The sequence below is a fragment of the Myotis myotis genome, unplaced genomic scaffold (genome assembly GCF_014108235.1).
Source record: "Myotis myotis isolate mMyoMyo1 unplaced genomic scaffold, mMyoMyo1.p scaffold_m19_p_5, whole genome shotgun sequence".
NCBI classification, from domain to species: domain Eukaryota; kingdom Metazoa; phylum Chordata; class Mammalia; order Chiroptera; family Vespertilionidae; genus Myotis; species Myotis myotis.
The window spans coordinates 94,271,810-94,828,579 of record NW_023416357.1 but is presented as its reverse complement, the minus strand read 5'-3'; the positions used below and the strand labels follow the sequence as shown (position 1 = coordinate 94,828,579).

At 49.1% G+C, this 556,770-nt stretch overlaps 8 protein-coding genes, 1 non-coding gene and 1 pseudogene across 31 annotated transcripts; 4 read left to right on the top strand and 6 right to left on the bottom strand.

Annotated features, from left to right (window-relative positions):
* Positions 1-35,608: 35,608 nt before the first annotated feature.
* On the bottom strand, positions 35,609-72,350 carry TEKT5 (tektin 5). Its single transcript, XM_036307814.1, has 7 exons — positions 71,775-72,350; positions 68,415-68,498; positions 67,743-67,813; positions 63,303-63,446; positions 58,638-58,860; positions 38,230-38,384; positions 35,609-35,825 (listed from the first exon to the last, which is right to left on the bottom strand). The coding sequence occupies exons 1-7, from the start codon at positions 72,348-72,350 to the stop codon at positions 35,609-35,611; spliced, it is 1,470 nt and encodes a 489-aa protein (XP_036163707.1).
* Positions 72,351-86,548: 14,198 nt separating this feature from the next.
* Positions 86,549-105,494, top strand: NUBP1 (nucleotide binding protein 1). 4 transcript variants are annotated; one of them, XR_004967558.1, is made up of 12 exons: positions 86,549-86,606; positions 86,684-86,788; positions 89,436-89,569; positions 96,612-96,680; positions 98,736-98,768; positions 99,400-99,490; positions 100,074-100,228; positions 100,466-100,723; positions 102,694-102,804; positions 103,037-103,143; positions 104,440-104,523; positions 105,216-105,494. XR_004967558.1 is itself a non-coding variant. In XM_036309326.1 (12 exons), exons 1-12 carry the CDS (start codon positions 86,588-86,590, stop codon positions 105,320-105,322), a joined length of 1,269 nt encoding a protein of 422 aa, XP_036165219.1. In that variant the 5' UTR covers positions 86,549-86,587; the 3' UTR covers positions 105,323-105,494. The 4 variants fall into 4 exon arrangements, 3 of the variants coding, with proteins under 3 accessions (XP_036165219.1, XP_036165220.1, XP_036165221.1); XM_036309326.1 differs by having other exon boundaries at positions 103,037-103,139; XM_036309327.1 differs by lacking the exon at positions 100,466-100,723 and having other exon boundaries at positions 103,037-103,139.
* TVP23A (trans-golgi network vesicle protein 23 homolog A) lies at positions 105,373-132,755 on the bottom strand. Of its 3 annotated transcripts, none has more exons than XM_036309329.1 (8): positions 132,579-132,755; positions 132,235-132,314; positions 109,244-109,388; positions 108,652-108,741; positions 108,338-108,466; positions 107,242-107,370; positions 106,316-106,375; positions 105,373-105,599 (listed from the first exon to the last, which is right to left on the bottom strand). In XM_036309329.1, the coding sequence occupies exons 1-7, from the start codon at positions 132,585-132,587 to the stop codon at positions 106,316-106,318; spliced, it is 642 nt and encodes a 213-aa protein (XP_036165222.1). In that variant the 5' UTR covers positions 132,588-132,755; the 3' UTR covers positions 105,373-105,599. The 3 variants fall into 3 exon arrangements, with proteins under 3 accessions (XP_036165222.1, XP_036165223.1, XP_036165224.1); XM_036309330.1 differs by having other exon boundaries at positions 107,242-107,340; XM_036309331.1 differs by lacking the exon at positions 106,316-106,375.
* A 17,772-nt stretch (positions 132,756-150,527) lies between these two features.
* Positions 150,528-150,637, top strand: LOC118657171. Its single transcript, XR_004967901.1, has one exon. It is a non-coding gene; the product is annotated as a U8 small nucleolar RNA (small nucleolar RNA).
* Positions 150,638-182,022: 31,385 nt separating this feature from the next.
* Positions 182,023-182,724, bottom strand: LOC118656553 (annotated as a pseudogene).
* A 24,536-nt stretch (positions 182,725-207,260) lies between these two features.
* Positions 207,261-260,508, top strand: CIITA (class II major histocompatibility complex transactivator). 7 transcript variants are annotated; one of them, XM_036309583.1, is made up of 20 exons: positions 207,261-207,618; positions 235,712-235,753; positions 236,110-236,205; positions 239,097-239,159; positions 239,337-239,417; positions 241,625-241,669; positions 242,702-242,854; positions 243,323-243,466; positions 244,455-244,610; positions 245,163-245,231; positions 246,058-247,708; positions 248,598-248,756; positions 249,456-249,527; positions 252,394-252,474; positions 253,042-253,134; positions 255,360-255,446; positions 257,944-258,027; positions 258,207-258,290; positions 258,988-259,084; positions 259,876-260,508. In XM_036309583.1, exons 1-19 carry the CDS (start codon positions 207,306-207,308, stop codon positions 259,061-259,063), a joined length of 3,549 nt encoding a protein of 1,182 aa, XP_036165476.1. In that variant the 5' UTR covers positions 207,261-207,305; the 3' UTR covers positions 259,064-259,084; positions 259,876-260,508. The 7 variants fall into 7 exon arrangements, with proteins under 7 accessions (XP_036165476.1, XP_036165474.1, XP_036165475.1 ...); XM_036309581.1 differs by having other exon boundaries at positions 235,712-235,858; XM_036309582.1 differs by having other exon boundaries at positions 235,712-235,858; positions 259,820-260,508.
* A 4,170-nt stretch (positions 260,509-264,678) lies between these two features.
* DEXI (Dexi homolog) lies at positions 264,679-276,481 on the bottom strand. Its single transcript, XM_036308998.1, has 2 exons — positions 275,563-276,481; positions 264,679-265,332 (listed from the first exon to the last, which is right to left on the bottom strand). Exon 1 carries the CDS (start codon positions 275,992-275,994, stop codon positions 275,707-275,709), a length of 288 nt encoding a protein of 95 aa, XP_036164891.1. The 5' UTR covers positions 275,995-276,481; the 3' UTR covers positions 264,679-265,332; positions 275,563-275,706.
* Positions 276,482-278,493: 2,012 nt separating this feature from the next.
* Positions 278,494-501,517, top strand: CLEC16A (C-type lectin domain containing 16A). 11 transcript variants are annotated; one of them, XM_036308105.1, is made up of 27 exons: positions 278,495-278,740; positions 294,530-294,658; positions 298,119-298,252; positions 304,398-304,546; positions 307,346-307,451; positions 309,006-309,011; positions 309,385-309,508; positions 312,639-312,813; positions 314,319-314,372; positions 317,742-317,855; positions 333,596-333,827; positions 343,021-343,059; positions 351,040-351,169; positions 354,973-355,073; positions 369,835-369,957; positions 372,390-372,499; positions 373,231-373,275; positions 377,307-377,357; positions 379,296-379,424; positions 384,970-385,005; positions 388,662-388,782; positions 444,438-444,589; positions 446,736-446,940; positions 448,620-448,787; positions 487,575-487,736; positions 494,615-494,738; positions 498,254-498,386. In XM_036308105.1, exons 1-26 carry the CDS (start codon positions 278,661-278,663, stop codon positions 494,689-494,691), a joined length of 2,952 nt encoding a protein of 983 aa, XP_036163998.1. In that variant the 5' UTR covers positions 278,495-278,660; the 3' UTR covers positions 494,692-494,738; positions 498,254-498,386. The 11 variants fall into 11 exon arrangements, with proteins under 11 accessions (XP_036163989.1, XP_036163998.1, XP_036163990.1 ...); XM_036308096.1 differs by lacking the exon at positions 494,615-494,738 and having other exon boundaries at positions 278,494-278,740; positions 498,254-501,517; XM_036308097.1 differs by lacking the exons at positions 309,006-309,011; positions 494,615-494,738 and having other exon boundaries at positions 498,254-501,517.
* A 39,989-nt stretch (positions 501,518-541,506) lies between these two features.
* Positions 541,507-543,787, bottom strand: SOCS1 (suppressor of cytokine signaling 1). 2 transcript variants are annotated; one of them, XM_036310290.1, is made up of 2 exons: positions 543,770-543,787; positions 541,507-542,623 (listed from the first exon to the last, which is right to left on the bottom strand). In XM_036310290.1, exon 2 carries the CDS (start codon positions 542,571-542,573, stop codon positions 541,941-541,943), a length of 633 nt encoding a protein of 210 aa, XP_036166183.1. In that variant the 5' UTR covers positions 542,574-542,623; positions 543,770-543,787; the 3' UTR covers positions 541,507-541,940. The 2 variants fall into 2 exon arrangements, with proteins under 2 accessions (XP_036166183.1, XP_036166182.1); XM_036310289.1 differs by lacking the exon at positions 543,770-543,787 and adding an exon at positions 543,188-543,742.
* TNP2 (transition protein 2) lies at positions 542,755-555,793 on the bottom strand. Its single transcript, XM_036310001.1, has 3 exons — positions 555,397-555,793; positions 543,188-543,324; positions 542,755-542,976 (listed from the first exon to the last, which is right to left on the bottom strand). Exons 1-3 carry the CDS (start codon positions 555,791-555,793, stop codon positions 542,755-542,757), a joined length of 756 nt encoding a protein of 251 aa, XP_036165894.1.
* Positions 555,794-556,770: the final 977 nt, after the last annotated feature.

The window sequence follows — 556,770 nt, the reverse complement described above, 5'->3', positions numbered from 1 at the left end:
CAGTTGGACCACACCACCCACATGCCAGCCGGATCCGTTTGGACAGGCACAGAACAGGACCTGGCTCATCTGCCTCCTGGCCTCCCACCCTCCCACCTGCCAGGTCCAGGTGCTCAAAGGCTCCTCCATCCCCACATGAGAGTGCCTTGTATTCCGGCAAAGAGAGACACGCTCTCCTTCCTGGAAGCCTGGGGAGAGGAGAAAGGGGGGCCTGGGGATGGGGATCCCCTGGCACTGGGGTGACTTGGCTCACACTTGTGGGAAGTGGCCCCAAAGCCCAAGTGTGCAGGTGGAGGGAGGTGGAGAAGTTCTGCGCCCACAGGGAGGGAAGACAGGCTGCGTGAGCGCTGATGTGGCCTCCTGTTCTCTCACTGGGCCTCAGTTTTCCCACTTGAAAACACAACAAAGAATCCCCTCACTTGAAGTCTTCCCTATGAGGATTCTTGGGCATTCGACGTAATCCATCAGGCCATTCACTCATTCATTTATTCAAATATTTCTTGAGCACCGGCCAAGTGCTGGGACTCTGCCAGGCCTGGGAGGCAGTGGGAGGTAAGACACTCAGAGAAGGGCTCTCAGGGGGCTCCTGCCCAGCGAGAGGAGACAGGCAGAAGCAGGTTGACCAGTAAGTCAGTAAAACAACCCAAGCTGTTGATGTGTGCCGCGTGGAAAACACAGCCGGAGGGTGTGATGGACCCTGACAGAGGGATGGGCCTGGCGTTTGGCTCCGTGATAGGGCCTCTCTGAGGACACCTTGAAGGAAGGCTGGAAGGATCAGAAGAGGCCAGTTGTGTGAAACAAGGACTGGGCTAGAGGTTGCAAGCCGGGAACAGCAAGTTCAAATGCCCTGGGGTGAGAAGCAGTTGGGCTGGTGGGAGGAATAAAAAGGGGACCGTGTTTCAGGAGCGTGGTGAGTAAAGGGGAAAGCGGTAGGGAATGAGGTCAGAGGGTAGGCAGGGGTTACTGAGGAATGTGAGTGCAGCGGCTGCGGGAGCCACAGGGCATGGCATCGCCTGCCCCCTTCCCTCCTGCTTCTGGGAGCTGGGACTCGGTTTGAAGAGGGGATTGGATCGGTATGGGTTGGGCCCAGTGCCCACCTGGGGCCAGGGGGATGCTGAGCACCTTGTTGACTAGCCCTTCTGCCCACCCCCGGTTCCCATGAGATGACCTTGGGTGGTCTCCTTGCCGCCAGCCGAGGACGGGGCCTGGATTCTGCAAGCAGGAACTTCAGGGGTCTGCGCCCTCCACTCCACTTGTCTCCCATGCGCTGACTTAGATCCGCTCGCCTTTCTACCGTCTGAGCCCCGCTCACTGCCACCTCCCCTACCCCCGACCTTGGAGTTCGTGTGGCATTTGTGGGGGCATTCATTTGTCACTTAAGTGAATCTTAAGATAGGGAGAGATACCCAAGACCATCCCATCCCCTTTGCACCTTGAAATTAGGGAAACTGAGTCTGGGGTGGCAGGCAGTAGTGGGGCTCCTAACTGACACCCCTGTGGGATGCTACTGCTTCTTTTAGGGTTTGTTAGGGAATACCTCACCTCCCCGCCCCTGCCTTCTGCAGCCTTATCACACCCATAGTGAAATGCAATGAAATGGATTTCCTCTGCCGTGTGCAAACAATCAGCTAAGCAGTTTGCACCACGCCTCATGTTTCCCCATAGACAACATAGCATAGATCAGCGGTCGCCAAACTTTCGGACCTCACGGACCACCGGTTGGCGACCGCTGGCATAGAGAGCTCACTATGCCTGAGTTGGACCATCTGTGTGACCTTGGCCAGGTCACTTAAACTTCTCTGTGCCTGCATTTTCTCATCTATAAAATGTGAACAATACCACCACTACCTAGCTCAGAGTTCATCTACTTAAAGCACTTAGGACAATCCCTGGCGGGTATTCCATTTGAGGTGGTGATGTATGCATTCCCAACCCCCTACAGCGCCTCGCACACGCTACGTGCTTTGAAACACTTTGTCCATTTCTTTTGTTCATTTATTCAGCCAACACTTATTGAGCACTTTTCAGGCCCAGAAACTCACAGAGAACAGGCCAAACAAGGCCCCTGCCCTTCAGGAGTTCACTTCTTTTTTTTTTTTTTAAATATATTTTATTGATTTTTTACAGAGAGGAAGGGAGAGAGATAGAGAGTTAGAAATATCGATGAAAGAGAAACATCGATCAGCTGCCTCCTGCACATCTCCCACTGGGGATGTGCCCACAACCCAGGTACATGCCCTTGACCGGAATCGAACCCGGGACCCTTCAGTCCGCAGGCCGACGCTCTATCCACTGAGCCAAACCGGTTTCGGCAGGAGTTCACTTCTAGGGGTGGAGGTAGACCAGAAAGAAAAAACCCAAATCAACAAGCAAGACACTTTTAAAAAGAAATAACAGGGTGATCTAGAAAGGTCTCTCTGAAGGGTGACATATAAAATTGAAGAATTATCAGCCAAGAGAAGAGTATTTCATGTAGGGGAATAAATAGCCAGTGCAAAGGCCCTGGGGTAGAAAGGAGCTCAGTATGTTTGCTGAAAACGAGGAGCTGTGGTGACTGGGATGAGCAAGAGGGAGAGGAAACATCAGAGAGGCGGGCAGAGGCCACATTAAGCGGCTCTCGCAGGCTGGGGTAGGATTTTGAGTTTGATCTTCAGGGCACCAGGACGCCTGTGAAGAGTTTGAGCAGGGGAGTGATGGATTTAGCTCATGTTCTCCCACTGCTCTGAGGAAAACAAATGGAAGGGGACGAAGTTGGCAGGGGAGAGGCCAGTTGTGAGGTCCTTGAGAAATGGGGAGAATGGAGAGCCCATTACTTAGGTGCCTACAGAGTGTGTAGGCAGGCACCTGGGCTACCCCAGTGGAACAGCATGGCTCACTGGCCAGCAGGATGGTCCTTGTTTGCAAGGCTGCATTCTTCCAAGAGGGAAAGAGGTGAACTTCCTGCATCCGGATACCCTGGGCTGACAGCTAGCCCTGCAGCACCCCCGCCTCGAACTCTGGCCCAAGACCAGCCCGAGGTCAGTCAGCCCCGCCAGGGACCCATCCTCTGGTCCTTCTCCCCGCCTGTGAGTGCCCAGGGCAGAAATCCGGCCCTGCCTGCCCTGGTCTGCGTGCTGATAACCTCCCGCAGGGGAAGCCGCTTGTTTGGAAGGAAATGGCGCAGGAGGAAGCAGTGCCCACACTGAAAATAGGACCGGGACCCGTTTCCAGGGCTCCGATCCCAGCGGCTGAGGAGCCAGGAGGCCTTCTCGGGGCTGTGGAAGCTTGAGTCAGTTTGCAAAGCCTCCACCTTGCCCCGGGAAGCTTCCAAGAATGTGGGCTTAACGCCATTTTTGGAGCCCTGTGCTAAACTGGCCTCGTCTAATGACACAGGCCACGAAATGGCTTTCAGCCCTCAGTCCTGAGAGGGGGGCTCTTGAGAAAAGCAGCGGTGGGGGCGACCCTGTCCCTGCTGCCTCCTTCAATCCAGCATTTTTTGTCCCTCTCCCACGCGGTGTCATGGGCAAGGACAGGATGTCAGGAATGGCAGTCACCTAACTGGACAGGCAACCCCTGGTGAGCTTTAAAGGGATGCTGCTGCCAGGACCTCACCTCCACCCAGTTCAGTGGGGGCTCTGGGGTGGGGCCAGGAACTGGCCTTTTAAAAAATCTCCCCAGGGGATCCTGATGTCGGCCAGGCTGAGGACCTGGGCTTTAGGAATTTTCCAGTTCTGTGTTTCTCAGCCCTGACTCATTGTCCAAATCTCCTGGGCAGGTTTTTAAATAAATCCACCTCTGGGCCCCAGCCTGGGACCCAGTAAAGCCAGGGTCAGGATGGGGTGCAGGCGCTATTGTTTTTAAAAGCTCCCCCAGGTGACTTCAAAAGGCAGGCACCTGGAGAAGCTCGGATAGTCCAGTCTCCCCGTGTACAGGTAGGGAGACTGCGGCCCAGAGAAAGGTGACTGGCCCAAGGTCACTCAGCCAGCTAGTGGCAAAAGCAGAGCTTAACAGCAAGACTCCCGATTCCCAGGCCTGCACTATGCGCCCTGATGGGGAGGTCGCAGATGGAAACACGCAAGCCCCCGTCTGAGACCAGTCGTTTGTGAGGGGGGCAAAATGGAAAGAATGCCCATGGCAACCCTCACTCTTTATGGTCCCCCCTTCAGGTGTGGGGGAGCCTGTGAGTGCATGAGCTGTCACTCCTGGGTTCTGTCACCTTACGCAGCAAGAGGCATTTCTCAGTTGTCTTTGAGTCCCTCTAAAGGGCATTGTCCAGGGGGCCTAGTCTAATCACACAGGCCACTAAAGGCAGGCGTTTGCTCTCGCGGGCGATGCGGGGGAGGACTCTGTGCCTTTGCTGGCTTTGAACATGGACGAGCCACCTGAGAAGGAATGCAACGGCCTAGGGACAAAGAGCAGCCCCGCTGACAGCCAGCAACAGCCTGGGGACCTCAAACACCAGACAAAAGGAACTGCGTTCTCACACCAAACCAGGTGAGCCCGGGAGTAGATTCTCCCCAGAGCCCCCAGTTATAAGCCGACAGCCCGATTTCAGCCCAGAGCACAGAACCCAGCCCCGCCGCGTCCGGGACTATAGATGCATGTTGTTTTGTGTGAAGTTTGTGGGAGTTAGTTTTGTGCCGTAGAAAAACCAATACACTTGCTCCAGCTGAGGAAGGGGCTGTGGAGTCCTGACCCTCAGCACAGAACCAGGCTTTTCCCAAAGCCCAGGGAACGGAGGGACATCTCACAGGGAGAGATGCCAGAGGCTCCGGAGGGAGGGGGAGGGACTACGGGTGAAGAGGGGGTGCCATCCTGGACGTCCTCTCTGTATGGCATCCTAGGCCCCAGGGCTCAGCTAACAGGATCCCCCAGAGCTCAGCGAGGCCATGCCCACTCCCTGCCCTGGGAAGCTCTGGAGGGTCCCCTGAAGCTCCCGGGGATCTGAGCGCAGGGAAGGAGAGGGAGGCCAGCGACCCTGACAGCATCCGGGGGCAACTTTTTCCTGCTCTGCAATTCGCAGAGCTTGGTGCTCACCAAACCATTTGCGTAAAGGTCCGGTTTGTTTGCCTATTCAACAGGAACCCATATTTCCATAACATGCAATAGAAGCCACCCTGTGCCTGCACGTCGCAGCAGTGGCAAACTGCTACAGAGATTTCCAAACCCTGACTCCCAGACTCTGCTCGGCTCTCCTGGCTGGTGGCAGCTGGCACACAGTTTGTGGACTGCACCTTGAGTGATACACCTGATGGGAGGGTGGGTACTGGCTGCTACCAGGCCCCAGATACCTGCTCAGAGGCTGGCTGTCAGAGGCAGGGGGTAAGACCCTGAGGTGTCCCAGCAGATAGGCCAGACCAGAGCCAGGGGTGGGACTAGGGAGAAAACAGCAAGAGCCAGGCCGGTGGGGCGGGGGCGGGGGTGGGGGTGGACTCCCCTAGCCCAGAATCCGTCTCCTGGACCCTCCTACCGTTCAGAGGAGCCTTCTTCAGGGGAGGGAGCAGTTTTGTCCTACTCTGTGCTTGTCACCACCCCCGCCCCTCTGGCTTGGAGTTCCTTCTCTCAAGATGTTTGTCATATCTTCTGGCTCAGATTCCAGTGCAAGAGGAATTTTTGTACTAATGATATGACAGCAGAGCCACAGGACCTCTCGGCTCCGGGCCCAGCCTGGGGACGGTTCTCTGGGTGGCAGCCCTGCTGATACTGTCCCTGCCCAGTGTTCACGGAGATGGCAGCTCAGATGGCCCCACCCTGCCCCGCCCTGAGCTCTCAAGGAGCCTGAGATGCAGAAGAGAGGTGAGAGCGAAACTCTCCCACTCCTTCCAGAGGGTGCTGACCCCGCACCCCATGGGCTGGCTGCCACAGTTTCTGGGCAGGGAGCTCAGGAATGCCTCTCCCTCCACGTCTTGCACACAGTAGGCACCTGGAGTATTTGCTGAGGCCAGGCCTGGTCTGCAGCTGGGCCTGGCTGGAACCCTGCCCGCCATCACCTCCCAGCCCTCAGCCCGTGGTGGCCGCATTGTTCCAATTCCTGCAGGTTTGGAATGTCCCTGTTTCCCGTCAATGTCAACCTGATCAGAGAGCCTCCAGCTCCCAGAGGCCTGCTGGGGTCTGCCAGGGGACACAGGGCTGAGCGATGGGAGCAGGCCACCCATGGAGCCCCCAACCCCCTTCACGATCCGCTATATTTGGGACCCCAACCCAGGCACATGGCATACTGGGCACTGGAACTGAGAAACCAGGTAGGTGTCATGCAGCGGAGTTCCATGGGCCCTTGAACCTCTGCCTGGGCTCCCAGCCCTCTCTCCCTGCCCTCTGCAGTATAGGCTATGAGGAACAATGGGTCCTCCTCCCAGGAGCCACCCCTCCTTCTGGGCCTTTGATCATAGGTCTCTCCACCTGCCATGACCTCTCCCTACTCCCATCCCTGCCTCCCAAACCCTCCTTGTCCATATGTCTCAGCTCTATAGCTAGACAGCCTGGATTTAAATCTAACCGCCACCACTTCTCGCTGTGTTTCCTTGGACAAGTCACTCAGCCTCTCTGTGCCTCTGTTTTCTCATCTGTAAAGTGGAGTGTTGGAGGGGGGGGGAGTTGCCCTATTTTGGTGAATAAAATAGGCAAATAGGGAGAAGCAGCATCATGGGCACAGCACTGAACAGGGCTCGTGCCAGTTCTCTCACTGACCAATCCTGGAGTGCCCAGCTGTGTTGGGGTAGCTCCCCATGAATGAAAACTTGGGAGACTAAATGCAGACATTAGGCTGGGACAACAAGGCAGTGGCATCTAAGAGGTGCCCCCAGGCCCCTATGGCTTGACCATGGATGTGGGAACCTCATGCAGGGCTGGCTGAGTCATTGACTAGATGGGACTCGGGATCCCAGATTACTCTAGTGCCACTAGTCACACCAAACTCCCCATGGGGACAGGGGCTGCTTCCAGCTGCAGGAGCCCTTGTAGCAAACAGGTCTTCTTTCAATGCCAGGCTCAGAGAATGGGGCTCCTGGGCACATGGGGCAGCCATCCCGGTTTTACCCCTGGGGGGTGGGTATAACCTTATTTGGAAACAGGGTCTTTGCAGGTGTAATTAGTTAGTAATTAAGCTGAGGTCTCACTGGATTAAGGTGACCCCCAATCCAATGACTGGTGGACTTGTAAGGGAAATTTGGACATGCACACAGCGGGGAAGGCCAGGTGATGACAAAAGCAGAGACGGAAGTGAGGCAGCTGCAAGCCAAGGTTACAGTAGGAATCGCTGGCCACCTCCAAAAACGAGGAGCGCGCTCTCCCTCAGAGCTTCCAGAAGGAGCCAGCCCTGCCCACACCTTGATTGTGGGCTCGTAGCCTCCAGAGCTGTGGAGAATCAATTGCTGTTGTTTTAAGTCACCAGATTGTGGCAACTTGTTACAGCAACCCTAAGAGACTCATACATGCTATTGTTTTAAAATTAATCTGGGCATGCACCACAAAGAGAAACTCAAGGAAAGGAGAAAGTGATAATGATTTATTTCTAACTTGGGCTCTGTAGGCAAATGAAGTTCTCCATCTCTTCCTCCCTGTGATGTCTGTGATTGAAAGATGGCTGGGATACGTTGGGAAATTTTGTATGAGGAGCTCAGGACCTTCTGGGAAGGAAGTGATTGAAATGCTGTCCAACAGAAATAAAATGGGAATCACCTAGAATTTAATGTTTTCTAGTAGCTACATTTATAAAATGGAGAAACAGCCCAGCTGGCATGGCTCAGTGATTGAGTGTCGACCTATGAACCAGGAGGTCATGGCTCGATTCCTGGTCAGTGCACATGCCCAGGTGGCGGGCTCGCTCCCCAGTGTAGGGCTGCTGGGGGGCCATGCAAGAGGCAGCTGATCAATTGATGATTCTCTCATCACTGATGTTTCTATCTCTCTCCCTCTCCCTTCCTCTCTGAAATCAATAAAAATATTTTTAAAATAAATAAATAAAAAATGGAGAAGCAGGTGAAATTGAGTTTTAATAATATAGTTTATTTAACCTAATATATCCCAAATATTATTTTAGCATGCAATCAAGATACAAATATCAATAAGGTATTTTACATCTCTTTTTTTGTATTAAGTCTTCAAAACCGGGAGTGTATTTTACACTTAGAGCAAGTCTCCATTGGCACCAGCCACATTTCGGGTGCTCAGTGGCCACCTGTGGCTTGTGGCCCCCAGCACAGCTATCACCTTGGACTGGTAAGTCTTTCTTTCTAAGGTTTAAGGCTATCCCAGACCTGCTGGGACATAGAAGATGGTTTAAGGCTAGGAATCAGAGGAGGAGCATGAGTCTTAAAACACACACACACACACACACACTCACACACACACACACACACACACACACACTCACACACACACACTCACACACACTCACACACACACACTCACACACACACACACTCACACACACTCACACACACACACACACACACTCACACACACACACTCACACACACACACACACACACACACACCTCACTGAGAACCCTCGGCAAGGCCTGCCCTGAGCTCTGAGCCTCCGTTTCCTCATCTATGAGACGGGGCTTGTGGTACCGCTCTCAGGGGCTTTTGTGAGGATTAGGATTAGTCGTGACTTGGCTAGGGGAGCCCTGAAGAGCAGAACGAAATGTAACTTGTTTGTAGTGGGATTTGCCTGAGCATAGAGAACAGCCAGAACAAGAGAAGGGTTAGAGAGAGGTGGCCCTATGCTAACTCCCCAGCTGTGGCCAAGTCCTGCCCCCAGGCCAGCAGTCCTCAGCAACAGAGGCGTTCTGCTGGTGACAGTGGTGACCACCTGTGGGAATGTTGATGTCGAGGGCTGATTGGGACCTTCAGGGGCACAGCGGGCCCGAGAGTCCTGCCCCACCTCTCAGGGAGCTTGCAGTGTGATTCCTCGTTGTAAACGCAGTATGAATGGGATCATTCCCTTCCCATGTTTGTCTACACGGTCACACTCCAGCTGCCAGTGGAGCAGGCTATAAGTCTGACCACTTATGTGAAAGCCTTTATACAAGATCATCAACCAGCCCTCTGTGTCGTAAGGGGTTAGAGTAGGCAGGACCCGGGTTCTTCCTCTAAAACCCATCCCACCTCAAAGTCTGTTTCATCCAAACCTGTACAACGAGCAGGGAAACAGGTTCCACCCAGACCTGGCACCTTCGGCTCTAGGTGGGAGGTGGGGCAGGTAGAGAGGGTGAGGATGGGCGGGGACTGACGAGTCCTTCAAGCTTCAAGGCCCCAACATGCAGCTGTGTGAGCCTTGACTGGATGCTCTGGGAAGGAAAGCCTCATGTATGATCTTGGTGTTGGAAGGCACTAACCCTGAGTAAGCTGAATATGGATTTAGCGTGGCCATTCAGAATCAAGGATAACACCTGGGCCTTCAGACTCTGGTCCAAGGCTGTTTTTAGTGTGCCGCCCAGGGATCGAGTGCCCAGGGTCTAAATCAACGTTTCTCTATGTATAATCCAAGGACCACCAGTGAGGGAACTCCCTGGGGGCAGGAGTAGCATGCCCCTTCCAACATAGTTTCTGGACCTCAGGGAAGACTTACTGAATCAGAACATGTGGGGCCAGGGCCAGGGAATCTGTACGTTAACGACTTCCCCCAACTGATTTTTAGAGACAATGACATTTCACCTATGAAAATGCATAGATTTTGTGTAATCTGCAGTTGCCTTTCTGGGATTCAGTTTCCATGTATGTGAAGGAAAGGTGTCAAAGTCAATTTTTTGTTTGTTTGTTTAAATATATTTTTATTGATTTCAGAGAGGAAGGGAGAGAGAGAGAGAGAGAGAGAGAGAGAGAGAGAGAGAGAGAAACATCAACGATGAGAGAGAATCATTGATCGGCTGCCTCCTGCACACCCCACACTGGGGATTGAGCACGAAACCCAGGCAGGTGCCCTGACCAGGAATCGAGCCCTGACCTCCTGGTTCATAGGTCGACACTAAACCACTGAGCCATGCCGGCCGGGCTCACAGTCAATTTCTAAAGGACTTTCTAACACTAGTTTCTATGGCTACAATCATCCAGCAGGAGACAACTCAGTGCCTCCACCCCCTACGGCAGGCAGCCACCATGAGTGCAGGACCCAGGGAGTGCGGCCAGGAGGAGAGATGTTCTCTGCCAGCAGATCTGCCCCGGACAACTGCTGGGAATGTGGGCCCAGGGTGCCAACACCTCAAATTTTCCAACAGGGAGCAGGAGCCAGACTTTTCTATACTACATCTCTCCATTTAAATATGGCGTCTCATTTCTAAATGTTTCCGCTTTGTGTGGAAAAACTGGAGAAGCCAGCTTGCGTCCCCTAATTTTTGTGAAGCATTTGGCCCAAAACGGACAGTGTAACTATCTCCAAGCCATAGGTAGCCTTCCTCGTCTATACTCAGCAAAAAGCTGCCTTTCTTTACTTGAGCAGTTGAACCAATAAACTTGGGCAAGTGACTTAGCCACTTTGTGCGTCAGTTTCCTCATCTGTAAAATAGACAAAAATCATTTCTACCTCATAGGGCAGCCGTGAAGATTAACAATTAATTTTGTAAAATGTGCATGGAGTAAGGGCCTGCTAAATATTCGCTCTGTTTTTATTATTGTTATTATTGTTACTAACCAAAGCAGCTTGGGGGGGGGGTGCTCTGTGTCACAGGACGTGCCCAATTTAGCCCACTCTGGGTCCCTGCGTTCTCCCCTCCCTCTGGAGGCTCAGCCGGCGACGCTGCCTCCTGAGCCAGTGGGTGGGAGCTCAGCGAGGCACATGCAGTCCTTGTAAAGATGAAGATCGCATCCTGCTCTCAGCGTGGCCAGGACGACTTTCCCAAACTGGGCCCAAAAGCTGAGTTTGCAAAGTAATTGTTCGAGACTAATGTTGGGAGGCAGAATGGTTCAGGGTCCTAGCTGGACCACAGATGAGAGGGGTCCCTGGCTCCCCAGGGGAAGGGGAAGAAAGGGCTGTGAGTGAGTTGGAGGCGTGGCAGGGACTGGGGAACTAGAGAGAGGGGTGTGGGAAGGAGCCAGCCTGGCCAGGAGCCCACTTGCCACTGCTTGAATGTGGGGAAATCGTCCCTGCACTTTCCTCCGGACGTCATTCAGGAACCCCGGGAGCTCTGGTTCAGTCCACCTTCCTCAGCACCAAGTCTTTTCTGGACTGCCCCTCCTGTCTCCTTGTCCCCAGCTGTGACCTTGTTGCTGCTGGAGTCCCCTTCACAGGACACGCTCTCTCTCCCAGCTTGCACTGCTGTTCCCTCTGCTCAGAAAGCTCTTCCTTCCCCTCTTACCTGCCTGGGACTCATCCTCTTTCTGGTGCCTCCTCCTGGCCCTCCCCAATGGGGTCAGCACGCTTCTGTGATGAAAAGGCAAGTTCTGTTCCCTGGGCCATTTCCCTCCTCTAGGGTGTCAGCCACACATGGGGGCAAAGAGAAGGCCGAGCCCCCCTCAACTCCCCCCCCCCCCCGCCCCCCCCCCACAGGGTACTGTTAGGGTGGACCTAGAGAACCCTGAGGGAATACTTCTCACCCTTATATGCCCTTCCCCCCCCCTTTCCCCATGCCCCCAGTCTTGATTTTCAACAAAGATCATCTGAGGACCTCTGTTATGGGCCAGGCCTGTGAGGGGTACAGGGGAGGAGTCCCTCCCTGCCTTTGAGGAGTGTTATGAACTGAATCGTGTCCCCCCAAATCCCTATGCTGAGGTCCTAACCCCCAGTACTTCAGAATGTGACTGTATTTGGAGACAGGGTCTTTAAGGAGATAATTAAGTGAAAATGAGATCATTAGGGTGGATCCTAATCCAATATGACTGGGGCTCTAGGAAGGAGAGGAGAGCTCAGGACAGTCACACGCAGGGGGTAACCATGTGAAGGAAGACACAGGGAGAAGACAGCCATCTGCCAGCCAAGGAGAGAGGCCTCAGAGAGCCAACACTGCCGGCACCTTGCTTTTGGACTTGTAGCCTACAGACCTGTGGGAAAACCATTTCCGTTAAGTTACCCGTCTGTGGCACCTTATCATGGCAGCCTGAGCAGACTGATACAAGGGCCTCACAGTTCTCGGGTTTCTGCCTTTGTAAAACGGACATGATACTGGCCCCGATTGCCTAAGGTGGTTGGGAGGATTGAATGAATAAGTTTAATGCAAGTCAAACAGAAACCAACAAATGCTACTGCGGTTTATTATGATTACCGTCATCATGGTCATCGAGTTGGGACAAGCAAGACTCAGCAATGAAAAGTAAGAGGAGTCCGGCCGGCGGCTCAGTGGTTGAGTGCCGACCCATGAACTAGGAGGTCACGGTTCCGTTCCCAGTCAGGGCACATGCCCCGGTTGCCAGCTCGATCCCCAGTGTGGGGTATGCAGGAGGCAGCCAATCAATGATTCTCTCTCATCATTGGTGTTTCTCTCTCTCTCTCTCTCTCTCTCTCTCTCTCTCTCTCTCTCTCTCTCCCTTCCTCTCTCTAAAATATATGTATATGTGGATGCCACAGACAGGAGCTATGAGGAGCTGACATTGACCAATCAAATGACCCCTGAATTTAAGAACTGGAAAGACCATTTGACGCCCCCGCTCTTGTCTGATGAATGAAGAAACTGAGGCCAGAGAGAGGAAGAGACTTGCCCGAGGTCTCATGGTAGCGGAGAAGACCAGGCTGGAACACAGGCTTGGAGCCTCAGCCATGGCAGCCTGCTAGTTGTGGGTTTCAATTATTAAGCAAAATTCACGCTGGGCCCTGGTTGCCTGGCTTGCATCAGGCCAGCCCACACGCGGTTACGGGGGATTGCTTCCTCAATGAGACACAGGCTGTGGGGAGGAAGCCGTCTGGGTGGAAGAAACAGCTGCTCCGGCTTCACATCTGCTAAACTACTTGCTCTAAGGGATTCTCCGCACATCCAGGCAGACAAGAACTTCCCTTGTGGAAGCTTTGCCCAGGGTCTGGGCTGAGCAGAGAGCAATGGGTGGGGGGAGACGCCTTTCTCTCCCGTGGTTGGCAAACTGCGGCTCTCGAGCCACATGCGGCTCTTTGGCCCCTTGAGTGTGGCTCTTCCTAAGCCTTAGGAGTACCCTAATTAAGTTAATAACAATGTACCTACCTATATAGTTTAAGTTTAAAAAATTTGGCTCTCAAAAGAAATTTCAATCGTTGTACTGTTGATATTTGGCTCTGTTGACTAATGAGTTTGCCGACCACTGCTCTAGACACTGTCTGGGAGCAGGAGAGAATGGAGAACTCATGAAGCTGCCCATAGACACGAAGAGACAGAAGGCATGCAGGGCCGGGCCTGCCCTCTGGCCAGTCACCTCCCCCCCCTCCCCGCCCTGTCCCCCCTCCTCGCTGGCCAATAGTGTATCATGCTGGAATCCTGTTTAGAAGCACTGAGTCCTGCTGCCTGGGAGTGAGCACTGCTTTCTAGGCTACCTCCAGGCAGATAGTCAGCTGCCTTCCAGCCACATACTTCACTGCAAAGCCAGAGGCCTCTGCATGGCAAGAAAACCCAGACTGAAGAAACCCACGCGTCCCCAACCCAGTCATCATGTGCCAACCCTGCTTTGTGATCATCCATCCTCAGCTTGAAACATCTCAGGACGGGGGACTCACTACTCAGCAAAGCATGCTATCCCACTGTTGCCGAGTTCTCACTCAGTGCCACCCAACAGAACTATAATGCTAATGAATCCATGTTCTTTAAAATGAAACAAGCGAAATTGATTTTCATATTTTCTTTAACCCAGTCCGTCTGAAATGTGATCATTTCAGCATGTCATCAACATTAAAAATTTTGGTGAGATGTTTTACGTTCCGTTTTTTTTACGCTAAGTCTTGCAAGTCTGCCTTCTCACCTCGGCATTTCTCAATCAGACCAGCTACTCTGGTGCTCCGTGGCCACACGGGGCTGGAGGCCACTGTTGTAGCTCTCAATTGGGGGGTTGTGTTTCTTATGCTGAATGAAATCTAATGTCCTGCCGTGTTTACATGTTGGTCTCTGTTGTCTGCTGGCAGCGGTTCTCAACCTGTGGGTCACGACCCCTTTGGGGGTCGAACGACCCTTTCACAGGGATCACCTAAGACCATCCTGCATATCAGATATTTACATTATGATTCATAACAGTAGCAACATTACAGTTATGAAGTAGCAACGAAAATAATTTTATGGTTGGGTCACCACATGAGGAACTGTATTTAAAGGGCCAGAAGGTTGAGAACCGCTGGCTTACAGGCTGATCGGCTATTTGGTACTTATTATAACTACAAATAAACAACTGTTATGCTCTTAATTCTGTGTCAGTCAGTGAGCTGGATGCATGTGTGGATTCCATGGAAAACCTACACAGCCCTTTGATGCCAGTTTTCAAGTACAGACATGGAGCATTAAAAAGGTCACACAGCTAGCAAATGGGAAAGCCCTTTAGCGATTAAGAAATGGGAAAGCCTGGACCTGGTCCCAGCTTGGAATCCATTCTCTTAGCCTTTCACAGTCAGGCTGCTCAAAATAGCCACGAACAATTGTCTGACTCTCCAGCCCCAAGACGGTGGCTGGGCTAAACTGAGATGCGCCTTCCATCTAAGCTCCACACCAGATTTCCAAGAGCTAGGACCCAAACCAAGAAATAATTTTCAGGTTAATTACATGTTGAAATGACACTATTTCAGCTAGATAAAAGATGTCATTAAAATTCATCTCACCGGTTTCTTTTTGCTTTTTCTCTAAGCGGCTATTACAAACGTTAAAGTTGCATGTGTGGCTGGCATTGTATTTTATTGGACAGTTGCTGCTCTGATCTATTTCCTTCTGGGCTAAATATTCTCCATTCCTTCAACAGTTCATACATGACCTCATTTCTAATCCTCCCCTCAAGCGCTGCTTTTGATGGGTGCTCCTGGGAGTGCACAATGGTCCGGCTGACTCTCCCCTCATTTGCTTGTTCATGTCCTTTGCCCAATTAGGGTTTAAGTGGTTTCCCTTTTGTCCTATTGATTGTCCGACCTCTTTGTAATTAGGGGTATTTACATCTGTCAGTTGCAATAATCGGCCTTTCAACTTTTCCTGCGGTGTCTTTGGCTACCCACGTTCCTGTTGTGTGCGGCCAATCTGTGAATAGATTCCTTTGTGGCTTCTGGATTTTGTGTCATGACAAGGAAGATTTTATTTTGCCCACTCCCAAACTTATGAAAAAGTATTATCCTGCATTTCCTTCCACCACATTCACTTTTTAAATCTTCTTTTTCTTTCATCCAACTGGAATCTATTTCTGTTTGTGATCGGACAAGAGGATCTGACTTAATTTTCCCCTACTTGTGTAGCCGATTGTCCCACTTGATAAATAATTCATTCTTTCCCCACTAATTTGAAATGCAATTTAAAAAATCATCTTTAGGCTCAGTTTTCCTTCTGTGGGAGCAAGTCAGCTCCCAGCAGCTCTCGGTTTACATCTGACCAGCTCAACAAGCTCAGCAGATGGAGGTCTTCTCTTCAGCGGTCCCAGCAAAAGCCCCAGCGCTGACTTAGCGGACAGCGTGAACCAACATGGCCACGGGGAATGGCCAGGCTTGATCTACCAGAGGGGAGAGGTCACTTGAAAAAGGAAAAGGGGGGGAAGGGTGGTTCCTCAAAGGGAAATTGAGATGCTGAAGACAGAAGGAAGAACAGGTGCTGGTCAGACAAAAAGATGCCTACCCTAGTGCATACCTCCCGGCCTGTCACTGGGTGCCCCACAGCCCCAGCTGCACAGGCATTTGGGGGCTGGGGGGGGGGGGGCACAGGTTTCCTCTGTTTTAGCCTGGCTTCCCCCTCAAAGATCTTCCAAGGGTGTGTCTACCCCAGGAATTCAGATCTGACTCCAGATGCCCTTTCCGGAGGATCCCCTCTGGCCTGGAAAATCGGCCCAGCAAGCTTGGAGAGAACTGTCCTGCCCGCTCCTGCCCCAGGACCCTTGGCCAGGTTTCCTCTCCCTGCCAGCAGGGCGGAGCTCAGGGAGGGCGGGAGGCAGGAAGGATGCCAGTGGGGAGTGGTCACTGTTTACAAACAGAAAGTGGCTCCTTCCTGTCCACCCCAGAGAACGGTGCTGCCGCACTGGCCCGGGAAGTCGGGCTCCTGCAGGGAAAGTCCCCAGAATGCCTCTCCTGTCCTCCTTCCAAGGGCCAAGGGGCTACCCCGGGGCCACCAGGGAACAGCCGGAGATGCCAGAGCTCAGGTTCTTCTGCAGAGAGGTTTTGCAACAGAGGCCAGGTGTTGACCTTGGGAGCAGACGCCTGTTTTATTACAGAGGATGCCCAGCCCTGAGTTCTTCAGGCCACAGGGCAGGCCCTGCCAGCTGCTCCTTCTCACTCTAAGTCTGTGGGGGGACCAGGACATGATTTGAGGAGGAGTCCACAGATGAGACTAGAACCCAAATTCTTTTGCCGGCTCCCATCTCCATTGGCCCTCCCAAAGCCCCCCCATAATAATACATTGACCAGAACAACAGTAAATGAAAACACCCTATAAAATAAGAATAAAAGTCTTTTTTTTTTTTTTTTAAACTTTGCTCCATTGGATGACATGGAATAGATCAACTAAACAGAAGCAGGCTGCCTGCCATGCTGTGAGGCTGCCTGGGTTCAAAGCTCAGCTCTGCCGCTTGCTGGCTGCGACCTAGGCAGCTTGTTAAACAGTTGTGCCTTTATAGACGCCCCTGTAAAATGAGGTGAGGACAGCCCCACCTCGTAAGGTCTTTGTGAGGATTCAGGAAATGAATAACGCAATAATGACAGAGGACAGCAACAAGGTGTTCAAGAGAAGTGAATTGCAGCCATATTGTAAGGGCGGGTTCTGTGAAGCCATTTGAAAGTGGATTTTGATTAGCTGTAAGTGTACATTTCAAAACCTATAGGTCAACCACTAAAAATTTTTTAGAAGTATCATTGATAGGTTAAGAGAGAATAAAAAAATAGAATCATATAAAACGGTTAAAAACAGAGAAGGCAGAAAGAGAGGGGACGATCTTTAAAAAGGAAGAACAAGTCTACTGACTACAAAACAGTTACAAACAGGGTAGATATTAATTCAATTATATAATTATATTGAATGTGAATGGTGTTAATCCATCAATTAGAAAACAGAGACTACCAAGAGTGGATAAACAACAACAAAAAACAAGCAAGACCTAACTAACTATGTTGCCTACAAGAAACCTGTTTTAAATGTGAATGAAGGGGAGCTCTAGCAAAAGGTCTTGAAGGGCTGTGGGGCCAAACTGCCCAGGAACAATCTGGTCACTTCTGTACCCGCATTGAGACTCAGTGTTCTCGCTGTAAAAATGGGGATATAATAGTTCTGAACATACGGAGGGGTTGTGAGGATTTAAGTGAGCTAATTCACATAAAGAATAGTGACCAGCACATAGTAAATACTCTAAGAGTATGCTGTTTTGTTATTATTAACTATTGTTTATTATTATTATTATTATTATTATTATTCAAGTGTAGCTTCAGGGCAAGTTGTGCAGCTCTCACTTCCAACCAGCTTTTTACTTTGAAGCGTCCCCCAAATAGAAACTTGAGAGCCACCGCTTTTCCCTTGAGTTTTAAGGCCAGGATCAGCTACATAATCTACATAATTATCAAGGGCCCCTTGTTCAACATTAAGAATTTCAAGATGGCGCTGGCCGACCATTAAATCAAATGCAAGGCCCTTCTGAGCTGGGGTCCCGCTGTGACTGCCCAGGCCACATGCCCACAAAGCCAGCTCTGCTTAAGATCTAAGACCACAAGGGCAAATTCAGAATCCAGGATGCCAGCCCACGCTCCCCTCCCCCGCCCAGCCTGCTCTACGCCACCTGGGTCAGACCACCCTGACCCGGGTGTGAACACACGTCACTTCTCTGCACCCTTGGAACCCCAGCACAGATGCACTCCTCACCAAAGAAATGCTTTGCTGCCTACTTCCTTTTGAAATCCTGGATCCAGAATTTCCAGGGGGCTTCCTTTCTGGATCCGCTGGAGCTGGGGGCGTGGTTTGGAAGGGGGAAGGGTAGAGCTAAGACTTTCTGGGAGCCTAGAAGAGCAGGCTCAGAGTTGCTGGTTTCAGGGGAGCCTGCTCCAGGGCGCCCCAGGCTGGAGCGAGTCCCAGCCTGTCCACGCACTCTCCACCCTTGCGTCACCCCGTTGGCCTCCCAGAGTCTGGAGAGACTTCAGAGCTCTGCGCTTCTTTGGCCTGGCAAAGCCAGGGGCTCCTGCTCACCGGAAGCCCTTGCTCTGTGGGGCGCTCTCAGAGCTGCCCCGGGGACACTGGGATGCAGGCAGGGAAGGGGGAAGCGGGGAGCCCACGGCCAGAAGCTCTGGTGTGAGTGGCAGCCCTGCGGTGCCCAGCCACACAGGCGATTCCTAGTGAGAGTGGGCAGCAGGCAAACAAGCCTTTAGTGTCAGCGCAGCCCACCCGGCCCTGGAACACGTCCCATCTGTCTCCTGGGGGGCGGGGCCTGATAGTAACCTCTGGGGCCAATGATGCAGGGCAACCCACCCCCAACTTCGGCTACCGCCCACCCACCCCTATTTTGCATCTTCATCCCTCCCCTCCCTCATCAAAGGGGAGGGGCACCCCACAGGCCTGGGTGTGGGCCAGCTGGGTTTTGATCCCAAAGATACTGTCCATCCCAGCTTGGGCAGGGCATGGGGAAAGCCTCTGGCTCCTCCTACCTTCTCTTTCCATTCTCTGCCTCCTCAGAAATGAACCAAGAGGCATCAGGCCAAGTTCAAAATCCTGAAGTGCAAGCTGCAGCCTTGTGGGTGCTGGCAGCAGGGTGGGAAGCCAGCAGGGAGGAGAGCTGGGGTGGGGCCGCGCCCCATTCCCTCCTCCCCTCACCTCTACACTCTTGCATCAGACAGAGAGGCCTCCTCTGGAAAGATTGGCGGGAAGATGGGGCTGTTTGAAATCCAGGACACAGCGGGGTGGAAGGAGGGCTAGAGCTGTGCCAATTCATTGCTCAACACTTGGCGGGAGTTGAGGGGGAGAGGAGGGAGAGGAAGGGGGCGCAGGGCAGGAAATCAAGGTACTGTCTCTGCCCAAAGAGCTGGTAGGTTGCATGAGCTAACTTGTGCAATCTCAGAATAGGGCTAGCATTATCGGAATGCCAAAAGCGACTTTCTTAATTACTATTGTTATTATTCCTGTTGTTGCTGCCTTGCACTCTTGCTGGGTCCTCGGTTCCCCACAGGTGTAAACAGTTCCTCTGTTCCACCTGGGGGCGGGGCGGGGGGGGGGGGGGGAGGAAGGGAAGGGGGCAGGTGCCTTCCAGAGAAGGGGATGGTCTTAGCGACCTCAGGATGGTCTCCGGGACTCTCCGGTCCTCTGCTCTGGGCTCACAGCACAGGCAGGGTCCCCGTCTCCAACTCACTTCTCTGTCAGATCCCAGCTTGGGTTTATTAATATCCTGTTCACTCTCTCAGGTAGTTTCCGGGGACACGTCAATCTTCTTGGATTCTGCTGGCCTTGTGTAGTCAGGGTGATAAATACACTCAGAGCAGAATTAAAGTTAGTCACTGGAACTAATCCTGTTTATTCTATAGTCATCGATTTGTTCAACAAATATTTCTTAAACCCCATTATGTGCCAAACACTACGCTGGTGGTAGGGTTGCAAGGGAACAGAAAAAGATAGGCCTGCCTCCTGGCACTCAGAGGAGTTGGGGGGCTGCCTCCTGGCACTCAGAGGAGTTGGGGGGCTGCCTCCTGGCACTCAGAGGAGTTGGGGGCTGCCTCCTGGCACTCAGAGGAGTTGGGGGGCTGCCTCCTGGCACTCAGAGGAGTTGGGGGGCTGCCTCCTGGCACTCAGAGGAGTTGGGGGGCTGCTTCCTGGCACTCAGAGGAGTTGGGGGGCTGCCTCCTGGCACTCAGAGGAGTTGGGGGGCTGATACAATCATCCATCAGCCGCCACTGCAGTGATGGAGAGAGACACCCGAGGGGGCTCCTTAAACAGTGCCCAGCCCTCTCTCAGGGAGTTTCTGATTCCAGGGCTGGAAAAGAGCTCAGGAATCTGCAATTTGAAAAAGTGCTTCACATAATTCCTTTGTTGTTGTTGTTGTTAGAGAGAGAGGAAGGGAGAGAGAGGAGAGAGAGAGAGAGAGAGAGAGAGAGAGAGAGAGAGAGAAACATTGATGTGAGAGAGAAACATTGATCAGTTGCCTCCTGCAAGCACCCGACTGGGGATCAAACCCACACCCTGGGAATCGAACCTGAAACCTTTCTGATAACAGGATGATGCTCCAACCAACTGAGCCACACAGGCCAGGGCTCATCTTTCTTATTATAAAGAGAGTTTGGAAACATATCCCCAAGGAACAGGAATGTATAAAAAGAGCTACTTACTGGGAAGGAAAGGAAGCTGAGAGGACCGGCCAGAGAGATCCGTAAGGCTCTCCTGGGGAACAGAGCTGGGAGCTAAAGCACAAGGCTGTTAACTGGGTGAAGAGGGAGGGGCTCGTGTTCCTGGAGGGGGATCAGCACATGCAAAGGCCCTGGGGTGGGAAGGTGGAAGCCCAGTGTGGCTGGAGCTCAGGAGGAAGGGAGAGCTGGAGAGGTGGGTCAGAGGTAAAGTTGGGGCTAGGGGTACCCTAAGAGGCCTGGGGAGCCCTGGAAGGGTTTATATGTGAGAGGGGTTGACATGATTGGTGCTTTGAAAAGATTTTTCATTCGAAGAAACACACACTGAGCCTACCAGGCCTGGGGCCAGATTGTGGCAGAATCAGGCTTCTTTCCCAACTGCCTCCTTCTGTGAGGCCTTGGCAGAGGAGCAGGAGCCCAGGTAGCCTGGAGGCCCACCCCGGCAGACAGGAGGCTCTGGACTTGGTGTCTGCTCCCACTGGCTGTGCCCGCCTCTGCATCCCCTCAGGCTCAGCTGCAGGTGGGCAGCTCCAGAGAGAATCTTGTTTTCTAGTCACATTGCCAAAACCCACCCCGGTTTCCCTTGTCCCTCAGACAGCAGTGCCAGGACCCCGCCCTCCCCCTCCCCCCCCCCCCACAAACACACCCACCTCCTCTGCCCTCTGGAGTCACCTGCCAAGATGCTAAGAGACAAGGGGAAAGCAGAGAAGCAGACATTCAGCCCCTTGGGGGACTCTCCCCATCTCTCTACTGACTGAGCCCCCGCTCCCACCACCAGCAGCCGGCTGCACAGCAGTCTGGCTGACAGATGGAGAGCAGGTGGGTCCTCAGCCCCTCCGCAGTCCCTCAGAGGCTGGTGGGTAGGATGAGTCAGTGGGGGAAGGTGGGTTGGCACTGAGCTAGCCAGGTGCCCCACAGCACTGAGGCGTGTGGGGAGTGGGGGGGCAGGGTATGGCTCGTGGGGGTGGAGCTACAGATGGCACCTCATTTGCATACAACCGTGTGGGCGGGGCAAGAGGGGCTGGGCCACCGCATCATTCTTGATCTGTGATCTCCCCACCTTCACAGTAGCCAGGACCACCGCCCCCATAACCCAGGGGTGCCTTCAGCCTCCCCCACCTCCCTACCCTCCCACCCCCAACATTTTAGCTCTTCTTTGAATAAATGTAAAGCTCCCCACCCAGTTCCTGGAGCCCAGGGACATGAACTGAAGAAAACTCCTCCTGGAACCATTTCTGGAAAAGCCAAGTCCACTGGGTTTATGAGGAACGAGGATGAGGAGGGGGTGGGGGAGAGGGCCATATCCCACCAGCGTTTTCTGCATCTTTCTGTTTCAAGGTGGTTTGCTCCCTTCAGTTCCCTCCTAGGGACCTCAGACTCTCTCCCCTCCTCTTGTTCGGGGGGCGGGGGGCAGCAGTGAGGACCTCCAACACCAAGTTCACTCTGCCTTTTGGCTAATTCTGTGTGGATCAGCGAGTCCTGAGTTGCCAAGGCCTCTGAAGGGTCAAACCCCCCACCCTCACCCCCCGCTGGAGCTCTGTACTTCTTGGTGGGGGTCGATAACAGATACTGGGCAATCACACGGCTGCTGTCGCCAGTCTCTGCAGTCTGTTCTTCATGGACATGATCCCACATAACTGGCCAAACTCCTGGGAGCACAAGGAGCTTCGGACCCCTTGCAGTGGGTGCTTTTAACCCTCATGCTGACGCACAAAGAAGGCGAAAGTCATCCCCCTCACCCGAAGGGGAAGGTGACAGGAGACAGAAGCCCCAGAGCACCTCAGCAGGTGACTGGAAGCAGAACTGGGACTAGATAAGGCACGTGAGAAGCAAAATGGAATGAGGCCCCCAGGCTCCTGCTGTGTGGCCCCTGTGATTGTGTGGCCTGTACTTACAGGTCGCTAAGCCCAAGGGCCTCCTTACGCGTGTGTGTGTGTGTGTCAATATATTACATCAATTTTCAAGGTATTTTCTAATGTTGTGGTCAGTACGTTCTCTAGCATCTAGTGGCAATGGGTCACAGCCACACCGATGTTTACTTGGGTAGGAGAACAGGCTGGAGGGAGGAGGGAATGGGTTGGGCGGCACCAGCCACAGCTGATTCTCTTTCTCCTTTTTTTAAAAAGTGAAGTGACATTTTCTTTTTTAAAAAAATATATTTTATTGATTTCTTACAGAGAGGAAGAGAGAGGGATAGAGAGTTAGAAACATCAATGAGAGAGAAACATCGATCAGTTGCCTCCTGCACGCCTCCTGCTGGGGATGTGCTCCCAACCCAGGTACATGCCCTTGACTGGAATCGAACCCGGGACCCTTCAGTCTGCAGGCCAACGCTCTATCCGCTGAGCCAAACCGGTCAGGGCACATGTGACATTTTCAAATTAATCATTGAAACGGTACAAGTCAGTGGTGTTTAGTACGTTCATCATGTTGTGTAACCAACACCTTTACTCAGTCCCAAAACCTTTTCCTCGCGCCTGGTAAGCAGTCACGCCCCATCCCTTACTGCCCCAGACCCTGAAAAGTGAGGGGAACCTGACAAGGAGCAGCTCCTTATAGTCCTTCCCTGCTAGGAAGTGAGGATCCACACGCCTGCTTCTCAGCTTCCCATCAGGAGGACCCCTTATCAAGACAGGAGGCCACACATCCCTTGGGAAAGCCAGTTCTCTGACTCACACCCTCAGCTCATGGGTCTCCCTGATCTTCTGAGACCACCAACCGCCTGGGGCTGCCCTGTGGGCAGCTGTGGATCCCTACTCCCAGGACACAAACACACACACACACACACTGCTGGGCCCAAACCCACAGGCATGTAGCAGGGGAGGGGCCAGGCCAGCAGCCCCTGGCAGGCCCCCACTCAGGGTACCCTGGGCTCCGCTGCCCATGGGTGCCCACACCCGTGCTGCCCCCAGAGGAGCGCCAGGAATCCCAAGCAGCATAGTTGGGTGGGGAGGAGGGAAGGACCGGCTGCTTCGGGGACACAGAGAATTCCAGCTGGGAGCCCTTCTGTGGTCACATGGGACCAAAGAAGGTGCAGCAAGAGGCTGGAGGCCCAGCCCCCAGCCTGGTATACAGACCAAGAATGTTCTGTGTGTTTTTAGGGGAGGAAGAGAAGGACTCCACATAGTTCTTTAGGAATTTTAATTGTGTGCTTTGAACCTGCTTCCCATTCCTGCCCCTCCCCCTCAGCCTGCGTGAGGGGACACTTGTCAAGAGCACCCCAGGAACCATCGGAGCGAACAGCCGGGACTTTGTGTGATGGTGACGCACTGACATTTCTGGGCAAGGCAAAAAATGCAGCCGCCTCCCTCCAAGCGCCTTGCGGTCTGACGCTGGCTGGTGTGTGTGGGTGTGGGGGGGTGGCAGCACCAGTGGGGAGCCACCTGGGGGCCAGTGCCAGCTCATCATAGCTGCGCCGCTGTGGGCAAGTGGCCTCGCCTGTCTGTGCCGTCGTTTCCTCCTCTGTCAAGTGGGGACGGGCGCAGCAGCTACTCCAAAGGATCCCAGATAGAGGCTGAAGCACTTGGCGCCTCACAGCACTCAAGATGTTAAGTCCAGTTATCATGATTATTAAAGCTGTTTGTGAGCCGAGAAGGGAGAGCCTGTTCCCCAGGTCAGCTGCTTGAGAGTCAGGATGTGGGCTCCTCTGTTTCTCCAGACCATCCTGCGGAGCTGGCCTTGGCCAGTGGCCTCGCCAGACTCCCCTTTGGACTTTAGATCCACCTTAAACAATAGCTTGTCCTTTATTTGGGAGGCTGTGGCCAGCGTTCAGGCCCCAAGGTCACACAGCTTGGCTTCAGTCCTGCCTCAGCCATGTATTGACTGTGTGACAACAGGCAAGTTATTTAGCCTCTCTGGGCCTCCACTGCCACTCCATAAAATGGCATGATAAATAGAACCCATGGACCAGGGCTGCGTGATCATTAAAGGAGATGGTGCTTTTTGAAAACTGTCTGGCACACAGCAACTATTCAATAAATGTGAGGTGTTATTTTAAAAATACTGCTGGATACCTTTTGTGCGAAGGGTCATGCTAGTCTTAACAATCGCCCTGTAAAAGTGGGTGAGAAAACTGAGGCTCAGAATGGGTCGGTGGCTCTCCTGAGAGCAGCACAGCTGGTAGGAGTAGAAATGTAGAACCCAGGTCGAATTTGAAAGCTCTGCTTTTAACCACGATCTTATATCATCACCCTCTTAAAACACCGATTAAGAGGCCCTCTTCTCCATGCGAAAGAGTCCTGTTTTCAGAATTTGTCAAGAAAAACCTGTAAGAAGGCCAGTATCAATTCAGTAATGTATTGGTTGAACATATCTATAAACATTTTTAAAACATATGTTTTTATAAATTTTAGAGAGAGAGGGAGTGGGAGAGAGAGAAACATCAATGAGAGAGAAACATGGATTGGCTGCCTCCTGCACATCCCCTACTGGGGATCAAGCCCAAAACCTGGGCATATGCCTAGGGCCAGGAATCCAACTGGGGACCTCTTAGTTCATGGGTTGATGCTCAACCACTGAGCAACACTCTCCAGGAATCTATACTAATAAAAGGGTAATATGCTAATTAGACCAGGAGACCTTCTGGGAGATCTTCTGGACATTCTTCTGGACAAAGCCATGGTGGTGGGGCCAAGGCAGAGGTGGTTAGGTGCGATCAGGCCAGGAGGGGAGGGCAGTTGGGAATGAGCAGGCCGGCAGGGGGGACCAGTTGGGGGTGAGCAGGCTGGTGAGGGGGACAGTTGGGGGCGAGCAGGCTGGCAGTCAGAGTGGTTAGGGGCAATCAGGCAGGCAGGCAGGCAAGCAGTTAGGATCCAACAGTCCCAATTGCAAGAAGGATACTGAGGGGTCCCAGATTGGAGAGGGTGCAGGCCAGGCTGAAGGACACCCCCGCCCATGCATGAATTTCATGCACTGGGCCACTAGTATTTAAATAATAGTTTATTGTTTGGGTTGTATTCTGCATTTTTCTACTTGTGTCTTGTTGCTCACATGGGCTCAAGGACCCTCTCCTGGCAATGCTGAGCTTCCCTAGGGACCCTCATGAAGGGAGACCATGGTACAGATCAGGGACTGAGGCTCACCGAAGTGCAGAAACCTTCCCAATTCAGGTCTGTGTGACCTCAAAGCTGATCTTTTCTGAAAGATCGCCAACCTCCATCTGCCTAACTGAATGTTAGTTGTATCCAGTGTTTAGGTCCTATCTCTCTTTGTGGCACCTGTAAATGCCCTCAGGGCTACAGTCATCTTCATTCCCAACCGTACCTGTTGTCCAGGTGAGAGATGATGGGACTTGCCTAGGGTGGTAATGGAGAAGGTGAGCAGCAGTCAAGTTCAGAAGAGATTATGCAGGTAGAGCCACCAGGACTTGCTGATGGATTCAATGTGGGGAGTGAAAGGAGAGAGATCAGAGATGACTGCAAGGTTGGAATGAGTTGGTGGGGGTGTTTCCTTAGGGAAGGACAGGTGGTGGCACTGGTTCTGGGCAGGTGAACCTGGCGATGTTGTTAGGCAGGGGATAAAGGAGTCTGAGGTTAGGAGACAGAGATCTGGGGGTCAGTAGAGGATGCATGGGATTAAAGGAGGGGATTGGGTGAGATACCCGCAGAAGAGGTTCCTAGGAGAGAGGAGACCGCCGTCCCACACCTGCTGTTAGGGAGCCTGGGAAGCATCTGAATATACTCAATTCTGGGGTCCCTGTTCCCAAGTGGTTGGCTCCAGCTCCCAGCATGGAAAGTGAGTCTTTTCATGCTGATGGAAACCTGAGTGGGCCATGCAGTGGGCACCATCAACCCTACAACTGAGGGGAGAGTGCAGAGGTGGAGGTGGGGGCAAGGGTGCAGGTACAGGACTGCTGGGGGCTCAAGGGTCTCATTTCTGGAAACTTTTTCATGAAATATGGCCAGGCCTTTTGAATATAAGACGGCAACCAGGGGGAGTAGAGAGAGCTCTGGAACTGGGTTCAAGTCTCAGATGGTTCTAGTTTTTAGTGACTGCTTCTCAAAGTAGAATTTAAAATACACCACTTGGCCCTAACCGGTTTGGCTCAGTGGATAGAGCGTCGGCCTGAGGACTCAAAGGTCCCAGGTTGGATTCCGGTCAAGGGCATGTACCTTGGTTGCGGGCACATACCCAGTAGGGAGTGCGCAGGAGGCAGCTGAATTGATGTTTCTCTCTTATCGATGTTTCTAACTTCCTATCCCTCTCCCTTCCTCTCTGTAAAAAATCAATAAAATGTATTTTAAAAAATAAATAAAATGCACCACTTGGCTCAAGGCTGACCATCTTATTAGATGTCCGAAGGTTTCTTCAAGCTCTGTAGTTGATGGATAACTCTCTCTTTGTCGTATTGAATTTGTACCAGCATTTTTAGTCTACACCTAAGCATCATGACAGAACTGAATTGCTCTGGGTTGTTTATGGTTTCACTCATTCATTCATTTCTCCTGCCTCTGTGGATTCCGGGTTCTGTGAAGTATGTAAGACAAGATAGCGAGAGAGCCATGGAGGTGGGAGGTGAGGTAGAGTGGGCAGGGCAGGCTTTACTGAGGAGGTGATATTTGAGCTGAGATCTGAATGACATGGTAGAGCCACATACATGAAGAGTATTCTAGAAAGTGGGGACAGCAATTGCAGAGGCCCTGGACATAAGCTAGGATTGTTGAGGAGTGGAAGAAGAGCGAGTGTGGCTGGCACCTAGTGAGCGGGGAGACGAGCAGGAGCTGAGGTTGTGAAGGGTGGCAGGGAGCAGATCACGGAGGCTTATGGAACGCAGTCAGAGGCCCGAGTTTTACTCAAATCACAGTGGAAAAGACAGTGGACAAATTAACAATAAAAAGAAACACCTCAACTATTGTCCCATGCAACAACGTGACGAATCTCAGAACAATTACGCCAACTGCAAAAAGTGCAACAAAAACAGAAGACGGTGGATGATTCCATGCATATAAAATTCTAGAAACCACAAAGAAGCCTATAGCGACATAAAGCAAATCAGTGATAGCCTCGGGGGAGGAATGACAAAAGGGGAGCGAAGACACTTTTGGGGGTGAGGGATTCATTCACTATCTTGACTGTGGCTATGGTTTCTTGGGTGGACATACTGCTCTTTTAAGTATGTGTGGTTTGCAATATGTCGCTAACTCTTCACCAAGGCTGGAAGACTGCAGTGGGAAGTCTCTGGGGGTTTCGGTGCTGAGGGCCGTGGTGTGGGTTCGATGAGCAGACCCGGGGCTGAGGCCTGAGTGCCAGCAGGCCCCAGAGATGCTGCTTAGGAAGAACAAAAGGGAGATGGGTCCTCCTGGAACAGGCTACGGTCAGCTTCAGGGAATTGCAGACCCAGGTGCCTCTTCTAACCCAGGTGACGAGTCAAAGAAGGCCCTGCAAGTTCCCTTTGTCAAGAGATGAGTACATACATTTGAAGCCCATTTTAAAAAAAATCTCATTTGACTCCAGAGTGAAACAGAATTGTTTTCCCCTGGAATGTCTCACAGACAACCTTGGCTGGGAGTTCCATGAAGGCAGAACTTGACCTCGTGCATTCCCTGGGGGGGGGCTGCAGTCAGTGCACAGCACAGGTGTCGGCATGTGCAGGTGCTTGGTGATTATCTCGAATGAAGATGTGAATGAATGAATGAATGAATGAATGAATGAATGAATGAAAACAACTTCATATTGAGTAAGACAGCTTCCAAAAACAGTCCTCCTGTGTGTCCTAATTCACAGCCACCTTCATTCTCAGACCAGATGATACAACTCCCAGGCCTTCAAGGTCATCCTCAGCAAAGACAGACTCGCCCTGACTCCTCAGCTCCCCTACCCGGGAGACACCCTTCAGCAGGGTTTACCGCAGCAGGCCTGGGAGTTCCGAAGAGGACGGGGTACTGGCTCCACCTCTAACTTGCTGTGTGACTGTGAGCAGGTCACTGTGCCTCTCTGGATGGGGCTTTCTCTTTTGAAAAGTGAGGGGTTGAGAGTATCACCTCCTGAGGCCCTCACTAGTTCCATCGATTCAACCATCCATGCCCTTAAGACACATCCTGTGATTCTAAAGATTAAAACCAGAAAAGGCCTCACCTCTGTTAACCAGAAAATGGAATATTGCCAGGACTTTTGCATTTCTAGAGCATTGCTGTTGTGGTTTTCCTAGACTGGGTTTTGCTGGATTAGTGAAATGGAATTGGGAAAGAGGATACAATAGTGTTCAAATTAATAAGCATCCTGGCTTCTAACAGTTCCAGCCTTTATGTCTTAGCTCCCATGCCCCTTCTTCTTCTATATCTATATCTATATCTATATCTATATCTATATCTATATCTATATCTATATCTATATCTATCTATCTATATCTTTATTGATTTCAGAGAAAGGAAGAGAGAGAGAGAGAGATTGAAACATCAATGATGAGAATCATTGATTGGCTGCCTCCTGCACGCTCCCTACTGGGGATCGAGCCCGCAACCCGGCCCATGCCCCTTCTTTTAATGCACCCCAGTTAGGAAGTGGACTGCAGAGAGTCACTTTTGGTGCCTGGCACCATAATAAATTCTGAGCAATTCACATAGGCAGAAGCATGGTATCACAGGAAATCAATGGAACAGGGTCCCAGTGGCCTGATGCCTACTCCAAATCTGCCTCCTATGTAGTTCTGTGACCCCACTTGAAGTCCCTTCTCTTTTCTACTCCCTGGGCCTCAGTTTTCTAGGCTAAACCCAAGGGATTTACAGGAAGCCTCAACAAGGCAGAGGGACAAAATCAGCTGCCTTAAGGGTCAGCAGGTAACATATGCGAGTGTGTGGCAATAGGGAGAGGTGGGGACTATAGCACAATGAATGCTGCAAGCTCAGTATATCAGCTACACAGGGGATTGTGGGTGCAGGGTAACCAGATAATCCCATGTTTAAGAGAATCCAAAAAAATATTTGACACAGAATTTAATAATAAATGTTGGCAATGAATTCCATACATTTTTAAAGACTTCTTACAAATTGAGACTCAGGTCTATGCCCATCAGCCTTGTCAGTCCCTGCATCTTTAACTCCATCTCCTTTCTATGGTCTCTCATTTTGTTTCCAAAGCCTGCTGGCTTTCTAGCCAAATTTGGTCTTCTGAAAACTGCTAAAATGCTGGGTTAGGCCAAGGAGGTAAAAAAGGCTAGAAGCATGAGCGCATGAGCACATGTGTGTGTACATATGTATGTACACACACACACACACACCCCTGCTTAGGGAGGGCTGTGTTCCCTGAGGCCAGCTGGACAGCATCCTTCCTGAACCAACAGGGAAAGCAAGTCAACTGGGAGGTCCTCCAAGTTCTCCCAATTTGTTCTAAGGCCTGGCAGGGAGCCAGGTTGTCTCTTGGATTTCCTGCCTGGGCTGCAGAGGGGGAGACACTGTGGGAGGCCGTGGTCAGCGTGCCAGCTCCTGGGAGCCATGATGGGACCCCATATCACTGGTCCCTAACTTGTAAACAGCATCTGGGTTAGAGGTTTACCTTTCCGCATCCCAAGGCAACCACACCCCTTTTCTCCTAAAACTCAGACATAACCCACTGGTCCAAGATAGATATACATGCATCATATATGTTTGTTTAGCCATTTACTATGCGCTTAATAAAGCACTGATAGGACACCCACTATGTGCCAGGACTGGGGGTACAGAGGTGACTAAAATCTCAGGGCATGCCCACTTTCTCCACTTCGTCTTCTGCCCCATCACTCAGCCAAAACCACTTCTTACAGCGCATACAAAGCCTCCTGGGCACCAAACCCAGTGACCTTTCTTCTTTTATTAAAAAAAACTTTAACAATGAGCACACCTAACATCACCAATCATAGGGAAATGCAACTCAAAACTACAGCGGGGTACCACCTCAGACCCATTAAAATGGCTACTATCAAAAACAAAACAAATAAAAAACACACACAGAAAATAACAAGTGTTGGCAAGGATGTGAAGAAATTGGAACCCTTGTTAGTGGGAATAGCATGGTGGCGCCTCAAAAAAATTAAAATAGAATTACCATGTGATCCAGCAATCCTCTTCTGGGCATATTCCTTCAAAGAACTGAAAGCAGGGTCTCAAAGAGATATTTGTACATCCACGTTCATAGCGGCATTGTTCACAAGAGCTAAAATGACATGGCAGCAACCAGAGTGTCCATCGACAGACGAATGGATAAGCAAAATGTGGTCTATCCATACAGTGAAATATTATTCCGCCTTTAAAAAGGAGATTCTGACATATGCTACAACATGGATGAACCTTGAGGACATTGTGCTAAGTGAAATAAGCCAGTCACAAAAAGGCAAACACTGTGTGATTCTGTGAATGTGAGGTACTTAGAGTAGCCAAACTCTTAAAGACAAAGTAGATGGTGGTTGTCAGGGGCTGGAGGGAGGAGAGATTGGGAAGTTATTGGTTTAAGGGTATAGACTTTCAGTTCCACAAGATGAAGAGTCATGAAGATGGATGGTGGTGATGGCTGCACATTATGGATGCATTTAATACCACTGAACTCCATACTTAAAAATGGTTAAGATGGCAAAGTTTATGTGATGTGGATTTTACCACAATAAGAAAAACTGAAGAAAAAAAAAAATTCTTAACAATGAGCACACCTAGCACCCAGACCTTGATTTCTTATAAGTACAGCGCTAACCGATTGCGCCACTGGAGCTCCTAGACCTTGATTTCTAAATACTGTGCTCCAATAAAAGAAACCAGGGCCCTTTGGAGAAATGGCTGACTCTAGGCTGGAGCAGAAAAAAAAAAATTCCAGATGAGCCTTGAGCATCTTATAGCACCAGAAAGTAAGGAAGTGCTCAACAACACACAGAAGGATGGTGTGAGGGGAGTGGGCGGTGTCCAAGGGACACAGGAACCAGCCCGAAAGATCCCCGATGGCCAGCGCCGGAACAATTTGAACAACGGAATAAATAGTATATACAGGGTGGGGCAAAAGTAGGTTTACCGTTGTTTGTATGGAAAGTAATACAATAATTAATAAATAATAATACATGAATAAACTGTGTTCCACCCACTCACAACTGTAAACCTACTTTTGCCCCACCCTTTTTGAATCAGTTTTACTAGTAGATTATAATTCAAAGTGTAAACTACATGTCCATGCGTGCATATAGATACACATAAATGACAGAATAAGTCAAGGTTAAGGGACATACTTTTATTAGAGAAGAATGACAAATAATGTATGTAAATACTCCCCCTCCAGAGGGGAAGCTTAATCCCCTCTGCCCTTGAGTGTGGGCTGAGCTTAACGACTCACTTCCAAAGGATAGAGAAGGGGAAGGAAGGGCAGTACCTTCACAGTGGAGACACCTGAACCTGGCAGACACCTTAACCCGGTGATCCAGGTAACATCACCAGGACACCAAGGGGATATTATGAATGCCCTGGTATGAGGGGTGACAAGGACACCACATCTGTGGTCTTCCAAAAAAAAACCTGTAAACACAGACTACTCATGAGAAAAACATCAGACAAACCCAAATTCAGGGGCCTCTGGTAAATACCTACCGATACAAGGACTCTTCAAAATTGTCAAGGTCATGAAAAACAAGAAAAAGTGGAGAACCAGTCACCGACAGAGGAGACTAATAACTCAGTGCAACGTGGTACCCTCCATCAGATCCTGGAACAGAAAAACAAATCGTGGAGTTTGAAAGGCACTCACGGTCATGTCTTAGCTTGGACATAGGCACCACAGCAAACATGGAAGGTGGGTGAAGGGTAGGTGGGAACTGTGTCCTCTTTGCAACTTCGCCATAAATCAAAAGCTAATGCCAAATAAAATGTCTATTTAAAAAAGCATTTCCTCCCGATTCATAAAGGGACACATGTTTACCGTAGATAACTCACAGTATCAACAACCAGAGCCCAGCCGCTGCTCACATGGACACTGTTAACATTCCAGTGCAATCTTCTTCCTGCGCACTTTCAGCCTCACAGGCAGGCCCGTTCTTCGGCATCGAGCATGTGGCGTGCATCACGTCTGCAGCTACTTGAAACTCCGTGACTCGGTTGTGCTAGACTTTCCTTAGCTGCTCCCTGCTGTTGAATAACTTTCAAAGGTTGCCTGTGGTAAATCTTCAACGCGTGCATCTGGGGCTGCATTTGGGACAGTTTTCTAATGACATTCACAAGCTGAAGAATGTGCAGACTTTTAAGGCTCTTGAAGCATATTGCCAATTTGCTTTACAAAGATGTATACATCCATCGGTATCTGGGTCATTGGTCTATTTAGAATGCCCGCTTCCAAAAGGCTTCAAAGGCTCTCTCTCTCTCTCTCTCTCTCTCTCTCTCTCTCTCTCTCTCTCTCTCTCTCTCTCTCCTCTCCTTCTCTTTCTCCCTCTCTCTCTCTTCTCACCTGAGGCTATTTTGCCATTGATTTTTAGCGAGAGTGGATGTGAGAGGTAGAGATGGAGAAACATCGATGTGAGAGACACGCATTGATTGGTTGCCTTCCCACAGGGCCTGGGATCGAGCCTGCAACCAAGGTACATGTCCTTGACCGGAATCGAATCCAGGACGCTTCAGTCCACAGGATGACACTCTTTCCTCTGAGCCAAACCAGCTAGGGCCCAAAGGCTTTCATTATTCTCCATCTGAACATCCCCATTTTTGCAACTCTTCCTCCGATCCCCTTGCCATTGCTTCTTCGGGCTGTTTGCCTCTCCTGTGCTCTCCCTGTTCCCTCCTTGGACCCGCCCACCCCAGCATCACATTCCACTGGGAACCTCTCACTCTTGAGGATTTCCCTGCATCAGCCCCTGCTTTCCTGAGGCTTTAGATCTCTCCCACGTCCCCAGGCACTGAGCTCCAAGACCCCATTTCCACTTGCCTTTCAGCCACTTACACCAGCACATTCCTCAGGGCAGTGATTCAAACTCCACGTGGGAAAGAGAAGTTAACCAACTTCTCTCTGCTTCTGCGGCCCACTCACTCCCCTCCTCTGGGGTGCAGCACCCCAAGCGCCGCTGCCCAAGCCTGGCTTCTTTGCCCGATCTGGTCTCCCACTTGCCCCTGACCACCACACTCAAAAGGATTCTGGCTCCCACCTCACAGATATTCCTACGCACCTGTCCTAATCCAGCCCCCTGCAGCTTGTGCCTGAAATGCTCACAGCTTGGTCTCCCCACCTCCCTCCAGCTTCCTTCTCCTCCTCGTGAAGCGATTATTTCTCAAACACCAATCTGGTCATTTCACATCCCCATTTTAGGGATCTCTACTCATTTGTAGAAAAACTGGCTTTTCTCTCCTCTTTCAAGCAAACTTGCTTCAAGGAGAGTCTCCACTGAATGCTAAGTGGCCTTTAACTTTCCTTTAAGACTTGCTGGCTGAACAAAAGCAAAGATTTCAGACAGTGTTACCTTAGACAATATTTCCTAACCAGACACCGTTAACAATATTTTGTTTTGTTCGACGTTGGGCAAGGCAGGTTTCCTGTCACAGCCACACTATAAGGTTGCCTTTAAAATAAATGGACTTTTAAAAGCACACCAATCTAAAAGATTGAATGAGTAATAGTAAAGGCAGTTCTCGGTTATGGCAATAATCAAGGAGGTGTTATTTGCTGCTCAGAGTGTGGCCCCTGGGCTGTCAGCATCATCTGGAGCTCGGTTCCGTCTCAGGCGCCACCTCAGACCACACGACTCAGAATCTGCATGTTAGCAAGGTCTCCAGGTGATTGTCACATGCATGTTAACACTGGAAAGCACTGATGTGAATCACAAAGTCTGGCAAACACTGACCTCAGGAAAAAGTAAAAACGATTTGTCACTCATGATCTGGCCTCGTGACCCTTCTAGATGGTTCACGGGCCGCTCCGAAAGCTCCTCCATCCAGCTGCCAGCCTCTATCCAGGCTACTCCTCGCTCCAGAAATCCCACCCTCTTCTGCCTCCACCTCTTCATCACTCAAGACTCAGCTGCAACAGGACTTTTCTTCTCTTGTTTAATTGAGGCGAATTTCACATACTATAAAATAAACAACTTAAAGTGAACAATTCAATGGCACTCAGCGCGTTCACAATGTTGTGCCACCACCTCTATCTCCCTTCAGCTTTCTCCTGCTTTTCACCACTCCAAAACAAAGCCTGCACCCACTAGGCAGTTCCTTCCCATGCCGCTCTCCCTGGCAACCATCGATCCTCTGTTTGTATGGATTTGCCTATTGCAGACATTCTTACACTGTAACTGAGACCATACAATATGTGACCTTTGCTTCTTCCACTTAACACCATGTCTTCAAGGCTCATCTGTGTTGTACATGGATCAACACTTCATTCTTTTTTTTCTTCCTGTGTGTGTGTGTGGTTTTCTTTTCCTTTTTTTGGCAGGGGAGGGGTGACATTGGTTAATAAGATTATATGGGTTTCAAGTGTATATTTCTGTCATTCATTCCTTTATTAAGGCTGAATAGTATTCCATTGTGTGGCTAGACCACATCTTGTTTTCCCACTTACCCATTCATGGACATCTGGGTTGTTTCCATCTTTTGACTATTATGACTAGTGCTGCTATGAACATTCATGTGCTCATTTTTGTTTGTTTTCAACGCTGTTGCTTATATACCCAGGAGTAGAATTTTTGGGTCGTATGGTAATTCTACATTTAACCTTTTGAAGTGATGTCACTTCTTCAGAGAGCTTTCTTTGAACCCTTACCTGCCTCCTCCTTCTCCCATCTCAATCTCTAAAACACCCCACCTGGCAAAGCTGAGTTTTAGCCCCAGGACTTCTGACCCAAATTCCACTTCTTGGCACCGCCTCACCCAGCTGAGTCACCTCCGCCAGGGACTGACCTCACTGGATGGACCAGGATGCTCAGGTTGGAAGCTTGTTCAAGGCCCACGGCTCCTGATAGGTGGGCTGCGGACTCTCCGCTCTTGTCCCATCTCTGGGCATGCCAGCCTGTCTACATGGTGCTCCTAAGTGGACAATCCGGTTTTATAAAACACAGCCTCCTCTGTTCCTGGGGATGCTGACAGCCTCACACTGCTCTGTCTGAGGGTCACAACCCGTCTCCTCTCTGGATCGGCCCCGAGGCCTGTTCTACAGCAAGGAAGGAGCGCAGGATCCTTGTTTTGGGCACATTTATTTGGGGGATATATATATATATATATTTCTATGATAGGAGGAAAGGGAGAAAACAACACTTTCCTTTATTTCATTTGTCTGCCTTTTCGAAGTTTATGTTGCATATGGAACCGACATGGAGCAGGCACCACGGGCGGCGCCAGCTCACGTGTAGCCCACCAGGCGTGGGGTGCTGGGGAAGGTCCTGCGCATGCACATGCACTTCTCCTTGTCGATGCAGAGGGTGTTGGCCTTGATGGCCAGCTCGTGCTCCAGCCGGCACTTGGTCATTACCAGCATCTGCAGCGTGTCCTGCGTCTCCCGCAGCCTCAGCTTGAGGGTCTGCAGTGTGTCGTCGATGGTGAATACCTCATTCACGAGCCTGCGGTGAGAGCAGAGGAGGCACCGTTCAACTCAGTTGTTCAACACGGGTGCACCTACTATGTGCCAGGAACTGTGCCAGGCGCTGGGAGACTGTGGAAAGCCAGACTGGGGAGGCTCAGCTGTCAGGGAAGACAGGGGTGGAAGAGGTATGGAAGTAAAGGCAGGATAGAGCTCCCAGGGTGATAAGCAGAGAGGGAGAAACTGTCAGGATGTTTAGGAAAGCAATCTGGCTGCTGCTCAGGAAGTTAAATGTAGACTTATCACGACCCAGCAATTCTGCTCCTGAGTATCTCCCATGAGAATTGAAAACAGATGCTCAAACAAATACTTGTACATGAATGCTCATAGCAGCACCAATCACGGGAGTCAAAAGGTAGAAACAGCCCAGATATCCATCCACAGCTGGGTGGATAAACCAAGGTGATCTGTCCATACAATCTTATTCGGCCATAACAAAGGAATAAAGCAGGATACATGTGATAACACGGAGGGACCTTGAAGACACTGTGCTCAGTGAAAGAAACCAGTCAGAAGAGGTTACATGTTGTATGACTCCATTTATATGAAATGTCCAGAATAGGCAAATCAATAGAGACAGAAGGGAAATTAGTGATGATGAGGAAGAAGGCCCATTGGTGGTGAGAGGCAATGTGGGTAAGGAAGACAATGCACAGATTGGGCACTTCAGCTGCTGGAGAAGGCAGACAGCTCAAGTCCCATCATCTGCTCAGCTCCCAAAGCACTGTGCACAAACATTCATACACACATCACATACACACACACACACACATGCACATTGCATGCACATGCATACATATACACACTACACACATAAATATAGATACACACAGACACACAGATACACACACACACACACACACACACACACACTGCCTGGGGATCCCATTCATGCTCCCTATCTATGCCTCTCGGTGGCCCAGCTGATGGGTGAGGGGCAGGGAGGTTGCCCAGGAGCAGTCGGTCCTCCGGGACATCTGGTCACTCCCTAAAGGCCTGCTCTGTGTAAGCCCCTGGGTGGACACGTGGGTTATCAGAGCCCCAGGACGGGCAGGAGCCCAACCTGAGGGACTAAGAGGCTTGAACCGCGTGGAGGAAGGATCAAGAGAGCCTCCCCCAGCCCTCCCCTGGGACCCGGGCCCCTTGCCACCCAGCAGGGTGGGACCCAGGCCACACTGCACCCACTCCCAAGGGTGGGAACTTTCCAGGCCAGCAGCAGGCTGAGGAGCAGCTGGCCAGGCCGTCACATTCAAAACCGCCCACCCCCACAACACACACGCCCAGCTTCTGTTTCCCGAGTGTCTCAGGCAGTGGCTGGGGCTGTGCAAGCATCACCACAGGGGACCGCCAGCGTCTTCTCTCAGTGGTTCCCTCCCTCTCTCTCGTTCAGCTCTCTTCCCCACCTCCAGCCCCGGAGGAGGACCAGCCTCGAACTGCGGGGGAATTTGTTACACAGCAACAGGGACTGTGACAGTGCCGGCATGGGGGAACGGGGCGGCCAGCGGGCCTGCGCCAGCTCCACAGCACGTCCTGGGAAAACAAGCCTGTGTGTGACGGTCCTCCCTCGCCTGGCCAGCATCACCTCCCACGCTCCTCCTCCAGCTCACAACCCTGCCTCTGGGTTTTCAGCCCCAGAAGCGCTTTTCACCCCCTGCTGTGAGGAGGCCCTTTCTCAACAGAAGCCGCCCTTCCATCCCTGAGCAGGAAGCTGTTCAATGGTTCACAGGTGAGAACTGTACACAGACAGCAAGGGAGAAGGAGGGACGTGTGAGCTGGGGCCTCTTGTATGGGAGCCTGGGCGGAGAAACCACGGGCCAAAGGCCACATCTCTGCCGGGAGGGTACCTCTCCTTAGCTTTCAGGGAAGTGGGGGCTTCCCAGGGCACAGTGGGATATGAAGCCAGGCTTGGTTTTTCCCATCCTTGGTTTAGGCCTGGGGGCGGAGGGTGGGGGTGGGATGGGGGGGAGAGGGGGAGACCTTTTTTCTGCTAAGGGCCATTTGAGTATTTATAACATCCTTCGTGGGCCATACAAGATTATCAACTTAAAAACTAGCCTGCTATATTTGGTCAAACATTTAATGAACTCCCATCTGATGCCTTGGCAGGGCCAAGCCACATGGTTTCACAGGCCTTAAACGGCCCTTGGGCCGGACATTCCCCACCCGGCTCCCTGGCTTAGGCAGTTGGGAAGCTTCAGTGCAGCGCAGAGGGTCTGGCCTTCCCCAGGATGGGCAGTTTTCAAGGGGATCCCCAGAATTTCAGACACCACCCCCCGCCCAGGGCCCTGTTGACTTGTGAGACTAGATGTCCTGATTGGTGGAGGACCCTTCTCAGACCCAGGTTTCCTGGGAGCCCCCCACCCCTTCCAGCCTCCCCCGCTCACTTGAACTGTGGGATGTCCCTGCACAGCTCCACGTTGGGGCGCCGGGTCCTGCACTCCAGCCGCGTCTGTGCCACCTTCAGGGGGCACTCCTTGGCTATGATGGACCTCTCCAGCAGCGCGATGGTGCTCTCCGCCTGAAAGATCTCCTGCAGCGTCTGTGGGGAACATGTGATGTCAAGGAGGGAGCATGGGGCCAACCAGCTCAGCACCCACTCAAGGTGTTTCAATGGCCCCTTCCCCAACCGCAGGGGCGGGGACCTCGCTCCTCTAACAGAGTCTTGGGAAATAGCTTCAGCATCTCTCACCACCCAGGCCACTGTGAATGCTGGGGAGGGGCAGGGGCCAGGGTCAGGTTTGTTTTTTATCTCCAATATCCACTGGAGTTGTCTGGCCAGTGTGGCTCAGTGTTTGAGCATTGACCTAGGAACCAGGAGGTCACAATTCAATTCCTGGTCAGGGCACATGCCCAGGTTGTGGGCTTGATCCCCAGTGTGGGGTGTGCAAGAGGCAGCCAATCAATGATTCTCTCTCATCATTGATGTTTCTCTCTCTCTCCCTCTCTGAAGTAAATAAAAATATATTTTAAGAAATATATATCCATAGGAGCCAGCCCATTAATGGTCAGTGGGAGAGAGTCAAAGTAATTGAAGGGAGGGAGGTTTTTAAGATCAACACATATAACCCCCAAATAGTAGCTAATTTCTAAATCCACTTTATCTGAATTAATCTTGGTTGTTCTATATCTTTTGATAATCCAGAGTTTAACTTCCTAATAACTAGGTAGGTAAATAGACTAGAAAAAAAAAAAAGAAAGAAAAAGAAAGGAAAAGGGAAAGGGAAAGGGAGAAGGGAGAGAGAGACTCGAAGTTTTCTATTTATCTATAGAAATGTTTCCCCCAATGTAATAACCGATGTGCACTACAATTGACCGAAGTACAGATGCCAGGCAGGCCCAGGAGGGCGCCAGCTGGGGACAGAAATGGTCTATATCTTGCTCTAGGTTATATCTTGCTCTAGGTCAGCGGTTCTCAACCTGTGGGTCGCCAACCTGTGGGTCACGACCCCTTTGGGGGTCGAACGACCCTTTCACAGGGGTCGCCTAAGACCATCGGAAAATACATATAAAATTACATATTGTTTTTATGATTAATCGCTATGCTTTAATTATGTTCAATTTGTAACAATGAAAATATATCCTGCCTATCAGATATTTACATTACGATTCATAACAGTAGCAGAATTACAGTTATGAAGTAGCAACGAAAATAATTTTATGGTTGGGGTTCACCACAACTGCTGGGGTCCAACCCCAGCAGGTCTAGGGGTCCCCAAAGGTGTGGACGGAGTCGGCGAAGAAGGAATGACACAGAGACAGCATTCAGTTGATCAGCAGCCTAGCCAGGATCTCTAGCCAAGTTCTGGTCAGGATCTCCAGCCAGGTTCTGTGTCCATGTTCTCTTGCTAGGTTCTCCAGCCAGGTTCTCCAGGTTCTCCAACCAGGTTCTGTAGCCATGTTCCCTCGCTAGGTTCTCCAGCCAGGTTCTGTACAGGTTCTCCAGCCAGGTTCAGTCACCAGGTTCTAGTCAGGTTCTCTTGCCATGTTCTATCCAGGTTCTGTAGCAGGTTCTGTAGCCAGGTCTTCAGCCAGATTCTCTCGCTAGGTTCTGTCTCTAGGTTCTGAGGACAGTTTCTGTCCAGGATCTTTTGCCATGTTCTCTTCAGCGAAGTTCTTCCGTCTCTAGGTTCTGTGTAGGTTCTGTGTCTAGGTTCTGAGTGTAGGTTCTGTCTCCTGTTGTCTTGTTACATCTGTATTTATACCAGTTGATTCCAATCCTATCAATCTCTATTCCAAAGGTTAGGGCGTTTCTTATCTCCATTCCAGGGAGTAAAGATTATGTAGCTTAAGCATGATTGTTCGTAGTTAAAGTGATTAATTACCTGCCTGGCACTTAGTTAAGGGGTTTTATCCCCTCCCTAACTTCAGGGAAAAATCCCTACCTGGGGAAACAACCTTTCTCGGAGAGGTGACTTTGGTTAAAACACATAGTGCCAAGAAGGTGAGCAAACATATTAAGAACAGTATGCTATATATGCCAGGTCCCTTGAAACAGCAAGGATGGACCGGCTCCCGGCACACAATATGAGGAACTGTAGTAAAGGGCCGCGGCATTAGGAAGGTTGAGAACCACTGCTCTAGGTGGAGGTTTCACAGGTGTAAACATGGGGGCAGGGGGGAAGCAGCATTGAAATTCATCAAGCTTTTTTTACACTTTATTATAAGACTGTTATACCTCAATAGAAAATAAGACTAAAATCAGAAGAAGGTCAATCACAGGAAAAGATTGGCAAAATGTTAATATTCATGTTGGATATATGGGGATCTTTTATATGTCTCTGTATTCTGTGTGTTTAAAATTTTCCATAATAAAAGATAAAAGTTTGGGAGGATGAATGAAGAAGGAAGCACAGACCCTTACCCGGAGGAACCTGATCTTGCACTTAGCCGACATGAACCACATCCAGAACTGAGACATCACCTTGCTGTGACTGAAACATCCCTTCTCCCACCATCACCAGCAGCCCTGGGTCTGTGAGCAGTTCTCATTCTCATGCCCCTCTGCTGAGAGAACTCTTTTAGGGGTGCCAACACCCGCCTCCAAGACGTGGCCAGGCCCAATAGCGAGGTGACATGTGCTCTGTTCCTGGCAAACCCAGAAGTGGTTCCTGCCACGGCGCCCCCAACGTCCTTCCCTCAGCTGTTTGCTTGCCTGTCACCCTCACTGGCATGTAAGCGCCAAGAAGGCAGGGGCTCTGTGTCAGCCATGCTGTGTCCTGAGCACCAGGAACAGTGCTTGGTGCAGAGTGAGGGCTGCGAGGTAAAAGACAAGATGCCCAGTTACATGTGGATTTCAGATCGACAACGAAGCATTCTTAGTATATGTCTCAACGACTGCATGATCTAAAATTCAAGTTTAACTGAGTGTCCTGCATTTTAACTTGCTAAATCTGGCAACTCTATTCCTAGTAGGAGCTTGATGGTACTGAGTGAATGAATGAGTGAATCCCAGTGGGATCTGGAAGTCTCGATTTTTTTAGCTAGCTTCCCAATGGTCCCTCTGCACGCTAAGGTTTGGGAACTGTGCGTTCCCAAATGCGTTCCCAAATGTGGCCTGACGTTTACACGGTCCTGTCTATCTCAGAGTTCGACATCAGGGAAACTGCTTCCACATGACAGCGCCAGGGCTCCTGATGGGGTGGGGCCTACAAGTGTCAGACCCAGTCTCTGCCTTCAAAGACTTTACAATCATGTTGTTTTTCCCTTTTTTGTGAGTTATGAAATATTCAAAAATCACAATGGGTACTAACATGGCTATTTTAGCTGGGTTGGGCTCATATTCGATGGGCACCAAGAAATTGCTTAAAAGAATTTTTTTCCTAAGAATTCAAGTCCAGGCTTTCCTATTAGCTTAGGATAAAAGCCTAGGAAGAGAGCATTTCGCGGCTTCTGGAGGACAAAAGGATGCCCCTTTCCTGTTGGGTGAGACACGGGCTGCAGAGCAATGGGAGGCAGGGGGCAGGCTGTGCCTCCTTCAGAGACCACAGAGGAGGAGGGCTGGCCCCTCACCGGCCTCAGTGAGCTGCAGACCAGCGCGATGCTACTAGTCGCCGGTTAAACATTACCCCACAGAAATGTTCTGGTCCCGCACATGAGCTGGCGTGTAAACACTCCAGTGGGAACACCTCCCTAGAAGCCCTGGAGAATTTCTTCAGAAACCCGCCTTAGGAGGGGGAGCGTGTGGGAGGTATGCAAAGCTCAGAAAGCACCACCCTGGTGGAGAAGAAAACCAAGCCTTCTGTGGACGAAAAAGGGGCCACATGCTAACCCAACATGCTCAGGGGAGGCCTGCATGGAGGTCTTGGAAACTCCAAGACCAAAAGTAACTGCAAAGGATGGTCTGAAATTACACCTTTAACTAAAAGCAATTATGGTGGATAGTCACATCCTAGGCCGGTATCTTCCCTGACAAAGGTCAATCTTTACCTTAACTGAGCCTATTGTCTTTTTGCATCTACGATAAGATAGGGTTGGAATGTCAAAGTAATTTTACTTTTTCCGGACCCCTCAAAGCACAGGCACTGCTCTGCAGAGATCACAAATCCCCTTTGTTATTGAGTTAATTGTTGACTGTTAACTATCCTGCTCCCACCTAAGTAAAAGAAGCATGTGTCTATCATTTTACTTTTTATCCAATCCCAGAGGTTTCCCCACTTTGCTTACTCCCGCCTCCCTGATCTATCACCAATGGAGTTCATGTAACCCATTTACATCTCCTCTTTTTTTTAAGGACCAATTTTTCAGTAAAAAAAAAAAAAGCAAATATGAAAAGATCCTTGGTACAGCTCCTCTTTTGATTGTAATGTATAAAACAAGGTAAAAAACCATCTTTCTCTGGAGCATTATCCCAATACGTTGAGATCCTGCTTCCTGGCAATTGTCAACAGTTTGGCTCAAATAAACTCACAACAATTCTTTACAGGTTTGAATGTTTTTTGTTTGTTTTTTATGTTAACACTTTTATAGACGAAAAATGCTTCTTGGTACCACATTGCCAGTGTGGAAAACAGTCCCTCACTCTCCCATCTAGATGACCCAAGAAGGCTGTTGCTGAGGTGGTGGGAGGAGGGCATTACTGAGAGTTTAGCTGCTGGTCATACTGTCAGCCCTGACCCAGCCCCAGCCCATGGAAGGCAGCTGCCAGTAAGGGCTGCTTCTAGGGGCACCTTTGGATGCCACAGCCAGCGAGGCTGCCCTTATCTTGGCTTCTTTTGTTTGCTCCTCCACCCCCTGGTTCCCAGCTCGAGGCTTAGCCAGCCTCACTGGGGTCTGAAACTTTACAAAAGGCCTGTCTCTGGATTGGCAGGGGTGCGGGGGGATTGACAGTCATTCATGTGCTCAGTCATGTCTTCATCCACTCATTCATTACTTTATGGATTCATTGATTCTCTCATTGACTCAACAAATGCTTACTGAGCACCTAGTAAATGCCAAGCACTGTAGGCAGTGAACACAGCAGGGAACAGGACAGAAAACCCTGTGCACGTGGAGTTTATGTTCTAGTGTAAATGCATTCACCTGCACCTTTATGCAACACACGACTATTATTCACTGTCAAGCCCTTACCACAATGTCGACAGTGCTTTCTTTAGCATTACAGACGCCTTTAGTGTGTAGGACATTGTTGGGGGATGTGGCCACATACAAGGCATCCAACACATGTTCATTTTCAGTTCTCCAGGAGCTCCCACCTGAGGACAGCGGAGGAACAGGGACCCAGCAGCACAATGAATGGGAGCTCCCAGAGATCTGAATTTGTCTATCATTGTAAACCTGCTGCACCCTCCCAGATGGAACTCCAGCATGGCGCCAGTATTGGGCACGGCCTCTCCAACACATGCTCGTGTCTCTTGATTAACAAAGGGGAGCTATGGATTCAAAAGGTTTCTTGCCTGGCCGGTGTTGCTCAGTGGTTAAGTGTCGACCCATGAACCAAGAGGTGATAGCTGATTCCCAATTGAGGCACATCCCCCCAGTAGGGGGAATGCAGGAGGCAGCTGATCAATGATTCTCTCTCATCATGGATGTTTCTCTCTCTCTCCCTCTCTGAAATGAAATTTAAAAAAATTTTTTTTAAAAGAGGTTTCTGCAGACAGCAGGTTCCAGCTGCATTCCCACACATTTACTCTGCTTTCCTTGTATGTATCTTTCTACTTAGGCCAAGTGCTGCTGTCTTCCATCGATAGAAGTAATATAAACACATTTTGGTTTTTTCGTGTATGTTTTTATTTTAATGTTTTAAGTGTATCTTTATAAACATATTTTGAATGAATGCATTTTTAAGTGACTCAATTTAAACAGAAATAAAGTAAATAACAGCCCAGGTGGCACATGGATATGGCAAAATTGGGAATGTGGCCCAGGAATGACTGACTTTGGGAAACCCCATATTACAGTGTCTCCCAGGTACTTCAGGTACTTTGGTGCAGCAGGTGAGGGAATCGAGGGGGGACCACCGTCAAGTCCCTCTATGGCAGCATCTGGTGGTGTGCATGTGCGTGTGTGTGTGTGTGTGTGTGTGTGTGTGTGTGTGTGTCTGGGGACGGGGGTTGGGGAGGGGAGACTAGAACCGACTGTTGCTTGTTTCTCCACGCCACCATCCCCTGGCATCTGCTGGCATTCCTTGAGCAGGTCTGCCTGTGCTTTTCCAGAATTGGCTGCTCTAGAACCAATCGGTGACCTGGTGGGTGTGTACTCTGCCAGAAATGTCCCTGTAACCTCTTGTTCATCCTCTGTCACTCACAGCTAGGGTCCTCTTCATTAGAGGGGAGAAAAAGGCCACATACACTCTGTCCTAGGGGCAGCCCCTGCCACCCGACCCAGTCCTGCCAGGGTGTACCTCCCAGATCTGCCAGGATATACCTCCCAGTCCTGCCAGGATATACCTCCCAGTCCTGCCAGGGTGTACCTCCCAGTCCTGCCAGGGTGTACCTCCCAGTCCTGCCAGGGTGTACCTCCCAGTCCTGCCAGGATATACCTCCCAGTCCTGCCAGGGTGTACCTCCCAGTCCTGCCAGGATATACCTCCCAGTCCTCCCAGGGTGTACCTCCAGAAGCCCCAGGTGTGGTGACTCACCTCTAGAATTTGAGGAATGCAACCCCCAAGGGCCAGGAGGCAGAGACAGAGGTGGCTGACCAGGGGCAGGGGCTGAGACAGAGCAGCCTTGACCTTCGTGCTCAGGAGGAAGCAAAGGATTTGCTTGGTGCCAACACAGGCTCCACATGCCAGCCGGGCCCACCGCACTCTGAGTTCCAGGGTCAGCCTGGGCCTCAAATTCCATGATGTTCCCTGGGAGAGGAGCCCCTATTCTAAAAGGGTGACCCCATATCCCAGCACATCCACTCCTGGGTACACACTGGAGGGCATCTTCACCAGGGCACTGGGGACAGCCATTTTTATTGACTAGTCAGTAGGGGTTCAGTGACCACTTGCTCCCTGGGTGTTTGGTTAAAACAAGAGTACAGATGTTGGCATCAGACTATCAGTCCTAACGCCTCCAAGCTGCGTGACCTTAGACAAGTGTCTGAAGCTCTCTGAGCCTTTCCAGCAAAACAATAAGTAGGGATCATAGTCATCATTCCCATCCATAGAGTGGGAATTAGGCGATCAGCGCGCGGCCTGAGAGAAGGCGCTGTAGGACACCTTAGCGAGTGTATAACCCCCTTTGCTGCCGCTGCCGGGACACAGCCAGAGGGAGGCGGGCACTCCTGTGGCCACACACAGAGCAGCGATGCGGAGTCTGCTCTCCAGAAAGCAAGTGTGTATATGCTGTGTGTGCACAAACACGCCCTGGAAAGTGCCACAAGAAAGTCATATACCCCTTCCCTGCCTTCCCCTGACCAGTTAGAGTAATCCTCCCATCCTTCGTCCCTCTTTCCTCCTGTGCCCCCCCAACCATCCCCCCCACCCTCAGTCCCTGAGTTCTGAATGGCTGTCCTGAGCCCCAGAGGCCCCCCTCTCCTTGGTCTACTTTCTGTTCTCACAAAGCCAAAGAGCGAGAGGGAAAGGCTGCTTGGGGCAGGGCCCAGCCTGGCTCACCCGGCAGCTGGGCAGGGCCTCTGGGAGATTGGCCCAGGGGGTCACCCCATGGGAGGAGCCTCTGCAGCCTTAGCGAGCAGGAACTCAGCTGGGAGTGGAGTTCCCACCTCACTTGGGTCCCCAGGCCTCCGCTCCCTGCTCTGCCTGCTGCAGGCTGCCTGCCAGTCCAGGCGGCCAGACTGGAGGGGGTGGGGGTGGGGTGGGGTGGGGTGGGGTGGGTGGGTTCTAAGCCCTGCGGAGCGGAGTGGGGAGGAGCCGGTCACTTCTGCTGACAGAGCCCCTCTATAGTCACCCAGCTCTAGGTTCAAATTCCAGCTCCTGCTCTTCTCTGCTGAGTGACCTCGAGCAGGTCTCTTAGCTTCTCTGTGCCTCGTGCCATCATGAACTCAGCATCTACTGAACCCCCTCGAGCAGCAGCCCCTTCTGCTGAGAATAAGTGGAGCACTTATTCTCTTGTCTGTAAAACCCGCATCATCATATTAACAGCTCACCCACAGGGCTGCTGTGAGGATTAAATGAGGTAACGTGTGTAAAGTGCTTGGTCTAGTGCCTGGCACGTGCCATGGGACTGTCCTGCATCCTAGCCCAGCCCCGCCCTGTCATGTTTCGTCTGTTCGATTTTTCCTTTGGGATCATTGGTCTCTTTTTTGGTTATATTTATGGAAGACAATAGGAAACGCAGGGTCATTTGACGGAATTTATCTCTACAGGCAACTTAAACTCCCTCGGCTCTCCCGTCCAGGGCTTGGGCTTAAAAATCCATCAGCTTACTTGGATGGAGGGGTCATCTGTGCAATGGAGGAGGAAGATTCTCCTTTTGGTGGGCCACCCCCTGGCCCAACCGAAGTTCTTTTTGTTAACCAGGCAGATTCCCCGCCGAAGGGGCCTCCTCACAGGGTACTTGGAGGTGGAAGCCTGAGCAGGAAGTCAGGAGACCAGGGTTCCCATCCAAGCGCTAACACAAACCAGCTGAGGAACTCGCAGGCCCACTCCAAGTCCTGGGCTGCCGAGCCCCTATCTCCTTCTCCAGAAAACGGGGGCTCGGGGCCTGTGCTTCCTCTCTGGCGGGTGTGGCAAGTGCTCCTGGGTGTGATTAAATGCCCTATACCTGCTCCAGGCCATCATCAACCTCCCACGCGCCCCCGAGCCTCATCCTCAGAGACCAGCCCGAGACCCGTCAGCTGCAGGTATGACTGTGGGGTGTGTGTGTGTGTGTGTGTGTGTGTGTGTGTGTGTGTGTGAACTCCCTTCAGGTGGCTGCGATCCCAATACACAGCCCTGCAGAGCATCGTGAAGACGTGCTACACAATGTACACCATTTTCTGTGAAGGTCTGGGTGGTAGATGCTTTCGGCTTTGTGAGCCATAGGGTCTCACACTACTCAACCTGGCCGTTATAGTACAAACACAGCCACAGACAGTACATAAATATATGGGGGAGGGGATGGTCTGTGTCCCAATAAACTTTATTTATAAACACAGGTAGGGGGCCATTTTGCCCTGGGGCCAGTAGTTTGAGACCCCAGCTGTAGCCCCCAGAGGAAGTCGGATTCCCTTCAAGCAGCCCATCTCCCTCAAGGCTGCACCTTGCTATGCAAAGTATGGCCCAGGGACCAACCTCATGGGACTCTGAGCCCTTGTTGGGAAGGCAGACTCTCGGGCCCTACCCCTGTCGATTCTACCAAGGAAATCTGCATTTTAAAAGATTTAAAAGGCGGATCATATGCACATTAAAGTTTTAAGGCAGAGGAGGACATGGTTGGATTTGTAGTTGGAGGCCGATCCCTCTGGCTGTCACGTAGAGCTTGAACAGAGGGGCAGTCGGGAGCAGGAGGCCAGTGAGAGCTGAGAGGCGGATGGACCCTCTCCAAGCAGGGGAGCAAGGTCACAGTGTACACAGCAGGCAAAGCGGTACGCACGTCACCCAGGGAGTGTGCCCAGTCAGGAGAAGTCAGACTTCACAGACTTCAGCCGGCCTAGCCCCTGAATCAGGAGGGCCCTCCTAGAAGAAAGGCTTGGAAGCTCCAGACCTCTTTGAACCTCAGTTTCCCCATCTGTGTAATGGGGGCAATCGCAGTCTCTACCTCAGAGGGTGACGGTGAGGAGTGACTCAGGTACTCGTGTTATGGCCAGCACGCACAGACCTGGGTTTCTCAGCCTCAGCACTTGCTCCCATTCATCCATCCACCCACCTATCCTCATGTCCATCTATCTTTCTATTTTTTGCCTTTTCTCCTTTCTTTCCTTGTTTAAATCAAACCTTAATGCCAGGAGACCAGGACTTCTCAGTTTGGGGACTACTGACATTTTGGACTGATAATTCTCTGTGGTGGGGCCGTCCTGTACTGTAGGATGTTTAGCAGCCTCCCCGACTCTATGCAATAGATGCTAGTAATACCCCAGCAATAGCGTCTTTAGACATTGTCAAATGTCCCCTGGGGTGCAAAACTGCCCCATTCCAGAACCACCCATCTGGATGTTACCTATATATTGTTACTAGATTGTGCTGGTGGGAGTGGGGGAGATGTTCACATTAACTGACAGCATGAACTCTGAAGCAAGACACCTAGATTCCAATCCTGGCTTTGCCACTTACTAGCTGGGCCCAGGTGAGGGGACACATGAGGCAAATCCCTTGTCCTTGGTTTCCTCGTCTGTAAAGTGGGGCTAATAATGGCCCCCTCCTCACAGGGTTGCAGGAGGCAAAGATGAGTTAACTGAAGAAAAGCACTTAGAACTCTGGCTGCACATAAGAAGGTTAATATGTATTCTGTGGTTATGGGTAATTTTTCGCTTTTTTTCTCTTTCCACTTGTAAAGGTTGGCAAACTAGACCGTGACCATCCGCCCTCAGCCCTTGTTGGGGACCAGCTGAGGGCAAACCCTAGTCCCCAGTGTCGGGAAAGGCTGAGGTCTGCTCTGGAAATGGTCTCTGGCCACGTCTGGCAATTGCCAGGTCCGCCTATGATGAAACCAAGCTCGGCTCAGCAGAAAAGTGCACGGATATCCCTGGCTGGAATGGAAATTCACCCAAAAACGCCTTTGAAAGGGGAGGTGTGTTTGGCTGGGTTGTTTGCCATGTAAAACGAGCTGCCTGCGTCTCATCTTGTGACAGCGGTGAAAACCCAAGGCCAGGAAATGATTTTGGATGTGGAGGGGAAAAAATGGACTTAGCAGTTCCAGCCGGCTTTTCAGTTTCTGGATACTTTGTGCAACCTTGCAAATTTATTGTTTTCCAAATCGCACGAAGCCAAGGAGTTTCCAAGGAGATGCCTGGCTCCGCGCAGCTTCCCCAGCTCAGGAAGTGAGAAGGCAGCTTGGAATCCTTTTTCTGGTCAAATGGTAGAAGGTTTTTGAGTGCCACCAAGCCCGGGGGCAAGGAGAGCGAGGAGGAGAGGGGTGCTCCGGAGGGACCTCACCTGGGAGGCTCTGGGGCAGGGTGTCCCAAACTTGGCACACTTTCTTTTTTTAAAATTTCTTTTTTTATTTCAAAAAAGGGAGAGGGAGAGAGAGATAAAAATATCAACGATGAGAGAATCATTGATTGGCTGCCTCCTGCACACCCCCCACTGGGGATGGAGCCCGCAACCTGGGCATGTGCCCTGACCTGGAGTCAAACCTTGACCTCCTGGTTCATAAGTCAGTGTTCAACCACTGAGCCATGCCGGCCGGGCCCACTCTTGACTTTTGGGGCCACACCTTCTTTGAGGGCTGTTCCTGTGTCTTGTGTTCAGCTGCATCCTTGGCCTGTGCCCACTCCCTGAAGCACATGCTCCCCCCCCCTCCCCCGCCCACTGTGGAGGTGTGACAACCAAAATGTCTCAGACACTGGCGGATGCCACTGTGGAGTAAATGCAGCCTGGGGGAGAACTACTCTGGAGGACAGATGTGTAAGCCCTGCTGGCAGCTGTTTCTGTCCAGAGGTGGCCAGCTGCCCGTCAATAAAAATCTCAGCTGCTTAGAGGCCGTCTGGGATCAGGGGTCCTGAAAGTCCTGAAGGGGGTTGGAGACGGGTGGGGGCTCCGCGCTGGATAGGAGATAACGCCTGTAATTCACTATTGGGCCTTGGAGGGTCTCCATAACACATCACAATGTTTAATTGGGCGTCTACTTATTTTTTAAAACCAGTCTTCGTCACTAGAACATAAGCCCCTTGAGGGCAGAGACTCTGGTCCTATTTGTGACGTATCCCCAGCAACTAACTCAGAGCCTGGTACACAGGATGTACTAAGTGAATATCTGCTTCAGGGAGGGAGGGGGGAAATTAGCCAGCGTCTGCTGCATGCCCACAGCTGGGAGACACACCGGGAGGGCGGCTTACAACTCAGATGGCTGGGCCCCAGAGCTTCTGATTCAGCAGGTCTGGGGCGGGGCCCAAGAATTTGCATTTCTAACAAGTTCCCGGATGACTAGGCTGCGCAGCTGCTGGTCCCAGGACCACACAGCTTGAGAACCACTGGTCTGAACCCTGAACCTCTGGCTCTCACTCTTGGCTTGGGAGAGGAGAGTTCAAAGGCTGGATGCCCAGGCCATACCCCCACCAATGAAATCAGACTCTCTAGAGATGGGACCCGGCATCTGGGTACGCTAGTGTGCAGCCCACTCTGCCCTCTGCCTTATGTTCTAGTGGCGAAGACTGCTCCGACTTACCTCCTCATGCAACCCTCACAGCCTGTAGGAGCATTCCATGCTTAGGAATTAAGAAACTGTGACTCAGATCTTTCCCAAGGTCCCTTAGCTGTACCACAATTCAGCCCTGGTCCTTCGATTCCCGGTACCACGTCCTTTCACTCACTTCGCTTGTCTGTCCCCTTCAGCAGGTCAAAAATCAGTCCTGGCTTCCCCTGCACCCGCCCCTCTCTTTAGAGCTAATATTCACTGAGCACTTACAAAGGTACCACGGCTGCTGTCCTTATTCTGACAACAAATACTTGCCTATCATTATTACTCCCATTTGAAAGAGGGGGAAACTGAGGCACCCAGGTGGGGCAACCCGACCTTGGTCACTGAGCCAGGAAGTACTAGAGCCAGAATTGAACCCAGCTGTCTGCACTGCACCGTGGGGCTCATGCACGGGGCAGGAAGAATGTCGCGATGGAAGGGGAATCTGGACCAGCAAGGGGCAAGCACATGCGGAAGCCGGGAGTGTGGGCAAGGGTGGGCTGCAGGTCCCGAGCAGGCAAGCAGCTGCGGCCCCAAAGGTGGACAAGTCACAACTTGGAAGAAGCTAGGAGAGGGCGGGGACATACCTATTCCCAGGAGATGCCCATGTCACCCTCTGCCTCGTCCATGCTGCAACTTATATTCTTGTCTCAGCAATAACCAATCCCAATGATTGCCCGGCCCAAGGCGTCCAGTCAAAGCATATGATGGGCTAATAGCAACTGCTGAGCACAGTGGGAAGAGGGCAGGCATGGCTCCCTTGAGTATCAGGGGTGTATGTACCCAAAATGCGCTCAATGCAGCCTCACTGTACGCTCCCTCTCCCTCACTCCCACCTGTGCCATGCTGACCCTTGCTCCTCCCCGTCCTGCTTGGTCCCTCCAACGTCCTGCATTTGTTAGCTACCTTCCCAGCTCTGGACCTTGGCTCTGTTTCCCTGAGTCCAGCAGCTCCCCTCCCACTGGGCACAGTGTCAATGTGGGCAAACACTGGTGGTTCACCCCCCTCGGCTCTCGTGGACCCCCTCATGCTGAGCGTCCCCCCACGCACATGCCACCCGGGTACACTGATGAGACCTGAGCCCATGTGACACTGCAGAGCCTTTGATTCCTCTTGGCACTCAGGTGAGACCAGGCTGAGAGACCTACCACACGGGCCCCGCGGCTCTTCCTGAGAGTTAGCTTGCCAACCCACATACAATCCATACACTTAGTTAATATTCTTCTTCAAATCATCTCCTGCTTCAGCCTTTGACATGTCTTAGAAATGGAATGTTTATATGCAAGCGGAAAGCTAGTATCCCTTGCCATTAACAGAGTCCCGTAACAATAGAGAAAATGGAAAAACAAGTGATTTCTCACTAGGTTCTGTTGTCTTTGAAAGTTTCAGCGCCTGCCTGAGGCGGGATGCCTTGCTGTTAGAAAGGGAGATCACACATGAAAGAGACAGGGAACCGACAAATTGGATCAATCCCTCTTGCTCCTGGACATTTCTCAGAAGGAAAACTTCTGAAGAGAATTTTCTCACCAAGACGCAATGGTGTTTAAGGCCTGGCCCCTGCCCTTCCTCACCAGACTGCCCACGGGGCACAGGGGCCCCGCTTCCCCTGGGCTGAGCCAGTTTTAGAAGTGAGCCAGTCAGTAGCTTGGCTGCGGCACCGGCACTGGAAGGGATCCGGCTGCTTGCAAAGCACAAAAGCATTTCCCACTCCACAATGGGTTCCAGACCTCCCTGGACAAAAAGAGGGGCTGGCGCAGGCACTGGGGCCCTCTGATCGCCGGCCCTCACCCCTCAGACGCCACGCCTTCCTGCCCTGGCGTTGCCTCCCAGGGAAGGGGTGGTTCTGCTGGTGTTAATGACCATTAGAAGTCAACACCCTGAAGAAACTTCAGCGTTAAGAGCAAAGCCTTGCAAGGTGAAAACTCACAGCCCCTCTGTGTTCTGTTAGCCTCTTTTCATGGCCGCTGTTATACACCTGCTTTCCTGCATTTCCTCTGTTGCGCAGAGCAGACAGTGCCAAAGAGACTCAGTGGCCACTCAACTCCTGCCTACAGAACAGGAGGCTTGGAGTTGCTGGAGCCCTGGCTGGTGTGGCTCCTTTGGTTGGAGCATCATCCTCTAAAATCAATTTTTAAAACAATTTGCTAGAGCTACCACCTGCTTTCCACCAATTAGCTGACAATTTTTGTAGAGATTCTGGAAATCTGTACACAAATGTTCATAGCAGCCCCAAACTCACAACAAGTCTACTGTCCATCAGCAGGTGAATGGATAAACAAATGATGACATATGGGCACCATACATACTAGGGTGTGTCCGTACAATACAATATCCATACAATACTCCTCAGTAATAAGAAGGAATAAACTAGGAATCTCAATTATGCTGAGTGAGAGATGCCATATCCTATATAATAAAAGGCTAATATGCAAATAGACCGAATGGCGGAACAACCAAACCGAACAACCGGTCACTATGATGTGCACTGACCACCAGGGGGCACACGTGGAACATGGCAGGCGCCAGCAGCAGGTGGCAGAGTGCAGACATGGCAAGCTGTGTAGGAATGGGGGGAATGGGCAGGACAAGAGGGAGAGATGACAAAGGGGCACAGGGAAATCTTTCATTTGTCCATTACCTTGATTGAGGTGATGACCGCATGACAAAAATGTCAAAACTCCTCAAACTGTACACTGGAAATACATGCATCTAATTATGGGCCAAGGAAAAATAAAGCTGTTAAGAGAAAAATGTGAGGAGCCAAATAATATGTGGACTACTGGTGTTGATCCTCTGATTAAAACTGCTCCACCACATTTCCTTGGAATTCACTGTGCTCCATGCATTTCGTGAGGCACTGCGGTTGCAAAGGTGGGCGGTACTGAAGTTCTCATGGCAGCAGTGGTGCAAGCAGGCCTGGCTGCGGTGAAGACAGAGACCCACAGACATGGGCAGGCATGGCCCAGAGAGAGCCTGCTGCCCTCACTCTGCGGCTAAACTCTCGAGGTTTATTGAAGAATCTAAAGATTTGCATTTTCTTCCTCTGTGAATCTAGTTGGCCTATGCGAGGACCGAATGCCCTGGGAACTGGCGGCCAGCTAATCACTGGCAACATCGAAAGCAAACAGAGCAGTTAGGAGACCGCAGCAATAATCCAGGCAAGAGGTGGTGGAGACCCAGGCCAGCGGGGAGCAGGGCAGGGAGCGAGGAGTGATGACACTCGAACGTAGAACCAATTGCATTTGCTGATGGAGTGGAGGATGTGGGGGGGGGACCCAGAGAGGCATCTAAGTGGACTCCAAGGTTTGGGATGGAGCACCTGGGAGTCAAAGCCCTGGAAGGGCCTAGAAGCATATGGAAGTCGGAGCCACCAACTGAGATGGGAGGGCTCCAAGTGGAGCGGGCAGGCGGGCGGGTGAAAGTCTGAGGGTGAGAGCGGGCTCCTCCTGTCGGCTGCCTCTGAGAGAGCCTGCAAGGGGGGGGGGGGCGGGGGGGCGGGGGGGGGGGCGGGGGATGAGCTGTGGAGAGGAGGCAGAGAAATTCAGCTTATCTGATATGCTGGCAGCCTAATCCAGGCGGTGCTCCTGGCTTGTCCTGATCCTCCAGCCAATAACCTCATTTTTCCAGGTGCATTTTTAATAGGCTGATGCATCAAAATGAGCGCGTAGGGGAATTTGAGATTATTAACATTAACAACCAAGGTGGGAAAATGCAATGTGACTCAAGGGCACACATTGCAGAGGGTGTCAGGAACCACAGAGGGGCGTTGGCATCTGCACACATTGGGCCCCGTCTGTGTGAGGGGCAAGCTGGGCTGGCCCCGTGCAGGAGGAGTGATGGGACTTGACTCAGAAGCTCGGAAGCAAAATGCAATTAGAGAAAATCTGATGAGAATTAAATGACCCAGGATTGCCTTTAAGAAGGATTTGGTTCTCTGAGTATTCTGAGCCTGGAAGGGAGGAAGAAAGAGGGAGGAGGAGGGAGAGGGAGGGAGAGAAGGGAAGGAGACAGCTGCTTACCCAGATGTTTGTCAAAGACAAAGCACTCTACAACCCACACTCCCGCTATTTCCTACCACCCCGTTCAAATGCAGGTTCTCAGGCCCGACCCCAGACCCGCTCAATCAGAGCCTGCATTGTGACTCAGTCCCCAGGTGACACTGTGATTACTATGCACGCAGTAATGTTTGAGATACAGAGGTCTACACTACTGTTTTCTAAATGCCAGGCATCCACCAACCATCTTTACCATGTTTGCCATATCCCCTCACAACACGATTAACAATCTTCCAGGCAATTCATTTTCAAAAAGCCTTAAATGTGTTTATTTAAAAATAACACTTTAGCCTGGCCAAGGTGGCTCAGTGGTTGAGCGTTGACCTATGAACCAGGAGGTCATGGGTTTGATTCCTGGTCAGGGCACGTGCCCTGGCTCGATCCCCAGTAGGGGGCATGCAGGAGGCAGCCAAGCAATGATTCTCTCTCATCACTGATGTTTCTATCTTTCTCTCCCTCTCCCTTCCTCTCTGAAATCAATAAAAATATATTTTAAAAAATAACATTTTATATTACTATCCTCAGCAGAAAATCAGCATCATTTGTCCTAAGTGGAAATCACCATAAAAATGCATGAAACAAGATGAACGTAAAACAATGCTGTTTCAGCTCTGGCTGGCTACTGCTGCCTGCCCAGCCTCCTTAACCTGAGGTCCTCACTCTGTGTAAAAGGGAAATCAGACCGTGTTAAAGGGATGAGGGAGGCATTGCAGCATCCAACCGAGACCTTCCTCTTGATGAGGCAAGACAGTGAGAAGCTAGGAAAATCTCTGGGCAAGTAGAATGGGGAAACTACGGCAAGAAAATGAAACCAGGCCAAGCAATTTGAACCTTTTACAGCCAGCTGGCGAACTGCAAGACCTTACCTTCCCCAACCAAGGACACTTGGAAGCAAATGGTTACTACCTCCCCGCCCTAACCAGAGAATACATAGCTTAATCACCCTAGCCTGGGAAAATAGCGAACAAAGACCCACTTAGTGCCATGTGTGCCAGTGAAGCCCAAGGACAGATGAAGTTGGGGAATAAATAACAAAAAAACAACAACATTAAAGGCAGACAGACCCAAGATAAAAAATAAAACAATAAAACAGACCAAAGAATAATCCCAAATTCCCCTACATGCTCATTTTGATGCGTCAGCCTATTAAAAATGCACCCGGAAAGCTGATGAATATTCCACTGAAACCCTCCCCTAAGATTCTCACCTGCAGGAAAAAAAGGCGATAGAAAGCCCTCAGGACCAAGACTCAGTACAGGCTTGTCTAGCACGCCCAAGTCCCGCCCCAGATATGAACTTTTTATCTCTTCCTAAACTCTAAGGGTGCCCACAAGACTTGCAACTAGGGGAGTGGTGAGCAGCAGCAAGTTGACCAAAGCTCACCCCCTGATCCTGTCTCCAAGGACCCTCATTTCTCTAACTTCCCAGTGAGCTAAAGCAGCCCCGCCTTGCTCACTTCTATCACCGTGACCTTCACTTGCCTTGGCTCACTTCTTTCCTGCAACACTTCTAGGGAGTCAACGCAGAGCACTGCCTAGACCCACCCCTGCTGTTTCTTCCACCCTAATTTTTCCTTTGTTTCACTGTCCCAGGCATTAATAAATGACTCTCAAACCCACCTGCACTCAGGTCGTGAAATCTTTCCAACACCAAGTCGAGAACCCACACACTACAGGCTGACCTGAGGCAGCCCCGCTCCAGGCCTGTCCCTGTCCAGTAACACTGAGATCATCACAAGGATGTAAACAGATTGAAGAAGGAATAGCTTTCTCACTGTGTGATGTGATTCAATGATATTAACACTATGTCCAAGTCACACACCTGCTATCATTTCCCATCAGGTCGAGCTCCTACACCTTTAGAATGAGCGCTGTTCTATGGCGGTGTCCCTGCTCCATATTTCCTCCCCGTAAGTCCTTGCATCTTTTCCCCTCATCTAGAATCCTCCCCCTAAAAGGCACATTCAACCTTTTAGGGTAAGTGGATGCAAGTGGGGACTTATGTTTATCTGGAGACCCCCCAGGACCCTGGTTCTCAGGACAGATCAGTTCTCAAGGGCTTGATGGTCATCAACTGCTTCAGCCCAGAGAAGCCACCAGCCCCTTTCCTAGCCGTGGGCAACATGACCAAGACATACCCCCAGTGCAAGGACAAAGTACAAGGAGGAGGGGCCAGGACAAGTTGTAAGGTTTGGGGTGTGGCCTGGGGGCTGGAAGCCCAGGATCATGGTGAACAGCTAAGGCTGGGTACACATCCCCAAACCACTGGAGGGGGGGGGGGGGGGATGGGGATGGTTCAATGTCCACATGGGAAGCTGTGTAGACCTGGCCTTTCGAGTGGGTTCCCATGACCACTTGGGCAATGATTTAATTGCTTCCAAGCACAGGTGAGGATGAGGGCCTAGAATTTCCAGAAATGCCTCTTGCCAAGGGGATCAGACCAAGCTCAACAATTAACAGTTAAAGTTTTAAAGGGAGCATTTCAAACCCTCCGGCTGAAACAAACTGGGAAAAGGTGAAATGGTTGCTATATCTTTATCTTCATTACATCAACTCCTTCTTTTACCATCTTAACAAAGCCAAAGATAAGTTCTTGGTCAGGCAGTGTTGTCAGTAGTGTCGTGTTGGGGTTTGGTAGATCTCAAACGGGTGCTGGCTTATTTGCAAAGCAGCTGGTGGTTATATAATGACTATTAATAAAAATTCATGTGGTTGCAAAAACTCTGATCAGCAGTGATGAGGCTGTTAGTAATCATTCAAAACTTCCCCGGAGAAATTTGGAAAGGGAAAAGGTTTTGCTCCCCACCTCCACCCAGAAGATCCTTTTTCTTTCCATGGATAATAGTATTTATACTTGTTACCTTTTTATTGAGTGTTTACCATGTGCCAAGTTCTGTTCTACAAGCTCCACAGAGATCCACTCATTAATATAATGCCAAGTAGGAACTCTTCCCGTTTTTTTAAACCTCACCTGAGTATATGTTTTTTATTGATTTTTAAGAGAGGAAGAAAGAGGGGGAAAAAGAGGGAGAGAGAGAGAGAGAGAGAGAGAATACCCATCAGTTACTTCCTGCACACACCCTGACCAGGGCCGGGGCTGGAACCTGCAACCCAGGTACATGGCCTTGACTGGGAATCTAACCCACAACCCTTCAGTGTGCAGGCCGATGCTCTAATCACTCAGGCACACTGGCTAGGGCGCCAATAGCAATTATTTATGTATATTTGACCACAATATAAAAACGATTTTCCCTACAAAAAAGAGAAAGACAGAAAGAAGATACTTGAAATTAAAAGCATTCACTTGTTCTTGCATCATTCTCTTAAAAACATCGGTTCAAAAGTTATCATTGTAATTCCCTTCATTCGTCGCACAAAGATTTAAGGAGTGTCTGCTGTGTGCCAGACAGTATGCTAAGCAGGGGGGACCAGGAGAGCTGCTCTGGCTCCAGCAGGCTGTCTACATTTATATGGGGCGGGGAGGGTAAATCCCACACAGAGAAGGCTTCCCCGGAGGTGTGCAACAGCATGACACATTGGAACAAGGGAGTAGCGAAAGGGGCATGTGAGTATGGGAGTGGCAAGGAGATAGTGACAGAACTTGACAGTCCGGCCTACTCCTCAAATTCCAAAAGCACCTCACCCCTCCACACGGGGTCCTGATGCTGTTGAAGCCCTTAAAGGTCAAAAGGTCACGTTTTCAAAGATGCTGATGTGAGGGGGGTAGGTCTGGGGCTCTGACATCCTCACCCATCCTCGGCCCTCTCAGCCATCAGCAGCCTTTGGGTGCTGTGGGGACAGCCCAGCTCCAACATGCAGGGAGCAAGGGAGATTTACCCCTGGATGCTCGAATCCTCCTAGGAAGCTCCCGGCCCCTGCCCGCCTCTGGGCTGGGCACGCTCACAGGCTGTGTGACAGGTGGGAGCAGGTCCGTGGCAGGGGTGGTCAGACAGCATGGCCAGATGCTGCGGAGACCACGGGAGGAAGGTGAGGGTGTGGAAGAGTGGACACCGGTCCTGAGGCGCCTCTGGCTTACTGACCTTAGCGAGCTGCATCTGCAGCTTATTCTTCACGTCGGTCACCTCGGCGATGCGGGCGTTGAAAGCCAGGTTGGTGTTGGTGAACTGTTTCCACATCTGATCGGACAGGGTGTCAAAGAGGTTCTTGGCCTCCTCCTGCAGCCGGATGGAGTTGGCCCGCATGTTCTGCGAGTGCCGGATGTTGTCATTGCTGAACTTGGCCCAGGTCTCAGGCACGGAGATCCTGCAAGAGGCACAAGGGAATTCAGCACAGGTGTGGCAGGCCTGGGAGACCTCCGAATCCAGGGTGGCTGAGCCTCAGCTCTCTTGACCTGCCGTCGGGGTCAGACACTGTGGTGGGAGACTGTCCCATGTACTGTAGGATGTTTAGCTGCAGCCCTGGCCTCTGCCGACAGATGCCAGCAAGGCCCAGCAAGGCCCCTCCAGTGTGACAAACAAAAAATGTCTCTAGACATTGCACGATGGTCCCCAGTTGAGAACCCCTGGGCTCATCCAACCCCCTCATTTTACAGGTGAGGCCACTGCAGTGCAGAGAGAGCAGCTGCTTTCCCGGGTGAGTTATGGGAGAGTAGAGAGTCCCAGAAAGGCTCATTTCCATAACACTTCCTCCTCCTCCACCAAATGCACAGAGACGGGCACCGTGCTGGCTGCGGGGTCCCTTCCGTTCAGGGAGGTGCATGCGGCCATGCTACTTGCACTGACTTACTTGCTCAACGAGTGTTCTTTGAACAATGACTACATGGCAAGCCTTGAATCTACACAGTCAGGATAGAGCCAGACACAAGAACAGCAACATCCCTGACCTCGTGGCGGTACATTTCCAGTGGAGGGAGACAGACAATAAATAAAGATGCTTACACAGGGTGTTTGGGCTATGAAGGCATTCAGGAGCAGGGTGATGAAGAGAGACAAATGGAGCGGGGCCATCATGTGTCAGGGTCATAGAAAGAAAGAAATGGAATTTATGCTCCGAGGGTGTCGAGGTGCTCATGGATTAGCTATTGCACAAAGTTGTTACCACTCGGCTCTGAAGGGCAAGAGGAGAGGGACAGGCAGGAGAGGAGGAGGCTTGGAGGATCGCTGGGAGGGAGGGAGAGCGGGAGCAAGGGAGGGTAAGTCCCCACATCCTTCTCCTCCTTCCTCCCTCCGCCTCCTGCTGCTGCCCCTCCTATTGGCTGAACTCAACCGGAAACCAGATGGCAAAGAGCCAGTCTGTAGAGGGCAGCTGCCTCTACAGCCAAGGAATGAAGGTGGGTAGGGGCTGAATGGAGACACAGGCTGCCTTGGAAAGGGCAGGCAGGGAGGCTTTTCATAGGCGGCGACTCATCAGGGATTCAGTCTAGGCAACAGAAAGCCCTTCCTGGAGATACAGAAACCCCACAACAAACCACCGACGAGCAAGAGTGTTGTCCTCTGGGGGGCCTTCGAGCTGGTTTCAGTTCCTGCGTAAACCAGACGGGATATCTTTTCAAGGCTTTTTCTAGCCAGGAGGTCTGTCCAGTTCTTAAATAAAGTCCATTTCTATTCTCGGGCAGTAGGAAAAAGAGAGTGAATTTTCTGAAATAGAAGTCTCATTCCAGATGTTTTAAAGCACGCTTGGATTGCATGGTGGGTAGACATTTTCAAGCATATATGGTGGTTTTGTCCTGGCTTTCGCAGGCGTTAACGTTCAGCAATAGACAGGGGTCTTGGGCTTCTGGAGGTGGGAGAGGCACCGTGCCTGCAGGGCTGTCCTCCAACAAAGACCTGAGGCTCAGAGAAGTGAAGTGTCCTGTCCAAGGCCACACAGCTCCTCGCCATCAGATGAGGGAGGAGGCGGCACCAAGCACAGCAGAAGAGAGCAGCAGGTTCACCCGCTGCTGCATGGGGCACCGGCAATGTCAGGAGCAGCCACCTGGGAGCCCTTGCCCTCGCCCTCCTCTGGAGCAGGCGGCTGGGCTCCAGAGAAAATGACCCGCTAATCACAGTCTCCCTGGGGAGATGTGCCAGGGCAGCCCGTCTCCTGGCAGGCGGAGTGCCTCGGTGGGAGGCGGACGTGCTTCCTGTAGCCTGTGTCCTCTGAACTAAAGACAGAGACGGCAGGCTTTGCTGGGGAGGCAGGAAGGTGCCGGGATAACACCTACAGCAGGGGTCCTCAAACTACGCCCACGGGCCACATGCAAATACAAATATTGTATTTGTTCCCGTTTTGTTTTTTTACTTCAAAATAAGATATGTGAAGTGTGCATAGGAATTTGTTCATAGTTTTTTTTTAAACTATAGTCTGGCCCTCCAACAGTCTGAGGGACAGTGAACTGGCCCCCTGTTTAAAAAGTTTGAGGACCCCTGACCTACAGGCTCAGTGTCCACCCAATGCGGGCTCAGATCGTGGCTTGGCCCCTCACTGTGTGAGTTTTGGCCAGGAGTGTCACCTCTCTGAGCCTCAGCTTCCTCATTGTCAGTGGGGATCATCATGGTGCCTAACCCTGTGGTTGTTGAGTGACTAAATGTGAAGCCCCCATCACAGCACCTGACAATAGTAAACACTCGATAAGATATTTATGATTCATGGGACACTGTGTGCAAAGCTCTCAGCAAGGGGCCTGGGACATAGTAAACATCAGGGAAAAGACACCCACTATCACCATCATCACCATCACCATCACCACCACCACCACCACCACCACCACCACCACCACCTCCATTATCAGTTACCCCGTGGCAAAGAGAACTTAGGTGAACAGAGACAACTGCAATTCAGAGTCTCCAAACAACCTTTAAGCTGCCCAGATACGGCCCTGCTTTTAACCAAAGAACTTTTTTGCATATAGGCATTGCCCATGGACACAGACAATAGGGGGTGAAAGACTGGGGTGGGGCGGGAACTAGGGGGAGGGGGATAACGGGGTGGGGGGATGGGGACATCTGTAATACTCTCAGCAACAAAGATTTTTTTTAAAAAAGAAACCCAAATAAAAACCCTGAGCTAGCACACCTGAGGAGCGATTAGTCACCACAAACAGCAGTGGAGGTGCTGGCTGAGGGACTTTAAATAGCAGCCCTCCTGGGCATGGAAGTCGGAGTCTCCACCAGCCCAGCAGCCTGGCTGCCTGGGTTTCAGGAAGGCATCGTGTGGAAAGGCAGTCCTCCCCCTCCCTGTCCTGATGGGCAGCTGTGGATGAGGGCACTAAGCCCCCTAAAGTCCTGCCCACCTTGCCAGTGCCATAGGGGGGTCCACCTTGTCAGGAAAAGCAAGGCCCCCAGGGGCTGCCATTCGCTGGAAACGCCAAAGGGTCCTCTCAACACGTATATTTTAAGATCCAGAAAGTGGTTCAGGAGCCCTAACAGGTTTGGCTCAGTGGATAGAGCCTCAGCCTGCGGACTGAAGGGTCCCAGGTTCGATTTCGGTTGAGGGCATGTACCCTGGTTGCGGGCACATCCCCAGTAGGGGGTGTGCGGGAGGCAGCAGATCAATGTTTCTAACTCTCTATCCCCTCTCCCTTCCTCTATGTAAAAAATATCAATAAAATATATATTTTTAAAAAACAAAAAAACAGAAGGTGGTCCAGGAGACTGCCACCAACGCCTTCCCTTCCTTCCTTCCTTCTCTCTCCCTTCCTTTCGCCTTCTCTCCCTCTCTTCCCCCTTTCATTCATTCTTTCATTCAACAAATATTCATTGCACACCTACTATATGACAAGCACAAATCTACAGGCAAGAGATTTTTTTAAAGGGCTCAAGCTGGACACCACCCCTGCCTGTACCCAGTCTCTCTCCTGTTCTCTCTCTGTGTATGTGTGTCTCTCTCTCCAGCCTTCAAGCTACCGAGTGGGAAAGCATGCTTCAGCTCTACATGAAGTTCCGGGATGCTGTGACATGCCCACAACAGTGCCCAGCATACAGAAGGCACCTACCTCATAGCTGCGGGGCTGAGACAATAAGGTCATACAGCAAGCACTTAATAAATGTTGGCTGTTGTCATACACGAGGCTCTGTGCTCAGCACTTCACACGCCCACCATTTTATACTCATAGCAACTCTGGGCAGTGGGCCCTATTATCATTCCAGGGCTACAGATGAGGAAACAGGCCCAGAGGATGAAGTAGTTCACCCCACGTGCCAGGGTTGAGGCTGGATTTGAGGCCGGGCAGCAGGGGTCCACTTGTAACCCCTACCAGCGCTGGTGGACAGCAATTGCTCCCAGCTGAGCTTGAATTCCTCTCCCTCTGGTTACAGCCATGTTGTTGTGGGGTTTGTTTGGTGGCATTGCCAATCGAGGTGTCCCAGCATGTACTGGCCCAGCAGCAGTGGCCGGTGACCCTCACTAAGCCGATCGCTTGCTCTGTCTTGTTGGAATTTGAATCTTGGGCAAGGGGGGCGGGCAAGAATGGCAGGATGGTGGTGCTCTGATTAGGTCTCACTTCCTGGCTCGTTCAAGCTGCCAGAGCCTTCCCCTCCAGCCTTCCCCTTGAGTCTGTGGCTCTCCAGTAAATTTCATCTTGTCTTACGTTTTTTAGCCAGAATTGGATGCTGTGGGTTGCCACCGAGGGTCCCCATTGAACCACTCTGCCTCTCACTTGACTGGCGCAGGATCAATGCCCCTTTAAGGCTGTTTGGTGGAAGCAGACGCAGAGCCCCCCCTCCCATTGGACAGGGCCAGATGGGGACCCAGAGCCCAGTACTTACGTGCCATCGACCTTCTCCATGCCATGGAAGAAGCTGATGCAGTCGGATGTGTTCCTCAGGTTAAAACACTTTTCGTCAATAAACTGGGCTGAGCTTTTGTCCTCAAGGTCCCTCTCCACAGTATGCTGAGCATCTCGGTTATCCCTGGGGTGGAAGGGGTGGGGGGGAGCGGGGTCAAGGATTTATCTCTGGGCTGTGCCCTTATCCGGAGTCCCTCGCCAGAGGTCTCATGGGAGGTCGGTGCTGAGCCACTGCTGAAAACCAAGTCTTTGAACTCCCAGCAGGGTGCTCTGTCTACCCAGCAGCTTCTCAGCCCTCTTTCCACTTCGATGTCCCCACCGCATACTGAGGACTTCCCCCCAACCCCTCAACCTCCCCCCAGTCCAAGCAAGCCTGTTGTCATTAGAACAGGGGTGAGCAAACATTTACTGTAAAGGGTCAAATACTAAACATTTAGGATTTGTCAGTCTCTGTAGCAATGACTCAGCTATGCAGAAGGCAGTCATAGATAATACGTACGTTATGGGTATGGCTGCATTCCAATAAAACTTTATTTACAAAGACAAGTGGTGGGCCAGATTTGTCCCTCCAGCTGTAGTTTGCTAACCCGATTGAGAAGATACGAATTCATACTTTGGACAAAGCCCGGTATCGCTTTAAACCATGTGTCTCATCCTATGCCCGGCACAGAGGGAGAAGACATGAATAAGACCCAGTCGCTTACCTTCACGTTGCTCAGAGGTTTGTGTAAATAAATACAGTAAAACTACAGAATAATAAGGGCAACGGTGCAGGTTTGTAAAGGACACACAGAGACACTCAGGAGGACGCCATCAGCTCAGGGTGCGGGGGTAACCAGGGAAGGCTTCCCAGGGAGGTGTCTGGGCTGGAATTTCATAATGACAGGAGCAGACATTCCAGACAAAGTTGGGTGGGGGGTGAGAATTCCAAGCCGAGGACACCTCGTGTGCAAAAGCAGAGGCGCTAGAGACCTGCAGGTGTTTAGGGACCTAGAAGCAGCTCAGTAAGGTTGTCAGAGCCAGGGGCTGGGCAGAGTCCAGGACTGGGTGGAGCCAAGGATTGGATGGTCAGGGACTGGGCACTCAGGGATTGGGCAGAGTCAGGGACTGGGCACTCAGGGACTGGCTGGTCAGGGACTGGGCAGAGGTAAGGAGAGGACAGTAGGGAGGGCCCAGGATTTGAGCCTCCAGGGCTGGTATCTTGGCTAAGAAGTTTAGACATAAAGGCCACTATTTGCCAAACTCTGAACATAGGAGAACCACTTTCATGATTCTTGTCATATTCCCAAATTGTATATACTACTACTTACTTGCTACTTGTCTTTTTATGAAGTAACTTCTAGAATATAAATAAATGTATTGTAAAAGGAAAACCTCTATCACAGTCTTTAAAGGAAAACCAACAAATTTTCCGATAGGTCACCCCAAACATAAACACTACGCAAGCACTAACAGAATCCCAGCAGAATCCATCGTCTCTAGAAGAATCTAGGCCTGGACCTTTTTCTGTTTGATTGAAAAGAGTAGATTCGTCAGTTAAAGACACCTAAGTGTCGACGGGGACTTTCACCTTGAAGAACTGGAAGATAATAAGGGACCAACTCTGACTAAGCAAGTTGAGGTCCAGACACCAGCTAAAGTGATGGGTGCACATCTTACACTGGTCTCTCTCTTTCCCCTTCTGCATCCTCTCATTCTCTCCCCTTTTCTCTCTCTTCCTCTATCTCTCTAACTCTCTATCCCTTTCTGACATCTTTTTCTCTTTCCCTCATCTTTCTTGCTTTCTCTATGTCTTAAGGCCTCTCTCCCTCTCCCACTCCCTCTCGCCAGTCTGTCCCTGTCTATCTTTTTGCCACTTTCTTTTTCTGCTACCGACACTGGGAGCTGGTGAGGGTTTCAAACAGGCCAGGAGCCAGAAAATGAAATCCTGATGGTGGGCCCCCACCTATCAGGATACTCAGGGGAGATGCTGGGCAGAAGGAACCACCCTGGAGCCTTCGGATTGGGCAGCGCCGTGGAGAAATAGAGCCCCGTCTTGTCTAATGAACTGGCAAGTAAAGAAAGACCAGAACGTAGAAAAGAACTGCCAGAGTATTGGAGGGGCACCTGGGGCCTCAGTATCCCTGGCCAGCTGGTCCAGACTCCTGGCCCTCACTGGTGATGACCAGGGAAGGATGGGACAGCCCCTGTCTCCCTTCGTGGGCCCGTGACGAAGAGCCCAGCCCATGTCGAGGCTCACCCGGCTGTTGGTCCACCAGGAAAAGCAGGAACTTGGCTCTGGCCCATCAGGAAGAGCCTTCTGCTTTGTTAGAGAGCTGGTGAGCCGAGGACACGATCCTGCCCAGGTGCGGGCCTCGGGCCTCACCCACAAAACCACAAGTCAGCAGCCAGCCCAGGCCTGCCCGTGCCAGGTTGGCTACCCGAGGGGGTCAGTGGCAGAGCCTCCCACAGGCGGCCAGCACACACGGCATTGAAGCTCTGGCCAGTTCTGGGTGAATCAGGCTGCCCGGCAACACGGGTTGCCTCCCTGCAAGATGCCAGGCAGCCTCTGACGAACAGCCGCTCCTTGAGGTCCAATAGCCTCTATCCAGGTGGCCCGAACTCTGGTCCTGCCAAGGGAATGTCCCCTACACCTGCTCTTTCCCTCCCACCTCCTCTGTCTCAGCTGCTTCATCTGTGTCCCTCCAGCATCTTCGCTCTCTTCCTCTTCCTCTGTGTCCCTCTCCATCTGTTCTCTGTCTCTAACGCCTGATTTCTCTCCTTGTCTGGCACATCTGTGTCTCTCTGTCCCACTGTCTCCCCGAGACATACACATCTCTGTCCTTCACTTCATGTCATTCTTGTTGTCTCTCTCCCTCTGACGTCAGGCCCCCTCTATGTCTCCCAGGGGATGGGACTGTCTTAGTCTGTCTCGGTCTCTCTGGTTCCCCCAATTCTCCCACCTCACCCTTCATTGCCTGGGGTTGCAAAGCAGCCCCTCCACCCCCACCCTAGTCTCAGAATTTCTCTTTCAGGATCCAGCTCCCCAATTTCAAGTCTGGGCATTTATTTACTCTGCTGGTTCAAACTGTCCTGTTCCCCAAACTTCAGCCCTCCTGTCACCCCAACACTGAGTTCTGTCACAACCTTATGTCAACAACAAATGGAAAATCATCTCTTGTGCCAGAAATACATAATTGTCAAAATAAGAGCAATACAAATATAATAGAGGTGTTTGCCTGCCCCAACTTTCCTGTTTAAATCCAAGGATTTAAGGTTTTTAAAAAAGTGAATTAATTTATAGACAACATTAGGCAACCAGTGGTCCACGTGGAATGGTGAGAAATCAGGACAGACCGTGTAAGAGACAGAACTTAACCCCGCCTCAGCCATTCAACAGGCCCTTCACCCACTGCTGTGCCTGCACCTCATTTCCAACCACCCCTCCTTTCGCAGCTCCCTGAATCTGCCCCTGACCATGCCCTCATGTTCTGGGGGTAGCTTTTCAACACTGCCTGGGTGCTTTTTGTCCTGGGTGATTCTCTCCAAACCCTGTCACCCAGTTCTCACTGCGGTGGAGTTGAGGGGCTGCTGTAGGGGGGATGCAGGACGGGGGGGAGGATACTACTGTTCCTGGGGTATAGCAAGCCAGGGCACCAAACCCCCGGAGCCTATCTGCACACTGCCTGGCCCCTTAGCATCCCGTCAGGCTGCCCACGTGCCCCCCACAGCAGGAAGGGTTGCCCTGGGAAGGTTGCCATCCTGCCCCTTGCCACCCGGGTCTGAGGAAATGGAGAGAAGAAGCTAGCAGAGCAGCGTGCCCTGCGTGAGTTAAAGGCAGGTGCCCCGGTCAAGGGCCAGGCAGAATGGCTGACTTTGGAGGAGCTGGGTGCCAAGGGCTTAGCTGTGGGCCTCAAGCCCCGTAAAACTCACGCCTCCCTTTAATTATGGGGGAGCCTCCTGGCTTGTCATGATACCAGTTACACAATCTTCCAAGAACTAAAAGCTGATTCCTTTTGAAGACACGTGGCTCAGGCGTCCACCAGCTCCCCTCTGGAGATGTCCCGGCCCCTTGCCTTGATGCGAATGCTACCCACTCGCCATCGCCCCAGGTTCAGGGCTCACAGGGGGAGCCACAGGTAAGGGGGCCACCGTGAGGGCAGTTCCTTGTGCTGTGGCCCCCATTGCAAACAGGAACCACCAGTGATGTGCTGACTCTACCCTACTGGTAGAATCGAATCAGCTATCGGGGTAGCTTTATACACGGACATTGACGAATGCTCCAAATCAGGATTTTTTTTTTCTGTCCTAGGGAGCTGGTTGTTAAACACCAGTCCACCACTGACCCAAAGAGCCACTGAGAGCTGGGGTCCATCTGGCTTGCTCCCCACAACCTGAGGGGCCCAAACAAGCTCCAAGAGGGAGAGAAAGCAGCCCTTACCGCAGCTGTATTTCAATTCGTTGAGCTAGTTTTCTCATCTGTTCTTGGCAGCATTTCAGCAAATCGACCTCCTTTAATGAAAACGTCAGAAACAGCGGCGCCCCTTAGAAACGCACAGCAGCCTGGCTCCCAGGCCAGTGACCACCCCTCCCCTCTCATTGCCCACCCTCGACCCCACAAGCTGAAAACAAGGGTGGGACCCATGTCCTGCCTCACCCCACGTGATCCCCGGAACAGACAGATAAGGGTTGATTGTGGAGCTTCAATGCTCCTCACCCACTTTCTTCTCTTTTCATATACTTCCAGGTTAAAAGGAAACCTAGCACCAACTCATTGCCAACTACTCAACTATAGATTGTTTGATCATGAAATTACATAAGGCATACGAAGTGGTACAGTGTGTAATTACATATAGTAGGTGCTCAATAAATGCTAGCTTTTTAAATTATTTTTTACTGGTGTAATGATCATGATGCCCATTTTAGAGATGAAAAGACTGAGGGTCAAATGATCTTTCTCCCTGTTCCTACACTGCAACCTCGGCCCCCACCCTGGCTCTCTGAGCCCTGACTTTGCATGGGCTGACAGGTGGCTTCTGCTCAGAAAGCTCTCTGACCGGCTGGCCCTCCCTCCTCCCTTAGGGGGCGCTGGGCTCACCAGGAGGCACCTTACCTGGATAAGGTTTTTCTCCACATTGTCATGGACCAAATCGATTCCAATCCTTTTCTCTCGATGGTACAGACACTCCAGGGCCACCTGTAGGAAGCAGCGGGAAATCACGTGTTCACCCTGCTGTACTGAGATCCTGCACAGAGGAACTCCGGTCTATCCTGGCCATGATCTGATTTATCCCCGGGGAAACCTGGATGCTTCGTGGAGCCTCATCATTGTGCGTCTGGGTGGGTTTCTGCCTCCTCACCACAGCATTGAGCTATCATGACTGCAGCAGGTGCAATACTGGTGCATATCTCACAGGTTTGCTGTGCAGGCGAATATGACTGTGAATACACAGCTGACCCTTGAACAACACAGGCCCACTTATCTGAGGATTTTTTTCAATAAATACTGTAAATGTGTTTTCTCGCCCTTATGATTTTCTTAGTAACATCTCTTTTCTCTAGCTTACTTTATTGTAACAATACAGTATATTATACATATAACATACAATCTATGTGTTAATTGACTGTTTATGTTATCAGTGAGGCCTCCAGTCAACAGCACGCTATCAGTAGTAACATTTTCGGGAAAAGTTTTTGGCTTTTTGGCTGCACGGGCAGCAGTGCCCCTCACTCCATCATTGCCCAGGGGCCAGCTGGATGTGGAGATCGCTAAAAGGGGGGAAGCTTTGCAAAGTGACCAGGGCCAAGACCCAGGCAAGCCTGACACACAGCAATGGACCTACAACTGTCGTGGGGACGTGAACAGAACGGAATGGAAGACGGGACAAGCGGCAGCTCAGGGAGCCCCTGCAATGACACTGAGAAAGAACAGGGAGGGGCCACTAGCCTATGATGTCACAAAGAGCAGCAGGGGAGCAGGCAGCGGGGAGCTCGACATCTTGGCGTGGGGGTGCCAAAGCATCTGGGAACTCGGGAAGGCGAGGGATTCGTTGATTCCACGAGAATTTCCTGGGCCCCTCCTCTGTGTCCCCCTCAGTCATGGTGCCAGGGACACCTCAGAAGGCCAAACAGGTGGCCCCCGCTTAATGGAGTTCTCACAGAAGGAAGAGAACACACACATGTAAAACACATAAATTCAATCATTGCTGCCTGTGCTAAGAGCTGTGATGAAAACAGGGTGATGGGTGGGTGGGGAGTTAGGGTATCAGGGTGGTCAGGGAGGACTTCTCGGAGGTGACAAACCATGACCTGGATCATGAGAAGCAGCAGCGATGAATGGGGCCAATGCGCCAGGAAGAGGGAGCGGCAGGTGCAAAGGCCTAGGTCAGAGGAGGAGGAGGAGGAGGAGGAGGAGGAGGAGGAGGAGGAGGAGGACGGGGAGAAAGCCACTGAGGCTGGAGTGGAGAAAGGGAGGCTGGAAGGATGAGCAGAAGCTGGGTCATGCAGTGCTAGAGGCTGTGACTAGTAATGTCGTTGGTAATTAGGGAGCATTAGGAAGCCATTGAGGTGGCTTTAGCGGGGGAGTGGGGAAATCCAGTTCAATACTGAAAATCACCCCTCTGGCTGCTGTCTGGGAAAGGGGTTAGAGGGGAGTAGGCGTGGGGAGGCCAGGGGGGGAGGCAGTCACCACTGTCCAGTGAGAGACGCCCGGACTGAGGTGGTAACCATGGAGATGAAGAGAAGTGGACAGAACTGAGATGACTCTGGCGCCTGTGCCACCTCGTGGCTGTCTGAGGAGGCACATGTGACGGGCAGAGCTGGGCTTTCCACACAGGCTGGGGGTAAGGAGACAGGGGGAGAGGAGAACACAGATTTGGGACGCTGCCCTGGGTCTCTGAGCAGCATCCCTGCCCACTCTCTTCCCAGGGGAGGAACTTAGGGGTGTGGGGAGATAGTAGGACCCCGCCCCCACCCCACCAGAGTGGACGGACCCTGTGCCATGTCTCCCGAGGGGTCTGGAGACAAGACGTCTCCTGCAGAAGTCCCCACACCTGACGTCGTTTCCAGGTAGGAGGTTCTGAGTCCCCACACACTCCAGGGAGCCCGCGAACATCATCTGTGTGGCCAAGATGAGTTCCCCAGCATGAGGCAGATACTGCCGGTTCCTTACCCAAAGTCCACTTCAGGACCCAGAGAAAAACACTCACTCACCCAGCCTCATGAGTCAGGGAGCCCAGGTGAGTTCCGGCAAATGGGCTAAAAATGGAATCACTTGAGGGGCCTTGGGGAAAACTGATCTGCCCCATAAAAAGGGACAGACACAGTGGGCACACGGCCCTACCCCCACCTCCCTGCCTTGAATGAGAACATCACAGCGCTCCTTGCAGGCGGGAGCTTGTAAGGTGAGACAGGAAACCTCCTTGCAAGCGGTAGGACAGCAGCGCATGCTAAGGGTGGCTGAGCAGAAAGATCAGAGCCTGGCTGCCTTCGGGCATCAAGTGGATGCCTGATGTGTTTCCCTCTAGAATTCTCACTGACAGACAAAGAAACTCCTCTTTGGTTGGGTCACTGTGACCACCTATTTGTTCACATGCAGCCCAAAGGCATCCTTACCGATCTAGGATATGACCGGAGACAGGGAAGTGTCGTGAGTGCCCACATGCAGATATTTATTCAACAAATACTTATTGAGTACCCACTATGTGCCAAACACTGAGCCAGGCTGGGAAGACATTCCAGCCACTGGTCTAGTCAAGCATAGATGCACAGGCACGTCGCAGCTGAGTATGTCTTGAACACACTGGTGACAAAGCAGACAAAATTCCCTGCCCTCATGGCACCTATATTCTAGGGGAGACACACAGTAAATGGATAAGAGTGAATATTACAGAGTTTGTAAGAAGGTGTTAAGAGCTTTGGAGGAAAACAAAGTGGTTATTTTAAGTGTGTCCATCACACACATGCAGGCCCCCACAGGCTTGTAATATCTTGATGGAACTCTTTAATTTTGATATAACCCCAAGGAGAAGAAGACATTCTATTCAGTGTGAGGAACCCTGATTTGACTGAGATTGTCCTAAATTGACTAAGATTATATATTTTAAAAATATATTTTTACTGATTTCAGAGAGGAAGGGAGAGGGAGAGAGAGAGAGAGAGAGAGAGAGAGAGAGAGAGAGAGAGAGAGAGACCAATGATGGGAGAGAATCACTGATTGGCTGCCTCTTGCATGCCCCACACTGGGGGTCATGCCCTGACTGGGAATTGAACCCTGGCCTCCTGGTTCACAGGTCAACGCTCAACCACTCAGCCACCCCTGCTGGGCTAAGATTATACTTTTTATGTTATAAACAGATTACAGATGATGTTGCAGCACAAACCAGCCTGCAAGGTCCCTGTCATGTGATCGCTCAAGGGAAGTGATGGGGCTGCATCGCAGGGGCCACCGCCCCTCTCCCCGCCCCACACTCACCTGCAATGGGCAGTTCACCTCCTCCGCTGCACACTCCAGCCGCTTCCTGACTGCGTCCAAGCCTCGGTTCTCGTTAAGAAGCCTCTCCAGTTCGTAGGTCAGCTCCGACTTCCAGAAACCGATGTCTGACAGCCTCTGGCCCAGGTTCCGGCAGGTCCCCTCCTGCATCTGGTTCGTCAGCTGGTCCTTGTCCTGCATGAGCCGCATGGAGTCACCGGTCAGCCGGCCGGCCCACAGCCGAGAAGCCTCCGCCCCGCGCATCTGCATCTCGTGGGACCTGTCCCAGTCGTGGGAGCTGTAGCGACAGAAGAGCCCCGAGCGCAGGGAGGGCAGGATGGTGGGCGGCTTCTGAATGCCCTGGCATGTGGCTCCCTCCTCCGGGCAGACCTGGGTGCTGGAGATCTTGTGGAAGAGGCTGGGTCTCCACGTGTTGAGGTAGCGGTACCCGGGCAGGTAATAGGGCTGGTAACATTCCTGTATCACTGGGGCCTGCACATCCAGAGGATCTGTGAAGCTACAGATTTTCTTGGGGCCACAGTAACTGGCGTTCTGACTGGTTCCCAAAAACTCCATCATTTCCCATCAGCCCACAAGGGCAAAACTCTGCCCAGGAGAGCCAGGGCCACAGCCAGGAGAACCAGTATCGCCCAGGGACGGGCAGGGCCTCTATGACTCGGCACTGTTGTCATAAAGCCCAGGGGACAGGGCTTTCCCGGGGCCCTTGCTCCCTTTCAGGCCTGGGAGCGGGGGACGGGGGGGGGGGGGGGGGGGGCGGCATATTGTCCCAATCAAAACCCATAAAATCAACAACGTGAATGTGAGTGTCTCAGTCCGCAGTTGGAGAAGCAGTGACATTTGTGTATTTTTCCTTAACAGTCGAATCTGCCTTCCCAGACCTGCCTCTGCCTGTGGGAGGGCATTTGCTGTCGTCTGTGCCAGTGAACGCAGTCAGGCAGGCCAACTGGGTCAAGGTTACTCGTTTTCCTTCCGTCTTTGTCCCTAAGATGGCACCAACGCAGTACGTCCACCGCAGGGACTAGTCCTCGGCAGCCAGAAGGAACGGGCTCTGGGCAGTCGCAAATCTCTGAGTAAATCTCAAATGCATTCCCCTGAGGGAAGCAGCGAGGCTCCAAAGGCCACATCCTGGAGAAGGCAGGTCCATGCGGACAGAAGACAGATCAGTGGTGACAAGGAAATGTGGGGATGGCGATAGTACCGTTCTACTATCAATCTACCGTATTGATGGTGGTGGGGGTTACACAACAAAATGTATTTGTGGAAACCAGTAGAAAAGGTGAATTTTATGGTACATAAATTATACTTCAATAAACCTGATCTTAATAAGGGGAGGGGCTCTGAGCTCCACGACTCAGCAGAGACCATGTCTAATTGCTTCACCAGTAAGTCCCAGTGAACCATTGAATGAATGGGTGGCCATCCAGGATGTGAGGTTTATCATTCAAGGTAAAAACAATAATACCAGCACTAGCTAAGGGTATAAAGTAAAATCTAGACTTTCTCATCACCGCTGGCTACTTTAGTCCCCTCAGATATAACTACCATTCTCAGATTTTTTTGTAGCTTTCCAGAAATACTCTATGCATATACAAGCATACATACATCTATATCTTTTTACATAAATGATAAATATGCATGCCATTTTCCATACAACCATAACTCTTGGACAGCACTTTGATCTTTTCCTGTTAGTAGCTGCACGGTCCTCCATTCCGTGAGTTACTATTATGTATTTGACCATTCTCTATGCCCAGGCATTTAACGTCTTTCCTGTCTCTTGCTGTTACAAACATTGCTTACACAAATGGCCTTCCACATGCGCGCCTTTAAGCAGGTTAGTAGGGGTCCAGTTTTCACCCAGCGCACCTCTCCCTCTCCGCACGCTGGTCTCATGAGTCTGACAGGCACACAAGCGCCCCACCACCAGGATGAGCACATTCCCATCACCCAGGAAGGGGTCTGTGCTGTCCCTGTGCCCCTAGCCCCCGCAACCACGCATGTCCTCTGTTGCCTCTGACCCCACAGGATGCCATATCAACGGGATCATGCAGAACGCAGTCCTTTGGACCGGCCTCTCCCCTTAGCAGGATGCTAAATGCAATCTGTATCCTTCCGCATACATTTCTGGGCAAGTCTGAGCATAACTTCTGGAAGAAGTTACTGGATGGAAGCACATGTATATTTTTTACTTGGAGATATATATTCGTGAAGGTTTCCCCTCTCCTGGGGGCCCCTAGAAATATACTTTATTACTAGATATATTTTTATGTGCATGTGTATCGTCCTGAAGGCTTTCCTGTCCTGTTGGCCTGGGGGGTGGTGGTGGGGGGTGTGGGGAGAGGGGGAGGAGCAGCCAGGGTTTTCCTTGAACCCTGGCAACGGCTTCCAATTCAGACGCTGAGGGGCATTAGTCAGGGGTGGCTGCCCCTGCCTGTTTGCCTTGGCCACGAGCCCGGGGCGTAGGTGTGGGCGGCTCAGACGTGAACACCAAGGCCCCTCGCCTGGCACCAGTTACAGGACTGCTGTGGCAGGGGAGCAGGGTCTTAGAAAATTCCAGAGGCTCGTGAAGTAAGTCCCTTGCTGACCTCCTGTGTGGACAGCTCCAAGCAGGCGGGAGGGACCTGTGGCCTCGCTCCCCTGGGCTCCAGGTGGCCTGCTTGACTGATCTGGCGAAATGTGGGAGGACAAACCCATTGAAAGTCAGCCCCCCACAGAGCGAAACTGCCACCAGAGAAACCAGCCCGTCTCACTTCCAGCGCTTTGGGCTCCGCTTGACTTTCCTAAGCAAGGCAGGACTCCCTGAGGAAAAGAGCGGATCTCCGAGTCCTGGCAGTGGACTGTTGTTGGCATAAGCAATGTCCAAACCTGTAGAGAACTTTTATAAGATTTTATTTGTGCCAAACTGAGGAACATTGCTGGGAAGCAAGATCTCAAATGTTCTGAAGAATAACAGTGTTGCTGTTTGGTTTGTACATTTGGACTGAAGGAAGGAAGATTGCACGAGGGTTCGGGGGTGGGGGGTGGGGGGGGAAGTAAGGCAGGGATCGGATTACAGAATAGTTAACAAGATTTTGTGCTCTCTTGAGGGTGGTTGTTCTTCAGAGGGGTCTGCAAAAGAGGATTACTCTGGCATCTCAAAGGTGTGTTAACCTAGTGCAGTGGTCGGCAAACTCATTAGTCAACAGAGCCAAATATCAACAGTACGACGATTGAAATTTCTTTTGAGAGCCAAATTTTTTAAACTTAAACTATATAGGCAGGTACATTGTTATTAACTTAATTAGGGTACTCCTAAGGCTTAGGAAGAGCCACACTCAAGGGGCCAAAGAGCCGAATGTGGCTCGAGAGCTGCAGTTTGCCGACCACGGACCTAGTGCATAAGAAATATGGAAAGGGCTTGCTGAGGGCAAAAACAAACCTTTTACTAAAAAGTTATAGGTCTGGGAGGTGACTACCTTCCAGGACCTACCCAGTTAGAAATTTATGATCAAATCACCCTATGAGGTTACTTTCAATTAGATTTATTACTGTGCCCCTTTTTCATCCATACTATCTGTACATTTTTTAACATACATATTGTACACGAATATATATATATATATATATATATATATATATATATATATATATATATATATGACTCATGCATTTTTTCCTGCTTTAAAAAGAGAAGAATATGTCATGTTAGGGGTGGAAAGTCGGCAAGAGGTTTGACACAAACAAATCTGTTCTCTCAGACTTAAGTACTTGCTCTTCCATTTCCGCCTGTTTACAGAAACATCAGCACAGTAGTCAGTGGCCATGGGTCGAGGGCCTCCCTGGCCAGGGAGGATGCACACAGGGAAATCTGGTCAATGCTGTTCAGGTCGAGGTGGCCTTTCCTTCCAGTGGAATCCCAGCTCCACCTCCTTCCCAGCCTGGAAATTGATGGCAACTGTGTGCCGTGGACGGGAGTAGTGAGAACCAAGGAGGGCACAGCAAGGTACTTAGCACATAGTCGGTGTTAGACAATTGTTATTGGTTTTGTTATCATGACACCACACGTTGTCACGTCCTTTTATTTTTATCCTTTGAAAATGCTGGGAGTTGGGCATGATTCACTCCCTCCTTTTGCAGTGGGCAAACTGAGGCTCAGAGAGGTGACTTTGTTTGCCCAGGGGCGCACAGTCTGTCTCCGGAAATGGCTCGGGTAACACCCTCTCTGTTTCCCAAGGGGGAAAGTTGAACCAGATAAAAATCCTGGATGTGCTTCCAGTGGGGCTGGCAGGGAGCTCAGAGAACATCTCAGTGAAGTCAGGTCTCTATATCCCCAAGTTACAAGCAATTTTAAAAAGTCAGTGGTTTTCAAACACGTTCTCTGATGTGAAAGGTTGTCTTCAAATAAACTCCCACAGAAGCAAGGCATGTGGACAGAGAGCCCTGAGGTGCTCTGGCTGGAGGGATTGAAGGTGGGGGGGCCTTCCCCGTGAGTCCACGGGGCTCCATGGAGCTCAGTGGGAGCCCCTGACTTAGTCCACCCCCCTGGCCCGTTTCTCAAATGAAGGTCACCTGCCCAAGAAGTGGGAAAGCCAGACTCCATGTCGAAGTTTTTAAAAGTCAGACTAATTGTTAGAGAAAGGATTTGATTGCAACAGTAATCAAAAAGCATTCTATTGAATTTGCAATCTTGTGCTGTGGATGAGTGTGGCTGTTTTCGTTTCCTATGGCTACTGTCACAAATCCTCACAGAGTTTGTGGCTTAAAACAACACAAACTTATTCCAAAGAGAGCCTTATGGGGCTCAGATCAAGGTGTAGGCTGGGCTGGTTCCTTCTGGAGGCGCCAAGGACGAGTCCATTTCCTTGCCTTTCCAGCTTCCAGGGGCTGCCTGCATCCTTTGGCTCGAGGCCCCTCCCTCCATCTTCAAACCCAGCAGTACAGCAACTTCTCTCCCCTCTGACCTGCCTCCCTCTTACAAGACCCTTCTGATCACATCAGGTCCACCCAGATATTCCAGGAGATTCTTCCCGTCTGGAGATCTTTAACTTACTCACATCTGTGAAGTCCCCTTTGCCTAGTAAGGCAGCATACCCACATTAGGGCATTAGGACATGGATGTCTTTGGGGGACATTTATCATTTCCACCACAATAAGCAATATGAAAGCATGCGGGGTGACAAATAGGCAGGCAGACTCACTGTGCTTTCCGAAATGTGAAGAGACTCAGCGGGTTGAGGGGCAAATTAAAGCATCTCCTAAACCAGCGGTTCTCAACCTGTGGGTCGCGACCCCTTTGGCGGTCAAAGGACCCTTTCACAGGGGTCGCCTAAGGCCATCCTGCATATCAGATATTCACAGTATGATTCATAACAGTAGCAACATTACAGTTATGAAGTAGCAACGAAAATAATTTTATGGTTGGGGGTCACCACAACATGAGGAACTGTATTTAAAGGGCCAGAAGGTTGAGAACCACTGTCCTAAATCATTGCTGCTCCCAAGGTCTCATTTATTTATGATGCATTTGTTTTAAGTCTTAAAAAATAATACTCTGGCTCATCCAAACTTAAGTTCCCATCTAGTCCTCCAGATCTGTGCCTCTCATATGTTAATGTGCCCTCAGATCATCGGGGGAGCATGCTAAAATGCAAATTCTGATTGAGGAGGGCTGGGACTGACCAGAGATGTTGCATTTCTTACCAGCTCCCAGTGAGACTGGTACTTGCCATACCTGAAATAGCGAGATCCTGAAATAAGTTCTATGAGAGAAGGGACCTTGTTTGATTTTGCTCATCGTTTACCCACAGCACGGAGTAGAGTACCTGGAACATAGTAGGTGCATAATTTTGGTTTGCTGAACGAATGAAGAAATGGATGGAGAATGGATGTATGAATCAGTGAGTAGGTAAGTGGGTGGATGAATGAATGAATAAGTGAATGAACGAATGAATAAAGCGATAGAACTTCAAATGCCATTAAATGAGAAAAATAAATTGAAAGTAGTTGGCCACAGCCCAACCAAAAAAGAATAGTAAAGCCTGACAACTCAGTCCAGAAGACTCAAGGAAATCAACTTCTCAATATTTAGAAAGTGAAAATACTAAAAGCAAGGCCCTTTGAGTATGCAATCTTTGTATTTGTCAAGTGTATCAAAACTAAAAAGCTAACCAGGAGCACAATTATTCTGGAAATATTGTTGTATGGGGGGGGGGTGTTAATAAAATTATTGACTCTGTGTGTGATCAGGTACAACGTCACTGCTTAGAGTTCCCACTAGAGCAGTGGTTCTCAACCTTCCTAATGCCGTGGCCCTTTAATACAGTTCCTCATGTTGTGGTGACCCCCAACCATAAAATTATTTTCGTTGCTACTTCATAACTGTAATTTTGCTACTGTTATGAATGGTAATGTAAATATCTGATATGCAGGATGTATTTTCATTGTTACAAATTGAACATAATTAAAGCATAGTGATTAATCACAAAAACAATATGTAATTATATATTCAATATGTGTTTTCCGATGGTCTTAGGCGACCCCTGTGAAAGGGTCGCTTGACCCCCAAAGGGGTCGAGACCCACAGGTTGAGAACCGCTGCACTGGACGGTTGCTTTCAATCTCTTTTAAACCCCGCCCATAGAAAACCCATTCTCTTTCTGAAACCGCCCTGGGAGGTGGAGTAGGGGAGGCTGGGGAGCTGAGAGATGGGAACCTGACTGACACCCAGCCCCCCAGTGGCGCTCCCAGTCCTCCTCCACAGCTCCGCCTCCCAACTTTTGGCGACTCCAGGCCCAGGACTGCACTGACTCTATTTTATTGCAATCTCTGTCTGGAATCTGCTGATTTGGCAGCCTGACTTCCGTCGTCTGTGAAGGGAAGGCTCCCTGTCTGTGAATTTAATGCAAAACCAATCTGTCTGCAGAAGAAAGGCGCTGGCTGGTGCGCTGGCGGATAGAGCTTCCTGCAGCCGTGCAATCAGCTCATCGTGTCAGCAAGCATTCCTTGGGTGCCCCCTGTGGGGAGGCAGGAATCTTTCCCCTGCGCCCACCTAGCAGCCAACATTTGTGGCTAGAGGTGGCTCCAAGCAGTGCATAGAAAACCAGCAAAATAAGGACACACACAGGAAAGACAAAGAAAAGCTGCTTTGAATTCAGCATCCACGTCGGTTTGTATCATTCAAAAACAAAAGTTGTTCTTTACAATAAAGCATTTATTTTTCACTTTGAATTCCCAAAGGTATCTTTTTGGTGCTTAGAGCACTGGCCCTGGCTGGCATCTAGTGACCCAGTAATGTCTCTGGAAATGTTACTGCAGACACACACATGCACAAATGCTAACATGCATGCATATGTGTGTTCATTGCCATATTGGTGGTAGCAATGGCATCAGGCTGTGGAGGATGGGCATCCCTGAGAGATGGGAAACAAGTGCGGTGAGCCCTGCAATTGCCCCAGCTCTGCACCTGGGCAAAGTTTCCAGTTTTTGGCACAGGGAGGAATTGGGAGGGGTCAGTCACTTCTTGAATTAAGGAGACAGAGCCAGGAGGGCAGGACACCAATGCAGCCAGCGTGTGAAGGACAGAGCAGGGAAGAGGAGAGAGCTACGCAGGGAGAGCGCTGGAGGTTCGAAGAGGGGTCCCTTGGTTTTCAGCTGAGCAGGATCAGGGCCTGCTGTGAGGAAACAATCCTGGGCAGGAGGAAGAACCACCCAAAAGGATTAGAGGGAACAGCCCCAGAGCTCCCACAGGGCTGGGAATAGTTCCCCATCCTGCCAGCCACAGTAGAGAATCTCATAATTTGTGCAGCACCAAGTCAAATACCCGGAAGGGTTTTGCCTCAGGATTAGGCCAACATGAGCCCCAAACCTAATACCAATCTTGTCCTGCCTGACAAAGCTGAAGAGCAAGATCCCCAAAGATAAAAATATTTCTAGTCAATTAGCTCTGTCCCAGAAAAAAAAAAAATTCAAGTATATTTGTAAAAATACAAAAATTTTCCGTACACCATTGGTAAAATTCACAATGTCTGGCATCCAATAATAAATGATCCGTCGTGCAAAGGAGCAAAAAAATATGACCTGTCATGCAGGGAGGGGGGAACCAATGAACTGAAACCAAACCAGGAATGACAGAGACAATAGAATTAGTAGACAAAGACCTCTAAAAAGTTGTATAACTGCATTCTACATGTCCAAGAAGCTAGAGGAGACATTGGACACATTAAATGGAGACATGGAAGATATTTTTTTTTTAAAAAATACACAATACCTGAAGTGGACTTGCAAAGATGAAAACTACACAAGATGGGATTAAAGGAATGTTTTAGTCAGCCTAGGCTGCCATAACGAAGTACTGGTGTCTAACAAACAACAGAAATTCATTTCTCATGGTTTTGGAAACTGGAAGCCCAAGATCAAGTGTCCAGCACGTTTGGGTTCTGGTGAGGTCTCTCTCGCTGGCTTATAGGTGAGCACCTTCTCTTTGTGTCCTCACCTGGCCTTTCTGGGTGTGGAGGGACAGCTAGCTCTCTGGTGTCCCTTCTTACAAAGCACTAATCCCATCATGAAACTGCATCCTCATGAAAGCATCTAACCCTCATACCGCCTAAAGGCCCCACTTCCTCATACCACCACAGTGGGAGCTAGAGCTTCAACATAGGAATTTGGGAATTGGGGGGACACAAACATTCGGTCTATAACATGGCATGTTAGACATTGCAGAAGGAAAAAGACTGAAAAAAATAGTTATAAAATACTAGAGGCCCAGTGCACGAAATTCGTGCGTGGATACAGTCCCTAGGCCTGGCCTGTGATTCCGCACCCCCCTCCCCCATACCACCCACCCTTTGTTCTCTGTTTGCCATTGGGCTATCAGAGCTTGCTGGCAAGGAGGAGGGACCAAGAGGTGGTCAGTGAGTCTCATAGCGACTGGTCGAACGGTTGTTCTGGTCGTTCCGCCATTTGGTTGATTTGTATATTACTCTCTTATATATATAGATTGCTGAAATAAATTTAAAGGTGTTAGTGGCAATGTTGGCAAAGAAAGAATTCAGAGCCAAGAGGAAGTTAATTTATTTAGCTTTCAAAGATAAAGTACACTTGAAGAGAAGATTTGAGCGGGCTTCTTGAGAGTTGTGTTGGCCTCTTAGAAAGAAAGTCACAGAGGCAGAAGAAGTGAGCCAGCTGGGCTGGGTGGGCTCAGGAAACAAGTTACAGAGGCAAACAGAGGGCCCTTGGAGACAGATTCAGGGGGTTATCCCCATATTAGCTGCTGCTGCCTACTGCTCCCCTGGTTGCAAGTATCTGGAAACCTTTAGAACTTAGGAGAAAAAAAGCAAAACCGTGTGCCTGAAGAAAGAAGAGGGAAGGCACAGGTGCACTTCAGAAAGAGCTCCCAAGGGGTCCTTTGTCTTAAGGGTTTTTATCTGTTTTCTAAAGGTGGAAATTTAAGGGAGGTCTCAGGGGAGGATCTCAGACTATTCATCAGCTTTCCAGGTATGTCCTTGAATATGCTGATGCATCAAAATGAGTGTACAGTCAGGGCTGTGGTCTCTACTGATTGGTCAGCCCTAGGGTAGAGGGTCGTTGTACATTGCATCTGGTCCTGGTGCCAGCTGTGGTGTTGCTTCGTCTTCTGGTTTTGCTGCTTTTCTGAGCCTGGAGCTGAAATACAACTGAAGCCTAGTTATCTCTAGTTTGATCAAAACCCTGTCTCTGTGGTCAACAGGCCTGAGGCTTTGTTCCTAAGATTATTTGATGTTGATCAGAATCTCATTGTCCTGAGGGCTTAAGGAAGTAGCAGTGCAAGGGAGAAGGAGGCAGGTGAGGTGGGGTACTGGATGAGGCCAATGTGAATCTGACTCAGTTTCCCCATTTCTCTTGCAAAGGAATTTTCCTGGCTTCTTACTATCCTGCCTCAAAAGGACCTAAATAGAGAGATATGTCATGTGTGTGAACTGGAAAACTCAATATTTTTAAGATGTCACTTCTTCTCTAATCAAAGTTTAGATTCAGGGCAAACTTAATCAAAATCCCAGCAGGCACTTTTTTTTTTTTTTTTTTTGGTAGAAATTAATAAACAAACTCTAAAATCCAAAAGGGCCTGGAATAGCCAAAAACAACTTTGAAAAGGAAAATAAAGTTGTAGGATTTAGACTTTCTGATTTCAAGACTTATTCTAAAGCTACAGCATAGTATTGGCATAAAGATAAACAATGATCAATGGAACAGAATAAAAATCCAGAAATAAAATATGTTCATGGTCAATAGATTTTCAGCAAATGTACAAAGTTAATTCTATGGAGAAAGGATGTCTTTTCAACAAAAGGTGCTGGGACAATTGGATATCCATGTGTAAAAAATTAATTTCAACCCATACCTTGCATTGTATAAAAAAATTAAATACAAAAATTAACTCCACATGGGTCAAAGACCTAAATGTAAGTCTAAATTATAAACATTCTAGAAGGAAACATAGGCAGAAATCTTTGTTCGGCAAAGATTTCTTTGTGTTCAGCAAAGATTTAGATATGATGTCAAACACACAATACATTTTTAAAAATTGATAAACTGGACCTCATCAAAGAATAGCTCTTCAAAACACATTTTTAAGAGAATGAAAAGACAAGCCATAGACTAGAAGAACATATTTGCCAAATATATAACCGATCGAGGAGTAGTATCCAGAAAATAAATAATATTTTCAAAACTCAATAATAAAACAACTAAAAAAGTTTTTTGATGGGCTTCAGATTTGAAGAGACCTTCAGCAAAGAAGACACGCTGATGGTGAATGAACACATGGAAAGCTAGTGAATGGGGATCTGGGGCTTGAACGCAGACACCTAGCATTCAACATAATTATTCACTAGAGAAATGCAAATTAAAACCACAATAAGATATCACTACGCACCTATTAAAGGGTCAAAAAAACCAAAAGACTGGCCACACCCACTGCGGGTGAGACTGTACAACCCCTTTGGCAAACAGTTTGGCAGTTTCCTACCACTGCACCATTCCACTCTTAAAGTGTTTACTCCAGAGAAAAGAAAGTATATGTCATTACCAAGACTACAACGGTGTTCCTAGCAGCTTTATTAGGAACCTGCCAAAACTGGAAGCAATCCAAATATCCATCCACAGGTGAATGTATAAACAAGTTATGGTGTAATCTGACCATGAAATACTACATAGCAACCAGGAGAAATGAACTTCACACACACAACAACACGGATGAATCTAAAATAAATATGCTGAGTGAAAGAAGCCAGGTCAGAAAGAGCGGACACAAGATTCCATTTGTATAAAATTCTAGAAAACCCAGGCTAAGCTACAGAGACAATAAACAGATCGGTGATTGCCTGAGAATGGGGTCAGGAGAAGGTTTGCAAAAGGTCAGGAAACTTTGGTAGATGACACATGTGTTCACTGTCTCAATTGTGATGGTTTTAATAAAGCTTCTTAAGAACTAATCACTGCAAGCACATGAAAGCTCAAATGCGCCCTTTTTAAAAACTGTGTTCCTCATGTTAACTTATTTAATCCTCCCATCAATAACCCTTTGAGATAGTTAATATTATTATTGCCATTTTACAGAGGAGGAAACTGAGGCATGAAGAAAAGATGGAAATCTGGTGAATGGGGATCTGGGACTTGAACGCAGACAGCTGGCATTCAAGAATCTGTGTTCTTAACCAACAGATGTTGGTTTCTCCATATAAAAGGCTAATATGTAAAGTGTCCCCTTGGGAGTTTGACCAGGAGACTGTGAGCTCAATCACTTGCTATGAAATGTGCTGACCACCAGGGGGCGGCACGGAACGAAGGCCCTGGTTAGCAGCTGGCAGCCAGGGAAGATCAGGACCCCAATCAGCCCTGATTGTCAGCCAGGCCTAGGGACCCTACCCATGGCACCGGGCCTCTAGTCCTATGTAATAAAAGCCTAATATGCTAAGTGTCCAGTCGTGCAGTTGGCCATCCAACCAATCAAAGCATAATATGCTAATAATATGCTAAGGCTGCTCAACCACTCACTATGACACCCACGGACTACCAGGGGGCAGACAGTCGACCAGTCGCTATGACATGCAGTGACCACCAGGGGGCAAATGCACTGACTGGTAGGTTAGCTTGCTGCTGGGGTCCAGCAGATTGGGACTGAGCGAGATGGGCCAGACATGTCCTGGAGCCCTCCTGCGGTCCCTCTCTGGCCCCGATCGTGCACCAGTGGGGTCCCTCAGCCTGGCCTATGCCCTCTCGCAATCTCAGGGGATGTCAGTGAGCCAGTTTCAGCCCGATCTGCAGGCCAGTTCGAGGGACCCCACTTGTGCATGAATTCGTGCACCACGCCTCTAGTATAATAATAAAATGGAACCTCATTTTCCACCTCAATTATATACTAAGTACCTGCGCATATATAGCCCTTTGTTAGATATTTTTGCTGGATAAGGGAAGAGGTAGAAAATTGTCTAATATTTTTGTTGATTTCAGAGAGGGAGAGGGAGAGATAGAAACATCAATGATGAGAGAGAATCATTGATTGGCTGCCTTCTGCACGCCCCACACTGGGGATCAAGCCTGAAACCCAGACATGTGCCCTTGACCAGAATCAAACCCAGGAGACTTAAGCTCACAGGCCAACACTATCCACTGAGCCAAACCAGCAAGGGCTCTAATTTTTTTTTCTTCCCATTTCCTGACTACTTTCCTCATAGATAGGGGAAGGGCGCCATCTAGTGGTGAAATGCAAAAGCCACAGAGCCCTCCTGCGCACTTAGTTTTCACCACCTGTGTGTTAATCAGCATCTACATTTTTAACTAATTTGCCCCAGGTGCTAGTCTTGTTTCCTCCACTAACCTGCCACGTGATCTGGGGCAACTTTCCCTGGGTAGGTTCAGTCCCCCCATCTGTAAATAAGAGTGCAGGAAATCATTTCTGCAACTGTCACCACAACCCTACAAACTGTACCTTCGTTTTATTGCTCTTCGCTTTATTGCGCTTCACAGGTGTTACGTTTTTCACAGATTGAAGGCAAGCAAGATTACGAGTCATTTTATTGCGATACTCGCTTTATTATGGTGTTCTGGAACTGAACCTACAGTATCTCCGAGCTATGCCTGTATTGGAGCTTTGTTCTCTGGATGTTCTGTGCTTGGTGTTTTGCATGAGTTAAATTATTTTATCTCCACAGCAACTTCACAGGGCAAATGTTTTCATCATCCCATTTTACAGCAAAAAGAGGCTGGGGACATTAAGGGTCTTGCCCAGTGTTTTTTGAGCTTATAAGGGTTGGTTGGAGTCAAAATTTAAACACGAGTCATCTGACTTCAAAGCACGAGCTCCATAAACTCCTGTGTAATCTACCCTCACCCACCTCACCCATCCCCACCATGTAAGTCTGTAAGTCATTTTATACAGCTCCTCAGACCTCCTTTCTGTCTGCTCACTGGGATGCTATCTGATTAGTAAATCATTGAATAAAGCTGTGAACCAAGAGAAAGAAGACACCTACTAAGAAGGGCTCCTGGTGGCTAACTGGGCTCTAATTTTAAGAAACAGAGCCCCCCCAAAAAACAAACAAACAAACAAACAAACAAAAAACCCAGCCATTTCTGCACAGGGGTCTCTAACACAAACTGCACTTCTGGGAGAAGCCTGCACTGATCTACCTGCCTCTGCACTGGCTTGCCTGCCTGCATTGTGTTTCTGCCCTCTGAGGCAGCCCATATAAAGGACCAATAGAACTGAGGCTTTCCCCATCCCATCAGAGCTCAGAGCTCCAACCAATCAGAGTGGCTCTATTCTGACCAATCAAACTGTGAAGCTTTGGAGCCCTCATTTGCAGAGGACTGAGCAATCAGGGAGCAGGGGTGGGGACTTCTGTGTATGTAAGACAGCTCCCCTAATGATTCTGGGAGCACACTTTTCTTTTTCACCTGAGACTGAGGATTGCATTTCCCCAGTGGAGCTGAAGCACAGAAGATGTCTCTCACTGCAGCATAGCAGACTGGCGAAGGCCAGAGCTGACTGCACAGCGCAAAACAGACTCCTGAGGAGCAGAGCAGAGCTCTCTACCAGAGAGGGACCTGTGTGCTGCTTTCAAAGCCCTGCTTTGTATTGCAATTGAGCTGTTTTGCACTGAATAAAGTTTGCTTCTTCACCACACCCCCAAACTGGGGATTCCTGTTGGTGTTAAGTTGGTGCCAAAGACCATTGGTTGACAAAGCCAATAAGATTTTTAAAATTTACTCTTCTGACGTTTGTTTTTTTATGCCAACAATGGGACCAATTGGCGTATGTCCCTCCTGCTGTGATACTGGTAGTGCATGACATTCATCTTCTGCCAAAAACTTTCAACCTGAATCAGATCACGAGGGGTGGGACAATCAAACAAAGATTATGGCTATTCTATAAAACCATTGGCCTGAACTATTCAAATTTATTAACCTCACAAAGACAAAACACGTAGCCAGGGGAGGGAAGGGGCAGGGAGGAGGGCTATACTGGATTAAAAGAGACTAAAGACACACTGGCTAATAATTTTGCACCAATGGTAAGTTTCTTGGTTATCAAGATGGTGTGGAGGTCATGTAAGATAACGTCTTTGTTCCTAGGAGATACATGCGTAAGTATTTGATATTTGCAGCAGTTTCAATGCGGAGAGTAATAATAAAACAGCCCTAGGCTCCCCGCGCAAGGTTCGCGCGTGCGCACCGCTCTCTTCCCGACGCAGCGGGAGGGTCAGATTGAGTGCCACGAGCCGGAAATACGCAAAAGGGAGTTCCGGTGCCGCGCAGGTTCCGGCGACTAAGGCGGCAAAATGGAGGAGACGCCTCACAGTGAGCGCGCGGGAGGGGCGTGGGTGGCGGGGCTGGAAGACAGGAGCCGCTCTAACTGTGATTCTGTCTCCGCGCAGACTGCCCCGGAACCGGCAGCGCCCAGGCCGGCCGAGGGGCCGCCTGTCAGGGGTGCCCCAACCAGCGGCTGTGCGCTTCAGGCGCCGGCGAGGCTCCGGACCCAGGTAAGGTAGGGGCAAGCTCTGCACGGGACGTAAAAAGCGTGAGCCGGAAGAGGCGGGGCTTATGGCGAACCTGGGCGGGGACGGTGGGCGTGACTTAAAGGATGCGTTGCAGGTACGGGGCTGGAGGAGGCGGGGCTTGGTGGTGAAGTCGGTGGGGGGGAGGGGAGGCGACGAGGGGCGGGACTTGAGGAATGAATGACAGAGGCAGGGCCTTTAAAAGGCGAGGAACGAGGAACGTGGCGGGCTGCAGTGGAGCCTGAGGATCCGTGACTTGCCTGAAGTCAAAAGGGGTCTTAAGGGCGGGGCACCGGAGAAGTTGGCTGGGTTGAGGGGTGTGGCCAGAAGTTTGAGTGACAGTGACTGGTCTGGAGGAGGCCGCCAGCGATGGGATAGGCCAGTGGTCGGTAAACTCATTAGTCAACAGAGCCAAATATCAACAGTACAATGACTGAAATTTCTTTTGAGAGCCAAATTTTTTAAACTTAAACTATATAGGTAGGTACATTGTTATTAACTCAATTAGGGTACTCCCAAGCTGGCCTTTGCTAAAAACGTCCTCAATCTGAGGGGTTGACCTCAGCGAACGTACCCCCACTTCTTCTCACGCCACTTCTTCAGGCCGAAAACCGACTTCTGCACGTGGGCCACGAAGTTTCAATCTCACTGTACGTGCGCGCCCACACATGGTATTTTGTGGAAGAGCCACACTCAAGGGGCCAAAGAGCTACATGTGGCTCTTGAGCCGCGGTTTGCCGACCACTGGGATAGGCTATAAACTTTGAAGTCAGGGAGCTTGGGCTTACATCCTGGCGTCCTCAGCTACTTTCTTTGGACAGAATTTCTTCCTTTTGAGGAGCGATTCTTCCATTCATTCAACAGAAATAAGTGTTAATCGCCTCGTAGGCACAGTGCTGGTGCTGGGGATATAGCTGTGAAAGAGAGAGGTGGCTGCTCTAGGGGATTTTAGTTTAGTAGGGGAGACCCACAGTAAACAAGCAAGCAAGCAATAAGTCACAGCAATAAGCAAAGGGGGTCACATTGGAGAGTGGGGCGGACTCTGGGACATAAAAGGCAGGAAGCTGGGAGAAGAATTTTGAAGGAGTCAAAGAGAGACTTGGGTTTAATCTTTAGTTCCCTCAAAAACAGTATTGACCTTGAGCAAGAGTCTTAACCTTTTTTCCTGAGCCTCTATTTCCTTGTCAGTAATGGGGGAGAAAATTAGTTACCTCGCAGTGTTGTTTGAAGGGCTTGAAAGAAGGTGAAGTCCTGAAAAGCACAGCAAATGTCTAATAAGTGACAGTCATCAGTGACGGGTACTTACCCAGTGCCTGCTATTTGTCAGGTTTCTCATCCTGGGCATCACTGACTTTTGGAGCTGACAGTTCTGTGTGCTGAGGGCTGTCCTCAGCATTGTCGGACATTTGGCAGCATCCCTGGCCTCTACCTCCTACATGCCAGGAGCACCCCTTCCTTGTGACAACTGAAAATGTCCTCAAACATTGCCAAATGTCCCCTGGCAGATTTTGCCCCCAGTTTGAGAATCATTACTACACTCATGCACCAAATAATAATATTTAAATCAACGATAGACTGTATAGGTGACAGTGGTCCCATGAGATTTTAAGGGAGCTGAAAAATTTCTATCAGCTAGTGACGTGTCTGTCCTAACTTTATAGTGCAAAGCATTCCTCAGATGTTTGTGGTGATGTCGGTGTGAATAAACCTATGTCATATAAAAGTACAGCACATATAATTATATACAGCACATAATACTTGATAATAAACTATTATGTTAATTGGCTTATATATTTACTATTGTATATTATACTTATCATTATTTTAAATGTCCTCTTTCTACTTAATAAGAGTTTGCTGTAAAACAGTATGCTGTGTTATACTCACAGCTGCCTCATACATCTCATGTTTATCTTTTGATTACATCATCTTCTCTTGTGCCTGATTTGATCTCATGCTGTTCCGTACAGTAGCATGCTGTATAGTCTTGTGACCTAGGAGCAGTGGGCCATATCGTATAGCCTAGGTGGATAATAGGTTGTGTGAGTGCTTTGTAGGATAAAATTGCCTAATGACACGTTTCTCAGAATGTATCCCTGTTGTTAAGTGGTGTATGACTGTATATTCATAGCTCTGTAATGGAGCCAGGAATAAAGTGGTGAACGCTTCAGGATAGAGTCTCACCCTTGTGGAGCTTATATTCTAGTAAGGGATGACAAATAAATCAATAAGAAAATGTCAGGTGTGATAATAGCCCTATTTTCTTTGTAGCACTTATTACTACCATTGACTAGGCCAGTGATGGCGAACCTTTTGAGCTCGGCGTGTCAGCATTTTGAAAAACCCTAACTTAACTCTGGTGCCGTGTCACATATAGAAATTTTTTGATATTTACAACCATAGTAAAACAAAGATTTATATTTTTGATATTTATTTTATATATTTAAATGCCATTGAACAAAGAAAAATCAACCAAAAAAATGAGTTCGCGTGTCACCTCTGACACGCGTGTCAGAGGTTCGCCAGCACTGGACTAGGTGGTATTTCACACACAATCCCTTCTAGCCCATTGGAAGAGTGACATTTGGGATTTAGTTGGAGGATGTCATCCCCTGAATTGCTTTCTTTGCAGCCATAGAGGAAATCAAAGAGAAAATGAAGACCGTGAAACACAAAATCTTGGTGTTGTCTGGGAAAGGCGGCGTTGGGAAAAGCACGTTCAGTGCCCACCTTGCTCACGCCCTAGCGGAGGATGAAAACACGCAGGTAGGGGAAAACTGGGGAGAGGCTCCTGTCTGAGGGTTCATGATGGCTGTGGAGAACTGGTTCCTTAGACTAAGCCAAACTGGCCTCTTTGATCCCTGCAGAGAAGATGAGGAAACACGTAGCAGACAAGCAATGAAAGCTTTCATTGGATGCTCTAGTTGTGAAGATGGATAACAGGTGTACATTTCTCTTGGCATGCTGGTTATTTATTACATCAAGTTCAGATTTCCTTCTCATGATTAGCCCCTTTCTGCCTTTTTCTAGGGCAGGGGTCTACAAACTATACCTCATGGCCAAAACGAGCCCATCTCTTGTCTTTTTATGGCCTGTGAGTTAAGAATGATTTTTACATTTATAAATGGTTGCTTTTATTTTCTTACTATTGTTATTATTTTTGTTTTGGGGGGTTTATATTTGCTTGTTTTTATTATTACTTTTTAATCCTCACCTGAGGATATGTTGTTGTTGTTTTTCTTGATTTTTAGAGAGAGAGAAAAATATCAATATGAGAGAGAAACATCATGTGAGAGAGAAACATCAACAGTTGCCTCCTATGCACGCCCCAATCAGAGATTGAACCCATGACCTAGGTATGTGCCCTGACTGGGAACTGAACCCACATTGGTGTACCAGATGATGCGCCAGTCAACTGAGCCACCTGGCCAGAGCTGTTTGTTTTTAAATTGTTGCTTTTAAATCTATATATATAAAAGCTTAAGCGACCTTTACGACCGGTTGACTGAACAACCAGTCGACCAGTTGCTATGACATGCACTGACCACCAGGGGGCAGACACTCAATGCAGGAGCTGCCCCCTGGTGGTCAGTGTGCTCCCACAGCCAACCTCCCGTGGTCCCTCCCCCTGGCCGGCTGCCCCAATGGCCCTGATTGCCGGCCAGGCCAAGGAACCCTACTCGTGCATGAATTCGTGTACTGGGCCTTTAGTTGTTACATACGTGCCTACATAATATCCATAATTTTTCCCACAAAGCTTAAAATGCTTTCTGTTTGGCCCTTGAAGAAAACACTTGGTTTGCTGTATATATTTCACAAAACAACAAAAAATTCATCAAACCTCTAAAAAACCCAAAAAACTTGCTGACCCCTGTACATATGCCCAGTTACACAAATGAGCAGGAACACTCAAAGCACCCAGTGCTGCTCTCTGGATTTCAGCCTTAATAAAAGGTATGGTGGGGCAAGGAAGAAAAAAATACTTTTTCCCAAAAGGTCAAATGGAAATTTGCAGTACCTGTGATTTTTAAAATACATTATTCATTGGGATTCATGGTAATTTTGCATTGACCTTAGAAAATGATCCAAATATTCACTTTATCATTTTATATCTAATAAAACCATGACAATTGTGTTTTTCAATTTTGTTTTGTTTTAACACAGGTTACATTCTAAAATGGCCTGTTGTTTCCAAAATGAAATTTTGCCCAAAATTCCAATGAAAGAAACCTGGACATCTCAGAACTGTGGAGTGGCATGGGTGTCTCCAAAACCCAGCCTCCGCTGTGTTGACCCCTGAAATGAGAGACCTCGTGAGAACTTGTGAATTGGCACTGTGTGTGCTCTGGGTTAGAGAACTTGCTAGTCACTATTTCAGTTGCCAACTAAATGCTGTTTTCTCCATCAGAGCACTTTCTGGGGCCTGCAGAAGAGCTCTGTGTAATGTAGAAACAATCTTATTTTGTTTGTGTTGAAAGCCATTCCCTGCCATTTCAGTTCTTTCCATGGTCTTTGTATGTACCTTCTTTCATGCATTGTTTTATTTGTGAACATTACTTTTCTAACATTTTGAATATTGAAAGTTATTTTTATATATGAGGGCTAACACTTTCACTTCAACTTTCTTTCCTTACTTATTGACATATGGCCCTTTACTTTTGTTTGACTTTTTTAGAAAGTAAGATAGTTCTAGAGCAGTGGTTCTCAACCTTGGCTGCACATTAGAATCACCTGGGAATCTTTTTAAAAGCCTGATTTCTGGGCCTCATCCTCTGGAAATTCTGTTTCTTTGTTATGGGTTGGGGCCACAACATTAGTAACAAAGAAACAGAATTTCTGGAGGACGAGGCCCAGAAATCAGGATTTTAAAAAGATTCCCAGGTAATTCTAATGTGCAGCCAAGGTTGAGAGCCAGTGTTCTAGAGGGACTGTAGAGGTATATTTATTTTTGAAATTTCAAAACTGCCACATGTTGCCTATTATATTTTAAAACTCTAAAAGCTGGATAAATTTCAGTACTTTCTATTTGTGTGAGATAATCCATTCTACCTCAGTGAGCAATAGCACCCTAAGACCTTACTATGATAAAGTCTTTATTTCCTCCACAAAAATAAACTAAAAACAATAAAGCCAGCTACAGTGGGCAAGGGGATCAAGCCACCATTCTGATATGCCCTCAACATACAAACACGTACACACACAGTGGCCCCCAAGACACCTCACCAGTATCTAAGAACTCCAGAAATATATTTTTTTAAGTCATTGGATTACAAAATTAGAGTTTGCTTCAGGAGTTGGCAAACATTTCATGTCAACAGCCAGATGGCAAATATTTTAGGCTTTGCCAGCCATACAGTTTCTGTAGCAACTATCCAGTCTGCCCTTAACCATGAAGGCAGCCATCAACAACCTATATACCACAAGCATGTCTGTGTTCTAATAAAACTATATTGTTACTGAAAGTTGAATTTCACATAATTGTTCCAACATGACAAAAGTATTCTTTTTATTTTTATTTTTCCAGATCTCTAAAAATATAACAACCACTTTTAGCTTGTGGGCTGTACAAAAACAGGTGGCAGGCTGGATTTGGCCCCAGGGTGTAGTTTGCTGGGCCCTGGTTTGTTTTTTAACACCAGAAGCACCTGTGCTGGCTGGGGAAGAACTTTGCAGGACTGGAACCTTGGGCAGGGCACAGCCTTCCTGGGACAGTGAAGTGGCTGGACTACATGATCTATGAAGCTCCGTGTTCCTGTCAGTCATTAGGGCTCTGAATTCTGCCTTATCCCTCATTTCTGTTCCGATCATTTTATAACCCATGGAGCTGCTGTCATTGGCTGCATGTGGCTGACATGGGCTTCTCTAGAATCTGGTGTCTGCCATCAAGATGTTCTCTAGGGATTTGGGGAAAAGGAGAGACAACTGGGCTTGGAGAAGGTGGCATCAGGACTGTGATGGCGACTGATGGATGGGGAGGGGGTACCAAGGCACAGAGGTGGGACTGCCGGGGCAGACATGGAGAGGCAGGCAGTCTGGGGGACTGCTCCTGGGAAGGGGCCAAGGCTGAGGCTGAGCCAGACCTGTGCTTTAGGAGCACCACGTGACAGCCAGCGAGTGTGTGGTTGAGTACAGAGAGAGGGCGAAGCCATGTCTTCAGGACAGGCCCCGAGGGTCCAAACTAGGGCAGAGATTGGAGCAACGGCAGGGAACAAATGAGGGCAGAGTTGGGGAGATAGAGCAGAACCTCCCACCTTTTAGAGGAGAGAGGAGTTGGAACTCTAATTGAGCATTTGGGGTGCAGTCTAGCGTGGTGGCCAAGAGCATAGGCGCTAGAGCAGGGGTCCTCAAACTACGGCCCGCGGGCCACATGCAGCCCGCCGAAAGCATTTGTTTTTTTACTTCAAAATAAGATATGTGCAGTATGCATAGGAATTTGTTCATAGTTTTTTTTTAAACTATAGTCCGGCCCTCCAACGGTCTGAGGAACAGTGAACTGGCCCCCTGTTTAAAAAGTTTGAGGACCCCTGCCCTAGAGTCACCCAGCCCCACCCACACCACTGCTGTGACCTCGGGTAGGTAAAATGGACGCAGGCTGAGTGAGACGATACATGTAAACGTAAAGTGCTTAACAGGGTACCTGACATATAGTGAGTGCTCAGTAAGTGTCCTTGATAGCAATCATTATTGTTACTTTATTCCACTAACTGAAATAGGGGGGTGATGAAATTTTTGCTTCAGTGATAATGATTTATAGCCTACCCAAACAGTGCTGAGCAGATTCAAAACATGTTTGTCAATTCATTCTTCTATCCATTTGAGGGTCAAATTTGTAGGTCCAGTTGGCTAGCCGAGAAATCTGTTTTCTCATGGTCCAGGTTACCCAGAGAAATCGTGGCTTCTTGAAGCTGTTGGGCATATTCCTCTCAGCTCTCTGGAGGTGGGCTCTCGCCAGGCCAGTTGCAAGTAACCACTTGTGAATCAACAGCTGTTTACATAGAATTACGCTTCCATATAATTATGTTCAGAAAGCCCCACTGCACACACGTCTAGACCTTGCAGTAGACTGAAGGAAAGCACGCCATCCGGTGTGGAAATAGGGCTAGATGAGCCGAATTTCTTTATGCAGCAGTGCTTTTTAAAACAGTCAGTACGTGGGGAAGTGTGTCCCTTTCCAAAAGGTGCCCAGCGTGGGCATATAGATGCTCAGCGTGTCTCGCAGATCACACTGCAGTCTCACACATTCCTCCCTGCCCTGAGTTCAGCAGGATGGGGGGAGCACCCTGTCCCTTTTCTAACCCTGAGCAAGGCTGTTCGTGTCTGCACTCAAGGCAGGCAGGTATCTGACAACTCGTTTGCGAAGGGCTTTGCATCAGGAGGCAGCAGAATTGGGAAGCTCCTGACCAATCACAGACTGGGAAATGTGCAGGTTGTGGTGAAGGGAGGCGGAGGAGCCCAGCCTCTGACAACAAAAGCTCTCACGCCATCTTTCCACCACAAGTCGCCAGCTTCCCTAAATCACCACTTCATCATCTTGCTTTGTGCTCTAAAAGATGAACTTGACCATTAAAAGGTCCACGCTAGGTGCTTTAGGCCTGTTGAGTTTTTAGGCCCATCTGTGGGGTTTGTAGACTCTAAAGCTAGAAGGGCCCTAATAATCTCCCTAAACATTTGTTTCACAGCTCAGCAGCTCAGACGGACAGGGCTGGGAGAGGAGCAGCAATGTGTATGAGGTGACAGCCAGTGCCAAGTTAGGACTAGACCCCACTTCCCATGACCTCTTCTTTTTTGTGTGTTTAATTTTCCTTTATTTTTCTTAAAGCCCCTAAGTTCTGTGGCTTCCAGGAAGCATCAGAGAAACGGAAGTGCCATTTCAGTACACTTTGTAAAGCAGCACCTAGACCAGGGGTGGGCAAACTTTTTGACTCGAGGGTCACAATGGGTTCTTAAACTGGACCGGAGGGCCGGAACAAAAGCATGGATGGAGTGTTTGTGTGAATTAATATAAATTCAAAGTAAACATCATTACATAAAAGGGTACGGTCTCTTTTTTTTTTTTTTTAGTTTTATTCATTTCAAACGGGCCGGATCTGGCCCGCGGGCCGTAGTTTGCCCACGGCTGACCTAGACGCACACACCACTGCCAACACCCAGCGGCTCCACACTCCCGACCGTGACTGCCTAGCCGCCTCCGTACCTGGGGGCTGAGACGGGGCTTTAAGGCGCTTGTCTCCTGTGGCTCAGTGGCACAGAGCGCGGACATAAGGAGCCCCCACACTGGGCACAGCCCTGGCCCAAGTGGCCACCCCTTAGGGGGAAGTTTGGATCCTGACCACTGTACCGCTTTGTGGGTGGGAGAGGTGTGGCAAGGCTTCCTCTTCCCCTCAGGCTTCCAGCACCTTCCGCAGAGGCCCTGGTCAGAATGACCAGGCACGTTTCTCTCAGCGAGGGTTCTGTGGCTTAACTTGAGCAGAAAGTGAATGAATTGGATGGATACTGAGGATAGTGAGGATAGGGACAGGATCGACAGGAGGTTTGGAAGGGACAGGACACAGGACCACTGGAGATCTGGACAGCATGGACGTGACCTGCCACGGGAGTGAGTGCAAGCAGTCTGTTCTTGTGTCCTTGCATAATTGCACTCATGATTCACTCCCTTGGCTGTGGGGAGTTTCGTGCCTCAAAAGGAAACATTAAATTGTTCCCAGAAGAACATGGCTACTGTGCTGGAAACCGAAGAGAATTGATGCAAGTCTCTATTAGGGGGTGGTGATAGTATGATTTCTTAAATTGTGAGGTTGTGATGTAAAATGCCTGTGGATCATGAACACACATCAGTCCCCAAGTGTCAGGACTTAGGAAGTCGGGCAAGGTCGGGTTGTCAAGTTGTGTCATTCTGTTGCACTCCTTGCTTAGTCCAGCAGAGGGCGCCTGAGGTAACCGGCTGATCTGTATGAAAAGCTTTCCTACCCTGGGTCTGAGCAGGTGAGGAAGTAGGAGGTTGGTGTTTGTTGAGAGCCTTGAAGAAGGAAGCAAGAAGCGAATTTGGGGCAAGTTAAAAAGTTACCCAGAGATGCTGCACTTTGCATGCAGCACATTAGAGGTTTCCAGATGAATATTGTTCCCGAAGGCCGGTTCAGACCTCATCCACCTCAGGGAAAGCAGGGCGTTTGGCGTGGAAGGAGTCATCCCCGGCTCTGCTTACCACTAGCAAAGAGGTTTCCTAGCTTTCCTTCTTCTTTTCAGTTTCTTTTCTGGAAGCTAGCCTCTGGGATCACAGGGCAGCGGGGTTTGGTCAGAGCTCAGCTCCTTGCCAGGGCTCCTGGCTTTGGGGAGAGAGCCCTGGCTTTGGGGTCAGAGACCTTGATTTATGTCCCAGCTCTGTCCTGGCTCACTGAACAGGTCACGGCGCCCCCGAACCTTAGTTCCCTCGTCTCTAACGCAGAGACAATGACACCCACCCCCAGGCACATGGTCAGGGCCAAGTAAACAGTGCCAAGGCCTGAATTTCCACGTGACCTGACACCCAGGTCCATAGGAGCACCTCGAGCCAGGTCAGTCTGGGCGGGAGGGAGGGAGTCCGTGCTGACGCACTTTGCCAAGATCTCTTTGGGAGTCTTGACTGTGTCCGTGGCTGGAAGATAGTGCTGTAACTCTTCCCTGTGAGGTTCTACTTGGTCCATGTTTGACCCAGTTTCTTTCCTCTTCTCCCCTCCCTCTTTTCCCTCTAACCCGATTCCCCTCCCAACTGTGTGTCTGCAGGATTGTACTTTCAGTCATGTCACAGCTCTGGTCTCTTCTTGTTCCCCAGGTTGCTCTTCTAGACATCGATATATGTGGGCCGTCCATTCCCAAGATAATGGGATTGGAAGGAGAACAGGTAAGAGGTGTGTTATAAAATGCAGTGGAGTGGCCTCTTACAGCAAACTACTGTGCTGAGCTCCTCAGCCTAAACAGAGGATTAGCACAGCCCATGCATTTCTACACGGACATGATAAAACCAGATAAATGTTTGCTAATCCATCTGTCTACTTCAACAATAACTGTGAATTGAGGCGGGGGGGTGGGGGGGGACTATTTATAAAGTTCATCTAAACCATTAAAGAAGTGTTGGTTTCGATGCCTTCTCAGAGGGGAAGGGAAACAGCAAGTAAAATGCAGAAGTAAGACACGGAAGCTTAGCTGACTGGGAAAGCCAGACCAGAGTTGGCTGAGGGCTTGTACCCTGGAAGCAAGGGAATATTTCTGCCCTGTGGTTACCTCTGGGGAACTGAGACTATGAAGTGGGAGAGTGACGTGGGGGGTAGGGGGGTTGGGGGTGGGGCCACAGTGGTCTGAGCAGGTGCTAGCCTCTCCCTTCCGAGCTGCTTCGAGAAGCAATCCCAGGAAGGCTTCCCCCGCCCTGGGCAGTGCCTGGAATCTGGCTAGAGGGCTGGGCTGGGCTGGGAGTGTCCAGAATGGTTCAGTCTTATTTAAGTGCTGGCACTGTTCTGTGTACTAGGACCCAGTGGTGAGCAAGGAAGATACAGACCCTGGCCCTCATGGGAGGGACAGACGATAGATAATAGAAAACTAAAGCAGGGTGAGGCAGCAGACAGCATGGAGCAGGGCAGGCACGGGAGCTGCTCTTTGGGAAGGTTTATTTTTTTAATGGATAAGTAGGAATGAGTTTATTTTTTTATGTATATACTATTGTATGTATCTATTATTTTATATGTATATTATTATATATATATATTATTTTTAGAGAGAGGGGATGGAAGAGGGAAAGAGAGAGAGAGAAACATTGATGTGAGAGTGAAACATCAGTTGGCTGCCTCCTGCACACCCTCTGCCGGGGAACAAGCCTGCAACCCCAGTATGTGCCCTGACCAGGCATTGAACCAGCAACTTTTCAGTGCACAGGATGACACTCCAACCGCATGAGCCACACCAGCCAGGGCACAAATGCTTTTGTTGTGTTGTTGTTGTTGTTTTAATGAGACGTCCAAGCTAGACACAAAGGACCACATGTCACATGATTGCACTTCTATGACTGAAACAGGCAGCTTGCAGAGACAGAGTAGATCTGTGGTCACCTAGTTCTGGAGGGAAGTGTCAGGATTGGGGGTGACGGGAGAGGTGCAGGGTGTCCTCTAGGGTTGATTGTGGTGGTGGATGTACGATCATGTGGCTATCCTGAAAGCCATTGAACTCTGCACTTCCAGGAGGTGCATTGTACACTGTGTGACTGATGTCTCCATAGAGCTGTTTTAGAAAGCAAGACTTCATTAAGGAAAGCAGACTTTCGGTGTTGGCTCCTGCGCTGCTCTGATTTCTAAGATTGACATGTCATTGGGAGTTGCTTAAGTTCTAGCTTCGGAACAGGTGGTGCGAAGTTGAGCCCTGGCTATTGATGAGCACCGTGACGGAGAGTCCATCGTGACGTCCCCCAGGGAGCCTCTCCCTGACACCTTCCTCCCAGTGCTTGCTCCCTGGGGACAGCAGGCCCCAGCGAAGCTCAGGCCACGGGCAGGGCGGTGCTGTGTCCCCTGGCTCACTCACAGTACTTTCTTCACTTCCAGCTTGGAGGGGCACCCCCGCTGCTCCAGTTACTGCACTTTCTCAGTAACCCACAGGCAATTTCTGTCACTCTTTGAAAATACCTCGGACCCAAAATTATATTTGACTTGGGTAACTGGTTCCCTGACTAGATGTTATCTAAGCAGTTTCAAAACAGCCCAGTTTGACAGGGGAAAGGATATTGAATTATCACTTTCATTAACCAGCACCGCCCCCCCCCCCCCAGCTGTTCACTTCCTATTAAGCATTACGTAGTGGCATTTTAGATTAATTCTATTTTGTAAAATTGTCTTCTTGCTGCGCAAAATGTGTCTGTATGAAGGGTGACCAGGGCGCAGGACTCACAAGTGACTCGATGCCTGTGTTCACACAGGTGCACCAGAGTGGCTCGGGCTGGTCTCCAGTGGTGAGTGCTCACGTTTTTGCCTTATTTTCAATGGAGTGGAGTTGGGCCATGTATGCATAGTGGGTATGCGGTGGCTGGCGACACTGTTCTCAGCCCGCCTGCGCATCAGTCAGCAAGCATGTACCCGGGCACGTTTCTAGCGCAAGCCTCCATGAAGACCAGGGCTTGGCAGACGGCTTCTGTCAAGTCAGACAGTGGCCATTGTCGAGTCAGACAGTGGCCATTTTCTGTTTGTGGGCCATACCCTCTCCATCACTGTAGCTCACAAGCAGGAATATGTAAATGAATGACCATGGCTGTATTCCAGTGAAAGTTCATGTACAAAAGCAGCTGTGGGCCCGGTGTGGCCCAGTGGCCACAGCCCAGCCCAGGCTCAGCCAGTTGAGGGCATGATGCTCATTTATTTCAGCCAAGTCGCCTGTCATTGTGGCTGAGGGCCAATGATACCTCTTTCCATCCCACCATATGGTACCCTTTTTCCCCTCAGAATGATTTGAGGGTTCAAAGAGTGCATGTTCTCATAGATCACAGTAATATTACCCCCAAAGGGTTTTTTTCAGCCAGACGAGACATAGGGAAGTGCCTTGTGCTGTGGCTTTAAGTAAAATGTCTCTTGCCTCATCCTCTCCAGTTCCTGGAAGACAACCTGGGGGTGATGTCAGTGGGTTTCTTACTCAGCAGCCCCGACGACGCTGTCATCTGGAGAGGACCCAAGAAGAACGGTTTGTGCCCCGCTCTGTCTGTCTGTCGCTCCCCCAGGCAGGACTGCTCGGCTCCCCTGTGCCCTGCTGTCGGGACGCCGCGGCAGGATTTTTAAGCGTCCAGTTGCCTCTGTCGTCACTGGTTGAAGAAATACCAGTTTTTGTTTTACAGTCTTTATTATCTATTGTGGGTTTTTTTTTCTCCTAAAAACCTATATAACCCTGAAATTATCCATATTTATTGTGGTTTAGTAGTGGCTTATTTGTGTCAGAGAGAGAAGTGTCTGAACTGAAATCGATACCAGCTTGAGTGGGCACTGAGGCTTAGGCAGAGTCCTCAAACTCGGCCCTGGGACATGGGGGGCCATAGTAGTGAGGGGAGGGGTGGACGGTGCTCCACACCAGGGATGTCAGGGGCAGCCTGGCCTCTGCGCTGGATGCCAGCAGCACCCCCTCCCTTGGCGTGGCAGCCACCAATGTCTCCAGACGTTGCCAGATGCCATGGCTGAGAGTCTGTGCGTGAGGGTCACAGACTGTTTCTGTGGAGCCCCCAGCCCAGCCTGGGGAAAGGGAGGCCTGGCCTCAGTGCGGTCCCTCCTCTCAGGCATGATCAAGCAGTTCCTCCGCGATGTGGACTGGGGAGAGGTCGACTACCTCATCGTGGACACCCCCCCTGGGACGTCGGACGAGCACCTCTCGGTCGTCCAATACCTGGCCGCCACGCACATCGATGGCGCCGTGATCATCACCACCCCTCAGGTGACCGAGTGCGGAGGGAGCTGGGTGGGGACTGCGCCGCCAGAAGCTCTCTTCCTTGCAGGCCCTGAGACCCTGGTCTGCCAAGGGCCCTTCGGGACGAGCAGCCCTGCTTTGTCTCTGCAGAAACCCCATTTATGTTTGGTCCAGGCATTTGCGTTTGACAAATAAGCATTTTATAGTTGGGTTTTTTTGGTCCAGCAGTGGTTCAAAATTGCCTTTTAATTTCCTCTCACAAAGCCAGCGAGAGCGATGGTGCTGTTACAATTCAGATGGTCCGCCATGGTCACCTCACCCTTACCACGCTCATGCATCAAGCCCGCAGTCTGCAGGGCCCCCTCACTCGCATTGCAGGACAGTTTGGAACTCTCCCCAGTTTTCCACGGCACCAGCCCGGGCGTAGGCGGGGATTTCTGGGGAAGCTGCTTCGGGTCTTGTCAGATCCTCATGTACCAGTCACAGAGGCTGTGCCACCGGGCTCTGAGGAACCCCCACTGGGTAAGTCCGGAGGCAGTGAATGCATCAGGCCTGGGCTGTGCTTTATCATTGCCGCTGATCTTAAGGGTCCCAAGAAACCAATAGCTGGTTCTCTTCAGTTATGCTTCTCACAATATTCTTCCCCACTCCTAAGGAAGCAGGATAGCGAGGCTTGGTCTGCCTCTGAATCAGGCAGCCTGACTCCATCCTTCACCAACCCTCACTGAGCAGTCACTACATGCAGGCCCTGGGCTGGGCACCAGGGCAGTGAAACATACCGGTTCCCCTCATGGCCCATGCAGTCACTGAGGAATGTGGGCGCTGTACATACGGGCACATGCAGGATGCTGTCCGTGGTGTGACAGGATTCATGTCTTCAGATCACTCTGGTCCCCTGTGCAGAGAGATGTCGGGGGCATGAGGAGCAAGACACCACTTGGGTGGCTAGAGGCCACCTGGGCACTGGCCCGGGTGGAGGTGGAGAGAAGATGGATTGTTCCCAATGTAATTACTAGAAGGAAACAGTCTGGCTGGAATGCACCACCCGGGATGTTGATGGTGGGGAAGGTTTTCCGTGTGTGGAGGCAAAGGGCCTGTGAGAAGTCCCTGTGCTTCCTGCTCAGGTTTGCTGTGAACATAAAGCTGCTCTAAAAAGAAAGTCTATTAGCAAAAGTCTAGTTGGCCCAAAGACGGCTTCTCCTGCCACATTTGTTGTGAATGGAAACATGGAGTCCCTGAGGGATCAAGAAGAGGGGACGGACCAACAGGTGCTGGCCCTTCCCCGGGAAGCCATGGGGAGCAGGCACGCGCCACGGGTGCCCTTTGTATAGAGCCTGTCTGGACAAGGTCACTTCGGGCTGTGGACACCCACTTTCTCAGAGCCCTTCACATCGGGCACCGCAGGCTTTACAGGACACCACGGAGAGAGCCAGAGGCGCAGCGAGATGCAGTCAGAGCCGGTGTACGCTCCAACTACATGCCTGCACCCCAGCCTCAGAGGCCTAGAGCCAACGTGTGCCTCTGGAGAGCAGGCGACTCGAGCTGTGACCCTTCGGGAGCCGTGGCTGCCAGTCACACCTTAGTGCTAAGGAGTAGCCATACTTGAGGACATGTGTCTGCAACAACATTAACCGGGGAGCGGGGGTGGGGGGGTTGGGGGGTACTAAGCAATGATCATACTCAATACTCACACTGTGAAATATACATGCAGAGTTCAGAAGTGAATTTTAAGTGATCCAAAGATCTTATTTTCTTTCTGTCCACAAAGTTGTTTGTCTTCATAATAATCTAGATCAGAGGTCAGCAAACTTTTTCTGTGAAGGCCCAGAGAGTACATATTTTAGCCTTTGGGGATCATGTGGTCCTTGTCGTAGCCACTCAGCTGGTCCACTGTAGGGTGGGAGCTACTGGAGTCGGTATGTAAAGCACGGGCATGGCTGGGTTTCGGAAGAACCTGACAAACAGGCAGCCAGCCAGGATTTGCCACAGGCCTACTTCCCCAACCCCTGAATGAAAAATGGTGCGCCCTTTGGCTCAGCATAGTATGTTGAAAAGAAAGTAAACATTGGGACATGCTAGTTGGGGGTGGAGGAGGGCGTAGGGGGCTACATGGTGATGGAAGGAGACCTGACTTGTAGTGAACACAATACAGTGTAGAGAAGTTGTGTTGTGGAATTGCACGCCTGAACCTGTATAATTTTGTTAACTAGTGTCACTTCAATAAATCCAATAAAAAGGAAAAAAAGAGATGCTGAAAGGTCACTTTTCCGTAGATTCATTATGTATTTGATGTGTGGCTGTGCGGGTTCATCCTTCCTGGGTTTTGTGGGGAATGAATAGTGCCTGGGACGGGGCTTGGCACGTGGTCGGCACTAAGTTGGATAAACGGCTCACTCCCTAAGCTTTCTGAGGGCGAGCCACTGCACTGCGGCGTCCACATTCCCTGGCTTGTCCTTTGACTTTGAAACAACTGGTCTTTTGAACCGTGATAGGAGGTGTCCCTGCAGGATGTCCGGAAAGAAATCAGCTTCTGTCACAAGGTGAAGCTGCCCATCATCGGGGTGGTGGAGAACATGAGCGGCTTCGTCTGCCCCAAGTGCAAGGTGAGTGCTGACCAGCCCCGTCCGTGGGTCTCCGTGAAACCGGATGCTTTCCCCGTTGTTTCCAGAAGTGGGATCACAGTGACAATGCTGCACTGCTGGCTGAATGAAGTCTTTGGTAGTTAGTGTTTCATGTTCAGAAGGGACATTTTTGAAAACTTCCTTTAAAATGTGGACCCGTCTTGTGATCCTGAAACAAAGTCATGATTCTCCCCCCATTTACTTTGCCTCACAGAAAGAGTCTCAGATATTCCCGCCCACAACGGGGGGTGCAGAGGCCATGTGCCAGGACCTGAAGATACCGCTCCTCGGCAAAGTGCCTCTGGACCCGCACATAGGTGGGTGAGTCTCCACGCCCGGTTCCGTTGCTCAGTGGGGCCTTCATACACCGGGGCCCGGCCCCTGGACCACCTCCAGGAGCTCCCCCTGCAGCGGAGAGAGGCAGTGAACCAGGCGGGCAGGTGGCCAGGGGAGCAGGCAGACCTCAGGTAGCAGGTCTGGTTGAGGTGGGGCTGGAAGAGTGGAGGAGAGATTGGTCAGGGCGATGCCGGTGCAGGGAGGGCACTAGGAAATGAACAAAGGGTCCCTTAGGGGACAGTTCTGGGACCTGTGCTTCCCAGACCTGATTCTGCTGCTGTGAACTCTGGTGGGCTTCCCGAGCTGCTTCCACGTGTTCCCACGGGAGCTCCACTTCTGTGCCCCCTCACCAGGGCTCCTCTCCCTGCTGGGGTTTCCCTGTTCCACGGGGGAGTCGAGGAAATGACAGTTCCAGGTTGGCCTCACCAGGGCCCACTGAGATTGGGGAGCAGCTGTGGGTGGGGAATCACTGAGCATGCTTCTCCAGCAGCGCTCAGCAGCTGGGGGCAGGGGCAGAAACGCCAACCGCAGGGGTCTATGCAGGAATGGGGGTGGGCAGACAGGTGGAGGAGGCGAGAAGGCCTCGCGCCCACTGGGGCAGGCCCCCTGCATTTGCTCACCGGGACACGGGGTTGACATGAGGTCCTAGAGGCAACCTGCGTATCCACAGGAGGACACTGGGGTGGACAATCTTATGAAAGATTCGCAGACAGGTTGATGCCGATGTGGAATGACCTTCAGGATGCGAGTATACATGGAAAAAGCAGTGGGCAGAACATGTGTATCACACGCTGCCATTCATTTTTTTTAAAGTATATGGGTGCGCGTGCATATATGTACCACCTATATATGCACATACAGTTTCTAGAAAGACATCTGAAACACTGATAGCCTCATCTTTTATGGTATGTTTTGTATCCCATACTTTTCCTCCATGTGCATTCATTATCTTTTTACTCAAAAGAACTAATTAGTCTTTGAAAACTCAGTCCCTGGGCCCACCCAGGAGCTGCTGAATCGGTCCTGTGTGGGGCCCTGGAACCTGCATTGCCACACCACCCAGATGAATTGTAGGCACACACACAGAACACCCTTGGCCAGGGAGGGTCCCTGTGGATGGAGGGAGGCAGGGGGTCCTCTGAGGCCCTGCCATTCTTTCTTGGCGTTGTTCCTTATGAATTCAGGAGCTTCCTAATGTCACAGGCACAGAAAGAGCCCCAAGGCCATGTTGCCACTTGGTTTTCTTCAGGGATTTAATTCCCTTTCATTTGTTTCTCTAAGGGAAGAGTTGCGATGAAGGACGGTCTTTTTTGGTTGACGCGCCAGATTCACCAGCTACGGTAGCCTACAGAAGCATCATTCAAAGTAAGTGTTTATGTGAGCCTTGTGAATCCAGATGGCTGTGGGGCCAGGAGGTGACGTAAATGAGCAGAGTGGGCTGGGTGTGAGGAGACCCTTTAGGATCATAAGTGGTCACTGCCTCGCAGCCTCGGCTGGGCATTCAGGCCAGTGGGGTGGGGTCTGGGATGACCTGGAGAGCACCTCCCTCAACCCAGGGACCGGGAGTCTCTGAGAAACCTGTCAGGATGTCAATATTGTGGGCTAAGTCATAGTGTAAAAGACACAGTGAGGGTGGGTTTTACGGCATAGAAAATGCGTCTCGGTAAAGCTGTCCAAAGAAAATTAAGAAGACAAGACACAAAGCCTCGTGAGCCACACCAAACTCACGTGCAGCTCCAGTTCCCAACCGGCGGCCAACTACAGTCTGGTTTGTGCGGGGCTTTCTGCCTAGTGAAGTGGTGTTGGGGAAGTAACATCACTCCCGGGCTCTGAAGAATGAACCGAGGACGGGCCTCCAGCGTGGTTCTCACCACGATGGGCCGTGTGTGGTATTCAGGTCACTGAAGATTCGGGGCATCAACAGAAATGGGGCTTTTTAGGGAGTTCAACATCTGGGGATTCCACCCCAGCCTGGAAGTGCCCAGGCTGGCACAGGCAGGGCTGCCCGGGGCACTAGGAGCTGCCCGTGTTTCTCTGCCTGCCGCCTTGTTTTCCAGGAATCCAGGAGTATTGTAGTCCCCATCGGCCCAAAGAAGAGAGGACCTCGTTAGTTCCTGAAACACGGGGGGACATGGACGCGAGCAGCACGGCCAGCGCGTCCTGACCACTCGGGCACAGAGCGGGCTCAAGGCAGAGAGGGACCAGACTCTGGTGTGGTGTGAAGTCACTTTTGCAGACACTTTAATCACCTGATATTTGTACAGTTTTCTTTAGATCACATGTAAAGGGCGTTCTTTACACATGTGCCATTTAAAAAATAAAAGCGTCTCCTCAAACGTCCCTGCTTCACTGAAAACCCGCGGCTTGTTGGTCGGAATGCCTGCTGGCGCTTGCTTGACTGCAGAGCCCTCACCTCGCTACTGCTGCCTCTGAAGATATGCCTGAAAGGGAAGCAAAGGGATGAGGTGTGGCTTCGGTGCAGAGCACACGGTCACGGTGTTAGTAGTAGTCCAGTTTCTCTCCAGATCGGGGAAAGGAACATCGATGGAGCCTCAAGCCAGGGCTTGTTCTGAGGTTAGTGTCGATGCAGCTGCACGTGGTCAGAACACCCCTGAGCAGCCCTGAGATCACCCACTAAACCGAACTGGGGTCTGTTTCGGCCCTGTATAGTCACATGACACTCCCCCAGTAACTTCCGGTGGCACACAAGACATTTCACAGGAAAGACAGGGGTGAACTCTAGAATTATGGGCATTGCCAAGAGAGCTCCCTCTGAGATGCACAGGGATGGAGACGGTGAGGGAAGCGTAAATTCCTATTTTCCATCTTACTCCGAGTGTAAGTGGTAGGTGGGCAAATTCCCTTGTTCTTTCCTCTCATCTTCTCATTTCCCTCCCTGCTCCCCTTTATGCCTGCATGTGGTCGAATTTGTACATGTCCAACGTGAGGAGGGTGGGGCCCCAGTAAAGGGTGATGCAGTCACAAAGCCCAGGATGCCCAGTGCACAGGCTGGTTCCCCACCTGGCTATGTCCCTGGCCACTCAGGGCACTACTGGGTAGGCCGTCCAGGCCACGGGCACAGCCGAGCACAGGGGAGATGCACTTCTCACAAGCCTCCAGCCCCGGTCAAGACCCCTGCCTTGATCCCGCCTCTCACCTAACACTTGTGGATCTCCAGCCCCTCGAGGCCAGGCTTCTCAAAGTCACGTGGGCAGGCCTGCAAGGAAAGGCAGCCATGGCTTTCGGTCCCACCTGTGCCGGCCTGATTCCAACTCGAGGCCAGGGCAAACCCACCATGCACCAAGAGCATACAGTAGCGCTACGAACATTTAACACAGTCCACATCACTTCAGGATGAGCCTGGTCACATTTATTTCACCTCATTTATATGTGTGGTTAAAAAATTGTGCTTCTAAATTCTGCAGTTTTTAAAATCACCGAAGACTAACGGTGATAGTCACAGAAGGATAAATACTGTATGATTCCACTTGTGTGAGGTCCCTGGAGTCATCATATTCATAGCAATAGAAAGTAGAATGGTGAATTCCAGGGGCTGGGGGTCAGGCAACAGGGAGTTTCTGTTTAATGGGTACAGTTTCAGTTTGGGAAGATGGAAGGTTCTAGATTGGAGACAGATGGTGGTTGGGGATGGATGGTTGTACAACAATGTTAATGTACTAGATGACACTGAAATGTACACTTGAAAATAGTTAAAATGGCCCTAGCCAGCATTTCTCATGGTTAGAGCGTCAGCCTGCTCACTGAAGGGTCACAGATTCGATTCCCAGTCAAGGGCATGTCCCTGGGTTGCTGTTCGGGAGTGTGAGGGAGGCAACCAGTCGATGTCTGTCTGTCTGTCTGTCTCTCTCTCCCCCTCTTTTTCTCCCTCCCACTCTCTGAGAAAGCAATGAAAAAAATACCCTCAGGTGAAGATTAAAAATAACTAACTAGTTAAAATGGTCAGTTTTATGTTGTGTATATTTCACCGCAATTTAGAGACTAACTGTGGCAGCCTGACTGACAAGGAAACATTCAGCACTGCAGCTGCCAACAGGCCCCTCCCTCTGAGCTTCAGTCACTCACCGTCTGGAACACCGTCTGGGACAGAAAGCTGGCGGCGGCTTTGCTGATGTCACTCTCGCCTCCCATCTTGCACAGGATGTAGCCATACAGGTTAGCGGCCTGGAGAGAGATCCCCGCTATCACGAGGGCCTGTGCTCAGACAAAGCAAAGGTCAGTCTCCTGGGCTTAGATGGAAATGTCCCTCCCACACCCAGTGGCGGTGGCTCTGGCCTGCACCTGACGTAGCAGCCAACCTCGACTGAGCACCTAAAAGACTCCTGGACACCTTTTAATCACCAACCTGAGAAGTCGGTGCCATTATCATCCCAGAGACACAAAAGTGGCCCAAAGTCCAGGAGCTGGTGCAAGGCCAAACCAGGACCCAAACTCCAGAGTCCACACCTCTAATCACGCTGCTGCTTATACTGTCTGTGGATATTTTGTTTTCTGAGCAAACGAAACAAGTCATGGCAACAAAATACAGTAGCTCTGAAATAAAACTTCAGAACTCTGAGGCTAGCTTATTCCTACCTAGGAAGGGTTCCCTGTCCAAGGTAGAATGTCATAGGCGTTTTCTATAACTCCTCTCTTAGCAGCATTATTCGTGCACCAAAGGTGGAGACAACCAAAACGGCCATCAATGGATGGAGGGATAAATAAAATGTGGCCTATCCATACAATGGAATATTCAGCCTGAAAAGGAAAGATGTCTTGATACATGCGATAGCATGGATAAACCTTGAAAATGCGACGTTACGTGAAAGAAGTCAGTCACAAAAGACCACATATTGTATGATTCCACTTATAGGGAATGTTCAGAATAGACAAACCTATAGAAACAAAGATGAGTGGGTGTCGGGCTGGGTGAACAGGGGCACTGGGAGGTAGTGATGGCTGAAGGCTACAGGGTGTCTTTGCGGGCGGTGAAAATCCTGAAAGTGATTGTGGTGATGGCTGCACAACGGAACACCTAGAAGCCACTGAATTATATACATTATATAGGTGAGCCATATTTCAGCTATTTCCATAAATCTGTCAATAAACAACAATCCACTCCTGGGACCCCTGGTTGTGTGCAGATGTCAAAGCAATGTCATAGAGTCGGGTGTTGCCTTACCAGCCACTTTAGCTTCAAGGAAAACAAGGTGCTGAAGAAGAACACAATCCAAATGATGGGGCAGATAATGAGGCCGAGCCAGAAGATCCGGGCTTCTGCTTCGGTGGCGGCGATGCTGTTCGGAGAGACCTGTGTGGGAAAGTGATTCATGCCGTCATGTTCATTGATTCTACATGTGCTCCTGTTCCGCGCCGGGCGCCGGCCCCAGTGGACTTTGGGTAGGGCAGGATCAGAGCACGCAGGGCCCAAAGGAACCCACGGACACTTCCCACCGCCGCTCTCCCCATGCTGGTTCGCCTCGTCATGGAGAATACCTTTCTGGCTTCAAAAATCCAGTGGCTTTTCCCATCTTCATCGACCTGGTTCCACCAGCGGAGGCCCACCATGAGCCTCCCAGTTACATTCTAGGAAAAGGGACAGAGTGACTCTCAGCGCACTTTGGGCAAAGGGCAGGTCGTCACCTGTTTGTTGGTGAATAAAACAGAAGTTAAACTTGTACTGGGAGCGAGAGGTGGGGAACTGGACTGTGGTGGTTTCTCAGTCAGTTTTCGAGGCTTCTAATTTTTAATTAAGCTTACCTTAAAAAGTGACAGACTCCCCGAATATATATATATATCCACATTAGGTAGAACATTTAAATCTCTGTATATTCTATGTAAACTTTATTAAAGATCAAAGCCATATGGAGTTGTCACCTCACATGGCACATATTTGCAACAGTTGATATCCTGAAGCCATTTACTCCACACTAAACAATGTATTTTCTCCTCTAATTTTAAGTGACTCCGGCTCCGTATTCCTAAGAATGTATCAGCAGTTCCAGCCAGAGCACCTCTTCGCTCAAATCGACCACCTGCATCAGGACAGCCACCACCCGGGCGCAAAGGCATCACAGGGGGGCCTCACCTTCACAGACCAGAAGTCGAAGGACAGAAGGAGGAGCACGGTGACGAAGCAGCCCACAAAGCTTCTGCTGAACCAGTCGCAGCCCACGTAAGTGACGATGGCGCTCACTCGGAAGAACAGGTGGAAGAAGGTGGCCAAGGGGTGCCTAGGAAAGAGCCCAGGAGGCCCCTCACTCCATGGTGTCTGACTTCCCACGCTCTCCCTGGCACATTTCACACCAAACTCAGCCGGGCTGCAGCTCCGGGGCGGGCGGCACTAAATTAGGCCCGCGACAGTCAGCACTGCTCTCGATTCCTTCCCCTCTTGAAGAATCCCGTACTTTCCCCTCATCTGATGACAAACATCACTTGCCCTCTTTGAAACTGGGTCACCTTTGAAGTGAAGTGTGACCGTGGCCACTCGCTGCCTTCCCACCTAGCAGCAGCAGTGACTGGTTCCCTAAAGCAAAGGTTGGGCTGTTACCCAGTCGTGGAGCAGTGGGTCCACGTGCCGCTCATGGGTGCTGTCTCGAGTCATCGGGGAATGCATGTTCCTGGACAGAGGGAAATGAGAGTGATGTGCCAACGACAGGTCTAACTCGCGATTGCTCATGACGAGTGGGACCTAAATGATGAAATGGAGCCTAGGGGGAGACGGCTTTTGTTCACTGAGCCCCGAGGCACAAAGAAGACGCAGAACCAAGGGGAATGTGCTCATCCTACATCAAATGCTTTAAAGGTGTATCTGGAAGATGAGAGACCTGAGGGTAACCAATAACGAGGGACACCCATTTGTCGGAGCAGATAGATAACAAATGCCTGTAGGGGCCAGGCAGGCGACAGCCGTGGGTGACATGGGCCAGGCAGAAGAGAAGACACTCATGGCTTTCTATTTATTTTGTTAGGAATCCACATTTGATAGAGCTCAGGTAGAGAAAAACACTCAATCAAGATCAAGAAAGCAACAGTGCAGGGCCAATGATGATGGCAATGAAAGCGCCATCCATGGCGAGGGAGGCAGGGGGCAGGCCTCCCTGCAGGGCAAGGGACTGTACTCTGCGCATCTACCCTTGTACTGCCAGATTCAACATTTCACAAGAAGCTAGAAATCCAGACTTGGATGGCAAATAGGATTTTAAGCGATGGCTACTAATTCTGTTAATAAAATAATGCAGGCCACGTATCATCCTGGCCCGCCAGATGCCCGCTTGCAACATCTGGGATGACAAAGAGGCAGCCAGCACACCTGCAAAGGCATGAGCCTGCTGGGACTTCCCAAAAAGCAGCAGGGTCAGAGTAAGTCAACGAGGGGCTCCTATAGAGTGGGGTGGTTTCACGCTCCCAAGGGAACGTGGACGAAGACTCAGAAGCAGAGTTTATGACTTCTGCACCTACTCCTGATGTTCCAGAGGAAGTTCCAGAGGGAGCAGGGGCCCGTGCCCAAACACCAGCCATGCGCCAGAACATTTATCATCTGTGCCTTTCCGACGCTGGGCTCTCCGGGCAGCCTGGGTGAAAGGCCGGCCTGGACAGAGTACCTGGCACTTTAGAATTAGACGTGATGCCCTGGCCAGGGTGGCTCAGTTGGTTGAAGCGTCATCCCATAAACCAAAAGGTCATGGGTTCGATTCCCAGTCAGGGCACATACCTAGGTTGCGAGTTTGATCCCTGGACGGGGCACATAAGGGAGGAAACCTATCGATGCTTCTCTCTCAAATCAAAAAAACATCCTCAGGTGAGGATTGAAAAAAAAAAAGAATTAGATGTGATCAAAAACGTCCAAATCTGGACTGTTCCAAAAGACAAGACTTTTAGGAATCTCTTATACCCTTTTGGCCTTCATCTTATTGAGGATTTTCAATAAACTGTCTCTATACAATTTTACCCCTTCACGCTGAAGATAAATGAATCATCTTACCACATTGGAAAGTTCTTCGAAGGCAGAACCATGTTTTAGATACTTTTATATCCCCAACAGTACATGACTTTTAAGATTCTCAGCAAATATTTGTTGTGTTGAAACTTGTAATCGAGTCCTTTAAGGCACACTGGGACATCTGTCCTCTTTGTAGGACAATATAGACTTAAAAGATGTAAGAGAGACCCAAGTGTCCAGTAAAACCTGGAAGTTGGTGTATTTGAATAAATCCCCTGCCCACCACTTCTTTTTCTTTCTTTTTAGGCTGTGGTTTCCTGAAATAAAACACAGAAAAAATTCCAATTGTTGGAAAGTTCTGCTTAGTTGGGAGGTATTATTATTGTCATTCAATCAAATTACTATTATTCGCACAACGCCCAAAGCAAGTAGAAAATGATGCCTGTTGCACTTTCAAATATTGCTTTAATCCTGTCTTATGCAGGCTGCTCTCTGGACAACCCTCCAAAGCCTCATGCAGTCTCTCTCTGGAATTTGCCCAGCCTTTGCCCCCAGCTAGCGCTAATGTGGCCGCAGACCAGTTTTCTAGTTTTGAGAGTTTTGAAGGCTATGGCTTAAGCCTGTCCATTCTTCCCTGCCATGGGGTCCTCCACCCTGCCAGCATTCTCTCCTGCCACCTCCGCAGTTGCAGAGCAAACACACACTCCGACGCCATCTCCACCTCTCAATGCCACTGGCTTCCAATTCCACCCTCCCAGGCACCCACCTGGTTGTCCCTTGAGAGGTGCCCAACTGCCAGGGTTCCAGTCCTGGCTCCAACCTCAGAGTCTAAGCTACATGAGCCCTCAGCCTCAGTCTCTGCTTCTGTACAATGGGTGTGCGAGCAGCAGCCACTTCCTAGGATACTGAACAGATCAAGTGGAGCTGGTGGGCATGAAGTGCTAGAAACACAGGCCGTGCTCGGTAACTGCAAGCAGCTGTTGTTGTCGCAGCCCTCGGAGTCACTCGAAACTGTTCCACCTCGAGGAGCCACACTGGAAAATTCCCCTTCTGACCACAACTCTCCCCTCTCATTCCCCGGGGGCACTTTTCATTTCAGGATTCCCCCAAGACTCCAGATTCCGTATTCCCCGGCCCCGATGCTTTTGCCGAAGAACCACCTTCATTCCTCAACTTTAATACGGAGAGTTTTCCACTGGGTCCCCAACGCCCCCTCCACCTGGCTGGTAGAAGCCTGTTCTCTCAGTAGAGGAGGTGGGAAGAATGGCAGATGGTGAAAGGGGAAATGAGACCTTCATCAAAGTGTTAAGGTGGGAAGAGGCTCAGTGGGCTTTTGTTTACATTTAAAGCTATTTGTGGAGTTCTTGGTCCCAGGACACCTACTGTCTTCCTCCTTAGAAGGAAACACTGAGATGTCTCAACCTGGAAAGTGCATGAGAGTCTCCTGAGGGGCCTTCAAATGTGCACGCTCCTGTCCCACACACACGGGCGCAGGCTGAGCGGGCCTGGACGGAACCTCACAGAGCTTTGAAAGCTCTGCTCTACACTGGTTCGCAAATGCAGGCCCAACGCCCCGTTGGGCTCACTTCCTATCTCCGTAACTAAAGTTTTATTGGAACACAGCCATGCTCACTCATTCGCTGAACTGCAAAGCTAAAATATTTACCCAGAAAGTGTGCCAACCCCTGGTCCAGACCAGCAGGAACAATTTGGTGATGAAATCAGGCTCCACTCAAAACAAACCAAAAAGGAAACAAGCTGCTACTAACGGCCGCTTTTCCCCTAAAAAAATCTGCTTTCAGTAGTGGCAGCGTGGGAGCTGCCTGGCCAGCAGAACCAGCGATTATGCTGGAAGTCAGTAGCCATTTCTGGACAGTTGAGGGGCGGTGACGGGGAAGGTGCACAAGGAGCCTTCTGGGTGCTGAGATGGTCAACATCTTGATCATATGTGTACAAATTCATCAAACCGTATGCTTAAGATTCGTGTGCTTAACTGTAGAACACTACACCTCAATTAAAAAATGTTTCTGATTGAAGCCACTGACCAAGGAAAAATGTTTGCAAGTCACACTAAAAATTCTCCATGTGATACAGTCCAGCAAATGCACGCCTCAGGATTTACCCAAAGAAGTTGAAAACGTACGTCTGCACACAGATATTAGCACCTTTATTCATAATTGCCCAAAAGAGGAAGCAGCTAAGATGTCCTTTCATAGGTGAATGGATAAACTGTGGCACATCTACACAATGGAATATTACTCAGCACTAAAAAGAAATGAGCCATCAAGCCAGGAGAAGTCATGGAGGAACCTTAAGTGCATATGACTAAGCTAAGGAAGCCAGTCTGGAACGACTACACACTGTTTGACTCCAGCTATATGACATTCTGGAAAAGACTAAATATGGAGACAGTAAAAAAGGTCAGTGGTTGCCAGGGGCTGAGGGAAGGAGATTGACTAGGTGGGACACAGAGGATATGGGGGGCAATGAAACTAGTCTGTATGATACTAGAATGGTGGACACATGCCATTATACATTTGTACATGCAGAGCATAAACCCTGATGTAAACTATGGACATTAGTTAATAATAATATATGGGTTCATCAATTGTAATAAATTGAGCAAGATTTTTTCATAATAAGGGGAAATGTGGGGTGGAGAGAGGCTTGTGAGGACTGTATTTTTGCTCAATCCTATATAATAAAAGGGTAATATGCAAATAGACCAAACAGCAGAACAACCGAACAACCAATTAAAGCGTAATATGCTAATGATATGCTAAGGCTGCTCAACCACTCGCTATGATGTGCACTGATGACCAGGGGGCAGACAGTCAGCTGGTCGACCAGCTGCTATAACGTGCACTGACCATGTGCTCCAACCGGTATGTTAGCTTGCTGCTGGGGTCTGGCCTATTGGGACTGAGTGAGATGGGCCAGACACGCCTTGGAGTCTGGTGGGGTCCCTCAGCCTGGCCTGTGCCCTCTCGCAATCTGGGACCCCTCGGGGGATGTCGGAGAGCTGGTTTCAGCCCAATCCCTCAGGCCATTCCCCTTGGGAGGGCGCCAGACGCAGAGCTCATGGCTGGTGAGCACTGCTGTGGCAGCGCAAGCCTCTCACAATCGGGACTGGGGTTTACTTTGCCACCACAGAGCATCTGCGACAACATCTAGCATCTGCTTCAGAGTAATTCAGGGCAGGGAGTGGGTGGGTGAAGATGAAACAGGATGGCCATGTGCTGATCATGACTGAACCTGGGCAGCCGGAACAACACAGTCATTGTTCTCTGTACTTTTATGTAAATTTGAATTAAAAAGTAGACAAATAAATCATCAAGGCAGCCTCAACTTTGCACTGAGGCCAAACGCCTTTTGGACATCTTAGCTGCCAGGATGAGCGGGAGCAGCAGGTAGGAGCTGCAGGCAGCATTGGACTGCGAATTTCATCTCAATCCCTGCAGGCCACCCAGAGGACCCCCCCCCCGCCCCCCCCCTGCACGAATTCATGCACCGGGCCTCTAGTTTTTCTATAAACCTAAAACCACTCTAAAAAAATGGATATGGGTCATGGAGAGGTATTCTGTCTAGGCCAGGGGTGGGCAAACTTTTTGACTCGAGGGCCACAATGGGTTCTTAAACTGGACCGGAGGGCCGGAACAAAAGCATGGATGGAGTGTTTGTGTGAACTAATATAAATTCAAAGTAAACATCATTACATAAAAGGGTACGATCTTTTTTTTCAATAGTTTTATTCATTTCAAACGGGCCGGATCCGGCCCGCGGGCCGGAGTTTGCCCACGGCTGGTCTAGGCAGTACATGGCATAAATCGGGGAAGTGATGTCCCATAGACACATACCCCTTTCCCACAAACTTCTAAGTCACGTTTGATTTGGGGAAGGGGGGGAGGGAGCCCGGCTGGTTAGATTAGCAGTAATCTAACAGTATCTTTAAAATTTGCCTTTTATTTAATTGTTAAACGGATAAGTAAACTGTACTCAATTTGAAAACTGGACGCTGATTTTTGGGTTTTTTTGTAGTAAAGGTGGAAATTTATTCAAGAACAAGTACAGACTCCCATGTAGGGAGGGGGAAAGAGTCCCCTGGATGCTGATTTTTAAGACTGTCTCTGGCTTACATTCTTCATCCAATGTCCTATTTTAAATTCATCATCTTTCAGGCACTCTGGAAAAGCTTTCTGCTTTTCCCTGCAGCAAAGGTCTGGGGTTTACTTTGCCACCACAAACAGAGTATCTGCGACAACATCTAGCATCTGCTTCAGAATAATTCGGGGCGGGGAGTGGGTGAAACAGGATGAAACAGGATGGCCATGTACTGATCATGACTGAACCTGGGCAACCGGAACAACACGGTCATTGTTCTCTGTACTTTTATGTAAATTTGAATTAAAAAGTAGACAAATAAATCATCAAGGCAGCCTCAACTTTGCACTGAGGCCAAACGCCTTTCGGAATAAACCAAGCCCACGGGTTGATATTCTAGGGGCTATGTGTGGTCAAAAAAATAAAATAAAAAAATTCCAGACCTAAAATTCTCCAATTGAGTATATAGCCATTACAGTTGGATGCATGAGGAAAATTCCAGAAAGCAGGTCCTTTCTTCTGCACTTACCGGTCCCTCTGCAAAGAAAGGGCCACTGCTATATGGAGTACAAATGCCTACTTGCCCCCCACCCCAGTCCCCACCTGGACAGTGGGTACAGTGAAGGCCAGGGAGCCTAAATCCACATTTGAGCCCCATCCTTGCTGTGTAGCACCCTGGACAAGCTACTAAACTCAGAGCCTCAGTTTGCTCACCTGTTAAATGGGAGACCATTTGCCTCAGATGTCTGAGGCTTCCAGGAGATAAAATTCACAGGATGCTAGACCAGAGGGTGGTTGTGGCTAACAGTAGTCTCCCTGTTTGACTCATTAACAGTCAAGATTTTTGAGAACAGACAAAAGTGTGAAAAAAGCCTTGATCAGTGATGTCAGACATGCTTTCCCCCATTGTTTAAAGTGAGGAGGGTGCTACTGTTTATTTCTTCAGCCCTGACACCCACTTGGAGTCAGGTGGCTCTACTGCTAGCAGCAGTATCCACCGTGAAGATGTGGGCAGAAGGGGACTTCCAGAGTGAGAGGAAGACAGCTAGGATGACATCTGCCTCCTTCAGCCATTCTCCATCTGGCAGCTTCCCGCGTGCCCTGGAGCTTGTTAGGAATGCAGGACCGGCGGCCCCACCCCAGACCTCCTAAGCCCAAATCTTTATCTTAACAAGACCCGAGGTCAGTAGTCGGCAAACTCATTAGTCAACAGAGCCAAATATCAACAGTACTTCAAAATAGACTCGCCCAGGCCGAAAACCGACTTCTGCGCATGGGCCATGAAGTTTCAATCGCACTGTACTTGTGTGCCCACACGTGGTATTTTGTGGAAGAGCCACACTCAAGGGGCCAAAGAGCCGCATGTTGCTCGCGAGCCGCAGTTTGCTGACCACGGCCCTGGGTGATTCCTATGCTCATTAAAATTGATGAATCTTCCTCGGTTCCCTTTTCAAGATAAACCAGCTCCAGGAACAAAGCAGAAAGGGATGGAAGGATCCCATGCCTGAAAAAGCAGAGACCCCTGCAAGCCTTCAGAAACCCCATGCTCCAAGGATGAAGCACTGGGTGGAATTGGACTTTTCTTCTCTAGAATGCTCCCCATCATCCTTCAGACTCTGGCTTCCTGTTTCAAACAATAGCACATCGTCCTCCTCCTCCAAAATCTGAGCTGGAGACTGCCGAGTTTTCAGACTGTTGGGATGTCTGAGTAGATGCTGATTGCTAAGTCCTCACAGCTTTGATTCAAAGGTCAGCACAACAGAGGTTTGAGTGTGGAAGTGAGTAAAAGAACAGACTTCCCTCTGGTGACCACTGTATTCCCTCTTGTTTCTGTTCTTTATTTCTTTTTAAAGAGACATCCCAACCTTAGAGGCTGAATATGCTCAGGATGCAAAATGAAAGTGAACCCCAGGGACAAGTCAGTGGGCCCCTGGTCACGTGGCCCAGGCTGGACCCTGTGTGGAACCCTATCTCCTCTGCCCAGAGCACCTGGTGATCCCCACCCAGGCCACACCCTCCTGCTGCTGCTGGACTCAGGGACCAGATTCCTTAGCTAAAGACCGAGATTTTTTTAGTACATGCTCAGAGTAGCACCATTTACAGTCACTAAAAGGTAGAAACAGCCCAAATGCTCATCAACAGGTTAGTGGATGAACAAAATGTAGCACAACCATACCATGGGATATTACGCTATATTGGTGGCCCGGTGCATGAAATTCATGCACAGAGGTGGAGGGAGGGTGTCCCTCAGCCTGGGCTGCACCCTCTCCAATCTGGGACATCCCTCTTGCAATCCAGGACTGCTGGCTCCTAACCGCTCACCTGCCTGCCTGCCTGATCACCCCTAACCACTCTGCCTGCTGGCTGGATCGCCCCCAACTGCCCCCACTTCCAGTCTTATCCCCCCAACTGCCCCCCCCCGCCGGCTTGCTCGCCCCCAACTGGCACCCCCTGCTGGCCTAATTGCCCCCAACTGTCTGCCCCCCAGGCTGGCCTGCTCTCCCCCAACTTCCCACCCCTGCCTGCCTGCTTGCACCCAACTACCCCCCCCCCCCCGCCCCCACTGGCCTGCTCATCCCCAACTGCCCCCGTGTTGCACAACTGAGACATTCCCTCCCCCCACCCCCTTCCCGAACAACTTGGCCAAGAACTGAATTGGTCCAGATGGGAGACGTTTGAGAACCGAGGTTTGACTGTAGAGGATTTCAGTTTGGGGTGATCAAAAAAGTTCTGGAGATGGATGGTGGCGATGGTTACACCACAGTGTGAACATATTTAATGTCACTGAACAGTATACTTGAAAATGGTTAAAATGGTAAATTTGATGTTAGGCATATTTAACAACGATTTTAAAACTTTGGAAAAGAAAAGGGAATGGGTGCATGCTACAACAGGAAGCTTGAAAACATTCTGCTAAGTGAATGAAGCCAGACACAAAAGGTCACATGCAGTGCACGCCTGCGCAGCCATATACACTGGTGACAGTGCCAATGGCATGGGCTTGCTGGGAAGATTACATGATAATGGGAGTGCATGTAGAAGGGCTTAGGACACTGCCTGGTGGGCACCAAGGGTTCCGTTAGTGCCAGCTAATTCATGGGAGTAACCATCCCACCACCCTCCTTTTGTGTAAGGCAGTGCTCCACATGGGAATCACCTGGTCCAAGCATGTCAAACCAACCGGCCGCGAGTTTGACATGCTTGAGTCTCTTGTTGAATGAAGCTTCTGATTCAGGAGTTTTGGGTGCGGGGAGGGGGCTGAGAGTCTGCGTTTTAATGAGTCCCCAGGAGATGTCAGTGCTGCTGGTCCAGAGACCAACTCCAGGGGAGAGCGGGAAGCTGTCGCAGGCTGTGTGTTTCCCAGGCAGCAGTAACAAAGCACCACAAATTAGGTGACTTAAAACAACAGAACTTGTCTCACAGTCTGGAGGCCAGCAGTCCAACATGACGTGTCAGTAGGGTTGGTTCCTTCTAAGGGCTGTGAGGGACCCTCTGGCCCAGGCCTCCCTCCTGACTTCCGATAACAGCTGGCACCCTTGCAGTCCACAGCTTGTAGCCGCATCATTCCGATCTCTGCCCCCATTGTCCAATGGCCTTCTCCACCCGCCTGTCTTCTCATGGCTGTCTTTTTATAAGGATGCCAGCCATATTGGATTAGGGGCCCACCCTACTGCAGTATGACCTCATCCTAACTAATTATATCTGCCAAGACCCTGTTCCAAGTAAGGTCACATTTCAAGGTACTGGAGGCTAGGGCTTCAACATGCCTTTGGGGGAAGATGACCCTGAGGAAGGGACATCTTTTCTAGTCGCAGGAAGTACAGACGAGTGCAGGGGTGGGCAAACTTTTTGACTCGAGGGCCACAATGGGTTCTTAAACTGGACCGGAGGGCCGGAACAAAAGCATGGATGGAGTGTTTGTGTGAACTAATATAAATTCAAAGTAAACATCATTACATAAAAGGGTACGGTCTTTTTTTTCAATAGTTTTATTCATTTCAAACAGGTCGGATCCGGCCCGCGGGCCGTAGTTTGCCCACAGCTGGACTAGTGGCTGCTTTGACAGCGAATCAGCACCAGAACCTGTCAACCCATAACACCTGCCTGGGGACAAAGGCACCCAAAGGAAAGAAGTGAGCTAAGAGGGGGACGGAGCGCTGCTCTGCAGAGGGCAGGGTGCTGGGAGAGGGGCAGTGAACTGCCCCAGGGTTGGCGCAGAGGCTGTGCTGCTGGCATCAGGCGCATGCGCTATCGGCCAGCTGTGGGTTCTGGAGAGAACCAACTCCCTGCGGAAGAGTCATCTTTTCTGGGTCGCAGAAAAGTATGAGCTCACAGCGGCTTTAATGGCAGAATCAGCACCAGAACCGAAGTCTTCACTCAGTCTCAGCCCAGAGTTTCCCGCAGATCAAGTTGGTGACAACAGTGACTCCGAAAAATACAAAGGGATGATCATCAGCCCTGCTTGATGCACTTCCTAGCCCTGCAGCCTAAGGGCTGACACAGATGAGCCCCGGCTGGGGCTTCTAAACTCCATTCTCCAAAGGAGCCAGGGTTCCTTGGGGAAAAGGCGATGCCAGGGGTAGGTGGAGAGATGCATACGAGGAGGCTGGGCCCTCGACACACCCCAGGTAGCAAGGAAGCTGTCAGAGACTCCAGAGTCGAGTCAGAAAGACTCAGGAGCCAACAGGAAAGGACTCCCACTGGCCAGAGGTGCGACAATTTAAGCAGCAATAAGAATGTCTTATCCATGAGTCACGTGATTCTTTTTTAAATATATTGATTTCAGAGAAGAAGGGAGAGAGAAACATCAATGATGAGAGAGAATCACTGATTGGCTGCCTCCTGCACACCCCACACTGGGGATTGAGTCAGGAACCCCGGCATGTGCCCTGACCAGGAATCGAACTGTGACCTCCTGGTTCATAGGTCGATGTTCAACCACTGAGCCAGGCTGGCCCGGCAGTCATGTGATTCTTAAACTAAACCCTCAGTGGTCAGCTGTAGGGGATGTTGGGGAATGATCTCATTACTTGAACAAAAATGAAGGATAAGAATCAAGTATCTATTATGCTATTTTTCTACGAAGTATGCCTTGTAATGACTATATATTTGAAGAGGGAGGGTTTCTCTTTCTAGATTTCTTCGGCTCACAGATGAAGACAGAATGATAGAATTAGAATGCCCCCATGACGCACGCCCCAATGTTAAAGAGTAGCCGCTGAGGACACCCAGGCATTAGGAGCTCCCAGATGGAAGAACACACTAGAACCACCCAGCCCAGCTGCTCCCAGACCCTGACCTTTAGGCTCAGTGGAGGTAAGAAACATTTTTTATCTGAAGCCACTAAGTTTGGGGGGAATTTGTTATGCAGCAATAGCTAACTACTATAGGCTCTAATGCTGAGGACTTTTAACTGTGTAAAACCCACGTTCTATTTAGTCAGGTGATTCCCAGGGGCGGGAAGGACAAGGAGATTGGGTTCCTCTAAGAATCAGGGTAGTAAAATGAAGTATCCCAGGCTTCCTTAAAGCTGGGGGAGGGAGGAGAGCATGAGGCCAGCTGCAGTTACACTCACCTCTTTTAAACAGGAGACTTGGGGTTACTAACTGAGGGAGAGACAGAGAGCAGAGCAGCCAAGGACTGACTTTCCAGAAGGCCGGAGAGGAAGTCAACCGGCAGGAAGGTGCGCAGAGCAGGTGACACTCTGGAGAGGTTGAAGGAGGTAAGGGACCTGGGTTCCTGCTCGTTTTCACCCCTGTTGTGAGTAGGGTGCTGGTTGTTTGTTTGCATTGGAAGTAAAAAGTAGAATTCACCCATTTATGTGCTTTTGTTTCTGAAGAGCTGCTAGAGTCTGCTAGAAAGTGGGCAGGATTTGAAGGCATCGAATATTAGCTCTCGTGTGAGCTTGGATCTGTTACTTGGCTCTTGGGAGCTTCCGTTTCCTCATTTGCAAAATGGAGAGAATCCTTCCTTAAATTGCATTTTTTTTTTTTTTTTTTTTTACCATCTAATATTTTGGGAATCAGGATACATCCACTAATGCAGCGGTTCTCAACCTGTGGGTCGCGACCCCTTTGGGGGGCGAATGACCCTTTCACAGGAGTCGCCTAAGACCATCAGAAAACACATATATAATTACATATTGTTTTGTGATTAATCACTATGCTTTAATGATGTTCAATTTGTAACAATGAAAATACATCCTGCATATCAGGTATTTACATTACGATTTATAACAGTAGCAAAATTACAGTTATGAAGTAGCAACGAAAATAATTTTATGGTTGGGGGTCACCACAACATGAGGAACTGTATTAAAGGGTCGCGGCATTAGGAAGGTTAAGAACCACTGCACTAATGGTTGCAAATATTAATAAGGTATTTATTTTCTACCTCCCAAAGCTATAACTGAACCAGTGCACTTTAAAACAATAGCACCTTAGGGACAAAGAACCCAACTTACAAATTATTTAATGGGAGAACTGAGTGAACTCATATTAATTCATTCAGCAAATACTGATCACTACCACAGCCTGGGCTGTGGGGCACCATTAAACTGGTGTCTTCATTTTTCATAACAGTCTGTGACATTTTAAAAAACAGCTGTGCTTTCTGGTAACAAAAGGATGTTCCAAATCCAGCCGACTGGTTTCTGCCTCAAAACTTGGAACTGACTCTCTCAGGCGTTGTGGATTCCTCAGGTGGAAAAGAGAATCAAAGACCAAAATCCAGTTCAGTTGGTTAGGTGACATCCCATGCATCAAAAGGATGCTGGTTTGATTCCTTGTCAGGGCATATGCCCAGGTTTCAGGCTTGACCCCCAGTATGGGGTGTAAAGAGGCAGCTGAACAATGTTTTGCTCTCACGTTGGTGTCTCCCTCTCCCTTCCTCTTTCTCTCTCTCTCTAAAAAATAAACATAAATAAATAAATAAAAGACCAAAACCTGGGGGCTGAGATGCAGATAAGAAGTAGTGAAGGGCAAAAAAAAAAGTGTCATTTCTGGGCTACCTTTTGAGTGACCGATCTGGGAAACAAATGTTCTTTTAGAACAGAACGTCATTTCTACAGTGTTTCTGCCCAAAATCATGACTGGGATCCAATCATGAGAAACATCAGACAGACCCAAGTTCAGGTACATTCCTCCAAACAGCTGGCCACCACTCTTCAGAAACTGTTCATGTCGTGAAAGATAAAGAAAGGCTGGTAACTGTTCCAGATTGACTAATGGGCAAGCCTGGATTGGATCTTGAACTGGGGGAAAGGACACTGGACTATGAATTATGGATTAGATATGTTTCCCAGTTTCCAGCATACTCTGCTTATGTAAGAGAATGCCTTGTTCTTGTAATACACAGGGAAATGTTTAGGGGTCAGGAAGCATGGTGTGTGCAACTTACTCTTAAACACTTCAGAAAACAAATACACACACACACACCAAAGTGTTAACACTTGTCAGTTCTTTGTACTGTTATTGCTATTTTCTGGTAAGTCTGAAATTATTTCAAAGAAAAGAGGTGTTTTTTTTAAGACTTTACAAAGACATTAATTCAAAATATTATTTTCCAACTTTACATATTTTGTTGCTGTATTTTACAGTTCTTTCGTCTGGGGTTCCATTAGCCACCAACACTCCCATTGCACTGAAAGCAGAACATTTTATAATTGCCGTGCATGCGTACTTATTGTTTGCAGATGACTCTGGTAGTCAAAACAATGACTACCACGGAAATTGAAACTAGTTAAAAGTCTTCAATTGATTTTCAAAATCGTTTAAGAAGTATGCAATTTTAATGAATGGAGCTTAAAGCAGCAGCACTACATTTAAAAAAAAACCCTAATTAACCAGGCACATGCTAGGTCCAAGTGCAGTGAACAAATGGACCCAGTCCTGCCCTCACGGACATCACCAGTCTGTGGGGGAAGAAGGGGCAGAGAAGCAAACGGGCAATTTCAACTCAGTGTGAAAGTGTCACTAATGGGGTAAGAAAAGTCACCATCAGAATTTTCAACAACTCACACAGCATGGCCACTGTCCAATCGGAATGGTGGTGCAGCGTCCCACCAGCTGTCCATACTGTTCCAGGTACTGTTCCAGGCGCCAACCCTTTAGTATGGGAGTCAGGCAGAGCACCCACATGGTTCTTGGTAATTTACTGACATTTTAAGAAAACCCAAGATGTGGACACAAAAGTCAGTCATCAGGCCTGGGGTCAGACACGGGGCTGCAGGGGCTGAGAGAAGGGGCACATGGCTCAGGATAGGGGGTGCTTCTTAGCATTGATGAGGATTAAGATCCAAAGGATATGGGATTCCTTCGGGAGGGGGTGATTAAAATGTTCTGGAATTGGACAGTGACGATGGTTGCATAACCTTTTGAATGTACTGAAACCACTGAGTTGTACACTTCAAAGGGGTGACTTTATATATATATATATTATTGATTTTTTACAGAGAGGAAGGAAGAGGGATAGAGAGCTAGAAACATCAATCAGCTGCCTCCCGCACTCCCCCCACTGGGAATGTGCCCATAACTAAGGTACATGCCCTTGACCAGGATCGAACCTGGGACCCTTCAGTCCACAGGCCGACACTCTAGCCACTGAGCCAAACCAGTTAGGGCAAAGGGGTGACTTTTATGGTGTGTGGATTATATGTTAATTAAAAACATAAAGTTTTAAAGACATTTTAAGATCTAAGGGACAAATTTAGGCAGCAGAGAACAAACGGTATACAAAGACTGGGGGATGAGCAGGAACATGGGGGCTCAGGGTAAGTAGCCTCGTATGGCCAGGCACAGCCTGACCCCCGAGGTCGGGCTCTCGCAGACAGGCCCCTCCATCCCTTGGCCACAGCTTCTGGAGGTCTGGGGAGAAAACCACGGCATTAGAGAGGAATTCCAACTCAAAGCCCCTCGCACCCCTTGAAAGTAGAGATGCTATCGATGGAATAATATTTGCTCCTCACTGTCCTCAAGAAGTGGTGGTGGTGGGGCGGGGGGCTGTAAATTCAGGTGCTTACAGGGCCAACCTGAGTTGGTAAATAAGTCAACTGGGTGGGTGAGGGCTGGGGCTCACCCAGAAGGGGCATGCCTCACAACTCAACTCAGCCCATCCTCTCAACTCTAATGGCTTCTCAGAAGAAGTCAGCAATCCAGATTTTTAAAAATTATTTAATTCCATACTACGAAGTGGAAGAAGCCAGTCTGCAAAGGCTATATACTATATGATTCCAAATATATGGCATGCTGGAAAAGGCAAAACGAAGGAGACAGCGGATCCGTAGTTGCCGGGGGTTGGGGGGGCGGGGGGGGAGTGAATAGATGGAGCACAGAGGATTCGGGGTGGAGGGAGGGAGGCACAATGGAAATAGTTTATATGATACTGTAATGGTAGGTGCATATCATTATGTTTGTCAAAACTCATAGAATGCACACCACCAAGGGTGAACCCTAATGTAAACTATGGGCTTTGGTTGATTATGATGTGTCAATGTAGATTCATCAATTGTAGCAAATGTTTCATCTGGTGCAGATGTTGATAATGGGGGAGGCTATGTGTGGGAAGAGGCAGGAAGGTATATGGGAAATCTCTGTTCTTTCACCTTAATTTTGCTGTGAACCCAAAACTACTTAAAAAAGAACGTTTAGAAAAATAATACAACAAAAAAATTTATTGAGGTGATAGTCACACCACATAAATTAACCATTTTAAAGTGAACAATTCAGTGGCATTTAGTACTTCACAATGTTGTTCTAAAACATTTCCATCAGTCCAGAGTAAAACCCCTCACGCAGCTGCACTTTCTCCCCATTCTTCCCTCTGCAGCCCCTGAAAACCACCAGTCTGCCTTCTGTCTCTGTGCTGAGTCAGATTTCAAATGTGACCCATTCCAATTTTTAGATTTAAATTCACATTCATTTAAAATACTTCCCTAGACTAAGAGTATCTCTGAGGCTTAGAGTCAGTCAGCTGACTGTCCTTTTGCAGTTTCTATTCTAAAGTATTTTAAAATTCAGGGGACAGATAACCTGTATTGAGATGCAGAGAAAATATGAGGCTCTATTAATGTATTCGTGGCTATTTCTGAGTCATTCTGGAAGCCTCCTTGCTCCTGTGATGAGTGAGGAGTGAGTCATTGGCCATAGAATCCTCCCTGCTGAGCCCCTGTGAGCATTTCCTTGGGGCGGGCAAAGGGCCAGCCCTGGGCTTTTCCCCTTGGATTCCAACCCGTGTTCACTGAGCTGGTCTTTACTAAGTCTGAGCATTCCTTATTTACCCAGAAATAACAGCCTGGAAAAATGTCCCAAGCCCCTGGGAGCACAGCAGGATAGCACAGCAGGAGCCTTTCACACTCAACACCCGCTGAGTCAGCATGTTCCCTTAGAGAACCTCAAGTTCCCTGGGGGTGCTGACGAAGGTGAGACTTTCTGGGAATGCAGACCTGAGACCTGCATCTGGGACCCTGCCTTCCACCACCTCTCTCCAACCTCAGCAGCCCCAGACCGGCCTCTGGAAGAATCTGGACAAAGGTCAGCATGAACCGAGTTCCCTTGGGCATCCCTGGGACACAACCAGTCCCACCCACCAGCATCTTTCACGCTTCATGGGCCTCCTAGCGGACCTCCCTGCTTCCTTTCTTGCCCAACAGGCCACATGGCAGTCACAGGCAGCTTTCTCAAGTGTCAATCAGATCTGACCATCCCCTGATCATCTACAAAGATTGTCTGTCAAAAGCAGGCAAAATTCCAACCCCCCCAGGGGAATCCTCAAAGCCCTCCACATCCCTTCTCCTAACACACCTCCAACTGTGTGTCTTCTTCCCACTCTCCCACTGGCCTGATTCCCACAATCCCTGGAATATACCTAGAGGCCTGATGCATGAAAATTTGTGCAAGAGTAGGCCTTCCTTCCCCCCAGCTGCTGGCACCCGCTTCCCTCCAGCACCTGGGACCTGGGCGGCTTCCCTCTGGCCCAGGCTTTGTCCAGAAGGACATTCGGAAGGATGTCCAGTCTAATTAGCATATTACTCTTTTATTATTATAGATATGTTCACTGTCTTACCCCTAATCAAAATGTCAGCTCAGGAGGGCAGGGGCCTCTGTGTCCCCTAGAACTGTGTTTGACACACAAAGGTCCTTGAACATTTTTGTTGATTCAGTGAGTAAATGAGTGGGAAAAAGAACAAACCAGTGGTTCTCAAAAGGCAGCTGATTTGGGGCCTCCCCAGCAATGTTTGGAAACACTTTTGTTTGTCACAACTAGGAGGCTGCCACTAACATCTAGTGGGTGGAGGCAGGGGTGCTGCTAAACATTTTACAGGGCACAGCGCGGCCCTTGCAACAACGGATGCGCAGTCCCGAACACCAGTAGCATCAGCACTGGAGTAAATGAATGAATGAGTTAAATCTTTCAGTCAAGCTGTCCCATATCAAACATCAAAGAACTTGACCAATGGCCCCTTCTGATCACCAACTTCCCTAATTGTGTAAGTCACAGTTCACCAGAAATCTCTCTTCAGTGATTTGATTGTTGGGACAGCATTCAATTTCACGTTAACAAGAAATATAAGTAAGAGGAAGCTAAGCAGCTGTAAATATAAGGAGTTAATTTCAAAATGTGTAATTCCGTGCCCTAATCAAAGAGAACTGAAATTTCTAGTTCCTTGATTTTATGGGTTCTTTTCCTTGGTAACCATAGACCTTCCTTAAAACTAAATCATCAGCTCTTGGTGAGACCTGCTTATGTGTCATATTTCTATATTTTTAAAGTAGATTTTTAGAATGGGAGAGGGGCAGGATGACTTGTTCCCCAAAGTCAATGGGAACAGAGGGACCCCAGAGGGCAAGGGGTCCTCACTTATTGAGGCAAACAAACTTCCTGGAATCACAACAAAGAACAACCAAAATCTTCTCTTCAGTGTGTTGGAGCATGATGTCTGTATGTGTGTGTATGTGTGCCTGTGTGTGTGCCTGTGTGTGTGTGTCTGCATGTGTCTGTGTCTGTGTGCCTATGTTGATTTCTGAGAATGATGGGCAGCCACTAATGTAACATCTGTACCATAACCTGTCCCCTCTCCTTCCTTGTCCCCTACCCCAGCGGCTTCCCTCGGTCAGTGTCAAACACAGAGGTGTCAGGAATGCAAGGAGTTCCTTTAAATACAAATTTAACTTATCCAAATCCACACCCTAGAGAAAGAGATAATAACCTAAGTCAGGGTTCTCAACCAGGGTCACTTTGCCCCTGGGAATATACCTCACCTCACAACTCTGGAAAGAGGGGAGCAGTGCTGCTGGGACTTAGTGGGTGGAGACCAGGGATCCTGTGAAGCCCTGCAGGGCACAGGACGGCCCCACACAGAGAATTACTCAGCCCCAATATAAACAGAGCCAAGGCTTAGAAAGCCAGTTCTAAAAGGGGAGGGGAGTGAGGCATAAGACCAAAGCCCTGGAAATGCTGCTCCCGCTGCAGAGCTCACCCCTGTGTTGCTCCTAAGCACAATGTAATATGAGGTCAGACTCTACAGCCAGCCGTGGGCAAACTACAGCCCGCGGCCGGATCCGGCCCGTTTGAAATGAATAAAACTAAAAAAAAAAAGACCGTACCCTTTTCTGTAATGATGTTTACTTTGAATTTATATTAGTTCACACAAACACTCCATCCATGCTTTTGTTTAAGAACCCATTGTGGCCCTTGAGTCAAAAAGTTTGCCCACCCCTGCTCTACAGCAAGCATGTCAAACTTGCGGCCTGCGGGCCACAAGCGGCCCACAACGAATATTTTCGCGGCCCAACCAATATAACAGTATGCAAGAAACGTTTTAATAAAAATTCATAACTTAATTTTGACAATATCCTGTTATACATAATTACTAATAACAAACTACAACGCTCGCTAATGACTGATTACTATAATTGTGTTGCATTCATTTCTCTTACACTACTTATGCGCAGGCGCTCCATTTCTCTCCACTAATACTAGCAGCAAATATTTTAGCAGCCGATGGCCACATCATTAATCTTGGACTGACTTGTTTGGTGTGCGTAACAGAAAATATTTCACTTTCAGAGAACAAGAAAAACAGGTTTATTTGCATTACCCTCATTAATTTGTGCAGTTATTCAGTGTCTGGTAAATTAATGTTCAAGAAAAAGTACTAATTTTTATAAAAATATTCTATTATTTTATGTTAACATTACTCACTTATTTCAACCCTTTGTATTCAGCATGTCTCTATCGAAATAAACTTACGTTTCTTTGGTTTATTTGAAATTTGAAAATTGAAGCTTTTGTTATTTTTGTGGCCCAAAGAAACTTAAACCTTGTTTATTTGGCCCGTCTTCACCTTTGAGTTTGACATGCTTGCTCTAGAGAGCCTAACTCCCCACCCTGCCACTTAACAGCTGTGTGACATTTGGCAAGTCACTCAACTCTTTCCCTCAATTTCTTTCATCCTGAAACCAATAAAAATCAGAGCGTCTACCTCATAGGTTTGTAATACAGATTAAATGAATTATAATGAGCAAAACACCTAGAATAGTTCCTGCATATAAGTGCTAGGAAAGTGTTTGCTATTACTGTTTTTCATTCAAAATCACTTCCCCTAAAACACAGCCAACAATTTCCTCCACAGCTCATTTTGAGGAACAGCTTTTATATCCAACATGGGAAGATAAATTGACATGAAAGACTACTTGAAAGACAAAATGTCATTCTACTGGAGACACTGGTTAGGGATTTGCAAAGATAGTTTTGATTTCATGTGGGTCTTGCCTGGGGACCTGGTCCCCACTAACATGTGACTCCCCTTGGCGTTCTTCTCATTGGATGCCCCCTGGGCTGAGTGAGGACCAAGCACGAAACGCTGACCAAACCAGCCCTAACAATTCCCACCCAAATCAGGTCCAAGGAACCCGTCTGAGGCCAGAGGAGACCATCCTGCTTTGGGTGGGAATCCATGACCTAAATCAGCGGTTCTCAACCTGTGGGTCAAGACCCTTTTGGGGTCGAACAACCCTTTCACAGAGGTCGCCTAAATACATCCTGCATATCAGATATTTACATTAAGATTCATAACAGTAGCAAAATTACAGTTATGAAGTAGCAACAAAAATAATTTTATGGTTGGGGGTCACCACAACATGAGGAACTGTATTAAAGGGTCGCGGCATTAGGAAGGTTGAGAACCACTGGTCTAAATGAATTTGTGAAGCCAGTGCCTTCAAAGCATAAACTTTCCACAGGAGGGACAGTCTCCCACTCCAAGGACAACCCCAGCGCGACGTCCTGTTCCAGCCGAGGACGTGCCTCTGCCCCAAGGACACAGAAGTCCCACTTGGGGTCAGATAACAGGTACCATTTATGGAGCCCACATGAGGGTCAGGGCTCTCACGGTCTTGTTACATAAGTTTGTCACTTGATTTAGTCCTCTTTATACAACCCTACGATGGGACTAACGTCTTCCTCATTTTACAAATGAGAAAATGGGGATCCGGAAGGTGCCCTGACTTGTTCAAGGTCACTGTAAACAAAGGGTAAACACCAGGCTTGCCTGGGAGTGACCTGCGTGGAACAGCCCCTGGGTTGGAGGAGCTGAGCTGACAGGCAGGTAGCCGTCTCGGTGAACAGAGTCATAGAAAGGTTTGCAGGAAGCAGAGGTTGAAGCTTCTAGGCTTCAGGGTGACCCACAACACCCTGGCCTTGGCCTCTGGTGGCCCGACCTGGCCCATGTAGGTAACCGACACCAGGAATGTGTGTGGGGTGGGGGCTGGATCTCCCAAGGAGATGAAGATGCCGTGTCACGGCCTTGTATCCTTCTTTCGTTCCAGTTAGGATTCTGATCGTGTCACTGCCCTGTACGAATTCCACCTCTAGAACTGCACTGTGCAGTAGGGTAGCCGCTGGGGCTATTTAATGCTGGAGGCTAAAGTGAACAGCAGTCAGCGTATTAAAGCTAAAAGACCCGGCTGGAAGGCCCTTGGTTACACCAGCACAGATCAAGTGTCAGCAGCCACATGTGTCTGGTGGCTACCCTATTTGACAGCACAGATATAGTAGATTCCCATTCTAACAGAATTCACACATCCGTAAGTATAAGCCCTTCAGGGTGTGGGCCCCAGTCTCTGCCCAGACTGCTCGCCAGTAAACCACTCTCAGCTCCCTAAACTTATCTTAACTCTAAGCCTGTGCTTGTGACACCCCATCTTTTTCCCTGCTTTAGCTAATTACCCTCCACCCCCACCCCCATTCCTCAGGTCTCAGCTCAGCTGTCACTTCTTCCCTTGCCCAGGACAAGTGCCCAAGCATGAAACACTGTCGTAGCAGCCACTGGCATACCTACACCCTATACCCCACACCACTGGTTTTCAATGAGGGCAAGTTTGCCTCTGGGGGGACATTTGGCAGTGTCTGGAGACATTATTGGTGGGTGCTTCTGGCATCTGGTGAGTAGGAGCAAGAGATGCTGCTAACCATCCTCCAATGCCCGGGACGGTCCCTATAGCAACAAGTGCCTGGCCCAGAATGTTGGCAGTGTCGAGGCTGACCATCTCTGCTCTCGACTGGGCAACTCCATAAAGGCCGGGGGAGGTGTCCTTATACCACATAGTCCCAGTCACCAGCCCAGAGTCGGCATACAGGAGGTGCTCAATAAACACTGAGCTTAGATGCTGTATAAGATTCTTGCCCCAGGATCCCAGTTCTTTCACAATGTCTTTCTCTGATCATTATGGTAGGCTGAATAATGCCCCCCAAAACATGGAGGTCCTACTCCCCGGAACCTGTGAGGGTTACCACATGTGGCAGAAGGGACCTTGCAGATGTGATTAAGTTGGCTGAGATGGGAAAGTTATCCCAGACCATACAGCCGGCCCTTAAATGCACTACAAGTAACCCTACAAGAGGAAGGCAAAGGGATTTGACACAGAGGAAAAAGGTAATGTGAGAATGGGGCAGAGAGTATTTGAAGATGCAACACTACTGGCCTCGAGTATGGAAGAAGGGCCTCAAGCTGGCAGCCACCAGATCCGGAAAAGACGAAGGACAGATCTTCCCCCCTGGGCCTCCAGAGCGAGTGTGGCCCTGCGGACACACTGGTTTCAGCCCGTGAAACTGATCTTGGACTTCTGGCCTCCAAAACTGTCAGAAAATACATTTCTGTTGTTTTAAGCCAACGAGTTTATGGTGATTTGTTACAGTGGCCCTGGGAAGCTAATACTGTCCTATCTCATTCTGAGGTTTCTTGGATTTGGATCAGAGAACGTAAAAGGAATGGCATGTAGGTGCCAGGCCCCCACGCCTGCTGGCTCTGATGGCCGGGAGGAGAGACGGAGCACAGGTGAGTGAGTGCGGCTGAGCTTTGGGTGTTTCCAATGTGGCAGCTGCTGGGTCATCAGCAATCACGTTCATGGGTCATTTTTCACACCTTAGTCCTGCCACTTTCTGTGATGCCGCGCCTCAGGCAGGAAGTGATTCGACCCAGGACTGCCTGGCTGGCTGGAACTAAAGCAGGGGTTAGAATAGAAATCCAAGCTGCCCACCTCTCCAGCCTCCTGCCAAGCCCTTTCTCCTCTCCCATCACCCTCCAGACATAGATGGTTTTCTCTGACCTTCCAACACGGCCTTAGGGTCTTTGTACCTGCTGTTCCTCCTGGTGGAAATTTCCTCATTCAGGTCTCAGCTCAAATGTCACCTCTCCAGAGATGCCCTCCCTGACTGTGCTAAGGCAAGTGGTCTTGCCCAGTCACTTTCCCTTTTTTCAATCACACTGTTGACTTCCCCCCAAATATCTTTGTTTGCCTGTTCAATGTTAGGTCCCCCCCCCCCCCCCACCCTAGACTGCAGGCTCCAAGCCCTTGTCCGCCTCTCCAGCCTCCTGCCAGGAGGGCAGGAACTTTGATCTGTCCAGGGTGTGTCTCTAGCCCATGCCTGGCACACACTAGGTGCTCAATACATTCTGAATGAATGAGTGAGTGAATGAATGAAGGTGGAATGAATTTGCAGCTTTGGGGGATTCCTGCCCACAGCCAGTCCAAACATACCTGATCTTGGCTTTCCGAAAGGCCAACTCCTCTTCGTTGCCAAAGTCCAAGGACACATCCTCAGTGTCGTCCACCAGGGCCTGGGATGGGGGTGGAAGTGGGGGTGGGGGACACACCAAAGGCGAGTGACAGACCCGCCCACCCGTGGTGCAGAGCCCACCCTCATCCTCCCTGCAGACCGGGCCCCTCCCTTTCGGCTGCAACTCAAGGCCATTTGGGGTCCAGCCAGGCCCAGGCCCCCGCCTCGCGCATCCCTCCTCCTCCTCCTTGTTTCCCCAGCGCTCCCGCAGGCTCCTCCCATCCTCACCATCATCCTTCCACGCCCAGCATCCCTGCGGCCCTACCTGCTTCATCCTCCCTTGAGCCCACCTGGACCCAGTCCTGGGCTCCGGCTCCGCCTCTCGCCGCGAAAAAGCCGGGATGCCCCTCAGGCCACTGGCCGCAGACCTGGGGGGGTCACAGCCTGCGGCCGCGGTGCCGCCTCCGCGCAGGTCTCCTGTGGGGGCGGGGCGCGCGGGCCCAGAGCGCAGTCGCGGGCTGGGAGGTGGGCTCCCCCGTGCGGGATGGGGCGGGGCCTGGAGGGCCCCTGGCCCGGGTACTCGTTGGGGAGTGGAGAAATGGGGTGCAGACAGAGCGGTGGAAGGGAGGGGGCTATTTGGACTCAGAGGGGGACTTGGGCACCTTGAACAGTGATCCTGGGAGGAACACAGGGGCTGGATCAGTGAATGAGGTGGATGTTCCATAAGTTTCCAATGAGCGAGTGAATGAGTGAATGAATGAATGTCAGTGTTGGGCAGCCCCACTCAGAGTTTGGAGAAGTCAGTGTTTCCCAAAAGCCTCTGATCCCAAGAATTTCCCAGGCTCCTTAGTAAAAGCAGATTCCCGGGCCTGGCCCTGGAGATGGAGAAGCCTGCAGTGGGGTCCTGGAATCTGCCGTTCTCAGCAGACGCTGCTGCAGCCACAGCTTGGGAATCACTGCTGACCACAGTGACAGCTGCATGCATCCGGGTGCCAGACACATACTGAGCACAAAGTGACTGCTATTGGCAGTAATAGTGTTTCCCGGTATCTCCCAGGAAGAAAGGCTTGCCACCTGAAAGTCTTTCCTGGCCCAGCTGAGAGTCCAGACGCCAACACCCTAGTCCTGCCCTTTGCCCTCCTGCCACAGGCAATAGGGGCCTGTCCCCCACCCCTGGTGACCCAGAGAAGGGCTGCGGGCACAAGCATCTGACACACTCAACCTCTGCTGCCCCCCTAGTGATCGGCCTGGGATGTGCTAGGAGGAGAGGAGGAAGCAGAGCTGCCTAAGTTCTGATCTCTGGGTAGGTTCCCCTTCATCCCCTAATAAATGAAATAAACTGACCCACAAAAGGCCCGCGGGCATGTGTGGAGGGAGGGTACGTGGGGCTAGATCAGTGGTTCTCAACCTTGTCTGCACATTAGAATCACCTGGGAATCTTTTTAAAATCCTGATTTCTGGGCTTCATCCTCCGGAAATTCTGTTTCTTTGTTATGGGGTGGGGCCACAACATTAGTAACAAAGAAACAGAATGTCCGGAGGATGAGGCCCAGAAATCAGGATTTTAAAAAGATTCCCAGGTGATTCTAATGTGCAGCCAAGGTTGAGAGCCACTGGGCTAGAATGCCGTCTTTAGGGGGCAGGGGGTCTGGGTGGGGCCTAGGTGCTGCAGCTCTAACAAGCTCTCAGGTGACGCTGATGCCACCGGCCTCTGGACCACCCTTCCCACTGTAATGACTCAACCACCAAAGCCTGATTTCCTAGAAAGGCTATTGGCTCTTCTAACCCAAAGCTGGCTCCAGGCACAAAAGAGTGTCATACTGAGAGGCTGGGCCCCAGCTGCCTGGGAGGAGCTGCGGGGGCAGGTGGAGGTGAGAAACCGTTGCAGAACATTTAGGGGCTTTTTCTCCTACCCCGAGAATCACCAGCTGTTGGTATCTGTTGAGTTGGGGCTCAGAGAGTCCCGAACGGGGTGAAGAGGCAGGAAAACCCCCTTGGAAGCCCCCTTTGGGGACCAACTGCCATTCATTGTCAGCCATCGGATAAGGGGTGCCTCGAGAAACAGCCACAGCTCCCAGCACGTGGAGGTCACCCCACAAGCAGTGGGTCATGCCGTTCTCTCCAACCCCCAACCTGTCCATCTGGGGGCACAGGCTGAGGATGCAGATGGCGGGGCCAGACCTGGGAGGCCCAGTCTCCCCACCCAGGAGAGAGCACCCTCCCTGCCCACACACCAGGATGGCCCTGGGGTCATTGCGGAATTTGGGGTGAGGGCAGAGAGCCTGAGGTTCTCCAGGGAATTCATCATTGACTCTGAAACCAGTTGCAATGGAGTCACCGGAGGCTGCTGGTTAAGAGGCAGATTCCAGGCCCCCACCCCAGGCTTCGGAATCACCAGGCCCACGCCTGGGAATCTGCTTTTCACGAGGGCCCCGGGGAGTTCTTGGGATCAGAGGCTTTTGGGAAATACTGACTTCTCCTCACGCTGGTACCACTGAGTATGCGCACACAAGCCACCCTCTGCTCGTCTTGGCCCAGAAGGGGGTGGGGAGCAGCGCTGTGAGGAGCAGCCCCGTCTCTGAGCCCTGGCCCTGGAGCCAGAACCACTCAGGGGAGGGGCTCCAGGCCTAGGCAGCCACTGGCCTCTGGATGGCCCTTGAAGGTCAACACCTGGAGCTGGGCAGGCCTGGCTGGGAAAGTGGCTTCACCACTCCCTGGTTGGGTGGCTTTGAGGAGATTTCACCTCTCTGCCCTCAGTCTCCACATCTGTGAAATGGGGCCATACCTACCCCCACCCAGCAGGGACTTTGCCTCGACCAGAGAAAACACGTGTAAACTGCCTCCTCTGAATAGGGGCTCAGAGAACAGTGGCCTTGGTGATAGGGACTTGTGGTCGTCAGCAGAGAGGCCTGGGGTCCTAGGAACCCCCATGGGCCTTGCAGAACACAGGGGGTGAGCCTCATGCCAGAGTCACGCCCACTGAAGGGCATCTGTCTTCATAGAGGAATGGGCACTGCACATCCAGCTCAGTTGGCTGTTTCCTGAGCACCTGCCGTGGGCCCCACACGGCTTGTATCTGGGACAAACACATCTGGGGCAGGGGGCCGTGCCCAGCCCTTCCCCCCAGGTGGGACCTCAGACACCTGGACCAGGAGGCAGGAGCTTGGGTGTGAACCGACGTGGCTGAGTACTGCAGCCCGGACCATGGCTGGGGAGGCAGGAGGTGTGGGCATGGCTGAACTGTGCCTGGGTCCGGCCACACGGATGTTCTGCTCTTTATCCTGTGGGAAACGGGCACTTGGCACAGAGTTCAATAGTGAGAGCAGGATGTGTGTGTGATCAGACCTGGGGCTGGAAAAGGCCCTGAGCTACACCCATTCTCCCATCGGGCAGGCTGGGAGTGGCACCCCAGGCCTGTCATTCCCGGGCCAGCAGCCTCTCCTCATCCTCAGCCTCGCACTCCCCGGGGGTGACACTCCCTAAGATCCTGCTAGTCCCTCAGGTCTGCCCACCTGGCACCTGGCAATGGCCCTGCCATTCCCCCCTGATAGGGTTGCCTGATCGAGCAAGTAAAAATAGGGGAGCCCAGAGAAATGGAACTTCAGATAAACAACTGATAATTTTTAAATATGTCCCATGAAATATTTGGGACATATTTAAAAATTATCAGTTGTTTATCTCAAATTCAAATTTACCTGTTGTCCTGTCTCTCATCTGGCAGCCCTATGACTCCAGGCCAGCTGCCCCTGCCTCTCTCACTCTCCGCTTCCTGCAGAAGCTGAGTTCATGTCACCATGGTCCTTCCACCTGACCAGTCCTGACTTCCGCCTTGCTGGAACCTGGGAAGGCAGAGCAGGTTGCTGGGAGAAGAAGGTGGGGCCCTCCTGTGGGCTCCCCTCAGGATCCCTATGCACCTCACTCCACCAATCTGTTAACATTATTTCTGTAAATGTGACCTGTCAACTAATATGTGATTGCTGATAAGTAGCCTGTTTGCTTAAGAATGCTAGGAGCTAATTTCACAAGAAGCGAACTGCCCTGGCCAGTGTGGCCTAGTGGCTGAGCATCATCCCACGCATCCCGTTTGATTCCTGGTCAGGGCACGTGCCTGGGTTGTGGGTTCGATCCCCAGTAGGGGCTGTGCAGGAGGCAGCTGATCAATGTGCCTCTGTTCTTGATGTTTCTGTTTCTCTCTCTCCCTCTCTTTCTCTCAAAAAAAGAAAAAAATCAACAAAAATATCGTTTTTTAAAAAAGAAGCAGACTCTGACCTTCAGGCATTTCGGCTCAGGGTGATTTGCTGGCCTTCAACCGGTTGTCAGAGGAACAGCCTGTTGGCCTGCCTGGACTCCCTCCATGGAGAACTCTTTCGATCCCTCTGGTTTTTATTTCGTTCTGTCTCCCGCCTTATAAAAGCACCTGCCTGCCTGTGCTGAGACGTTAAGATGGTCTGTGACCTGAGTCGCTTCTCAAACTGCTGGCTCTTTAATAAACTTACTTTCCTTCCACCAGCCCTTGTCTCTTGATTATTGGCTTTTGAGCGGCAGGCAGCCAAACTTGTTTGGTATCACCCAGTCACCTTGCCGGGGGCAGGTGGTACATGGCGTGAGCCCTGGGTTCTACCCAGATGGACCTCAGCTGTACCTGTGAGATGGGGAGAGAATCACTGCCCTGCCCACTCTGGGGGCCTTCGCTCACCCACTCACCCACCTACCCACCTACTGTGTGCTTGAGTAGCAGCAGAGTCCCACCCGCAATGGGCTGAAATTCTAGTTAAGAGAGAATAAGAATTACCAAACCTGGCAGAGAGAGAGAGAGGAGAGAGAGAGAGTTAGGAAAGATGTGAACCGTCTTTCAAGAACTCAGAACAGAGAGAGCAAAGGTGTAGAGCAGTGGTTCTCAACCTTGACTGCACATTAGAATCACCTGGGAATCCTTTTAAAATCCTGATTTCTGGGCCTCATCCTCCGGAAATTCTGTTTTTTGTTACTAATGTTGTGGTCCCAACCCCATAACAAAGAAACAGAATTTCCGAAGGATGAGGCCCAGAAATCAGGATTTTAAAAAGATTCCCAGGTGATTCTAATGTGCAGCCAAGGTTGAGAACCACTGGTGGAGAGGCGGTGGCGGGTGGGACGTTAGGGAGGATGTCAGGAGGAGCTGCTCTAAGCCTCTACCTTTCCAGCCCCGTGAAAAATCAGTGTGTGACCTGGAGGAGCTTTGATTCAGAGGAAGCAGCAGGTGCAAAGGCTCTGAGGCGGGAAGGGCCTGGGAGCCTTTCAGAATCATCGCATCTGGCCTGCCTACCATAGCAGAGTGCATCGCCGAGCCTGCCCTGCAAGGCCTTCTGGGCCAAGGGGAGTTTGGCGTCCACCTGACGGGCGGGGGAAGGTCGAAGCCACCTGACTGAGGACAAAGACTCAGGTTTCCGCCCCACCTCCCGCACTGCACCAGAAGGGCTCTGGCAGGATGGGTGGCCCTGCGAGATAGGGGCCTGGGAAGGGTCCTGTTTGATGGATACCTCCTGGTCTTTCTGACAACCACCACCATCCATTCCGCAAACAGATTGCAGGTAAGGCCCAGCCCTCCCCTTCACCTGCGCCGGGCTCTTTCCTGGCCCCAACCTGGATATGCTATTTCTTTGGTAAGTCGTCTGCCATCTCGCCAGCTGCCCCTGGGGGTGAGGCGGGGTTCCCTGCAGGCTGAGAATGTGGGGTCCCCCACCCCAGGGTTGCAACAGAACGCAGCTTGTGGGAAGATGCAAAGGGCCCAGGTCCTCCCCCCTAAACATGTTGCAAGAAAACCGTTGGGGAGAGGAGCCTTCTGGTTTAACGAGATTTATCACACACCACGTGTGGGCCTGGTTACGCTGTGATGTGAACAAACGGGAAAATAAAAATATGAGGGAATCAGGGACTAAGCCCCGATGAGGTGTTGGATAACACTGAGGGTTATTACTCATTGTTAAGACATGATAATGATATTGTGGCTTTTAAAAACTGATATATACAGCGGGTCCTCAAAAAGCATTGTTGCGTGCAGCGCCGTTTTGTTATAATGTTGATGAGGGAGAAGAAATGGATTCCCAGCCCAGGCCACCATCTGTGTGGGGTTTGCGTGTTCTCCCCATGCCCGTGTGGGTTGTCTCGGGGGGACTCCGGTTTCTCCCACCTCCCGAGGATGTGCATCTGAGGCGAACTGGCCTGTCCACGTTGTCCCAGTCTGCGCCTCTGTGGGTGTGTGAGTGGCCTGCGGTGGACGGGCATCCTGTCCGGGGGGGGGGGGGGGGTCCCTCCCCAGTCCCTGAGCCGCTGCGGTAGATTCTGTCCCCCCCCCCCCCCGCCACCCTCCACCTCCATACACAACCCTGAAGTGGAATAAGCATGTTGGAAATCATGACCTTACTTGTTTTTATTAATCGTTTGTAAGTTTATGTTTAGCTCACACTGATTTCAAAGTTTAATATTAGAAGTGTTTTAGGTCTTTTTATTTTTTTGTTAATCCTCACCCCAGGATATTTTTTCCATTGATTTTTAGAGAGATTGAAAGGGAGGGAAGAGAAGGAGAGAGAGAGAAACATCAATGTGAGAGAGACACATTGATTGGTTGCCTCCCAAATGCGTCCCAACCCGGGCCCGGGATCAAATCTGCAACCCAGATACATGCCCTTGAACGGAAAATGAACCCAAGACCCTTTAGTCCACAGGCTGAGGCTCTAACCATTGAGCCACTGGCCAGGGCCGTTTTGGGTCTTTATTTAGACGTTTGGTGATGTTTTTGTGACTAGAAATTCACCATAGGAACGTAACTCTTTTTTCTGTCAATTAACCTAGGGGAATATTGCTTTCATGATGTGTTATTTCGCTTAAGGTCACAGTTGTCGAGAACCTATCAAAGGCGTTAAGCGAGGACTTAATGCAGCGGTTCTCAACCTGTGGGTCGTGACCCCTTTGGCGGTCGAACAACCCTTTCACAGGGGTCGCCTAAGACCATCCTGCATATCAGATATTTACATTACGATTCATTACAGTAGCAACATTACAGTTATGAAGTAGCAACGAAAATAATTTTATGGTTGCGTCACAACATGAGGAACTGTATTTAAAGGGCCAGAAGGTTGAGAACCACTGACTTAAGGTCATTTCGCATATAAAATTGACCCTTTTAAAGCATCACATACAGTGGCTTTTAGTACATTCACAAAGTTGGGCAATCATCACCACTATCTAATCCCAGAAATGCTTCTTTGCCCTAAAAAAAGAAACTCTGTACTAATTAGCAATTAGTACAGGCCCTGGCAACCGCTAGTCTGCTTTCTGTCTCTGTATTTGCCTGTTTTGGACGTTTTATGTGAGTGGAATCCTATCACACGTGGCCTTTTGCACCTGGCTACTTTTCCTGGGCACAGTGTTTGAGGGTCCGTCCGTGTTGCAGCATGCATTGGTACTTCTCTCCTTATTGCAGAGCGATAGCCATCGTACGGATATAGCACATCTCGTTTCTCTCTTGGTTCGCTGATGAGCACCTGGGTTGCTTCTACCTTTTGGCTACTATGAATAATGCTGCTGTGAACATTCCTGTGCAAGGTGTTGTGCTGGGACCTCCCTGGGAGTTGAATTGCTTATGGCTTTGTTTTTTAAGAATCCATTTTTACCAAAAAAATTCAGGTGACATGATGTTAGAATTTGCTTCAAAATCATACAGAAGGGGGAACAGGGGATGTATTAATGTCAAGGAAGAGGCTGTACAGGCTGAGAACTTTGAGTCGGGATGAGCATGTGGGGGTTATTATACTGTTTACTATTGTTTAAATGTGAGCACATATTTTTTTTTTTAAGTTGAGGCTCAGAGCAACTTTGTTTTCCTTTCGATTCCCACCAGGCGCTCTCCAGTAACAGAAATGTAACTTGAACCACATGTGCCATTTTAAATTGCCCAGGAACCACCGCTAGGAAAGTAAAAAGAAACAGGAGAAGTTGCTTATAATCATATTTTCCTTTAACCCAGTACATCCAAAACATGATCATGTTCACGTGGAAGCAATTTAAAAATGACGAAAAGCGTATTTTACGTTATATTTTTCTACGAGGTCTTCAGCCACGTGTGCTTCACGCACGCTCGCCGCATTTCCAGGGCCCAGAGGGACTCCTGGCTCCCGATCGCACAGCTCAGCTTTGTTTCGAGGCATTTAGCGCTCCTTTCTAAAAGCTCACGTGACTTCTCCTTTCACTGAGTGCTGCACCCCTGTGCCTGGACCAGTGTACCCAGCACAGAATCGGTGGGTGAGCGGGTGAGGACCCCGGCCGCGGTGGGCAGGGCAGCGGCTCTCTCCCCACCTCACAGATGAGCAAGTGGAGGGCCAGGCACAGCTGAGGTCCATCGGGGTAGAATCCAGAGCTCACTCCGTGTACCATCTGCCCCCAGCAAGGTGAACGGGGGCCCCGAGGACAGCCCACGGGAGGACCCCACCTTCTTCTCTTGGCAATCTGCTCTGCCTGCCTGGGGCCCTGCCTTGGGTGCCGGTGAGGAGAGGGACAGAGGCCGGTCAGGTGGAAGGAACACTATGGCATAGGCACAGTTTCTGCAGGAGGCGGAGGGTGAGAGGCAGGGGCAGCTGCCCACACCTCAGAGGGTGGAGCAGGGGGGGGAGTCCCAGGCTTCGTGGGCCTGGATGTACCCTGGCCTGGAGTCTTAGGGCTGCCACAGGAGAGATAGGACAGCAGATAATATGAATCGGAGATAAACAGTTGATGTATTTTTAGTATAAGTGTGTCCCGAACAGAGCAGGATGTCTGCGTGGCTTGGAGCCCTGCCTCTGTTTCCCTGCGGGTGGTGCTCTGATGACACGAGCCCTGCCGGGCGGTTACCTGGGGATGGATGGGCTGCCCCCTCTGTGCGGCCACTCCCGGCTCCCACCCTTCGGGGCCTCCTTTCCTGCAGCCCCACGATGTGGCCATTCTGTGCTGGAAGCTTGCTCCCCTTCCAGACTGCCCTTGCCCGAGGTGGGAGGCCTCCGCTAGGCCAGCTGGCCTTCCCAGAGAGGGGAAATAGCAGCCAAGCCTTGCCGTGTCCCGCCTGGCCTCCCAAACAACCTGCCATCCGATCAGGCCAGAGAGGAGTCGGCAAACAGACCAGAGAGAGCACCCCGTTGCTCAGGGACAGGGGGCAGGAAAGCCATGCCCACAGCAGGGCCTTCTCTGGAAGCTGGAAGGATGGGCAGGGGTTCCTGTTTGTCTTGCAGCTCTGGCCTGGCCCGCCCGGAGTGGCAGGAGCTGGGCGGGTCCTGCCCACGGGTTAGTGCGGGGAGATCAGAGTGCCGGTCTCACCCCGATGGGTAGCCCCCGACCAGGGGAGGTGGCCCCCACCACCGTGCCCCCACTGGGCCCTGCTTGCTGGGGACCTGCCACCCTGTCCCACCCACACCTTCCCACTCAGCAGGCCAGACTGTCAGAGTTCCAGAAACTCCCAGCCCCTCCCTACCCCAGGGCTGTGGAACCGCTGCTCCCTCCCAGGAATGCCCCTCCCCTGTAGATTTTCTTAGGACTGAAAATCTGAGGTATCCCTTCCCTGACCCCCAGCTCACATCCCAACCAATCACTCAGTCCCTCTCTGGGGTCTGGGATATAGATAGACGTGTTTTGTTCTCTTTCTCAAACTTTCCATGATCTCTAATTCTCTTGTTTTCTTACTAGTTTAGCAATCTGGCTCCTCCCCACTCCCTCACTAGGGTATTATCTTCATAAGAGACGGTGCCCCTTCCGCCCACCAGCTCCGTGCTGGGCACACCAGGGGCCTTGGACAGGTGCCTGGTAAGCAAGTGAATGACGAGATGGCCAGCTCTGGAGATGCTTGGGCAGCGAAGCTCTGCCCATCGGGCAGTGAGGACTTTTCAGGTCAGGGAAACAGAGGCCTGGACACCCACCTGGGGCTCTGGTCTGGATCCAGGCTTTTCTAAGACACACACACAGCACAGACCCAGATTGGGATGGGGCAGGAAGAGGGGGGGCAGGAAGGGGGGCCAGGCGGCGTGGAAACCCTGGCCTCAAGGAGGCGGCGCCCAGGCCTCTCCTGGCTGCGGACCAGGCCGGCCAGCTAGCAGGCAGCGAGCCAGCAGGCAGGAGAGCCACCACTTACGGGAAATGCTAGACTGAGGAGAAAGGGAGGCTGGTTGTTTGGCTTCACAAACTGGCCCCTGTCCAGACGGATGAGGAAGCCTGTGCAACCACATCAACTAACACCAGTTCCTACTGGAGCAGCAGCTGCCGGCCAAGAGACAGGGCCACCCATCCATTCCTTCCTCCCCATTTATTAAAATAAAAGAAGAGAGAGAGAGAGAGAGAGAGAGAGAGAGAGAGAGAGAGAGAACACTCCCTTGGTAAAGTATGTTAATGCATCTCGAGAGGCAGCCACGTGCCCTGGCTGAGAGCTTGCCTGGATCTGATGCCGGTTCCACTGCCTGAGCTGGGAGGTCTGGGCAAGTCAGTAAGCCCTCAGCCTCAGTTCTGTGTGTGAAGCGGAGATAATTATGGTGGCTTCTTCTAAGGATGCGGGGGTGGGGTGGGGTTGGGGGGAGTCCAAGACTTAGTAGTTGCCCACGGGCTCAGAGCATTGCTTGCACGTAGTGTTTGCTAAAGAAATTATGTCAGTCTGCCTTCATGACCACCCCAGGAGTAAGCAAGCTCCACCAGATGGTACCCATTTTACAGACAAGTGACTGAGGCTCAGGGTGTGTGTGTGTGTGTGTGTGTGTGTGCTTAAAGCAGGCACACTCAGCCAGCAGGTGGGAGAACCCTGAGTCAGTCTCGGGCCTCGGGCCTCGGGCCTCGGGCCTCTGGCTCCGAGCTCTTCTTGCCACACAAGGGCGGGTGTGCACTCCCTGCCAAGCTCTCCACCGCAGGTCTGACCTCTAGACATGTTTGAGTTGGAGCTAGGGAATAGCTTAAAAGAACAAACAAACAAATGGAGTTAATTGCCAATATTTAAATATCAGATGTCGCTATTTTTTAAAAAAAATTCAGATTTTTGGTTTCTCTTAAGAAACTGGAAGCTCAGGCAACATTGAGTCTGCAGCCCCCACGGCAGGAGCTGAGTGGTGGCTGTCCCCTCCCGTTCACCCTCCCAGTCCCCAGCTCGCTCGTTTACGTTCTCTGTCTGCCCCTGGTACGTTGCCATCGCTCCTTAGGACCCGCGGTCTTAGGTGGACTTTCCCAGGAGCAGATGGCACCCTGTGACAATGACGCAGGTGAGCGGGAGGCACGAGGCAGCGTCCCCCGGGAGTGTGGGGAGTACGCTATGACAGGGAAAGGCCGCTCAGCCACGTGATATTAGGTAAAGCCCCACCAAAGGTGCGTTAGCGTCCTAGTGCTGCCAAAACAAAGTAGCACAAATTGAATGAGTTAAACATCAGAAACTGTTTGTCTCCTAGTCCTGGAGTCTGGAGTCTGAGGTCAAGGTGCTGACAGGGCCGTGCCTTCTCCGAGGGCATCTGGGAAGGAGCTGCTCCGCCTCTCCCCCAGCCTCTGGTGGTTCCTGGCCCTGTGGCAGCATCACTCCCACCTTCCCAGGGCGTTTCCCTGTGCGTCTGTGCCCACACCTCCCCTCCCATGAGGGCACCAGTCATGCCCACCCTACTCCAGTGTTGCCTCATCATAACTAATTACATTGACCACGACTTATTTCCAAATACAGTTACATTCTGAGATGTGAGGGGTTAGGACTTCAACCTGCGAATTGGGGTCAGGGAGGACACAGTTCAGCCCCAAGCAGAAGGTCACCCTGGCTCACTCAGAGTCTCTACTCGAATGAGGGAGTGGGGGTATTCATACGTTCTCACCATCGGCTCCTGGTTAAGGGCTGTCCCCGGCAGGGACAGGAATTCCCAGGTGCTTCTGGCTCTGGGCACACGGGCCAGGCATGAGGGTTGTCCTCATCATAGAGGCACAGGTGGTGCTGTTGAGGGGGTAGAGGCATCTCGGGCATGAAGGTGGGAAAGGGGTCTGCGGATGTGGGTGCCTGCTACCCACCCTCTATTGGATGCACTGAAGGCAGATCCTTCACCCCACACCTGCCACCCACTTGCTTGGTGAGGATTGACCCTAACTGAGTCCCTGGCCTCTTGGTGCCTTTCTTTCTTTATGCATAGGCTGGGACTGGAGCTGCCAGGGCCCGGGGTAGACCATACCCACTCACCCTAATCCACACGTACCCTGATCCGGCTGGCACTCCGGGACTGTGGGCAGGTGGAGGTGTGCAGAGACCTCACACCTGTCGGCCTCACTTACAGAGGGGCTGAGGAGCCTGGCAGACATGGGTGCCCTGACTCTGCAACCCCGCCCTATGGGTGCTCAGGGATGTTCAAACGCCACTTGTGAAATGCAGCATGTGTGCGCGGGAAAGGGCACCAGCACTGAGGATAACAGGGAAGAAATAGGACCCTCTGGCCGGGAATCTGACTCAGCTGGCGGCCTGGGGTCAGGGAGGAGGTGGCTCTGGTCTGCTGGCACTTAAGTGCTTGTTGCAGGATCTGGGGGCCTCGGCAGCGTGGCTGTGGGGCACCTACTAGGACCAGGTGCATAACGTGGAGAGGCGGGCAGCACTGCTGTCTGGGAGAGCACGCAGACCTGTCCCCAGAGAGAAGAGGCGGCCTGGTGGCGGGTGGCAGCCTCGTCCTGCGAGAGCACCAGGCTTTGAGCTGGAAGTCCCAGCTTGCTAAGCTGCACGGCCAGGTGCCCTGTCCAGCTCCCCAGGCAGGGGCAGGTGGAATGGTCCTGGCTCCTCCCTCTGCAGAGCCGGGGGCGGGGGCAGCAGTTGGGAACCCCTGACTCCAAACTCACCAGCAGCACTGACAGAATGAACAGCTGCTTGAAATGCTGGGGGCCCCAGTGCTGTAGGACCATCCCCATGACCATGCACCGCAGCAAGTAGGAGCTGACATGACTCCGGGAGCCTATAGCCTGCTCAAGCCCCGGCTCTGCCACACTGAGCATTGCAAAGCCTGGGTTGGCGGCTGCTACATGCAGGCTCTATATTTTCCAGGCCTTAACAGAACAGCAATGCCTCTCCTGCTCACTTAACAGCTCCCAGTTAGTGTTCAAGCCGGCAGGGCAGTTCTCCACTGGGAAGAGCCCCGGCTCTTTCTATCAGGGCATCCACTGTCCCCCAGACCCTGTTGTCTTCCATACCCAGAAAGCGGTGGAGGAAAGGAATACGGAGGAGGTAGGACCAACTCTCTTAAAGGACTCAGAAAAGGCAGAGGTGCCACTGGAGAGAACTTGGGCACATGACCACACCCAAATGCAAGGGAGGCTGGGAAATGTAGTCTAGTTGTGTGCTTGACTATAATCCTATTTTTATAAAAGATGAAAAAAATGGTTTCTACCAGCATTTTCTATTGATTTCCACAATCAATGTCTCTGAGGTTCCATTTTCTTCACTCTAAAATGAGAATGATAACCAAGTATACTAATAATAGAGGAATATGCAAATTGTCCAGGACACCGTCACAGTAACAGTAACGACCGAACAGGCTACATGAAGTGACCAGGCCGGCAGCGGGGGTTAGTGAGGGATGACCAAACGACTGAACTGCAGGCTGCGTGGGGCGACTAGGCTGGCAGGGGTGGGGGGCAGTTAGGGGAACCAGGCTGGTGGGGGGGGGCAGTTGGGGGCAATCAGGCAAGCAGGCAGGTGAGCAGTTAGGAGCCAGCAGTCCCGGATTGTGAGAGGGATCCTGGATTGGAGAGGATGCGGGCTGGGCTGAGGAGACAACCCCCACCCCATGCATGAATTTTGTGCACCAGGCCTCTAGTTCCCATATAAAATGCTTTGCACAGTACCCAACACAGGGTAAACCCTGGATACTAGTAAATGGGTATCCTGTAGCTACCCTTGAGGTTCTTGGATGTAGTTGGGGAGGACCATGGACAGGGCTGGACCTCCTGGTAGCCAAACGGATGGTCTGGGCATATTGAGAGTTGGGGCATTAACTGCAACATCACCACTTGGATTCTGTCAGGGAAAACTGACAGGTACACAGCTCTCTCAGAATTCAGTTCACCGGTCTCCACGTTCAGATGTGAGTGCTGAGTCAGCGCCGTGTTGCCAGTTACAGAGAATATCAGCTGCCGCTCCTGCCTCTCAGAGCCCTGAACAAGACGACCAGCCACCCAGGGCTCTTTGGACCCTGAAGACTCAGTCCTCATTTCTCAGACTAGCTCGGTCTTCATGCCTCCAGGACATGGCATTCATCATACATAATTTTAGCTGAGTTCACTTTGGGCAAAAATCAGCCACACAGTGGAGGCCCCAATCTGAACTGCATTGGTCCAGGCAAGGCCACTTCTGCCTGGGGGGCTGCAGGGCTCCAAGACGCCCCCCTCTGCTCCAGCCACTGCCACGGGGCCCGCACCTGAGCAAGGGGGGATTCTTGCTCATGTGACCTCAGCAGTCACCAACACCTTCCTGAAACAGGCCAGGCTTGTTGGCCTCACTTTTCAAGTGGGAAGTGAAGGCCCGGAAAGGCAAGGGCGAGGCATGCAGCTGGGAGAGGTGGAGCCAGGCCCTTCACACACGGTTTCTCCACTTGGCCTGGCCTCCCTCCCTGCCGGCTTCCTCCGGACCAAACAGTGACCAGATCCTGTCGACTCCTGCTTGCAGCTCTCCAAAGGCCTCCTGGTCCCACATCCAATCCCGGCTCTGCACCCACAGAGACTTCCCCCATCCTCCCGCCATGGCCCACCCCACCCACTGCAGCCACGCTGCCATCCTTGCTGTTCTTGGAGCAAGTGCACTGGCTCCTGCCTCGGGGACTCTGCCCCGCTGTTTCCACATGCCCTGGCATGCTGGGCACACGTAGCCGGCTCCTCTATATCCATATCCCTCAGATGGCAGCTCAAGCGGTTCTTCCTGGGGCGGCCGCAGCTGTGTTCCACCCGGACCTCTCAGCACACCTGGTTCCCACGCCCGCACACACCCTCCATTCTCTGCCGGGGGCTTGCTCTGTCCTCCAGAACCTGGTAGCCCAGCAAAGGGGTGGGGAAGCCCCGGGAGCTCCTCCCACGATGACTTTCAGGAGTTGGCGTCTGACTGCTTAGCACCCTCGTCCCCCAGGTAGCTCCGAGGCTCCTGCTCTATGGAAACTTCCAGAGGTCCCCGGTGGAAGTGAGCCCCAGTTGCCCACAGTGGTCATCTGCTCAATAACACACCCCAAATTTGCTCCCCCCGTTCCCTGTCTCCCAACAGAAATTATGTAACTAGACAACCAAGGGGTCTGAGCTGCCTGTCACCACTTGAGCCAATTAGGCAGAGACAGGGTTGAGTCATATATGAATGTTTATTCCAATAATGCCGGCAGGATGGGAGAGCAGCAGGTCACTCACAAAAATCTGCTCTGTGCTCCCCTCCTCCTCCCTGTGCCCCCGCCCCCATCAAAAGCCAGCTGCCTATATTGGGTAAAAGGACAAAGATGACATGGGGAAGTAGGCAAAAGGGTATGCCAAATGGGCAGTTTACAGGTAATGGGGGCTGGAGATTTGCAAAGGCCTGTGGGTATGCAAAGGGTGGGGGTCCTCAAAGGGCTGGCAGCTCTGGTTTCTGCACCAAGCTTGCTAACGTTCCATGAGAATAGGCAGCTCCCAGATGGGGAGGATGGGCCTCATTTCTAGGTGAGCTCCCAGGTCCCATGTGCAACTCCCAGCCAGGTTAGAATGTGCCTTCTTTCATCAGAACAAAACAATCACGGTTAACAGAGCACGATTACTGTTATTATTATAGCTGGCCCCCAGTATTCTATTCCCGCCCTGATCACTTTCTGCAGTCTCCTCACATCCATAGAGTTGGCTTCTGGAAAGATTCACATGGAGTCTCGCCTTCAGAGTCCTTCCCTGCTCACCCTGTCTGTAGGGGGTTGATTGTAGCCCCAGAAAAGCTGTGTCCACATCTTACCCCTGGAACCTGAGGATGGGACCTCATTTGGAGTAACGTTTTTTTGCAGGTTTAATTCAGGATCTAGCGACTGGTGTCCTTGTAAAGAGAGGACACAGACGGAGGGAGGGAGGCCATGCCAGGACACGGGAGAACGCCATGTGCAGACAGAGGCAGAGGTTGGAATGATGCATCTGCAAGCCAAGGAATGTCAAGGACTGATGGTGGCCCCAGAAGTCAGGACAGGCATGGGACAGATTCTGTCTCAGAGCCCCCTGAGGAACCAGCCCATCTGACCCCTTGGTTTTGGAGCCCTGACCTCCAGAACTATTGGAGAATGAGTTCCTGTTGTCTTGGCAGCCCAGCGAAACAAATGCCCTATCTGAGCAGCTCTGCACATCTCTCGATTGAGCATCTCCTCCTGAAAGTATCCCCCACCAGAATGAAGGCAGGTCCTCACTGTCCTCTTCCCTCCACCCCATATCTCCAGCCCCAGGACAGTGCCGGTGCCATGATAGACCCTCTATACGTAACTGATCAGTGAGCCCAAATGAACCCAGTCCAGTGGTCCTTGTTCACTCCTGCTCAGCTCCCACCTCACCTGGAAGACAAAATATCGCCCGAGCCGGTTTGGCTCAGTGGATAGAGCGTTGGCCTGCGGACTAAAGGGTCCCAGGTTCGATTCTGGTCAAGGGCACGTACCTCGGTTGCAGGCTCCTCCCCGGCCCCGGCCCTGGTCAGGTTGCATGTGGGAGGCAACCGGTCGATGTGTTTCTCTCACATGGATGTGTCTGTCTTTCCCTCTCTCTCCCACGCTAAAAGATCAATGGAAAAATATCCTCGATAAGGATTAACAACAAACAGGAGACAAAAAACCATCCCCAGCTGACCTTGGCACGGCGGCTCTCTCCGGGCCCAGGAGCTCTCAACCTGGCTGCATGTTAGCATCCCCTGGAGGTTTTCTCACAAAACCCGTGTCCCGCCCCTGAGGCTCTGAGTGAAGTGGGCCAAGGTGGGACCCCAGCAGCATTTTAAATGTTCTTCCAGGTGATGCCAGCGTGCAGCCAGGATTGAGAAGCCCTGGTTTGGGGAGAGGTGGGAGCAAGGAAACATACAGGGTCTGAGTTCCAGGGTGACCCACAATCCAGTTTAACCAGACTGAGTGGGTCCCTGGATTCAGGGCTTGTGGTCCTAAAACCAGGGCTGTCCCAGCAAACCAGAAGGAGTCCGTCACCCTGGGTGTTCCCCAAGCCACCTGCATGACATGCCACTCTGTCAGCCACACCCATAGTCCTGTTCACTTTTAGGGGAGGGGTCGCCACTACCCCTAGGAGAGACCCGGGGGTGCCTGCTCCAGGCCTGGGATGTCTGAAAAGGGGCAGGGCCACAGCCGGACTGTGTGGATGTGGGGTGGGTCTAGGCATCAGGCGAGGCATTTCCCCTGTCAACCTCCCAGCAGGCACGATTTTAACAGAAGGATTTTCCCAGGTGGCTTGTGGGCGCTGCAGATTCATTGTGAGAGTCTTTCGGGGTCAGATTGGGTTTGTTTCCTTCTCAGAATCCTCACCCAGCCTGGCATTGTAATAGTATACAGAGTAGTAAGCAGGTTGAATGAATAAAGGCACGCAAGTAGTTGAGAATCGTGTGGGCTGGAAACAACCAGGCCTTTCCCACTTCTGCTCCACACACCCAGCACCTGCCCTGCTTATGTACAACGTAGATGCATGTTTGTGACACGAGGAAAACACTGGCAGGGTCCCCAGAGGCACTTCGCCTCACTCCAGCCCACTCCCCTGCTGGGGTTTGGGGGCTTCTACCACTTGGTCTGCGTGTTCATCCAGCCCCACAAATAAAAGTAAAATCGTCTCTGTTCTTCTGTGAGCTGTGGCAAAAATGACTAGCTAATCCCAGTGTCTTCTTACATTGAGAATTTTCAGGTGGCGCATGCCCCCATCAACTAAACACCACCTTTCCTGGCCTCCCCTGTGGTTAGTGTGGTCATGTGACCCAGTTGTGCTGCTTTGGGGTTATGCCTTTCCCTCTGGTGGAACGAGATTGTGACGGCAGGAGCTGGAGCAGCCGTTTTGGATCGTGAGGTGGAAGCCACGAGAGAAGATGGGAAGGCCAAGCCAGAGAGGGGGCCTGGGTTTCTGCACCAGGGAGCCACGTTCTTTATTCTGAATGGCCTATGTGCAGGCTGTTACGTGAGAGAGAAATACACTTCTACGCTGGCCTTTGCTGAGTAGCCGTCCCTGTGCCTTTTCTCAGGCACTGCATCATGTAAAGTGGCCAGGGGGCTATACATCCACTGCCAGCTTATGCTGGGATGGTTTGAGTTAAAAATGTTGGCTCCTATCATCAGGTAGGATAATCCTTACCTGTTCCTCCTTTTGGAGAGCAGATGATTCGTGGTTAACGTCTCTGCGTGATCAGGACTTGCAACACCCTGATCGCAAAAAAAAGAAGAAAAAAAAATGTTGGCTCCATGACCCAAGTCTAGGGGCACCTCTTAAAGAGACAGGCAGTCACCCAGGCTCCAGGGGAGCAGAACCCGGCCATGCTGCCAGATGGAGAGAGGGATCTTCAGGATTAAGATGCTAGCAACAACAAAACACCAGTTTCCACGAGTCCCCACTAGAAGCGCCAAGGGCAGACTCTCCGGACCCCAAGTGCTGCGTTATAGCTGTGCTGCTTCTCCCACGGTCAGAGTCTGAGCAACACGACTACGGTCTCGTTGCTAAGTGGCAGAGTTGGGGCTTGAGTCCAGGCATGTGCGACCCAAAGCCTGCACTTGCCTCAAAGTCGGGGGCTCAGATTGAGGAGTGGGGGCCTCTAGGACTAGCTGCAGGCCCCAGCGATGGTCCTAGCTTCTGTCCTCATTGCTCACTGGGGGGTAGGGGGCAGAAAAGGTCTACAGCAGGGTTGGAGCTGGGAGCCCAGGGCCCTGGGACGGCTGAGGGGACAATCATTCCTGACTAGCGTGAAGTCAGCCTCTCTGGGTGCCCTCAGGGCTCCGCATGTTCAACCTGGAGCTCACTCTCAGCCCCCCCCCCCTCCCCGGTTTCTCCACCGGCCCTAGGACACTGGGGCTGGGTAGCACTGCCATGGGATTCTGTTGTGAGTGTGGAATGTTCACCAGCATCCTTGGCCTCTACCCACTAGACGCCAGGAGCACCCATGCCTGGTTGTGACAAAAGAAAGATTGCCAGTGTCCCCCTAGGGCCGTGGTCAGCAAACCGTGGCTCGCGAGCCACATGCGGCTCTTTGGCCCCTTCAGTGTGGCTCTTCCACAAAATACCACGTGCAGGCGCACACGTACAGTGCGATCGAAACTTCGTGGCCCATGCACAGAAGTCGGTATTTTGTGGAAGAGCCGGTATTTTGTGAAAAAGCCACACTGAAGGGGCCAAAGAGCCGCATGTGGCTCGCGAGCCGTGGTTTGCTGAGCCCCAGTTTGCCGACCACTGCCTAGGGCAGTGATGGCGAACCTTTTGAGCTTGGCATGTTAGCATTTTGAAAAACCCTAACTTAACTCTGGTGCCGTGTCACATATAGAAATTTTTTGATATTTGCAACCATAGTAAAACAAAGACATATTTTTGATATTTATTTTATATATTTAAATGCCATTGAACAAAGAAAAATCAACCAAAGAAAATGAGTTCACGTGTCACCTCTGCCACACGTGTCATAGGTTCGCCATCACTGGCCTAGGGGCACAGTATCCCAAGGTGGAAAGCGCTGCCCTCATCACCTTCTCTGTGTACTTTCTAGAAAGGGAAACTGAGGCCTGCAGGACAGGGCTTACCCAGGGTTCCACACGCCTGAGGGCTGCCCTCCCACACCCCTGAGCACATACAAGTCTAGCACAGGCCCAGGGTCTCACTGCAGATACCAGCCACTCCTCACCCATGGCTCTCAGCCCATGCGGGGGCGGGGACGGGGGTGGAGGGTTGTGGGGTAGGGGGAAAGGCAGTGAGGCTCTGCAAGCAACCCTGGGGTGTAGGATAAATATGCCGGCACCCTTGCCCTAAGTTGGGACTGAGTCTCAGTTACTCATCTCCTGTTTTGGCTTCCTTCTTCCTTTTCTTCCTGTAGTCCCTGCCCAAACACAGTTCCCGCCCACATCCTCATCTCAGGTTTCCTTTCTAAAGAGCTTTCCTGGCATTCAGGATTCTCAACCCCATTTGCACTCCCAAGGGTTCCTGAGCCTGAGAAGCCAACAGACCACCCGTTCTTGCCCGATGGCTGGGGTCACCTGGTCAGCGCCGGTGTAGCTCTGAGGGAGTGTCCGGCTGGTGTTCATGCTGATGTTGGGTATCCTTTTAAAAAAAAAAAAATTATTGATTTTTACAGAGAGGAAGGGAGAGGAATAGAGAGTTAGAAACATCCATGAGAGGGAAAATCGATCAGCTGCCTCTTGCACACCCTCTACTGGGGATGTGCCCACAACTGAGGTACATGCCCTTGACCAGAATCAAACCTGGGACCCTTCAGTCTGCAGGCCGACGCTCTATCCACTGAGCCAAACCGGTTAGTTTGGGTATCGTTGTTATAACAGTTCTATTGAGATGTAATTCCTACACCAGGCAATTCACCCATTTAAAGTGGACAACTCAGTGGCTTTTAGTGTATGAACAGCGTTGTCCTACCAGCACCACAGTCAGCTTTAGGACATCCCATCAGCCCCCTTCTTCGTTATTCCTGAACCTCCTCACTTCCCCCTCCCCCCGCCTTAGGCACCCACTGCTCCACTCTGTCTCTATGGATGTACCACTCTGGACATATCATATAGATGCAGTTACACAATACGTGGGCCTTTGTGTCTGGCTTCTTTCACCAGCAGGTGTTCAAGGTCCGCCCATGGTGTACATGTCAGTACTTGTCCTTTTTTTTATCACCAAATGATACTCCATGGCATGGATAGACCACAACTGATTTATCCGTTCATCCAACGACAGACATTTGAGTTGTGTCCACTTTTGGCTCTTACGAATATGCTGCTATGGAAATTCATGTACATTTCATTTTTCTTCAGTAAATATTTAGCAACGTAATTGCTGGGTCAGATGGTAACTCTATGTGTCTTTTTCTTCAAATTTGCTTATTTATTTTTATTGACTTTATTGGGGTGACATTGGTTAATAAAATTATATAGGTTTCAGGGGTACAATTCTATAAGACATCATCTGTATATTGTACTGTGTGCTCACCACCCTAGTGAAGTCTCCTTCCACCACCATTTAGTCCAACTTTTTGTACCTTTTGAGGAAGTGCCAGACTGTTCTCCAAAGCCTTACTACGTTTTTTAAAAAATATATTTTATTGATTTTTCACAGAGAGGAAGGGAGAGAGATAGAGAGTTAGAAACATCGATGAGAGAGAAACATCGATCAGCTGCCTCCTGCACACCCCCCACTGGGGATGTGCCCGCAACCAAGGTACATGCCCTTGACCGGAATCGAACCTGGGACCTTTCAGTCTGCAGGCCGACGGTCTATCCACTGAGCCAAACAGGTTAGGGCCTTACTAAGTTTTTTTAAAAAATTAATGGGAGCATAACATTGCATACAGAAAAGTGCAAACTACAACTCCATGCATTTGCACACACTGAGCGGTTCCATGTAACCCGCCCCCAGGTCAAGACCCAGGCCGCTTCCAGCCCTCCTGTCCCTCCTCAGGCCCCTGCCTCCAGGGGCACCCTGCTCTGCCTTCGAATGGCACCGTTTTGTTTTTCTTTTTGGATTTAAAATGTTCTCCACCCGATGGGGAGTGGCAGCTCATAAATAGCTTCCACTTCCTTCCCCACGGACCCCTTTTTCTTGTTTCCAAGCCCCAGGAAGGAGGTAGGAAAGCCAGGGAGGCTGGGTGACCTCAGGCTGGGGACGTGCCAAGAGGGAGACCACACCCCCAAGTCTGGAGCACCCAACCTCCTGCTGGGAGTTTTCGGGGATTTCCTTGGGTTGCAGAATCAGGAAACATTTCTAGTCCTTGGTCATAGCTTGGCCTCAAGCTCCCACACTCGGCCGGAAACCGAAAGCTGGGGCCTGGACTGGACGCTACCTCTCTTGGCCGGGATTTGGGCCTGGGCCGGACACAAGAGCTTCAAAGGCGTAGCGTGCCAGGCCAGGGAGGCATGGACGGTGCACCTTCCTCCTGACATCAGAAGCCGCCCGGAGAGCCCGGGTGTCAGTGTGGCTGAGACATGGCTGAGTGGGAGTGGGGATCCGTCCCTGGGAGCACATTCTTCAGAAGTGAGGCCTTTCCGGGGCTGCGCCGAGGTAAAGCAGCGGCAGGATGTTGACAGATGGCAATGAGGAGACCCCTCCCCACTTGCTCTCAGCGCAGGGGGCTGGCCGGCTTCCATTGGCCAATGGGGATCCAGACAGGAGATGGGAAGGTGGATGAGACTGAGCTTGAGGTAGTTATTCCTCTGGCTCCCTCCATTAATAATCAACACCACGAGGGACTAGTTAATAAAGTGCTGCGGACAGGTTTTATTCAGTGATGCTATTGCTGTCAGCCAGAGGGCCCAGCGTGAACTGGAATCAACTTCCCTGCGATGCAAGGCTGGGTTCTGCTGAGGGAAAGGCGTTGGGGGGCTGGAAGGGGGTTTGTGCATGTGACTAGGTCACTTGGATTTGCTAAATGACGCTTGTCTAGAGGAGAAACAACTTCTGCTATCGTAATGACGGGAGGCGGTGTGCACGTTGAAGCGGGTGCCAAGGTTAGGCCCTTCTCCTGCAGGGATGGGAAGGGTGCAATTCTCTCCTTGAATGTTTACATTTCAAATAGACAACTCAGTCCTGGAGGAGACAGCTTTGGGTGGAGATCTTTGCATCTCAAAAGGCAGAGAAATGAGTTAGAAACCTTTCCCCAGCCTCAGTTGGATCTCAGTGCGGCCCACAGCCCAGCTCCCAGGGACGACCTCCAAGGCACTCATGCCAGGCGTCACCTGTGGGACATGCAGACTCTCAGCCCAGGCCCACAGAATTGGAACCTGCTTTCAGCAAGGTTCCTGCAAGATGTTTGTGTGGATACGTTCCTCTTTCAACTCTCAAGCAGCGGGTCTCACCTTGGCTGTTCATTAGAGTCACCAGGTGCCTGGACCCCACTCCTGAGAGTTTGATTAGTTGGTGGAGGTGCATCCTGGGCATCAGACCTTTTAAAAACTCCCCAGGTGAGTCTCATATGCAGATGAGAACCATTGCTCAAAGTCTGTTTCTTAGTCTTGGCACCACCACCGACGTTCAGAGCCAGATAATCCTTTGTCATGGGCTGTCCTATGCCCCGAAGGATGTTTAGCATCCGTGGCCTCCACCGACTAGATACCAGTAGAGCCACATTCTCCAGTTTTATTAACCAAAAAATATCTCCAGACATTGTCAACATCCCCTGGGGGAGCAAAGTCATCGCTGATTGAAAACCACTCTTCTAAATTCTCTCCTAAACCTCCTATCAATGCACAACCCACTGGCTTTCCTGCTTGTTCCCTCTGTTTCTTCCCTTAGCTCGTCTTAGTTTTTCTGGGGTTGACATTTTTCTAATGGGCCCAGCTCTTGGATCCTCGGTAGCCGTGGTTCTCGATGTGTGTTCTGGGACCCACAGCATCAGTATCACCTAGAAACTTGTTTAAAATGCAGGTTCTCAGGCCCCATCCAGACCTACTGATCCGGAAACTTTGGGGTTGGAGACCAGCAATCTGGGTTTCAACAAGCTCTCGGAGGAATCCTATGGCACACTAGAGTCCAGCAACCCTGGGAGAGAATATTCTTGTCTCTCTTTCCATCTTGTGGAGGTGGGAACTAATGTATCAAAAAATAGCATGAATTGCTCACGATCCCACAGACTTGATTCTGGCTCTATCTTTAGCTTCCAGCGCTGCCATTGCAAATTCTGTAATAACAACAGAAATGTATTCTCTCAGAGCTCTGGAGGTCAGAAGTCCAAAACCAAGGTGTCAGCAAGGCCATGCCTTCTGTGACAGTTCTAGGAGAAAGTGTTTCCCTGCCTCTTCCAGTTCCTGATGTCTGCCAGAATCTGTGGAATTCCTTGGCTTGAGGCGCCATAATTTTAATCTCTGCCTCCATCTTTATATGGCCTTCTTCTCTGTGTCTCTTTATTTCAGACCTTCCTGTCCTTTCTCTTATCGGGTACTAGTCCTTGGATTTAGGGCCCACTCCAAGTCTAGGCCGAGCTCAAGATCCTTCATTACATCTACAAAAGCCCTATTTCCAAATAAGGTCAAATTCATAGGTACCGGGGGTTAGGATTTGAACATATCATTGGGGTGTCTCTATTTTCCATTGTTCTGCTTTCCATATCGAGCAAGAGGGAGACTGGGGCAGAACCTGAGCAGGTACATAGACAGGTGGGCCTCTGTACCCATTTTTCCTCTGGGGAGAACTGTGTGAACATATTTTATCAGCATAACTTACACAGGAATGGATGGGGAGGGAGGGAGGGAGGGAGGGAGGGAGAGAGAGAGAGAGAGAGAGAGAGAGAGAGAGAGAGAGAGAGAGAGACAAAGAAAGAGAGAAAGAGAGAGAGAGAGAGAGGGAAAGAAAGGAAGGAAGGAAAGAAGGGAGGAAGGAAGGGAAGGAAGGACGAAGGAAGCAAGGAAGGAAGGAAGGAAAGAAGGAAGGAAGAGGGAGAGAGGGAGAAAAGAAAAAACAGAGAGAAGGGGAGCAAAAGAGAATGGAAGAGGAGATAAAAGCAGGCAAGAAAAATCAGCACATTTTTGGAAGGTAAATAGCTCATAGATGGTGATTGACTAGCTGGGCAGGGGAAGGAGCCATCTGAGAACGGACCAGAGGGATGCCACTGTTGGCGTTACCTCACCTCCCAGGAAGCAGAACAAATGAACAAAGATGCAGAAAACAGAGGGAAAGGGTAAAATAATGAGAGGAACGATCCAGGCTGCCTGCTACCTGACTAAAAGGGGTTTCAGAAATTAAGAACTGAAAAAACAGAAGGGCGGAAATTACCAAAGAGATAACACAGGAAAATTCCCTGGAACTGAAGGAAGCAGGGCAGCAGATGAACAATGGTTCTTAAAATAGCTTGCTTCAGGGAATGTGGTGAGAAAGCACCATGGAGACGGTGGGTTCAGCATATGAGATGGAGGATCAAAAGTAATTCTTACCACCAGGGCCAGGCAGCTCAGTCACTTGGAGTGTCCGTCCATACACCAAAAAAGGTTTCGGGTTTGATTCCGAGTCAGGACACATACCCAAGTTGCGGGTACGATCCCTAGTCAGGTGTGTATGGGAGGCAACCAATCAAAGTTTCTCTCTCACATCGATGTTTCTCTATCTCTTCCTCTATCTCTATCTCTTCCTGAGCAAGCAGCTATGGCTGCTCCTCAGTCCTACCCTAGGAGGCCCCACGTCTCAGTGTCCCGGTAATCGCTGCAAGCACCTCTGAGAGAAAGCCGTCCTCGAGTTCCGCCCGCTGCCAGACAGTCCAGTTTCTCCCCGTATGAGTCTGGGTCCCCAGAGACTCACCCGGAACTCAATAAAAACGTATCCTCAGATGAAAAATTTTTTTATTAATAAATCTTTATTGTTCAGATTATTACAGATGTTCCTCTTTTTTCCCCTCTATCTCTCCTCCACCTGGTTCCCACCTCACCCCATACCCTTAGCTCCTGCCACTGTCCTCATCCATAGGTGTAAGATTTTTGTCCAGTCTCTTCCCACACCCCCACACCTCCTTACCCCCAAGAATTGTCAATCCACTCCCTTTCTATGCCCCTGATTCTATTATATTCACCAGTTTATTCTGACTTGATTTTTAGGTTCACTTGTTGATAGATATTTATTTGCTGTCACTTTGTTGTTCATAATTTTTATCTTTACCTTTTTCTTCTTCCTACTCTTCTTAAAGAATATTCTTCAGCATTTCATATAATCCTGGTTTGGTGGTGGTAAACTCCTTTAGCTTTTTATCTGTGAAGCTCTTTATCTGACCTTCAATTCTGAATGATAGCTTTGCTGGGTAGAGTAATCTTGGTTGTAGGTTCTTGCTCTTCATCACTTGGAATATTTCTTGCCACTCCCTTCTGGCCTGCATGGTTTCTGCTGAGAAATCAGCTGACAGTCGTATGGGTACTCCCTTGTAGGTAACTAACTGTTTTTCTCTTGCTGCTTTTAATATCCTCTCTTTGTCTTTAGCCCTTGGCATTTTAATTATGATGTGTCTTGGTGTGGTCCTCTTTGGATTTCTCTTATTTGGGGTTCTCTTCACTTCCTGGACTTGTAAGTCTATTTCTTTCACCAGGTAGGGGAAGTTTTCTGTCATGATTTCTTCTAATAGGCTTTCAATATCTTGCTCTCTTTCTTCTTCTGGCACCCCCATAATTTGGATGTTGGTACGCTTGAAGTTGTCCCAGAGGCTCCTTACACTATCTTCATATATTTGGATTCTTTTTTCTTTTTGTTTTTCCAGATGGGTGTTTTTTGCTTCTTCATATTTCAAATCTTTGACTTGATTCTTGGGATCCTCTAGTCTGCTGTTGGATCTCTGTATAATATTTTTAATTTCAGTCAGTGTATGTTTAATTTCTGACTGGTCCTTTTCCATTTTTTTTGGCATTCTCATTAAGATCCTTGAAGGTCTCACTAAGTTCCTTGAAGGTTCGTAGAAGGTTCTTGAGTAGGCTTATAACTGTGGTTTTGAACTCTTATGTCCTCCATTAGTTTGCTTTCCTCCATTTCTTTCATTTGTGATATGTTTCTTTGTCTCCGCATTTTTGGCTGACTGCGAGGACCCTCTGTGTCTACAGTGAAAGAACTGCTGTGCTGGAGACACCCTTATGGGGTAGGACTTGCTTCAGTGGAGCTTTGGTGCTCATTGAGTCTGATTCTTGAGTGTGTCCCTTATGGGTGTGAGGAGTTGAAATCTGGTATCTGGCCAGGGGTACCCTGGCTCCTGGATCTCCAAGTCAACCACTGTGTGAGTCCACCCAGCAGGAGCTACAGCAATATCAGCAAATTTCTCCTCTTTGTTTGGGGTTTGGAAATTTTGGTGCTCTCTGACCCAGCTGTAATTTGTTCGGTTCGGCTGCAAAAGCGCAGGTGGTTCCTTTGCACTACTGAGCACAGCTTGGGTGGGGATGTAAATTAAGTAGGGCAGGGTCTCAGAGAATCACCAGCATGGAGCAAACAGCAATGGCTGTTGTCAGTGTCTCCGTGACTCCAGGCGTCTCCATGACTCCACGCCTCTGCGTGCCCCAGTCCCTCTGCATCCCCGAGTCCCACGCCCCCACAGCAACAATGATCCCTGTGAGCAGCTCTGCGAGAAAGCCACCCTCACTTTCCAACCTGCTGCAAGACAGTCCAGCTTCTCCCCGTAGGAGTCTGGGACCCCAGAGTCTCGCCATAAATGAGTTCAGTGCATTCAAGAGCGTGTATCCCCTTCCGATTGAAAAAATCTGCATACCCAGGTGCAGCCCAGTTCGCCGCCGTACCTCTGTTCTTGGAGCCTCTGCACCTCCTACCTGGTCTCGATGCGCTTTTTTCTTTCCTTCTAGTTGTAGAACTTCCACTCGTCCAGCTTTCCCGTGGTTCTGGATGATAGCTGCTTTGTCTTATAGTTGTAATTTTAATGTTGTTGTGGGAGGAGGCACGTACAGGTTTATACCTTATGCCGCCATCTTGGTTCTTCCCAGATGAAAAATTTTTTAAAAAGTAATTCTTACCAAAACTTATAGGATATAGGAAAACAGAGCTAAGGGGAGATTTATAGTTATAAACATTTATATTAAAAAATAAATCTGAAATCAATAGCCTAACTTTACAACTTAAGGAACAAGGAAAACTAAACCCAAAGCTAGAAGAAGGAAGGAAATACTAAAATTATTATATTTTAATAGTAAACATAATAAATATCTCTATATATAAAGAGCCAGGGGCCATCGCAACCAAACAGACGACCGAACGGATGACCCAAAAGGCTGAGTGGGGCGACAAGGCTGGCAGGGTACATGTGGGAGGCAACCTTGATAAATGTGTCTCTTTCACATCTATGTTTCTGTCTCTGTCTCTCCCCCTCCCTTTCACTCTTAAAAAAATTAATGGGGGGCAGTGAGGGATGACCAAATGACTGAACAGCAGGCTGCATGAGGCAAGCAGGCTGGAAGGGGTTATTGAGTGACAACCAAAAGACTGAGCCGCAGGCTGTGTGGGGTGACCAGGCAAGCGGGGGAATTGTGCGGGATGACCAAACGACTGAACAGAAGGCTGTGTGGGGTGACCAGGCCGGCGGGGGGGTGGGGGGCAGTAAGAGGCGACCATGCTGACAGGGGGGCAATTAGGAGAGACCAGGCCGGCTGGAGGGGGGGCAATTGGAGCCAGCAGTCCTGGATTGTAAGAGGGGTCCCAGACTGGAGAGGGTGCAGGCTGGGCTGAGGGACACACACCCCCTGTGCACGAATTTCATGCACTGGGCTCTAGTATTTTAATAAATGATAAAAGAGCAGAGATAGACAAAATGGGGAATAGAAATACAATAGAAAAAAATCAATAAAACCAAATGTGTTTTTTTTAAGTCAGCAAAATCAACAAACCATAAACTAGATGAACTAAGAAAAAAGAAGACTCAAATTACTAAATTAGAAATTAAAATGGTGGCATTACTACCAACTCTACAGAAATAAAACGTATTATAAGAACGTACTCTGAACAATTGTATGCCAACAAATGGACAACCTAGATAAAAAGGACAAATTCCTAGAAACACAAAATTACCAAGACTAAATAATAAAGAAATATAAATAATATAGAGATTAAATCAGTAAACAAAAATTTCCCAACAACGAAAAGTTCTGGATCTATATAATTAATCTCTATAACTAATATAACATTTAAAGAACTAACACCCATCCTTCTCAATGTTTCTTAAAAAAATGGAAGAGGTGAAAATACCCCCAAACTCATTTCTTAAAGCCAGCATTACCCTGATACAAAAGCCAAAGAAACTCAAAGAAAAGTACAGACTCATATCCCTTATGAACATTGATGCAAAAATTCTCAACAAAACACTAGCAAACCAAATTCAGCAGCATATTAAAAGGATTATACACCAAATTCAGCAGCACATTATAAGGATTATAATGGGGTGGAATGTAGAGATGGTTCAACATATAAAAATTGATCAATGTAATCACCATATTAGCAAAATGAAGGGGAAAAAATCACACGGTCATCTCATTGGATACAGAAAAAGCATGTGTCAAAGTTCAAAAACCTTTATGATAAAGACACTCAGCAAACTAGGAATAGAAGAAAATTTCCTCAAATTAATAACAATTGTATATAAAAAACCCACAGTAAACATCATACTCAATGATAAAAGACTGCAGGATTTTCCTTTAAGATCAGAACAAGTCAAGAATGCCCTCTTCTGCCACTTCTATTCAACATAGTGCTGGAAGTTTTAGCCAGGTCAGTCAGGCCAGGAAAAGAAATAAAAGGCATCCAGGAGAAACCAAGATGGTGGCATAGGTAAACACCTGAAATTGTTGCCTCGCACAACCACTTCAAAAATACAACTAAAAGACAAAATGGACATCATCCAGAACCACAGGAAGGCTGGCTGAGTGGAAATTCTACAACTAGAAGGAAAGAGAAAAGCACACTGAGACACAGAGGAGGTGTGGAAGTAAAGTGCAGAGGTATGAAGGCGCACGTGGAAAGGGCTGGCAACTGAGGACGCGGTTGTCGTTTTCAATTGGGAGGGAGTCTCAAGCTCCCAACTGCTCTGAACTCCAGTTCCGGGTGAGTCTCTGGGGACCCAGACTCATACGGGGAGAAACTGGACTGTCTGGCAGCGGGCGGAACTCAAGGACGGCTTTCTCTCAGAGGTGCTTGCAGCGATTACCGGGACACTGAGACGTGGGGCCTCCTAGGGTAGGACTGAGGAGCAGCCATAGCTGCTTGCTCAGCCATGTTGATCCCCTGAAACCCCGCCCCACCCAAGCTGTGCACAGAGGCTTTTGCATATGAAAGGCCTGGCCCTTTGCAATCTGAAAATTACTTAACAAACTGCATCTGGGTCAGAGAGACCCAGAACTTCCAAAAGAAGGCCTAGGCCCCACAGCAGCTTGTACTGCTTCACAGCTGGGCCTCAACTGGGCACCTCCAAATCCCAAACAAAGAAGAGGAATTTGCAGATCTCTCCATAGCTCCTGCTGGGTAGTCTCAGGCAGAGGCTAAATTAGCACCTCCTTAGAGATCCAAGAGCCAGTGTACCCAGTGGTCAGAGTGGGACCATCCAGATTACAACTCCTCAGACCCATAAGGGACACACTCAAGGGCAGACTCAGTGAGCACCAAAGCCCTAGTGAAGCAAGTCTTGCCCCATAAGGGTATTTCGAGCACAGAAGTTCTCCCACCGTAGACACAGCTGATTCTCACAGCCAATTGACCTGGAGGTCAATTCCTCCCAGTGATACCAACTATAATCAAGGCTTAACTACAACAAGACTGTGCACAAAGCCCACAAAGGGGTGCACCAAGAGTGTCTACCTCAGGTAATTGGGGAGGCTGAGCTACTGGGCCCTATAGGACACCTAGCACAGAAAGCCACCCTATCAACACAGGGAAGCAGCCAAATTGCAGAGACAAAGAAACAGGTCACAATGACAGATATGGAGGAAAGAAAACGACTGGAAATAGAGTTCAAAACCACACTTATAAGGTTTTTCAAGAATTTTCTAGAAACCGCTGATAAATTTAGTGAGACCCTCAATAAATATAGTGAGACCCTTGAGGATATGAAAAAGGACCAACTAGAAATTAAGCATACACTGACTGAAATAAAGAATATTATACAGAGATCCAACAGCAGACTAGAGGATCCCAAGAATCAAGTCAAAGATTTGAAATACGAAGAAGCAAAAAACACCCAACTGGAAAAACAAAAAGAAAAAAGAATCCAAATATATGAAGATAGTGTAAGGAGCCTCTGGGACAACTTCAAGCATACCAACATCCAAATTATGGGGGTGCCAGAAGAAGAGAGAGAACAAGATATTGAAAGCCTATTAGAAGAAATAATGAGAGAAAACTTCCCCTACCTGGTGAAAGAAATAGACTTACAAGTCCAGGAAGCGCAGAGAGCCCCAAACAAAAGGAATCCAAAGAGGACCACACCAAGACACATCATAATTAAAATGCCAAGAGCAAAAGACAAAGAGAGAATCTTAAAAGCAGCAAGAGAAAGAAAGTCAGTTACCTACAAGGGAATACCCATACGACTGTCAGCTGATTTCTCAACAGAAACTTTGCAGGCCAGAAGGGAGTGGCAAGAAATTTCAAAGTGATGAATGCCAAGAACCTACAACCAAGATTACTTTATCCAGCAAAGCTATCATTCAGAATTGAAGGTCAGATAAAGAGCTTCACAGATAAGGAAAAGCTAAAGGAGTTCATCACCACCAAACCAGTATTATATGAAATGCTGAAAGGTATCCTTTAAGAAGAAGAGTAAGAAGAAGAAAAAGGTAAAGATACAAATTATGAACAACAAATACACATCTATCAATAAATGAATCTAAAAATCAAGTGAATGAATAATCGATGAACAGAATAAACTGGTGAATATAATAGAATCAGGGGCATAGAAAGGGAGTGGACTGACTATTCTCGGGGGGGGGGGAAGGGGTATGGGAAGTGCAGTAAGAGACTGGACAAAAATCGTACACCTATGGATGAGGACAGTGGGGGGGGGGGGCGTGGTAAGAGCAAAGGGTGGGGTGGGAACCAGATGGAGGGGAGCTATGGGAGGAAAAAAGATGAACAACTGTAATAATCTGAACAATAAATATTTAATTAAAAAAAAAGAAATAAAAGGCATTCAAACTGGAAAGGAAGAAGTAAACTTACTTCTGTTTGCAGATGATATTATCTTATTTGTAAAAAAAACCCTAAAGATTCCACATAAAAATTGTTTAATAAATGAATTCAGCGAAGTAGCAGGGTATAAAGTCAATACACACAAATCAGTTGTGTTTCTATACATTAATAATGAATGATCCAAAAAGGAAATTAAGAATATTCCATTTGTAATAGCTTCAATAGGAATAAAATACTTGGGAATTAACTTAACCAAGGAGGTGAAGACTTTTGTGCTGAAAGCTGCAAAGCATGGCTGAAAGACATTAAAGAGGAAATAAATATTCATGGACTAGAAGACTTAATATTGTTAAGATGTCAGCATTCTCCAAAGCAATATACAGATTCAATACAATCCCTATCAAAATTCCAATGCCTTGTTTTGCAGAAATAGAAAAATCCACCCTAAAATTCATGTGGCATATCAAAGGACTCCAAAGAGCCAAATCAATCGTTAAAAGGAACAATTCACACTTACCGATTTTAAAAATTACTACAAAGCTACAGTAATCAAAAGTGTGGTACTGGTATAAAGCCAGACATATAGACCAAAGGAATAGATTAGACCACCCAAAAATAAACCCTCATATATATGGTCAAATGATTTCTGACAGGGGTGTCAAAACCCTTGCTATTCAATGGGCAAAGGACAGTTTTTTCAACAAATTGTGCTGGGAAAACTGGATATCCACATGCAAAAGAATGAAGTTGTATTCTTACCTAACGCCATCCACAAAAGTTAACTCAAAATAGATAATAAAAGACCTAAATGCAAGACCTGAACCTATAAAACTCTTAAAAGAAAACATAGGACAAAAGCCTTACAGCGCTGGATTTGGCAATGATTTCTTGACTTTGACACCAAAGGCCCAGGCAACAAAAGAAAAAAATAGGTAAGTTATACTTCACACACAAAAATTGTGCATCAAAGACACTACCAGCAGTTTTAAAAGGCAACCCACAGAAGGGGAGAAAATATTTTCAAATCATATGTCTGATAAGGGATTAATATTCAAACTCCATAGAAAACTCAACAACAACAACAACAACAAAATAACCTGATCCAAAAGAGCCAGGAACTTAAACAGCTTTTCTCCAGAGAGAATGTACACATGACCAATAAACACATGAACGGCACTCAACATTACTCACCAGCAAGGAAATGCAACCAAGGTTACAGTGAGGTATCGCCTCATACCATTAGGGTGGCTACTATAAAAAAAGAAAACAAGTGAAGCTGAGGTTGTGGAGAAATTGAAACCCCTGTGCACTGTTGGTGAGAATGAAAAACGGTGCAGCCGCTATGGAAAACAGTATGGCAGCTCCGTAAGAAATGAAAAACAGAATTGCCATATGATCCAGCAGTTTCACTTCTGGGTATATGCCCCAAAGCACTGAAAGCAGGATCTCAAAGAGATATTTCTACACCCATGCTCATGGCAACATTACTTTTTTAATTGATTTGAGAGAGAGAGAGAGAGAGAGGAAGTGAGAGAGAAAGAGAGGAAGGGCGAGAGAAAGAGAAATGTAGATGAGAGAGAAGCATCAATGGGCTGCCTCCAAAATGCACCATGACCTGGGATTGAACCAACAACCCAGGCATATGCCCTGACTAGGAATCGAACCGGTGACCTGTCAGTACATGGGACAATGCTCAGCCAACTGAGACACAAGGCCATGGCAGCAGTATTCACAAGAGCTAAAATACGGAAGCAACCTGTGTCTATCCATGAGTGAATAAATAAGCAAAATGTAGTGTATTCGTATAATGGATATTATTCAGACTTTAATAAAAAAGGGGGGGGGGATTCTGACATCTGCTACAACATGGATGAACCTTAAGGACAGTATGCTCAGTGAAATAGACTAGTCACCAAAGGACAAGCACTGTATGATTCCACTTATATGAGGTACTTGGAATAGTCAAATTTGTAGAGCTAGAAAGTGGGGTAGTGGTTGCCAGGGGCCGCGGGGAAGTAGTGAGTGGGATGTTATTGCTTAATGGGTACAGAGTTTCAGTTTTACAAGGTGAAAAGAGTTCTGGAGATGGATGGTAGTGACGGTAGCACAACATTATGAATGTCTTTAGTAAAAATGGTTAAGATGATTCATTTTATATTAGGCATATTTTACCACAATGAATGAAAAACTGGGAGAGAAAAAAGTAACTACCTTTTTAACTTTCTACAAGTAATCTTTTCATAGGTAGGAACTCACATACCATCAGGAGAAAAGAGGCAATGTAAGTGAGTAAAACTGGCGTGTGTAAGGCAATAGGGAGTGGTGGTGATTGTGCCCAAGTAAGGAGGGCATTCTCTCTATGTTAGTTTGCTGGGGTTGCTATAGCAAAGTACCATAGACCATGTGGCTTAAACAGCAGAAATGGATTTTCCCCCCACAATTCTAGGGCTACAAGTCCAAGATCAAGGTGTCAGCAGGGTCGATTGCTCCTGAGGCCTTTTTCCTTGGCTTGTGGATGGCCATCTTCTCCCTGTGTCTTCACATGGGTTTCCCTTTGTGTCCTAATCTCCTCTTCTTATAAGTACACCTGTCACGTTGGATTAGGGCCCACACCAATGACCTCATTTTAACTTAACTAGAGGCCCGATGTATGAAGATTCGAGCAAGAATAGGCCTTCCTTCTGCTGGCTGTTGGCACCCGTTTCTCTCCGGCACCCAGGACCCAGGCCTTCGCTCTGGCCACCGCCTCCCGCCTTTGCTCCGGGCAGCCACCGCCATCTTTGTCATGTTAATTTGCATATCCCCTCCTTATTGGCTGTGGGCACCGCCATCTTTATTTAGAAGTGATGGTCAATTTGCATATCTTGTCTTTATTAGATAGGATTACCTCTTTAAAGACCCCCATATAAAAATACAGTCATATTCTGAGGTACTGGGGGCTAGCACTTCAATATATGAATTTTGGAAGTGGGCCCATTTCCGTCCATAACATCTCCCTCCCCCCGAGAACATTGCCCTTCATGTTAAAACATTTCACTTTGCATGCTGAGCACATGCTCCCTCTGCAAGTTTGAAGGCTCTGTGCTTGTTGATTAAAGAACAGTGAGCAATAAACCAGGCTTCTTCCTCGATGGCAGGAGCTGGGCTTTGCTGGAACTTGGGTGAATTTTTGTCCCAGGCTCAGTACAAATTTGGAGAAGCAGATTGATGAAATTATTTGGAAAGGAGAACTTACCCCCGTGGTTCCTCCCTCCTGGGAGGAAGTTCCATGGAAAGAACAAACAACCACAACATGTTTTGAAACACTTTCTCCCCCAAAATGTTGGATACTTAGAATTTCCTAGCTTCCCCTGTCCAGATGTTGCCTGGAGGAGCCCGGACCCAGCCTGGCTAGGCTCAGGAGAATTTCTAGGCTGAGTGAGTCTGAGGCACAGCTCACCCCCACTTGCCTTTCTGGGGTTTTCCTCAGTGTCTCCGTAGATGGTCCTTGGCCTTGTGCACGTTTATTGTCACCCACTCTCAGGTGGCACCTTCCAATAATTCTTCCTCCCGCTGAGGGAGAGGGGAGGAGATAAGGCATGAGTTTGTGGAGGGTGAATCTGCGATAGTTCTAATGATGGCTTTTCTACTTTTTTGCTGTGAGATCACGAACAAGTGGCTCTGCCTCTCTGAACCTCATTTTTTCTGTCTGTGAAATGAGGACTCCCCTTACCCACCTTGTAGTGTGAAAATCCTAGATGGGTATGCTTTCAAAAGCCATGAAAGCCTGGGAAGCCCAGCATTGTCATCGGTGCTGAGTGAAACCTGAAATCAGAGAATGACTCAAAATTCACACATGGGACAAACCCAGTGAGAGTAAAGTACAATGTGAGAAACAGACAGAATCCCTAAAAGACGTGAGGAAGGAGAGCAAAAGGCCAGAAATTGGGTTTGCGTTCCAGCTCACTGCTGTGAGCTACACATGTTGCTCCATCTCTTTGCTCCTTGAGTGCCTCTTCTGTAAAATGGAGGTCAGAGGATCTATGTGGCAGCATTACTTGGAGATAATAATAATAATCCTATATAATAAAAGCCTAATATGCTGTGTCTGGTCATCTGGTCATCCTTTCAACCAATCAAAGTATAATATGCTAATGATGTGCTAAGGCTGCTCAACTGCTCGCTATGATGTACACTGACCACGAGGGGGCAGATAGTCGACCAGTCGACCAGTCACTATGACGTGCAATGACCACCAGGGGACAGAGCTCCGACTGGTAGGTTAGCTTGCTGCTGGGGTCCGGCTGATTGGGACTGAGCGAGATGGGCAGGACATGCCCGGGAGCCCTCCCGTGGTCCCTCCCCAGGTGGCTAACTTCCCACGCCCCTCCCAGGCCTTGATCATGCACCAGTGGAACCCCTCGGCCTGGCCTGTGCCCTCTTGCAATCCGGGACCCCCTGGGGGATGTCAGAGAGCCAGTTTCAGCCCAATCCCGCAGGCCAGGCTGAGGGACCCTCACTGCTGCACAAATTCGTGCACCAGGCCTCTAGTAATAAATAATAATCTGTATCAGACTCTTACGATGTGCTGGGCTCAGGTATTTCATTTGCCATGTTTCATTTTAGCCCATGGCAACCCTAAGAGGTAGCGACTTATTTCTACTACTGTTTCACAGACAAAGCTCAGAGAAGTCAATTAACTTGCCCAAGGTCACAAAGCCTGGAAGAGGTTTACCAGCATCCCCAGTGTGTGCTGTTTGATCTGTGAAAAACGTTTGTAAGATGTCAAACTTCTTGAATATCCTACCTAATAAAAGAGTAATATGCAAATTGACCATCACTCCATCACACAAGATGGCCACCCCCATGTGGACACAAGATGGCCACCACAAGATGGCCAGCAGGGGAGGGCAGTTGTGGGTGATCAAGCCAGCAGAGGAAGGAGTTGGGAGGGACCAGGTCTGCAAGGGAGGGCAGTTGGGGGCGACTAGGCCGGCAGGGGAGGGCAGTTAGGTGTCGATCAGGCTGGCAGGGGATTGGTTAGGGGGTGATCAGGCTGGCAGGCAGAAGTGGTTAGGGGAAATCAGGCAGGAGGCTGGCAAGCAGTTTGGAGCCAGCAGCCCTGGATAGTGAGAGGGATGTCCGACTGCCATTTAGGTCAGATCCCAGTGGGATCGGGCCTAAACCGGCAGTCGGACATCCCTTGAGGGGTCCCAGATTGGAGAGGGTGCAGGCTGGGCTGAGGGACACACACCTTTCGTGCACGAATTTCATGCACTGGGCCTCTAGTCTGTGTATAAATGTTTGTGTCTACATGTTTTCACTTCTCTTGGGTATATACCTGAGAGTGGAATTACTGGGTCACATGGTAACTCTCCATGTAACTTTTTGAGGAATTGCCAAAATGTTTTCCAAAATGGCTGTGCCACATTCCATTCCTACCAGCAATGTATAAGGGATCCAGTTTCTCCACACCCTCTATTCTTCATCCTCTTGATTTTAGACATTCTAGTGCAAGCATGTCAAACTTGAAGGCTAACATGGGCCAAAAAACAAGGTTTAAGTTTATGTGGGCCACAAAAAACAAAAGCTTCAATTTTCATAGAAATGTAGGTTTATTTCTGTAGAGACATGCTGAATACAAAGGGCTGAAATAAAAGAATAATCGTTAACATAAAAGCACATTTAATAAAAATTAATATTTTTTCTTGGACATTAACTTACCAGACACTGAATAACTGCACAAATTAATATGCATAATGCAAATAAACCTATTTTTCTTGTTCTCCGAAAGCAAAATATTTCCTGTTGTGCACACCAAACGAGTCAGTCCAAGACTAATGATGTAGCAATTGGCTGCTAAAATATTCGCTGCTAGTATTAGTGGAGAGAAATGGTGTGCCTGCACGTAAGGGGCGTAAGAGAAATGAATGCAACACGATTATAGTAGTCAGTCATTAGCGAATGTTGTAGTTCATTATTAGTACTTATGTATACAGGATATTGTCAAAATTAAGTTACAAAATTTTTATTAAAATGTGTCTTATATACCATTATATTGGCTGGGCTGCAAAAATATTCTTTGTGGGCCGCAAGTTTGACATGCTTGTTCTAGTGAGTGTGAAGTGGTTTGGATTGGCTTTTCCCTGATGACTAACATGCTGAGCATTTGTTCGCAGGTGAGTGTGCTCCGTTAGAGATGTCTGCTGGACATCCAGATGGAGAAGGGACACGCAGGTCTAGAGTTTATGGCAGAGGTCTGGGATGGCGACATAATATAGGCATCCAGAGCATGTGCATGGTGTTTCAATCCATGTGAATGGATGTGATCGCCCAGGGTGTGAACGCAGCTAGAGAAGATAAGGGGTCTGAGCACCGAGCCTTGGGGTGCTCTAATTTTGATAGGTGAAGGTGATGAAGAGAAGATATGGGAGAAGAACAACCCCAAGTGGGGAAGGTGTTTCAAAGAGAGAATGAGGGCCCAGCTGGGTGGTTCAGTTGGTTGGAGCATCATTCCATGCCCAAAAAGGTTGTGGATTCGAACCCGGGTCAGGGCATGTACAGAGGCGACTGGTCTATGTTTCTCTCTCACATCCATGCTTCTTTCTCTCTCTCTCTCTCCCTTCCTCTCTCAAAAGAGCAATAAAAGCATATCCTTGGGTGAGGATTTTAAAAAAGAAACAGAGAAAGAATGATGGACTGTGCCAAATGCTGCTGGTATTAAAGTCAGGTGTGATCATTGTTCTTAAGAGCAATAGAGGCAACAGTGACCTTGACAAGAGCAATTTCAGTGGGTGGAAGGATGTGTGAGAGAAAATAGGAGGAGAGGAATCTGAGATGGAGGAGTTTAGATAATGCTTTCCAGGGTCTGGCTTTAAGGGGAGTGAGACCGATGTCACCTCACACCTGTTAGCTTGGCTATCATAAAACACAAGAGATAGCAAGTATTGGTGAGAATATGCAGACAAGGGAGCCCTGTGTACTGTTGGTAGGAATGTAAATGTTGCCGCCACTATAGAAAACAGAATGGAGGTTCCTCAAATAAAATTAAAAATAGAACTACCTCATGATCCAGCAATCTCACTTCTGGTATAAAAACAGGATCTCAGAGATATCCTCACCCCCGTGTTTATTGCAGCATTATTCACAATAGCCAAGCGTCTGCTAACAGATACATGGATAAAGAAGTTGGTAAATAAGTACAATGGAGTATTCTTCAGTCATAAGGAAGAATGAAATCCCGCCATTTGCAAGAACGTGGGTGAATCTAGAGGACATTATGCTAAGTGAAATAAGTCAAACAGAGAAAGACAAATACCGCATGACCTCACTTACTTGTGGAACCTGAACAAGCTGAACTTATAGAGACAGTAGATGGGTGGTTACCAGAGACTGGGGGTGGGGGAAAGAGGGAGATGTTGGTCAAAGGGTAGACACTTCCAGTTATAAGACGAATAAGTTCTGGGGACCTGACGCACAGCTTCGTGAATACCGATAACAGCACTGTGCTGTATAGATCTTAGATGTTCTCACCATAAAAGCAAATGGTAATTATGTGACATGATGGAGGTGTTAGCTAGCACTACAGTGGAAATTATATTACAATATATAAATGCATCAAGTCAACCCGTTGTACACCTTAAATTTACATCATGTTACGCACTAATTATATATCATGAAGTTGGGAAAGATAGAAAAAAGAAAGAAAGGGAGCTGAGAAGTGGAGCTGGGCTGGAAGGGGACGTGCAGCCTTCCCCTCCTGGCCGTCATCAGGCCCCCGGCCCATCCCTCACTTGGCATCTCAATGGCCTTGGCACTACATGCTTATAAAGTAAATAATGATGGCAATAACAATGCCAGTTACCAAGCCCACTGTTCCCATGGGATTATTGACAGTAGGACAAAAATAGCTTAAAAAGCTCATTGTCAAGTAAGGTTCATTCTTCTCAGATATGGTTGGCATCACCATCATGGGTAATATGTTGTTGCTTTTATTCTTTCAAGAGACTCGGCTTCATGCCATATGCTGCAGTTGGGAGTATGAAAACAGGAGCCGTGTTTTGAGAAGGCAAATTGACAGTAGGCAGCAATGTCTAAGCATTTCAAGGTGTCTGAACTGTGCAGGATTGTCTATAACAAAACCAAATCAACGTCAATGGTAGGAATTGGTTAGGTAAACAATGACACATCCATTCCGTGCCATACAGCTATTAAAAAGAATGAAGGATCCCAGCCAGCGTGGCTCAGTGGTTGAGCATCAACCTATGAACCAGGAGGTCATGGTTCGATTCCCGGTCAGGGCACATGCCCGGGTTGCAGGCTCGATCCCCAGTGTGGGGCGTGTAGGAGGCAGCCGATCAATGATTCTCTTCTCTCTCATCATTGATGCTTCTCTCTCTCTCTCCCTTCCTCTCTGAAATCAATAAAAATGTATTTTAAAAAAAGATTGAAGTAGATTTGCATGAATGGACATAGAAAGATGTTCAAAATACATAAAGAGAAAAAATGTGAAAGTCAAGTTGCTAAGCAGTATGTGCAGTATGATGTTTGAAAATTTCCCTAAGTTGCCTCTAGGACAGTGGTTCTCAACCTGTGGGTCGCGGCCCCTTTGAGGGTCGAACGACCCTTTCACAGGGGTCACCTAAGACCACCGGAAAACACATATATAATTACATATTGTTTTTGTGATTAATCACTATGCTTTAATTATGTTCAATTTGTAACAATGAAATTGGGGGTCACCACAACATGAGGAACTGTATTAAAGGGTCGCGGCATTAGGAAGGTTGAGAACCACTGCTCTAGGAGGAGGGACTCCATGTAGGCAGCAGAATTTATTTTTCATCAGTTTTAGGGAGAAGAAAGGAGGCAAGGAGAGCACAAGAATTGATACCCCTTTGAAGACAAAGTTGTTAGTTCCCAGGGGACCCCCAGACAGCGCCTGAGATTGGGCAGCTTGGGAAAGAGGTGATCCGTAGCTTCGCGGCACCTTCCAGGGGGCAGCGGAGTTGGCTTCACCCCAAACTGGGCTTTCCCAAGCATACGCTCCTGAAATTCCCCAAGCGCTGTTCACCGACGACGGGGGAGCCAGGAGGGGCATGTGGGTGAGCACCACCTGCCAAGAGCAAGCTGAGCCTATCCCCGGGGCAGGCTCCCATCCCTGTGTTGTTCCACGGGCAGCTCAAGCCAAACCACCTCTACAGGAAGCATCACCGGCACAGGCCTTCCCAGGGCTTAGCCGTGCCGGGGCCAAATTAGAAACCCAGTCTTTCACTTCCTTTGTTCACATCTTCATTCACTTATTCACTCACTAAGTGTTTATCTGAGGCTTAATCTATGCCAGGCCCTATGATGGGCATTCGAAACAGAAAGATGACTAAGATCCTAATTTAAACGAGGCATGCGGCCCGCCGGCGGCGAGTTTGACATGCTTACAGGAACTCCCAGTCCAACGGGAGAAGGGGGTACAGTAAAACCTCGACAGTAACAGACTAATAAAGCTGAGCATCCGGTACATAATAAAGTAGGTTTTCCAAGTGCATATGTTAAAAAATTGACCAATTGGTTATTTTACTTGTTTTTCCTTATGTCGACACATTTGTGTGATTAAAATTAAATATGTATGAAAAGTTTAATTTCACAGAAAATTTTCTATACGTGTTACTGTAATTTTAAATTTATACCGAATAGGTCTAGTAAATGCGTGCATTCACCAGTCACCGCAAGTAAATAAAACACACATGGCTGGGGCGTGGCTTCGTGCACATGGGAACATCACATTGGCCAGCACAGAGTTAAAACTGCTGCAGAAAATCAATAAACGTGATACATCACATAAACAAATTGAAAGAAAAAAACCACATAGTCATATCAATTGATGCAGAAAAAGCATTTGACAAAACCCAACACCCATTTTTGATAAAAACTCTCAGCAAGGTGGGAATAGAAGGATCATACCTCAACATAATAAAAGCCATATATGACAAAACCACAGCCAACATCATACTCAATGGACAAAAACTAACACCATTTCACCTAAGAACAGGAACAAGACAGGAATGCCCACTCTCACCACTCCTGTTCGACATAGTACTGGAAGTATTAGCCATTGCAATTAGACAAGAAGAAGAAAGAAAAGGCATCCAAATTGGAAAAGAAGTAAAACTGTCCTTATTTGCAGATGACATAGTATACATAAAAAACCCTAAAGACTCCATCAAAAAATTATTAGACTTAATAAATGAATTTGGCAATGTAGCAGGATACAAAATTAATGTCAAAAAATCTATGGCATTTCTATACACCAATAGTGTACTTACAGAAAGAGAGACTAAAAAAACAATCCCATTTACCATCGCACCAAAAAATTAAGATACCTAGGAATAAACTTAACTAAAGAGGTAAAAGACCTCTACTCAGAAAACTACAGGACGTTGAAAAAAGAGATAGAGGAAGACATAAACAGAAGAACATACCATGTTCTTGGATTGGTAGAATCAACATCATTTAAATGTCCATACTACCCAAAGCAATCTATAAATTCAACGCACTTCCCATTAAAATACCAACGGCATATTTCACAGACCTAGAACGAACACTCCAAAAATTCATCTGGAATGAAAAAAGACCCCGAATAGCTGCAGTGATCCTGAGAAAGAACAAAGTAGGTGGGATCTCAATACCAGATATCAAACTGTATTACAAAGCCACTGTTCTCAAAACTGCCTGGTACTGGCACAAGAACAGACATATAGATCAATGGAATAGAATAGAGAGCCCAGAAATCGACCCGAACCAATATGCTCAATTAATATTTGACAAAGGAGGCAAGAACATACAATGGAGTCAAGATAGTCTCTTCAATAAATGGTGTTGGGAAAATTGGACAGATATATGCAAAAAAAATGAAACTAGACCACCAACTTACACCATACACAAAAATAAACTCAAAATGGATAAAGGACTTAAATGTATGACGGGAAACCATAAAAATACTAGAAGAATCCAAAGGCAACAAAATCTCAGACATATGCCGAAACAATTTCTTCACTGATACAGCTCCTAGGGCATTGGAAACTAAAGAGAAAATGAAGAAATGGGACTACATCAAAATAAAAAGCTTCTGCACAGCAAAAGAAACCATCAACAAAACAACAAGAAAGCCCACTGCATGGGAGAACATATTTGCCAATGTTATCACCAATAAGGGTTTAATCTCCAACATTTATAGGGAACTCATACAACTTAACAAAAGGAAGATAAACAATCCAATCAAAAAATGGGCAAAGGACCTAAATAGACACCTTTCAAAAGAGGATATTCAGAAAGCCAAGAGACATATGAAAACATGCTCAAAGTCACTAATCATCCGAGAAACGCAAATCAAAACAGCAATGAGGTACCATCTCACACCTGTCAGAATGGCTATCATCAACAAATCAACAAACGACAAATGCTGGAGAGGATGTGGAGAAAAAGGAACACTCGTGCACTGCTGGTGGGAATGCAGACTGGTGCAGCCACTATGGAAGACAGTATGGAGTTTCCTCAAAAAACTAAAAATGGAACTCCCATTTGACCCTGTGATCCCACTTCTAGGAATATATCCCAAGAAAACAGAAACACCAATCCGAAAGGATATATGCACCCCTATGTTCATAGAAGCACAATTCACCATAGCTAAGATCTGGAAACAGCCTAAGTGCCCATCAGTAGATGAATGGATTAGAAAACTGTGGTACATCTACACAATGGAATACTATGCTGCTGTAAAAAAGAAGGAACTCTTACCATTTGCAACAGCATGGATGGAACTGGAGAGCATTATGCTAAGTGAAATAAGCCAGTCAATGAAGGAAAAATACTACATGATCTCACTCATTTATGGATAATAAAGACCATTATGAACTTATGAACAAAAATAGATACAGAGGCAGAGCTTCCTCGAACAGACTGTCAAACTACAGCAGGAAGGCTGGGGAGGGTTGGGGGGCATAAATCGGGGAGGATAAGAGATCAACCAAAGGACTTGTATGCATGCATATAAGCATAACCAATGGACATAAGACACTGGGGGGTAGGGGAGGCTGGGGGGTTGTCAAGGGCAGGAAAAAAAAAGGAGACATATGTAATACTCTTTGTAATACTTTAAGCAATAAAACAATTTAAAAAAAAAGAAAAGAATCAGAAAACCAAAAGAAAAAACAATTAAAAATACAGGTGGCCCTAGCTGGTTTGGCTCAGTGACTAGAGCGTCAGCCTGTGGACTGAAAGTCCCGGGTTCAATTCCAGTCAAGGGCATGTACCTTGGTTGCAGGCTCCTCCCTAGCAAGGGCCCTGGTCAGGGCATGTGCAGGAGGCAACTAATTGATGTGTTTCTCTCACATCAATGTTTCTCTCTGTCTTTCCCACCCTCTTCTATCCTCTTAAAAAATCAATGGGAAAATACCTTGGGTGAGGATTAACAAACAAAACAAAACAAAACAAAACAGGAGAAAAAAACAAACAAAACTGCTGCAGAGCCCTGGCTGCTTTGGCTCAGTGGATAGAGTGTCAGTCTGCGGACTGAAGGGTCCAGGGTTTGATTCCAGTCAAGGGCATATGCTCAGGTTACGGGCTCGATCCCACTGAGGGGTGTGCAGGAGGCAGCTGATCAATGATCCTCTCTCATCATTGATGTTTCTATCTCTCTCTACCTCTCTGAAATCAATCAAAATATCCTATATAATAAAAGGCTAATATGCAAACAGACTGAACGGCAGAACGACCGATTGCTATGACATGCACTGACCATCAGAGGGCAGATACTCAGTGCAGGAGCACCACAGGGGGAGCGGTGCTCAGCCAGAAGCTGGGCTCATGGCTGGCTAAGAATGTCCGGCTGCCACGGCAGTGTGGGGAGCAAGCCTAAGCCGTCAGTTGGACATCCCCTAAGGGCACCCAGACTACTGTGAGAGGGCGCAGGCTGGCCTGAGGGATTCCCTCCCACCCCCCGCCTGAGTGCATGAATTTTGTGCACCGGGCCTCTAGTATTAAAAATAAAAACTGCTGCAGAAAGTCATGTGACTCAAAAACAGAACCAGGATGTGGTGTGATCATGTGCTAATCATTTGCCAAACACTGTTTACAAACTGTGACTCTTAGATTTAAATATATAGATTAGACTATAGTTTTAGATATGTAATACTTATTTATGTTGGTGAAAGTACTAGTGTTCTTTCCAGCATATGGCCTATTTGCTAAAGTTTGTTAAAAATAACAGTGAATTAATAACAAAAAAACACAACTTGTTAATTTAATTATAAGCAACTCTTGGTTAAAAGCATTTAAAAGTTAAAGGGGTATTAATGTGCACATGTGACATATGGACTGGAAATTTTGTCTGTATGTCCATTAAATCTGAAGTCTGTTAAATTGAGATCTGCAAAATCGAGGGTTTACTGTGGTTAAATAAATAATTAGAATTCCATGGAAGGATTAATGAAAATCCAAGTATTTAGTTAAAACCCCTTCTCCCCACATGGCGATGAGATTGCCAAGGAAAGCAAAAGTGATCATTACAAGGAAATTTTCATGAAGTATCTGGTTATTTATAAGTTTAATTATCATGCTTCAGTCTCATGCATTTAGTCTCCGTGTTTCCTTAGGCTCCTCTTGTCTGTGAGATACTTTTATAATACTTTAAACTCTTATTTTGGAATAATTATAAGCCCAAAAGATGTTGCAAAATTAGCACCAAGTGGTGTGCTGTGTTCCTCACCCAGCTTCCCCCAATGGCAACATCTCACATAACTGGAGGGCATTATTAGACCTGGCAAACTGACATTGGCCCAGTGTAATTACCTCAACCATGGACCAGCTGAACGCCAATGTCTGGTCTGTTCATCACATTAACATCCTCTTTCTTGGGTGTTGGTCAGTCTGTCTGAGTGTGCAATCCTTTGCAAAATAAAATTGCAATTCTTGCAAAGTTATAGATTTTCCTAAAGTTGATGTAAGTGATGTTGGAGAACTACTCACCCCCAACTATATTGACAAATGAGCATCTGGCTGATGTAATTCTTAGACCAAGAAACATCTAAAGAAGAGGATATTATTGCAAAGAAAACAGGACAGGTACTTAAAAGAGAATAATTTCATTATGAAAATACTAAGGCCTGCTGGCAAACTGGAAGTATCTTATATTTTTGCAAAGTTGACTCTGTGTGATCATGGTATGGAACTTGTAAGAAAAGGATGTCATATCATGCTTTCAAAAAAAAATCTTGTCAGGAAATTATGCCAAAGAGAAAGATATATATATTAGAGGCCTGGTGCACAAAATTCGTGCATGGGGCGGTGGGGGGAGGGGGCAGTCCCTCAGCCTGGCCTGTGTCCTCTCACAATCTGGGACCCCCTCAGGAGATGTCGGGCCTAAACCAGCAGTCGGACATCCCTCTCGCAATCTGGGATGCTCATGCACCAGTGACCATACTTTTCATACAGGGGAAAGGCATCTTGCTGTTGTATGGGCAGCTACATTTTTTTTCTCTGATTATAAAAAGTAGTATATAACATGATCCTTCTGAGGCAGTAGTACCATTTTCCCCATCTTATGGGTGGAAAAACTGAAGTAGAGAGAAGTTAAGTAATTGGCTTTGTCACATAGTTATTAAGTGTCAGAATCAGGGTTGACCACAGAATGTTCAAGCCAGAGTCCATGCATGTCATCGTTGCATCATCCTGTTTTTTCAGTGTTAGAGTAGCCTTGCCAGGTTTTAATTTTTAAATCTAAGAGACTGTTCCCAATATATAGGGCCTGGCTGGCAATCCGGGCCATCTTGGGGGGACCAGTGGGAGGGGCAATCGTCCTCCCCCAACCCCGCTAGCACCTACCTGGGGTGGTGGCCTGGTGCCGCCTGCTGGCTGACCCTGCCCCCCGCTGGCCTGCCCTGCCCCCTGATCGCCACTGCCGGTGGTCAGTGCGCGTCATAGTGACCAGTCGTTCTGCCAGTTATTCCGCCAGTCGTTTCACCGTTAAGTCAATTTGCATATTAGGGTTTTATTACATAGGATATCGGTCCTTGGTTCATCATCTGTTTAAGAATTCGTACAGAATTCTTTAAGTTTCATTCATTTCAATCAAATCCTTTTTTATCCTCCTTGATATTAACTGTAAAATTCTAGTCCCATTCTAACTGGATATGCTTTTACTTGACTTTTTCTGGCCCTCACAATCCTCAAAGGCTAAGAATGCCTGCCAAGGTATTATATAGAGAGTGAAGGACACAATGACTAATTTTACCTGGGGGGAGGTCAGGAAAGTCTTCCACTAGGTAACATTTGGGCTGAGTATTGGAGGATGTGTAGGAGTTCTCCGAGTGAAAAAGAGGATACATACTATGTATGCCGTTGGAGAACAGTGTGCGTTGCAATCACGGAAGGATGGAAATGCTGTGGTGGCTGGGAGTGGTCTGCGATGTGGCTGCAGCAGAGCGAATGGGGTGAGGGGCGATTCTGTGCGACGGGAGATGAGGCTGTAGAGGTTATGGACATGAGCCGACGCTTTGTCCCAAGGCCGTAGGGAACCACCAGAGGGATCTGAGCTGAGACAGGACATGATCAGTGTTGCGGTTTAGAAAGACCCCTCTAGCTGCTGTGGAGGATAGTGAATTAGAGAAGATGAGGCTGAAAGTAGAAAACCACATTTACTAGTAGAGAGTGGTGGCTAAGAGCTACCCTCTAGGTTAGACCACGGTGTGGAGTCAGTTTCCACCACTGACTAGCCCTGGGACCCTTACTTAATCTTTATAAGCCTCAGCTTTTTTCCCATATCAAATAGACAACTTTTACTAAACAAGAAAACTACATTTAAAACAAAATGGAACTAGGAAAAAAGACATATGCACTAGAAAGAACTTTGCACTGCACTGAAAAATCAAATCTCTTGCAGTAATACAATACGCCAATTCATACAATGTAAGTTAACAGAATTCTCAATTTAAGACTTTAAAAGACGATATTAAGGCCAGGAATTTCACATCCATGGTAGCACATATAGAAGGGCATTATAAAAATGATGTCCATCCCTACGAAGCTTACAAATTTGACAGTGCTCCATAAAAGCTTTTATAATGACATCCAAAAATTACAAACCTGTGTCCTCTAAGTTCTCTTATAAAACCTTTATGCTCACTTCTGTACTCCTGCTATTTGTTAATACTAACCCATGGAAAAAAGAGAACAGGAAAAGAAATGCTGCAATAAACCCTGGATCATGTACAGTAATTATTGCTACAAAACATGTCTATACAATGTCATATGAACTTAGATCATGAAGAATAAAAATAAAACTCTTCAGTGACCTTAACCTTACAATTATAGCCACATGGCAATATTAGACATTAAGCACCCCATAGCCGACAAAATGTCCCACTGACCAACATTCATTCAAATACATCCTTTACACAGAGGGAAGAAAAAAGAGATAATGGGAGCTTTCTAAGGCTTCTCAAAAAAGGATTCTCATGTTTTGTGGACCTAAACACAAACAAAACAAAAAAACAACCCAAAAAACAAAATTAATGCAGGTAAGGGTTACCAGAAAGTCAAGCCTGCCCAAAAGTGTTTGATGAAAATTAAAATGTAAAGCCAAGGTACCACATAATCACATTACCAGCTGGTTGGGTAATACTACATGAGTTAAATGAAGTGCTACTGCACCATAGAGCAGTTAAAATCCAGGGTGCACAAATCCAAATTGGTAGCAATGTCTATACGAAGCAAAATATTCACTGTCAGCTGAAAACTGTTTGATTAAGTTACCAGATTGAACAATTTGCATACTTTAAAAAATATCAGTCTCTAAAATTCCTTTTTATGGTAATGAGGCATAAGTTTTTCTTTTTATGGTAATAAGGTGTTTAAGTAAACAAGAAAATAATAGTTGGTGAATATCTTCAGAGCTCATCCCACATTTTACTTTATTTATTTTTTTAAAAAATATTTTTATTGATTTCAGAGAGGAAGGAAGAGGGAGAGAGAGATAGAAACATCAATGATGAGAGAGAATCATTGATTAGCTGCCTCCTCCACACCCCCTACTGGGGATCAAGCCAGCAACCTGGGCATGTGCCCTTGACCAGAATCGAACCTGGGACCCTTCAGTCCGCAGGCCAACGCTCTATCCACTGAGCCAAACCGGCTAGGGCCCACATTTTACTTTTTAAAATGTTTAAAAAAGCCCTGGCTGGGTAGCTCGGCTGGTTAGAGTATTGTGCTGATACAGCAAGGTTGTGGGTTCGATCATCAGTCAGGGCACATATAAGAATCAACCAATGAATGCATAAATAAGTGGAACAACAAATCAATGTTTCTCTCTCTCTCTCTCTCTCTCTCTCTCTCTCTCTCTCTCTCTCTCTCCCCCCCTCTCTCTCTCCTCTCTCTCTCTCTCTCTCTCTCTCTCTCTCTCTCCCTCTCTCCCTCTCCCTCCCCCCCCCCACCCCCACCCCCCCGCACACACACCAATAAATAATTTTTTTAATGTTTAGGAAAAATAGTTTAAAAGAGTTGCCATTATTCTATCAAAAACAAACAAAATAAGCTCAGTGTAATTACACAGTCACATATCTATCACTAAAACCACATGCAGATGGACCGTCATGCTTTCATCTGGTTTAACTGTCTTATCTAGTTTAATTGGGATGCTTCTCAACTTTAAAAACTGTGATAAGTGAAGATGTAACTTATTGGGTAATTTTGAATTTGGATTTAACTTTGTTGCATATTATTACAGAGTATACTTATGATACAGTGCAGCACATCTTTCTATTAGAAAAAAAATTATAAGATTCTTTATCAGTCTCCTTAAGTTAAAGGTGTGACATCATAAAGGGTGTCAAATGGCTGGCTGGCTGGATAGTGCACACACATGTTATGAAGAATGTTCTTAACCAATCTGGTGGTTATGTTACACAGTTCCTTTCTTCACCTTTCTTCTGTGAATTAACTGTTTGAAGTGGAGTGACAGGACCTCCTCAGTCCAGCCCACCAGGCTGGTACTTAGCTTTCTTTCCAGATGATGTCAGCACCTGAAATGAACACATCCTACCTCCATCCACACTCATCATTCCACCAGCATGATCAGAATTGCCACAATAATCTGGGACTGAAAATAGGGTTACCTATCGTCATTTAGAAAAAAAAAAAATCATATCCATTCAGCTCCAAACGTGAAGGAACACCAGCTATTTTCTCCCCAGCCTTGCCATCCTTCTCTGGGTCAGACCACAGCAGATCACAGAGCAGGCTTGTAGGGGGGACATCGGTGGGTCCCATAACTCTCCAACTCTGCTTCCTCGATTGCAGGTTTGCTGGTGGTCCTCCATGGCAACAGACCTCCTGCTGCAATGGCAGCTGTAGGCAGGCGGTTGGGACAGTCTGCAGGTCGTCCACAGTGTGATATGGAACCTTTGTTTGCATTCATCATAGAACCCATACGATCGATGCCAGCACACTCATGGTTTCCTCTTAAGAGAAAGAAGTTCTCTGGATATTTGACTGTTTTAAGCCAATAGCAAACAAATGGTTTGCAAAGACTACTTTCCTCTATCCACATTCTCTCCTAAGAAAAGATAGTTGGCTTCTTGTGGGAAACCTCCATAGTCAGATAATCGTAGTAAATCTGTGTACTGTCCATGAATATCTCCACAAATTCTCAGTGGTGCTTTCACCTCCAAAAGAATAAGGCCTCAGCTTTTTCTTTTCTCTTTTTTCTTTTTTTCTTTATTTTATTGATTATTTTTTTAGAGGAAGGGAGAGGGATAGAGAGTTAGAAACATCGATGAGAGAGAAACATCGATCAGCTGCCTCCTGCACACCCCCTACTGGGGATGTGCCCGCAACCAAGGTACATGCCTTTGACTGGAATCAAACCCAGAACTCTTTAGTCCGCAGGCCGACGCTCTATCCACTGAGCCAAACCGGCTAGGGCAAGGCCTCAGCTTTTTCATTGTTACAATGGGAATGATAATAGTACCTACACCACAGGATTGTCGGGAAGATAATGTGCCACATAGGAAGCTAGATGAGAGATCATTGGGAGGATTTGAATCAAAGGTTAGAATGTAGGCTGGGCAGCAATGAAGGAGGAAGGTGGATGAGAGACTCCAGAAATGTATTGGTCGTATAATTAAATGACCTAGAAACAGATTGCATGGAGTGGGAGGATGGGGTGCAGGAGGAAGGTGAGCTCCGGGTCATTGACCTGGCTGCTAGCTGGACAGAATATCATTTGGTGACTCTGAAATTAATAAAGAAATATATTTTTTTTAAAAAGAAGAAGCTGATGCCCTAGTTTGGGCATGAGCCCTAGCAACTGACAGAGCAGACAGGACGCACAGACACAGTGGCCACCGTGGTGCCCAGGGGGGATGGCACATTGCCACGGGTTCCGGGCTGCCCTTGAAATACAGCGACATGGCTAACGCAGTACCAGCATGTCATGTGCATTTTATCCAAGACAATAGCCAAAGGATTCTGAGGCTCTCCATGGGCGTCCCAACACATGAGGGGTGGCAAATTGATCATATTGGCCCTCCCTCTGCGAGTGAGGGTTCTAAATAAGCCTTGGTTGGTGTGGACACCAGGCCTGGTTTAACCAAGCTTTCCTGTCACCATGCCACTGTGTCTGTGCGTCCTGTCTGCTCTGTCAGTTGCTAGGGCTCATGCCCAAACTAGGGCATCAGCTTCTTCTTTTTTAAAAAAAATATATTTCTTTATTAATTTCAGAGAGGAAGAGAGAAGGAGAGAGAGATAGAAACATCAATGATGGGAGAGAATCATTGATCGGCTGCCTCCTTCACACCCCGCACTGGGGATCAAGCCCGCAACCCAGGCATGTGCCCTTGGCTGGAATCGAACCTGGGACCCTTCAGTCCGCAGGCTGATGCTCTACCCACTGAGCCAAGACGGCTAGGGCTAGGGCATCAGCTTCTTGATGGCCAGGGCTGGCAATGCTCTGTTGGCTGGGATGTGGAAGGCAGTGAGGACCACCTCAGGCTCCTGCAGGTGAACCCCGGTGTCCCTCCACACATCCTGACCCCACAAGGGCCCACTCATCAATCACCCATCCCTCGGCAGCCCATTGTCCAAGCCATAGACTTAATGTCTTTCAAATAGCCCAGCTGTCCCAGCAGAGGGCTAGCAGCCAGGACTCCTGGGTGGTCACTGTTAGGTACGTGCCAACAGGAGCCAGGCCAAGAGACATGGTAAGAGTTTAAGGAATTGTATCACATTACAGCGAGCTGGGCCCAGTGTGTGGATATCGGCACGGAGGGAGTGTTTATCCTCTCTTATATGGGGCTGGGTCAGGGTGGCACCAGCAGCTGGGAGCGCGGCCTGAACAACAGGGCCTCCTTGGAAGAAAGCAGGGCGTCTGGTGGGCGCACAGCTCAGGCAGAGGCGAACACCTGAGTCGGTTGGGGAGTGTATCTTATCTGCGGCAGGTGCAGGCCGTTTGCTTCACGCTATGGGAAAACTTATAACAGTATGTTTCAGAAAACACGTCCGAAAAGGAGAGGCCAAGGGGAGTGCATCCTAGCAGCCACCAAGCGGATTGCTCTGAGTGCAGCCCCCCGGCTGTGGCTGGCTGTCCCTTCCTGAGAGGCTGCACCTGCGGGAGTGCCGTGTGGTTGCTTTAGGGTGAATATTGGATTTCTGCCCCCTTCTAGGACTGGGACCAAAACCCTAGGGGCACTCTCCCCTCCCGTGTCGCAGCCACAGTGCCCGACCCAGGCCTTCCGCAGTCGCAGTCACGTCTAACCCGGATGGTGGTCCTGCTCGGGAGATGCCCAGAGCTCACCATGGCTTCACTGGCGCTCTTGCCTTCCCAGAGGTGCTGCTGCTCTGTCCAGGTCTCTCATGTGCCCTTTCCCTACCAGCCAGCCTAAGGGAGGAGACACTGTGCCAGGTGAGGAATAAAAGTCCCCACGCCCACAGGTCCCTACAAAGCCTCGCCTCTCCTTTATACTCCCAGGGGTTGGAGAGGCTTGCATCTTATCAATCACAGCTTCTGGGACAACACGGGTCTTCCCCAACCAAACGACTCCCACATCTTCTGGTGGTGCCCAGGCCTTGGCTTTTCTGTGGGTCCACTGCCCACCATCTCCCTGGGAGATATTCCAGCAAAACCTGCAGAGTGTCCGGCACAGCCAGATGGTCACATGTTAACATTCTGTCATCAGTGTAGCGGGCCCATATCCTGACGTGGGGAAGGAGAACAGGGACAGGTCTCGGGCCGCTGTCCCATGGTGTACGGTGGGGCTGTGCAGCCGATGTTGGGGAAGCAGGTGAAAGGATCGTTGCTGTCCTGCCCACATGATGGCAAATTGATCTCAGTTATCAGAAACCTGTACTTGTCCGAACCTTTCCGTGAATCACCATGAAGATGAGGCACCTCAGCAGGAACGCTTTTGGGAAAGAATCAGAATAAAACAAGAACTGTCTGCAAATGACAAAAGACTTAAAAATGGCCACGGTTTAAGATCAGGTGAGAGTTCAAGACACACCAAATGACATGCTTGACTTAGTCATCCATCTTCCACTCTTTGTGGGCCGGACCACACATTCAATTCCTCCTCAAGATTCCTGCATTCGGAACCCTCTGCAATTTCCACCAGCCTTCTGCCACTTTCACATACCTTTCAGCTTTTGTTCTTGCCCTTTCTGATTTTGAAACATTCATTTTACCTTAATACAAAATTACTTTTTTTCCTTTTCAGAAAACCTCCCGCCCAAACCCCATCCTTTCTATTTCCTTATCCATAAAAAACTTTCTCTTCCCTCAACAAACATGCATCCCTCTTTTTCATATTCTTTTACCAAAAACATACATCCTACTTTCCATATATGGACATTATCTTTCCTCCATATTATTTTCTGGTAGTTTTGTGAAAATACTTACCTCTTTCTTACAAATCAAATTTGGCATGAGAACTGTATTTTTTTAAAAATAATCTTATTGATTTCAGAGAGGAAGGAAGAGGGAGAAAGAGATAGAAACATCAATGATGACAGAGTACCATTTATTGGCTGCCTCCTGCAAGCCCCCCCCCCCCCCCCCCCCCGCACATTGGGGACTGAGCCCGCAACCCGGGCATGTACCCTGACCGGGAATCAAACCATAGGTTGACATTCAACCACTGAACCGCACCGGCCAGGAGAGAGCTATCTTTAAAAGCCCTCTTCTTTTCCCTTCGGTTTCCATGGGCAATGTTTTGGTCAGCTCCTACATGTTTGTGTTTCAAAGACATGATAAAATTTACAACTTTAAGAGACAGAAAGAATGCACGTCTTCTCCTAGGAGTTTTGGGGGTATATGTCTCTATAATCAGAATCTACGGTAATTGCTATTTAACATTTTCCTTTGTATTAGGGGTTGGATGGCAAAGGGGCACTCTATCCATATCATTGTCAATCGCTTTCCTCACTCTCCTGGGATTCCATCTCTCAGCGTCCCAATCAGGCTTTGTCATAAGCACTCTGTCTTATTCTGCAGCAGCTTACGCCCTCTTAGCTTTGCAAAATGGCACACTAAGGTTTTCTACTTACTATCCTGCGCTCCCACCTTGTCTGCCTGCCCTAAAGCTGGGAGAGCGGTGGACACGCAGGTCCTTCTCTAATCTCAGCTGATTTTCCAGCTTTCCAAGTGGAGCTTTAGCCTCTAGCTGGGCGCTGTTGACCAGCCCAACTGCCCACAGCGGAGGCCAGCACACTGGGCAGCCATGTGTTTCCCTTCTCCGCCGCAAGGTGCTGGGTGCAGTTCTTCCATCAGTTGCTTTAAAGCAGCCAGCATTTCCAGGGTGTCCCTGTGCTCACACAGCAGTCCTCAAGCATCTGGAATACAGGCCACTCCTCCCTACATAGAGGTCATGGCCAACTCGGGATTTCCCCCGTGGAGGCCTCTTTCCCAAGGCCTAGTTTTTTGGTGTCCTTGCCAACTGCTGGGTTGCAGCCTCTTCTGGAGCTTCCTGGATATAGTCCAAAACTGGCCCCCATACGTGGAAGACAAGAAGAGACCAAAGAAAAAGGCAGACCACCACTCCAGATTGGTAGGTGGCAGGTTTCATAAGTGAGGGAACGTACATAGGAAGCTTGTCCTGGGCGGCAGCCAGGTGAATCGTTTTCTGCACTCACTCACTAACCTTAAACGTTTATCTAGAGGCCCTAACTGGGTTCAGTCACATTCCCAGGAGTTCCATACCCGGTCCAGATCGTCTCATCACCACATTTCTATCTCAAGGCTGTGGCCTTGGAGCAGTTCTGGGAGCAGGCAAGGCAAGCAGAGCCCACAGTCCAAACACAGGGAGGTGATGAGGAGCTCCGAATGCCAGGGACCAGCTCCCAGGTCACTATAAAGAACAACTGGTCCTGGCTGGTTTGGCCCAGGGGGTACAGTGTTGACTCACAGACTGAAGAGTCCAGGGTTTGATTCCAATCAAGGGCACATAACTCTGCTGCAGGCTCGATCCCTGGCCCTGGTGGGGGCAGGTGTAGGAGGCAATCAATTGATGTATCTCTTTCACATTGATGTTTCTCTCTGTGTCTCTGCCTCTCCCTTCCACTCTCTCTAAAACAAAACAAACAAACAAATGGAAAAGCAACAAAAAAAGAACAACTTTTTCAAAGCACAAAAAGAATTAGAAATACTTAAAAATATAATAACTAAAAATTAAAACTTAGTAGACAGGTTAAACACTGAATCATCATATTTTCTGATTCACTTATTCTTAAGAAGAAGATTGTGAAAGATATGTGAAAGACATGGAGAGTATTGTGATAGGTATAATATAAAACAAATTGGAGTTTCAGAAGTAAATAATGGAGAAAATGGGAAGAGGATAATTTTCAAAGATATATGACTGAGAAATCTCCAAAACTGCTGAAAGATACCAGATCGTGCTTATAGGTATCCCACTGAATCCTAAGCATAATTGATTAAACAAACAGACAAACAAATAAATAAGGAAACTACCGAGAAAGAAAGAATAAGAGAAAATATAAAAAAAAAGAAGAAGAAGAAATAAAGAACTGGTTTTCCAAGAATGGCAATTAGTCTGACAACTTTTTACTCAGCAGCAAAATGGAGGTCAGGAAAAAGGGGAGGAAAAATACGGTACTGAGAGAAAATAACCATCAATTCAGAAGTTTATAACCAATAAATTATTTTTTAAGAAAAATATCTAAAGGAAGAGTGTTTCAGACAAAAACAGTTTACCAACAAAAGATCCTCATTAAAGAAGATTCTAGGGGGGAAACCAAGATGGCGGCATAGGTAAACACCGGAGATTGCTGCCTCAAACAATCACTTCAAAAATACAACTAGACGGAACGGACATCGCCCAGAACCACAGGAAGACTGGCTGAGGGGAAATTCTTCAACTAGAAGGAAAGAGAACAGCGTACGAGACTCAGAGGAGGCGCAGTGCGGAAAATACAAAGGTGCGGAGGTACGCGCGGAGCAGGCTGGTAGCTGAGGGCGTGGTTGTCGTTTTCAATCGGGAGGGAGGCTCAGGCCCTGAGCTCCAGTTCTGGGCGAGTCTCTAAGGACCCAGACTCAAATGGGAGAAGCGGGACTGTCTGGCATCGGTCAGAACGTGAGGGCAGCTTTCTCTCCGAGGTCTGCAGCGGTTGCTGGGACTCTGAGAGGCAGAGCCTCTGGGTATGGGACTGAGAGCAGCCATAACTGCTCCCTCCACCCGCTCTGTTGATCCCGTGCGACCCACCCCGCCCAAGCCCTGTGCAGAGCCATTTGCCAGATAGCCTCAGGCAAAGGCTAGATTAGCACCTCCCTAGAGGACAGAAGTTTTCCCACTGCAGACACAACTGATTCTCACAGCCAGTTGGCCTGGAGGTCAAATCCCCTGGTATTAACTACAACAATCAAGTCCTAACTACAACAAGACTGCGCACAAAGACCACTAGGGGGTGCACCAAGAAAGCATAAAAAATGCGGAGACAAAGAAACAGGACAAAACTGTCAATGGAGGATATTGAGTTCAGAACCACACTTTTAAGGTCTCTCAAGAACTGTCTAGAAGCCACCGATAAAGTTATTGAGATCTACAAGAAATCTAATGAGACCCTCGATGTTATGATAAAGAACCAACTAGAAATTAAGCATACATGAACTGAAATAATGAATAATATACAGACTCCCAACAGCAGACCAGAGGAGCGCAAGAATCAAGGCAAAGATTTGAAATGCAAAGAAGCAAAAAACACCCAACCAGAAAAGCAAAATGAAAAAAAGAATCCGAAAATACGAAGATAGTGTAAGGAGCCTCTGGGACACCTTCAAGCGTACCAACATCAGAATTATAGGGGTGCCAGAAGATGAGAGAAAGCAAGATATTGAAAACCTATTTGAAGAAATAATGACAGAAAACTTCCACTACCTGGTCAAAGAAATAGACTTACAAGTCCAGGAAGTGCAGAGAACCCCAAACAAAAGGAATCCAAAGAGGACCACACCAAGACACATCATAATTAAAATGCCAAGAGCAAAAGACAAAGAGAGAATCTTAAAAGCAGCAAGAGAAAGAAACTCAGTTACCTACAAGGGAATACCCATAAGACAGTCAGGTGATTTCTCAACAGAAACTTTGCAGGCCAGAAGGGAGTGGCAAGAAATATTCAAAGTGATGAATACCAAGAACCTACAACCAAGATTACTTTATCCAGCAAAGCTATCATTCAGAATTGAAGGTCAGATAAAGAGCTTCACAGATAAGGAGAAGCTAAAGGAGTTCATCACCACCAAACCAGTATTATATGAAATGCTGAAAGGTATCCTTTAAGAAGAGGAAGAAGAAGAAAAAGGTAAAGATACAAATTATGAACAACAAATATGCATCTATCAACAAGTGAATCTAAGAATCAAGTGAATAAATAATCTGATGAACAGAATGAACTGGTGATTATAATAGAATCAGGGACATAGAAAGGGAATGGACTCACTATTCTTGGGGAGGAAAAGGGTGTGGGAGATGCGGGAAGAGACTGGACAAAAATTGTGCACCTATGGATGAGGACAGTGGGGGGGTAAGGGCAGAGGGTGGGGTGGGAACTGGGTGGAGGGGAGCTATTGGGGGAAAAAAAGAGGAACAAATGTAATAATCTGAACAATAAATATTTAAATAAATAAATAAATAAATAAATAAAAGAAGATTCTAGAAGATATTTGAGAAAGAAAGTAAATCCAAACCAGAAGGCCTAAGATTCAAACAGGAATGGTGAACAGATAGATACTGGTAAATACATAAGTAAACATAAATTACTATGTTTATTCTATTGAAACAAAAATTTACTATAGAAAAATTATAATGTTTAATTTGGAAATAGAACTAAAAACTTTGCAGCCTTGAATCATTGCCCGGCCTCTGCCCATAGGCTGCAGGCACTGAAGCAGGTTGCACAGTAGAAAAAATAAAAACGAGTGAACTAAAAACTTGATTATAGTATCATATACCTTTGGAGGAAGTAATTGATGTTAAAGTATTTTAAGGTTCTTATATTGCTTGGGGAAAAAAGGAAAACTATTGATTAGATTTAGATTTTGTTAAATATTCAGGTTAAAATAGCTAGAGAGACCTCTAAAAGAATGGGCATAGTGTGTATCACTTCCAAAATTATTCCAAAGTGTAGAATGAGAAATAGAAAAAAGAAAAAAACTCAATGCAAAAGGAGGGGGGGGAGAGGGAAGGAAAAAGAAACAAAAACGGAGGGACAAATAGAAAGCACATGGTTTATTAATATGTAAAGATAGATCTATACTTACAGTAAATGTAAGTGGATCTAAAACTCCATTTAAAAGACAATGACTTTTAGACTAGATATTTTTTTGTACAAGAGTTCTACTTAAAACTTAAGGTCACTAGAGAAATTAAAAGTCAAATGATGGGGAAAAGATATGCCAGGTAAACAGAATTGAAGCTAGTACCATTATATTAGTACTAGAGGCCTGACTCATGAAATTCATGCAAGGGCCTGGGCCCCGGCCCCTGCCCACTGACGCCACTGCTGCCGCCGCGGCCAGGGGCCTCTGCCACCTCTGCCTTGGCTCCCGCCTGCTGCGACTTTGTCTGGAAGGATGGACGTCCGGTCTAATTAGCATATTATGCTTTTATTGTTATAGGTGATGCAAATAAACTTTAAAGTAAAAGTATGATCAGAGGTCAAGAGAGTCATTGCCCAATGATAAAAAGTTCAATTCAACAAGAAGATGTAACTATCTTAAACTCCAATGCGCCTAATAACACAGCCTCAAAAAATATAAAGTAAAAATTGATAGAGCTTCAAGGAGAAAGTGACAACTCCGCCATCATTTTGGGAAATTTTAAGATTTGTTTTTTATTAATTGATAGAATAGGCAAAGAGTCCAGTGCAGATAAATAAGGTATAAACATCATAATTAACTGACTCAATGTAAGGGGCATGTATAGAAAATTACTTTCTGAAGTTGGATGAATACACATTCTTATCAAGTATACATAGAATGCTTGCACAAATTGACCATAAGCGGAATAGTAAAACTGGCCTTAACAAATACCATACAGACTTTTTTCTCTGACCACAATACTATTAAGTTAAAAATAAATAATAAAATGATAACTAGGAGAATTAAAAACAGACAGTATATACAATCAAAGAACATTTATCTCTTTGGACCTATGGTAATGGGACTTCATAAGAAGGAACAAAATTCACTGACCTTTGAATTTAGCTTACTAAGTCCAACTAACCTGCATTCCTTATTCACTCTGTGTCCCATGATAACCTCAGGGCAGAGTTAATTACTGCCCAGAACTGGGTGTCAAAAGCTCCAAGTGACTGCTTCTTAGTTTTCCTTTAACTAAAGTTGATTTCCCTCTTAAAGGGATACTTATAGTTCCAGTCTCATATTTTTCTCTTCTCAAAGGAGAGGCTTGTCTTATTTAGTTTTTATAGCAGTCAAGATATCTTCAAGATATTTTAGATTTAGCTTTCACGAATAAGATCATAAGTTCCACGAGGAATTGTCCTTATTGTTCACTGCTGTGTCCCCATGCCTAATATGTAGTGCTACACTTGGGTGAGGAACTCAATAGATATATGAATTTGTTGGATGCCTATGATGTGTCAGGCTGGGTGTACGTGCTTTATAATGACTTAAACAGTTTAGACCTCAAAACAGCCCTGCAATGTTAGGATGATTAGCACCATTTCAGATGAGGAGATTAAGGCATTAAGGCACAGAGAAGTAGAAGGATGTGCACAAACTCGTTCACTGTAGAGCAGGGATTCAAATCCCTGTGCAGTGTTATGACACTGCAGTTGATTTATAACAGTTTTTTAGTTGCTATAGGAAACAGTTATATTAGTATACACTTATTCCATAGGGCTAAAGAGTGTGTGTATCTAAAGTCAAACCTCAAGGCTAGGAAAGAAAACAACTCCCTGTGTTATGATGATACAAACATATATTTGTGTCATTTGAGGTCCTCTAGCAAGCAGATACCAAGGCAGCGTTGGGGTACAAGATGTTTATAGGGGATAATGCCCCCAAAAGATAGAGGGAAGAGAGAACAGAAATCAGCAGAGAGATATTAGCACTGGGGAAAAAAGGAGGAAAACAGGAGGGCTCTGTAGGAAGAGCCTCAGACTGTGGTTCAGCTCTGAGAAGGTTCAGCCAGGTCAGCAGGGAGCTTGGGCATATAGCTTATCCATGGAAGAGTCACACAGTGCCCGGAAATGGTGAGTCCTTGTGTCACTGCCATGCTCAGTCACTGCCCAGGGACTGCCTGGGAAGCACCTGGCATGAACTTATGAGCTGAGGCAGAGCCTGGAGGTATCCACAGCTAGAAGCTGTCCGCTGACTGCACACCCTGTGGCAGGTTCTCTGTTGAAAACGGTTGAGTGGCACATCTCCATGGCTGTCACAGCCTTTGCAAAGGAGTTGTATCACCCCAGTTTTGTGACTAAGGCCACATTAAGCTGGTGGCCCTGTAGGTTCTGACAGCAGACACTCTCTGACTAAATCCTGGCAGTTACTGACTGTGTGACCTTGAGCAGGACACTGATGTCCCTGAGCCTCATATGCCTGTGAGACACGAACCCCTTTGGTAAGTGTTAACTCTCTTGTAGAGAACTGTTTGATCCTCTCTACATCTCCAGAATTGACCCACTGGGAGAAACAGATGGCATCTCCATATTGGGTCAAAGTTGATGTCAATACGTGACCCTAACACCTCCTTATTAAGTATATCAAGAGGAATAACATAGACCTTGTTTTGAATCTTCTTCAGTCTTCATTGTATCTTCATAATAAGAAGAAGATCCACATTATAGGCTGGTGTGGAGATTTGTTCATTGCAGTAGATAATGCATAGTGCCAGAGTAGTCATAATGTTGTGGTGGGAACAGTGCTTATCATGATGGATGTGTGGAGCTGGTGGAGAGGATGGTGATTGTGAAGGTGGTAGTGATAACAGTGGAGATGGGAGAAGTGGTGAAAGTAGTGGTGGGGAAGGTGGGCGTAGTAATGATGGAGGGGGAGATGGTGGTGGTGATGATGCCTTTGGTGGAGGTGGATGGTGAAGCTGACTCCAGTACCCTACTTGGCCCATGTCTCCTGACTCCTACTTCTGGCTCACATAAGCCACAGCGAGTTGTGTCCTAACCCTGTGGACTATACGCCAGTTCCCATCAACTCTCCCCACTACCTCTGTAGTCACAAGCCAGGAATGGACTCCACATGCCTTGGGGGAAAACCCAAGAAGCAAAGGTAGCAGTCGGCATCCTGTGGTGATCAAGGTGACTCAGGTTGAGACATAGAAGACCATTTGTGTTGATCTGTGGGCAGACACATGGCAGCCACAGGAACCAGCCCTCCCATGCTCATGAGGCCTCATGGGCCCAGGAAGTTGGTCTCCCTGGCCCCTCAGAAGGAAGCGGCCAGACCCTCTTCTCCTTTGGCAAACCCACAGCCCGACATTCACCCCAGGTTCCTGCTCAGGTTCTGCAGCATCACATCTTTGGGCCTTGTCTGTTCTCTGAGGTAATTAATGCCTACCTTGTGGTGCCATTGATGACGAGGAGACCATGTACAGCAGCAGTTCTCAACCTGTCGGTCGCGACCCCTTTTGGGGTCGAATGACCCTTTCACAGGGGTTGCCTAAGACCATAGGAAAAAACATATATAATTACATATTGTTTTTGTGATTAATCACTATGCTTTAATTATGTTCAATTTGTAACAATGAAAATACATCCTGCATATCAGATATTTACATTATGATTCGTAACAGTAGCAAAATTACAGTTATGAAGTAGCAACAAAAATAATTTTATGGTTGGGGGTCACTACAACATGAGGAACTGTATTAAAGGGTTGCAGCATTAGGAAGGTTGAGAACCACTGATGTACAGAAAGTGTCTAGCTCCCCACTATTCTCACTCAAGAAATGGTATTGCGCCTTAGCTGGTTTGGCTCAGTGGATAGAGTGTCAGCCTACAGACTGAAGGGTCCCGGGTTCAATTCCTGTCAAGGGCACATGCCCAGGTTGCAGGTTCGACCCCCAGTAGGGGTGTGCCGAAGGCAACTGATGAATGATTCTCTCATCATTGTTGTTTCTATCTCTCTCTCCCTCTCCCTTCCTCTCTGAAATTAATAAAAAAAGGGAAAAAAAAGAAATGGTATTGCAATATTTTAATACATCATCATTGGTCTCCAAGGAGTGGAAGATACAGAGAAGGTAGTTGCCTCTCTCTCAGCAGGTAGGTGACCTCGAGAACTACCTGAGCCCTGACCTTGATCTAAGGGCCTGAGCATGAGCATTTTACATGTGACCCAGTTGTACTGCCTCCTCTCTACAGACCCCTCAGCACCCTTTCTTCCCCCTTCTTCTAGTCTCAGACCACAGATTTCTCATCCCCAAGGCCAGACCGCAGGTCTTGATTTGTGACAGAGCCATGACAACATTCACTAAATCAGTGTTGTCAGAGTGTGGCTCCTGCATCACCCTGCTGGTACCCAGAGAACTGGAGAGGAAGGGCTCACCTATAGGCTTTAAGTGACAATGGGCCACATCTTTACCATCATCACCATTATCACTATATTAGGCCACACCATATGAAATGGCGATTTTTGTAGATCAAAACAGACAATTGCAATTTCATACGATTCAGCCTAATAGGATATCTTAGATATTCACGAATTAATAAGGAATAAGTATATGAAGAGCTCTGCAATCACAACTCTGCTAATGAAATAAAACATTAAAGTTTTATTGAAGTCCCCTATGAATTTTTCCCTGATGCTATTCCCTTTATCCCTCCCACCTCCACACCCCTTTGCTGTCTCCTGAAATGACAGTTGGTAATTTTCGTACACATCCTCCCCTGTTATGAATCCCATCCCTAGATAATTCTTTGCAGAATACAATTGGTTTTCTGCTCATTATGTTTTTGAGCTTGGCATGTTATTATATGTAGCTCTACTTTATGTGTTTTGCCATTGTGTAGGATTCCATCGTAGGAATAGATAGCAACATGTTACCCTTTCTACTTTAGAAGGATATGTAAATTGTTTCCAGGGTCTTGAGGTGATTTTTTAATAGTCAATTAAATGCCTATATTCTTTTATTAGTTTTTGTTTATATATGTTAGCTTCAACTTTCAATAGTAAAATTCAATCTCTGATTCCTTAAACCTTGCTCTACATAGCATTTTCCTGCTGCCAAAGTCACCAGCCATACAAAACATCACGAGGGCCTGACTCTACACATCCTCTACGAGAGAGCTAATCAAGTCACAGTTATTGAACAATGAAATTATAGATACGCACAGTGAGTTTGTCACTGTTCATAAATATTATAAGCCTTCCTCTTGGAGACGGCCATTCTTTTTTAAAAAATCTTTATTGTTCAGATTATTACAATTGTTCCTCTTTTTCCCCCCATAGCTCCCCTCCACCCGGCTCCCACCCCACTCCCTGCTCTTACCCGCCCCCCCCGACTGTCCTTGTCCATAGGTGTATGATTTTTGTCCAGTCTCTTCCTGCACCCCTCATTCCCCCTCCCCCCCAAGAATTGTCAGTCCACTCCCTTTCTTTTTTAAAAAATATATTTTATTGATTTTTTACAGAGAAGAAGGGAGAGGGAATAGAGAGTTAGAAACATCGATGAGAGAGAAACATCGATCAGCTGCCTCCTGCACACCCCCTACTGTGGATATGCCCGCAACCAAGGTACATGCCCTCGACCAGAATCGAACCCGGGACCTTTCAGCCCCCAGGACGACGCTCTATCCACTGAGCCAAACCGGTCAGGGCAGTCCACTCCCTTTCTATGCCCCTGATTCTATTACATTCAAAGTCTGTTCTGTTCATCAGGTTTTTTATTCACTTGATTTTTAGGTTCACTTGTTGATAGATATGTATTTGTTGTCACTTTGTTGTTCATAAGATTTTTACCTTTACCTTTTATTTCTTCTTCCTCTTCTTAATGAATACCCTTCAGCATTTCATATAATACTGGTTTGGTGGTGATGAACTCCTTTAGCTTTTTCTTACCTGTGAAGCTCTTTATCTGACCTTCAATTCTAAATGATAGCTTTGCTGGATAGAGTAATCTTGGTTGTACGTTCTTGCTATTCATCAATTGGAATATTTCTTGCCACTCCCTTCTGGCCTGCATAGTTTCTGTTGAGAAATCAGCTGACAGTTGTATGGGTACTCCCTTGTAGGTAACTAACTGTTTTTCTCTTGCTGCTTTTAATATTCTCTCTTTGTCTTTTGCCCTTGGCATTTTAATTATGATGTGTCTTGGTGTGGTCCTCTTTGGATTCCTTTTGTTTGGGGTTCTCTGCACTTCCTGGACTTGTAAGTCTATTTCTTTCACCAGTTAGGGGAAGTTTTCTGTCATTATTTCTTCAAATAGGTTTTTAATATCTTGCTCTCTCTCTTCTTCTGGCACCCCCATAATTCAGATGTTGGTACGCTTGAAGTTGTCCCAGAGGCTCCTTGCAATAGCTTCATATTTTTGGATTCTTTTTTCTTTTTGTTTTTCCAGTTGGGTGTTTTTTGCTTCTTCGTATTTCAAATCTTTGATTTGATTCTTGCAATCCTCTAGTCTGTTGTTGGATCTCTGTATATTATTCTTTATTTCAGTCAGTGTATGCTTAATTTATAATTGGTCCTTTTTCATATCCTTGAGGGTCTCACTATATTTATCGGCGGTTTCTGGAAGATTCTTGAGTAACCTTATAACCGTGGTTTTGAACTCTATATCCAGTAGTTTGCTTTCCTCCATTTCTTTCATTTGTGACCTGTTTCTTTGTCTCTACATTTTGGCTGCTTCCCTGTGTTGATAGGGTGGCTTTCTGTGCTAGGTGTCCTATAGGGCCCAGTGGCTCAGCCTCCCCAATTACCTGAGGTGGACACTCTTGGTGCACCCCTTTGTGGGCTGTGTGCACAGTCTTGTTGTAGTTAAGCCTTGATTGCTGTTGGTATCACTGGAGGAATTGACCTCTAGGCCAATTGGCTGTGAGGACCAGTTGTGTCTACAAGGGAGAACTTCTGTGCTGGAGACGCCCTTATGGGGCAGGACTTGCTTCAGTGGAGCTTTGGCGCTCACTGAATCTGCCCCCTGAGTGTGTCTCTTATGGATGTGATGAGTTGTAATCTGGATGGTCTCACTCTGACCCCTGGGTAGATTGGCTCTTGGATCTCCAAGGAGGTGCAAAGTCAGCCACTGCCTGAGGCGGGAGCTACAGAGATAGATATTTACAGATTCCTCCTCTTTGTTTGGGGTTTGGAGGTGCCCAGATGAGGCGCAGCTGTGAAGCAATGAGGCTGCTGATGAGCCTTAGGCCTTCTTTTGGAAGCTCTGGGGTTCTCTGACCCAGCTACAGTTTGACAGGTTTTTAGGGAGAGAAAGGCCAGGACATTAGTATGCAAAAGCCTCTGTGAACAGCTTGGGTGGGGTTGTAAATTGGGCGGGGTGTGGTCTCAGGGAATCACAGGGCAGTGCAAACAGCAATGGTTGCCTATCGGCCCTCCTCCGGATAGGTCCCTGGGTCTCTGTGTCCTGCAGCCCCGAGCAGGAACAATGAACGCTGCAAGCACCTCTGTGAGAAAGCCACCTTCACGTTCCGGCCCGATGCCAGACAGTCCAGTTTCTTTCCATATGAGTCTGGGTCCCCAAATTCTCGCCCAGGACTGGAGTTCAGAGCAATCGGGAGCTTGTATCTCCCTCCCGGTTGAAAAAGACAACAGCGTACCCAGCTACCAGCCCCTTTCGTGCGTGCCTCCGTACCTCCACACTTTCACACCTCTGCACCTCCTACCGACTCAAAGTGCTTTTCTCTTTCCTTCTAGTTGTAGAATTTCCACTCAGCCAGCCTTCCCGTGGTTCTGGATGATACTCGTTTTGTCTTTTGGTTGTAGTTTTAATGTGGTTGTGCGCATCAGCAAACTTAGATGTTTACCTATGCTTGGTTGTCTCTTCGGAGACGGCCATTCTTAAGCCTATGTGCAATATAGAAACATTTGCTTTTACCATAAAAACCATCCAACTTTATAACAAAAATCGAACAATTTTAAGAAACAGAGAATGTAAACAGAATTGGGAATGGCACTCACACCTGCCAACATCGCGCTCTGCACCAGATAGCTGCCATCCACGAGACAGGTTTAACTTGGCCACTTTGCTACCGTTGGATTGTCCAACAGAAACCACTTTAATGCACAAAAGATGCACAGCACTTTTTGATACATAATTTATGATACATAATTTGATACATAATTTATGATACTAATGATACATAACTTATGATGATCCTGGGAGGAGTTGCAGGTGGGCGATCATGAATGACCAGTGCCACAGAAGGTGTGCAGAGTGTACTAGCCGGTGAGCTCAGGAGGAGAACGCCGGTAGCTGAATTCAGAGCCCTTAGTAACCTGTTTTACTGGTCCCTTCCTAGAAATACGACACTCTCATTGATTAAGCAGCTTATGGATTTACGTTTATATTATGGTACTAGCACCATACTATTATGAAACGAAAGGAGAAAAAAATGTAAAGACAACCATTGAACCTTTAAAATTTGGGTTATATTCCAAGGTGTAATTGACTTGACTAACTTCATTTTAACAACCATTAAATTCCTTCAATTCAATTAAATTCCATTTAATTCATTAAAGCCACACACACTCCAGAATATTTACCAAAAATAATTTATATCTATTCTTGTGTTGTTGTTTTTAATAACTTTCCAGTCACTTAAGCAACAGGCTTTAAAAAACATTTTTTTATTAAGTTTAATGGGGTGACATTGTTAATAGGATCATATAGGTTCCAAGTATATACTTCTTGAAAGATCTGAGTGCCCACAAATAATGCTGCTTCATGTGTCATGTGCATACGTGTGAGAATTTTCCTGGAGTGCATGCGGAGGAGTGGAAATGCTGGATATACTAGTATACTTCTCCCATCTTCATAGGTATTGCCAAATTGTTACACTAAGTATTGCATGATTTTATCTGGTCTCCAAGAGGGTAGGAGAGTTCCCATTTTTCTACATCCATACTGGTAGCTTTTATTTGTTTTTTAAAGTTATCTTTATTCAAAGTATTACAGATGTACAGATGTCCCCTTCTGTTCCCCACTGACCCCCTCCACTCAGCTCCCGCCTGTTCCCCTCCCCCAGGCCTTCACCACATTATTGTCTGTTTCCATGGGTTATGCATACTAGTATATGCATGTAAGTTCTTTGGCTAATCTCTTCCTGCCCTTCCCCCTGAGATTCCTCAGTCTGTTGCATGCTTCCATGTCTCTGGATCTATTTAGTACATTAAACTGACTCCACATATACGTGAGATCATGTGATACTTGTCTTTCTCTGACTGGCTTATTTCGCTTAACATAATGTTTAGCAGTCTGCAGATGCAGACAGCTTCAGCTTGGTGCTAGCCTATCTTTAACATCTAACACTTGCTAACCACAATGTAGCAATGTTAGATGCTGAAGTTAGACTAGCACCAAGAGAAAAGGGAAAAACATTTCATGTTAACATTTTACTTTGTGTTTGTCTTAGTTGCCTACTAGTCTTGGGCAAGTGATATGATGGGTTTATGACCTTTCCTTCTCTGGTAAATTAAATAAATATGCCAGATTAAAGCAAAATATCTGGTAGATGACAGTACAGGTTCTCTGAGAAATGAAATCATGCCGGGGCAGGGGGTGGGAGGGGGGAGCGTCTGAGTGACTGTCCACGAGGGAAATGCAAACTCGTGACTAATCGCAGGAATGCCCTGGAGTGGAGCTCCAAGACCAATGGCTCCGGCAGCTGGGTGACACGCGTCCCTGAAAACGGCAGCTTCTCAGAACAGAAGGAAACCTCGGGGATCCTGTTATCTAACCCATTTGCTTCATGGGTGACGGCATTGTGGTCCAGAGAGAGGAAATGCCTTGCCTGCAGTGGCACAGTGAGTCAGCGGCGAGTGGAGGCTGGCATTCAGGTTTTCCTGAATAAGCTCACGACAGGGTAGTGGCTGGATTGATAGGAAAGAGGAAGGCAGCTGTCACGTGGCTGGGAGAACGACTCGTGTCCCCGACTCGGTGCACACAGTGCTTGCTCTTTCATGTCAGCACCCCCACCTTGCACGCTTGGGGATGGCTTCTCTCTCTCAAGTGCCTCGGAGGTGAGGTACTGAAGAGCACAAGTTCCTTTTTAAAAAAATTTTATTTTTCAATTACAGTTTACATTCAATATTATTTTGTATTTGTTTCAGGTATACAGAGAGTGATTAGACAATCATGTGCTTTACAAAGTGATTCCCCCATATTTCCAGTGCCCACCTGGCCCCAGACATAGTTATTGCAATATTATTCACTATATACCCTGTGCTGTATTTTACATCCTTGTGACTATTTCGTAACTACCACTGTGTATTCCTTTTTGAAAAAAATATTTGTATTAATTTCAGAGAGGAAGGGAGAGGGAGAGAGAGATAGAAATATCAATGATGAGAGAGAATCACTGATTGGCTGCCTCCTGCACGCCCCCCACTGGGGGTTGAGCCCACAATCTGGGCATGTGCCTTTGACTGGAATTGAACCCGGGACCCTTCAGTCCACAGGCCAATGCTCTATCCACTGAGCCAAACCGGCTAGGGTCAATTTGTACTTCTTAATCCCTTCCCCTTTTCACCCAGCCTCCCAACTCTCCTCCCCTCCAGCAACCATCTGTCTGTTCTCTGTTTTATATTAGTTGAAACAACTTCTAAACAAAAAGAGTAAAGCTATTGCTAATGTGAAAAATCAGATTATGTAAATGTGAAAGGATATCGTTACAAGGTTCTTTACTGCAGCAGAAGTTGTAATGATCAAAAGATCGAATGCAACCTAAAAGACCAACAAGTATAGACTGGGCTATTCCAAACAATGGGATACTCTCAACAATAATATTTTTCAAGTACATTGTTGACATGGTATATCATTTTTAGAAATCAAACACAAATACTGTATTTTCAATATGATCTCAATTTGATGAAAAATACGTGTGGCAGTAGAATGTATTGAGATATAAATTCATTATTTTGTGTATTGTTCACTTAAAAAAACAACAAAAAGAAGAACACAGATTCTTTATCGCTCCCAGCAACCCCTGCCAACTCCTCCACAGCCCGGCTGAGGGTTCCAGGCCCGGTATTCCGTCTGTGAAAATTCCCTGTAGGCGCCTTCTTTCTTAACCCCTACACTGTAAGCTCCTCAAAGCTCCTTTTCCTCTCAGGTCTAATTGTGGGCATCACTGCCTTGTCCGAGAAACTGCATGGTCTCCTCACTGCTGGAAATAGAACTCTCAGGAAGAGGGGGCAGCGGTGAAAGTTTCCTCTTCTCCCGGAGCCGCAGTAAAGCAGACGCTGTTTGGCATCGCAAAGGTGGTGCTGATAAAGTTGAGAACATTGGTGCACATACCCATCTGGTTCTCCTGTCATGAGAGAAGAACTGTGTCAAAATGCAAAACTTCGTCTGTGATTATAAAACTACTAGAGGCCCAGTACACGAATTTGTGAATGGGTGGGGTCTGGCCTGCCCGCCCTTATCGGGGCAATTGGGCGGGCCGGCTAGGGGGGAGGGGATGTGGGAGGTTGGCCTGCTGGCCCCGCACTCTGGTCAAACTCCTGGTCGAGCTCCTAGCCTTTTATTATGTAGGATTCTTTTTTTTTTTTTTTGGTAGGCAGCATGTTTAGTAAACAGAGTGGCTGAAAGACAAGTAGATTTCCACATCCTCCTGCCAGAATCTTAAAAGTTACAAAGAAGCCTTAACTGGGCTCAGTCACTCACACCATCCAGATGGTCAACAAAGCATTGCTTTCTCAAGGCTGTGTCCTTGAAAATGGCTCTGGCTCTGGGAACAGTGGGCAGAACATATATTCCAAGGGCAGGGGAGGTGGTGAAGAGTATTCAACTGTCCAGGTCCAGCTCGAGGGTCAGCTAGTGGGCAGGTTCTCTTGGTGACCTCCTCCAACGACGAGCTGTCAAAATTATCCCCTTTTACTTTCTCTACTTGAAGTCATTCTTCCCCTAGTTTGTCTTCCTGTGCTTCCATCCATCACCTAAAATTGCTTTTGCCAATATCACCAGTGACTTCCATGTTCACAAATTCTTGAAAGTGTTATTTGTACAAATGAGTCTTAAGAGCCCAGCCTGCAAAAAATTATTGATTTGCCCTGTGAATTTGCTCTTTAATGCTTATAAAGTATGCAATTTCAATTATCTTAATTGATAATTTGTTGCCCTGGGAGTAATATTTACATTGATATCTCTGTTTGCTTAAAAGTATACATATTTTGTTAGGTGATAATAAGAGCTGGGTAATTTCCCCTTCTGCCTTTATGCACAAGTTTATAATGTCATGATCTTGTTGACTGCTCATTCAAACCAAGAGTTGAGAGTCCATTTCGTTTACAAGTCTGTATTAATTTCTAGTTGCTGTTCAGCTATACCCCTTTACAATATGTTTTGTGGTTGCAAAAGGGATTATAATATACATCTTCCATTTCTCCTACTTGATATAAAATATAGAAGCCTTGCAACTGTATAGGTCCAACCATCCTTTATGCTATAGTCATCATACATATTATCTATATATATAAAAAGCCAGCGACCGTACGCCATCATGACCAGAACGACCAGAGACCAGAACACTGTGGCCCCTTGCCCAGGCCTGCCCCACCCCCACCAGGGACCCCCACCCTGATTGGGGTTGTGGCCAGCCTGCAAACCTCTCTCACCCCTTGCACAGGCCAGCCCCGCCCCCCAGCAGGGACCCCCCACCCAGATCCGGAGGCCCCCCTCAGGGCAGGCCAGCTGGTCCCCACCTGTGCTCTAGGCCTCTATTCCTATGTAATAAAAGGGTAATATGAAAATGGACCCTAAAGGCAGAATGACCAGAACAACCACTGGACCAGTCACTATGAGGTGCACTTACCACCTTTTGGTCCCTTTCCCCAGCCGGCAGGCTCTGATCGCCTGATGGTGAACAGGGAACTGGGGGTGGGTGGCAGGGCATGCAGGCGGTGCCAAGCCAAGACCCCCGCCCCTCCGGTTGCCCCACACACAGAGAGTGACCTGTGCTGGGGGCGGGGCTGGCTGTGGGCAGCTGGGGAAGATGACTCTGATCACAGGCCAGGCCTAGGGACCATACCCATGCATGAATTTCGTGTGCTGGGCCTTTAGTATATACATTTAAAAATCACAAGACAATGCTATAACTTTTGCTTTATTTTTTTATGTTTTTAAATAAGAGAAAAAACAACTTTTAAATATTTACCCAGAGATTACTATTTCTATTGCTCTTCGACCATCCCTGTAGATCTGAGTTTCTAACTGGTATTATTTACCTTCCACATAAAGAACTTACCTTAGCTTTATTTAAATCCTCACCCCAGGAGTGAGGATTTTTTCTCCATTGATTTTTAGAGAGAGTGGAAGGGAGGAGAGAGAGGGAGAGAGAGAGAAAAACACATCCATGTGAGAGAGACACACTGATTGGAAACCTGCAACCAAGGTACATGCCCTTGACTGGGGAATGGAACTCTCGACCCTTCAGTCCATGGGCTGAACCGACTGGGGCTACTTTAGCAATTCTTGAAGTGCAGGTCTGATGCAACACATTCTTTTAGTTTTGGTTTCGTTGGGGTTTTCTTTGCCTGAAAATATCTATCTTTTCTGCATTTTTAAAGAATATTTTCACTGGGTTTAGAAATCTAGGTTGACAATTTCTTTTCCTCTCAGTTCTTCCAAGATACAGGCAGTCCTCGGGTTACGTCAGACTTGACGTACATCATTTCGTGGTTCCGTCACCATCTCCCATTTATTTGTAAAAAAAAAAAAAGTTCTGTCATTTCGACATACGTATATATGTGCTTTGTGTTTTTTATTATTTATTTACCACAAGTAAAGGTCAGGAATTGTTATCTTTCTTTTAAATTTTTTTTTACTGTTTCACTTCATTACTGCTGTGTATGTGCTCCATGTGAGTGACATAGGTGCTTATGTAGGTGGGTTCCGACTTACGGCGAAAATGGCGTTAACATTGCGCCGTAGGAACAGATCTCCGATGTAAGCCAAGGACCTACTGGATAGTTACACTGTCTCTGGCATTATGGTTTCTAATGCTCTCCTGTATGCAACAAGTTGTTTTGATCTGTTTTTCAGCAGTTTGATGCTGATGTCCCTAGGTGTAGTTTCATTGCATTTATCCTGCATGGAATTTACTAAGCTTCACAGAATTTCTGCACTTTATTTTATTATTATTATTAATTACTTGCCTTTATAATAGGAAGTTTTATTGTTAATTGTTTTCCTTACTAGTTTCAGAAAGAAGAACAGATTAGCTGTTGGCAAAATCTAATAAAGCAAGTGTTCTGATTGCTAAGGATTTAATTTGAATGCTTTTAATACTTAGCCATCTAACACTTCAAATACAGTCCAGAATAAAATGCATCGACCCCCTCCCTTTCATACCCCACCTACATCACTTCAATATGGAAATATCTTCATTAAATATGATTCCTAGAGGAACGAGTTCTCTGGAGAGTATAGCCATGAGGACAGTGCACAAAAAGAAAAACTCAAAATAAAACTCTGTATGATGACTTACTAGTTTAAGGAAACAAAAACCTTCCAATATATTAAGAAATCAATCCAGTTACAGATGCACTAATAGGTCTATGAAAAGAGGTTCTGGTATAGTAACTGAAAATGGCCAGCTACTTACAAGATACACAAGCAGGCACAGTGCGCCTCGCCTAGCACTGGCCCGCAGAAGCCAAACGTGTTCTCTTCACTCTAGGTCTCTTGTTCCTGTTTCTTTATAGTCAAGTAATTTTGAATAGATGCTGCACGTCATGAATGAAAGATTGTAGACACTCTGGATCCTGTTATAATAGGAACAGTGTTAACTTCTTTGTTATTTTAGCAGGTTCATAACTTGGTTGGCATCAAATGCAAAGTCTCCCATCCACTCCACACCCCCATAGTAGGTTGCAACTCAATTCTCACTTCAGTTCCTTTAGCCTTAGCTGAGCTACTTGGGGGTCAGCTAAATATTTGGGCAGTTTATGCATAGAATTTGGAGCAACTTCTCTGTGCCTCTCTCCTTTCTCAAATTCCAACCCCCATTTTCCAGCAGGGATTGTTATCCCAAATTCTGTCCTCTGGTCATTTAGGGCAGTAACACTTTGTATGTTTCAATAGTTTTACTTGTCTGGCACAACAGTGATTGTGACCTTCCCTCAGACTAAACTTGTGAGCTGAGAATTCACCAGTGATAGCCTTATCTTCCACAAGTTGACTCCCTTCTAGTATCTGCCATCTCTGGTCACTCTCCAGAACCTCCAGGTAGTTATTTTTTATATTTTTCTCCAGAGTTTATAATTGTTCTCTGTGGTAGTGTTGTTCAGATAGGAGCCACTCAACCATACTGGAAATGGCAATCCTTATTTGTCTCATAAAAATGAGCAAATGCAAATGGTCTCATCTAAGAGATGGTAAAGCTGAGGCCAGGAGAGGAAACCAGGTCATGGTTATGTTTCAGAATGGGCAGTGAGAGCAGTCAGCTATGAAAAAAAGTTAGGTTGGGGATTTTTAGAGTAAAATTCTGAAAGAGACCTATTCCTGTGCAAAGCCTTTCTTTTGTGCATTACTAAATTGGGGATAATATTAGTATACTAGAGGCCCAGTGCACGAATTCATGCACGGGTGGTGTCGGGCCGGCCAGGGCCCCAATCGGGGCGGATTGGGGCCGGGTCTGTTGGGAGGAGGAGATGGTGGAAGATGTGCCGGCAGACCCCACCCCCTGACCAGGTGGTTCACTGGCCGCAGTGGGCGTTATAGCGACCAGTCATTCTAGTCGTTATGACGTTGTGGTCGCTGGCTTTTCATATATATAGATAGTTAATGTTCGTTACATACTTACTAGGTCTAATGCTGAGCCTCTTAAATGCATTCATTATCTTTTGTAATCCTCAGGAAAACTAGATGAGATTGGATTACTTTTCATAGGAGATTTTGCAGAGGAGGAAACTGAAGTTTAGTGAGGTTAAACCCAAGATGACACAGAATTGTTGGCATGACTAATCAATAATAATAATAATGACAATGAAAATTAAAATAATGGCTCATATTTATCATATTGTAGATAATGAGGTGTTTTTTAAACACTAGATGTACGTACTATTATTATCACTCCATCCAACTCTATGAGGTAAATACTATTATTATCACTTTACCTTTTCAGATGGAAGAATGGAGGCTGAATCACTTGCTCAAGGGCACATGATTAGCAAACAGTGGACCTAGGATTTGAACTCAGGCTCCAAACCCAATTGCTTAACCTTTGTGCCCCAATTGCCTTCCTGTACTGATAAAACATCTGAAAGGCCTTTCACCTTAGAGGTCCTGGAAGAGTCGGGCTCCCTTTCTTTCAGTAAATACCCAGCTGGAATTTCAGTAAATACCAGATCGAACGGAACTCACAGCTGTGGGCTTCTCTGCACGTGCACACTGGTGGTACCTGCAAATGCCAGTGGGTCTGAATCCACCCACGAACCCATTTCCAACCATTCACCAGGAACCCCAGCCTACAATGCAAATGAGGAACTCTTCCTAAGCAGGAATAAATTGCAATAAACTGCAGAGGTTCCCTCATCCTGTTTTTCACTTCATGTTTTGGATGCTGCAGGCTGGGTGAGCAGAAATCCCAGGCTCTGGCTATGGGCAGCTGCCCTCCTCCGAGTGCTGCCATGAACCACTTCCAGACCATCCTAACTCAGGTCCGGATGCTGCTCTCCAGCCATCAGCGAAGCCAGGTGCAGGCCCTCCTGGACAACCTGCTGGAGGAGCAGCTTCTCTCCAGGGAGTACCACTGCGCCTTGCTCCAGGAGCCTGATGGCGAGGCTCTGGCCAGGAAGATCTCGTTGACCCTGCTGCAGAAAGGAGACCCAGAATTGGCCCTCTTGGGATGGGCCTGGAGTGGGCTGCAGGGTCCAGTGGTTGAGAGGGACCCCGGCTACAAGGACCACGGTGGTAAGTTGACATCCCCTTTGCTCCAGGAGCAACGACTGGCCCTTGGCACCTCAAGGATTCCCCTTCCTCTCTGAAAGGAAAGTCAATGTGATCATTCCTGTTCCAAGATGGGAAGGCAGACTTAGACAGGAATCAGACCTTCTGGTGGAGCTGGCAGGAGCCACAAGGGCTTGGAGAACTAACTCAGTCTGTGATGCTGGGTGTGCTGGAGGCATGCAGCATGCTTCCCACTCTGCTGAAGAGGAAATCCTCCTGCCCTGGCTGGTGTGGCTCGGTGGTTGGAGTGTCGGCCTTTGCACCAAAGGGTTGCAGGTTTGATCCTTGGCCTTGAAGGGGCACGTGTGGGAAGCATCCGATCCATGTGTCTCTCTCACATGGATATTTCCCGCTCTTTCCCCTTTCCTCCCTTCCTCCCTCTCTTCCATTCTCTCTAAAAAAAAATCAATGGAGGATTAATAACAAAAAAAAAATCCTCCTGGAGGCATGCAGCCAAATGCCCACTTGGTTTACTCTCTGAGCTGCCTTGATGTGTCAGGCACTGTACTGGGCACTTGGGAGCCACAGATAGACAGATCCGGGCTTGCATGCAAGGGGCTCACAGTCCAGTGGGGAAGACAAATGCAGGCACAATCAGAGTGGTTCAGTAATAGAGAAATGAGATGCCGCAGACAGGAGGGACCAAAGGGCTGGAGAGCAGAGGATGCTGTGTGTGCACATGTATACATGCACACACGTGAGTGTGCTTGTGTGCATGTGTGTGGGCATGTATGTGCATGTAATGCATGTCTATGTATGTGCATCTGTGTCACGGATAGAGACAAAAACCAAAGGACAGAGAGGGAGAGAGAAAGGAAGGGAGAGACAGAATATAAAGGGACAGAGACAGACAGAGATGGAGAGGAGGGAGAGAGGAAGGAAGGGAGAAAGGGGAAAAGGGAGAGAGTGGGTGGGGGAGAAAGAGCAGTAGAAAGAGGGTGAGGGAGAAAGAGAGAGAGAGAGACAGGCAATCGGAAGTAGATCAGAGGGAGAGAGTGTCTGATTTTTAAAGAGCAGTGACACCTGATGCATCTTAAATCAGACAAAACAAGTCCACACAATACCGTGTCGCTCACAGCCTCAGCTCCTCAAACACGTTAGGTCTTCCTTCCCCAGAGTTACAAAGAGGTTCTCTTTGTTGCAAACAACCTTCTTCCCAAAGACATGTGTTTGTCCTTTCTCCTCTATGCAAATCTGTGCCTTTCCAATTTTATGAATTGGCATCTCCAAATTCCTAGTCCTTCTTGGTCCTTTTATGGCTTCAGAGTAACTTGAAAACCTGGGATAATAGCAGTGATTCACTTTGGGAGAGTATTTACTGTGCGCCAGGTACAGCCTACCAGTGGTCGGCAAACTCCTTAGTCAACAGAGCCAAATATCAACCGTACAACGATTGACATTTCTTTTGAGAGCCAAATTTTTAAAACTTAAACTATATAGGTAGGTACATTGTTATTAACTTAACTAGGGTGCTCCTAAGGCTTAGGAAGAGCCACACTCAAGGGGCCAAAGAGCCGCATGTGGCTCGAGAGCCGCAGTTTGCCGACCACTGGCCTAGCCCATTCAAGCACCTCTTTAGATGGTTCTCACATCCATCCTAAGCCCTTTGCTGGTCTCCAGCCTTATTCTACACTTAAAGAAGAAAGCAGACACTGCTCAGAGGTGACACAACTCTGGGTCCCCAGGTGGGAAGTGGTAGAGGCAGGGTTTGAAGACAGATAAGCTTTTATCCTCAACCTGGCCTTGAGGGAGATAAGCCTTTTGATGGTCTTGCCTTTAGGCATCAGGGTGGTGTAGTAATTTCTCCAACTCTTCTGCCGAGACATAAGTTTCCATGGTTTTGGCTCTCTGTGGTTAAATTCGCACCCAGGTGGTCTCCTGGACACATCTTTCACATCTGAGTGTTCTCCTTGACTTCTTACCTGGGTGCCCTCACCCACTTGGTGGTCTGGGAGGAGGGCACTGGGCAGTGCAGAGGCCAACCTTGGGGGGAAGTCGAAGCCTTCCTCTCTTCTAGACAAGCCCCCCCCCCCCCCGCATGTTCTTTCAGACACCTCCGCTCCTCCCTCCTCCTCTCTCTGGTTCCTGTTATTAACTGTGTTTCCTCCCTGGGGATGTAATATATTTATTTCTGACCCCACATGACTCTAGAAAGAGAACTGAGCTCAGGGTCCCATGGTCTTCAGGAAGCTGGGAGACAGAGAATGGCACTCTCTTTTCTGCTGTTTCTGTTGTCAACATAAGAAACATTCAAACCTGCAAAGAATTTTTATGAGTGTGAGCCAAACTGTCGACAATGGCCAGGAAGCAAAATCTCAATGTAGTGAGATAATGCTCTGGAAGAAAGGGCGGTTTTTCACCTATTTTTATAAATTACCATCAACGGAGGAGACATAAGTGGGTTGCATGAAATCCATTGGTGATAGATTAGGGAGGTTGGAGAATGCAAAGGGGGGAGGGCAGGGAACTTCTGGGATTGGATAAAAAGTAAAATGATAGGCACACGCTTCTTTTACGGAGGTGGAGACAGGATAGTTAACAGTCAACAATTAATATGGTAACAGTAACAGTGAGGGAATTTGTAATCTCTGCCCTCGTGCTTTGGTTGTGTCCTGAGGGGTCCCGAAAAAGAGAAGTTACAAGTTACCCTGATATTGTAAAAACACAATAGGCTCAGTCACGATCAAAGTTGATCTTTTACAGGGAAGACACCGGACTAGGACATACCTACCCATTATAAACTGCCTTTTAATTTTAAAAAACTTTAATTTTAGACCATCCTTTGTGGTTACTTTAGGCCTGAGTTTGCAAGGCTGTCATGCAGGCCTTCCCTGAGCTGGTCAGGTTAGCATGTGGCCCCTTTTTGTCCACACTGTCCCCAGGCCAGCTGTCCTCAGGTCTGGAGGCTTGACCCAGGCCTAGGCAGGTGTGCGGCTGTGGTACACGGGAGAGGGAGCAGCCTTCAGGGGGGCGAAGGACGGGAAAGAGTGTGATTTATAAATTAATTGCACTCATTGTAGTTTCACTGAGGGTTCAGAAAAGGCAATCATCATGTGAAGTTTTGTAACTCTCTCCACAACCCCATAACAATCTTCACCCTCCACTGCTCTAAACCCAGCACTGGCCCCGATGTCACTCAGAGGAGAAGCTAAATTTGAACAATGGCCTACAAGACCCTTCTGGTTCCCATCACCTCTCTGCACTCATCACCTACCTGTGCTTGCTCATACTCCAGCCATGCTGGCCCCCAGCTGTTCCTGGGACAGTCCTGGCACCTGCAGTTCCCTCCACCTGAACACTCTTCTCCAGATATCCACTTGGCCAACCACCTCACGTCCTTCAGCTCTTTGCTCAGATGTCACCTTCTCAGCCAGGCCCGCCCTGACCATCTCATCTAGAATTGCAACTGCCCCTCTACACCCTGAGCCCCTCCCTTGACTGACATTTCACCTTCTATGTATTTTACTTTTGTGTGCTTGTTGTTTACTCTCTAGTTCTCCCATCTAAACTAATAAAAGACAAACATGCAAATTGACCATACCTTCGCTATGCCCTAGGCCATGCCCACCAGCCAATCAGAGAAACTATATGCAAATTAACCCAACCAAGATGGCGGCCAGCAGCCATGGAGCTGGAGCAAGCAGGAGGCTTGGTTGCTCGGGCGATGGAGGAAGCCAAGCTTCCTGCCCACCCTGAGCCAGCTGTGGCCTCCGCTCATGGCAACAAAGTTTCAATTATAGAAGACAAATAAATCCCAGATACCTGCTTCCAGCCAGCCTCCACTGAGAGCTTGGGTGGCTGGGGGCCGTAGCCAGCCTGCAAATGGCCCTCAGCTCCTCACCCAGACTGGCCAGGCACCCCAGCAGGACCCCCAACCCTGAAGGGGCTGTGGCCAGCCTGCAAACAGCCATCAGCCCCTCACCCAGGCTGGCCAGGCACCCCTATATAATAAAAGGGTAATATGCAAATTGACCTTAACAGCAGAATGACTGGGAATGACTAGTCACACACTGACCACCAGGGGCAGATGCTCAGTGCAGGAGCTGCCCTCTGGTGGTCAGTGCACTCCCACAGAGGGAGCTCTGCTCAGCCACAAGCCAGGCTGACAGTTGCCAGTACAGTGGTGGTGGTGGGAGCCTCTTCTGCCTCCTCAGCAGCACTAAGGATGTCCGACTGCAGCTTAGGCCTGCTCCCCGCTGGCAGGTGGACATCCCCCAAGGGCTCCCAGGCTGCCAGCGGGATGTCTGAATGCCAGCTTAGGCCCCATCCCACAGGAGCAGGCCTAAGCCAGCAGGTGATCATCCCCCGAGGGGTCCCAGACTGCGAGAGGACACAGGCCTGGCTGAGGGACCCCCCCCCCAAGTGCACAAATTTTTGTGCACTGGGCCTCTAGTTAGAAAATAAGTTCCATGTGGTCAGGGATCGATGTTTTGATCATAGATACATCCCAACTGCCTAGCATGGAGCCTGGCATAGGATAGGTGTGCAGTATGTATTTGTTGAATGTTGGGTGGATGGATGGATGGATGGATGGATGGATGGATGGCTGAGTGGGTGGGTAGGGTGGATGGAGAGATGGATGGATGGGTGGGTAGATGAGTGGGTGGGTGAAGGGATGAGTGGGTGGGTGGGTAGGTGGATGGGTGATAAATAGGTGGATGGATGGGTGGATGAGTGATGGGTGGGTGGGTGGGTAGATGGGGAATGGATGGGTAGATAGGTGGACAGTTCACTTACTGCCATCATTCTCATTTTACAAATGAGTAAACTGAAGCACAAAGAGCTTAAGCAATTTGCCTCAGGTCATGGCCTGCAGAGGGAAACTATTGGATCTCTCAAGTCCAGATCTATTGCTGCACTTTCTGCTTGGCTGCCTCTTTTGAACAACTCAAAGGAATACCATAAAAGTACCAAAAACCGGTTAACCAACTTCAAAATGAAACCAGCCTGATGATTCAGAAGGCACCTTCTGATACTACGGCAGCTGTGCAGAAAGCCCACTGCTGGGACTGTGGCCTTGGGAGTCTGACTCTGCTACACAAAGTGTGCATCCAGCCCCAGGCAGGCTCAGGGAGGCCCAGGGGCCAAGGTCCTTGCCTGACAGAATGCAGCAGCTTCACTGGGGAATCAGAGCAAACGCCCAGGCATTCTTTGGTTGACAGTGGGCGACAACCCCTGGAAGGGCAACCCAAGGCCAGCAAAGAGAGACTTAGGAAGGCAGTGGTGGGGAAAGAACCAGGCTGGAAGCTGGACTGCTCTGGGTCTGAGGCCCAGTTCAGCTCCTTACAACTGTGTGATCTGGCCATGGAATTAAACCACTATGACCCTCAGCTTCTTCATCTCTAAAACGGGGGTGATGATATAACCCTCCCAGGGCTATGGTGGGACTTAAATGAAATGGCAGCCGGGAAAACTTTCCACGGTAGTGCTTGGCTTTAGACAAATAATTCTAGGGGCTCTTAACCGTAAGGAGAACTGGACACGGGAGTAATAAACCAGCAGTTTGAGGAGTTGAGAAAACAATTGTGTCTGCAGTCTCATTGGGAGCCTCAGATAATATCTCGACCCTCATTTCATGCAAAAACACATTGCTGGGTGCTCGGGTGCTGTGGACATCTGAGCCATGAGGCAGTGTGGCCCCTGCCCTCAGATTGGCACATTGGCTAATTGGGCTGTGCCCTCAGGGCCTGAATTCCAGTTATGACTCCCTGATTCCAAGGCGTATGACTGAGAGCACTTCCTGGGACCCCTCTGGGCCTCAGTTTCCCCATCTAAAAAGTAGAGGTAATAACAGTACCCAGAGTCGGGATCTGAGGATTCAGTGACCTCATCTAACGTAAGGCACATGCATTTCTGGCAAGAGGAAAGTCGGTTCTAACTCATCAGCCTTTGGGGCAAGCGCAGACCGGAGGTGGAACAGAAAGGTAACTGTGGGTGAAGGCCAATGTCACTGCCCCTAGGTTTGTGAACAGAGTGAGGGGCAGCAGGGCACTTTTCCAAGAGGCTGTAGGACACCCCTCTCCCCCACTGATTTTATATATTAGTGTTTTCTTTGTCTTTCCTTTGTGTTTCATTGCTCTCTGTTTTCATGAGAACTCTGTTCTAGGAACCGTAGAACAAAGCCCCCTCGAGCATGCTGCCTGATTTATTGGAAAGGGAGGGACAGCCCAGGCTGCCAAGCCCTTCCTCCAGCTTCCTTCCCCATTTGGCCCTCGGATGAGAGCCCCAGGGCCGGGGCCACAGAGGAGAGGAGCTGTGCCCTCCCGCCCGCCTCCCTCCTTTCCCTGAACCTGGTCCTGCTCCTATGGGGAGCCTCCCGTGCCTCCTGGAAGGAGGCAAGTTGGCGAACGAACTATTGTGACTATTGTCCTTTCACCTTGGACGGCTTCTCAGCCAGTCAGACCCATTTCACCTTCACCCGCAGGAACCACAGAAGGAGAATCACCTGCACCAGGAAGTTGGCACTTCCCTATGGGTTTTTCCCAGGCTGACCAGTTGCCTATTCCATCCTCGGCTTGGCTCCATGCCTGATGCCTGAGCCAACCACAGCCGGTTTCTGTTCTCTGTTGTTGTTACCTTGAACAGCACACCTGTGTGTTTACTTACTGTTTATTGGTCTCTCCGGCCACCTACTTGCTTGCCCTCTAACTTACTTGGTTTACCTACCCACCTACTATCTACTTATATCTATGTATCAACTTATCCGTCTTTCTACTTATCTAGTTGCCTATATACTTATGTATCAACTAATCCATTTGTATAATACCTACTAATAGGCTTATGTTCTCATATACCTCCTTACCTGCCTAATTTGCATACAGTTTTATTATCTCTAGTACAAGCATGTCAAAGTCAAAGGCTAACATGGCCCAAATAAACGAGGTTTAAGTTTATGTGGGCTGCAAAAAAACAAAAGCTTCAATTTTCATAGAAACGTAGGTTTATTTCGATAGAAACGTACTGAATTCAAAGGGCTGAAATAAATGATTAATTGTTAACATAAAATAATAGAAAATTTTAATAAAAATTAATATTTTTTCTTGAACATTAACTTACCAGACACTAAATAACGGCACAAATTAATATGTGTAACGCAAATAAACCTATTTTTCTTGTTCTCTGAAAGCAAAATATTTCCAGTTGCGCACACCAAACAAGTCAGTCCAAGACCAATGACATGGCAATCGGCTGCTAAAATATTTGCCGCTAGTATTAGTGGAGAGAAATGGTGAGCCTTCGAGTAAGGCATGTAAGGGAAATGAATGCAACACGATTATAGTAATCAGTCATTAGCGAATGTTGTAGTTCAATTATTAATGATTATGTATAACAGGATATTGTAAAAATTAAGTTACAAAATCTTTATTAAAACGTTTCTTACATACCATTATATTGGCTGGGCCACAAAAATATTCACTGTGGGCAGCATGGGGCCCGCGGGCCATGGGTTTGACATGCTTCCTCTAGTACCTAGCTCTCCATTCACTGATCTCTTTCCTTCCTTTCTCACCTTCTTCCTTTCCTCCTCCTTAATCATTTATTTAGCACTACGACCAGCGAGATGATGAGCCCTTGGTTCTTGTCTTGAAGGAAAGATTTCAGTCAAGAGACAAAGTGCAGCAAAGCAAACACGAATTTATTGGCTGCAGCAAAAACACACTCAGGACAGTGAAACAAGGAAGGGCAGAGAAGAAGCTATAGGAGAGCCTCGGCTGGGCTGCTTTGAGAAGTCAGAAAAAAGGGGGCCTTGGAGACAGGTTCAGGGGATTAGCCTGGGACGAGCTGCCACTGCCCGTGCTCCCCTGGTTGCAAGTCTCCTGGGTCCCTTAGAGTTTTGGGGATGCATGCCTGTGGGGAAGGAGAGGTCTCTTTGTCATGCTAGATCCTGACTTAAGACAGAGACATTCAGATGCCCAGGGCAAGACTGGCTTCAGTAGCAGTGAGAAGGCCCTTCAGCAGGAGGGTATGGAGCCCTGGGCTCAAGAGAATGGTCACCATCTCTGGGGGAGTTTTGAAGAGGAACATCAGCAGGAATACAGGATGCTTTTGTAGAGAGAAAATCTGGGCTTGGCTTAACCGGTAACCTGCCCACTCACTCCTTGCCCTATTCACTCAGTTCAGGAGGCTTGTCTTCTACTCAGCACCAGCCTGACCCTCTCCTCATCTCTCCACCATCAGGCTGCTGGAATTCAAACCCCCATCACCTCCTGGCAAGGCAGCACTGTGCCTCTCTCCACCCAGGCCCTCCTTGTACTATCTACAGGCTCTGCCACCAGCCAATCACACAGACTAGCACATGTCACTGATCAGCTCAGAGACCTTCTGTGTTGACACAGGCATGATCAGATTCTGGTCTTGTGGAGTGTGAGTCTGGAAGGGCCAGGGGGGTGGTTTGGAGAGACCAGGTGGGGGGCTGCTGCTATCGCCCATGTGAGAGATGATGGCATCCAGGTAGGCCCACCTCCAGGCCTGGCTGACTCTCACTGCGAGCTCTGCCCTGCCATGAAGCCGACTCAGAACTGCTTTGGCCTTGGCCGTTGGAACTGGCTGCGTCTGAGAAAGGGAGGGACTCCCATAGGTGGCCTCAAGACAGGTGAATGGCCAGGGATGCCTCTCTCGGCACCAGGTCATGGGACTGTGAGACTTCTTGGGAGTTCTAATATCCGTCCCTTCTGTTTTGTTAGCCTACCAAAGCAGGACTGTTTCAGATTGACTCTTAGCATTTCTAAATTGACTATTAGCATTTCTTATTTGTCTGCCTACTTCCTCTCCTGGGACTTCTGAATGCAGTGACTGTTTCAAAATAACCACCATACGAAAATAGGCATCGTTATCCTCATTTCATATGGGGAAACTGAGGCCCACACAAGGGAAGTGAGGGGTCCAAGTGTTGCCGGTGAGATAAGGAAACCTCGGTTCTTATCTTCTTAAAGGAAAGATTTCAGTCAAGAGACAAAGTGCAGCAAAGCAAGCAAGAATTTATTGGCCATGGCAAAACCACACCTGGCCAGGGAAACGAGGAAGGGCATGGAAGAAGCTCCAGGAGGGCCTCAGCTGGGCTGCTTTGGCTCACTGAGAAGTCAGAGAAAAGGGCCTTGGAGACAGGTGCAAGGGGTTAGCGCGGGAGGAGCTGCCCATTGCTCCCCTGGTTGTAAATGTCCTGGGTCCCTTAGACGTTAGGAGATGCACACCTGTGGGGGAAAGGAAGGGGACAGGGAATGGCACAGTGTGGTCCCCAGAGGGAGAGGGCGCCCACTGAGTCTTCATCCTGAGGGTATTTGTCTCTGTCTTGCAGGTGGGAATCGTAGGGGAGGTCTCAGGGGAAGGTCTTAGCAGACTATCCATCAGCTTTCCAGGTTCGCTCTTTCAGGGTCGTGGTCTCCATTGATTGGTCAGGGCCGGGGCAGGGGGTCATTAGTCTCTGCTGGTGGCCCTGAGGCAGCCAGAGAGGCACTTGTCTGCTTTTGCTGCTTTTCTGGGCCTGGAGCTAAAACACAACTGAGGCCTAGATGTTACCTTTAGGGATAAAATGTCTGAGTGTCTAGATCTCGTGACCAGCAATGCTAGGGGAGGAAAGGTTACCTTAGGGCCAAGGTCCTTATTTTTCCAGTTTAGCCCATTGCCAGACACTGGGCTCTCCGCCCTGGTGACCTTCTGTACTTGGCCCATCGTCCTTGCTCTGCTGATGTCCATTAACTGCCTATTACACAAGGTCACATACCTGCTAGTGACAGCTCTTCATACTCCTAACCCAGTGCTTTTATTATTTTTATTGATTTTTTAGAGAGAGAGGAAGGGAGAGGGATAAAGAGATAGAAACATTGATGAGAGAGAAACATCAGTTGACTGCCTCCAGCACAAGGGACTGAGCCCGCAACCCAGGCATGTGCCCTGACCAGGAATGGAACCCGTGGCCTCTGGGTTCCTTGGTTGATGCTCAACCACTGAGCTACACTGGCCGGGCCCAACCCAGTGCACTTTCAGTAAAAATGCATGAGTCTCTTAAGTGCTTGTTTCCCAAACTTCTTTCATTTCAGCCCCACCCTCATGATGTCTGCCTATCACCTCCACTATTATTTACTTGACAGTTTCTTTCAAACCACTTACATTTTTTATTCAACTTTATTTCCTAAGGAGAGTGTGTGTCTGTCATAAATGAAGAAGAATGCCACACAGGAGATAGGAAAAGAGAGCAATGTTGTTTGATTCTAGACAAATACTGTTGTCTCCCGAAGGCTTGAGGCTGGGGGCTGCTCTCTGTGAAATGGGGACCTCAGACATTAGGTGCTAAAGACGTAGCCCCAAACTGAGACTGTCTCCTTGATGTCCTCAGGAGCATGGGCAGGGACTTGCAAGGGCACTAACTTTCTCCCTGGGCGAGTCAAAGCTATTTGCCACCACATCTGCGTGTCACTCCGAACACTGGGCACATAGCCCATGTTTTGGGTAGCACCTTTTTATAATTTATGTTTCAGTTCAATGTCTTGGAATAAAATGATGGGCAAACCACTCATGCTGTGCAGGGAAATTCAGGGCGACTTGGTGTAAGGGTAGTGGTGGAGGGGAGTGGAATCTAGGATATTTGGGCATCTCTAGTCCTGGCCCCATCCTGCAGAGTACGGCACATGTTGGCATCTGGCACCACTGTGGTCTCCATCATTTCAGAATGTTAGTGTGTTGAAGGGCAGCCCAACAAGCAACTTTACAACCTCCTTCAGTCACCCCATTTTTGTCCACAAACAGGAACTGAAATTAACAGAGGCTGGGGAGTTGGGCTTTAAGGGAGTGTGGACAAATTAGGTGGTGTCTAGAACAGAGAGATCTGAGAGTTTGAAGCCACCTTGTAGGGGAAGAGTTTTCTGCTGGTCCCTTGCTGGCTGTCTTTGCATGCTGGCTTGGTCTTGGCGGGCTCCTGTCCTGACTGGACTGCTGTAAGGAAACAGGCTAGAGATGAGGCTGCCTGCTCCTGAGCTGAGCACCCGAAAGCACCACTGGGCAGGCTGAGGCTACCAGGAGGGACTGCCGGACTCGCTGCATCTCCCACACCATGCGTTGCCTGGCTCCACGCCCTGCGGGGTCCTACCTGCAGGAGCCCCAAGGTAAGAAAGTGGGTGGAGGAAGTTGAGGATGCTTCTTAATTTAGGGTGGTCCCAGCTGGTCTTGCCATCCCAAATAAACAGACACACTCTGGAGGGGGGCTTTGGGGGTAAGAAAGAGGGCCCTAGTCCGCTATAGCTGTTGGAAGAAGTGAGGTGGTTGGCCGTTTCCTTCCACTTGAGGGGCGGTCAGTCCAGATGCCTGGGATGTGAGAGGGGTTTATCAGCCTTTGAAGAGTTCTGAGGGCCCACTTTCAGAGGGTGTGTTGTTAGCTCTCAGCATCGGTGGCCTGGCTTGGCCAATCACAAGGTCCTCTAGCTGCCAGGTAAACACTGAGGGGTGCCCTTGAAGGCCGGGACTCCTGCCAGACCTCACCCCATCCTCTGAGAAGCAGGGAAACCAAAGCCAGAGTCAGCCCCTTGGTATGGTTGTTGAGCCTCAGCCAGCTGGCCCCTGGACAGACACTGCCCTCTCCCCAGTTTCCAAGTGGTGTTTTGGGGGAGGAGTGGGGGACAGGGGACAGATGGCGAGAGACAACTTGTAGTACAGACAACTTGCACCAGCTCTGAAGTCAGAGCACAGGTTTGAATCCTGGCTGCACGGTGGGCTGGCTGTGGTGTGACACTGAACCTGTCACCAGCCCTCTCTGAGGCTGTTTTCCTGGGTTGTAAAATGGGAGAAGGGGAAGTGTCTTCTGACAGGACAATGGTGAGAGATTAAAGGGTCTAGCCCAGTGCCTGGCACATTGTAGGAACTGACTGTCATAGGAGCCCGATATTATTGGTGTGGCCATTGTTGTGTGGTGGGAAGTGGCGGGACTCCTTGGCTCAGACACCACTGAAATGTGTGGCTTCCTCTGAACCCCAGGTTATGGCAAGTTTGCCAGCTCTGTTGGATGCAGCCAGAACTTGTTGGGGAAATTTGTTTGCTTTTTAAAATTTTTTTATTTATTGATTTGAGAGGGGTGGGGGGCATTGATTTGGGGTTCCACATAGTTGCACATTCATTGGTTGGTTCTTGTAAGTTCCCTGGCCAGGGACTGAACCCGCAACCCTGGGTATCAGGTGGATGCTCTAACCAACTGAGCTATGGGCCAGGGATGTTGGGGGAGTTTTAGAGGGCCCACTTTGACCCACCCCCTCAGTTCCAGGTAAGGAAATCCAAGCCTGGGAAGGGAAGTACCCCCCCCCAACACCCGCAATCCCCCCCCCCCCCCCCCCCCCCCCCCCCCCGCCGAAAAGGTCTCAAGGTGGGCGGGGCAGGGTTCCAGGATTCTGGAGGAGGAAGGCAAGAGTCATGCGGCAGGGGGTGTGGTATTGGAAATGCCAGGTTGCTGGGCTGAACCTCCAGTGCAGGTCCCTGAGGCGTTGTTTCTCTCCCCCTGAAACCCCCACCCCCGCCCCGCCCCCCAAGAGCACCCAGCTTCCTGGAAGTAAAGCTCAGGGAGCAGGCTCTGGTTCACATGCCCTGCAGCGTGGTTTGCTGCCTTCACGGTGGTGAGCTAGACAGAAACCGAGGGGATGAACTCCCTGCAAGCCAGGGCGTGCAGATCACATGCCCGTGGGCAGGCTGGTGCCCCGCAGCAGGGGACGCCCTGGAGGCGCCCAGGGGTGTAAGGGTGCCACGGAGGTGCTTCTGAGAAGCCACGTGGTAGACGCAGCAGGGGGAGGCTTGGATGCCTGTTTACTCCCCGGTCTGGTCCAAGCCTCGCGGAGGAGAATGAAAATGAAAGAGAAAAAGGGCAGCTGCAGGGGGTGGAGGCAGCGTGGCCAAGTCACTGGCCATGCAGGCTCACCATAGCCCCGGAGCTGTCGGAGGGAGAGGCCGCCAGCAGCGCGGCACTGCGCCCGAGTCCAGGGAACAGCGGTAGGTGCGCAAGGTCCCCTCTGCCGCCCCTAAAGTTCGGCTGGGAATTGAGACTCAGAAGGGCAGCTACTTGCCTGACGGAGGTCACACAGCAAGGCTGGGAGCAGGGGAAGAGCGTGTGCAGAATGTAGACCTGGGAAACTCGTGGTTTCCAGCATCCCTTGAAGGACCCTGAGCTGGGAACCGGCGCTGGGCTGCAGCGCCCCAAACGCTGGGGCCGAGGGAGGCAGGGAGAGCCCGGTGGGAGGGAGCGTCCGCAGAGGGACTGGGACTCGGAGGGAGAGCGCGGAGCAGAAACAGGTGTTGGGTCAGCCCGGGGCTGGCTGAGGGCGCCTCCTAGAGTCTGTAGAGGCGCGCAGGTGAGTGCAGGGGTCGCAAGCCCTTCCTCCGTGGGGGCCCTTGAAAGGGGGGCGTGGGGCTCAGTGTCCCTGTTGGATCATATCTCTGCTCAGACTCTGGAGTCTGGGAACGGCTCCCCGGGGGGATCCCCTGCAGGGAGGGCTCCGGGAAGTCCAAACTTGAGAAACTTTAGCCGCTGGAGAAATCCTCGCCTCTCTGAGGATATTGGGAGGCGGGGTCTTTCCCGGAATGTCTTTGAAAGTTGGTGTCTCTACCTCGCTTTGGGGTCCTGAGCCCCTGGAATGGGGGTGTGTGCTCTCTAGGGCCCCAGAATGCTGGAGTTGGAGCCACCATGTCTAGCTCTGTCTGGGGCCCTTAACACGGCAGTTCTCTGAGTCTCACAGGCCCTCTGTCCACCTGATACAGGGACGGGATACAGCCCAGAAGACCACAGCGCCCCGCTTCCAATGGCAGCCAGGGGTTCCTTACTTGGGCAAGAAGTCTTCCATCTGTGCACTTCCCTTCCCCACCCAACCTTCCCCGCCCAAAGACCTACTTCAGGTCAACCAGAAGGTTAAGAAAATTGGTGCTTCTTGTTCTAGCAGTGATGAAGAAGCATTTTTCTGCCAAAGGCCATTTGGATATTTATAATGTCACTAGAGGCCCAGTGCACCAATTTGAGCATCTGTGGGGAGGAGGAGATGGGGGAGGTTGGCCTGCAGGCCTGCCCCATAGGAGCAATCAGGGCTGGTGGGCTGGGGAGAGGTGCCTGGGAGATTAGCTGGCGGACCCGCCTCCAATTGGAGTGGGGGGGGGGGGGGCAATTGAGGGCCAGTGGCTGGAGCAGGGGCCATGGGAGATTGGCTGGCCAGCCCCACCCCCAGTTGGTGTGTGTGGGGCAATTGGGAGAGGGGGCTGGCTGGGGGGAGGGGCTGCGGGCTGATGGGATGGGGTGGGCAATCCGGGGCTGGGCTGGGCTGGCCTGGGGGAAGGGGGGTGGGGTTGGCCATCCAACCCCACCCCCTGATCAGCCGGTTGGCTGGCCTCAGTGGGTGTCATAGTGACTGGTTGGTCTGATCATTAAGGCCTTCTGGTCGCTGGCTTTTTATATATATAGATTATCAACTTAAAAATTATCAACTTAAAAATTAGCCTGCTATATTTGGTCAAACATTTAATTAACTCACCCCTAGTTCCTTGGCAGGGCCAGACCGAATGATGTCGCTGGCCAGACATCCCCCATCCCTGTGCCTGGCCTGGTGGAGATGAAGGGGGAGGGGAGGAGACCCCAGCAACTCATCTTCCAAACCCCAGGCTGCCTTAGACAAGGACCTGGTCTCCAAGATGCCAGGATGTGGACTGGAAGGGTCCTCAGAGATAACTGAGCCAGGGGGTCCCAACTTCCCACACATGGGGTCCCCTGGAGGCTGTATAGTGTGCAGGTTCCAAGGCCCTGCCCCTAAACCCCATTGGCTAGGCCTGGGGGTGGGCCTCCAAATGGCAGGTTAAACCATTTATCCCAAGCGATTCTTATGTCAGGGGTCCGATGGTCATACACACATTGAGAGGCACAGATGTGCCCCAACCCTTGTACTCTCTCCATGTGATAGAAACAGCTGAGTAGTTGGTAGAGTCAGAATTTGAATTGAGGTCTTCAGAGCAGAAGGGAGGTTTTCCAAAGACTTGGACACATATGTGGTGAGTGGTCCAAAGACCGTTCTCCAAGAGGCATTGATTGACACTGGTTCTCATAGGGAGGAAACTGGTGCTTTTCTGGTTCTTTTTCATCCTCCTTCTGTTTTGTGTGTAGGGGTCTTTAACAGCACTCTAAAGGCTATGTGGTACTCACTAAGGTTCCTTTTTAACAAACTGGTAAGGCAGCTAACATTATTTTGATAACCTTGTTTTGTTTTCAATGGCAAGTGATACTGTGGTTTTGGTGTGTTGTTTTTTTGTGTTTTTTTTTTCATATGAAGTAGTCATAGAAAGTTTTCTTTTTCTAAAATAATAACAAACTTGACCAATGTAACCATTTTAAATGTGCAATTTAGAGGCAGTAAGTGCATTCACGATGTTGTGCAACCGTAACCACCATCCATCTCCAGAACTTTTTCATCTTCTCCATCTTAGTCTGTCTCCATTAAACAATAACTCCTTATTCTCCTCTCCCCACCCCAGTCCCTGGCAACCACCATTCAACTTTCTGTTTCTAAGAACTTGACTATTCTAGGTGCCTCAGATAAGTGGAATCATGTAGTTGTCCTTTTGTGTCTGGCTTCTTTCACTTAGCATAATACCTTCAAAGTGCCTCCATGTTGTAGCCTGGGTCAGAACTTCATTCCTTTTTATGGCTGAGTGATTGTCCAATGTATGGATAGACCACGTTTTGCTTATCTGTTTATCTGTCCATGGGTACTTGAGTTGTTTCCACCTTTTGTCTATTGTGAATAGCGCTTTTATGGCTATTCATGTATATGTCTGAGTCCTTGCCTTCAACTCTAGAAAGTTTTCTTTTTTTTTTTAATATATATGTTTTATTGATATCAGAGCGGAAGGGAGAGGGAGAGAGAAATAGAAACATCAATGATGAGAGACAATCATTGATTGGCTGCCTCCTGCATGCCCCACACTGGGTATGGAGCCTGCAACCCGGGCTTGTGCCCCAACTGGGAATCAAACACAGACCTCCTGGTTCATAGGTTGACGCTCAGCCACTGAGCTATGCCAGCCAAGCTAGAAAGTTTTCTTTTAAAATGAATATATTTGTTTCTTTAAAAATTAATTTAAGGAAAATGCTAAGGTAAATTATAGAATAGGTGGTATGAAGATATGATGAAAAATTCTAAAGGAGGCAGATGATTGGCTGAAGTTTGGGAGACTCTGCATTCGTGGAAAGACCTTGTAGCTATTGTAACAATCTAAGCTGTGGGACTGAGGGCTCCTAGATCAAGAGTAGAGCGGCTGAGGGACTTTTGAAATGAAAAATTTAAGAATAGAGGAAGTGTCCAGCGGTGGCAGAAACGGAGGTCTATAAAGTTCCCTTGAGGGAAGGAGAATCGTAGCCTTCCTGGTGGTCAAGAATGCCCTGCCAGGTGAGTCAGTGTCTTCTTGGCGAGTGGAAACTCAGTTTCCTTGGAAATAAAACCTCTCTTAGTGCTCAGAATGTGCCAAAAAGGAGACACGAAAGGATACTCATTCAAAAATTCAGATTCCCAGGCCCTGCTTAGACCTACTGAATCAGAACTTAGTGGGGGTGAGGCCCAGGCTGCTATGTGGTTAGCAACTTTTTCCAGGCAGGTTTTTTATTCTCTCTCTCTCTCTCTCTCTTCTTTCTGGGGCAGTTTTAATTCATAGCCAAGTCTGTCGACTGCTGAGCTCTGTAGACAGATCCTGGCAGACAGGGCCAGCCTGAGATTCATCTCGGAGTTTGCAGCACCCAGCAGAAGGCTAAGTGCTGGTTTAGGTGTCATATTAGGTAGAGGGAGGGTTGAGCACAGCAGCCTCATTCCCCTTCCCGCCCCAGCAATCTGGCTCAGGCTCTCTTCCCTCCAAAATGTGTTGACTCCTTTTCCAGGTCATTGACTGCAGCTAGAAATGTTGGGACATGCAAAGGGAAGGCCATTGGAGGGTGGGGAGGCCAGGGAGCCCGGAAGGAGGATTACCTTCTGCACTAGCACTGCAGGCACCCCTCAGCCCTTGGCTGCAGCCCTTATAGTGTGTCTCCTCCCTTTTTGTCCCAGGGCCACCAGCCCCCCACCCCCAATAACTGTACCACTTACTGACACATGCACAAACCAAGGTGGTCTTGTTTGAGTTCTAAGATTCCCCAAGTTGTGATGAGGTGGATTCCTTCAATGGGGGTCCAGAGAGATAGGTGGCTTACCTGAGCTCTCAGAACTGGTCTCTGTGGGGGCATCTGTGAGGTTCTTTATATAAAAAAAATTTTTTTTATTGATTTCAGAGAGGAAGGGAGAGAGGAAGAGAGACAGAAACATCAATGATGAGAGAATCATTGATTGGCTGCCTCCTGCACGTCCCACACTGGGGATCGAGCCCGAAACCAGGGCATGCACCCCAACTAGGAATCGAACCAGGACCTCCGGATTCATAGGTTGACATTCAACCACTGAACTATGTCAGCCGAGCCAATGTGGGGTTCTTTATGATTTCCAGACCCCACTTGGGAAAAACCAGAGCCGAGTTGTCTTGGGTGAGGCTCCCTGGGAAGCAAACTAGGAGATGGAGATTTGCACATAGAGGGCTTATTGGAGAGAGGACGTGGTTGGTCGGGGAGACCCGAGGGGAAAGGCAGGAAGCAGAACTGGGCAGAGGGAGGAGTTGGGTTACAATATAGTCATATCAAAGGTCTCAGCCAATCCTAGGGGGAATGCTGAAGCTGGGCCAGACTACAGGGTTATCTCACATTGAGACACGGAGATCAGACCTTTGCAGTCACTGCCACCAATCGTCACACGTGGGCTACCCCTAGAGAGAGTGTGACTTTGGATTATTTTGAGAGAGCTTGAGCTGTGAGCTTGAACCACTTGCCGTCAGCAGCTGTTGCTAATTGTGTTGGTCTGAGCAACACACCACAGTATCCACCACACAAGTGTAAATTGTCAAGTCAGAGAGTATCTGGAGGCCAAGGCCTAAACGGCCGCCTGAAGTTGTGTTTTTAACTGTACGCTGGGCAGCCCCTTTTGGGGAGGGGAGGTTCAGGGCCCCCCACCCCCTTGAACCAAACAGCTCCCTCATCGCCTGTTCTGAGATTCGGGCTCTTTTCAATTTCATTTGAAAGCCACTGCTCTAGAGTGACATTCGTACTTAACAGATGAGGGCACTGGAGACCAGAGACGGAAAAGGGCTCCCCTGTCACAGCCCATCAGATGCAGAGCAGGGCCCAAATCCCAGGTCTCATGAGTCCCTATGTTGATCTCATCCTTGGTCTGTTGAAACTCAGCCATCTCTATGGCCATGCCCGTCCACTCCCTCCCCCCTCCCTCCAACTGCTGAGAAGCCCTGTGATCAGGGCCTGAGCCAATCATGCTTCCATTTTTGGCTTTCCTGCTCTGAGGCCCCTTTGTTCAGCAGAGGGGCTGGGGAGCTGTGATGGAAATGCCAAGATACTTGAGGGTGCTGGAACTGGGGGAGGGGGGGTGGGTAGGTCCACTGGCATCCAATGGAACTCCATGCCTCACAGTTCCCAGACAGCTTATCTCTTAACTGCCTTTCAGTGCAAACTGGCATCAGAGCTGGAAAGACACACCTACCATCCCAGATGCCACAATTCCCATGCTTCCTGCTTCTCCCCTTTGTGGAGTTGACCGTGTGGGTGTGCAGGGCCAGTCCCCTCCAAGACCTTCTGTTGGAATAGACCCTCCTGTGCCATTGTGGGGCAGAACAGTTTAATCCTGCCTCTTTCTGCCCCAATCACCCACCCATTCCAAGCCATCCTCTTTCTAGCAGGTCAGAGACAGAAGGGACCTTAGAGGGTCTCTGAGACAAGGGTTACAAACCCAAATGCCTGAAGGACCATAATAGTGCAAAATGGGGTCAGGCAGAAGGCAATAGGGGATAGTGGGAACTTTGGCAACAATCGTGTACTCTATATGGAGACGTTGCAAGGGTAATTAAGACACCCATATACAAACTCAGATTGCTTTGGGAGATAAAATACCTAGGCCTATGGGTCTGACTCAACCCTCATTTTTGAGTCATATTCCAAGTCAAGCCCCCTGAGGCATAAGAGCCTGCAGTTAGAGTCGAGTGCCAGAGCTAACCAATAGCAGTATTTCCAGACCTCTCCTGACATGGAGCTTGTCTGGCCTGCTGCCCTCTTGTACATGCTCACACTCATGCACACACTTGCATGCACACAGGTCTTCTGATCTCCCTGCCTGGAAGAGAAGAGACTAGAACAGCCGTGGGCAAACTACGGCCCGCGGGCCGGATCCGGCCCGTTTGAAATGAATAAAACTATTGAAATAAAAGACTGTACCCTTTTATGTAATGATGTTTACTTTGAATTTATATTAGTTCACACAAACACTCCATCCATGCTTTTGTTCCGGCCCTCCGGTCCAGTTTAAGAACCCATTGTGGCCCTCGAGTCAAAAAGTTTGCCCACCCCTGGACTAGAACCTCCAGCCACTTCCAGCCCCATAAACCCCTCAGCATTGCCACATACCTCAGTTTCCCTTCTGTCTCTTGAGACTTCCTCAAGTCCCTCTAGGAAGTGAAAGTCTTGAGTGGAACCAGCAGTTTCTTATTTTCCTGCGGTGCCCACGTTGGGCTGGCAGACAGCGGGCCAGAGTGCTGGGGATTTCTCCTCTGAAGGCGGCCCTGCCTTCCCCTGTCCTCCTCCAAGCTCTGGCCATTCTCATCTCCTTCCCCCAGGACTGCAGGCTCTTGGGCCCAGATTGCCCCTCCTGGGGTAGCCTACAGGGTCTCAAGAGTGCAGGTGTTCCTTCCCCAGTATCAATAGGTGCCAGGCTCTGTTGGGGAGCCACAGAGATACTCCATCCCATGAAGCGTCCATCGTGTTTGACTTTGCTTTGTTTCTTTTTTTATTTTAAATATAGTTTATTGATTTTTTACAGAGAGGAAGGGAGAGAGATAGAGAGTTAGAAACATCGATGAGAGAGAAACATCGACCAGCTGCCTCCTGCACACCCCCTACTGGGGATGTGCACGCAACCCAGGTACATGCCCTTGACCAGAATCGAACCTGGGACCTTTCAGTCCGCAGGCCGACGCTCTATCCACTGAGCCAAACCGGTTAGGGCTGCTTTGTTTCTTGTAAACTTCAGGAGCCTTTCAACCTTGCTAACTACACACCTCACTTCATAGCACTCTGTGGTCTTTGGTCCACATAAGGCAACTCTTCAGTTTCCCTCTTCCCTTTCTGTCACCCTTTCCAACGCATTCAGTGTGTGTCCTTTTGTATATATGTGTCCTTTCTTTTAAATTGAATTTATTGGGGTGACATTGGTTAATAACATTATAGAATTTTCAAGTATACACCAGTAACTCTATAATACATCACCTGTATGCTGCATGGTAAACTCCCTACCAAAAGTCTAGTCCCCTTCCATCACCGTATATTTGACCCCCTTTACCTTCTTCCTCCTGTTTGTATGTGTTCTTGTAAAATATGCGTTGCTTTTTGTATGAGCATGTTGTCACTCTGCACGTCTAGAACTGGGCTACCAGAGTTCATCCTGTTTTTTTACTTTTTAACTCTGTACTGTGTTATGACAGCCCACCCGTGTTGCTCTGTGTGCATTTGGTCTGCTGCTTCTAATCACTGCACCATCCCTCCATGGGTTGTAGGGGCTACTTTTTCCTGTCCCTCCCCCAGCAAGGGACGACAGGTGGCCTCCAACTCCCTGTCACCACTCATAGCACAGCAGTGAGTATCCTCAGATGTGTGTCCTTGTGGAGCTATGGGAAGAGTTCTTGGTGCTGCACAGACCCAAGCACAGAGTTGCTGGGTTGTAGGGTCTCTGCATCCTTAGCTATGCTACGTGGTCCAGGTTCTTCTCTGGGGCGGTCACATCAGCCCTCTCCCTCCAGCCCGTTTGAGAGCGTTGCCCAGCTTTCCATTTTTTTCCGGTTGTACAGTGTCAAGTGACAACTTGCTGTTTTCACTGTGGAGCTTACAGCTTAGAAACACGTCCTGATGTGTCACTGTAGGCGAGTCACAGCAAACAGATGAGGTAGACACGCGATGCCAGACCAGCACAGTAGACCTCACAACCCAGCGAGGCTAGGTCACCCGTGTGAACTCACACAGTTACTGTGGAACTGGGGTTTGAACCCAGAGCTCACCTTCTTAACCCCTGTACTATTATGATCCTATTTTTTCCCTCTTCTAAAATATTACCCGGGTCTGCACCACACCCTTCTAGGCAGGGACTTTATTTTGAAACCTCTTTAGGGGCCTGGAGGCCCGAGCTGGTGCTTTTCTTGTAGGAGATGCCCAGTAAATCATTGTGTTACAGAGAGAAAAAATGAGGTTTCTTTGTGTTTATCTGGAGGACTGCAGGGTGCAAGAGAAAAGAGGAACTTATTTGACCTGAGACCCACAGAGATGCTGATTGGGTGCTGGTTGTGGTAGATAAGTATCTCTGGGTCTCTGCTTCCTACCACTGTCTGACCTCCGGAAGCAGCTTCTTATGAGGGTGCTGAGGGGGCCTTGGGGGAATAGAAAGGAGAAAGGCACGAGAAATCTAGAATCCCAAAAGGTCTTGACTGTATGGACTCGCACAGCCAGTTGGTGAAACTCGGGTTCCGAGGGGTAAAGAAATGAACTCAAGATCAAAGATAGCCCGGCTGGCATGGTTCAGTGGTTGAGCATCAACCTATGAACCAGGAAGTCTCGGTGTGATTCCTGCTCGGGGTGAATGCTTGGGTTGCAGGCTCGGTCCCCATTGAGGGGCATTCAGGAGGCAGCCATTAAATGATTCTCTCTCATCATTGATGTTCCTATCTCTCCCTTTTTCTTCCTCTCTGAAATTATGTGTGTGTGTGTGTGTGTGTGTATAATTTTTTTTTAAGATCAAAGGTAGTGCTGGAACTCAAACCCATGTCTCTAGACACACAGTTCTGAGATTTTTCCATTCCTTCCAGAGGAGAAGTTCATAGTCAACAAGTAGGAAGGTATCACTTCTCATACTCTTGCAGTGCAGAGCAGTGCTGAAGGTTTTGGGGGGGCAACAGAGGAGCCCCTTTCTCCCTCTCAATTCCTCCTCAGACCCTCAAAGATATATGCCCTCTTCCTGGGAGGATGTTATGTTGACACAAGAAGAGCTTCATAAACGGAACGTCAAGCTGCTCGGGCCTAAGGACATTCTGGTCACACTTGATTTCCCCAGGGCGGGCGGGGGTCGGGGGGAGAGAAAAATGAATTTTTATTTCAGAAACCATTTTGGTGCATACACTCTTTCAAAACCTACAGTATAGTCTGAAATGAAAATAGAACTGATCCCCAGAAGGGACTTTTGGTGGCAAAAGGACTAGGAACATTTTTTCAGTTGGATGTGGAAGGTGGTAGCCCCGGGGGAAGGGTGGGTTCAAAGAGGACCTTCTAAAAATACTGCCCATTTATCAAAAACACACAGACTGCTCTGCTGCGCCCCAGAAGCTCCTCAAAAGGAGAAATAATCTTGCCACCCACATCCTCTCTCGCGGGGTGAAGGCACCTCCCCAGGGGCACTGGGGGCCAAGAGTGACTAGCAAAAGCTAAGACTTGGGAGCCAGGCAGGCGGTTCAGAACCCAGCTCCCCACTCTTCTCTCTGAGCCTGATTCTTCCTCGGAGGAAAGGGAATACAAATAGCTAATGTGTGAGTTAGACTAAATGGGGTCATGTTTATACATCATGTCATTCGGTGCTTGGCACTCAGAAGGCACCTGTGAATTCTAGTTACACATCATTCCTGTTGATGGAGGGAGCCCACCATGTGCTGGAACCCAGGTTTAGGTGAGTGAGACGGACAGGGGCCTGCCCTCCCAGCGCTCCGCCTCTATGGTCTGCCCTGTGCTGGGCAGCTGAAGGGGCCTCTCTCCTCTGCAGTGTGGTGACCAGGGCCATCTCTGCCATCAGCATCCCCTCCCCCCCCCGCCCCGCCCCCTGGAATTGCAGGTGGGAGAAAGGGTCTAGTTGAAGGGCCTTTGAATAATATCCTAAGCATCTAGAGCAGTGGTTCTCAACCTACCTAATGCCGTGACCCTTTAGTCCCTCATGTTGTGGTGACCCCCAACCATAAAATTATTTTCGTTGCTACTTCATAACTGTAATTTTGCTACTGTTATGAATCGTAATGTAAATATCTGATATGCAGGATGTATTTTCATTGTTACAAATTGAACATAAAGCATAGTGATTAATCACAAAAACAATATGTAATTATATATGTATTTTCCAATGGTCTTAGGCGACCTCTGTGAAAGGGTCATTTGACCCCCAAAGGGGTCGCGACCCACAGATTGAGAACTGCTGATCTAGAGACACAGGAAACATGGTCGTGGGACCACTTGAGGGGAGAAGAGCTAGACTGAGAGACAAGTAGATCTTGGCATGAATGGGAGGCACTGTGGCCTTGCTGGAGATCTAGACTAGGAGCCTAGACTCTTGGGTCTGAGTCCCAGCTCAGACTTAATGGGCTTCCTCTGACTGTGGGCCTCCTGAGGGCTTGGTGCACCACACAGAGGCCCCCTTGGCCTTTTGAGGGTCCCTCAAGGTAGGTTTCATTATTCTGATCCAGTGGTGGGAAAATGGATACTCAGTTAAGTCACTTGCCTAAGGCCTCCAGCCAGAATTCAAACTCAGGCTCTGCAGCCAGGCGGCCTTGGACAAGTGTTTGAGAATCCTCCTCTGTCTAGAATGCATACCACCCCATCCTGCCTTCTCCCTGAGGCTCTTTGGGAGCTCAGTCGAAGGGCATGGAGGTGGAGGCAGAAGTCTATTGTGAGCTGCAAATCTCTGTCTACTTAAGAGGATGTTTGCAAAGTGCAGGGTTCATTTTGGGGAAGGGAGGTGTCATGGTGCATGTTGGGGGTGTCAAGAGTTGATTTCTTCTTGCCCAGGTTGAGCAGACCCTGGGGTGGCTTCTCTTAGACACCTTCTTGGTGGTGGTGATGAGTGGTGGCAGTGGGCAGTGATTACACTGTTCCTATGGGGGCTGTGAGGCTTCCTTAAGCAAAACAACAGAAATCTTGGCTTGACAATGTGGAGATTCAGGCAGGAGTGGAAGAGAAAGGGTCCCTTAGTCAACCTCAGAGGTAAGAGGTGAATTATAATAAGATAATAATAACAATAATAATAATCCTTTATTATAAAGAGGTAATATGCAAATTAACGCTCACACCATCACAAGGTGGCTGCGGCCACAGCGGAGGTGGGGTTCTCATAATGAGCCATCAGCAGGGACGTGAGGCTGCATGGTGCCGGGCCAGGGCAGGGAACCTCAGGCTGCACCCCCTGCCTGGCAGGGCTTGACAGGGACCTCAGGCCATGCCCCCCACCCTGGCGCCAGGCTGGGGGACCTCAGGCCGTGCACTCTGCCCATCGGGGCTTGATGGGGGACCTCAGGACATGCCCCCCTGCTCAGTGGGACTTGATGGGGGATCTCAAGGTGCACCCCCAACTCTGGCGGGGGCACCTCAGGTTGCGCCTCCCACCCCAGCGCCAGGCCGGGGGACCTCAAGCCATGCCCATGCCCAGCAGGGTTTGACGGGGGACTTGAAGGCGCACCCCCCACCCGGCAGGGCTTGACAGGGGTGGGGCCGGCCAGGTCTGGATCTCACCCAATGGGGGTGGGGGCAGCTGGGTCTGGGTCCCGTGTGATTTTGAGGTGTGCGTGGGTGGGTGAGGACTTGACTCTGAGTCCCACGGCGCGCCCCAGACTCTGACAGGAGGAAGATTTTCATATACATTTTACTAATTTTATTTTATCTCTGACACTTCTATTATAAAGGGAAAATAGCAATATTAAAATATTTCCTCTAATTCCCTTTTAATGTGCACGAATTCTGTGCACCAGGCCACTAGTAATAATAATAATAATGGCCATTGCCCATATTGTACTCATCATGTATATGTGGATGCTGTTCTAAGCTTCCATTCATTAAGTGCTTACTAAGCACCAGTCACCTCCCAAGGGCACTACATGAATTAATTTACCTAACCCCTAGGAGTTACCAGTTATTTTAATCTCTGTTTTATAGGTGGGGAAACTGATGCTCTGAGAGGTTTAAAAAATGAACTTTCCTGGGAGGTTGGGGGTAAATGGGGGGGATGAGGACACATTTATAATACCTTAACTAATAATAAAAAAAAATGAACTTTCCAGGTTGGGGTGGGTTGGTAAGTAGCAGTGTTTTCAGAGTCAGGCAATTTGACTCCAAAACTTCCATGAATTGCCTTCTTTCTCTTTGTCAGTGTAGTTTCCTGCATTTGACCACATTTAGTGATATTGCCCAAAGTTTGAAGCTGAGCCTGTCTATTGATGAGGCTCAGCTTCAAGCTTTGCCCTGTGAGAAAACAGAGATTGGATAACTTGACCAAAGTTATATAACGCATTCCTGGAATTGCTGGGGTCAGTCCTGGGTTGTTAGCACTAAGTCTAACTGCCTGGAAAAAGAGGCGGATGGCTACAAAATAGACTCCCAACAAGTAGCATAGACTGAAAGTGGGAGGCAGGCAGCAGGCAAGATTTGGGGCAGGGACATCTTTCCTCCCCATCCTTGAGAAAATGGTAGATTTCTTGGGGCTCTCAGGCCATGTGTTGGGAGAGATGCAGCCCTTCTCTCTCCCTGGTCTCCCCGCCTCCCCGCCTTGGCCCAGGAAAAGGGCGGTAGCTTGGCCTTTCAGTTATGCTTCCTCCAGTCATGGCTGGCTGGGCCCTGATGCAAACCTGTTGTTTGGGTTCCTGTAACCACTGCCTAACGCATTATAAATAGGCAACTCCAGCCAGGGCCCTCTGTTGGATTGGAAAGTCCATTCTCTGTCTTCTGGGTCTGTGCTGAGATCCCACCACCCCCCTCCCATCAGTAGTGAGAGTTGTTGAGTGAAAGGAAAAGAGCACCTGGAAGGTAGTGAGTTGTGTGTATTTTCTCACAATCTTACCCTCCTACCGTCCTTCCTCATTTTAACTCTGCTTTCTTCTGGGTCAGGTGGGGGTTCTCAGAAGGCTCTCTCACATCCCTGGCCTTCAAGGCCAGCTCTTCTCTCACCTCCTCCAAGAAGCTTCCTCTGATTCCTTCCAACATGTATCTGTGTCCCATGTGCGTTGAATGGTGGCACCCAAAAGGATATAAACACATCAAATCCCTAGAGCCTGAGAATGTGACCTTATTTTGGATATGGGCCTTTGCAGTAATTAGGTTAAGAATCTTGAAACGAGAGCTGGATTATCCGGGTGGGCCCTACATCCAATGGCAAGTGTCCTTATAAGAAAAAGGCAGAAACTTTGAGACACAAAGAGGTGATGTGACCACAGAGGCAGAGATTAGAGTGTCTTGGCCAACAAGGCCACATGCCAAGGAATGCCATCAGTTCCCAGAAGCTAGAAGAGACAAGGAAGGATTCTCCTCCAGAGCCTCCAGGGACCAGGGCCCTGCCAGCACCTTGATTTTGGAGTTCTGGCTGAAGAACTGAGAGAATAAGGCTGTATTGTTTTAAGGTGCTCGTTTTGTGGTGGTTTGTTGCAGCAGTAGACTACCTGAACTGCCTGTATTGGAGCCACACAGGTGAGGCTTCAAACTGGCTTTAGCCAGCAGGTGCTAGCCTACCTTCCAGGGTTAGTGTTTTGTTTTGTTTTAAAAACTTGCCCTGCTGGTGTTTCTCAGTGGTTAGAGTGTCAGCCCTCACACCAAACGGTCGCAGGTTAGATTCCTGGTCATGGGCACATACCTGGATTGGAGGCAACCAATCAGTGTCTCTCTCTCACATAGGTGTTTCTTTCTCTCTCTCCCCCTTCCCCCGTCTCTTAAAAAAAATAAAATCAGTGGGGAAAAAATAAAAACTTTATTGGGATATACTTCATACATCATACAATGCACCCATTTAAATCCAATGGTCTTTTTAGTATATTCACACAGTTGTGCAATCCTCTGCACAATCAATTTTAGAACATTTTCATCATCCTCCCCAAAAGAAACCCTGTACCATTAACAGTTGCTCCCCATTTCCCCCCACAACTCCACCCCAATCCTAGCTACTAATCTATCTGCCCCTAAAGATTTGCCTATTCTGCATATTTCATATAAATGGAATCATATGACATGCAGGCCTTTCTGTCTGACTTCTTTCACTTAGCATGATTGTTTTCAGGTTTCATCCATGTTGTAGCATATGTCAATACTTATTTCTTTTTATGGCTGAATAACATTCCACTGTATGGATTTACCACATCCTGTTTACCCATTCCTGCGCTGATGGACATTTAAGTTGCTTCTGTTATTTTGGCTGTTACGAATTATACATAAGTTTTTGTGTGGACATGTCCAAGGTTATCTTAAAGATTAAATGAAGTAGCATCTAAGGTACTTTCTATGGCCTTTAACAAAGGATAATGAAAGATCTTACAGAAAATCTGCCCCAACTGCTTCAATTTACAGATTAGGAAACTGAGGTACAGAGAGGAGCAGAGAATTGCTCAAGGTCACCCACAGCAGTAGAGCATTACAGCTAAATAATAGGTCCCTGAGTCAGTCTGCCCAGACTAAATCCTGGTTCCACTTGGATTTGGGTTACCTTATGTAACTCACTTCATCTCTCAGAGACTTAGTTTACTGGAAGAGGCAAGGAAGGATTCTCCCCTAGAGCCATAGTATAAAATAAGGATCATGATAATACCCACCTCATATAGTTATTGATGTGAGGAGTAAGTGTACTAGCCTATGGGTCTGGCACATAGGTGCTCTCTGTCCTAGCTGTCATCATTTATGGCAGTGCAGGATGTGGAACTCGGGTCTCCTGGCTTACCATGTGTAAGATGTCTTGACTCTGCACTTCTCCAGTTTCCTCTCCTGTGTTATGAGCATCTTCCTAGTGTAAGTTTTTTGCAGGAAGGAACTATGGCGTCCTCTTCCCATGTCCTGAGCATATAAGAGGAGCTGACTGAGCTCTTTTGCGCACTTTCGTTGGCTACCCTAACCCCAGCCTTTACCAAGTAACCCAGCTGGTAACTGTGTTAATTCTCTGCATCTTTTCAACCTCTGATAAGATGACCACGTGTGTCTCCCTTCCAGGCAGTGGACAGTGTACCACCATGGAGCTGGGGCCTCTAGAAGGTGGGTACCTGGAGCTGCTCAACAGCAATGCCGACCCTTTGCAGCTCTACCACCTCTATGACCAGATGGACCTGGCTGGAGAGGAAGAGATCGATCTCTGCTTAGGTGCGCTCTCCTCCTTCTCGTCCCTCCCAAGCCCCTCCCCACCCTCAGCCTGCAGTGAAGACTGGCAGCAACCAGTGTAAGCGCGGGCCACGGAGCTCCGGTCAGCACCGCGGACAGCTCCTGTCCCTGGCAGGAGGCTGGCTCTCTCACTGGGAACGTCTCCCAGCCCAGCCCCGCTGCTCTCTTCCGCCTTCCTGGCCAGCCCTCTTCCCAGATCTCTCCTGTCTCATTCAAGGGGCTTTTCCCCACAGAACCTGACACAGACACCATCAACTGCGAGCAGTTCAGCAGGCTGTTGTGCGACATAGAAAGTGATGAAGAGACCAAGGAAGCTTATGCCAATATCGGTGAGAAAGTACTCCGAGCCCAGAAAAAGGACAGTTAAGGGGAAAGGTGTTTTTCCTCTTTTGTTAATCTCCCCCATTCGCCATGAGCCACAGCCCCTCTCTCACAAATCAGGGCAAGGGGGATGTGGGGCAAGGGCTAAAAGAACAGACTCCAGGGCGGACTCCAAGAAGATGGAGAAAAGTGAGGGAAAGGGACCCCTCCACTAATGACCCACAGGCAAACAAAACCTCACTTTGACATCCTTTGCCTCCATTTCTCTACCTTTTTCTATTTCTTGTTCTTTCCTCCCTTTGAACAAAGCCCATGCTATACATCCTTCCCTCCCCTTCTCCCCAGCTCGTAAGCCAAACTACTCTAATGACCAGATGTGTTGCATCCTTTACAACAGAGGAAGTGGGCATTATTGGCATCTCCATTTTACAGATAATGAAATGAAGTTCAGAGGTGAAGCAGTCTACCCAAACCTGCATTAGAGATAGCCATGGGCAGGCCTGAAATTCTAAGCGACGTCTTTCTCATTTCAGGGTCTTACACTTAACCACAAAAAGGGAAGTGTCTGGGGTGGGAAGGTTTGCTAAGGCATAAGCTGAGAGGCTGGATTGCAGCTTTACAAAGAGCGAGGCTTTTGGAAGGGTGGAAATCTTGGGAGAAAGGTGTTTGCATTGTTGTTGTTTGGGGCTGGGTGGGGTAAGGATCCCTCCTCACCGGAGCCACCACTATCCCACACGGAGACGTTGTTGAGGTGGAAAAAGGCAGCCCTTGTTCTGGAAGACACAGCCTCCACCGGAAAGTAACCACTTGGCTATTAAAGTGCAGGCTGAGCCCTGGCCGCGTGCTCAGCTGGTTGTAGCTCAGCTGGTTGTAGGTTGTCTTGTACACCAAAAGATGGCGGGGGGGGGGGGGGGGGGGTTCGATTCCTGGTCAGGGCACTTACCCAGGTTGCAGGTTGGATCCCTGGTTTGGGGTGTGCGAAGGAGGCAATCAATCAATAGTTCTCACATCGCCGAAACCGGTTTGGCTCAGTGGATAGAGCATCGGCCTGCGGACTGAAAGGTCCCAGGTTCGATTCCAGTCAAGGGCATGTACCTGGGTTGCGGGCATATCCCCAGTAGGAGGTGTGCAGGAGGCAGCTGATTGATGTTTCTCTCTCATCGATGTTTCTAACTCTCTATCTCTCTCCCTTCCTCTCTGTAAAAAATCAATAAAATATATTTAAAAAAAAAATAGTTCTCACATCGATGTTTCTCTCTCTCCTCTCCCTAAAATCAATTTTATTTTATTTATTTATTTTTTAAATATATTTTATTGACTTTTTTACAGAGTGGAAGGAAGAGGGATAGAGAATTAGAAACATCAAAGAGAGAGAAACCTCAATCAGCTGCCTCCTGCACACCCCATTACTGGGGATGTGCCCACAACCAAGGTATATGCCCTTGACCGGAATCGAACCTGGGACCCTTCAGTCCGCAGGCCGATGCTCTATCCACTGAGCCAAACCAGTTAGGGCTAAAATCAATTTTAAAATATTTAAAGTGCCGGCTGAATTTCCTGCCCCCCATTTGCCCTCTTAGCTGGGCACCTTGTACCCTGAACAACCTGCACAGCTGTTCTTAGTTGCCCTTTTCCTGGCAACCCCAGGAGCACGTCACTCAGGAGGCCTGTGGTCAGCGCAAATGTGGCTGGTCTTTCCCAGGGCACAGTCCAGTGTCGGGCCAGGGCAGAGGATAGAGAGGTGTCTCAAATTACAGAACCGAGAGCCTGCCTGCTTCCTTTCTTCCTGGGAATTTACTTGCAGGAAGCAGAAGTGTTTGGGGCTGAGGGCACTCACACTTCCTCACAGCGGGAGGCTGTAGTAAAGGATTTGGGGGTTTCTCCCTTAGGGGCATCTACACAGGAAGTGGAACTGCCTGAGCTCCTCAAGTCTGTGGGTTTGCTCCTGGGCACGCAATCATTTGAGACATCCTGAAATATTACATTGGCTTTTATACATGTAAGAAATGGGAATAATAATCACACTTTCTTCAGGGAACGGCCGGAGAGGATTGAATACATGTATATGTGTAAAGCAGTTAGAAAAGGAATTTGCAAAGAGTACGCATTCAATAGTATTAGGTACCATCCCACCCCTATAGTCATCATCATCCTTATCATCATCATCATCATCATCATCATCATTATTTTTGCCCTTACTCCATTCCTCAGCTCAGAAGCCTTTAATGACTCCCTATTATCTATAAAATTAAGTCCTAACTTTCTCCAACATGAAACTTCTCCTGCAGATACCTGTCTCTCAAAGTTTCCCATACATACCCCAAATATCCAGAAAGCCCCCACTCTCGACCTCTCAGGCTCTGCCCCATCTTTCAAGGCCTGGCTCCAGGATCCCTTCCTCTGGGAAGCCCTCCCTGACTGCCCCACCCCACTTTCTCCCCTGACCTCCTGCCATGATCATTGTCTTCCTATTGGTTCCAAACCACATTCTCCTTCATATAATTAGCCACTTCATTTATTGAGTGCCTACTGTGTACTGACTACTGTGTTGAATGCTTTAAATGCAGAGCTTCTAATTCTCACCATCGGTCCGTGGGTTGTAGGCTTTATTTATTCTCATGACACAGATGATGAAATGGGGGCCCAGCGAGGTTAAGTAACTGGCCCAAGGTGGCATAGTGGGGGAGAGAGCTGGAATTGAAACTCAAGCCCCCCTGACAACTCATCCACACTGCGCTGCACTCCTTTAGAGCAATAGATAAGTTTCTGTGGATACATAACCCAGCCCTTCAGTTAGATTAAGAGCCCATGAAGGCTCAGTGTTCCTTCATTAATTTGATCATCCATTCAGCAAACATGACTGAGAACTCACTGACTGCACTTTTCCTTGTCTGGGCAGCGGAACTGGACCAGTATGTGTTCCAGGACTCCCAGTTCGAGGGCCTGAGCAAAGACATTTTCAGTAAGTTGGGGGCTCTTGGCTCAGTCCACATTTCCTTCCTTGTTCCTTGGGGAGCACTGTAATGCCAGAAGGCCATTCTTTAATGGGTGGTCAGATCCCTTCCCAACAGAGGGACAGCACGGGTTCAGCTGGGGTGTCCATTGACTGTGCATGTTGGTGTCTGGTTTTCTCCCATAGTCGAGCACATAGGATTAGAAGAAATGATCAGCGAGAGTGGGGAGATGCTGGAGGAAGCAGCACAAAAGAGTCAGAAAAGACGTGAGTGAGCCCCTCCCTGGTCCTGCCCAGTCTTGCTTGCCTCCTGGCCCTGCCTTCACTTCACAGCCTGTTGAGGCTCTCAGCTGCTTCCCTCATTAAGTCCTGTCTAATCCTCCTGGGTGTGGGTGTCCAGCCTGCCTCTCCCCTCACCACTGCCCCCTGGTGACCCAGGGAGGAAGCAGACGGCCCAGGCGCAAATGGCTACTCTGCTGGTGGGTCTCTGTCACTGGCTGTGTTGACTGCCACGTCCAAAGGATCTTTAGGCTCTGGCTTCCCTTTCGACCTTAGTTGATACCCCTGTATTTGGGGGAGGTCTCTTCAAGCACAGGTTTTGGAATCAGCAAGAACTGGGTTTTAATCCTGGATCTGCTACGTATGCTCCCTGAGCCCGTGGCAAGTACCTGCACCTTTTTGAGCTTCCTACTCAGCCTCCCTGCCTCCTCAATCTGGCAGCCAACATGAGCTTTGAAAATACAAATCAGATTGTTCAGCTTCCCTGTTAACCTTCCAATGGCTACAAAATACATGCCACAAGGCCTGCATGATTGGACCCTTTCCAACTCTCCAAGGTCCCCATAAGCCACCCTGCTCCAGCCACACTGGCTTCTTTCCATTCCTGCAACCCATGGGCCCTTCCTAGCCCCAGGGCCTTTGCACTTGCTGTTCTCTTTATCTGCAATGTCCTTCCCTACTTCTTTCCATGGCCAGCTCCTTCAGATCTTTTAGGTCTTGGCTAACATGTCACCTCCTCCTGTAGGCTTTCCTTGACCACAATTTTCACGTGATTACCTCGTTTACTTTCACCTTGCTGTGTCTCTCCTAGAACCTTAGTACTTGTCATAGTCTGAACTAATTTTATTTATTGCCTTTTGCCTAGTTCCCCCTTTGTGAGGACAGGGCCCTTGTCTTTCTTACTTGTCACTACATCCCCAGCATCTACCACAGTGCCTGGCATGCAGCAGTACCTCAATAAGTATCCGTTGAATGAAAATATCTGTAAAATGGGCATAACAGTTAATGAAGTGCATACTATATGCCAGACCACGTGTAAGCCCTGTACCAATTTCTTTATGTTCAAACAGCTTTTCTCAGTTTCTTTCTCTCGGTTCCCCTCTCTGAAGACAACCTATGTTGTCATTTTCCTTTTTGCCTTGTTAGACATGTTATTTATCTAGAACTGAACTCAATGTTATTGTTGTTGTTTTTTTAACTTTCTACACAAATGGCCACATTTTTACCTATACTATCTGCACCTGGCTTTCTTCGTTTAACAGTCAGGGGGGTGGGGTCACTTGTGTATCACTGATGGAGAATTGTCTTGCCTCCAGGAAACCCTTCCTTTCTTCCTTCCTTCCTTTTTCCCTTTCTCTCTCTCTCTCTCTCTCTCTCTCTCTCTCTCTCTCTCTCTCTCTCTCTCTCTCTCTCTCTTGTTTTCATGTTATGAATATTTTTCCAACATTTTGTTATGAAGATTTGCCACATACAATAAAGGTGGAAGAATTGTACTTCAAACAACCACATAGCTACCACTTTACATTCTACAATGAATGTTTGGCTGTATTTGCCTTAACCCATCTCTATCCATTTGTCCATCCCCCTATCCATCCACCCATTCATTCGTCTTACATTTGGAACATTTTAAGTGAATTGCAGATGCTAGCACACTTCCCCATACGTCCCCCTTTCAGCGTCCTTCCTTGTTCATTTCAGGCCTGCACAGTATTTTGTTGTGGATGAACCATGGTTTGTTTACCCCTTGCTCAGGGACACCTGGGGGTTTTCTCCATTGGTGTGCTAAGTATCTGATCCTCACTCACTGATTTTCAGTGTACTCCTGCGAGGTGAATCACCCTCCCATACGCCCATTTCACAGACGAGAGCTCACAGGCTCAGAGAGGCTGTGTTGCAAAGACACACAGCTGGGAAGGGATCAAAACCAGGCGTCTCATATTTTTTTAAACTCAAACTCGTCTTGTGTGTCCCCTCTATGCTTGTGCCACTTCCAGTACCTCACTGTCCTGTGAGCTTCGAGGTGGGGTTTGGTTTTAAGCAAATGGACAAGGGGAGCAGGAATGGTCAGGGGAAGGGAGTGGGACCCCCAAGGCCACCTCCCAGGCAAAGCTATTTAGCCTGTTGGGGCCCAGGAGCCCCTCCTGGCTGGGAACACCCCTCCCCTGGGCCTGCTGACCCTGGTGTTCTCTCTGCAGCCTTCCCAGAGGAGCTGCCTGCAGACCTGAAGCACAGGAAGCTCGGTGAGCAGGGCGGGTGGGCCCAGGGCGGTGGGGAGGGGGGGTTGGACTGCAAGGCAGGAAAGCCAGGACTCAAGTGCACATAGAAACTGGCATTTGAGAGTCGAGGATCAGAGAGGCAAAGCTACATGTCCAAAATCACACAGCTAGTGAGAGGTGGAGCTGGGATTAAAAACAGGTTTTTGATCCCGAAGCTTGTATAGTTCGAGGGCTGCTGGGAAACTCAGCTTCTACAAAGCCTCCTCCCTAACATCCCTCTTCTTTATGCTGAGTCAGAGCTGAGACCTTGCTCCACTGCTGCTTTCAGAGTGCAGTCGGTCACCCATGCCCTCCCGCCCCCAAGCTTCAGTGAGCCTCTTCCTCCTAGCTCACCATCTTCCCCACCAGATGCTTCCTCCCCCCGCCCCCCCCCCCCCCGCCCTCCCCCGCCCCCTCCCTTCTCCCACCCAGTTGTTATTGCAAAGGTGGAAAGACCAGTCCCTCGGGAACAGACTGAGGAATGAAAGGCTCATGGTCTGATGGAGGAAGCCTAGTCCCTGAATGCAGGGAGGTAGGGGTCCTGCCCATGAAGATCCCAGGATAATGGAGAAGCAGTCCCCGTCTTCAGGGAGCTCCCAATCGAATGGGGGAAGCAAGTCTCTACCCTCTTCGATCTCCCCATTACACCCCTGCCCCTGTCCGATGGGGGTACAACCACTCCTCTTTGGGAAGTGCTTGGGGCTCCTTGGGAGCTCTGGGCCAGCAGCCTGCGTACAGGTCTGTCCTGCCTCAGTGGCTCAGTGGGGCCATCACGAGTCTCCATCTCAGGAAGCTCTAAGGGCCCAGGCACAGGAGAGGGCTGGGGACAGGGGCCTGGCTGCTGGGCACAGAGTAGTTGATCAAACCAGCTTTGCCCAGGGCTGAGAAGCAGACGGGAGTTTCCTCCAACTGCCAGGAGAGCGATCTGCTCTGCTCCCAGAGCGCTCCCACCCCAGGAAGGCCCCTCCAGGCACCCACTTAGATCCCACGCAGCCTCTAACACGGCCTTCCACACAGCCGAGCCCCTGACTGCACCCATGGTGACTGGCACTTTCCTGGTGGGGCCAGTGAGTGACTCCTCGGCTCTGCCCTGCCCATCGCCCCCTGCTCTGTTCAACAAGGAGCCAACATCCACCCAGACCCGGCTGGAGGAAACCATCCTGACGCCTGGTAGGTGAGGGGCTGGGAGAAGGAGGGCTTCCCCCTCCCTGTGCCAGAGGAGTGACGAAGGCAGGGCCCACCAGGGACAGAATCCGGAACCCAGCCAGTGTCACCCACTCCCGTCCCAGCCAGTCCCATCCTGGGTTCCCATCAGCTCAGTCTGTGCCAGAAAACATGTCCCCTCCGCCCCCCCCCCCCACACACACACCCTGGGAGGCACAGCAGGGAATCCCCACCAGTTAGAGAATTCGCCCGCCAGCCAGTGCATCCATCCACTGTGGAGGGAGCACCTCTCTGTGCCAGCCACTCTGCCAGGTGCCAGGGACACTGCCGTGGGCAAGGCAGACACTGCTGCTGCTGTTCGGGAGATTGGAGCCCGTTATGAAGAGAGTCAGATACTAATCAGATAAGCACAAAACAGGATTACAAACACAGGTGCTGCAGAGGTTCGCACCTCACTGCCTTGGTCTCTTGCAGCGCCCCCCTCCAGTTCCTTGCTGAGCTGCCTGGGTCTCCCTGCTGGGTCCATCCACATCATCCCCACCCTCCCTGCTCTGCCCCAGGGGCTCTGGCAAATCTCAGGAGCCGGGACAGAGGTGTCCAGTATACTCATCTACCAAGGTGAGTGAGGGAGGCCTGGCCCCACCCCTGCCCTGCTACCTGACTACTCCCTCCTCCCAGGCATGTGGCAGGTGCAGCCTAGGACCCTTTCATGATCCTCCCTCCTCTCTGTCTCCATTTCCCAAGAATCAAAGTAGAGGAGCAGAGCTCCCAAGGGGGTCTGGGTGAGGGACCCACTGAATGGCTGAGTGGCCTTCAAGTGTCACTCAGCCCACTCCTTCACTCTTTTAGTAAAACCTGGTGAGCAGTTTGGTGTGCATCCTTGCACAGCTTTCTCTGAATTACCTTGTTTCGTGATTAGTAAAATGATCCATTCTGTCGGCCACAATGATGGGCTGTGAATTGCCCAGGAGAAGGCATGTTTGGCTCTCAGAGATGGGAGAGAGAATGAGGCCAGGGGTACACTTCCACTCAATTGAAGAGCATCTTTGAAGGTCGCATTGCCAATTTATGTGTAAGGCACAGGTGCCCCAGAAGCAGGGGGACATTTGGGCCATCTAGGAAAATGAACGCTGACCTAAGCTCTCTCTGAGCTAATTGTGTCCATTTCACAGATGGGGAAACCAAGGTTTCAGGAGCTAGATCAGCCGTGGGCAAACTACAGCCCGCGGGCCGGATCCGGCCCGTTTGAAATGAATAAAACTATTTAAAAAAAAAAACAAAAAAAAACCGTACCCTTTTCTGTAATGATGTTTGCTTTGAATTTATATTAGTTCACACAAACACTCCATCCATGCTTTTGCTCCGGCCCTCCGGTCCAGTTTGAGAACCCATTGTGGCCCTCGAGTCAAAAAGTTTGCCCACCCCTGAGCCAGATGTAACTCCAGAGCTTTTTCTTCAACTCCATCCTGACATGTTGTCCTTTGAAAGTTCTCTTTTCCTCTCCCCAGACTCCCAAGCCCCACAGGCTGACCTGAGGTGGGGTGACTCAGTTGGGTTCCTGGATGGGCATCCGGTTGTTCTTATATTCCCTTCCCACCTAATGTAGGCGAGATGCCCCAAGCACCCCCTTCCAGCAGCCCAGCTATCCCCAGCCTCCCAAAGTCCCCAGACCGGCCTGGCTCCACCAGCCCCTTCGCCCCGGCTGCAGCTGACCTTCCCAGCATGCCAGAGCCAGCCTTGACCTCCCGTGAAAACATAACAGGTAAGGGGCTCAGCGCCTGTGAGAGGCACTGGAAGCAGGATTCAGGCCGGGGGAGAAGAATTGCTGCAGACAATCAGGCCCACACCCAGTTGCCTGCGGGGGACAAGCGGGCTGAGTTTATGTAAACAGGGCCGGGAGGGTGTCCAGGGAGTGGAGGGCCTGGGAGGGTGGCCGAGGGGGACAGCTGGAGAATCCATGTCCCACCTAAACCAGGCCACCAGCCTTTACCAGCTTCTCACCTGGCAGGAAAGCCCAGTGTGGCCAGATCTTCTGAATTGTCAGCAGGATCTGGAAATCTTGATTTTTTTACATATTGTGATTTTTAAAAACATTGATGAAAACAATGTTTTAAAAGTAAAGCTGGCCAAAAGAAGACATCTTTGAGCAGGATACAACCTCAAGTCCCCACCTTGTGACACCCCCTTGCTCCCCAGTCCTTGTGCGCTCTACCCTCTGCATACTTCTGCATACTCAGAGGACTGAATGCTCAGAGGGAAGAAGACCCTAGGGTACTCCTCACCCTAATTCTGACACCGTCTTCTTCGTCTCCAGAGGATGAGATGTCCCCCACCAAATGCCGGGCAGCTCGCAAGGTCTCCAGCAAGCTTCCAAAATATCCTGGTGAGTGGTAGTCGGGTCCCTCTGCCCTGGGTGTTGGAGGCGGGAGCCCAAATCTGGCTTTACTTCACTCATTCACTCAACATTTATTCAACTGCTTATGTTGGCATACTCATTCATTCATTCACTCATTCACTCATTCGATTCTGCCATCATATTAGCATTCATTCTGGCACTCAAACTTAAGTAATACTTATTGAGGACCTACCCCTCAACAAGCCCACACTAGTGCTGCATCTTGTTTGCAAGGTTGAGAGAACGAATGAAAGAACAGTGGGTGACTGAGTGAGGGGATGGAAGTTGATGATGAGTATAGAATAGAAGGTGAGAATGGAAGAGCAAATAATGAATAGCCAAGTTAATTAAGTGCTTACTCTGTTCCAAGTAATCTTCTATATTAAATCATTAACATCACAAACAACCCTCATATTACCCCCATTTTACAGATGAGGAAACTGAGGCGTAGCAGGTATATAACATGCTCAAGATACACTGATAAGTGGTGGAGCTGGGATTTGAATCAGACACCTGGATTTCACAATCTTAACTCTTAACACCCACCAATGTCCTCCCTATTGTGAGTGAGTAAAGAAGGAGGTTAGTGAGCAAATGAAGGAGTGGAAAGGTAAATGAGTGAGAAGATGAGGGAATGAATGAGTATTTGGGTAACAACGAGGCAGCTAATAAAGAAGGTAGTTGGTAAAGATTGTGTGGAGTACGAATGAAGAAGCTAGTGATGGTGGCCGGGCTGGCCTCTTGGCTGCCCTCATGGTGGCCAGTCCTGCCACTAGCATCCTCCCCTCACCCCACACATCCCTTGGCTTTGCAGAGAGTGTGGAGCAGTTTCGCCGTTCACTACGGGACAAGTACCAGGCCAAGCCCGCAGGCCTGGAAGACATCCTGGTGGAGGTGGACCTGATGAGGGCCCGGCTGGAGAGGAGCAGCAGCAAGAGCCTGGAGAGGGAACTGGTCATCCTGGACTGGGCAGAGCAGCAGCCAGCCCGCGGGGGTCTGGCTGGGGTGCTGCTTGCTGCTAGTGACTGCCGGCGGCCGCGTGAGACACAGGTGATTGCTGTGCTGGGCAAGGCAGGACAGGGGAAGAGCCACTGGGCCCGGGCAGTGAGCCGGGCCTGGGCCTGTGGCCAGCTGCCACAGTACGACTTCGTCTTCTACCTGCCCTGCCACTGTGTGGACCGACCAGGGGACACCTACCACCTGCAGGATCTGCTCTTCTCCCTGGGCCCGCAGCCGCTGCCGGGGGACAGTGAGGTCTTTGGTCACATCCTGAGGAGGCCTGACCGCCTCCTGCTCATCCTGGATGCCTTTGAGGAGCTCGAAGCCCAAGACGGCCTCCTGCCCAGTACATGTGGACCCATGTCGGCTGCGGAGCCCAGCTCCCTCCGAGGGCTGCTGGCCGGCCTCCTCCAGCGCAAGCTGCTGCGAGGCTGCACCCTGCTGGTCACGGCCCGGTCCCGGGGCCGCCTGGCTCAGGGCCTGAGCAAGGCGGACACCCTGTTCCAGATGGCCGGCTTCTCGGCCCAGCAGGCTGAGACCTATGTGGAGCGCTACTTTGAACATTTGGGGGCCACTCACCGGCAGGAAAGAGCCGTGGCGCTCCTCCGGGGCCAGCCCCTTCTTCTCAGCCACAGCCACAGCCCCACTGTGTGCCGGGCCGTGTGCCAGCTCTCGGAGGCCCTCCTGGAGCTGGGAGAGGAGGTCGAGCTGCCTTCCACACTGACGGGACTCTATGTTGGCCTCCTAGGCCCAGCGGTCCGTGACAGCCCCCCTGGGGCTCTGGAGACCATGGCCAGGCTGGCCTGGGAGCTGGGCCGTAGGCACCACAGCACCCTGCGGGAGGACCAACTCCCAGAGAAGGTGAGGGCCTGGGCTGTGGCCAAAGGCTTGGTGCAGCCTTGCCCTGGGGCTGCAGAGACCGAGCTGGCCTTCCCCAGCTTCCTCCTGCAGTGCTTCCTGGCGGCCCTGTGGCTGGCCCTGAGCAGTGAGATCAAGGACAAGGAGCTGCCGCAGTACTTGGCACTGACCCCGAGGAAGAAGAGGCCCTATGACAACTGGCTGGAGGGCATGCCGCGCTTTCTGGCCGGGCTGGTCTTCCAGCCTCGTGCCCGCTGCCTGGGAGCCCTGGCCGGGCCGGTGGTGGCCAGTGTGGTGGATAGGAAGCAGAAGGCGCTCACCAAGTACCTGAAGCGGCTGCAGCCAGGGTTGCTGCAGGCCAGGCGGCTGCTGGAGCTGCTGCATTGTACCCACGAGGCGTTGGACGCTGGCCTTTGGCGGCATGTGGTGCAGGGGCTCCCCACCAACCTCTCCTTCCTGGGTACCCGGCTCACACCTCCGGACACCCACATCCTGGGCAGGACCCTGGAGACAGCGGACCGTGACTTTTCCCTGGACCTCCGCAGGACTGGCATTGACCCCTCTGGACTCAGGAGTCTCGTTGGACTCAGCTGTGTCACCCAGTTCAGGTGGGGTCAGGGGGTAGGGAAGCAGCTTCTTTGCATGGAGCACCTGCTGTGGTCTTGCTACCACGCTGAGTTCATGCTGTGGGGTCTCCTGTAGTATGCACAGCAGCCAGGGGTGGGGTGGGGAGGCGGGAAGAAGTGATTCCCTCAGTTATTAAGATGAAGCTGAAGTTCAGAGAGGGCCAACAGTTTGCCAAGACCATCCATACACCCAGTGAGGGACAGCTTCATTCTTTCAACCAATATTTGAAGGTGCCCATAGGCCAGGCACTGGGCCGTGTCTAGAATCTAAGACTGATGAGGTTCATATTTGTTTTCTCTCCACCCCTATCAAGCCATCCATTCTGTCATGATTGGATTAAAACCACAGCCTTCCCTCAACTTCCCTACTTCCATCCATTCTGTCCTCTTCCACTTCACTATATTTAACCATCAGAGCCATCTTCCCAGAACTTAAATCTGGTCATACTTACAACTCTTTAGAAGTATCCCAGTACCTTCAGAATGAAGTTTAAATTCCTTAATTTGGCTCATTTAAATCCTCTGTGATCTGTTTAATCACTTCAGCCTAATCTCTAGAGACCCCCTCCCACCTTACCCATAAATAGACTTTACCCAAGCTGTAAGGTCCTACATCATTGTAGTGGTTCAATCAAGAATTTATCACTGAGCTTCCTAGTAGTCAAAGCAAAAAGGGAAACAAAACCACTCAGAGATTTGAGAAAAAAAAATCAATAAGGGCTGGAGTAGTCATTGAGGCTTTCTGGAGGAGGTAGGGGTTAAGCTGAGAGAGGAAAGTATCTGAATACATAGGAGGTCCCTTCATGAAGCTGCCCCTTCATTATGGTCTAGCCCCGTCACTGTGCATGGGTCTGAGGCCCTCCTTCCACAGGGCCGCCTTGAGTGACACGGTGGGGCTGTGGGAGTCCCTACAACAGCATGGGGAGGCCAAGCTACTCCAGGCGGTGGAAGAGAAGTTCACTATTGAGCCTTTCAAAGCCAATTCCGTGAAGGACGTGGAAGACCTGGGCAACCTTGTGCAGATCCAGAGGTGAGGGGGAAGGGGAGGGAGGTGGTCCAAGCCATGCAAGTGGAAGGCCTATAGGACCTGAGATCAAGTTTGCCACTAGCACTTCCAAGGCATCTTCTCCTTTGGGACATCCTGGGCCCTCGCCCTGGGCCACAGCTACCAGAATCTCTCAATGCAGAGCCCCCAGAACTTTTGCTTGGTCCCGTACAAAACTCGCCATCATGTACCTCATTCTTTCTCAGCTAAAGCCAGGGATGTGCATACTCTTCTTTGCTAAGAGATTTTAATGAGCTGAGCTGCCTTCTGCAGTCAGTAACAGAAGGGACACCTACGGCCACCTTTCAAGGCAGCCAGGACCAGTATCGGACCCATTTTATAAAGAGCAGCACTCTAAAGTCCAGAGAGCAGAGGAAACTTGGCCACGGGACAACTGTCTTTCAGCCATGCCATCATCATGCATTGTCTGAGCACATATTCCGTGCTGCCTGGGATGGGTCTGGGAAGTGCCCACTCTGGGCTTTGCCATGGCACACACAGTAATGCCTTAATAACATCCTGTCTCAAGGTTTTTCTTTTAATAGGAGGCATCAGTAGCCACAAGAAAGGCAATCTTTGGGGGGGAATTTTGGGCATTGGGGCAGGCATCTTGGGACACATAGTTAGGGGCTCAGCAACAGGCAGAGAGCCTGCTCCCGCCTAAACATCGTCCCTTCTCCCCAGGACAAGAAGTTCCTCAGAAGACATAGCCGGGGAACTCCCCGCCATCCGGGACTTAAAGAAGCTGGAGTTTGCGTAAGCAAAGGGGTGGATTGTCTCCGGTCCCCACGAGATTTCTTCTCCAGCATTAGCTGGGCTTGTGCCACCAGAATGGAGATGGGTCCCCAGAATTATTCTTACCCTCTCACCCCACCCCTCTGGAAACTAGCTTCTGACAGCTGGGGCTTGGCCCTTCTGGGCTAGTGAAGATAATTGGCTCATTTCCTGGCAAACATGCTTATTTGAATTCATTCATTCGACAGACCTGCTCAGGTGAACAAGGCCACTGTCCTCAATGAGCTTGCAGCCTAGTGTAAAGAGACCGTTGCCACCTGCTGAAATAAGTGGCAGGAAACTCCAGGATTGTGAGAGTGCAGATGTGGGGGAGGCCAGGGGACTTCCTGGAGGAGGTGATTAAAGCAATAAACCTTGAGAAAGGAGTGGGCATGAGCATGTGGGGAGGCCACACAGGGCAGAGGTATTGTTATTATCTCCTCATTGTACAGATGCAGATACAGGCCTAGAGCTTGTAAATTGCTTGTGCAGAGTCACAAAAGTCAGTGCAGCCTTGCTCTTGCTCCAACAAAGGAAAAAGCTAAATTCGTGTTTGGTCCTTGTAAGGGAATCTAAACTTATCTAACGATTAGGAAGGACTTATTAAACGCCTACGTGTACTCAGTGCATCTTATATATTATTTCACTAATTTCAAGAGCTACTCTGGGAGATAGTCATTACCTTTCCCATTTTACAGATGAGGAAACTGAGACCCAGTGAGGTTGAGTAACTTGCCCAAGGTTCCCTCCCAGCTGGCCACCCACAAGCTGTCTGCTTCTCCTGGTCACTGCTCCCCCTGCGCCCAGAAAAAGAAAAGGGGGGGGGGGTTCTTGTCTCAATCAGAGACAAGTTGCTAAATTTGTGCAGAGATAAAAATATTGCTAAAAAGAGGAAATGTATGAAAACAATCACCAAGGGCTCCTCTAGCTTTGAATTATTTTCAGCTTAAAAAGCCCCTAGTTCAAGATCGGAACTGTGCTTGAGGGGAACAGCAGCCATGGGGTGGAACAGACCAGAACCAGGACACAGGCCACCTGGAAGCCGGAAGGCCTGAGGCAGTTCTGAGGAAAGAAGGAAGGAAGGAAGAAAAAAATATTCTGGGTGCATGACTGGCAGCCACTGTTCCAGGCACACTATAGGCCTCACCTACCCACAGAGGTCAGACGGCTCGGCCGCTGAAAGTCCTGCACAGGCTCTGCCTTGTAGACAGGGTTCTTCTCTGATTCAGCGCTCACTTACCTCCTCGCCTGACCTCCTACCCTCCCTCCCTTGCTCACTCCACTCCAGCCACATGGGTCTCCTTGCTGGTTTTTAACCTTACTAAGCACGGCCCAGTCTCTGGGTCTTGGCATTGGCTGTGCCTTCTGCCCAGGACACTCTTCCCCAGATAGCTATATGGCCGGCGCCCTCACTGTCTTCTATTTCTCACTGAGCGAGGCCTTTTCTGGCCCCCACTTTTTTCTTTATTGATTACTGACCCCATTTTTAAAAGTAAGATTCCACCCCACATCATTGTCCCCCACACCAGAGAGTATACCAATATTTTTTAATAAGATATTTTTTCATTGATTTCAGAGAGGAAGGGAGAGGGAGAGAGAAATAAAAACATTAATGATGAATCATTGATTGGCTGCCTCCTGCATGCCCCCTGCTGGGGACTCCAACCCTGACTCCTGGTCCATAGGTCAACACTCAACCACTGAGTCACTCCTGAGGGGCATAACCAATATCATTGATTACCTGTCTTACCCACTGAATGTCAGCTCCACAAGGGCAGGGATTTTTGCCTGATTTGTTCATGGCTGTCTCCGTGGCGGGCTCTATGGGCCTGGCACCCAGGAGGTCAATAATCAATATTTGATGAATGAATCCCTTAATCCTAAAAACCTCAGAAGGTTAGAGCTAAATTTTAGGAGACTGAGGTGCAGAGGCGAAAGGATTTGCCCAAAAGGCCCCAGGGAAGGGAAGGGGCAGGTCCTCGGCTCAAATCAGATTCTGGACTCCTATCTCGTGGCCTTTCTCGGAGCTAGTGGTTCCCAAACTTTGGGGTTCCAAAGACATAATATTTCAGAGTGAATCTGAGTGGCTATGTGCAGTTACCATCTTAATTTTTATCAAGTATAATTCATTCAAACAAGCAAATAACCCCTGCTGGCACCATCATTTTATCAAAGAACGAACATTTTAATGGCAAAAAAGTCCAAAGAACATAATTTCAGAATAAAGGACTGTTCTATGTTTACCATATCTTAAAAACAAAGCAGCCCTCCATTGTCTTTATTTTTCTCATTCTCTCAAAGTCTAGTCTAAATGACCATCCAGGCTAGGTGGCCTCCCATGAGTTAGTTAACCTCTCTGTGCCTCCAGTTCCCCACCTGTAAAATGGGGACAAGAATTGCTCTTAGCTCAGAGTCATTGTGGAATCCAATGAGATCTAGTCTGAGTGAAGGACACGCTGTGTTCCTGGCACATAATAAGTGCTCAAGAAACTCTTCTATTTGTTATTAAAGTGGAAATAAGCAAACCATCTTTCTTGGGACTGGTAGTGGTCCTCAAGTCAGCATTTGGGAACCAGGCCATGGCAGGAGAAGTGTGCATGTAGATGTAGGCAGGAGTGAGAACCCACCCAGATGAAAGCTGGGGAGCCCCCAGGTGGCCACTTGAGGGGCTTTGAAATCTTAGAGCAGATTTGGGGTCCCACTTGATGGGACTGGGGGGAGGGAAGTCAGGGTAGGGGAGGAGGCCTCAGACGGGCCTGCCTTCTGTGCCCTGTCTGTACCCCACCCTGAGGCTGAATTGAGGGACCATGACTGTTTCAGGGTCTTACCTCTGCTCTTTGCTTCCTAGGCTGGGCCCTGTCGCGGGCCCCCAGGCTTTCCCCAAACTGGTGAGGATCCTGGAGGCCTTCTCCTCCCTCCAGCATCTGGAGTGAGTACAGACCCCAGAGCCACCTGTGACTCAGGCTTTGGAGTCCCCAAACCCTGCCCCTGTTTGTGTGAGTTTGTGTCTCTTTGTCCTGCTGCTTCCTTTATGGGGCTGGTGTGAATGACCAGATGACCCCACTGTAGGGAAGTGACAACAGATGGCAATTCCCCCTCCCCCTCTTTTTTTTTAAGTCGAATCCTTTTATGACCTTTGAAACTCTTCCCCTCACATGTTGCTCCCAGCAGTCCACAGAGAAGCAGGGTCAGAGAGCAGGATCCCACGGCATAATCGAGGCACAAGAGGTTGCCAGGAAGTTGCCCAAACTTGTGAGGGTTCCCAGGAAGCAAAATAGGGATTTGGGTCCGTTGAGAACTACAACCTTGTCGCCTGGCTGGCTGATTGGTGCCCCTGGGTGATGAAGACTCCCTCTCAAAAGCTCAGGAGCAGATAGATATCTGCTCTGGTGTGTCCAGGGGTGGGGGATTTGAGGAAGCCCCAGATGGGTTGGAGGGAGGGGAAAGGTCAGGTGACTTCCCTGGCTGATGGCCCCCCATCTGATTTCACCTGCAGCCTGGACTCGCTGAGCGAGAACAAGATCGGGGATGAGGGTGTCGCGCAGCTCTCAGCCACCTTCCCTCGGTTGAAGGCCCTGGAGACGCTCAAGTAAGTGGGCTGGGCCTGCCCTTCTTGCTCCATTTTCCCTCAAGGCGGGCTGGCTTTTTTATTCTTTCATTCACTTATCCATCCTCCAGTCATTGAGCCATGTAATCATTCATCCATCCATTCCTTCATTCGTCCTTTCACTCATTCATTCCTTTATGTAATCATTCATGCATCCAATAATTTCTTAATTTAATTAACAAATATTTAAGGAGCACCTAATGTGTGCAGACTCCATTCTAGGCCCCAGAGATCCAGCTTTAAACAAAACAAGCAACATCCCTGACCTCAGAAGTCTTCTAGTGAGAAGACACAATAAACAAGCAAACAAACAAATAAAGCCATAATTATAAAGTATACTAGAAGCCCCGTGCATGAAAATTCATGCACTGGCGGGAGGGGGGGCGGGGGTCCCTCAGCCCTGTCTGAGCCCTCTCGAAGTCCAGGACCCCATGGAGGATGTCCACCTGCCAGCTTAGGCCTGCTCCCCGGGGGATCAGGCCTAAGCTGGCAGTCAGACATCCCTCTGGGAGCCCTCAGGGCATGTCCACTTGCCAGCTTAGGCCCGCTTCCTGGCAGAAAGGGCCTAAGCTGGCAGTCGAACATCCTTAGCGCTGCCGAAGAGGTAGGAGAGGCTCCTGCCACCGCCACTGTGTTCACAGCCATCAGCCTAGCTTGTGGCTGAGCGGAGCTCTCCCAGTGGGAGTGCACTGACCATGCAGGGGCAGTTCCTGCATTGAGCATCTGCCCCCTGGTGGTCAGTGCATGTCATAGTGACCAGTCATTCCTGGTCGTTCTGCCATTAGGGTCAATTTGCATATTACCCTTTTATTATATAGGATAGTAATAAAAGTAAACAATGTTTAGTGACAGAAAATTACCCTAGAGGTGAAATAGGAGAAATAGATTAGGATTTATCAGTAAAACATTATCAAAATAGTATATTTTTTATGTTTTTAAACTATTCTGGGCCCTAGTCAAATGGTTCTAGGTTCAATTCCAGTCAAGGGCACGTACCTTGGTTGCAGGCTCCTCCCTGACGGGCCCCTGGTCAGGGCTCTTGCACGAGGCAACCAATTGATGTGTCTCTCACATCGTTGTTTCTCTCTATGTCTTTCCCTTTCTCTTCCACTCTCCCTAAAAATCAATGGAAAAAATAGCCTGGGGTGATTAACAACAAAAGCTATTCTGTGCTTTGGGAAATAGGAGATGGATATGATACAAGAAGATCAATATGATATTTTTCTTTTTACTGAACATAGATGGTATCATCAAAATTTATCCACACCCCACTTCATAACCATGATTAGGATGGCCACAGAATTCACCAGAATTCAGTTAGGCATTTCCTTGATTATAAGATACTGAGACCTCTCAAAGTAATTTATAGTGTTCTAGGTAACACTGTGAGTAAGCCAGATTTCTCTTTTAGTCCTTCCTTCCTTCTTTTCCTTCCTTTCTTTTCTCCTCCCTTTTTCCCGTCCATCCCCCCCTCTTTTCCCTTCCCCTCTCTTTCCTTCATTTCACCGCCCTGCTTAACTTTTTACTGAGCACCTACTATGTGCATGGCGTGCCTCTAAGCACAGCAGGAATACAGTAACGAACAAAAAACAAACCTGGCCCCTTGCCTTGTGGAGCCCACACCCATCAGACAAATAACATGAACACTTACTTAGTGACAGAGCTGAAAAGTCATCCCAAGGGGCCCTCACCATTTTGGCTCAGTGGACAGAGTGTAGGCCTGCGGATTGAAGGGTCCCAGGTTTGATTCCGGCCAGGGCCTGGGTTGCGGTCTTGATCCCCAGTGGGGGGGCCTGCGGGAGGCAGCCAATCAATGTTTCTCTCTCATCAGTGATGTTTCTGTCTTTCTCTACCTCTCCCTTCCTTTCTGAAATCAATACAGATTTTTTTTTTAAAGTCATTCAAAGGGGATGCTATAAAATCATAAAACAGGTGTGGGCAGGAAAGCACTTTCTCTTGTGCATCCTCACCCCCATCATCCCACTCAGCCGCAGGGCCTAGCAGTATCCTTTTATTTATTAGGAGTTACCACCAGTCTACCCACGTGCCCTTCACAGTTGATGACCCGCAGCTCTCCTTGAGGTCATTGTCCTGTCTTAGCTGCTCTGGGCCACCCTGTGCAGAAGCGGGTTTCTCAGTTCTGTCCCAGGGAAGGCAGGTAGTGGGGAAGGGTGTACAAGGTTGGCCCTCTTGCTGTGTCCCTGCAGCTTGTCCCAGAACAACATCACGGATGTGGGCGCCTGCAAGCTCGCCAAAGCCCTGCCCTCACTGGCTGCATCCCTTCTCAGGCTGAGGTGAGTGGGGCCCTGCTGAGCTGGTGGGCCAGGGGCGGGCAGAGAGCCCCCTTTGTACCAGCTGCTAAGTCCCACACTGGGACCCTGGAGGCAGTCACTGCAGGCTGTTCTGCTGTGTCAAAGTTGCACAACTTGCAGGGGCGGGGCGGGGGGGGGGGAGGGGGTGGTGGTGGTGGTGGTACCCATCTAAAATCCAATATGAACACAAACCCCAGTTGGGCAATGCCTCTGTTTCTTCATCTGGAAAATGGGTACCATCCCAATGCCCTATGGAAAGCCCTTGGTGCAGTGCTGGGCCCTGGGGCACAATAAATATTCTCTTCTCCCAGGGGATGGAGGACTGAGCTTTCTCTAGAGCCTTTTTATTTTATTTTATTTCAGAGAGAGGAAGGGAGATGGAGAGAGAGATACAAACATCAATGATGAGAGAGAATCATTGATCAGCTGCCTCCTGCATGACTCCCACTGGGGATCAAGCCTGAAACCCAGGCACGTGACCTGATCAGGAATCGAACCGTGACCTCCTGGTTCATGGGTCCACACTCAACCACTGAGCCACAGGGGCAAGAGGGGTGTTGATTTCTAGAAGGCTAACCACCCTCAGCCTTGGCTGCCTCTTCTCACTCATACACCAGCCAGTGCCTATACTGCCACCTTCTGGTGGCCCTTGGCATAGCACCTCTTGCTTTTGATTTCTTCCAGCCTGAACCCTGGTGAGGGACTGAGAGCTTGGACCAGAGCCCCAGTCATTGCCAGCTGTCCTCCCGCACTAGGCTGGGAGGAATTCCCTCTCCTTCCCCAGCCCTCAGACCATGCCAAGGACAGCCAGAGTCAAATTTCCAGGGGAGTTGGCATCTGGTTCGTCAAGTTACCGAAGTATCCATTCTTTATCCTTCCATTCAGGACCACTGGGTACAGCTGTATAGGTTCTGTACTGTGCAATTCCTAGTCTATGTGATTGGCACCCTATAGAGTTGTGCAGGGCATCTAATATTCTCTCACATCAACCATGGGCCAGCCTGTGCTAGGAGCTAGAGATACAACTATGAGCAAAACAGGTGTGGTTCTTGCTTTCAAGTTTCTTTCATAAGCAAGTAAGCATATGCATAAGTAAAATATTTTTAAATAAAATAGTGATTCATGCTGGGAAGGAGACTAACAGAGGCCCAGGAGTTACAACAGGGAATATTGAGTTCACCAGCGAGGTCAGGAAGCCTCTGAGGAGGTGACCATCCCCCGTCCATGGGCCACTTTAGGAGAAAAGCATTCCAAAAAGAGGGAACGGCAGATCCAAAGGCCCGAGGTAGGAAAGAGGTTGGGTCTTTGAGCGCCAGGAGGTCCCCTGTGGTTGGACATAGTGAATGAGGGACAGAGGCTGGGTGATAAGGTGGGAGAGGCAAGTGGAGGCCAGATCATGCATAGAAGCCCTCGTAGGTGAGGAGGAGGTTTGGAGTTTTTCGATGGTGAAGGAAGAAGCAGGTGGGGCTTATGGAGGTGACACCTGATCCGACTGATACTTAAAGAAACCTCATGTCATGGAATCTAAGATGCTATTTGTTGTAAGACATCTTTCAGAGGACAAAACACTGCAGATTATGACACCCCACTGATTGTTAGATCCTGATCTCAGTAATATTCAAATCTATGAACATGTGCTTCTTGGCATGAATGAAATATGGGCCTCCTGGGTTCTAAGCACTGCCCCAGACACAGATTGTAAAGCCCCTTGCCTGGTGCCTGTCCTGGCAGCAGCCAACTCATGACATCAGGGGATGCTGGAGTTTAGCCTGAACCACTTCGCTGCAGTGTAGACCTGCCGCTTTTACAGGCAGCCCCGAGGCTGTCGTGGCAAAGTCATGGCCTTGAGATTAGAACCACGGCAGTAGCTGGCTTGTTAAAAGGATGCTTAGTAATGAGTGTACAGCTTAAGTCAGCCTCAGTGACATCCGTCGTGCTATTTTCAACACTGCAGATGGTGACCGTGACTACACCACAGAAACCTGAGCCAGCCCAGTGACTGGGCTTGTCTCGCCCCTTTATCCTCAGTGCCGGTCATACCTTCTACAGTAACTCATTTCACCCTCACAATCCATCCTGGGAGGTGAAATAACCGCAGCTAACATTGAGCTCATTCCACATGCTGGGCCTGCTCTATGTTTTACCAGCATTAACTCATTTACTCCTCCTCACAATGACTCCATCGTGCCCATTTTATGGAGGAGCAAACTGAGCCACAGAGGAGTTAAGTAATTTGCCCAAGGTCACATAGGCCGCCGATGGCAGAACTGGGATTTGAACTGAAGTCTCAGCATGGAAGCTACCGCTTCTCAGTCCTGCTGCTTCCCTGGACTCACTGTATGACCATGGAGAAGTGGCCTCATCTCTCTGGGCCTCAGTTTGCCCCCTGTAAAGTGGGGCAGTAATCCCAGCGGGGTGCGGATCCCCCTGGGCCCTGACCCCCTGCACCCAGCCCGTGCCTGTCTTCTGTTTCTGGCAGCTTGTACAATAACTGCATCTGTGACGTGGGAGCCAAGAGCCTGGCACACGTGCTTCCGGACATGGCATCCCTGCGGGTGCTGGAGTGAGTATGGGAACCTGAGCAGTGGGTGGTAGCGCGAGGGCCTGCGGAGACGGGGGTTCTCTCCGGCATCACCGGCAGGAATGGGCTGTGGTCTGGTTGTCGAGCATGTGGTGGTGGCCTTGGGCTGGGGCTGGATGGTCCCGAGGGCCAGGCCCCAGGATGGGTTTCTCTCCCCACAGTGTCCAGTACAACAAGTTCACAGCCGCCGGGGCCCAGCAGCTAGCAGCCAGCCTGAGAAAGTGCCCTGATGTGGAGACACTGGCGTAAGTCTCAGTGGCCCAGCTGGGTGGTTCCGTGAGTCCTGAGCTCAAATCCTGCTCTGCCTGTCACCAACGTGTGGCCTTGGGCAAGCAGGACACGTCACCCCTCTGGCCTCAGCGTCTTCATCTGTAAAAGGGCAGTGGTAATAATATTTGCCCCCAAGCAGTTTTGTGAGGTTTAAATTAGAAAAGACTTAAAAAGCAGTTAGCACAGTACTTGGTAAATTAAAATGCTTAATATGTTGGGTCGAACAATACGAAATTGCCTGTATAAACCATGTTGACCTACAAAAACGGCAATTTCATATGGCTCAAACTTTTTATTATAGCACCATGATGTCTAATGTCCAATACTGGTACTTTATACACTTTCAGAGCACGTTCATGTACATAAACACTTACATCTTCTAAGAGGGATAAGGTGGATCATACAGACCCATTTTACAGCGGAGAAGAATAAGGCACAGAGTTTAGCCAATGTTTTTGAGGTCATACAGCCAGTCAGCATCAGAACCAAAGGGGTTTTGGGATTCCTAGGCCTCTGCTGTCCTCATACCCCCACACTGGTCTGGTTTTGCCAGCTGGGAAGTCCCCAAGGTTCCCCGGCTGATGAGAGGAGAGATTTGGGAGCGGCTATGTGGGGGGCTCAGGTCACGCTCGCTCCCCTAACCTGGCCTCTGTGTCCCATGCCCCGCTGCAGGCTGTGGACACCCACCATCCCTTTCGGTGTCCTGGAACACCTGCAGCAGCTGGACTCCCGGATCAGCCTGGGATGACCCCGCTGGGCCTGGGACAAGGTAACTGGGGAGGTTGTGAGGGGAGCACCCCAGGGCCCCTGGGGTCAGCATCCTGGGAAGGCAGAATCCACAAAAAGTGGACAGGACAGCAGGTGGGGTGTGGGTGACCACCCCTGGACCATACACCACCTAGGGCAGTGATGGTGAACCTATGACACGCGTGTCAGAGGTGACACGCGAACTCACTTTTTTGGTTGATTTTTCTTTGTTCAATGGCATTTAAATATATAAAATAAATATCAAAAAATATGTCTTTGTTTTACTCTGGTTGCAAATATCAAAACATTTCTATATGTGACACGGCACCAGAGTTAAGTTAGGGTTTTTCAAAATGCTGACACGCCGAGCTCAAAAGGTTCGCCATCACTGCCATAGGGCCTCCCTGTCTCTTCGCTGGGCTCGGCGGCGGTGTCCTAAAGGCTTTGCAGCTTGAGCCCGGAGAACCCTCCCTGAGGGCCCTCCCTGTGGTCAGGCTTAGAGACTGGGGCCGCCCGCATCCCACAGCGTTAGCATTGGGAAGATGTTCCTTCGGGGACTCCCAAACCCTGTGTGCTGCTGTGTCAGCCTGTTGGTGGCCCCATGTCTCCGATCGTCCTGATCGGAACTTGCTCTGTGCGTTCCCTGCCTCTCACTGGCAGATGACTGTCCTCCCACCTCCCTGCTCCTCCAACCTGTGCGGTCCCCCTCCAAACCCTCTGTCTCGTCCTCCCTTCCCACCATCCCTTCTGTCGCCAGTCTCGACAACACTCTCTCCATGTGTCCTAAAGCTTCCTGACCTACCCCTTCTCCAGACCCCCCACCGACCCTTCTCCGAGGACACGGACCACGCTGGACCTTGAACTGGTTATCTGTGGACACGGCTCTTCTCAGGTCATATCCTACGAGCCTCAGGGTCCCGGCACCCAGCCCTGCCGGCTACGGAAAGGACCCATGGCCTGCTACCCGGACAGACCCAGGCCCGGCTTCAGGCTCCTTCGGGGCCCAGGTTGATGCCAGCCCTACGCAGCCGCTGCAGCCCTGGCAAACAGGTGGGTGCCTGGTGGCAGCTGCCGCCCACCCAGGAGCCCTGGCGCATTTTCTATGGGACACTCCAGAAGTCGCGGCCAGGCTGGGGAGAAAGCACTTCTCCAGGCTGCTGTCCTAACAGGGCACGCTCGGCGCTTTGAGGGTCCCAGAGGGGAACCAGATCCAAGCTGCAACTGACTCTGAGGCAGGTGCTCTCTGTCTGTGGGACTCACTGTTTGCACTAAACTTGTTGGCCGAGGCCCAAGCCAGGACAGGCCAGGCCAGACGCACTGGACCTTAGCTGGAAGCAACTGATGGTACACTAATGGAGGGGCGGGCAGGGGGCGACTGGAGCCATGCCTGCCTTTTGCCTTCGTTTGTGCCTCTTCACTACATTATAAATGACTCATTCAACCCCACAGGCAGGTCCAGTGTTTGAGTTGATAGCGTGATTACCCTGTTGGTGTGCCCACTGATCTACTGCATCACAAACCACCCCGAAATGTAGTGGCTTCAAACAACACACACTCTTATTCTGCTCGCACACCTGTCGTTGGGCAGGGCTCGTCTCTGCCCCACTCCGTGTCTGCTGGGGTCATCGGAAGGCTCGCTCACTCGATGCTGGCTGGTGGCTGGGGACCTTGGTTCCTCTAAGGAAGGGTCGGCGGGGGGCCTCTCCATGGGGCTAGTTTGGGTCTCCTCATAGCGTGGTGGCTGGGTTGTAGGGGGGTCACCCGAAAAGGAAGAGGGTGGGGGAGAGAGGGAAAGAGAGGAGAGAGAACAGAGAGAAGTTGTATCCTTCTCATAACCCAGCCTTAGAAGTCACACCGCACCTCTTCTGTCACATACTTTGGGCTGTCACTCTCTCCCCCTCCCACATTGCACGTGCATGCGCGCGCACACACACACACACACACACACACACACACACACACACACGCCCAAGTCTGCCTTGGCCCAAGTCCTGTCCTTTCAGAAAGGATTTTCTATGTGGCGTCCTAAGATTCAGTGGGACATTCATTATTAGGGGAGCAGCAAGGTCTACGCACTGTGAGCCTCGCAGAGGGAGTGCTTCCCTCTGCCTTTGACCCCCTGCATCCTGGGAGCCGTTCCCAGCCCAGCTGGATTCTGCCTCGGCCAGGGCAAGCTTGGAAGGGCCTTGGCAGCTTTGCTTTCTACCCAGAGAGCTGCCAGCTCGCCTGTCGTCATTGTCACTGGGGCATGGCCTGCTCGGTCAGAAGCCTGGTTTGGGGTGACTTGGCTTTGGCAGCCGTGGGAGCTGTCTGTTCAGCTCTAGTGCACAGCCCTGACACCTGGGCCCAAACTCGTCTCTTCCCTTCAACTGGGAGTCGGGGTGGGAGCGGGGGGAAGGGGTTAAGACCCAGCTGCCTGGTTGTCAGTCCTTGCAGAGAGACCGTGCCTTCTGCCTTGGCGAAGCTGCAGAGGGCATCAGGTGTCCTGACCCAGGTTTGGGCTTTAAATAGCTCGGGCACTGCCCCTCGGGTTTCCCTGCATTTATGGACTTTGTGGAGTCCACAAGACACTCCCATTTATGCTCACAGGGGTGAGTGCCAAGCCAATACCCCTCCATTTGAGGCGTCTACCGCACCTTTGGCCAGACAGAGAGAGCACTGCTGTACTCCCTGCTTTGGGTCTGCTCAGAGGCTGTATTATGCATAGCAATGATTTTAAATGACAGCTACCCTTTAGTAAACGAGTTGATACACGCAAAGCACTCGCCACAGTGCGAGGGACATAATACGTGCTCAATAAATGTTAGAATTGATTCTCATTTTGTGTCAGGCACCTTCCTCATCAGGAGGTGCTGGTGCTTCTAGGGTTCAGAAAGCCCCAGTTCGGGACGCCATTTATGCTGGTGCTCACGCTCCAGCATCAAGAAGGGCTCAGGAATCTGGAGAAGGGGCTGCGTGTAGATGACATAGAAATCCAGAGACTAATAAAGAGTCCGGAGACGAGATATCATTTTGAAAGGCATTGGGGGTCAGAGGACCTTCAGCTAAAGGAACTGAAGACTACCTCCTTGCCTAGGACCCTTGCTTTTATCAACACAATTTGTCCTAAGGCAAGGTGAAGATAATACACTTCAAAGGGTACAGAGTCCATTGTCAGTTTGGGGGAATTAGCCTCCAGCTGTTCAGGTGTTTGGCCAGTAGGAGGCAATAACATGTAGATTAAGATGCCCTTTAACTGCCTGGCAGCCACAATCAGTTTCCTATTCAGGTTTGGGGAAATGCCTTTAGCCATTCCCAACAGGTGACTACATGTGTGACTCAACCCTGTTGAGTCCCCAAGTCTCATCAACCTTTTGATAAAACTCTTAAAATTATGACATGCTGGAATTGGTTCCCGGCAAGGAGGGACCGTAGCCTGGGGTCAGCAGCACAGACTCTAGAGGTAGATTACATGGACTCAATGCCCAGCTCCCCACCTGTACAAATGACTTCTGTGCCTCAGTCTCCCCACGTGTAAAATTCTCACCGTACTGTCTTCCTTACGGGGTCATGGGAGAGTCAGTGAGCTAGCACACTGAGAGCGAGAGGTTGGCATGCAGCTCGATCCATGTCAGTTCTTGTTACATATGAATGTGTTTCACTCCAGCCTCTGCCTGGAATGTGATTTCTAGTCCCTCACATGGCCGGCTTCTTCTCATCCTCAGGACTAGGTTTAAAGGACAGCCCCCTAGGAAGGTGTGCCAGATCACTCCATTAAACAGCACACACACACGCCACCCTACCCACTCCCCCCAACCTCATCACGTTTATCTTTTCCACACTTATTTGTTGTGCTGTCTGCTCTTATCCTAGGATGTGAGCTCCAGGAGGGCAGGCAATTTGTCTGCTTTGTTCATTGCTGTGCCCTCTGCTCCCAGCAAAGTGCCAGCACATAGTAAGTGCTCAATAAACGTTCATGGAATGAACAAATAAGCCTCGCCATAACTTTGCTTTATTCGTTCCACAAATAGGTACCGAGTACACAGTGGTGAATAAGATGCTCTGGTAAGTCTTGCATTTTAGTAAAATTTTAAAAACCTCTGGGCAGGCTGCCAGGTATGGTTGGGCAGTCTGTGCACTGCACAAAGGCACTGGACATGGGGATAAATAGAGGTTGTAACCCAATCTGCTTGCCAAGCGGTGAGTCCTGGTGTGGAGCTCTCTCAGCCCAGAGGGGCACCTTTGTTAATGCAAAAACCATCTTGGGAAGTGGGCCTTTCACAGAAGATATACTTGCCTAAGGTCACACCCCTACAAAGGAGGCAGTCAAGATGCAAGGCTGCCTTTTGACTTCTTTGGAAGGTCTCCCGGTGGCCACAGGCACAGTATACTGGAGTTGCTCCCTGAGCCCCACCTGTCAGAAGGGGAAGTGATGCTCACAGGAATCTGGGCACATGCTGTCTGGAATCACACTATGTTTGTTGATGGCACAATCTCATGTTTAGTGGATTTCAAGTGCATGCATCTTTTTTAAAAAGTATTTTTATTGGTTTCAGAGAGGAAGGAAGAGGGAGAGATAGAAACATGAATGAGAATCATTGGTTAGTTGCCTCCTACATGCCCCCTGCTGGAGATATCAAGTTGGCAACCTGGGCATGTGCCCTGACCGGGAATCGAACTGTGATGCTCAGCCATTGAGCCACAATGGTCAGGCCTCAAGTGCTTGCATCTTTTAAACCAGTGGTTCTCAACCTTGGCTGCACATTAGAATCACCTGGGAATCTTTTTAAAATCCTGATTTCTGGGCCTCATCCTCCAGAAATTCTGTTTCTTTGTTATGGGGTGGGGCCACAACATTAGCTACAAAGAAACAATTTCTGGAGGATGAGGCCCAGAAATCAGGATTTTAAAAGGATTCCCAGGTGATTCTAATGTGCAGCCAAGGTTGAGAACCACTGGTTTAAACCCTCATTTCCCCTGCAGGCCTCTCCACATGTCTCCTGTCTCACGCTCACCTTGGGCCTCCCCAACATCTTCTGTGCACGTTCCTTAGCACCCCCTTTCTTAGAGTCACATGAAGACAAGTGGCGATGCAACTGTCCTTTCTCTCGAGTCCTGCCGGACCTTTCGTCCCCACCTCAGTCTGCCCCCCTGTAAGATGGAGCTGATCATCTGTGGCTGCTTTAATGTGGGGGCACAGGGGAAGGTGCTTTGAAAAGCGGCAGGTGCTCTGCCAACTGGAGAGAATTATGCTATTTGTTTTCATGAAACTGGAGGCAAGTGGGCCCCATTTCACTCATTCGTTTCTCCCTCCCTCCCTTATCTTCACTGGATTCTACTGTGTGCCCAGCGAATACCACACCTCTGATTCGGGGGGATTTGGGCCCGATTTCCAGCGTGGCCACCAGGCCTGTGCCACCACACCCCAAAGGTCAGCCCTGGTATGCCAGGCTTGTGGAAGCAGGGAGGGGACTGGGCTGGGCCTCCCACGCCAGCCCAGTTTGGGCAGACTCCACGCCTGGCTGGGTCTCCTACCTGGGAAGCCCTGACGCTTTTGCCCTTTGTCAAATATGAGGTTTTCTGCTTATGAATTCCTTTCCCAAATCTCAAAGAAAAAAAAAAACAGGTCCACAGGGATTGAAGTTGCATACATTTTTTTAATTGAAAGAAGTCAGCCTCCTAAGTATTGCTTTTACAGGTTTATCAAAGTCCAGTATTCAAACCATTCGCATTTTCTAAAAATAATTCTGGCCGGAGGAGCAACATGGCCTCCCCAGGCGCTGTGGATCAGTCTTGGCAACTTGATGAAGAAGCAACTTGAAATGAATAAGTCGAAGCCTGGACACCTTCCCCGCCTCTTCTCCTTCGGAGTCATTCCCTGAAACAGTCGCTGCCTCTAAGATCAGCCTGGGCCAAACCCAGTCGGGCTGAGGGCTCCACAGGCAGCAGCCGGAGTTGCCTGTCGTTTCTGTGTGTGTGTCCGCGGTGTGAAGTGTCCTCTTGAAAGTTAAGTGTGGGGAGCAGGTGTAGTCGGGGAGAAAGAGCAGGGAGGCATACTCTGGCTGGGTTCCTGTAAACATCCATCGCGGTGCGGAAGGCCAGAAGCCAAGGCAAGGCCATCTGTGCAATGCTGCAGGCGGGAGAGGTCTTCGGACAGGCCCGCCTTCTCCCTTTGGGGAGGGGGACAAATGCCTTCCCGGCCTCAGCACCCAGTCTCAATCTCTCCATCCCCCTGTCCTGGGCCTGGACGGGAGCCTCTCTGTTGGCACAGAACTTTTGAAGGGAGCAGGCCTAACAAGAGAGAGAAAAAGGGTGTTACCAACATGGAAGCACCAACTGCCACCTGTTCTGGATGGGGCTCTGGACCCTCCACCAGGCCTCAGGAGGCTCCTGGCGGGCCAGGGAAGTCTTCCTTCTCTTCCTCGCTCTCAAAGAACCGCCAGAAGCCCCAGATTCAGGCTGGGAGTGTTTTCTGATAACTTATTTAAAACTTATTTTAATGAATTTGCCTGATTTCTAAGGACCCTGGGCTGAAGAAACAGTGCAATTTTACGTGGGAGAGGAAGACTGTCCGTTATTGGGAAGGAGGGAGGGAATCCTGGTACCTGGGAGAGGGCAGCCCATGCAGTGGTCACCCAAGGGTCTGCCAGCTGACATGAGCTCTAGGGCAGCTGAGCAAGCTCTGGGTAGTGGGCAGGGCTTGGCAGCACCTCCCACCTTGCCCATAAATGCTTCACAGCCTACAGGAAGGCTGTGGCCACAGCCAAGGTACTTAGCAGCCCCATTTAGCTCTTTCTCCCAGGACACAGCACCACCCCCCGTCAGGCCCCTCGAAGGTCCCCACTACCCTTGCCCTTCTCCCTGTCCAGCTGGTGCCAGTGTGTCTGCAGTGTCTCATACTCCCATGCCCATCCTCCGCCCCAGTTCTGAGTCTCATCTTTGCCAGTTTAAACTATTCCTTCTGCAAACGTCATCCAGCATCATATGAAACTGCTGTTAAACACCCAACACGTCTTGTTCATCCGGGTGCTATTGACATTTGGGGCAGATGATTCTCCGATGTTGGAGGGCTGTTCTGGGCATTGCGGGATGTTAGTAGCATCTCTGGCCTCTGACCACTAACTGCCAGCAGCACCCCCAGGTACAGTAACAACAAAAATGCCCCCTTGCTCCATTTCCTAAGACCACCCAAGGGGGCAGAACTGCTTCCACTGAGAACCACGCATCTCCTGCAGGTGGAGGCTGCCAGCAAGCACTAGGATCACCTCCCAAACAAACAACTTGCACTTGAATCTTCATCCCAGGTCTGCTCACAGGAGAGCACACCTGAGATGGAGCCTTACGCAGGTGATTTCATTCCACCCTCCTAACAACCCCAGAGTTATATACTATTACGATTCCATTTTACAGGGAGAGACACTAAGAGAGGGTGTAAGGATGCCACCTATCCAGGGCTTTGTCCCACAGATCTTAAAGACTACCAAACCTTGTACCACCCGTGTGCCAGGTCCTGAGCTGGGTGCCGGGACCCCATGAGGAGTGCAGCTCCTGCCTTTGACACAATATAGTGAACAATTTCAGCCCAAGGTAATATACCCGACAACAGGAGGAGGCACAGGGGATGCACGGAGCTCAGAGTCTGGGAAAGGCTGTGCACAAAAGGCATGCCAGATAGAGGTCAGGCCTTGGAACCTCTTGTAGTTTGGCATGGGGTGGGGGAGGGGTAGAAGGCAGGCCAGTGGGGAGACAAGGCTGGAGAGGGTAGCAGGGGCCAACTTGTTCAAGTTTCTTGTGTCCTCTGCCAGATTCATAGAGGCTGGCTGGGGACACATCCTTCCACGGCTCAGACCTTCCCCGGCTTCCACTAATGACACTGGTAAGTCTTTGAGTTCTTGGGCCCCAGCCCACCTCCCCACTAGACCTGACAGGTGAGAAGGGGAACTGGGGCCACAGCCAGAGCGTCAGCATCGGAGCTCTTGGCCTTTAGAGAGGTGTTCACAGGCCCCTCCTCCCCAGAGTCCACCTCCTGTTGACCTCCCTCCTCCAAGTAACCCCTGGGGTTCCTATGGGGGTGCTCCTGAGAACCTGGTGTCCATCACCTGGAGCAGGATTCTTCCTTCAGATTCACCCTCACTGGGCTCACTGCAGCCACCTCCAAGGCAGGGGATCATGCCGAGCCCATTGCAGACTTGGGGGGATGGGGTGTTGGAGAACACAGAACCACCCCATGGAACAGACCCACTCCTTTCCCAGTCCTGTGGCCACAACAAACAGCGTCAAGTCCCAGAGCCTGTCAGGCAGGAGGGAGCACCTCTCTCCTGTGCTAATACAGGGCCTCGTAGGAGCTGGCTCGGCAGGAATTCACCAGCTCTTCTGTTTCCATGGTGTTTATCTATAGGGTCACTTTCTATTTATGGCAAGTGATGCCAATTTTCCGTTTCTGATAGTAACATAAAGTTCCTCTTTTCCCAGAACATTAATTTCACTTTAAAAATTTAGAGAGCCAGTTTAAAGAACACAACTACATAAATAATAGTTCAGGCAACAGAACAAAAAGTGCTGAAGGGGTCTTGTGAGGTTTGGGAAGATACTGATCCAAGTTAGTTCCACTCCACAGAGAATGAAGGGGCCCAGAGAGGGTGGTGACCTGCCCTAAGTCACACAGCAAGTCAAGCACAGAGACATCGTCCCAGGCCTCTGTATCCATGGCTAGAAGATGTCCTGGGACCTCTCATCTGGGCTACCAATCCCCTGCTCCTCTGACTTGCAAGTCTGGTCTCACAGCAAAACCCAGAATGAGAACAGCTGACCTTGATCAAGCACTTTACACTCACCTTGTCCTCTCTGCTTTAACTCATGTCTTAACTTATTCCTCAAAACAACCCTAGGAGGTCGGGCCAAGGAGGACCATCCTTCCTGAATTTCAGATGGGGTCAGAGAGGTTAAGTAAATTGTGCAAGGCCACACAGCCAAGCCAGGATTTGAACCTCCTTGGTATGACCCCCAAGTCTTAATTCCTCTCAGCATCTTTGGTCCATCACTTTCCACCAAGGCATCAAAAGCCCTAGCTGAGCCCTAGCTAGTGATGCTCAGTGGTCAGTGTCGGCCCACACACTGAAGGGTCATGGGTTTAATTCCCGGTCAAAGAAATGTACCTGAGTTTCAGGTTTGGTCCCTGCCCTCCCTCCCCCATCAAGATGCATGCAGAAGCAACTAATCAATGTGTCTCTCTCTCTCTCCCTCCTTCCCTTCCTTTCTCTCTGGAAAAGCAATGGAAAAAATATCCTGTTTAGGATTAAAAAAAAAAAGCCGCAGCTGAAAACCATCCCGGGCTGCAGCTGAGAATCTAAGCCAGTGGTTCTCAACCTTCTGGCCCTTTAAATACAGTTCCTCATGTTGTGACCCAACCATAAATTTTTGTTGCTACTTCATAACTGTAATGGTGCTACTGTTATGAATCATAATGTAAATATCTGATATGCAGGATGGTCTTAGGCGACCCCTGTGAAAAGGTCGTTCGACCGCCAAAGGGGTCGCGACCCACAGGTTGAGAACCGCTGATAAGCAATGCCTAACATCATTAGAACATGAGACAATTCATTAGCCATTGGCTGTTTTTCTTTCTTTCTGAAACTGTAACCTCATTCCAGGCCACTCCCCAGAGGTGGACAGAGGGAGTGAGTGGCTGACTCTCTTGTCATTAGAATGACAGTTGGGCACTTAATCCATTTTAAGGACCAATATCCCAGCTTGAGGATAGGGCTTAAGTGAGAAAATGGCCTATGTATCTTAAGGGTGCTGGTGGAACAGTGCTCTGGACATACTGAAAGGGGATTTTTTTTTTTTTTTTTTTTGTAGTTCTGCCCTACCGGGTCATTCGGGCTCTCCCTCCTTAGCTGGGTGACCTCAGGCAAATCACCTAATTTCTCTGGGCCTCTTTCCTCATCTGAAAGGAAGACAACAATGCCTACCTCTTTGGGCTGTTTGTTGAGAGGCTTACATGAAATCCCGTGGGTGGAATGCCTGGCCTACCCAGCACACAGGACGCAGGGCAAATGCTGGTTCCTCTCCCCCTTGTCCCCACCTGTTCCCAGCTAGAAACACCAGGCAGGGGCCTCCTCAATGCTGGGGCCTTCTGAAAGCAGCTCTCCTCCTCCAAAGACCTTGCCTGTTGGAAACGCATTACTCGTTGCTCTTTGTCCATGTATCAAACAAACAACCAAAGTGATGACGTCACCAAAGAGGTCATCCAAGTACGATTTGCCCAGTGTCTCCACTGTGGTCTCTGGGACAGGCTGTGCGGCAGGAGGGCCTCCGCCTTGTCCAGTTGACAAGTGTGTGGCCAGGAGGGGATGGGAAAGGAGAAGCTGCCTGGCTCATGTCTCTGATGGAAGTCAGCTTCTCAAATGTGGATTCTGGTTCATATGTCAGCTATTGATGCTCATCAGCGTGGGGCTGTGAAGATTCTTTGTCCACAACGTGTTCCCATTTGGTCCGTGTCCAAGATTCCATGAGGCCTTCTGTAGGGCAGCGTCTGCCCAACACCTTCACGAGTCCTGCCACACCCAACAACCACCTGGACTGCTCTTATTTAGTATTTTCAACCAACACACCTCTTTTTCTTTTATCGCTAATCCTCACCTGAGGACATTGGATTTTTAGAAAGAGTGGGAGGGAGAGGGAAAGACAGAGAGAAGCATCAATGTGAGACACCTTGATTGGTTGCCTCCTGCAAACACCCTGACCAGAGCTGGGGAACCTTCAACCAAGGTACGTGCCCTTGACAGGAGTCGAACCCGGGCTGATGCTCCATCCGCTGAGCCAAAGCAGCTAGCGCCACAAACCTCTTTTCTTAACTACAAAATTTTAAAAGGAACCTTTATGCCATTATCATCAATAAGAATGGGTACCATTTGTCATAAACATGAGGCGATGCTAAAAGTAAACATCATGGAAACGAAACTATGACGTCTAGCTAGATACCCCTGGCCTGCAAAGATGCAAAGACGAATCTGGGCCTGGTTTCTCTGGTCCAAAGGGACAAGTAGTAGGTGCCACAGAGGTGGCAGAGCGCTGAGAGGCGGATGGCACTCTGCTTCCGTGTACCTGCTGCCTCCAGGGATGCCTGACAGGCGACCTCACTGGGGCAGCACCAGAAGTGTGGCTGGGAGGCCCACTGTAGCCACTTGATAGCTTGGCACCTGGGGTGAGTCACTGAGCCTTCCTAAGCCTGTGTCCTTCCTGCATAACGAAGTTAATGAGCCCTGCCCTGCCTGCTTCACGGGTGATGATCCGGGAAGCTATGGATGTGGGAGGGGTGGTTATTTTTAACCACCCCACCACCAAGTCCCCTGCCAGGAAGGAATCCCAGGATTCCTGTCCCTTCTGGAGGTAAGGGGCTGGAATCAGCTCCCAGCCACCCCCAGGACTGGGGCAAGGGATGAGGGCTTCAAGGGTATTTATCAGCCTTAGGCTGCTTCAAAGGTTGCCCACACAGACATACCCTCCTTGGTAACTGGCCCCCAAGAGTAAGAGAGCCAAGGAAAGGGGAAGACTTCCCCAGCCAAGCTCTCTCTGGGTGTCCCACACCATCAACACTGACAGCATCATTTATTAAGAACCGACTATGAGTCCTTCCTTCCCCATCTCATCTGTGCAAAGCCCTGCAGCAGATGCCATCATCCCCAGTTCAGAGAAGGAAACTGAGGCCTGAGGAGGTGAAGTCACTTGTCCAAGGTGTTAGTGGAGCTGGGATTTAAACCCCAATCTGACTGCAAAGTCTCTAAGCCACAATTTTAGGGGGCACATGGAGATGGCCTTAAGTAACACCGAGTCACATGAGGTGAGCAAGCGATTCTTTTTGGTTCTAGATCGACCCTTGATTACTTGGAGGAGAAAGTTCCACTCTGGAGCTGGAGTATCTTATCACCTGACTGTTGCTAATCTGCCTTTTTAACTAAGAGCAGGCCAGAGGCCCTGCACCTTTAGCTGGCCCTCGTATTTGGCCAGAATTTAATGACTTTGGCACTTCCTGTTCTTTATCCATGCCAACTGATGCTGGTTTTCTCTTTTCAGTGATATAAACGTTCTTTTTAAAAAATTCACATGAAAATATATTTTTTTAAACGAAGCACTAAAACTAGTAGACTTAATCACAAACTATAAATTATAAAGGGAGAAATAGTAACTTTACGGTGGAAAGAACTGGCAGACACCACCTTAGCCAAGTGATCAAGGTTCACATCACCAGCATGTGCCTCCCCTCATCATCATCACCTGTCTCTTGTCTGGGTAACAATCCTAACTTCCCACCTGGTTTCCTGTCAGACCAGACCCCTGGCTGGGGGATCTCCCGGGACCTGACTCTATCGTGCCCATGCCCCCAAAAAGGTTTGGGTTTCTGAGCAGAGCAGTGGTATGCCAGCTTCCTGTGTCTTCTGCTGATAGCACAGGCCACAGATTGGCATGAGGGAGCAGGGCAGGTAGATCAGGAAAGAGTAGTTACAGCACCCAGTCGGGACACTGAAGCCTGTAATAAGTTGACCACTGGGTCTGGTTACCCTTAGCTCCAAATCTGAGTTCCACCAGGCACGTGACTGGCAGCTGCATTCTCCAGTCTCTCCATTCCCAGCGCAGTGAGGCTCCTCTCCCTCAGCCCTCCCTGTGTGCCAAGAGAGGGCTGGCAGCACTGTGGGCTTTCATCAAGAATCAGGAGAAATCAATCCAGCTGAGCTGCCTTCACACCAGAACTGCTAGGACGCTAGGACTCTCCTCAGCTCCCAGGCCAGTGGCCCTTTCTCCTGGGAAGGGAGAGCTCCTGACTCCCTACTCCCCCTGCTCCTGGGCAATGATTAACACTCCAGGGAAACCACAGAGCTGTGGCTCTCCGGGGCTCCAGATCTGGTGGCCTTTGGAGGGCACAGTACAATGGGCAAGGACTCCTGAGGGTCCCAGACCTAGGAGGCAGAGTGATAAGTCTATCCCAGTAGTCTAGCCCTGGACCTGCCCGTCGCCCAGCCAGCCAGTCCTCCGTAGCTCATCAGGGAATCTAAACTACCAGTGGGTATATGTGCAGGTTTATATATTCAAGGGCCTGAGTATACACACTTTCCATTATATCTGTTAATGATAATAGTGTTTAATTTTAATATGTCACAGGAAGATTGAAGAGCTTTACATAGATCTCATTTAATCTTCACAAGGAAGTCAATTTTCATTATCTCTGCTTCAGAGAAGAGGAATGTGACACACAGGGAGATATGTAGCATGCCCAAAGTCACAATTAGGGTTGGGATTTGAACCCAGGGCATCTGAATCTGGGGTGTTTAACCCTAATACAGCCTCCTTAATAAGTTCTCCACAAATGTTTGAGGACCCGAATTATGCAGGTACACACATAAAGAGAAAAAAGAAAAAGAGGGAGCAAAAGTGAGTGAATCTTTTCATCTGGAGATCCACCCTCTCCCCCACTGCTTGGCATGCCCCTCGCCCTTAGTCAGTGTTTCATGAGACTGTGTCCACGTGAGAATGAGTGAGAAGAGTAAGATTTGACCACTGCTGTTCCTCTGCTTATGGAAAGGAGCCTGGAGATGGGGTGCCATCAGATCATCTTTAATCTTCCCCAAAGGCTTCTCCTGCTTCTAGCCACCCCTCACCCACCCAAGTCTGGGCTTCTCCAGACCTTGGGGCCAAGGCTACCTTGGTTTGGGAGTGGAGAAGAAGGAATAATGTGCGTGACTTCCACCATTTCTCCAGGCACGAGTATATCCCACCGCCCCAGGCCTCCCTATTTCCCAAGGTCCAGCTCTGTCACTTTGAAAGCTTTGCAAGGGTGTCCCCGAGACACACTTCCTGTGTTTCTCCTCAAACAGTGTTTGCTAAAAAGTATGTCAAAGCATTTGGGCTTCGGTTTTTGGTTCAGAGTATGCCAATGTTTTCATTTGCAAGGGGAAGTGTTTCTGTTGATGTGCTGAGGAGATAAAATAAGACAGTCTCCTCCAAATTACACTGTCTGAAAGTCAAGCACTTGGCTTGGATGCGGGGATTCATTCATCTTGGGATCCTGGAGCCTTGCAGAAGAGGAGGCAGGGTTAACATTTGCTGAATGAGTCAGTGAACACACAAAGGGCGTGGAACCAGTATAGATGATCAATACGCAGTACAGGTTTTGAATGGATTCCATAGTTCTACCTTCAAAAGGTATTCTTGGTCTACTTGTGTTTCTCCATCTTTACTAACCTTGCCTCACCCTAGCCTCAGTCACCTTGGCCCGAGCAACTGAACAGCTCCTAACTGGCTATCCTATTTCCACACTTGCCCCTATAACCCATTTTGCCCACAAGAGCCTAAGCCCGTGGTCGGCAAACTGGGGCTCGCGAGCCACATGTGGCTCTTTGGCCCCTTGAGTGAGCCTTAGGAGTACCCTAATTAAGTTAATAACAACGTACCTACCTATATAGTTTAAGTTTAAAAAATTTGGCTCTCAAAAGAAATTTCAATCGTTGTACTGTTGATATTTGGCTCTGTTGACTAATGAGTTTGCCGACCACTGGCCTAAGCCATCTTTGCAGAATGTGAGGTGGAATTGTGTCATCCCTGCAGGTGGCTTCCCACTGCTCATGGCTGTGGCCTCCAAGTCCCACACAGTCTGGCTACCGCCCACCCCGCTGACCTCTCCTGGGGCTGCTCTCCTGCCACAACAGCCTCCTTTTAGTTGTTGGAAGAACCAAGTCTCTCCACCCGACAGCCTTGGTAATGGCAGTGCCCTCTGCCCGGATGGCTCTTCTCCAGGTCTTCATGAGTCTGGCTCCTATCAATTTAGAGCTCAGCTCAAATGTGTCATCTCCTCAGAAGGGCCTCCTATGACACCTCCCTCTGAAGCAGCCCATCTCTATTCTGTGTCACTTACTCGACAGACATTTATTGAGCACCTACTAGATGCTAGGTGCTATTCTAAGTACTGAGGAAACAGCAGTGAACACAATACGGCTGCCCATGTCCTTACCTGCCTTCATAGCTCTCAAAAAAGTCTGATTATCTTGTTTGGGAACCTGCTTGTCCTTCTCACCAAGTGCCAAGAGGGCTGGGGCTAAGTCTGTCTTGTTCACCGTGTTCATCCACCAGGCAGAGTAGATAGATACTCAGTACACATTTGTTCAATAAAAGAACGGATGGATGGAAGGCAGGCAGACTGGGTAGTTATAGAGAGTAGCTCAAAGCTTTCTTCAAAAAAATCTCACTGTTAACCCCTCAGGGAGCTCCTGCCCCTACCATTACCGGGCAGTAGATTCTGCCCCACCCTAAATCACCTGAGTATGGTCATCTTGGCTCAGGAAGGCCACAGAGGACAGGTGTTAATTCAGCCTGCTTGGGGTGAATGGCATTAGTGTCTGTTTCCCCAAAGAAGCCCTCGCCCAATGCCTCAATATCCCCTTTCTTTTGCAAGTCAGACTCAGTGCCTAGTGACCCTCCAGCATTGGCCAGCTGAGGGGTTCCAGCCAAGGAGTCCCTACATGCCCTGTGAACCCTCACCGACCCAACAGTCTGCCTGTCTCTCCCATCTAGTCCAGCTGCCGATCTTCTGTGTGTGTGTGTGTGTGTGTGTGTGTGTGTGTGTGTGTTGTTTTGTTTTGTTTCTTTCCATTTATCTACCTCTCTTCCTTGATGTGTTACTTTGGTCAAGACTTTCTGGATTTTCATTTCTCTCCCACCAGCAAACATGTGGGGCTGGACACAGCTACCTGGTTGCAGCCCAGAGGCAGGACTTGAACACCTTAGTGCAATGATCCCATAGTTTCTTCTGCATGCCCACGAGCCCCTGGAGGCCTTGCTAAGCACACAGGCAGAGTCCCGGCTCCTCCCCCAACCCCCTCCATGAAGCCAGCCTGTGAAACTGGCAGCCCTTGCAGTTTCACCCTGAAACCTGACTCCAAGTCAGCAGCAAACCCAAGGCCAAAAGTACACGGTTCTTAGCTAAAGGAGGTTTCTCCTCTTAAAACCCCAGCCAGAAGCCCTTGCTCTCAGTCTCCAAGAGGCCGCAAGACAAAAGTGACCTGTGCCTCGCTTCCTACCTTTTGTGACACTCCAAGTCTTTATCCTTCCAGGACTAGTGAGAACCGCACCCCCCCCCCCCCCCCCCCCCCCCCCCCCCCCCCCCCGCAAGGTCATCTTCAAGCTAGACTGAGGATTGGGGGACGAGCTGACAGTTCTGCCTCCCATGGATTTGGGTGCAAAGGTTCTTCCCACAAGCTGTGGCAGTTGGCAGCATGGCTCACCCAAACACTACTAGGCCCTGCCTCCCTCCCCCTCTTCAACACTGTCACCTTCCTTAGGGGAAGCCTTCCAACCCCCAGCTAAGGGCCTAAGCAGTCCAGCCATTCCTGACACCCAAACAGACCTGGAGGAAGTGGATGGGGGAATGAATCAGGAGCCTAGGGGAGGGGTGTGTGTCCGGCTTCGGGAGGCCTCCCTCTTCCTCCCCCGTGCCCCAATCCGTCCTCATCCCGCACAGAGGGCACTTACAGGCCTCGGGGGCCGGAGAGGACCTCGTCCTGGAGGTCCCATCCCCGGCCAAACGGTGCCCTCAACCAGCAGCGGCGGCATGTTCTGGGCGGCCGGTCCGGGTGGAAGGTGGCGGGCTGTGGGGGGGTCGCGGGGGAGCGAGGCCTACTCCAAGTAACCATCGAACACGTCGAGCTCCGAGTCGGCATCGTAGAGGCCCAAGCCCGGGTCGGAGAGCACGCCGAGGTCCACGAGCGCCTGGTCCATGTCCTCGGGCAGGAAGACGAGGCCCACGTTGAGGACGATGTACTCCATGAGGAAGGCGTAGTATAGGATCAGCACATTGACGAAGAAGAGGCCCACGTAGAACATAGAGGGCAGCAGCGGCGGGGGCACGTAGGGGCCCAGGGGGCCCAGCACGTCCAGGTGGGCCGCGACCCGGGCACTGGGCATGCAGGGGACGACGAGGGCGGCGGCGGCCCGGAGGTGCCAGCGAGCTCAGCCGCTGTGGCGCCCGGGCGGCCGGCGAGGGGGCAGCTCAGCCATCCAGGGACGCCCTGCGGCTCGACCGAGGCGGCGCTGGTTTCCGGCGGCCAAACCTGGAGACGCGCCCGGCCTCCGAAACGTGCGTGGAGGGGTCCCCGTACCCCCAGATGTGCCCACACAGCCCTCTCGATCCGCTCGGCGGCCAGGCGGGCCACCCCCGAAGTGCCCGGCGGCTATCCGGCTGCTCCGATGCGCCCCGCTCGCAATCACGGACCCTCGCAGGGCCGGCGGGGAGCCCACCGCGGCTCAGCGTCGAGGGCCAGTCCCGAAGGCAGTCTCTCCAGGTCGGCCCGGCAGTTCCTCGAGCCCCATTTGTGCCTCCTCCGGCTCAGCGCCCATGGCTGCAGCCGCCGCGTCGCCCTGCAGGTCGCGTTCCGAGCTCCGCCTCCAGAGAGGCCCCGCGCTCATTGGCCGGCCGCCCCCTCTCCGCGCTCATTGGCCCGAGCTGTCTGGGGGCGGGTCTTCTCAGCCCTGTGCCTGGGGGCGCTGGCCTCTGAGTTGCTTTCCTGGTTCTGGACTCCGCCCTGATCCCAAATCCAATTCGCTTCTTTGAGTCCCTCTCGGAGTAGGGGGACTGGAAAGAAACCCGACACAATTCAAACTTAGAGGCGACAAAACTGAAGGAAACCGCGAGCTCTCCCTGCACCCTGCTGGACTTGAATATGCAGCCACGCCTTTTGGGGACTCAGTTTACCAGATGAAAAAGGAGGCGGGGTAGGGGAGGGGTGGTGGACTTTAATAGTGAACATCTTGGACTTTCTCAAAGGGCCAGTTTTTTGTTTTTTTGGTGTGTGTGTGTGTGTGTGTGTGTGTGTGTGTGTGTGTGTGTGTTTTTATGGTGGGTATAATCAACCAATGTACCCTTGGTTTCCAAATTCTGGCTGCAGGAAGGTCTGCCTACTGCGGAGAGTTCTGCATTGTGTTCCGGGACACCTGAGTAAAGAGATCCCCAGGCAGGTTGGACCTTTAGCCAGTAGGGTTGCATTATTGTTTTTAAACGTGGCTTATAAAGAAATAAGAAGCAACCCTACTGGCAACAAAGAAATAAGAAGGAACCCAAGAAGTACACAGAAAAGCGAATCCCCTTCTCATGGGGAACCCTTGCACATCCTTCAGGAGGCTGATCTTGCCACAGGGCCTTCCAAAGCAGTTCCATAGCTACTAAATCTCAGGCCACTGAGCTGGGTGCTTTACATGCGTTGCTTACATGGAGCCAGACAGGGCAGTGTAGTAAGTTAAACTTTTTTTACAGATGAGGAAACCAAGGCACAGAAAAATAAATGGTGTGGCCCCGGAAGCTGATCGGCCTGCCTGTGTCTAGAGGCCAGAACCTGCCTTTTTTTTATTCTTATTTTTTCCTCCATGACTGTTCCTTTAGATGTAATTCTCCTTTAGATGAATTACACAGCAAAACCATTAATCCTCCATTGGTCTCCATTTCTCCAACTGCAGGTGAAACAAACTTTCATGTATTCATTCACTCTGTCAATATTTGCTGAACACCTACTAGCACCAAGCTTTGTGCTGGGCATTGGGGAGAACATTAGCTCCTGGTCCAATTCTGTCCTGAGCAAAGTAGATTGTACACAATAGGTGTTGGATAAGTATGAGGTATAGAATAAGTGAATGAATGGTGAACAGGGTCATTTTACCTCCTTGGAGCTTCTCACTTTTTATAGAGACATCTTGGCTCATATAGGAAGTTGGTGTTTCCCTTTAAAAAAAAATGTTAGTTTGGGAAATGGGATGGGTTTTGGGTGAAGACCAGAGAAATCCTCTCAAAGTACAGGATGTTCAGTTTTGGTACATTGTTGCTTGTCTTTCTAAATATAAATTGAAGTAGAAAAAGAAAAAAGGCTGTGAGGACAAACAAGGCCATTACTGATCTGATGCACTTTAGTTTTGTTTGTTTTTTACTGGGAGATATAAAAATAAGGGTACCTGGGTTTGAATCCTAATTCTGTCACTTACTAGCTGCATGACCTTGGGCAAGTCAACCTCACTGTGATTCAATTTCCTTGACAGTAAATGGGAATAAAAATAGAACCAACCTCATGGGGTTGTTAGGATAATTATATGTAAGCGCCTAGGCACATGGTATATGCAATAGCTACGCTTTTTCTTATCATAAAGCTAATAATTGTTAATACTGCCATTACTTACAATTACCCTACTTCCCCAACTTCCTTCTATGGTTCTGCGCACAGGTTTCCCATTCCCGCCCACTGGGACGGTACGGCGCATGCTCCTCCTCTCGCTCCGCCTCTTCTCGCAGGCCGCAGGCCCGCAGTTGCGTGATGCATGCTGGGCCTTGTAGTTGGTTCGCAGAGTCCTGTCTGTTGGGGCCTCGCGGGTGAACTGCATTTCCCAGCATTCTTCGTGATGGCGGCCGTAAAGCGCGACGGTCGAACGGCCGGTTCCGGCTGAATGTCAGTGCCGGGTTGTGGACCGGGAGGAAGGTGGTTGGCGGTCTCTTCACCACCTCCGCGGTTTGTGCTGCCGCCGCGGGCTCCCAGCCGCTGGGCCGCTGGGGCATGAGACCGTGAGGCGAGCGACGGGCCGGGGCAGCCGACATGTTTGGCCGCTCGCGGAGCTGGGTGGGCGGGGGCCATGGCAAGTCTTCCCGCAATATCCACTCCTTGGACCACCTCAAGTGAGTATATTGGGGGCGGAGGGGGGAGGCCCGGGGGCTGGAAACTGGGATGGGAGCGCATAGCCCCGGGCACGGGTCGCTGGGAGGTGTCAGAGCTGAGTGGAGGGTTGGAGAGAGGTGCTCAGGGAAGGCTGTATGGTGGTTAAGAGCGAGAGCTCTGGAGTCGGGGCGCCTTGGTTCGAACCCTGACCCCGTCTCTCCTTGCTGTGTGACCTTGGGCAAGTCGCTTCGCTTCTCAGAGCCTCAGTGTCCCGGTCTTTTTAAAGTAAGGGGATGAGATTTCCGTGTACGGACACCGACGTCGTTCTTGCCGGAGCAGATCTTGCGCACCCAGCTTCCCGGGGTGGTACTTCTTAGGCTGGACAGAGGTCGGAGGTCTGGATCCCGGAGTCGGACAGATCTGGGTTGCAGTCTAAGTATGTGGAGTTAGGCCTTCGTTTCCTTAGTTGTAAAAACGGATATTGTGACAGCACCTGCTTCCCAAGATTGTCTTGAGGACTGGGTAAGAGAATGCACTTAAAGCTGGGAGCACATACAGGTGCTCATTCAAGGGCGGTAATTACAAGCAGACTATTTTCTAGGGGGAGTCTAAAGAGGGACTATCAGACGTAGAGCTCTGGGGGTGGACAAGTTGCAAACGGGATCCTGGGAAGCAGCAGTGCAGCAGACAGACCTGCTTTCAAATCCCGATTTCACCACTTAATGGCAGTGTGACCTTGGACAAATTACTTCACCTCTTTGAGCCTCTGGTTCCCCATCTGCGAATGAGTATTGTGAACACTGTGCAAGGATTTAGTAATGTCATGCATGGAAAGAGACTGACCCCGAGTGTGTCACACAGTAGGTGGCCAGCAGTGGTAGCTGTGATCATTAGCCAGACCAGGCCTTGCCAGACCACACTACCTCAAGGGCTTCCCCCACCCCGATTCCTGTCCATCTTTATCTTGATTTCATTCATTGCATCTCCACTAGCTGCAGTTATCCTGCTTGTTTTTACTACCTTTTTGTCTGCTACGAAACTGGCACTTCTAGGTGGACGGAGACTGCTTGTTTTGCTCACAGTTATATCCCAGAATCTAGTGCTGTGCCTGACACACAGTAGGAGCTCAGTGGATGCTTAATGAATGGAAAAAAAAAAAAGGATGAACTGGGAGGAGGTGCAGAGCATGCAGACAAGAGTCTAGGATTTTTTTTGGGGGGGGGGTGGGGAGGGTGATAATGGAAAATAGAGATCTTTGTGGAGGGAATAACTTTAGGGAGGAAAATATTGGGGGGAGGGAGTTGGAGTAGGCAAACTTCGGTGGAAAGACGTAGGCTGGTTTACAGAGGAACCTTCCAAGATTACTGATGGGAAGGAAGAAGGATGGAGGGAGGAGGGGGAAACAGTAGGAAGAAGACGGGTCCATGGAAAGGATTGGTGGGGAGGGACATTAGTTGGGGGCTTCTCATTTGGCCAGGGGTCAGGGTGCAGTGATCCTCAGCTGTGTCCTTTCTAGCATGGAGCATGCATTTAATAAATGTTTGTGGGTCTCAGGGGGGTGTGGGGGGGGGGAGCATGAGGGCTCACTATGTGGTGAGGAATGGTGGTAAGAGAAAACATGGGCCAGGGAGAGAGGCCCCGGACAAGAAGAGAGATAGGAAAGCAGGAATCTTAAGTGGGAGGGCAGCTGCAGGGAAAGGGAGAAGCTCAAGGATTTTAGGAATGTAGAGAGTGGGTGGATGTGGCTGAGAAGGGCAGAATGGTTGGGCCTCCTGCCAGCACCCAGTTACCTGCAGGCTGTCACCTAACTGCCTGACTCTAGGCCTTCTAAATTGCTGTAATATTTATTAAATGCGTTTTCTGTGTCAGGCATTTGCTAAGGCCTTCCTGTGTGTTATTTCCTTTAGTCCATTTTATAGAAATGGAAACTAAGGTTCAAAGAGGTCAAGTCACTTGCCCAAGATGAAAAGTGACAGCTGAAAAGTGTCAAAGCCAGGATATGACTTTAGTGCTTGTACTCATGACACTGTCTTTTTGAATAAAACTCCCTAATAAGTCAGGTTGGGAAGTCTTTCAGCTTGGTTGGGTCTCACTGCCAGTGGGTCATCTTCACTCTCCCGCCAGCCAGGGAACGGTAAAGGTTCTCAGGTTCCTTTGGAGTATCCTGGGAACTGCCCAGGTACATTGTTTAGGTTGCGTGGCCTTTGGGTGCTTTTTGGAAACCTGAGCTGCCTGCCCTGGTTCAGTCAGATCAGCCTAATCCATATTACAGCCTGCCTGAGTAACCTGGTGATTTGCTTACTGGTGCGGGGCTTAGAAGATCCTAAAGTGACTTGGATAAGAGTGCCATAAACAGCTAGTACCCGCCCCAGTGCCGGTAATGATCTTCATTTGGCTCTGATAGTAAACATCTTGGGTTTGGGATAGGGAACAGCTTATAACCTGAGGGAAAAAGAGACCACCATAGAGCCAGTGACTGTACAGGGTGACAAGCACTAGGATCACTGTAGGCCCAGGGTTCAGTGGAAACCTTGCAAGCTTTCTGGAGGAGGCAACACCAGAGTGCAGTCTTCAAGGATGAGTAGGAGTCACTGTATGGGGGAGCAGGATGTGGGAGGGGGACCCTGGAGTTTGTGGAGCATCAGTGTGGGGCTGGTAGTTGTGGGAAACAAGTCTGGAGGTAGAATGAGGCTTGGGTTTCATCTGACACAGGGAGACCAACCATCCGGGTGTGCCTGGGACTGAAGGGTTTCTCAGGACATGGAACTTCCAGTGCTGAAACTGGGAAAGTCCTGGGCAACTGGTATAAATTGGTCACCCTCCCAGTGACAAGTGACAGTTCCTAATACACTCTTACCCTGACAGAGGACACTGTGGATGGAAAGGAGAGATTAAGATAATTAAAATAATTTAGAATTGGTAATTTAGGGGGAGCAGACAAAGCATCTTGGAACCCTCCTAATCCTTCCTTTTTAATGGACTTTTAAAGAACAGTTTGAAATTTACAGAAAAATTGACAGGACAGTCCAGAGGGCTGGAAACCCTTTTTGAACGACATTATTCTTCATAACATTCCCAGCTTTCAAAGTGGAAAGGGATTTTACTTTTGGAAAAGTGTGTACCTGTGGTTTTTGTCTACTCAATCAAGTTCATGATTTATGAGGCAGATTGAAATAGTAAGAGTTTATTTGTTGCACATCCCGGGTGGTTATTGCCCAGACTAGTGGCGAGACTGTGACACTGACAGACAGATGCCCACCACTAAGAAGAACCTTCCCTGATGGAGTTGTGTGATTGCTACTGAAGCATCACCCCTACTGGGAACTATGAGTCTACAACTGATGGAACTTTTTGGTCTTTGTGTTGTGTGGTTGTCTTAATTCTGATCACCTTTTTGTGTGGCTCAAGATTCTTGGTTGCAGATGACAGAAATCTGGATGGAATTGCCTTGAGCCCCAAATGGAACTGATTGGCTCCTGTCACTGAGTAGTCATACCTGGCTAAGCCATGGCTGAGTCCAGGTGTTGAGATGGAGCTATCCATATCTGCCTCTTTACAGTTCTTGTCTCTGCTTTCTACTGTTTTGGTGTCATCCTCAGCAGGCTCTGGGCTTACATTCCATTAGCTTAGCAGTCCCAGGGAAAAAGAACTTCTTTTCTTAGTATTGCCAGCAGAAGTCCAGAATTGAATAGTGTTAGACCAACTGGGGTCTCATGCCCATCCCTGACCTAGTGACTGTGGCAGAGGGTGTGGAATGCGCTAATTTGGAGCTGGGATGTCATCAGCTCCACACAAGCTATTGGACGGAGACTGAGAGAAAGGGAAAATCAGGGATATTACCTGAAACAGACAGCGAATGGATACCCAGCAGGTAGACACTCATCTACTCTTGGTATATTCCACTTTTGTCTAAGATAGCACTGATACTTTTAGAACTAGAGGCACAATATTGCTAGATTTATTTTCTTAGAGTATACTACTTACCATATCACACATGGTGAGTCCAAGGTACCTGCTATGTCAAGTTTAAGTTCTTTCAGGCCTTCATAGCACTCTAGACTCTGTTCCTGCCCATCTAGTTTGAGAGCACAGAGGAGGGCCTTATAACCCAGGCCAGGGAGTCAGGAGCATCCTTGGTGGACAGATACCCATTTAAATGGAGACCTTAAAGCAGTGGTTCTCACCCTTCCTAATGCCGTGACCCTTTAATACAGTTCCTCATGTTATGGTGACCCCCAATTTCATTGTTACAAATTGAACATAATTAAAGCATAGTGATTAATCACAAAAACAATATGTAATTATATATGTGTTTTCCGATGGTCTTAGGCGACCCCTGTGAAAGGGCCGTTCGACCCCCAAAGGAGTCGCGACCCACAGGTTGAGAACCGCTGCCTTAAAGTATGAGTGGTTGTTACCAGGTGGGGGGTGGGGCAGGGCAGAGTTAAAGGGAGGATGCTCAGAGAGAGGAAACATCATTTAAGAGGCTGGGAGGAGAGAGTCTGGGGTCCTTCAGTAAGGGGATGTGTATGTATATGTGGTGGAGGGAGGTGGAGGACCCTAAAGCAGAGCAGTGAGGCTGGAGAAGTCATAGAAGCCAGGTCCTGCTGGGCCTTGTAAATCATGTTAAGAAATTTGGACATTAGGCTGAGAACAGTAGGGAGTCATTGAAAGTTTGTAACCAAAGGGCTGCTGTGGTCCCTCCGAAGTTTGGAGAATGGACTGGAGGAGGGCTAAACTGGAGGAGGTGGGCTTCTACTCGAGACTGTTGCTGTCTTCTGGTAAGTTAGGATAGCAGCCTGCCGAATGTAATCCAAGGATATTTCTTTTGCCATTTAACACTGACGGTGGTCCTTTCTCATTCACTGTTACACATACCTCAGATACCCACCTCTCTGCCTTTGTTTCCACCACTTGAGCTCCCCTCTTCTTCTTACTCACCCAAATGCTAATCCTATATAATAATCCTATAAAATAAAAGGGTAATATGCAAATCGACCAAACAGCGGAACGACCTGTCGCTATGATGCGCACTGACCACCAGGAGGCAGATGCTCAATGCAGGAGCTGCCCCCTGGTGGTCAGTGTGCTCCCACAGGGGGAGCACTGCTCAGCCAGAAGCCCTGAGCAGCTGGCGAGCGCAGAAGTGGTGGTGGCAGTGCTACAGATGTCGCAGGCCAGTCTGAGGGACACCCCCCCCCCCCAACGAGTGTATGAATATCGTGCACCGGGCCTCTAGTTCTTCCATAAAAATTGCCCTTGTGGCTTCAGCCAAGAAGTTTTACCATGTTCTCCAGCTTTACTTGTTCATGTTCTTGCCATCCCACTCAGTTAACACGTTATCGTAGACAGTCTTCTCATCGCCAAAAAATTAGACCAGCTGTCAGGTGCTCTGAGCTCTTCCAGCTTTATCCCAGCCTTGGGGTTAGATCCCCAGGAAGCTGGCCAGGGTTCCTCAGGCATGTCCGTTTGCCATCATAAATGTTCTTTCTTGGTTATTTATTTGTTTGTCTGTCTCCCAATTTGAACATAAGCTTCATGAGGACAGGGACCTGTGTGGCTTGTTCACCTGGGCAATGTCAGATGCTAGGACAGGGCCTGACACGTACCAAGTGATCAACAGGTATTTGTCACAGGATGAACAAAAGAGGCAAGTTCTGGCCAGGCTTTTCTTAACAACAGCTTGCTCTTGCCACTTTGGTCACAGCATCTGTGCTGGAGCTGTGACTTGTTCTAGGGCTGAAAGCCCTTCCTACACACCTGCCATGATTGCTGACTCTCTGGCATCCCAGATGCAGTCTCACTGGCTGGCCCAGTTTAACATCTTTTGGGGAAATTCATCAGGAGAAGCACCGCCTGTGATAACCTTTCTCTAATCCTCTAGTCTGATTTCACGCTGTATGGACCTTCTCCTTGTCCTGCCAGTCAGAAGACTGGATGCTGTCCAAATGAAGTTTTCAAAGCACAGAGTGGGATGCTCTGGAGAATGTCTGGGGAGTCTCTGCCTTGGTGCTGAGCAGGCCAAACAGACACAGGCTCTGTGTGCCCCCCTCTCTCCCACTCCAACATTGGTAATTTTGGGTGTGTGTATTTTGGGGAGTGAATTGGGGGGGGGGTGCTTTGGGGGAATGAATTTCTAGTCCCCCTAGCTCCACTCACCCTTTCTTAGACTTAGCTTACAGATAAGTTTCAGGATCTTTCAATAGGAGCATCCTAAAAGGCATGTTATGATGCATATCATAAAACTTGTATGAAACTTGAACCTAGTATGTCTATCTCTGAAGTGAACATAGTCATTATTAACTGTAATGGCTTAACTTGTGAAATAAGTGACTCTCTTGAGAAAGAAGGGTCTGTGGAAGTGGGATTTGTTTGCAGTCTCTAGTTCTCAGTGATGAACCTCTAGTGTGTTGGTTGCATGTTGGCAATAGGCTGCAGTTTTCTAGTCTCCAGGCATTTTGGACTCTTAAACTCATCTCACAAGGTAGAGTCTGTTAATGTGCAAAAGTCTGAGATTGGGATTCTACATTCTGCAGATCTTCTGTTGGAGATATGGTAATGCTGGCTCTTTTCCAAAGAAACGGAGTAAGGTCAGTTATAAGGATTTGCTTTGAGCTCTAATATGCATTTTCTTGCTTTTTTCGTTTGTTGTTTATCTATTTGATTTTCTTATAATGCTGGGCATTCATAACTTCATGTAAATACTTGGCTAATAAAAGTGTTGTTTACTCCATTGTTTGTATTTTCTGTACTATAATGCTTATAAGCATATGGCTTGGAGCCAGACTGCCTGGGTTCTCTGTGGGGACTCTGGGCAGGTTCTAGCCTCCCGGAGCCTCAGCTCTCCAGAGTGCCAACCCACAGGGTTGTTTTGAGGGTTGAACGAGTGAATACATCTGAGGCACTCAGAACAGGGCCTGGCACTAGGAGGCTGTAACAGTTTTTATCATGATGATAAAAATATTCACACACAGAGTTTGAGAGAAAATGTTACATAACAGTTGTTATCATTGTAAGAGAAAAATCTTAATTTGCTATATAGTTAGATGTCCAAGATAATCAGTCTGTCCTTGGACACTTCTCTGAGGGACACAGCTTTGCACACAAAGTTGGCCTCCCTAACGGTTTGATCATGTAAACACTTAGGAATCCTAGTGCCCAACAGAAGAGCAACTGCTGTGCTTGTGCTTTCAGTGGCTTACTGTGTAGCCATTATGGGTGTCTGCCACACTTGTCAGTGGCAAAAATGCTTTTATTTTAGCCATAGTGGGAAAAAAGATGGGCATGGAAATGGACATGCACCATGAACTCAACTACGTAAATATCCGTAAGCAAAGGAAAAGACCCAAAGAAATACATTGCAGCTTCAGCAGTGGTCATCTCTGGGCAGCAGCATGCTTGACAATCGCCATTTCTCTTTTATTGTTGAAGTTTCTAACTTTTCTAAAATGAGTGTTCTATTTCTAACACTCAGACGTTATTAAACTGTTAATATCTCTGAGGAGGTTGAATTAGTTGATCTTCCAAAGCTCTGGGATTAGATACAGCGTTAAAATATTAAATCTTAACCCATTCAGCTTTCTTTTCTTTTCTAGTACATTTAAGCAGACATATAGTGAGGTCTCTTCTACAACAGTATCTAAAACAGTGTGTGCTAGGGCCGTGGTCGGCAAACTGCAGCTCGCGAGCCACATGCGGCTCTTTGCCTCTTGAGTGTGACTCTTCCTAAGCCTTAGGAGTACCCTAATTAAGTTAATAACAGTGTACCTACCTATATAGTTTAAGTTGAAAAACTTTGGATCTCAAAAGAAATTTCAATCGTTGTACTGTTGATATTTGGCTCTGCTGACTAAGGAGTTTGCCGACCACTGTGCTAGGGCATCGTGGGGAGAAAAGAAGAGCAAGGTGCAGGTATAACATCCTAGGGCTCAAGAGCTTAAATCTAGTGGGTATTTTTGTTTTGCTTTGTTAATCCTTACCTGAGGATATTTTTCCATTGATTTTTAGAGAGAGTGGGAGGGAGGGAGAGAGACAGAGAGAGAGAGAAACATTGATGTGAGAGAGACACATCAATTGATTGCCTCTAGCATACACCCTGACTGGGGCCGGGGATCGAGCCTGCAACCAAGGTACATTCCTTTGATCAGAATCCAACATCTAACCCTTGACCCTTCAGTCTGTGGACCGACGCTCCATCCACTGAGCCAAACCAGCTAGGGCTTTAGTGGGAGTTTCTATTTGCCAACATTTAAAAAATGAATGTTTCAAAGGCTACTGTTTACAATAGCATTAAAAACATCAACTGCCTAGGAATAAATCTAACAAAAGATGTGTAAGACCCCTATCCAAACATTGAGAGAAATGTAAATGTCATAATGTTACACTATGGTAAAGATGTCAGTTCTCTCTCTATTTATAGATTTAGGTCAATCTTAAAGAAAAAGTTAGCAAGTATTTCTGTGGAAATTGAGAAGATGGATTTTTAAATTTATGTGGAAATACAAAGGGCCAAGAATAGCCAATGCCATAATGAAAAAAACAGAAGAAAAGAAGTTTGGAGGACTTACGTTATCACATAACAAGATCTGTTATAAAGCTGCAGTACTTGGACAGCATGGTATTGGCACAAAAGTAAACAAATAGATCAGTGGAACTACAGCATCCAGAAAGAGTCCCACATCTGCAGTCACCTGATTAATGACAAAGGTGGCATTGCAGTGCATTGGAGAAATGAGGACCTTTTTGGTAAATGATGATGAGTCAACTAGATATCCAAATGGATAGTGAATTTTGGCCAATGTCTCATGCCATACACGAAGATCAGTTTCAGATATAATGTAAGTCGAAATGTGAAAGGGAAAAGTAGTTTTTTTGGGGAAGAACACAGCATTTCTTCATGACCTTTGGGGTAGGTAAGGATTTCTTAAGCTTGACACAAAAAACATTATCCAAGGGAATGCCTTTCACATTAAAATTATTTGCTCATCAAAAGACAACTGTAAAGAGAGTGAAGAGGCAAGCTACATTTAGAGAAAATATTTGTCATGTGTATATATCCAATATAGGATTTGTGCTCAGCATATATAAAGAATTCCATCAAATAAATAAGAAAAAGGTACTCTACGTAACTTTAAAAATGGACAAGAGGAAGACTTGCATAGGTACTTTGCAAAAGATACTCAGATAGCCTTGAATATGTGAAAAGATATTCAACTTCAATTATTATACAACGAGGGGCCCAGTGCACGCATTCCTGTACCTTGAAAGGAACTGTGGGCCGTGAGGCTGCTGTAGGCACAGGGGAGGGTCTCGGCCCATCCTCCATGCCCCCGCCCAGCCCCTCCCACCACCACCGCTGCTCCCATGCGCTGATGGCGCTGGCCCCACTCACACCCATTGACGGTGTGGAGCGATTGGGGCTGGCGCCAGCAGCGGGTGAGAGCGGCAGCTGCTGCCCCGATCGCCCCTCAGCAGCAGGGAGAGGTGGAGAAGCCCTCAGGGGTGATCAAGGCCAGCAGCCGCCACTCGCACCCGCTGATGGTGCCTAGTGATCAGGACCAGCACTGGGCACTGGCAGCGGGTGCGAGCGGCAGCTCTGGCGCCAGCAGCTGGTGCGAGCAGAGCCGGCAGCGGGTGCAAGCGCCAGGTGGGACCGTGGCGCGTAGGAGCAAAGAGTTTTCAGTAACTACCAGAGGCTCGCCTGATGACAGCGACTGGCGCCCTGCCTTGGTTTGGTGCCCCGCTCACCTGCTCCAACATCCTGCCTTGGCCAACGCCCTCCACGTTCCACAATGCCCCCTTGTGGTCAGCACATATCATAGCAATCGGTTGTTCTGGTTGTCCTGCCATCCGGTCTACTTGCATATTAGCCTTTTATTATCTACACTAATAAAAGAGAAACATGGTAATTGGCGTACGACCGCTACCCTTCCCATTGGCTAATCAGCGAGATATGCAAATTAACTCCCAGACAAGATGGCAGCCGGCAACTAGGCAGCTGATGCGAACAGGGAGGCTTGCTTGCTTCAGTGACAGAGGACTCCAATGTTCCCCGCCTGACTTGCCGGCCTCTCAGCTGCAACTCTAAGCAACTATGTTGCAAATGTAGAAGCTAAACAAAACCCCAGAAACCTGCTTTACTCAGCCGGGCTTCAGCCAGCCGGACCGCAACATTGTATCCAATACAGATGGTAAACAAAGGCCAGAAACCTGTTTTCAGCAGCCGAGGCTTCAGAGCTAAAGCTGGCCCAGAATAAAAAAGAAAAAAAAAGAAAAAAAGGAGCGGTTGGGAGCTTCAGTCACCCGTCAGCCTGAAAACGGCCCTCAGCCCATCAGCCAGACTGGCCAGGCACCCCAGTGGGGACTCCCACCCTGATCCAGGACACCCTTCAGGGCAAACCAGCCAGCCCCACCCATGCACCAGGCCTCTATTCTATATAGTAAAAGGGTAATATGCCTCCCGGCACCCGGATCAGCGGAGCCGCGAGGCCTCCTGGCACCGGGATCAGCGTGACAGGGGGCAGCACCCAAATCCCCTGATCGGCCCTGCTCTGTGTGTGACAGGGGGCGGTGCCCCAACTCCCCTATTGGCCCTACTCTGTGCGTGACGGGGGGAGCTCCTCAACCCTCTGATTGGCCCTGCTCTGTGTGTGACAGGGGGGAGCTCCCCAACTCCCTGATCGACCCTGCTCTGTGTGTGACAGGGTACGGAGCCCCAACCCCCCTGAAGGGCCCTGCTCTGTGCATGACAGGGGACAGCGCCCCAACCCCCTGATCTGCCCTGCTCTGTGCGTGACAGGGGGTGGCGCCACAACTTCCCTATTGACCCTGCCTTGAGTGTGACAGGGGGCAGTGCCCCAACCCCCCAATCGGCCCTACCCTGAGCGTGACTGAGGGTGGCATCGCAACCTCCCAATCTGCCCTGCTCTGTGCATGACAGGGGGCGGTGCCCCAACTCCCCAATCGGCCCTGCTCTGAGCCCGACCAGGGGCTGCACCTAGGGATTGGGCCTGCCCTCTGCCACCCGGGAGCAGGCCTAAGCCAGCAGGTCGTTATCTCCTGAGGGGTCCCAGACTGCGAGAGGGCACAGGCCGGGCTGAGGGACCCCCTCTCCCCCCCAAGTGCACAAATTTTTGTGCACCGGGCATCTAGTATAGGATAAAACCCCAGTACAACATCACTGTATACCCAGCAGAATAGCTCCACTGAAAAAGGCTAAGAACAGCAGGTGTTGGGTCATGGAACAGGTGGAACTCTCACACTGTGCCTCCTGGCCATTTGGCTGCGGACGAGCTCCTAAATGTCCCTCAGTTGCTGACCAGCCTTTGCAATAGTGGTTACAATTTTCATGTCCCCAGGTTACTATGAGTATGAGGGTCATATGAAGCCCTTCACATAGAATCAGGTTTGTAGGCCATGCACCACATGTGGGAGCTTCTAGAATCTTCTTTGCAGGACTTACTGCCCTGCTCTTTCCCCTGGTTTTGTCTGTAATGGCCTCCTCGTAGTTACTAGAATTTTTTTCATAGATTACTTAATGAGGGATATGATGGAAACAATAATAGTATCATGTAGAAACTGCCATTTTATGTATGTGTCTTTTTACTTGTTTATTCCTCCTAATAACACCATAATAGGTAGGTACTAAAACATTATGGCTCAATTGCTGCTCCCTTTTTATGGTTGATAAAACTGAGGTGAACAGAGATTAACTAACTTGCTCAAGATTACCCAGCTAAGACCAGACTTTCCACTTCCTGCTCTGGCTTCTCTGGATGGTTCCATAACTCGTCCCATGAAGTCCTCTTTTCATGAATGGATCCAGCATGAACTCTCCTTCCTAAGTTCTGGAATATTCCATGTATAATTTAGTAATAATGTTGATTAAGGCCCCAATCATAACGACCGCAACATAATAATAATAGTAGCAGCTAATTCTGCATCTGTTGAGTGCTTACTGTGTGCCAGATGCCAAGCTTGGCTCTTTCTATGTGTTATCAAGTTCAATCCCTGGAACAGCTCAGCGAGGAGGCCTTGACTGTTACTGGTGCCTTATGGAGGCTGACTCTGACCTCCATAGTTAGGAAGTGTCAGAGTCAGGGGTCAAGCCCAAGTCTGTCTGTTACACTCCCAAAGCCTGAGCTCTTCACTGCCTCTCTGTGCTGCCACTTGCTGTCTTTGGCTTTGGACCTTTGACTATGTTCAGTCTTTATATGCTCTGATGTAACATGTTCATGAAGACGGTCCCCTACCTTCCCGCCCTTCAGAATTTATTGAGTACCTGCTGTGAACCAGGCATTTTGGAGTCACCAAGATCAATAAGATGATATTTCTGATCTTGAGGAACTCATGTCTAGAAAGGGAGGCAGATCATTGCAAATGAGGGTGGTCTGTGCAGCAGCAAATACCTATGGGTACAGAGGCGCCAGAGAGGAGGGACTAATCAAATCCCCCAGGGCAGGAGCGTGGGGAGGTTCTTTAAAGAAGGCTTTACCAAGAGGTGCCTGAGGTAGGTTTTTAAATAGTAGTAAGAGTTTAGTGATTGGTTAGGGCAACAAGGGCATTCCAGGCACAGTGAATAGAAGTCAGGGCTGGTCCTAAAGATTTTACTCTCTGATCCTTAATGGATGTCATCCTCTACACACAAGGAAACACCAGAGTGGGAGAATCTGCCTCTCCCCTGGCACCAATAGTGCCTATCATGGCAGGGAGGGAGTGGGTATGCTGTGGGCTGAATGGAAAGTGTCATTGATGGCCATCGTGTGAGTGATGCAGTGACCCTGAAACTTTAGTGTAAACTCATTCAAAATGCAGATTTGGGACCCTGCACTTAGGAGTCTGTGGGTTGCTCTGAAAGAAACGGGTGTGCCTTAGCATTTGATTGTCCTGATGTGTAACCGGTATTGTGGACAGGAAGCCATTGTTGGGACAGAGTAGAGAGAGATAGAATGGTTTCCTATAGGCAAAAGTGACAGATTGGGTGAATTTTATCTCCCTGTTTAATCTGTACATAGAACATAACATACTAAAAACTGGGCTAGACTCAGAGGAATGAGGAATGAAAATTGGTGGAAGAATTACAATAACTTAAGATATGCAGATGACACCATCTTACGGCAGAAAGTAGTAATGGTTTGAATGACTTCTGATGAAAGTGAGAAGGAAGTGCCAAAGCAGGACTTGCATTTGAACATCAAGAAGACAAAACTCATGACAACAGAAGTAATACGCAACTTTAACATAGTGAAGTTATTGAAATTGTTAAAGATTTTGCTTACTTTGTTCAAATATCAATTAAAATGGGGACTGTAGCCAAGAACTCAAGAAGGCCGAGACTCAGAAGGGCAGCAATGGAAGAATTAGGAAGGATCACCACAAAGATATGTCATTAGAGACCAAGGTTAACATCCACACCCTCATATTCTCAATTACTGTGTACCGATGTGAAAGTTGGACAGTGAAGAAGGCTGATAGGAAAATGACTGGTTGGAAATATGGTGGTGAGAGCTCTACAGATACCCTGGACCTCCAGAAAGATGAACAAGTGGACCCTACAGCACATTAAGCCTGAAACATTGCTGGAGGCAAAAAATGACAACACTGAAGCTCTTCTACTGCAGGGACATCATGAGAAAGCAGGGTTCTTTGGAAAAGACATTAATGCTGGGAAAAATAGCAGCAGGAAATGAGAAAGACTAAAGAGACAGACTGACTCCATCAGAGAAGCCGTGGGCATGAGTCTGTAGTTCCGAGCAGGGCTGTTGAGGACAGGACATTGTGAACATCACTTATTCATAGGGTCACCAGGACTCAGAGCTGACTCAGCGTCATGTAACACACCCAGGAGTCAGTTCTGTGGCTCTGGGATGGGGAGCTAGAATCTGCAGCTTAGGTGATTCTGATGCAGGAGGCCTGTGAACCACAGTGTGAAACTCTGCCCTTTGACTTGGAGAAGATGAGTCAAGGCAGCGTGAAGATAGAGATTCACGAGGGCCCTGGGGATTCACCCCAGGCTGAAACAGCGCCGTGGAGTTACCTTATCCCCGAGGAAAACTAGCTTCTGCTCCCGTCTGTAGCCCTGCCTATAGACTTGGACACAGGTGTTGGAGATTTCTGTTTTCCGGGGGCTATTCTGGTTACTGCATAACAGTGGTTCTCAACCTTGACTGCACATTAGAATCACCTGGGAATCTTTTTAAAATCCTGATTCCTGGGCCTCACCCTCCGGAAATTCTGTTTCTTTGTTACTAAGGTTGTGGCCCCACCGTATAACAAAGAAACAGAATTTCCGGAGGATGAGGCCCAGAAATCAGGATTTTAAAAAGACTCCCAGGTGATTCTAATGTGCAGCCAAGGTTGAGAACCACTGGCATAGAAGTTGCATGTGATTTTAAATTAAAACCAGCCCCCTTAAGTAGTAGATTGCTCCTTATTCCCTCTGAAACATTCTATCTTTTATACCTTACACATTTTTAGAGATTTGTTTTTTGATGGGACGATCCTATTTAATCTTTTCCTGTCTTGCCTTCACTAGGCCCTACCTCCAACTGAAGGGGGCCATAGAAGAAACCAAAAGGTGACTCTTGGTATTCCCTTCGCCTTCCCAAGCCTGAGGCTCCCATAACAGCTCAAGTTACCTCAGTCTGTGGGCCCTAACGATGCCATCTCTTTTTTTTTTCTTTTTTAAAATATATTTCTTTATTGATTTCAGAGAGGAAGGGAGAAGGAGAGAAAGATAGAAACACCAATGGTGAGAGAGAATCATTGATCGGCTGCTTCCTGCACACCCCCCACTGGGGATCGAGCCCGCAACCCGGGCATGTGCCCTTGGCCGGAATCGAACCTGGGACCCATCGGTCCGCAGGCTGACACTCTATCCACTGAGCCAGGTCGGCTAGGGCAACGATGCCATCTCTTAAAAGTTGTGTCAGGTGGCAGTCCCAGGGCATCTGACCAGGCTTCTGGGTCCAACACTGCTCAGCACTGGCCTCAGTGATTCAGTTGCCCTCACCACCAGCAGAGGGCTTCTAGGATGGGCCTCAGCCTTCCTGTCTCTGCCCTAGCAGCTGGCATAGGTCTGGAGCAGCGTGGGCCTTCCAGGACCATTTAGGACCATTTGGGTGGGTGAAATATAGTGCCATAGTCTCAAGCCCACTTGACTTTGTGAATTCCAACAATCTGCACTCAGCACATAAGATCAGTGTCCTGCGAGCAACCCACTTTATGTGAGCCATCAGTTCTGATGGACGATCTGAACTTTAAGGGAATTGTGAGCAATCCAAGGGTAATCTTGTGATTGCACATGATTTTTACTCAGGCGCTGGCTTTGGGACCACCCTCCCTAAGCCATGACACCACCTCATGCAGGTCTTATGTTAAGCATTCAGACCTGAGCCATGTGTCTCCACTTGCTCCACTAGCATCACAGTGACCTGGGGAGTGTGTGAAAAAGGCCAATGCCTGGTCTTCCCTCGGTCCCCCTGAATCTGAATCTCCGGGTGGGCTTCCATACCCCCATTCTATCCAGTTCTCCAGGTGATTATTTTACACACTCACATTTGAGGATGGCTGTCTTCAAGGACTTGACCATTCTCTTACCTCAGTTGGGGATGGTGTGTCCCTGGTTACATCATGCTTCAAAGAAGTGTCTGCCATTTTTCCTGAATGGTAAGTTCTGTCTCATCTGAATGGCAGTTGTGCTAACTGGATGTGAAAAGGCACAGCCATATTGTCCCCCAAATGTTACTCATGGTCATTGAGCCTGGCTTTCATTTCAGTTGGTAATCTTTACATTCTTTCTTTTCTCTCAGGTATCTGTACCACGTTTTGACCAAAAACACCACAGTCACAGAACAGAACCGGAACCTGCTAGTGGAGACCATCCGTTCCATCACCGAGATCCTGATTTGGGGAGATCAGAATGACAGCTCTGTATTCGAGTAAGGGTTTCTAATGTTTTTAATTTTTTTTGTCTTCCTTTGAATATGTTTCTAAATGCACATCATGAGTCATTCTGATGATGTCAGAATTTGAAGCCAATTTGGTCTTGCACGTATATCTATTCCTCTATATAAAATGTCCTGAAACACCACAGCTGAAAATGGGAAGTATGAAAATGAGTCTCTAGAAAATTTGAAAATATGGGTAATTTTTCCAGTAGTGTCTGATTATCACCCCCAAGGAAGGAGACAATGTCCTGGGTAGTTAGACTGTAAATGAACTAGGGTAGACACTAAGGGCAAACATTTATTATGTTTACTGATGGGCCAGGCACAGTGCTGAGCTCTTGATGAGATAATCCCCCTACGTCTCCCAGTGACTCCAGGGTAATGGCCTTGTCCTATTATGTGTATGGTCACACAGCTGGTAAGCACTGAAGCAGTGCCTCGTACCAGAGCCCATGGTGCTCTCATACTTTCTAGATGAGCAACCTTAGGCCAGCCTCAGTTTCCTCATCTTTAAAGGAGAGGGAGTTCCCTGTCTAGTGCCTGGTATAGTAGGCAGTAAGAAATGTTAGCAGTTCATAATAAAATAAAATAAAGGTGTCCCTATTAGATGGTTAAAAAGCAAACACTCATTTGTAGAATATAATGAACAACATAAACTGATGAACAAAAATAGATACAGAGACATAGAAGCATCGAATAGCCCTGCAAACCTCAGAGGGAAGGCAGGGGAAGGTTGTGGGGGGTGAGGGCAGGGGCGGTGGGTTAGAGATCAACCAAAGGACTTGTATGCATGCATATAAGCATAACCAATGGACACAGATAATAGAGGAGTGAGGGCATGTGCTGGGGAGAGGTGGGGGGGGGGCGGCGGGAGGAAAGACATATGTAACACTTTCAACAATAAAGAATTTAAATTAAAAAAAAAAGCAAAGACTACTTCCCCAATAGATCTGTCTCAGTGTCTGAGTGCAGAAGAGTTTGGATTGTGACAACCACCAGATAGATTTTATTTTTATATAAAATAATCTCAATTATAAGTATTGAGGCCATTTTTAAGACCATTAAAAAAAGGTATTCCATTTCTAACATGGCTTCTTATTAGATATCCTGATTTTCTGGTTAGCTCTATGTTTTCATCGATAAGGTTATTTAAATAAAGCTACTTGTGAAAACGCAAACCTGTGACACTGGCCATGATCCCCAAAGGATAATAGGAGTAATAAAGTGAGGCGTTGCTTATAAACGGGATAGCTTTCTTTAAGGTTCCATGGAGAATTGGTTGGTATCTGTTTTTGGAAATGAGAGAGACCCTTGGGTTAAAGCTTAGAAACTGTCCTCCTTAGTCCCTTTGTCAGCTTAGAAAAATTCCTGAGCTCTTAAAGGCCCAGGGATTCTTAAGTGGCTGCCTAGCAGAGTCCCCAAGAGAATTTGTTTTTAATACATTTTTTTATTTTGGAGTAATTTTAGATTTACAGAAAAGTTATAAAGATAGTACAGAAAGTTTCCATATGCCACCCCCTACCCCCGTTTCCTCCATTGTTAAATCTTAGATTACCAAGGTGCATTTGTCAAATCTGAGCAGTGGACATTGGTACCTAACTACTAAATAAACTCCAAACTTGATTTGGATTTTGCCAGATTTTCCATTAATATCCTCTTTTTGCTCTAGAATCCCAATCCAGACTCCCAGTCCGGGCTTCCACAGTGCATTCAGTTGTTACATTTCCCCACTCTCCTCTGGCCTGTGACAGTTTCTTAGTCTTCCTTGTTTTTCATGACCTTGACAGTTTTGAGGAGTACCTATCCCATCTGGGTGCATGGGAATTAAGCTCCACCTTCTGCAAGGGGGAAGTATCCACATACACTACTTGAAGTTCTGCATGGAAGATTTGTTTCTTCCCATTTATGTATTCAATCATTTATTTATATCAATATGAACGCATGCATATTTATTTTATACTTTGGATTATAATCCAATACAGTGTTATTTGTTCTGTTGCTAATTGGCTCCAGTTTTGGAAGCTCCTTCAGGTTGGTTCCTGTGTCCTTTGACACACCCCCATCCTTTTGTTTTTGAGCACTTCCTTACTTTCTGGTATTTTAAGATGCTCCAGGTTCATTTTTTATTTTTTTCTGCCCCAGCCCTAGAATTAGTCATTTTTCAAGGAGCCCCCTCTGTACTCCTCCAGGGTGTTCTTAAAAATCCAGGCCCTTGGACTTCATGCTGGACCTAGGGGATACATCTCTGGGAAAAATCTAGGTACAGGCATTTTAATAAGTTCCCAAGTTGGTTATCATTATGCTGCAGTGATTCTTGGTAGACAGGTAAACAAAATAGGTCAAATGTTAGGAATATTCTGTGGGTCCATGTGAATGGCTCCCAGAATCAGAGTTGGAAAAGATTTTAGGGGTCTTTTTTTAAAGGTAATTTATTCATTCATTTATCCTTTCATGGATTCAAACAGAAGTTATGTGGCCCACAATCCTGCTACTGTGGAACTGACAGTGGAGGGGAAAGAATTACTAAAACTAAGTCAACTAGCAGACACATGTTACTGCAGCGATTTATTTGGAGTACCCCAAAATGAGAGGTTATCTGCTCTTAGCTTGAACTCAGAGAACACATAACTAGAAACATCACTTTCTTTCTTTAAAGAAAAGCATTAGGGGGTTCTGTCTCCTTTTCAAGACTAAAAAAACCAATGTGTACTCCTAAATGTCAGTGCCCCAGGCTGCGTGCAGACCAAGTCCTGTCCAGAACAAGAAAGGCAAATGTGGACTTGGGGACTGGCTAGAGTCCTACCACCATGGTAGCGTCTTCTGTTTCCTTTCTGTTCTTTTCCCCCAGACATGGAAACTACAAACTTGACAATTTGGAAACCAAAACCCTTTATATCCCATTGTTGTTTAACACTCAAAGACATGGAGAGCAAAGGAAAGAGGCTTAATAAGAAGAAGGAAGGATATAAAATATTTGCTTACCAAATATTTTGCTTACCAAGTTTTAAACACAGATTACTGTGTAATCGTTTAGTAGGTGAAGATCTGTCTCATTCTGTCAAAAATGTAGTAGTTCACTGCTTCTGGAATCAGCACTGTTCTTGCCTTCTGAGAAGAGAGCAGGGACGGTTGCATTTGCCTGTCCAGCATCGTGGGAGCTGGATGGATAGCATGGAAGCTGAGACTGTGCAGGTGGCATGGTCTGGCTGCTCTGCAAGGCTGGGAGGTACACGTGTGCTAAGCTGGGGGCTGGGAGGTACACGTGTGCTAAACATGGAACCAGAGGATGGGAGGTACACGTGTGCTAAGCATGGAACCAGAGGATGGGAGGTACACGTGTGCTAAGCTGGGGGCTGGGAGGTACACGTGTGCTAAGCATGGAACCAGAGGATGACTTGGATTTCCATCTGTGGAAACAAACCACTGACGCTGTCCCCCATTCTCTCCCCAGCTTCTTCCTGGAGAAGAATATGTTTGTTTTCTTCTTGAACATCCTGCGGCAGAAATCAGGCCGCTATGTGTGCGTTCAGCTGTTGCAGACCTTGAACATCCTCTTTGAGAACATCAGTCACGAGACCTCACTTTGTAAGGACAATCCTTGAAACCTGCCTCTGCACTGCTGAGAGTTGGCTGCGTGTAATTTGGCATGGTTTTTGTGTTGTTTTTCAAATGTCTGTGTTTGCCATGTATCTTAGTACTTGGGCTGCTGTGACAAAGTACCCCAGACTGGGTGGCTTAGACAACAGAAATTTATTTTCTGGAAGCTGGAAATCCAAGATGTACCTTCAGTGTTGGTTTCTGGTGAGGTCTCTCTTCCTGGTTTGCAGATGGCTGCCTTCTCATTGTGTCCTCATGATCTTTCTTTGTGCACACACCGCAAGTTTTGGTGTCTCTTCCTTTTCTTTCCTTTTTTGTTAATCCTCACCTGAGGATTTTTCCCATTGATTTTTTTAGAAAGAGTGGTAGGAAAATGGAGAGAGAGAGAGAGAAAGAGAGAGAGAGAGAGAGACAGAGACAGAGACAGAGACATCAATGTTTTACACACACCCAACCTGGGCCAGGAATTGAACCTGCAACCCACGTACGGACCCTTGACCAGGAATCGAACCTTCGATCCTTCAGTGTGGGCTGACAGTCTAACCACTGTGCAACACTGGCCAGGGCTGTCTCTTTTCTTATAAGGATACCAGTCTTATTGGATTAGGGCCCTATCCTATGAAGTCATTTAGCCTTAATCACCTCCTTAAGGCCCTATCTCCAAAAATAGTCACATTGGGGGTTAAGGCTTCAACATAGGGATTTTGAGGACACATTTCAGCCCATAACATAATGTTTATCCCTGCTTGGTGGTGCTTTGAATGGCTAAGGGAGAGTCTACTGCTGAGTGATTGTGGGGCATTGGCATTTCTTGTTTATAATTTATTACTAAGGAGTTGGAGTCTATCAGCCAATAGAATAAGCATTGGGAGCAGCTGGGGAGGAAGAACTCAGCCAGAACATGCAGGGCGTGGGCTTTGGCACCTGCCCGACTGACACCTGTGTGACTCAGAGCTTACTCCCTGCCCTCACTAAGCCCCTGGTTCTTCATCTAAACAACCTCCCCTGAGAGGCAGGTGCTGTCGTTGCCCTCATTTAATGCTCAGAGAGTTTGAGTCACTGGCCCAGGTGACAGCTCTAGCAAGGCCAAAATTGAGAAGAGGTTCAGTGCAGGTGAGTTAGATCCATGGTTTTTAGTTGGGGGTGATTGTGCTCCCAGCAGACATTTGTCAATGTCCAGAGACGCTCTTGGTTGTAAAGATGGTGGAGGTTGGGGGACTGCGTGCTGCTACTGGAATCTCATCGGTGGAGGCCAGGGGTTCGACTAAACATCTTACAATGCATAGGACAGCCCACAGCAAAAGAACTTTATAGCCCAAAATGTCAGCAGTGCTGAGGGTGAGAAACCCTGTTAGTGCCGAGTCCTCCATGCTTGACCACTACCTGTATTTTTCCAAGGTGACCACACCAAGCCCTAGGCCCTACCTGTAGTAACTAAGGAAAAGAAGACAAGTGACTGAATGTCTACATCAGAGGCAGGCTCTAGGTCCCCAAGATAGGTTTGAAAATAGTTTTTGTTGGGTAGAAGGAGGTAGTGATGGTGTCATTGGCATTCCTTTGGGGAAGGAGGAAGAGGTACGATAGAGCAATTGAATGGTGACTCTCAGAAGCGACCACTAGATGGTGCTACTGCTTCAAGATGAATGTGAGTTGACGCTCCCTAAGTCAGTGGTTCTCAACCTCTGGCCCTTTAAATACAGTTCCTCATGTTGTGACCCAACCATAAAATTATTTTCGTTGCTACTTCATAACTGTAATGTTGCTACTGTTATGAATCATGATGTAAATATCTGGTATGCAGGATGGTCTTAGGCGACCCCTGTGAAAGGGTCGTTCGACCGCCATAGGGGTCGCGACCCACAGGTTCTCAGCTTTTGTTACACTGGATATGAATTGTGTGGTTTCTGAGAGTTCTGAGAAGGCAAGACCCAGCTCGGTGGTGCAGGCCCTGGACTCAGACCCAACTAGGCCCCAGGCTGGTTCTGCCATAAATTCCCCCAGTGTGCTCCGGGAGTGAACTCTCCAAGCTGCCGTGGAGATTATCCTAGTTACTGAACCTGTGGGTGGCGACCCCTGAAAATACATCCTGCATATCAGATATTTACATTACGATTCATAACAGTAGCAAAATTACAGTTATGAAGTAGCAACGAAAATAATTTTATGGTTGGGGGTCACCACAGCATGAGGAACTGTATTAAAGGGTCACGGCATTAGGAAGGTTGAGAACCACTGTTCCTAGCACCTGGGAAATGGAGTGGCTTGAGGATTAAGTGTGATAGTGTGTTTGCAGAGCATAGTACTGGGTCTGGCAGATAGATGGAAGTGTCCGGAAGAGTTGGTTTTATTATGAAATCTAGCATTCCCTCCAAATGTCTGTTCTGTGGTGACCCTTTCTAAGCCCAGGCTACTCATTAAAGATAGGAGTTGGGACAATTAAAATTCTGGGGTTCCTGGATTAGATAACTTTTCATGTACTGTGTCTAAAAAGGGTGCCCTGCTGTAAGAAATCCAGGCAGATGCCACTAGCTTTAGGGGAAATTCACCAGAGTACTTATAAGCCTGCCAAAATGGAGAAGTCACTTACTTTGTATAGAACTTGGATTTATGTGGGTAAGAGGATAGGTGACTTTTGCTTTTATTTTTATTTTCTAATTATGGAAAGAAAATGTCCTCATTATAAAGCAACAACCAAAAAAAAAAAAAAATCAAATATTACAGCCTAGCTGGTGTGGCTCAGTGGTTGAGGGTCAAGGTTCAATTCCTGGTCAAGTCACATGCCCGAGTTGCAGGCTTGATCCCCAGTGTGGGGCATGCAGGAAGCAGCCAGCCAATCGATGATTCTCTCTCATCATTGATGTTTCTATCTCTCTCCCTCTCCCTTCCTCTCTCTGAAATCAATAAAAACATATATTTTAAAAAATTAAACATTACAAAATATAGAAAGCAATAGCTCTGTAGAACCTCACCCTACAGTTCAGTCAGATACCATTTTGCTATTTGTTTTACTTTTCCCTAACCTACCAGTTATCTTAGGCCTTCTGATTGCCTGTTCATGCAGCCTTACACAGTTTAGTTCAAGAGCTGCATTTTCTGGGCCATAACTTATTTAACTTGACCATGGGCATTTAGGTGTTTTCCGGATTTTCACTATTACAAGCAGCCATATCACAAGGGCACCTGTTGGCTGCTGATTTTGGTGACCTAAGTGACAGAAGGCTGAGAGACTGAGATTACTTATAGACTCCTGGGTTTATTATAAAAGGATACCACAGAAAGTCAGCCCCACAGTGAGGGGGTAGGAGAAAAATTCCAGCCGAATAATAGAGGCCCTTCCGCTGCCCCCAGGGTGGTCCCCACCACCCACAGAGTCATTTTGTGGAGGCCCTGGAAAAGTCCCTGCTGTAATGATTGGAGCATGTGGCTTTTCCACCTTGAGCATGCAGCCCAGAGGCTCACGTTGCAAGGCTGAAGCCACCAGCATTGGCGTCTGCACCTCTGGTGGCCCGGAAGCCACTAACCAGTCACAGCCAGTCACCATGACATCTCAACTGTCCCTTCTCCTGCCAGCTCATTTGTCCCCATTTATAGCCAGAATGACAGAATGAAAAAGAAGCACTCTAGCCATTAGTATCACCTGGACTGCTTGTCAAGATTCTAGGCAGGTAGATTGCAAACTGTTCAAAGCATGGAATACTTTGCAAAAGGAAAAAAAGGAATGAACTCTTACCACTAGGTGCAGCAACATGGATATTTCTCAGATATGATGAAAGACGCCAGACAAGAAGCGTGCATACTGTATGATTCCATATCTATGAAGTTCAAGAACAGGCAAAGCCAGTTAATGATGGAAGTCAGACTAGGGGATGTCTTTGGAGAGGGGGTAATGACTGGACAAGGTCATGGGGAGCCTTCTGGGGAGCTGGACATATGCTGTGTCTGGTCTGGGTGATGCTTATGGTGTCTATATTTGCAAAAATTCATCAAGCTAGACAGACACCTAAGATTTGTGAAGTGTATATATATATCAATTCACAGGTACATGTACTTAACATTCCTGTATATGTGCATTTCCACATATATCAAGCCGTACAGTCAAGACTTGTGGAATGTGTACCTCATTTTTAAACACAGATTCTTGGGCCCTCATCCCAGACACACTGCCTCCTCTCTTGGAGCAGACGCCAATATCTACCTCAGTTATTGTTCTGATCAAGAAATTTTGAAAACCATTCTAAGATTACAGACTTCATGGCCTGTCTGTGCAGCCAGAATACCCAGTGTGTGTTGAGTGCAAGAGCTGGCTTCTGAGGAGGACCCAGCTGTGGCCCCTGCCATAGCCCCTGCCATAGCCTCTGCCATAGCCTCTCATGGCCCTGGGCTCTTGGTTGGCCCTTTATATTGTGTTTGGTGATTCCAAATAGTCATTTCAGTAATACTTTGGCCTAAGTTAGGTACCTCTTTGGCACCAAATAACTTAATGGTTTATTTTCGATTCACCCAAGAACAACTGTGTTCAGTCCTGGGAATATGGTGGTGGAGACTATGAATCTCCAAATGAAAGTAATAAGTAATGGCAGCTAACATTATTGAGTGCTTACTTTGTGTCTCTCACTGTTCTTAGTGCTTTTTGTGTATTATCTTTAATTCTCAGAACAGCTCCGTGAGGAAGGCATTGTTATTTTAGCTTTCAAACAAGAAGACTGGGGAGTGGTGAGGGTAAGCGGTTTGCTCAAGGGCACCCAGCTAGGATGTGGCAGAGGCAGTGCGGACCCAAGTCCATGTTTAACCCAGTGTCTCACACATGAGATGGTGGGAAGCCCTGTAGGGTTTCTTAATGCAGAGTCCCGGGCCTACCCCCAGAGATGTGAGTGGGGTCAGGAATGGCCCCAGGATCCAGCATGTCTGACTAGCTCCAGGTGATGCTGTGCTGCTCCTCCGAGGACCACACTCTGAGTCACTCCACTCTCCTGTCTTGTGTGTTTGCCTGTAGGTGCAGGTGTTGATGGTGCTCTGCCTTTAACCATTTGTGGGGAAGGAGCTGGGGTGGTGCAGAGCTCACAAGCTGGCAGTCCAGAGGACAGACAGGATACAGCAGAGCCTGCTTTGATGAGTGGCTGGTGAGGGCTTAGAGGAGGGCCCAATGCCAAGGTTACGAACTAGGGGCCCATAGGCCACAGTTGGTCTACAGACTTATGTTTTCAGGCCAGCACAGCTTTAAAAACTAGCCAATCTAGTGGCCAACATTGCAAATTCAGGAGATGCAGCATTAAAATCTGTGTTACCCAGCTTCCTTTGCATCATTGGAAGCTCTCACCATGCTGAACCTGCATTTCTGAAGGGGCCAGGGGCTGGGAGCTTCGAGGGAGTAGCCGTTCTTCAGTTGGCCCCGGTGCCTCCAGGCCCTCATCATTGTTGACCCCCATTAGTGATGATATTAACACAGGCTTTGACATGGGACCTTGGTTCCAGTTCCATCTCTGCAACTTTCTGTTTCTTGGGGCAAATTAATCAACCTCTCTGACCTTTTTTTTAACTCATCTGCAAAATGGGAAGAGTGAGGCCTACTCTGCAGTATCGTTGTGACAGTTATAGTGTAAAGCATTCAGCCTGGTGTTAGGCATGGAGTGGAGGTTATGAAAAGCTATAAAAACTATATAGGGAGAAAAAAACCATGTGTGTGAGGCCCTTTGTGGCATTCAGGAATGATGGGGTGACTTTTGATGGCAAAATGGGGAAACTTTTTATATAATACAGTGCTTTTTACCCTCATCCGTGGGTTGTTTGTGAAGTGCCCACGCACCAACTCATTTGTCCCACTCCCGGCTCTGTGTTGAGTTGTGCCAGCATTGAAGAAAATGTTCAAGGGTTCTTTTCTGCTTGATGTGGGAGGGTGGGGTACCCCGGGCTTTTCTCTGGCATTGCTTTTGAACTTTCTGGTGACTACGCATAGTGGCTGATTTCTTTGTGGCTAAAGGTTAAGCTGTTCCCTGTTAGCTTGTTTAACCCCACCCACCCAGAAGGTTGACTGGTTTGTGTATATTCATATGGTCATCTGCTTGTTACCTTTCTCTACTTGTCTATCCTCCAGCACGAATTAACCTCTTCTTTTGTTTTGTTTTTCTCCCTCTAGATTATTTGCTCTCTAATAATTATGTAAATTCTATCATTGTCCATAAGTTTGACTTTTCTGATGAAGAGATTATGGCATATTATATATCGTTTCTGAAAACACTTTCGTTAAAACTCAACAACCACACTGTCCATTTTTTTTACAATGAGGTAAGTGACTGCCGGGGAGGTGCATTTGGATGCAAAGCCAGCTAGTCAGAGCAGCACCTTCTGTCCAGGTGGCCTCCTGTCTGTTTACAAAGCACTTATGTGCTTGTTCTTTCTGATTTTCATAGCAACACTGCTTGGCCTTGGCATGCTTACATTTTTTAATTTAATAAGTTACCTTTCCATTTCTTACGTAAAATTCAATTATTGCAAACTGAGAGCGGTGTACTTGGCAGGGAGAAGTGCGTGGAAGTTGGTTTGGGGGTAGTGTTACCCTGTGGGGAAAACAGGAAGTCCAGTCAGACCCAGTTTTGCCACTTCCCTGCTGTGTGACCTTAGAGAAGTCCCAGTCCTCTAAGCCTCAGTTTCTCCCTCTAAGAGATGGGGATGGTAATATATACCTTGTAGGGTTTTTACAGGGATTGAATTAAATGAGATGATGCCCACAAAGCACCTAATATGTACCTGGCTCCATAAAGTCATAGCTATTCTTTTAAAGGTATGTAGATTTTTTTTTATTGATTTCAGAGAGCGAGAGAGAAACATCAATATGAGAGAGAACCACCGACCGGCTGCCTCCTGTACACTCCCCACTTGGGAATCGAGCCCGCAACCCAGTCATGTACCCTGACTGGGAATCTAATCATCATCTCCTGGTTCATAGGTTGATGCTCAACCACTGAGCCACACCAGCCGTGTGTTATTGCTGTCCTTTAGAAGTTAACATCCCTAGCAATCCTTGGGAGAATTACTACACATTTAAATAAATAAATTGCTATTGTTCCTACAATTAAAAGTAGCTTGAACAACAAAGCCAGTTTATCATATACCAAAAGTTACAGGTGCCAGCAGTCCTGGGGCTGGTCCATCCTGTGGCTAACCCCTTCATCGAGGACCAGGCTTTCCATCTTCCTGCTCTGCTGACCATACAGTTGGCAGCTTTCGTCAGGAGTGGCCCTCAGGATCCCAGAACGGCCGCAGCAGCTCCAACCTCACATGCTCACATGCCACTGCTGAAAAGCCCAATGAGATCACTTTCCTTTTTGGTTTCTTTAACTTCCAAAAACCTTCTTTCCCAGAAGCCTCCCAGCAGACTTCTTCTCATGTCTCTCTGGTCAGAATTGTGTCGCTTTTATCACACAGTATACCTAGAATTTGGGAGTGGCCTGGCAGAGCATTTCTGGCTTGATATCTTGTGACGCGGCATCACCTGAAGGCTGGATTAGGGTTGGAATTTCTGTTTCCCAGGTGGCTTGCTCATATGGCTGGCCAGTTGGTGCTGGCTTCCCCTAGAATGAATGATCCAAGAGGCTAAGGCAAGCTGGAATACATTTTATGACCCAGCCTCAGGCCACACACCATCACTTCTGCCGTATTCTTTAGGCCACAAAGAGAGCCTGATTCAGTGTAGGAGAGGATGACAGAAGTGTGTGAATACAGGAGGTGAGGATCATTGGGCCATCTTGGAGGCCAGCTATCACACAACCTCTTGCTGTTTGCATGGCAGGTGTCTTCTGATTGGTGGTTACATATGCTGTGAAGCTTCGGATCTAAAGTCAGATCATAGTCCCAAACATATCCTTTGAGTTTGAGCAGAGTCCATCTAGCTATTTCCATAGGATGCAGCAACAGTGACCTGAACCTTGGTTTTGTTTGTCTGGATTGGTAGTGGGGAAGAGCTGGCCTCAAAGGGAAGAATACTAGCTGCCAATCACAAAAACTGTGGCAATTTGAAAAATCAACATTGTGTGGCCTTGCCACATAGTAGGTGCTCAATAAACATGTTTAGAGACCACTTGATGATATTAGCATTTTCTGAGGGGCTCTTCCAGGTGGAAGAAAACCCACCTGCAAAGTTCAGATCAGAGAGAGAAACACTATCCCTCCACTCAGGTGCACCTGGGCTTCTGTGCACCCAGCTAAGAGGGCAGGATGCTGGGATTCTGGGGCCAGAGTGATGCTTCTGGAAGAAGATCCTGCTGGTCACCAGAGGAGTGGTGGGAGCCTCATTGTTGAGGTGGGCTTGGTTTCCTCTTTCATGTGGGCCAGTACAGTTGCTACCAAATTGTTAAGTGCACACTTGACTTCTGGTGCTTACAGTCGTGTTTTTCTTATTAGACTGTGGTGGTGGCTGGAGGTGGCCTCGTCCCCACTCCCTTGCTGCCGTGAGTGCTCCTCAGTTGGCTCTGGAGCCTGTGGGAAAACTGGCCAGAAGACGGCAGCCGAGTACGCCAGCTTTCTCTTCTAGGCCCTCTTCAGGGGAGTTCTGTGGTTCTGAACTGTTTTGTCTGTTCTGATGACCCCTTTTTAATGACAGACTAGTCCTAAGACCCTCCTCCACCATGATATTGTATACACTTTTATTCTGGATGTAGTAAAACTTGACGTTTGCTTTTTTTTTTTTTTTTTTTTTTAGCAGCATCTACCGAGTACTTATTAGGTATCAGGTGCTGGAGTTAGCATTGTGTTGGAAGTAACTTCATTTATTCCTGGCAGTTATGAAGTGGGAATTATTATCCCCATTTTCTAGATGAAGAAATAGAGGCTTAGAAATATTACATCACACAGCTAGGAAGTGGTAGGACAGATCGTTAGCCTGGGTCTGGACTGTTTTCTATTCCATGATCTCCCTTCTCCATTCCTTCCGACATTCCCCATTGGGAGTGAACCACTGGCTTAATGTCCATGTTGGTAATATTTTTTGGGGGTCTTTGATGTCTGTGATAGGATTCAGAAAGCTGGGGTGGGGGCAGGCCTGTCTTATGGGTTTGTAACTCCTTTTTGGTACTTCTTTTGTTTTAGCACACTAATGACTTTGCCCTGTACACAGAAGCCATCAAATTTTTCAATCACCCTGAAAGCATGGTTAGAATTGCTGTAAGAACCATCACGTTGAACGTCTACAAAGGTAAGTTTTCCTTATGATTTCTGCCTTGCAGCGAGTGCTCCCTCTCAGGAGCTCATTTACTGTAGCTGTGGTTGCTTGTCTCACAAAGGGCTTGTAGGCATTGGACATTTAGCTGGCCCCTTACAGGAATTTTGTACCACTGTCTTTTCCCTGCATACTCAGTTTTGTCCCTTATTCCGGTGTCATGTAAGTTATCTTAGTGCTAACACAGAAGTAGTAGTGTTCTAAGAGAGGCACATGTGGGACTTGGAGTGGTCATGTGATAATTAGATAAAGCAGAGTTATCTTTTAAACGTTAGATTTAAATTTTCCTGTTTTGGCCTATAAAATATCTTCCAGGGGGTATGTTATCTTTAAATCATGTATAAAAGCATTTCACATCATGAACAGCAGGGGGCAATATTGTATTCTCAGCCTGCTGCAAAGCCCTCCTTTCTTTCAAGATGAACTTAATACCCAAATCATTGCCTCCAAGAGAAAGGCTACCACAGCTCCCTGCCCACACCAGCACCAAGGCTGGCTGCACACAAGTCCCCTCTCCCTTTCCCATCTGGAATTGACCCTTAGGATAATACCTTCTGGTTAGTTTCCCTGTAATCACCACACTGAAGCTGGGACTGTTTCTCAGGGACCAAAGGGCTTTGGCTTTCACAAATTCACATGTTGTTACTTGAGATGACCCCTAATTGGGAAGGGCAAGAGCTCCTCAGGGACTCACTCCAGCCTAGTTCTGGGATTGTGTTAAATTGAAGAGCCTTTCTAAGAGCTCAGTGGGGTCTATTCAGAGGTCGAAATCTGAGGGCCTGGTTAGATGAATCCAGTCCTCAGACAATTTTTAATTGGCTTAGATATTTTTTGAAAAATTATATCGTATTTTTTTTTTAATCCTCACCCGAGGATATTTTTTCCATTGATTTTCAGACACAGTTAAAAGGAGGGGTGGAAAGGTAGGGGAGGGAGAGAGAGAAACATTGAATGTGAGAGAGACACATCGATTGGTTGCCTCCTGCATGGGCCTTGACTGGGGCCAGGGATCAAACCTGCAACCCTGTGACCCATCAGTACGTATTGAACCTGTGACCCTTCGGTGTGTAGGCCGACACTCTAACCACCGAGCACACCAGCCAGGACTATAGTTGCCAGTATTTAAAAATTAGAAGATCTTGGGTAATAATCTGGATTTTTGACTTGAAAATGCAGATTTGGCTATTCTGGGCTCACAGTCCTGCAGGATGGTGGTGAACCTGTGCTGAGGAGCAGTTGCCCCCTTTGCAGTTATGCTCCCCAGTTCACTGGCCAGGCCTGCTGGCTTCACTCAGAGTTGTCTGCCAGCCGGGCTTCTGAGTTTGCGACCTGCTCCAGGCTGCAATTCTGCTGCCTCCTGTTACCTGTTTTCTCTTGTTCTCTTCTAACCTGTGTCTTTTAGTTTAGATGCCTCCTGCCCTAGCTCTCTCCCTCTGAGCAGCTGTCTCACCATCCCAGTTCCTAACCCTGTTAACCGTTGTCTGTTTTTTGCCTTTCCTTCAATGACGAGTCCCGTGTTCCTTATTCCAGTGTCATGTAAGTTATTAACCTCTGATTTTTCGCTTTCTTAACTTATCATTACATGTATACACAGGAAACTTGCTTAAGAATGTAGCTTTCATTGTAGTCTAGCTAAACACACCACTGATAAGTAGGCTTTCTAATGCACTATTAAAGTTGAACTCAATTAATTAATTTTATTAATGATAAAAATAGTATAAGAACTGCCTGATAAGTATAGTTTTATGAATAAAATAACCATTTTCAAGTATTTTCAGGGAAAACAGAAAAGATTCAGATTATAGTAGCTGACTTTTTTATTATGGTTTCTTTTATTTTTTTTTAATCTCCCCCAAGTTATTTTTGGTAGCTTGACTCTTTTTTTCTCTTCTTTTGTGAATTTTCCCAGTGGATAACCAGGCCATGCTACATTATATCAGAGATAAAACTGCTGTCCCTTACTTCTCCAATTTGGTCTGGTTCATCGGGAGCCACGTGATCGAACTTGATAACTGTGTGCAGACTGATGAGGAGTAAGTGACCTCGTGGGGTACTTGTTAGGTAGACAGAGTGACTAGGGGAGAATTTCCTTTTAATCGAGGAAAAATAAACATTAAAACAAAACTTACTCGCTTATGTGTAGGCATGATATGGACTTACATACTCTGAAAGGTTTCACCCAACTGTCTACTTTTTGTAATAGTGGGAAACTGGAGACAACTCAGATACCTTCCAGAGAGGATGAGGGTTAGTAAAATCGGCACACCTGTAGATGGGGTGATAGGCCGCTGGTAAAAAGATGAAAGTGATTTGTCAGCTGGTGAATGAATAAACAAAATGTATTTGCATACAATGGAATAGTATTTGGCAGTAAAAAGGAATGAAGCACTCATGCATGCTGCACCATGGAGGAACCTGAAATGCATTGTGCTGGTGAAAGAAGCCAGACACAAAGGACCACGTATTGCATGATTGCATTCATATGAAATGTCCAGAATAGGCAAATCCATAGAGTCAAAGAGTAGATTAGTGTTTTGTAGGACTGGAGGAGGGGGGTTTATGGGGGAAATGGAAAGTAACTGGCTCTGAGTATAGGTCTTTTTCGAGGGGAGGGGATAAAAAAGTTCTAAAATTGATTGTGATGATGTTTAGATAACTCTACAAATACACTAAACCCATTAAATTTTGTGATTTAAATGGGCGAATTTTACGGTATGTGAATTATATCTCAATATATCTCTGGGTTTTTTTTGTTGTTTTTGTTTTTTTAAAAAGATGAAGATGGTAATTTGGGCCCTAGAGTAATGAATAGAAATTCCAGAGAAAGATTTCTCCAACAGGCACTCTTGGTCTCTTGAACTAACTAATTTTCTGTTGTGGGGCTGTCCTGTGCATTGTAAACTGTTTAGCAGCATCTGTGACCTTTACCCACTAGATGCCAGTAGCACTCCTTTTGCAGTTGTGACAACGAAACATGTCTCCAGACATTGCCAAATGTCTCCTTTAAGATTGCCGTCAGTTGAGAACCACTGTCCCAGAGTGACAGCTTTGCACAGACTTGTGAGAGGCACACCCAGAAGGACTCAGGATGATAAAGGGACTCTGGAAGGAGGTTCCCTAGGGGGAGGGGACTAGAGAGAGAGCATATTAGATCTCATGTTGACAAAGAAGCAAGGAGGGGTGGGAGCGGCCCGGGAGAGGTCAATGGGGGGGAAAGGTGACATATGTAATACTTTAAACAATAAAGAATTTAAATTAAAATTTTTTTAAAAAGCAAGGAAAAGTGGATGGCAAATCTGATGGAGCAATTTCATATGGATTTGAGCAGGTGTAGATATGAAACATAAGGAGGCAGTTAACTCCAGAGAGAAGAACAGGTTATACAAGGAAGGACATGAACCCCTAGTCCTCTGTTTGTCTCTGCAGTGAATGGCTATGATAATGTCAACATCAGTTGTTAATGACTATTGGGGGGAAGGAGTGGAAGGAGCACAAAGGGTTCTGTCATAACATAATGCATAACATAATGCAGCTCAGTCACAAAATAGAGGTTCTCGCCGATTTTATAGAAATACGGAACTATCCACAGAAACAGCTAAAAGTTAAAAACCACCTCCTGTGGCGAGTGGGCAGGGGTGGGGGAGGTTGGGCCAGGAGCTGCTATTTTTTTTTTCTTATCAGCTTATCAGTACTATTTGATTTTTAAACTCATCTGCATGTATTGCTATGATAAGAGTTTTTTAAAGTAAAGGTTTAGATAAAAAGTAAAGTGCATTAGATATCCTGTGGGAGAAGAATTTCCACAGTATCTCCAGTGGGGTGAAGCTTGTGAAAGGCGTATGACTGCTCTAGGTCTCAGGTGGGCTGTGGTCCATAGGTACTCATTACACTAGTGATTCTCAACCTTCTGGCCCTTTAAATACAGTTCCTCATGTTGTGACCCAACCATAAAATTATTTTCGTTGCTACTTCATAACTGTAATGTTGCTACTGTTATGAATCATAATGTAAATATCTGATATGCAGGATGGTCTTGGGCTACCCCTGTGAAAGGGTCGTTCGACTGCCAATGGGGCCGCGACCCACAGGTTGAGAACCGCTGCATTACACGATTAGGCTTTACAACATGTATGTGCCATAAATACTTACTACGTATCGTATTCAAGTATAATAAAGGATGATTATCCAAAGATATATAAAAGAAGCAAAATTGATCCCAATTTTAAAGTAGAGATGACTGGATGGATAGATATATAACACCTGCATCTTAGGTGAGACTGTGGGGAGATAGAAATATGGAAAAACGGAATGTAGGGACACAAGTCCAAAAGTATCATCTTTTAGTGGTGGAGCTAGAGGAGACTGCTTTATTTTATTTTATTTAATTTTCTGTCTTCTAAAATGGCTATCTATTACTTGAGTAATACCCATAATACAAACAAAATGTCTTACCCTATCTAGATTACTTTTTGTAACAGATACCACTTTGGGGGTGGGGAAAATGAGCCCACCAGCTTTTTAGGGGCTCTGCCATCCTTTGTGAGGTTGACACTGACTCACCCATGGGGCCAACCAGCATGCTATTGGTTCACTGCAAGGAGATAGAGACCTGCTGGGGCCTGAGGTAGGGTGTCATGTCCTTGCGCTCTGTCCCACATAAGGTCAGGGCCAGTGGGTCGCACGTAGCTGCTGAGGCCTGCTTTTCTCCTCAGAACTCCTCTAGAGCATTTTAATTAGCAAGGATTTATTGCTCCATTAATACTGCTTATCTTGGGAGCAAGGGGATCTTGCCACATTGGCTAGTGGCTCCTCTTGTGAAATGGCTTGCCAAGAGCTTAGCTGGTTTTTTGCTTTGTTTATCCATCTTTTTTTGTGGTTGTGGTGGTGGTCGTTGGCGGGGGGGGCGGGGGGAGGGTGAGTTATACTGGGGCCCCCAGAGGGCGGGGTACCCCATGAGTCCCCTAAAATCAATACATCAAAAGGCCTAGGTCCTTTTCCCTTTGTGTCCCCCACTGGTAGGGCAGGATAGATGTTTCTTGAAACTAATTCAGATATTTGCTGTATGAATGAGTGCACCCAGTGACCTAAGTCTCAGGCCATTGGTCTAGGTCCAAGGGCTCTGAGCTTTGGATTCCAGACTGAGGTTGTCATTTTTATTGGCAGGCACCGGAATCGAGGAAAACTGAGTGACCTGGTGGCTGAGCACCTGGACCACCTGCACTATCTTAATGACATCCTGATCATCAACTGTGAGTTCCTCAATGACGTGCTCACGGACCACCTGCTCAACAGACTCTTCCTGCCCCTCTACGTGTACTCACTGGAGAACCAGGACAAGGTGGGTCTGGGGGCCTGGCCCCATTGCTCTTGCGGGCTGAAGGTCTTCAGAAGGAGGGAAGGACAGTCACCTTGAATAGGGCTGAGCTTTGCAAGGGGCCACAGCTTTGAGCCTGCGAGCGATTCCTTTCAAAGCACACTGGTTTTCTTTTCCTTTCCTCTTATTTCCTGGAAGTAGGGGGAGGGGGAGGGCGAAGGCAAAGGAGTGGGCGAGGAGTGTGTGTGTGAAGGGGGTAGATTGTAAAAACTGTAAAAGTGAATGAGAAAAGAATACTGACATCAGAATGAAACAGGAAACCTCTATGAATTTAGGTTTTTGGCTTCTGTGCATCTTTCTCTTGAGGTGTTCTCATCCTTGGTAACTTTTTCTGGTAGTTGCCAGGGTTAATTGATTTGGAAAAGATCCATCCAGCCACAAAACTTGCACAAAATGGACATGAAGGGTTGGAATGCACTTGAAAAGCTTCCAGGGCAATGACTGTCCCCAGTTAACAGGCTCAGAGTCCCTCGGGAGAATGCCTGCTTTTCTTAAAAGTGCACATCCTCAGGTGTCCTTCCCTTTTCAGGGATGCTGGTCCATTGGGTCTGGGGTGGACCAGAAATCTCCATATTTAACCTGCCCCCTTCTGCCCCCAGGAAATTCTGAGCTGGTAGTTCTCTGCTTCCCCCATGAGAAATGCTGCTTCAGGGAGTGGAGGCCTTCTGCCCAGTCCCTCCCAGAGTTAAGGGGCAGAGGCCTTAGCAGGAGGTGGGACAGAGCCAGATGTGTCTCACAGGGGTGCAGCTTTCTTTCTGGAGGTAGAAGATGGAGATTCTTACTAAAAAGTAAATGGAAGAAAATTGCAACCCTAACCAAGTCTAGCAGAGGCAGCTCTGGGGGGCAGACAGAAAGCATGGCAAGTGGCTTTTTCAGACCTGGGTTTAAATTCTATCTCTTCCCTTTCCTTACTCTTGACCTTGGACACGGCAGTTAACCTCCCTGAGCAAAACCAGGGTCCTGAAGATCCTCTCAGGGTTGGTGTGAGCTGGAGTTCGGTGAGGCTCAGTGCAAAGGAGAGGCTTTTCAGAGGCTATAGTACCGCAGTCTCCCTGCCCCATTTTAAAAGCTCTTCCTGAGAATAGGCCCCTGGGGAGGAGGGGGGCTTTCCTGGCAGGCCGGGACTTGGGCTCTCCATGTCCCAGCTGGGAAAAATTAACATTCTTGGTAATTTAAGGAGCCATTTCTTCTTTTGGGTCCAACCTCTAATCCGTGACTAATGATGAAAGATTTCTCAGGTGGAAAAATCATAGTCTTGCAAATGGCATTGAATGGGATTTGGTGGTGAATTTCTTTTGCAGAGTGGGCGTTTGAGTAGCCAGCGCCAGGCCAGAATAGCTCCGGGCTCCGGAGGAAGTCAGGGGCAGGGTGCCTCTTCTCCAGACAGACAGCTTTTGGCTGCATGTGTTGTGTGCCATTCACTTGTGTGACCTGGGCTTCTCCCTCTTTCTTTCCCCTCAACGTTCAAGGGAGGAGAACGGCCCAAAATCAGCCTGCCGGTGTCGCTCTATCTTCTGTCGCAGGTATGTTTGATCATGTGCCCATTTCCCCACCACATGAGGGGGACCTTGGAATGCTGCTGCCCCTCAGAAATTTCCCGTCACATTGTCCTCTCTTCTCTCTGGTGTCCCCCATCTTGAAATAAGATAAGAAAATAAATGGGGGTTCTGTTTTCTACACACCAAGTAGAGGTGCCAGTATCTTCTGCATGGTAGTGGATGGAAATTTAACAAGAAATGAAAAATAAATCTAACCTGGCACTTAGGTAGTTGAGTTTTACCATGAGGATTGAGGTTTCCAAAACAACCAAGGAGTGTTCTAAATACCCTGGAAATGTGGACTGTCTGGGTCTTATTCATGGCATTTTGAAATAAGCCCCAAACTGCAGGACTATTGTGTGCATACACACAGCGACCCTGGTTTAATAGACTTCCACTAATGAGACTGTTTTTAAAGGCTTTTGTCATGGTTCTAGTTCCCAGATTACCTTCTGGAAGGTATCTTGTAGCAGCCTCAGTTCCCAGATTTGCGTCTTAAGCCAATTTGTCTGCCTCCCCCCCCTTAAGTGTGTTTCCTTCTCGTAATTATGTAATATTTACAAGAAGGGAAAAACTCCATGGCGACCCAGTTACATAACTTTAAAAATATTTTTATTACAAGCAGTCCAGACTTTCAGGCCATCTCATTAGACTGTCAAGTAGTCAAACGTTTGACCAGAGCTCTGTTCTCACTTCTGCAAATGGCACAGGCATTTATTTGCTTTGCTGAGAGAATGTCCTTCTAACTTGGTCCCTGGGCCATTTTGAGTTTGAGGTGGGGCTGTCTCCCATTGGCCTGAGGCGAGAGACGCAGACCCAGCCTCCTCCCAGCGACTCAGCTGATCTGCAGTGGCCTGCTCACTGTTCACTCCTAGCGTCTTGTTCTGGGGGCTCTGTTTGCTTGGAGCTCTGCACTGCTGCTCACTCCTTCTGAATGCCCCTCTGTGAAACAGAGCTCAGTGCAAACCCCAGCCTCTCCTGGAAGCTTTTTCCACCACCTCATTACAAATCCGCCAGCATCTCCGCTTGGGATTCTGGGAGTCTGGCAGGACCCGCGCAGGCCAGATGCTCAGCCACAGGAATCTCACGGAACACACCCTCAGGACGCTTCAGCTGTGGGAGCCTTGCACGGGCAGGGTCTCCTCCAAGGAGTGAGGGGTCAGACCCCCGCTTTACTCTGAGAACCCTTTCCTCCTGTTTGTTAGTGAAGGACCAGCAGCTCAGGCACCTGATTACTTGTTTCAGTAACACACAGAAAGCACAGCTTGTAATCTGGTGTACCTCAGCTTCAGGAACAGAGCCCTTCCTCCCCTGCGTTTTCATTTAGCTTTATTATAATGTTGCCTAAGTGTGTGAAAACCTCAAAGCAGGTATAAACCCATGTTCTTAAGCCTTACATCAGATCATCCTTGCCAATTATTTTACAAGCACAGCCACAAAACCAAGAAAATTCACATTAACAACATTAATTTAGTATGATAGGATTCTGTCCTGCTGAAACTAAACTGCCACTGGTAAGGAGAGTGTGGTGCAGGTAGGCTGGCCCAGCTTTTCAAGTCTGGCCTGCAAACACTTCCACACACCATGCAGTTACTGGCTCTCCCCGTACTTGTTTTTCTTCATCCAGAGCTCAGGAAGGAATGAGCCTGAGTGGGTCCATAGGTGGGAATCAGTTGACTTTTGTCCAGTGGGCCCTTAGTAGGCACTCACTGAATGTGGATTGATTAAAAGAATAACTAAATGATCATTAAGGTCACACTCACATAAGGTGCACAGTAGATATTTATGGAATGAATGAACTCAGTGATTGGGATTTGTTGTGTAGTTAAGTGTGGCAATAATTTGGCCATGAGAAGGTGAGAAAATTTACCTACCTCATTATCATAATTGCTAGTAGTTGAATGCCTTCTAGAGCCCCGGACATGGGTGAATTCATTTGATCATACTATGTATTCTCTATGATAGTAAACATATTTTGTGTGTGTGTGTGTGTGTGTGTGTGTGTGTGTGTGTGTGTGTGTAAGTAAGTAGGTAGGTACTACATTTGGCTATTTTGCCTGTACCTTTAATTTGAATTGTATTTATTTTATTTAACAATATATTCACCCTATTCAAACAATACAAAGTGACATGTAGGGAGGGGTCTCCCTCTGAATCCTGACCCCCCCAGGCACCCAGTTCCACTGCCCAGAGGCAGCTGGTGTTTCAGGTTAGTTACAGGGTTTTCCTCTGTCCTTCCAGAAATGTTCTCTACCAGGGGTTCTCTATTGGGAGTGATTGCAAAACCTTTCTCCCCACGGGATGTTTGGCAACATCTGGAGATGTTTTCGGTTGTCATAACTGGGGTGGGGAGTGCTACTGGCACCTAGTGGGTAGAGACCAGAAATGCCGCCAGATATCCTACAGTGTGCCGGACAGCCCCCAAATATAGGATTATGGCCTGACAATAGTGCCGCGGTTTGAAACCTTGTTCCATGTGTATATATAAAAACAAATACAAATGTGCTCGCACACACCCTTTTCATATACAAATAGTAGATAACCCTACGCTGTGCTGCACCGGTTTGCCTTTCCATTTTAAAGCAAAGTAGCAGGTGTGTCTGAACGAGCTTTGTGAGGCAGTTTTGAATACTGTGATTCCTAAAGCTGTTCCTCTGAATATTGGGCAACAGGGTGGGGTGGTCGGGCCATCCCAGATGGCCCAGTGCCTTCTGATTTTGCATCCTGGCACAATTCAGTCTATCTCTGGCTCGTGTGGCTTTTCTTCCCCACAGTTTCCTCACCTACCCATACTGCCATGAAATTCTGGTGTGCCGAAGCCCACCGCAGGGGCCAGCGCTCATTCCAGTGGTGGATCTCTGTGTAGCTGATCCTTTGCCAAGTCCTTGATTGGAACAAGACTCACCAGCCCTTCTTCCCGTATAACTAAAGTATTGGGCCGGTGCCTTCTAATCTTTTCATAATCGAATTTGACACAGAAATGCCTGTGGAGAGGAAAGAGTGTGCTGGTTTGGCTGCTCCTTTCCCACTGTGCTTTACTTCAGCGGGATTTGGCCTCACCCAGCCATGAGGGACAGTCTTGCTTTTAATGCATTTCCTTCCGCTGAAGAGCAGCCAGCCAAATAGGCAACAGTCTGAATGAAGTGGGGGGAGAGAGGGGGAGGGGAGGGGCAACCCTAGAAGGAAAACGTGTAACTCATTTCTCTTGAATGTCACCCATTCTTTGGATTTTGTATCACAGAGATTGCTGCTTAGTACGGGGCTTGTGTAGCCCAGTGTCACTGCAGATCAAGAAAGAAAGATGTTGAAAGACTGCACACTTGAATGCAAATCCCATTTCTTCTTTCTCACCAGGTCTTCCTAATTATACATCATGCACCCCTGGTGAACTCGTTAGCTGAAGTCATTCTGAATGGTGATCTGTCTGAGATGTACGCTAAGACTGAACAGGATGTTCAGAGAAGTTGTGTAAGTCATTAGTGTTACGACTGTTTCTAGACCTTGATAAGAAGCCATGGCTCATTTTGTTAACTTGTGTGTTTCTCTAAAACCGGAAACCAACTTTCTGCTTACAGCAACAGTGACGTCTAAACTACTCTGGGATTCAGGGAACCTAATCAGAGTCTTGAGATGAGTACCCAGGAAAATATGGGGGTCTATACCAGGAATAGATTCAGTGATTGTATGTTATTATTATTTATTTTACTTAATTTTTTTCAAGAAAAATGACTTTAAATATAATGTTACATGCAATAAACATTAATATTTCTAGAAAAACAATTTTAAATATAATAATGTTACATGCAATAAAGATTAGTATTTCAAGGAAAACAATTTTAAATATAATGTTACATGCATGATTGTATGTTATTGAACATGGAATTATACTGCTTTGGGCCTCAGGTTGTATATCTATGGGACACTGTAATGGGGACAAAATGAGAGAATACCTTGCCTAAGACACAAATAGCTATAGAGGCTGGTCATGGGACATCTATGAAGAGATAGGCCCTATCTGAGGGCAGTAGGGAGCGTTGGGGACTGTGGCTAATTGGAGAGTGTATGCATCCTTTGTGAGCAGCTGCTATTCCACCCCAGACTGCAGTCATTCTGAGGGAATATGGATGCAATATTGCTAGGTTTTCTCATGTTTCCAGAGAAGCTGGCAATCTGCATTTTGATACAAAATCTCCCAGGATTTAAATTATCACTCAACTTTGGCCTAAACAGGACATATGTGGTTTGTGCATGTTTATGCATTTTGTGCTCTGTCAAAGGAAAACACCGGATGACCAGTATAATGACTTCTGAGGCTTTCCCAGCTTAGCTCCTGTGTATCTTGCCTGCCTTCACTCCTCCCCTCCTGCTCATATGTACTGAGCTCCAGGCTACCTTAGAACTGGTCCAGGTTGCTTTTCCCCCAGTGTGCCCATGTTTCTGCTGTTGTACCTGTGTCCCTACCAAACCCCAAATCTGGAAGGCCCTTGCTGCTAGTTCCCTCTTAGCAAAGATCTTACCAGCTTTAAGCAGCTTATGGCAGGCATCTTGTTTGTCATTACATCTGCTGCAGTGCGGACTGAGCAGACATGTCTGAGATGAGCCTAGAGTGTAGGCACACAGGTAAAGGCTGGCCTTGCCCTCGGGCAGTCAGCTCTTTGCCATATCTGAAGGAGTGGGCGGAGGGGATCCTGTTGCATGAAAGGCCAGAGCTGTATGGTGTGCCATTCATTGCACGAGTCCCCTGTCCTTCTGTTTTTCTGGTGTAGGACTGCTAAGCCAGGCCATTTTTCTTTAAGGGAGCATTTGAGCCTCTTTAAAGGTTCCCAGAAACTTTCTGTCCTTATTGGTGGTGGCATTAGTTCAGCTGTATTGAATGGGGCCTTTTCATGGCCCCTGTGTGGCCCGTCCTCTCTTTGATTCACTCAACAAGTGTTTCTTAAGTCTTTTCTTTGGACCTGGCATCATGCTACTTCTGGGGATATACAAAATCCTAAGTAGCCTCTGTCACATTGAAGCTTTACAGTACAGTAGGAGAGACAAATGTTGATCAAATATACAAATAACTGTACTATCTTGAGTCATATAAGTGCTCTAAAGAGACAGTGTAGTGCTTGGTGAGAGAATTTAACTAGAGATGGTGGGGATGACAGTGTGGAGCAGAAAACACTCCCCTAAGGGTCCTAATGGTCCTTGTCATGAGAACACATGGTCTAGAAAATGTGGAGCTGACTTGATGTTTATGAAGCCAGAGATATTTCTTTGCAGCTTTCCTAAGCTCACTTTTGCAGAACGAATGCAAGTAATGGTGACAGAATCAGCAGGGCTGCTGAGGACCCTGCCAGCCAGCAGGTTACCTTGGGCAAGTTGTTTCATCCTAGATAGGAAACAGGGAGAGCAAGCCCTGCTCCAAAGGGCTGTTGGTGAGGACAGGAGGAAAATACACTTAAAGTGCCATCAATTCTGCAGGTTGCAACCCAGTCCTCAGAGTTGTTTGGTTTGGTCTTCACAGTGGATAAAAGAAACGTTTATGAATTAAGAAGCTTCACTGAAAATTGATTTCAGGATTGTCTTGAACAGTCAGAAAATCTGGTCCTATTGTGCATGTTTCTGCAGGAAGCATCTCAGAAGCTGCCCCATCACATGAGGCATGTGTTTGCCTTTCAGTTTCCCTAGTCCCCACCCAGTCTGCACTAATTTATACTACATTTACATGAATAACAAGTTAGAATGTATTGGATCCCTTTGGACTTCCTTTTGTCTTGTGATTTCCAGAACCCAAGATAGCTGTTAAGGCTTCATCACAGAATGTCTTCCCATGTGACACTCACTGCTGAGGTTAGACTTGATTTTCCAAGATAGACCTCAGAGATGGTTGGGGTGCTAGGGTTTGCAGGTATGTGTGTGTGTGTGTGTGTGTGTGTGTGTGTGTGTGTGTGTGTGTGTGTTTAAATAGATTTTAGAGAGAGGATGGGGGAGAGAGAGAGAAGCAATCGATTGGTTGCCTCCAACACACGGTCCCCGTTGTCTGGGGGATTGAATCTACAACCTGGGCATATGCCCTGACGGGGAATCGAACCCGCCACCTTTTGGTGTACTGGACGATGCTCCAACCTACTGAGCCTCACTGGCTATGGCTGCAGGATTTCTTTTTAAATTGAAATTGATTGGCATGCCCTTGTAAGAAATAATAATACCCTTTCCCTAGTTTTCCTCCATTGATAACATCTTGCAAAACTTTAAGTACCGCAAGCAGGATATTGACATTGAGACATGGGGTTTACTGTTTGAGCAAAAGCTAATTGCAGAAAGTTACTGGTGATTTCTCAGCTTGGGATACCCACTGTAGTCAAACCATCTAATCAGAGGGAGAATGGAGGAGATTTGTTCTTTTTCCCTATGGCCTCTGCTTGGGATGGAGGTTCCTTCAATGTGATAGAGGCACAGTGTTCATTGTGGGGGATTCCTGAACTGAAAATGAGTCCTGAACTGAAAATGAGATTTTTCTGAGCGTGGAAGGAATTGCCATCCCAAGTGAAAGTGTCTACTTTCTACTTCTGGTTTTTGCCTTTCCCTGGGTGTGAAATCAAAGTTTGTTGTATTCTGATGACATTTGGGAAAAGTGGAGGTAAATCTCACTTATGACTTGTTTGACAATAGTCCTGGTAAGATTTACCTTCCTTCCCTCTGAGCAAGAACAGTCTCCTATTGTTTCCTGCCTAACTCGGATGTGGTTTGGTCATACTTGTTTTAAGTTTCTTGGTCTTTTTTAACCTACTTTCTCCTTCCCGTAATTTGTAGATAAGTTACTGGTATTGCTTCATTTTTACCAGCAGACCTTTCACAAAACCAAACCAAAATTGAAGAGAGAGAAGCAGAGGGAAGAGCAGAGTTATTTGAAAAGTCTGTAATTTAGGGTTAAATTTAAAAGACATCAGCATGGTTAGATAAATGTCTAATTGAAATTCATCTGTGCATTAAAATAATATGGTTCCTGCTAAGGGATAATTTCTTGCTATACTTCTAATGCAGAGCAGATAGTGTGTTTCTTGTCAGGGAAACAGAGTAAGAGAACACTAATTCTGAAACTGCTAACATCTCATTATTCTTGGCAACATGAACGTATAGATTAGATTATGGCATATGCCTCATGACCTATAGGTACTTTTTTTTTCTTTAAGTAGGGACTTTTTTCATCCTGGGTTTCTGTGGGGGTCTATACCAGGAATATATAGTTCTTGCATTCATTAATTCATTCATTCCTCATCAGAGATTCAAGGGTGCACAAAAACAAAAAACAAAAAAAAGAACACGACCCCTGCCCTCACTGGGCTTTCTATCCCTCATGGGATGTCTTAGAGATGCCTGCATCGCTTATGCCATCATGGGGTTTGCCAGAGAAGCTCAGTGGGCACTCACTGCAGGAATGAGTGACTCAGTGGGTGAACTGGTGATGGGCCCACAAGGGCCCTCGTGATGCTCTTAATGACTCTCAGAACAGAAATAGCCTTGGGACCTAACCCTCACATGCCACCTTCTCTTTGCTCACAGGAAGGCTTTGGGGAAGGAGTGTGAGAGTGGGTTGCTGTCGGTGCTGTTCCACATTCCACCGTAAGAGGCAGTCTAGTGGAGTGGATTCTAGAGTCAGACTCCCTGGGCTCCTCGGATGCCAGCACCTCATTGCACTAGGTCAGTGATGGCGAACCTATGACACGCATGTCAGAGGTGACACGTGAACTCCTTTGGTTGATTTTTCTTTGTTAAATGGCATTTAAATATATAAAATAAATATCAAAAATATAAATCTTTGTTTTACTATGGTTGCAAATATCAAAAAATTTCTATATGTGACACGGCACCAGAGTTAAGGTAGGGTTTTTCAAAATGCTGGCACGCTGAGCTCAAAAGGTTCACCATCACTGGCCTAGGTGATCCCTGGGGCAAGTTAGTCCACGTCTCCCAGCTTCAGTTTCCTCACCTCTGCAGTTAGAGTAACAAAAATGGATTTTTAGAGAGGATTCAATGCAGCATAAAATGCTTATTCCAAAACCTGGCACACATTAAGACATACATATTAGATGTTATCATTATCATGATCTTAGTTTCTGAGGCTGCAGTACAACCCTGTGTCTCCTACTTGGGGCCTTTCTTCTTGGTATGATTAACAGAGGCACACTCAGTGCACCCTTAGGGAGGTGCCTTATGACCAGACACAAAGGCATGGAGGGCCAAGTGTTAGCAACAATGACAACATGATGACAGCACTAATAGAAAATGGCCATTTAGTGGCAGTGGTCTGAGCCCTCAGTGTACATTCAGGGCCCTCCGATTCAGCCAGCCTCATACATGATCTCTGGAAAGTGCAAATACTTAATCAATTCATGTGCATTGGCTGGCTATGAATTCAGAAAGGGGAAGAATTCGGGCAAAATAGGCTTGTTGGTCCCAAAATGAGGATGCTGACTGTCTGTAAACATCATTTCAACCAGTTGTGATGGTCACCAGATGATTCTCCGGGGTCCCTAAGGGTTGAGCTTATACCTAGAATGTTAGCTGCCTGTTCTCTGCGTGGCACCCATCCTTCCTGGGAGCTGGGCCCTCTGCTGGCAGAACACGTTGCCAGGACATGGCCTGTGGAGCCGGCAGCTGAGAAAGTAATAGCAGCCTCGCTTCTCTGACCTGTGTGTTTGCAGAAGCAGCATCAGGGCCTCGGGGCTGCGCCTTCAGGGCTCTCTCCACACCAGGTTTGAGTCAGACGGCAGCAGAGCCTCCCGTGTGTTGAATGCAGCAGGCAGAATAGACCCCCGGATTGGAGTCCCCCCAAATCTTTCAGTGACCCTGACCTTACTCGTGAGCCCTGGTTAGTCAGTGCTGGTTCTGAAGGAACAAACATTCTTCTTCCTGAGAGTGTAATAGGCTTCAGGGAGACGGTTGATGGTGAACACCGAAGGGGAAAAAATAGGCTTCTATAAATCAAGGGCCTTACTTGCCATAGTTGCAAACATTGCCACAAAAGAATTAGAATTCATGTGTATTCTCCCTTTTTGCAGGGGCCATTGTGGTCTATCCATAATCCCTCAATTGCAGCTCCCAGGCACCATTGTTGCCTGCAGAGGTATTGAGTGCGGCAGCTCTGGTTCACATGTAAAAGGATTTGACAGAATCTAAGAGAATCCCAGGTGCAGCATGTTCCACATATCAAGTAGGGCATCGTTGTAGATAAGAGATCTCCTACAAACAGTCGCCTCTCCCTTCCTCCTGTGCAGGAAGTGGAGCTGGACAACTAATAGAAGTCCCATAGAATAGAGGTTCACGGAGGGACAGCCTTTATTTAGCCGGGGCTACAGGTGACTGGACCTGAGGGCCCAGGGATGCTGCTTCCGGTTCATTGAGTCAGAGAAGGGCCAGGGGTTCTCGGATGGAATGGTCACATCCTGGAGAAGCCAACAGGGAAAAACGGAGTGGGCAGAGTGGGGTGGGGGTGGAGAAGGTTCTGTGACTCAGACTCTAGTTGGCTTTTCTGTGTCTGCCTGGAAGCATGACACAGAATGGGCTAGGGTGGCCACGGGCTGGAGAAGGGTGTGAGGTAGTGCCATGCCCCCTGCTGAATGAGTCTGCACTGAGAGTGATCTACATTGAGCCATTGGTGACGTCTTCCAGGTTTCTGCTAAAATCGGGAAGATCCAGGATGAGGACAGAAAAATAAAGCTTCCACCACTTCTGGTGTCTCTGCCCTGGGGCTTTGTCAGTTTTCATCAGCAGCCTGGCTCTTTTGGGCATTTGAGTTTTTTAACTAGACTTTGAGTACCTTGAAGCTGGCTCAGCATTATTCATTTACCTAGTCAACAAATTATTGAACACGTACCAGGTTGTGTTCTAGGCACAGGAGATAGACCAGGAACAAAAACAAAGACCCCTGACCTCCCAGAGCATCTCTTGTAGTGGAGAGATCGAGGGGAACAGTAACACTTTAGTCACAGCATGTTAGCGTGCGGGAGGCGCTCTAGAAAAGCGGCAGTAGTGAAGCAGAGAGAGGAGGGGCAGTGCCAGGATGCTGGGTGGGTGCAGTTCTACCTGGGGGGCCAGGCCAGGCCTCACTGAGGAGGTGACATTTGAGCAAAGACTTGAAGGAAGTGAGGGACCACATCATGTAGATATCTGGAGGAAGAGCATTTCAGCCAGGAAGAACAGCCAGTGCAAAGACCAGGGCGTGTGTGTTAGAGCAACAGAAAGGAGCAGAGTGTTGAGGCAGAGCGAGTAGTAGGAAGGGGATGAGGGTCCAAGGTATGTGGCGCCTTGTTAGTCATTGGAGGACTTGGAAGTTTTTACTGGGAGAACATCATAACTTTTGTGCCCCCAGTGTTTAGCATGGTTCCCGTAGCAGATATCGATTGTCTTGAAATAACGAATCTCATTGAGGGAATCAAGCACCTTGTCGCTGAGCCAAGGAAATGCAGTCTTGGTCAGTACCAAAGTCCTCCGCCAGGAAACTTGGTTTTGCTTGGGGTGCTTTGCCTGATAGGAGGCTGAAGGGCTGCACATGGGTCACTCCATTCACTTTTCTCTCTGGGTGCTCCTGCGATTTAACGCCAGTGGGCTGGGAGGGGAGTGGTGTGAGTCACTCATTGCCTGACTGGCAGAAGACATGGCAGGTGGGATAGACATGGCAGGTGGGTGGAACGCATCCCAGGAGATGGTTAGTGGGGTTTCCCCAGTGAGTTCTGAGGCCCTGGCTGCCCCGAGGGACTGCCCATTGCCCACTCACCTCAGTGCTCATAATCTTACTTCGGGGACCTTCCTGGTAACCTCCAGCCAGGCATGGGGACAGATTCTCAAAAGCTTCATGAGCAAAGGGGGGAAAAAGTACGTTAATTAACTCAAACAATATTATTCTGGGTGACACGTAAACTCTGGATGGGCCATTCCTTAGTAAGAGCAGTGCTCATCTGTTGAGCACTTGCTGTGCGCCAGGCTGGTTGGCTTGCTCCCCTTTTCTCCCTCCCACGAGGATTTTTGGAGCACCCACACATTCCCTGCCTCAGGGAATGCAGGATGAACAAGGTAGATGAGGTTCCTGCTCTGACATTCTAGTTGGAGGAAGCAATAAACAAATGTGTCAACACAGACTTAAGATTGGATCTAGGAAGAAATTGGAAACAGGTTTGGTTGGAACCACAGAAGATCCCAAATAGCCTCAATCATCTTGAGGAAGAAGAGCAGAGGCTCATAATACCCCAGAGAGGGAGGTGGTGTTACCTCACATTCTGCATGAGGAAGCCGACACCCACCGAGGCTAAGTGATCATTCTGTTGTCACCCAGTTGCAGGGATTACAGGTGTCCAGCCCCAAATCTTCATGCCCTTTCCATTTTGTGTCCTATGTCACCATCTGCAATGGTAGTCACTTCCAGTTTAGCATGAGATGTAGAGTTGTAGACCGAATGTTTTGGGTACCTGAGAGTCACCAATATTTCACAGTCCATTATCTCTTTTTAGAGAACAAGACAAGGAAATACCAAATACATGCTTGGTATGTCATTGTTTAATGAAAGAGTACATTTTATTTTGCACAAGCGTTGAACATGCCTCTTCAGTCATAAATATCTTGCAGTTAAATAGCTCTTGATTGACTGCCCGATGTGGCATTGAGGAGAACAGAGAAGATGACCTTGAGTGGGATAGGCTAGTGGGATGAGGCTGGTCTCTTGCAGACCCAGCAACACCTCAGAGGTTGCTCTCTAGGAAGTCACAGCACTGTGCTGTGTTACCTGCTTTCTCACTAGGAGTGCTGAGCGAGTGTGCAGTGCGAGTCTCCTGAGCTCTAAGGTTCTTTTGATTCCAGATAAATGGACATTTCTTTGGGTTATGCCTCTGCTGCTACAGTGCTCCCTGATAATTGGCCAATTCATGGAAAAGAATGCCATGCTCCTCTTGTTAATGGAAGTGGCCTGTTACCTCTTCATGTTTCCCCCCTCGCTGTGTTTTATTTTCCCCATTAAATTTGGCAGCGTTGCCCAGACGCCTCGCTGATGTGGTTGCGATTGTGCATTCTGGACACGCGCTTGGGCTTTGGCTCAGCAGCCCCACATTACTCAGGGTTTGGCATGCAGCACTCCCACCCATACATCACGCTGGAGTTTATTCTGTCTGATGTGTGCTTGCTGATCACCTCATTCTGGAATGAGAAGAGGCTCACTCTGCTGCAATTATCAGCCCATTTTCTTCTGAGCCAGTTGCAAAGCCACGCTGCACCAGTTGCAAAGCCACCCTGCAGTGCCATTGTTAATGTTTGGTGTAAACCTGGGCCACTGTGACCCCCATGACATTGGAAGCTCTGTGCATATGAGACAAAAACGGGAAACAGCTATACATTGTGGTCGGCCATATGATAGGTCAGAGGACCACCTAGTGAGTGGTACATAAACTGTCTCTGAGCTCTGGCTGCCTGCTCCTCTGATTAGTGTGACCTAGTGTCATGCCTTGTACACCAGTCCTTTGGGGACTGGCCCACCTTGGGAAGCTCAGCAAGTGCTTGTTGCAGGGGATGAATGAGCAGTGCAGCAGAAGGTTTGAACACAGGGCGCCTAAAGCTACACTTCCTGGGTTCTAATCCTGGCTATGCTCTCACTAGTTGGTGACCCGGGCTGACAAGTCCCATGCTCTCTGCAGCTCCTTGCCCCAATCAATTGGAGGATAAAGTGAGTCAGTATGTGCTGGGCACATTTCAGATGCTCGCTAGGTATTGCTGATCGTTGTTATTACAAAAAGTAACAAGAAAGTGTGCTACCTCTTGCCACCACACAGCAGCTCTAGATGGGGGAATGCTAATTGAGGCCCACTTGATGCACGTGGAAACTGAGGCCCATAGAGGAGAAGGTAGTGAGCAGCGCAGCCAGGACTCAAATCAGGTGAGTGGAGCACCAAGCCCAGGCTCCAGCTTCCGTGTCCCTGACGATCCCATGCCGTGTGTGCTGGACACCCCACCAGTCCCAGCCCCAAGGCTGGAGATTGGGAAGGTTGGCCAGTGCCCGGGAGCACTGGGGGAGTCTAGGCTGCTAACAAACCAGAAAGCTGGTGAACAGTAAGTTGGTAGGGAGTCAAGTTTAAAACAGAGAGTGTGATTGTTTTTTAAAGGTTAGCCCCTCCCCTCCATGTCTTCCATCCTCGTGATCTGTTTGCCAAGGTGGAAGGTAAATGGCTATTTCAAGTGTTTCCCTTTGCGGCAGGCAGTATGCCAGGCACTTTTGCATTCAGGATCTCATTTCAGCCCCATGGCAGCACGCGATGGAGTTGCTTTGTCCCTGTTTTACATACGAGGAAAGTGAGTCACTTGGCCAGTAAGCAGGTCTGAGGTCTAAGCTCAGATCTGCCCTTATGTTGGGCATTTTTTTGTTAGTCAATATGGCTGCCTCTTTTCTTAGGGGAAAACCTTTCCCTTAGTTCTAATCCCTTTAGCAGAGCTGTTTGAACAAAAAGATTTTCATTGCTTCCTCAGAAGGTGCATGAGCTAAGCCTGGGAGAGCCTGGAAGGTGAGCTTCCTTCCCGTCATCATTGTGGCCAGTCCTATAGATCCAGATCGGATTCTGGGGCCATGTTACCTGTCCTTTCCCTTTGTGCCCCCTCTAGCCACCGGTCTCTTTTTCCCTCCTTCTCAACCAAGATTCGGCCTGGTGTTCCCACAATCCTTTTCCGCATCACTCCCCAGCCACTGCCTTCTCCCCTTCCCACTGCACCACTGAGTAGGCACAAAGAAACCCACCCAGCACTGTCTGCCAGGTGCTGAGGCAGGATCACCCCAGCAGCACTTCCCAGGCCATGTGCAGCATGAGCTCCTTCATGAACAGTTGGCTGGAGAGGCTGCCCAGCTGGCCCAGCACCACCTCCTGACTTCCCATGTGCATGCTGCCATCTGGGGAGCTGGCCAAGCACATTGTGTCCCCGGATACCGCAGCGATCACCAAGCACACCCGTTCCAGGTGACCCTGGCCTAGACAAATACAGGCTGGAGCTCTGAGCTGTCCTTCCTCGTGTTCTCTTCCGTTCCCGAGTGTTCTGGTGAATTGTTAATATGCAAGACTCCATCAGTCATTTCCTTCTCCGAGAAGCCCTTTTAACTGTCCCCTCCCTCACCCTCCTGCCTGGCACAGTTTCCACTCCTTCCTTTGTGCCCCAGTGACCTTTTTTGCCTAGTTTCCACCTGGGATGCACAACAGTACATTGCCTGCTCCTGGCTGGACTGTGAGCACTGCGAAGGCGTGGTCTTGGCTTCTTTGCTCTCAGCCCAGCACTTGGTGTCTAGGTAGGGCTCAGTGAGTGACTAGGTCCGTCCCCTGGTGCCTGCAGTGAACCCAGCTTCCCAAGTTGTCTGATTGGCTCCTAGCTTGTATTCGGGCCATGGTCGGCAAACTGCGGCCCCATGAGTGTAGCTCTTCCACAAAATACCATGTGCGGGCGCGCATGTACAGTGCGATTGAAACTTCGTGGCCACACTCAAGGGGCCGAAGAGCCGCATGTGGCTCGCGAGCCGCAGTTTGCCGACCACTGTATTAGGGCATTACGACAATCCGACTTCATTGAAAATCCTTTAGGTAAACGTTGTTGTTTTAATTGAGGGATAATGTAAATAAAAGTGCAGTATCTCATGTGTACTGCTTGATGGCCTTGTATACGATCACATTTGTGTGTAATTCCGGTCAAGCTAGGAAATATTTCTGTCATCGATGCAGCTCCTTCTCGGTCTGTAACCAACACTCCCCTCCCCCAGCTAATCACCATTCTAATTTTCAGAGGTGCCTTTATTGTAAAGGCATTTTTAAAAATTGTGGTGAAATACATATAACAAATACCACTTATGATGGATTAACCATTTTTAAGTATTCAGTTCAGTGGCATTTAGGTGCATGCCTTCAAGATATTCTTTACATTTAAATGGCACTGGTCATGCTTTCTTGGGGTAAAACAACTGAATGAAACAGAAGCAACTAGAGTAGAAAGTGAAAGTTCCCCCAACATCAGTATCATCCTCAGAAGGAACCGCTATTTTCATTTTGTATATCCTTTTAGACTTTGCTTGGTGTAATGTCTTGCAGATATCTATCCACACAGGAAAACATGAGATATATGTACATGTTTTACATCTATAATTTTGTTTAGAATCCTTGATTGACTGATTGTAACTAGCTTTATCACGTGCAGTCAGAGCAACTCCATCACATGCTGCCATGGGGCTGAAGTGAGATCCTGAATGCAAAAATGCCTGATAGGGAGCAGACCCAGACCTAGTGGAGGACGTTCTGTTTGACATCTGGGCATCAGCTGTGCTGCCTCTCCTCATTCACTCAGACACCTGGGCCTTGCGTGCTTCCATCCTTCCTCCTGACCCCTCTTGCTGCCCTTGCAGGACCTGCTCTCAAATCCTGCAGCACCTGAAAGGCCTTAGTTCTCTCTGACCTCTAGGAAGTCACCTCAAGTATTCAACTTTTAAGCAAGGACCAAAGCCTTAGGTTGGGTGGATGAAGGCTGGTGGAAGGCATCATTAACCAGCAGGCAGGGCCAGACACTTCCGGGAGCAGTTTAGCCCTTAGGCCACCCCTGAAATCACATTGTTGACCTTCAGCTGGCCCTGACCCCAGAAACCAGCCTAAATGCCAGCCAGAACCCAAGGCTTCCCCTCCTGCACCCCCCAGTTGGGCACTGGCCCAATCTGTGGTCAGTAAGCAGGGCCCAGGATCTCAACGCTCCTCCCACAGCTCAGGCTCCTGGTCCCTAGGAGGTGAGCCTTAGTGAAACCCCATCTGCGGCCTCTGGGAAACAGACCTTATTTCAGAACACTTTTCTCTGAGGAACGTGTGGTGCGCTTTCTTTATGCGAAGAAAATCCCAAGCTGCCTGATTTTTTACTGTTAAGTGGGCTTTGCCACTTTTGGTTATTTTCATCACATCTGCTTTTCCTCTGTGGGAAGTTCAGCTCCTGAGGGTGTTGGGCAACTTTTTTCTTTCCTTCCTCCCTTCTTTTTTTGTTCTCTCCTGCACTTTGGATACAGTATAGTACAGGCAGCCATGAATTCACTCAACAGCCCATCCCATCGAGGCCCTGACCTGTTCCAGGCACCTATTTTAGTCTTGAGAGCTCAGTGGGAGTGGGCTGGACCAGGACCCCTCCCCTGGGGGCTTTCCATCTGTAACATCGGGAATTATCCAGGGTAACAAAGAGATTCCTGGGAGGCTGGCAGCCACAAAGTCTTGAATAGAGCAGCAGGAATGATCTCGAATCTCTGCCTGTTTCACAGCCAGGTTTTGATGTTGTTAATACTAAGGGGGGAAAAAATCAGGTTTTAAAATTTTTTTATTTTTAAAAAACATTTTTATTGATGTCAGAGAGGAAGGGAGAGGGAAAGATAGAAATATCAATGATGAGAGAGAATCATTGATCAGCTGCCTCCTGCACTCCCCCTACTGGGGATCGAGCCCTTGACTAGAATTGCATCCCGGACCCTTCAGTCCATAGGACGACACTTTATCCACTGAGCCAAACTAGCTAGGGCAAAAAAAAATCAGACTTTTTAAAATATAGAAGAGAAAGAGGGAAAATAATTCCAATATCCAGATGATCCTTGTTGAATTTTTTCAAAAGTTAATATGCATGCATGATTAGAAATTTCAAACCTAATGGAAAGGTACAGAAATGAACAATGTAAGTGCACTTATGTGACTGGGCACACACAGTACCACCTCCTTCTTTCCTCAAAGATGAAATCTTAATATTTTCATATTCTTAACGCAGCTTTCCAAGAAAAATTGTGTTTCCAACTGGAGCCTTTACCTGAAAGGGGCCCTACTGTGTCCCTTGTTCTTGCTTTTTCATCCCAGTGCTGTTTCTGTATCAGTCCATCACGCTATGGGCAGACCGTAATTACCTAACCACTCCCCATTGATGGACATTTAGGTTATTTCCAGCAGCTTACTAGGTAGGTTACATCTTAAAGGTTTGAAATTTCCCCAGCAAGCATGCCTTCCCTTCTTCCACTCCCCAATCACCGAGAAAAGCAGATCCCTTTGGAAAGTTTTAGAATTCATTTTCATAGTTGATTTTTTTTTTAATGTGGGCAGGGAAAGGAAGGTAACTTATCATTCTTATGTTGAATGCTTACTGTATTGACAGGCTCTGAAAGGAACTTTATGTCCATGCTTTCATTTAGTAATTTTAAGTAGGAATTACTTCCCTGATGTTTTAGACCAGGAACCTGAAGGTGAGAGAGGCCCTACAGCCAAGGTGGAGTTCAGCTACAGTTTACACAGCTTGGACCAGCCCTGGGCTTTGTGCGCCGTCTTACTTCCCTTCGTTCTGTCCCTTGTTCTGTGCATCTGCGTCCACACAGAGCTCAGGGCGAGTTTTCTTCATCCACCTTTGTGAATTTCTGCTCAGAACTTCTAGCTGGGTGGTGTTTTGCTCCGTGTTTGGTCTTGGTTTTCTGTTTCTGAAAGCTTTGGTTATGTATGGCATGCTCTAGCTTTCACAGGGAGTAAGCGGTGATCAGAGGAAGCTGTCACTTCATCTCAGGGCCCTAACTTACCGGGCTCAGGTCCTTTATGAGAGGATGAGGGACATCTGGGGCTACATTTGATCACTTGGCATCCCACGTGGGCTCTGATGGATGCTGTCTGTCAAGCGGTGCACACTCACTCTGAATGCCCTGGGCTCTTGGTGGGTGGTGTCTGTAATTCGCTATCTGGGTTTCCTGGACACTAGAATCATGTCTCAATTGATTTGTCATTTTTGTGGATGAATAATCCTAAGTGGGTAAATAAAAATTAATGTTTGTATTTGGATGCTAATTTAGCTTTCAGTTACGTTTTGTTTTGAGTGTTATTGAAATTAATTTGTTTTCCTTGAGCACATTCTACTTATTGGCAAGATACAGTGGCCCCCAGAATACAGCTGGTCGTTGTTTGGGGTAAATTCAGAAGATGGATAAACCATATCAAGATAATGGGAAAGTTTACTTGAAAACTTTTCCCTTTTTAAATGACAGAATGATGTCTGAACATCATCCAGACCCTGGAAAGAGAAAAAGACTTCCATGAGAATCCTGCCCCAAACAAATCAGGCTGTTTTCTTTTGACTTTGCCCCTTTCTAGTCCTGGTCCATTTGCAGGTAAATACTTTTTAAAGAGTACTAAATGGAACGGAGTTTGAGCTCCTGGTGAAGCACTGTTATTTTAGGAAGAGCTTGGGGGTTGGGATTGGGCAAGCTTCTATTGAAATTCTGACTCTTCTGCTCAGTAGCTGTGTGACATTGGGCAAGTCACTAAACACTTCTGAGCCTCTATTTTCTCATCTATGAAGTGGGACTGATAATCCCTATATCTCCTGGTTGTTAAAAGGACTGAGATAAGCCATGTTTTCCAGAATATGGGACATGAACCACTGGTGCCACAACAGGCCTTCATTTCTCTTAGAAGCCTTCTGACTTTCTAGGGAAAAGTTCTTTGGGCTAAACTTCCTTTGGGTATGAGCTTTTATGCCTTGCTGATACCTGCTCCCTTTCTAAAGAAAGCCAACGTTTGGCTCATTCAGTTACCTTGCTTTTCTTTTCTGTTATTTTTATAATAGCAAGGTACACTGGTGTTCCATTTCCTTTAGTGATACACAGTTTTTTTAAAAACAAATTTATTTAAATAAGAGTTAATAACAATAACAATGTGCTGTAGTTAAGACAAATTGTGCAGGTGGCATGTGGGTTTGAATTCCAGTTTTTCCTCCTCCTGGCTGTGCAACCTTGGGTGGTCAGTTAACATCTCTGGCTCTCAGATTCCTTATCTGTAAAATGAGGATAACACTAGTACTACCTCTGGGTTGTAAAGTTTAAATGAAGAAATATCATCAGAGCCCTTAGAACACATCTGGCACATACAAAATACCGTCAAGTGTTCGCAGTTTTTAATGCAAATGACTAACTTTGGGAACACTGGAGATGGTGTTGGTGAAGTGCAGTTTCTGACTTAGCACCGTGGGCAGTAAACGCTAACTGGTGTTATTGTGTTGATTACTTAATAATGATGATGTTAATAATAGTCATAATAACAACTAGGAGGTAGCATTCGTTGTTTTGGAAATGAATTTCTTGGGGCAGAAACTCTCAGACAGCTTGATAGGTTCCAGTGAGATGCAAAGGTTCAAATCCGTCTGTTATCTCGGTTCTACTTCTCTAGGCCAAGCCCAGCATTCGGTGCTTTATTAAACCCACCGAAACACTCGAGCGGTCCCTTGAAATGAACAAGCACAAGGGCAAGCGGCGGGTGCAAAAGAGACCCAACTACAAAAACGTCGGGGAGGAAGAAGACGAGGAGAAAGGGCCCACCGAGGATGCCCAAGATGACGCCGAGAAGGCTAAAGGTACAGAGGGTGGTTCAAAAGGCATCAAGACGAGTGGGGAGAATGAAGGTGAGTGCGCCCGTGAATGCTGCCCTGCTGCCCACTGCGAGCCAGGCTGTCATTTGTGTCTGGTCCCCCCTGTGTCAGTGGGTACTTCTCTTCATTCCTGACACCAGTGTACCTCACTCTAAACCAGTGATTTTCAACCGTTTTCTCATGGTACACATAAACTAATTACTAAAATTCTACACCACACCAAAATATATATTTTGCCCATCTGACAAAAAAAAAAGTGTAATATTTGAACACTAGACAGCTATTTGTTGTGTTGGCTGTTGTTATTTTTTTACTTGACAATCTCGGGGGAAAGAGGTCAGTGCCCCTGATTAGTCAGGTATTGCATGTTTTATTTTATTTTAAATATATTTTATTGATTTTCTACAGAGAGGAAGGGAGAGGGATAGAGAGTTAGAAACATCGATGAGAGAGAAACATCGATCAGCTGCCTCCTGCACAACCCCTATTGGGGATGTGCCCACAACCAAGGTACATGCCCTTGACCGGAGTCGAACCTGAGACCCTTCAGTCCGCAGGCCGAAGCTCTCTCCACTGAGCCAAACCGGTTAGGGCAATGTTTTAGAAATTCTTGCAGCACTCCAGTTAAAAATTGCTGCTCTAAACAACCCCACCAGTTGAAGGTAGATCTGGTATAAGGCCTGCCCTCACTGGATGGGTAACCTGGAGCAGGGTTCTTTTTTTTTTTTTTACATTTTATTGATTTTTAGGGAGAGAAGAAGGGAGAGGGAGAGAGAGATAGAAACATCAATGAAAGAGAAATATTGATCTACTGCCTCTTGCATGCCCCCTACTGGGGATTGAGCCTGCAACCCAGGCACATGCCCTGATCGGGAATTGGACCAGGGACTTCTTGGTGCATGGAATGACACTCAACCAACTGAGCCACACTGGCTGGGCAGGGTTCTATACCCTTAATCTGTATTTCAGTTTCCCCATCCGTAAAAAGAAGGTAACAAATAGCATTTACTTTTTCTACAAGAATTAAATGCGTTAATACATGTATGTAACATGCACAGAACAGTGCTTGGCCTGTGTCATAAATATTTGCTGCTACTACTATTATTACTACTGTTGTTATCATCATCATTTTTATCATTATTGTTGTTCTTATTATTCATGATAACCTGGATTATTATTTTTGACAGAAGTCATTCTTCCTTGCACCGCAGGAAGAAAAGTGGGGAGTGTTTAATGAACTTACATGCTTTTAATAAGATTTGTTTCTTGTAATCAAATAATGAAATACAATCCCTTGGATTCTTGCTTTAAGTTTTTTTAAAGTTCCATGTGTTTAGAGTGAGGTACACTTGTGTTTGCTCCCTATGGGCTAAATAAGCAGAATAGTTCAGTCCTCTTTTTTGCCTTTGTCAGGAATGATTCTGTTTTATTTTTCATCTCCCTCTTATAGATGTTAAGACCTTCTTAATATGGAGAGCATGGTCTACTCTGGGATTAAGCAACTTTAAACTGTCTAGTTCCTTGTGTCATGGGCCGGGCACATAGCCACACAGATGGGGTCCCTGGCCACAGCCCTGAACATTCGGGGTGAAAAAGGTGATGGGGTGGAAGTGGGCTGGGGACTCTGGTTGCTAGAACTGAACTCCCACCACACCCCCTGGGACAGGCACGGGCTCTCTTTGGCTCTCGGCTGTGGTCTGCTGGGGTGTGAGGTCCTGGGCTAGCAGTGGCTGCTCCGAAGCCAGCTCTCTTCGGCCCATATGCCTGGACTATGTGAGCCCCTAGTCCCAGGCGTCTGAAGCTGGGAAACAGAGTGGCTCAGTAAATCAGTGACTGGAAACTCATTTGTTTGGGGAAGTTTGCTGCAATTATGCAGCCAAAACCCGCCCCCGCCCCCACACCACTGGCCCCATCCTGATTTTCTTGGCAGTTCTCAGTGAATGCCATGATCACATTTCGATAAGTATCTCCAAAACATCTCTCTGGTGCCACCTGGCCCTCTTTTTAAGGCTTAGAGTTCCAGTATGCTTTCATTTCTGTTCAAAGTGTGTAGTAAGCATTTTGGTTTAGAAATTCTCATTTGGCTCGGAAAATCTTTACCAACATATATCGCTTTAGAGAAGGGGCATGGGGGAGGGGCAAACACAAGGGAAGCCATACTTGTTTGTTTATTTGGATCATTCGGATTTTTAGAAAAACAACAACTTGGGAGCAAATTGTCAGCTTAAACGCTAGATTTAGCTGTCCTGTAGCCACATCAGGGGCAAGGGATGACTTTACCCCATTTTGTACTTCGTGTTCTCGTCAATTTTGTTTTGGAAAGATGCTACCCTCTTTCATTCCAGGCCTTTTAAGGGCTGCTCTCTAACCAGGCCTGGGCTGTGACTAAACGTGGTGTGGACAGGGCAGTGTTGGCCTCAAGCACACAACCAAGTGAGTCAGCCTAGCGGCCCCATCCTCATGCACACGTGCTTCACTGGCTCTGCAGGCTGCAGTCCCAGCTTGCTGTTGTGCTGAGTTAAGGACTCCTGCACCCTGAGCCCACCTGCCCTGTGCAGCGGGTAAGGGGAGAATGCTCACCAGTTTCCAAAAACCTATTTCCCAGGCAGTCACTTGGCCAGGTTGTGCCAGACAGGGCCCAGGAATTTCTCCAGAGGTTTTGTTTGGCTCTCAGTGATCCCTCAGCATTTTGGTACCTTCTTCTTTTCTTTTTTTTTTCCCTTTTTATTTTCTTGACCGTGCATCCAGCTCACCATAGGCCCGTCCACCAAACAGACACCTATTGGACAGCAGGATTTGTATTCTGGGGCATTTGAACCACATACTTGATCTCTTAGTTATTCTCATATTTGAAGGTGCGGCTGGTGGGTGTTCTCTTCCCTCGACTGTATTTGTGTTTGGATGAAACCACACAGCTGTTAATTCCTGTGAAACCACACAGCTGTTAATTCCTGTGACTTGGAAGGGCATCAGGCACATGTCCTAATTCAGTTTCAAGCCAGAGGACAGTAGATGGGGGAGGTTGCTGGGAGATGGGAGACCTGACTTGCAGACTTACAGGTTTGCTGTGGGCCTTGGATGGTCTTCTCAAGCTTGAGGCCTTTCTTTCTTTCTGGAAATTATGAGTATAGAAAATATGATTCATGTGACAATTTTTGTGTTGTTGTTATTAATCCTCACCAAAGGATATTTTCTCCATTGCTCTTCAGAGAGAGAGAGAGAGAGAGAGAGAGAGAGAGAGAGAGAGAGAGAGAGAGAAACAGAAACATTGATATGAAAGAGACACATTGACTGGTTGCCTCTTGCACGCGCCCCGACCAGTGGCGGGGAGTGAACCTGTGACCCTTTGGTGCGCGGGCCAGTGCTCTAACCAGAGAGCAACATCGGCCAGGGGGACAACTCTTTAAATGAGGATATGTTGGTATTCTTGAGTTTGCAAGATTTAGAAATTCAACTCTGGTTGGCTTAAGCAAAAGGGGTGATTATGTTTATGTAATTGGGAGACCAGGCAGGGCTGGACCCAAGTGCAAAGATGCCCATTGGCAGCACTAGGCTCACATCCTGCCAACTTACCACCAAGTGGAGAGGGAGCTGCTTCTTCCCACTGGCTGCAGCTGAATCCTGGGGGCTGATGCCTGTTGGTGCTGATGGGCCTGGCTTGCCCACCAGTGGAAAGGGATGTTCTGTGCTGATTGGCCAGGCCTGGGTCACGTGTCTTCCTACAGTGGCTCCCTCAGTAAAAGTGAGGAGTGTTCATCAGAAGAAGGGGGTTAGATGCTGGGCGAGCACAAACAGCGGACCCTCCCCTAGAAAGCCACGGTATTCAGTGTCCTCATCCCCCGAGGGCCGTCTTCTCCCTCCCTGTTTTGAGGTGGATAGGTGGCTTTCCCCTCCAAATGATCTCTTCTCTAGCAAACGTCTTGCATTGTCTCTGGGTCTAGGGGCTTATTGACAGCCTGGTTGTAACAGATGGGCACAGGTGACTCTTCAATAAAGAGATGCTGACACCAGTTTTCCCCTGCATACCCTGCCATCCCCATGTTAGTGGTGAAATCTTTACTTTAAAGGGTGGCTTAAAGCACAGGAGTAAAAAGGCATGTGGTTGCAAGTCACAATTTTGCCATGACCTGATTTGAATATGGCATTAATATGTGTGCTTTTCTTTTTTTTCTATAAATGCATCACCTAAAATTCACACCTCCTCCACATTTAAGTCCAGACAAGGATGTTGTGTGAAATGAATGTGCTCCCCTGGACCCTCCACTCCTATCCCCGATTTGCAAAGAAATTTGTTCTGCCTCAGTGTGATGGGTGACTCATTCTGAAACCAAGAAAATCACAGGGCCCCTAAATTTTCAGAAGTTGAATACTGAAAGGAAGACGAGGGAGCCCTTGTCCCTGCAGCTGAAGGAGTGCCCGCTTGGACGCGTGCTCATGTCTTGGCTTGCTCTGCAGTCTGAAAGGGCAGTCGTCTCTTTCCGGATTCACTTAGAGCAGTAACTTTTAAACATGCCTGAGACAAGAGAATGAATCATTTGAACTTCTTGTTTGAAAAACAGGATTTGGTTTCTGTTTCTTGGCCCATGGAAAAGGTAGGCATCCATTTCACAGCCTGACCTTCGGAGCCTACCCTTGTCTTGGAATTCCAGCAAGGGCCTGGCGTGCAGGTGACAGCACTGACTTTGAACTTGCCAGATTAGCTGGGACTTGAGGGGTGCCTGGGAGCTTGTAGCCCCAACTTGCTTTTTTTTTTTTTTTTTTTTAAGTCTCTCCTGACATGATGTGGAGCCTGGCCTCATTTCTCACTCCTCTTGTAAAGCCAGAGTCAACCCCAGACCCAGCAGTTTTCTGATTGGGATGAGCCAGGGACTAGCTGTCAGGAGTTCAGGGTCTGAATCCAGACCTGCGGGTCTGTTCCTGAGTAGCTGTGTGAACCTAGGAAAGTTATCACCCTTTCTGTGCTTCTCTATCAATAGAGGGGGCTTCATAATGCCCTGTCCTCAGGGTATCAGAAATGAGACCATCAGTGCCTCAGCATTTAGCACGGGACACATGAGCACTGAATAGGAGGAACCCTGGCCAATGTGGAGAGTAGAGTGAGGAGCTTGGAAGTGGTACTTGAGATGTAAGGGGGGACTTTGTTTGTGTGCACCTGGCAAGTTTCTGGAGGGCCCGTTTCCCTGTTAATTTCTATAAGGAATAGCAAGATGTCTGTGTGTGTGTGTGTGTGTGTGTGTGTGTGTGTGTGTGTCTAGAGCAGCGGTTCTCAACCTGTGGGTCGCGACCCCTTTGGCAGTCGGGTTGTTCTAAGATCATCCTGCATATCAGATATTTACATTACGATTCATAACAGTAGCAACATTACAGTTATGAAGTAGCAACGAAAATAATTTTATGGTTGGGTCACAACATGAGGAACTGTATTTAAAGGGCCAGAAGGTTGAGAACCACTGGTCTAGAGGGAGGAGAAGGATTGGTAGGCTGGACACTGTTGTAGAGTGCAGATGGGAGTGCGCACTTCTCCAATGGGCTTAATTAGTATAAGGAGAAGGACTGGAGGTCAGTTTATGAAGACAAATCCTCTGAAAAGCAACTTCCCAGAAAAACATTCTGAATTCAATCTCATGCTACTCAGTAAAATATTAAAAAACAACAAAACAAGAAAAGGGGAGCCCTAAATACTCTGCACATACACACCCTGTTGTTGCCAGTTCCTCTTTGCCTCTTGAAATTCTGCTCTAAAGCCAGCCGGTAGCATGCCCTGCTTCCCTTATATCCTAGGTAACCAGCAAGAGCATCTTTCTCCTCCTTCCCTTAACCTTCTCTCAGAGGCCTTCTTATTCTCCCCTCCCCCTCTGTTTGTTGTCTGTCCCTGCTGTGATTGCTGGAATGGAGAACACAGAGGGCAATGGAGAAAATCCTGGAATTTGTGAAGTCAAAGACTGTTGGGAGGTCATGCCTGCCATTTCCCTGAAAAGTACTTCATTTACCAAATATTAATCAGATTAGAATGTACATCATCCCAGGCAAGTTGATGAATTGTTGCTGTTATTTTAAAAAATCAGAATGTCATAGTGTTGGGGAAGCACATAGATTTGGCCAGTTGTCATAATGAGAGGCAGAAGGTGACATCCTTGCGTCCTTAGGCCTCTGTACATTCACACTGTTGTGCAGCCGTCGCCACCATCCAGCCCCAGAACTCTTCTCATCTTCCCCAACTGAAACTCTGTCCTCATTAAACAACTCCCATTCTCCCTCCCCCCAGCCCTTGGCAGCCACTGTTTCACTTTCTGTCTCTCTGACCGAATTTGACTGCCCGAGGTTCCTCATAAAGGGAATTACATAGTATTACTCCTTTTGTGACTGTCTTCTTTCACTCAGCATAATGTCCTCGGGGTTCATCCAGATTGTAACAAGTGGCAGGATTTCCTTCCTATTTAAGATTGAACGATAGTCTGTTTTTTGGGATAGACCACATTTTGCTTATCCATCCGATGGACACTGGGTTGTTTTCTTTGCAAACCGGGGATAGGAGTTTTCAATTTTTTGCTATTACAGGCATGGGTGTGCAAATCCTCTTCTACTCTGGAGGCTTTGGGGGGAATGATATTGTAGAAATGTTAGAGGCTAAGGAGGGCCTGGGCAGAGCCTGCTGAAGCCAGAGGAGCTGGAGATTTGGGTTTCATCTCCCAGCATCACAGCCTCCAGCATGTTCCTCCACTCCCAGAGGTTCAAGACTCTAGTAGTGTAATGGATTGCTAGAGCCTTCAAGATTATGCGCCATGGTGCCTGGCCCAGAAACAAATACCACACAGGTGCTCATTTACACAGCAGCTGGGAGTGGGGGTAGAGGCCTGTCACCTAAAAAAAGAAGAAAAAAAAAAATTCCTCTGTGCCTCAGTTTCCCCTTCATTAAAATGCAGAGATTATGTTAGATTTGCATTGTCCCAACTGTGGGGTATGGAGATCTTTTTAGGTGGGACAGAGTGGGCCTTAAAGACTGTGGTGAGAGGATTCTTGTTATGTGATTAGCTCCAAGGGATCCTGAGGTTTTCAGTGCCATGTCTTTCACACCTCTCTCCCATTCCTGAATCTCTCCTTTCCCATGCGCACAACCAGCCTGGGTACCTGGGTACCTTTTTTTGTTGTTGTTAATCCTCAGTCGAGGATACTTTCCCCCCATTGATCCTCAGAGAAAGTGAAAGGGAGGGAGGGAGGAAAGGAGGAAGAGAGAGAGAGGTGAGACATATTGATTGGTTGCCTCCTGCATGCGTCCTGGCCAGGTCTAGGGATCAAACTTGCAAACCAGTTATGTGCCCTTGACTGGGAATCGAACCCTCGACCTTTTGTTGTGTGAGCCATTGCTGTAACCACTGAGGAATACCAGCCATGGCAGCCTGGGTACCTTTTTATTTATTCTTCGTGTATATTACTTTCACAGTTGCTTTCTGTTTTTATTGGTTTTATGCTTACAATAGTATTGCAGATTTATAAAAAGCTAAAAATAGGATAAAGAACTCCCATTTACCCTTTACCCAGTTTCACCTTTCAACATATAATACACCCCATTTGCTTTCTTATTTGCGTTTTCTCTGTCTCTCTCTACACACATGCATGCATACACACACACACACACACACACACACACACACACACACGCTCACAAACATTTTCATCCTGCCCCTTCCCTTCTAAATCCCTCGGTGTGCATTTGCTAAGAATAGGATTTGCTCTTTCATGACCACAGTACAGTTGCCAGCTTCATACTAGTTTTCTGCTGTCCATGTTCCAGTCAATCCACTGGCTCATTAATAATGTCCTTTGTAGCCTATTTCCTTCCTCTAGTACAGAATTCAGTCTAGAATCAGGTCGTGTCTTCCATCATTGTGTCTCTTTAGCCTCCTCTACTCTGGAACATTTCCACAACCTTTTTTTCTCTTTTACAACATTGACCATTTTGAAGAGTACAGAACCTCCCCCTCCTTTGTTTTAATAAAGTGTTCCTCATTCTGTCTTTGATGTTTCTCTGTGATTAGATTGAGGTTATGCATCCTTGATTGGAATATGGCTTAGGTGACGTCATGTCTTTCTCGGGGTGTCAAATCTGGATGTCCTTCTGTTCCTCATGGGTGATGTTAATTTTGGTCACCTGCTTAAGGTATTGCCCAGTTTCTCCACCATGTAGTTACTTTATTTTTTCTTTGCAACTAATCAGCAATCTTTGGGGACACCCTCTGATTATGTAGATATCCTGTGCCTCATTAAAATTCCCCCTTAGACTTGGCATTCATTGATGATTCTTGCCTGATTCAGCCTTTACCAGGATGCGAGCAAACTGTTGTCTTTCCAACACCAGCACTCTCCATGTTTAAAAGTCAGCCCTCACAATTCCACTGTAAACAGGCTTCCTCCTTTCTCTCCATTTACTTATTTATTTCTCTATTCTTGGCATGGCTTCATGGATTTCAGTTTTGTAATGGTTTATATTTCATTACTATATTTAATTAATTTGATCCTGAAATTGTCCCAGATTTAGCCATTAGGAATCCTTTCAAGCTGGCTGCTATGTCCTTGTGATAAGCCCCCATCATTTTTTCAAACACTCCTTATACTTTCTGGCATAACAAGGTATTCAGGTTCATCTTGTGTCTGCCCTGCCCATCCCTGGAATTAGGCATTTCTCTGAAAAGCTCTGGTTCCTCTCAATGGGCAATGGTAATTAGAAGCCAAGATCTGGTTACTAGATGTGCTCATTTCTGCAGGGTTGTCTGGCTTTTTGGCCCTTTTAAGGGACAGAGCTAGAAAATATATGCATGTATATGCAAAAAATACACATTTATTCATTTTGTGCACATATACATATTTTAGAGATCGTAAGTTCATACCAATACCTCCAGTTCTGATCAATTCCCAGCAGGCTGTTTCCTGCCTTCCTCCGTTTCAGATTTGTATCTCTATCTCCATAGTGAGAACTCTGGCTCCCAACAGCATTACAAGATCAATAGATCTTATTCTCAATCCTCTAAACACATCTAAAAACTTTTCAGAATTAAGTATTGTGTTTATAGAGTTAAGTATTATGTTTATAAACTACTTGGATTAGTCTATCCTTCATTCCTTTCTTTCCCCCTTCAGGGAGGTGTGATATTCATTTGAAATAAATGTGGGCATTTCAAATTTTTTTCTGTTTAGGGTTTTCTCTTCACATTGATTTAATTTTTTTTAGATATATGGAATATTAACAAACTCAAAACTATGTCAAAAGGTATGTTTAAAGATGTGTCCCTCCCTCCCATATTCCTTTCATTCATTCCCCCCACCTCTTGTATATAAGTAACTTGATTGTTTTCTGGAATATCTTTCCTGTGTTTCTTTTTGTAAAAAGAAGTGTGTATATGTATGTTTTCCCTTCTTTCTTACACACAGAGTGGCACTTTGATCTTTTCAGTGAGCAGTATCTCCGGAACTCACTCCGTATCAGTTCACGGAGTTCTTCCTCATTTCTTTCTACAGCTGCACTGTGTGCGCGCACCATCATTTATTCAGCCAGTCCTTATGCTTGGACATTTAGGTAGTTTCCAATATTTTGCAATTACAGATAATACTGCCGTGAATACCCTTGTGGGTGTGCATTTTCTTATTGCTGGAGGTGTATCTTCCAGATAAATTCCTGCAAGTGGGATTGTTGAAGGGTAGCATCGTTATTTAATTTCCTTTTTTTTTTAAGTTTCTTTAAAAAAGTTTTTTTTATTCATAAAAATTTCTTAAATGTGTATAAGTAAACAAAGTGAGTTCAAACAAAGTGATTAAATAAATAGCAAATAGTACAGGCAAAACAGAGACATGGAAAATTGTAAAGGCAGGCAGATGACTGAAGTGTGAACAGAACAGGGCCAGGTTATTGTTGCAGTTCCTTCAGACTCCAAAAAAGAAACCTGGTTTGGGTGAGGGCTCATGGTTTCATAACAGAGGCTCAGATGGAGCCCCCTGGGAATTTGTCATCAGAGCCTGAGTTTTTAGTGACTGTTAGTGGAAATCTGAGTTCACATGAGCCCACTGATCTGTTTTTCCCAGTGACGGTTGGTAGCATGGCATGCACACCCTGGGAGGCATGATGTCAATGCAGGGGCGGGGGAGGGGAGACAGGAGGCTAAGCAGAACCATGCCAGATGTCCTGGTGTGGCATTAAGAGGGGTTCACATTGACCCTGAATCACCAGGAAAAGTCAAATCCTATTTTAAAGATGGCTATAGAATTTATTTTATAGCAGTAAGAATCTGGGGAGACCCTTGCATGCCTATGTAGCCTTTTGCATACACTAATTTTAAAAGTTGTTTGGATAAAATTGTTTAAAAGACACTGGGGAAACACTCTTTTGGCATTGGAAGGAGTGTTCTATATTCATCTAGAAAATTAATCTAAGTTAACAGCTCACTCCACAACTATGCTGGCTGGGTCAGGAGTATATGGGAGGGATAGCGGTGCAGCTGTGAGAACCAGGGTGACCCAGCCGAGGTTTGGACACCTCGTTCTATGTGGAGAGGCCCTTGTGGGCCTGGTCCTGTACCAGGACGTGTCATAGGAGGTGAGGAGGAGGAGCAGTCCTGGCTTTCACTCTTACTTTTAGCTGTATTAAGAGTCACTGCTTTTCTGGGTTTCCATTTCCTCAAATACAGTATCCAGGACCAAACCAGTGGTTTTCAGAATTCCACACAGCAGCTTTAGGGGGCTCTGTGCACCACTTGAGGGAACCTGTGGTTCAGAGCCATTTGGGACCCACCACCTACTACCTGGAGCAGCTGTGCTCTCATCAGCTTACGGGGTGGTGTACCACAGGAAAGTGTCCAAAATCAGTATCCAGCTGCTTAACAAAGTTCTATGGGCACCGGACTGGCTTATCTTTAACCCCTCTCTCCTCTGCTCCAAAATTCTGATAGTGTCCAGGGAGGAGAGTAGAAACTGAAAAGGACCAACCACATCACAGCAGGTTTATTCTTCAGGCCCAGGCGCTAGGGCTTGGCCCCATAGCTTGGAGGGTCCTTGGAGCTGAGTTCCTTCCAGGACAGCCAGGCTGGGAGGAAGGGGAGCTTGCGGTAGGGCAGGAGACAGGACAGAAACCCGAGTGGGAGGCTGGTGCTATTGGCTACCTTGGTAGTATTCAGATGTCTTTGCTGGCACACCCTATTAGTAAACACAAACAAGCAAACAGAGTCAAACTTCAGTTCTCCATCAAGTTGTTCATGGAAAAAATGTCTCTGTTGTGGAACGAAACTTCAGTTTTCCACCTGACAACCCTTTGATGCTGATACCTCATCACCACAAAATTTGTCTCTCAGGCAACAAAGGAGAGAATGTTTTTGTTGCTGGGAAGTTGACAATTAGCACAATTTTCAAACATAATGAGGCCATCAAGATTGCTAATGTTGCTAAGGGTGTGAAAGTGCTCACAAAACAACAATCACTATTGAAGAGGTAGAAAAATTGTTGATTTACATCAGCGATGGCAAACCTATGACACGTGAACTCATTTTTTTGGTTGATTTTTCTTTGTTAAATTTAAATATATAAGACAAATATCAAAAATATAAATCTTTGTTTTACTATGGTTGCAAATATCAAAAAATTTCTATATGTGACACGGCACCAGAGTTAAGTTAGGGTTTTTCAAAATGCTGGCACACTGAGCTCAAAAGGTTCGCCATCACTGATTTAGATAAACGAAAAGCAGTTAACCAGTGATAGCATTTCAGAGGCAAAGATACATGAAAAAGCAAAGATGTTGCATACCACCCCCTTAAAGACATCCCTGGAACAAGTGCTGAAAGTGATTCGTTTAAGGCTAGTAAGGGGTGGTTCAATAAATTTAAGAAAAGAAGTGTTTATAGATTAAGCAGTACATTAGATGTGTCCGGTATATAAAAATGGTTAAAACAGGGAATCATTTGTGGGTTGGAATGGATTAATTCAACTTACAATATTGAATTTACATGATCGGTTTTTGAACAAATTGCTTCTCAAACTGCCTTCTGGAACAAATTAAATTCGAGAATCGAGGTTCCACTGTAAATACATAATTTACTCATGCATCTCTCAAATTATACATTTGATGTTATTGTGCTAATGTTATGTACATTATAAAAGCAACAAAATGGGTTTTTTAAAAGATGAGAAAAATTAAAAGAGGTACTACCCATTGAATCATCTTGCATACCCATCGAGGTATTTGTACCCCACTGTGGAGAAGACAGGGGTAGCTGGGGGGCATCTGAAGGAGGTTGGTGGAGGTGAAGGTGCAAAGACAGGAAAGATTGATGGTTCTCAGTCAGCAGTCGGCACCACCTCCTGCTCATTGCTGCATCCATGTGCTACTTGCACTACTGTTTACTCAGTAGTTCTCTGAATCCACTCACTTGTTTTTTTTCTTAAATTTAGCCTAAACACTAACACCCCCAAAAGAGCACATTTTCTGTGCAGTTGGGATTTTCTTCTAATGCACATTAAAATAAATGCACAACTATGCAAAGAAAACATTTGTCCACATACCACTTAAAAATCATGTCAGCCCCCACCTGTGTACTGGGGGACAGCCCTGTGGGAGACTCCAGTCAGTGGCATCTGACTCCAGACCACAGTGTCGGGGTAGGGGCTAGTGAAAGCAAGGCGTCCCATCCCCTGCCAGGGTCTGGGCCCATGTGGACCTGTGAGGGGTGCACTCCTCCACGCCACAGAATAGTCACAAACAGTCATTCCTGAGAGTCCCAAAAGGGTGGTGGGGCTGTCGATCACCCCAATATATGTTGCAGCTGCCAGAACCTCCCACATGGGGCTAGACCAGTCATTCGTTTGTTCATTCCAGAGATCTCTATTGAGCACCTTCCATGTGCCAGGCCCTGGGCTAGACACTGGAGAAGTAGTGGGGAGCAAGGCAGCTAAGGCAGCCACTCTTATGAAACCCACATTATAGTAGGGGGAAGCAGGCAGGCAACAACAAACCAATAAATAGAAAGTATAAAATCCAGGGAGTTGGAGAAACCAAGATGGCGGCATAGGTAAACACCTGAAATTGCTGCCTCGCACAACCACTTCAAAAATACAACTAAAAGACAAAATGGACATCATCCAGAACCACAGGAAGGCTGGCTGAGTGGAAATTCTACAACTAGAAGGAAAGAGAAAAGCACACTGAGACTCAAAGGAGGTGCGGAAGTAAAGTGCAGAGGTACGGAGGCACACGCAGAAAGGGCTGGCAACTAAGGACAAGGTTGTCTTTTTAAACGGGGAGAGAGTCTCAAGCTCCCGACTGCTCTGAACTCCAGTTCCAGGCAAGTCTCTGGGGACCCAGACTCATACAGGGAGAAACTGGACTGTCTGGCATTGGTCAGAACTTGCGGGCAGCTTTCTCTCAGAGGTGCTTGCAGTGATTACCGGGACACTGAGACCCGGGGCCTCTTAGGGCAGGACTGAGGATCAGCCATGGCTGTATGCTCCGCCCTGTTGATCCCCTGAGACCCCGCCCCACCCAAGCTGTGTGCAGACGCATTTGCATATGAATGACCTGGCCCTTTGCAATCTAAAATTGCCTAACAAACTGCAGCTGGGTCAGAGAGACCCAGAACCTCCAAAAGAAGGCCCAAGGCCCCACAGCAGCTTGCATTTGCTTCACAGCTGGGCCTCATCTGGGCACCTCCAAATCCCAAACAAAGAAAAGGAATCTGCAGATCTCTCCATAGCTCCTGCTGGGTAGCCTCAGGCAGAGGCTAAATTAGCACCTCCTTAGAGATCCAAGTGCCAGTGTACCCAGTGGTCAGAGTGGGACCATCCAGATTACAACTCCTCAGATCCATAAGGGACACACTCAGGGGGCAGACTCAGTGAGCACCAAAGCCCCACTGAAGCAAGTCTTGCCCCAGAAGGGCGTCTCCAGCACAGTTCTCCCACTGCAGACACAGCTGATTCTCACAGCCAGTTGGCCTGGAGGTCAATTCCTCCCAGTGATACCAACTACAATCAAGGCTTAACTACAACAAGACTGTGCACACAGCCCACAAAGGGATGCACCAAGAGTGTCCACCTCAGGTAATTGGGGAGGCTGAGCTACTGGGCCCTATAGGACACCTAGCACAGAAAGCCACCCTATCAACACAGGGAAGCAGCCAAAATGTGGAGACAAAGAAACAGGTCACAAATGACAGAAATGGAGGAAGCAAACTACTGGATATAGAGTTCAAAACCACTGTTATAAGGTTTTTCAAGAATTTTCTAGGACCCGCCGATAAACTTAGTGAGATCTTCAATAAATCTAGTGAGACCCTTGAGGATATGAAAAAGGACCAACTAGAAATTAAGCATACACTGACTGAAATGAATATTATACAGAGTTCCAGAAGCAGACTAGAGGATCCCAAGAATCAAGTCAAAGATTTGAAATACGAAGAAGTAAAAACACCCAACCGGAAAAGCAAAAAGAAAAAAGAATCCAAAAATATGAAGATAGTGTAAGGAGCCTCTGGGACAACTTCAAGCGAACCAACATTCGAATTATAGGGGTGCCAGAAGAAGACAGAGAGCAAGATATTGAAAACCTGTTTGAAGAAATCATGACAGAAAACTTCCCCCACCTGGTGAAAGAAATAGACTTACTTACAAGTCCAGGAAGCGCAGAGAACCCCAAACAAAAGGAATCCGAAGAGGACCACACCAAGACACATCATAATTAAAATGCCAAGAGCAAAAGACAAAGAGAGAATCTTAAAAGCAGGAAGAGAAAAACAGTCAGTTACCTACATGGGAGTACTCATACGACTGTCAGCTGATTTCTCAACAGAAACTTTGCAGGCCAGAAGGGAGTGGCAAGAAATATTCAAAGTGATGAATACCAAGAACCTACAACCAAGATTACTTTATCCAGCAAAGCTGTCATTCAGAATTGAAGGTCAGATAAAGAGCTTCACAGATAAGAAAAAGCTAAAGGAGTTCATCACCACCAAACCAGTATTATATGAAATGCTGAAAGGTATTCTTTAAGAAGAGGAAGAAGAAGAAAAAGGTAAAGATAAAAATTATGAACAACAAGTACATATCTATCAACAAGTGAATCTAAAAATCAAGTGAAAAAAAAATCTGAGGAACAGAATAAACTGGTGAATATAACAGAATCAGGGGCATAGAAAGGGAGTGGACTGACAATTCTCGGGGGGAAAGGGCTGTGGGGGGTGCAGGAAGAGACTGGACAAAAATCGTACACCTATGGATGAGGACAGTGGGTGGGGGGGGGGGGTAAGGACAGAGGGTAGGGTGGGAACCAGGTGGAGGGGAGCTATGGGGAAAAATAGAGGAACAACTAATCTGAACAATAAAGATTTAATTTAAAAAAATCCAAGGAGTTATAAATGCTATAAGTGAAATCAAGATAAGGGGTGAGGGGACAAATCTATCCAGAAGAATTTCAAATAATTTGTGTAGCTACTCCCCCCTCAAGGAGAAGGAATATAACTCCCCACTTCTTACGTGTGGGCTGTGCTTCATGCTTCCTTTCAAAGATTATGGAATGAAAGGGGGAGAAAAGTACCTTTCCAGTGGAGAGACCTGAGCAGCACACGCTTGGCCAAGTGATGCAGATCACATCAGCAGTCCTGAGTCATGTTGATACCCTGTACCTCTGATATGATGTGATGAGAAGGGCACTTCCCCTCGGTGGTCTTCCTCCCAGAAACTCCTAACCCCAGTCTAATGATCAGAAAAGCATCAGGCAAACCCAGATTGAGAGATGTTCTGCAAAGTACCTGCTCCGTTCTCTCCTCAAACCATAAGGTCATCGGAAGCAAGGAAAGTCTGAGAAACTGTCACGGCCAAGAGGAGCCTAAGGAGACATGATGTAACATGGTATCCTAGATGGGATCCTGGAACAGAAAAGGGTATCAGGAGAAAACTAGGGAAATCTGAATTCTGAGGGATGCAGTTTAATTAATCATTTGAAGAGGTAAAGGAAAAACAGCTGCAGATGGTCTCTGAGAGGTCTCTGAGGTGGTGACATCTGAGCCTGATGTGGTGGGATTGAGTCGTGCCTGGGTAGGGAAACCTGGGTGAGAGCATCCTAGGCAGAGGAAACAGCCAGGTAAAGATCCTGGGGCAGAAACACGCTTGGGCCAGTCAAAGAAGAGTAAGAAAAGCTTAGCACAGCTGGAGTGGTGCTGGGTGGAGAGGGCCAGGAGGTGAGGTCAGAGGTGGACGGGTGCCAGGCTGTGCAAGCCCTTGACGCCATGGAGGCATTTGGATTTCATGCTGAATGTGAAGTGAAGGCAGTGCGGAGTTTTGAGCAGAAGGGTGACATGAGCTCATTTCCACTTAAAATCACTTGGGTCTGTGTAAACTAGGCAAGCAAGAAAAGAGGAGTGGCCAAGAGGCGGCTTCTGTGGGTCCAGGGAATGACGATGGCAGAGGTCATGTTAAAACCCGGTGTGCTCCCATCTTTCTGGAAACAGAAACACAGGTTTACCTTTTAATCATATTCCCCACCCCCATTTTGTCTCCCAAAGATGGGGGAAATGAACTAAAGTCTGGGTTCCAAGAACTATTTGAAGGTCTATACCTGTGTGTCAAAGAACTCTTAACAGGACACCTCACAGCGCAACAACCATCCATCTCTAATGCAAGATGTTTTCCTTCATTGGTTCATACCTCTTTCTGAAAAATAAAATGTGCCCCATGCTTAAGTCAGTTGCTACAAATTGCTCTTCTTTAATTGGGAAAAATAAAACATGGTTCCTAACCTCTCTCTGCGCCCAGAAGTTGTAAATAGAAAGGGAAAACAAAAGGCTTCAGTCACATCAAAGGTTTTTCTAACGTATAAACAGTTTCAGAGTGTTTTCAGGGAATTTGGTTATGTTTTGTTAACCACATGTTTCCTTGCTGCCTCAGCTCTTTGGGGGAGGAAGTATGGTATCAATAAAAATAAAATAAATTACTATTTAAAAAAAAAAAACCCTTGAGATAAATAAAATCGCAGCTCTTTCCAGTCAAAATCAGGGCCCTGTTTCTTGGTGATGCCCAGATGAAAGGAAAGAAAGGTTCTGGCCTTTGTCTTATATTTCCCCCAGCATGTTGCTGGTGCGCCTTTCATCACTGTTGAATATTTGCTTGATGTGTTAGGAACAGTTTCTGGGGCTTTGTCTCAACCATGAGTAAGTCTATAAAGTAGGTCTGGGAAGCTATCTGGGCTCATCCCAGTCTCTGTACTTGCTTCCAGAGATAGAGATGGTGATCATGGAGCGCAGCAAGCTCCCAGAGTTGGCGGCCAGCACCTCCATGCAGGAGCAGAACACCACAGATGAGGAGAAGAGCGCCGCCACGGGCTTGGAGAGTGTGCAGTGGAACAGGTGGGAGGCCCAGCCTGGCAGGTGGGGTACACTCGTGCTGATGCTGGGGAGGGCTGCCCGCAAGCCAGCCTGGCAGGTGAGGTGCTGCTCAGTCTCTGGGATGAGGAGATGGGCTCAGCAGTGAGGGTGGGTGCCTTGGCTGGGGTGCCCCCTAAGGATAACCCTGGGCCTCTTCCTACCGCCCAAATGGTCTCATCTGCTTCTCAACCAAGCCACCTTGCTTCCTGCCTTTCCCTCTACTTCACTCCTTGGTCACCAAGAGAGTCAGCTCTTCTCGAGAGGCATGGGGACGGAGCTGGCACTCAGCACTCTAGCACAGCGGTCGCCAACCTTTCGGACCTCGCGAACCACCACTGGTTGGCAACCGCTGCTCTAGCACACTCACCCCTTGGAAAGAGAATGAGCAGGACATGATGCCACCACCTTCCCCACCCCCAAGCACTGCAATGCTGGGCCCTGCTTTAAAGGGTATGGGAGGGCCTGTAACCTTGTATGGCCATTCCTGGAAGACCCTGGGAGCAGTGTTTGGGTCTCTCTGTCTCATTCATTCTCTGCCACACACATGGCTATCCACAGGGCCTGCCCTCATGACTCTGCCAGGATGATTAAATGCTGCTGTCCACCTTTGACTTGGTGCCCAATGGTTTATTTCAGTGATAGCCTGCCACAGCTACATGCTCTTAAACTTTCGAGATGCCACATTTCCTGGAACCTTGCTATAGCACCACCCCTTTTGGAATAGACTTGGGTAGAATGCTCCCAGGGTGTTCAGTGAACTGTTAGGAGGGCACCATATGCACAGACCCCTGTAATAACCTCCTAATCCTGCTTTAGTGTTAATAAATGCACAGCAGCATGGTTCCTCTGTCAGCCTACAAGGAAATCATTCCTGAACCCTGAGGGTAGGGTGGTTGAAATTCACACAAACCCCCACCCTATGTATTAATCCTACTGGACGTGAAGAGTTGAAGCACACTTTTTTCCCTCCATGTCTTACTTATCTCTTTGCTTGGCAGATGTTTCAGTTACTTAACAGGATTAATTTTTATCAGATGCACAAGGGAGCCATTTTTAGTTTTGCTTAAATAGAACACACTGGAGTGCAGTGTGGGCTATTGGTTGTTGTAACTTACAAAGACCTTTTTGATTTTGCTTGGCAGCAAAAAATGTAACTCCTGAAGCTCTGAAAATTAAGGAAATCATTCTAAACACAGAAAGAAAGGGGAAGCAACCTTCAGATGCTTGGCACAGCATTAGATAGACTATGAATAATTGGAAAAACCACAAATGACTAGAAGTGGGGGATGCTCAAGCAAATGAAGGTGCATCTGCTTAATAGATTATTGGCTCTTGCTTTTAAGTGAATACTGTCATTATGTTTTCAGTTTCTTAGGATTCAATAAATGGAAACAGAGCACATACTAGTATTTTACATAGTATGGTAAAACTATAGCTTTGCTAAAGGAAGAAAAAGATCCATGTGTTGTCTTAAAAAAAAAAGGTGAACAGACCAAAATGTTAAGTTTGAATTTTGGGGTTAACACTTCTTTCCCCCCCTGAATTTTAGTGAAGAAAGGGATTTTCTTAGGGTTGATTGAGATTGTTCCTTAACATTTGGTGACTTTAACTGGCATCTTCCACCACATGATTTATAATGGAAGCTAATCCTGGTGCCGAGATGGGCTGTGGCCCCGGGAATTCTGTCCTGAAACTGAATGCCAAGGAGAGAGTGGCCCAGGTGGGAGTTGTCTTATCTTCTCTCTGAAAAGGTATTGAGTTGTTGATTGTCAGAAACGCCGCCAAGGACTTCTGTCCTCCCAGTTCCCGGCACTGAGCGGGGGGGGGGGGGGGGGGGGTTTGAGGGTGAGGGAGGGGGACAGTTTGTTCTTGACATGAATTGGATCTTGACATTGGTCCACTTATCTGAAGAAACAGCATAATACAAAGCGTAACTGTTCCTGCATATGGGCTATATCTGCATTCAGGGTTAGATATATACCGAGAAACTAAAAGCCATTCAAAACATTTTCTTTAAAATAAAAAGTCTTGAAATGTGTAAAGAAGGAAAAAAAAGATTTCCGTGATGCCAGCATTGAAAGGCAGCTGTTATTAACATTTTGGTTATTTCCTGCCAGTTTTTTTTCAATGCTAATTCTGTGGGAATTCTTTCCTCCTTCCCCCCAATAACTTATACCATGCCATATTTGTAATTTTCTTCTTCCTTTTTTCTGTCTAATCAAACCCCAGACTCTTTTTCGCTTGTTGTACTCTTAATAAATTAAAAACTAATGGCTTTATAATACTTCATTTCGTAAGAGATGATACATCTACTACCCAGCCCTCCCTCTGCTCCTGGACATTTGGTTATTCACATTATTCCCAAATGAAAATACAATCCAAACTCCAAGCAGCTGGTTTATAAGAAAGCATTTTCTACTTTATCCCACTTTTAATTTGAAAGTGCTATCGCTGGACTGACAGAAACCCAAATGCACACATTGCAAAACTATTCACGCATCTGAAAGGTGATGCTCAATCTGGGACTCACGGGAAACAGCCCAAACATAAACATCCCCTTTAAGGTTCTTCCTTTCATTTCTGTGTGCCCATGTTGGTTTGAAATGTATGACAGGTACATTTTCACTACTTTCCCTTTTGCATTTTTCAGTGTGCATTTATGGCATTCAAAATTCAGAAAAGTAAAACAGGTTATGTGGTACTTCTCTGCCACAATTTCACTCCCCCCAGACTACTGGTGTTGACAGTAGCTGTGTGTCCTTCCAGAGGTCAAGTGTGCCTTTGGTCACTCATTAAGGCGCTTTGCTCTCCGGGCTTAAGCCTGGCACCCAGAGGGGCAGCCGCAGACGGTCACGGCATCAGAGCCTCTGGCCTCAGGGCCAGAACTGTGCATATTCTATTACTCTTGTGTTGAGTCTTTCCCAGCCAGGCCCTCACCTGGAAGGGCAGCATTCAGGGCGTGCGGTTTGTGATATTTGCAGCCACTCCATAGATCTTACCCACAAAGCATCAGAGGTGGGAGACCTCATCGATTCTCACCAGTCAGGGAAAGTCAGTCCAAGAAATTGCTGGGCCAGGACCTGCTGAAGTGAGATCATGGAGAAATGCCCTTGAAGTATTCAAAGTAGAAATCAAACCGCAATTCCCATGTACCAGCACTTTCCACTGTGTACCTGGCCCTATGTTAAATGCCTTTCAGTCTCATTTCACTTGACTCCTCATAATAACCTTGTATGAGTTTAATCCCTATCTTACAGGTGGGGAAATGGAGACGTTTTAGGTAACTTACCCAAGGGTGAGCAGCTAAGAAGAGGCAGAATCAGAATTTGAGCCCAAGACCCACATTCTGAAATTGTTCTGACTTGGTGCCTTGTCTGGTATTGTTAGTCTGTCACATTGCCCGGTTTTCTTCGTTCTGTCCCTCTTTGAAGTGATGATGTGGTCTGTCTGCTCTGTCTCTGCATCCTAGCATGGAAGTGCTCAGAGCAAGGACTTTGTATCGTTTATCGCCAGTGTCTGGGACAGCTGGTGAACGATTGCAGAGTAATTAAGTGGTCTGTTCCTCAGTCTCTTTCCCCTGGAGATAGTCTCTTTCCCCTCTACCTCAGGACAGAGCCTGTCTCTCATTTGTCTTCTGTCCTCAGTGCCTGGTCCTGGCCTGGGCACGTGGTGGGCTCCCTGCATGCTGGTGGCAGAGCTATAAGAGGCAAAGACAACAGGTGGGAGAGGAGAAGTGTTCGTCCGTGTGTGCCATGAAGCTCATGAGTGTCCCTCCTCTTTTCCAGGCCCTTCCTGGACATGGTGTACCATGCCCTGGATAGCCCAGACGATGATTACCACGCGCTCTTCGTGCTCTGCCTCCTCTACGCCATGTCTCACAACAAAGGTAAGCCCACTCACCTCCCTGCCTTTCTGCCATCCCGCCTCTGCTGTCTGGAGGGAAGGAGAAAAGCTGCTTTTCTTAAGGAATTAATTCCCTTCGTGGTTTTGATGGACTCCCTCAAAACTTCTCTTCAACCTTGTTAGAATTTCTCCGGTGTTTTTCTACAGACTAAAGCCACAGGCATTGGTTACTTTTGCAATATGGGTGGCGGGGCGGGGGGCGGGGGGGGGGGGGGTGCGGCGGGGATGATTCAGGTGTGACTGTCTGACCCAGACACTGTATTCACACCGTGGTTTTCTTTTGACCCCTTGCTTTACAACTGCCTTAGTGTCCGACTTCTTTCCTAGCATCAGAACTGAAATTAGTCAAAGTGTAATCTTGGTTTTGCTATTTATAATAGTTGATGTTCTCATTCTGGGTTCTGAGCTAAAATAGACTCTAGGTGGATTGTGTGGAAGTGTAGGTTTCCTTTCTGAAGAAAGGTGTGGTTCTCCTGCTTCCCCTGTTGAGGCTGAGTGGTCAGGATCAGACTCCCGCAGAGCTGACTGATTTGATTAGGGTTCATTCATTCACTTCCTCCCTGGGAACAGCCTGGTGAGTGCCCCATCTGGCTTGACAGAGCAAGTTCTGAAACATCCACATCGGAACCACTTCCAAGAAGAAATCAAGGATATTCCTCTGGCTCCTGCCACGACTGGGCTTGGCATAGAGGAGACTTTGCATCAAGGGATGTTTTAGTAGGTTTTTCTTGAGCTTATTGGGAAGTAAGTGGAGGCGGGTTTTACTAAGCCGATGGCTAGAGACATTTCAAAAGCACTCAACATAACGTGCATCCGCACATCATTTCACCTCCCTATAGAATTGCCCTGTTTTTTTTTAATCACATGTGTGTGCCACCATTTATTCTGCCATTCCCTAATTGAATGGCACTGAAACTATTTCCAGCCTTTTCCCTGTATAGACAGGACTGACCAATGATGCTCCTCTCCCTCCACAGTCTTATTCACTCCCATGGCTTTGCGATCCCCATTAGCTCCTGGCTTGGTGCCTGGCACACAGAAGCCCTCAGTTACTGGGAGTAAACAGACCTCCAAGAGACTGAACTCCTGCCAGTTGCATCCTGGACACTCTACCTAGGTGTTTTAGCAACACCTTGAAATAATCTGTCTATACAATACTCATCCTCATAAATAATACCCTCACCTCATCATACCTCCTGCCATTCCGGTTTAGTTGAAATTGCCAACCAAGGTTGAGACTGCCATGACCTTTTTAGCTCCTTCCCTCCTTGGATCCCAGCATTTAGCCATTAAGTTTTGTCAATGCTTTCTTCAGTCTGTTTGACCAGCAGAGTTTAACTCAGTGTGACTCAGTGTGTGGCTCTAAGCTAGATGCTGGAGGTGAGAGCCAAAGACATAAGAGCAAGACCCATCTGGGCACATCATTCCAGTGGCTGTTACCACAGCCTTCCCACGGGGTCATACGTGTTTTATAATCCATCCTCCATGGCACTGCGAGGTAATCCTCTGTAAGACTGTTGACCATGTCCTTCCCCTGGTCAGAAACCTTTAGTGCCTTTTTCTTTCCCTTAAACTTCACCCTCCTGTACCTGTCATTTACAGTATCCACACTCACCCATCATTCCAACTTCATGTGATTCCCCTGAATTCCCTTCACAGACCCTTGGCTCTGGCCCAGAGGTTAACATTTTTATGTAGTGACATAACTCTTTCATACAGATAAACTTGCTGTTATGCTCACTGAACTCTTGAATGTTCTTTTGATTACAAGCAACAGAAGCCATCTCTCATTAATCTAACTAAAAGGGAAGGCCCCACGGGCAGCTCATAGGGTCCAAGAAGTTGCTGAAAAGCTGAGGGAAGGCAGGAACTGACCTGCTCTGAGGACTTCCCTCAAGGTAGATCCTGATGTGGCCCCAGCAAATCCCAGGCTGAGAGTTTGCCTCCATTCAAGTTCCAGATTCTTGGGCAAGAGTTTGATTGTTCCAGCTAGGTAGTATCTAACTCCGGAACAGTCAGATATGGCCAGGGGGCAGGGTAACACAGCACAGACTTAGCCCCATGGGATAAGCCTGTGTCTAGGACTATTCCCAGAGAAAGGAGCTCTTTGAAAGCCTGGCAGCCACCCCAGTCAGTGCCAGTATCCCTACCTGTTTCTGGCTAGTTGGCCACCTTCTTGTATTTCTTTGTGTTTTTTCCTACCATTTTTCTCTATCCCATCACCACCACCTATTAACATTTTGCTTGCCTGTCAAATGTCCTCTCAGAAGTCACCTTCTCCAGGAGGTTTTCTATGATCCCTTCAAGTGATACGCACTCTGGGTTAGTACCAGCTAATGTGGCAGACACATTTTTCACATTATTGGATTCAATTTGCTAACATTTGGCTAAGGATTTTTGCATCTATGTGCATGAATGATATTGGTCTGTGGTCTTCTTGTAATTCTCTTGTTTATTCTCAGAGATATGCTCATTTTATGGAATGAATTGGAAGTATTCCCTCCTCCTGAATTTTCTGGAAGAGTTTTTGTAGAAGTGGTATTATTTCTTCCTTAACTGTTTGGTGGAATTCAGCAGCGAAGCCCTCTGGGCCTGGGGTTTCCTTTGAGGAAAAGTTTTTAACTACTCAGTTTCTTTAGTAGATACAGAGCTATTAAAGCTTATCTGTTTCTTCTTGAGTGAGTTTTTATAGCTCATGTCTTTTAAGGAATTTCTCGTTTCATCTACACTGTTGAGTTTGTTGACATACACTTGTTCATTATTTTTTTTCAACTTTTTAAAAAAATATATATCTTTATTGATTTCAGAGAGGAATGGAGAAGGAGAGAGAGATAGAAACATCAATGATGAGAGAGAATCATTGATCGGCTGCCTCCTACACACCCCCTACTGGAGATTGAGCCCACAACCCAGGCATGTGCTCTTGACTGGAATCGAACCTGGGACCCTTTAGTCTGCAGGCTGACACTCTATCCACTGAGCCAAGCCAGCTAGGGCCATTATATATATACTAGAGGCCCGGTGCACAAAAGTTTGTGCACTCGCGGGGAAGAGGGGGTCCCTCAGCCCGGCCTGTGCCCTCTCGCAGTCTGGGACCCCTCGGGAGATAACGACCTGCTGGCTTAGGCCTGCTCCCGGGTGGCAGAGGGCAGGCCCAATCCCTAGGTGCAGCCCCTGGTCGGGCTCAGAGCAGGGCTGATTGGGGAATTGGGGCGCCGCCCCCTGTCATGCACAGAGCAGGGCGGATCGGGAGGTTGCGATGCCACCCTCAGTCACGCTCAGGGTAAGGTCGATTGGGGGGTTGGGGCACCGCCCCCTGTCACACTCAAGGCAGGGTTGATGGGCAGGTTGCGGCGCCACCCCCTGTCACGCACAGAGCAGGGCCAATCAGGGGGTTGGGGCGCTGCCCCCTGTCACGCACAGAGCAGGGCCCATCAGGGGGGTTGGGGCTCCGTACCCTGTCACGAACAGAGCAGGGTCCATCAGGGGGTTGGGGAGCTCCCCCCTGTCACTCACAGAGCAGGGCCGATCAGGGGGTTGGGGAGTTCCCCCCTGTCACTCACAGAGCAGGGCCGATAGGGGAGTTGGGGCACTGCCCCCTGTCACACACAGAGCAGGGCGGATCAGGGGGTTGGGGTGCCGCACCCTGTCACACTCAGGGCAGGGCCGATGGGGAGGTTATGGCTCTATCCCGTCACACACAGAGCAGGGCCCGTGGGGTGGGGGGGGGAGGGGGGGGGTTGGGGCACCGCAGCCTGTCACACACAGAGCCACAGGGCAATCAGGGGGTTGGGGAGCTCCCCACTATCATGCACAGAGCAGGGCTAATCAGGGGGTTGGGGTGCCTTCCCCTGTCATGAACAGAGCAGGGCCGATAGGGAGGTTGTGGCCCCGCCCCCTGTCACACACAGAGCCGCAGGGCGATCAGGGGGTTTGGGCGCTGCCCCCTGTCATGCTGATCCCGGTGCCGGGAGGCCTCTCTGCTCCACTGATCCTGGTGCTGGGAGGCATATTACCCTTTTACTATATAGGATAGAGGCCTGGTGCACGGGTCGGGGCTGGCTGGTTTGCCCTGAAGGGTGTCCTGGATCAGGGTGGGGGTCCCCACTGGGATGCCTGTCCAGCCTGCGTGAGGGGATGATGGCTGTTTGTAGCTGGTCACACACCCTTCAGGGTGGGGGTCCCCACTGGGATGCCTGTCCAGCCTGCGTGAGGGGCTGAGGGCTGTTTTCAGGCTGGTGGGTGACTGAAGCTCCCAACTGCTCCTTTTTTTTCTTTTTTTTTTTTTATTCTGGGCCAGCTTTAGCTCTCAGGCTTGGCTCCAGCTCTTAGGCCTCTGCTGCTGAAAGCAGGTTTCTGGCCTTTGTTTACCTTCTGTATTTGAAACAATGTTGCGATCCTGCTGGCTGAAGCCTGGGACTAAAGCGGGTTTCTGGGGTTTTGTTTAGCTTCTATATTTGTTACAATGTTGCTTAGAGTGCAGCTGAGAGGCCGGCAAGGCAGGCGGGGAAGCTTGGCTTCCTCCGCCACTGAAGCAGCAAGCCTCCCTGTTCGCATCAGCTGCCTGGCTGCCGGCCGCCATCTTGGTTGGCAGTTAATTTGCATATCTCACTGATTAGCCAATGGGAAGGGTAGCAGTCGTACGCTAATTACCATGTTTCTCTTTTATTAGATAGGATAGTTTTTATTTACTTTTAATTTCTGTAGGATCTGTAATGATAGCCCCTTTCTGATTCATGGTATTAATAATTTAGGTCTTCATTTTTTTTCTGATGAATTTGGCTAGAGATTTATCAGTTTTATATTAATTTTATTGAAATTTTTAAAGAACTTTCTTTTAGTTTTACTGATTTTTCTGTATTGTTTTTCTGTTTCTTATTGCACTAATTTCTGTTCTTATATTTGTTTCTTACCTTCAGCTCCTTACTTCAGATTTTATTTACTCTTTGTTGTTTCTTAAGATGGAAGGTTAATCATTGATTTTTAAGCTAATTTATTTTATTTTACTTTTTTAAATTAACATACAGTAAAATTAACTTTCTGTGTGTAGTTTTATGAATTTTAGTACATGTATGGATTTGTGTGAGCACCACTATAATTACTGTGTTACAGTGTCATCAACCAAAAATTCCCTCAAGTTATTCCTTTTCAGTCATACCCTCCCATATCAGTCATTGATTTTTAAACTTTTATTTCATAAAATGAGTTCAGTGCTCTAAATTTACCTTTAAGTACTGCTTTAGCTGCATGGACTAAATTTGATATATTTTTATGTGTTTTAAAATATGTTGTGATTTCCTTCCTGATTTTTTTTCTTACCTTTGCTATCTTCTGTGTCATTTCTAGCTGTTTCTATTATTGATGTTTCTCCAGGTTTGGTTTTGTGATACACACACACACACACACACACACACACATATTTGACAGTTGTGAATATTACAGTGTAGGATGCTGAAGCCTTTCTTCCTTTTGATATTTTTTGGCTTTGTCCTAGGACATATCCAACATTCCAAGTTTCTTGGAATCAGTTTGCTCCTTTTCAAAGCTTGCTTTTAAGCTTTATTGTTGTGAGTCCAAAACAGCCTTTAACCTCAGGCTCACTTGGCCCCACTCCTGAGGCAGTCCCCTTCTGAGGACTCTGCTCCGAGGGCCACCGTTAGGTGGTTAATCCATGGTGGCTGGTGGGCACATGAACTCTTCTCAGGCCTGGGTGAGTTCCAGGAGTCGTTCACCTGCTGCATGCCAGGAGGCCTTCTCCTTTCCTTACATGTGTGCACAGAGCAGAGCCTAGCTGCCGCCTCAGAGGAGCCCTCTGCAGACCTCCACAGCTCTCTTCAGCTCCCTCTTCTCCAGTACTTTCTCCCTTCACGTCTATCAGCCTTGACCTCCTTCATCTCCAAACTCTGCCGTTTCACCTCATAAAGACCAAGGGCTTTTCTTGGGTTTTCTCTATCTGCTGAGGCCTGAAAAATCTTTCCATACAGTGAGCTGAAGCACTGGGCCCACTGCCTTCATTTCCTCTCTCTGAAGCTCACTCTTCTATGCTGCCTGTTGTTGTGTCCAGTGTCTCATAACCGTTGTTTTATATATTTGCCTAGCTTTTTAGTTGCTTGGATCAGGAGAGTAAATCCAATCCATCTTTGCTGGAAGTCATGGCATTTTAAAAAAAAAGTTGTATTGAGGTATAGTTGATATACAATAAACTGCACATATTTAAGGTGCACAGTTTGATTAATTTTGGCATATGTATACACCTATGAAACCATCACTACAATGTACATAGCCATCACTCCAAATGTTTCCTCCTGTCCCTTTGTCACCCTTCTCTCCTTCTCCTCTTTTACCCTCTCCTCAAGCAACACTGAACTGCACCCTGTCACTGTAGATTAGTTTGTGTTTTCTAGAATTTCATATAAATAAAATCATGCAATATAACTTCTTTCAATCTACATAATTATTTTGGGATTCAACTATGTTGTTGTGTGTACTGATAGTCATTTCTTCTTCTTGTTGAATACTATTCCATTGTATGAATGTACCACAATTTGTTTTTCCATTCATCTGTTAATGGACATTTGGTTTGTTTCTAGTTTTTGGTTATTGCAAATAAAGCTGCTATGAGCATTTACGTACAAGTCTTCTGTGGACATATATTTCCCTTTGTTTTGGGTAAATAAATACCCAGGAATGGGATGGGTGAATGTTATGACAGGTGTATGTTCATTTGTTCTTAAAAAACTATTTTCCAAAGTGGCTATAGCATTTTCCTCTTCATGTTTCCTCTCCCATTCTGGATTGCCCGGCTTCTGAAGGTAGAAAGAGACCGCATCTCTCCCACTGGCCCCTTGCAGCATCCAATTTAGCACCTGCATCAGTCGGTCGGCACTCAGCCAGAGTTGCTGATTGAGTGTCTCTCAGCCATGCAGCTGCTCCCCTGGGCTGCTGCCTTCCTCACAGCCTGTACTCAGGGCCCCACAGGGAAGGTACTATCTGGAGGGTGAAGATGTTGGCTCCAGAGGGCCAAGGGGTACCTGGGTGAACTGACCTTGTGGGTAGCTGGCTTTCCCTATGGGCTTTCTTCCTGGAGCCCCGCCCTGTGTGGAGAGGGGAGAAGTCATGGTTTGCACGCACACTGCAGTACTCTCTTTTCAGTGCTGTGACCCAGAGAGATCATACCCCAAGGTCCTATCTGGGGAGCCTACCTTTTTTCTTGGGGATTTCTTCTTAAAAGAATGGGACTGTGTATTTAAGGACATTTAATTTCTTCTTTTGTTTCCTACTAACGCTGTTCATTTATTTATTCATTTGCCCTTCTAAAAGCTAATTGTGAAGCCCTTATTAAATGCCAGGCACTATGATTAGTATTGAGAATACAATGGCGAAACAAACAAATAATTTTATGAAAGCGAGTGTGACTGCTTTAATGGAGCATGGTGAGAATGGTGGGAGGGACAGCAGCATGACAGGTAAGCGGAAACACATCATGACAGATCAGAAGCTTGGATTGTATTCTGATGCGGGAGGCTCTGAAGGTTGTTCAAGGAAAGCATTATGTAATCTGTATGGCTTACAGGGGTTTGCTTTTTGCTTTCTCTTGCAAGTGACCATCTGTTTCCTCTGAAATCTCCTTCGGTTCCAAAAGACCATGTAATCAGGTAGATCATGATGATTTTATTCATGTAGTGATTCAGCAAATGCATGTGGTCCCCAGCTGCATGCTAGGCAGTGTACTCAGCATGGGCTACAAACTCCAGGCCACCTGAAACCCTTGCCCAAAAAAGCTTCGGTCTGGTACAAAGGATTTGTAAGGAGACTGTGGCACTGTGGAGGCTGATGTGCCTAGTAGTTCAGCCAGGAACTGATCTGATCCTCGGCATCCAGCAGGATGGGTTCACGATAGTTCAGCCAGAGGAGGGCGGGATGAAGATGTGGGCAGCGTTGAGGAGGTGAAACTGAAAGGCTTTCTCATTGTTTGACAGACATCTGCTGAGGACTTGCTACATGCTAGGCACTGTTGTGAGCACTAGAACAAGTTTGATGAGTCTTGTTCAAGTGAACAAGAAGGTAAATTGTGATTGTGTAGTAAACCGATGGTGGTGGTGCAAGGGGTTACTAGCTATGGTGGTCAGGGAAAGCTGCTGTGAGGAAGGAACATCTGAACTGAGGCCCAAAGAGTGAGTACGAGTCAGCTTTGCAGAATCTGGGGCAAGAGTGTACTAACAGCCTGTGCAAAGGCCCTGAAGTGGGAAAGAACTGGTTTGAGGATCCAAAAGCAGGCCAAGGTGAGGCTGACCAGGGGGCCAGGACAAGACTGTGAAGGGCATAGAAGGCTGTGAAAAGGAATTTAAGTTTTATTCTGAGTTCAGTGGGAAACTCCTAAAGGATTTTTAATTAGAAGAGTGGCACAATGGAAATTTTTGAAAGAACCCTCTAGCTGTTGGATGGAAAGTAGATTAATTGGGGTGGGGAAGTGAGTTGCAAGAGGGAAGGCTGGGAGGCTTGTTAGGAAGCTATTGCAGTGGTCCAGACACAGGCTAATGTGGATTGAATTAGCACGTTGGCTGTAGAGATGGGGAAAAGTGGAAGGTTTTATGATATATTTTGGAGTTAGAGCCAAGTGAGCTGATGGATTGGATGTGGGGGTTGAATGAAAAGGACACTTGAGCAACTATGTGGGACTGTTTACTAAGATGGGAAGACAAGGAGAGGAGCAGGCTGAGGGAGGGGGAGCTCTGCTTGATTTGGAAGGAAGGCTGCCTGGCTCAGTGGTTGAGCGTCAACCCATGAACCGGGATGACAGGGTTCGATTCCAGGTCAGGGCTCATGCCTGGATCTCAGGCTAGATCCCCAGTAGGGGGCCTAGCGGAAGCAGCCTATTGATGGTTCTCTCTCATCATTGATGTTTCTCTCTCTCTCTTCCTCTCCCTTCTTGTGTCTGAAACCAATAAAAACATTATTTATTTTTTAAATGCAGGCTCTTTGTTAAAAAGGCAGGGAAAATGTTAAAAAAAAAAAAAAGTCTGGCTGATGTCCAGATCCTTGACTCATTGCCACTGTGTGGCTGGTGGTGCCATTTCTAGAACCAGCAAGCATGGGCCATGGAACAGTTTGGGGAGGAAGCTGGAGGGTTCAAGTTTGGTAAACAGAGGCCCAGAAGCCTGGGGGACCCACAGGGCAAATTGCCTAGTAGAGGAGCTACCACCTGGTTTGTGCTCTAGTCCTGGCCTGTGGGCACAGTGTCTGCATTTGGGGAGGGGGAGGTTGCGGTTTGTTATTGTTGGTGGTGGTGGTTAGTTGTTTGGTTTTTGGTTAGGCAGCAGGCAGTTAGCTGCACTTAACTTTCAACCTGTCTTTTCCAGATCCATACCCTCCAAGCAGGCCCCCTAATGAAATGGTCTCTTTCTGATAGATTTTTCATCATAAGACAATTTTAACATAAAAGCAACGTTAATAAAAACCAAATGTTAGCCCAGGCCTTCCAGTAAATCATAATAGATTAGATGTTGTACCGAAATGAATATCCCACAGTGGAAAGGGTTGACCGGTTGGAGGAAGGCGCTCCTTGTGATTCAATTGGTCCACATAATGAATTCTGGTTCATATCTGTAATAGAAAATGCAGGCTTCTCTCTTTTGTCAGGTCTGCAGAGCCCTGGCCCAAGGAGGGGGGTGAGATTTTCAGCTTTTGTATTCTTAAAGGTTCCCCCACTTCACCCTCCACCCTTCTACTCCTGCCCCTCCATTTATTATTGTTTAACCAAGAAGAATCAGGCTTGTTTTGCTTTGCTGAGAAGTTACTGGAACATAGATGAGAGGTATGGGAAAGGTTGAAAGGTAATAGGATAAAGGGAGGCTTTCGCCATGCAGAGAGCTGGCAAAACAACATTTTGGATCTCGACTGACACATAATCAGAACTGGAAGTGCCTTGGAAATCAGCCCAACATCTGGTTAGCTTTCGAAATAGTTGGTCTATAGTTTTTCCAAAGCTGGCAGTGCTTGCGTGACTATAGCCAAGGAGACCTTGCGTGGTCAAAAGAGAAAAAATTATTTTGACCATTATTTTACCTAGCATTACTGTGGTTTCTTTATCCAGGTTTGATTGTCTACTTCTTTTTCTGTAACTTTGGTCTGGGTCTTTTCTACCCTTTGCTGGAGACTACTGATAAGGAAGAAGAATCTAGATTTCAGAACTTAGTGGGGAAAGCTTAGTAACTGGTTACTGACACCTCAGAGTTACACCCTTCCCTTCTTTTAGGATTGTTTGAATTAGTTGGGAGCTCCACCCCCACCCCTCCCCTTCCCCTAGGGTTTTTGGGTGGAAGCAATGGAAAGGAGAGACGTATTCTGATTCATTCTGCAGAGCAGCATCTGACCCAGGCGGGAAGGGAGCAAGGAAGCACGTGGTCTGCTGGGAGTCTGAACTTGCTGTTGTGTCTTCCCGGGCCATGGAAAGTGCATCTGGGTTTCTTTGGAATTTGACTGTCACTCAGCACTTAAGGGTTGAAGCCAAAAGGACAATATATTTTCCAGTGTTTATTTCAGTCAGAGGGAAATGGCTAGCAAGGAAACTCAATGAAGTTGGCGACAAAATCTGCCTTTCAGTGACTGAACACCAGTGAGTGTGTGTCCTCCATGCACACAAGTACCGTTTTCCCTTTCATATGCAGATCCTTGTCGTATGTGACGTTGGCCTTGTTCATGCACAACTGTCAGCTGTCAATTTGTTTGGACCCAGAAAAATGTCTGGAGCTTTTGAATTGCTGCGCAGGCCTTGGAAGCCAGTTGCTAGCGAGGGTGGGATAATCAGAGTAGCCAGAGGGGTTTTAGAGGCCGTGGTGGAGAGAGAGACGGGGAAAGAAATGAGGTACCTGGCCCAGGAGGAGAGAGAATGGAGATCTTTAAAGCAGTTTTTTTAGACAGAATTTTGCCATATGGTGTATCCTCCTGTTTCCCCGTGGCTGGTGATAAAATCCACCTTACATAGAATGTGTTACAATACCAGGTCTGTTTGGAGGAAAATGCTTGAATGGTTGAGGTAATGGAGACCCTTCAAAGTCAGCGAGAGCACAGTCAGATCATGTCACTCCCTAGCTGCCCTCCTGCCCTCCAGGAATTCTGGCATTGAAGCCTTGCCTGTCGTCACCCCCCCCCCCCCCCAACATCTGCCTCATCACTTCCTCCCAAAGCTTCATCCCACCCTCCCCAAGCTCTACCACAGCTCTGCAGAATCCTCTTGGCCTGGCAAGTTCTGGCTTTCCATGTGCAGCTCAAGATGAATCCAGCCTGAGCAGCTCATCCCCTGAGCTGACCCTCACACAGCATAGCATGCCTTCTTCTAGCTTGATTTTTAGCTTTTGTTAGCCGGTTTTCCTTTTTGTCCTTTTGTTCTTTTATTCTTTCTTTCCTCTTGGAATACAATCGATACAGAAATACATTCAGCCATGCTCAAAGTAAAAATTCCCATCAGTGCATGGTAATGACAGGCTGTAGTTATTGAACCACGACTACATATTTGTGACTGGATGCTGACAATAGCCCTGGGACGGGGTTACTGTAATTACCCCCATTGCACAGGGGGGTTGGAGAAGTTAAGTATCAAAACAAAATTCCTTCTGCAACCTGAACACAGTGCTCTCCACCTCTACCTGACCACAGTGTGGAAGGTACTCTGGGGAGACTAAGCCCCAGGATACTGTGAGGCCTTCGAGGTGATGGCAGAGAAGGAAGTCTCCTTACGCACCATTTGCTGTGGTTGGCTCGCCGTTCAAGTAGTCGTCTGCTGGGAGTCTGAACTCCCCATCTGCATCCTGTCCACCTTTGTAATCTCACCCTGGTTCTAACTGTAATCTCAGCCTGCCTCTAACTTGCTCTGTGACCTTGGGGGTGTGACATAACATCTCTTGTCCTTAATTTCCTCACTAGAGGAAGAGGTTACACTGGAACCTGGCCCTGAGAAGCTTGAAAGGGTTTCAAGTCCCCTGGGGTCCCCTGCCCCCTGTCCCCGTCACAGAGCTGCCGGGTGAGGAAAGTCAGAATAACCTTGGAGTGTTTCTCTTCCTGTCGAGAGAAGATTTTGCCGCAGATTCTTATCATTTTTGACAAGTTCTAAGAAATCAGGGGCAATAATAGGAAAGAGACAAAACGGAGCTCACCATAGAAATTCAAACCCTGGTCTGAGTCGTCTCTCCCTGCCTTTGCCGGCCACCACCACAATCCCGAGGGAGCCAGCAGCAGGGCTTCGTTGAAGTGGGATGACAGATGGTTCGGTCATAAAGTTGGGTGATGCTCGGGGCAGGCCGAAGAGCCATTTTTCCCAGAACCACTGACTGACGGTTCCCAAAAGGGCCAGACATGAAAAGATAGAGAGATGTTAAGACTGTGTTGACATCTCTGGAAAAAAACAAATGCCAAAAAGATTTAGTTGACATTCGTGCCATTTAATAAACCAGAATGCTTCGGAGTTAGACATTTCACATCAAAATGGGATATAGAATCCACAAATTAAATTTTCATTGCAATCAGATTTTTTGACAGAAGCCATGGTGATGGGGCGTGAGAGAGAGAGAGCTACCCAACTCAAGCCCTCCAGCCGTCCCTCACCCGTGTCATCTCCTAGGCATGACTTAGCCTCTGGTTCAAAGCTGGAAGGAACTCAGTAAAACAAGATATATTGTTATGGTTTCTTACATCAATGTGTGCGGGGGGAGTTACTTAGAATCCAGACACTCAGCTCTTCAATGCTATCCTCTACTGTTTTGTCAAGGTTCTAAATGAAGCGTCATCTAGTACTCAAGGGACTGTATTTCAAGAGTTCCCAGAAGTGCCACCTTCCCCCCTTTGGTAGAGTAACAGGAAGAGACGTGCTTGAAGCACAAACAGTCTGTTCAGCTCTCTAGGCTGGGATCAGGAGAAATGTTTGTTTCTGCAAGTGTGTTTTCCAGAGCTTTCTTAGATGAGAGGAAAAGGACTTGGAATGCCTCTCGTCCCACATTTGGCCTGTTGAAGTAGCCCTAACAGGTCTTCCTGTCGCCCCAGCTTTCTGGTCTGCTTTAGGGAAAATGTCACTCTATCCACAATTAGACTGCGTGCTCCTCCCTCCTCCACCTCTCTGGTCTTGTCTTTTGTCTTTTCAAAGCTGTTAGTTTGCACTGGAGAAAACATCATTCCTTTGCCTCTTAAAGACAGAGCCACTCCATGGATTTCGTGGTATGTGCACCTTTCTGTCATAAGGTCTAGCCTAGTCTCTTTCTGCAATGCCATCCCCTGGCCCAGTGTGGCGCCTGCTGCTACAGCCTGTGGTGGGTACACGTGTTTAGTGGTGGGCCCAGCTCTTTTGAGTTCGGTGTTAAGAGCTTGAGGTGTGATTGTTGAGTATGACTGTCCTTGCCTTTCTGTCTGGTCTCTGTTTTTCTAGGTCTATGTCCCCCACTGTGGCTTGTGTCTCCTACAGGAGTGGCACCCAGACCCGGCACGAAATGGCAGTGAAGCACACTGTGTGAAAGTTACTCCTTTTTCCATTCCATTTCCATTCCCTCTGATTTCATCCAGAAGTGTGTTACCAATTGGGACTAGTGTCTTCAATACCTTTTAAGCACCCGCCAAGCTCCCTGTTTAACAGACAGAGTAGACCTCAGGCCACAAGTAACCAGTCAGCGGTCTTTGGTTAAAATGTAAAAACATTTTATTTTTTATTTTTTTGTTGTTATAGTTACTGTCAATATTGCAGCAATCTGATTTCCTATTGACATATAGTGATAGAAAATGTATGTTTTATTTTTTTGAAGGTAAATTTGCTTTTACATATACATATCATTTTATTAATTTCAGAGAGGAAGGGAGACGGGGAGAGAGAGAGAAACATCAATGATGAGAGAGAATCATTGATCGGCTGCCACCTGCATACCCCATACTGGGGATCTGGCAGCAACCCGGGCATGTGCCCTGACCAGGAATTGAACTGAATTCCTGGCTCATAGGTCAACGCTCAACCACTGAGGGACTGGGTAGGAAACATATCTCTCTATATAAAAGTCTAATGTGCAAATTGTCCCTGTGGAAGTTCGACCGGGAGACCGATCACTCGCTATGATGTGCACTGGCCACCAGGGGGCGGCGTGGAACAAAGGAAGGCCCCGGCCAGCAGCCAGAAGGCCCTGATCGACCCTGATCACAGGCCAGGCCTAGGGAACCCACCCGTGCATGAATTTCATGCACTGGGCCTCTAGTCCTATATAATAAAAGGGTAATATGCAAATTGACCGAACAGCAGAATGACCGGTTGTTATGACGCGCACTGACCACCAGGGGGCAGATGCTCAACACAGGAACTGCCCGCAGGCCACGATAGGGGCCTGTCGGCCAACCTCTTAGTCTCTTTCCCTAGCCTGGCAGACTCCGATCTCCTGATGGGGAACAGGGAACCGGGGTGGGTGGCGTTGAGGGGTGGGGCCAACTGCCGGCAGGTGGGGAAGATGGCCCTGATCCCAGGCCAGGCCTAGGGACCGTACCCATGCACGAATTTTGTGCGCTGGGCCTCTAGTGTTTTAATATTTACCTAAGTTCCATTTACAGAAAATTCGAATGTAAGTTATAGTATGGAAAGCACACAGCCGTGGCAGAAATCACGAGGATGCACCATGGACGGCCAAGGGTGGGGAAGCTCTGCTCTAAAGGCCTTTGAGGATGCAGAGGGCTTGCGATCAGTGGCTCCACTTCCTTACAGCTTGTTCCTTTCTCCATTCCAGGCATGGAACCTGAAAAACTAGAGCGAATCCAGCTCCCAGAGCCCAGTGCTGCTGAGAAGACCGTCTACAACCACCTACTGGCCGAAAGACTCATCAGGATCATGAACAGCGCTGCCCAGCCAGGTGCCTGGAGCATGTTGGCTTTTTACAGGGGTGGCGGAGTTAGAGGGATCAGGTCTTCCCACCTGGCCCTTCTGGTGATCCAGGCAAATCTCGACCACTCCCTCTGGCATGCACATCCATGACCTGGGCCACCTGTACCATCCATCTCTGGGTCTCCTCTCTTTCTCTCCCACCATGGTGTTTGCGCCAGACCCTGTCTTTCTGTCTCCTTTCGCACCCTTCTTTGGCCAGTTTTGCCAACATCTGCAGCCCTCATCTTGGGGTAGCCCAAGGCCGTGTTTGAGCTTGAACTAAGGCTGAGAGTGTGAATGAGTGGGAAAATGATTTGGGTCGAATGCTTTTGATAATACAAGATGTGCCCAGTGTCTGGTCTTGTCAGCCTGGTTCTGAATTTTAGTCAACACTGACCTGCCACAGAAGGGCTACAAATAGCAGGCAGAATGATCTAGCACAATGATTCTCAACAGGACCACCTTGCCTCCCAAGAGACATTTGGCAGAGCCCGGAGACAATTTTGGTTGTCACAGCTTGAGAAGGTGGTGCAACTGGCATGGAGTGGGAGAGGTTAGGGTTGCTGCTAAACATGCTACAATGCACAGGACAGCCCCACACAAAAGATTGTCTGACCCAAGATGCCAACAGTGCCAAGGCTGGGAAACCCTGATTGCAAGGCAGATTTTCTGCAAAGGCAGAGAGAGGCTAGCAGGTTGGAGTGAATGCATGGGAAGGGGTTCGACTGTGATGTGGCCCAAATGAGAGAACTGAGCTAAGCCATGAGGAGAAATCCAGGGAGTGGGCCCAGGTCAGGCTCAGGAAAACGGCCGGGGAGGGGGTTGTGATCACAGACAAAAACTTCAGGAATAAAGGGAATGGCTCCAACTAGTGGCAGAAGCACAGAGGAGTGCCCCAGGAGGGAGTGCAGGTCTTGGAGAGCCAAGTCCGTGGCCCCATGAGTGTCAACAGGGGATCAGTAAACTCCCTTAGTTTCCCTCATGAGACGAGCCCAGTGGGAAGAAGTCAGCTCATTGTTGCAGGAGCTTGCAAAGGGAGAAGGTCTTGGTGGAAAATCCCATTCCATTTCCCTGGAGGCAGCAGAAGGGGTGTTTCTGACCTGGCCAACTGTGCGGCTCAGTGGAGAGGCAGGCAGGAATGACACTGGGCTCCGGAGAAGCTACTGAAATCTGAGGAAGACAGATGGGGGGGTGCCATGTGGGCAGGGAAGCAGCACCGAAGTGGGGCTAGTTCTGGGCCGGTGGGGCTGCGGCAGGGAGAATGACTAAGCTGAGACTACCAGCCTTTTCCCACACAGCCCTGGGCTTGTATCATGCTTAGGAAGGCCTGTTTCTGCTTGCATATAGGCTGTTCATTTTTGTGCAGACAATGCCCTCTTCTCACCTGTTTCCCATCTGACATGAGGCATCAAAGGATGGCAGGGAGGTATGCCATGTGTATTTGCATTGATTTTTCCTAGTGGCCCTCCTGGTCCCTGTTGATACAAACCCAACTCAGACCGGCTGAAACAATACAAACGAAACAAACAAAATTGTTGGCTTATGTAACTTCAAGTGTGTTGGGCACTGGCTTTAGGCACAGCTGGATCCAGGGGCTCAAGTACTGTTTTGAAGGCAGCCTTTGGCCTCTGCAGCTTCTGTGTTGGCAAGATAACTGCCAGCAGCTTCAGCCACCTCTTTCGCTGCTGGGGCCTTAGACATGCTCTAGGAGAGGCACTGGGTAATCTGGTGGAAAGGGGGGCTTGGGACTCAATTTGCAGAACACTTTACCAAAACTTGCAAACACTGGTAAGAATGGGGAAGTGGCCACTGTGGATTAAAATGCTTGTGCCACTCAGGGCCACACCACTGTTCTTGTCCTCTCTGCAGCCCAAATGGTTCCAGCAAGTTATGGAATTGAGCCTTACTAGCTCTGACTGGGCCCCTTGCCCATTCCCTACCCAGTTACTCTGACCCAGGATAGAGCACCCTGACCAGCCTGGGTGATGTGCCCACCCTTAAGATGGCAGAAGGGGGACCAGCTCCACCCAAATCACATGTGCAATAGTGGGGCTGGTGCTTTCCAAAGGAAAGTGGGGGTGCTCATTCCTGAAGAAAAGGAAGGAATGCTGGACAAGCAAAGTAAGCACAGAGGCCACTTCCTAGACCTTCAGTACTGATTAATTAGTGCCTTCTTTTTCCTGCATCCCCTCTCCCGATGAAGAGACTAAAGGGGAATATTAGGTCTAAGCAGTTTTACTGGGAACATTTAATTATAATTGATTGGGAAAAGGGTTGGCAAGGGTCGTCCCCACTAGATGCCAGGGGCCGTGAGCAGTCAGCTGATCAGCTAACCTGTTAACCTCAAAGCTGGAAGGCAAGAGTTGTGATTAAGGGCATGTAGCCCTGGGTGTGTGACACTGACCCCGGTGTGCTCTGCAGATGGGAAGATCCGGTTGACGACACTGGAGCTGAGCTGCCTGCTCCTAAAGCAGCAAGTTGTGACCAGCACGGGCTGCATCATAAAGGACGTGCACCTGGCCTGTCTGGAGGTAAGGGACCTCCCTACCCGCAGTGCCCGTGAGCCACTGCCACCTGGAGAGGGAGAGGGAGCTCTGGTCCGTGGTGGCCACAGCACCAGCAAGCAGCTGGGCCCAGTAGCACTGATGCCCTACTGCAGCCCTGCTCCCACAGAACTTCCCTTCCTCTGGGATTGGCTTGATGTGAATTTTAGTAGTTTCTGTTATAATTATTTGGCTCTTATTTGGCTCCAGGATTTAGAAATTCTTCTTTTTGTATTACAAAGGTTTTATACATATATGAACATATACATACATTTGTTTATAGATTATTGAGCTAATATCTCTATTGTTTTAAATAGCTTATATGGTTTTCCCTTTATTTTCCATGTTTATTTTAGAAATTTAGAAAGTACAGTTGTTAAAAGTAACTATAGTTGACATTTTGGTGTGTGGGTCTTTCTAGATACACACCTACATTCACACAGATTTTAAAAAATAGAGTCATGACCATATTTTATAACCCATTTCCCCCCACTTAGCTGTATATTAATAGCTTTGCATATCACAATGAATCACCTATCCTCTGCTCATTTCTTATTTTGAGCTCTCTCTTTCTCTTTCTCCTTTTCTCATTAAAAACCACTTATAGATTAAGGATATTAGCCCCATATCTGCCTGTATCCACTCAGATTTTAGAGTCAGTAATTTTCCCAATTCGCTTGCCTCCATGACACCTGCCTCCGCATCTTCCCTCTTTACAGGGTGCGAGAGAAGAAAGCGTTCACCTACTGCGGCACTTTTATAAGGTAAACTGGCAGCGCACAGGACTCGGCAGGGTGGTTGCGGTGTATAAACAGGATTGTGGAGTCTGCCCTGTACACACAAAGGTTGCATGTCTTCAGTTGTTTTGCTACCTGTGGTTCCTGAGTCAAAATGCTCAATTTCATAATCTCCAGAGCAGTGGTCTCTCAGCTTTTCTGCCCATGCCCTCTCATCAGTATAACTTTCGAAGACTCACCCCTAGTATGTAACAATTTGTTTATCAACTCAATGGATTTGTTTATGGAATGATTCATATGTAAATTATGAATTATATCTATACATGCACACATGACTAAATTATATATATGAATTTATATGTTCATGAATTATATTTGCTTATACATATAAAATTACTTGTGAATTACATATGAACTTATGAATTATATACATATATATTACTTATATACATTTATGCTAAGAAACCTCATGCAGGCTTCCAGACATTTGTCATTAAGTTTAGTGAGATTTTTGTCAAGGACCATCATGACTTCACAGTATCTGAAAAATTTGTAGATTTGTGTTTAGGTTCTAGGTGATTACTTTTTAAATATCTCGTTGTGATGGTTTTTATTAACTCTTATCTTAAGGCATAGTGTATTACTTGAAAAAGCTCATCATTTGTCAGCAAAAGTGTATTAATCCATATGTCAAACTGTCTAGTAGATTTCTGATTTTTGGCCTCCATATCAGATCTCTCCAGATCCGGTTAGTGATGGTTCCCCCAGTAATTTTAACCGATGAAGAGATCCTCTTAGGAGATGGTGTCAGTACTGCTATTTCATGTTCCTCTGTGCTTCATTTTTTGTATTATCTCTAAATTTCTGTGGATTATATACATATATGCAAGAAGTCTTTTTCTTTGCAGGATACTCTTTTTTTTAATTTACATATCAACTTTTAAAAAGATGTGTTTCTTTTGATTTCAAAGAGGAAGGGAGAGGGAGAGAGAGACAGAGAAAATCAGCGATTGGCTGCCTCCTGCATGCCCCCCACTGGGGATGGAGCCCACAACCTAGGCATGTGCCCTTGACCAGAATCGAACCCGGGACCCCTCAGTCCACTGGCCGACACTCTCACTGACAACAGAGAGGTGTTACCAGACAGCCCCCTGAGGGGAGGGCTGTTTCCAACCTCAATCCTTGTCGTCTGATATAAATGAATTTATACAAGAGACCTTGACTATGTTGTGATAAAGCCAATTTATTAAAGCAAGCAAATTTATTAAAGAAGCATGGCAAGCAAATCTGTCTTCCGGCCTAACATGCGCAGATGGGCTCTCAGCTAATCTGAAGAGCGAGGTGGGTGGGGGTCCAAGGCATTACACACCCTCTTGTCTATAGGCTTCAAAATTTCTTAGCTGAATATTTTGGTACAGATTAATTCTCAAGGTCCCTTTTTACTTTGTTGTGGCCTTCCCAGAATTCCTGAGAAGCACCTGGCAACTTGATCTCGTCAAGCTTCAAGACTGCTAGCTTTTCTGCTTAGGGAATAAAACTCTGAGGCCCTTTTTTTCCTTTCCCCTTTCCCCCTCCTTCCTCCACCTCTTGTTAGGGAGGTTTTTAACCATTTGCTCTCAAGTGTCCTTGGCTGGGAAAGATAATGGCTTATTACTTAGAAGCTGGCTGCAAATTGTCAACACCATTTGGCCTTGTTTTAACTTTCCTGTCTGTTTCCCTATTCCTGCTGCCCTGGAATCCTGTAACAAAAGGAGAGCGTATACAGCAGGTTCTCTAATAACATTTTATTCAATGTTACTTTTTAAAAAAATATATTTTATTGATTGATTTTTTACAGAGAGAAAGGGAGAGGGATAGAGAGTTAGAAACGTCAATCAGCTGCCTTCTGCACACCCCCTACTGGGGATGTGCCCACAACCAAGGTACATGCCCTTGACCGGAATCGAACCTGGGACCCTTGAGTCCACAGGCTGACGCTCTATCCACTGAGCCAAACCGGTTAGGGCATCATTGTCACTTTTTTATAATGTTGAGGGGGAGAAATGGATTCCCAGCCTGGGCCACCTGTGGAGTTTGCATGTTCTCCACGTGTCTGCAGAGGTTTTCTCTAGGGACTCCACTTTCTCCCACATCTCAGAGATGTGCATGTGGGGAGAATTAGTGTCTGCACTGTCCCAGTCTGACTGTGTGTGGCTGTGTGAGTGGCCTGGGAAGGGCGTTCTGTACCTGAACTGCCAGGGCAGGCTCCAGCCACCTGTGACCCTGACCTAGAATAAGTGGGTTAGAAAAGAATGATCTGCCTGGTATTTATTAATGTTTCTTTTTTTTTTTTTTTTTTTTTTTTTAATATATTTTATTGATTTTTTACAGAGAGGAAGGGAGAGAGATAGAGAGTTAGAAACATCGATGAGAAAGAAGCATCGATCAGCTGCCTCCTGCACATCTCCTACTGGGGATGTGCCCGCAACCCAGGTACATGCCCTTGACCGGAATCGAACCCGGGACCCTTCAGTCCGCAGGCCGACGCTCTATCCACTGAGCCAAACCGGTTTCGGCTATTAATGTTTCTTAAATGTTTAATATTAGAAGTGTTTGGGGTTTTTATTTAGAAATTTGTGATGTTTCAGTGGCCAGAGATATGCTATAAGAACTTAACTCTTGTTTATATCAATTGACCTTTAGTAAAATTGATTTCATTTTATGTCATCTCACTGAAAGTCAGTTTCCTAGAACCTATCGACAACATTGAGGACTTGCTGTATTTGAATTGTAGCTCCCTTCTCCCACCCCAGTTTTCTCTTTCATCCTAAGTATAATATCTCAGAAGCTTTTGGGTTTTCAGGGGCTTTTATTTCTGTGGTTATTACCTGGTATTTACACCACACAAGAATATTCAAAGTTATCTGTAGATCTGATAACTGGAAAAATATATAAAGGACCTATTGCCTTTCCCATGTTGACGGTGTGTGGGGTGTGTGCCTGTTGGGGGGGGGGGGGAGAGGTATTCAGGACTTATGAGGGAGACAGGACAGTTCTAATAGTCATGATACATTCAGCTGAATCTCCCAGCCCCTCCCTAGCTGTGGCCCTGTCCAGTAGTGATCATAATGAGTGTGGCGCTAACACTTAGCCCTGACTGAGTGGCAGGCTCTGTGCTCAGCTTTTTATGTGTGCTTATTCATTTCATCTTCACAAAGACCCACACAGACAGGGGCTGCCATCCCAGTCTCTCAGGGAAACAAAGAGTCTCGGTGAAGTGAAGCTGGGACTTGGCCCCTGGGTTATGTGTTGGAGCCAAGTTCATACACCAGCCTGTTCTGAGAGGGACCTCCTAGACCAGTGGTAGGCAAACTCTGGCGCACGAGCCACATGCGGCTCTTTGGCCCCTTGAGTGTGGCTCTTCCACAAAATACCACGTGCATGCCCGCACGTACAGTGCGATTGAAACTTCGTGGCCCATGCGCAGAAGTCGGTATTTTGTGGAAGAGCCACACTCAAGGGGCCAAAGAGCCTCATGTGGCTTGCGAGCCGCAGTTTGCCAACCACTGTCCTAGACAGTCCTCAAGGCTACAGAACCTCAAAGGCATGGCTCAAAAACAAATGGAGCAGGCCTATAATTTTAGTGTTAAGCATGTTTAATTATACTCTTCTTTCAGAGATGTGGAGCCTCATAGTTTAACATGGCAAGTTAACCAGGGTTCCCCATTCCTCAACCATGCTCGACAAATAGAGGATGATAAACACTTGAAATGTTAACCATTTTAATATTTTAATTATCTATGGTGTTCTTTTGGTTTGTATTTTTAACTAACTGCCTTGACAGAATAAATCTAGCTACATATGCTTAAGCAAGGGAGAGAACTGTTGAGAGGTGCAATTTGATATCTGGGCTTTCGTTGGAGCATGTGTTCATGTTCACGTGTGCATTTTACTTCCTGGTGATTTACGAGAACTCTCTAATGAGAAACAGATGGTCCCAGAAGCCGTGAACTAAAGTTCATAATGCTTTGTTGTTTATGGGGGGAAATATGCATAATTTTCTCTTCCCTCCCTTCTAGGGAGAAGAAATTTTTTTGGACATGTTTGAAGATGAGTACAGGAGCATGACAGTAAGTGAGGGGCCAGAAGCATCTGTGTTCCCGCAAAGCTTGCCCAGCCAAACCGAGAGAGAGGGAGAGAGAGAGAGGAGAGAGCACTGACTTGGGGCTTTCTGCTCAGATTGCAGAGATTGGTAGGGAGGTAAACTGGAAATGGTGGTCCCCACCACTTCGGAAATTTCAGATGACATTCACTCCCCCTGAGCTGGGCTGTGTCCTAAGACAAGTCAGAAAGATTCACTTTGATATGAATAATATTCGATTAAGGACTTAATCTATGTCAGGTGTGGAAAGCCTGTGATACATGCCAAACCTCTCATCCCCATGCCAACCCAGCGGAGTAGCTCCTATCATTAGCCTCCTTTTACTGATAAAGAAAGGAGAGTCAGCTTCAGTGAGGTGCCCACATGTGCCAGCCAGAGAGAGGCAGAGCAGCTCGCCTCCCGGTCCTTCTCTCAATATTATGCCACCTCCTTTGCCATGACACCAGAATGTTCTGAAATGTTCCTTGAGTTGCAGTGCCAGTTTAAAGTCTTCCTTTTTTGCATCTAGCAGGCAGAATTGTGGGAAAAGATAGGTTTAGCAGATTGCAGCTTTCTCTGTGTTGCTCCTTTGTCTCTGCATCCCCAGCACCTGCCCCTTAGGTGACACTCAATAAATAGATGATAAATGATCTTTTTCATGGAAATTGCTCGTCAAAGAGTGAAGTGATTCGGGAAGTTTATAATAAGCCTGAGTGTTTAAAGTGTCCAAAAGAAAAAGGCAGGCAGCATGCACTAAGTGGCTCCCCGGCCCGTGCACCAGGTTTCCAGACAGCTGGGCCCTCCCCACAACCCTGCCCTGCTCAGTTAGCTTTGGTTAGGAGGGACAAAAACTGTGACTGAAGCCCACATTCTAAAAGACACAGAAATAAGCTTGTGATGCTTTAAGGAGTACAATGAATCCTATAGAAAATTCATCTTGGTGAAAGTCGTTCCTTTATGATGCCAAGTATAAATGAGGTGTCAGTGTCCAACATGTGTACAGTAAATGGTCAGTACTGATGCAACAGTTCAGGAGGGGAGGGGAGGGGAGGTTACAGTGTCTTAGTACTCAGAGAAGGCCTGTGGAGATGGTGTGGAAGGAGGGGAGACAGCTCTGTGCCTGACTGGCCCAGTGGCTATGGACATCTGCCCTTCCTCTGAGCTCAGTATGCCCCTCTGTGATATGGGACAGCACCAGCACCCACCATCCAGTAGGAGGTGAGCCCTGTGGTGCCTGCCACTTAGTAGATGCTCAATAAATGGCTTTGTTATATTATCCCAGGTAAGATGCTAAGGGGGCAAGGAAGGTAGCGGGGATGTTGGTCGTGTGGTGCAAATCATAGGAGGGCTAGAGCCAGGTAAGCCTGGGTTTGTGTCTTGGCTCTGCCACCAGTCCACTGAGGGGACCTCAGCTTCTCTGAGTCTTTTTTCTCATTCGCAGATTGGGGAACATTCCCTCTGCAGCTGTTGGGGAGGGTTAAACAGGATCCTACATGCAAAGCCTTTAGCTTGTCGCCTGCCCCCTAGTCAGCTCTCCTTAAGTGCAAGCTGCTGTCACTGTAACCGTGTTATCAGCTGGAAGTACCAAGAGGAGGAGGTGGGCAGCAGTCAGGCACATCCACATGGGGCTGACCACCCTGAAGGGACCACAGTAACGACCAGCCTCCTTCCTAAAGACCCCCTCCCTGCTGGGTGGAGGGGAATTCAAGGATGAGCAGGGAGGCCATTTCTCAAGAGTGTCAGAGCTGTCATTTCCAATGAAGGGAAAATCTGTACCTTAGAAACCAAAAGAAGGCCCATCTCACACATCTGCCTGCCTCGAGGCTTCCCCTCAGTCTTAATCCAGGGTTCATGTGCCGAACTACCTGTGTAACCTGCCCTGCCCCCTTCTCCTTCCAGTGAGGTCTCTGTGATGTCTCTCTTCCAGATGAAGCCCATGAACGTGGAATATCTCATGATGGACGTCTCCATTCTGCTGCCCCCCACGGGCACGCCACTGACGGGCATTGACTTTGTGAAGCGGCTGCCATGTGGTGATGTGGAGAGGACCCGGCGGGTGAGTGGGAGCTGGACCTGGCCTCTCACAGAGCAGGGAAGAAAGGTCTCTGATCAGGTCATGAGTCCGCCTTCCCACACAAGTGCAGATAGTAGGGAGACAGACAACACCTGCCACACCCCTCAAGAGGAGAAACTTCCCAAGCAGCTGCCTCTGCTAAAGCAGGGATTGGAGTCCCATTGCTTCTGGCACCGGGTGGGTTGCAGGCAGGCTGCCTTCGCTGGTGCAGGCCCTCCCTGAGCTTGGGAGAGGAAGCCAGGGGCCAGGTCTGCACAGGACGTGGGGGAGTGAGCAGAGCCAACACAGTGCACATGGGGCTGGCGTGGAATCAGCCCAGCGAGGCTCAGGACCCCCCAGGATAGTGTGATGTTAAGGTATCTGAGTGATCTCGGGGTGAGGCACAACGATTGAAATGGTGGTTCTTGCCGGCCTGCGGGAGAGACCTGTGTGAAGGGTGGACTAGTTCTCAGAACCCAGCTGGAGTGTGTGTTTCCGTTATCAGCGTTTTTTTCTGAAGCAGTCTCATGGGGCTGTTCATGGTATTTTATCTCCCTCGTAAGATTACATTTTCTTTCTTAGAAAGCACCATAACCTTTTCCTAGAAAATCATTCCCTGGAGACGTGAATGCTAGTGGATAAGTTAGTGGAATTCATTGCACTCAACTCTCGTTATCTGCCTGTATCTTCCTCTGAGTTAATCCGCTTGTACCAGAGCAGCTGAGGTGTTTAAGTTTTAGATTATGAGAAGCAGGAGGGACCTGCTAGATCTGCCTCAGACCAGAGGATTCTGTGGCCTTCCTCCACCCAGCTGGCAATTTTGCCACAGAGGCCCGGGGGGCGGGGCAGAGGAAGTGGGACCCATGTGTCTTAAGTCAATCCACGTTCCTTGCTGTCTGACCAAACCCACAGGCCTCACCACAGAACACGCCCTGTCCGAGCCATGTGCTCCCAGCCAGTGCTGCAGGCCCTGCGGCGGGCATACGATTGTGTTTGTGGGTGGTGGTGTTTGCACTGGGCATTCTTGGCATCGGCTTTTACAAGAGACTGGTTCTGACAGGTGTGAGTCATATCAGTGACTCCTTCATGGTGCAGGCATGCTCGCCCTTAGCCTTGGGTTGGTCAGGTGCTCCCCAGCAAGGTTACAGTGAAGCTGCACCCCCCGAATGGGCTGCATGTCTCTGAGGTTCCCTAGTCTTTTGAACCTGAAGGTCCAGAAGGCTGTGAATGCTGAGAGCTGCCACTCTGGGTTGTGTCCTGCCTCCCTTCTGGGACATGGTCCATCAGGCTTTGTTAACACACGAGCTCCCACTCTTTATTATAAAGTGGATTGTTCATAGCAGTTCTTTAAATGAATTTTCTCACATAATTCTACAACTGTCCTAAGAGGTTGTCATTACTATTATTCCCACCTCTACTAAGGAAGAAACGGGGGCACCAAGAGGTCAAGTGATTTGCTCAAGGTCACCCAGCTATTAAGTAGCAGAGCCAGGCTCAGCTGATGTGGATCAGTGGTTGAGCATTGGCCTATGAACCAGGAGGTTATGGTTCAATTCCTAGTCAGGGCACATTTCCCAGTTGCGGACTTGACCCCCAGTAGGGGGTGTGCAGGAGGCAGCCAATCAGTGATTCTCTCTCATCATTAATGTTTCTATCTCTCCCTCTCCATTCCTCTCTGAAATCAATTTATACTAATAATAGAGGAATATACAAATTGGCCAGGATGCTGTCACGTAACAACCCATCAGGACTGGGGTGGGGCCGTGGCAGAGAGCTCTCAGCACGCCTGCACCAGGAGTCCAAAGGGTGTGGAGAGGAAGGGAGAGCAGATAGGCAGTTAGGGGGATCAGGCCAGGAAGGGAGAGCAGATAGGCAGTTAGGGGGATCAGGCCAGGAAGGGAGAGCAGATAGGCAGTTAGGGGGATCAGGCCAGGAAGGGAGAGCAGATAGGCAGTTAGGGGGATCAGGCCAGGAAGGGAGAGCAGATAGGCAGTTAGGGGGATCAGGCCAGGAAGGGAGAGCAGATAGGCAGTTAGGGGGATCAGGCCAGGAAGGGAGAGCAGATAGGCAGTTAGGGGGATCAGGCCAGGAGGGGAGAGCAGATAGGCAGTTAGGACGATCAGGCCAGGAGGGGAGAGCAGATAGGCAGTTAGGACGATCAGGCCAGGAGGGGAGAGCAGATAGGCCGTTAGGGGGATCAGGCCAGGAAGGGAGAGCAGGTAGGCGGTTAGGGGGATCTGGCCAGCAGCAGAGAGCAGATAGGCAGTTAAGGCAATCAGGCCAGCAGGGGGAAGCAGTTAGGCAGTTAGGGCACTCAGGCCAGCAGGGGAGAGCAGTTAGGGCCATCAGGCAGGCAGGCAGAAGAGCGGTTAGGAGCGGATTGTGAGAGGGATCCTGGATTAGAGGGGGTGCAGGCTGGGCTGAGGGACCCTTCCCCCACCTCCCTTGCATGAATTTCATGCACGGGGCCTCCAGTAAAAATATATTTTTAAAAAGTAGCAGAGCCAGGATTCAGTTCAGTTGGAGTGGCCTCAGAGCCACTCTGACTCGCTGCTCCTCACTGTTCCCTTCATTGTATATATTAGTGCTACTCATCACTGGACACCAGGGATATAAGAAACACAGCCCCAGTCTTCAGAGTCTAGAGGGTGAGGTGGGAATAGGCAGCATCAACCCATGTGGCTGGGGCTGTTAGGAAAGGAGTATGGTGTCAGGTCCCTAATCCTATCTGGGGAGGGGCGGGGAGCAGGCACGAGAGGGATGTGGAACATTCCAGCACCAAGGAGGGACTGTGGCTGGAGCCAGAGTGAGGGAGGCTACATAGGAAGTGATGAGTCGAGGGGCTGGAGGAACCAGATCTTGGGGGCCTTGGAGCCCAGCGAGGCCCTTGGCCCTGTTAGCAGATTTCTGACACCATGCTCTGCTGGCTTAGCGCAGACAGTCCTGATCCACAGGAGAGAATGGGAGAAACTCAAGGGTGAGGCATATGGCAGAGGAAGGGTTGCCTGGGCTTTGGGGTTCCTGCTACCTTGTAAGCCACTCTCTCTCCATCTAAAAAGCAACATGTGCCCGCCTTGCCAAAGTTGTGAGGACTCAGTGAGAGGCAGAAACACTGGAAGCCAGTGGCAGTTCCTGGTGACAGGGGTTTGCTTCTTGTTGCCCTTCACAGCTCACTTAGCTGCACGTTCCTGGGGCTGTGCTGCCCACCTCCCTTGCCCCAGATGTGTTGCATGATCCTAACTGATAACTGAAGCATGGACAGAACCTCTGGGAACATCTGGGCTTCCCTAGGGCCTTTGGTCAGCCTTTGTCTATCTGACAAGTTTATAAAAGCAAATCCAGGGCCCATGGATTTAGAGCCAGGGAGAAGGTTGATATTAAAATAGGGTTGGCCACCTGCTAGCATAACCATCCACCTAAGAGAAGCTTCCCTTGTTGACTTCAAGAATCAATTTCTTTGTGTTTTTAGTCTAAGTATAGTTGGCATACAATATTATATTAGGTTCAGGTGGACAATATAGTGAAGAATCAGTTTCTGAAGGGGAGTTTCCACCACTCACCTCAGTCCAGTTCCTGTTGCAAGGTAGCTATTTGGAATCCTCCAGAAGCTTAGCTTCTCAGCCCGTTTCAGACATGAGAGCACAGCGGTGTGCTTTGAATTTGAACTTAAGGAAGTGTATGGTTTAGCAAGCAATTGAGGGCTTATGTGGTTTGTTTCAAGTTCTTTGCATGTATCCAAAGAACATTCCATTTCATCTTTTGGATTCAAAGGCTTTTTTTTCCCCCTACTAACTAGACTTTTCTAACTCTAGGAGGCTGAGCCTTTCAGAAATCCCACACTTTAGTTTCCTTAGGGATTTGTGAGAGAAGTTCAAACAACCAGACTAGTAAATCATTGCTAACTTGTAAACTATTCCTTCATACATTCATCAAAGAACCACCAGATTCCTGTGCCAAATGCTGGGGACCAGGGAAAATGTCACTGCCTTCTGAACCTCCCATGAAATCGGGAGAGGTAAAGTTTATTAGCAAGTAAACGAATGACAAGTGTGTTGTCCCTCTGAAGGAAAGGGGGCTGGCACTACTTTAGATATATAGAGATGTATTGTAGGAGGAAGGCTCCTCCGCCAAGGTTGAGACCTGAGCTGAAACTAAAGAGCGAGAAGGAGGCAGCCATGCAAAGATTTACAGGAGGCACTTTCCAGATGAAGGCAACAGTGAGTGCAAAGTTCCTTCTGGGGCAGAGCACAGCGTGCTCAAGGAGCAGGGTAACTGGAGCAGAGTGAGTGAAGCGGCCAGGAGCGGGGGAGGGGCCACGAGAGGAGGGGTGCTGGGACTCGCAGGCCATGGAGAGACACCTGGCAATAAAGTCATATTTTCCCTCATGCATTTTGCAAATTACACTATTTATTCTTTCATTTGACATCTTTATTAAGCATTTTCTAGGTGCTAGGCACTCTAAGATGTAAGACTAGACAGTGAACAAATAATATAAGAAAGATCAAAATAGCAAGAATGTCGCTTGGTCATGACAGCTAAGAAGGGAAATTCATGTTGAAATGAGGGTCACAAGAACTACTGGGGTCTGATGAGAACATGAAAGCAGAACCTCAGACTTGGGCTGGACTTCCCCCTGTGCAGGGATATTTGAGAGAAAGCTCATCAGTCAATCTCAACTCTAGCTGTGTGACCTCGAGCAAGTTACTTAACCTCTCTATGCTTGAACTTCCTTGTGTGTCCTGCCTATCAGCTCTTGCTCAAAGTAGATGAGAGAGTGACTGTGAGGTGACAGAGTCCAGTGCCTAGCCGGCAGTAAGTATTTAAGAAATGTTGGCTGAACATTGGTGGAGCATTCCAGCATCATAGGTGGGAAAGAAATAGTGTTTACTGATCTAAATCTACCGAAGTTTAATGCTAAGGAAAAGAGGTTGGGAGAGAATTTTTTGGTGGATATCAAACTCTGAATGTAAGCCACTAGCCATCTTTATGTTAGTAATCTTGGAAACCATTATGAAATAAATTATTTGCATCAAGTTTTATTTGTCCCTGCATTCTATTTCCCTGTTCTCTTGTAAAACCACAAACAATTTTTGTTTATCGCTACTGGCCTTGAGGAAATAGGATATTTTGCTTTACTCCTTGGATATGTATTATGCATTAAAAAAAAAATACAGTTGCACCTCATAAAGTTTCACAGGTAGAGGGAAAAATTTCCCATGATTTCATCACCCTAAACAATCAACACTTAGACATTTTTTTGTCTCCTCCCTCTCTTTGCAAACACATCTTAACATGCTTTCAGGGAGAGTGTACCATGACCTTGCTTTTATCTTCACACCCCTTTCTCTTTCCTTTGTAGAGCAAGAAGTTTGTCATGTGGTAATACAACTTTAATAAGTCTACTTTCTTACTGGTGCATAAAAGTCTTTCTGCCATAGGCATTTTCCTGTTGGTAGACATTTTGGTTGCTTTCAGTATTACATTATTTTCAACTGAACTGTAATGAGCAGCTTCACAGTGTTTTCTTTCTTTTGGCTTATTTCTTTAGGATAAGTTCCCAGAAGTGGAATTTCTGGTTCAAAGGGTATGAATATTTTTGTGTGTGTGACTCTCTACATATTGCCAGATTGCTTTCCCAATGGGCTGTGCCCACTTTAAACGGCTTCAGCACTCTTAAGAATGACTGACTTTCACAGCCACGTCCACGGTCTTGGTGGGCTGCTAACCTGAGTGACTGTCGCCTAAACTCAGCAGCTTGCAAATGCAGCAAGGGAAGCAGGGGAAGGGCTCCAGCAAAGCCTTTGATCCAGGACCAGCCCCAGGGCTCAGTGTGTCACCTGCACTTTGTCATTGCATGTTTGTAGTGGCCCCATGGTCTCAGGGGTGGTGGGTCCCCATTTCCAGAGCTTGAGCCTGGGCTTGGGGAATTCATGCTACTTGCCTGACCCCAGGTTGAGTCGAGGTTTGTCTGACTGAACCCATCCTTCTGCCCCACTCACTGACCTCATCCCAGGACTCTCCTTGCCAGAGTTTGCTCCCCATGCATTGAAGCAAACTGGAGGAGTTCTTTATATCTGAGTTGTCAGCTGTCACCCTTCCCAAATTTAGTCTGCTCTTCCAGAGTCAGTCTTCCTGGCATTCTGTGGCAGCACCTCAAAGAATAATTCTTTTTTACTATTATTTTTAAATTTGCATGTGTATTTAGCAAAGTAAAGTACTCCGTAAAAGCCTAAAGCTGGATCCCAAGCTTAAATCTATTAAAGACAAAGGCATGTGGTTGGAAGAACGTGGACTTTGGGAGCCTGATTGTTAATTGAGTCACCTTGAGTAGGCTGCCTAACATCTCCGGGCTGTAGTTTTCTATCTGTACAATGAGAAACAAGCAGGTCCTTAAAAGGCTAGAATGAGATGACAGTATAGTGCCCTCCTGTACCTGGCAGGCGGTGGGTAGCAGAGGGCATGGGTATTGTGTTAGGGGGTGGTGGGATGAATTTGATGTCTTCTCCTGGTGTCTTAACTTTTGTGAATTCACGGGAGTTGTGTTGCTGATCCAGTGCCTGCCAGACCCAATAGCCCCAATGAGAACCTAGCTTTCCCCCAAGTGGAGCAGCGGGCCTTGTGGGGACCTGCCCCTCTCACGCTCGTGGGCGTGGGCTTCTCCTGCATTCTTCCTGCTCTTAGCAGGTGAGGCAGGAGCCAGGAAAAATATTATTGTGGGTTCTACTTTATATGTGCTTCACATTTTTATCATTTTATTGTTATTTTGTATTCCTGGAACTATCTTCCATCTGTTGCTTAAAGAGCAAAAGCAGATGTTTTACCAAAAAGGTCCACATTAGGGGCCAAGTTTCAAACTCCTTGTACACTGGAAGGCTCTGGTTTTCAGAGTGATGGGTGTAAGCTGCACACGTTTGTCTTTCCTCATCCCCGTCCAGGGTCCTCTTGCTTTCTCTGCCTTCAGAGCCCCGAGAGGAATGGGTTGTTGGCAGTGAAATGAAGCATCCACATAACTCAGACCTGACCGCCATGGGCCTTTTTCTTTCCTTTTCCCCCATCTCAAGGCCGTGACTCCCTATTTTCTCAAACTGCCACATAGGTTAGGTGCCCACCCACATCTTGGGCTTTCTGCACTTGGGCTGCCGTGAGCGTTGGAACGTCTTCTCCTCATGTGCTTGGTTAAGTGATACAGGTGTCACACATTCCTGGGTTCAGCCCCAGCTCAGCCACTCAGCAGCTGCGTAAACTTAGGTTTCTCTGCCCCTCCACGATGTTTCTTCCTGAATAAAATCTTTACATTGCAGGCAAGTACCCACATTGCCTGGCACACAATAGGAGCATTATGAATAAAAGCTGTTTTGATTTTTTTTAAATGAAAGTATACCTCTTCTTACTGTTGCAGATGTCTTTATGAAGATTGTACTTTAAAAACTCAGATCAGCACTGCCACCACCATCACCATCTATAATAATAAAAGCATAATATGCTAATTAGACTGGACGTCCTTCTGGACAACCTTCCGGACAAAGCGGGGATGCGAGGGAAGCCCAGGTCCTGGGTGCCTGCCAGCGGCCGGAGGGAAGCCTGGGCCCCAGGTGGCTGCCAGCAGCTGGAGGGAAACCCAGGTCCCGGGTGCCAGAGGGAAGCCGGTGCCGGCAAGAGGGGGAAGGAAGGCCTACTCTTGCACAAATTTTGTGCATCGGGCTTCTAGTTATAATATAAAAGCTTATTTTTCTCTAGGGCTCATGGTTGACAGTAGGTCCAGGAAGTAGGATTATTCTAGTTTTCTACATTAGATTAAGTGATTGGCCCAAGGTCTTCTGCTGGTTCCAGGCCAAGGCAGGATTAGTGTTAGGCCTGCCGTGGGGCATCTTTACTGCCTGGATTATCAGGAGTCCTGGCTTTGGGAGACACCTTGTCATATAAAGGGCAGCCTCTTCTCTCAGTAGGCCAAGCCTGTAGTCCTCAGAACTGTAAACAAGAAGACCCAAAAGTGGGCTGGAATTCATTTTCGTGTGGCTCACCAGTGGCGACAGTGGTTTGTCCCATGCCTGCCCCCGTGCCCAGCTGGCGAGTGACCGGAGTAAAGGATAGCTGCCCCTTTACAGATCACATGCTGGCTGCTTCCTGCCCATCCCCCAGCTTTATCTCAGAACCTTTTAGCAGCCCGGCGAGGTGGGGACTACCAATCCCATTTCACAGATGAGGACATTGAAACTCACGCAGTTCAGAGGCCTTACCCAGTGTGGCACAGCTGGGAGTCCAACACAGATCTCATATGCCTGACTCCAGAGCTGTTTACCTGTGGCCATCAGCTAAAGTCAGGGACAGTGGTCTGGAGGAGGCCTCTCCCGTGGGCTGCCCTTCTGCTTCCTGGCCTCCAGTTGGTGGGCAAGTCAGCCCCAACTTAAGACTCAAAGGGAGCAAGCAGGCCCGGGGTGAAGGCTACTTTCTGCACAAACTTCTCTGGCTTCCGGGGCCTGGGCTTCTGCTTTTTTCCTGCTCTCTGGAAATGCCTAATGACCACACAGGATTCTTCCAGACGCCTCTTCCAGGGGCCAAGAATCCCAGCGCTAATGGAGCTGCCTCTGCCCCCAGAGAGCTGGCAGGGGAGGCTCAGGGCACTAACATCACTGAACACCTGCCAGGTGCCAGGTGTGCTCCCCTGTCAGTAACATACCCTGATGGAAGGCTAAGAGACCAAGGCTCCGAGGTGAAGGGGCTCATCCAGGGAGAGGCAGGGTTTTAATGGGGTCTCGCTGGCTCTGAGCCCCACAAGCATTGCCTCTTCTGCCGCCCCTGCCCCTACATCCAGTCGGTGGGACCTTGAAATACTTTCACTCATGATTTGGATTTCCAAATTCCGTGCTGGTTTAGTTGAAAGAGGCCTGGTTCTAGCCCTCCTTAAATGTGTGCCCAGGCAGATCATGTCACCTCCTTGGGTGTCATCAAGGTCACATGACACAAGGCTAAATGTCCTGGCAAATGACAGGTGCTCAGTTGAGGGAAAGTGGCCCACACCTGAACCCCTGGATATGGATAACTGAAAGAGGCTGTGCCCTTTGTGGTTTTTTGGTTTTTGTCTTGCCCTGAAAGCACCAGAGCCATGATACTGGGAGAGGGGTAGAGGCAGACTTTGTTTTGTTTGTTTTTAATCTAATGTCAGTGTGAGTTCTCCATGTGGAGCATTTCACCAAAATGACTGCAATCTCACCTTTCTCTGTCTCTGCACTGTCCATTCAGGCCATCCGGGTGTTCTTCATGCTCCGTTCGCTGTCACTGCAACTGCGAGGGGAGCCGGAGACCCAGTTGCCACTGACTCGGGAGGAAGATCTGATTAAAACTGATGACGTCCTAGATCTCAGTGAGTTGGCCTCTGAGTCACAGCAGGGGGGACACTGTAGTGCTGACTCACACGTCACTGGAAGGGTCGGTGTGTGACCTGCATTTTGTACTGGGGTTGATCTGTGACCTTGAGGTAATAGAGTGTGCATGTCCCATAAAACTTTTGAAGAAGGGACCCAGATTCTAGGCACTTTGATTCTGGGCTTGCGTGTTCTGCTCTCTGGAGACCAGGCGGAGCTGTGCAGGTGTTTTGCTAAAAGATCTGTGCCAGGGCTTTGGGGATCCTCAGGCTCCAGGATCGCCGTCCTCCATGCAATCATAGCAGCATCAGTTTGATTGGTTTTGTCTATTAAGGGTTTTCTGTATGAATCCAACGATTAAAGGGTTCTGCTGCTTAAAAAAAAAAAGGCTTTCAAAAATGCAAATCACAGCCTGACCAGGTGACTCAGTTGATTGTAGCAACATCCCGTACACCAAAAGGTTATGGTTCAGTTTCTGGTCAGGGCACATACCTGGTTTGCAGGTTCAATCCCCAGTCGGGGCATGCATATGGGAGACAACCAATCCATGTTTCTTTCTCTCCTACCCCCCACACCTCCAAACATATCCTTGGGTGAAGATTAAAAAACAAAAGGAAGCAAATCACCAGTATTTAGGTAGACATGAATAAAAGCTTTGGAGGCCAGAGAACTGTGCTCAACCTGAATCCTTGGGCTATTTATTTAATACACTGCAGCATGAGGCTGAGATTTAAAGGAGACAAAAGGTATAAAGCCTGGTCATTTTATCATAAACCTCCTCATGTGTCTACATAGCTCTCTCTTTCCTCGATTTGCTAGGAGGCAGACAAGATCGTTTTCTGATTCTTAAAGGCATTGTAGTATATTAGGACTCTTTAGTTCTAATGGACAGAAAACCCAACATAGGCTTGCTTAAGGAAAAAGCAAGGGGAATTGGCTGGAGTCACTAGAAAGTACTTCGGGCATGGCTGTATCTAGGTGCGCAAGCAGTGTCATCAGGAAGCTACGATTCTGCATCTCTCCATTCTGCTTTCCTCTGTTCTGGTTTCATCCTCAGGAGGGCTCTCACCAAGTAGTGATCAGTGGCCATCAGCAGCTCCAAGATCTGTTGAAGCAACTAAGCAGCCCTGACAGTAACAGAGCTACTCTTTCCCTCTTATAGAAGTCCAGGGCAGTGCTCTCATTGGCCCAGCATGAGTCATATGACCATCCCCAAACCAGTCAATGATCAGAGGAATTCAACTCAGTGATTGGCTAGGCTGGGTCATATGCCTGGAGTCGTAAGTGGAGCCTGTTCCTTTTGAGCCCCATCACTTGAGAGAGGAAGGAAAGAGCCCTCATGGGAAACTTGTAAAGAAGAAATGGAACCTGAGCAAGCAGGAACAGCAAATGCCATTCTTTGTTGTGTAGTATGAGGAGAGGGGTCCTTGTTTTAAATCAGCTTTATGAAATATAATTTACAGCCAATAAAATTCACCAAGTTTAGTGTACAGTTGAATTAGTTTTGACAAAGCGATTCAGTTGTGTGACCAGCGATCATGATATAGACCACTGGGGGTTGGCTTTCAAGCCAGATACTCCTGCCCTTGAGCAGCTGACTGAAACCCTCACAGTATCTGTTTTCTCACCTAGAAAATGGAGGTGACCTTCTTTATATTTGGGGCTGTTTTGACACTTGAGTGAAATGTAACTTGAGCCCTGGCTGGTGGACTCAGTGGTTAGAGCATCAACCCTCACACTGAAGGGTCTTGGGTTTGATTCCTAGTCAAGGGCATATACCTGTATTGCTCTCTCACATCGATGTTTCTTTCTCCCCCTCACTTCCACTTTCTCTGAAAAGCAATGAAAAAAAATAATCCTCTGATGAGGATAAAAAAAAAGAAGAAGAAGAAATGTGACTTGACCAAATGTGTCTAGCATATAACTATTCTCAGGAAATTGTTGTCAGTATCACTCGTGAATTAAATGAGGTGAAGCATATGAAGAGCAGAGTAAGTGATTATTATGAGTTTACCTGGCTGTCTAGCTTCTTTTTATGCCTCTTTATGTTCTTTCTTTTCTTGGAAGAACAAAGAAGCTTTGTTCCCTCTGTGCTCTATGCCCATCTCCTTTGGCTTTTCATTTTTGAGAAATGGCCATAGTGGGTTCTGTAAGGGTTTAAATTGATCAAGTTTTCTAGAGAACTACAAACTACTCTTTTTCTGATTTGATTCAAAGAAAGAAAGGGAAACAGCTTGCTTTAAAGGGGGCTACTGTATTCTATTTGAAAATGGAATTAAATTTTATGCTGGGAACTCACATTTCCTCCCTCTCCCGCCAAGAATGGCCTGCTGAAATAAAGGTTAAAAGTATTTCACTTACCAATTTTAATTGATTATATTGCTAGTTGAGATCACTTAACTGAGCCTTTTGGGGGAGTTGGCCATTAAGAAAGTAATGGCTGTCTATCTTTTCCCAGTCTGGTTGCAAATTATGTCTTTGTTAAAGAGGATGCCATCCAGAAAATATTAGGAATTATGGATTTTGCAAGTACATGGCATAGAATAAGCTCTACATGTGTTGTTGACCTGTGTTGGGGGGTGTGTGTGTGTGTATGATTTTTTTAAAATGCTGGAATGGCCAGAGGAATTCAGCTCAGTGATTGGCTAGGCTGGGGTCATATGCCCGGAGCTGGAAGTGGAGCCTGTTCCTTTTGAGCCCCATCTCATCTTCCACTGGGGGAAATTAGCATGCTTTGTGTTTCACAAGAAGTCCTCTGTTTGTACAAAATGAAGGAAGCATCATAATGTAGGCGAAAGCATTTGTATTTGGTAAATGATTAGAAGCTGGACACACTTCTTATGAGCTTAGTGTTTTGTTTCCCGAACAACAACAACAAAAAAGGAAGCTGACTCGGGGAGAAAAGTTTAGGGTTGGTCAACTTTTATCTAAGGTGATATGGTCTGACACACTTAAAGAAATGCTTGCTCTGCACAGCAGGAAGAGGTGACAGAAGAGTATATTTACTAAGCTTGTCACACTTTGATAAGAAACCACAGTTCAAGAGTACTCAGGAGCCATCTCACATGCCTGCTGACCAGCAGCAGGCCTCTAGGCCAAGTACGGCAGGTGAGCTCTGGTGGGGTGACCTCTGACAAGGATCATCAAAGATGCATCAACCTGTTCTCAGTCCTCCAGAAGGAAGCAAACTGTCCTTAAAGCCTGTCTTGTTTTCACTGTAGAGAGTGGTGGGCGCAGAGGTCACAAACTGGCTGCCAAGGAGGGAGGGAGGGAGGGGAGGGAGGTAAGGAGGGAGGGAGGGAGGGAAAAAAGGAGAGAGGGAGGAGAAGGGAAGGAAAGGAGAAAAAGAGAGAAGGAAGAAATCAGAATACAATCAGGTGCATGCAGCACAAGGCATGGCTACAACTATGTAAAAGTCAAGTGCCCATGTGGATAAGGCTGGGAAGGAAAGAAGAAAGAAAGGGGAAAGGGAAGAGAAAATAGACTAGATAAAGTAGATTAGGTTTCTTTAGAGAGAACAACGTGAATCTCCATAAACCCAGTCTTCAGCTTTAACAGTTATTACCCTTTTGCACAGTACAGTCTCATTGTATCTGCCCCACCATTTCTCAAATTGTAATATGCCCCCTGACAGTGTATAAAAGCTAATGGAAGACATCATATTATTGCATCTATAAATACTTCTAATAGATAGGGACTTTGGTTAATCTTAATTGAATCGGTTGCCACCATGGCAAATTGTGAGCTTCTCTAGCCTCTCTGCTCATCTGGATGGAGTCAGACCTGGGGCCTGTGCTCTCCTGTGTTCTGCCACCCTGGCCCCATTGACACTTGATTTTGCAGTCTCTGGTATAGTTGGAAGTAATCAGCTTTGTGATCTTGCTTGGGGTCTTCATGCTTGTGAGGCCCAGTGGCCTTGCCTTTAAGATGGTTCTAAAAGACTTTGCAAAGGCTGTTGAATATCAAATGAGAACATGCACGTAAAGCAGACAGCACTGTGCTTGGCACATAGTAGGTGCTCAGTGAACGAGAGCTGGCTGTCGTCCCTGTTGTAGCTGCTAAGTATTGAGATGTTACTCATACTGTGGGGCACAAGGGGCGGGCCTTTTCCGCTTTAACAATATTTTAGGAACGTATCCTGAAATATTCAAACCAGTACATCACCTGTATGATGGCAGTGTTTTGGGGGCAAGAAAGGCAGTTCTGGCTGCTTGGGCTGAGATGAAGAGAGCTGCACCTCCTGTCCAAGCACATTCAACAGTAGGCCTATTGACCAGCAGTCCTGGTAGTGCTCTGAGGACAAGCAGGCTTAAAGGAGAAGCCAGGTTCCTGCCTGGATTGGCATTGGAGCCTTTCGAAGGAGTCTTGCTTGTTCCCAGATAACAGGCAATCATGGTAGGAGAAGTTCCCCCATTACCCAGACATCCTAGGGAGATACAGGCAATCAGGCATCCTCAGGAACCATCTGGTTTCCTTTCCAGCCTTATCCACATGGGCACTTGACTTTTACATGTTGTAGCCATGCCTTGTGCTGCATGCACCTGATTGTATTCTGAGTTTTTAAACCCATTTATGAAATCCATTCAGTGAAATCCATCCATTTGTTCAATTACATTGAGTGCCTCTTGTATGCCAGGCACAGTGCTGGGAGGTGGGATGTGATAGTGAGCTAAAGCCAGACTTGGTCTCTGCTCTTATGATACTTCTAGTTTGATTGGGGAGAGGGGAGCTAAGAGAGGAGTAGGTGTGAAGGAAGTAAATGCACGACCTTTCAGATGGCTCTGTGGAGGTCATGAACAGGGTCCTGTGCTAGGGAGTAGCTAGGAGGAAAGACCTGGTAAGCTGATTAAGGAGGACCTCCCCAGAGAGGTGCTGTATAGGAGGGACCAGAATATTCTATGAGAAAATGCAAGAATGAGGCCCACCAGTTAGAGGTGATGGCGAGGTGAGGCTGGAAGATGGGACAAAGCTTGGTGTGTCCTAAGATCCTAAAGGATTACATCAGGGGAGAAACTAAGATGGCGGCATAGGTAAACACCGGGAAATTGTCGCCTCCCACAACAATTGAAAATTACCGCAAAGGACTGAGCAAACATCATCCAGAACAACAGAAAGGCTGGCTGAGTGTAAATTCTACAACTAGAAGGAAAGAGAAGCACGCTGAGAGCCAGAGGCGCTGCGGAGGTGAAGTGCAGAGGTACGGCGGCTCGCGCGCGCGAGGAAAGGGGGTGGCACCTGAGGACGCGGCTGTTTTTTTGAATCACAAACTCCCGACTGCTCTGAACTCCGGTTCCGGGAAGTCTCTGGGGACCCAGGTCTCATACGGGGAGAAGCTGGTCTGTCCGGCAGCGGGCGAACTTGAGGGCGGCTTTCCCTCAGAGGTGCTTGCAGCCGTTACCGGGACACTGAGACGCGCGACTCTGGGCGGAGAATCGGCCATAGCTCCCTGATCCGCCCTTTGATTCCCTGAGACCCCGCCCCACCCAGGCTGCGGCAGAGGCTTTTGCATGTGAATGTACCTAACTGCAGCCCAGCCAGGCAGACCCGGAACTTCCAAGAGAAGGCCCAAGGGCCCGCAGCAGCTTGCATTGCTTCACAGCTGAGCCTCTTCGTGGCTCCTGCTGTGTGGCCTCAGGCAGAGGCTGAATTAGCACCTCCTTAGATCGAGGAGCCACTGTACCCAGTGGTCAGAGTGGGACCATCCAGATTGCATCTCCTCAGATCCATAAGGGACACACTCAGGGAGCAGACTCAGTGAGCACCAAAGCCCCACTGAAGCAAGTCTTGCCCCAGAAGGGTGTCTTCAGCACAGAAGTTCTCCCACTTTAGACACAGCTGATTCTCACAGCCAATTGGCCTGGAAGTCAATTCCTCCCAGTGATTCTACAACAACCAAGGCACCAAGAGTGCACCAAGAGTGTCCACCCCAGGTAACTGGGGACGCTGAGCTACTGGGCCCTACAGGACACCTGGCGCGCAGGGCCACTCTATCAACACAGGGAAGCTGCCAAAATGCGGAGACAAAGAAACAGGTCACAAATGGCAGAAATGGAGGAAAGCAAACAATTGGATATAGAGTTCAAGGCCACGTTTATAAGGTTTTTCAAGAATTTTATGGAAACCGCCGATAAATTTAATGAATCCCTCAATAAGTATAGTGAGACCATGGAGGACATGAAAAAGGACCAACTAGAAATTAAGCATACACTGACTGAAATAAAGAATAATTTACAGAGATCCAGCAGCAGACAAGAGGATCCCAAGAATCAAGTCAAAGATTTGAAATACAAAGAAACAAAAAATACCCAACCGAAAAAGAAAAAAGAAAAGAGATTCCAAAAATATGAAGATAGTGTAAGGAACCTCTGGGACAACTTCAAGCGTACCAACATCAGAATTATAGGGGTACCAGAAGGAGAGAGAGGGCAAGATATTGAAAACCTTTTTGAAGAAATAATGACAGAAAACTTCCCATACCTGGTGAAAGAAATGAACCTACAAGTCCAGGAAGCGCAGAGAACCCCAAACAAAAGGAATCCAAAGAGGACCACACCAAGACACATCATAATTAAAATGCCAAGAGCAAAAGATAAAGAGAGAATCTTAAAAGCAGCAAGAGAAAGACAGTCAGTTACCTACAAGGGCGTACCCATACGACTGTCAGCTGATTTCTCAACAGAAACCATGCAGGCCAGAAGAGACTGGCAAGAAATATTCAAAGTGATGAATAGCAAGAACCTGCAACCAAGATTACTTTATCCAGCAAAGCTATCATTCAGAATAGAAGGTCAGATAAAGAGCTTCACGGATAAGAAAAAGCTAAAGGAGTTCATCACCACCAAACCAGCATTATATGAAATGCTGAAAGGTATTCTTTAAGAAGAGGAAGAAGAAAAAGGAACTCTGACCATTTGCCACAGCATGAATGGAACTGGAGAGCGGATAAATACCACATGATCTCACTCATTTGTGGAATATAATGAACAACATAAGCTGATGACTGTCGGGACTTGGAGGGAAGGTAGGGGAGGGTGGGGGTAAGGGGGAAAGATCAACCAAAGGACTTATAGGCAAGCATATAGGCCTAATCAATGGACATGGACAACGGGGGGGGGGGGGTGAGGGCATGAGGGGGGTGGGGTAGAGGGTAACGTGGGGACAAGGACACATATGTAATATCTTAATCAATAAAAAATATATTAAAAAAAAAAAAAAAAAGATCCTAAAGGAGGCCCTAACCCGTTTGGCTCAGCAGATAGAGCGTCGGCCTGCGGATTCAAGGGTCCCAGGTTTGATTCTGATCAAGGGCACGTACCTTGGTTGCGGGCACATCCCCAGTAGGGGGCGTGCAAGAGGCAACTGATCGATGTTTCTCTCTCATCGGTATTTCTAACTCTCTATCCCTCTTCCCTTCTCTCTGTGGAAAATCAATAAAATATATTAAAAAAAAAAAAAAAAGATCCTAAAGGAGGCTATTGTGTCTGGCAGGTAAGGAACAAGGGGAGGAAGACCTAAGATGAGCCTGATCTCAATTCCAGTGTAGAGGGAAGCCAACAGCCATAGCCGGTTTGGTTCAGTGGATAGTGTTGGCCTGCTGACTGAAGGGTCCCAGGTTCAATTCCAATCAAGGGCACGTATTTCGGTTGCAGGCTCAATCCCCAGCCCTGCCCTGTCCAGTTTGGCTCAATAGATAGAGCATCGGCCTTCGGACTGAAGGGTCCTGCGTTCGATTCTTGTCAAGGGCACATGCCCGGGTTGTGGGCTTGATCCCCAATAGGGGGCATGCAGGAGGCAGCCAATCAATGATTCTCTCTCATCATTGATGTTTCAATCTCTCTCTCCCTCTCCCTTCCTCTCTTTGAAATCAATACAAATATTTTTTTTTAAATCCCCGGCCCTGGTTGGGATACGTGAGGGAGGCAACCAATCGATGTCTCTCTTTCACACCAATGTTTCTCTCTCTGTCTCTCCCTGTCCCTTCCACTCTCTCTAAAACTCAATGGAAAACAGCAAACAAACAAAAATTAGAGGGAAGCCATCAGAGGGTTCCTGGAGGGACATGTGTCCTGCAAGTGCACTTCTAGAACTGTAACTGCTAGGTCAGGCAGTCCCAGCAGGGGCCTGTAAACCATGCCAGGGCTAGAGAGGCCCCAGAGCATGGGTTATGAGCATGAACTTGGGAGCCAGGCTGTGTCCAGGATGAAATCCCAGCTTTGCCCTTGCCACTTGCCAGCGTGTGACCTTTGACCAGTAACTAAATCTCTTGATGCTTCAGTTTTCTCATCTGTAAAATGGCAGTTGCTGGGAGGAATAAATGAGTTAATATTGGTGAGGTGCCTAGAACACTGCCTGGCACAATTGCAGGGAGGCCATTTAGGAGGCTGTGGCAGGTTCTCACGGGCTGATGACAGTGGGAAAGGGGAATGGGGACACAGTTTGGGGGCAGCATTTTGTGACTAATCCACCATGGGGATGCTGGAGAGTTAGCTCAACTCTGGGTTCTGAGTTTGGGAGCAATTAGACAGCAAAGGGTGAGGGGATGGTGATTCCGTAATCTGAGGCCCAGCCCTGGGGAAAGAGAATGTTCCAAACAGAAGATGAGGGGTGAGCTGGTGGCCAGGTGAGAGGTGCCAGAAGGCGGCTCGGCCACGATGTCTAGGGAATGAGTTGGAAACCTTTTCTTGTTCACCTCAGAAGCTGTTTTCCACGTTATTTCATAGATTTCAGATGTACCGTGTTTAGTAACTTTTGTAATATTCCGCTCATGTAACCATTCCAAAGCTGTTGGCACTTCCACGTCTGCTTTGTAACCAAGAGGGCTGTTCCTCAAAGGCCTTGCAGCAGCTTGTTAGAATCCTAGGTCCAGCGGTCTGTGAGAAAGCCCAGCCCTCCAGACTGATGTGCACAGATAAGCAGGTCTTTGTACTCTAGATCTGATTCCTCACCAGACTGGACACATTTGCTAGGGCTGCGGGCATAGAGAATATCTAGCATAGTATGGAAGTGGTTCGGAGACCTTGGGACTTCACAGCCCAGGGAAATGCCCAAACAAAATTAAAACCCAACAAACCTCTGGGGATGGGATTGCCAACTTTTTATTTCACCAAGTAGTCATATTCAGAAAAAAAGTATTTATGCATTATCATTTCATAAAAGAAAGGACATCATTTCAGAATGAGGGACAGTCTTTCCAAGAAACAGCAGTGGGACTAACTGTAGGCCCATGTACTGTGCTTTAATGGGTGTCTAAAAAAAAAATCTCAAGTGCAGATCAATGACAAAAGCGAAAGCCAATGTCTGTTTTTTCTGATTCAGTTTCTCCTGGGGGAGGCGAGCACTGATCACAGCATCACACAGACCAAAGTCAGATGCCACTGTGCTAAGTTCTGTAGGATCGGGTAACGGGAATGACATGCCCAGAGGTCAGAGAGACCCATCTAAGGGCTGGGTGTGGATGTGGGTGCGAGGAGGGGACTTTGCAAAAGCAAAGGCCTTGGGGCTAATGGGGAGGTCAGGAAGATGAGAAATAGCAGTGTGGCCAAAGGGCAGGCAGGAGATAAATAAAACAGTGGTGCAATAAGGCTGAGGAGATCGCAAAGTGTGCAGGCCTTGTAGATCAAGCATGTCAAACTCACAGCCCATGGGCCACATGCTGCCCACAACGAATATTTTTGCAGCCCAGCCAATATAATGGTATGTAAGAAGTGTTTCAATAAAAATTTTGTGACTTAATTTTTACAATATCCTGTTATACATAATTACTAATAACGAACTACAGCGTTCGCTAATGACGGATTACTATAATCATGTTGCATTCATTTCCCTTGCGCCTTATGCACAGGCGCACCATTTCTCTCCACTAATACTAGCAGCCGATGGCCACGTCATTAGTCTTAGACTGACTTGTTTGGTGTGCGCAACAGGAAATTTTTAACTTTCGGAGAACAAGGAAAATGGGTTTATTTGTGTTAGGCTTATTAATTTGTGCAGTTACTCAGTGTCTGGTAAGTTAATGTTCAAGAAATAATATTAATTTTTATTAAAATGTTCTATTATTTTATGTTAATGATCACTCATTTATTTCAGCCCTTTGTATTCAGCATGTCTCTATCCAAATAAACCTACGTTTCTATGAAAATTGAAGCTTTTGTTTTTTTGTGGCCCACATAAACTTAAACCTTGTTTATTTGGCCCATGCTAGCCTTTGAGTTTGACATGCTTGTAGATGTATTAAAGATTCAATTTTATCCTAAATATAGTGAGAGGAGTTTTTAACCGGGTGACACGATCAGATTTGCACCTCAGAGAGCCCCTCGGGCCTCAGTGTGAAGAGTAGATTTATGGACCTGGTGGGAGCAAATAGTTACAGCAGAGAGCTCCCTCGGGACGCCAAGCATGCAAGAACCATCTTATAGAGGTGTCCAAAGGCGGTGCCCATGTGTTTCTCACATACCCGTAGCCAATTGTTCTTGGGCGCTGCTGTGTTCTGCTCTATGGCCTAGCGCAGGGACTCTATTTCAGGGAGGTTCATCCTGTTTGATCTAGCTTGTTCCCTGAAACCCAAGCCATCATGCCTTTGAAGCTAATTATTAACAACAGTAACACTATTTTAGTTGTGCTTGTCCCTTGGCAAGGCAGGCTGCTGTGGACCTTCCATCTGCTCTCCTTCTGGCTGTTTCTAGCCCAGACCTGCCTCTTTAAGAAGAAGCTGAAGGCATGGTGGAACCTTGGGTCCCAGAAAAATACAGACCTAAGAGAGGACAGATCTGGCATCTGATCGTAGCTCTGCCTCTTCCTTGCTGTGTGACCTTGGACAAATTGATTAGCCTCTCTGAGCCTCGGTTCCCTCGTTGACAAAATGAGAGCAGCAATGCCCATCTTTACAGGATTATTGTAAGGCAGAACAATAAGTTGTGTATAGCGGTTGCAAACTACTGGCCCTCAGGCAGATAGGCCCACAGTTGTAGGCTGATGGAGCACTTTCCATTAAATTTTATATTAGTTGCCAACATTTTAAAATCAGGATATTTTATTGTACAAACATAGCTATCTATCACTTTGAAAATTGGACAGTCTGTCCATGGAGCCTCCACACCCACAGGCAGCAGTTGGCTGCCTCTCTTCCTGGGCATGCGCCCTTCTCACCGTCTCACTCTGTCTCTAGCCATGAGCCTCCACTTAACCCCAGACCTGAGGACCCAGCTGCCTGCTCAGCACCTCACGTTTACCATGAACCCAATGGAACTTGATCTTCCCCACAAACCTGCCTCCCACAGCCTTTCCATCTCCCAGTTGGTGAAACTCCATCCTGAGGCTCATACTTGACTCCCTTCTTTCTCTCAAACTGGACTTCGAGTTGGTCAGGATACCTATTTGGCTCTCCCTTCCAAATACTAGTATATCCAGGTTCTGACCATCTCTTCCAACCCCAGCCCTGAACACCTGGTTTTGCTACCAACATCATTTACCTGGTTTATTAGAATAGCCTGTTAGCCAGTCACTGGCTTCTGCTTTGTCCCCTACAGTTAATTCTCAATACAGTGTCCAATGTTATCCTCTTAAAATATGTCAGATCATGTCCTGCTTGTACTCAAAGTAGCCTCCAGTCATTCCGACTAAAAGCAGAGACCTTTATGGCGACTACAAGGCTTAGCGCCATCTGGCACCACCTGGCTTTTCTCTGCTTCCTCGCTGTTCTTCAAACACACCAGGCATGCTCCCACCTCAGAGCCTTTGCTCTGCCTGTGCCCACCTGCAAACTGCTTCTTCTGCAGAACAAGTGCGGCTGGGGACTCTTACTAGTCTTATAGAAGCCCCATGTGGCAGCCATACTCCAAATTCTCCCTCCATGTTTGAATTCTGGACCAAGTTCCTTTCTTTATTATTCTTTCATTTGTTGACAAATATGAATGTGAATGTCATGAATGACTCTGCAGTATTCCCCCATTTCCCCAGTTCCTATCTCCCTTCATGCTTTGTCCCGGTGCCCTTGCAGGCCAGAGCTCTTAGACCAAGTAGAAGTCCCTGGCTGTGTATCATCTGGCTGCCTAGAGATTTGTTTCCAGCAAGAGTGTTATGAAGCTCCCCAAGCCAGTTATGTGGTTTGAGTGCAAGTCCCTGAAAATGTGAGCTCATTGATTTTCTTCTCTTGTGGTCCTATCTGTCAGTTCTCTCTGTTGCCTTCCTTTGCTGATGTTCCAGTCATTGTCATGTGCCTCATCCTGGCGAAAATTAGAAAATAGCATATAAATAATGCAGACTGTGAAAAACATGTCCAGAATGTGGGACATTCTAGAAGACAACTGACTGGAACTTTTTATAAGTGTGAATGTCATGGAAGATCAAAAATACGGGGAGAGAGGGCTGGGGTGCTGTCCTAGATGACTGAAATGAAGAGAGACACGACAGCTGTCCACTTGGATTGGGTCTTAGATTGAGGGTTGTGTCTTTAAAGGACATTTTTTTGTAAAATTGGAGAAATTTTATATATAGCTGTGATTAGATAATAAAATTGAGGTAGGTCTTATACTTCTTGGGTGTAATACTGATGTTGTGGTTCTGTGAGAGATGTCATTATTCCTAGGAAATGCGGACTGAAGTGTTTAGGGGTAAAATGTCATGCTGCCTACAGCTTTGGAATGATTCACAAAATAAAAATGTGTGAGTGTATGGGTAGACTAGTAGTGAGAGAGGATGCAAATGCAGCTAACTATTCATTATGAATCTAGGTGAAGGGCATATATGTGTTTACTGCACTATTCTTTAAACTTTTCTGGAAGTTTGAAAGTTTTCAAAGTAAAAGCCAAAGGAGTAGCAAGAGGGAAATCAACATTCGAAAATCAACATTCTTGAAAATCCAACATTGAATTAATGAGGAATGTAATGTTTAAGAACTAGGGCCCTGGATTCAGAAAAACCTGGGTTTGAGTCCCAGCTATGTGACCTTGAGCAAACTAGTTAACCTCTCTGAGTTTTTTTCCTCATCTGTGAAGTGGGGGTGATTGTGCTTGCTTCAGGGTTATTCTGTAGATTAAAGGAGAGAATCCATCAAAAATGCTCAGTAGCATGGGGGAACATCTGTAATAGTGTGAACAACAACAACAAAAAGAAAGTTGCAACGAAAATTTAGAATTAAAAAAAAAAAAAGCTCAGCAGCGTCTTCCATGTGCAGAGCTTTCCTAGTAAAAACAGTCATCAGCATTCATCATCTGGGACTACACATCCGGCATTAAACTCTTTTCTTATCAGACTCCTTTCTCGGTAGGAGTCTGACAAAGCCAAGCCTCCTCTTCTGTCCATGGGATGCATTGAAACGTGGAGGAGGTCACACAGGCTTGTTAACTAGATGGTCAGTTTCTTGGAAAGATGACTTTTAGGAAAGTGGGTGCTGGCTGACTGGAGAAGAACTGAAACTTCAGGGAAGGCATGATTCAGGCCCAGATGGTTCCTCGGGGGCAATTTAGTTCAAGTGTTCAGTCATGGAGCCCCTAAGAAGTGGTTTGTGTAGTGCTGGCGCTGAAGTGGGCCAGTGTTAACATGAAACCCTTGAAGCCCACTCTCCAGGCAAGTGTGGTTTTGTGGCTCTTTGGCCTACACTTTCCCGCTGTGTTTTGTCTTTAAAAGTAATGCAGTCCTTGCGTTGGCTGGTGTAGCCCAGTGGATAGAGCATCAGCCCGCTCACTGAAGGGCTCGTGCAGGAGGTAACCGATCGATGTGTCTCTCTCACATTGATGTTGCTCACTCTCTTCCCCCTGCCTCCCAACTTCCCTTCCACTCCCTAAAATTAATGGAAAAAATATCCGTGGGTGAGGATTAACAACAAAAGTAATGCGGTCTACACTGGGTCTCCTCACATGCAGACATGTGGCAGAGCACCATGGTGGGCACCCCACCTGCCTGTCACCTGACCGGCCAACTTGGAACCACTCCTGAACCCGCTTTAATCCACATCCAGGAAGTCACCAGGCATTCCACCTCTGCAGCTCTGCCCCCACCCCACCCAGGCTCCCTATATCCAGTGTCTCCCTTGTGGGGTTCCCGCCCATGGCCTTGCCCCACTGGTCCATCTACCCTGCTGCCTGTGTCTAAAAGACACAGTTATCCTACCATCACTCCCCTGCTGTAAACTTTCAGAACTGCCACACTTAGCCTTGTCCCTCCACTTATGCTTTCCATCTCACTGTATCTGAACCCACCTGGCTATGGTGCTGCCTACATGCTCTTGGACCCAGCCTGCCTGCCACTTCTCGCCTGTAACCCTTGGCCCAGGCTGTCCCCTTTGCCTGGCTTGCCCTCTCAGACCTCATTCCCAACCTCCTTCCTCCTCACTGCAGAATTAATTAGGTAACCCCCCTCCTCCTCTTCTCTCCCCAAGCACCTCACACATGTACTGGCCACTTTGTTTTCTAGCCCTAGTGCCAGGCACAGGGCCTGGCACATAGTACGCATTCGAAGAGGGCTTGTTGGATTGAACTGACTAAAGCTTTAGCAGTCACTTTACTCAAACACTTAAGGCATTTTCATTAACACAAAAATTATGTTTCTAAATGTTGAGTAATTTGGGGCAGTCGGATTTGCGTTAAAAGAATGATGTTTGCTCATCATTCTCATACATTTGAATGAGCAATTTCCTAATGCAGACTTTTCCCCACCAATGAAATATACCAAGACTCTTACACCCACCTTGGTGTTTCCTAAAAATATAGATTGTCTCATTTCAACATTGCACTATCCCAAATCATTTTACCTAAGGGCTAAATACTCCCCCCCCCCCCCCGCCCCCCTGCATCTCTTTGAGACTAGGACCTGAACTAGACTGATCAGAAAAAAAGCATGTCTGAATGAAACCACCAATTCTCTAAGGGAACGGAAAACATGGAATTAACAGCGTCACCCCCCTCTCTGTGATTAGGCTCCTTCTCGGTGTGCTTGATGAATAATGTTGCTGGCCCCTTTTCAGAAATGAAGTAGAAATATGGAGAAATGAAATTTGTATCTTATAAAGTGACTGGAAATGTGATTATAATACAGCTGTCAGTTTTGTTCAAGTGGAAAATTTTTAAGTAAATCCAATTGCAACATTATTTGGTTCTTTTAAAGCAGGGTAATGTAGCTGTTTCCTGCGTATTGATTATTTGATTGGTACCTGTCTGTTGAACCTATTTTTTTTCTCAGTAGCGCTCATTGATGTGGTTTAATGTATATTCCTGTAATCTTTCCCTGTTTTATAAACTTACAATCATAATTGAGCTGCATTAGAGAGCCATGTTCTGCTGAAATCACAAGGTCACCTAATGGCTGTGCCCTCTTGTTGGTTATGTATTGAAGCCATCCTAGGACAGTTCTTCTGAAAAAGACAGAAGTCATTTTTTTTTTCCTCTACAAAGCAGAATTTCTAGATTCCATTCTGAGTCCTGGGGAAATGAGGCATTTGAGTAGTAGAGACTGGGTTTTGAGCTTTTTCCTTCTCAGCCTATTAAAATGATAGTTTCTGCTGAAGGTACTCTACAATTTAAGTATTTTTTTTTCCCAAATCCCAGTCCTTTCCACACATTTGAAAATGGGGCCGAAGTTTTGATTTCTCCCATAACAAGGGACCTGGTGGCTTAGATTTGCTCAAGGAGCAATATCTTCTGAGGCACATCACAGCCCTCGGGAGGTGGGTGGGTCTGGATACGGGTGGCCCGGGAAGCAGACGGGGCTCCAGTGGGTGGTGGAGTCCCGCCCTGGCACTCATAGGCTGTGTAACCTTGACATTCCCCCTACCTCACCCATCTCTGTCTGTACCTCAGGGGGCTGTCGGGAGGTAGAGGTGCTGCCTGGTGTGCTGAGCAGAGGGCCCAGCCAGCAAAGGCCAGCAGAGAAGCTCCTCAAACTTGAGTCTTCCCCCGCTAATAAACAGGAATTCCGGCCTTCTAGTTGCTCAAGCCAAAGCCTTGGGGTGTACTATCGTCTTTCTCTCATTCCTACCACAAAGCTGAATGCAAATGCTGCCAATTCAGGCATTAGATAGACCCAGATCCACCCCTGCTCCCCGCCTTCATCGCCTCCACCCTGGTTTTGACTCTGGAAACCACCCTCTGACTAGGATGCCGGCTTCCTCCACTGCCCTTTCTCCACCATCAGCCCATTGTAACCTTTTAAACTGTCCAGCAGAACCCTCCAGAGACCCTGGTTGCTCATCTCAGGGCAGCTCCAAGTCTCCTGTCTGTGATCTGCAGGGCCTGTATAATGAGTGCCTCCTCCATCTCCTCCCCTCTCTCCCTACCCAGCTACTCCAGCCATAGGAACATGGAAAATCCCACCTGGGCTGCTAGCTTCAGAGTGGCTCCCAAGCCCCCACTCCCTTGAGGTACTACCGAAGTCAGCCTCCTTAACCTCATGGCTGGCGGGGGAGGGCAGTGAGCTGCCACAGGCAATAGGAATTCGTGGGGGGAATGGGGTTGAGGGTTAACGTTGAGTTTCAAGACATCCCTCGCTCCAACCCACTCTATGAGTCTGTCTGGGGCTCTGCCTACACAGGGCTCCTCACCCCAAAGCCGACAGTTTCCCGCCCACCTCCACCACCCTGCCCAGCCATAGGGACAACACAGGACTGCTTTGGCCTCAGGAGGTGAGGATTGGCTTCTGGCCCTGATATCTCATCAACCACAGAACACCCCAAACAAGTCTCTGGGGAGACTGAAGCAGCAACAGACAGCGTGACCTTTACCAAAGGTCCACGACAGGAACAGCCCATCTGACCTGTGCTGTCCCCTCCCCCAGGCCAGGATGCCAGTGTCACTTTCCCCAGCACCTGTCCTGCTAGCAAGCCCACTCTGCTGTCAGCTCAGCCTCACCAGCAGCCCAGCCCAGTCCCCACTAGAAAAAACAGGAATGGGGAAAGAGACCAGTACTTTTCTCCCTCCCTCTCTTACGGAGGAGATATGTTTCATTCAGGTTAGTGTTCCACCTAGAATTCTAAGAAGGGGTCAAAGTGGAGGCCTAGGAAGCTCCTGGAATAACACGGAATGACCATTGAATCTCTGAGTTAAGAGAATGTCCTGATTTAAGACTTCAGGACTCCTGTGACCAGCATGCTGTGGGGCTCAGTAGACTGTCTGGACTGATTTTTCAAATGAATGTCAAATGTTGTTTGCTCTGCTGAGCCTTTAAGAAATGTACAGGCTACTGATCTTGGGACATTTAAAAGCTTAAATTGTCATTTCACTTTGACCTGCCTGAAAAAGTGAAAATTGGTTTGCCATGCTGCCCTTGTGTGCGGCCACACAGCAGAGGAGCTGCTCTCAGGGTGTCTAACTTGCCTCTGTCTCCGTAGGACAAGACAGGGCCCAGGCAGCGGGTGGGTAGTGGGAAGACTGGTGGTCTGGCTGTTACTGGCCTGAGGCTCTCTGTGTCAGAAGAGGGAGACAGTGGAGATACAGCCCGAGTTGTGCTTTGAATTCACTTTAGCATCACTTGGAAACTGTCCGTTCCCAGGCGCCACTCCGGAAGGTTCTGATTCACTTGTTCCGGGGATGGGGTCCTGGCATCTCTATTTTTAGATGCTCCCTAGGGGATTCCATTGTACAACCAGTGTTGATAATCACTGGGTTAGACAGAATGGGAATGTTCTGGAACTGAACACTTAGTCTGTACTTGCTGCTCTCCATGCATTCCAGTCCTTCTAAGAGCTCTCTTTGCCCACCTCCTAGTCAACCAGATGTTGTCAGGGAGGCCAGATTTGCTGGCATGGTATGGTAGTCACGTCTCTCTCTAGGTTCTGATGTCTGCTTCCCAGGTAGAAACCTTGTGCCGTTCAAGTCACCCTTACAAATCCCTCAGAAAGGTGACCTGTAGGAGAGTGACATCTCGCAAGGCATCTGACACTTCTGGTCTTCACTGCAGGGCTGGTGTCCTTGTTCACCAGCAGGGGGAGGCTGCATTGTATGAGTGCAGGTATCTACCTGGGAGACTCCCACTGGGCACTGGACGGGTGCTCAGGAGAGAGGCAGGAGGGGCCCACAGGGAGGCACAGAGTTCCACCTGCCCCTCAGGCTCAGTCCTTCGGTGGGGTGGTAGCCAGAGCGGCCTATGTAGTATTTAAGCTGTTATGTTCCTCTCCCCTCTCCCTTCCTAAACGTGCACAGTTGAGTTTAAGTAAACTCTGGGCGCAGCAAGCCTTCATCTTAGTTGAAGACAAATCACTTTACCTGTCAAGCCTGGGGCACCTTGTTGGAGAGAAGAAGGGCCTGGGTAAGGGGCTGGGCCTCCCGACCTCTTCCCCCCGCAGCCCTACAGCCCCACCTCCCTCTCCCCCAGCTACACATGTGCTCAGGCAGCCATGTGTTTGGCCTTGGTTATGATTGACGTGGGCTGGGCCAGAGGGACCCTTGCAGAGCTGGTAGTCTCTGCAGCACTGAAACCCCAGCCTATCCCTGACTCTCTGGTTGTCCTGAAAACAGCCTGCTCTGCTTCAGGCAGGGTTGTAAAAACGCCTAAGAGCAAACAGGCAGAAGAGGAGACTTGGAAGTCAGTTGCCTATAATTAGGAGCTAAAAGTTCTCATCCCATCTTCCCCTCTTTCCTCCCTGGTCTGGTGGGGTCACCATTTTTATACCAGGTTCAATAGATCTCTCATCTCCCTGCCAAATCCTTATGCAAAAAAAAGTTCCATGCAACTTCCTGGTTTTCAGCTTGGCACATCCAAATTATCTTTTGCATTCATCTGTTTTCATTACCCATACCCAGGCCTTTGAGTTGTATATGCTTTGTGTTTTTCTAAATGCAATTGGGGTTTTCCAGCGCTGTGCAAAGCCAGGAAATATGCATGTCATTTAAATGACTCCAGTTAACCTTTAGCCTTTAACTGGTTGCTCATAAAACTTGCCTCTCTCCTAGTGATGAGTTGATTGCATTCTCTATAGCAGCAAAATTGATGAAGATCTACAGCTTTTTTTTGTTCCATGCTGGGCCTCCTTTCCTCTGCTGCATCCACCCCATGAATCCCAGAACCAGATTCTAGCAGAGCAACCTGGAGGTGGAAATATGAGTCCCAGGTAGTATCTAGTGAAGGTTCTAGGCTAGATTTATGCAGCCTTGTTGCCACTCCCTTGGCCCTGGCTTCAGCTGCTTCCCTTCCCATTCTATATCCTCTGCTGGATCACACAGTCATGATAAGAGATACGATCTTTTGATCCATTTCCTTGGGCCAGGCAGTGTTGCAAGCATTTTACTCAGGTTAACTCATTTAACCCTGACAACCTGGCCAAGTAAGTCCTATTATTACCCCCACTTTACAGAAGAGAAAGCCAAAGTACACAGGTAAAATAACCTGCCAAGGTCACACTGCCAAGAAGTGCAGGAGCCAGGACACAAATGCAAGATTCAGACGCAGAACTTGTACACTTGACTCTGGGCTAGGACACCTCTGTCCATTCAGTTACCCTCTAACATGTCCTCCTGTCCATCCATTATTTACTGAGTGCTGGGCACTGTGCAAGGTGCCAGAAATACACAGAGGAATAAGACATCCTGCACTTTCAGGCAGCTGCTGACATCCTGGCAGGAGCTACATCAGCAGGTGGATGTCAGTGCTTTGATGGAAACTGTAGGGAGCAGCAAGGAGACTAGAGAGTCGTTGTGCCTTTGCTCATGATGGGGGATAAATAGGGATAGGTGTTGCTACTGGGAGCCCCAGCTATTGAGCGGAGTGTTGTTTAAGTGGGTAGTTAGCAGGCAGACAACCTGGGCAAGAGTGTTCCAGGCAGGGAGCATCCTAAGTGAAGTCACAAAGTTGCGTGTGGTGACTGGTCAGTACCCCGTGTCTAGAACATCAGGTGGTATGTCATTTCCCATGGCTGCTATAACAATTGTCTATCAATTTAGTGACTTAAAACAACACACACTTACCATCTTACAGTTCTATAGGTCAGAAGTCTAGCCTTTACCACCTTACAGTACTATAGGTCAGAAGTCTAGCTAGCATGGGTCTCAATGGGCTAAAATCAAGATGTCAGCAGGCCTGCTGTTCTTTCTGGAAACTCTAAGGAAGAATCCCTAGGCTAGATTTATGCAGGCCTTTCCGCTTCCGGAGGCTGCCTGCATCCTCTGGCTCATGCCTCTCTTCCATCTTGAAAACCAGCAGTGGTGGGCTGACCCATTCTCATACCACATCACCCTGACCTCTTCTGCTTCCCTCTTCCACTTTCAAGGACCCCTTCTGATTAGATGGAGCCACCCAGATAATCCAGGACCATCTCCCCATTGCAAGGCATTTAATCACACCTGTGAAAATCCTCTTGTAAAGTAACATTTTCACAGGTTCCAGGGGTTAGAGCAGGGGTCCTCAAACTGCGGCCCGCCAAAAACATTTATCCGGCCTGCCGGGTGTTTTTGCCGCCGCTGCGTGTTGCTTAGCAGCCGACTAGTTTTTTTTTTTTAAACTATAGTCCAGCCCTCCAACGGTCTGAGGGACAGTGAACTGGCCCCCTGTTTAAAAAGTTTGAGGACCCCTGGGTTAGAGCATGGACATGTTTGAGGGCCGTTTTTCTATCTACCACGGGTGGAGTGTGGGATCTGGCAAAGTGGGGGATAGAAAGATGAGCTGAGGCCCGGCATGACTTTCTGTAGTTATGGGGTCCCCAAGAACCAGTGGCAGATGCACAGGCTAGAAGTAACCCTTGAGATGCTCTTGGGTTATGTGACTGGAACCCACCCCCAGCCACATCCTTGGCAGCTCCTCTGACCTTTCAGCCCCATGCAGGGCTGAGGCCAGCCCAGCAGGCCTCCTCTTTGGTGGTACAGTTTAAGACTCTTTTCTCCGTGCCTCCCCCCTTCCTGCCGCCGTCCCCAGGGTGTCCCTGGTGTCTGCCCACTGACATTCCCCAACTTGCCTCCCCCAGTTCCGGACACCCAGCCACTTCCTGCCTTTCTTGCCAGTCTTCTCCATCCTTCCCCTGGGTTCCTGCCGTAGGCCCTTCCTATGATTGGTGCCGTCCCCAGCAGCTTAGGCTCACTTCTCCCCAAAACTCCTTTTTGCCCTAAAAGGCTCATGTCACCCTCCATGGCATTCTGACCACCTCCCACACACACAAACACGAGGCACCACTCCCTTGGGTCCTCAAACCACAGAGGCCCTTCTTATTTCTTCTCGGACAACATTAGTCTAAGACAGTGGGACTGGAAGGCGGGTTCTCTCCAGCCGATTTTAATCGGGAGGAATTTTAATCAAAAGCCCCAATTTGGTTGTGAGACGGACATTTCTCCAGGAAAGGATTAGAGTTCCAGTCATTAAATGGTCTGTTGCAGAATGTTAGTCCTTGACTAAAGTGGTTGGATTTAAAAATGAAATAAAAGAAATATTTTCGGTTTCGTGTGTGTGTGTGTGTGTGTGTGTGTGTGTGTGTGTGTGTGTTTTGTTTCTTTTTAAGAAATGAGAACATTGTTGACCATGATGGAAAAACATTCTGATTCAGGCCTTAAGTATATGTATGAGAATTGAGGTTCTGCAAAGTTCTGCAAATGCCTTCCTGGATTTTGATGGCTCTTGTTAAAAAAAAAAAATAAACCCACGGTAACCTTAGATACTGTGTGTGCGTGCGGGCATGTGTGTTTATGTGTATGCACATGTGTGTGTATGTAACGGGAAGGCATAGTAATATGCTTTATGGAAGTCCAAATTCACTCATTTCCAGTCATCCCTTGGGGCTTGGGACCATGGCTCATGAGAGGTCCCACTTCCCCATCTGGGCTGCTCTTCCCCAAGACCCAGGTCCAGTCTTTCACTTCTCTTCCTGCTACGAAGAAAGTGTTTCTCTTGAAAACAAGTGACAGCACTCCCCCACCCTAAATGATACAGAGTGACACCGAAGACAGGAACTCATTTGGGTGAAAACTTGAGGGTTAAAAGTGAGAGTTGACAGGGCTTAAGCCCTGATGGGTTTACTGGTGAACTGGGAACCAGTAGTGTATCTAGGAAGCCAAAGGGGCTCTGCATTTGTTCAGCAGCCATTTTCGGAGGCCCTACTGTGTGCCGGAGCAGGGTAGGGGCACTGGGAATAAAGATAAGGGGTCTCCCACCTCTTGTATCTCTCTATTCAACTTTCTCCTGAAAAGAAAGAGGCTCATTCACAGTTGGGACCAGGGTAATAGACTCCTCCCGCCTTGGATATACATTTTTAAAACTTCCATATTTGGTGAATCTGTATCCTGGTTTTGTTGTTTGGTGTGTGGCTGTGAGATTATATTTAGCTCTAGAAAATGTGGGAGGTGGAGAACTAGCTGCACATCGACATCTTCTCTGCCCAGTGGGATTTCCCCAGCAGGGTCCAAGCTTGCAGTTTCTCCTCCAGTTGATCTCTGAGTTTACCCTTCTGGCCCCAACCCCTGCAAAACAGTGACCCCTGGAGAGCCTAGTCAAAGGCTCTGAGAAATCCTGCAGACCCTAAGCCACTGAGCAGGCAGGGGTAGTAGGAATTGCTCCTCATTGGCAGCTAATTCTCGTCAGGCACTGTCTGAGATTTTACATGACCCCAGGTCCATTCAGCTCCAGCGGCCATGCTCGCATCCACCGAGCCCCAGCACATCTCATCCCATCCTAGCATGGCCCAGCCGTTCCAACCCTGAAGCCTAATTCTTCTCAGCACATGTAATAATATCTCCAGTTTCCCCAGTACTGATCTTGATTGCAGGTGGTGCTAGGAACCCAGGATAAACACACTGAGCCCCAGCCCTATCTCCTGACCTGGGGAGCCCTCTGCTCCCAACCTCCTCCTGCCTGTGGAACTGCTCTGTCAGCTGGGAGGGCCCGGCAGGCTGTCTACAGGAACCTGTCATGGAGTTTGTTGACTGGGGGAGGAGGCGATGGCTCTGACCTGCTGTTTCATGGGTTTAATCTGCCAGGGATGGAAGGCACCTGGTCAAGGAGGCAGGAGCAGCGATCACGTCCATGTTCAGCTCTTCCTGGCTGGTTCTTCTGTTCACCAGCAGGTTCAAGTCTAAGCCCCAAGGGGCCACAAGGGCCTGTGCAGTCCGACCTTCAGCCAACTCTCCAGCCACATTGCCCGTTCTGGGTCCCGGCCACACCACCCCTTTTAGTTCTCTGGCCTGCCTTGCATGCTCCCCTCTACTTCTGACCCTCATACGGGCCAGCCCCTCTTCCTGGGACACTCTCCTGCCACCATGGTCCTCTTTGCTTGGCTAAATCCCTGACATCCTTCAGATCTCTCTAGATGGCTCACGTCCCAGCAAAACATTTTCTGACTGCCAGGTCTCTCTCTTTTCACTGCATTGGCTACTGTTTTTTATTTTCTATTTTTGTGCTGTTATTTGATTCATGTGGGTACCAAACTGCTTGGGGCCAGAAACCCTGACTCTTTTGCTCACAGTTGAATCCTGGCGCTGACAGCCAGATGTGAATGAATGGAAACAAGAAAGTGGCTTAGGAACTGAGCCCATAAATGAGGACATTGTCCTTATTTTCAAAAATCAGACCGTGATTCCAGGGCCCAGGGGCTCACTTGGAAACCTCGCTCATTTAACAAACTCTGACATTCATCCTCACTCTGGGCTGGTCCCTTCTCACTGGGAAGTTGGAATGAGATCAAGACTAGATCCGAGGGTCCAGTGTTAGTTTTCTGAACTCGCCCGGCTATGTGAGTCATCGCCATGGTGGAGGGAGGCAGTCTGAAACTCGAAAGGTCAATCAATACGTCAAAATATGTAGTAAATCACACTGCGCCTACAGGGCTCCTTCCAGTTCCTTGAAACGCCTGCCCCTGTGCCGTTCCCCAAAGATGCTGCCGAGGAAGCAGCAGCCCAGGCGCGGATGGTGATTACCTCGAGGAAAATTAATACCGTGCCATCAATTCTGGAGGCAGAAAGGGCCCACAGCCAGATGGCTGTGCATTGGCTGGAATAACTCACAGCCCTGGCCCTGCAGATAAATCAGCAGGTCTTCTCCGAGAGCCAGCAGGTGCCTTTGTCACAGGTGGGGGAAGGGAGCCAGCGCCACAGCCCCTCTTCTCCAGGGTCTGTCTCGGTCTGAGGGGTTGAAAGGCACCTCTGCAACACCCATTCTCAGCCGGGGCCAAGCTCTGAACTGGTCTGTGGACGGGGCTGTGGTGCCCACATCCTTGTCCCCAGTAGCATCATGGGAAGGGGCTTTCAGCCTGGCTGTCAGAGCACACGTGACAGACCCATTTTCACACTGCAAGCCTTAATTGGATGGTCAGAGGGCACATCTGTGGCTTATAAAAAGCAAATGGCCCGACGATTGTCGTGAAAGAGAGAGAAACTGGCCTCAGATTGAGTCCCCAGGGATGGAGACGCTGGAGGCAGCGGCGGACTTGGGCCCTGTCCTGCTCTGTCACTTGCTCTGAGTCTGCGGTTGCTCTCTGCATCTTTACAAGTCTCTGTTTCTCATCTGAAAAAATGAGGGTAGTGAGGCTTAACATAATGTAAGGCTGTAAGGAGGAGTGAGTGAGAAAGCGCGTTTAAAATGATCTTACACAGTACCTGTGTGTTATAAGCACTCACAGTCATTATTGCCCCGCCGTGGTCTTGGATAGCCAGACCCAAGAACAGCCTCGTGTTTTAGTCATAAGTGCCTTCATCACTGTCTGTGGGACCCTCGTCCAAAGTGTCACATGTTGTATTCTTCAGGGCAGGCCAGGCCGTCTGCAGGAACAGGTTAACCTCCGCAACTCAGCACCGCGAAGATTTATTTCCGTTCACTTTCCTTGTCCCTCATGGTCAGCGGGGTGCCCTGTTCCCCACGTCACTCAGAGACTAGGCTGACGGAGGCGCCACCATCCCACAGCTGTGCTGCCTGGCACACACCACCTCCTCAGCTTGAAGGGCAGGGATGAGTGAAAGATCATGCCCCTGCTCTTAAATGCTTCTACCCAGAAGGGACACACTTTTCCCTCACTGTCCCTATGGCCTCACCAAACTGTTGGGGCGAGGGGAGGGAATGGGGGAAGGCATGGCTTTTGTCTCGGCCATGCTGGTGAGTATGCAGCCTCTGTCTCCTGGAAATCTCTTAGTTCAGTAGCTAGGATTTAGGAGATCAAGTGTACCCAGGCCCTCCCTGCATTAAGCCAGGAAAAAATCTGAGGAACTAAGAACAAAGACTAAAACTGAAGGGGAAAGGGAAGAATCCAGTGAATTAAGGCCTTGACTGATTTCAAGATAGCAGGCAAATTCTGGGGTGGGCTGGGCTGAGATGAGGCCGGCCCTATTGGGGGTGGGGTGGGGATGCTTTGCAAATGGTTGTGTTCTTAAACCATCACCATTGCTGACTGAACATCAGGCACCAAAGGAAGCTCCAGAATTACCCCAGTACCCCAACCACCACCAGAAAAGAGGGCAACTGGGCGGGCGGTAGCACAGCTTGGCCATTGTGGTTGGATGTCCTTCAGGATTTCTGAGCTGGTTTGGACTGAGAGAGCTAGTACCATGGGTAGCACAGGTCAAGCCTGCATGGCAGAGGAGGCTGGGGAGTGTAGTGGGTATGAGCACGAGCTTTGGGGGCTGGCTGGCTGGGTCCCAATCCCTACTCTGCTACTTGGTGGCTGTGTGCCATGAGAAGTGACCTCACTTCTCAGGTCCTGTCTCCTTCTCAGTGAAGTAGGGGGAATAATAAATAATGGCTATTCAACGGGATGTCACGGGGATGAAATAAGATAATGTGTGTAAAGCACAGAGCCACTGCTGAAAGTGCACTGTTATTGCCATTGTTGTCATTGGGCTTGCTTTTTATGAAGATTTTTTGATTTCTGGGGTGTGTACACAAGCACCAAAGCCATGGATAAGGCTCAGGTGGGGTCCCTGGACTTACATCGCCAGGGGTGTGTAATGGTTAGATAGCTCCACTGCTATCTCTGTGCCCTGAGCAGGTTACTAAACCTCATCTGTAAACGGGATCATAACTCATCCCCCCTCCGGGGCTTATGAGGATTCAGTGAGACATTCCATGTTGTTTTCACTGTGCTTTGCTGTACTAAGTACCTGAATAGTAACTCCAGTAACTGAATTCCCTGTTAAAGATATAGCCAAGATGTCATTTCAGGTGATGGCAGCAGGGCAGATGGCGGCAGAAGCCGAGTCACTGTATACCACTGCTCAAAAGGGACAGGCAAGACTGCCTGAGTGCCTGGACGCGGCCCGGTTCTTGCCTTTCTGGAGTGTCATTTTTTAAAATCAGTGCTACAGTAGCTCTTCCATTCTCTTCATTCCACCTCCGCTCAGCAGAGGCAGCTCTGTGCCCAATACCAGTACTCCCAGTCAGGACGCACTTGGGTACCTCCTTGAGGGTGTTAGCCATGTTACAGAACTAAGTGTACTGCCATCTACTTCATGTTTTCCTTTGAATCTCTTCACAAGTTCCCCTGCTCAGGGCCAGGGGCAGGGGTGGGTTGAGCTAATTCTAACCTATACCCATGAGTCTTGGGATCCATGAGCTAAGAATATGTTTTCCTCAACATGGGAAGATAAATATAGAATGACTCAAATAAAAGTAACCATTCACACATGTGCCATCTAAAACTATCTCCCGTCCCCTGAGGTCTGCACATAAGTGTCCTGGTTGGTCACCTCTGGGCCCCTACCTGCCCTCGGAGCAGCAGCTCCCAGGGCTCTCAGAAGGAAGCACTCCCTCTCGAGGGGGTGGGCTGTGAGGCAGTTTGTAAAACCACATTTAATATTCGGCATTGTCATTTCTAATTTACAAAATTAATCTAAACTACTACTTGTTTTTTTATGGCCACCTACAGATGTTAAATGTTCACAGAATTTGCCTGAGTGAACATTGCTTTAAAAGGCTGGGTTTGAATAGTACTGGTAGGACTCAACCCCAGGTTCTTTTGGGCCCAGGCAAGAAACTTCTATTTCTGTCTCATCAGCACTTCTTCCAGGGAGGCAGGGAACCCATACAAACCAAGTATGTGTCATAATCACTAGGCATAGGTATTTAAAATGCTGATTTCTTGACCCACTGCTAGGGGGGAGGAGGGGTGGGATGCCCACATCACCAGCCAGGTGAAGATAGTGCTGCCATATGGGTGTCTGGGAGGGAAGGCCCTGCAAGTTTGAAGCAGGAAAGGTCAACATGCTGGCCAGAGCTCCTGCATGTGCACAGCTGTCCTGGAAGCTTCCGACACATCAGACATTGCATGAGCACGAGACCCTCTCCCCCCCTCCCCTCCCATAGTCCAGTGGCCTCAGGGCTGTTGTTGCCTTAAAGCAGCGGTTCTCAACCTGTGGGTCACGATCCCTTTGGCGGTCGAACGACCCTTTCACGACCCTGGGGTCGCCTACGGCCATCCTGCATATCAGATATTTACATTACGATTCATAACAGTAGCAACATTACAGTTATGAAGTAGCAACGAAAATAATTTTATGGTTGGGTCACAACATGAGAAACTGTATTTAAAGGCCAGAAGGTTGAGAACCACTGCCTTAGAGCCTATTAGATCTTTCTATTACCTGGTGCTCTCCATCCCCAAAGCTGTCCCTGCACCAAGACCCCTTCATCCCTCAGTACTGGTAACATACATAGGCCCTTCTCTGCACCAGGCACTCCATGGAGTATTTTATGTGTCAGGTGAAAGGAATCTTCCTGCACTTATGAAGCAGGTAATATCTTCATTTTACATCTTCGAGGACTGAGGCTCCCGGAGGTCATGTGATCAGCCCAAAGTACATAGCTTGGACGTGGGAAACCAGCCTCAGAGCCCTGGCCGCCTGGCCCCCAAGGCCCCTTGCTCTTCTCTCCATGGCCAGGCCTCTGCCCTCAGCCTCACGCAGGTGGAGTGGGTGACATGTTTCCTCTTCAGGTGCTGTTGCTGGTGCTCATAGGTCATTCTACGTGTACCAGTTTCAGTTGGGATAGGTAGAGCCTTGATGAGGAAGAGGATGGACCTCTGGTTGTTCTCTCACACCCAGAGAGAGCTGCTGGAGAAGGCCCACGGGTGCACCTGCTGGCCAGCTGAGGAGGCTCAGTGCACTTGGCATTTCTGCCCTCTGATTCACAGCCTCAGGCTCGAGAAGGTGCCCCGAACCCAGCCGTGGGCTGAGACCTTCACTAAAGTAGCCTGATGGGCTCCAGAAGTTCGTGCTCTGCGAGCCTCTTCTTTCCTACGGGCCTGAAAATGATGCAAAACCAGACCCTTGGCATTGGTTGGAAAATGGGCCCCTACTTAATTCTGTCTCTGCCCCTCACACACCTGTCCTGGCCCATTCAGATTGAAGTCCTGCCATAAAGTCAGTATTTTCATGTTTATCTTGTGCTGTTTAAAGGTCACCAAATAACATAGAAACATATTCACGTTTTAAAAGCTCAGACAATTCAGTGTGTAAAAAGTGAAAGTGTACCCTTTCCAGCCACCCTGCCACCCCTCCCCATGCCCCCCAGCCTCTTCAGCAAGAACGCCAGCTTGGCCTGGGTGTGTCTCCCTCCAGACTCTGCTCTCGGCACGTGCACACCTCTAAGTTTGTACTCGTAGGCAAGGACTTTATCTTGTTCACCATGTCACTCCAGGCACGGGGCCTGGCACTTAGTAGGTATGTGATAAATATTTATTGACTGCATGACTATTCCTGTTGTTTTTACACAAATGGGACCATGTCTGTTTTGGTCCACAACTTGGCTTTTCCAATTAAAAGCAGGGTTTTCCTGTGCCAGGACTTGTGGGTGGAGCTTATTTGCACATCACTGCATTCAGTGGAAGTGTTCGAAGTGCATCCTCGGGCATCACCCCATCCGGTGGGCACTGGCCAGCGTCCAAAGAACCCAGAGAGCCGGGCCTCCTGAGCAGCTCTGGTGGGAGGGAGGCCTCGCTGTGAAATCTCTGGGTTAGAGTTAGGTGTCTTGATATGCAGGACAGCTGTCGTCAAATTGCCCTTCACAAAAGCAGCTAGCTAGACCCATCGGTCCTCCTGCTGGCAGTGTAGGGGAGTTCCCATTTCCCCACCCCTCACCCACGCTGACCACTGTCGGCCTTTTAAATCAGTGCCAGCATGTAGGCATACACTCTAAGTGTTGTCAACCTGGTAAATAGTCAAAGGAGGCTGCAGGAATTCGGCCTCCCAGGCCCCAGGTGCCTGGGGTCAGGGACCCAGCTCAGGAAACAGTGTTGATACGAACAGCAGGGCAGCTTGCTAAGAAGCATCAGGCTTGGCTTGCAGCTTGGGTTCAGCTCCCCCAGGCACCGTCCAGACCAGCCAACTCCGAGTCCTGCCTCTGTTCTTCCCAACCCTGTCTTTGCTCACCAGAAAAGACTTCCTGCCGTTGGAATTCCTGGCCCCGTGCGTGTTTAGAGGACACGCAGCTGTGTTCTCTCAAACCTCCGCCATCCTTTACACTCAGGATATCTGCTTTGCGTTCCCAACCCTCTGCTTGGCAGTTGCTTATTTTAAAATAGTACCAGAAATGTGCTTGCTTAGGTATTTGGTTCTCTGCCAATGCCCATCATGTGAAATAGTACATCCCCTGTGCGGTTCTTCAGATCCTCAGGAGGGGACCTGCCTCATAAGGCTAAAGCTTCATCAGGTGACTCTTAGGGGCTGGTCAGCAAAGGGACCAGGGGGACCCGAACTGGAAATCTTACATGACAGATGTCCTCAGGGAGCAGAGTGGATGTCGGTGGGCAGCAGAAATAGCGCCGTGGAGCCTCTGCGTCTCCACAGTGGGCCATTTTATTACTACATCCTTCCAGTAACACCCCCCACTCCCACCACCCTGCCCCATCACCATGGAATCGCAGTCCTGTGTCTTAGGAGGCGCCCCTGGATTTTGCTTTTAAAGCTCCCCACCCCCTTTCTCAGTAAAGGCCTGAGGTAAGCAGTTTTCCCTCCTATGTTATATCCACCCCAACTCACACCAGAGACTGCTTCTATTAAAAGAAACAGGAGATTGATAACTGGTGTAGAGAAAGATATCACTTATTCCAGAGGGTGAACGGGAAGTTGTGTGTGGCTTTCAGTAAAAGCTCCCTGGCCTTTTCAGTGTCAGCCACTCAACAAAGAGGGCCCCTCTGTGGGGTATTTACTCCAGGGTCTGAGAGCAGGGCCAGGAGGCGCGAGCATAGCTCCGGAGGCTGAGATTCTGGCTCAGCCACTTGGGCTGGCAGCCGTGTGTGACCAGGCAGTGCCTGCAGTCCCGGGCACCCTGTCATGAAATGCAGGCACAGCATGGGGAGGGGTCCCGGTACAGCGGCAAGAAGGGGTAGAGGACAGGATAGCAGTGCACACCAGACCAGCGGCCCTCAAGCCAGCGCTGCTGCTCACCAGCAGGGTGGCTTTGGCCTGAGGTTTCCTTGTCTGGAAAACACGGAGCATTGTCGGGAAGGCCCTGAGCACCATGCCTAAACACAGCAGGCCTCTAGGAGGGGTGAACCAGTTTTATGACTGAGGCTGTAAAGTGACCTGCTAGGCTTCTGGTAACAGCTCCTGGCTGTCTGGGGCGTGAGCTCTTCTAAAGCTAAAGCATCCACTTTTCGTGGCAGGAAAGGCATGCCCACGTACCTGGTCCCGAGCAGGGGCGCTCTGACCCCCGGGGGCAATTCTGCTGTGGGTTGGCTTGGTTAGTTTCTCCGCCATCCAGCTCGGCTGGAGGGTCTGCTTGGACTCCGTGTGCAGGAGTCCTTCATACTCCATTGGAAATAAGCTCTTAAAACACACTTACTCCATTCCCTGGCTGGCAGACATTTCCAACATTTCCTTGAAAGTTGATTTGCAAATACAAATTTGAACATAATAGATTTTAGTTCTTACCCCCAAAACTTTGGGTTCAGTTTGTTTGTCTTTCATTCTCTTGTTCTGGGCACAATGGTAACAGAAGGGGCTCTGTAGTGAGAATTCATCAGGGTTTGATCACCAAGTCAGTTGTCTATTCACTGTGGGCTAAAACTCTGTGGGCTTCAGTTTTGTCATCTTTAAAACAGGGTTGTTGTGAGAATTAAATTTCTTAGTATACCAGAAAGTGGCCGGTCCAGTGCCTGGCCCATAATATAATGCTCAGTACATGTCAGCTGTCACTACCCTCATTGTCATGACCATCCCCAGTCTGGTGGGAGACAGGCCAGGAAGTAGGTGCCCCAACCCCAAGTGTTGAGGTCCCCACGGAGCAGGGAGAAGCCGTCTTCACCTGGACCATCTCTAGGGACCCATCCCAGGACTCTTCCTCTCCACCCCAGCCCCTGGAGCTTTCTGGGCTATGCCTTGAGCAAAGGTGTGCTGCACTAGGATGTGTGCTCCAGGAAGGTCACTTCCACGGTCAGCGTGATGGTGAGGGAGCAGGCTGGAGGCAGGGGACTGCTGACAGGTGCCTGTCATTAGACCTTGAGCAAGAGGAGGATGATGTGAGCCAGGGGTTCTGAAGGGTGGCACTTGGGAGGAAGGGTCCACTGGCTTCATGACCTGTTGGAGGGGAAGTGGGTGAAGGTGAGTACCTTTGAACAATAGGCAGTTCTCAGTCTGTGCAGCTGCCATGGCAGTTTAGTTCTATCTTGTGTTTTTATATATATTCATTTTTTATTGATTTCAGAGAGGAAGGGAGAGGGAGAGAGAGAGAATAGAAACATCAGTGATGAAAGCGAATCATTGATCGGCTGCCTCCTGCATGCCCCACACTGGGGATCGAGCCCACAACCCAGGCATGTGACCTGACTGGGAATCGAACTGTGACCCACGCTTCATAGGTGGACACTCAACCACTGAGCCATGCCGGCTGGGCTAATTCTATCTTCTTTTGCAACCGCAGCCTTAGGAAGCAGGACTGACCCCGTTCTTCTAAGTGATGCCCCTGTCTCAACCTTTTCTTCAGGATACTTGCTGGCTCTGCAGGGCCATTCCCAGCCTGTGTCCTAATAAACTATGTTGTAATAGTTCCTACTGCTGTGTCACCTTTGGGTGACAGAAGACGCAGGCTCCAGGGGCTCAAAGGGAAACTGAAAGGTGATATGAGTCAGGGATTCCAGAGGCTTGACCCCGAACCTCTGCAACAGTCCAGTCAGGCCTTGCCTGAGAAGTTTCCAGCCACAGCCATCTTGTGTGATTACAGTAAACAGCCTGGGGGTGGGCGGAGGCGGGGTGAGGGTACTCAGTCCCGAGGCCAGGCTTCCCCTACAGGTGCAAGGTTTGTGGGAGGAGACAGACTGTGCTCTTGTGGCTTAACGGGCCCTCAGGGCGCCAGCTGCTCAGACAGGGACAGCTGCATCTTACAGGAGGCCTCCCCTTCTGAAGTTTGAGCCATCTGTAGCACCTCCCCCCCAACCACCCAATCCAAGTCTTGGTTGCCACAGCTAACCACATACACCAAGCATTTTCTTTCTTGAGAATTGGCCTCATGCATCTCTTTTGCATCTGGGTTCTTTAGAAAGAATCCCTCTCTTTTTCCCTCTGGGGCCTTGCCTGCCTGCCTGGGCCCCCGCTGCCCAAATATGCCTTCTCTCATTTCCCTATTGCCTCTGCTGTGTAGTTCATAATATAACTCAAATGTGAAAAATTAGCTTTGCATGGTTGCCATAAATTTTACATGAATCACATTTAAATCAATAAAGTCTGTAGAAGGAACCAAGTTACTATCCTTATTATGAAGAAGTGGAGGCCAGTTTAAAGGGGTTGTGAGCCTTTAAGCACTCCACCACTTGTTAGAGGTGGAAAAACTTGTCCACCAGTGGATCAGCCAATGAAATAAGTAACCTTTCACAGGTCTGGACTCCCTGGGTACCCGGATGCCTTTGAAGTCTCTGCTTTCTTCTTGGGAGGTGTGATCAAGCAGAACCAGAATGAAAGTCAGATTTTCCATGACTTGTTTCTTCTTTGAACAGTTGCTAATCTTTTTTTTAAGTCGGTAATCTTTTAAATGACATTTGGTTTCAAATGTGTGAGCTTGGGATCTTTGATGTAAATAGCAGGAAAAAGTGGGTGGTAATGTTATGGAACGTGGAAAGGCTGCTTTTCTAGGCCAGGCTTTAAGAGCAAAAACCAGAGAGAAGAAAGACAAGAAGGGCAATGAGCAGACGAGAGTGGAGAATGAATAAGAAAAAGCCCCTGTGAGGGGTTGAGGCTGGGCAGGCCCTAATCCCAGACTGGCCACATCATGTTCTACCCCTGGGTTCTGCCTGCCTCACCTTGACGGGACCTGCCATTCTCTCCACAGCCAGCTCTGTGCTGGGGGGAGCAAGTGAGCTGCGTCTCAGGCAGGAGGCGCAGAGAGAGCCCAGCAGTTGGCCGTGGCTCTGGATGATCGGGAAAAGGGAGCTAAAAGATTGGCACTAAATGAGCCTTCACTTTGGAATTTAATGTTTTTTCATTAAATTATGATTGTACAAATTCATTATCCTTGTAAGATAACAAAACTAGGTAATTCCTGCCTCACCCCCTCCCCGCCTCCACCCCACCTTCCTGGAGATAGCCACATTACAGTCACGTGTGTGGTGTTCCAGATCTGTTTCTAAGAATGGGGACCCACAGAAATATAGGACCATGAAAATTTTTATAAATTTATGTTTTTATTATAAAAGACTTATCGATTCACTGTAGAAAATTTAGAAACTAGAGATAAGCATTTTTTAAAATCCCAAGGATAAGTTTTTTTTATATGAAACGAGGTCATTCTGTGCATTGTTAGTAGCCTTCATTTTTCACACCCGCCTAGGGGTACATGTTGCCCGGTCATCAGCTGTCTCGGCCGGACCTCTCAGGAGGTGGTTGGTACCTGAGACAGTGTTTGGTGGTACACGTGTGAATATTTTGTTCGTGTAAATGGTTATGTCCTCTGTTGACAGATGGTGCTAATTTTGTACTTATGTAAATGATAACTGAGTTTTCCTTTAAAATAAATTTAAAAGGCAGGGACACAATTTAAGGAAAATATCAAGTAAATCGTGCAGAGACTACAATTATGGAAAAATCCATAGGGTTGGTAAAGAAATTACTGAGGTTTAGGAAACACCATTTTAAGAGCATTTTAAAAAGCTGGCTGCCCTAACCCGTTTGGCTCAATGGATAGAGCGTCAGCCTGCGGACTCAAGGGTCCCAGGTTCGATTCCGGTCAAGGGCATGTACCTTGGTTGCGGGCACATCCCCAGCAGGGAGTGTGCACGAGGCAGCTGATCGATGTTTTTCTCTCATCGATGTTTCTAACTATCCCTCTCCCTTCCTCTTTGTAAAGAAATCAATAAAATATATTTTTAAAAAATAAATAAATAAAAAGCTGGCTATATATACTGAGTGGGTGCAGAGTGGAGGGGGGTAATCGGGAGAAAATGAGCACATCTGTAATACTTTTAACAATAAAGATAAATTTTTTTTAAACTGGCTATATAACACCCCATTGTGTGGGTCTGCCAAGGTTTAGTTTCTCTGTATCTGTGAGTTTTTCCCTGTTTAAGTCCCCTCCTCCCATAACACACACACACACACACACGAGTTTGAACTTTCATGTAGTTGAATCTCTGTGAGGCTGAAGCATAGAAGTGGACTTGCTGGTTCAAGGGCAAGCCCAGTTGGAAGGTCTTTACCTATTGCCAAGTTGCCCTCCAGGAAGGCGGTACCTGTGTGGGCAGCAGGGTGGGTAACCAGGGGCTGTTTTCCTGATTTAAATTCACAGCTCTGAGTGCATCATGACCACTCCTTTATCTGAAAGATTTAATCCATTCCCTCACCCTTGACAGATATCATGCTCTCCCTGTGTTCTGGGGGCCTTTGTAAGTGCCTTTTAATATTTCCATTTCGTGTGTTAATCTTTAATTAGAATTTGATGTATCAGAAATATTTTTAAAAGGCTTACCTCAATTAATTTCATTCCCTGCCCTATTATTTTCCATCTTTCTTTACCTGAATCATTAATGGCAAAGAGTGCTGACTTAGAGGACTGAGTTCAGGGCTGTTCCAATGAACTCCCGAGGATGCCGTAAGCAATCCATCAGACCTGGGATGGCACTGCAGCACCGTGTGTTTACTGTTTTCTCACCCAGCCCTCCCTGCACATGAGAACCTACCAGCTTCCTGGCCCCGTTAGACATCTGTCTTGTGAATGGCCTGAAACATCATGCCCTAAGGTCTCAGAGTAAGACGAGGGGAAGGATGCTGTGTTGTGTTTTGTTTTGTTTTGTTTTGTTTTGTTTTGTTTTGTTTGAATTAATGGTGGGCTGCGAGTTCCTTGCACTTTAATAGGGGACCACAAGCCTCTTCACCATGGCTGGGTTCACTGTTGGGCAGGCTATGGCCTTGGCCACGTCTGCCTCCTCAGGTGATGCTGGAGGCAGTGGTCTGCACACTTGGCTGCAGAGTAGAGTCACCTGGCAAGCTCTTAAGATTCCCAGTGCCCAGGTCACACCCATATCAGTGAAATCAGACTGTGCAGGGTGGGAGCTGAGTGACTCTACCTGCAACAAAGTTTGGGAGCCACTGCTGTAAGTTTCACGGAGATTTCTCAGGCACACTCTAGCGTGAGGACTAACAGAAGGGTGCTCAGTGCCTACCCCTCAAAAAAATGAGTTGGTATGGGGAGGAGTATCAGAAGTCAGACCCTGCTCACACCCCTCTCTTAGGAAGGGCTGGGTGAATGCCCCCCGGGGAGGTTGCCTGTGCATGCCTGGGACCCAGCAAGAGAAAAGAGGACCAAGGGGTGGTCAGCCTCTTATTCTAAGTTGCCAGCAGGTATCTCTACATCCTGGCCTGTGTTGCTGAGTCCCCTCTGCCTGGGAGAATCATGCAGTCCTGAGTAAGGGGAGCCCGGCCCGGCCCGGCTGTGGCTTCTTCATGAAGAGTTGTGAATACTGGGCCTCAGCGTGAGCTGTAATTTTATTTAGGCTTCAACAGGTCTCCAAAGCACATGTTCACAGACTCTCCCAGACCCCACCTGCGTAGTCTAGAGTCCTGAGATCTGCACTGTCAGTGGCCCTCCTGTGGGAAATCCTGGATCTCTCTCAATCCATGCAGTGGTCTGAATGTCCCTTTCCAAGTGCTAGGTGCGAGGGAGTAACTTTCCATTTCACTCGTTCCATGAGCCTTTCCTGCCCTGCCCTGACACTGTGCCCAACCCCGTGTGGAGGCCAGGACATAGGGAAAACTGGGCAGTGGACACACCACACCCTGCTTTGCCTCGGGGGTCAAGCTGGAGAGCAGCAGGCAGCCCGTGAGTAATCGCCCCCCAGAAGTGAGACAGCAATGCAGCACTTGCCGGCCTTATTGTTGTCCCTCGTGCTCCGGAGAGCTGTGTGGGATGTGTCCCTCGGCGGGATCTGCAGGGCCGCAGCAGCATCGGGACCCGAGACTGGCTGCCCCCAAATACCCCACAATGGCATATTGATTACTTTGAATTAAAGTTGCTTGACAAGCAGCCAGTGCCAGAAAGGCACCTTGACCCTCCCTTGTCTCCTTGGATACAGGAAATAAATCTCACTGTGAAAGGTGTCCTGTGCACTGGGAGGAGGTACCCTTCATGCATGGAGTTAAACATCTATATCATCAAGCCTTATTGCTTCTTTTCTAATTTACTACTTTGTTTAAATTTCTTATCAATTAATACCCAAACCTAGCCTAGATTCCTTTCTAATGAGCACTAACGTTCTTTTTCCTGTCAGTTTCTCACAAATATATTGGTGCTTTTTTATCTAAAAAGTTTTTGCTTCTTTGTTTTTTTAATCCTCACCCAAGGATATATTTCCATTGATTTTCAGAGAGAGTGGAAGACAGAGAGAAATATCGATGTGAGAGAAACACGTCAATTGGTTGCCTCCTGCACGCACCCTGACCAGGGCCAGGGCTGGGGAGGAGCCTGCAACCGAGGTACGTGCCCTTGACCAGAATTGAACCCGGGACCCTTCGGTCCTCCGGTCAAGCCTCTATCCACGGAGCCAAACCGGCTAGGGCTGTCTAAAAAGTTTTCAAAGGTGTCTGGTCCAATCATTTCTTTGAGCCCTATTTCATGATCACATTGTGATTCTCCCATGCACACGTATTAAATTGGTTTTTCTCCTGTTAATCTAGTCTTGTGCCCATTTTATTGTTGTATTAGTCTCCCTCCCCGACAGCAGCTAAGGTTACACATGGGTGCTAAGGCTCCCACATCAAGTGAGTAGAGCACCTGTGGCCAGAGTGCCCTATTCCTTCCAGGTTAGGGAGCTCCCAGTCCTGGGTCATGCTGCCTTGTGTCGCCAAGGTTTCCTGAGACAGGTCATTCGCCTGCAAGCTCCTAGCCAGAGATGGAGCAGGGCCGGTTCCCGCAGTCTCCCACAGCGGTCAGCGTCTCTTCTTTCCTGGTTTCTTCTAGCCACGAGCCACATGTGACTATCTAAATTGCAATGAATGAAAATAACATTAAGCCTAAATTAAACTAAAGATTCTGTCCCTCAGTCACACTGGCCTCGTTTCAGATGCTCGGTTGCCATATGCGGCTAACATGAAAGAGGGTGACATTTTCATTTAATTAGCCACATGTGGCTGTGGCTCCTGGACTAGACAGTGCAGACATAGAACGTCCCGCTGGGCAGCACTGTCTGGCAGGTGGGATGAAGTCAGGAACCAGGAAAAGCACAACTTTGGGGTCTTTCAGAATACTGCCTCCATGGTTTTGGTTTTGGTTTTAATCCTCACCTGAGGATATGTTTTTATTGAGAGAGAGAAACATCTATTGGTTGCCTCCCACATACACCCCAACCAGGGATTAAATCCAAAGTATGTGCCCTGACCAGGAATCAAACCTGCAGCCTTTTTTTTATTATTATTATTTTAGTTTTTTGGTTTTTGGTGGTGGTTTTTTTATGTACAGGATGACACTCCAGCCAACCGAGCCACCCCGCCAGGACACTGGCTCTGTGTTTTTAACACTGCTGAGCTTCAGACGCCTCACCTGTGACCTGGTGGTACTGAAGAAATGATGATAAGAACACTAGTGTTTCCTGGGCATTGACTCTCTGCTTGTTTATTCTTCAGTGCCTGGGAGCTAAGTGCTGTTATTACCCCTATTTCAAGATGGGAAAGTAGAGGCCTAGAGCCTGTATTGTGGGTATGCACCCAGCACGGGGCAGGAAGCAGAAACAGTGGGGCCTGTGATTCTTGTCCAGCCAGAGTTGTACCTGTGGGTTAGCGCATGGCCGCCCCGAGTTGCCTCTGCAGCCTGGCCATCTTCTCCCATCCTCTGCCTCTGCCTTACTCTGTTTACTAGTGGACAAACCTGACTAGCTCTCACATAAAGAAAGCAGTGCTTGCCTTTTCTTTCCTTCCTTTCTTTTTGCCTAAGAAATACGAATCTGTGGCATCCTAGCTTTGCAAACATGCTTTGTGCTCAAGGAGGCACAGGGTTTTCGGTGCCAATCACGCTAAAGTCAGGAGATAGGTGTGCAGGGCACCCAGCTCCCTGGAGCTTGGGCTTTCTTGCTACCTGTTATTTCCTCCTACCGTCCTGCCAACATCTCAGTCTCTAATCTTTCTCCTCCCTCACTGTTTGTGGATTTCCTCTGCCAAGAATTCCACAAAGCAGTGATGTTCATGAGCCCCACCAAAATGAAGTCACCTAGCTCTTGCTCTAAAAGAAGCTGTGTCTTAACACAGGCAGTCAAATGTTTCCCAGCCAGTCCGGATCCTAATTTACTATAGAGTATGACCCACAAGAATCTATCTGCAGGATTGGGGTTTGGTTTCAAGTGTATGGAAGAACTTGGACTTGACTTACTTTGGGTATTTCCTGCCTGGGGTCCTGGGAAGTGACCCTTACTGAAAAGTCACAGCAGCACAACCTCAGACAAGTTACTGACGCTGTCAGGGTCTCAGCTTTCTCCTCTGGAACCTGCAGATAAGAATAGTACCTTCTTCGCTGGATTGATTTGAGTGCTTAGCACAGAGCCAGGTGCTTGTTAACATACTCACTAAACTATAACTGTTATTATTTGAAATGAGCATAGATATGCATTTGCAAGTGGAACTTTTGAAAAGTCTATTTGTAGGATTTGTAAATGGGACTTTCGAAACCAGTCTTTTTATTTTCAGGATTTGCAAATGAATGTTTTAAAAGAGTTTCTTTATAAGCAGATTTAGCATTGCCTTCCCCTTGTGTTAGCAAAATTTGTACAAATAGATTTAAGGTAGTTGTTTATAATTTCTCTGCATCCTCCAGACTTTAAGTTTCATAAGTGTAGGAACCTTCTTTTTCACCCCTGCATCGTCAGTGCCCGGGGCTGTGCTCAGCACATAGCAGATACATAGTAAATATTTGTTGAATTAATAAATAAAGGAATGATTGAAAAATGTTCATTTTTTCATACCCTTAGTAACCCTTTTTAAAATGTATATTATAACTTCCAGTGTTAATTATAAACTTCCAATTAAAGACCTGAATTAAATTTTAGTAAAAAAACCAAAAACACACAGGCAAAATCTTTAGTTGCCATGACAACCTTCCCTTGGTCCCCAGTTCCTGGGCATCTGTTTCCACTCCTTAGCATGGCTTTAATAAATAGCCCTTACTGACAGGTTTCCAGCCTCTGCAGCCTCACCCCCTACCTGCCTGTGCTTCCTTGTTCCACAGACTTCCGCCCCACGGAACTAGAGAAGTTTCCCCAACTCACATGTCCTCCCGTGTCTCTTCCCCTGCTGACTGCAACACATGCTCAGAACGCTGGGTGAGGACCCACCACCTTGAATGTCTAAAGTAAAATGAGTGAATGAATAAAGTCCTCTTTCTCATTTGGTTCTTCATTAATTTAATGGAGGACTTTATGTTCAAATTCATTTTTAAAAGAAGAAAAAACTTCAAGGGAAAGTTAGTTGAGATTCTTGATTTTTATCTTGTTTGAAACAGTTTAATAATTTAAAGAAGGCCTTCTGATTGGGTGTGTAGGATGTCCAGAGTTAGGCTGATAAGATTTAGTTTCTATTAACCATCGCACTTTAAATCACATGCTTTGGAAGTGTTGTTCTAGTGCTAAGCGTTTATTGACACTCAGCTCGAGCACTAGAGATTAGAAACATAAAGCAGGCGATTTGATGTGTGAAGTATACAGCTTTTGCTTAAGCCCAAAGGTATGGCTTGTCTCCACCAGAGGTCTCCCATATTTTACTGCTAATGTTTGAAGTATACTGAATTCCCACAAGCTAATTAAAAATCAGACTGCTATGCCGGTAAGCATTCACTCTGTGAACTAATTTCTGCCAAACGGCCATAAATGTGTCCCCTGGTATGAAATTTAGACGTACTTTCTCATCAGAGAAAAAGGCATGTGGTTTAGTCCCAGCCTCTTCATTTGAGAGAGAAGGAAACTGAGACCCACCCAGAAAGGTCAGTTGCCTTGACGAAGGCCTTGCCACCTCATAAGCACTCAGCTGGGATTCAAACCCAGGTCCCTTCTTGCTCTCAGCTCACTCTCCTCACCAAACCCTGCTTGCTCTTGCTCAGCTGAATTCATTGAGTCTGTTATTCCTGAGTGCCCAGCACGGTTCTAGCACTTTACGAATATCACTTGGTCTTCACAGCAGCCCTAGAGGGAAAGTTCTGTTACAGTCACCCCCATTTGCTGGGTGAGGTACCTAAGAGCCAGGGTAAGCGGTGGTGTGCCGAGGGCCCACGCTGCACAGTGCTGCCTCAGGAGGTATGACTCAGAAGGGGCAGACATGGAGGGAAGACCCACTCGATGGGCATGGGAGAGCATGTGGACATACCTTCAGCCTTTCCAATCAAAACGAAGAAAAGAGCCAGAAACCCCAAAGGGTTGGGGAAAAATGGGAGGCTGGTGCTGGTCCAGGAAGGGTCAGATGCAGGAGTATATCAGAGAGGAGCCTGAGCCCTCTGGAGACGGACAGCTTTATTTGGACTGAAGTGCCACTTTCCTCCCCTGCTTGACCAATTTCTGGGCATCTTTCAAGATTCAGTTAAAATTTCACCTCCGCCCTAGCCGGTTTGGCTCAGTGGATAGAGCTTTGGCCTGCAGACTGAAGGGTCCTGGGTTTGATTCCAGTCAAGAGCACATGCCCAGGTTGTGGGCTCCATCCCCAGTAGGGGGCACGCAGGAGGCAGCCAATCAATGATTCTCTCTCATCATTGATGTTTCTGTCTCTCCCTCTCCCTTCCTCCCTGAAATCAATAAAAATGTATTTAAAAAAACAAAAAACATCACCTCCTGCAGGAAGCCTTCCCTGACCCCAGGGCTGTTGGTAGCCCCTCTTCTAGCCTTCTACAGCCCCCTTGTCTTCTTCTGCAGTGGCCTTGTCACAAATTACAAATGTAATGGTCACTTGTTTGGCCTCCCCCACTAAACAGGAGCTGCTCGTGAACCTTGCCCATCTCTGTGGTCTCCTTTGCCAAGCACGTGGTCCAGTGTAGAGGAAAGTGCCGCAGAAATGTTGAATAAAAAGTCTGAGACAGCAAGGAGGACAGTGGGCGTAAAGGGTTCTATCTACAAAGCCATTTTCTTCCACTGACTGGCCTATCCCAAGGGGAGTGTCCAGGTTGGATATTAGCAGAGAGAACATTTCCCATCCAAGAAGGGCCTTGAAGGCCAAGCTCAGAGCCACTGACCAGAAGAGCTCCCTGAAGTTTAGCCAGCATCTGGGGATGCACAGATCCCCCACCGATGCCTGTGTGGCACCCACATATGCCTTCTCTAGTGGCATTGGCAATATTAAAGCCTGGAGTTTTTAACACTTGGGGAAAACTCTCTGGCTGATGTTCTCTCCCAGGTGGAACCCCCTTCCACTCCTTCCCTACCCAAGAAGGGAGAATTTCCTGGGCCAAGATCTGCTCTCTAAAATACCCATGTGCACTTTTCTGATGAAGTATCTTAAAGAGGAAATCCAAGGGAAGATTTGGCCTTGTCTTCTAGAACTTCTATCCAGAGGAAGAAAGGAGACATGTGCCCATATGACCCATGCAGAGAAAAATCACATGTGCCCACATGACCCATGCAGAGAAAAATCACATGTGTCCACATGACCCCTGCAGAGAAAAATCATCTCATTTGCTCCTCACAGAATCCCTATGAAAGTGTTGTGTCCGTTTTTCAGATAAGGAGACTGAGGCTCAGAAAGGTCTCCCAGAGCAGGGATATCTCTACCTTCTTCGTCCCTATAGCCCAGTACCTGGCGCCTAGCCAGCAGGCAAATACTAGGTGGAAAGACTCTTAGAAGAATAAAAAGAAGGGAAAGACAGGACCTTTATCCAAGCCCAGGTCGGTTGACCACATCCTGTTGAGGGGCCCAGAGCAGAGAAATTATTGGGGGGAGGGGAGGTAGAGGAGGGCGGAGCGGGGACACATGGGCTCCTAAGACCCGGATATCTCCATCTTCTGCTGCTGGGCTGCAGGAAGGAGGGAGCTGTGCAGAAAGTCATTCTGTGTTAGACTATCTTGCATAGTGAAGAGCTTAGGTATTCAAATCTTTTCTTGGAAATCTCAAGTATTCCATTCAGCTGCCACAGAGTTAGGTAACTTTATTTACTCATGCTAAACAGGGCCATTTTCAGAGAGGAAATTATGCAATGTACTATGCAAATGTGGCATTCCGGGGAGAGTGAGTGTAGAGATAAGTGTGGTCACCAATGCATTATAAAGATCAGATCGCTGTGCCTCTGGTGGCAGGCTGTGTGTCACTTGATAAGGGGATATGCAAGGCTCTACTTGGAATTGCTGCTCATTTGGATTCTGTTTCTGGTAATTGTGTTTTCACCGAGTTGTCTATCTGTGAACTTCGTTTAGTGTGAAGAAGAAACAAGGAATAGAGCCTTTGCAAGTTGCCCATCCTTATGTAGATTTGAGCAGTCAGAGGGAGGCGCCCCACACATGTCTGGACGTGTGGCAAATAAGAAAAGTCAAACTCTCATTCTTAGTTCTCCCAAGAAGAGAATTTCTTGAAATTTTCCAAGAGGGAAAAATGAAGACCTGTGACGGGCTTTCTTGGCTGCTTTGTGAAAATTGGTCACACTATTTTACCAATCATAGTGTCTCAAGCAAGAGGAAGGAAATAGTCGTGGAAAACCCCTCCTGGAAGCAGGTGGCGCTGAGTCGAAGCCCAGCACTGTCCCCAAGCCTTGGGCTCCTGGCCTGAAAATCATTTCCTGACATGTCTGCTCCTCCATTCAGCCATCCACCACCCACCTATCCACCTTTTCTCTCTCTCTCTCTCTCTCTCTCTCTCTCTCTTGCAAAGTAAATTGCAGACATCAATACCCTTATCCCTAAATACATCAGCATGCATATCATGAAGTAGAGCCATAAAGTCATTTGTCATTTTATTACCCTGGTCCGCAGATGAGACAACCTAATCGAAGTCAACACAACTAGAGAGCAAGGAGCTAGAGCTCATCCCCAGGCAGCAAAGCACTCAGGCCTGGTGGGCGACTGTTCCCTGCGTGGCTCCCTGCATTTAGAGCTGCGATTACAGGTGGGGCAGTGGAGTTGGAATGTGTTAGGAGAGCATCGAGCTCTGGGTGCAGGCGGATGGAGAGGAGGCTGAGGAGAGGAGTGGCGGCTGTTGAGGTACCCTGGTGATCGTGGTTGAAATCTTGGAACTGAGCACTAGGTCAGTCTCCCTGGGTGACTGCATTTCAGCCCATAGCCTAATATCTGTATCCCCACTTGCTACTCCCCTTGCAAATCCTAGGAACAACACTGGTACATTTTTTATCTTTATTCTTGGAGGGACTGGACTCTATGCCTGGCAGTAGGAGTGTGGCAAAACTCTCCATCCAGGAAATATTTCACTTTACACCTGCCCTGGTGCTGTGCTGGGAAGGAAGGCTTTAGGGAGCTTCAAAGAAGACAAAGTAATTGATTGCTACTTGCAGCAAATAACCCATAAGCTGTTGCTGGGTTGATGGAGAAATGGTTACTTAATTTTCTTCAAAGGATTGATTTGACAGTCAGGAGAAGCAGCCAACCTAATTGAGTGCATGGTTCACACCCTGAGTGGGAACAACCGGATCTCTTCCTCGTTTTGACTTCCGAATTTTCTGAGCCACGCGTGGAGTCTCCCCCATTAGTCAGGCTCGTGGAGGTCTGGGTGTCACTCATACAAGCCCATTCTCCTGTGCTGGGTCTGTAGAATTTACCTGGTTGCCTGTCGCCCAGCTCCCTGGGTTGCATTTGAATCAGCACAAGGCTTCCAAGCACTCAGGGTAGCTCCCAAGGAAACGTATGTAACTTTCTTACACCCTGAAGGGCTATCATTTCATTCTTGTAGTAGATATTGATAGAGTAGTGACATTTGGGAGATGGATTGCACTTCTCCACTGGGCTTCTGATTGACTGCCTTGTACTGATGTGCCTGCCTCTCCCTCCACACCCCACCCCCACCTCCAACCCAGAGAGCCGATGGTGCCGACGCTTCATCAGTCACTTCCCATCTTTGCATTACTGGCCAGTTAAGGCCTCTCCCCTCAGCTGTGTTCTGTCATCGGGGAGCCATGCCAGACCTGGAGTCTTGTAACTGAGCACAAGGCCACAGAGCACCTTCTCTGTCTCCCACACTAATTCCCGGAGTTGGGCAGCTCCAAAGCGCCACCACCTGTGCACTGGTCTGAAAGCTCTGTGTGGGCTGCCCGGTCCGTATGTGCTGCTGGAGGGGCCACCAAGTGCCCGGTGAAAGGGGAACCTCGCCAAGGGCAGCCCAGGAGCACTCAGGTGGCTTCACAGCAACAGCCACCATGAGATCAAGACCTCTCGGGCCTGCCTGTTGAGAGCTTGTGTCATGTGACTATCCCCCTGCCAGAACCAGCCAACCGGGGTCTAGGGTGTCCCTGTCTGAGGTAAACGAGGGTCAGCCCTCTCTCTGGCCCCATCCAGAGGACTAGAATCCAGGTTACAATGGGCTTGCTCAGGATGGTGTGAAGGTCACCTGTTCGCTATCAGTTGTGTGTCCCTGGGGAAGTTGCTTGCTGTAGCTTGTGCCCTCTGGAATCAGTGCATCCACCTCATAGGATCCCAGAACCTGTCTAGTGGGGGCTCAGCACCTGGCACACAGGAGCATCCAGTAAAGGTCAGTCGTGGTGTCAGCAGCAGCCATAAACCGTGGGGGTTAGCGCGGGGGCCCCCTCTCCAAAACCAAAGCCCTGGATGGTTCTGAATCCCCACAGCACAGGGCCACCAATTCCAGGAAAGTCAGTGATCCCGTTGCCTCAGGTCACCCTGGGAGGGCCCGCAGGCCACTGCAGTCTCACCAGTGCTTGGCACACGTGCAGGTGCTGGAGTAGAAATTCAACGTGCTCTTGGATGCAAGGAGGGGTGGGGACCACACGTTCCTTGCAAATGGAGCCACGTGCCTTTCTGCTTCCTGGTCTCCTATCAGCTGTAAAGTCTCCCTGTGAGCCTGGTATCTTGGAACCCCACCCACAATGAGCCTGCCTTTCTCAGGAAATCAGTGCATCCTGTTCCTGGGCCCACCTGACCTCTGATTAACAACGTGCGCGCGCGCGTGCCTGAAGGACAAGGTCCACTGTGTGGTGGTATTCCAAGAATTTGGCCCTAAGGCCCACGGTATTGGATTTCAAAGCACTGGAACTCTCCTGGCTTGAAACCTCACTGTAGGTATAAAGACTTCAATTCTAAATGTGTGTGGAGCCACCAATGCCAAGAATTAAATTATGCTATTGGCACCCATATTTTATTACGAAGGGATCATTTAAATGCAGCAAGAGTCAATCAGCCCCAGTTATTGCTCAGTAATGAGCTGCACTGTCAGAAGGAGCTGTGGAGGAAGACTGCAGCCGGTGGGCTGTAAGGACAGCTGGTCGAGAAGTCCTTTGCCTCAAAGCCAGAGGACCAGAAGATATTAGCGTTCCTTCATCCAGTGACAGTACTTCTACACCTGCCACTGCCCAGGCCCCCTCCTGGGGTCACGGCAGTGAAGAAGGTCAGGGCAATGGCTTCTGGGGGCTTGCATTAGGCAGAGAGCAGGCCTCAACCAGGAAGGAGGGACTGGCTGGCACTGGGGTGCAGTAGGGCTGAGATGGGTGCATGAGGTGGAGAGTGACTGTGTGGGTGGGGCAACCACAGATGAAGGGCTGGAGTGGAGGGGGTACAATATAGCTTAGCTCACTGTCCCTGACCCCACAGGAGTTCTGAGGAACAACCCAAAGCCATGATTCACTTTCCCCCTGTGGAACCTTGCTTAGTCTGGAGCCTGCATTCAGAAAGCATGACTTCACCTCAGCAGAACCGTCTGACTAGAGTCCTGGCTCCCGAGAGTCAGGGCATTCCGAGCAGTCCCCACTGCCGATGAAGGCCACAGGGCTTGTGTTTGTGATTCCCATCGGCATCCTCTGGCCATAATCCCAGGCCTCTCTCAGATTCCCTCAACGGTCCTGCAGGGGGTTAGGTATTAGTGTTATATGTGAGGAACCTGAGACTCAGAGAGGGAGGTGGCTTGTCCAAGGTCACACCGTTTTTAATGGCACAGCTGGTTTTTGAACCCAGGTCTCCATGGCCCCAAAGCCCAAGATACTTTTGCCAGGCCAAGTTGTTCTGATTCTACACTGCATGGTAACACTGCCCTTTCGTGCTTTTTGCTTTTTTCCTCTTTCCCAACATCTTAAACTTTGATTGGGAAATGGCTATACTCCTTTTCCTTCATTCTGCTCAACACTGAAGGACCTTTTGCACATCCGAAATCACCAGCTCTGGGCCGTTTGTCCAGGCCCATCTTCCACGCTGTGGTGTGCAGCCCCTGGTGGTGCTAAAAGAATTTCAGAATTTTATGCCTGGATACAGCAGTAAACTACTTTAAATTATAGTAAATCACTGTTGAAGTTCTCTGTTTCTAAGTAACAAATCATCTTAAAATTGAGTGACTTAAAAAAACTACAGTCATTCATTTTGCTCACAGTTCTGTAATTTACCCAAGGGCTCAGTGGGATTAGGTCCTCTCTGCTCCACCTGCATCCTCTGGAGTGGCCCAGCTGGGCACAAGAGGATCACTCACTGGGAGCTGGCAGGTTGGGCTGGCTGTCGGGCTGGGGCCTTAGCTTTTCTTGGGGTGCACCCTAGCTGTGTAAGCTTCCCACAGCATGGCAGATAGGTTCTAAGAGCATTTTCATGACCTTGCCCCAGAAATCATATAGGATCACTTCCACTGTACTCTGTTGGTCTAGGCCAGTGGTTGGCAAACTGCGGCTCGCGAGCCACATGCAGCTCTTTGGCCCCTTGAGTGTGGCTCTTCCACAAAATACCACGTGCGGGCACGCACGTACAGTGCGATTGAAACTTCATGGCTATTGCGCAGAAGTCGGTATTTTGTGGAAGAGCCACACTCAAGGTACCAAAGAGCCGCATGTGGCTCGCGAGCTGCAGTTTGCTGACCACTGGTGTAGGCAATCATAGAGACCCACTCAGGTTCACAGAGAAAAGACATAGACCCCCCACCACTTGATGGGAAGGGGGTCAAGGTCCCACTGTAAGAAGAGCTGGTAAGGTGGGAGACTGCAGTGGCCATCTTTGGAAAGTATAATCCATAAGAAAATCCGTTTCAGTGCCACTCTTTCTATTACATTAAGGAGAAAGTCTCAGATTGGTACTAGTTTGTCTTAGAACTTCCCTAACTAGTGGCCCTCCCTTTTTATCCAAAGAGTGTTCTTTAGGCTGTAAGTTAATCACGTTGTATTTCATTCTTTTTTCATGGTCACCCTATTATAAGGACTTCTGGTTTTTCATTCATGGCAATGATATGAATTTTCCTTTTCTTTTAAGAGAAAAACTAAGTGCAAGATCTTTGCTGGTATAGAATTACTCTCACATGCATAGATGAATAAGAATGTTCCATCAGCTGGGGAGCTGTTGAATCACCTAGTTATCCCGATAGTGGGAGAGGGTATGGCTCAGAAAAAGAGTGAGGATGGCCTCTGTGTGCTGATGGGTCACCGAGACTCATGGCCAAGTGGCATAAGCATAACGCAGAGGGAGTGACCATCCACCATTTGTGAAAGACAAGGTGGAGAGAATGTAGCTACATGTACACTTGAAATACATAGTGGATGGAAGACTTGACATCCACTGTAAAAAAAAAAAAAATGCATTCCTTTTTAAATGGAAACATATGAATGTGTTATCTATTCCAAGAGATTGGTAAGCTTAATATTTTCAAATAAAATAAAATGGTGGCCCTGCTGGCATGGCTCAGTGGTTGAGCGTCGACCTATGAACCAGGAGGTCACAGTTCAATTCCAGCCTGGACCATATGCCCGGGTTTTGGATCCAATTCCCAGTGTGGGGCATGCAGGAGGCAGGCCATAAATGATTCTCTTTCATCATTGTTGTTTCTCTCTCTCCCATCCTCTCTGAAATCAATAAAAAGTATATTTTAAAATAAATAAATGGCAAACCTCGACTTTTATTTTTTTTTAATTAAATCTTTATTGTTCAGATTATTACACTTGTTCCTCTTTTTTCCCCCCATAGCTCCCCTCCACCCGGTTCCCATCCCACCCTCTGCCCTTACCCCCCCCCCCACTGTCCTCATCCATAGATGTACGATTTTTGTCCAGTCTCTTCCCTTACCCCCTTCACCCCTTTCCCCCCCGAGAATAGTCAGTCCATTCCCTTTCTATGCCCCTGATTCTATTATATTCACCAGTTTATTCTGTTCATCAGATTATTTATTCACTTGATTTTTAAATTCACTTGTTGATAGATGTGTATTTGTTGTTCATAATTTGTATCTTTACCTTTTTCTTCTTCTTCCTCTTCTTAAAGGATACCTTTCAGCATTTCATATAATACTGGTTTGGTGGTGATGAACTCCTTTAGCTTTTTCTTATCTGTGAAGCTCTTTATCTGACCTTCAATTCTGAATGATAGCTTTGCTGCGTAAAGTAATCTTGGTTGTAGGTTCTTGGTATTCATCACTTTGAATATTTCTTGCCACTCCCTTCTGGCCTGCAAAGTTTCTGTTGAGAAATCAGCTGACAGTCGTATGGGTACTCCCTTGTAGGTAACTGACTTTCTTTCTCTTGCTGCTTTTAAGATTCTCTCTTTGTCTTTTGCTCTTGGCATTTTAATTATGATGTGTCTTGGTTTGGTCCTCTTTGGATTCCTTTTGTTTGGGGTTCTCTGCACTTCCTGGACTTGTAAGTCTATTTCTTTCACCAGGTGGGGGAAGTTTTCTGTCATTATTTCTTCAAATAGGTTTTCAATATCTTGCTCTCTCACTTCATCTGGCACCCCCATAATTCGGATGTTGGTACGCTTGAAGTTGTCCCAGAGGCTCCTTACACTATCTTCACATTTTTGGATTCTTTTTTCTTTTTGTTTTTCCGGTTGGGTGTTTTTTGCTTCTTCGTATATCAAATCTTTGACTTGATTCTTGCAATCCTCTAGTCTGATGTTGGAACTCTGTATAATATTCTTTACTTCAGTCAGTGTATGCTTAATTTCTAGTTGATCCTTTTTCATATCCTCGAGGGTCTCACTAGATTTCTTGAGGGTCTCACTAAGTTTATCAGCGGTTTCTAGAAAATTCTTGAAAAACCTTATAAGTGTGGTTTTGAATTCTATATCCTGTAGTTTGCTTTCCTCCATTTCTGTCATTTGTGACCTGTTTCTTTGTCTCCACATTTTGGCTGCTTCCCTGTGTTGATAGGGTGGTTTTCTGTGCTAGGTGTCCTATAGGGCCCAGTGGCTCAGCCTCCCCAATTACCTGAGGTGGACACTCTTGGTGCACCCCTTTGTGGGCTTTGTGCACAGCCTTGTTGTAGTTAAGCCTTGATTGTTGTAGGTATCACTGGGAGGAATTGACCTCCAGGCCAACTGGCTGTGAGAATCAGCTGTGTCTGCAGTGGGAGAACTTCTGTGCTGGAGACGCCCTTCTGGGGCAAGACTTGCTTCAGTGGGGCTTTGGTGCTCACTGAGTCTGCCCCCTGAGAGTGTCCCTTATGGATCTGAGGAGTTGTAATCTGGATGGTCCCACTCTGACCACTGGGTACACTGGCTCTTGGATCTCTAAGGAGGTGCTAATTTAGCCTCTGCCTGAGGCTACCCAGCAGGAGCTATGGAGAGATCTGCAGATTCCTCTTCTTTGTTTGGGGTTTGGCGGTACCTAGACGAGGCCCAGCTGTGAAGCAGAGCAAGCAGCTGTGGGGCCTTGGGACTTCTTTTGGAAGTCTGAGTCTCTCTGACCCAGCTGCAGTTTGTTAGGTAGTTTTCATATTGCAAAGGGCCAGGCCTTTCATATGCAAAAGCCTCTGTGCACAGCTTGGGTGGGGCGGGGTCTCAGGGAATCAACAGGGTGGAGCAAACAGCTATGGCTGATCCTCAGTCCTACCCTAAGAGGCCCCGGGTCTCAGTGTCCCGGAAATCGCTGCAAGCACCTCTGAGAGAAAGCCGCCCTTGAGTTCTGACCAATGCCAGACAGTCCAGTTTCTCCCCGTATGAGTCAGGGTCCCCAGAGATTCGCCCAGAACTGGAGTTCAGAGCAGTCGGGAGCTTGAGACTCCCTCCCGATTGAAAAAGACAACCAAGTTCTCAGTTGCCAGCCCTTTTCACATGCGCTTCCGTACCTCTGTACTTTACTTCCGCACCTCCTCTGAGTCTCAGTGTGCTTTTCTCTTTCCTTCTAGTTGTAGAATTTCCACTCAGCCAGCCTTCCTGTGGTTCTGGATGTCAGTTTTGTCTTTTAGTTGTATTTTTGAAGTAGTTGTGCGAGGCAGCAATTTCCGGTGTTTACCTATGCCGCCATCTTGGTTTCTCTGTCAAACCTCGCCTTTTAAATAAAAGAAAGGCAGTGCCTAGGAGTAGGAGGACATGTCACCTCTCCCTGGACTGTGATGGAGACATTGTCATCCCACCTGCTCTGTCCCTACAGTGCCCAGATGGAGACTTGGTGTTTTGTGATCCCTAGTTCCAGTGTCTGCCAGCCGCTGAGCCCCTTGTGGCAAGGTCAAGCCTCATTCTTTGGAGCCTGCTTCCCTAGTGCAGCACCTGACACTCACGTGTTTGTTGAACTGGGTGCCAGAGTTCTTAGCTTGCATGCCTGGCCAGATTGAAAACATGCACACCTGTGTACCAAGAGGTGCTGTGGGAGAGCTGTCTGCTTGCCAGTGCCCTTTCGAGATGATTGTCTCCACCGTGGGGATCAGGCAGAGCCGGCTGGCCGACAGCATGGTCTGCTGCTGCTGCCCCCCCTTGGCTGGGCCCCAGGAGGAACTGAGCCCTTTGTATCTGAGTCTGGTAAGAGATGAACTTTTCTCTTTATTTAATCTTAAATACACAAATAACATACCTCTTTTCCCTTTAAAACATCAGAGCATTGTGTTAACGGAAATGACCTTGACCCTGCACCCTGAATCCCATCTCCCCCACTCCAATAGGTATCACTGTGCACCCGCCAGACATTTTCTTACATTTTCCTTTTACATCTATATGCTTGAATCCATAGAAAATATTCAGTTTCTTTTTGTGTGGTTTAATTTTACACGAGTTGTGTTACACTGCATGTGTCAGGCTGCAAATTGCTTTTTCCACTCAACAGTATGTTCTTGAAATACCTAGAGATCTAACTCGTTCCTTGCTGTTGCCATACGGCTTTGCACTGAATGACTGACTGTACACTTTTTTTAAAGGCTTTCCTCTATTACTGGATATTACAGACCCAAATCCTGCCATCAGCATTCTTGTTCGTGTCTCTTGGCCCACAAGTGTGTTTCTCTAGGGAACGTACCAATTGGAAGGTCATATTGTGTGAAACTTTCAGTTTTAATAAATAATGCTAATTTGCCCTTCAAAGTGGCTATGTTAATTGATTCTCATACTAGCAACGTTTGAGAATCTCAGTTTTTCTTTGTCCTCACCAGTACTTGATGTCATCAGACATTTTTGTTTTTGCCAATCTCATGGGTAGAAGATGGTATCTTGTTTGAATGTTTCCTGACTTCTCATGAGGGTGAGCACCTTTGTGTGTGAGTAGTGGCTGCCCCATTCTCATCTGTGCATTGCCTATGGGAGCCCTCATAGTACCTGCTTTATTCATCTTTTGCCACTTAGAGGTAATTTGCATATATTTCCCCTGGTCTGTTATGCATAAAGTCATTTGCTATACATGAGTTAGATTTTAATTTTGATGGAGTTAGTTTATCAATCTTATATATATTTATTTGTATGTATTGATTCTTATTTCTTTATAAAGAAATTATTTCCTTCCCCTGAGGTCATAAGGCTAGTCTCCTATGTTGTCTTCTGACAATTCCCTGTAATTTTCTTTTCAATAGAGTCCTAGGCCTGTCCTTTTTTATTTGTTATTTATTTTATTACTGATTTTAGGAAGGGAGAGGGAGAGAGAGATAGAAACACCAATGATGAGAGAGAATCATTGACTGGCTGCCTCCTGCCCACCCCCCGCTGGGGATCGAGACCGCAACCCAGGCCTATGCCCTTGACTGGAATTGAACCTGGGACCCTTCAGTCCGTAGGCCAATGCTCTATCCGCTGAGCCAAATCAGCCAGCGCACCTGTCCCCTTTTGAAGTGGGGTTGGTGGGAGAAGGACCCAGGGATTCAGGTGGGCAGTGCTGGTGTATGGAGGACCTGTCACCTGCACTGTGGCCACAGGCCACCCCTGAGAGGCAGGCTCATGAGGCCACCATGCACCCTGACAGAGTTGCCTATCTCCTGGTACCTCAGCCTTGGCTCAGAGCGACAGTCACAGGTGCCTGCATGAAGGCTGCCAGCAAAGGACAGACTCTGGGCAGAATTGGGTTCCATTTAGCACCTCTCCCCTGGGTCCTCCTTTGCCAAAGACATCATGGCCACCCAAAGGTGACCAGACAGCCCCTGTCCCCCAGGACAGAGCAGCGAGGGCCAGGGTGGTGAAGGTTTTCCCTAAAATGACACCCCAGAGGACCACAAACGAGTCCCCAACCAGCATCCCCTTTCCTCTGAAGATCTTCTCTTTAGTCCTCAGAAGCTGCTGTGTTTCTCTTTAACTGCCCTCCAGGTTCTGAAAAGCCAGGGCTTCCTCCCACTCGGAGCAGTCCTGCCTCATGGTGACAGCTGCTTTAGTTTTCTTATGAAATTTCTCACAGGGCTTTGATGCCTCAGTTGCATTGCTGAAAGTTGTTCCGCTTTGGGGTTTAGTTCTTCCTTTTTTTGTTCTTTGTGGCAGAGGTGGTAGGTCTTTTTCCCCCGAAGCCCCTGAGGCTTCTGGGCTTTATGAGGGGGTTGCCTGCTGACAAACCCCACTGTCATTGCACCCCGCTGATAAAAGAAGGCAGTTCTCCTGTTTAGAGGGGACAGAAGGGGGGAGAGAAAGGGGGGAAAGGAAAGGGAAAACATGCTCTATTCATTTAGTTTTGTTTCCTATTTTTAAAAAGTAAAAGATTCCCATTGAAGAACATGCCTTAAGTATTGAGTAAAGAAAATAAACTCTACCTACCACAAAGAATCTATATATAAGCCTAAGTGACCCTTACGGCAGAATGGTGAGAACGACCAGTCGCTATAGCGCGCACTGACCACCAGGGGGCAGACGCACAACGCAGGAACTGCCCCCTAGTGGTCAGTGCGCTCCCACAGGGGGAGCACCACTCAGTCAGAAGCTGGGCTCATGGCTGGCGAGTGCAGCGGTGGTGGCGGTGGCGGTGGGGGGAGCCTCTCCTGCCTCCGCAGCAGCCTCCTGCCTCCGCAGCAGCGCTAAGGAGCAGCGAGCAGGCAGGTGGTAAGGAGCGAGGGGTCCCGGACTGTGAGAGGGCACAGGCTGGGCTGAGAGCCCCACCCCACCCCACCCCCACCCCCAGTGCATGAATTTTGTGCACCAGGCCTCTAGTATGTTTATAAGAATGAAAATGATGACTTACACTTCTGATAATATAGATGTCTTCCAGTGTGGAACCAGAAATTTTGGATAAAATAATTTTTAGAAATCTTTAGAAATACTTGGCTGGACTGTTTGGAAAGGGAGGAAAATTCTTGCCCTAGATAGTAAGAAATTGCAGCCCAGAGAGCTAAGCCTGTCTGGTGCTGGTATTTGCCATGGGAGCCTCTGGCATATGCTAGGAAGGATAGATAGAAACTCAAGGCCTGGAAAAGCCGAGAAGGTGGATTGGAAGACATTCATCCCCATGAAGCCACAATCTCAGATAGATTATGCTCTCAGAGGATTAAACTGAAGTGTGCATGGGGTCGGGGAGGTGCCTGAGAGAGAGGAGACATCTATCTGCCATCCCTTAGACCTAAATGAAAAGTAAAATGGGAGGACGGAACCTTGGTGAGTACCTGAGCCCAAGTTTGTTATCCCATGTGTTTGGGGCCAGAATTTATACCATCTGTGTTACCTCCACTCCCCTACCACCACTAAATTTAAGCTGAATGTTACAGTGCTCCTGATAGAAATTATCTGGGTAGGGGTCTACAGCTGGGATATAGTTATACACAACTGTAAATTTATTATTTTATGATATAAAATTTTACCTCAAAGGTGTGTGTAGAAAAACCACCTACCAGTCTTCTAATCAGAGACTTCTTTTAACATTTTAGTATATTTCTCTGCACTTGTATTTAATTGTAGGGATATCTTTTTTTATATATATCAAAATCATAGTAAGAATATTTTCACCCTCTTTTTCATTTAAAATTTTAATGTCTTTTCCAGTGTCACTGCAAGTATTTGTAAAGAGGATATTTTACTTGGATTTTTAATATGTATTTCAAATGTGTATCTTGAATACTTTCTTTAAGATAATTTCAAGCAAAACAGTTATGTATAGAGCAAAAATTAAAGCTCTTTCATTGATATTTCCCCTCCCCCACCAATCATACACACACTCCTACACCTCTAGTTCTCACTTCCCTCCCCATAGGTAACCACTGCTCACAGTTTGGTTAAACATAATTTTTAAATGGGTGTATAATTTTCCATGTGATGGGGAAAAGTCATACTCAAAATGTTCCCTTGTTTGGGGACATTTAGGTTGTTTCCTGGTTTGGCTGTTTCTTTTTAGACATGTAGCAGAGGATTCATTCATGGGGGGAACTCGAGCTGGCCAGAGATTGAATGGTCCTGGTGATTTCATTGTCATCAGAATAGGCACTAAATTAGACATTGAATTTGGAGATGACTTTCAAATAAGAGAAGGGACCCCGCATACACTGAGGACTCCGTTCTAAATTTTTTACCTGCTTTTTCTCATTTAATGCACCAAACATCTCGTAAGAGGGGACATGATTTCCATCAGAGGGGCCAGGAGCCTTGCCCAGGATCACACACCATCTAGTGCAGGGCTCAGCTCTTCGTGGCCAGACACCAACTTGAGGGCTTGGTGGTTCTGTAACCGAGCAGGGGACTCTTCCTTTGCTTCCTCACTTAATTTAGGCAAACACCATCACAGTGGTCCGTCCGCAAGGAAGCGCTGAAATGTTCCCGAGATTTTTGGTTTATTTCTTCAGTTGCAGTCTGCACGCCTAAAGTGTAGTAAACATTGCACTATTGCTGTGTGTACTTTATATCAGGCCTCACAGATAGTGCCCCGAGAGGGATGGACATTATCCCCATTTTCAAACGAGGAATCTGCAACCCCGACAGGTAAAGAAAGTTGCCCAGTGTGACTCATAGGAGGGACTCAGACCCAGGAGTGTGTGATTTTAAGCCTGGACTCTGACCACTGAACTCTGCTGCCCAGCAGAGCATGAGTCAGCTTGAGTCTCCATCAGGCTGGGAAGCCAGACAGCGCCTCATTCTGCTCTGTCTCCCTCCTCCCAGACAACAGCGACCTGATTGCGTGCACGGTGATCACCAAGGATGGCGGCATGGTCCAGCGATTCCTGGCTGTCGATATTTACCAGATGAGTTTGGTGGAGCCCGACGTGTCCAGGCTTGGCTGGGGAGTGGTCAAGTTCGCAGGCCTCCTGCAGGTAACAGCTGAGAACTGCAGAAGCTCTTCTCCATTGACTGTACAAACGCACACGAGTATCATCTTTACAGTTAATTTCTAATGGCACAAGGACCACATGAACAGGCTATCATTGAAAAAAATTAAAATATCTCACAGATACAGGTCAAGCCCCAAACCCGCTTCTTACACTCCCCTCCTCCCAGTACCAGTGATCCTTCCAGATCTGGTCTCTGCCAAATGCATATATAAATATAACTCCATGTTTTTTAAAATTGTGTACATATACTTGAGAGGGGGTATGTATGTGTATTTTTTATAGTGTCACGTTGATTGGAGTCTAAACTTTGCTTTTTTTCACTCAACATACATCTTGGAGAACGAACCACGCTAGTAAATTCAGGCTTACTGGCATTCTTTTCATTGCTGCCTGGCGATACCAAGGCCTGGTTACCAGTGCCCTGAGGCTGTTTCTAGCCTTTTATCTGTACAGGGTTGTCATGAACAGAATTGATCTTCCTTCCTTGGGCAGGGGCTTCCCTAGGCAGACTCCAAGAAGTTCATAGACATCACCACATTTTTGTCTGAAATGATTGTTTACACTGGCAGTGTGTAACAGTTCCTTTCTCCCCACCCCTGTCCAGTAGAGCTAGGCTCCAGATTGCCAAAAGCCGAGTGGGGGCTTGGGTTTCCTCCATGTTTGTCTCTGTGATAGGTCACTGAATGAAACGTAGAACCGGAAGAGTCGACAACAGCCTTCTGGCTCACATCTCCGTCAGACCCCAGCCCCTGAATGTCCAGTGCACTCTGACAGGCCTGGGGCTTGCCCTGCTCTGAGGCAGGTCATTTCCTTGTTGGACAGGCCTGGCTGCTGGCAAGGCCTTGCCCAGGCTGACCCACATCCGCCTCTCCGCAAATGTGACCTGCTGGCAGCGTGCCGTGCCGTGCCGCTCTCCAAGAGAACTACCCACGTGTTTAAAAATACTGTTGCACCCTTTTCCCCAAACTCCTCTTTTGCAAGATCTTTCTATTTAAAAAATGTCTTTTGCCAAGTGTGATGTGAGAAAGAACTATATGAAGAATCTTTTATTTATAAAAAGACTTCCATGTAAGTGGTTGTCCATTAGGTGACTTAGTGCTTCTTATTTATCTAGGCTTGTGATCAATTTCCTTTAGAATTTAGTGTTAGGAAAGTGTTTTTCTCCCTCGAAGGATTAATACATGTCCTCCATCAGACAATGAAAGCCACATAAACCTTTTCTTTTGGTCGTCTTCCAATAGCCACTATTTGTCAGGCCGTTACTGCGTGCCAGACTCTCCGTCTTAAATGTGTAATATCTCATCTAATCCCACAGCAACATTTCCATGCAGGTATTATTTCCAAAGAGCCCATGCCAGCTTTAATGCTATGGACAGCAACCATCTTAATGAGCCTTTTCCAGCATTTTCCCGCCTCCCATAGCATGTCTGGCGTTCCTGTCTAGCTCCTGTCTCAGGCTTTTATCTTAAATCACCTCAAACCTTTGTGGGAAGCAGATTCTTTACACGGAATCCATCCTGAGGTTTTAGATTGGATTTATCCTTAATTACACTTGCTATGTGTGAGTTCCTTCTCTAGCTTTCAAACACGGTGTTCTTCAAATGCCTGCTAAGTGGCCCTCCCTCTTTCTCGGAGTTAGTTTTTCCTTTAGGAACCAGAAATTCTTCAGAGACATACAAATGGGTGCTAATGATGCCCCCTTTTTAAGAGAAATCAGGAAGAAATTGGTTTGTAGATGAGTCAATAAATCTAACATCGTGCCAGATGGCATAGAAATTTTGGTTTGTTATCACTGGCTTCTTAGAAGTAAGAATGTTGGAGTTTGACTGTTGGGTTCCCTTGAAGAGGCTGACTCAAGTCCTCTTATGGACGGTACCACCCCACAACCAGCATTGCTCCTGGTGAACGCTCTGTGCTTCCCACGCTGTCTTCTCTTGCTACGCCTGACCTGGTTTGTGTCCTTCCTTGATGTCTTAGACTTGGGAGGCTGATGGTCTCCTTCAGGGCAAAAGCAAAGTTGAAATTGGGGGCGGGGGCCGCTTGTAGGTGAGACAGGAATCCCACAGCTTGTGAGCAGTCGTCCTCCTGAACCTAATGAACCATTTTCTTTCACCTCCTCCTCCTGCAGGACATGCAGGTGACTGGTGTGGAAGACGACAGCCGTGCCCTAAACATCACCATCCACAAGCCTGCCTCCAGCCCCCACTCAAAGCCCTTCCCCATCCTCCAGGCCACCTTTGTCTTCTCGGACCACATCCGCTGCATCATCGCCAAGCAGCGCCTGGCCAAGGGCCGCATACAGGCGAGGCGCATGAAGATGCAGAGGATAGCTGGTGAGTGCTCGGTCCTGGTGCAGTGTCCTCTGAGCCCTCAGGGCCAGAAGCAGCCACAGGGCTGTCAGTGTGGTTCTCACATTGACCTTGAGAACCCCCGTAACTCCTCCAGAAAAGGGCACATACAGTTCAGGAATTAATTGTGTTTTGGTGAGAGGATGGAGAATCTGCTCAGAATTTCCTGTTTCCTAAGTACTTGATTTCTAGAGGGTTTCTAGGGCCTTGTGGGAGAGAAGGAGAGCTCTCCAGACCAAGGCAGAGGCGATGTACAGGCAGGCGTCAGTGGGTCAGTCAGCTGTTCTCACTCCTGCACGTGGATATTCTCTAGCTTATGTTAGTAAAACGCTTCAACATTCCTGTACCACATTTTATTCTTAAAACAACTCTTGAGATTAGAAGGGCGTCTTCTGCCCATTTTATAGATGAGTAAACTGAGGCTCGGTGACTTGCCCAACATCACACAGGAAGAACCCAAACGCAGAACTTCCTACTCTATTGCCCATCCCTTCCCAGCTCTCATGAGAGTTCACCCTGCTTAGTGAGAGGCCAGGACCCAGTTCTGAAATCAGAAGTCCTTTTGCATTTCACAGGGATGTGGAGAATTTGTGAGGAGAACCCCTGCTGCCTGGTGTTGGGAATGCCCTGGCTTAGTTGTAAAAGCACTGAGATGAGGGCGTTCCTGTCGTCAGGTGGAAGGCATGGTGTTTTCCTTGGGGAAAAGGTGTGCTATCAATTACTAAAATTATAAAGTCTTTCTCAAGACACAACGCCTTTCGGTTCAAGCGCTGATGTTCATTCTGGTGTGGTCTCTGGGAGGCTTTCCAGCCCCCGGGGGGAGGAAGAGAGCTTTCTTTACCTAAAAATAAAGATGCAGAGGACGGGGTTTCTGGCCGTTGTGGATTGTTATTTCCTGCACATGCCTCGTTGATTTGTGCAGGTCTGCATCCCATATAGTCCTCATCTTATTTCTCACTTAGCTGAAACTTGGCCTGCAAAATCATTACAGAAGCATTTGTAATGTGCAAAGTGACTTAAATCACTCAGTCCTTTCTTTTAAGATTTATTTTCAGAGGGTTTTTTTTTTTTTTTTTTAATGTAAAGCAGTTTCTCACAGCTGCCATGAAGGCTAAATATTTCATTTGAAAATTGAGAATTATGCCGTAAAGTGGCTGTGAGAACTAATGCCTTGGGTATTTCTTCAATTGATTTTTAAAAGCCCCTCCAAATTGCTATATCATGAGATTTGTTTATGGAAGGGAGGAAGCACACACTCATAAATACACACATACACATGCATGTATCTTCTCTCTCACACATTCTTCCCCATGCGCACCCATATGTGAACTTTTAGGGCAGCATTGGCCCTATTTACCTTGGAATCTGAAACTGTACCTCTGGCTACGCCTTGGCCTGTATGGATGGAAACCAGGCAACCTAGGTGGGACCTGGCCCTGCGTCCATCCCTGAACCCCTCGCCAACTGTGTTTTGAGGTTCAGGCTGGACCTGTGGTTGTCACACTGATTTCCCCAGCTTGAGGCTGTCCGCTGCCTGCTTGCATCGCCCAAGGGATGTGCCTGGCAGGGCCCGGCTACTCCAGCTACAACTGCCCCACCCAAAGTCTCCTCACCTAGGCTCCGGCCCATGCACTGAGCCTGACCATGGGTTTGTTTGAACGTAGCCCTCCTGGACCTTCCGATCCAGCCGACCACTGAAGTTCTGGGATTTGGACTCGGCTCCTCCTCTTCCTCCCAGCACCTGCCTTTCCGATTCTACGACCAGTGCCGCCGAGGCAGCAGTGACCCCACAGTGCAGCGCTCTGTGTTCGCGTCCGTGGACAAGGTGCCAGGTGAGCCGGCCCCTCCCCGTGCCACCACTTGTGCCCCTCCTGGGGGTCCAGGGCTTTCCCTCTGTTGAGCCTGAGTAAGCTGCTTCTCCCTTCTTGGAAATCCAGCCAGTTGGAAGCACCAGCTAAATTTCTTAGAATTGATCAAAGTGTAGCACAAGATTAAACACAAGCCACAGAAGGAAATCTTGGCTTTCGCTTTGGTGCTCTTCCGCCTGGCTTTGGTTTTCCAGAGATTTGTTGGGGATGTGGAAGGACTTCTCAGAATTAAGAAAGAAGTTTCTTGAAAATTTCTTGGAAATAATTAGGTGATTAGTAATGAGGTTGTGGGAGAGTAATTTCCTTCTCCTTGTAGGGTGACTAGAAAGAGAGAGTGTGTGATTCCTGCTGCAAACCCCCTAAAGAAGTGAGGCTTGAGGAGAGGGCCCCGCCGGCCATGGGCAGCTGCCAGTGTCTCCTATCTGGGAGCCTCTCTAACCACTTTCACCAGAGCTCATCTCTGACCCCTCCTCCCCTCTCCCAAAAAGGAAGCATGAATAGAAAGTTCAAGGTTGCCTTGGTGGAGCAGGAAGAGCTGCTTCTCCAGAAGGGCAGGCCCTCCCCTTTCTGTTCTGACACTTCTGATTTAAGTAACTCCCTTTGTACCCCCATCCCTTGAAAGACGGCTTTGCTCTTCATTGTAAAACCTCAGAAAACAGGCCCTATGGCCCCTGCAACTTAACCTCCCCACATTTAGGGTTTCAAACTTCAGTCACAAATGTTGAAAAATGTTTTCAAAAGCAGTTATCAATTTAAGAAAAAACTCAGTCATAAGAACCCGTCCAAAGTCAGGGCCCTTGTTTCCCTTCCACCCCATGAATCATTCTGTTTTCATTCTTTGATTTGCTTAATTCATTTTGGAAACATATATACTGTAAGCATATGATATTTGAAAATCCAAACAGAACATGATAAAATGAAAAATAAGTCTACTTGGCCCTAGAAACTTTTAACAGTTTCTTTACATATCCTTTCAGAAATGTTTCTTTATATGTCATATGTATGTCTTTGCTTGTCTGTTTTTACACCGGGATTATATCATATATGAGATTCTGCCTGGCCGTTTTACTTAATAAGGCAGCGTTACATGTTAGCACATATAAGTCAACTTCGTGCTTGTTAACTGTTAGTATTTTTGATGCAGAGGAACCAAAAAAATCTTTTATAATATTTGGTATTGATGGCATTTGGGTCGTCTCCAGTGTTGAGCTCTTGCAGTGAGTGTCACCTTGCACCTGCTCGGGGTATCTGTGCAATTGTGCAAACCTCACGTGTCTGTGGGATAAATTCCCAGCAATGGACCTGCCATCAAAGGGGAGGCTTTTCATTCTGATATATGTAGTCGCAGCGTGTGTCCTGGGAAAAGTGCACCAGTTCACGCTTCCACCCAAGCCAGGGCTGTTTTCATTCTTAAAACCAGTGTTAGGCTACCAGGCGGATGGTAGCACTGCTTTGTGTTCAGCTGTGAAACAGCAGATGCTTCCGCCTGCTCTGGGGTCTGAAGGATTCTTTGTTACACATTCTCCAGGTTGCTTCATGTTCCTTAGAGCTAATCACTACGCAAATATAAGTGATGACCATGAGTCTAGGTTAACTAAGTATAGATTAGCCTGGTTAAAAATACCATTGCTTCCTTCCTTTCTCACTCTCTTCTTTTTACACACAATTGTCATGTTATTATAAATTTATAAGCACCACTTTGTAACTTTTTATTGAGATATAGTTGATATATAACATTATATTAGTTAAAAAGTCATTTCTTTAGGGTCATTGAAGCTTCTTTCAGCTCAGGCTCTAAAGAGTTAAGGAAAAATGCCCTGGGCTTATTTCTGCTCCATCCTTTCTGAAACGGGAGTGTAAGTAAATAAATAGAGGCAAATGTCACATTCTTCAGCATCTGCATAATCATCTCTCTTTTTGCAGCAGGCTTTACAATGACTTACTGCTTACTTCTCCCACCCTGCTGGAGCCCAGGGTTACTGTAGGGTCATCCACTGCTGGGGTGTGGCCAGGTCTACAGTGGGCTGCCTGGCAGAGGGGTTGGCACAGCTGGAATGTCCAGCGTCCTGTTGCTGGTCCCAGGGTTGGGATGTGAGGTTGGGCCAGGGGAACTGGCAAATCAAAGGTAGTTGCTCGAAAGCAGCCATCCACCCCTTGGCTGTGCCTCTCCCCTGGAAATGCCACTCAGGACTGGGGTAGGGACATGATCACAGATGTGCTTTCCAGGTCAACTACTCTGGGACTTTGGTTAGAGAGGCCTTGCACCCCTCCTGCCTTGGCCTGGGCTAGAGATGTGACCTCAAGAGCAAGTCGAAACCATTGAGACTCAGAGAGGGAGGGGCGCTCTCCCTGGCTCCCACCCTCCTCACCATCTGCTGTCTCAGTAGTCAGCCCAGCATCTCGGAATCATCTGAATCCTGCTTTTCCCTCTCCCACACCCACTGGCCTCCTCTGCTCACAGAATATACCACGCTTTCTCACCCCCTCCCAACCACCAGCATCTCTCCCTAGATCATGGCAACAGCATCCTCAGTATCTCTGGCTTTCGGTCTCACCCTTCTTCCTATTCAGCCAGAGGGATTTTTCTAGAACAGAAATCAGATCCAAGCCCCTGCCTGCAATCCTCCAATGGCTTCCAGTTGCACTTAGAACAAAATCCAGATCTCTCACTCTGATCCTACGGTCACTATGTGGTTGGCTCCAGCTGGCCCCTCAGAAGCAGCTCCTCCATCCCAAATACCATCCCCACTGCTCCTCTAAGTCAGCACTGGCCAAAATTTCGGCCTCAGTACCCCCTTATAATCTTAAAAGATATTGAGGAATCCCAAGAGCTTTGGTTTATATGGATTATATCTATTGGTATTTTAAGATTAGAAATTAAAACCGATAAATGCTTTAAGTATTTATCTGGCTTTATAGAAGACAGTTGGATTCTCGTGTCTGCTCCTGCTTCCTGTGCATGTATTTATAGGGAAAACTCCTCTGTGTACTCCTGGGAGTATGGAAATAAAAGGAAAATGCTGTCTCGTTATTTTTATGAAAGTAGTTCTGACCCTGGGAGGCCCCTAACGTTCCCCAGACCACACTTTGAGAACCACTACTCTCCTGCCTCAGGGCCTTTGCATTGGATATCCTTCTCCAGATCTGTGTGGTTGCCTCCTACGAATTACTCAGGCCTCAGTCTCCTCAGAGAGGCTGTTCCTGATCATACCCTCCCCCAGAAAGGTTTTTCCATCACATTAGCCTGGTTTATTTTCTCTGTGACCCTGAGTTCCTTACGTGGCTGACATATCTGTGTAACTGTCTATGGTCTTTCTCCCCCATGAAAAATGTCACTGCCATTGGGACCGGATCTTTCCTACCCCCACTGTATCTCAGCGCCTAGCTCTGTGCCTGCGTTCACTAGTTGTTGAATGAAGAATGAGCACAACCTTGGCACAGTTCCCACCTAATGCCTTCTCCCTGTGTGAATACCCGGAAGATGAGGAAATTCGTTCTGGGACCCTAGACATTGGGTGGTTTACTCTGTGGCACTTAGACAAGGAAACCAAGATTTCATGAGATTGTAAGAGGATTCCTCTGCTTAATTTCCATCAAACAAAGGGAGTGAGTTGTGCGTTTCAGGAGGGCCGATACACTGGATGGTAGATTTGGGTCAGATGCACATCAACTGAATTTCACTGCCCTCACCTTTGTCAGAGGTTTGCAGAAGCCAAAGAGTGGGCTGGAGGGAGTCATCAGAAGCACAGCCCAGATTGGCCTCCGAAGCTGTGGCCCGTGAGCCCAGCCCTTTGCTGGGTCCCTTGCCGTAAGCCGCGCTGTTGCAGACTCCCAGGCTATGTGGTGTCCTCACTCTGGCCACCTGCCTCGAGGTGACTACTGGACAAGCCATCACTGTCATGACACATCTTCCAGTTCTATCTGCAGGCCCAAGTAATTGTCATAGAGCACTTTGTCTCCCCTTTAGAAGCTATAAGTGATTATATTTGATGAAACTATGCCTCTCATTTCCTTAGAAGAGATATTAAAGTAGAATATAAATCAGGGCTAATAGACAACTAGCCACTTTGATATATTTTTCTTCTTCCATTTGGCTTGGGAAGAAATCACAGTTTCTATTTATTAGCTGGTTTTATGTTGATGGCTCTTGCCCCACAGAATGGTTGTCTTCACAAGGGCAGAGGCATGTGTGCGTGCCTGGCCCACAGTGGTGATGTATTGGGGTGGCAGGCAGGACTGGTTCCGGAGTCTGGCTTTGAGGTGCAGGCCCCATGGTTAGTGCCTCATGGACCCGTCCCACTGACCCACCGTGACAGCTGATTGCCAGAAACTGTCATTGGGGCAGTTGGGAGTGGGGGGCGGGCAGTGAATTTCCAAATGAGCCACCAGGGCAGTCTCTCCATGAACACCAAGCGGACCAGTAGACCCAGAGCAGAAGCCCCGTGAGAGGGTCAGGGCCCTGGCCTCCCAGAGCAGCCTCAACCCACTCCTGGGCTCCTTCTGGCCAAGAGCTGCTCCCAGGTGTTCACCTGGTGGCAGAGTGGTAAGCAGAACATCACAGTCTCTCGTGCGGGTCCTTCCTGGACCCTTCCTAATTCTTACCTGAATAGAAGGGCTCTACAGCGCAGAGGGCATTGTGGGGTTTGAGTGGGGCAGTTAAGCAGGTTGACACCACTGGTCCTCACTGGTGGGGACTTAATGACATGACCTTGTTTCTCATGAGCCAAGCCCCACCAGCCTTTTAGCTGCAGTGGCAGTGCTTAAAATCCCCCAGCGCCTCCTGTCCACAGCCCCTCTCCATGGCCCCTTGGCCCTCTTTCCACTGTCGGCACCTCTCTCCTCTCCTCCTCTCTGCTCTCTTTGCATAATGCCACTCAGCAATCAGCTGCACCGGCTTTCTGTCTGCGCCTCACAGGGGCCAAGCACATCCCATTTAGGACCTCTGTCCTCATGCTTCCCTGAGACTGGTTCCTTCTCGGGGGCATTCAGGGCTCTGCTCAGATACCCCTTCAGGGGCTTTCCCTGGGGCCCCAACCCACCGCGGTCCCTCTCTGTAGCAGCTGGTTTTTATTTTTTAAATTGGGATGAAATTCACATAACCTAACTGTTTGAAAGTATGCAGTTCAGTGCCATTTAGTGCATTCACAATCTTGTGCCCCCATCACCTCTACTAGTTTCGAAACATTTTTATCGCCCCAAACAAAACCCCATACCCATTCAATAGTCACTCTCATTGCCTCTGTTCCCTAGCTTCTGGCAACCACTAATCTGCTTTCCGTGTCTATGAATCTACCTATTCTGGATATTTCATAGAAATCATACAGTATGAGGCTCTTTGTGTCCAATTTCTTTCACTTAGCATCATCTTTTTAAGGTTTGTTTATCTTGTAGCAGGTATCAGAGCTTTATTCCTTTTCATGGCTAAATATTATTCCATTGTATGGATGTACCACTTAAGTTCATCCAGTTCTTCACCCATTGATGGACACATTGGGTTGTTTCCACCTTTTGGCAAGTGTTACTAGTGCTGCTATGAGCGTGTGTACACGGTTTTGTTTGAGCATCTGTTTTCAGTTCTTTGAGGTATCTACTTAGGAGTGGAATTGCTGGGTCAGATGGTAATACAATAGTTTTTGAGGAACTATTTTCTCAAGGTCTTCAGAGCCCTTATCATGAGTGAAGCTGTCCCATTTGTCTTCCCATCTGCCTCACTGTCCTGCACTAGCACGGAAGGTGTTGGGGCCCTGGCCCTCCTGCCCTTGACTGCTGACAGTGCCAGAGCAGTGCTGAGGACTAGCCATGGCGGGTGGAGACGAGGATTGGCGGAAGGAAGCTGGGCTGGATGAATTGTTCTGTGTCTCAGACTGTAAACCCCTGCAGCAGAGGTGGCACCGTCTTGTTCATGCCTGGGTCTGGCACCTGTACCAGTTGGTGGTGGCTCGGGATGCCATCTGCAGAGTCGAACTTCATCCCGTCAGGGCCAATTTCTGCTTAACCACTTCTTGTCCCAGCTTCTTGTCCTACTGAGTCTCTGGGCCAACATTTAAATCCGCGAGCACAGGAGAAGAGCCGTGCCCTCCACAGGTGTTACTTTCTCAACGGTGAGCAACCCACCCTATAGGTCACTGACCCAGAACACTTAGAAGTTCTGTGGAAAGGCAGTGGCAATCCCAGCGCCAGCCTTGGCAGTTGAGTAACTGAAGAAGAATGCAAAGATTACAGTGTGCCTGGAGCCAGCCGAGCTGGCCACAAAGCCTCGGACTGATATCTAGAAAAGAGCAAAGAAAATCAATGTTTAATTCATAGACCTCAGTTCTGACTTCACCCCTGGGCATAACGCACTAGGTGCTGATGCCATCTCATGGCAGCATTTCCCAGAAACTAATTTTTTAGGCCTATTCTTTTTCTTGTTTCCAGTTATAAAATTGGAGCCAATTCTCTCCTTCCAGCTCCCCAAGGCAAAAGGATACCCTTTCTTTAGTCACACGGGAAGGAGAGCCTGCCTGCACCTTCCTCCAGTCTCCCCACTCCCTGGTAATCCCTCCCAGCCTCCGCTCCCTGGTCAGAAACTCTGGCCACTGGGGGTGGGGGTGGGGATGGGGTCGGGGGAAGGTGAGTTACAGAAACTTTTTTTTTTAGTAAAATGTATTGGTCTGGGAGAAGGGTATCTGATATCTGGTCCTTCTTCACATGCAAAAACAGAAAATGGTAAAATCTTTCTTCTGAGTGAGGCTTTGAACTCAGGTCTGTCTGTTCAGACCCTGATCCCTTACATGCCCTTTAATTCCTGACTCACTTTTGATGCATCTGCAGTGAATTCTTAACACCTGAGGCCTTACTGGTATGAGGCAAAACCGTGTCGTTGGCTCTACCCCTAGACATGTTTTGGCTAGAAAAGTCATGTACTTCTGTGAGTGTGGGGTGTAGTTGACCAGAAAAATTAGCTGTGCCAGGTGCTTTGCATGCATTCGTTCTATCCTCTGAACAGTGCTGACAGCTGGTATCAGCTGCTCTGCTCTACAGATAAGAAACTGAGGCCCAGACCAAGGCCACAGGGCCAAAGCGAGGCGGGCTGAGATCCATGCCTCCCTTTCCTGCCTCTAAATCCCATTTGTTTCGAGACCGGCATTGGTAATGGCTGAGCAGCTTTGCGGGACGGTTCTGCCACCTGCCTCTGCAGAGAGGGGACACTCAGGCAGCCCTGTCACAGAGCGTTGGCCTTTTCCGTCTTCTTTATGCTATACTCACACATTCCCAAGTCCTCGTTCTCCAAGCCCACCTCCATGGATCCGGGACAAACCTGGCAAGCAGTGCTGCAGAAAGACGCTCATTTCCCACAGCCACCACTTCCCAGCCAGGCTGGAGGTCACAGTCACGTCAAGGCCGATCCCCGTGTTCCTGGCTGATCATGAACAAAAAGCAGAAATGAGACTCAGAATCCTGCCTGCGCAAAAGCAGCAGGATTTCAGCTCCTTTCAAAGCTTTCTGGCAGTTCTCTCCAAGAGATCAGCCTTCAGGTGGTTAGGTCAGGGGTGTGGGGACCAGTCCCACTCAGAAGTCAGCCCTGAGCTGAGCTCAAGGGTCCCTGCTTGCCAGCCCTCTTCCCAGAGCACCCAGGGCAACCTTGAAGAGAGCCTGAGGCCATTGAGCACACTGCCTGGCAGGAGCCTCCTCCTGAACCAGGGTCCACGGGGTTTTCTCACTTGGAACATGTCCCCAAAGACACTTTCCCAATAGAGACGCTAGCACTTGTTGTCTGAGGAGCCATCCCCTTGCGAAACACGGCACACAGCAGGCAGAGCCAACCATCGTGCCCCAAACAACTTTTCCCGGGGGGTGGAGTCAGGGAGGAGAACAGTTCCGAAGAATTGAATGTTGCCTCACTTCTCAGGGTCATTACCCACTTTAAACCATTGAAGTGACTTTGTGCCCAGGGCCTTTACAGAGCGTCAGAGAGCAGGGAACACTCCTGGATTCCTCATGGAGAGGAGCATGGAGAGCTGTGCAGGAGGTTGTGGGAAGAGATCCAAACCCCAGCTTCACTCTAGCCTTTGGGCCCCGGTTATGCTTTGGAATGCTCTGTAGGCTCAGGCGGGCCCCTGCAGGGCAGCCTCCCCGGGGCACTGCACAGGCGGACATGTGCCAGAGCGAGTGTGCACGCCTGTCCCTGCCTCCGAGAAGCGGTGTCTGTCAGTTCTCATCTCTGAATTTCATAGACCCACTCGGGCACATTTATTGCAGGACAATTGAGAAAGATAGAAGAGCAGCAAGGAGAGAAAGCACTAGCTCTCACACCCTGCGGTTGCCATAAAGTAAACTCCGGAGCCTTTGTCATTGCGCTTCCTGTCCATCCTCTGTGGGGCTTCTTTTCTCAGCAGCAGAGTGTTGCCCAGGTGAGAGCCGGCAGAGGGAGATGGTTTAGCACAGCCTGTAGCGCACAGTCCAGGTCAGGTCCTGGCCCCAGCTTTACTTGTTCCATGGCCTTGGGCCAGATGGTTTGCCCCTCTGGGCCTGTTTACTTAGTGGGGAAATAAATAAAAAGTGGGACAGTGCATAGCAGTTCCAGTGTACTTAATACTGCTGAATTGTATGCTAAAACATCATTAATACGGTAAATATTATGTGTATTTTACCACAGTTTGAAAAAAGTGAGGATGAATATGTCACCTACTCATTAGGCTGTTCGAGTTAATTCACATAAGTGCCTTCACACATGTGCGGCAGGCAATAAAGGTTGGCAGCCCTCAGTGTTTTTTATTGTCATTATTAGTCGGGGCTGACCCAGGAACCCCAAATTATAGGTTCCCTTTCTACACATTAAATAAGTTTGCACAGAGTTAATAATCCAATAGCCCCGTCTGCTGTAACTAACAGAGACCCTGGAGTTGTACAGATTTGATCATTTCAGGAACGCTTTCTCCAGGAGCTGATAAAACAGGGCAGAATCTGCCTCCCGCAGATGTGCCATGAGAATTGTGATGTATGATTTGCCCGACGGTCCACAGCTCCTAGAGGCACAGCCAGGGCCAGAGAAGAACAGAGATCTGTCCCCTACAGTCCCCAGCCCAACATACTCCCGATCACCCGCAACACTGACTTCCTTCTCCACACCCGCCTGAGCTGGGTGCTTCCCGCTGAACCTTACAATAGCCCTGAGAGGCCAGCACCATTCCTTAGTCTGCAGACCAGGAAACCTGAGCTCAGAAAGGGGGAGCCCCTGGCCCAGTGCCACACAGGTGGCCGGCCTGGGATTTGCACCAGGCCACACCTTCAGCTTTCCGCTCCACGTGCCACAGTGTCCTCAGTCCTGCAGAGCGTTTGGTGGCAGAACACCGCAAATGATTGCTGTATCCACTTTGTTGTATGAACCAGGAGCACGGAAACTAGCAGAGAACGTGGCTCTGTTCTGTGGATGCAAGTCTCTGCGTCTAAAGGAAAAGTCCATAATGTTATTTGAAGAAACCTGAGACTTTTTCCATTGATGTTTATTTTTTGTTGCTGAGTCATTTGTTTTATCAACTGTAAGTTCTTATTAGCAAATACGTGTTAACAAATGCCAAGGATTGATGACTCATTTGTGGGATAAAACCCAGAAACAGAAAATGCTAGCCCTTAATTTTATCTGTGAATTAGAAAAAGACCGCCTTGGTTTAATTTTGCCTTAAAATAACTCTACCTCAAAGAACCCCAGGGTCCCCCCAGAACAAAACTTGAGAATCACTTTATCACTTCACAAGAACCAGTCATACTGCCTACCTTGGGATCCAAGAGAAGGAGACACAAGCAAATGGCATTGCTAAGTGTGCAGATGGCTAGAGAGTTGTTAATCATGAGACCCGCTAAGAGTGAGAAGAACCAAAGCAGAAAGGAGGGACACAATAATAGTGCTGACAGTTCAGAGAGCCATAAGCCATTGAGTCCTCCAGATGTTCCTTTTCTTTCTGCCCCACGTGGCCTCTTTAAAGCAGCTTCTAGGACCCAGGGTAGGAGACCATCAGGAAGAGAAGAAAAGGCGTCCGGGGGAAGAACTGCCAGTTTTAAAAACAACTGTAAGAATTACAGGGTAGTTACATGACAAATACACTAATTTGAGTCAGGAAGGTGAGGATGCATTTAGCAAGAATTTACTGGGGTCTCTTGTGAGTCAAATAAATGCTGTGCCAAGCATACAGAGAGGACTGGATGAGGCGATGGGCTTATAAACAGGTCCTGCAGAGCACAGAGGCAGACATGGTGGGGACAGCATGTGCGAAGGCATGAGGGACAGGTATATTTGGTGGCACGGCCATGGATTAGGGAAGTGACAAGAGGCTGGAACACTAGGGTAGGGTCAGATGGCGAAGGACTTCCGGCCTGCTGAAGGATTAGAATTTTACCCTGGGAGGAAATCACTGAAGGTTCTAAGGCAGAGGAGTGATGAGTCAGGGTTTGGGTTGACAGGAGTCGGGAAGGGCAGGGGAGAAGGGGATGGGAAGAAAGACCCAAGGCACACTCAGCTTTCCCTTGGCGCTCATCACCTGCGCAGTAGGTGGTGCTATGCCCGTGTTACGGATGAGGAAAAATCTTTCCACAGAGGTTCCCCCTTCCTCAGCTTGATGTATATCCTATACCTTTTTCTGCGCGTTTACGTAGTGTATTTGTACTATACTATTATATTGCCTTTTTTAACCTAAAGGAATGCTGTTTTCACTGAGCAATATGTCTTGGATTTTTTTATGTTCATAAGAGCACCCTCACTCATTGTTGACTGCTGCAGGACAGTCCATCACGTGGGCAACCCACTGTTTACTTAGCCAATCCCCCATGGATGGATGTGTAGGTTGTGGCCAACTTTTTCCTTAACAAATAACGGGCGCCTCCGTGCACCCTTGCGCAAGAATTTCCCTGAGGTAAGTAACCATGAAGTGAGTCCAGAAATATTTAGGCTGTGGAACTAACAGGATTTGGTGACCAATGAAGTATGTGGTTGAAAGGAATGGGACGCCACAGGGCTAGTTCAAGGCACAATATCAAAGAGCCTTGGTTACTCTCTGAATGCTATCTGTGAATATAGCTAACAAGGGCATTTTGATGACTGAAGGTTCTGCCCCAGCAGCATCCTCATTCCTTGTGGGTCCTGTTCTGTCCAGGAGGCCTTCAGGAGGTGCAATGATGGGAAAGCTTCCAGGGGCTCACAGGGATCTCCAGGCCCTGCCCATGGCTTGAGTTGTCACCCCAGACAGAACGTCAGAGCTTGGTGCAGTGGGGCCACCAATGGCTTCTGCTCCTGCCGCCTGGGATCTCCGCTGAGGTTATGACTTTCTGTGATTCGTTTCTCTCTGCAGCCAGCATCCCACGACTAAAATACAGCTTCCTTTATTTGTGGCGGTCCAGCCATGGCATTTTGCATAAATGTGCTTTTCTCCAAAAACACGGTGCTGTTTTTTTAACATCTGAAATTCCCAAAGGACAGAAAGTCAATATTATCCCAGTGTGACTGGAATGGCTATTGTGTGACATCTCTTCACACCTAAGCAGCCTGCTGCCTTCAGCACAGAGTAATCGCAGAAGCATTCTGAAGCCCTCACATTGGGGCTGGTGAATTGTTTTTCTTTGTCTGCAGAGTTACAGTCCAACATGATTTCGGGAGTAGATGCTTCAACCATGTGAGATTCTGAATGTGGACTGTGATTGCAATGGCTCCTTCCAAAATATTTGCGAGTTAGTAAAAATTCAGGTGCATAGTATCTATGGCATACTTCTAGCCTCACACATTTTGTCAAGACCCTAGGATAAAAGTCCCATTTATTGAATGCCAGCTATGTGCTAGGCACCGGCTAATTGCTTCACGTAAAATAAGGAGATAAATATGTAAAAACTGTCATTACTAATCTTACTTCATAGCTGGGACTAATAAGACTCAGAAAGCAAAGTCACTTGTCCAGGGTCCTGGAGGTCTCTCTCTCTCTCTCTCTCTCTCTCTCTCTCACACACACACACACACACACACACACACACAGAAAGAGAAACTGCTTTCAGACACCTGCTCTTTTGAATACCTCTTCTACCTGCTTCCTGAGAAAAAGGTTATCTCCTATTCAGTGTTCTTTCCTTTCCTGTTAAGTTGATATATGGGCTCTGTGGAGCTTCTGAGTTAAAGCCGCTCTTTGTTGTGGCTTTCTGAGCGTGTTGACTTCACAGGCCTCAGATGCTGGGTCCCACCCACGCTCTAGCCTCTTGGATTGAGCAGGTCCTCTAAGTCATCAGGGTGGCGAGATGGCAGGAAGAGTCAGTGTGGATGGGCCGAGTGTCCCCAAACACCCTGCCACTACCCTTAGTAAACTGGACAGTGTTCTGAAATAGTTGACATTTGTAAAATTTTGGGCATTTTGGAAAAATGCACTCTTTTGGGCCAAATTTCCAGCCTGACGCCCCAGGGAAACGTCCACCAGCTCAGAGCAGTGTTCTTGCTTCCTGACAGTGCCCAGGCCTGATGGAGGCCACAGTCTTCTCATAGTCCCCTCTCTCTGACCTCTTCACTCCACCCTCAGCAGAGAGCAAATGCAGAAACTACCCCGCACAAACTGCCGTCTCCACCGGGTCACAGAGGGGTCCTTTGTGCTGGCTGAGACACCCAGAGGAAGCGTCTGGCCTTGAGCAGCTTAAAAGCTACGAGTACTTGGGTACCTACTGTGTGTCGGAAGTGCCACCATTCTGCTTAAACTGTGCCACATCCCTGCCAGGGAACCATTGCCATGGGTTAGAGGCACACGCCCTGGAGTCGGCCCACCTACGCATTGACAGTTGTGTGATGTCAGGAAGTTTTCTAAAGCCCCTGAGCCTCAGTTTCCTCTTCTATAAAATGGGGCTGATGATAAGAGCTCTCTCACGGGGGCAGGCGCTTAGCCCTGGACCAATGTCTGTAGGTGCCTCCTGCTGGCATAGCATTGGCATAGTCACTGCTATTGATAAGGGTGAGCCAGGGAGCTAGATTGCCTGCCCAGGACCTCTAGCTCAGGGTGGCCAGCCTTGTGTCCAGGGCTCAAGCCCCTTGCAGAGCAGCTGACCCAGCTCCTGCAGGCCGCTCCACAGAGCCCTCACAGGTACTCTCAGGCCCTGTCAAGCAAGGGACTGCTGCCCTGCCAGAGCCACTAGAGAAGGCACCATCACAGGTATCGTGCATCCTTCCAGCAGGTGTGCGTGGAGCCCCTTCTGCAGGCCCGTGCCAGGCCCTCGTGCAGCCAGTAGCCACATGGGGCAGGCAGACATTGAAATGGGGTGACCACTGTGCCAGAGATTATTGTGGGGGCAATCCCTAACAGGGCTGTCACCTAGAGGATCCATACACCTGTAACGCAGGGAGTGAGGGGTGGGAGTAGGGGAGAAGGTCACCAGGTGGGAGTGGGGTAGGCCTGGGGGTTGGGGTGTGAATTTTATCCTGAGAGCTCTGGGGAGCCTTAGGGAGCTTTAAGCAGAGCAGTGCTGGACCTGATTCATGTTTGAGCTCATTGTGGCTACTGGGTGATGGGTGGATTGGAGACAGCAGTGCAGGGGCCATTGGGGTCCCCTCAGAAGCCAAGAGCAATTGGGCAGGGCTACATGTTGGCTAATGTGGTCAGTGACAGGTTGGGTACAACTTGCCTGGTCATGACAGGTCTGCTCCTGTGGATGGCGCTGTACCCACACGTCATGTAACACCTCGGGTTGGCAAAGCATTTCCCATTTGTGATCTCTACAGTGCCATGGGGAAACTGCCGCTCAAGTGATGAGGTGACCCCCCAGGTCCCACCTCCAGGAGGTGGTGGTGTGCTTTGCATTCTGCCCTGCTGAGCCATTCTGAGGTTGAAATGTCTAAATGGCACCCCTGAGGAGGAGTATTTTCTGGGGCCTGTGCATTGCCAGCATCAGGCTAAATGTCTCCACGATCAGCAATCTGGGGAGGAAGACCCTGTTACTGTCCACGTAACACAGGGGTGAGGAACTTTTTTTCTGCCAAGGGCCATTTAGATATTTATAACCTCATTCGTGGGCCATACAAAATTATCAATTAAAATATTAACCTGCTATATTTGCTCAAACATTTAAATCACCCCTAATGCCTTGGCAGGGCCAGACCAAATGATTTCGCAGGCCTTATACGGCCCACAGCCAGATCTTCCCCACCTCTGACATAACAGGTTAGAAGGCTAAGACTCAGAGAGGTTAAGTAACTTGCCCCAGATCACACTGTTGGTAAATGGTGTTGCTAAAACCCACTCGTAGGCTGTCTTACCCCACAGTCTGCTTAGTCCAGTGTCCAGGGGTCCTCAGGGCCTAAGGCAGTGATGGCGAACCTATGACACACGTGTCAGAAGTGACAACGTGAACTCATTTTTTTGGTTGATTTTTCTTTGTTGAATGGTATTTAAATATATAAAATAAATATCAAAAGTATAAGTCTTTGTTTTACTATGGTTGCAAATATCAAAAAATTTCTATATGAGACACGGCACCAGAGTTAAGTTAGGGTTTTTCAAAATGCTGGCACGCCGAGTTCAAAGGGTTCGCCATCACTGGCCTAGGGACCTTAAGAAGTTCTTGGCCTTTTCCTGGGGGAGCCTCAGCTGGAAGCTGGGACACCGTGATCTCAACTGCAGCCCTGAGGGCCTCTCTTCACTACTAGCCAAGGGTTTCTGAGCATGTGTGTCAGGGCTCGCTGATAAATCAGGCCGAGATGCCCGTGCTTGGCAGCGGCGCTAAGTGGTTGTCTAGGCTTCCCCAAGCCAAGTGACATTTGCCCAATTGGTGTGATGTATCAACAGCTTTTTCTCCTACTTTTTGCAGTCTGGGCTGGCTCTCAGCCAGAACTCTTTTTAAAAAAAATAATAAGGCACTCACATGCCATGGAAAATGCTGGTGGGCTCGCAGAGCCCAGGAACTTCTGCAGTAGGGAATTGAGGACTGCTGGTTAGGGGTGAATTTAGAAACTTTCTGGAAGGTGCTGGGGCTAGCCCAGAGTATAGTTAAGCCCTTCAATGATGCAAGTTTGGGGATTTCTTTAGCTCACTGCCTTCATAGATCTACAAAGGTGGAAAGCTGTGGAGTTCACCTTTCCATTCATTCCTTTGTTCAGCAAACATTTATTGAGCATCTGCTAGGTGCCAGGTACTGTGCTTGGGTTTGGGGTGGCAGCCATGTGCAAACCAGACATGCATGGCCCTGCCACATGGAGTGTATAGTCTTTTAAGCCTGATAGGCACTATTCAAGTAATCATACCAGGAAATAATTAGTTAATAATGGGAGGCCTGGCCTTCTCTAGTAGGGATCAGGGAAGGCTTCCCTGAGTAGGTGGTGTGGGCTGATAGTGGAAGGATTCATTGGAGCAAACTGGGTGGAGAGGTGAGAAAGTGTCTCAGGCAAGGGACAACATGTGTGAGGCCCCTGCGGCAGGGAGGCACAGGGGCACAGACGAGGGCTCCCTAGCTCCTCCTCTCTGACAGGGACAGGATCCCTGGCTCCCACCAGTAGGCGGGGTAGGCTCCCTGGCTCCCCATCACTCTGTGCTTCAAGCTGTACCAACCATGTTACTTGAATTCATTATCTCACCTTTAGAACCTCTCTGGGGAGAGGCAGGTTTATGCTTATTTTACAGTTGAGATTTTCTGAGGTTCAGGTGGTTAAGTGACTTACCTGGACTTGCACAGTGAGCCAGCAACGCCAGCGTTCCATCCCACCTCTGCCTTACTCTGGCCCATGCTCTTGCCAGCCTTCCTCTCTACATTCTCATTTGTACTCTTATTCCCTATCCTGTGTTATGACTGATATGGCTCAGAGGCCTGCCAGAGGTATCAGAACCCCATAACTAACAAGCCCATGCATGGGGGGACAACTGCTTCTAAGTTATTGACCTCAAATCCACAAACAGCTGGAAGCCCAAAACCATGCCTTGCAAGTGTCTCCTGTCCCTGGCATGCGGCACTTTCTCAGCAAACCACTTGGTCCATTGGCTCCCAGCTTCATTTCATCCACCTTAGAGTAAGCATACCCCTCAATTTTGGTCAGAACTGCACCCAGATGAGGCATAGCAGTACCATCCACACGGAGAAGAGGGATCTCATTCTCCCATTGCTGGCATGATGGGGCCTGCTCAGCTCAGCACAGCCTTCAGCTCAGCTCCTGGCTTCTCCAAGTAGGCAGACTTGTCCTTCCATGGTCCCATGGCTTCCGTGGCTTTTGTGGGACAGCCAACTAGGCGATCAGGAAGCCAGTCGATTAGAACCCCTACTCTCAGCCAGAGAGGCCCATAGGACCTGCCCTCATAGTGCCAGGGGCAGAGGAAGCATGGAATCCCAGGCCATGCAGGATCTTCAGCTTAGAGGCCCTAGGCGGAACCAGCCTGACCCTGCGGCCCTCAGATTGGCTTTGTAATTCTAGACACCCAAGAGCATTTGAAAAACCCCACTGCCCAGGCCCAGTGCAGCCCAGTTAGGAGAGGGTCAGTGTGCTTTTGAAGTTCCCTGACTTCCAGCCTTGACAACACTGGTAGAGATGGAAAGATCTCGCTGCATTTCTCTTAGGTGGCTTTTCAAGAGGGTTCTGGGTAACCATTGGGATCAAATGCCATGGCCTGATTCTCATTTCTTTAATCCACAAATGTTCACTGAGTACCTCCCACACACTTGTGTGGCATGCGGTCCAGCACAACTGAGCAGGTATACTTGGTGCCCTGGGCCCAGTTTCAGGAGGCACCAGTTCTTCAAAGCATGTCATGCTTAGAGGAAACCCATATGGGCACTGCTCTGCTTCACGCTCTGCCCAGAACTGTGGAGTGGAAAGTTTTGGATGGGCCCTTCCCTCAAGGAGTTCACAGTGTCCTGGGTGACACCTAACCCACTCTTGCTGCATAGTCTGATCGGCGCTGTGACGGGGTGGAAGCCCAGGACAGGGGCACCAGCCCCTCCCAAAAGTGTAGGGCAAGGTGGGCGCTGGAAGTAGTATTAGTAAATGTGGGGCATCCCAGGCTATGAAAACACAGTGTGCACATGGGTCCTGCAAGCAGCCTTGCCTGAGTGGGGCGGGGGTAGCAGGAGATGAGACTGTGTGGGGATGACCTCCTGTGACTTTATCAGAGGGCCTAGGGGCACACTAAAGGCTGCCCTCTAAACTGACCACACAGCCCTCGGAGCAGAAAAACAGTCATTCCTAAGTGAAGCAAGTCAGGCAGAAAAAGCTAAGAACCATATGGTTTCACTCATATGTGGGATATCAAACAGAAACTTGTGGACATAAACAGCAGTGTGGTGATTGCCAGAGGGAAGGGGGTAGGGGAGAAGGGGGTCCTAATTAATATAAGGTGAGAGGAGAAGATTTGACTTTGGGCGGTGGGCACACGGTGCAATATACAGATCTTGTAACATGGAAACCCACATGTTCATGTTGACCAATGTCGCCCCAATCAATTTAATAAATAAATATAAAACACCAAACAGACAAAGAAAACATCATTCTCAGGGGCTGGTCCCAGGCTGGGACCCCATGATCCACACTTAGCTGGAAGGAAGAGGTGCCTGAAAACATGTCCTCCCAGCTGGAACCCAAATCGCTGGTTTGTCCACTCCAGGGCCAGAGCTTGCTTACTCAGGTTGGTGTTGCTACTGGGAAATATGGTCAGAATCCAGTCCCCTCCCACCCTGCTTCCCATCTCCTAGGCCAGAAATTGGCAAACTTTTCTTCAAGAGCCAAATATTTAAGGCTCTGCAGGCCATGTGGTCTCTGTCACAGTCTGTCTCTCCCATAGCAGCCAAGAAGCTATGGACAATATATAAATGAGTGGACATGGCTGCATTCCAGTAACGTTCTACTTCCAAAAACAGGCCCGTGGCTAGATTTGGGGATTTGACCTGCAGGATAGTGTTTGCTGACTCCTGATCTTGGCTTTCAAAATCTTGGCCTCTTTGGTCTGTTCTCAGCACTGTAGCTGGAAAGATCCTTTTCAGGTGTAAATCAGATCATATGTCCTCTGTTTAAATCTGTCACTGGCTCCCATTTCACTCCTGATGCAAGCCAAATTTCTGACAGTGGTCGCCAAGGGCCCACATAGTCTGGTCCCTCTGCTCCTTCTAAAACTGACCTCACCTCTCCCCACTGTCCCTCTGACCTCCTCCAAGGCAGCCACAGGGGCCTCCGTCAGAAGCTTGACCGTGCCAGGCTTGCCCACCTTGCAGCCCTTGAATTGGGTGGCCTCTGTTTGGAGCACTCTCATCCCAGGTACTTGGTGGCTCTATCCTCACTGCCTTCAAGGTCTTCCCTGACCATCCTGTGTAAATCACAGCCCTGCCCCACGCCCAGCACTCTAGACCTCCCATGTCCTGCTTAATTATCTTTGTAACACTCTTCTCCTCCCAACATTTTCTGTTTTTTCACTGTCTGCCCACCCCACCTCTCCATCCTACCCCATCCCATTATTGAATTGTAAGCTCCAAGATAGAAGACACTGTGCTTTGTTTACTGCTAAATGTCCAGCTCTTGGAGCTGCACTGAAAGCTTATAGGTAGGTAGTGCTTGGGAAGTATTGGATGGATGGGTGGATGGATGGAGCAAGCCAACAAGTCTTCAATATCCTCTTTATGTCCTAGGCATTATTCACTGTAGACTCAGATGAACCAAAGCATCAGTCCATTTGGAGCTCCCAGGCACTGTTTGCTATAGATAGTCCAGAACTGACAACCATGATCAGGGCCCTGGAGGAGTGGACTGAGAGCTGGGATAGTGTGCGACAATGGTATCTGACCTGGGCAGGAATCTGGAAGGCTTCTGTGAGGAAGGGGTGTTGACCTGGGAGGAGATGGAGGAGCAAAGCTGGCAGGAATCCATCCCACACAGGAGCCTGCACGGACGGGAGAGCCTCGATGCCTTGGCCCACAGGCTGCCTGCACTCCCAAGGAATGAACATGTGGCTGTCCACGTGTCACCTGCCACTGGTTTGGCTGAGCTCACTCCCAGCATCAACCCAGGGCTCCTCCCCTCGTTAGCAATGAGCATGGGAGGAGTAATTGGACCCAGGGCATTTTTCTGGTGAATTCTATTGGGATGGAAAGTTCTTGAGCTCAGTCCTGATGTGAAGAATGAAATGTTTTATGCCCCATACAAGAGAACAAATGGCAGAATCTGGAGTGGGAGGTCTTTAAAGGCTCATTCGGCAGAGTCAGGGATAAATGTGTTTGGAACCTCCTGCTACAGGTTCTAGTCACAACTAGTTCTAAAATGAATTATTATAATGATGGCTGCATAACTCAGAATAGCCTAAGGATCATTGGATTGTCCCTTTTAAATGGGTAGATTATACAGTATGTGAATTATATCCCCATAAAGCTGTTACAATTTTAAAAAACAGTTCTAAACTACTCAGACTGTCACAAAGTTGTCACCTTTTTCTAAAGACTAGGTTATCTTACTTGTGTCCCATTTTGATCATAAAATAGTCTAATTTATGCAACATTTTCCTTAAAGCAGTCCAAATGCAGGGGGGAAAAAGAAATTGGAACCCACAACGCATTCCGGAATAATTTGGAAACCTTGATGCAATCCAGACTCACCTGGCACTCTTCCTCTTCCCTAAAATTTTCCTTTTTCCATTTCTTTTTGACTTTGAAGAAAAAGACTATGTTTTTACTGGTAAAATAGCCTCTTGTTCCCTTTTCTTTCCTGTAAATTATGAGATAAGTTTGCACTTCATACCTTTCCAGAAATCTCTCTTGCTTGTGGTCTGACCTCAGAATCATGACTTCTGGGAAAGAAAGTAGGTATTAGAATCACTGCTGTGAGCATTTGTTGAAAACCTCTGAAGTGGCAAGCAGGCTGTGTGGTAGAACTGAGAAAACAGGTGAACGATATCTGCTTGTTGCCATGGAAGTCACCTCCTGGTGCTGGTAGGTGATACATAGCCACTCTGTCCAACTCACTGCAATAACTTCTTAAGAGTATGATCCCCGATGACTTGTGTTATTTTTGGAGGTGATCAGGGCTGATTATGCTCCTCCATTTGTGTGGGAGACACTCGTGTCTGGAGAGAAATGCTCAGAGCTGTGCCTGGGGCTGTGACTTAATAATGCCAGCTACTGCCCAGCCAGTGTTGCTCAGTGGTTGAGCATCAACCTGTGAACCAGGAGGTCACAGTTCCATTCCGGGTCAGGGCATATGCCCAGGTTGCAGGCTCAATTCCCAGTGTGGGCATGCAGTCAGCAGCCAGCAGCTGGTCAATGATTCTCTCTCATCATTGATGTTTCTTTTTCTCTCTCTCCCTTCTTCTCTGAAATCAATAAAAATAACAATAATAATAATGTCAGCTACTGTTTATTGAATAGTTAGTGCATATCAGCCCCTATGCTAGATGTGGTTGTGTGTATCCTTCTCACTCCTCACAACAATGCATGAGGTAGGGATTATTTCCTCCGTATTGTACCCAGGGAAACAGGCCCAAGGCTACCCAGGCAGTCAGCTTTGAGTTAGGATTTGAACCAGTCTCTCTCTCCCAATCCCTCATCCGACCTCTTATACTCTACCTTTGTTTCCCTGCCGGTAGCAGCACTTAGACCCCCAGGCCAGTGCTCCCTCCTGCCAGCCCCCTCCCAAGAGGATGGCTGTGGAAGCACAGCAGTCTTGTGGGATAGAGGGCAGCTCGCATTGCGAGAACCCGATGGCACCCTTCCTCCAAGTGCAGTGATGGACCAAAATGCTCTCCCTCTGGTGACAGGTGACTGCCTGCCCTTCACAGTCCCAGAAGGGCCCCAACAGAGACGCTCCAGCAGTTCTTTTTAGAAGGCAGGATGTGCTGCTTCCAAAGAAGTGCTCTCGCGATTATTTATTAATTGTGAAAGGGAAGAAAAAAAGAATAGGGTTTCCTGGAAAGGGATAAAAGTTCAATATGATAAACTCCCGAAAAGCAATCAAAGGCCAAAGAGGGCAGAAAAATAAAGGACGGAGATAGTAAGAGAGATGATGAATCAAAGCTGCAAGTGTGTGAGCGGCGCCCCGGGAAGGGGCCGTATTTCATGGCGATGGAGGTGCGGCGGCTGCCGGGCTGAGCCGCCGGAGCAGAAGCAAATGTGGGGTGGCGGCGGCAGCGATTCCGAGAGCACGGGACTTGGCCCTACAAAGTCCCTAAGGCCCTGGGGATGAGCTGATGGCAGAAATGGGTGGACCCTATGAGCTGTTCTTTGTTCCTGCAGACCCCTTGTATTCACTGTGTGTTCATTAACCCACGGATATAGAAAACTATCAATGAAAACTAAAGCACCAGGAAGGAGAAATCAACACATTCCACCACCACCCCAGAAAAACAGCATCGTTAATATTTCAGTTTACTTCTCATCCGTGTCTTCTCTGTTTTTTTCTTTCTTTTTCCCCCCTATTTTTTAGTTATTCAAGAAATACATGAGTTGGTTCTTCATTTTGTAAAAATTTAAAACGTTACAAATGGGACTTAGATTCCCTTTGACTCTTCCTCTCAATTCCCACCCACCCCCAGACATCCCCATTTGGCTTATCTCCTTCCAGACCCTTCTCTTTGCAATCCATTCCATATGTGTGCCCATAGCCAAGGGACAGGACTGGGCCACAGTCCCTTCTCTGCAATTCTTAAATCCAAATAACACTGAAAACCACAAAGTTTTTCATAACTCGCTGTTTGGCACAACCTGCCCTGAACTATCTATACGCTATTTATAAGAGTTGCATGTGCCATTTATTGTGAATACGCATGTTATCTTCCTGCAGAATTTTAATGTTTGGTTTCAGCTGCCTGGGACCCAGCTGAGGGTGTGACCTAATATATATGTATGCGCCTCATGGCCTTCCAACCCTTAGGGATTCTAAATTCCAGAACACACCTACCTTCAAGGGTTTGTAGAATAAGGAATTATAGATCTGTAATTGTCTTATAAGTTGAGCTGCCTTTTTTAAAAAAACTTAAACAGAATGATAATTCTGTATACCTTTCTGCAGCTTGATTTTTCAGACACCACTGTGAATTGAAAATCTTTCTGTGCTAATGCAGATTTCACTCATTTCTTTTAATGGCTGTGTGTTCCAATGTGGAGTGCATGTGTTTCTTTAACTGGGCAGTTTGGTTATTTCTGAGTTTTCATTATCCCAGACAGCATTGCAGTGGGCATCCTTGGACATACTACTCTGTGCACAGGTGCAGCCCAAGATCAGAAGTACTGGCTATGGCTTCTTGTTTTTTAACAACTTCACTATTATGTCAGGAGCATTTTCCTGTGCTGCAAAGTACCTCTTCCTAAGCTTCCTTTATGTATTTATTCGTTCATTTATCCGCACCTTTGGATATGTTTTTTTAAATTAATTTGAGAGAGAGAGAAACATCAATGTGAGAGAGAAACATTGATCGACTGCCTTCTGTACACACCTGACCAGGGGTTGAACTCACAACCATTTTGCTGTGCGGGATGATACTCCAACCAACTAAGCCACCCAGCCAGTTCCTGGGAAGTCTAGCAGCAGGAGCTTGATTTCAGCTTCCTTTTTAATGGCTGCTTAAGAGTCTGTTGTCTGTTGGTTTCTTATGGCTCCCATAACAAAGTGCCATTCTTGGGTGGCTTAAACAATGGATATTTATTACTTCACTGGTCTGCAGGCGGGAAGTCTGAGCTCAGGACTCAGCAGGGCTGGTGCCTTCTGAAGTGATGAGAAGGAAGCATGCCTCTCTCGCTCCTCTTCGTTGGCTGACAATCGTGTTGTTCCTTGGCTTGTACAAGCATCGCCCCAGCTCTGCCTGTTCTCACATGGTGTCCCTGCACACGCCTCTGTGTCCCCATTTCCCCTTTTTTATAAGAACACTGTTCCTGTTGGGTTAGGGCCCACCCTTCTGACCTCATCTCAACCAGTTACATCTGCAGGATGACCTTACTTTTAAATACAGTCATTCGGAGGTGCTGCGGGATAAGAATTTCCACATAAGAATTGAGGCAGGGGGATAGAATTCATCGGGTAACAGTCTGGATTAGCCAGATTTATTTAACTAGTCCACTTATATTGGCTCCTGAAGTTATTTCTACTGCACCTGCGATGAACATCCGTACACAGAAATCTTTGTCCATGCTTCCAGTTATTTCTTCAGAAACTATTCCTTAGGGTCCCTGGGAATACCTGTGTTTAAGGCTCTTGATAACACCTTGCCAGGGTGCTTTCCAGAAAGCAGAGTGGGGGATGCCCGACTGGCCATACCCAGGCCCTGAATTTTCATTCGATGGGGCTCTCTGGAGATGTGGGGTGCTGGGTCCTTCAGGTACAGTCCTCTTTAGCATGTGTGCACGTGCCTACCAGCGCGGGCACCTGCATTCTTCCTGTCAAGTCTCACTTGTATTTGATTTCTTATTCCTGCCAAAAAGAGGGAGCGTCCACGGGTTAACAGCAAAATAGAAACCGTAGCTCAAAATGTCTGTTTAGGGCATGTTTCCCTTGCAACCGCATATACGAATAAAGATTTCAGAAATATTGGGCTCTCTGGGCATCAGACATTAAATCAATCGGCGCAATTTCACTCACAGGGCAGCTTGCCAAGCGAGAGAGAAGTAAGTTCTCCACTTTGGTTCAGTTTGTAAAGCCCACGGCAGCCTACATCTTCCCACTCCTTCAAAAGGCAATCATGTAATAAGCATCAGCCACTTTGCGGGGTAGGGAGGATGTTCTCAAGAGCCACGCAGAGAGAGCCAGCTTGAAGGCTTTTCAGGTTAGAAATGGAGAGCTGGGGCCAGACGGGGAAGTCTAGCAGCAGGAGCTTAATTTACGGGGACTTCAGAGCAGGGGCAGCAGGGCATCCTGAAGAGAACGAGGGGGGGGGGGGGTGCTGTGCACATGAGGAGCCAGAGCGCAGGGCGGGTGCTGGAGTGCTCCCGGCCCGGCCCGCATGGCGTGGGAAGACAGACGCTTCACTCAGCAGGGCAAGGGCCAGCCAGCGCTGCGCGCCAGAGAGCAGGATGCAGGGAAGGATAAATTTAGCTGGCGTTTCAGGGGAAAACATCGATCTGAAATGTAGTGCTGTCTTTTAAAGGAAAGTGAGGGCTGCAGGCCGGTCATTTGGGACAGTTTCACTTGAACAGATAAAAGCCCAGGAAAAACGAATGCTTGTCACCAGCCTGTCCTGCAGGCAGCTCCAAGGATCTCTGGGCGGGAGGGCAGCTGGTTCCTGCATGGGAATGATGGGTGGTCCCTTCTTGCTCTCCTTTATTTTTCCCAAGAAAAGGTGCTGCCACATTTTCTGGGAAGATTTCAGGTTTATAATTCCAGTCCCAAGTGTTCATCTGCACAGGGAGTGATGCCGGCCCGGGCTGAGTTTGCTCGGCCCGGCTGCTGACATCTGATGGGCTTTATGTGTCAGAGCAGGTCCACTGCCAGCCCCCACCCCGTTGTCTCATACTAAGCAAAGGACATCTGGTGGGTGTAGACAGATTTCTTTTTAACCTGACACTTCCGATGATCACATGGCACCGTGGCATTGTTTCTACCTGGGCGAAGCCGGGGGGCGTGTGTACATCCCACACAATAGAGCTCCTGTCCCAGTGGCATTGCCGCAGCCTCCCTCCTCTGGTGGTGACAGCATCTTCCGTGTGGCCTCCCTCAACACTGCTCCCTTTTGGGAAGGGAAGTCTGTCAATATTTGGGGCACTAATCATCTGCTTTCGGGCACCAGGGGTCACTGAAAGGCTGAGACGTTTCCAGGAATTCATGGCTCTGAAAACGTGGGGCTGACCGTAAAGGGTTCCCAGGGAGGGTAAGAAAGAAAGGAGCCCAAATTTCAGCCCACCCCCACCCGGCAGCCCCGAGCAGTGTCCATTGTGTCTTGGATTCTTGGGAAGAAACGGTCAATGTACACGGTGATGTGGGTCCAAGTTAATAATGAATGTGGAGGAAGGAGAAAGGATGTTCAATATTTAAACATTTCAGAGCGCTTCGTTTGGGTTGCCAGTTACTGCCCTCCGCCCGCTTCCTGGATGGGTTCTGTAAAACCCGGCGTTCTTTCCCTAACTCTGCCGCTGACATCTGACGCAGGCACTTTAGACCCAGAGGGAAAGAGAGCGTCTTCTAGGCAGCCTCACACTGGCAGTATTTCTTCTCATTTTCTGTTGGTATTCTCCAAGGAGGGAAGAGATACGATCGTGTGCAAACAGGGTTTTATGAACCCTGGAGCTTGTGTGGAGTTTCTGAGCTTTGGCTTCATGTCCAGAGTTGTTTTAATTTTCCCATATTATTTTCTCTTGGAGCTATCTTGTATTTTAATACAAATCTTGTGCTTTGGGTTTTTTAAAATATATTTTATTGATTTTTTTTTTTTTACAGAGAGTAAGGGAGAGGGATAAAGAGTTAGAAACATCAATGAGAGAGAAACATCGATCAGCTGCCTCCTGCACAACCCCTACTGGGGATGTGCCCATAGCCAAGGTACATGCCCTTGACCGGAATCGAACCCGGGACCCTTCAGTCCACAGGCTCTATCCACTGAGCCAAACCAGTTAGGGCTGTTCTTTGGTTTTTACCTCTAACAGATGAAAGGGCTTAACAATGAGACACTGTGGTCACGTTTAGAAAACATCTATCCACTATGCCTACTAGATAACGCTCCTTAAAAGTTGCCTATAATGCAGAATTCTGCGAATCAATTCCTTTTTCTTCTTGACACACATTATATGAAAGGAAAAGCATTCCTTTTGGGGGAGGGAAAACATTGGCCCCAAGACATAATAAAATCATGCTTAAGGATGCAGCAAACTTTAAAGTCTCTTCGTTAAAGGAAATCAATACTTTTATGATGAAATATTAATAATACAAAAAAAAATAAGTCAAAACTACAAATGCAGAATGGCCAGGGTGATTTTAATGTCGAATGCATTAGCTTACCATCTGCAAGGAGGCACCGAGGGAAAACAGAGCGTGCTGGAGGCCGCCGATCAGCCCCCCTGAGCACTGTGAGCCCCTTTCCCGGCTTTTCCATAGGGAGACACACCTCCTTAAGTGTTCTGGTGAAGCTGCTGCCTTTTGGAAATGAAAAGATGAATCCAAGCTGGAGAGAGGATCACACGTGTGTACAGACGCACACACCAGGAGAGAGAGATGGAAACCAAAAAGGGAGAACTAGGGAAAGCTGCTTGTTTGAATGTACAGTTGGCTGTTCCTCCACGCCATGAATTATTTCCAGGGGAGATCTTTAAGGAGAACAAATTCCGATTGGGTTGAACTGTATGAAATCGCCATTTTCCTGGTCATGTTGGTTGAATATAGGCAGTTTTATAGAGTTCCACCTAATACATTCAACGCTCTAGCAAAGAAACACTAGCAAACAGCATAGTCACATGTGTCTTGAACCCAGGCATAAAAGAGTTGAGATGAAAATAACAACCCATTTTCTCACCTACTGTTTTCATAGAAAGCCTTTAAACGTCGATATTTAAAGTTAGTTTAGAAAAGCTCTCTTTGTTAACGCCTAAAACCTTAAGTCGTGACAGCATGAGGAAGAATTTTGCTTTTATTGTATTGTTTTCTCTAAAGAGCTGAGCCACTCCTTCTGCCAATCCCCTCATGTGCAAAGACATTTATGAAAATGAAAATCCCAAGTCTTACCTCATTGGGCCCAAATTCCAGGGGCCATAAACACCAGTTAGTCAGAACAGCTCATGCTAACTGAACGGTTAGACTATATCAATTCGCTCAGCCCTCATGGGCTCCTGAGCTGTGTTTTTGTCACCCCACTTTACCCATGAGAGCCACAGGCTTTGGGATACATGGTGGCCACACCCCGGGGCACTCTTCACCCCTGTATCCTGTGCACAGAGTGGGAACTACAGGCCCAGACCCAACTATTTGTTCTTCTCAAGGCTCCTCCCTTGCAGACATTAGCGCCATGGGTACAGCCGCCTGCTTGTCTGTGTCCCTCAGGTCTGCCAAGGCAGAAGTGGACAGAGTCCTAACTGCTTGAGACCTTCGTGATGGCTTTTGAAGCTTGTTTTGGGCCCATATCCATCACGGTCTCCGTGTGGCCCTGCACACACTCCCTGATTCTGTCTCGCCCAGGTGGGACCCAGATAGAATTTCCAGTGCTTTTTGTTGACAATGTCTAAGAGAACGTCCCCTCTGTTGGTCTGGCCTAACCCCAGTCTGTTAAAACACAGTGGGAGAGGCCCCGCTGCAGAAGATAACCTCCCACTCTGCAGAACCCAAGTCCTGGCAACCCACACAGATGGAACCAGGACCCCAGGTGTACTGGTTCTGCTTTGGGGATGTATTATGTGTGTGTGCCTTTTGCAGAAGAGCCAAACTAATTCCTTGGCTCCTTTGCACAACGCCGCCTTATAGAACACACGAGGCTGGACATTCATGTAAGTTTGGGGTGCGCACCATGTGGCCTCCCCCCTCCGGCCTGAGAGCACAGAGCAGTCTGATGAAATGAGAGACTTGCCAGAAAGAATCAAGCCACCTTTGGGCCATGAGAATCTCAGGAAGTTGTCCTTTGCAAGCAGGGCTGTAGCTGCCCCACCCCAGCCCTGCCCAGTGATTCCAGACACAGAATCCCTGGGGCCAGAGGAGTCCCGGGTCGTGGCTCCCTCCCTGCATCTGGAAGCTCTCCCTAATAACTGTCTAACCCACCTCCCTCTCGTGCTCTTTCCGCCCTGTTCTCTGCCTCAATAGAGAGGCAGCCGAGACCGCCACTGACGGGCTTTCTAGGGCCTTTGCTGAGAGACTGTTGTGAGCTCTTCGCTTACTACAGTACAGACAGCAATGCCATTGGAAGAGAGCAGGGCTGGGTAAGGTGGGGACCCGGTCCACGGGAATAAAGCCCACGTCCTGGCACCCTTCAGTTATAAAAAGCCAGAGCAAGGTTCTGCCACTGTCAGAGATCTAGCTCACCCGTGTCCGCATACCAGCCAACCGTCTATGGCCTGGAGGATGCTCATGTCTGAGGCTGTGAAGGAATGCCAGCCTGGACGAGCACAGCCAGGGGCTGGCGTTCACACCACCCAGGTGACTCTCAGCAGCCAAGGACATTGAGACCTTGGGTCTCACCCGTGGGTGAAGCCCACTCAGGCAGGCTTCACCCTGGCCACAAACACTTTGAAAGATGACATGAGATACTGAAAGACCATTTTTCCTTTTCTGCAGGTTTTCAAGTGTAGTCCTTAAAATCCCAGAAGATTTATCCATGGGTAAAGAGCTATAGGCAAAGATTCTGCAAGTTCCCAGCTATTTATTTTTTTATTGTTTAAAGTATTATGTGTCTCCTTTTTTCCCCGATTAACCACCCCCTCGCCACTCCCACCCCCAAGGGCAAGCCCCCACCACCCCAGTGTCTGTGCCCATTGGTCATGCTAATATGCATGCATACAAATCCTTTGGTTGATCTCTAACCCCCCCCCCCCCCCACCCGCCTTCTCCCCAAGGTTGGACGGTCTGCTCAGTGCCACCTTGTCTCTGAATCCATTTTTGTTCATCAGATTATGTTGATCATTATATCTCACATATCACTGAGATCATGTGATATTTATCATTTTCCGACTGGCATATTTCGCTTAGCATAATGCTCTCCAGTTCCATACATGCTGTTACAAATGGTAAAAGTTCCTTCTTTTTTATAGCAGAGTAGTATTCCATTGTATAGATCTACCACAGTTTTTTAATCCACTCATCTGCTGATGGGCACTTAGGCTGTTTCCAAATCTTAGCTATTGTAAATTGTGCTGCTATGAACATAGGGGTGCATATATCCTTTCTGGTTGGTGTTTCTGTTTTCTTGGGAAATAGTCCTAGAAGTGGGAATTACTGAGTCAAATGGGAGTTCCATTTTTAACATTTTGAGAAAACTCCGTACTGTTTTCCACAGTGGCTGCACCAGTCTGCATTCCCACCAGCAGTGAAGGGGCGTTCCTTTTTCTCCACATCCTCCCCAGCACTTATCGTTTGGTGATTTGTTGATGATAGCCAGCCTGACAGGTGTGAGATGGTACCTCATTGTTGTTTTGATTTGCATCTCTCGGATGATTAGTGACTTTGAGCATGTTTTCATATGTCTCTCGGTCTTCTGTATGTCCTCTTTTGAAAAGTATCTACTTAGGTTCTTTGCCCATTTTTTGATTGGATTGTTTATCTTTTGTTAAGTTGTATGAGTTTCCTGTACCCATCAATTTTTAAATATTGGGCATGTTATCCCTTTAAAAAGCAACCAGAAATGAAAGTCTTTAAGCATTTTGAGGTGCAGGCAGTTAGTGATCTAGGGGGGCACCTGTGGTGAGGTTGCTCAGGCTTGGCGGAGGAGGCCATAGAAATGCCATCTTCCCAGACACTTGATTTGCAAATATGCCCCTGAGCTGGACAGAAATTACACACAAAGAAAACCAGAAATCACATGGGGTGACCACTGGGGGTGTGGGGAAGCTCATAGATTGCCCCTAAAGCCCAGAGTTTGTCCACACAGCCCTGAAGCACTAACAGGTATGGCTCACTGAAGGGAGATTGGAAGGACTGTCTCCACACAGGTAGCTGAGTCTTCTATCTTCCCGCAAGCCTCAGAGTCCGAGCAGTGAGTGAGGGGATTGTGGGGAACCTGAGGGTCCTGCTGGCCCGGCAGGGCTGCTGCCATTCGGAACCCTTGCCCTGTGTTGGTAGATGCCTTCGTCTTGTGTGAATTTCAGGAGGAGTCTGGGAAAGCACCCAGGCCTTCCCTAGCCCCATCGGGCACCATTGTTAGATTTGACCCCTGCTTCCTCAACACCCCTTCTCACACACATGATCTTTGAACAGATACGGGTAGTTTGGCTTTCCTGGGGTGGCCCCCACGCAATGGCCCCTGCCCCCTACTGCTTCCAGCGTCATTCTCATCTTCCCAGCGGTGGGGAGGAACCAGCCTCTTGAGTCAGAAGCGTGGATGAGAAGCTCTGTGTTGCCTGTAGACCCTATAGGCAGTCTGTCCAGAGCCACCAGTGGCTGAAGTCCCAGGCTCAGTCCCACCCTAGCCTTCTCTCTCGCCCCAGGGGCCTGGATGACTGCACTGTGGGGTGAGAGGGCAGAGCTGAGGAAGGAGCCAGCGAGGGAGAAATAAGGCCATGGCTGCACTTGCTGTCTTCGGCTCCGTGCGCGAGGTCAAGGGGCCGATTGATTTTTTACTGTTTCCCAGCATCAGGGCTGGTGAGAAAATGTGAACACTACATGGCAGAAACCTGAGCTGAGGCCGAGTGGAATGAATTTGCTAATGGAAGGCGAGCTCAGGACACCCTTGCCCACCCCACGGTCCTCATTCAAGTCGGAGACTGTCCAAAATGCATGAGCTTCTTCTCCTGAATCAACTCTTGGTGGGTTTTATTTTATGCTTTTGAGTGTGGATCAAGCATAAATAGGTACCATTTTTGTTAGGGCAGACAGCTGTCGTCTCAGAATCTTAGAGCTTTATCCTAAAACAGGTCTCTTGAAAACTGGACTTCTTGGAAGCACAGCTGTCTGAGACTTAAATGGCTCAGGGTCGTGCACTTCAGACTCAGAAGACCTCATATCAGGAGTTTGGTTCTCAAGTTTGCGGCCCGTGGGCTCAAGCCTTTAAGGTACCCACTTGCCATGTCTATTATTTTCAAAGGTAGGATCTGCAGAGGTATCTGGGAATAACAGGGGAAGTCTACCCTTGGTAAGGCTCCTGTAGCCAGAGTGGTTCCATTTTTATCTTGTGTATAATTTGGAGTTTCACTATTGAGGGGGAAAGTTTGCAGAGCGTTGTGATGTGGGGGCATCTTCCCAGAACTAGGCCCCATCTCCAGCCAGGCAGCTGTCCCTTCCAGGAAGCTGCCTATGGGGACATCGTCTGGGAAGGTGTGATGGGATGGGAACCTAGCACCCACACTGGAGTGTCTCAAGAGCCAGGCCACCTGGGCTGTCCTTGAGATCTTGCTCCCAGGAAGCTCAGAGCCAAGTGCTGACCTAGCTCCCCACAGCTGGAAGGCCTGGTGTAACTTCGCTCTCTACCCACCTTTTACTCTTGGACTCTCGTCATTTACTTTGTGTTTTAGTGTCTTTCAGTATTTAGTATGTATGGCATTTGGGTTTGGGGGAGGCTCCTGCCATTCAGTGGAGTGAGAATCCTTGAGATGAATTCTAGGCCGACTGGGTTCCTTCCATGTCAGCTCTCTAAAAACTTAGGTAGTTTTCACATCCTCCAGTTTTTAACCTGAAGTACTTGCATTTCAGTCACACAACCAATGTCCTTGGAGGAATTACAGTCTGCCAAACAGCACAAGCACTGAGCAGACCACAGACGTTAGCTGGGGCCTCCCTACTCCTTGGAAATTTAGAAAACCTTGGGCTCAAACCCAGTTCTCTAGCCCATGCACAAATGGGCCTTTCTGCCCTCTAGTCTCTTGTGATCCCCCATTTCCAGGTCTTGGCCTTCGTGTGAATCTCTATGTGACCTGATGTGAACCCAGTTGAAACTCAGTTCCTTTCACTGGTTTCCACCAAGAAAGTCCACTTGTGCCACACAAGGAGAGAGTTGAAGGAGCATTTCCTAAAGATATGGGGGGGTTGCAGAAAGTCACTCCCCCATCTCTGTTGCCCCTTCCCCTCTTCCTCCTCACTCCTCACTCTCAGATTTCCCTCAGGAAGTGCAGGGCAGTTTTCCCTACACTGGAAACTCTGGGGGCCAACCAGTCCCTATGGAGCTCAGCTCACGTCCCTGCATTAACAATTGATTTTTTACAAATGTCAGTTAAGATTAGGTTCAACTACATAGTAAAGAATAACCCAGAAGAAGTGTATTTCCTTCTTAAGTAGAGGAAACCTGGATGAGGGTGGTCAAGGGCTCCAAATAGGCATCAGGGACCAAAGCACCTTCCTGCTCAATGCTCTTCCATCTCAATGCTCCCTAGTATGTCATTCCTTCTCATGGGCCAAGATAGCTGCTGGGGTTCCAGCCATCACACCCATGTTTTAGGTAGCAGAATGGAAGAGGCACACCTCTTCCACTTTAAGAAGCCGTCCTGAAATCCAATATGCCTCTTTCATTTCTATCTCTTTGACTACAATTTAGTCACGTGGCCATGCCTAGCTGCCACGTTCTGTAACTTAGATGAAGGTGAGGATTGATAGTGGGAGACATATCAGAAACGCTGTCCAAAACCCTCTTGACCCCAGAGGATTCCAGGTGCTAGCTGTGAAGGTAATGATAATCATTGCACAAAATCGCAAAGCATCTTGGAAGTCAAGTTCCTTGTGCCCTACTTGGGAAGGCCAACTCCTTTTGGCTGATCAGGCCCCAAGGTGGACAGGGCAGGCTGCGGGAACACAGGGGCAAGAACAGTTAAACCCACCACTGCGGCTGGGCTGAGCTGGCCCTGAGCTGAGTGAACCTTAGAGGATGAGGAAGGGAACGCTGGCCGGGTGGCTCAATTGGCTGGAGCATCATCTGGCACACCAAAAGGTTGTGGGTTCAATTCCCAGTCAGAGCAGATAATTAAGTTGCGGGTTCGATCCCCAGTTGGGGTGTGTACAGAAGGCAACCAGCCATTGTTTCTCTCTCACATCGGTGTCTCTCTCTCTCCCTCTCTCTCCTTTCCTCTCTCTTTAAAATCAACAAAATCATATCCTGGGGTGAGAATTTTAAAAAAGGATGAGGAAGGGATTTGTGAGAACTTAAAAGAGGCAATAGGGAATTCCAGACTGAAGGAACAGCCCAGCTGAGGAGAGAGAACGTGGTTCTTGTCACGCAGTGTGAGGACCCGCCTAGGCTGTTAAAAGGCAGGCAGCCCCATCTCGACGTGTTCACCCAGTGGTTCTGCGGGGTGGGTAGGGTTTGAGGAGAGAGCTGGCACAAAAGGTCTCTGGGAGTTGTAACTTCTTGAGTCCTGTGGATTTGACCAAGCATTTAAGGAGAAATAGCAGAGATTAACAACTGAAATGCCAGGCAAGACAGGTGGGGAGGGGAGGAGCCAGCCCCCTCCCTCCCTCTAGTTGCTGTCATGTGGGAATGGGGCCCAGATCTTTCTATTTCATATGAAGCCAGAAATTCAGATTTGTGTGTAAAATCTTCCAGCTTATAATGGTGGTACCTGAAATAAACTGACACAAACATGATGTGAGCCAAGCATAACACACCTGCAAGCCCCCAGACTCACATAGCAGCCTGGCTGTCCGTGCGTAAAGCGGTGCTGGTGTGCTATCCACAGAGAAAGGGTGTGTAAGCTAAGTTCAAGGCGCATATTCCAGTGTCTCCTCATAGAGTTCAAATCAGATTCAGACTTATAGGTAAAAACTATTGACCATCTAAGCCAAGAGATCTTCACTAATAGAGGAGAGGGGGCTTGTCCAAGGTCACAAAGCCATTTGCGCAGAGTTAGGACTTGAACTTGGGGTTCTAACTCCCAGCCCAGTGCTCCCTCTATCAGTGAACCTCAAATAGAAGGCTGACCTTTTTGTTTTGTTTTTGTACTTGACAAATGTTAGAGATTTACTGTGAGTTCATCTTCCCAGAATAACTGGCAGAACAGGGCCAGAGTGCAGCAGGAAGACCTGGCCCACCCCTGGGAAGCCCGGGCTCCTGGAAAGTGGGGGTGGGGGGGGCTCCATTGGCACAGGTCCTCCTGCTTCTGGAGCATCGTGCCTGACCTGGCTTAGGGGAGGTTTTTAGTGAGGCTGGGGAGAGATCTCTGGAAGCCAGAACAGATCCCAGGGGTGTGTTAGGGACCTGGGAGCTCGAGCCTGTCCAGCTTCCAGGCAGCTATGTCCCCTCCTAAATGCATCATCTAGATGTGTTAGCATGTACTTGGCCTTTCCCTGGCTGTTGGATACTCCAGTTGTCTCCAGTTCCGCCACACACCCCAGTGCTTTGCACATCCACGTAGTTCTCTATGTGGATCCCTTCCACAGCACAGATTTTTAGATGTGGAATCAGTCAGATGGTGTGAAAATCCTCACGGCCTTTGATACACATTTCACAGGCTGTTCTTGAGACATACTCTGGAAGAGCCAAGAATTTTACCTGCTGGAGATCTCAGGAAGGGCTGTTTGCCTGTGCCCTTGTCCTATGACCTCTGGCTTGTCTGAGTGTGTGCAAGTACCAGGTGATGTCTTTGACTCACGGCCAGAAAGCCCCTGGCCTCCTGTGCCAAAGCCAGGTCAGCAAGAGCTGCCTTGCCCGATGAAGCAGGTACAGGGCAGGCCTCTGAGGTCACAGGTCTTCTCCAGGGTCCTTCTGACCCTCTGGCATGTCAAACTGACTCAGAGTGGTGGACCCCAGCCCTGGCCAGTGTGGCTCAGTGATTAGAACGTCGGCCCACATACCAAAGGATCTCGGATTCCATTCCCAGTCAAGGGCATGTAGCTGGGTTGCAGGTTCGATCCCAGGCCCTGTGGGGTACGTGCGGGAAGCAACCAATTAATCTGTTCCTCTCACATCCATATCTCTCTCCTCTCTCTCTCTCTCTCTCTCTCTCTCTCTCTCTCTCTCTCTCTTCCTCTCTTTCTCTCTCTCTCTCCCTCCCTCTTCCCCTCCCTTCCACTCTCTCTAAAAATCAATGGAAAAATATTCTCAGGCCCAGCTGGCATGGCTCAGTGGTTGAGGGTTGACCTATGAACCATGAGGTCATACTTTGATTCCTGGTCAGGGCACATGCCCGGGATGTGGGCTTAATCCCCAGTGTGAGGCATACAGGAGGCAGCCGATCAATGATTCTCTCTCATCATTGATGTTTCTAGCTCTCTCTTCCTCTCTGAAATCAATATATATATTTTAACAACAAAAAACATGGTTAATACCTCGATTTGGGAAGGAGCCCCTTGAAATAGCAGGGGGAGTCTGGGCATCCAGAAATAAAAGCACATTATCGAGACTTTCTGGGTTCCCAGTGCCATGGGGGAGGGAAGAAGAGAGCAAAAAGGTGAGGAAAGAAGGGAAGGTGAGTGTTCAGCAGTAGCAGATGAGGGAGAGATGCGCTCCGTCGCCTCTGCCCAGCTAGACCCTGCAAATGGGTAGTATCAGAGGTCAGTGATTTTTTTTTTCTTTTTAACTCTCAGCACATATAACATGTGCAGCGTTTACTGCCAGTGTATGGCTTGACCCCCAATCATTCTTAAAATGAAGGAACTTTAGTAATCTGACTGCAGCTTCAGCATCTTGCCTGCTCCCCACCCCCACCCCCACCCCCACCCCCACCCCCAGGCTCTATCCCAGATGTCTTATGGCAATAAGCCTGGGCTTTAAAGAGCTTGGGAGAGAAGGGGTGAGGGTCACCTTGGTGACAGCCTCATCATTCATCCATTTGGGCGGAGGCGTTGTCAGAGGGTGAAAGGCTTCGTCCTAACTCTGTTCCCACACTCGCAGGCCCCTCTACTCACAGGTCTGACAAATTCGCAACTCAGGAAGAGCCATCTTGACATTTGGATTTGTTGAGGGGTAATTCATTTTTGAGGCAAGGAAGCAGCTTGTGAACTTGGGGGTTTAAGAAGTAAGCAGCTCTAAAGCTGGTTCTGTGGGGCTGTGGCTGATTGCCCCAGGGGATCTTCCTGGCTGGTGTTTGGATCTGTTTCTAGGTTTGTCATAGTTCACCTGAGGCCCCCACCACTACACACTCAGAATACCACTCAGTGCCTTTTCTGAGAACTCCAGCATGGTAACCCCGCTCTTCAGGCAGGCAGGCCTCTGCCCATAGGTGGGGTGGGAGTATCGTCCTCTACAGAAGAGGGTGCGGTGATTTACCTGCCACGCTCTCACCAGGCTCACATCTGCCTGCCATTACATCGCCCCAAACCAGGAGGACTGGGGATATAAACAGATGTATGGCTTTTAAGGACCTGATCCTTAGTCAAAAATAACTTCACACAAACATTAGTACAAAATAGCCCCTCCATGGGGTCCCACTAAGTCCTAATAGGGGATAGAGCAGCAGGTCCCCTTGCACACACCACCCCCACAGGCCCTGTGTCCACCCATTGGTGGGTGAAGGGAGGCTCAGGGAAGTGCAGACTTGCCCAGGCCCCATCACTGGTAATAGGAATAGATCAAGAATAGAACCCCAGCTTCCCTGGTGCCAGAGACCCTGCTCCATCCTCTACCAGACTCAGTTGAGGGCCAGAGAGTAAAATATTTCAGGCCATGTAGTTTCTATGGCAACTATTTAGCACCGCTGATACAGCTCAAAAGCAGCCACAGACAATATGTAAGCAAAGGATTATGGCTGTGCCAATAAAACTTTACTTACCGGTTACCCGGCCGTAGTTCGTTGACCCCTGCTCAGTACCGTGCTACCTTCCTGAGTTCTGAGAAAGACGAGGTCAGGGCCTGGAGAACCTTCTGGAAGAAGTGTCCGCAGGAGCTAGATGATGTGAGGCTCAGGCAGTGCAGGTGAGTGAGTGAGGTCTAGGGCTGGCCCAGGTGAGTGCACCCAGGGAGCGAAGCAGAGGTTTGATGTGACCGGCCAGGAGGACCAGATCCCACTCTCAGCTGGAAGGAGGGCTTGCCCCTCCCCTCCCCGACTCAGTGCCGCTTCTGAATCACTGAGGAAAGCAGTGGGGCCCACAGTCACCTGTGTGGTGTTACTGTCCAGCTCCCAGGGCTAAGCAGGAACCAGCAGCGCTGTCCAGGCGCCTGGGACCACTGAGGAGGCCTTTGCTCCATGGGAGTGTTCGTGGATTTAGTGGATAAAATCAGAAGCTATGGCCCTTTAGAAAAGCAGGCTATATAAAGGACAGAAAGCACGTATCCCCTGGAGGAGGGGCTCCTAGTGGGCTCACGCAGAGGGGACTCCCTCGTCGTAAAGAGCACGCTGTGCTCACCATGCGCCACGCCCTGCAGGAGTTTGATGACGCTCTCTCATTGCACCCCCCACAGCGGGGTGATGGGAAGTTGGCGAGACACCCCAACTAGCAGTTGGGAAGTAACACTGGGCACATGTTCTGGGGCTTCTGGGTGGTGAAGCAGGATTTGCCCAGACTCCAAAACATGGGGCTCGTCTACTCCCCTGTTCTGGGAAGGCCCCAGGCCCTAGAAATGGGTCATCCCATCGCTGAGCCCAGAGTTGCTGAGGGCTGTGTGAACTGGACAGTCACACGCCACCTAACAACGGGTCTGTTCTGGGAAATGTGTCGTTAGGCAGTTTCATCACTGGACGAGCACCTAGAGCAGTGATGGCGAACCTTTTGAGCTCGGCATGTCAGCATTTTGAAAAACCCTAACTTAACTCTGGTGCCGGGTCACATATAGAAATGTTTTGATATTTGCAACCATAGTAAAACAAAGACTTATATTTTTGATATTTATTTTATATATTTAAATGCCATTTAACAAAGAAAAATCAACCAAAAAAATGAGTTCCCGTGTCACCCCTGACACGCGTGTCATAGGTTCGCCATCACTGACCTAGAGTGCACATGCTACACACCTGGGTTGTCGGGTACTGCCTGTGGCGCCCAGGCTGCAAACCCGTACAGCGTGTTACTGCACAAAACAGCAGGAAATTCCATTGAGCACGAGAAGAGGATGCAGTCAAGAGGCAAGGTCAACACGGCTACTGCAGACTTCTTACAAGTAGAAAGACTACTCTCTAAGGATAAAAAGTATAGTAAATCCATCAACCAGTAGCATAGTTGTCTGTTATCAATACGAGTCATGTACTGTACGTAGTTTACACGGCTGGCAGCCCAGTAGGCTTGTTTACACCAGGGTCGTCACAAATCGCGCATAATGAATGCATTGCACTATGATGGCCATGATGTCGGTAGGTGACAGGAATTTCTCAGCTCCTTATACTCTTCATAGATGGATAGATAGATAGATAGATAGATAGATAGATAGATAGATAGATAGATAGATATTTCAGGGAGGAAGGGAAAGGGAGATAGAAACATCAATGATGAGAGAGAATCATTGATCCACTGCCTCCTGCATGCCCCACCCTGGGAATGAAGCCCGCAACCCAGGAATGTGCCCTGACCGGGAATCAAACCATGATCTCCTGGTTCATAGGCTGACACTCAACCACCGAGCCACACCGGCTGGGCGCTCCTTCTACTCTTATGGGACCACCATCGTTGACTGAAACGTCCTTTTTCGGTGCATGATTGTAATTGATGGCTTGTCACCAGGGCTTTCATGTCTCCCACACCAAATCCCCAGACCCACCAGGGCAGAACCACTTCTATGGCATGGGCATGTTGAGGGCTTTCCCCTCCCATCCAGTGTGGCTTCAGAGTTTGGGTCTTATACCCTGCCTTTGATAGCATGGCACATTAGCAAAGGCCCACGTCCCTGTGTGACCTTCTCCAGGATGCCGCTGAAGTTCTCTGGCTGCATGTCCCTTCAAGGGCACAGCACACATGTTGCTGAGCCAGGTCAAGCCCTCCAAGTTACAGCTCACAACCCTGCCCTAGCTGGGGGGCTGACATCGACCTTCAAGGAGCTGGGTTTGAGTTGGTTAGCGTGGCCTTTACATGAAGGCCCCGCCCCACCTTTGAGGTGGGGGCTTGCCCTAGAGCAGCGGTTCTCAACCTCTGGGTCGCGACCCCTTTGGCGGTCGAACGAGACCATCCTGCATATCAGATATTTACATTACGATTCATAACAGTAGCAACATTACAGTTATGAAGTAGCAACGAAAATAATTTTATGGTTGGGTCACAACATGAGGAACTGTATTTAAAGGGCCAGAAGGTTGAGAACCACTGCCCTAGAGGGTCCCACACACAGTTGGGACCCCTCCCACCAGGCCGGCTGGTTTCCTCCCGCTTGGTCACATCACCCTCCACTTGTCTTACAGGCTTTGCCGTGGCCCAGTGCATAAACCAGCACAGCTCACCATCCCTGTCGTCGCCCTCGCCATCTGCCAGCGGGAGCCCCAGCGGCAGTGGAAGCACCAGCCACTGCGACTCAGGAGGTGCCAGCTCCTCGTCCACCTCCTCTGTTGCCCAGAGCCCATCAGGTATTGGCCCAGTGACACAGTGCGGGGGGGTGTTTGGGGAGCCTGTGATTCCTCGACGCCAAGACCACTGATACCCAGCTCCTCACCACCTTGATGGGACACTGTCACTTAGGGTTCCGTGTTCTCTAACAGCGCTGCCCCCAGGCTGGCTGATGTCGCTCCCTGCAGGATAGGAAGTACTCCCTTTGCAGGCTGGTCCACTGAAAGGCCGTCCCTGACCACAGAGCTGCAGGGGGAGGACCAGAGGCAGGCCAAGCCTAAATCTACCCTCATCACCTCCAAAGTCGTAGGTGTCACAGGAGGGGCCTCCCAGACAAGATTGTTTGAAGGCTGGCAAAAGAACCACGTCCCTACTAATGGTTTTTCCTTTATAATATACCTGTTTCCTCTTTAAATGTTTGGTGTAGTGCAGTCGTCTGAGACCATGGGTGCACCTGCTGCCCATTTGAGAGTCAGTCAGGATGTGCTAGTCATATCTCGCCTCCTGTAACTTACACAAGTGTTGCAGACAGACCTCATGAGCAGGGAGCCCAGGAAGGGACTTGTGAGTGGGTGTCCCCCCAGCCCATGTTTTCAGCTGCCCTGAGCCCTCACACATGAGCGCCTCCCTGCACTGTGTATGAACCCAGGCTTGTTTCCTAAACAGTATGGCCTCAAAATGCAGCCAGAGGACAGGGCTCGAGCTGGGGTGGCAGCGATGGCCTTGAGAGTGTGTGCGCTCCACACCCCGTTTGGGGACTCTCGGTGTCTTTGCCTGTTCCTGCAAGGTCCCTTCTGGAGCCCTCACCATCCTACTTCAGGGGCCCCTCACATAACTCTTATTAAACTGTAGATTGATGGGTCATGACAAAGCAATGTGCAGGGCATGAGCCACTGTTCCCTCCCCTCCAGGGGCAGAGGCCTCCTTGGGTGCCCACACCTCTCTCTGGACTGTTTAGCTTTTGCAGTCCCTAGAAAAGGGTTAAGCCAGCGTGGCCTTTGTGCCTGTGACTCAGGAACACCTGTACCCCTACCCTCCTCCCACGAGCACCCATTACCTCCATCTCGTTAATATTCATGAGGCCTATGTCCAGCCGGTGTGGTCCAGTGGTTAGGCATCAACCTTTGAACCAGGAGGTCACAGTTTGATTCCCAGTCAGGACACATGTGCAGGTTGCAGGCTTGATCCCCATAGTGAGGTGTACAAAGGCAGCTGATCAATGAATCTCCTTCGTCATTGATGTTTCTATCTCTCTCTCCCTCTCCCTTCCTCTCTGAATTCAATAAAAAAATATATTTTAAAAAAAACATTCATGAGGCCCAGGGCAGCAAGGTCACCCTCAAACCACCTCACTCAGACCCTCTTCCGCTCGGCACCTGCCCCTCTCTGTGCCCCAGCTGGGGCGATGACAGCCCTTTCTGAGCCCGTTTAAGATTGGCTGCACATCCAAGCAGTTGCTGCTGCCATTCCCAGGCTCGTAGCAGGGAAATTCAGACAGAGCTTCCTCCAGAAGCCAAGAGCCCCCTCAGCCCCTCTGAAGCCTGGTCTCGTGCTGGCTCTGGGGCCGAAGTGCAGGGTTGTGCGTCTGTGTGCTTGTGTTGCACCCATGTGCTACCTGCTGTGCACGTTTCTGTCCGTGTATGTGCACCCAAACACATGATACCTAACATTACATTTGGCATGAAAGGTCTCATCCTGGTGTCGGTAGCCACACCTCTCTTCCATTTTTAAGGAGACACAGCCCACAGTTAAGCTAACAAATGAGCCGTACACTTCTCTGCCTAAAACCGAAACCAGCAAAGAGCCACATTATCAAAATCGGGCCATGTATGCAGATGTTCCCCTGAACAGGCCCTGGGGCTTCGGCTCAGCACCTTCCCCCCGAGGCTCAGGTCCACGGTGCACACGTTCGTTTTCCTTGGTCTCCCTCAGCCCCTCCATCCCTACCCCCACCATCCCCTGCACGGTGCCAACAACATGTCTTTTTGTCTCAGAAATGCAGGGGCTGTTTGCCTGGCTGTTGGGTAGCGAGGCAGTTCCAGTCGATAACTGATGGCCAGACCCTCCTGGGTCTCCGCTCCCGTTGGAGGCATCCTCGGCAGGCCTGCGGGGCCAGCATGCGAGTCCCCATTTGTTATACCGCCTGACGGTGAAAGCCTGAGGCCAGCCTGCCCGTCCGCATCTCTGCAGACACTGAAATAGCTCCCCTCCTGGTGAGGGGCCGGCCCATTGGGCAGCTTGTGCTTCACTCTCAACCCAGAACCCACCTGTTGATCCCTGGAAAGAGAGAGCATCAGAGCGCTCGAGCAACTGCCCATCACAGCTGCCCGGCCACAGGCATCAGCTCTGTCCCAGGGTGGAGGTCTCTGGAGGACCATCATTCCCTTGCCTCGCAATGCCAACTTCCAGGCCAGCCCATCCAGGAGACAGCACCTGGGTTCCCATGTCCCTACAGGGCCAGGTCTGCCCGGAGGGTCCCTGCATCTGCCTGGTACCTTCCCGAGCCATGTCTTACTGAGCCGTGCTGGGTGGGGAGCCAAGGACGGAAAAGGGGAGAAGGTTCTAGTGGGTCGGGTGCCCTTTGGCCAGTTTCCTGGTTTGACGTCAGCCTGGAATGGCGGCCAGCGTTCAGGCGTCTGATTTGGAAAGGCCAGGCCTGTGTTGCCTGCTCAGCAGACTCTCCACCCACAGGGCCTGGCCACAGTCTAGCAGAGGCCGCATCCTTCGAGGGCCAGCGGGCGGGGGTGGGCCAGGGCCTCCCCGCAGCCCAGCCAAGAGGCCACTAGTCCTCAAAGTGGCTTTTGAGGGCACAGTGCTGAATCAGAAGCATTCCTAGCCCTGTTTCCAGAGCCCCCGAGTCCAGGAAGTCCCCATTGTGGAGAGCAGCGGCCAGGTCCCCTGCAGCCGAAACAGCAACTCCAGTGGCTCCTCTGCTCCTGGAGCCGTGCCTTGCTCAGTCAGGTGTTTGGTTAGGGAAGCACACGAGAGATGCCGGCCACCAGGGGACGAGACAGGCCCAGCTTTCCATGTCTCTGCTCCGTGGTTTTGAAACCTGGAGTTGTACAAGGAGACCCATAAAGCCAAGGGTGAGCCTCACACCATCTGAGCCGCCGACATGGCGCAGCACCTGCTGCCCAGCCTTCTCTGTGTACGCTGCTGCATGGTGTCTGCAGCAGCCCCACGCGGCAGGCACTGCTCAGAAGTGCTTCACAGACACCTCCGCATCGAATCCCGCCTCCCATTGTACAGTTGAAAACACGGGGGCTCAGAAAGGCCATGCAGCTTGGTCAAGATGCTGCTGCTAGTGAGGGGGAGCCCTCGCCTTGGCAACTCCCAACTCATGCTCTACCTCTGACACAGCCCCGCAGAATCAGGGGTTCCTAGGTTGGTCTCGGGTACCTCCAAGAGTGTTGCAGAGACTCGGGACACAGGTTTGGGTCCTGGTTGGGGACAGCCCATGAGGTGCACACAGCTCTCCTTCCAGTATGCACAGAGCCCAAATGAAAAGCCACAGCCCGTCCACAGAGAGCCAGAAAACTGTACCTCAGTCAGCAGAGGCTGGGCTATGCGACCCCTGTTGGGGAAAACCTGGTGATCCCCCAAAATCGGCAGCAAAGTGGAGGCCAGACAGCCACATCTCTGTCAGCCCAAATGGCTTTGTCCTTAAAGGAGGGCATGAAACCATTCTGATACCCAGTTGTGTTTCTGCCTCTGCCCTGTGTCCAGGCCAGAGGACCTTAAATTTCCTGTCTGAGTTTGAAAGAGAACAGGTTTATCCCAAATGCAGATTTTCTCAGCTTCCCCCGGGCCTTTAGTACCAGCACTCAAGTTCTGTGGCTGTCAACCCTGACCACAGTAGGGCCCTCTACAGGCCACCCCACCCTGCCCCTCAGCCTCTTAGTGGCTTTCCCTCTGCATCTTTTCTGCCTCAGCCTTGGTACCTCACCTCCACTGTACTCACTTTCTCTAAACAAACAGATTTGTTGAGTCCCTCCCACATGCAGGCACTAGGAATACAGGATAATAAAGGGTGGCATGCACAGGCTAGCCGGGGAGCCCATGGTCCATCAGACGACCACACAGATAAGTGTCCAGTTACAAACTACAACAAAGGAAACGTACAGGGAGCTCGGCCAGCTGAGCAGCTGCAGGAGGGCCGGAGGCTCCTGGAGGAGGCCGCCATGGAGCTGAAAGCCAAAGGGTGAGGGGTTCACCAGGCCAGGGCTCCATGAGGAAGGTGGCCGTGGGCCTCACACAAAAAGAGCCCAGAATCTGGCAGGAGACAGGTTAGTTCCTTCCCCGTCTCCCTGGGGTTGCCCTGTAAATTCTGCCCTCCTAAACACAGACTGGGGCAGCCTGGTTTTGAGAAACAGTCCCCATGCCCATCAGGGCTGAAGCCTGTGGCCCAGCACTGGAAGAGGGCTCCTCCCAAGGGGAAGGGACCCCACCCAGAGGGGTCACTGGTTGCCAGTTGCCCAGAGGTGCCCACTATTCTGGAAGCACCAGCTTCTGATTCGCCATTGCACACCAGACACTGGATGGGTGTGAGTGGCTCTTTAGCAAGTACTGACCCTCAAATCAGGGCCAAGACATACTCCAGACCCAAGGCACAATCAAAGCTGAATTCCCTGGTAACCAAAGTAACCAACCAGAAAGAGTTGGGGCGAGGGATTTTATTTTCACCTTCAGTTATGTGCCTGTTAAAGGTGTGCAGAGGGGACTTTTCTGTCTGGTTTTACCACCCGATACAGGAGTTGACCTGTTCCACTGTCTTTTAAAGTGCTTTGAGATCTTCACGTCTTTCTGGGGAGAGCTGGCACCCTGCACAGGGGAGCATCCAGGAACCCGGCCTCTTGTCGCCCACTCATCCCCAAGAGCTGGCCTGATAGGCCTCAGCTCCTTCCCCAGTGAGAAAATTACAGGGTTGGAGTCAGCACATTTTTTCCTTAAACATTTATGGTTTTGAGAAGCTGAAATTGCAGAGAACATATGGCGGGAAAGAGAAAATAGACCCAATTTTGGAACCAAATGTAAGACCAGTAGGAATTCTTTAGAAATATTTGCTGAGCCTGGTGTCATGGCTCAGTGGTTGAGTGTCGACCTATGAACCAGGAAGTCACCCTTTGATTCCTGGTTGGGGCACATGGCTGCGTTGCTGACTTGATCCCCAGTGTGGGGTGTGCAGGAGGCAGCCAATCAATGATTCTCCCTCATCAATGATGTTTCTATCTCTCTCTCCCTCTCCCTTCCTTTCTGAAATCAATAAAAATATATATATTTTAAAAAGAAATATTTGCTGAGTTACGCCTGTACATACACATGATAATAGTTACACTACACATGTACACACATACACACAAATGCACACATAATCTTTCACACGTGTTCTTGGTGAGCTACTTTGAAGAGGAAGGAAAATCGTTTGTTTAAAAAAATTAAGTTAGAGTTAAGGCCAACCTGCTCTTTTCTTTTTTTAAAATATGTATTTTTTTATTTATATCAGAGAGGAAGAGAGATGGAGAGAGAGATAGAAACATCAATGATGAGAGAGAATCATTAATTGTCTGCCTCCTGCACACGCCCGACTGGGGATCGAGCTGGCAACCCAGGCATGTGCCCTGACCAGGAATTGAACCATGACCTCCTGGTTCCTAGGTCTATGCTCAACCACTGAGCCACACCGGCTGGGCCAGCGTGCTCTTTCTGATGTCCATTCTTAAGGTCCACAGAATTATGAGTTGTGGCCACTGTGACACTACCCCTACAGGAAGAAGGACAATTTGGTTCCTGTCTGGAGCTTGACAGGGGCAGGGTACTGCTCTGCGGAGCCTCCCTCCCCGTCCTCACCTCCCCTTAGGATGATTATTTGAACATATGACCTTCACCCCAGGACATAGTCCCATTTGGACCAACTTAGAGCCAGACAGCCCAAGACTGACCTGCATGTCAGTGAACTCAGTTACCACAGTCGGGCAGGACTTTTAAGGACAGAAACCTGAGTCAAAGGTATTGTCTTTTCTCCACGGCATTTTTAAAAAAATTGCGATAAAATATAAATAACTTAAAATGTACTATTTTAACCATTTTTAAGCTTATATGTTAGTGGCATTAGGTACCTTCGCCTTGTGTTCTGTGGCCTTGATTTTAAGCTTTGCTGTAATCCCGAGTTTGTCTCAGTTGACGGTTCCTTCCTTCCCAGTGAGATGCTCCTAACATTTTTGTTTCAGCCGGTTAGAACCAACCCTCTGGCCTCCCGGCACCAGGTCTCAGATCTTCCTGCCATGGTTCAGTCTTAGTTTTCAAAGGTTCATCACTAGAGCGTCGCCTGGAAAGTGTCACCCATGGCTGGGGAGGATGTCTCAGAGCGCCTTGCCCCGAGGCCTTCCCAGAACTCGCAGAGCTGCGCTCTCGGCTCTCGGGTGCTGACACCGAAGGCCGTCGGCCTCATCGTTGGGTCAGAAATCTGCTTGTTGCACCAGCTGGTTTGGCTCCAATCCTCCAACCACACGGCCTTCCCTCCTCAGAGCCTCCCTCGGATGCAGGGTCCACCTCTTAACCTGCTGGTTTGCATCGAAACTACGGGTCCCTGGTCTCTCACCAAGACCAGATGATGCTGATGGCCCACTCTCTCCATTCCAACAGGACCCAACCTTTGCTGTCCTTATCCCGATTGAGCCCCGACACCATCTCGTCCTGGAGGGACGGAGTGGGAGATGTCTTACTTGCATGGGGGGCTGCGCCCGACGCCCCTGCTGTCACAGCATTCCCTGGGCACTGCCCGGCCCCTTGCACACTCATTGATGCTCAGTGTTCGTCTCTGCTCTGTGCCCCTCTCCATGTCACCTTTCTGTCCTGTTGTTAAAGGCTTTCAATGATCTGTTGCTGTGTTTCCCTCTAGTCAGGAGTGGCAGGAAAGGACGCCGGCGAGTGTTCAGCCTGTCGGAGGCCGACAGTCACGGCGGCCACTGGGTTTAGTGCTTCGAACGGCAGCTGTCACGGCAACTCTGGCACAGTCCATGCAGGCAGGTCTCCTCCGTTAGCCTCCGCGGCCCACGACGCCCCTCGCCCGCCGCATTTGCAGTCAGTGGGCTCTGCTCGGCCAGCGGGCCAGGCTGGGCTCCCAGGACACCAAGTCTTGGCCTGAGAGCCCCCTCAGAGTGGGCATTTCCTCACCTTCCCTGGACTGGAGCTCCCTCCCTTTGTGGCCTCATCTCACCTGAGGATCAAATCCCCTGGCTCTTTCCCCTTCCATGCCAGACCCCCGAAACACTGCCCTTCTGGGCAACACCGCGCAGGCCCGGCCAGGCTCAGCACAGGCCCGCGCCTTCGCAGGACAGCCCAGTGTAGGCCACGGGGTTGGGTGGTAGATTTTGCAATAAGCAAGCAAGAAGTCAGCTTTTTCTTTTCTTTTCTTTTTATCCTGGTCTTGCTCAAAGCTAAGTGATAGATTCCATCACATTCCAGCCAAAGGCCGAAAGTTACAGACACACCAATGGCTCTCACTCCATCATCCCTCTCTTACAATTACGCTCTGGATAGCGGCGAGGGTGCCAGCACTGCCTTCTCCCTCTGTGCTGCCTTAGGGTTTCCCACATGTGCCCTCCCACTTGGCAGCTGCGCTTGCCAGTCAGGAGCCTCCTGCCTTCTTTTGTGTTTAAAAGCTGTTTCCTCTGAGCTTTGCCCTCTGACTTGCTGTGCTGCTCTTTTCTCCCCCACCTCACTCAGGCCTACCTATTCCAGACGAGCACATCAAACCCAGGTTTTTACTGGAAACTGTAACTCACTCAGCAAGGGTCAGCCAGGCCCCTGCCCCAAAGCCAAAGACAGCTTCTGAGGGTGCCGGCCAGGGACGTGATGGTCAGCTTGGGGCAGAGCCACGGGGAGGCCGAGCATCACTCATGGAAGCCTGGACATCCGGGATTTCCCACTCCGGCCTCCCGTCGTCTCCCCTGCCCCTGGCCTGGAAGCCAGAGTGTCCTCCAAATCCCTCACTTCCTGGGCCAGGCCCCAACTTGTGGCCTTAAACCTCATAAACCCCAACTGCAGTAACCTTTGCAGCTCAGCACTTGACCAGAAAACGTGTCCTCGCTGGGCTGTTTCCCCTGGTGAAACCTGCAAAGCCCCCTCCCCAGTGGATAAGTGTGAAGGTCACATTTAAGCAGTTCTTAGTTTAACAATAATAATAAGGTAATAAGGAAAGAATAAATAAAATAAGACAGTGCTGTGGGTGACGGGTAAGAGGAGGCATGTTTTACATGGAAAATATATTTAAACAGCCATGACAATGAAGGGTCATTGTCCTCATCTTACTGACGAGGAACTGTAGCTCCAAAGAACTGAAATCTCTTGTTAGGGTCACAATATAGATTGAATGGTGGCCCCTAAAATACACACCCATGTTCTAATCCCTGGAACCTGTAAATATTACCATATAGGGCAAAAGGTGTGGTTAAGTTAAGGATCCTGAGAGGAGGAGTTTATTCTGGGTTATTCAGGTGAGCCCTGAATAATTTAATAATGGAATGAAAACATGTTTCAGATCTTTAAAAAAAAGTCTATTTTTATGGGAAAAACACCATCTCTTTTTAAGTGTTGGTTCTTTTCCTAAAGAAGTGACTGTGTTGTACATAGGGTGTTCTTTGTCGGTTTGTTTGTTTTCCAACATATCTGATGGCAACTTTCCCACATCCTTGATTTTTCTCATCACCAAAAACCCCGTCAGGGATCAGGGAGAGAGGTTTGCCAGCTTTTTTTGAATATCTGCCTGCAAATGTGGACGGGCAAAGAGGGAACTCTTTACATAGACTTTTTGAGAAAAATGTGAAGGAAATGCTTTGCAGCTCTGTCTCCAGATGGCACAAAAGTGCCATTTGGAGAATTAGTCATTTCTCAACTGTCCTGTCAGCAGCTCGACTTGCATGTGTACCCACATGCACAAGGCTCACGGACACGCACCCACTCATGTGAAGTGAAGTGCGGCCGCGGGGCAGGTGAGCCCCTCTCAGCCACACATCCTGGTGAACGACAGGCAGGCCGTGCTGGGTCAGCCCCTCACCACAGCCGTTCTTAACTGAATGAAGCCAAGTCACAGAATTCGGAGAAACCAGAATGCGTGTGGGGTATTCACCATTCTGTCTCAGGTCACCCTGCTTGAGTCACTTTTTCCACTAATGCCCACAGTGCCACCCTCCAGGAGTGAGGTGAGGACAGGCCCAAAGTCCCACACAGTGGTTTTCTCTGACCTTATTTCACTTAAAAAAAAGGGGGGGGGGTGGCAGCTGTAAAGAAATTAACTGGGACCTTGTAGTGCTCATCTCGCCTGAGAGTCTCCTGGGAAGAAACCCTGCCATGCACTTCGGGGGCTCAATCTGTTGCTTGCACTTTCTCTCCACAATGGGGATCCTCATCCTCTCTCTCCTTTATCCATGCTGTGTGCACTTTGGTTTTATTTTTGCTCTTGGTTTTTCCATTCTGTTGCTCACTGTTGGCAAATTCTATTTTGTTTTGGCTTAACTTATAAGAAAAAAAAACACACAACTAGAATCGCATTGGACAAAAGAATGTCTACCACCATTCCCAAGACCCAGACTCATGGCCCACACTGTCGCCAGCACCTCCAGCCGATGGCTCCTCAACCCATGGTCCATACAGATAGCGATTTGCTTTCCAAGTGAGATGCCCACAGCCTTCTTATCAATGCTTTCAAATTACAGGCAGGTGACATCCTAGAAGATGTTTTCCACAATGCCCTCCAGTCACAACCGTTGTGTCTGTCCAGGCAGGTCCGTCATTGGAAAGCAAATGAGGCCACCTGTCTGTAACCTAATCAAGGGTTTTGAAAAGCACCCAAAAAAGAAATTGCCGCTCTGAGAATAACTGTATAGGGCGGAGCCTCCCCTTCCTTCTGACTTGGTTTCTCCCTGTGGGGACCAGAATGGCCGGGGCGATCACAGTCCCTTTGTGAGTGCTAACTCAGCATTTCAAGAAGGAACAGGAGACAGCAGTCCCAGCTTTGCAAGTTAAAAGGTTCTGTAGAATTCCCTCCTCTGTCTTTTTTATTATTATTATTTCTATATATATATTGCAGTGAGTTCTCTTTTTGGTAAATGTCACCAAATTAGACTCTGGAAATAGCACGAAGTGATAAGCACCCCCAAGCCCATTTTCTCCTTCCAATGCGTGTTTATCATCAGGCAGGTGGGTCAGGCCTGGTGTACCCATACAGCCCCCTGGGCCCTTCCCTGGGCACCCAGGAACTGGGCTTTCATAATCCACCCCAGGATTTTTGCACAAGCCCCTCACTTTTCCTTTGCATCGCAAGTGTGGGTAGCCCTGGGCCCTGACAGATTCCCCCAGGCCTAGGTCAGACTGGTTTCACCAGCTTCTGTGCCCCCAGAAGGAGCACTGGAGCAAGCTGTTCCCTCCACACCTCCATCTCCCACCCAGATCCCCCTGGGCCTTTGTTCAGGACGGGGCAGAGGGTGCCCGCAGAGCAGAAGTCTCAGAGCTAAGTGTCCCTGTGTTTCCCCCCACCCAGATGACGCCGTGACTATGGAACAGCCTCAGCCTAACCTTCCCGACCAGTTGGTGATCGTCAACGAAATGGAAGCAGATGCCAGGCCCTGCAAGAGCCTGGCAAAGAGCGTGGACATGGAGACGGTCAGCCTGTCCCCCAGTCTCACCCCGACCCAGCAGCCCACCATTTCCCTGCTCTGCGAGGACACGGCCGACACACTGAGCGTGGAGTCGCTGACCCTCGTCCCACCTGTGGACCCCCACAGCCTCCATACCCTCGCAGGCATCCCCCCGCCACCCCCACCAGCCGCCGAGAGCACGGTGACCCCAGGCAAGGAGATTGCACATCCAGAGCCAGTGGGCCCCACTGAGCACTAGTCCAAGCCACGCAGCCTCCTCTGGGTGTGGCTCCGCTGGTAGGGACCCGGCCACTGACTCCAAAGACACATTGAGAGCATCGCTGTGACCATCTTCACCACCCCCATGTGCTCCTTCACTCCATTTGAATTCCTCTTTCACTTTCCACTTCTTCAAGAGCAGCTGGGACCCATGGAGACACCCTAGCAAACCCAGAGGACTGAGGTGGCGCCTCAGGAAATGGTTGGGTTCCTGGTCTGCGCGCCCCCAAGCCTGGGTGGCAGGACCCACCACCACCACTCCATCAGCCGGCCCTGCCCAGCTCACAGCTCCTCCGTGCATCCCAGTGTGCACGGAAGAAGCGGACGAGGTCACCATAGGCAGAAATTTGCAGGAAAGCGAACTTCGATAAACATCTCCTTTGGGTATTTATTTCCACTTTTGGCAGAAGGTGGAAAGCATTTATTTTAGAAGCACCTATTTTGTTGAAAAGTCCAAAAAAAAATCCTCAATGCTAAGGTGTAATGTCATGTAAAAAGTGTAAGATTACTGTTAAGTTTTCATTTTCGTTTTCCCCTGAACTTCCCAGTGTTTTGGTTTAGAGTTCTCAGTCTGGCGTTCTCCGTTTTCTTAAGTGATTCTTATTTCTTTATTACTCACTAATTCTGCAGGCCTGTGGGATGATAAGTACCTTCCTGGAAAGTTTAGAATTTTTTTTAAACAAAATAAGGGAGATACGTGTATTCTCAGGTACACAGGGAGCAAAGAGGGTAGGGGTTTCCCTGCCAGCAGCCCAGGGGCCTCACGTTACCTGAAGTCTTTTCATGAAACTGCAGTCAGCTCCTGGTTCAGCACCTGTTCCTGGTCTCTGGGCCAAAAGCAAGCAGGACAGTTACCCAGCATCCTCCTCAGTTGTCCCATCTCTGTTTGCCTAAGAAAGAACCATCGGGGACCGTGAAGCCCCCAGTGGCTGTGATGAGAGCAAAGGCGTGGCAGCAGCATCTACATCGCCTGCTCAACCCTGTGCACTCTTCCTCTCCTGCCACCGCCAAGACACAGCTTGTGTGTTAAATGAACCCCCTCCCTGTGGGCCCGGCGTGCATGGGCCAGTTCTCCCCGGATCCAGTAAAGCAGCCAAGGTTCCTTCCTGCTTGTCACAGCCAAGCGACCCTCCCCCTCTGCCGTGCTGAGACCTTCCGCAGCTTGCCTGCCAGTGTCCACCCGGGTGGCCTCCAGGCGCTCCGCCTGCTCACCACCCACCTCTCCGCCTCCCTCAATCCAGCCGCCACAGCAGGGCCTGGAGGAGACAGTTCCTGCGGGGGACAGGAGTGGTGCCAGTCAGAAGCCCTCCGGGCAGCTGTGCCCACCAATCTTCAACAAAGAAAAGACTTATTTAGGCTGAAGTTCAGGGCCCCAGCAAGAGGAACAAGCCACGGCCAACCGCAGAGCCAGGTGGGACGGGAGAGGAGGACAGTCCGTGGGGAGGAGTGCCGGTGGTACCCCTTCTCCAGCAGCCAGCACGGGTCCTGCGTGATCTGCTTGCACGTAAAACAGCCCAGGCCAGGGCCATGCACTTTTGGTTTTCCAGTGACTCAGGCAGCAGAACTGAAGCCAAGTGACTTCCCAGGTGGAGCCAGGCCCTCCCTGGGACCACTGCCTGCCGTCCGGAATCCAGTGGTACCTGGTGGCTTCGTGGCCTCCGGCACTGACGGAGAAGGTCTCGGCACGGGGACAGCATGCCCAGGGGCCTGTGGCAGCACTGCCCAGGCTTGGGGAGCTGGACGTAGCCTCCATGGACTGTTGAGTGAAAGGTGCAGATCCCCCCCAGCCAGCCGGTAGCTCACCTTTAGGTGTGTGGGTGGGGACTGCTTTCACCCGACACCTTGATGCTGAGGAGGAGGACATATGTCCTTGTGCTGGGAGGTCTGGGGTCTGGAGGAGGCAGGCAGGGTCTTGGCTCTAATGAAGGTCTCATCTCACCAGGTCTTGGCCGTCTTAGCAGCAGTGGAGAACCCCACAAACTTTCACAGCGGGGCACTCCCAGGCTGGCCAGTCCACACAGAGCCCTGGGTCTCAGGTGGGGCAGAGACAGTTAAGCAAGGAATTCTTGGAGAGCCCAGAGCAGGAGGGACCCTCTGACCCATGGGCCCTTAAACTCAGATCTCTGATGTCAGCACACCAGCCCCTGCCCCCACATTCCTGCAGGAGGGGCTGGGGTTGGTCTCACCCTTTCCAAGTCACACTGAGCTCTTGGGTTGGCCACATGAGCCCCCAAACCTCAGCTTTGAAAGTTGCCATGGAGAAGCAGTGTCCTTTCTGGCTTGAGGGAGTGAGGGCGCCTCTCCCCAAAGGCCAGGTGGGGCGAGTTCAAGGAGCTCCCCAGGGAGGAAAAGAGGACCATCCCAAAGCCACAGTGAGAAGGTGGGGCAGATGCCCCATTCCAGGGAGGGGTGGGCAGGAGGGTCCTTCCGCCCCAGCAGGCCTAGGCCTCCCCCTCCGCCTCCGCCAGGCCTGCCCTGCTCTGTGTTCTGCAGGAGGCAGCTTCCACCCAAGCACCGAAGAAACGCATCCTTCACAGATACAGGAGATCTCCAAGGTCTCGAGGTGCACTGTTTAGAAAGGCACGGGGTGAACTGATTCTCGTCTTTTCTAGATGCAATAAGTGAGAAATATCTCGTGTAGTCATGTTGACACTGGGCATAAACTGTAAGGGTTCCCAATGTTCCTCCGAACTGAAAATATGTAAATAAGTTTGTCCCGAGGAGGAGCAGGGTTAGGAAACCTCACGCTTCTGGGCTGAGGGACCGTTCCAGGGAAGTACCTGCTCACCAGGGTGACTCATGCTTCGTGAGCACTGCACACCAGGGTGGAAATGAAAACTGGAACTTCCTTGTAAATTGTTACTTGGCAATAAATGCGAAAGAGCTACCAGAATGTGGCGGCTGCTTCATGTGCTGTGGCAGGGCGGCCACGCAGGCAAAGGGCAGGGTCTCTGCTGTCTGACCCTCAGCCTGTCAGAGCTGTCAGTGTTCCCGTTCCTAAAGGGAGGCAGGGCTGTTCCTGCCCAGAGCTGGGGAAACGCAGGTGCATCAGGTTCCATCCAGAAAGTACCTCCTCCCCGCCTCCCCCTACCCCAACCCTCCTCCCCCCCCCCCCCGCCCCCGCCAGGTGCAGTGAGCCTGATCCATGCTCTGCGTCCCTCACCTGCGGGCCATCGCGCTTCAGGTGGTGCATCCGTGGAAAGGCCGTTAACAGCCCTGCCTCCCCGGGCAGGTGCAGGGAACCTCTGCGTGTGGCTTCCACGTGCTGCTGGGCGGGGGAAGCAGCAGGGCCAGGCATCAGGAAGTTCGTGCTGGGGCGGGCTCCTTCCAGCGCCAGGACATGCACCAGCGTGAGCTCTGGAACTTTCTGGAAATGGGTTCTCACGGCAATTCCTGACGCTCCAGCTTAAACCTTGCCGGACCTTCTGGGCCTTGAGGTACACCCTGAATTGTGTCCAAAGTGAATGGGGCACCACCCACCTACCCACCTCATAGCACAGGTTGAGCGATGCCTCTGGAAGGTAGAGGCTGCTGCGGAGGGCAGGGTGCCCTGGGTGTTCGGTCTCCCACTTGCCCCCAGCAGGGTTCCCTTCCCCTCCCAGCCCAGGTCCTCAAAGGTGCTGGAGTCCCCGGGTTGAAGTTGGATTCTGCTCTGCACCAGGGCCTGCTCAGGACCCAGTGCTGTGCCAGTCTGGCTGCAGCCTTACACGTCCTGGCAGCAGCCATGCCTGGCGGGGACGTGGCACTCATGCATTCTGGTGGCTTTAGTGTAGAAAACAGATCTTCCTGGAAGGGTACTGTGGAGGAGTTGGAAGGCAAGCCCAGGGCAGCGGGGCCAGGGGCAGCAGCTGTGAGGAGACAGCCCCAGGGGTGAGGGGCTGCTGGGCCGCGTGTGCCTGGGCTATTTGCAGGAAGAAGGAGGTGAGGTGGAATTGGTGTCAGAACCATGCGCTCCCAGACCTGGGCAGTGAGACCCTGAGCTGGTGCCTGGAGCACTGGCTTTTCCTCTTCTGCCTCCAGCTCTTAGGAAATGCTGGCTTCAGGGGATTCCAGAGCGTGAGTGTCCTCCCTCCGTCTGGAAGCAGCCCAGGGATTCCCCAGGGACCCATCCAGTGACTGGCAAGAGTTTGGGGTTCTGTCCTGGAGGAGGTGCCAGCATCCTCCGATGGCACCCGGAGGTGGGAGGCAGGTGAGGGTGGGCAGCGTCCCGCCTGCAAGTGACCCCGAGTCCTGCACGGGGCAGATGGCTTTCCCACTGGTCATCTGCTGGGAACCCCCTTCCCTCTCCTCCCTGCACTTCAGGGCTGTGGGAAAAAACCTCCCTGTCTAAAGTGCTTTTCCCCAAAGGAAGGCAGGTCTGAATCACTGGCCGAGAACACTCAGGCTTTCCTGCAAATGTGCTCAAGTGTCTGGACGGGGACAGTGTGGGGCCTCCCTGCCTGCCACAGGCGCTGCTGCCTGAGCTGCCTTCGCACCCCCAGGCCCTCCACCATCTTCCTCCTGGGCCACACGCCCCAGCTCAGCCTGATTTCCCTCCGGACAGTTGGATGTGCCACCTGCACACACGGCCCTCAACCCCTGGACGGTCAGTTCCTCGACTCCTGACTGCCTTACACATTCAGGGTGCAGGTGACCCTGGAAGAGCAGTGAGTCTGGGTGCCCTGATCCCCAGAGAGTTGAAAACCCAAGTATAACTCCCCAAAAATGTGACCGACAGCTGATTAACACATCGTTTGTATGTGTATGTATTATATACTGTAGGCTTACAGTAAATAAACTAGAGGGGAAATGTTATTAAGAGAAAATACAGGATAGGGCAAAAGTAGGTCTACAGTTCTATGGAAAACAATACAATAATTAATAATAATACAAGGGTAAGCTCTGTGTTTCACTTACTCGTGACTGTAAGCCTACCTTTGCCCCACCCTGTACATTGACTGTTTATTTCCTAAAATCCTTGTGTCATTGGACGTGCGCAGTTTGAACCCGTGTTGTTCGAGGATCGATTGCGTCTAAAAGGGAGACTTTCCCTCTGGAAACTGAAAGCCGGTGGCGCTTGCGGTGCCGCCATCACAAAGCAGCACAGGCGCGGGGCTCGGACACAGGAAGTTATACACCAGAGGTCTGAACCTAGGGGTCTGGTGGGTTGTTTCCTGGTTCCCTCTGGGCTCCCAGCGAGACTGTTCCCTGCCTCTCCTGGCTTTCCTTGGCTTGTGGCTGCACCACTCCGATCTCTGCCTCTGTCTTCCGCGGCCTTCTTCCCTCTGTGCCAAACTTCCTGTCCCTTACAAGGACGCCGGCCACTGCATTAGGACGCCTCTGATCCAGTAGGGCCTCATCTCGAGATCCTTCACTTCACCACATCGGCAAAGACCCTGCTCCCAGGTACTGAGGGCCGGATGTGGACCTGTCTTTGTAAAGGAGAGGTCACCAGTGATTCAACCCTCCCTACTTGCTAGAAATTAAAGATACCGTGAAAGTAAATACAATAAAAGCAAATCCCATCACCTGCATGGGCTCTGGGCCAAGGCCTGCTCTTGCCCTGTTCAAAGAGAGACCAGCCTGTGTTAGCAGCACCCACCCAGGCTTTCTCTCTGCTGGGGTTAGGGGGCTGGGCAGAGAGCAGTAGCAGCTCACTCTGGGACTCAGTATTCCAGTCTGTGTCCTCGCACCCCATCGGGTCACCCCAGGACCGCCAGTGGGAGGAGCCTGCTACAGAGGAGGCAGCTCTGCCGTCAGCTTTTTATTATTTTTATCAATTGGGGTAAAATTCACATAACAAAGTTAACTATTTTAAAGTGTCTTTAGGTTCATTCATCATATTGTATCTATCTAGATTCAGGGTATCTTTGTCTCCCCAAGAGGCAATCCCGGGCCCATTAAGCCGCCTTTCCCCACTCACCCCCATCTTTCTGTCTTGGATCTGCCTATACGTCGCCTATAGGTGGACTCATGCAGTGTGTGGCTTTGTGACTGACTCACTTCACTTCACATAAAGTTTTCAAGGTTTGTCCCTGTGGTGGCATGTGTCAGCATCTCATTCCTGTGTAAGGCCAGACCACATTTCGTCTACTCGTTCACGCAGGCAGGCTCCTCGCCAGCCCCAGCTTCCCCGGGAGGGCACCCGCCCACACCTCCCCTGCCCAGCAAATTCACAGGAACTGCTTGGAGCTCGCCCTATCTCCATGTCTTCTCTTGAACCTGCTTATCTCCTGCACTTTATTGACACTGAGCTTTCCTGCCAATCCCCCTGGGCAGGACAGTCACTGTCAAAATACCTTGTGAGTTGCACCCTCTGCCTGTCTGTGGTGACATCTGCCTCAGAGAAGAAGTGACTACAAAGCCCACCACCCTCTGGCAGGTCCTCGTGAGGCCCCAAGCAGGGGAGCAGGCTCACTTCCCTCATCATTTGCACATTATTCAACATTGAACACCTACCGTGAAGCAGGCACTGAGCAGTCAGACCAAGCTCTGTGCCCCCTGGAGCCAAGCTCCCAGCAGGGGAGGCAGACAACAAACAAACAAATCCAGAAATTCTCTAGTGACTAGCAAGTGCTGTGTGCACAGAAAATATACATAGAGCCCAGAAAGGAGAGAAGAAAGGGGCTGCCGTTCTAAGAAGGGAGAGATGGAAAGCCGTGCTTAGAAAGGGCATTCGAGCAAAGATTGAAGGAGGTGAGGGAGGGAGCTCCATGGATATCTGGGGAACGGTGTCCCATGCAAAGGGAACAGGGCACGTTGGAGGGACTGAGGGCTGGTGTGGCTGGACAGCAGCTGGGAAAGGCGAGCAGAGATGAGATGAGAGATGATGGCCTAGGCCAGGGGGCCTGGGAGGCCTTCTCTCTGTGAGGGTGTGGGGAGCCTGGGAGGACTTTGAGGAGAGGAGGCCATGTCACAACCTACAGTTTATCAGGACCACCCAGACTGCTGCTCGGAGAACATTCTGGGTGAGGGTGAGAGTGCGGGCCAGAGGCTGGTTAGGAGGCTGTTGCCAAAAGTCCAGCTCCCAATCTAACCAGCCCTGCAGCTTTGCCCCGAGGGCTCCAACACACACGTGCATGTGTGTAAGTATGCACACATGCACGCTGTGTGTGCGCATTCATACACATATCCCCACAATGCACATATGTGCACACGGGCACACACAGAGCCCTTAGGGCCAGACAGACACAGGCTCAGCTCCTGACTCCACAACCTACTTTCTGTGTGACCAAGAGCAGGCGCCTTCCCATCTCTGAGCCTCAGTTTCCCCTCCTGGTAAATGGAAGTTCACACACTTTCTTCCCAAAGTGCCGGTGGGCAAGCGTTCACTCTCTGCCCCCAGGAACAGTGTCTGGCTCCCGCAATGACCTTTGCACCCTGAGGTGAATGGACCTGTTACCTGGCTTCTCACTCCCGGGAGTGGCCACTGGAGCCTCTGTGCAGGATGGTCCCAGGCCGGGCAGGGGCTGCGGAGATCATGGCCATCCTTCGGGAGCACCTGGCCTCCACGAGGCAGCCCCCTAAATAGCCCTCCATGTGCGATGGGGCCACTCGTATGTCTTCCCTGGGTGCCCCTGAGTTGTGAGAAGGTAATCATGGGAAATGCACGTGGGAAACGCATTCTGAGTCTACGATTCCCTGCCCTGCATTATGGCACACACAGCTGTCTTCTGTGTCTGTCAGCGTCATCCTCCTCATCTTTATCATCTTCATCCTCCTCATCTTTATCACCCTCATCACCAGCCTTCACGCACCACCTCTGCATCAGGCCCTGTGCTAACATCACAGTCATCATCCCTCTTGCTTCATCCTCGCAATAACCTTGTGAGGTGGGTGCTCTGACTTCCCCTTTTTCCAGATGAGGAAACCGAGGCACAGATGGGTTATGAGACTTGCTCCAGGCCACAGGTCTGGGAAATGAGGCTGAGACTGATTCCCACCCAGCAGGCCTGGGCCCCGGCTGAGAGGCGAAGCCCTGCTGGGATAACTGTGCCTCATCCGCGTCCACGCTGACACTCCCAGAGCAGCACGCGTTGTGCGTCTCGCTGCCTCTTGGCCTCTCCCAGAGTGCTTTCCGCTCCCCAGAGGGAGCAGAGGAAGAGGCAGAGACCCGCTCCAGTCCTGGGGCAGGATTCAAACCCAGGTCTGTTTCTCATACTACGTCTAAGAAGGGCAGGTTACAGGGGCAGACTGTGTTGTCATGGATGGGGACAGCGTTGTCCTGTGCAGAGCTTGGCCCCTCCACCCAAACCTCCCTTATGATCCCCCATGGCTCTCCATGGCCCCACTGGCCCCCCCTAAGTGAGATGCCCTGGTGGGAATGGGGGTCTCAGATAACCTCAGATCACAGGAAGGAAAGTGATTCGGTTTTTTCATTCCCTGCCAATCCTTCAGGTGAAGGCAAAGAGGAAGTTTCTATGGGTGCTTGTTGGTCTTTAATGCCATTTAAGCATTTGCTGATCTTTCCTTTTTGCAAAAGAAAAAAACACCTCCTCCCCAGCTCCCCCCCCCCCCCCCCCCCCCCCCCCCGCATTGTCAACAAGCAACCTCTGGAGCCAGAACTGAAGGCTTGATTTTATCTTTTTGGCACTTGTTTGTTACCTGCTATTTGTGGCAAACCAGGCTCGTGTTTGGTGAAACACGTGTGGCAAACATTGTGACATGTCCTTTGCAATTAAAATTAGCTTTTCCAAGTATTAGTCACAATGAAATGTCACCTCACACCTATTAGAATGGTTATGATCAGAAAGACACCAAAGACACCAAACAGCGAGTGTTGGTGAGGATGTGGAGAGAATGGAACCCTTGTGCACTGTTGATGGGAAGGTAAATGGTGCAGCCACTACAGAAAACAGTATGGAGGTTCCTCCTAAAATTAAAACCAGAACTGCCAGGTGATCCAGCAATTCCATTTCTGGACATTCATCCGAAGAAACCCAAGACGCTCATTCAAAAAGACACCCCTGTGTTCATTGCAGCATTGTTCACAATAATGTACGGAATCAACCCAAAAGCCCTTCAACAGGTGATGGGGAAAGACCTGGTGTGTACACACAATGGGCTGTTGTTCCGCTGTAAAAAGAAGACCTTCCTGCCACTTGCAACAACGGGAATAAACCTGGAGGGCATTGTGCTGAATAAGATAAACCAGACAGGGAAAGACAAATACTGTATGATCTCACTTATATATAGAACCTAAAAAAAAAAATCATAAAAGAAGAGATGAGATGTGTGATTACCAGGTGAAACGTGGAGCCCTGACCCAGCCCAGGAAGAGAGGGTGGGTGTGGGGCTCTGGAAGCACAGGGTGGACGGAGCGGGCGCCGCTGAGAGCAGCAGAGCCTGGAGTCCTGCTTCCCGTGAGCAGTGTGAGCCACGTGCAGGCTAAGGGAAGCCTGAGACTGTGCCCACCCCAGGGCCCCCAGCCTGCAAAGGGCCCGCAGAAAAGCCAGCGGTGTCACATGGCCCAGACCCAAGAATTCCAGAATCCAGCCAGAGGCCTGGGGACTGTGTCCCCTCATTGAGGGTGGTCCAGGTTATGCTGCAGTAACGGGGGGCTGAGCACAGCCGGGTCAGCTCTCATTCCCCAGCATTGGGTGCGGGGGCTCTGCCTGCCACAGTCACTCGTTCCCCGCGGAGGGAGGCACCACACATCTCAGTACAAGACGACAGAGGAGAAGAGCGGGGATCCCACCAGCCCTGGAGGGTCTGGGCTCACAGGTAAACCATCCCCTCTGCTCACACGGCCTGGAGCACACCCACCTGTGAGAGGGTGTGGGCCCAGGAGGAGAGGAGAACCGGACATTTGGGGTTCCACACCCAGGAGGACCCAGACCTGAGCAGCCACTGCCCAGAATAAACACCACCGCTGGGCAGAAGCCGCCCAAGACACTCAGGCGCCCAGGAGCCACCAGAGTGGTGAAGGCCGCTCTCCCAACAGGATGTTACCCCTGGGAAAAGGGATGGAGTGGGAGGAATTGGAATGCAGGAGTCCCGAATCAAAAGAGTTGATGTGTGAGAGACTACATTCAACCCTGAGTGACAAGGGAAGGTTCTCCTGCCTGCCGTCAGCAGGATGAGGATGAAGTTGCCACTTGTGTGCACATCTGGCTGGTTATCACAGTCTTATCACCAACACAGCCCTTGCCGCCGCCCGCCCGTTCCGGGCACTGTGTATGCATCAGCTCCTTTCATCTGCCCGTCCTGTGAGGAGGCCCCACTACTCACCCATTTCACAGAGGAGGAAGCTGAGGCCCAGAGAGGTTGGCAAGCACATGTCCATGCCCAATGGAGTGGGTCCCTCCCTCCAGCCATGCTTTATCAACCCCATTGTACAGATGGGCAAACTGAGGACCGGGAAGGGAGAGCCACCTGCCTGAGGTCACAGGGCTGCTCAGGGCAGAGCGGGGACCAGGACCCAGTCCCTCTAACCTCAACCCCAGGCTCTCACCCTCTAACCATAACTGGTCTCCAGCTAGTGAGCATTGCCCAAAGCAAACTCACAGGGCCCTCTGGAACTTTCCATCTGGAGACACGTGGGCCGCCGTTGTGACCTGGCACACGGAGTGAGTCCACAACAGAGTTCTTGGCTGGACCTCAGGGCGGCCTGATAAGGCCTTGCCCACTTCTTTGAAGGAAACCTCCAGTCAGCCTATTCCTAGAAGGAAGGGCCACACCCACTGTTTACCTCCCAGGCACCTGTGCCAGAGGCCAGGCAGGCCCTGCCTCAGGTCTGCTTCCTCAGGAGGGAGGAGGGAGTGTTCAGGCAGCCTCGGGCAGGCACCCCAGAGGCACCCCATCCCCTCCACCCCCACGCCAGGCAGGGCTCCTTCTGCTCCTGTCTGCGCCTCAGTGTCTCGTCTGATTGGGGGACACACTGATTCCTGCTAGGACTGTGCAAATTAAGTCACGTGCAGGGCTGGCCGGGCTGTTTCAAGGAGCCCAGTTGTTATCCTAAGGGCCGTGGGAGCCTTGGTGGGGAATAGAATATAATAAATAGGACTAATTTTAAAATATATGTTGATAACTTCCCCCCCCCCCCCGAAAAAATAAAAGTAAATTCCAGGGGCGGGCAATGAAGAGGGAACCCCAGGCTGATGGGACATGACCTCAGGTGGGGCCGGGAACTTGGCCTTGGGCCTGAAGGATCAGAGAGCCAGCATGAAGGCCGGACCCTGAAGGGCCATCCCCCCCATGAAAGGGGCCGCACTCTGCCTCCCAACCCAGGGACGCATCCTGGGACCAGGGAGGGTGAAGAAGTCTCTTGAGAGAACCTGAAAGTCCGGAAAGAACTGAAGAACTGGGAGCCGGGCTGGGCAGGGTCAGGGGTCTGTGAGGACACCCCCCTGCCCCCCGCCCCCGGGTTGCTGCCACCTCTAGCTGAGGCTTCATTGTGAACACTGGTCTCCAGCTGGTGAGCCCCTTGGAGCATCGGCCAAAGCAAACGCACGGGGCCCCGTGGACCCTTCCCGGTGAGACGTCCGTCCGGCACACGAGCCAAATCTCCCCACCAACAATGAGCTCATACCGGCCTTGGGACCCACCCAAGAAATCCTTTGGGGAGGACCCACACCTGAGTGGCCTCTACCAGGAATTCTGCTGCTCTGCCACCTGCCATGGATGTCGGCCTGAAGTCACCCCTACCGGACCCCCTCCCGCCTTCCACTCCCAAATCCTGGTAGCCCTGTCCGTCTCAAATTTCTCGTGGGAGTGTGGGCTTATTTTGAGGAATTCTTGGAAGGCTGAGTTTTTCACTGGGGTCCACAAGGTGGGGAACAGAGACCCCCACGTTCCGGGACAGGACAGTGGGGACCCTGGAGGTCTCTGGAAATTCTTCGAGAACTGGGGGGAAGGCGCTGGCCTGCACCAGGGGTTGGAATGCAGGTTTGGGGATCTTGTGTAGCCGCCAGGGACACGTGGCCTCATGAGGCAAATCTTCAGGAGCTGAGAGTGAAGACACCTGTGCTGAGTGAGAGACACAGGTGGACAACAAGGTCCCTGTCCTCACAGTCTGGGGAGGAGGCTGACATAGTCACAATGACCTCAGCACATGGCGTGGGAGCTGCACTGGGGTGCCCTCGGGCTGTCACAGAGCACAGAGGAGGGGTTCCCAACCCAGCAAGGGAGGCACAGCTGGAGAAGGGACAGTGACATTTTACCTAGAAATAGACCTGATTCAAACCCTGACTCCGCACAGTGGTGCTGAGTTTTCCTGTGCCTCAGTTTTCCCCTCCGTCCAATGGGTGTAATAGCCCTCCTCCTGGGGGCTGGGAGGATCTCAGAAGGAACCACACTTGGCAGGGCAGCCGCTGGAAGACAGGCCACAGAAGGATGGCTGGGCTTATTACTAATGAATGAAGGGCCGGACCAGTTCATGAGTCACCCAAATGAGCCACCGTGATCGATCTAAGGCAATGAATGGACAAATGAGAGAAATGAATCAATGAATGAAACACTCAGTACCTGCCTCCCAGAGCCACAGAGAGGGAGCCTGGCCCCTGGGGAGGGGAGGAGAGGCCAGCCCTGAGTCAGAACAAGGTCAGGGGTGAGAAAATGGCGTCCCACCATGCATGGTACACACCCGTGGCACCCACTTAATCACTCTCCAATGAGAACGGGCCAAGGAGCCTAGCAGGATCCCTTGAGTCATGTTTCCTGCTTCCAGGCCTGCAACTCACAGTGCCCCCCGCCCCCCCTCCCAGGCCCGGCAGACAATGAATCAGGGCTTTTGGGGGGAAGTAAGACTGAAAGACTCAGCAAGGGGTGTCCGGGCAAGTCCGGGACTGTGGCGGGACCAGGAGGGGCTCCTGGCACCTGGAGACCCTGGGTTGGGGTTGAGGTGCACTCCTGCCTTGGGCTGAACTTTGGGGTGTTCAGGTATCACCTCACAATCAGCTCCACCCCCCACAATAAGTAATAGTACTGACAATGCGCATTTAGGGGGCCAGGCACTGTGCCAAGGCTGTTTCCTCATTTGGTCCCCAGCCCATCTGAGGGAACCCTATGATCACCCTCATTCCACCTGCACTTGACCCACAGAGGTGACCGTCTCCTGTGTTGTGCCCTCTAGTCCTCTCAGTCGCCCCATTCTGGAGAAAACCGAGGCTCAGGGCTGGGCAGCCTGAAGAGGAGGGTGGGCCTGGGAGATCCCCGGGAACAGAGGAGCCTGTGGTGAGGACTCTGGGGAGCAGGGCTGCTGGCGATTCCCAGGAGGGCAGTTGATGCTGGGATGTGAGCAGCTGGAGGCCTGGGCTGGGCCTCCTGGCTCTCCTGCTAGGCCCCTTCTGGAGTGGGGGCTGTTGGCCCTCACCAGGCAGCCTGCCAGTCTGCAGAGCCTCCGCGAGGCGTTGATTTGCATATGAAAAGGGGACACAGGGAGAGGCATGCCAGCCCAGAGGAGGGGGGGGATGGTGCTGCTTCAGGGTGGCAAGAGTACTGTTTGCCCAATGCTGCAACTCTGGGGCCAGGGCACCTGGTACTCAGCCTGTGGGCTCACCAGCCCAGATGGTCCTGGGAGTTGGAGACAGTCAGGCTTGATGCTTTCTCTGCGGCGGGAGGGGGGCGGGCAGGGAAGGAAGGAGGCAGCGCGCCCCACTCCCCCTAATTTCTCCCTCTGCCTCAAACTGTGGTCACGTGAGAACCCTCCACTTCCAGACCATGCATTCAAGGCTGGTTCGAACAACACAGCTACCACCCCTTACCCCCCGATGGGGCATCTCCTGTCTGTCTAAGGGGCACTGTGCTTAACTCAGGGCTGCACACACAGGGTCTGCAGGAAGTCTCGCCATCAGGTGAGCAGAGGCGGCTCCCTCCCGTCTTCCCAGAGGCCAGAACACACAGAGAGGTTTACGAACTTGTCCAGAGTCACACAGCTCTCAGTGGAGCCGGGAGCAGAACGCAGAACCTTGTTCTTTTGGCTGCTCACACCTCGGCTGCCTCGAGAAATGTTTGCTGAAATTACAGACTTGGTTGAGTTCATTATAGTCTGTCCCTGCCATGGATCCTCCCCTGGCCATTGGAACGGTGATTTGGAATATTACTTGCTCTGGGGAAATGCCTGTGGTATATCATTGAAGGGAAAAGCAAGTTGCAGGCATTTGAAAACTAAACCCCATTTTGTGTTCATTTAGAAATTGTTTGTGTAGAAAATTGGCCGGCAGGCTGTGGTGTGTTATAGGCCTGTCAGCAGTGACACTGAAGGTGGGAGGGAGAGCGGGACCCACGGGGAGAGATGAGCCTAGCCCATCAGGCACGGTGCCCTCAGGCTGCCCTGCCTTGGATGAGGCAGAGGCTCCCACGCCCTGGGAAAAGGGGTGTCCCCACTGAAGGGAGTCTGAAGACACCAGAGTAAGGGTAGGCTCGGGGCCTGTGGGGAGGGGTGGGGAGGCACAGTGGGTGGGGAGGCACAGTGGGTGGGTGGTCTGATTCTGCCTGGAATGCCTCCCCTTCCACCCTCATTGTCAAACCCCTCAGCCCTGGAGACCAGTTCAGGCACCCCCCACCACCACCACCACCCGCTACAGGAAGCCTTCCTGGATGTTCCCACCAGGCACAGGCCTCCTGGGCCCTTCACTGGATTCCCTGTGTGGGACTTAGTGCCTCTAACCCCTTCCCCTGGACTCTGACTTCCCTGAGGGTCACAACCACAGCCACATGGGGTTCATTTCTGTAACCCCAACACCTCCCACAGGGGGTGCTGCAGAGTGGAGCTTAAGACCCCCCGGGTGGGCTCCTGGCCGCCTTCCATTGCACTTCTCTCACCAGGCCCTTTTCGTGCCTTATCCCATTTAGTCCGCATCCCAACCCGTGGGCACCACTATTTATCCCCACTTTACAGACGCAGACCTGGGCCGAAAAGAAGCCAAGGAGCTTGCCCCAGGTCACACGGCTAGCAAGTGGCAGAGCCAGGATCCAGACCAGGGCCCGGCTGTGTCTGCAGGGTGTCCCGAGGGTGCTCACCTGGCTCCGCCATGCTTCACACACTGAGAAAATCCGGTTTCTCTTTCAGCTGGCATGAAGAGGTCTGAAGCACTTTGGCCTAAAGGCAGGTGTGAGCTCTGGAATTGCAGTAACTAACACTTTTATGGCGCCTTCACTCACTGTTTCTCCTTCTTACAATGAGGTCGGCACATGTATCCCCATTGTAGAGATGGGGAGACTGAGGCCCAGGAGGTCCAAGCCTCCAAGGCCACCTGGCTCTGATTCAGCTAAGCCTCCACTTGTCCCCAAACTCCTGGTTTCTGAGCCCAGCTCAGCACATGGAGTCGTCGATCTCTGCCTGGACCTGCTGCAGGGGTGGGGGGTGGGGGGCATCTGAGAAATCAGCTTCCTGCTCAAAGCCCAGTTGGCCTTACGGGAAAGGAGTGGGCAAACGAGGAAGGGCCAGAGAGGAGCCAGGTAGCAGACAGGCGCACTTCCTGCGGGTGGAAAGTCTATCCATCACTTCTGGGAACGGGAGGGCTCAGTGAGAGCATGGCGTACTTTGACCCCAGTGGAGCGCCCAGCTGTCACTGCCAACTGCCCCCGCTTCCTTCCGGGGGGACACAGTAGGCTTGGCTTGGAGTCCTCATGTCTGACATCCAGGAGTGCCTATCCGGCCACCTGTCTGGCCACACAACAGGGCGCCAGCTGGGGCTTCAGCCAGCTGTTCAGGGACGGGCTGGGTGGGCAGCCCAGGCAGGGCCATCAAGCTGAGCCCTGAGCTGGCCTGGCCAGGCACAGCCGTGTGGATGAGGCAATGTGAGTCCTGTTTCCTGTTACTGTCTATGCAAATGGGGGGAAATCAGGGCCTCTCCTAGGGCAGGCTTCCTGGAATGATGGCATTGATTGTCCGGAGAAACCTGGCCCCAGTGGGGCCCCCACGGCGGGGGGCGGGGGGGGGAGGGTGTAGACAGCTGAGATCCCTTTCCCTCCTGGTGCAGCTCTCGATGTGGGAGCCTGTCTGCTGGGCTGCTGCCCTGCTGGGTGGATTAGTCACCTGTCCAGCCCACCTGGACGGGCCTCCCGTGCGAGCCGAGAGGCAGCTTCCGCAGCTCATCACTGTCTCCCCAGCTCATGGGGTGGGGAGCAGGAAGCAGAGATGGCCTCGCTGACTCTCCGTCCCTGTCCCAGAGATCACCGCGCCCAATCCCTCTGTCTACAAATGAGGAAACTGAGGACACCAGCCTGTGCCAGGGGCTTGCCCAGGTCCCGCCTCTCGCCCACTCACGCCAACACGCCTTGGCATCGGTGGCAAACTTCTGCTTGCTACCAGAAGCCTACTGGGTCCCCAGATCCCCCTTCGGGTCCCTGCGGCCTCACCAGCCTTGAGTACCAGGCCAAACCTGACTGGCCGGGATTCTCACACACCCGACTGGCCTCCCCCCGCCCCCCGCCCCCCGCCCCAGGCATGCTGTCCGAAGGGTAATTCTCAAGCTCCCGTCTGACCATGTACATCACTCCACTGCCCTGCTGTCAAAGCTGGGGCACACAGAGGACCCACAATCAGGCCCCTCCCACTCCATGTAGCCTCGTCTCTTGGCCCCCCTGCCTCACACACACCCGGACCCGGGTGACGCCAGAACTCCTCCCCGTTCCCTCTTACATCTCTGTGGCTTTGCTCAAGCTGTTGTCTCTTCCTGGGAGAGACAACACCTTTGTTCCTATAACTCCTATTCATCCTTTAGGACATCAGTGTCACCTCCAGGAAGCCTTCCCAGATGCCCCCAGTAGACCAGGTACCTCCTCGGGGCTCCCCTGCCCCCTGCGTGTCCCTCCATAACTGCATGTGCTACACTTAGCTGTCATTGTTCCTCCTCAAAAAGCTGGCACAGAGAAGGCAGGGCAGACGGGGAAATACAGGTGGGTGAAAGGTACACTTAGGACATTCAGCCTGTGGGGTGATGATGCATTTGACATGGGTTGAGGTGGAGAGGGGTGTCAAGGAGTGCCCACTGTGCCCGCCCCATGAGCGGGAATGCTGGGGGTCATCTTTGAGCCCTTCACCCTCTGAAACCCCTTCCCACATTTAGGAATCTCACCCCCTGCCCACCGTGGGCCTTGAAGCAAGGTAGAGCGGTCTCCCACTGGAGGAGCCCAAATAGCCACACCCATTTTCTATCCTCCCTTGCTGCTAGGGTGCCCCCAGCCATGTGACCTGAGCCCAGCCAATCAGAGGCACCCACTCTGGATGGAGTTTGAATGGGAAGCTGGTCCTACAAAGAAAGGGGCTGGAAACGTCTTTCTGGAGGGAGCCTGGGCACATCAGGTTCCTGAGGGATCCGCGAGGCTGCGTGGGCATCGCCAGGCTGGCTCTGTGTCAGACCTGGAGCCTTCCCTTCCCTCCTTCTGCCTTCCTGGGGGTTCAGTGAGCACCCAAATATCTGTCCAGTGTGTTGTTTTTCTGTTTAAATGATCCACAGTTGGTTCTAATGTTTGTCGCTAAGAACCCTGAAAGCTCCTCTGGGGGTCACCCCTGGAATCAGCCTTGAAGGAGGAGACAGTATTGACCGGAAGGACAGGAAGTGTATTCGCGAGCAGGGAACAGCTGAGCAAGGTCAGGGTCAGGCTTCAGGGACAGTACAGGGAGAACCACTCATGTGGGTTTGGCGTATGGGGTTCAGGATGCAGGATGAGGTCAGAGATCCTGGCAGGGATCAGATCCAAGACAGCCTCGGACGCCAGGTCAAGAGTGAGCTTGGACTGTCTTGCAGGCGGTGGGGCCCGAATGCCGGGCCTTAACTGGAGGTGTGGCTTGATCGGATTTGTGTTTTAGAAAGCTCCCTCTGCTGCTCCGGGGAAACCAGACCTGAGGTGAAAGGCTGCTACAGTGGTCCTCGCAGATTCTCCTGGAGCCACTAAGAAGACTGAGGCAGTGGCGATAGGCAAGGGCGGAGCTGGGGCTCAGCATGGCTGGCAGTGGGAGCCATCGAAGGTTTGAGCGACCTGACATGCCCATAAGAAAGCAGAGTTTGAACTCCATGGCTTCCTGAGCACCGGTTGCAAATACTCTCTGGTCCTCAAACAGCCCTCGCAGCTTCTCGGGGTTTTCTCCTGGGGGAGGAGGTGCTGGGTGACCCCCAGCCAAGCTGATACCGACCTGCAGATGTGCTTTAGGAGCGGAAAGCAGGTCCATGAACTCCATGCCGCTGCCAAGGCCGTGGGTTCCAGGGGAGGGGCAGAAGCAGGGGGCCACCTCTGCCCAGAGAGAGGGCGGTCAGGGTCTGAGAGCCTGTGAGGAAAAGCCAAGGGTTGGGAAAATGGGGGGAGGGGGCACAGGACACCAGCTGCTTCCTGCCAGCCCAGGGGAGGTGGGCAGAGGAGGGAGTGTCACGAGTTAACAAAATCTCTGGGTCAGAGGGCAGTGGCAGATGCATATCAAGTCCAAGTTTCACCTCCCTTAACCCCAAATGGCACTGGCCTCGTCCCTGGGATAGAGAAGAATATCTGGGCTTATTACCCTTCGACAACCAGTGTCAAGTCTGCAAGACAAGGATAAGGAAAGACCCGCCCGGGGGCAGGTCCCACTCTGGGCAGGGTTTGCTGACGGCCAGGGCAGGGAGGCTGGTCCTGCTGGGGCGAACAGAACCTCACCTGCGTTGGGTGCCACCCCCTCTCCTCCTGGCTGGGTGATCCTTCCCCTCTCTGAGTCTTAGCTGTATAATGGGGGAGTCCCCCCCCACCTTGCCAGACTCCCTCCCCGACTCTCCAGGTTGGAGGTGCTTGGGTGTCCCGGTGAGATGAGGGCAGCGGTGGAGACGGAGAGAAGCAAACATGTCCTAGAAATAATGAGAGGTCAAGTCTCGAGCTCAGCAGCTGCACAGGGCGGTGGGTGATCGGCCCAGGGCCCCTCATCCCTCTACTGTCTCCTCCTGGGAACTGTCTGCAACAGCAGCACCTGCCCCTCCTTGTCACAGCACCATTTGCTGCTGACAGTTCACGCCCGCCCCCCCTCCCCGCCCCCCGGGGCAGGGGGATGTAAAGAGGACATGGGGGTATCGAATTCCAGCTCATGCACCCTGATCAGTGCCCGCCCCCCCTCCCCTCCCCTCCTGGGAGCTCTAATCTTGGCTGAGCTTCCTCCTGGCCCCACCTCCCCACACCCTTCCCGGGAATACGGGAACCCTCCTCCCAGTCCACTTCTGGGGAACCCACGTGAGGACAGTGGCTGATCAGTGGAGAAGAAAGCAGAGGCTGAGTCCAGGCCTGGCTTGTGCAGGGTGGCCGCCGCCGAGCACCAGACGAGGTGCTCTGAGGGGGGGCGAGGGGGGCGGAGCTTTCTGGTGACAGGTTGCTCTATTGGTCATGTTGCCAAAAGTGCTCCGGGCAGTTCACCACCCAGAGAAAGGGTGACCCCATCCCAGCCAGGCTTCCTCCCTGCAGGGCTGACCCGCTTTTTCCTGGCCTGGGCCGGGTGCAGCTGGGCCTGGAGCGCTATCTGCCCGGGGTGGAGGGCGCCAGATGGGGGCCTTCCTGGAAAGCGCCTCCCAGGGGCAAGGCTGGCCCCAGAAAGCATGAGTCATGAGCGGAGCAACCCCATCAAGCCTCTCTCCCCGGCCAGGCCGGGCCGGGGCGCCTCCCAGGCGCTGCCCAAAGGGACACGGCCTCCTGTCCTCGGAGTCAGGACAGGCCGCCAGAAAGCCCCCCAGGACCCAGAGGAGGCGCCTTTGACAGATGGGGGAGCCGAGCCTCAGGACTTTCCCTGCTTCCCAACACCTTTCTGCTCTACCAGGCCAGTGCCCAGATTTCTCACGTGGGAATTCCCCAGTTCTCCCCCCCAATCCCCATAGAGTCATCACAGAGCACAGGTGCCAGTCATTCAACACCCTTCCTGGCGCAGGAGGGAGAGAGCCAAGCTCTGGATGGACTGAGCCCAGGGCACCCCAACCTCGGAACCCCTCATCCCCTCCCAGCACCTCTAGATCCTCCCACTCCTCTAAGTGATGCCTCCTGGTTGGTGGGCCCCTGCCCTGCCCCTCCCCGCTGGCAGTCCTGGGGCAAGGCCAGAACCCAAGTAACATACCCCAGGCACAGTGCCTCCTTCTGGAGCCGGAGCTACCTGCTGCTCGGCACTGCCCACCAGGCCCATGGCGGGAGCAGGCAGCAGCAGGCATGATATTTTGCATAGTTCCACAAGCATACAGCTATGTCAAAACCTCAAAATCAGGGCTGTCCCACCTACTGGTCCTGCACAGGGAAGGATGGGGCCTGGGGGGACTTGTGATTCTGCAGTGGTCTCCTCCTCTCTCACCCTCTGGTCTCCCCTAGCCTTCATAACCCTCTCACCCACCCAGTTTCTACTCTGGGAGGCTGGCTCAGCTATCCCCTGTGGGCTACTTACCCCAGGGGTGGGGACAAGGAGCTCAGTAGGTTTCTCCCTTCTGGCCCAGAGCAAGATCCTTGAACCTTATTAATAATTAGAGGCTCAGTGCATGAAATTCATGCACTCAGGGGGGTCCCTCAGCCCAACCTGCAGCCTCTTGCAGTCCAGGAGCCCTTGGGGGATGTCTGACTGCTGGCTTAGGCCTGCTCCCCGGAGCCTAAGCCGTCAGTCGGACATCCTTAGTGCTGCCACAGAGCGGGGAGAGGCTCCTGCCATCGCCGCTGCCCTTGCTAGCCATGAGCCCAGCTTCTGGCTGAGAGTGCTCCCCCTGTGGGAGCACACTGACCACCAGGGGGCAGCTCCTGCGTTGAGTGTCTACCTCCTGGTGGTCAGTGCACGTCATAGTGACCGGTCATTCCACCATTTGGTCAATTTGCATATTAGCCTTTTATTATATAGGATAACAGCCAAATCCACTTTACCCCATGCCTGGCCTTTGGCTGAACACTTGGCCCCAGTCATCCTACTGATGATCCCCATTTTTCAGATAAGGAAACTGAAGCTCAGAGAGGTTAAGCAGTTTACCCCAAGGCACACAGCTAGCACATGGTGGGACTCCTATATGACTGTCAACCCCCAGCCTTTCCTGTTCTTCATAAACCCGTGTAGATTCAGCCACACATACCCAAAGTGGACTTCTGGCAGTTCGAGAAATATTTGTGGAATGAAAACTCACAGTAGCTCTTCACTGAGGGCTGTTGAAGTTTTTATTTACTTATTTGACATTCAGTTGATCTTCTTGAAAGATAGTTCAAAATGCCAAAGGGACAAACAGGTCCCCCTCTCCTCAGTCCCTGAGCTGCCAGACTCCCTCCCTGACACCATCTATGCCTTGTTTTGAGAGAATGTGAACACATCGACTTCAATATTAAGACACTACACATACTGTATTAGTCATCTGTTGCTATGTAATAAATTATCCCCAAACTTAGCAGCTTTTCCCAGCTGGTGTGGCTCAGGGATTGAGCATTGGCCCATGACCCAGGAAGTCACAGTTCAATTCCCAATCAGGGCACATGCCTGGGTTTTCGGCTTGATCCCCAGTTGCGGGGGGGGGGGGGGGGGGTGCAGGAGGCAGCTGATCAATGATTCTCTCTCATCACTGATATTTTTCTCTCTCCCTCTCCCTTCCTCTCTGTGAAATTAATTCAAAAAAAATTTTTTTAAATACACACAAAAAGCTTAGCAGCTTAAAGTGTCAATACACCTGCATTATCTCCCAGTTTCAGGAATTAGGGAGCAACTCATCCAGGTTGTTCTGGCTCAGTGTTGCAGGGGGTTGTAGTCAATTTGTCAGCTGGGGCTCTACTCATCTGAAAGCTCAACTGGGGCTGAAGGACTGACTCACTTCCACGGCAGCTCACTCATGTGAGTGTTGGCGAGAGGCCTAAGTTCCTCACACATGGCAGCTGGCTTCTCCCAGGGCAAGTGATCAAAAAGGGGACAAGGTAGAAGCCACACATCTTTTATGACCAACCCTCAGAAGACACACATTTCCACCTATTAATTACATTGTTTACTAGTTAATGTGAGAAAGGGACACACAAAAGTGTGAAGACTAGGAAGTAGGTAAGAACTGTTGAGTCACCTGCAGGCTGCCTGCCACACATCTCATTCTGCACCTTGCTTTTTTCTGTCACTGAGCAATGGTCTACATAATAGTTCTGTACCAATATGCAGAAATGACTTTCTTTTTCTTGACTACATAGTATTCCATGTTGGTACAACATGATTTATATACCCAGTCCTTTATTGAGTCCTCTATTTGGGTTGTTCCTAATCTTTTGCTATTACAGTCAGGGCTGCAATGACTGTCTTTGTACAGGAATTATTTGTAGTGTATCTGGAGGAATAACACTCGGGGATGGTAGGGAGGAGGGGCAGGGTGGCCTAAGGAAACCTTCTCAGGTGCTAGGAATGTTCTAGATCTTGACCCATGGGGGAGTTCCATGAGCATAAACCTATGTCAGAATATATCAAGTTGGACAGTCTGTATGAATGCATACTTCTGATTGTATGTTTTACCCCAAGAAATACTTTTACAAAACATTTTTTAAAGTAACTGATGGATTATAGGACTTGTAGCAAAGCACTGACACATGCTACAACATGGATGAGCCAAGATACATGATGTTCAGTGAAAGAAGCCAGACACGCAATGTATGATCCCATTTACATATATGACATGTTCAAAACAAGCAAATCCACAGAGAAGAGAAATAGACCGGTGGTTGTCAGGGGCTGGGGGGAGGGGCGCTGGGAGTGATGCTGAAGGGTATGGAGTTTTATTTGGGGTGATGAAAATGTTCTGGAACTAGATAGGGATGATGGTTGCACAACAATGTGAATGTATAAACTGCCACTAATCTGTACAATATAAATGGTGAATTTTATGTTATGTGTATCTTACTGCAATTTTTCAAAAAGTAATTGATGGGCCCTTGCTGGTTTGGCTCAGTCGGCCTGTGGACTAAAGGGTCCCAGGTTCAATTCTGGCCAAGGGCACATGCCTGGGTTGCGGGCTCCATTCCTAGTAGGGGGCGTGCAGGAGGCAGCCAATCAGTGATTCTCTTTCATCATTGATGTTTCCATCTCTCTCTCCCTCTCCCTTCCTCTCTGAAAACAAGAAAAATATATATTTTTTAAAAATAGTAATTGATGGTAAAACAAAATATTCAGACTTCACTCTCAATCCGCACACAATGGCCCTGCACACGAATGTGCTGTGTTCTCTGTTTTGTAGGTAAGAAAGGTGAGGCCCAGAGAGGTGAGCAGCATGGACACGTCCAAGGTCACACAGCCTCCCAGACATTGGCTGTGAGCCATTGCCACCGTTACAGGAAGTGTTCTTGGAAAGCAAGTGTGAGTTCCTCGTAGAGATCAGAGGAGCCACAAGATCCCCAGGCCAGGGCAGAGGTCCCCACCCTGGATGCTGGTGACACTTCCCCTAGGCGGGTGGGGCTGGGGCACGCAGGTCTCAGCCCTGAACAGTGTGTCCTCTCGCCTCACAGTTCTTGGTAGACTGGGAACAGTCTGTCCTGTAGAATTTCCTGTCACTTCCTCTCGCTGCCTGCTGGCCTCAGGGTTGCCACCTCCGGCCTGAACCTGCCGAGGCTGGCCTCTGAAGCTCCCAGCAGGGGGTGGGGGCGGTCTTGGGCATCCTGAGCTGAAAGGCCATCACAGCTTACAAGGCCCCTCCCCCCAGGTCGGGCTGTCCCTATAAACTATTTTTTTTAGTCCGCTCAAATGGTGCATGGCGGCGTGATAAAAGCATAAAATACAGAGAAACAGAATGAGTGTTCCACACCTGGAAATAGCACTGGTAACAGCTCTCCTCTTCTCTCCCCTCCCTCCTCCTCTACCCTCACTTCCTCCCTCTCTCTTTCCTTCTCCCCACAAACAGTTATTGGGCACCCGCTCTATGCCAGCCACTCACAGCTCCAGGCACTGGAAACACACTGGTGAACAAAATCAAGTCCCTGTTATTGGGCCATTTACATTCTGGAGGGACTTTCTGCATGTGGGCATGTGGGTGTCGTTCGCCACAGATGTGGTTGATGGAGAATACAAGCTAAGATGTTTTTTGAGCTCCTCGGGACACCCCCACGGAGCAAACAGAGGCCCGAGAGCTGGGAGCCGGGATTGAACCCAGGCAGCCTAAGTGCGCTGAGCTGCTGCTGGACACAGTGGCGGCGCTGACAGAGATGCTAATAAATCGGTTTCTCTTTGCAGCACCGGCTCGCGGCTCACAGGCTGCTTTTTCTTGACGGGTTTCTTCAGTCCCCAAATCCTCGAAGCTCACTGTAATATATGCCAGCCTTGTTGAAAGCTGTATCGTCAGCCTTCCCAGACAGTCCCTTCACCCCCAGTTTTGTTCCCACAGTTTGGGGTGGCCTGGGTCAGCAGGAGCCACGCCCCCTCCCCCGGCTCCCTAGGCCCTCCCTGGGGCCCAGCCTGGTTTCTCTCTCTGGCGGCATCTGCAGTCCCCCCACTGTCACCCGCAGCTATTCTCGGCCACTGTCCCCTTTCACTTTCTGCTCTGCCTCTTCCTGCCTCGGTGGTTCCCCGACATCCCCTGCTCCCCCTTGCTGCCCCAGCTTTCTCTCCGCGTCCCTCCCTCACTATGGCTGGCCCTGGCTCAGCCCGAAAGCCATAGCAGAGGCCAGATGCAGAGCGCTGTGAGGCCTGCGTTCAAGTCCCCACTCTGTCCCTTTCTGGCCAGGTGACCTTGGCGAGCCACTTCCTTCTGAACCTCATGTCTCCTTCTGGGAAGGATGGAGGCTCCCAGGAGAACCTTCAGGAATCTCATCCTGGCACAGGACTTGGCACATAGTAGGAGCACAGATTTCCTTTACTTCCCTCCCCCCCACCCCCCGCCCTAGTTGGACACCACATCTGGTCCCCTGTGGGCCCGAGTGCCAAGGAAGGGAAAACAGCACAGACTGCAGGTGGGGCGGTGAAATGCCCTGGGCTGGGCTCCAGCTCTGCTCCGCCTCCAGCAAGTCACTTTCCCTTTCTGGGCCTCAGTTTCCATATCTGTGAAGTGAGGCAGCTGCAGTGAAGGGTGAAGAGTCACAACGCAGGGTGATGAAGGCAGTTTAGAGGAAGCCCAGAGGATTGTGGGGACTCCGAGGGGGCTTTTGATTTGAGTGGGAAGTGGTTCTGAGAAGGCTCCTGGGAGAGGGAGCAATAGCAGGTGCAAAGGAGACTAGTGTTCTTAAGTCATAGAAGATGGGCCACAACAGTGGAGAGGGAGAAATAGCAGTGCAAAGGCCCAGGGGCAGAGAGTGTGGGGCTTGGGGGAGGGCAGAGGGGCTGGGGGTGGGGAAGGAATGAGGCTGGTCTGCAGGAACAGAGCACACAACCTGCTAAACCTCGGCCAGACCCTGTTCCCAGGCAGTGGAGAGCCACAGGAGGGTGACAAGCTTCAGCTGACAAATCTGTCTCTCAGTCAGACTGGGGGCTTCCTGAGGCAGGGGCCAGGCCCTATCAGGCTTTGAGTGTCCTGCATCTATTACACACCCTGCAGGGAGCGGGCAGGAAGATGTAGACAATGAAAGCATGGCATTTCCTGCTCCTCTGAAGGGCTTAGACTCCAGTGAGTAGTTAACTGTGCACTGTGGTCAATCCCCTGTGTCAGGTAGCTACTGCTGGATAGCCAACCTCCCAGAATGAGTGACTTAAAGCAATTAGCAGTTACTGTTGCTCTGAAGGCTGTGGGGCGGCGGGGTGGTTCTGGTCCAGGCAGGGCTAGGCTGATCTGGGTGGGTCCAGGCTCGCCTCCAGGGCCAGCTGATGGGCCAGCTGGGGCTGGCTGGTCTTGGGTGGCCTGAGCTAGGATGTTTCCTTTCTCTGCACGTCCTCGTTGTGCAGCAGGCCGGCTCAGGCTTGTTCTCACGGTGGCTGCAGAGTCCCAAAAAGGGAAGCAGAAGCCAGAAGGCATCCTGAGGCTTAGGTAGGAAGCAATACAGTTCCTGCATCGCTTCCTATTGGCCAAAGCAGCCCCAGTTCTTGGGATGAGATACAGGCTTCCCAATGAGAAAAGCAGCAAAGTCTTACAGTCAAGGGCATGGATACAGGGAGGGAGGGAGAATCGGGCCCATTTTTTTTCAGTCAACCTGACACTCTCTCCAGCACTCATCCCATGTCAGTTAAGGAAGTGCTTGTCCCCGGTGGGTGATGGTTTCAGCAATGGGCAGCTAACCCAGTTCTAGCCAACGGGACAGGAGGACAGCTGCAGGGGGTAGGGGAGGGTTCTGGGAAATGTGTTCTTATTCCTAAGGGGTTGCCCTGGGGAGAGATGGTTGCTGGTTTCCTTCTGGATGTGACATCTGGAACCACAAATCAGCTACCCTAGATCCAGCCTCAGGTGAAACCAATGCCGAAAGGTCAGAGCGGAGAGCTGGCAGGAACCTGGGTCCATGGTGGCCTGCAGGAGAGCTGAATCGACCGGTCCAGAAAGCCCTACCTCTGGGCTTCCTGTTGAACAAGATGTGAAGATAGTACATTTCCAGCAGCTTTCAGTCACTTCTCATCAGGCTTCTGTTACGTGGACCAAAGGCATCTTCCACTGTGCCCTGGCGCCTCTTTTCATCTCTGCGCACCTCCTCTGCCGGCATGGGCCAGATCAGAGCTGGGCACGCCCCACTTTTCTCTTCAGGGGTGCCGGAGTACAGTCCCAACCTCCTGCCTTTTTGCTTTACACGAGGACCCCACCTGCCCACTGCACCAAGGACTCGGGCCCTCCGCCTGGATTCAGAAGCCCTGGGCTCTGGAGAGTTGGAACCTGCCCTGTTTCACTGGGCAGCACCAGGCCAGTCTCCTCATCATCTCTCTGAGCCTTCGGTCACTCTTCTATAAAATTAAGAAACAAAACCTCTCTTTTGCATGGTCAATACTTAATAGCAGCAAGTTGAAAATATTTGAAAGGCAATGACAATTTGCATCGGTATGTCTTCTTAGTTTCCAGTTTGCTCGCTAGTACCCAAACCATGATAAACAACCGTGGTGATAGCAGCCAGCAACGATGGACCCCCTGCTATGTGCCACCGAAACCGTGTGAGGTCAGCGTGAGTGGCTCTAAGCAGCTGTGTGGATGTTCTATTGCTGCCTAACAAATGAGCACAAATTTAAAGCTTAAAACAATGCAAATGTATTAGCTCACAGCTTTCCCGGGTCAGCATAGCTGGATCCCCTGCTCAGGGTCTCATGGGGCTGAAACCAAGGGTCAGTTGAGGTTTCAGTTCCCAATCTGGAGGCTCTGGGGGAAACATCCACTTCCTAGCTCGTTCTTGATTTTTGGCAAAATTCAGTTTCTGTGGTTGGAGGACTGACGTTCCCAGATATCAGCCCCAATAGAGGTGACCCACATTCCTTGCTGGGGGGCCCCTCCCCCTCTACTCCAGCATCTGTGCGTCAAATCTCTCTCGTGCTTCAAATCTCTGACTTCCTTTTCTGGCGCCAGGCAGAAAGAACGCTCTGCTTTGAACGGGTTCCTGTGATTAAGTTAGGCCCCTGGACAGCCTCCCTGTGGGAGGCCAATTGTCACCACGGCAGCGGGATCCATCAGATACAGGTCCCGGTGGGGAGGCAGGAGGAGGGAATAATGGGGCTATCTGAGAAGCCTGCCTATCACAGCCGCTAAGAGTCGGGGTGACTTTTTACACAGAAAGTGAAAATGAACGCTGTAGGTGACGAACTTCTCCTATGGAAGCTCACATCCCTCCGTTTCAGAAAAAAATTCCCCTCCCTCTGCTCTGTTCTCTCTGTAACTGCCATGGGTCGGATGTGCTCTCTTGCGCAATAACCTCATTTTCCCAACTTTTCTCCCGCATTTTCTATCTGTCTTCCTGCGAGGTTTCCTAACCTTCCCTCCCAGTGGTGACCTTGTTCTTTCTGCTGTCATCTCTCTGGTTCTTTCTTGGTCTCTGAATGTCCGTTGACACAGGCTCTTGTTTTTTGGATGCAGCGTCTTTTGTTTCTCCAAGAGAGGTTTATGGTCTTGAAGGGGTTTCCTGAACTGGCTGTTTCCTAGGAGTTCTTTTCCTCTGCTGATGCTGCTCTCTGCCTCTCACGTGACAGGCCCGCCTTGTGTGTCTGGTGATCTTGGCTATGAGTTCATATGGAAGAGCAGGAAACTGAAAACAGATCATCGAAGCTTCGTGCCTGTGGGCAGGGCATGAGGACAGGTGAGTCTCATCCGGTAACTGGGCAAGATCTGGTTGTCATTGTTGGACCCCAGAGTCAGCATCTGAATTGGCTTCTCTTAGGCAGGTCAGTGGCCCTAAAGACACCCCACTGCCCCTTGCCTCCCCCCCCCCCCCCACTAGCCTCCTGCCTGGGGAAAGCAAGGCTGACAGCTTCCAGGGACCAAACAGGAGGAGGGGAGAAGGGGCCTCATGTTGATGGGCCTGCGGCCTTTCCCTTACCCCTTGCCTCAGGCCTGACCCCTCCATTAAGCCTGCTGTCCTCAAGTTCAAGGCCTGCAGCACAGCTTTTATTTAGATGGTGTGTTTATTTGGGGTGTGGGGTGAGAGGCTGATAAAGGTTGGACGGCTGCCCTAGCCAGGTAGCTCAGCTGGTTAGAGCATCATCCAGATACGCCATGTTGTGAGTTCGATCCCTGGTCAGAGCACATACAAGAATCAACCAATGAATGCATAAATAAGTGGAACAACAAATCAATCTCTCTCTCTCTCTCCCTCCCCCCTCCCTTCCTCTTTCTCTCTCAAATCAATAAATAAAACTTTTTAAAAATATATTAGAGGGCTAAGGGCCTCCCCAATTATCCCTTGGCACCTCCACGCTCTCTGGTGATGGGGTACAAAAGGCACCAGACAAGTTCTGTCAAGGTTGAGGCCCTACTAATTTCTGAACACCTACTATGTGGGAAGCACTGAAATTAGATTCGGTTTTGCCTCTCAGGGAACGCTTGGCCATGTCTGGAAACATTTTTGGTGTCACAGCTGGGAGGTGGGTACTTCTGATGTCAGTGGGTGGAGGCCAGGGTTGCTGCTAACCCGTCTACAATAGGTGGAGCAACCTGCACGTAAACAGGCCGAGAGCCCCTGCTCCAGAATGACCGAAGACGCGTGCCCTGACTTCATGGGAGAGGAGCAAAGTTTCTGTTTCCTCAGCACCTGTATCTGCTTTCACAGCAACCCTACAGCCTAGGGATCCTCAGCCGTATCTGCTAAAAGGAGAACTGGATGCAGAACCTGCCACAGAGGATGCTGGCCTGTGCCAGGTGTGTGTGTGTTTTGGGGATGGGGTAGGGGGTAGAGATAGCGCCACTGCCTACCTTCCTGCCTAGCCCCCGCCTGCCCCTTTAGTCTCTGGGGAGAGCAGAGGGTGGCAGCAGTTGCTGGGGTGTGGGCCTGCCCCAGACCTGTGGCCCTGCCTGATGTTGGTCCCCCACCAAGCCATGTGACGAGGCCTGGCCACAAGAAAGAGGTTTCAACAAGCGTTATCGCTTCCTGGAACTCCGACTCGGCGACTTCCCCGAAGACCGGCTGTGCCTGGCGGGCGGGCTGTGAGCAGCGGGGACCAGCCTGCCCCTTTCCTCCTCCGCTGTCTCTGCAGCTGCCAACCTCTATCTCAGTCTGACTACCTGGAAACGCCCCCCTTCCCCCCTCCGGTCCGGAGTCCCTACTGCTTGACTGTTTAGCATCATCCCTAAGAACAGAGGGGGCAGGGCTGGTCCAGATGCTCCTTCCAAAGGCCTCCGGGCTGCTCTGGCCAGGCTGGACCAGGCTGGACCAGGCTGGGACCCAGGGTATCCAGAACCCCCCCACTCCCCCCAATCTCCTCACTGCCCTTGACAAAGGCAATTGCCAATCAGGCTGAGCACAGAGTTCCTGGCAGCAAAATGGACACAAATCTCCCATCCATCGCATCTGCCCACCAGAGGGGACACTTGGCAGGCCTACAATGTTGGTTCCTGTCTTGCTGGTTTGACAATCCAGGGTGGGGGGAATCCCACTTTGGTAGAGGCGAGGAGGTCGGTCAGAAACTTCAAGTTCTTGGGTGCCTTTATCTCTGGGTGGCTGCGATGACTCTGGAATAAGTCACTTCCTCAACTCCCCAGTTCACAGAAACCTGGGCTCTAAATATAGACTCGGCCACAATGGGCGGGGCGGTGGGCCACGGTACCCAGAATGGGAGTTGGATGAAGAGAGGAAGCCAAGGACATAATCTGAATCTTCTGAGCAGAAGCCTTCAGGCCCTGCCAATGTGAAGATGGTATTAGATTGAACCGTGTGAAATTGCCTACTCTTGTGTTTTGGACCTACAAAAACAGCCATTTCATCTGCTTCAGCCTTCTGTGATCTACCCAGAATATTATTTTAAGAATTAAATAAGATCTTGTGAAGTCCTTAGTACAGCGCCTATATGTAACAACTGCTAAATAAAAATAGCCCTTATGTTATACTATAATACATGCTTTGTATCTCCTGTCTAATAGTACAGCACCAGTGATAATAATACATCAGTGTTACCAGTTCCTTTACCATCCTCTCCTTGTCGAGCCTATAGGAACTCCATTTATTGAGCATGTGCCCAGTGAGGGTATAAGCATTCTTCATTGTCACCAACACTCAATGTCACCCATGAGTCCTGGGCAGGTGCCATGTGCAGGCATAATACAAGGGCACAAGCCAACACTGTCACTGTGGGTCACTTCATTCTGAGGGTCCTTGTGGGATGGTCTGAATGCCAGATTAACTTGTGCAAGTCGCTCATGGTTAATTTTAAGCTTACACTCAACTATAATCTTAAGGCCAGAAGTCAGCCTGTACTGGGACAGTTGATTGTTTAATCCAACACTTCACATGAATGTCTTGAGTTTCACCTTGGCACCCACTCGGCCCGTTTGGGATCCTGGCCTTTGCTCAGGGTGTTCACTGTCCTTGCAATAAGCAGGTTGTCTGGATTCTCAAGAAGGCACCCAGGAAGATGAAAGGCAGGACATAGCGGAGGCCAGAGCTCTGTGACACACCACTCAAGACTGCTCACCCAGCCTTAACCGGTTTGGCTCAGTGGATAGAGTGTTGGCCTGTGGACTGAAAGGTCCCAGGTTCGATTCCGGTCAAGGGCATGTACCTTGGTTGCGGGCACATCCCCAGTAGGATGTGTGCAGGAAGCAGCTGATCGGTGTTTCTCTCTCATCGATGTTTCTAACTCTCTATCCCTCTCTCTTCCTCTCTGTGGAAAATCAATAAAATATGTTTAAAAAAGAAAAAAAAAAGACTGCTCAGCCAGTTGGCGTGTGTGTGTGTGTAGTTGGCAACTTACAAAGTCAGAGACCCAGTGCTTCTGTATGGATTTAGACCTCATGAGGTCTAATTTTGGTTTTATCACAGGTTGGTTGTGTGAGCCTGGGCAAGTCATTTCACTTCTCTGGGCCTCAATTTGCTCATCTGAGAAATGGGGATAATAATAGTCTTAGCCCTCTAGGGTGGTAAGAAGAATTAACTGAGACCGTGTGTGTGTGTGTGTGTGTAGCTCCCAGCTGTACCCAGCACACGGTAGCAACTTAGCATGAGCCCATCATCTCCGAGGGCTCCTCTGATGGCCAGGCTCCCCATTTTCATGACAAAGCCCCCAGAGCCCCTGCTGTGCCTGGGTTCATGGCTGCTGACCAGCAGCCCCGCCCCACCTCACCCAGGGCCCCCAACCAGAGTGACCTTCCCTCTCTCAACAGCAATTTTCCCATCCACGAAAGGAACATAATGTCAGTGGGCAACTGAGAGCATTTGGTGAAATGTGCATCACAAGGTCAACCCTGGGCCCCATCACTGGTCCTGCTGGCCCTCAGCTTCCTCGATGATCAGGTGGGTACGCTCATCCCTACCTTGCCGCCAGTGAGCTGGAAGGCTGCTCATGAAATGCTACGTAGAAAAAGTAGGTTACAATATGGGTCATAAAAGATGGTGTCCTTTTTGTTTTTAAAGGGAAAAAAATATATGTATCTGTAGAAATCCAGAAGATATGATATGTTTAACAATAACATTACTGGTAGATTCTTTTAAAATTTTAAAAACAAATGTAGACATTAAGAAACAATGTGGACAGGTAGGAGATGTTGATAGTGGGGGAGGCTGTGCATGTGTGGGGACAGTGGGTATTCGGAAAGTCTGGGCTTTCCACTCAATTTTGATATGAACCTAAAACTACTCTAAAAATGAGTCTTTTTAAAAATGGGAAGGAAATTTTGTTTTCATGTGGGTTTTTTTTTTTTCCTAAGTGAAAAAAGTGAGTTATTAAATCAGGAAGTGTGAAAGTATCTGCATTCCAGCTTTCCTCAAAGGCAGACATCAGTGAGGTCACTGTGGGCCCCAGAGCCTGGCACAGCTGATCTTGTCTCTTCCAGATCTTTTCTCTTCCTAGGATGCTGCATTGCCCCACTTCGCTTACTCACCCTTTGTTCCAGCCAGACGTGACCCCTGACCCTTACTGATCTTCGAACTCTGACTACCCAAGACTCGGGGTTGCAAGTGAGAGAAACATAACTCAGACAAGCATAAGCGAAGAAAGGAAACTTGTGGTATGTGTAATAAGTCAGTCCAGAGGTGGAGTTCAGGCAGGGCTGGATGCAGGCGTTCATGTAATCAGGTTCTGCCTGGTGCTCCTTCTCTACAACTTTCTTGACACGTTGGGCACGGTGGTTGCCAGCAGGCCCCAGTTTAGAGGAAATAGTTCCTTTTTCTTTCAGCAGAAAAGTCCCAGGAGGGTCTCTGATTGGTCCAACTTAGTTGGTTAGAGCATCATCCCAATATGCCAAGGGTGCGGGTTCCATTTCTGGTCAGGGCACATACAGGAATCAACTAATGAGCCAGCGGTTGTGGCTCAATGGTTGAGCATCGACCTAGGAACCAGGAGGTCACAGTTCAGTTCCTGGTCAGGGCACATGCCTGGGTTGTGGACTTGGTCCCCAGTGTGGGGTGTGCAAGAGGCGGCTGATTAATGATTCTCTCTCATTGTTGATGTGTTTCTCTCTCTCTCTCTCTCTCTCTCTCTCTCTCTCTCTCTCTCCCTCTCTGAAATCAATAAATGCATAAATAAGTGAAATAACAAATCTCTCTCTCCCTAAAAAAAAAAAAAAAATCAATTAAAAAATAAATAAATAAAATGTGGAGACAGATTGTCAGCTCAGGTCTGTGTTCTGTGAGGGAGTGATACCTCACATAGAAGAAGGAGGGGGCGATTTGGGGCCCCACACACCTGGTGAGAATCCCAGCTCCTCCCCAGCAGGCGGCCTGACCTAGGCGGTCACTTTGCCTCTCAGTCTTATTTTCCCTCCCAACCAGAGTGGTGCCCAGGATTTAAGTGAGTGTGTGGGAGTCCAAACCCAGGTGAGACAGCCATGACGAGGGTCCGGTGCTACTCGCGTCTCCGGTAGAAGAGGTTAGTCACATGGCTGCACTTGATCTCCAATATAGCTGTGAGGTCCTGCAAAACATGGAGAAACCTGATGCTCTGGGGCAGTTATATGGATTATGGGAGGTAACATAGATCACTTTTCCATATGCTGTCCCCTCTGCCTGAGATGCCCTCTCCCACTGAGGCTGCCTGTGAGCTCCTTCCCATTCATGCTAGAAGACTCAACCTTCCCGGGGCCTCCCCTTTCTCCACATCTCCCATAATTCCTAGGCCTAATTAGTGTTCTTGGTGCCCCTGCCCCCAACCCTCCAGCCACCTGCCTGTTGGGGCCTGGACAGGGAGATACTCTCTGAGCTTCTCAGATTCATCTGCTCCCTCAGGGAGCATGAATAAACGCTTCTGGGACAAATGCATAATCCCCACGCCGTATGGTCCCCAACTCCAAAACAGGACTCAACCCCATTACTGCTGGCAGTGTGGCACCTCCTTGAGTGAGTGAGTGAGGGAGGAAGTCCTGGCTGCAGCTGGAATGCAGGCGGCTGATTTCTAAGAAACCAGCTGAGGAACAGGAAGGCCTGGGCAAAGCTCAGGATGGCTTTCACTTTCGATTTTCTGGGGCCAGCGTGGAGTAGGTGCCCAAGGCACTTGGTTGGAAGGGGAGGGTATTGTAGGCATGACTTTGCAGGATCAAGTGGTGGCACAGCCACACTTCAGGGCATGGACCAGGCCTGGAGCCCAGAGAGGCCCTGTAGGGCCTGGCACACAGACATGAGAGCCAAGCAGGGCCAGGCACTCGGCTGGGCTATCAGTGCTTCTCCGTCATTCATTTGCCCTTTAGTTTATACAGGCCTTGAATTATTTATTCCTTCACCCATTTATTCATTCATTCATTCATTCACTCATTCATTCATTCACCCATCCATCTCTGTGCCCTTTCTTTTAATCTTTGGCACTCTGTCTATATTTTTTTCTCTCTCTCTCTTTTTCTTTTCCTTCTTGTTTTTTCCCCCATCTCCTTCTCTCCTCTCCCTTCTCCTTTTTTTCCAACTCTCTGGCTCCCCCCGCCCCACACTTTCTCTTTTTACATTAATCCAGCATTTCTCATCATTCACTTAAGACAAAATTTCACCACGCTTTCTAACCAAATGCCCCTCTCCCAACTTAAAAAAATCTATATACTTACTTTCGTGTTGTCTCAGGTAATAATAGCCAGCACCTCTCAGGTTTGAGGTGATGCATTTTCCCCCCAATTCACATGAAAACAAACATGAGGGAGAATTTTTCTAGTCTCATGCCCAACATACCTGATGTGGGGATGGTGCTGGGGTGGCACACCTGCACTTCAGAAAAGGCTGTGTTGGAGCCTCCTTCACCTGTGTGCCCTGGTACATCCTCTCTCCAGGGCTCCTCAGGTTAGCCAGTCAGCCTGTCATCCTGTCACTGTGGAGTGCTGTCCCATTTCTAGGGGGCTTTGTTCATATAGCATGCTTCTAAGCACTTTACAGAGATCAACGCACTTCCTCCCCCTAACAGTCCTGGGAGATGGCAATGACAATAATGGGGAAACTGAGGCACAGAGAGGCTAAGTAACTTTCTTGTATCACACAGCTAACAAGATGGTCCCTGTTCTCCTCGCACTCACAAGTCTAGGAGACCAAGCAAACCTCTTAGCACTCTGCTGTGGGCTTTAACAGAGGCAGGCACAGAGGCAGGGGCCCGGTAGAGTCAGGGAGGGATTCCTTGGTGGGGTGATGGTTGAGCTGGGCTTTGAAGGTTGAGTAAGAGTTTACCAAGTGAAGCAAAGCAAGGGAAACATCAAAGGCTTTCCCCAGGCTGCTCAAAAGGCCCAGGGAATGGGGAGAAATCGGGGATGATGGTAGCAGATGGGGAGTATGAAGAGAACAGTGTGCTAGAAATGTATGTTGGGGCCAGGTGGTGAAGACCCTCAAATCCCATGGGAATCTTCATATCTAGCAGCTGGGAGTCATTGGAATACTCCGGCATCATCTTGCTCGGTTCAAATACTGCTTCTATTGCTTTTACCAGCTGTGAGATCAGAGACAAGGACTCCCGGCCCCAGTTGCCTTGAGTGTGAAATGAGACAATAATGGTACCAACCTAGAAAGGCTACAGAGCGGCAGCTAATCGTATACTCACTTGCAGTGGGAGCTAAGGAGTGTGTTTGACCAGGGGTGTGAAGTGATCAAACTTGACCCAATTTCCTCCTAGTACCCACATCTCTGAGCCTCAGTTTCCCAATCCAGTGAAGGGGAGGCCCACTTTAAGGATCAAGTGTGTATTCTCCCCCTCCCCCTTCCCTTCCCCTACACTCCTGCTCACCTGGCTGGGGGAGCCTCGCAGGCCCCTCCCAGCTGGACCAGAGGTAGTTTCACTTTGACCCACCTTCCCAAAACTGTGGCCCTTCCTGTCACTAGGCTAGCACAGAGGTAAATGGCACAGAGGTAAATGGCTGGGCACGTCAGGGTTTCATTCTCAGCCTCTCAAGTTGGGAATGAGGACAGGGCGCCTGCCGTAGCGCCCAGCCTGCCCTGCCAACATCGTGCCTCTTACACAACATGAACTCCACGCTTAACAGTTTGTAATTGCTTCCTTTTAATACTCTACACCCAGTGAGATGTGGATGCTTATAGCATTTCACAGGTGAGGAAACTGAGGCTCAGAGTCAGGGAAGGGACTGCTTGCCCACAGCGCACAGCCAGCAGCCAAGTTGGGCAGCGTTTCCCCGGCGGGGGATGGGTGCCCTGAAGGGTTTCCGGATGATGGTTTTAGGTTTAGGTGGGACACAGGGATAGTTTTATAAAACATGGAGCCCTGCCCCTGATGTGGAACAGCAATTTGTTATTTAAATTCTTTTGTAGTCTTTATGCTTAAGTCAAGGAGAAAGTCTCTTGTGTCTTTAACACGTGACACTTGACACCTCTCTTTCTCTCTCTCCCCCCTCCCTGCCACCCTCCCTCCCTCCTTTCAACTAAACACAGAGCAGACCTTATTTCAAAGCAGAGCAAGATACCAACATCTAGCTAGAATTCACTAACATTGTTGGGATGTCATTGCATTTTGTAAGGCTCATCTTTTTGTGGCAGGTGACTCTGGCTTCCTGTGTATGGTAATGATGTTTCCCTTCAAAGAAAACTTGCAAATAGCTTGATTTGAAGAAAATAATAATTGAGTAGCAGAACAGCTGGAACTTGAATAGATCTGGCAAAAAAATAATAAAAGAGAAGCTGTAGGGTCTGATGGTTTGACAGACTCAGCTTAGAGCTTAAAATTAGGGGATGGCTGTAAAACTGGGCTCCTGTGTCAGAATCCCCTGGGTTCTGCCACCTCTCTCTGTGAGACACCCTGGGAACGTCAGCCTCTCTGTGCCTCAGTTTCCTCATCTGCAAAATGAGGATAAAATAGTACCTGCCTCATATGGTTCTTGTGAGGATTAAATGAGATATTGTGCATGAGTCACATAGAATGATGCCTAATGCCTAGTGAGCATTGGACGTGGGCGAGCTCGTAGCCATGGCAGTTCGTAGTAAATGGCGAGCTGGGAATAGGACCAGGTCTGTCTGACTTCATGCGCTATGCTGATTAAAATACCTCTGGGCAACCTGTGTGCTGAAAAATAATAATAATTATTATTATAATTCTATATTTGGGTGATGATTCATTTTGTTTCCACTCATATTAAATCATTTGATCCTTATGACCCTTTTGAAACAGAGCAGTGGGTCTATTTGAGTCTAATTCTTATTTTATGGATGAGGCCATTACAGTCATACAGTTGACAGGGTCAGGACTTAAACCTAGGTCCTGGGTCCCAGCTCTTTCTGCCCCTCTGTGCTGCCTCCCAGAGGGAAATGTTGGTGAGGAGCCTTAGCCAGGCCATGCCCCCTCCTCTCCTTCATCAGGCCTCTCTCTGGCTGCCCCTCCCAGCTGCACCCAGGTGTGGGAGTACGTGTGTCACCACACAGGCCCCTGCAGGTCCCCAGGTGAGGCCGGCCCTGAATGTCACCCTCCCAGCCCTGCCCTTGCACAGGCTCCAGCTCTCTGGCTCATACCTTTCCCGTCCTTGCCCATCCTCATTTGCATCCATGGCCCCTCCCAAGGCTGTCCCAGGACCACTCCTCAGGACCCCTTCTGACCAAGCAGCCCTGGCCACTCTCCTAGGCTAAAATCGGACATAGCCTTGCAGTTAAGTTATCAGCCCACTGCTTCTCCTGGCTTCCCAGCCCGTGCTGTAAAGAAAGGGTTAGTGTGGGGCGAGCCTGGCCAGTGTAGTTCAGTGGTTGAGTGTCGACCTATGAATCAGGAGGTCACAGTTCCTAATCAGGACATGCCTGGGTTGTGGGCTCGATCCTGTGTGGGGTGTGCAGGAGGCCGCCAATCAATGGTTCTCTCCTATCATTGATGTTTCTATCTCTCTCTCCCTGTCTGAAATCAATAAAAATATATATTTTAAAAAAGGGGGCAGGTGAGTGAGATGCTCTGAGCCCTGGCTGGTTCTGAACATCCTCCAGGGTGGTCCTGGGTGTTAGAAATAAAGCATAAATTCATGAACCCTTGACCTCTGTAGTGGATAAAACCATGAGCTTGGGCATCAAGCACCTGGCAGGGCCGTTTACACATGCATGGGGCAACTCCTTCACCTTTCTGAGCCTGTCTCCTCACGATGCAGCCGGGATGAAGTATTAGCACCCATTAGGTGCTCCATAAATGGCATTGTTTTAAAACAGCAGCAATGCAATAGTCAAGAAACAGAGGGCCAGTCCCAATGATTGCCTATCATATGTTAAGCACTTTACAGGCACCCTTTTATTTAATTTTACCCACGGGGTGGGTACAATTACTAACCCCATGTCCAAGTGAGAAAAAGAGGGTTTGGAAAAAAAAATACCAAAAAAAAAGAAAAAGAAAAAAGGATTTGAGACCTGAGGTTGTGGACTGGGATGAAGTGGAAGCGTTTTTTGGTCTCTGTAGACTCTAGGGGATGGAGGAGGGCCCGATATATGGCCTTGACCTGGCATGTCCTTAGGATATGCGCTCTCAGAGTCCAGAAAGCGCACAGCGTCCAGCGGGCAGAATGCATAGGGCGGCGTTAGGACCATGCGGAGGCGAAAGGGGCCAGAAGCCCACAGGGGCTCAGAGGCCGAGGTAGGGTGGGCTGGAAGGGGGGGGGAGGGGGCGGGAAGGGGGGCCGCTGCGTGCGGAGTGGCGTGGTGACGTCATCAGCGCGTGGCACGTGGCGCCCGGGAGCAGGAGCGCGGAGTCGTGCGGGGCCTCGGACTTTGGTGAAGGCGCCTTTTATTTGTATGAGCGCTTTACCTCGAAACCGGCTGAAACACCACGACGCACACGCACGAGGTGAGGGAACAGCATGTGCAAAGGCCCAGCAGCAGGAGGGAGCGTGGGGAAGGGCCGCCTGCAGGCCTCTGGGTCCTCGTGGGAGGCGGGCCTTCTCCTGAGCGCGGCTGGGAGTCCTTGGGGGACTGGGTTGGCGATGCCTGACCCCGCCCCGGGGGTGTGTGTACAGGGTGGTAGGTTCATCTTGGGGCCAGTCCTTGTGGAGAGGGGAACCCAGGTGTCCCTCGGGGGTGTCTGGCAGGTGCCAGGGCCAGGACCAGGGTCGGTGGTAGAGTTGGAGCGCCCTCCTCGAGCACCGTTGTCCCGTGTGAATTTGCCCTGCTGAAAACTTCATCCCTGCTCCGAGGGGTCTTCAGACACCCCCCGTCCCCCCGAATGAGGCCAAGCCTGTTATTATCTGAAGCTCGAGCCCTAGAGAGTTCGGATGGTGATGGTGGAGGCCAGGGAAGGGGATGCAAAACAAGCCTCCAGGGAGCACCGGCCACACCCACCCGGTGCCAGCCAGCCCGTCCGCCTCCTCGCAGGCCTTTTGCTTCTTCCCCCAAAGTGGAGGCCAGCTCTGCCCCGCAGGGGTGGCCACGGCTCCAAGAAGCCCCTCACTGGAGCCCGCGGGCCATGCCTGGGGCTCTGTTCAGACCCAGGCTTGGGGTCTGGTCGTGCTTGTGGTTTCTGATGGATGCCTGCCCCAGGGCTGGCCACTCCAGGCCTAGCCCACGCTCAGGCCCAGTGTTCAGCCAAGTCTCAGCATTCCTGTGGCTGGCCCTTCCTTGCTGTTGGCCTGATTGGCTGGAGCTGAGGGTCTGGCCAAGAAGGAACACCCCTCACCCCCACCAGTACACACATGAGGCAAGAAGCCTGACGCCCTCTCACCAGTCCTCCCTGCTTTAGTCCATCTCTAGCTAGAAGTCAGGGTGTAGTCACAACACAGATTCCATCAGGCCACCCCCAGGCTCCCTACCACACCTCAAATCCATACATTTTACCAAGGTCTACAGGACCCTGGCCCTGCCCATTGCCCACCACCCACCCAGTCCAACTCGTCGCCTGCCACTCACCTTCATTCAGTCCCCTCCAGCTTGGCCAGCCTTCTGGAATGCACTGAACTCATCCCAACCGATGGCCTTTGCACTTGGTGTTTTTCTGCCTGGAATGCCCGTCTCCCAGGCTGGCTCCACCCTGTCATCCCACGCACAATGTCCGTGTCCCCTTAGGAACCTTCCTGACCTTTCTAAAATATGCCACCCCCCACCACAACCCCCTCATCCAGCCACCTTGTTGAGTCTTCATTGGAGCACTATCCCTGCTTGGAATGTTCTTGTTTCTTTAGTTTCATGTTCAGTTGCGGTATTTACTGTGTGAGGCCGTGAGTGTGAACTCTGTAACCGGGACAGGACTCCCTCGACTTTGTCCCTTCAAGTGTCCTTGGGGCCTAATGCCTGGAACGCAGCAGGTGCCTAGTGGAGGGGGGCTGTAGGGACCCGGCGATCATTTATTGAGCACCGTATCGTTTGGAGATCTATTGCCAGGTTGCGTGCTAAGTGCTTTATGTGCATCACCTCAGGAAGAGGCTCAGTGCTCCACTTCCTGGCTCTGGGACAATAACAGATCGACTCACAAGCTTAGGAGGATCAAGCAGGCTGAGGTGAGGCCGAGGAACATGCATTTCCCCAGCACTCCCCCCCCCCTCCGCCACTCTTTAAGAAACCAGTGGTCTACAGAGAGGGATGGCCCTGGTGCAGGCCTTGGCTACCATGTTTGAGTTGTGTGACCTTGAGCAAAGTGACTGTACTTCTCTGTACCTCCATTTTCTCATCTCTGAAATGGGGATCAGAGTCCCTGGCTCAGGGTGGCTTTGATGTGGCTTGAAGCCTGTTCCTGTACCTGCGTGCAGTCCCCATTATGGTAAAGAGCTGCCCCTTTCCCATTCTGTATGCCTTGTGCTGCCCAGCTCACCCACTCTCATTGGGGAGGGTACCTCAGCGGCACCTGAGCCCCCAACACACCCCCCCGCCCCCGCCCATGCGCGCGCGCGCGCACACACACACACACACACACACACACACCCTCCTCTCACTTTTCATTCTTGTAAATTGACATCAGCATTGCTGAATCATAAAGCTGAGGTTTGAGAGAATCTGCACCGAAGGGGAAGCCACATGGCACACACTGTGCCTCCCCCAGCCCTTTTCCTCTGCACCAGAGCCTGTACAGGATCTCAGTCACACGGGGCCTGGAGTACAGCCCCTGGGGACTTTTAGGTCATTTTATGCCACTGTACTTATGTTGGAATAGTTTGTGTTTTTTTTAATGACTTACAAAGAGAAGGGGCCGGCTCTGGGGAGTGTGGTCAGAGGGGGTTTTTTTCTTAGCTGTTTTGCTCCAGGCTTTATAGGGAGAATGGGTTTGTGTGATGAAGACGTGGCTTTTAAACTTTTTTTTAAAGTAGGAAAAAACCCTGGAAATAGTCAACTACCTTCTAATTCATCCCTCTTTAGATGAGTATCTGTTTCCTCATCTGTAAAATGGAGATGTTAATAGTAAATCGTAAGGCTAGGGTGAAGTTTGAATGTCTTAATATAGGTAACTAGGGGGTTGGAATGGTGACTGCACAGTAACGCTATATGTAAATGTTAGCAGCTGCTGCTGTTATTATTATTGCGACCGTTAGGCCCTCGGGGGAGGCTGTGTTACCTAGTGGTACCCAGCCTCCGAGGCAATACAATCTAAGTTTGAACATCTGGCTCCATCACTTGCTGTGTGTCCTGTGCCTCTCTGAGCCTATAAAAAGGGGGGAGAGGTTTCTAACTCGAAGGCCAGTTGTGAGGATTGAACAAGGTAGCACAGGGCCTTACACACACTAAGTCCTCACTAAGTGTCTGCGGTGTGCCCAAGCACTGCCTTCTTGGATTTGTGTTTTTTTCAGGCCCTGCCCAAACTGGGTATGAGACACGGAAAGTCAGAACAAAGACAGAACTTGATCCACACAGTAGAGAACAAAGGGCAAGGAGGTAGATAAAAAAGAAAAAGCAGCGATTCCTTGGAGCCAGTGACCTCACAGCACCCCCTTTCTCTCCCATCCCATCTTATTAAAGGATGAAATTGCCCAAGCTCTCTGAGATCCTAAATCTCTCCGGGCCATCCTTAACCTTGAGGTCTGGAGCCTATTTAATCCCAAAAACAAGCCTGGGCAGCTCCAGATTTCAAGTTAATTTTATGCTGCACTTTCGAGCCTGAAAGGTATTATTAAATACTAGGACATTCCATCATAAGCATGTCCAAGGCTGCAGAGGCCCATTCTAATTTCTAAAAATGAAGTGCAATGTCTGCTTAACCCTATACCTGAACATGATTCAATTCACTGGGTGCAGCAGCACAGCCCTGAGTTGCCAGCATGGCTTATCTGTCAGGCCGGTCAGAGACATAAAGCCCATATCATGGGGACTTTCAAACATCCTGGAGCAGCTCTTCCCTCCCCTGGCTCCTGAAAACATCACTTTCTCTGTGATGCGGAGACACCTGCTGCTGAGGGTTCCACCTCCTCCAACAAGCCCATGTTTGAGGCCCATGCTGAGGCCCCAAGAGGCAAAAGGAATTGCCGCTAGCAGGGCCCTCCAGCCACCACAGACCACAAAGCCTCGTCTGACTCCAAGTTATGCGTTCACCAAAAAGTACACCAGACAAAACAGGGCGGGAAGAAGGAAGTCAGGCCCAACCCCGTATCCTCTATCCCATCTAAAATGTTTCCCTTGATGCTGAATTTCAGAATGTACCAGTCCTCCTTCCAAAAATCAAGCCCCTACTCCCCCATCCCTTCCTAGAAGTTATTGTGGTCACAATGAAATTTTCTCTGTGTCATCCATTTCAAACAGAGTCTCTGTGGACAGCCAATAAAGACCCAAGTATCTTTGACACAGGAATGACCAAAGGCAAATTGACCCCCTACACTGGTTTTCTCTTCTGTAAAATGGGCAAAGAGCCCTGCTTCATAGGATTGTCTCAATAGGATTAAGTAAATGGAAGCAGGTAAAGCTCCGCATAGGACCTGGTACACATTAAGTGCTCAAACATGAGCTGTCATTTTAACCAGACATACAATACCAAAACTAGACCAGCGGTTCCTCTACCCCCAAGTGCTGTGGGGGGAACTGAGCAGAGTGCATAGCCACAGAATATGGACCACGCACCACCTCCAGCCAAACAGGTCAGTCTTAGGATCCCTTTCCCCTGGACCCATTCAGAACCAAGGAAAACCTTTGACCAAAGCAAACGCTCTAGAAACCATTTTTCTTTTAAAAAAAAACTTTCATAATAAAGTTTATTACCTAAACTGGTTGTAAAAAATATAAAATAGGATTCTGCATAGCAGAAAAATAAAGCCAGAGACCCTCCCCCAACCCCTGGTTTGTGCAAAGATACTGGGTATATGTAAACATGAAGAGGTAGGAGATAAAGTTGAGGTCCTGGCCCAGATACAGTTAAATTAAGCTGCTATTACAACCAGGGGGACCCAGAGGGAGCACCAGGAGGGGGGCACGCCCCCAAGAGTTGGGGAGGGGTCTGTGGCCTCATCTCCAGGCAAGAGGGGGAGGGACCTCGCCCCCCACACTGGCTCCCTCCAACCCAGGCGGGGAAGGGAACCCACATAGTTCCAGGGAAATAATAATTAATAATAAAAAATAATAAGGCGTCCGAGTTAATGCTTCCTGCAGAGCCGGTCAGATCTGGAAGGGGAAAGAGCTCAAGTAGTCTCGGAGGACAGGGTTGAGGGGGATGCGCCCCAGGTTCTCGCGGCCCACGGTGGCCACGATGCGCTGGCGACACAGCTCCTGCAGCGGCCGCACACGGCGCTGGCGCAGCGGAGCCCCCAGCATGCGGCGCGGCGCCGCCACGTAGTGCTCGAGCAGCTCGAAGAGGCAGTCGAAGCTTTCGCGGCTTCCGTCCAGGTGGAAGCGGCCAGCCTGAAAGTGCACGCGTATGCTCGTGGGGCCCGAGGACATCTTCACGCTGAGGGCGAAGAAGCAGTTCCGCTGGCGACTGTCACGCACCAAGAAGGTGCCAACCGGCTCCGTGCGGAGCCGCTCGTGCGCCCCGTGCACGCTCAGGGGCCCCCAGTAGAAGCCGCAGGCGTCCAGGAGCGCGCTGGTGTGGGTGATGCGCCGGTACTCAGCATGCGAGCGGAACGTGCGGAAGTGTGTGTCGCCCGGGGCTGGAGTCGGGACCGCCGGGCAGGGCCGCGGGCGCACCAGGGCCACGGGCGCGGAGGAGGAGGAGGAAGGCTCGGGCCGCCGTCGGGGCTCTGCTGCCGTGGAGATTGCATTGTCGGCTGCCACCTGGTTGTGTGCTACCATCCTACACGAGGGGCCAGCCGGAGGGGTGGGCCATAGCGTCCGGGGGTGCGCTGATGGGGGAGACACAGGCAGTGAGCGGAGTCTGGGGGGGGATGGACAGGTAGGGGCCGCGAGGCAACGGTGGGGCGGGGGAGCGGCTTAAGGCTGAGCCGCTGACCCTCAAGGGCTGAGGGTACAGGACCTAGACCGCTCGGCCCCTTTGAGCCTCAGTGGGCTCATCTTGAAAATGGACTTCCAGGTGCGCGGAGCACTTCCAGGCGATGGGGGCTCGCTGGGAGCAGGGTCCAGCCTCCAGCAGGCGCTCAGAGTTTGGGTAAACGGAGGGGGGCGTGGAGAGAGGTGCCAGGGAGAAGCCTGTCCCATCTACGGCTCGCCGCCTGCTGGCCAGGCCAGGGATTGGCGCCTGGTCCGGGCGATTTGGGCAAAGGCAGGAGAAAAGCTGCTCTACGGGAACCCCACGAGCGGGGGGCTGCCAGGGTGGGGCCGGCAGAAGCGAGGGACTGTGGCGGCCGCAACCCCACCACGCAGTCCTCGAGGCCAGCCTGACTCCAGGCCGTCTTTTCCTTTCCGTTTACTCCCTCTCCCTCCCGCTCCTTGCCCAGTGCCCGGCTCACCTGGCGGCTGGGCGCGGGGCGCCGCAGGAGGGGCGGCAGGGGGCTCCGGGGGGCTCCGGGGCGGCTCTCGCGCATGCTCCGGGGCCGGGAGCCGTGCTGCTGCCACGGCCGCAGCTCGCTCTGCTCCGCGCCCGCCCCTGCACCAGTCTTTTAAACCGGATTGGGGCGGGGCCCCGCGATAGGACGCTCCGCCCCAGGACTCCACCCCCCTGCAGGCCCAGCTCTTCCGCGCCACTTTCGGTTTCTTTTTCTTTGCTGGAGGCCTTCCCAGCTCGACCTTTTGCACACCCGGGAGACTCCCCCCTGCAAGGACCTCTGCCCTGACTTAGCCTCGCACCTGTCCTAGGAACCTCCCATCAAGGTCCCTGGCCTCGTCCCTGAACCCCCTGGTCACTTCTCGGACGCCCCCTTCGGAACTAGTGCCCCTGTTTTGCCCCCGTGCCTTCAGCCGCAGATTTCTGCAGCCTAGATCTTTAGGATATTCTGGACTAGCCCTGACGCGCCCTCTCCTCGTCAGATGGCTCAGTACCCATCGCGGCAGGTCTCTGTCTTCTCTGCTCGAGCCAGACCTCCCCGCCCTACCTGGAGGTCCGGCCTCGGACCTCTCGGGACTACTCCAGCCGTGCCCTTCCCCTGTAGCCGGGAGCCTCGGGCAGCCTCCCTCGCGCTCCCCGCCTGCAGCTGGTCTTGGCTCGGGCTTCCCAGGAAGTGGCGGCCTGACCACAGGCTTCGGAGGAACCCTTGGGTAGTGCAGGAGGGGCAGCTCCAATGCCGGTCGAGTTCCTCAGAAACCGGGCGGGGCTGGCAAGGTCCCCCGAGGCACTGGCTCGTCCTCCCACGCTGGAGAAACTGAGGCCGGGGAGGGGCTCTGTTTTGCAGTGACTGTCAGATGGGAAGCTCCGGAGGAGGCATGTCCTCCTCACTTTTGTTTTGGGGAGAGAGCAGCTGGGCACCTCCAAAAGCACTTTGGAGCCCAACGAAAAGATGGTTTGTGTGGTGATTCTTAAAACCGACTGTTTTATCCTGGCCGCCTTTCTCGCCCCCCCCACCCCCTCCCCTCTCCTTCCCATTATTCGTCAAGCATCTGGCTCCGCCAGCACTCACACCTTAGGCGTGGGATGTGGGGGCATGGCGGGTTAGGCTGTAATTTGTTCATTTATGTGTGATCCAGTGATCCTGTCTGGTAGAAAGGCATGGAGTCGGTGCCTGACTGGATCATGTATTTTTGAAGGGAAGGAGGAACAAATGAGGGTTGGGTCTGGTGGGTGGGTAGTCTCAGAGTCTGAGGGGGTTACACAGAAGACAGGACAGGCTGGGTGCATGGTGGCTGGCCTCACGCTGGCATACACTGCCCTCTACAGGCAGTTCTCAAGTGGCCGACTAGCCAGCTCCTCTCCTTGAAGTCCCGGTGCAGGGTTTTCCTGACTGCCTTTTGCCCCGGGCAGAACCCAGGCCCTGAACACCGAAGGTAGCCCCCGGACCAGTCTTGCTTAGGACCCCAACAGCTCCCTGAGTAGTATGTGACAGCAGCTAGTGTTGGTTGCTGGTGTGGTGGTCCTGGGACATGTGCATGCACATGCATGCGCTCGTGTGCAGCGGGTGACAAGATGCAGAGCCATGCATGTGCCAGCGGTCAGGTGCTGTGGCTATTCCAGAGCTGGACTGTGGACCCAAACTACCTGGGTTCCAATTTCACCTCTTGGACTTTCTAGCCTTGTGCCTTTAAGCCTGTAATTAACCCCTCTGCCTTGGTTTCTTCACCTGTGAAACAGATGGTACTAGTACCTCCCTCATAGCAGTGGGGATTAAATGAGTGATCATGGGTGGGTCAAGTGCTTAGAATAGTCCCTGGCATATAATAAGCATTCAGTAGGTGTTTGCTGTTGTTGTTGTTCACCCAGGGGTGCCCGTGGGTGTGGCAACATGTTGAAGCCCGCAGACACATGGCTTCCTTCCTTATGCCCATCTTAGAAGCCCCAGGCTAGGGAGCACAGGTTAGAGGAGGCGCAAGCAGAGCAGTAGGAGAGTTTCACCAGGGCAAACAGGCCCCTGGATGCTGGCCGTGGGGAGGAGTAGCACCTCCTTCTCTTCTCATTTGAGCTGGGGGAAGGAGGTCCAGACCCAAAGAAAGCAGCCAGGCTGTTCTGGCTCCTGCATGACTTTTCTTCCTGCCAACATGTCTCCGTGGGCAGAGGGAAATCTATAAATAGCTGATGGCCCATATGCCCCCAACTCCCACTGACAGTCTCTTAGGAGAGCCACCCCTTTTCCCTGGGGACTGGCTCCTCCTTCTCTTACTCCCCCCTCCCCATTTTGCTGATATCCTCCAACCCATTCCTGCGGAGGCCCCTCCTTCATTTCATTTACTTATACCTGTGATGTGTTGGCCAAAGCTGACTTTGTGTAAATGCCTTAGCCCTTAGACCAGTGATGGCGAACCTTTTGAGCTCGGTGTGTCAGCATTTTGAAAAACCCTAACTTAACTCTGGTGCCGTGTCACATATAGAAATGTTTTGATCTTTGCAACCATAGTAAAACAAAGACTTATATTTTTGATATTTATTTTATGCTGGGAGCCGGTCCATCCTTGCTGCTTGACACAGTCGTTGCAGGGAAGAAACATCTGCACAGCATATGTTTCAAGGGACCTGGCATATATGGCATACTGTTCTTAATATGTTTGCTCACCTTCTTGGCGCTATGTGTTTTAACCAAGGTCACCTCTCCGAGTAAGGTTGTTTCCCCAGGTAGGGATTTTCCCCTGAAGTTAGGGAGGGAATAAAACCCCTTAACTAAGTGCCAGGAGGGTAGTTAATCACTTTAACTACGAACAATCACTCTTAAACTACATAATCTTTACTCCCTGGAATGGAGATAAGAAACGCCCTAACCTTTGGAATAGAGATTGATAGGATTGGAATCAACTGGTATAAATACAGATGTAACAAGACAACAGGACACAGAACCTAGAGACAGAACCTAGCGAGAGAACATGGCAAAAGATTCTGGACAGAACCTGGCTACAGAACTTGGCTGGGCTGAAACCGGTTTGGCTCAGTGGATAGAGCGTCGGCCTGCGGACTGAAGGGTCCCGGGTTTGATTCCGGTCAAGGGCATGTGCCTGGGTTGCGGGCATATCCCCAGTGGGGGATGTGCGGGGGGCAGCTGATCGATGTTTCTCTCTCATCGATGTTTCTAACTCTCTATCTCTCTCCCTTCCTCTCTGTAAAAAATCAATAAAAATATAAAAAAAAAAAAAAAAAAGAACTTGGCTGGAGAACCTAGACAGAACATGGAAGGAGAACCTGGATAGAACCTGGCTGGAGAACCTGACTGGAGAACCTACGATAGAACATGGCTACAGAACCTGGCTGGAGATCCTGGCTAGAGGCCTAGCTACGATGATCACGTGAACGCTGCCTCCATGTCATTCCTTCTTCACCAACTCCGTCCACACCTTTGGGGACCCCTGGACCTGCTGGGGTTGGACCCCAACAATTTTATATATTTAAATGCCATTTAACAAAGAAAAATCAACCAAAAAAATGAGTTCGCGTGTCACCTCTGACACGCATGTCATAGGTTCGCCATCACTGCCTTAGACTATTGAATTGGTGTACACAATCCAACCTGCCCATTTTACAGATAGAAAAACTAAGGCTAAGTGGGGGAGTCACTTGTCCAAGGGCATACAGCTTAGATGGGGAAGAGCCAAGATTCATACACAGGGTATTGGACCACTTCGTCTTCTGGGAAAAAAAGTAGATGCCAAAGAAATCAGAGATTCATTTGGATCCTGAGCCTGCCTAGGGAGGAGTGGGCACAGGTCTGCCAGCTTTCCTCTCATTTATAAGCTCTTGGCATCCAAGCTTCTGTCATGCCCTTTGTGGCTTTGGGCCCCTTTGAGTCTCAGTTTCCTGGCCTGCAGAACGGAGGTATCCCTTCCTCTAACCTGCCCAGACCCTGATTGTGCAAGCATAGTGAGTCAGGCCCCTGTTGGTAAACCCACGTGGGTTCTCTTCATTGCCAACATTGACGGTTACTATAGCTTTGTTTTCATTTTCTAAAGTTCTGATTTCAAAATGAAACCAAACCTAGATGCCAAAAAGGAAAAAGAAATACGCTGGTTGACAAACGTCTGCCTCCTGGGTCATTCTTTCTGGAGGCCTGGTGCTAGGCTCACAGGAAGTTAGGCCGCCTGGGAGCCTTGAGGAGCTCAGAATCTACAGCAAGCCTGGGCTGCATGTGGACTCCAGGCCCACTGCTCCCCAGATGTGTGATCCCCAGAGGGCATGCAACTGCCCTCTCTAGACCTCATTTGACCCATCTGCAAAGTGGGCTCTGGAACTTTATGCCTCATAGAGCATCAGTGCATGTAAAGCCTGAAGCAAGTGCCAAGCACAGAGAACATGCTCAGCACAAGTGACTTCTTATAGCAGGGTCAGCCCTGTGTCCACAGCTTGCTGGGCCACAGCCAGACATGTGGGATGGTTCTCCTCCCCGACTTGGCCAGCCCCGGAAACCCAGGAATGAGGGACCCGCCCCTTGAAGCTCAGTTTTTCTTTCCAGCTTTGGCAAAGTCCTGCTGGGAAAAGCAGTCCCTGGTTAGGATGTGTCATCCTGAAAGTGCTCTCTGCCCCAGTGCTCCCCAGCCCTCCTTCTCTTCTGATACGTGGGGCAGACAAGGTTCCCATGGGAGTCCGTGCCTCTGAGGAGCCCTGAACTGGGGGGTTTAGAGCATGGATTCTATTATCAGCTGGCCTGGGTTTAAATCTGTCACTTAGCCCTAGCTGGTTTGGCTCAGTGGATAGAGCATTAGCCGGAGGACTGAAGGGTCTCAGGTTCAGTTCCCGGCCAAGAGCATGTACCTTGGTTGCAGACTGAAACCCTAGCCCTGGTTGGGGCACATAGAGGAGGCAATCAGTTGATGTGTCTCTCTCACATCGATGTGATGTTTCTCTCTGTCTCTCCTCCTCCCTTTTATTCTCTCTAATAAAAAAAAAAAAAAATCAATGGAACCCTAGCCAGTTTGGCTCAGTGGATAGAGCGTCGGCCTGCGGACTAAAGGGTCCCAGGTTCGATTCCGGCCAAGGGCATATGCCCAGGTTGCGGGCTCGATCCCCAGTAGGGGGTGTGCAGAAGGCAGCCAATCAGTGATTCTCTCTCATCATTGATGTTTCTTTCTCTCTCTCTCCCTTCCTCTCTAAAATCAATACAGATATATATTTTTAAAAATCAGTGGAAAAAATCCTTGGGTAAGGATTAATAACAACAACAAATCTGTCACTTAATGAGCATGTGGCCTGGGGGAGGCTTTAGATTCTCTGTGCCTCAGTTTCCTTATCTTCAAGATAAGGGTAATAAGGTATCTATTTCACTTCTTTGGTGTTTATTGAGTGCCTGCTGTCTGCCAGGCACCGGGAACTCGGGTCTTCCAGCAGAAGTAGGGGAGACAGTGAGTTCACAGGATTTTTTCAGATCAAAGTGCTCTGGAGGGAAATAAATAGGGAGAAGGTAGCCAGCCACAAGTGTTTATGGGGTGGAGGAGGAGTGAGCTAAAGCAGTGAGGGAAGCCTGTTGGAGGTGGTGACATGGGAGTTGAGGTCTTTCTAAAAGTGAGTAATGAGAAGTCCAAGTAGAAAGAAGAGCCAGTGCTGAGGCCGTGAGGTGGAGGGAGGAGCATGCTGAAGGATCAGGGGTGAGTGCAAGGGTGAGGCCTAGGGCTTGGCCAGCCGAGGGGGCAGGCAGGTTCTTGCTAAGCGGTGAGAGGGGTTTGGATTTCACCCTGACTGCAGGAAACAACCCTAAAAGCCCAGGAGACACTGCAGGATTGAGTGTAGAAAGAGAGAAAGAGCCCTCTGGCTGCTGACCTTTTAGATAGCGAGGACTTTAGCCATGATGACCTTCAATATTGACTTTGGGACATACCTTATGACTGTCCCTGACCATCCCCTACCCAGGTCTGGACTGTCACCTGGAATGTCACACTAGCCCCTGAAATGGGTGTAAAACCCCCTAAGGGAGAGCTGGGGCACTCATGCTTTGTAGGTGAGAGCACTGCTCTGGGAGTCCAAGGCCTGAGTTCTGGGGTCAGTCGTTATTCCCCAGGAGACCTTGGGAAGGGAATCACCATTTGCTGGCAACAACTTTTTGGTATGTTGTCTTATTTCCTTTACCTCATGGTTCTGGAAATTATGTGGCACCATTTACCAGATGAGAAGCGCGACCCAGGGAGCTGATGGAACTTGGTGGATGTGTTTCGGTGAGCCCTGCTTCAGTGTGTGTAGTAGACCATAGCCCCTCCCAGCAGCAGGAAGATCATGTGTTACAGCGGGGGAAGGGCTGTGCAGCTGGGGACACGTGAGTCCAAGGGGAAGGACCTCCTCTCGGACAGAGGAAGCCGAAGGGCCAGGGAGTGATGACATGAGCTGGTGGCTGAACTCCAGCGTGATGACAAGACTGGCTCCTTGGCAATCCTGGGGAGGCTTGATGAGAGCCGTGCGGCAGGCCTATTCTTTCCCATGTGACAGGTGAAGAAAAGGGAGCTTGATCGGAGAGCATGTGAAGTGGCTGGTACTAACCAGCTTTCAGAAAGCAGTCACTATTCTTGTGTCAGTAACTCCAAAATAGGAGGGGCGGGGAAGAGGATTCCTGAGAGCACTGGTTGTGGAGTCCAGACCCCTGGTTCCGGCCCCCGCTCCCCACCCCCACCCCATCAGCCTGTGCCTTCAGGCACATTGACTTAAGCCAGTGGCTCAAAGAGCTGTCACAAAGCCCAAGCTGGCAGGCCCAGTGTCTTTTCATCAGCAAATCCCTCAGGACCTTGCTTGAGCCTATTTATTCTATTTTTACATACTATTCTAATAAGCTGCTCTGGTTCCCACCCTACCCCATCCCAGAAGTGGCAAATTAGGTGTCAGCAGCTGACAGCAAGAAGCAGTAGCAGTTACCTTTGGCAGTTGACATAAAGGGGAAAAAGAATTTGCACAAGCTATGAGATGAGACACAAGAAGCGACATAGCAGGCCGGGGGTGTTGAGAGTCGGGGGGGGGGCGGGGGGGGGGCGGGCAGGAACGCTCCTCAGCTCAGGGGCCCCTCACTGTGAGAAAGCTGTTGAGAGTGGCAGGTGCTATGGCGAGAGGTTGAATTCAGCCTGGTTCTCTCAGTGTGAGGAGCCATCTCGTTTCAGGGCACAATGACCAGCAGCAAACTTGACAATGGCCCATGACATGGCGAAGCCCAGTCTCTGCTGGTGCAAGAGGAGGCACCTGGCCAAGCCGGCAGGGCCCTGAGCAGGGTCGGGAGAGAGGTGATCCTTGACCTGAATTTTAAAGAACAAGTGGGACTTAGCCCAGGCAAGAGAAGGGAGAGCACTCCCGGCAGAGCATGACGCAGGCACAGGCCTGGAGACAGAAAACTGAGGACCTGAGTGGCAAGTGGCCGGAGATGAGCTGAAGGTAAGCAGGAGAGATACTCAGTGCCACCATACTGGTTTATAGGCAGAGGCTTGACTCGGGAAAGGCAATGGGCTGGCCCTGGGGCATGAGTCCCTCTGGGGAGAGCCTTCCGAGTCACCTTGCCAAGACCTTCAAGCCCAGAAAGTGACCGATGCCATTGGCTTGAGAGAAGATAGCACTTTACAGTCAGAGTTTATTCAACATTCTTGTATTATCTCTTTTCAGTGTCAACAAAGCTTTGCTGAACACCTACTAGATCAGTGGTTCTCAACCTTCCTAATGCCGTGACCCTTTAATACAGTTCCTCATGTTGCGGTGACCCCCAACCATAAAATTGTTTTCGTGGCTACTTCATAACTGTAATTTTGCTACTGTTATGAATCGTAATGTAAATATCTGATATGCAGGATGTATTTTTGTCGTTACAAATTGAACATAATTAAAGCATAGTGATTAATCACAAAAATAATATGTAGTTATATATGTGTTTTCCGATGGTCTTAGGCGACCCCTGTGAAAGGGTCGTTCAACCCCCCAAAGGGGTCGCGACCCACAGGTTGAGAACCGCTGTACTAGATGCTTCATTGATGCTCTGCTCCCCCCTCCCTCAATTTACTTTTTTATTCCCTTGTGTAAAATAACGTAAGCATTTCCCTTCCCCAGATGTAACCCCAGACACCAGCGTGGTCTGTGTCCTTCCAGATCTTTCTCTATGCATTCACATACCTGCATTTCCCCCCATAACAATACAATGTTGCTTTGTATATAATTTTTCTCTCTGTAAATGTTATATCTTTCTCCATCTGCCCTTTTTACCCAATAACATATCCTGGCAACCCGGATAGACTACATATAGATCAACTTCATTCTTTTTAAAAAAAACTGCATATTTTTTAAAAAGGCATCCTCAATGTCCATGCAGCCATCCCCTGTGGATGGGCACTTAAATTGTTTCTAGTTTTTTGCTCTTACAAACAGTGTGGCCCTGCACCTCCCCGGACAAGGTCTTGGCACACGTGTGAGCAACCTGTGTATACTTTAAACACCAGTAGACACTGTCAGTTGGCCACCAATATGCCTGTGCTGGTACCCTCTCCACAGTGGCATTTGGCCACGTCCGCTTCCCTGGGCCTGCACGAGTACTTGTTATTATCAAGCCTTTTCCATTTTTGTCCACTCAACAGGTACACAAGTGGCATCTCATCATTGCTTTAATGTCCACTCTTTCATTTATTCAACAAATATTTACTGAGCTCCTAATATGTGCAGGACTGTGCTAAGTACTAGGGATGCAGCAATCAAGAAGAGCCTGGCACCTTGGACCTCTTCACAAAGCATGAGGTGCAGACTCTGGCTCAGAGCGGTTAGGAGACAGGCCTGGGATCAAACAGAGAGGGAATGAGGGAGCAGGGAGTTGACTCTGGGTCTGGGTGGCTACAGAGTTTAAGGTATTTTTCCTCCTGAATTGTACCTCAAATGGGCACCTCAACCCATGCTCTGCAGCCTCTTCCCTGACTGCTCCCTCCTGCCCCAGGACTGCTGGGGCCCCCAGTGACATCTAGGGCCTGCAGGCATGACAGTGCCCAGGCAGCTGAGCGGACAATCCTACCACAGGCAGGGCTGCGTCTGTTTCCCAGACTTCACCTCACACTAGTATCCCCCGAAATTAACCATTTGAAAGGCAGCTAGGTCGCTTTCAGAATCTGTATAGCCTCAGTGGCTGAGTTGGGCATCTGTTTCCTGAATTTGGGTTTCTAGCAGGCCTGCCCCCAAACTATTGTCACCCCACCCCAAACCAAGTAAGTGAAAGAATGAATCTGTGGTTTGACGTTTTTCCTCTTGTCATCATGTGTCTGACTGTAAGAGGGTGTGTGTGTGTCTGCAAGTGCTTGCTTGAGTGTGTTTCAGTGAGAGGGGAGGGATGTGAGAGCCTGCCTGTCGATATGGGGGTGGGGGGCCTGTATTTGGGAACCCTCATGTGAACCTAGGTCACTGTGTCCGAGTGGGTTTGAATGGCAATTTCTTGGTGTAAGTAACTGGATATCTGTGTTTGTGCCACCATTTATTCTGCTTGTTGATTTTAGGGAAATGTGGGGTTAAAGATGGGTTTGTAAACCACACATGTGACCCAGTCTGTCTGCGTCCCAGTGCACTTCCTCTATTATAGAGATCATTTCTCTATAACAGAAGCTCTTCTGCCTTCAGTGATCTTATTATAAAAGGACACTGTTCAGGGAATAGGGAGGTCCTTCGGTGAGTGGAGCTCAAATTCCCTGACCTTATCCTCTGACCCTCTATCTCTGTCTCCTCCCTTAAACATGCTCTCTAGAAGTACTTCCAAAATTCCTTTCACTGTGATGTGAAAGACTATCATGGGATTATGTGGCTTTACATTTTTAAATAGGAACCAGGAAGATTGGGGCAAAGGATGAATCTCTGATCTTAGACATGCCCTCTTGGAGACCTTGATCAAATCATTTCACCTGAATCTCACCTCATTCATCTGCAAAGTGGAACAGTAATGCCTCCTGCTGAGGGTGTGTGGATGCAGTGGAAATATTTTATGTCAAAGCATCTGGCATCACCCGACCGGCATGGCTCAGTGGTTAAGCGTCCTCCTATGAACCAGGAGGTCACTTTCAATTCCCAGTCAGGGCACATACCTGGGTTGCAGACTCAATCCCCAGTGTGGGGCATGCAAGGAGGCAGCTGATCAATGATTCTCTCTTATTGATATTTCTCTCTCTCTCTCTCTCTCTCTCTCTCTCTCTCTCTCTCTCTCTCTCTCTCTCTCTCTTTCCCCCTCCCTCTCTCCCTTACACTCTAAAAAAATCAACGGGAAAGAATATCCTCAGGTGAGGATTCACAACAACAAGAAATGTTTGCTGGAGGAGGAACTCACTCCCTCATCCCATCTGTATTGGAGGGTTCCAGTGCCGCCCTACAGTTCCTCTCTCCTGGCCCCACCCTACCAATGGCTCTTCCTCTTGTCCCTTCTGTCCTCTATAATCCAGCCTCCACACAGCAGCCAACACCGTCTTTAAATACTGTACCTATTAGGCCTTGTCCAAGTTCTCCAGCCTGCAAACCCCTGCAAAGCCTGGTCCCTCTTGGCCTCCCACCTCCTTTCCTGCCACCTGTATCCCGGTACCAGCTACCCCAGGCTTTGGAAGACCCCAGGTTTTTTACACATGCTTTTTCCTTGGCCTGGAGCCCCACCAGAGTTGCTCTGCTTTATGTTGCCTTGCTCCCTTCATACAGCTTATTGTGGCTGGCAATGTATGTTCTTTCTCTGGACAGAGAAAGGGCTAGTGTGTCCTCACCCAGGCCCTGAACACACTTGGTCCCTTATTAAAAGTTGGTTGAAACAAGTGAGGCACACAGCAGGGAAATATGAGCTAGGGTAAACCAGGATTCAAACTGGACTAAAATGCACATTTCTAACCCCTCTTCCCACCTGTCTCCTATGCTCCCGGACTGCCTACTGCATGCGGATCACATGAACAGTGTGTGGGCCCAAGGGCATCCCATGTGTGTGCACACACTTGTGTGCATGGATGTGGGAGCATGTAGGGCTAAAGAAGGCTCTGCACAAACAGAGTGTTGTCTACTTCAAAGGCTTCTTGGTGTCTCCACCCCCCATTCCTTTCTGCCCCTGTGCTGGCATGGCTCCTTACACTTTCATGAGGTCTCATTACAAGGCATATCCCTGCTCCCTCTGCAACCTCTTTTCTGCTTTGTGCTACCAAACCAGGCCCCAAAACACACGACACCTTTAGTGAAATAAAAATGCCAACACAAGGAAAGTCATCCAGTGGACCAGCTTTAATCATTGTTGCGTAGAAATCACTGTAGTAACACGTTCCTGCAAAACGTTTGACTTCCCTCTAGCATTCCACGCATGATGGTGTTTCTCATTTGGGTGAAACTTACACAGGAACAAGCCATGGAGTGCGATCTCAGTTTATTTCCGCCCTAAGTGATAGGAACAGGAAAGGGACCCTTTAATAGTTGTGCTTCATGAAGTCACTAACCCTCTCCTTTGAGTCTTGGACTTCTCATTTGTAATCAAATATGGGCATGGATAGAGCATAGACTATGGTCAAGTTCCTTTTGACCTATGTGAATCCATCCATTCCATCCACTTAAAAAGACGGCGTGAAAAAATAAAAAGGCTGGGTGACTCATGACTCATCCATGAATCACCCAGTCTTTTCATCCAACATTCATTTCATTCTTTCAACTATATCCAGGCTACCCATCTATTGAAACTTCATCCATTTGTTCATTAAATTCATCCATCCAGTTAACCATCCATCAGTTCACCTGCCCATTTATTTATCCACAATGATCTAATCATTCACACACCTACTCAATCAGTTCACCATCCATATCCTTCCAACCACATCCAAACTTTCCACTCATTCAACTCCATTCTTCTATCCATCCATCAATCCACTTAACTAGTTAACCCTCCTATCACTCATCTCTCTACCTAACCGCACTTCCAATGAATTTATCCACCCAGCTCCCATCTCCCATCCACCCTACCATCTAGTTAACCTGCCACCTATCTGTTTTTCTAATCAACCCATCCAACTTATTGGAAGAACTAGTCCAGCAATGTACCATATACACAACTGCCATAGTTTTTTCTCCCTCTTGGCTTGGAGGTTGCAGCCTTCCCCTCACTGCCCCCCAACGTCCAGCTGGGCAGCCCCTCTCACCCTTCCCCACCTGCGTGAAAAGTACCTGAGCTTCGCCTCTTTGTTTTGTGCACCTGCTGTCTCCTTTTGACCACCTTCCTCTTTTTCACTTGTCCTTCCAAGTTCTTTCTGTTCTTGGTGTTACTGCAGGAGTGGGTGGTGGGCCTCATGGGGCAGTGGCGGGAGTGCATGGTGTGTTTGTGATGCCTTGGTGGCGGGCTGGGGCTTGGACTCTGGTTTTGGTGGCCGGGTGGGCTGCGGTGGCCGGTTGGGCTTTTGCTGGAGATCCGGCTTCGGCTGCAACTCTGGCTCTGGCTGCAGCCATGGCTGCAGTTCTGGCAGTGGTGGCTGCAATTGCACTGGTTGCAGGTGTGGCTTTGGGGCCGAGAGTTGCTATGGGGCTGGGTGTGGGTGATGGGAGGGTTCTGTGTCTTGGTGTCCATGGGAGGCTACTTGTGGGGGGGCAGAGGCTGCCTCCTCCTCCTCCTCTTCTTCCAGCACACGCAGCTTTGCAGAGTCCCTAGCACCCCCTGGTTATATAGTTGGGCCCAATTGTGATGGCACAGACCATGGGGGTGTAACAGATGTGGCCTGGTTGGGACAAGGCCCCCTAACTCTTACACTAACCCCTAGGGCGGGGCAAGTTTCAGGGGCCCTCTGGAGTAATCCCATCTGTTGGTTAAGAGTAGGGACCCTTGGGTCAGATTGAGCTGGATCCCCATCCCAGATCTACATTTTCCTTTCCTTATGGGTCACTCACCTGGGCTTTCATCCCGCCAAGTCCCAGTTCCCTGTCTTTGTAGAATGGGGACAATAAGAACGCCCATCTCTTAGGGATGCCAGACAAATTAAATGAGAGAATCTGTGTCCAGCAATTGGCTCAGGGACAGCCCACAGTAAGAGTTCAATAAACATTGCTAACATTCCAGCTCTTTTCTTACTCCCCCCTAGCCGCTTAGAGGCCAGGGCACAGTCCTGACCTCAGTGGTTGATAAGATAGATACCTAGGGCAAGGATAGATGGGTGGGTAGGTGGATGTGAATGGATTGGATGGCTTATTGGATGGATGAATGATAAGAGTAATGGGAGTGGTCCTGGGGGCTGCCTGGCAAGCCCACCTCCCAGGCAAGATTTAAATTCTGGAGATTTAGCACAAGGTTCAATCCCAGTGTGTGCTGATAGCTATCTAGGGTAGGTCACTTCGGTTTGTGAGACTTCCTTATCTGACAAAGGGATGTCATTCCTTCCTTCCTGGTATTCTTGTGAACCTGAAGTGCCTGTCAAGCCACAGGAGGCACTTGGAACCCTCTTCCTTCTTCAGATTCCTGCCTCGTGACTCTACCCCCCCCCCCCCCCCCCCCCGCCCCAGGAAGCCTCACCTACAGTAGGAATCAGGCCCGCCCCACTTGGATCTCCAGGC

Excerpts from the sequence above, each read along its gene's own strand:
- TEKT5 (XM_036307814.1), bottom strand. The coding sequence starts at position 72,350 with ATGATGGAGTTTTTGGGAACCAGTCAGAACGCCAGTTACTGTGGCCCC. Across the intron at positions 63,447-67,742 it reads CGAATTGAAATACAGCTGCG|GGATAACCGAGATGCTCAGC; the intron begins GTAAGGGCTGCT and ends CTTCCACCCCAG. Across the intron at positions 58,861-63,302 it reads ATGGAGAAGGTCGATGGCAC|GATCTCCGTGCCTGAGACCT; the intron begins GTAAGTACTGGG and ends TGCCTCTTGCAG.
- NUBP1 (XM_036309326.1), top strand. Across the intron at positions 100,229-100,465 it reads TGATCATCACCACCCCTCAG|CCAGCGAGAGCGATGGTGCT; the intron begins GTGACCGAGTGC and ends CCTCTCACAAAG. Across the intron at positions 100,724-102,693 it reads CTCTGAGGAACCCCCACTGG|GAGGTGTCCCTGCAGGATGT; the intron begins GTAAGTCCGGAG and ends GAACCGTGATAG.
- TVP23A (XM_036309329.1), bottom strand. Across the intron at positions 108,742-109,243 it reads TCGACTTCTGGTCTGTGAAG|AATGTAACTGGGAGGCTCAT; the intron begins GTGAGGCCCCCC and ends CCCTTTTCCTAG. Across the intron at positions 106,376-107,241 it reads CCCAGACGGTGTTCCAGACG|GCCTGCCCACGTGACTTTGA; the intron begins GTGAGTGACTGA and ends CTTTCCTTGCAG.
- CIITA (XM_036309581.1), top strand. The coding sequence starts at position 207,306 with ATGGGCAGCTGCCCTCCTCCGAGTGCTGCCATGAACCACTTCCAGACC. Across the intron at positions 236,206-239,096 it reads GGAAGCTTATGCCAATATCG|CGGAACTGGACCAGTATGTG; the intron begins GTGAGAAAGTAC and ends TTGTCTGGGCAG. Across the intron at positions 253,135-255,359 it reads AAGGCCCTGGAGACGCTCAA|CTTGTCCCAGAACAACATCA; the intron begins GTAAGTGGGCTG and ends GTGTCCCTGCAG.
- DEXI (XM_036308998.1), bottom strand. The coding sequence starts at position 275,994 with ATGCCCAGTGCCCGGGTCGCGGCCCACCTGGACGTGCTGGGCCCCCTG.
- CLEC16A (XM_036308096.1), top strand. The coding sequence starts at position 278,661 with ATGTTTGGCCGCTCGCGGAGCTGGGTGGGCGGGGGCCATGGCAAGTCT. Across the intron at positions 278,741-294,529 it reads CACTCCTTGGACCACCTCAA|GTATCTGTACCACGTTTTGA; the intron begins GTGAGTATATTG and ends CTTTTCTCTCAG. Across the intron at positions 446,941-448,619 it reads GAAGATGCAGAGGATAGCTG|CCCTCCTGGACCTTCCGATC; the intron begins GTGAGTGCTCGG and ends GTTTGAACGTAG.
- SOCS1 (XM_036310290.1), bottom strand. The coding sequence starts at position 542,573 with ATGGTAGCACACAACCAGGTGGCAGCCGACAATGCAATCTCCACGGCA.
- TNP2 (XM_036310001.1), bottom strand. The coding sequence starts at position 555,793 with ATGGACACCAAGACACAGAACCCTCCCATCACCCACACCCAGCCCCAT. Across the intron at positions 543,325-555,396 it reads AACAAAGAGGCGAAGCTCAG|GGGCGGGCGCGGAGCAGAGC; the intron begins GTACTTTTCACG and ends AGACTGGTGCAG. Across the intron at positions 542,977-543,187 it reads GCCCCGCGCCCAGCCGCCAG|GCGCCAATCCCTGGCCTGGC; the intron begins GTGAGCCGGGCA and ends CGCCCGGACCAG.